The 513,515-nt window shown below is 37.1% G+C and overlaps 30 protein-coding genes, 12 long non-coding RNA genes and 1 other non-coding gene across 62 annotated transcripts in view; 21 read left to right on the forward strand and 22 right to left on the reverse strand.

Annotated features, from left to right (window-relative positions):
• Positions 1 to 69,183, reverse strand: part of Con (Connectin) — a 258,429-nt gene extending 189,246 nt beyond the window's left edge. Inside the window, exons 1-2 of the mRNA XM_069052089.1 lie at positions 68,847 to 69,183; positions 4,725 to 4,774 (exon numbers count right to left, since the gene is read on the reverse strand). The gene's annotated coding sequence lies outside the window, so the exon portion shown is untranslated. The remainder of the gene's footprint in view (positions 1 to 4,724; positions 4,775 to 68,846) is intronic.
• Positions 14,763 to 19,021, forward strand: LOC138133446 (uncharacterized). The gene is made up of 2 exons (XR_011160372.1): positions 14,763 to 16,824; positions 16,939 to 19,021. It is a non-coding gene; the product is annotated as an uncharacterized lncRNA (long non-coding RNA).
• Positions 69,184 to 76,400: 7,217 nt separating the features above from the next.
• LOC138134043 (nuclear RNA export factor 1-like) lies at positions 76,401 to 78,675 on the reverse strand. The gene is made up of 9 exons (XM_069052102.1): positions 78,585 to 78,675; positions 78,279 to 78,467; positions 78,027 to 78,227; positions 77,657 to 77,974; positions 77,462 to 77,605; positions 77,197 to 77,414; positions 76,976 to 77,144; positions 76,623 to 76,927; positions 76,401 to 76,575 (listed from the first exon to the last, which is right to left on the reverse strand). The coding sequence occupies exons 2-9, from the start codon at positions 78,444 to 78,446 to the stop codon at positions 76,476 to 76,478; spliced, it is 1,623 nt and encodes a 540-aa protein (XP_068908203.1). The 5' UTR covers positions 78,447 to 78,467; positions 78,585 to 78,675; the 3' UTR covers positions 76,401 to 76,475.
• A 141-nt stretch (positions 78,676 to 78,816) lies between these two features.
• On the forward strand, positions 78,817 to 81,418 carry LOC138134044 (nuclear RNA export factor 2-like). The gene is made up of 9 exons (XM_069052103.1): positions 78,817 to 79,080; positions 79,189 to 79,382; positions 79,431 to 79,631; positions 79,683 to 79,994; positions 80,052 to 80,195; positions 80,248 to 80,465; positions 80,520 to 80,682; positions 80,733 to 81,010; positions 81,059 to 81,418. Exons 2-9 carry the CDS (start codon positions 79,263 to 79,265, stop codon positions 81,162 to 81,164), a joined length of 1,542 nt encoding a protein of 513 aa, XP_068908204.1. The 5' UTR covers positions 78,817 to 79,080; positions 79,189 to 79,262; the 3' UTR covers positions 81,165 to 81,418.
• A 222-nt stretch (positions 81,419 to 81,640) lies between these two features.
• Positions 81,641 to 84,148, forward strand: LOC138134039 (succinate dehydrogenase [ubiquinone] flavoprotein subunit, mitochondrial-like). The gene is made up of 7 exons (XM_069052099.1): positions 81,641 to 81,861; positions 81,914 to 82,094; positions 82,143 to 83,083; positions 83,131 to 83,316; positions 83,366 to 83,701; positions 83,746 to 83,859; positions 83,906 to 84,148. Exons 1-7 carry the CDS (start codon positions 81,781 to 81,783, stop codon positions 83,990 to 83,992), a joined length of 1,926 nt encoding a protein of 641 aa, XP_068908200.1. The 5' UTR covers positions 81,641 to 81,780; the 3' UTR covers positions 83,993 to 84,148.
• Positions 84,018 to 85,944, reverse strand: LOC138134045 (mitochondrial import inner membrane translocase subunit TIM44). Its single transcript, XM_069052104.1, has 5 exons — positions 85,738 to 85,944; positions 85,555 to 85,638; positions 85,297 to 85,498; positions 85,012 to 85,248; positions 84,018 to 84,960 (listed from the first exon to the last, which is right to left on the reverse strand). Exons 2-5 carry the CDS (start codon positions 85,606 to 85,608, stop codon positions 84,200 to 84,202), a joined length of 1,254 nt encoding a protein of 417 aa, XP_068908205.1. The 5' UTR covers positions 85,609 to 85,638; positions 85,738 to 85,944; the 3' UTR covers positions 84,018 to 84,199.
• Positions 85,945 to 86,099: 155 nt separating this feature from the next.
• Positions 86,100 to 88,273, forward strand: LOC138134040 (ESF1 homolog). The gene has a single exon (XM_069052100.1). It carries the CDS (start codon positions 86,201 to 86,203, stop codon positions 88,112 to 88,114), a length of 1,914 nt encoding a protein of 637 aa, XP_068908201.1. The 5' UTR covers positions 86,100 to 86,200; the 3' UTR covers positions 88,115 to 88,273.
• A 295-nt stretch (positions 88,274 to 88,568) lies between these two features.
• On the reverse strand, positions 88,569 to 89,875 carry LOC138134046 (N-alpha-acetyltransferase 30-like). Its single transcript, XM_069052106.1, has 2 exons — positions 89,171 to 89,875; positions 88,569 to 89,117 (listed from the first exon to the last, which is right to left on the reverse strand). The coding sequence occupies exons 1-2, from the start codon at positions 89,873 to 89,875 to the stop codon at positions 88,800 to 88,802; spliced, it is 1,023 nt and encodes a 340-aa protein (XP_068908207.1). The 3' UTR covers positions 88,569 to 88,799.
• Positions 89,876 to 89,964: 89 nt separating this feature from the next.
• LOC138134049 (cytochrome c oxidase assembly factor 6 homolog) lies at positions 89,965 to 90,904 on the forward strand. The gene is made up of 2 exons (XM_069052109.1): positions 89,965 to 90,099; positions 90,578 to 90,904. The coding sequence occupies exon 2, from the start codon at positions 90,580 to 90,582 to the stop codon at positions 90,832 to 90,834; it is 255 nt and encodes an 84-aa protein (XP_068908210.1). The 5' UTR covers positions 89,965 to 90,099; positions 90,578 to 90,579; the 3' UTR covers positions 90,835 to 90,904.
• Positions 90,905 to 91,019: 115 nt separating this feature from the next.
• On the reverse strand, positions 91,020 to 91,611 carry Sbat (LSMD1 domain-containing protein Sbat). The gene is made up of 2 exons (XM_069052108.1): positions 91,475 to 91,611; positions 91,020 to 91,425 (listed from the first exon to the last, which is right to left on the reverse strand). The coding sequence occupies exons 1-2, from the start codon at positions 91,565 to 91,567 to the stop codon at positions 91,114 to 91,116; spliced, it is 405 nt and encodes a 134-aa protein (XP_068908209.1). The 5' UTR covers positions 91,568 to 91,611; the 3' UTR covers positions 91,020 to 91,113.
• A 193-nt stretch (positions 91,612 to 91,804) lies between these two features.
• On the forward strand, positions 91,805 to 94,417 carry Coq8 (ubiquinone biosynthesis protein COQ8, mitochondrial). The gene is made up of 6 exons (XM_069052101.1): positions 91,805 to 92,157; positions 92,255 to 92,556; positions 92,865 to 93,075; positions 93,126 to 93,617; positions 93,668 to 94,023; positions 94,076 to 94,417. The coding sequence occupies exons 1-6, from the start codon at positions 91,902 to 91,904 to the stop codon at positions 94,349 to 94,351; spliced, it is 1,893 nt and encodes a 630-aa protein (XP_068908202.1). The 5' UTR covers positions 91,805 to 91,901; the 3' UTR covers positions 94,352 to 94,417.
• A 74-nt stretch (positions 94,418 to 94,491) lies between these two features.
• LOC138134047 (uncharacterized) lies at positions 94,492 to 96,207 on the forward strand. The gene is made up of 2 exons (XM_069052107.1): positions 94,492 to 94,594; positions 95,515 to 96,207. The coding sequence occupies exons 1-2, from the start codon at positions 94,556 to 94,558 to the stop codon at positions 96,163 to 96,165; spliced, it is 690 nt and encodes a 229-aa protein (XP_068908208.1). The 5' UTR covers positions 94,492 to 94,555; the 3' UTR covers positions 96,166 to 96,207.
• A 9,237-nt stretch (positions 96,208 to 105,444) lies between these two features.
• LOC138133011 (kielin/chordin-like protein) lies at positions 105,445 to 116,145 on the forward strand. The gene is made up of 5 exons (XM_069050787.1): positions 105,445 to 105,605; positions 112,140 to 112,293; positions 112,472 to 112,852; positions 115,629 to 115,807; positions 115,867 to 116,145. Exons 2-5 carry the CDS (start codon positions 112,146 to 112,148, stop codon positions 115,975 to 115,977), a joined length of 819 nt encoding a protein of 272 aa, XP_068906888.1. The 5' UTR covers positions 105,445 to 105,605; positions 112,140 to 112,145; the 3' UTR covers positions 115,978 to 116,145.
• Positions 112,847 to 113,914, reverse strand: LOC138133012 (uncharacterized). Of its 3 annotated transcripts, none has more exons than XR_011160238.1 (3): positions 113,797 to 113,914; positions 113,476 to 113,706; positions 112,847 to 113,296 (listed from the first exon to the last, which is right to left on the reverse strand). It is a non-coding gene; the product is annotated as an uncharacterized lncRNA (long non-coding RNA). The 3 variants fall into 3 exon arrangements; XR_011160239.1 differs by lacking the exon at positions 112,847 to 113,296 and adding an exon at positions 113,315 to 113,432; XR_011160237.1 differs by lacking the exon at positions 112,847 to 113,296 and having other exon boundaries at positions 113,315 to 113,706.
• Positions 116,146 to 117,944: 1,799 nt separating the features above from the next.
• On the reverse strand, positions 117,945 to 136,189 carry LOC138132442 (YLP motif-containing protein 1-like). Its single transcript, XM_069049921.1, has 5 exons — positions 135,939 to 136,189; positions 135,771 to 135,851; positions 118,639 to 121,216; positions 118,391 to 118,521; positions 117,945 to 118,240 (listed from the first exon to the last, which is right to left on the reverse strand). Exons 2-5 carry the CDS (start codon positions 135,783 to 135,785, stop codon positions 118,169 to 118,171), a joined length of 2,796 nt encoding a protein of 931 aa, XP_068906022.1. The 5' UTR covers positions 135,786 to 135,851; positions 135,939 to 136,189; the 3' UTR covers positions 117,945 to 118,168.
• A 3,535-nt stretch (positions 136,190 to 139,724) lies between these two features.
• Positions 139,725 to 144,234, forward strand: LOC138132444 (uncharacterized). The gene is made up of 2 exons (XR_011160087.1): positions 139,725 to 143,854; positions 143,906 to 144,234. It is a non-coding gene; the product is annotated as an uncharacterized lncRNA (long non-coding RNA).
• On the reverse strand, positions 144,040 to 153,146 carry LOC138132440 (mucin-22-like). The gene is made up of 3 exons (XM_069049919.1): positions 153,004 to 153,146; positions 144,823 to 152,952; positions 144,040 to 144,765 (listed from the first exon to the last, which is right to left on the reverse strand). Exons 1-2 carry the CDS (start codon positions 153,037 to 153,039, stop codon positions 144,925 to 144,927), a joined length of 8,064 nt encoding a protein of 2,687 aa, XP_068906020.1. The 5' UTR covers positions 153,040 to 153,146; the 3' UTR covers positions 144,040 to 144,765; positions 144,823 to 144,924.
• On the forward strand, positions 153,133 to 160,516 carry LOC138132447 (uncharacterized). Its single transcript, XR_011160089.1, has 2 exons — positions 153,133 to 153,371; positions 157,014 to 160,516. It is a non-coding gene; the product is annotated as an uncharacterized lncRNA (long non-coding RNA).
• LOC138132445 (uncharacterized) lies at positions 158,928 to 159,755 on the reverse strand. Its single transcript, XR_011160088.1, has 2 exons — positions 159,604 to 159,755; positions 158,928 to 159,548 (listed from the first exon to the last, which is right to left on the reverse strand). It is a non-coding gene; the product is annotated as an uncharacterized lncRNA (long non-coding RNA).
• A 148-nt stretch (positions 160,517 to 160,664) lies between the features above and the next one.
• LOC138132443 (protein PIF-like) lies at positions 160,665 to 161,309 on the reverse strand. The gene is made up of 2 exons (XM_069049922.1): positions 161,170 to 161,309; positions 160,665 to 161,122 (listed from the first exon to the last, which is right to left on the reverse strand). The coding sequence occupies exons 1-2, from the start codon at positions 161,191 to 161,193 to the stop codon at positions 160,721 to 160,723; spliced, it is 426 nt and encodes a 141-aa protein (XP_068906023.1). The 5' UTR covers positions 161,194 to 161,309; the 3' UTR covers positions 160,665 to 160,720.
• LOC138132441 (serine-rich adhesin for platelets-like) lies at positions 161,309 to 167,873 on the reverse strand. The gene is made up of 3 exons (XM_069049920.1): positions 167,327 to 167,873; positions 164,005 to 164,560; positions 161,309 to 163,950 (listed from the first exon to the last, which is right to left on the reverse strand). Exons 1-3 carry the CDS (start codon positions 167,357 to 167,359, stop codon positions 161,309 to 161,311), a joined length of 3,231 nt encoding a protein of 1,076 aa, XP_068906021.1. The 5' UTR covers positions 167,360 to 167,873.
• A 6,570-nt stretch (positions 167,874 to 174,443) lies between these two features.
• On the reverse strand, positions 174,444 to 174,515 carry TRNAC-GCA (transfer RNA cysteine (anticodon GCA)). Its single transcript has one exon. It is a non-coding gene; the product is annotated as a tRNA-Cys (tRNA).
• Positions 174,516 to 176,958: 2,443 nt separating this feature from the next.
• LOC138132827 (uncharacterized) lies at positions 176,959 to 179,350 on the forward strand. Its single transcript, XM_069050487.1, has 6 exons — positions 176,959 to 177,259; positions 177,393 to 177,519; positions 177,572 to 177,733; positions 177,783 to 178,059; positions 178,113 to 178,900; positions 178,951 to 179,350. Exons 1-6 carry the CDS (start codon positions 177,167 to 177,169, stop codon positions 179,307 to 179,309), a joined length of 1,806 nt encoding a protein of 601 aa, XP_068906588.1. The 5' UTR covers positions 176,959 to 177,166; the 3' UTR covers positions 179,310 to 179,350.
• Positions 179,351 to 179,487: 137 nt separating this feature from the next.
• LOC138132828 (uncharacterized) lies at positions 179,488 to 180,862 on the forward strand. The gene is made up of 4 exons (XM_069050488.1): positions 179,488 to 179,995; positions 180,044 to 180,195; positions 180,244 to 180,673; positions 180,731 to 180,862. The coding sequence occupies exons 1-4, from the start codon at positions 179,632 to 179,634 to the stop codon at positions 180,820 to 180,822; spliced, it is 1,038 nt and encodes a 345-aa protein (XP_068906589.1). The 5' UTR covers positions 179,488 to 179,631; the 3' UTR covers positions 180,823 to 180,862.
• A 2,412-nt stretch (positions 180,863 to 183,274) lies between these two features.
• On the reverse strand, positions 183,275 to 184,242 carry LOC138133071 (uncharacterized). Its single transcript, XR_011160242.1, has 2 exons — positions 184,024 to 184,242; positions 183,275 to 183,974 (listed from the first exon to the last, which is right to left on the reverse strand). It is a non-coding gene; the product is annotated as an uncharacterized lncRNA (long non-coding RNA).
• A 10,679-nt stretch (positions 184,243 to 194,921) lies between these two features.
• Positions 194,922 to 196,427, reverse strand: stas (Transmembrane protein stas). 2 transcript variants are annotated; one of them, XM_069050863.1, is made up of 4 exons: positions 196,076 to 196,427; positions 195,905 to 196,010; positions 195,728 to 195,856; positions 194,922 to 195,661 (listed from the first exon to the last, which is right to left on the reverse strand). In XM_069050863.1, exons 1-4 carry the CDS (start codon positions 196,272 to 196,274, stop codon positions 195,154 to 195,156), a joined length of 942 nt encoding a protein of 313 aa, XP_068906964.1. In that variant the 5' UTR covers positions 196,275 to 196,427; the 3' UTR covers positions 194,922 to 195,153. The 2 variants fall into 2 exon arrangements, with proteins under 2 accessions (XP_068906964.1, XP_068906966.1); XM_069050865.1 differs by having other exon boundaries at positions 196,247 to 196,424.
• Positions 196,428 to 208,068: 11,641 nt separating this feature from the next.
• wgn (wengen) lies at positions 208,069 to 235,723 on the forward strand. Of its 2 annotated transcripts, none has more exons than XM_069050609.1 (4): positions 208,069 to 208,467; positions 218,479 to 218,974; positions 234,323 to 234,466; positions 234,758 to 235,723. In XM_069050609.1, the coding sequence occupies exons 1-4, from the start codon at positions 208,444 to 208,446 to the stop codon at positions 234,847 to 234,849; spliced, it is 756 nt and encodes a 251-aa protein (XP_068906710.1). In that variant the 5' UTR covers positions 208,069 to 208,443; the 3' UTR covers positions 234,850 to 235,723. The 2 variants fall into 2 exon arrangements, with proteins under 2 accessions (XP_068906710.1, XP_068906711.1); XM_069050610.1 differs by lacking the exon at positions 208,069 to 208,467 and adding an exon at positions 218,304 to 218,361.
• Positions 235,724 to 238,137: 2,414 nt separating this feature from the next.
• On the forward strand, positions 238,138 to 247,105 carry LOC138132874 (zinc finger protein ztf-16). Of its 5 annotated transcripts, none has more exons than XM_069050563.1 (4): positions 238,138 to 238,434; positions 244,547 to 245,225; positions 245,275 to 245,554; positions 245,607 to 247,105. In XM_069050563.1, the coding sequence occupies exons 2-4, from the start codon at positions 244,603 to 244,605 to the stop codon at positions 246,309 to 246,311; spliced, it is 1,608 nt and encodes a 535-aa protein (XP_068906664.1). In that variant the 5' UTR covers positions 238,138 to 238,434; positions 244,547 to 244,602; the 3' UTR covers positions 246,312 to 247,105. The 5 variants fall into 5 exon arrangements, with proteins under 5 accessions (XP_068906664.1, XP_068906665.1, XP_068906662.1 ...); XM_069050564.1 differs by having other exon boundaries at positions 238,138 to 238,393; XM_069050561.1 differs by having other exon boundaries at positions 238,140 to 238,486.
• A 7,278-nt stretch (positions 247,106 to 254,383) lies between these two features.
• On the forward strand, positions 254,384 to 256,292 carry Nup50 (nuclear pore complex protein Nup50). Its single transcript, XM_069051088.1, has 3 exons — positions 254,384 to 254,538; positions 254,597 to 255,157; positions 255,212 to 256,292. Exons 2-3 carry the CDS (start codon positions 254,999 to 255,001, stop codon positions 256,244 to 256,246), a joined length of 1,194 nt encoding a protein of 397 aa, XP_068907189.1. The 5' UTR covers positions 254,384 to 254,538; positions 254,597 to 254,998; the 3' UTR covers positions 256,247 to 256,292.
• A 60-nt stretch (positions 256,293 to 256,352) lies between these two features.
• On the reverse strand, positions 256,353 to 260,023 carry mip130 (Myb-interacting protein 130). Of its 3 annotated transcripts, none has more exons than XM_069051083.1 (2): positions 259,890 to 260,023; positions 256,353 to 258,404 (listed from the first exon to the last, which is right to left on the reverse strand). In XM_069051083.1, exon 2 carries the CDS (start codon positions 258,367 to 258,369, stop codon positions 256,630 to 256,632), a length of 1,740 nt encoding a protein of 579 aa, XP_068907184.1. In that variant the 5' UTR covers positions 258,370 to 258,404; positions 259,890 to 260,023; the 3' UTR covers positions 256,353 to 256,629. The 3 variants fall into 3 exon arrangements, with proteins under 3 accessions (XP_068907184.1, XP_068907182.1, XP_068907183.1); XM_069051081.1 differs by lacking the exon at positions 259,890 to 260,023 and adding an exon at positions 258,731 to 258,906; XM_069051082.1 differs by lacking the exon at positions 259,890 to 260,023 and adding an exon at positions 258,636 to 258,792.
• Positions 259,014 to 261,410, forward strand: LOC138133242 (uncharacterized). 2 transcript variants are annotated; one of them, XM_069051084.1, is made up of 8 exons: positions 259,014 to 259,424; positions 259,548 to 259,780; positions 260,069 to 260,334; positions 260,382 to 260,553; positions 260,607 to 260,715; positions 260,777 to 261,015; positions 261,062 to 261,238; positions 261,289 to 261,410. In XM_069051084.1, the coding sequence occupies exons 1-7, from the start codon at positions 259,255 to 259,257 to the stop codon at positions 261,232 to 261,234; spliced, it is 1,362 nt and encodes a 453-aa protein (XP_068907185.1). In that variant the 5' UTR covers positions 259,014 to 259,254; the 3' UTR covers positions 261,235 to 261,238; positions 261,289 to 261,410. The 2 variants fall into 2 exon arrangements, with proteins under 2 accessions (XP_068907185.1, XP_068907187.1); XM_069051086.1 differs by lacking the exon at positions 261,289 to 261,410 and having other exon boundaries at positions 259,014 to 259,780; positions 261,062 to 261,234.
• On the forward strand, positions 261,270 to 261,937 carry rtv (QVR superfamily protein rtv). The gene is made up of 3 exons (XM_069051090.1): positions 261,270 to 261,421; positions 261,481 to 261,651; positions 261,704 to 261,937. The coding sequence occupies exons 1-3, from the start codon at positions 261,349 to 261,351 to the stop codon at positions 261,916 to 261,918; spliced, it is 459 nt and encodes a 152-aa protein (XP_068907191.1). The 5' UTR covers positions 261,270 to 261,348; the 3' UTR covers positions 261,919 to 261,937.
• Positions 261,938 to 272,941: 11,004 nt separating this feature from the next.
• LOC138133243 (facilitated trehalose transporter Tret1-like) lies at positions 272,942 to 280,562 on the reverse strand. Its single transcript, XM_069051087.1, has 2 exons — positions 274,484 to 280,562; positions 272,942 to 274,433 (listed from the first exon to the last, which is right to left on the reverse strand). The coding sequence occupies exons 1-2, from the start codon at positions 274,527 to 274,529 to the stop codon at positions 273,136 to 273,138; spliced, it is 1,344 nt and encodes a 447-aa protein (XP_068907188.1). The 5' UTR covers positions 274,530 to 280,562; the 3' UTR covers positions 272,942 to 273,135.
• Positions 280,563 to 281,141: 579 nt separating this feature from the next.
• On the forward strand, positions 281,142 to 282,244 carry FucTB (alpha-(1,3)-fucosyltransferase 10; the record flags this gene model as incomplete). Its single annotated transcript, XM_069051091.1, has 3 exons — positions 281,142 to 281,563; positions 281,609 to 281,786; positions 281,840 to 282,244. Coding segments are annotated over 3 exons (1,005 nt in total), but the record flags the coding sequence as incomplete, so codon positions are not given.
• Positions 282,245 to 282,259: 15 nt separating this feature from the next.
• Stim (stromal interaction molecule) lies at positions 282,260 to 288,526 on the reverse strand. 6 transcript variants are annotated; one of them, XM_069051075.1, is made up of 10 exons: positions 288,005 to 288,525; positions 287,810 to 287,955; positions 287,528 to 287,760; positions 287,368 to 287,480; positions 285,359 to 285,684; positions 285,138 to 285,305; positions 284,824 to 285,085; positions 284,484 to 284,597; positions 283,344 to 283,503; positions 282,260 to 283,285 (listed from the first exon to the last, which is right to left on the reverse strand). In XM_069051075.1, exons 1-10 carry the CDS (start codon positions 288,153 to 288,155, stop codon positions 282,916 to 282,918), a joined length of 2,043 nt encoding a protein of 680 aa, XP_068907176.1. In that variant the 5' UTR covers positions 288,156 to 288,525; the 3' UTR covers positions 282,260 to 282,915. The 6 variants fall into 6 exon arrangements, with proteins under 6 accessions (XP_068907176.1, XP_068907177.1, XP_068907178.1 ...); XM_069051076.1 differs by having other exon boundaries at positions 283,344 to 283,485; positions 288,005 to 288,517; XM_069051077.1 differs by having other exon boundaries at positions 284,484 to 284,546; positions 288,005 to 288,441.
• Positions 288,527 to 290,487: 1,961 nt separating this feature from the next.
• hmw (hemingway) lies at positions 290,488 to 291,211 on the reverse strand. The gene is made up of 2 exons (XM_069051089.1): positions 290,652 to 291,211; positions 290,488 to 290,603 (listed from the first exon to the last, which is right to left on the reverse strand). The coding sequence occupies exons 1-2, from the start codon at positions 291,066 to 291,068 to the stop codon at positions 290,556 to 290,558; spliced, it is 465 nt and encodes a 154-aa protein (XP_068907190.1). The 5' UTR covers positions 291,069 to 291,211; the 3' UTR covers positions 290,488 to 290,555.
• A 107-nt stretch (positions 291,212 to 291,318) lies between these two features.
• Positions 291,319 to 479,797, reverse strand: Ten-m (teneurin transmembrane protein Ten-m). Of its 4 annotated transcripts, none has more exons than XM_069051074.1 (16): positions 479,659 to 479,797; positions 344,826 to 345,038; positions 303,265 to 303,441; positions 302,518 to 302,799; positions 302,312 to 302,461; positions 300,450 to 300,727; positions 300,182 to 300,398; positions 299,896 to 300,090; positions 299,622 to 299,831; positions 299,237 to 299,572; positions 298,973 to 299,180; positions 297,570 to 298,372; positions 297,269 to 297,518; positions 295,189 to 297,214; positions 293,371 to 295,131; positions 291,319 to 293,313 (listed from the first exon to the last, which is right to left on the reverse strand). In XM_069051074.1, exons 1-16 carry the CDS (start codon positions 479,780 to 479,782, stop codon positions 292,573 to 292,575), a joined length of 7,971 nt encoding a protein of 2,656 aa, XP_068907175.1. In that variant the 5' UTR covers positions 479,783 to 479,797; the 3' UTR covers positions 291,319 to 292,572. The 4 variants fall into 4 exon arrangements, with proteins under 4 accessions (XP_068907175.1, XP_068907172.1, XP_068907174.1 ...); XM_069051071.1 differs by having other exon boundaries at positions 300,956 to 302,461; XM_069051073.1 differs by lacking the exon at positions 299,896 to 300,090 and having other exon boundaries at positions 300,956 to 302,461.
• On the forward strand, positions 349,315 to 355,013 carry LOC138133250 (uncharacterized). The gene is made up of 2 exons (XR_011160291.1): positions 349,315 to 349,472; positions 354,637 to 355,013. It is a non-coding gene; the product is annotated as an uncharacterized lncRNA (long non-coding RNA).
• Positions 420,697 to 422,092, forward strand: LOC138134129 (uncharacterized). The gene is made up of 2 exons (XR_011160647.1): positions 420,697 to 421,469; positions 421,525 to 422,092. It is a non-coding gene; the product is annotated as an uncharacterized lncRNA (long non-coding RNA).
• On the forward strand, positions 462,747 to 465,739 carry LOC138133620 (uncharacterized). The gene is made up of 2 exons (XR_011160443.1): positions 462,747 to 465,075; positions 465,133 to 465,739. It is a non-coding gene; the product is annotated as an uncharacterized lncRNA (long non-coding RNA).
• On the reverse strand, positions 464,855 to 467,069 carry LOC138133618 (uncharacterized). Its single transcript, XR_011160442.1, has 2 exons — positions 465,773 to 467,069; positions 464,855 to 465,707 (listed from the first exon to the last, which is right to left on the reverse strand). It is a non-coding gene; the product is annotated as an uncharacterized lncRNA (long non-coding RNA).
• Positions 478,032 to 479,610, reverse strand: LOC138133248 (uncharacterized). The gene is made up of 4 exons (XR_011160290.1): positions 479,138 to 479,610; positions 478,967 to 479,080; positions 478,670 to 478,909; positions 478,032 to 478,606 (listed from the first exon to the last, which is right to left on the reverse strand). It is a non-coding gene; the product is annotated as an uncharacterized lncRNA (long non-coding RNA).
• An 8,704-nt stretch (positions 479,798 to 488,501) lies between the features above and the next one.
• Positions 488,502 to 492,431, reverse strand: LOC138133714 (uncharacterized). Its single transcript, XR_011160499.1, has 2 exons — positions 489,613 to 492,431; positions 488,502 to 489,559 (listed from the first exon to the last, which is right to left on the reverse strand). It is a non-coding gene; the product is annotated as an uncharacterized lncRNA (long non-coding RNA).
• Between the last annotated feature and the right edge of the window lie 21,084 nt (positions 492,432 to 513,515).

Below are 513,515 nucleotides of genomic sequence, written 5' to 3' on the forward strand. Positions count from 1 at the left end.
TTTACTCATCAGTTTTATTCTTTGCTCTCTAATCTTGTATCTTCCACCTTCCAGGATTATTCCTGACGGCCGTGTTACTCCACCAGAGATAACAAACCGTAATATCATCGGATTACAAACGTCTGTCTCCGGTTTTTTTTACAAAATGGCTTTAAAGTCACAAACAAAAAATCCCCAACTCTCAATCGTCTGCGAAATAATTCATAAACTTGGAGAACTGAAGCCGCGAGTTATGGCAAAACTTCGCTATTCTTTCGAGTTAAAGCGCATAACACCGATATATGCAAATAGTGCTAACGGTAAATTTCAAACATAAATATGAAGAAGGATTTAGCCCGAAATGGGAATGAGACGTCATCTCTCCGTTTCAGCTCAGAACTTTGCGTGCACAAGTTACGCGAATTACATGAACATAAACACATTATTTTAATTAAAATGACAACTTTTATCGCCACATCGGGAGGTTAAAGCTCTGGTCATTACCCACACCACGAACAGATATCAACGGCGTAATAGATTTATATCGCTAGTGTCGTTATCGTGTTAGGGATAAATGTATTATGCATTTATGACCACATCCATATCGATCCCGGAAAAAAAAATTACCCATGGGTGTCACCCCGATACAGGTCGGTCGGCTGATATTATGTGAAAAATGTATTACAAAAACGAAATCGATGGCGGTGCAGATTACCGCACCCATGCCCGCCTTCATCCTGTATCCTTTAATAGCACTTTATCTCCAATTCTTGCTTTTACCTAAATTTTTACGGCTTTTACACATGTGTCCAATAATCCCTTCCTTTTACTGTATTTGCACGGCGCTTCGGCTTATATTCACTTATCCCCCTACCCCTCCCGCACCCCTCAGATTTTCACCTCATCCATACCTTCCATTAAAATATATAAAGGAAACCAGTGCCTCACTTATTCATTTCCAAAGAGTGCTTCCAACAAAAAGAAAACACACTTTGCAAGTGGGATAAGAGCGTTATTAACAAACACGTGCGAAATTTGCACAACGAGGCGAAGCCGAGTTGTGTAATGGCACAAATTTGTTAATCACACGTGCATTGTACAATATTTTATCTACGACCGCCCAGAACATTTTTTTTTACAAAAATTCTTTTTTTATCGAAGTGAGAATCGACCACTGTATAAAAACAACTGTCTTCATCGGGAGTATATATACATATAGTAATTAATATTTATAAAAAATGCATAGTTATATCAATTGTTCTTGTAGTTAAATGTTTACTAAATGTAAATTTTGATTAACTAGTTGTTATTGTAAAAAAGCGTGCGGTAATGAAAATGCGTGTGGTAACGTAAATGCGTGCGGTAACGAAGTTCTTATCTCACGCAAAATGGATGGGATAAGTGTCATTTATCCCACGGGCCTAGATAAAATTTTATAAAATACTCGCGATAAATTGAAAAAAAAAAAACAAAAAAAAGATGAAACACCACTCGTGCTTTTCAAATCACAGAAATGGGACTTTTTTACAGCTGTTGCATTTTTAATGCCTCGAGCTGATGCTATCGCAATCAATAAATTTTAAATTTATAATGAGCAAAACTGTTTCCCTGTTCAAATTTTGTTATAAATACTTTTAAACTAAATTTACAAGGAGTCCTTTTAAGTCCGATTTATCTGATAAATTTCACACGATAAAGAGTGTCAAAAAGAAATATAAATACATATAAATCTGGTCCGGTTCTTCGTAGCGGAATTAATGTGTTACCAATTTGCTTGATTAATCGTTTAGAACATTCAAGCTTGAACTATTTGGCAAAACACTTGGACGTTTTAATTTATGCAAATTGCGCATGAATTTTTCAAATTCTACAATTAATTTTTTCCTTTAAGGTCTGCAAAAACACTTTTCCGGTGCGTGCATAAAATTAATTAAAAAAACGTTTTCGCGGAAATTTGTGGTGAAATTTAACGATTCAAAAATTTACATGAGCGCATAAAAAGCAAAGCTTCACCTATCCGGGTCATAAAGTGAAACAAAATAAGACCAGATAAGTGTCTTACGGTTCCACAAATAACATCGTTAGATCATTTCGTTTAATCCCCTTCGGAAATAACAGCTTAACCTAAGTTTAAATTACGATTTTTTTAAATCCCTTTTATGAGCCGAGATATTTATTTCCGGCAATTTCGACGAATTATATTATCGCAGGAATGAAAAAAGTTCAATTACAGTGATGGTGCCGGTCGTCGTTTTGCAAGAGTCGTACAATTCCGTCATAAACATTAGACGTGAAATGAATTACCTCCACCTAAATGAATCATTATATAAATCTGATTAGTTCGGATCCAATTACGGACAATATTTATCCTAAAATTGAGTTAGCTAAGTGTGTGCTTTAGATAAGGTGATCCTTCTCGCAGTTTTCCTTTATGGGAACCGTTAGAAATTCGCCAGTTCATTCGACGGATCGCCCCGATTTAATTTGGCGACTCTAAGGAAAAGAACATTAATATAACGTCTCATCCACACCTGTACGGGGACACGTGGCACCACCACCTGCTATTAGTCGATTCCCCTTGCTCGTAAGTCGCTCCTCTGCATGTATCGATAGTCAATATAAAATTTGTTGTGTGCAAATTGATTTCATAACCTTCAATGCGAAAATAAAATATCGAGAAAAATATTATTCTCATGTGGCAGGCTTTCCACTCGCTTGGAAATATATTACGAAGTGCGCCTGGTGGTTATTTGAAGAAAATATCGATTACGCCGCATGTTTAGGATAAATTTCGGTGTGTTTCCCCGCGATTAATTCGCCCCCAATAAAAAAAACAACAACAGAGAAACAAAAACAAAATTGCTGGTTTAATGCATCGTAACCCGGCGCATCCACCATATTTGCGTTTTAATATTAATGCGTTCTTACAAACCGCATAACAAGCAGCTAAATGTTTATTTTTCAGTTGTTGTGCAACAAAAGGAACAAGATTATTTCATTTTCAAATCTGTATGATACAAAAAAGCAAACAAAGTATGCGCACAGGTGGCTTCGTTGCGGGAATTAGTCCCCTAACCGAATTGCACGGGGGATGTAAATCCATAAAAGCACTAATGTAATTGTTGACTTCCAAAAACGCGCCTTTGACCTACTAAGCGTGAAAAAATTCGACTTGCCGAATTTGCTAAAACGGTGACTGAAATGCAACACAGACTGTTTTGTTCAAATCGTTTTACTGCTAAGTAAAATATTGTGTTGTGTCACACACTATTTAATAATATATTTATTACATGTACAAAACATTTTTACAATTGAGGGGTTAAGTGATTGCACTTGAAAAACAAAAACAAAACGATAAAGTAATGAAAATACAATTTAGGAAGTGACCGAATTCGAGTAACAAAAGCGGCGGGATTAGCCGATACGCTATTGATTTTAAATTTAGATCAGCCAACAGTGACGAACTATTGCAAACATAATTATTTATGCAAATCGGTCGACATGTTATGAGGAACACTTTTCAAATGACGAAAGACAACGCGTCAGTAAAAAATTCATGTGAGATATCGAGACCAAAGTATGACGGCTTTCCGCAGAGAGGCACGACAGAAAGGTGCCTCCAGCGAGAGATCTCAAGAGGACCGGAGTCCTCTGTTTCAAACCCTAACAGGTTTAACTTGTGATTTCCAGGGAATCAATCAAACTAAACGAATTAAAACTAAATTGGTGTTTTAAATATCCATTATCTCTCAGGTCGCAGCTGGTCTCGAAAAGAGACACAACATCGAGGAATTACTCTCAAGAGATATCTCGGTCCCGTGGTTTATTAAAGTTTCGAACTAAAACAATTTATATCTCGGCACACGAGACGCACCCGCATTTTAACAAATTGGACCGATTTTCAATCGTCATATTTGCAACAGCATCTTCGCCATCAATAATAATTCACCGACGATTTACCAATTTGTTGTCGAAGAACAAACAATCCATTTATAACATTTACCATTCTTCATGCTGTTATCGTAGATTTCTGTGAAGCTATCGCCTTATACCCTTGCATGACTCGCACCAATAAACTCTTCTATTACAGTTTTTACTGTAATTTCACTTTTACGGACAAACTCTATCAATAATTAAGGACAACAGTTATATTCGTTATTGCTTTTATTGATTATTAATGGAGGGGTCTCGAGAAGTAAGTTTAATCGGTGGCTGGAATCATCGGAGTGATAAATTATCAACGATTCAAGCTAGAAAATTGCGTTAATTTTGCGTAATCACGGGTGCGAAAACTGAGAAATTTACAATTTATCGCAAAATAAACGGAACCGAAAATGTAGGCGAACGGTGAGCGAAGATGACCCAATTGTGCAGTTAGATTTCGATTAAACGTAATTTCTGCATGGTAAAGTTGCTTCCGGCTTCCGGTTCGGATGATACACAATGGAGAAATCGTAATTGCTGGTGAACATAAATCAATCAAACCTACCAGAGCTGATAAAATATAAATAAAAATGAAAACACAACCGGTCGAATTTTACTCATTAATATTCCATCCCCTGGTGGATAATTATTACCTATCATGTGGGGAAACATTTTATGAAAAATTTATTTCAATGGAATTTTAATTACTGTTGTGGTCTTGTACCAAAATAGAAATCATCGCATATTATGCCAATAAATTCCGCTAATTAGCCGAACGTTGCAACAAGCATTTACGTATTTAATAAAATAAAATAACTCACCGTTTTCAATATGGAGTAGCGATCTGCACTTGGAAACCACCAGAATAAATCTGCAAAAAATATTTTAGTAAGTGAGGAAAAAAATCTTAATTAACGCACCAATCGGTTTAATAATGAATATCTAAATTTTCAGCTTCGTCGAGCGCTTCAGAAGGTGAAGATGAGTAAAAAATTAAATAAAAAGTTTTCTTTGGCACCCCTTAATGAACACGGTAATTTTACGTAGTCACAAGCGGACGAAAAGTAAGTGTTTTTCGGACGCTGACCGTGGCGCCATCTGTTGGTCTGTTTAGTAAGTTAGCAACGAAAATGACAAAACTGATTATTGTCCTGTCACAATAAATTATCTAAATAAGAAATTGTATTGTAAATAGTAAATTTCTAGTTTTGTTGGCAAGCTGATAATAAATATCTACTAAGTATAAAAAAACAAAATAAATTTGTATTTTTTTCCAATGTTTTTTGCTTTGTAGTTCCTGCGGTCGCCTAAAAAATTTAATGTGCCCTCTGCCAAAAAGTGCCTTTTGTTCTCGCCTGTTAGCCTCGGCTGCGCCTCGGCCAGAAAAAAATGCACTTTTTGTCCTTGACACACAAATAACTACTGTTACTCGTGTTTCGAAACGCTTTCAGTTACTTTTTAACAGTTTGTGTTTAATTTAACAACTTTAATCAAATAATTGCTCTTAATGAAAGCTGAAATACCTGAACAACATGTAGATAATATCTATATGCACTGCTCGGAATAATAAAACAGGTGCATGACAATTGTACAAACATGAATACATTTATACAAAGAGGAAGTCGTGTATATTAAACGGACAATACTCAACGATAAGCTAATAAATGGACGACAAAGACAAAAATTAAATTTCAGGTAATGCAGTTCAAATGTCCTGGAATATAGCGCACCATTAGGTATTTGATTAAAATGAAAATCTTTGAAGCTGTAAAAATTATTACCTATAACCAAAAAAATGCGATTTCTGCAAAAAAACTGTTTTTTGTTGCTTTAAATATGGTTTAATACAATAATTAATTAATTTTCAATACAATCACAGAGATCTGAATCATTTCGTTTTATAAAAAATAAAACAAACAACTTTATTACATACGTATTTGTTTTTGCTCTGCAGATAAAAACAGACTTTGAACCCGTTGTTCTCAACGGAAATTAATTAATTAATTATCGGATCGTCAATATAAAACACGTTAATTATTTTTCGACGAAACAAAAATTAATTAATAAAATTTAAAATCTCCGCTCGTCTAGATGTTTTCTTGTTATGGAACATTTTTCGTAAACTCGTATCGAGACCGAATTGAATATTTGATGAAAATTAGAACTTCCAGAGCAAGGGTCTCAAATTATGAACCTACTGTTGCCGTGATCATTACAAATTTATTTTTGCTTTTCTTCCCCCAGCATGGTAAACTTTGCATTATTATTAGGATTTATTTTTACCCGCCGTAAATCAGCTTATTTAATGTGATTTATAATTAACGGCTCATGAATTATTACAAAATAAACGGATGACGATCCGGTGATAACGGCGAACGCAAACAGTAGTTATTTTCCTAGTTCGGGGATTATTTATGGGTACGATCTCACCACCAGCGAGTTGAAGAAGTCAAAAACGAGATCGATAAGTGTCTATTTTATCGCAGTTGCTAATAACGTAGAATCATCGTTAAGTGGTGACCTATTAACGTTTTATAAGCCGACAAAAGGTTCAACAAGTTCAGAAAGTTGCTTTTCACATAATCGGCCCGGAGAGTGGATGACATTCAACCAACAGGAGATGTTTACGGAACATCTGTTCAACGGTTGGGCCCGTTATGATCGATTGATTTGCTCATTTCAATAGAAATGCGGCCTGAATAATGGCAGGGGGAACTGTCGCACATATTTATCATCTAATGTAATTCCCTCTACACTGTGTTAATGGCGTTCAAAATTCGATGCAGTGCACGAGCATTGATTATGGACTCGGAGGTATCTATGGACACGGCGCAATTTGCGTCTCGTTATCGGGACTCCTTAGCAAACTCCACCAATTAACCGTTTGTGTGTCTGGAAGGGCGCATGTGGTCCCGGAAAACCAATAGCGATATTTCATTTTCTATAGCCGGGCTCGTCTGAATGCGGAGACGCATCCTCGACATAAAAAATAAACTTGCCTGCAATCTGCAGCACAACCACTTCACCTCGAGATCGCTTCCTCCAGAATCCCATGTTTCGGAGTAACGAGACTAACGAAGTAGGAAGTTTAGGACTAAAAACTACAAATTTGATTGGTAGGGAGCTACTTCCTGTCTCTTGTCCTGGACGCGTTAGGGTCGGATTTCATCTACGAGCAGCTCGCCTGACCGTCACCGTCTCAGGACGTGGACAGAGGATTGACGCCTCCACAGAGGCGGTGATGGTCAGTCGGGGTGCTTATGGATGAAGTCCGATCCTTATCGGAAAGGAGACCGGTTCCGGTCGCGAGGATAACGAGTTCGCGAACACGACCTTGTAATGTTTTGCATGTGCAGCGACGTAGCCAATGTTTATTTGAAGGGCGTTGTTCGGTCACTTAGGGTAATATGTACATACCGGGACATTTTTTTAACTCTGAACATAGTCCATACTTATTCCCTATGTTCAATTTTAAGAAACACAGATCAATGCATTGTGAGTTGCTAAGCAACCAACTATACCGAACACCAGAGATTTTGAAATAATGTTAAAAATTGTACCGATTGATGGAATTGGTCTATCATGTGTTGCATTGGAAATGCCACGCACATTTCTAATGCTCTGATTGGTATATAATAACTGCATTATGTGTATTTCTTCTTCAAACAACTTGACCATTTTGTTAAACTGTCAAGTACTTATTTTCGTTACCTTGGTTACGTGATTACATACATGCATTGACCTGTGTTTTTTAAAACTGAACATAGGGAATAAGTATGGGCTATGTTCAATGTTAAAAAAATGTCCCGGTAGTCGTTATAATGCAACAGAGCGTGAACATTTCCCAAGTTAATCCGAGTCAGATTTAAATATTATTTATCGCATCATTAACGATTATGATCACTTTATGTTACACATTTATTGGTAATTATGAAGTCCATAATATTCGAATAACTCAGTTTTCTTAGTTACTTATAATACGTTAGTTACTCATAATAATACATTAGTTACGCGCTCATAATACGTTAGATACAATGATACGATAAAGCTTGAAATATAACGAGAATATTATGGGATTTAAACAACGCTCGGACGTTGTGCAGGTGACTCGGCTAATCGCCTCGTCACCTGGCAACGTCCTCGCATATTATAAATCCCATAATATTCTCGTTATATTAATAGCTATTATCCACAACCGATACATTATGAGGTCATAATTCTACTATTTTGAGACGTCTTATGGGATTAATAAAACACTAATGTCTTATATTATAAAAAACTAGTGTCTTATAAGATAAGTAATAAGATACTATAGCGCTAAAGTCAGAATAAATTTATTTAGATCTACTTAAGATTTACATTAATATTCACATTAACAGACAAAACATTGGTGTTGTTTCCTTCTAAAAAAGAAAATATTATCGGTCTTTTTTTTGTTTCATTTCATTCCAATTAATAAAGTCTGCAAATTTCGTAGGCTTTCTTCGATTTTCTCGGTAATGACTCTGAAGTCGCTTTTTCAGTTTCTTCAAGTATTTCCGCTGAAATATTCTGATTCTTGCCAATACTTTCTATTTTTCAAAAATGAATGATTGCAAATTGCAAATGGGGTCCACAAAACAATCGGAAATAAATAGCAACTGTTCCATGACTTCCCGGTATAAATTAATTCATCGTAAAATGACAAACGTCATTTGAAAATGTCAAATAAAAATTTTCCAAAAAATAAAGGAAAAACGTGATTCTTTGTGTGTACGGTCGGTGAACAAATAAAACTGGGACACTTAAAATGTAATCTATGTAAATCAGACCATTGAATTGTCAATATATTTGTCAGTGTCTATATAATATGTCATACCAAAGTTAACCTATTTGCGATAAAGCCGTAATTAAACGATGCAAATTTGTAAATTTTAACTTATGTGATTGTCATTTTTGTCCCAGTTTTATTAGCTTAAAACATTCAAGAAAAGCGTAAATAGCTCGAGCTACCGCTCTCGTGTTTACCTTTTTCTTTCGTGTTTTATATGCTTGATAAGACACTTATACAATAAATAACTATTTAAGTTTGTAACGAATTCGCTAAGAAGACAACCGATCCGTGAGTGATGCTAAAATTTAAAACAAATTCCGGCCCCGAGAGACGATAAATTTCGTTCTGTTTGTGTTTATCTTAAAACTTTAGACGATGTTATTTTACATTTTAGGTGAAAATGAGGCTTCATAGTGTGGGCACGCTTGTATTTGTTCTTCTTGTTAATCTTGCGGTACACAATTATTATTTACCTAGCGAATATATTTTAAAAGGAAAATGCAAAAGCAATATCTTAAAAATGTTACGCAAAGGCTGACTTATATGGGGTGTTCATTTAAATTTATCCTGAAAGTTGGCATTGTCGATTGTGAACGCACCACTCGTCCGTCAGCAGAGTAAAAACCATATATGTATTTAATACTAGTATTGAATATATGGTAAAAACACAAACGAGGAAAAAAGTGAGGTTAGATTTAATTAAGCAGCTGGTCCATGACCTCTAATCCGTGGTACGTTCACAATCGACTCTTCAACGCCGGAAAAATTTAAATGAAAACCCGATTCAAAGTGTATAAAAGAACGTATATCAAGAGTCCCGTGGAATTTTGAAGCTCTATAATTTTATCGTGTCGAACTATGTTGAGCCGTTAAAGCCGTCAAATCAGATGTCAACAGTCAAAGTCAAATTATTATTACATTTTAGCGTTAGTGGTGAGTTCGACATCTTACCATTAGTTGCTTTGCTGGTGATTTTTTTAAGTTTTTCTATATTCTAGTTATTTTTCATCTTAAAACAGTCTTTATTAAAAACCTGTCGTTAATGGACTTACATAACCTCTGTTTTTCTATATGGTACCACAACATGCTATAGAGCTGCAAAAATCAAATATATTCGAGTTCCACAAGACTCTTGATAATACCTACCTACGTTCTTTTATAGACACTTTGGATTATTTACACAGAATTTTGTTTTTGTGTTATAAAATAGGTATACAAAAAACATGACAGTAACAACTCTTGTAGATTCAGAAAAAGTATTTCTTTTCCTCGTCTTCTTCGATAACAATTATGTATTGACATTTTCGTTTTTGATTTTTTTTGGTTTAGTTTGTTAGAGTAAAATTCAGTATGTTGGCGAAAACGAAAAATATTTAGCGTCATAAAAATAAGTTGTCAGTGTCGGTTAAAACAGGCGCGTCGGAATACTTAGGAAAAGGTCACAACAAAAAATCATAACCAAATTTACAATTTCATATGTGATTCTAATTAAAATCAGAATCACTTTAATTGTCTTCATCACTAACGCTTATAATCACTTCGAGTATCCTAACTCTCACCCAACTAGGATTCATTCCTTAAATAGTTATCTTCAGAACGAAATATCTTTCATTTGTAAATTCTGTTTCTGTTGAAGTTTTGGCCATAACTAGTTTAAAGCTGACGTTATATTTAGTCACATGTCCTTTAACGTTTGATCAAACCTTCTCAAGAGGGTTAAAATCGGAGTGACATGGTGGTAATCTCAACACTACGTTGCCATGTTTTTCAATAAAGCATCAAATTCGTATTTAACATTGTTTTTTATCATTTCTGAATATATTGTAAAGTCAACTTTTTGCTGCGTATCTGGTATGAGAACTACGAGTAAGTATATTGTTTTAGTTATCAGTAACAAAAACACTGCTTGAGGGTAAATTGGAAAATATTTTTTAACATCTTGGATAGTTAGCTTTCAGTGTTCATGTCGTCATGGTAATTACCGAATCTACCAGACTTGAAAATTAATTTGGCAAAAAACTGACATCATCCTGTATGGATATTGATTTAAAATGTATTTGTTTTAGCATAATGGGAGGCCATGGAAATTTTGCATTTAATTTGGTAGTAAAGCTGTCTATTGAATTAGGTTATGTTTTTTTGAGTTTGAGGTTATAAATAGCGTCAATGTCTAGTGCATCGTTGTCAGTTTTACTAGTTTGTAATAGATGAATACTCAGAGATCGCGGGAAATTCAGCAACATGTTATGTTCGTTTTGACAGGTTGGCATGTCAAGCACTTAGTGACGGAAATCAAACAGTATGTCCAACGTTAGAAAAATAAATCATGGCCTCCCATTATGCCAAAACAACGTCAACGGTGTTTAAACATTAGTAAAAAAGGTTTTTTAAAAAATTGTCAGTCCAACACCTCAATGTTGTGTGCTAAGGGTGAAGATCTATGTTTCGTCCAAAAATGTCATCTGTCTTCCTTCGTTTCTATACGAGTTAATTTCTTTTAAATATATAATTTTATCTTAGAAATCGCATTTGTCGCAATTCCATTAGAATATTTCTTAAGATCCTAATTTCTTTTTTAAGATTCTATTTTTTCATTTAATTGTGCCGTCGTTACTCGACATCCTTCAATAAGATGAAAATTATTTACCAGTATCGCATTTCTGAAGTCATTCAATGCACACTTCTCCAAATTAGTGCAATGCTTTTTCTACATTTTTCAAGCGATTTTAGAAGAGAAATTCCAGTGTTGGCTAACGATGAATCTTTTCATTTTTTCAATATTTGTCCAACGCTCCTCGTTGATACTTTAATGCAATCCTTTATTTTAGTTAAACTTTCATTAGAAAATCGCCCATAAACTTTACATGTCTGAACGTGTAAAACTACTCTATTCCCAATACGAGACATTCTCGAACTTCTGTAACACATACCACATAATATACACATTAAATAAGTTTTGTTCTCGTCAACAAATATGAATTTTACTCTAGTCGGTCACATCGAGATTGTTTTATTGTTGGAGTTTTGATTTGAACGGTGCACTTGTAAAAATCGCACTCCAGAAAAGTTTTAGAATGATTTCGGCGTTTTTACAACCTCCGATAAAAACAACCATTGAAGTAATAGAAAACTTTTCCGAGCATGAATCTCTTTTGTAGTGAAACAAGAGGTGAAAGTCAACTTTACCGAGCAATAACTTTAACAACATATTTTACTCCGCTTTCAATAACGCCATGAGATATAAATAAAGTACGTACGGTGTACTGTACCTATAATAGGGTACGGTGTTGACAGAAGAGATTAAACAAACAATTTATGGATAAACTTTGCTAATAACACCATCGAACTGACTGAAATTCAATATAAACGCGAGATTAAATAAACTGCCAATTAACCAGCACCTAATGGATACCGAAACTTTTCTATTTAGATCTGCATGTTATTGCACAAAATGAATTTCATTTCAGGTCACATTTTTTAGTTAGTTTACCAAAGTGTCAGTGGCCATATTTATTTAAAAAGAAAACTCACACATGCCATAAACTTCCCGACGTATATAAAATGCACTTTAAAATTTTATTTCTACCATTGCCTCCGGTTTATGAATATTTAAGGTATCGTCGTTCGAACTCATGCATAGTTTTATCGTCCTATTTCGCTCTATTAAAAATGCAACCGTGTTAAAAGGATTTAGGCGTGCTAATGGTCTTCTAATGATCCGCCAAACAATGAAAACATGTCGCCATTCTCACCATGTTAAATACCTACATCCTTAATTTCGGAATATAGAGGCAATATAAATAAGTAATTACCACAAACCGTGAACATTTCTATTCCCGGTAATTTATACGCGACGATTAACTCCGGCGTCGGCGTCGACAGACAATTCCTTGTAAAATATGCATGCGAGTAACTCGATGGTAATAATCGGTGGTAAAAGTTTTTATTTCAGGAGGCCTCCTTGTTTATGATGAAAGCTGCGCTTTGACTAATTCATAAAGTTCACTTTCTCATAGCGATTATCGATAAAGTGGAATCGGAGAGGCTCAACCCTAATAAGGTTAGCGTGAATAATTCGACCATTGTGATTAAAATAATAATTGTGACGTCCGTGCTTAATGGCGACGTCACGTACAATGGCCACCTGAAAAAATTTGACATAAGTTCGGTCACATGAACGTTATGTTTCGAATCGCATTGTGTTTGTTCGGGAGCAACACTGCGTAAAAACTATTTAAGCGCGCTTAGTTGGTAGCGTTAGTGCCATCCTCGATTACGTTAGTTCAAAGAGTGCAGTGATGCGAGAACGAGGGGTCGCATTATCGGTGGAAAAGGACCCCAATATTTGTTGTTTATTGTTTGCTACTTATTTCTCATTTCGGGTCAGATTTAACATGCGGGGATTTATATCAAAGGGGATGACGCAACGTCAGACGTAGGTACCTGTATTAGGGATGTTTATTCTTACATTTTGTTTATCTTTGGGAAAATTGGCGCTCAGCTCAAAGTGTGTGGGGAGAACGCAGGATTTAACATATCGCATCGAATAATGAAAAACATTTTCAACGAAAATAAAACAAACCCGCTGTTGTCTCAGGTGCCCTCCTTCAAATACACAAGAACAGACGCGAAATCCTACAGCCATTGTGTTTGAATTATACTGTGGTCACATTATACTGGGCTCGAGGACTTGTTCTACTTTTATTGTTCCTTTGGTCGGCGCGCTCCTAACTTTCCTTCAGACGAAACAGTTTTTATAACATCCTACATGAAAAATGCATCTCAATGTTTTATGACGACTGCACATTTCCCTCAACGGCCGGACTGAACTCTTGCGATGATTTCGATGCGCTCCCGAGAATTTTATATACACATTGTTGAAAGTAAACCTTCGATAACTTCAGCTACTTAACTTCGTTTATTTTGGCCACTGCATCGAGAAACTTCAAGACACACTCCTACCGTAATCGAGTTTAGACATGGAAAGTTCGCTGGAGAACTTGGAACATCATTTCTTCGTTAGCGACCGAGAGCTTAAATAGAGAACGGTTTAAATAGCGAGGACGTCGAAAGATCACCTGTTAATGATAAATCGATGGCTATAATGATCTCTCTTAATTATCTAACTTGCACCAAATACGAGTATATTTAGAACCAGACGGATTTTCGATTTTTGTAAGCTGTGCTGTTTGGAAGGCAGGACTTAACGTCGCTGTAAATACTAATAAGAAATAACAGAATCAGCGACAGGGATTCGGCCTGTTGGGATCACACATTTTTCCGTTATTGTATCGGAAAGACATTAAAGGAAAAATTGAACCGTAGCCACAATAATAACTTTTCTGTGAAAATTTCAGATTTATTCTAAGACAAAATATTTTCATCAAAATGTGAAAAAATATCAAAACTAGTTACTTAACGTTGATTCTTTCTCTCCGAAGATATAGACCAACGTCGGAGCTTAAAATCTTTAGCAGACTGAAAATGTTTTAACAGATGTTTCAAAATCAATCAAACTTTTGTAAAATATACAAACACAGGAAAAGTTTACCCTCAAGACTTTCAATGCGTCATCACAGGTGTCCTTCGAATGTAAATAAACAAATACAATCATTATCACACTTTCACTAATTTTGCAACTGTACAATTTCAAATTTATTTGTTTTCGGTAGTTTTGACAAGTTGATGTCAAACAGCTTGATCACAGCGCAATTGTCACCAACTTAACTCGTAAAAAACCCTAACTCTCATTCTTTATAGACCTGAATTGTCAAAGTGTCAGGTTGGCGCTAGTGAGAGAGTTACAAGTTCCACCAGTCGGTATTTAAGTACCTTTACCATTTTTGAGACGGATGATCTGATTTTGAAGATTTCATTTTTGGAATAATTGTAAAAAAAAATTGCACACAATCCTGTTCTACAGGGTGATAAAGAAAGACTCTTTGAGTTGGCAATATGGCAATTATGAACATTTTTTATTCGGCTATTTGCAACCGGATATCTTTTGTTGGTTTATTTGACAAATATCTGACGTAACATTTGTTAAAATTAGTTTATAATTGGTATCAAAATACTCTGTTTGCGATTTGCTGGCGCTATCTAGCGCACTTGTGTGGACATTGTAGTTGGTACTTGTACCACAGAATAACAGAAAATAAAGTAGTTGAGAAACGTCCGTTGCACGTATTTTATTAGGTTATGGGCCCAGACCAGCCCAGACCCGCAAATCTAATAATTTCTCAAGTAATTTCTAGAAATCAATTTTCGTGTTGTGTGAAAAATGTCGTCATCAAGCTACCTGGTCAACGTTCCGAAGTTAAAAGGACGTGAAAATTACGACGATTGGGCGTTCGCAGCAAGAAATTTTTTGGTGTTGGAAGGTATCGACATTGATGCGTTACCAGCCGATTTGAGTGAAGCTGATCAAAGAAAAGCGAAAGCGAAGCTCGTGATGACAATTGACCCTACGTTATATGTGCACATCAAGAATGAGAACACGGTAAGTGCCTTATGGAACAAGCTAAAACAGTTATTCGATGACTCAGGATACACAAGAAAAATCAGTTTACTTCGAACATTGATATCCATTCGACTCGACAACTGTGACTCCATGACAAGTTATGTGTCTCAAATGGTGGAAACAGCGCAAAGATTAAAAGGAACGGGTTTCGAAATCAACGAGCAGTGGATTGGTTCATTGCTATTGGCTGGACTTCCTGAAAAATTCGCACCAATGATAATGGCCATCGAACATTCGGGAATAGAAATCAGTGCTGACGTCATAAAAACAAAGTTGCTTGACATGAGTTCTGAGGTCGGAAGTACTGAAACAGAATCTGCGTTTTGGTCGAAACAGCGAACAAAAAACACCGACCGTGGCGGAAAACAAAAACAAACGCCAGATAAAACGGGTAAGCAGATAAAATGCTATAACTGTAAGAAAATTGGCCACTACAAAAACCAGTGTCCTGAATTGAAAGAGAGGCAAGCTAATGCTTTTAGTGCGGCTTTTCTAAACGGCAAATTCAGTACAGAAGATTGGTATGTAGACTCGGGAGCAAGTGCTCATATGACGCCAAATCCAGAAAAGTTACAGCGAGTTCGACAAGTGCACGAAATGAAAGAAATTATTATTGCAAATCAGATGTCTATGCCAGTCAAATGTGCCGGGGATACACAAATCACTACAAGAGTGAAGAATTCTCAGTTTGACATCACAGTGAGAAACATTTTATGCATTCCTAACCTCACAACAAATCTGTTATCAGTTAGCCAGTTGGTGGCGAATGGAAATACAGTATCGTTCAAGAAGAATATCTGTCACATCCATAATCAACAGAAAGTGCTAATAGGAGTAGCAGAATTGGAAAATGGGGTGTACAAATTGAACACAGTGAAGTCCGAGAAGGTGTTGGCAGCGACGGTGGTTCAGGCTACAGATGCAAAGACGTGGCATAGAAGACTAGGACACATCAACAGCAATGACCTTGAAAGAATGAAAGAAGGCGCTGTAGAGGGAGTATTCTACAACGAGAAAGCTGACATTCAGAAATCGAATTGTCAAGTGTGCTGTGAAGGAAAACAGACCCGTTTACCTTTTCCGTCGGCAAACCATAGAAGCAAGAAACTACTAGAAGTGGTACACTCAGATTTATGCGGACCGATGGAAACCAAGTCAATTGGTCAAGCTAAATATTTTCTCCTGTTTGTAGATGATGCCAGTCGAATGTCATTTGTGTACTTCTTGAAGGAGAAGAACCAGGCATTACAACGTTTCAAGGAATTTCGAGGTATGGTTGAGCACCAAACTGAATCAAAAATCAAAACATTGAGAACCGACAATGGAGGGGAGTTTTGTTCACAACAGATGGAAAGCTACTTGAAAGCAGCAGGAATTACCCATCAGAAGACCAACCCATATACTCCGGAGCAGAACGGTCTCTGTGAGCGTTTCAACAGGACAATAGTTGAACGTGCAAAATGTCTACTCTTTGAAGCTGAACTAGACAAGAGTTTTTGGGCCGAGGCAGTCAATACGGCAGTATACCTCAAGAATAGGTCGCCGGCTTCAGGTCTAGGACAGATGACACCATTTGAAAGGTGGACAGGTAGGAAACCTGATGTCAGTCATGTTAGAGTATTTGGAAGCCCTGCAATGGTGCATATACCCAAGAACAAAAGACAAAAGTGGGATAAGAAAGCGACCAAATACATTTTTGTAGGTTATCCAGAGAATGTGAAAGGATACAGACTCTACAACCCAAAGACGAGGCAAGTCACTACGAGCAGAGATGTGATAATCATGGAAAAGAATGAAATCAACTCGGACAAGTCTCAGATAGAAGTGAAGGAAAACGACAAAGTACCCGAGGTACAACAAGTGGAGGATGAAGACTCGACAGAAGAAGACAACACTGTTTCAGATCCGGATGATCCTACGTATGTCTGTGACACATCGAGCTCATATTCAACGAAAGATGATGCAAACCATACACTTTCTGAAGAAGAAATCCCTGCACGATCCAGCAAGCGTGAAAGACGACCGGTCAACAGGTACGGTTTGACAAACCTATGTGTGTTGGACGAATCGGAATCGTGTGGTGAAGAAATCACTTATGAAGAAGCGATGAACGGGCCAGAAAAGGAGATGTGGAGACAAGCGATGAAGGAAGAGCTGAAGGCTTTCGAAGACAACCAAGCATGGGAATTGGTAGATGTGAAGAAGGCAGACAGAGTGGTACAGTGTAAGTGGGTTTTTAAGAAGAAATTTGAAAGTGACAACAAAGTGAGATTTAGAGCGAGACTAGTAGCCAAGGGGTTCACCCAAAAAGAAGGTGTGGACTACAAAGAAACCTATTCACCTGTTCTTAGATATTCAACTTTAAGATTGTTATTTGCTTTAAGTGTAAAACTCAAATTTACAATTACTCATTTAGATGTAACAACAGCATTCTTGAATGGTTACCTTGATGAAAATGTTTACATGCAAGTTCCACCAAATTTAGAATGTAAAAGTAATTGTGTACTAAAACTAAAACGTGCAATCTATGGTCTAAAACAATCTGCTAGAGCTTGGAACAAAAGAGTCGACGATTGTTTGTTAGAGTTAGGCTATGTGAAGTCAAAATTGGAACCTTGTTTGTATAGTAAAAAATTTAGGAAGGAGCGGATAATAATAGCAGGTTTCGTAGATGATTTTTTCATTTTTTCTAATAGTGAAACTATGACAGATGAGTTGAAAAAGAGTTTAATGTCAAAATTTAAAATTAAAGATTTAGGGCAACTGAAACAATGTTTAGGTATAAGGGTAAAAATGTATGAAAATGGCAGTATCTCCTTAGATCAAAAGCAATTTGTAGAATATATTTTGAAGAAATTTAACATGTCAGATTGTAAAGGTGCTGATACTCCCATAGATACAAATTTAAGATTAGAAAAGTCAGAAGATGTTTGTAAACAGTATCCTTACCAACAACTTATAGGAAGCCTTATGTACTTATCAGCGTTAACGCGCCCTGATATCTCATACAGTGTTAGTTATTTAAGTCAGTTCAATAATTGCTTTACGTCAGTCCATTGGAAACAAGCAAAAAGAATACTGAAATATTTGCAAAAAACTAAATCATATGGATTGATGTTTACTAATGATAATTGTAACTTGGAAGGTTTTGTCGATGCAGACTGGGCATCAAATGCAATAGATAGGAAATCCTACACCGGGTTTTGCTTCAAATTTTCAGGTGCTGTAATATCCTATGAATGTAAAAAACAGCAGACAGTAGCTTTATCGAGCACTGAAGCAGAATACATGGCGATTGCTGAAGCCTGTAAAGAGGCTATATATCTGAAAAATTTATTGTCAGAAATTGCAAGCTGTGACTATTCAATTGTTCTGTTTAACGATAACCAAGGTGCTCAGAGGTTGACAGAAAATCCTTTGTTCCATAAACGAACTAAGCACATTGATGTGCGACATCATTTTGTTAGAGAATCTGTTGCTAACAACCTAGTAAAGATAGTTTATCTGCCAACTTCTGAAATGCCTGCAGACCTGTTAACCAAAGGTTTACCTAGCGTAAGGCATAATTATTTTTTGAGTAAATTAGGGATTCAGAATATTGTTTAATGGTTGAAGTTCTTTTAGGTTCAGATTATTTTGATAAGTGGAGGTGTTAAAATTAGTTTATAATTGGTATCAAAATACTCTGTTTGCGATTTGCTGGCGCTATCTAGCGCACTTGTGTGGACATTGTAGTTGGTACTTGTACCACAGAATAACAGAAAATAAAGTAGTTGAGAAACGTCCGTTGCACGTATTTTATTAACATTAACAACGACAAAATGGTAGGTTATGAGAGTAAAAATTAACAGTAAAAAGAAATTAAACTTCAAATGTGCATGAAGTGAAGAAATTCGGACCATTTGTGAAAATCTGACATTTGAGTTGGCAGTATTGTGATTTGTCATAATAAATCTATTTCAGGTTATGACTGAACCAAACACTGCTGCCCGTTTGCTAAATTTTTTAAATAACTGGACGCATTAGGAACAATAATAATCTAAAACTTTAATTGAAATGAAACATAGCTATTTGTAGCGCAGTTCTCGTTTAAGAAAATTCCTAATATATTAAAATGGGCAAATTATTATTAACTAAATTAATGACGCAATTGACAACAAGGCGAATATTTAAAACGTAACGTCATATGACAGGACCTGACGCCAATTTAATAAAAAAATATCTTGGCCTGCTGCGTGTTTAAAACAATCGTGAACGGCTAATACAGGGTGATTTTGCGGTTTCCTTGTTTTAAAACATATTTCCTATAGGTTACTTCGCATTGGCGTACATTTCATAAAACATGATATACAAGGGTGTATTTTTAAAATGTGCCGAAATTTTACCTACGAGGTTGTAGGACAACGTAGAAAACTAAAAGCAGTAAAAAAAAATTGTAGGTCAAAAAACAAATGTCATTTTATTTTTTGACATAGAATTTTTTAAATGTTTTTTCCGAGTTCTACATGAAGCCAGTAGCTCGTGATTAAAATATCTGCACAACTTTCAAAATCACCCTGTATACTCACCGTTCACGTTGGATTGCTAAATTCTCATTATGTTGTATGTCACTATTTACAAGACATAATCTAGAAATAAATGTAGAAGAAACGAACTATGAAGAAAGGGGAAAAGCAAGACAATTAAAGGAGGAGCAGAAGAAGGTGACAATAAAAATATGGGATTAACAAGGAGTAGAAGAGTATTGGAGGAGACTAAAAAAGTCAGATTTGAAGAGCAGGATGTAGAGAAGATGGTGGTAGAACTGAAAGAAGTAATTGAAAAAGCAACGACAAAAAAAAGATACTAGTCAAGGGAGCAAAAGGGACAAGAAGGAAAAATGAGTGGTGTAATAAAGAATGTGAACAAATGAAGAAGAAAGCAGTAAAGTCGTTAAGAAAATAGAAGAGGACCAAAATCGACAGAAATAGATTCCTAGAAGCGCAAAGAAGAACAGAAATCACAGTAGAATAGGTAGAGAGAAAAACACCGGGGAGAGACGGAGTGCAGAATGAAGCATGGATGTGTTGGACCGAAGGAATAGTAGAGAGAATGGTTGAACTACTGAATGACGTATGGAGAGGAGAGGGATTCCCGGTAGACTGGAGAGAAAGTGTAAACTGCCCTATTTATAAAAAGGGAGAGAAACATAGAGCAGAAACTACCGTGGAATAACTCTTCTAAACACAGAATATAAGTTGTGTGCGTCAGTCTTAAGCGAAAGGATGAAGAGAGAGATCGAGGAAAAGAGAGTGGTGCCGGACAACTAGACAGAATTCAGAAAGAGAAGGGGTACTATGAACAATGTGTACATCCTGGACCATTTAAGAAGGAACGAATTAAAGAATAAAAGGACGAGGATGTATGCACTGTTCGTAGACTTCAGGGCGGCGTTTGACAAGCTGGACACAGAAAAAATGTTTGAGTATATGAGAGAGAGAGAGGAGAGAGAAGAGTAAGGGAATGGCTGCTACAGAAGATTGAGTTGATATACGCGAGAACAAAAAACAAAGTGAAGATGGAAGAGAAAGTAGGTGAATGGTTTGAGACGACAAAGGGCGTGAGACAGCTGCCTGCTTAGCGCTCCCTGTTATTTACGATATATATGGCAGATATGGATGAAATGTTAAAGAAAGCACAAGCGAGAGGAGTGTGATAGATAGAGAGTTAGAGAGAAAGTTTGGAGACTGGCGGTTGCGAACGACTTGGTAATTGTGGCAAAGAGTGAAAGAAAAATGAAAAAAATGATAAAAAACCTGGGAAAGTATGTAAGGAAGAAAAAGCTGGAAGTGATTGTTGAGAAGACGAAAATGACGAGAAAGAAGACGAGAGTGAAGAGAATGAGTGGAACCGGGAAGGAAGGAAAATAGAACATGTAAACAAGTTCAAATGGTTGGGTCACACGTTCAGTGTGATAAAGCACATATCAGAAAGATAGTGAGGAAAGCAAATAAGGTAGTGGGGTGTGTTTGGCGAATAGGAGAGAGAACGTGACGAGGTTATTGCAGGAGGAGATTGATGATATTTGGGAGCATGACGGAGAGTATATTGATGTACGGGGCAGAGATCTGAGATGGAAGGAACAAAAGGAGGTAGAGAGAGTGCAAGAAAAATATTTGAGAGGGGTGCTAGGAATGGACAGAGAAATGCCAGATTACATGGTGAGGGATGAGTGTAAGAGGAATAGGCTGACAGTGAAAGCAGGAAAGTGGGCGGTAGAGAAACGGGTATATCAGTGAAGAAGTGGAAAAATTAAGACCAAAAGAAAGATGGATGAATGTAGAGCCGAGTGAAAGGGACAAAGACACAGACAAGCAAGAAAGAAGGGAGAGAATCAAAGAATCCAGATACAACAAGGAGTATGAGAGGTGTATGACAGAAGAAGTTCCCGAGGAGCTGGAGAGAGAGAGTGCAAAAGAAAGAAAAATGATGGCGAGATTTAGATGTGGGGACGAGGAGAGAGAAAACAGGTATCGAACGGAAGGAGAAGAAGGTGCAGAATGTGCTACGAGAAGAGAGAGACAATTGAGCACCTGCGGAATGGATGTAGGGAGAAAATACTGAATGAAGACGGAAGGGAGATAAGATGGATGAAAGAGATATGGAAAAGGAGGGAAGGGTAGAAAAAAAAAGGGGTGGGGGATAGGAAAAAAATGCATTTTGGAACTGTATTTTTATATTTGTAATCAGGAATCCAAAAACCCGAAGGGCTAATAAAGCATTATTTTTTATAAATGATTTTCTCTTGACTAGCTGTATTTTCATTTTTTTTTATTTTGTAGTTATCAAGAATCCGTTGTATGGAAGAAAAATACAGCACCTGAGAAGTTTCAAAATTGAATGAATTTTTGCTAAATACCTCCATATCTGTTGGTTGTTTTAAGACTTAACTTAATTCATTTATCTGTGCTTTTTTTGTGCAAACAACCGTTTTTACCCATTACGGTTTAAACCTAGATAACCAAATAAAAAGAGACAACCTAATTCAACAAGTGTTGGTTTCTTATTTTACTTATTTATAAAAAGATTTAAAAAATAAATATTACAAAACATGTTTAAGATGTAGCAGTTGATGATCTAACTGGTACGTTAAATTTGCCTGTTTTTTTTTTTTAATTTTGACTTGAGGATTTTTGATACTACAAACGAAATAGAATTTTGGACCATCTTCCTCTGGAAGTTTAATTTCCCGTAATGCATAGTTGCGAAGTCGTTACTTTGTGGTAGAGGAGCGTGGAGAACAATGGAGCAATTACTTTATCCAATGTCTCGGTATAAAAAGTGATAATCGCAAGAGACCGTCAGGAATATGAATATGAATGAGCACGAAGTGGAAATGTATAAATTCGGAGTCGAAAATTCAGGTCTGGAAATTAAAAAAATAAATCAAACAGGAGCTATATCCCAGAAACAAAAGCAGAGAGGGTTTTATCCGAAATGAAATAAATGTAATGACAATAACAGGTCGGTTTCTTTGAATTTATCGCTTCGGAATGTTCTCCTTTGAAGAGATCAAAGCAACACTTGCCAAAGAACATCTCTGGGTTATTCAATTATGAAAAAATTGCCATCAGAAAAGACGCATCCTGCGAGATAGCGTCGATAATCCATAAGGAGAATAAAGCAATCCCGTTTCCAGACTTAGGTTTACAATTAACGCGTCACTGCCAGATTCTTCCATTAATTACGCAAAATTGCGGCGGGTTATCCTGGAATATTCGTGCGCGTGTGTCAGTCAGGATGTGTGACCCTTCGGCTTATCCTTTAACTTTTGAATGCTTCATCATCTCCTGACGCTGCCTTCCGTCCACTCCATTTAACAAACCCCGAAAATAATCAACTGATTAATGATATAATTCGGTTTTGTGAAAATTTACTAATTTTCAACGGCCGAAACGTTCTATTGTTGGAGGTTTTGTAACCGGATCGGGTGAAATTTCGTTGAAAACGTTTTAATCCGCAGGATCAAGTCCAGTTTTTATCGTGCGCCGTTGTGATTAAACGCGATATCGATGTTTTTCGTTAAGCGAGCGGCGGAAAAGCAAATTTCCGAGGATAATGTCACCGATAAAGTTTGACGTTGGCAGGACTATCAAAGCTTTACACTCATAAAAGTCATAAAACAAATAAGGTTTTCAAACGGCGCAGGATATGAGGTGATTATTTATTCGGAGAGTTGAACGTCGCTGTAAAGTATCCTTTTAATTAGCCGTTAACGAAGACTAGGATGACGCCGACAAAAAATACAAAGACCGTATCGGCCCTCGATTTAATATTAACGCGACGGATAGTTTTGTGTTAGCTGAGTTGATTGCATTGTCTTTTATAATCAATTTCTTGCAACAAAGTCTTTTGTGTAGTTTTACACAATGGAAAGCCAACAAAAGGCTTCAAATTGTAACGGCCAGGATGAACACGTAAAATGTTTTTAAAGACTATTTCTAAACTGGCAAAAAGAAAACACGACCCCCCGCCCTCTATTTGCAACATATTTCTAATTTATTACACACAATGAAACATATAAATCTAATTAATTTCCTCCTACAAAATGCTTTGATAGCGTGACTGAAAAATTAGCCGCATACTCCAGCGCAGTACTGCGCCATATCCCTGAAAAAATTTAAATTTCACTAAAACCCACCGGTAGTCCGTCATCCTTTCCTCGAATGCCTCGAGCTTGTTGTCACAAAAACCGTATTTCTTTGAAGGTTTTATCTGTATGTTTTATTAAATTTCGAGTCCGAAAATGTCAACAATATCAAGATAACATGCATCGTCGCAGAACACATACCTACGTCTTTTATCGTGCCCTTAGGACGACATAAAATTATTATTCAAAAAATACGAATAAAAAATGTAATAAACCATGAGATGTTTGTTTTACCGTTTTCGTATCAAATTAAAAAAATAAAAACAAAACAACGAACCAATCAGATTTGTGAAGGATTATTCCGGTCCGGAATATACGAGTACACTAGTCTCAAAAACCAATCATTCCGTGCCCACCCCAGTCAGATTAAAAATGAAAATGTGAACAGAAAGCGGAATCGGCCGGTGATAAAAACCCTCATCAATTATACCGGACTATCTGCTTGCTCGGTTTAGTTCCGGGGTCGTCTTTAAGATTTCCACTATTCTTCGCCAACTATATTTGAACTTTACGATTGGAACTAGCGTCATAAAACGTTATAAAACCGACCTGCCATCGTTACGTCGTATTTAAAAATACGATGACGGACAGACTTACCGGAAACTGGATCAGGAATGGACGTAAAAATGCCAAGTACGGCAGCAGTATTGCTTCGTGGGTTATTGTCGCTGGCAGATACTTTTATGACGTTTACACGAGATGTTAAAACGCCAAATTACGACCTACCCGAAGAAAATCAAAAATTAAATTCTTCATTTTGTTTCATTAAAAGTGTAGAAGGACAAATTTTTTGATAAACTAAAATCTAAATTCCACTGGAAAATTATAATTATGGAACATGTCTGGAAGCTGTTGGATCACTTAAGAATTTGGTATCGATCAGATAAAAAAAACAACCTTGACCTGGAGTTTTGAAGGAATTTAATTAATAATTACTTGTTTCACGCTAATGTGTAAACTTTTAAACTAGTTAAATTATAAAATATCGGGTGTTCATTTAAATTTATCCTCGAAGTAGGACTTGAAGAATCAATTGTAAACCCACCACGGATTACAAATCACGGATCAGCTGTTTAAATCTAACCTCACTTTTTGCGTTGTTTGTGTTTTTACTCTGCAGACTGACGAGTGGTGCGTTCACAATCGACTCTTCAACGCCAACTTTGAGGATACATTTAAATGAACACCCGATATTAGGTTTGATTAAGTTTTGTTAATCATAAATTAATTTTAAAAAATCACGGTTGTGTAAAATCGTGGAGGTCTGGTCTGGAGCTTTTGACATAGTTGACTGTCATTTTCTTGAAACTTTTTGATAATTTTTCTCTGTTTTTTTATCGACAAAATTTTCAATAATATGGTTGTACCTACATCCCATTGAATCTGCTTGTTTTATAATCTTCCAGGCGTTAAGGTTTTCTTTTACGAAGGTTGTTACACTTTTTGATTTATTTTTCTTTTGTGGTAGTTGCAGAACAGCATAGGTAAACAAAAATAGTTTGTACCATTTACATCATTAATAACATTTGTCAATTCATTGCAAACTAAAGAACGAGCTGCTTTTGGAACTCTTTTTAGTAGAGTAGAGGAATATTAGATTTTATATTGGATACATAATTTTCTTGAAAGACAATGTATACAGGGTGTTTGAAAATTGCTAGTACAAAAAAAAAAAACTGTGGCATCTAGAAGCTCTAAAAATCCAAAAAACCAATTTTTAATTTTTTTAAACAAAAGGGATAAAGTAACCCTATCCCAGCATATTTTACGCCTCAGGCGGGGCAGTATTTTTTAAACCTTGGTAACCAAGCGTGATAATGAAGGACTATACAACAATATGGAAAATAAATATTTTTTTGCAAGATTTTGGCAACTAACAATGGTATGTACTAACAATTTTAACCCAATTTTTAGTAATTTTTATCTCGAAAACTAGAGGCCTTTTATTAAAAAAATGTTTTGCCGATGACTTTAACTCACCATCACCAATTACCAGTATTTTTTTGTACTAGCAATTTTCAAACGTCCTGTATATTTTTTCTTCGGAATTCTGTGAATATTTCTTGAAACCCAACGTTTCATAAAGTAGATGAATTTTCGAACAATGAATCTTCAAACTTTGACAAGTCTTGAAAGATTTGCAACAAAATTCACATTGATATTTTAAAATGTCAACATTTCCGGAAAAAATTTGTTGATTCTTTCACGAAGGACCTGCTTCATCATCTTTCTTGCTAATATGAAAGCAATTTATTTTTTTGCGAGATTTTCCACTGTTTGGATATTTTGGGTTTAAATTGGTCTTCGGAAGATACTTCAGAAAGATTTATTACTGACGTATTTTTTTTGTAAATTGTAAATTGGTTTGAGCTGTGTAATGATTTAGTTCTAATTTAAGAATTAATTAATATGTAGTTATTTACGATATAAGTGGGATGTAGATATTATGAACGCATGTACGAGTATTGTGGAGAATTGCCCCACGAGGCCGTAGGCTAAGTTGGGGTAATGACATAGTGCGTTAATAATGTAATATCCCACGAATAACGTACAAAGTTTTATCTATTACTATCAATCGTATATTATTATCCTCACTTTCATAGAATAATAAATTAATGAAGGTGACGATAGGACCTAACTTTTTCAAGATGACATCAACTTGTCTTACTTACCGAATAACAACAACTAGAATTTTAAATTTTTCAGAAATGAAACTATTGTTTTGTAGGTAATTTGTTCGTTGATACACTAGTGCAATAATAATTTCATTACCGCACTCGTTGGGAAAGGAGACTATTACACTTCTAAAATGAGTACAATATGACATACCTAACTTAACCCACGGTGATAGATCAAATATCTACTGCTTTGAAACTAAATCAGTTACCTATTTTATTTTGCTTTAATTTTGACATAAAGCATAACAAGAGTCATTCATTGTTATAGCGGAAATTACATATTAATCAGTACACGAAAACAAACTGAACCTCCAAGAGAAAGGGAAGTGAAAAGTCCTGTTCATGATTGATAGTAAAACCTGCCACAACAAGAATCAAATCTCTCTTGCATTATTTAAGGACCTGACCTTGATTGGATAGGACAACGTCGATTTGAGATTTGGGATGGAATTAATTAATAAAGAGACTTCACCAAGATGTCTCTTGCATAAATGAAAATACTAGAGACACTGTTAATTTATAAACACTTACTAAAGTAGAGACGATGCTCAAGACTAGATTCGTAAACTCTTGAAGAAAATATGATTTAAGAGGTTTAGTTCATCATAATTTAAAAAAAAATAAGGTATTGTACCTAATTGTGTAAAATCCACGGGGAAATGATAAACTATTCTGGAGGAAACTCTATGCATTGTATCGGGTGTTCATTTAAATTTCTCCTCAAAGTTGGCGTTGACGAGTCGATTGTGAACGCACCAGCTGTTTAAATCTAACCTCATATTTTGCGTTGTTTGCAGATTGAGGAGTGGTGCGTTCACAATCGACTCTTTGACGCCAACTTTGAGGAGAAATTTAAATGAACACCCGATTTAAATTTAATATCAGTCAGACTAGTTAACTGGGATTAAAGTTTTAATCAAAAACTGAAACTTTCAGGACTTCCTATTTTTCATTTCCTGCAACTTAGTGTAGTAACTGAATCTTGTTGTCTTTCAATCTTTTAAAGATGGCAGTTTAATTTTTTAAGTAAATTTCTATGAATTTTTCAAACTATCTAAACTGTTTCCGCTTTCTCAATAATTCCATTTTTGTTAGCGCAAACCGCGATGACTTAAGACGGTAATTTCAAAAATTAACTAGGTCATGTATTTTTCCTTGAAACTAAATTAATTTATTTTCTTGCTTTAATTCTAAGATACCTGCCCCTAGAGTAAAAACAAAGCAGGACTCATTGATTATTATGTTCCTGCAAGTAAATTGAACATTACTCGGTAAATGGAAACAAACTGGACCTGCAAGAGAAAAAAAGAATTGAAAAGAAAACAATGGCGTGGAAGTTGGTTGTTAATGAAAGGTCCGAAAAAAGTTGTTTAGAACAATATAAACACCTGAAGAATTTTTTCATTAAAAAATAATCCCTTCTGTGTGACGACCCTGACGATTCATATCTTTTTAATATTAATTTTTGAAGTGAAAACTTCTTTAAGCCGGCGACATTATTCTCGGGCAGTGAATTAGGTTCACCGACACACCGTCACGCATCACGTCACACGCTCCCAGGTGAAAGGCTTATGTCACTAAGTTTCGTGGAACCGAGTTTAGCGGAGCAAGCGAGAATCAGTCAGCTTTGCGTTATTTCCAAATTTTCATTGTGGAATAAATTCAGTAATTTCAAAACGAATGGTATTTGTGTAAAACGCTAAAACAGGTCAACTTTTATTTTAAAGTGCGCCGGTTTTAAATTACTGCACCTATTTGTGACGTCATCCCCTTCAGAGCTGTGCCATCATACGCCATCATACTGACCTGACCTGACCTATTTTAGCGTTTTCGATTAATGTCATTGGTTTTGAAATTACTGAATTTATTCCATAAGGAGTTCCAGAGAGTATATTACTTCTGTCGTGTGATACCCTTTTTTTTAGATTTTGTAATCGTGCTTTGATTCTCTTTAATTTTGTGCATCTTATACGATTAGGAAAATTTATAATCCTGGAAGTTCGCCTTTGTGCACGTTGTCACAACGAAATTTGTTATTGCAATATGTTCGTGTATCCACATGTGGTAACGCTGCATAAAGCTCACAAGACTGGTATGTGGTGTTTTCACAGTCTCCGGTTCATGTTTACACAGACAACAAAAAAAAAGCTATTGACGACGCCTTACTCCTAGTCACCTACTAAAACAACGTTAAAAAAATTCTCTTCGTTTCAGATATTTTCCGCGACTACCTGCTCGCAAAATGATTCAACTTTAACTACGGTTAAAGTTTAATTAGCACACAGCGTGCAGTTGATTATAGCGTTAAGGCACTCACTTATGTGAGGAAATTGGCCTTTGTTGTAGGTAGAAATAGAAGACTAATTGACGACGTAAATAAATCTCATAGTAACAGATCAAACGAAAAAATGGAAACTTCGAAGCTGAGGTTTGTAGATTGGTTTTTGTATTTCTGCAAGGCACGGAAAATTGTTTTCCCCCAGTCGAACGTGTTTACATACTTAAAGAAAACACTGCACGGCGGAGCAGTCGAAATTATTATGCAAGTTTATAGGAAACCGTAAATTTTGCATTAGTTTACATTAAATTGTGACTAGTGTAGCGCACATTTAGATAAGGTGAGAACGCGTTGGGCTCAGTTTACAGGAGGCGAGCTTTTACCGAATTAAAAATAAAGGAAATGTCACGAGCGTAAATGTCAGTGGAACTGGTCCAGTAATGGGGTCTTTACGCAATCTTTACCAGTAATTACGATAAAAACCTCACCGTTGCGTAAAGAGTACTGGGAAATTAGCTCGGCTAATATTTGGGCAGGCAATGAGTGAACATTGCGGAAAATAGGGATTATTTGGTGAAATAGCGTGTGTGTTTTGGGAAAAATGCCCCATCAGCATTCATCAGCGCTATAATAACTGTGAACGACGTAAAACTGTTCGGTGTCGTAAATGGATTTCCGGGTTGTTCCGGATCTCCAGATCTGACACTGATACAGAATCTTCCGAGACTAATTTAATTTTCCATAGAACTGGGAGCAAGGAGCAATTAAATTCAAAGATTTATACGAAATAAGTACCTAATATATGCAATATATCCTCGGTAAACCTTCTTTGGAGTGTTTACACAAATTATGCGAAGCAGAATTTATGTATAAAGTCAATTATGAATATGCAGCATTCTCTAAATTATTCGTGTTTACCTTAAGCTGAACATATTTTACAGTAAGTTAATTATGAAAGAACTGAACTTTGCGTATCGCTTTCACGAAAACAGTTTATGGTAAAGAAGCATTTATCTTCTTTATTAATTTCGAGCAGCTCCAACTATATAAAGACACGAGTAACCGCGGATGGATTCGGATGGCGCCCTCGGCGGTCGGATGAATTACAGGGCGTCAAAAAAACCACCCGACCCGCTGAAGGGCGCGTGTTAATTCGGCAAATTGGTAAAGTTGGGGGTTAATGCATCCGAGCCGTGATTTACGGTTTAATATCATCCGTCCAACTACAAACCCAATATTAGAAAAATCGGAAACGGGGCTAAATCATGCGTCAGAATATTAATACTAATATTATGAACTGGGGGGTTCCCACCATAAATATCCCCGAGAGGGTGAGGATCTCCCATATGAGATCGTGACAGCATCGAGTTTTCCGGTTAGCCGGAGACCCTTTGCTACAAATTTCCTTTTTCCGCCGCAAGTGATATAAAAAGGACAAAAGGAGACCTTTGATTTCCAAGCTAACGGAAAAATAATGGTCCGTTGATCGTAACTTTATCTGATTTTGTTTGTTTGAAGGGTTTCCTCGCTTGCGAATTTTTTGCAAGCGCAAATTTTTAAATATTTATCAAAGCACACAGTTTGAAAGGAAACTCCCGCGCACGCACCCTCTGACACATAATCGCTCTCGATTCGCTCCGAAAAAAATTAGAGGGTTGATTCGATATCGCAGATACCGGAGATGCGTCAGGAATCGGATTATAATTCGAGAACGGCCAACAAGACCCTTTTCTCCAGTGCTGCAGCTCTTCGGGAACCGGTGTATCTGACGGAATAAAATAAAACTTACCGATCTAATGGGTTTGGCTGGCCTCCCACCGAGAAATTGACATTTTTCAGCCAGTTTATTCACAGCGGGACAAATGAAAAAAGAAAACCGCATTCGCGCTTCGGATAGCATTATCAGTCCTGAAAGAGCACCCCGACAAAAACATCCCTCTTTCAAATTGCTAAATTAAAAAGAATTTGCCCACAATCAATGACGATACTCCCACAGCTCCTCATTTTCCCCACATAGGTGCACATTTACTTCGCGATCCGTCTGTGGTTATTTTAAAAGCAAACTTATTTGAGCAAAGTTCAAGGCAAAACGCGGCACAAATTAATATCTTTTTATTCCGAAAACTTGGCTGTTCTTAATTACTTCAAAAGCACTTTTCCAATTCTAAAACGAAACAATTTTAAATTGAAATTAAAAAGAAGGACTTCCGATAGAGGCAAGAGTCGGATGTTGGCGCAACCTTTGGCCCCGCAATTAACTCCACGTTGTACACGAAAGTCCTGTTTCCGCAGTAATAATAATAAAAATGTAACATAATCGAATAAACTACGGTTATGATCGAGTCGTAATAAATTATTCACCGATCTTATCGGTGTTTGCATTAGCCCAGCCAAGCGGGGGAAGTTGTCCGTTCTAAATAGTTAATCATCATTATGAACAAATAATTATTAGCAACCACTAAGTATAATTATATGTGGCCGGCTCAACGCACGCACCCTCAGGGAACCAACTTTCACATTAAACTTTTCACCACTGGAAAATTTTAGTTTCTCGCTTTTTGTCAAAGCAGAAGCTGAACTCCAAATCGTATTTCACTCAGAAACTGTTCAGTATTGATTAAACTAAACACATACAATAAACATTAAAGAAAAAGTCCTTCACAATCCTTGGCCTCGTCGGTCTTTATGCATCTACTTGTCGAGGCATGCTTTCAATTAAATGATTAATTACGCTTTGCGGTATCCATCCCGGACTTATTGAATCGAAGGTCGTTATGTGATCCGAGGATGGGGCAAATTACCCGATCACGTGTTAGATATGTTCAATTACACTCAAATCAGGTGAGCAAACAGGCGATCAAGGATTTGACCGTTGCTCCGTGAGAGCACGCATCATCTTGTTAAGATAAACGAGAAAGGTAATCAGGTTGTTGGTGGTGGAGCGAGGTGAAACGGACGGCGTGAAAGCAACCCTCTCAAAATTTCAATTTGTTTTTTTTTAAAGCACCACGTTTGTCAGAGAATTTTTTTGTGGAAATCAATTTGTCGCGATAATAAGAACAGAATTTAAAAAAATGCAAATTGGAATATCAGGCTTTCAGAATAGTGTGATCCACTGAACCGAATTCAATTTAAATTACAATCGGAGATTTGGTTCTAGTTGGTTTTGTTTTACAATTTATCAATCAGCGATTAGCTTGCGGTGCGGATTTGTGGCTTTCGCAGAAACAGGAAGAAACCTATTTTGTCTGTTTTTTAAGAGTTCACACGCACAACACTGACAATTTTAAAATTAAGTAATTGCCGGAGGAAAAATTGTCAGTAAGAAGAGCCAAGAAGTTGATAAAGCACTGTTAGAAAACATTTCAAGTTATTCATTCATTTCAATGGCACTCAAAACTTTCAGATGTTAACAAAGCTGTCGCCTCTCAGATCTGAAATACAAAGGGAGGGAAGATCGAGTCTTGTACAGGTGCATTTTTCATGGCCTATCATTAAAATCTCGCAAACCATTGGAGCTGCAAAAACAGTTAAGTTTTGTAGAAAGTCACGGTGTTTCTTGGGGATCGTAAAAACTACTCGCAAACGTCAGAATAAAATTCTGTTCGGGATAAGAAGAATAAAGGATTTTCTACAAAACTATTCGCTGTCACAGCTTTTTACATTTTTCAGCGAGGACTGTAAGAAACATTAAATTTTAGTCACGAGGTGAAGTTAGCAACGGGCTTTTTAGTCAGGGGCTAAAGTTAGCTCTAGCTTTTTTAATCGCAAACATCATGTGACACCCAAAATCAAGTTAGTTGGTTGTCACTTGTCAATTGACGTTTATCAGTTTCGAATTTTATGTTTAAATTAACGTTTAAACACTCGCTACGCTCGTGTCTAATAAAATTCGTGACTAAAATGGCGTTTATAAACCTTGATACATAATATACTACAACAAGAAAAATTGACATTTTTGTTTTTTAAAAAATGTTGCCCAACAAAAAATCATTTCTATGAGATTTCTGTATTGCAATCACACTTATTAACATTCCCTGTTAGTGCGTTATATTTCTGTCAAATGGACTATAGTAACGTGTGTTCACAAAATGTGTAATCAAAGTAACCAGTTAAGTTTCCGTTAACATTTAGCCTAGATTCATCAGCTGTCAAACTATATACATATGTCAAATATCATTTGTTCAGCGAAGAATAAGAGAAAGAGGAGCAAGAAATTGCGAATAGGAGAGGAGGGATGGGGAAAGAATATCCAAAGACAAGGTGGAAAATGCAGAGCGGAAGAGACTGATGGAATGGACTGAAAACACAGGATGCGTCAATTTTGAGCGAAAGGATGAGGAAAGGAATTGAAAAAAAGGTGATACCGGACAGGATTCAGAAAGGGATAATATGCGTACTTTAACATCCTGGATCATTTCACAAAGAATGAATTAAAGAAGTTTGTAGACTGCAGGGCAGCGTTTGACAAGGCAGACAGAGAGAAAATGAGTGTATGAGAGAGAGGGGAATAAGCGGATGGCTGGTACGGAAGAGTGAAAGAGAAATGAAAGAAATGATGAAGGACCTGGAAAAGTATGTGAGGAAGAAAAAGCTGGAAGTGAATGTTGAGAAAACGAAAATGATGAGAAAGAGGAGTGCAGAGAAGGAGTGGAACTGGGAAGGAAGAAAAATAGAACGAGTAAACGAGTTCAAATACTTGGGTTACACATTCAATGAAAGAGCACATATCACAGAGATTATAAGGAAAGCAAATAAGGTGGTGGGATGTGTTTGGGAAATAAGAGAGAGAAAGAAGGGGGGGGGCGGATTTCAGGAGGAGAATGATGATGTTTGAAACCATGATAGAGAGTATTATATTGATGTACGGGGCAAAGATCCGGAAATGGAAGGAACAAGAAGAGGTAGAGAAAGTGCAAGAAAAAGATTTGAGAGGGATGCTAGGAGTGGACAGAGAAACGGCAGGTTACACAGTGAAGGAAAAGTGTAAGAGGAATAGGCTGAGAGTGAAAGCGGGAAAGAGAGCTGCAAAGTTTGAAGACAAAATGGATGAAAGGAAAAGAAAAAAACGGGTATGCCAGTAAAAAAGTGGAAAGATTAAGAGCAAAGGAAGATGGATGAACGTAGAGCTGAGTGAAAGCAACAAAGACACCGACAAGCTAGAAAGAAGGGAAAGAAAGAATCAAAGAATTGAAATACAACAGGAAGTATGAGAGGCGTATGAGTATGACAGAGGAAATTGAGCACATGTGGAATGGATGTAGCGAAATGAGAGAGAGAAAGGAACGAGGAGAAATACTGAATCAAAACGGAAGGGAGATAAGATGGATGAAAAAGAGATATGGAAGAGGAGGGAAAGGGTAAAAAAAAGAAAGGGGTGGAGGATAGGAAAAAAATATTAATTTTTGGAATTGTATTTTTATGTTTGTAATCAGGAAGCCGAAAGCCCGGAGGGCAAATAAAGCATTTATACAATATGGTATAAACTGCATCAAAGGTATAATCACCAAGACCTTATGATCTCTGTTATTTAACAACCGCAGGAAATTTTACGTAATGTCAGTTACTTCGAGTGTTCTTACTTAAAGTAACAAAGCTTTCGTGTGTTAAAATAAAATTGTATTTAGAGAAAATTAGAAGGTCGCGCGATATTTCAGTAGACTATTCCTTGAACCAAAATCAAACTTTTGAAATCAATTAATGCAATTAGTATTCGTATTGTTGATAAGTAAGAAACAGAAGGACATTTATCGAAGGTAAAATAACAAGACATAATTTTTTATCGGATACATTTTTCAATTTTACGAAAACTTTTTGCTTTGACAATTTTCCGAGTTGAATTTGGGCATTTTTATTCTGATAAAGCTCGAGGCTTTAACCTTTGAATAAAAATGCCCAAATATCAACGAGTAAAATTGTCTAAGGCAAAAATGTTTAAGTGAAAATTGGGAAATTTATCAGATATTAAAAATTAGGTCGTGTTATTTTTGGCAAGATTAATTCCAGAATACAAACTTTAACATTAGGTAATTATTTATTTATAATACAGTTATTAAAAACACAATTATTAAAAATAATTTGGGAATCTGACTGGAGTAACATGCAATTTTAATCACTTTTGACAGATAACAGAGTAGTAGGGCGTTTTTATCGGGATAAACATTTTTGATTGGATGAAAGCAAGTGCTCTGATTGACTGAACGCGCAGGGTTGATGTACGTGGGAATTAATCATAGTCCTGATGGTATTGAAGCACCGTTGCAAGAACTGCTCCTCACTTGTTGCAGCGTAAAACTGGTCAAAACATCTCTGAATTTAAAAAACATTATAAATCAAGAAAAGCAATGCAGTGGACCGTTAAAGATTTTCGTTCATACAAAATGTGGATTTAGTACAGGTCTGAACCTTTTTGAAATAAAGATTCCCAAATTCCTACATGCTCATGCCGCAAACATTATGTTCACTTTCCTCACCGCCAGTGCACCCCAGCGATTAGACGATAACGTCTTCAGCAGCACCATAAAGTTTTATGGTTCCAAGAAAACTTGCTTTAAGCCCAACTAAGCCCATCCATGAAGCAGCGGTTCTCGAATTGCGATACACTTTTTAATCGTCGCCGAAAATATTGGTCGGAGAGGGCGTGATATTAAACGAAGGGGTTGTGTTGACGTGTCGAATGTCGGAGCGACTTCGGGTGCGCTTGAATTTTTAATAAATCAGCCGGTGAAGATGCCGGCAAATAATAAATCGCAGGGGGGTCTTTGCTGCGTCATCTGAACCATTTCGCATGCCGAGGAGGGTGTCCCATATATGTACACATACATGCGATATCAATCGAATTGTGTAGACGACGTCGGCTGCATAGATGCATGCATTTGTAATGCAGCAAATTGTGTTTGGGTTCCTCTCGCCGGTTAAATATATTGATGGAATCGGGAATACACAGGAAAACGTAAGAGCCCTGCTCACAAACGTATCTCCGCAGGGTCCCCGTGGAGACTAATGTAAATTAACCCCTCTCAGACCACTCGGAGCGTACTTGGGCCTTTTTAAGTACCAGCGAGCCACTGACGTTAACGAAGTACATTAGAGCAGACGCTTAACGTTACCGAGAGGATCAACTAACAGGACAACGCTAGTTGGCTCCGTTTCTTTGCTCCTTTTTTATCCGGGCTCGGCTATTTTAACAGTCCCCGAGATTGGATTTTTGAATACATGTTTATTTTTATTAAACATTACAGAAATTCTGGCGCGATACACGCCGGAATTAAAATAATTTTTCAAGTCGCACTCTTGTCTTTTGTGTGGATACAATAAAAAAACGAAAACGCCCCCGAGGAGAACTTCTCTCCTAATTTATTCGTTTGCCCTGCAGCGTTTCAGCGTTTTCGCATTTTTTCGCCGAATTACTTATTAACTTATGAAGAAATTAATTGGCCGGGCCCTATTTATTAACGCGCATTTTCCTACACCTAATTAAATTTATATCCAGACGGGAATGTTATAGGAATTAATTAACTTCACGTACAATTAAATATTTAACATCATAATAATTATTAATTGAAGAACACCAGGGAACGCGCCCGAAAAAACACGCCTGATGCTACAATACACCGAACTCGCCATCTAAAACAAGAACCCCAAGAAACTCATTAGGAAACCGTCACTTTAAACCTTTTCAATCTACCGCCGACAACACCACCACGTTAATAAAATTCTCAGTTGGTAACAGCACCTATAAATATGGTAATGTCACGTAAGCTCCAATCTGGACGGGGACAGGAAGAGAGGTCTGTCAAATTCAATTAACACAAGCACGGAATTAAACGGACAAACAACATGACGTATGGACTTTTTTTATTTGCAAAGCTCAGCGAAATATATTATTCAATGTGTTGTTTTTCAGATTGACCTCGTCTCTTTATGGCCACGTTCGCGCGATGGACCCAACGCTTATTCTCCCACTTTCAAGCCTATTTATCGTCGACGAACGGCCGACAATTTTCAAATTGTCTTGGAATCAAACTTTCTGTAAAATATTCCGCTAACATTTTATTGTTTGGTTACACTGCGTAGAAAAATGGCTGAAATACCGACAAAATCCACAATATTGTTTGCAAAAAAAAAATTACAAAATATTAATTTCAGTAAAAGTTCTAATAGAATTAGTTCAAATGATTTTGTGTCATACAATTTAAGTTAATGTAAATATACCCTTATGAATCATCCTCCCACAAAGCGAAACAGAAGGAACTTAATTGAAATGGAAAAAGAAGGAATAAGATTTTATTGGGGTTGTGGGGACCAGAATCAGGAAGGAAAAATTTTACTGGCGTAAAATCAAATACGTAATCTTTAAATTCTTCATAACTCACAGTGTGAAAGTGTTCTCAAAGTACCTGTGGATCTGTTTGGCTTCTTGTGGAACTCAACAGAGACAACGCATTGAATATTGAATGAATAAAGTTTAAATATCTAAAAACACCATGACCATTAAGTGGTAACGAAGCATGAAGGTAGCACATACATAATATGTTAAGCCCCCTATACATGCTTTGTTAATTCTCAGAGGAAAAACTGCGCAGTCCTGGCCTTCCGTATTGTCGGATTCGGCCTGAATACACGCTTCGTAAATTCTCTGAGGAAAAACTATGCAGTCCTGGACTTCGGGAATACCTGAACTCTCTGACCCAAACTTTTCTAACTACAACTGCAATTTTTAGTCATTTTCTACGATGAAGCACTTAGTTTCTAATTTGAAATTTTCGCCCCTTGATTACTCCTTTGAGAATAATAAAAAAAAGTCCATTAACCTAGTGAACATTAATTTGGTGTTTCTCTGAGATTGAAATTTGGTAACGTCAAATTCATTAATTCAATTATTCCCTGATTTTAATTGAAATTCCCAAAAATGTAAAGCGAATGTTTTATTGCAACGTTTTTCCCCATGAATATTCACCTACCCTTGTACCTGTGTTTATCCCAGGGACCCGTACAATTTCAAACAAGGTCGGCAAATTTCATTTGAATACTACATTACACTTTTAAGAATTATTGTGCCCACAAACACATTGAAAAACATAAAATTTACAACTAGCAAGAATTCCGCCCCCAATGAATGTTAAGAATGTTTTATTAAAATTATTTAAAATTACAATTCTTAATGTAGCGAACCTATTCGGACTATTATACTCGTAGTACTGCCAAGGAACATGTCAACTGAGAAACACTTGATATAGTTTTATTGCAGTTACCACAAAAAACGCTTGCGCATAGAAATCTTCCTTTTTCACATAATGAGTTTACTTTTAACCTGGCAAAAGTATGACTCCGACTAGTAAATCTTGATAAACTCTTCCAGATATTCCCGGTGCATATTGTTTGAAAGGCGGCCTCAACCAAACTGAACTGACGCAACGCCACACACACTCCGGTCAGCCTGGAGTTACAGGCTGCACATTATTTTCAGAATCGTTTTTTCATTTTTATCCAGCCGCCTGAACAGTCCGCTAAATCCGTGCAGTTTTCTACCACAGTCGTTCCGGAAATACGGAAGGCCTGTACTGCGCAGTTTTTCCTCTGAGGATTTCCGGTGCGTACATGGGGCGCTTTAGGCGCAAGATTGGACAACGACCAATGAGTATTCAAACTCCGAAACTAATTTGTCTTCGCGGTTTAGAATTGTGCAAATGCGAAATGTCCAAAGTTAAACACACTGGTTATTTAATCCTTAGGCTACGAATTAATGCAAAATTTTTAAAAAACCTTTATCATTATTACAGATTTACTCATTTCGAAAATACTAACTTCTGAGGAAATTCAAATTACGTTGTTAATGGATAAAAACGTAAAAAATATACAGTCGCGCTTAAGATGAAGACAGCCTGCAATTTAAAATCTCCCAATCTCTTGCTGGACGGAGTATACTTTCGTTATCCGTAGGAGTAGAGATTTGCACACTCGTCGAACTTCATGAGATACACCTTTCAAGTACCTAACTTAACTGTAAGTTGTAAACTCAGCCAATTGCGATTTTGCAAATGGAATAAATTCTCGATGTTTTGCTTCGCATTGGAGATATCGAATGAAGTTGTCAGAAAAAGTTGTTCAGAATCCAATTTTAACCCCCTGTGCCTACTGAATTTTGACGCAAAATTCCGACTTTGACTTTTTAGTAATTTTCAGTAAATCATAATTTCAAAATTATTCTATGTTCCAATATCTGTTTCAGTTTTTGTCGAGTAACGAATAAATAACATTTTTATGGCACTTTATTCAACATTGAAAGTCAAAAACACAACTTATTTTAAAAAATCAAAATGTGAATTTTGCATATAGGCTATAGGGTCAATATTATATTAGATTATGAACAACTTTTTCCGATAACTTCTTTCGACATCTCCAGCGCGAAGCAAAATATGGAGAATTGGTCCCATCACAGTTGACTGGGCTTGACAACTTGCAGCTGAGTTGAGTATTCTAAAAGTTGTATTTCAGAAAGCTGCATGACACTGCAAAATTTTAAATCTCTATTCCTACAGATAATAAAAAAAAATGAGGCTGTCATCATCTTAAGTGCGATATACTGTATCGTTACATACATTTATTAGGACATTATTTGTCCCCGCACCTTGACGGTAGATGGCATTTGAAGTCGGACTTTATCTCTTTTTCAACACAACTGCATTTCTTGTTTGAGCTTTTACATCCACATCTGACGAAACCTTGTTTGATAGAGAATCTAATGCTGCAACTATTTGCACAATGAAGATTACCACGGAACTTTTTCGTCGATTTTTATATATTTTTTTGGCCTCCGTCTAGAAAAACTGATTTTTCATTTGTCTAAATACTCTAAATAGTCTGGAAAATAGCATTTTCATGCCGCCGGCCGTTATTGACGATTTTGCATCATTCAAAATCCGCCGGGAACGTTAAATTCCCGGCCTAGTACTTACAAAAGTGACCTTGACTAAAAATTCGCTAGAGAATTGACAGGCAGCATTGAATATAGCCAACGGACTACGTTTCGGCTCAGGGACGCGAGGGTCGCGGGTTCGATTCCGCTTGTGAAACAAATTTTTTACTTTTTAAAAATGATTTAAATTTGTCGGCATGAAAAATTTTGTGGATTACACGTCCAGAAAATGTGTTGCGAGTGCTCGTGTTGCTTCGCCTCGGCTAAACCGCCTCGGCTACGCAATATCACTCACACTCGCAAAATATCATTTTCTGGACAGGAATTTTTAGTGAAAGATTTTAGGTTGGCAGCACAAAATGTCAATGTGATGTGGCATTTTTGTACAATTTTTTAAATGTGAAATATTGGTTGTCGGACAAATTTGTATCCTTTATCGCAAGCTGTACATTGTGTATAGCAGTAGAGACTGAGGAGGTTATCAAGCGACGGCTTAGGAATAACTGAGAGGACGACGACTGTTTTGAATATTTGAGGAATTGGTTGATTTTTGTCGTGACAGTCGCTTCTTGAATCCTTTATGTTGCCAATGGAAGAAAAATAAATTCCCTATCCGGTAATTTTTTAACAAAAATTATTATATTTTGCTTTAAATAAATTGTCGGCCGAAAAAATTGTGTGTATTACACTGCTAGAAAATGTTTTGCAAGTGCCCGCACTTGTGGCGCCTCGGCTGACGCCTCTGCTCCACAAACCGTGCTTGCACTTGCAAAATGGCATTTTCTAGCGTTATGATACAAATAACTATTGTACAAACATTTAGAAAAAAAAATTGGTGCTAAGTTGCATATTTAAAGAGCGAAATCGGCCCCTAAAAATATCCTTCTTAGCCATCGTTCCTTATTCATTCGTCTTTCGTGTCCATACCAGATCAATTGTCGATGTTTTATTTGTGATGTTATTTTTACTCTTTGCTCGTTCTCTTATTGTTTCGTTCCTTATGTGATCTAATCAGAAGATTCCGCAAGCTCGATGTAAAAAGTCCATGTCTCCTGCTTTTAACTTTTTTTGTTTCGTTTTGTGAGTTTCCAGCATTCTGCCCCATTTTCAAGTTGTACCTATATTTTCAAATTTTCTTCTCACACTAAATATTCCGTTTTAATTGTAATAATCTTTAAACCCAATTTTGAGTATTCTTCAATTAAATCATCTTCTTCGTCATTTGCCATTAGTACCTGATGATCTATGAATACAGGCAGTTCTCCCTAAATCATGAAAGCAGAGAGTTGAGGTGGCCATGAGGCTCCGGAAAATAAAAAAAAAGCAATGGCAAGATAGATGGCAATTCATGGCAATAAAAGATATTGCCCACAAAGAACTTACACTCAGAACAGCTGAACAGCTGGAATGATAGATTCTCAATCAAAACGAGATTTCGTCAGATGTGCATAGGAATAACTGAACTGTTCAAACCAGAAATGTAATTCTATTGAAAAAGAGGTAAAATGCAATTCACTGTCAAGGTGCAGGAATAAATAATGTTGTAACAAATTTTGAATATTTTTACCAGCAGATTGTTTTGTTTTACTAGGCTATATTGTTTATGTGCTTGCCCATTTCAATTTATCAATGTGTAACATTTTTCGTGCCTCCGACCGGAATTTAGTAGTTTGTAGATCTCGAAATCGTCCAGAAACACATGTCAACCGGCCTAGACCGACAAAAAATAGCGATTTTGAGTTGTCATCGGTTTCCGTTGGTATGATTATGTTATTAGGATTCTGTCAAGTATCAATGTCAATTCTGTGCATGGCTCTTTATAAAAAAAATCACTTTATGAAAAGCTCGTATTCCTTCCAATATCGATTTGACGATTTTTTAGGCAATATGTTGTTGATTACGTTTTGAGCGACTTCTTGAATATGGGCTGGTGGTCATTATATTAAATGTTTTAGGAAAATGTCAGAACAAATAAATGAATTAAATTTAATAAATGTTAGGAAACAAGAGCGATGTTGATTTTAGAATTTAAATGTTTACGTATTACCAACACCAAAAATGTCTCTAATACCAATTTTTAAAACAAATGTTTTAACTTTTATTTAACAAATATTCGCAGAAGTTGGCACAAAAAATGTTAGGTATCCCACGTCCAGAAACGGTTTTGCGAGTACCTACATAATCTTATTTACAAGCCTCGGTTATCGGCTCGGCCCGCAAACCTTACTCGCACTCGCAAAAGTTCCGTTTTCGGTCTAGTGGTTTCAAAAAAATCGGAAAATGAAAATTTTCCAAATGTAAATTTGGTTCAACTTGACAATTAATTGAGTTGACAACACCTATCAAAAATGTCATAATGGTAGTTTATTTAACGAGTTCGTGTGTAATTTGGGCTTTTTTTGGCATGAGTGGGCCAGTTTAAAACTCGAGTAAAACGAGAGTTTTAAAGGTCCACGAGTGCCAAAAAAGCCCAAATTACACAACAATGAGTTGAATACAACGTTTTTTTGTTCGACGAGCCCCCAAAGGCTCCAAATCGCTGAAAATCTTTAAAATTAGCTTGACGTTTCGTTTTGACAAGTTGTCAAATTTATCAAAATCCGTTCACACAGGAGAAAACTCTCAAATTCTGACAGCGTCGAACAAAAAAATTATTTTTACATCATTGTCATGAAATTCAGATTGACTTTTGAAATGCCTCACTTAAGCGACATAGATAAAGCTAGGGTAGTTTCTTACCTAGAAAACGGTAGACCAATTACCAATTACCAGCGGCAGAATTTGGTGTGGGAAAAAGCAGTATTTATAGAATTAAAAATAAATGGGAAATTGAGAGAAGTGTAAGACGAAAAGCAGGTTCAGGTCGCCCTAAAGCCTCAAATGAACAGCAAGATGAGGAATTATTAAGCTTTTTAAGAGAAAGGCCTATGTCAAATGCTGTAGAAGCAATCCATCAAACTAATTTTCCAGCTTCTCGAAGCACTGCATGTCGTCGAATTCGTTCATCTGAATTGGGCAACTATTGGGCAGTTAAGAAGCCATTTCTGACGAATCTTCATAAAGAGCAAAGAGTAGGATTTGCTCTTGAGTTCCTACAAGAAGAAAATTTCTGGAATGCAATAGTATTCTCTGATGAAAAAACGTTTAAATCACATAAGTCGGCAGAGTACAAGTATATAGACCAAGAAATACACGTTTCTGTTTCTGTTAATGTTTGGGGTTGTATCAGTGTCCGAGGTCCAGGAGTGTTGTGTATTGTGGAGCAAAGACTGAATGCAAACGTTTATGTCAACATTCTTGAACAAGTTATGCTACCATTTGTTGCCCAAGCCTTTCCGGACAATTTTACATTTCAACAGGACAATTGTCCAATACATACGTCAGCAATAGCACAAAACTGGTTCAGAGATAACAATATTAATGTCTTGCCGTGGCCTTCTAGAAGCCCAGATATCAACCCAATAGAAAATATATGGGGCATAATGATGAATAGTATGCGGCGAAGAAATATTCGTCCCCAAAACAGGCAGGACCTTATAAATGGCATAAATGTAGAATGGCACAATTTGACGCCAGAATTTTGTCAGCACTTAATTTCGTCCATGCCTAGACGATTAAATTTCGTGATAGAGAAGAACGGGGCTGCAATTAAGTATTAAGTTGTTGTGTTCTTTAAATGAATAAAAATAATTGTATTTATAGTACCTTCGTTGGTACTAGGTACTGTTCTTCGTTATTTCTATTGTTGTTATTCTGCTTTTATTCCTACAAGGTCTGCTTGGTGAATTTAAGTTCTTTAAAGTTTTCTTCTAAATCTGTTACCAAAATGAAATCTAACCTATTTATTTATAAACTGACGTAACTTCAAATGATCCTAACCTATTTTTAAGAAACCATTTTCACACTATCAAAAAAATGGAAAAAACGTTGTCATTTTGATTTGACATTTCCCGATTTTTTTGCAACCAGCTGTACAAATAACTATTGTGTTTTGTCAGATTTCAGTGTTTTCGCAGTAATTAAAAATTAATTAGTTATAATCGCAGTGTTTTTTTAATTTTAGGTTAATTTATGACCGACGAATGAAACACCCAGCATGTTCATCTCTGAATATTTCGCATTTGCCTAATCCTAGAATTAGAAACCAGAAGAGGACGAAACCTGCTATAAGTATGTAAATGCAAGTAGGAATTTTTCGTACGTAAATCTTCTCGTCTCTTTCTTTTGAACATCTAAGTACAATATTTTTTTCTTTCTCTTTTTCGTAACTTTTTTAAAATCATCTTTATTTGTTGTTAATTCTTGTTATTACCGGTTAGCGATCGATTCTCCACTTTTCTTCAATTTCTTAAACACTTAACGGAAAAATATCACCAAAATAGTTAGTAGGTGATATCTTGGTGAAAAATCGTATCTCTTACTCGTAGGAAAATCCGATAAAATGCGGTGAGAGAAAACATTTCATAGACTGCTGTGAACGAAAAAGCAACAAAATTAAGTGTAAGAAGATAAACGGAGAACATGAAACGGACACGCACGAGAAGAAGAATAAAAGAGAAGAAATGGACGAAGTTGCTGCAGGAATTAATAATACGGATTTTGCTTGATCCACATTGACTCTTTCTATTTATCTTCTGTAATATTCTTTTTCTAGTCTTATTTCCTCAGCTTGCTCGTAAATTATCCTTCCTTCACTCAGTTTCTCTCATTCTTTTTAGGGATGAGGTTCTACGAAGTTTTATGGCACTTTGTATTTTTTGATGTCCTTTCATGTTTTATCTTATTTTAAATCTTTACTAGTACTTGTAAATACTTACGCGTACATTTCACTTTTTATCTAACAACTAATTTCAATGTTTCACCAATTAGCTTAGATTATCTTCTATAATCAGCATTTAGTTTCTCGTTTTCTCACTCGCAGATTTTCCACTTTTATAATTATGCAATCCCCACGCGAAAACTCTACATTCAGCAAATATTATTTCCCTGACTGTGTTGAGAAAACTTCAGTTTTATATTTTCCTGTATAGCCAAATAACGATGTGGATAATTCTGATTTTCACATCCTGTTCGTACATTTTGACAGGATGCGCCAGCGATTCAACCCCAGATTTCATTGCGTAGCTTGAAATAAAAAATGTATAAGGAAAAATGGTTTAATTGCTCTGTAAATATAATTTTGACTATATTCGTGTACCACGTCGAGAATTAATTTTGAAATCCTTGTAAACAATCACAAAATAAATTATTCAGCAGTGCAGAGTTGAAACCACTTTCGTGGAAGTGGTAGAATGAAGAGGCTTCCGTACTGCTAAAATTAGACTAGGTATATCCAATTAAAAGTCCCACATAATTTAAACTTTGATTCGGAACAACTTTTTCATCATTATATATCTTACAAATTTAAAAAGTACAAACTTGGAACGGAAGAAAACCACTCCGAGTCAAAGCATTATGTCGCAACGTACTTCGCAGCATCTGTTCATTGATCCCGTCGTAAACTAGATCATAATAAAAGTCGCTAATTCGTCTTCACTTTAAAGAAACTCTACAAACACGACAAACCGAGAATGTTCCAGCTTTGATTATTAATTTCAACATCAGTGTCGAACAGTGTGCAGTTCCTTTGCAGTAATAAAACCCATTTAAACCAGTCTGCAGAAATGTTGCTCCACATTCCGACTGACAAGACACAAGCTTCATAATTAATAACTCCATAAAACCTCATTGAATCTGATCAAATAAACTTTGGTTAACCTCATTTTCCGTCTCTTTTTTATCAGACCGCTCACGCTATTGCAAAATGTAACGTTATGAAAATTATCTGCTGTTTCCCTGCGAAATTATTTTGTTTTCTTGGCCGCCTCCAGAAAGTGGTGGGCAAACAAAGCGTAATTATGTAACCTTGATCTCCCCGGAGGAGGTTACAATGCGTCCTTTTTAGTTCGTCCAACAGTTCCCAAGTTACTTTGCCTCTGGTGGTGGCAATTACGTATTACAAAAAATTAAATTGTGAAAAGAAAAAAGTTAGAAACAATTACGGGTTCGGTATCGTTTTTTGCACCAGAGGATTCAACTTGTGAAAAATATTGCCAAGTTGCTTTTCACTTCATTGGATCACTTCAAAGAGATAATTAGCAGCACGAAGACCAGGTGTGTGTGGGTGAGAATTTCGAGTGTGACTGGTTCAGACCTCTCCGCGATTTAATTGAAACATGTAGTTAATGGTCGAAATTTATATTCCGGACAAGCCCGTAATTTGTAATGTCATTTACTTTTCGTAAATATTTATCGTGCGCCTTTTTTTCAGGATGACTGTCAGGATCGTGGACAAAATCCCGGAATATTAATGGAGCCACCGACAAACTCTATCCTGAATTAAATTTATTTTCAAAGGTGGACTTGTTCATTTTATGAATCACAAGTCGCCATTTCCATTTTTGTCTGCAATTGCATTACCCCGAGTTCATTTTGTAAAGCGTACGGTTATAATTAAGAGAGCAAATCACATTTGATCAAATCCGTCGAAAAACTGGAGCACAACGTGAGACAGAATTTAAAATAATCGCCGCCGCCGCCGCCGACGTATTAATATCGGATCGTGATTTGTATGACAGGAAGGAAAAAAATCGCCGTCGATTTGCCATGAAGCATTAAATTCGAAGCCCCAGTAATAAATTGACACATTTTCGAGCTGAAGAAAGTTTTAAATCAATGCCGGCTCCAATAACGCACAAATTATTCTATAAATTCAATTCGCTTCTTTCTTATCAATTGATATATTGGTGGGGAAATTCTCGTTTCGCTAATCACGAGTCGCGGCCCCCGTTTGAAAAAGTTCAGGGCCCCACAATTCTTGACTTGTGGTGAAAAGTTTCCCGGTAAGTTATGAAATTGATTCCAATTTTCATTAGGGAACTTTTCAAATTACCACGCTATTTGCATATTTATAGAATAAGCTCGTGTAATTAGCTTCATTCCGGAATGATTGCCGCGGATAGGTAACAGAAATTGCTTCGGTTGTCAGCTCTTAGGACCATTCAAGCCTCCGCCGCCCACAGGTGCCTGTTCAAAAGGACCACCGCATTCAGGACTACATATTCGGTACCGTACTCGCACGAATTCAATACCGTGCCGTGTATTAAATTATTCAGATGAACACATCTCGAATGTGGCGCTTCGCACTTTCCTCCAAGTGACATGCAGAAAGAATATAAAAGCACGTATATGAGGAGCGTCATATCATCCAAAGGAGACATCGCTTGCATCAACTATGCTCTGTTTACGGCTCCGATGTACTAAACGCATGCCTTGCATATTTCATCCGGTGTCATCCGTCAATTGAATCTAAAACGCCTTTATGGACTTCGATGGCACCGCACCGAGAAACAATTAAGCGGCTGCAGAGCGCACTCTTCGCCAATCCGAGAGAAATTTCACTGCCGATTTAAGATTCTAAACAGATGCCCGACGCGGGGAACGACGAACTTCTTTCTTTATTGCCAATGAGAGTTTAAAGTTTTAACATGTGATGCAACTGCTTTATTTTTAGCACGACCAGTTAACTCGAGCATTATAGATATTTATCTTCCTCCGAGGAAATAAGGGGGAGCGCGGAATTAAAATAGTTAGACCATAACGTCAGGTTTTACAAATCTAAAATTATGGGTGGAGGACTCGAAGACGTGGCAAAAGTTAGAAATATTGTGAAAAAAAATTGTATAACATTGAAATATGTATTCACAAAAAATTAAAATTGAACTGAAGGCCTTGATGAGCGAAAATGCAGACTCAAAAAATGTCAATGATGAAAAACATAGCGAAGAAATTTTGGATGAAAGCATAACGAAATCATTATGTACCAGTCTATTGCAAACATTTTCTGACGGAGTTTACAATTACAATAAGAGTAATAAATGAAGAACGAAATTTTGAGAAAAGAAGTAGAATGTCAGAATTCTTTCTCCCATAGCCCTGTTCTAACGCCAGATGACCTTTACTTGAGCTGTTGAAACAGAAAGAAGTGTAAATCACATTTTTGAAATTTTGTTACCACCACTTTTGAATTTCTTTTGGAATTGTGATTTTGGTGCGATCTGTTGCAACAAGACGACGCTACTGATAAATTGGTTTAAAAAAACCGCAAGGTTGCCATAAGAGGAGAAGAAATCAGGCAGGGAAATGGAAAGGAAAATTAATCAAGAGAGAAATAGAACGACTGAGGAAAGATTTTAAGAATAAAGAAAAGAAATGGGAGGAAGAGAAAAACAGCATGTCTAAGAGAGTAGCACGGCTGGAAATGAAAAAATGGAAGAAAGAAGAAAAAATAACATAGTGATAACTGGATGAAGAAGTGAAGGAAAGAGCAAGCAGCAGAGCAGAGAGGACGTAGAAAAGTTTATAAAAGAAAACATAGAGGAAGCTAAAGTCAAAGATTGCTACAACATAAACAAGGACCAAATACTAATGCAAATGGAAGAGTGGAGTGGGAAAGAAAAGGTAATGAAACAGAAAGGAAAACTGACAGGAAATAGGGCAACAGAGAAAATATTTATTGACAACGATCTCACAAAGCAAGAAAGAGAAATTCAGAAAAAAATACGGGCCGGTGTAGCTGAGGAAAGAGAGCGTGAAAAAATGAAAAATGATGGCGAGATGGTATTGGATGGAAGAAGAAGAAAGAATGTGCAGGATGTGCCATGGAGAGAGAGAGGCGATCGAGCACATGTAGAGCGGATGCGGTGAAATGAGAGAGAGTGAGGGAAAGGAACGGGGACAAATACTGAGCGAAGATGGAAGAAAGAGGTATGGAAGAGGAGGGAAAGGATAGAGAAGGAGAGGGGTGGGGAATAGTAAGAAAAAATATTAGTTTTTTGGAATTGTTATTTTTATGTTTATATTGTAATCAGGAATTCTAAAGCCCATAGGGCAAATAAAGCATATATCGCGTGTTCAAATGAAATCCTGGGCTGAGTAGGCATTGGAAAAATTAAACCGTTTAGAACAGTGTAAAGTTTGAATTTCCCGCCGTTTGACACGAATGATATTTGTTTATGTTTAATCGAGACATAATTGAACATGTTTGTTTTCAGCAAAGGGTGTCCTTAGATATTTTCTTCGAGGATAGGAATCGTTACGTTATTCTATTTTTGATGTAAAACATTTCAAAGAAAGAAAAAAAAGAAAAATTTTTTGGCTCTAAATTTTAGGTTAGCTGTCAACATGCTCCAATTAATCTACGCTTTAAAACGCCTTCCCAGCCCAGGATTTCATTTGAACGCGCGATAGTAGTAATATTAATTATTGAAAAAAAAACGAAAAATAAAATGGGTTCTTAATATTTTTTCCATTAAATATAATAGAAGGAAATGAAATAACGAAGAAATTTAGAAAGAGAAGGCAAATTTGAGAACAGTCAAAGATAAAGATAAAATTGATCATTCATGTTTAGAATTAATCAAAAAACGAAAAAAAAAATAGAATTCAAATTAAAAATGTAGTTATGAATGCTGACAAAAACCCAATCTCTTCTTCGACCTTCCTTAATTTACTAATTACCGACAAAGCGAAGATGACGAGCAATAATAGGAATTCAAATACATATGTATTATTTATGTGGTATGGCGTCAGTCTTGAGCGAAAGGATGAAGAGAGAAATCGAGGAAAAGGTGCCGGACAGTCAGGCAGGATTCAGAAAGGGAAGGGGTACTATGGACACTGTGTACATCCTGGACCATTTAGCAAAGAGCGAACTGAAGAAGAAGACGAAAATGATGGTGTTCAACAAGAGAAAGAGGAAACGTGAAGAGAATGACTGGAAGTGGGAAGAAAGCAAAATAGAACGAGTGAACAAGTTCAAGTATTTGGGCTACATCTTCAACGAGAGAACCACGGACAAGGCACACATGAGAGAGATAGCAAGGAAAGAGAACAAGGTAGTGGGATATGTGTGGGGAATAGGAGAAAGAATAGTGGGGAGGAGAATGATGATGTGTGAGAGCATGATAGAGAGTGTTTCGATGTACGGGGCAGAGATCTGGGATGGAAGGACCAAGAGGAGGTAGAGAGAGTGCAAGGAAAATATTTGAGAGGGATGCTAGGAGTGGACAGAGTAATGCCAGGTTACACAGTGAGGGAAGAGTGCAAGAAGAATAGGCTGAAAGTGAAAGCAGGAAAGACAGCGGCAAACTTTGAACAAAATGGAGGGAAGGGAAGAGTGCAGGTTATTGGAGAAAGAGAGAGAGAGAGAAGTACTACCAGAGGAACGGGTATGTCAGTGAAGAAGTGGAAAGATTAAGAGCAACAGGAAGATTAATAAATGTAGAGCTGAGTGAAAGGGACAAAGATACAGACAAGCAAGAGAGAAGGGAGAAAACCAAAGAATCAAGGTATAACAAGGAGCATGGGAGGTGTATGACAGAGGAAATTCTGGAGTACCTGAAGGGAGAGACAGAAATATGATGGCGAAATTCAGATGTGGGAACGAGGAGAGAGAAAACAGGAATTGAGCCGAAGGAGAGGAAAGAAGGTGCAGGATGTGCTACGAGGAGAGAGAAACGATCGAGTACCATGTGGAATGGATGCGGCAAAATGAGACAACAGAGGGAGGGAACGGAACGGGGAGAAATACAGAATGAAGAGGGAAGGGAGATAGGATGGATGAAAGAGATATGGAAAAGGAGGGACAGAATGGAAAAAGAAAGGGGTGGTGTATAGAAAGAAAAATGTTACATTTTTATTGGAATTAAAGAAATTTGCAGTGAACACAAATTTGATGACGAACCAAATAAAATTTTAAAAACTGCCAACTTTGAAAAATAACAAGAATGAAATTAGAAGGATTAGTATTTTGATATTTCAGATATTTGATATGAATGGATAATGAAAAAATCTTTCTTACAAACAATGGCGGTTCTAAACGCTCTGTCTGTATGTTGTAAAGTGCTAACTTATCAAAAACCTATCAACTGATAACATAAGAAAATAGAAAAAAGATTTTATCGATAGCTTTTCTCATTCGAAATTCCTTCGTGTTTTTGGTTGCCAAACAATGCAAACAATGCAAAATTAGTCAGCATTTATCTAAATGCGTATCGATACAAGATATATGTATTGTGTTGCAATTTCTCCAAATGTATCTCTCATCCCTCTGGAACTCTACTCCTAAAGTTTTCTCGGTTCTGACCCCCCCCTGCACCGATTCTTTTAGTGTGCTGCCTCTGTTCTTAGACACTTTGTACACTCCCCTTGTCAGACTTATTTTATGCAAGTCACAACTCACTACTCTACTAAATTTCTCTTTGGTGTATAGTCTTTACGTACACCGACATCGTAAAGGTACTCTACGGCCTCGGCGGAATTCCCCAATACATATAAAGTCGAGAAATAATTCCGAAAGGGTTCATTGTCAGAAAAAATAAACTCCACGTGTGTATTTTATGCCTCCAGTGCAGATAATTTGCTGTTAGGAAAATAAAGATTTGTCCCTGTGAGACTCCGGAGCGAGCAGCTGCAAAGTCGAGGCCTTCCCTTAAACCTATAACGTCTCTCGAATTGACGACTCGGTGTGGAGTCGGAGCGCGTCTGCAACGTGGCATAAACTTCCCTGAAGATTTCGTCCGGACGAAAGTAAAATCGTGAGGTGGTGTGCGTTGTAGTTTCACGTTCGATCGGATTTTTGGTTGGGTTTTTGTTGTGCGCGTATGCAGCCAATTCCGACAGAAATTTATGAAGGAAGTTATAAAACAAGTGTAAAAAGTTTAGAAAGAAGGTAATAACATTGCGCCTCTTAAACAGCCCCGCGGAAGACCCATGCGCGACTAATAAAAATGTGAATAAATAAAATGTAAGATGTGGAGGTGCCCCGGGCTACGTCGAATTTTATTTCGGGCTTATTGCGTACGGTCGAGTGTTCTTCTGGCGGAATCACTTGGTACTTCCCATTAAAAATCATCAATGTCCCGGGCAGAAGTCTCCTGCCCCGTCGTGCATTAGGCAGGAGTCGCCTCCGGCAATTTAACGAAATGGTAAATTGGGGTCGCTTATTTCGACAAGGTCAACTTTCAGTCTTCCACGTACTCGGAAGAAATTAATTATTTACTTTTAAACCTAACAACTGTTCCAGCCTCACTTGTACGAACACCGAAAGGAAGTTACTTAGAGGTGAAAATCAATAGGATCGTAAAACGCTGATTACTGCAGTATTTTCGTTTTCGTCGTATTTTCCGGGACCAATTTGGAACAGCTCAAGCGAGGTCTGATGTCGAAAGGCAAATTTTATGACGGGTAAATGCTTTTTTAACCCAATTAACTTTCCATATGTGCAAATTAAATCAAACAAATTTCCTTTATCTCTGGCCCAAAACCGACAAAGCCCTGAAAGATTTTTTCGCCGAATAAGAAAGGAGGACGGGGATGAACTGCGTCGTTTCTCCAGGTGTTAGATAGACGTTCAACTTTGCCTATCTAGTTTTATTACATGAGCGATTGTGAGATGAATTAAACTTGTCCCGGACTGTTTCATAACTTGACACGTAAAATTCGAGATGCTGAAAACATCACCTCTACACCAAAGATGCTCGACACTCTGCGCAAACATGCATTTTTTCGTTATTTTGCTTATCGATTTATACCACGAACTCTCGTATTTCGAAAAGCTGTTGTAATTTTGAAATTAATTTTTACGCAAGCATAACAAAAACGCGCCAATTAAATTCACGTTTTTTTCGGTTAATGTAGCTCCAATTTCGTTTATTCTTCATTTTGATAAATCAATGCTGGAATGATTGACCGAAATTGGAACACACAATTAGTCGGAGGTTTTATCCACATTTTTGCAAAATGTGGAAGTATGGAAAATAAAATGAAAAGTCGGCCGATCAATTGAGATTTGAGAGAGTTGGTATATTTATGAAAATTGTATATATGTATTTCTTTTTTTAATGTTTAATACCTTGGCTCTGTCGGATTTTCGTTAAAATGCGTTTCCAGTCCCGTTTCTCTCTTAGGAAAATATTTAAAAAAAAACTACTTTCATAAAACAGTTTTTTGACAATATACAGAAGTGCTGTTAAGGAAAATAAAAGATAGAGAAAGGTGCATAAAAGTGGAGTTGTATCCATTAGGAAAGAATTATTTATTTGAAAGCTAAATAGAATGCGCCCCAAAAGTTTGCAACAATGGAAATATTTTATTTCTCGTTGAGCTTGAAGAAAAGAACTCGGAAAGATCAGTTTTATTATTTTTTTTAAACATTTCCCGATAATCTCGATCCCGTTTCTGCGTAATGACGTCATCGCCATTTTTTAAATGGGAACCCCCAATTTTTTTACAGATTTGTATGGACCATTAAATTCTGATTTATGTCTACAAACCATAAAATTCCAATTTTATACCGATATTTCGACAAAAAATTAATTCTATTTGAGTAGCAGCAAAATAATTTTGTTATCAACAAACAAACGACAAATTAAGAGAACGTTCAAAACCAATATCTTTTAAAATAGTTATTTGCGTACCAAGGCCAAAAAGTGCATCTTTTTCGTTCCAGTCTGAGTTTTCTGGCCGAGGCGCAGCCGAGGCTAAACAGACGAGGACAAAAAGCACTTTTTCGCAGAGATGCACATTAAATTTTTTAGGCGACTGCACGAACTACAAAGCGAAAAACATAACTGGAAAAATTACAAATTTATTTTGTATCTACCTTTTTCAAAAGGATAAATTTATTAACACATATTAATTTTTTTTTATAGTATTTGTTATCAGCTTGCCAACAAAAAAATTGTAAGTTTACTGTAATTGCAGCAAAAGAAAATAAATGAGCTCATGTGTGATTTTTTTTGTGATTTGTTTGAAGATAAAATAGTAAATATCATTCAGAGTAGAAGGTCTCTTTGTGCTTTGCCTAGTTGCCGACTTCGACTTCGTCTTAGTCTTCAATCTCTGGGCTTAGCACAAAAAGACTTACTTCTACTCTTAATGATATAAATCTACTATTGTTGATCCTGAACAATTTTCCGTTGTCCTTTCTTTTAATAATAACTAAGAAAGTGCAAGAATTAAAGGAATGATCGAAAAAAAGCTTAGTCAAAAGAGAAAAAAGAAATAAAACGGCAAATGAAACGTGAAAATAATTATGGTTGGCACTAGAGACGAAAAGAAGAGAGCAATTTCGAGAATACCAAAGAAGATTAAAAGTACAGCAGGACTTTTTGTACAGAGATTGTGAAGAAATAGAATAAAGAGAGGAAAAAAAGTGCTGCGAAAGCTGCGATTACGAAAAAGGAATGCGCCTGCTGCTCGTAATAATTTTCACTTAAAAGTATGTTTCAGTTTTATTGTATAAACATGAAATTTTATAAGAGCTGCAGCAAAGTAAAGTTTGTTAGTTTAAAATGTTAATGGAGATTAAAAACGTGATACATAAAGTTCTCCATAAATAAGCGCTAGTGCTGCTCTAAACTGTGCTAAAAGTTGATCCCGTTTTGCGTTTTCCGTGTATTTCTTGCCTTCGGTGCCATCGGGAGCTTAAACAGTAATTTGATCCCTTTTCGCAGCAGCCGCAAAAAAGTCTTTGTTAACTAGTAACGTTATCCTCACTTTATTAATTGATAACTTGGCAACTTCACAATTATCTCGTGTCCTCGAGGGGTGGTGCATTTAAAGCGGCCACTAATTTCGCAATGAAATATTTAGGATTTGTCAAAAGTTTTCGGTTGGGAGACAGTGATTTACGATGGCCCGAACAAAACAACTTGGTAATTGAATTCAGACGGAGATTTTCTTAAAAAATTAATAGAGAAAAAACGTCAAGTTTTCAGTAACAGTTGCGAAACTTATCCACTCTTCGTACAACCAATTATCAGTCCAAAATTAGAACCGAGACTACGCAAAGACTCTGCAATTTAATTCATCGCCTCGAGTTAACTCTCGAGTCCACATGTTGGAAGCTTCTGATGAATAAACAGAGTAGTGGAAAGAAGTGACGTTTTTAATTTTCACCCCATTAACATATCCGCATGCGATTCGATTTATGACGTGGCTGCAAACCATCCGGGTCGGACCAGCTATTTAATAAAATTCGAACTCGATAGTGTTTTGACAAATTCTTTATTCCGCTCAAACCGATCGGGTTTAATCGGATTAATTTGTTATCCGAAAAAGCGTCGATACTCGGCGACTCGAACAACCCCACGATTCCAGGATAACGCCGCTGCACATATCAAACACGGACACAATTCAATAAATTCCGTTTATTAGTATTGCTTATAGGTTTTCTGAAAGTAATATCGTAACTTTGGCAATGCAGGTTCCGGATATTTACCGAGAATTCGCTACAGCGGCCATTTAAACAATAACTTCTGCTCGTTGCAATAAAAGTTTTAAACTTGTTTTCCAACTTTGTTTTTAATACGACATTATCTCTTTTGTATTATTTTCATAAGTCACCGCTTTATTATATCGTCCGCAGAAAAATGCCCCACGCACCAGACCAAAATCCACCTGCAGGCGAGTTTTGCAGTTTTTTTGTTGGAATTTGCACGTTTCCGAGCACAAAGAACTCGATAAAAAATGTACCGATAGATTGTTGGATCAAATAATCAAATCCATCAATACAAAAATACGTTGCCGTGTTAACAAGCACCCCCAGCTTTATCGACACTACCAACTCGCTGTTGTTTAGTTTTCGCGTGGCCACGGATTTTTCGCGTTGGACGATAACATTCTATGATTCGTCCATTATGTTGACAATAAAACCCTATCGGCAAGACTTTTTAAGAGCTCTTGCAATACCGTCCAATTTTTTTACTTTATATACAGGTAATTCACGAGTGAAAATGAGTCCGGCGGAATTGAAAATGCAACCCACAATACATTTACAAAGCAAAGCTGAACAATATCCAGGTTTACTTTGCAAATATATTGTGAGTTGCACTTTCAATTCTGTCGGGCTCATTAACACTCGTGAAATACCCTTGATTTCTTTTCTTCTTACTAACACATTTTTCCACCTTATGAAAACTTAGAACATCTAATACATGAAGTATGAATTACTCAATAATATAATTGTCAACAATTTCTGATACTTGAAGAATTGAATGTTAACTAGTTTACAAATTCGAAAATTAAAGAAATTGCCTAAGAATTTTGTGGTTCATATATGAAACTCCGGTTAACAAAAAGAAATCATCTTTCTGGTTTCTTGTTTCCACGTCACAATAAGAAATTAATTTCAGAATACTTACTTCAAGATGTAGCCATATTTATTGTGTTGACGTAAGGTTCAAATGAAATCCTTAGCTGGGCGTTGCGTTGGAAACCGTCAATTGTTTTGCTTTTTTAAAGTGTAGATTGACAATTGTAACTATACTTTATTTTTTCTTGTGCGCGCCATTTGGTTACTCTATTCCACTAACCAATAGGGAGGTTGCATTTCGTTGCAGGATTTTGTAAATGGCACGCGCAACCGCTCTACCAGGAAAAAATATACTATAGATATAGAACATGTTGACAGCTAACCTAAAATTTATTTTAAAAAATCTCCTTGTTTTTTTTTTGTTTGCAATATTTTATTTTAAAAATAGAATAACTAGCGATTGCTATTCTCGAGGCAAAGGTCACCCGTTGCTGAAAACAAACGTGCCGATTAAACATAAACAAATGTCATTCATGTCAAACGGCGGGAAATTCAAACTTTACAGTGTTCCAAATAGTTTACTTTTTTCAACGCCTACTCAGCCCAGGTTTTCATTTGAACGCATGATATTATTTGTTCGTGGTTTCCACCGAACAAGTTTTTGCTCCATGGTGGTGTAGTATGTTTCAGTAGCTTTTTGTCGTCGAAGACTTCATTTAGAAAACAAGTTCTCAAATTTAATTAATTTTTTGTTTTAGAGTCCCTTAAGACAAATTTGGAACAGTGAGTTCAGGGTAAAAGGCCGTATTCAACAGGGCTCTTTGGCCTCGTTATGCTGTATTCGTCCATTTTGTCGCAACATATGAGATGTATTTTTAAAACTAATTAACAGACCTACACTCTTTTAACACTGATAAAACAAAAATTACGCGAAACGTGTTTTATTTGCTTTCAAAACAACACGAAAAAATCAACGACCTCTTTTGCAACTCTAAAAATGTGCATACTTAAAACATGAGTACAACAAAAAGATACATACTGCAAATTTAATTGATTTTTTTATGTTTAACTTCTAAAAGAATGCATCTTTTTGACAATGAACCTTAAACAGTAAAACTTTACGAGCAAAAATTTGTTTTTCGAAAAAATACATGGTGATTCATATAGTTTCATAAATATTTTAACCAGTGGCAGATTCCGGTCTCAAAGGCTCTTGACAATTTTGAGTCATACATCAAAAATTGGCAAAAATTACCATATCCGTTTTTTCACTATTAGTAAATGCCATTACACGCTAATTTATTCCACTTTACGTCCAATATACGGGGTCATTATATATGATTGTAGTAGGCGTTGATGACGTACTTGAATGTGCCGCAAGCTTTATAACATGAGTGAGACTAGCATCGCCGATAGGTAGAGCTGCTGGCGGTAATGTAAATTTGTCTACTAGTTTTCAACGCCAATTGCGATGGGACAATCATTTATAATGACCCTGTATAACAAATGTCATAACAGAAGCAAACAATTATTATTATAGAGAAAATATTGGTGTTTTAAAGGTCGCTTTAGTTTCATTTTGACAACAATGCCCGACAGTTTGCTTCAACGTAAAATATTTTCATTTATCTGCAGTTCTTAAAAGGTGATAGTACACTCTTCAACAAATTTAACGTTAGAACCTAGACATTTTGTAAGAGTGTCTAGGGATTGGAATCTAGCACCGGTTAAAGTTTGTATGATACTATATGAATCACCCTGTATAATTCGACATCTCCCGCTTGTTTTGAACTAAAAAAAAATATATGTAAACAGTGTGAATGTAAAATCTTGAACGAATTCGAATAACTCGAAGTTGTTCGATTTTTTAAAACTCCTCAGACAGGTCAATATTATTTGTTAAAATATGTACTTATCTGAAATACGTGTCTTAATTTTAACACGTAGCAGAGCTTGTTAATCAGACATTTTTTCTATTTGAATTTTTTACAAAAAAATGTTATAAATCAATAATAACACAAATTTAAAAAACTATTAGGAACATGTATTGTTGGTTGCATCACAAATTTTGTTAGACTCATTCATTATTACTCGTGAATCACCTTGTATATTTTTTTCTCTTATAATCTCGAAATGTGTTGCTCTGTCAAAAACCATTCTGTTTTAACCAAAGCTTTTACTTAAACTTTGTTACTTCCAATTTAGAGAAAATAGACCAGATTTAAAAAGAGAAGATATAATTTATTGTTAATTATTATAGTTCAAACTGACAACAATGTGTGTGTTTCTTGAAAACCATAATTTTCGAAGCCCACATTTACACGAGCAAAACTGAGATGTACTCAGATGAAACTGTCAGATCGCCATCATCAACCCTTATCCAAAAAGATCGTGAATGGATTATATGATTTTGTTTAATTTTATTAAAAAGCGAATGTCGACGAAAAGATTCAAAACATATGAAAATTAATAGAACAATACACATAAATGTAAGTCATAATTTTATTATTTATTTACTGTGCGAGTGTCATTTTCTGAATGTGTTGTGCAATATTTATCTGTCATCATGGACCCGTAATTACTGTAAAAACAAATTGATCAAAAATTGTAATATATCCTACCCTAAAGAATTCATAAAGGAAATAGAGTAGGTCTAAAAACAATCGATTAAAAAAACACTGGAAAAAAAAGTTGAAAGCCAAAGCAGACAGCAAAACACGAGAACACCAAATGTGTAGCGTAATGAGAAAGAAACTCCGCAAATCGACCGGTATATTATGTGAGCTGCTAAATACCACCACCCCTAAAATTTAAAAATAGACCCTATCCGCTCAAATTTTGGTTTCTGGGTAGGGTTATCGGGGTGTCGGTCTCAAAGTAAAAGGGCTGCACTGCTTTATTCTAAAGGTGCATTTTAAAAGATACAACAATACATCACGCCAGTCCTCGTAGACGATAGTTCTAGTTAAAAAACAACCCTCTGCCAAAAGGAAAGAAGAAAAATGCTACGGCTACGCCCGTCAAAAATGGGATTTAAAGGGGAACCTAAAAAGATAACTAAAACCCCCACAGCGATGTTGTTTGTTTTCAGTTCGGTGTTACAGTCTAGTGCGCGGTGAGCCCTCAGAATAACAAACAATAATTAATAAATGTACCTACCTATACGGTTAAGAATGCATTAGATTTGTCGATAACCTTTTGCAAATTAGCCAATCTCATTGTTCCATTGAGAATGACTGAACCTGTACCACAATACTTATTGTCTACTCTGAGCCGTCAATTTAACTACCTATTAGTATTTTCCATTTAAACGTAATGTGAATGGTTGCAAAACTAATTAAATACGGTAACGTCAACAGTTAATTATTTATAGAATAACCTGTTTGTTTTCCAAACTGTATAAAATTTTCATTATAGAGTTCTATGCGATTCAAATAGGTGAATGATTGGATGAAACGATTTTCGTGTTGGAATATTTTTTACAAAAGTTCTTGTTTGTTGAAAATTTTGCACCACAGCGTTATTGTTAAACAGGAAATTTACTCACTCAGAAAACGGGTCGGGTTTGAAGCGGTAAAAAAATACCTGAGGCTCAAAGAGAACCAGTACATGAATTACATCTCAAAAAGTTTAAAACTCGCGGTAATTACCTTAGAATGCGAATTTCCAGCCTCTTAGCAATTAACGGCGCCAGTGTGTTCACCATGGCGAAAAAGACAACGATAACTTCGAGCAATACACCCAACATGTCCGCCTTTTTTATTCGGAATACTCTTCCTGACCCAATTACCACCGACCCAACAACAAAATTGTTGTGACCTGAAAAACGTTCGATCGTGCTATCTCAACTCAAAGCTAATTAATTGTTTAACCGGCAAATCCTCGCAAAAATGTAACAATCGCCTGGTATTATCCTGCAGGACAATCGGATTATGTCGTGGAAGACAGTAAAAACATCCCTTTCGCATTCGCGCCGTCTGTGGCCCTCCTATTTTACTGAAGTGCGAATGTTATTGCGACACATGCCAGGTGAAACGTAATTTAGCCGCAAGGATGTTGAGAGGTGAGATTACGACTTGTTCAATATAGGAAGATGTTCGAGCCAAGAAATCGAGTCTCTCCTAAGAGGAATTAAAATTCTCTCGTATTTCAAGAATGTTTGAGATGGGAAGGACCACACAGCTCAATACCGTCACTTTTGCATTATTAATGACAGTTCACTACACACAGACATGTTTATCCTGTTGATCGAGCGCGTCCCTCGAGGTGGTTGTAAACACACATAACGGTTTCCCTGTCATGTTATTGACGTATTAATTTAAAAACATCCAGACGGAAAGGTACCAAGAGATGGGTCTCTCGAACGGCTCCATCAGACAGAATGTCAAGAAATAAAATGCTGCCAAAATCCTTTGAATTTTTTACACACCCAAATTTTAACACAGTTGCTTGACACCCCCGGTTACAAATGTTACAGTATTTGTAGAACACTGTTAAGAAAGAAATAAAAATTACACTTCTAACATAAAATGATTGTCTAAATGGAATAAATGGATAGGTCAGTGCAATGCACCATGCAACATTAAACAGCTAACCCTGTTGGTACAGATCATTGGCGATGTCGGAGGCATTTCTTTAACATCCCCCACGGACTTGCAAGACAGATATTTCGAGAACATCGGTCGGCCAGTTCACTCCTTATATCACTAATAATTTATTGTCCACTCAAGATAGTACACGTCGCAAGAATGATGAGAAATGAGAACTCCGAAGTTTTAAGCTTTCCTGAAATTTCAATTGAAAAACAATCGTAACGTTTTCTAAGTTTTCGTTAATTACCAGCAAGATATAGATGCAGACTTAAGAAAAGCAAATCGGTTGTGACTTTACCACCTTAAATATTCCGGTTACGTTACGGACAAATAAAATTACGCCTCAAGAATTTTAATGTGTCTCGGATAAACCTCATTAAAACTCGGTGTTTTTCAAAATGAAGTTTTAGACGCTGCTGGTATCAAAAACAATCGCGGACTGATCCAGGTCGAGGACATCCTTCCTAAAAAATAAACCCCGACGAATATAATTTGCCTCTTACAATTATCAAGAAAAAACGACGAAAAAGGGAAGGTGGATAGAAATTCGTTTGATCGTAAATGCACCACTCAGAAGGGTTGTTAACAGATTGATATATATCTAAGATCTCGGGAAAATTTAATTTTGAGCTTTTCTTACAGACATGCAATACTCTGATCTTAGATGGATCGAATTCATGTTGCCACTCAGTAAGGCGATTAACCAAACAAATTGATCATTCTGTTTGAAGTTAAAATATTCCAACGTGACTCACTTATTGTTGCGCTCCTTCCACCCATTTAATATAAGTGACGTTGCACTTGCTGCAGTTACTTAAAACGGAAATGACGTCTTCTACGAAAGATTGCCAGATGTTCAGAACGTCACATTTACCGAACATATTATCGGAGCGACAGAGGGGTGCTCGAATTATGTAGTTCGAAAAATTTTCAAAATGGACGGACAGGGGAAGGGAATCGAAGATCTCGTTCCAGAAAGGGAACAAATCCATAAATCTCATTTCTGACCAAAAAAATTGAATGAAAATACATATTATAGAAAAATCATGAAAGAAATAAAAAATTATTATTAAATATACAGGTGTCCTCGAAATGCATAAATTTTGTATTCATCGTCACCAACTACCGATTTTTTTAACATGCATTTCCAGGATATCCTGTATAATTGAATTAATAAAAATATCTAGATTCTGGGAGTACAGTAAGGTAACCTTCCTTGTCAATGTATAATTTTCTGTCCTATGATCGGCATTTAATTTTGAAAATTGCATATTTTTTTGTATTAAGCGAAAATAGTGTGTGTCACACTAACCCAGCCCTGAATCACACCTAAAGAAAAATCATGCATTGCTCTGGCTAGATGTGTAAAGTCCAATTTGGTCTAAAAATAGAGTTATCCCTTTTTGCAGCAAGATTTTCAATTATCTGAAATAAAATCGAATTTTGGTATCGGAGCTGTACCATCTTGGATCGGTTCGGTTCGAAAATATTTATGAAAAACGTCTGATATCAGATGGGACGTTCCCCATAAAAGTGGCGTATCTCTGGTAAACATCTGGCTCAATCAACTGCAATAATTCAAACATTTCAATTATGGATGTCTCATAAAATATCACTCTCCAGTCGGGAATAAATTTCGTCGCTCATTTTCAGCGAACGCATCCCGCTTAGAAAGAATAGCAAATCACGGGAACTGCGAAACGAATTATGTCAAGACGGGACTCATCGATATTCACGGTGGGAGCCTTCTCTTATTGCATAGTGCGAAAAGCTGATTGTGTAAAAATCATGTGAGTACAGATGATTACATTTCCTTTTTCGGATCTCTTCCTATTACTCGCCTTGACGTTCGGAATGTCAAAATAAAAGGAAACAACCGACAGGAAGGGATCTAAAAAGCGTCCATATAAACTCAACTTAAGAAGAATCCAAATCGACCCCAAACTCAAGTTTTAGTGCATCTGAAATTCCGCACGGGAAACTATGCCAATTTAATTATAACGGGTCCTCGCTTTTTACACTGCACTTTTTCGACCCCGGTTTAATTGCACACATATAAATTTTACGTTTGAATACATCGAAATTACGCCGCAATTTAAATAACGACCGGACATGATAGTGTGCCGGGGAGGAGGCGAATTATCCGCCCAGAGCGTTATTTTCTCCCTGGACATAAAATTTTTAGGGTTTCGTGCGATTTTTTAATAATTTAATGTCTTGTGCGTGCGTGTGATGTAACAACGCAAGGTCGAAACTCTCCACTTTCCCCTGCACTTATGCAACCAACTCTGCGCGAGCAGACTCAATTTTTAACGGACAGGGACTGGTCTATTCATCTCTCGAGTAATGGTAAATATTTATGTATTGTCTTATTCATTTGAAAGTATCAAAGTTGCGCCTTTCGCCTTGTTTTAGTAAAACTTTTCATTTTACGTGCCTCCCCGCAGATGACGGCAAATCGATACGGCCCATTCCGTGTGGGCCACGGGATATAGTTTATACGAACCGGCGACTATTTTATTTTGCATACCTACATCAAAGACCGGAATTATAAAATAAATTGGCCTTGAGAAGACGTGACATATCGTGGTCCTCATGAAAGGAGACACTATCATATTTCGCCGGAAGGAAATTGCCGGTGACAAAAAAGTGCGAGGCACTTTCACAAATTGACTAGAACTAGTCGAGATGCGATTTTAATTTTACGCACAAATACGACAAAGTGTTGAATTGAAGACTCAATTTCGCGAAATATTGTTGGTGAGAAGAAAAACTCCTGCTTGTTTTCAGGTTGTACTCCCTCAACATTATCTAGAGGAAAACCCTTAAGAATGTAAAACCCGGTTTTATTTGTGGAACAGGATCATCAAGGGTTGGGATAGAATCCGCCAGTGCGTGACACAAAGACGATCTAAAATTCAATTGGAATACAAAATTGGCAAAAAGAAACAAAACCAAACAAATACAGTTTAAATTATGGTTATAATTTCGTTTCGATAAATGCTAATATTGGCAGAAAGAGGTCGAATTGCTGTCATTCCTGTCAGAAGTAAGATTTGCCTTTTCTCTTCGTGACTGATATAAACGCGATTACAAATAACAAAAAATTAATTCCGAGTATCTTCCTGTCGATATAAGACGTCAGTATGATAAGTCTAGTCTAGCATCCAAGTTCCAATCTTTATGAAAATTCACAAGAAGACGTTGCTTTGTGCGGTGAAGACGACTCTGTGGAAGACACTTGGAAAAGAATTCGTTTGATTTCAGAACAAACATTATTTACAACATAAACATAACCTCACAGCGTACTGCTCAGAGCACTGTCTTTTTGAATATTCCACTTATAAAATGAAAACTCGTTTTTAAATTGTCAATACTCGAAGAAAATTATGTTTCAGTTCCTTCTAAATAATTTTTAGTGTCAATTTAAATCACTAATACCAATTTAAAAAAATTTAAAAATGATTGATTGTTGGTTCCAAAAAATGGGAAATGATCATTTTCCTAATATACAGTCGCGAGCATTTTGTCGTCAATGGGCCGTATGATTTCCCTTTCATTAAAGTTGAAGAACGTCGTTAAATTGTTTTGTCTCTGTCTAACATAGTGCCTGGCATATACAGTTGGCTTCAAAAAAAAACGGGAAATGAAATTTGACCTAATATGAATTGAAAACTTAATTTGTCAATTTATGTCAATTTGTGTCTGTTTGACAGTAGTATTTCTGACACACAACTGCAGTTTTTTAACCTAAATTCTAAAAGGCCGTTTCAAACTATAAAAATTTAATAAAATCTGACAGAACTTTTTCTGACAGTTCCCGTTTTTTTTAAGCCAACCGTACTCTCACTTTGTCTAATCTATTATTTAGCTAATGAAAGGCTTAACGAATGGGAAATCATACGGCCCATTGTCATTTCAAAATTTGGTTAGTTTGTCACAAATAATAAAAATTTCCCTACCTGATTATGCCTATATGCCCATGTCAACAACGTGGCAAAAAAATGAAAAAAAAAAACGACAATTCAACATGATGATAGGTTAGGTATGATATTTACGAACGTTTTACAATGGAGCATTTTCCAATGCGCCAAAGAATGAAATTGACGACCAAACTTTATTGCTAGCGACTGTACAGTAATGTCAACAAGAAATTACTCCCTAGGATTCGAACTTTTAGGGAAATTACGTTTTTCATGTTGTATGCAACTAGAATTTTTAAAAGTAATTTTGAATGCCTAAGGTTGGTTACTATCAGTTGAGAGATTCTTTGCGCAAATGCAACTAAATATGCCGCTAGAAACCAAAACTGATTGCGAAAAGAAAAAAGATCTATCAGTTAACGAGAAATGAGCCATTGGCAACTGTTGCAAGGAATTCGTTGCCTTTCATTTTTGGCATGATTACGATATCATTTGTTTGTCACCAGAAACCACATAGCTTCCAACCTAACCAAATTTATGGCAACCTAGTAACGAATATCCCTAAGTCCTAGGAAGTAATTTATTGTTGACATTACTATATAATGAGTAATTCAAAATGGTTGTGGATAAGTATGGCAATTTTGCATGAAAATTATGTGGCAACTGTGTGAGTGGGGTAGTATGACATTTCATATGCGTGCATTTGTTTTTTTTTATACCATTCCAAATTGACTTGACAATTTTCAAAATTTAGTTTTGTCCATTTGTCAATTAATTGTCTACTTGACAATACTCAAATAATTTTTTAAAATTTCATTAAATGTTGACCATAATTCTAACTTATCTGTCGTAAAACGTTTTAACACTATGGAGACATTGTAAAAATATGTCAATTTTATTCTGACAGTCTCCAATTTTTTTTAATCAACTGTATTTTAGATTTCAAAATGGTTGTCGACGCAATTGTCAATGAGAATGCAAACCGGCCTTTAGATTTAGTTGCAAAAAAGGAACCAAATATCAATTTTAAGACTTTGAGGTTATGACCTAAAAGAAATGACAAGCAAAGTATAAAAGTATCAGTTCATTCCAAGAGAAAAACCTGAATATATTAATAAAAATCTAAATAAAATGGGGAGAAATAACAATTGTTTATAATAATCACAAATTCTCTAATGCGCCAGATGTTTTTTGGTCCGTTAAATGTTATTGACCTACAGGTTTTTTGACAATTGAAATGTAAACCAAAAACTCTAAAATTACCATAAATGGCCGCACTGCCAACTTAAATTTGAATTTTCAGGGTCAATGCGTCGACAACCATTTTGAAATGTAATATTATGTTAAAATAATTTCTTGGAGTCTTTATTTCACTAAGGCCCGGTTGTATAAAGCTTAGTTAACATCGTGTCAGCTAACAACGCGTCAAGTCGGAAATCCTCCCATTTGATTGGCTGATTCAAATAAAATGTTAAATATCCTTCAATTAGATCGCTTGACATTATGTTAACTTTAACAACGACTTGACATCGTTTTATGCAACCGGGCCTAAACGTAGTAAGAAAGCTGGAATCGGTTTTTGTACGGTTGGCAATAACTTACGACATTTTTCCGTGTCTGTCATTATTTCTAGTTTTGCTTGAAATTTATTTAAAAAGCAAGTTTTCTCTTTGCCATATCAATTGACATGTATCGGAAAAAATCCTTTGACTTTTCATAAACGAAACGTTAAAAACGTACTTATTTCAGTGCTACACAACCCCAAAGATAAAATTCTACTGGGGGAGGAAGGTCAGGTTTGTCTCGTATTTTTTGAATAAAATAAATTCTCCCAAGATTTTTTCTTACTAATGTAAATATAAAAGTACAAAGTGTCTATCAAAAGTCCTGCAGAATTCGAATATATTTGATTTTTGTCGCTCTAGCATATGGTGATACCAAATAGAAAAACAGAGGTTATGTGAGTCCACTAATGACAGGTTTTTAATAAAGCCTGCGGTAAAATGAAAAGTAATTACAATATAATGTAGAAAAACTGAAGAAAATCACAAGTAAAACAACTAAGATGTCGAATTCACAACTGACGCTAAGATTTAATAATTTGACATTTGACTATTGACATCTGATTTGACGGCTTCAACAGCTCGACATAGTTCGACACAATAAAATTATAGAACCGCACAATTCCACAGGACTCTTGATATGCGTTATTTTATAGACACTGTATAAAATCAAGTATTTTTTCTATTTTTCGTAAAAATTTCTTGTATTAAATACTTGAGTGTGTTGATAATAATCATTTTAAAGTTAAATCTTAACAAGAAACCTTATTTAATGACTGGTGAAATGTGAGTTTTCACATGGACGCTCGGTATATTACAATTTCATAGCCAACTAATGTAATATATCCACTTAGCGTGAAAGGAGGCTGTCAGTAACGTCAGTCTTCCATATAACATTTGGTTTCACATAGCAAGTCCTTACCTATTACATCATATCTAGTTCATACCAGATTCGCATTACATCAAGAGATAAATTACGATACTTGTCTCCCGACTTTATTAAAATCAGATCAAAATTAAGCGTATTTACAAAGAAAAAAAATGACCTGGCGCATCCACCAAAATGTAAAGACATTTTACGGTTTGTCCAAATTAAGAAAATTATTTCTAAGAGTTAAAAACAAGTAATTCTTAAATTTTGGAGCAGATTCGATTACGTTAAGTACACTCAAAAGCCCAGAAACTCAAGATAAACCCTGAAATTGAAAAGTATTTAATTTTTAATGTGCAAATTCCCAAAGACAAGAAAGGTGAAAGATAAAGGAGTTTGTTCAATTTCCTTCAAGTCGGTTTGGAGTCGGAATTATTTGTTGTACATATTTTAAATTTTCTGTGGCGTCTGAAGGAAATATGTGAAATTTTAACGGGATAAGAATTCGATGAGACTTGACGAAAAATGAATTAGTACTCTTTTCTGTCAAAAGTTTGAGGGTGTAAGGTAGAGGCACGATCAGTCTCGACCTTATATCTGATCCCGTGACATTTTCCAGCGATCTCGCCGTTGCGGAAGAGAATTCTGTCGGCGTTATCGTCTCCGGCCTTAAACACGTCCATCATTACCTGAGACTCGGCAACTGTATCTGCAGCAATCGAGTGAAATATTGAAGCTTCACTATACATGGAAATAATATTTTTAAACGCAGATACGGCGGTATCCTCCGTACTGCAATCTCGTTTATCTGAAATTTTATTCGACATTACGAAATCGTGATTCCGCGGAATAAATCCTGTTAGGATTGCTCCGGCAGCGGAGCGGTGGATCAGGACAGTACAGTGAATTTGCAACCTCTCCCAATGATTTGCTAACCCAATCTTAATCGCTCTCTCCACTTTTTCAAGACTGCTCCTGGCACAGATCCAGTTTCTGTCATTATTTCGGAGCGGCTCAAATTGCCATCTCTCGCGCAGAAATATGTCGGTGTGCACTCAATTCGCTAATCAATCGGTGTGGAAACGCACGTTTTCGACGACAAAACACAAAAGTGACTCGCGTTTTACAAACATTTCAAGCAGAAAAATTGATTGTGGCTAAACAGCGGTGGTATCAGAAGCGACACAGAGAACGTCAAAAGGAGCTCGAGGGGAGCTGGAAAATGTAAAAAATGAATTTCTCTGGAATTGTCAGATGACGACGTCGATTCTGTATCTTAAGAATTAGAAAGGACAAATCTGGGTTGTCTTTATTTATCGTAAATCTGAATCGGGGAATTTATTTTTTTCTTTTTGTAGGCTGGAACGGTGCCCCGTTCGATGTGTTTCAATATAATAGATCGAATGCTGGCGCAACTCTCGTAACAAAATAACGTAATAAAAGAGGCTATTGTAATGGGTCCCGTAGCGTCTTTCATAAACCGGCGCTGCAAATCCGCCCCAATTGATAAATTCCGGGCAAGTGAAATTTTTTTATTCATAAATTATGAGCCACCCAAAAGGAAGAATTAGAAATCGGCGTTTCGGTGCACCTGTGGCTTCTTCCGATTGACGGTAAAAAAGTCTAAGCCTCGCCCCCAATAAATTGTTTTTTATTAAAATGCGGACCATTCCGCATGCAAAGCGGACGTAATCGAAAGAGTTATACAAAATCGATGCCGCCACTCGCTCGGATATATTTTTTATTATTAAAAAAATCGCCGCCGATCTTATGTGACATCGTAAAATTGGATTGCGGTCAGCGCGCGATTTTTTCCCGGAGCCGATTTTGCGGACTCTAATTAAAACTGGTCCCTCGAACTAATGAAAAAAATGTAAATTGGTCGGAATCCGGGCCGCCAGCGTTCGGCCCACGTGATTCGACCGGCCCAAATCTGGCCCTATAAAAATGAGACGTGACCCTACCTTAACTGTGTCCCAGTACATCAACAAATTTATTCGGATAGTCCTGCACAATAAATAATTAATCACTGTAAAGGGCCGGCGAGGTCCGTGAACACGCGCGCGGCCACACCGAAAGCAGCAGTAACCCTGTCACGGCGACGCTTCCAACCAGACTGCGCGGAACTCGCACTTGGAATTCCGTTTGGGGCCCGAACTCAACCCTCCTGATTATGGACGAGGACCGCACGCGTCGAGGGCCCATCATCCTTAATACTCGACACATCTCGCACAATTTTTAACTTTATTTCCAATCGGGGAGGGCTTTGGGGCTAAGTGAGAGCTTCCCGGAGAGCTTAAGTCCGTGTTGTGTTGCCGGGTCCGAAACCGACATTAACACCGCCAAATTGCACCGACGCTCCGGTTCTGAATCACTGGAAGTGCAGAAATTTAGCTACAATGTGATAATTCGCATGCACAGACCGTGATAAATCCACTTCGCTTCGCCGAGAACGCCGTAATTATTTCACTCAAAACAGTTAAGATCCGCTGTTGTTGTGGCGATTATTTATTTAACACAGTCAAACAAAAATTACCGATCTTCGTTTTCCTCCTAACCCGCACTACTCGTTAACGACAGCCACTCCCGTACGACACCCTCCTTTGGAGCTCCGGCAACAAACTTAACTTTGAACAAATACACGAGATAACAGGAACATTAATTAATTTCGTTTAAATCTTCCCATTAAAGTCGTTAGTGCTGGTGTTCCTTCAATGGATTCGTGAAATGTCTTTATTTGGTTGACGCATTTCGAGTTCGAAGACGTTCAATTGAATGTCGTACACAAAGTTTTCAAAATGTTATCCGGTCTGTCCCAAGTAAAGCGGTAATTCCACTAACCGAAAAACCATTAATCCTTGGATAAATATTTGAATCCGAAGACGTGCCTCTTTCGCATATTCAAACAAAACCTCTTCCTCCCTATCAGTGAAAAACAAATTATTTAGATTTCAATATTAGTTTCATTAAACTCGTACATTTTTATTTAAATGAAGATTACATTAATGGAATTGCATACCCTGTTAAACTTACATTAAAACGGTTTAATAAAACAGCCTTGGTGGCTGCATGTGGCAACAATAACCAGGCAAGCGCTAATTTATCTAATGTATTATTCTTTAAAGAGTGTCTCAATTAAGTGATCAATAAACGCTTTACGATTCAAATGAAGAAAAATTTTGGTCGAACATTTCAAAACCTTTCAACTGTAATCTATCACTTTTTTTAGATAAACATAGAAAAAATGATGTCATCTTTCATAATCTGTCATTACAGTCCTTTAAAATTTTTAAGTGGGGATGACTGGATGCGGCTGGCGAGGGAACAATGACGTGATAACCATTCTATGCAACATCCCTTTATGTGCTGACTCATATCCCAAAATCAAAATTATCATTTTAAAGACACCTGAAATAGACTCGTTCTAACTTTTCGTGCGAACACTCGGTATATACAGGATATTTCACGAGTGATAATGACCCCGGCGGAATTGAAAATGCAACCCACAATACATTTCCAAAGTTAAAGTGGCTATTTTAAATATCGTATTTGTCACAACTGACATTTAGGAAAAAGTTAAAATACGACGATTAAAATGTATTCGAAATATGAGAAAACAGATATGATCCTGATTTATGGCGAGTATAATAAAAATGCTTCTGCCGTTGAGCGTTTATGCAGGCACTGAACATTTTCCCAAAAACTCTTCGTTTTTTCACAATTTCATTTAACCAAGCGGATGACGTTTATGTCAAAATTTACGAAACTGCACAGCTAACTATGTTTTATGTTTGAGAGCGTTTTTAAATTCATCGATGGATCAATCGATGGAATCAGTTTTCTACCAAAACGTTGTTATATTACTGTTAGATTTATGTTGAGCTTAAGAAAACACGTTTCTTTATTCACCAAAAACTTCATGTTGGGCTCAACCAAAATTCACCTTTCCCATCTACAATGGGAGTTGGTTGTTTGGTGGACGAATAGTGGGGGAAATGTCAAAATAGTTTGTCGAAGTCAAACTGTCAATGTCAAAGCAAAGCGAGAGAAAAACTGGAAAAGTGCAACATTATTCACGTATCCTCTAATTTTTTCATGAGTCTTTCTTCTGTGTAAAATAATTTCTTCATCAGAGGAAGTTAATAAATCATCATCTGATGAATCTTCCAAAGGCATTGTAATCCGTTTTACCAATATTATGGTCCCAAGAAGACTAATGTCGCACATATTTATTCATATAATAATAATAGTCGCCGAAAATGAAAAAATATTTAGGTTATGTTTACACTTCAGGTGTCATGACATCAGCACCAGTCAGCACAGTCATCAGTTTTCCACCAAATCCGTTTCCCTATTCATCACATTTTTGCACAACATAAATGTTCAACACAAAAAAAACTTATGATTGACAGTCCACCAATGTTGAAATTCACCGCAAAAAGTTGATGAATTTAAAAACGCTACCTTTTTTAAAATTAAAAAGTAAATATCCACGTTAATTTTGCAAATGTTTTATGGGTTGCATATTCAAAGCCTTCAGTCTTGTGAAATACCATGTATAGGAAGCCACTAATGAAAAAGGGACTAAAAACAAAGAATGATATTTAAAAGCAAGTATAAAAAGTTGATTCCTTTTATTGTTGGTCGTAGCTATATTATACCTTATCGTTATCGATGTTCTGATGTTCCAAAATAACGATTTTGTCAAGAAGAAGAACACAATGGGCCGTATGATTTCCCTTTCATTAAAGTTAAAGAACATCATTAAATTGTTTAGTCTCTGTCTAACATAGTGCTTGGCATATACTCTTTCTTTGTCTAATCAATTATTTAGCTAATGAAAGGCTTAACGAATGGGAAATCATACGGCCCAGTGTGTATTAGTAAAACTCGCTGAAAAAATTTAAACTCTATTCAGATTGCTATATTATAAACGAAAAACAAGATTCATTTTGCTGCTTTAGAAGCTATCTACAATAAAACTTTTATGACTAATTGCTTTTAGTATTAAAAACAATCTTGAGTTTTTATATGAACCTCTCAAAAGTTTTATAAATTATTGTCATTTGTTAATCATGTTTTGTTAAAATAATTTTATTTACATTTTTTCCTTATTCAAATTCGTTTCAATTCAGCACACTTCAGTTACGAATAATAATTGTTAGCTTCAGTTAAATTTTTTATTCATTAAAATGTCGTCTCAAATGGATGTTTTTATTGGCCAAAAGGGGAAAATTAATAATGAATTGATTCATTAACCCAAACCTTCTAACTTACAAAGCGTTTAGTATAGTTTTGTGACCGAAATAATGAACCAATCAAGGTAATTCAAAAGTTCACCTAAATTATCGACTGGAAAATTGACAAACGCAGTCTATCAAAATAGAAATTTGTTAATTAAATTTCTATTGGTAATTAAGTACTAAGAGAAAAATAGTAGTATACTAAACTTATACAAATTAAAATTTAAAAATTATCATCAGTTGCAATAACGTCAATAAGTATCAAGATGAAATTAGAAAGTTTCTGCCAAAGTTCGTGTAACTCTTCACGTGAGCTGTCCCTTATCAACTACTGAAGTGTTGTGAACGAAAAATAAGTATTCTCAGTCAATTTAAACAAATTTACACACCTATCGAACCCAGCGAATTAAGAAATGAAACTAATCAAGGATTAAGAAATTGCAAGAAATCAGGCTGCTGATAAAGAAATTAAAGTAAGAATTAAATTAAACATCAATTTCTGACTTTTAGGATTGCAAAGTAAAAAATCATAAAACGTGAAGTGTCACGACCACGCGCCCCTCAAATTAAAATCAACCAAAGAGCAATAAGCGAGGCGAGCTCACTTACTGTGCCGATTTCTGAGGTCATATCGTGAAAAAATTAAAAAAACAATCAGAAATATTCCTTTTCTAACAACTTCGTTTGAAAAAATCAGTCCATTATTATTTAAGTTAAGTCATCTGACGATCTAACCCAAAGTGGATTCAAACATTTCCCAGTATATTTTTCCAGTTACTTAATGTTTTCAAACGCAGTCATAGCTTTTGCTGGAACAAGATCTTCCTCAAACAATTCTCACTCTTTGGCAGATTTACTCATCACGACAAAGTACAGGGTGAACCAGAAAGAAGTACCCTATTTTCGAAGGACATTGCTCCAGGTAGCAACGTGGAAGAGAGAAGTAGGAGGGGTCTTTTGTTAGGTCCATAGCTACAGGTTTCAGTAGTAATACAATTAGGCATTGTGGGCCCTTCATTTTTTGAGGAAGGAGCAGTAACAGTCACAGTAACTTCACACCCAGATTTGACCTCGTGTGCTTTTTTTGGGGTTTCCTGAAATCAAAGGTCTACATTGGTTGTCCTCACAACCTAGACGCCCTCAAAAACGCGATGTAGCCATTCCCAGAGACATGATTGAGAAAGTGATGCAGGCCTTCAGAAACTGACTCCAGGACTGTATTGACACGATACAATATTGCAGATACAATTTTTAAAACTAACTAAAATAAACTATACTCAAAACCCTTCAATATGCAACTTTCATTTGTTTTTTTCAACTCTGCCAATGAACATTTAAAATCAGATACTCCTTTCTGACTCACCCTGTATTTACCACAGCCCTATCACTTGACATGATGGTAATTAATTAATGTTTACTCGGGAATTATGGAAGCAACTGAAATCAAATTTCATAGCAGCCTAGCAACCCTCTCGACATACGTAAGCGTATCGTAATATGAACGTTGCCTCTCAAGTGCCTCTTTATATGCAAGTCTCACTTTCCACTGGACACCTCTCCTAGTAGTAAAAAATAATAATTTCAATCAGTACTGCTGGGGCATCGTATAAAAGTCCATCGGATCAATATTCAAAGAGTAAATTAATCAACATTTTGTTGAGACTCTAAATGTGCTGGTTATATTTTATTATTAAATTTGATTTGTTATATCAAATCACAAGTATTTAAAAACGGGAAACTGTTTAACGCCACATTAATTAGGGCTTTATGTAAGATGAGATAATCCACGAAACAGGACAAAAACGCCGTTCGAACATCGTTTCTATAAGATACCACCACTTTGAGAGCGCCATTATGTTATTAGTTTCGTCGCAATTTTGTCCGATATAAAACGTTAGACGCGACACTTTCATTTAAAAGAAAATAAAATAAATTATCGTCTCCGTATCCTTTATCGGTACTTTGCCTGAGTTTAATGCAAATTAAATGAGAGTTTTTCAAGGGTCGTTTTATAGGAATTTGTTGCAATTACTGAGGATTATTATTATTCTCTCTTCGAAAACTCGTAGACGAAATATGTATATTTATTTGCATATTTAATATTTCTGCTCAATTGCAACAATTGCGTTCTTACAGTACATGCGGTCCTACGAATTGTTCCAATTACTAGACAAGAAATATTCCTCCCGCTTCGAACGTCATTTATTCTTTAATCGAACATTTCCTAGTAATTCTCGATATGAAACTGTTAGTTTAATTTCTCCCGTCGACCTTATAAATTTAAAATGTTGGGATTAAAATGAACAAATGCATCCCATCTACCGCTAGAGTCTAAATAAAACACGATTTCATTACTTTTAATTAAACAATAGACGTGAAAAAACACAATCGATGTTCAAACTACGCGCAAAACTTTTTTAATAATTCCAGCGTCAAACCATTTCGTTAATTATTAGACGAGCACCCGGGGACACCGCTATCGTTCGTCGATATCTCATTTAGTTAACAATTTGGAGTAGTTGATGACTATCAGTGGCTTTAGATTGATCGCAGGACCCTGAATTAATCAGCAAATGTTAACACGATTCTTTTTAATGGTCGCAGCCACAAGTAGCTGATAGATTTATGCCAGCGAGTTTCATATATTTAAAGTCCGCTTGCAGCGAATAAAAATATCTGTGAGTTATTCTCTCGGAGGAATTCCACAAGACATATTTTACTTAGAATATCCGACATATAATGCCATATCGCAATACCACACATAGCAGGTACAGTAATTTGCATATTGCACTATATTATTGCTCAGCGGGAAATTAACTTTCATTAGAATTAATTAAAGCGCCACCACAGTTTACGACCAACTTGGAAATAAAATCGTGCATTAAAATTTCACATTAATAACCGAATTTTACGATTTTATGTAAAGTTGGTAAAAAGCGATGCAACAAAAATAGTCGATGGACAAATTTCCCACATACGAGTAGGTATAACTGGTCTTTAAAAAGAACTACTGAAGAATTCATAACCAAGTTTACTCCACCGTGGTTTTCCAATACTTGAATAATTCAGCAAAATAAAGGCCATTATTAGAAAACTTGTGTAGGTAATGAATTCTTGATGGTTCGGTTTAACGGCTACCAATCATGAACTTGACGACCTATTAAAAATTATTTCACCTGAAAGCCGCTTGCTCGGCAAGACAAAAATTAAAAAATTAGTGGCTTATCAAAAATTACAAAAATTTGTTTGGAAACTCTGTTTCAAAACTTTGAGAAATTGCTTGCAACTTGGTTGAATTATTCCAATATTCCTTCCTGAGGGAGCTGAACTTTCTTATTAAACTCTTCCGACTAATAGTGGAAGATGAATTGTTTCATGCCATTTTGTGTTAATATTTCAGTATAGCGTAACACTACGCAAGAGATAAATCAACAAGACACAATTGGGTCTGGGTTTTTCGAATAATTTCCACACGAAAAATGAAGAGATTCGTTTGAGATTTTTTCGTTGGCCGAAGCAGCAACGCGCCATCTGATAAGATAACCTGTTCCAAAGACGTCTGCTAATTCTGGGGCCCACTCACGTCCGACCTCTTCCATCACAAAGTACCGATATAAGAGGAAGAAATCCGAGCTTATCTAACGCATGTATCATCTACCTAGAACAAGTGGGCTCTGAAGTTGAAGTTGGCAAATACTGCGCCACCCATCGGTCAGATCTAGAACTGCTCCTGACTCACCTTATTACAAGCACAGACCTGCACAGACCTATGTAGAATTAGTATTATTATTATTAATATTATTAATTATTATTGATAACTAGTACCTCCATGTTGACAAGGCAAAAGGGTACATCACGGCCTGCTGTATTATAACCGGCCTGTTCATTTTAAAAATGCATTATGAAAATGTTTCCGAGAAAAAGCCAATTACCGCCGATGAGGGCGGGACAAAACGGGCGCTTCACTGAAAATAATAATCAATACGCAAAATAACAAAGAACAATAACAACACTAAACACAAAAACAACGAACAATAAGGAAAAAATTCAGGAATTTAATTTCAAAGCAGTAAAAAACAAAGAGTTTTTTGACTTCAAATTCAAAATGTCATTTGAACAAGAAAAATGCTTGGTGACGAAAACTTAAGACGAAGAATATCCCCAAAAAGCGCCCGTACACTAGCGCTCTGCGGAGATCACTCAAACTACACTTTTGAACGGGCTGGTTATGATGCAGCAATTAGAGGGGTACATAATATTTCTAGCGCAACTGACGTTAAAACTATTTATTATCAATATATTAGAATAATTATACAACTTAATCAGAAAATAAAACATCTGTGTTTTTATTTAACTCTGGAATCCGTCAGCTGGGATCTTGTCGACTTTGTAAAGATCGACGAACAGAGCTATCGCGTTTTTCAGGTCGTAATGACATTCTTCTAAACATCTGTAAAAAATCGATCAGAAATCTAAAGCTCGAGTGTTGAAGCTTACTTTTTAGCCCATTCTGTCGTCAAATTCGTTATCAGCTTCATAGCTGTGATCATCTGAGCTTTCTGTTTAGTGGTCTGAGCTGGCGGCAGCATTTGAGGCCTTATAGGCCTGTCGTGTTTAAATGCCTTGACCTGCTGGGATGTTAGCGCATTAAAAACGTGTAACTGCTCGTTGATGATGCAATATTCTCCATTGATCGATTCAAGAACGAAACATCTGTTAAAACCCACCACTCTTTCCACATCCAAAATCGTCTCCGGTAGTTCTCTGAACACCCCAGTGACGACGATTATAGCGCAAATGTCCTAAACAACACAAAAAATAAAAGATAACATTCAGTTCAATTAAGTTACCGAATGGTGAATCAAATCCACTGTGAACGAATATGGATCGTGTTCTGTCGACGGTAATAAATTTAATAAATCTATTACCGCCTTGTGGCCTTGTTGTAAATTTAAATCGGTCCGAGAAAAGTCTGCTAAAGACAATAAATTCCTGGAATATGTCTTATAACGCTTCAACCTGAAACAGCAGGTACAGTAGTTTTATGTCTAGTTATGGTCAAGGAATTAACTGTGCATTGGGCGAAGATAATTGCATTGGCTGATACTCGGCGGTTACAGAAAACAGAGCGCTCTTATGGTATAACGATTTGAGCATAGCTCTGTTGTTTGAGTCGTAGGATGTAAAATAATATTCTAAGAATTGATCAACCAAATCGTGACCTGTACTGTTACATAAAAAGTTCCTCCTGAATGACGGAAAACCGTTCTGTTTTAATAAAATTCCATCCTTGAAAACGAGAATTAAAATTGAAAAACATTCAATCAGGAACTTACCAATTTTTCAATTTTTGGACAATACTCTTTAATCCTTTGAATGTAAGTGTGCTCATCATAATTATCACACAATGGATTACCTTCTAACCAAAGCTCAGTTATTTTTAACTGAGTCAAAGGCTCCAGCTCTGTCAAACTCATGATCTGAAATTACTCTCAATTACTAGATGCAATATTATGTAATAAGGAACTAACTAAATTATTTCTCAAGTCTAAACTTGTTATATTGACACCCCACAAAGCTTCAATAGGTACTAAACTCCTTATTTCATTATTACTCAATACTAGCGCCTTTGGCTTAGTTAACCGTGACAAGTGCAACACATAAGACATCAATTTTGGCTGAGACAAGACACAGAACTCTGTCAAGTCTGGATCTTGATAGAAATTCTCCAGATTTATGGTAGCAGTGGTGGTATTGGTTCTCTTCCTCAACACTTTAGAGATGTTTTTTGAAACATCAATTTTTACCTCATTTGTGGTAGCAAAGCGCAAAATGATATTAAGTTTGAACTGTAATCAACAGAAAATTATAATCAACCTATTTCAAATGCTACACACATACTGGTTGATTCTTTACATATGGATTATCGACAATTAAGTTATCGCGGCATAGTTTTTCAATTGCTGGCCCACAGTTCCTAGCTAAAAATGTAGCTATTGAAGCTTCCTTCACAAAATAAACAGGAATCAGATCCATAGGTTGGACATGATCCAAAATCGTTTTTAAAATCAAATCTCTGCTGAAATCTTCAGCATTGTTCACCTGGAAGTAGTAGTTTTATGTAACTTCATGAAACAGATCCAAACTGATTACAATAAATTTGTGCCAAAAGATTGGATTCTCGAGGATGTCCTTGTTCTTGTAAATGATGCCTGCTTGGAGCGAGTAATCGTTGACCACAACAGCGAGAGGGCTTTGACGAATTTTTTTTATATCCATGTTCGTTATGGATTGTGAATCTCCAAAAAACGCTGATGCCATTTTTAGGTTATGTTCAAAAATCTAAAAACTTTGAATATAAATACGAATGTGACACGTTTTCTATCCCAATGGATGTAATAATTTATTAGATTTCGTCTTGACAACGTTGTAAGTTTAAAAGTTGCGAAAGTAAATTACTTTTCAACAAATAAAAACAAACAATAGCACATGCGCCTTCTGTTCAACTATTTATCACCGAACACTATTTATCTTTCTAAAACGTTGCAAAAAAGTAAGCCGGCTGGTTGGTTGCATAATCTAGGGTTACATATTGTACTCTTTTAAATAAATTAAAAGAATATGTAGTTAATAAAATAGTTGTGTTTTGATCAAAAATAAATCTTTACGATCTAGAATTTTTATTTTCTTCGATTATTTATTTAAAGTTTTTTGCAAATGCATTTTTGTGTCAAGACTTTGGTAGTGGTGGAAACGTCAATTGGCACCCCTGGAAGCATTCAAATAATGAAAAATAACAGGTGGTCCGCATGAAGGCCATGTGTTTATGTTTATCAGTAAGTAATGCATCCTTATCAGTCAATGTAATGATATCGATAACATCATTTTCTTTGGTTATATTGAAATTATATCAAAAAATGTGTACACTGACAGTCCCCAAAGTTATAATATAAAGGTAAGAACGTTGTCAAGTCTTGCTTTTCAAAAATAGTTTTTAACATTTTTAATATAGATTTTAACAAGCTCCAACTTTATTCTTAAACTTAACAAACTTTTTCTTAAGATTGCAGATGTATATTTTTGATAGATTTAGAATGACAAGTGACCGATAGATTATAATATACAGTTTTGGAAAAAATGGATTTTGAAACAGTCACTAGATTCAAAGATGCTGTCAGCATCGACGACTCAAATTTATACCTACTCAGTAGCAATAAATCAATTTTAGGCAATCCAACATACTGGCATAAATTTATTGTAGGTAAGATTCTAGTCTGTCAACATTTGAACAATAAACATTTTTAGATTGAAAACGTCCACGATTTGCAACGCAATCAAATATTAAAAATCTTGTTTGAGCTAATCCAACCCTTCGACTTGATACCACTTTGTTATACTGAAAATAAGAAAGGCGCGTTTTTCTTTGCTCGAATCTGTAGACAAGCAATTGAAAAACTTTGCAGTGACAAGCTAACAGTTCACAACCCTTTTGATGAAAATAAACCTGTAAGAACAAAATTTATCAGAATTTAATCACCAATAAAACAAATTTCTTAGTTCAAGTTCAAAATAATCTTGAAATACACCAGCACCGACATAATTAAAGTGGATTTGTCAGAGAACGTAATGAAAGTGTTGCAAAACCGTTTCAAATCGCACATTTTGTGTTTAACTAATTTCTCTGAAGATCCTAACTTGATTGAGTTTGTTCACTTGTCGCAACCGCGTCTCTTGGCGTTTGTGTTAAACGTGGCCAAAAATTTGAAACCCAAATCCATCAAATTGTGCAACAACGACATAAAAACTTTAGATGCGCTTAAAATTTTACCCGCACACAGTATTGTCTCTTTGGATTTGCGCCACAATCTGGTAGGTCGTCTGTCTCGCTTGCTCCTCCAGAGACTATGATTTTTTCTCGTTTCACAGATCAGAGACCTCGCGGAATTGAAGTATTTGGATCACTTCAACATTACTGAGCTATGGTTGGAGGGTAATCCTTTGTGCGAACTATATGACGAATACAGTTACGTCCAGCAGGTGATCGAACATTGCCCAAAAATGGAAAAACTTGTAAAGTTGAAATCATTTTTGCTTTCGATTATGATCACGACTCCGTTTGTAGGACGGCTTTTTGTTGAGGCAAAATGGAGTTCCTTCGTTTAGGAGAAATTTTTTGTGCAATATTTCTGCCTACGGCGTCGTCGACGAGTTCCTGGAATGCTACTTCCCGACGTACGACTCTAAGAATCTGGGCAAACTTGAGCGATTTTACCATAAAAATGCCTTGTTCTCACTGACCTCCGAATTTTTTCAGAAGCAATTGTCCTCGGAGACATCTCAGTAATTGGAACTTGCACGTTCAAGCTTTCAAGTGTTTTAAACTATTTGTTGCAGCCTAAAGTCGTACCAGTTGTATTCGAGAAATTTGCTAAACATGTCGAATAGCAATTCAAGAAACTTGTTTGTGGGAAGTAGTGCAATAATGAAATTATTTAGTGATCTACCGCATTCAGAACACGACCCGTACTCGTTCACTGTAGACGTGCTATATTATTCGGTAAAATCTTATAAAACAGATTGTTACAACTGACTTATTAAAATTTTCAGACCACTTGTGCCATCGTAGTTGTAACGGGAGTCTTCAGAGAGGTTCCGCATGTAGAGCGAATTCTGGGATTTAACAGATACTTCGTTCTCGAACGTCGCGACGAGGCGTTTCTCGTTGCAAACGAACAATTGCACGTGTTCAATGCCCTCACGTCACAGCAAATGACAGCGTTTAAAAAGTGTAATTCTCTGCAAGAGGCGCGAAATCCAGTTCAGCAAAACCAGATGGTCAATACCTTCGCCATCATTACAAACCTTACCAAAGATTGTGCCAAAATGTAATTCACTTCGATTGTCAAGAACAGGACTTAATTTTGTTGTTGCAGGTTTCTAGAAGAGTGTCATTATAACTTGAAGCATGCAATGCTACTTTTCATAGATTTATACCAAAACGATAAAATTCCGTCGGAAGGATTCAAGAATGTTGTCTAGTTACCAAAGTATTATTAGTTGTTGAAAATGTGTACTTGTTTCACATTGAGGACTAAATTTGTCCTTTCTCTAGTTTATCATGGGGTTTTCCATTTATTATTTTGTTCCGTTGTTTTATTTTTGGTGTTGAAAGAATATTTAACGGCGGAGACAAAATTTTCTTCTCGATTGTTTTTTTTTTAATTGTTTTCATCATCTTAACAGCAATTATTTGTTAATTGTCAAAGAAATAAAAAAAATACATATTGCAACAATTTATTTTCATTTTTCGCAGCAGTCACAGAAAAGACTAAAAGGTAAATATCGGGTGTTCATTTAAATTTATCCTCAAAGTTGCCATTGAAGAGTCGATTGTGAACGCACCACTAGTCAGTCTGCAAGGTCTAAAAACAAAACTACAAACAACGCAAAAAGTGAGGTTAGATTTAAACAGCTGATCTGATCCGTGGTGCGTTCACAATCGACTCTTCAACGCCTACTTTGAGGATAAATTTAAATGAACACCCGATATTTACTTATTTCTAAGCGACCAATCCGTTGCTGTCTAGAATTATAACTCTAGTTACTTAAATAAAAAAAATATTTACACTTGACAGTTTAATATTTGCATATTGCAATGCTAAGACTTTCAAAACTCTTCTTTCCCGCACTTTCGAAATGTTTAAGAAAATTTGAACCTCGATTGAACTTTTGCTCGGTAAGAAATCCAAATACTGTGTAGAACGACCACGAAACGTTTTTTCCACCAGAAAAGTGAAATTCCAGTGATTGATCACTTCTATGACTGCCTTGTCGTAGGCGCCGGGGGCGCAGGCCTCCGCGCCGCCTACGGCCTCGTCTCCAAAGGCTTCAACACAGCTGTGGTGACAAAAATTTTCCCAACTAGATCCCACACGGTGTCAGCGCAAGGCGGCGTGAACGCAGCCCTAGGTTCACTCTTTAGATCCGATTGAACCAAAACTGAAGCCTAAATTCCAGGCAACTACGAAGCAGACAACTGGTACTGGCACTTCTTCGACACAGTCAAGGGCTCCGATTGGCTGGGCGACCAAGACGCGATACATTACATGACGAAAGAGGCTCCAGGGGCGATCTACGAGCTGGAAAACATCGGCATGCCATTTTCGCGTTTCAAAGATGGCAAAATATATCAGAGGGCTTTCGGGGGGCAATCTTTGCAGTGCGGCAAAGGGGGTCAAGCTCATCGCACCTGTGCCGCGGCTGACAGCACTGGTCATTTCATGCTCCACACTCTCTACGGCCAAGCTGTGAAGTACAATTGCAAATTTTTCGTCGAGTACTACGCCCTGGATCTTCTGATGGACGAAGACAAGTGTTGCGGGGCCATCGTCTGGAATCTGGAAGAAGGGACTTTTCACCGATTCTTCGCCCGGAATACTGTCATAGCGACGGGAGGCTTCGAACGAGCCTACTTTTCTTGTACTTCAGCCCACACTTCTACGGGTGACGGTACGGCGATGGTCTCACGCGCGGGACTTCCTCTGCAAGACATGGAGTTCGTGCAGTTCCACCCCACGGGCATATACGGAGTCGGGGTTCTCGTAACTGAGGGAGCTCGCGGTGAAGGAGGCTACATCACAAACAGCAAAGGGGAGAGGTTCATGCTTAAATATGCCCCAACTGCTAAAGATTTGGCCTCGAGAGATGTAGTCTCCAGGAGCTGCACAATGGAAATTCTCGAAGGACGAGGAGTGGGGCCGGACAAGGACCACGTTCATTTGGAATTGATGCATTTACCGAAGGAACTGATCAAAAAGCAGTTGCCTGGGATCACTAATCTAGTGGCCGGTTTCGTAGGTCGTGACGTCACCAAAGAACCCATCCCTATAATACCGACTGTGCACTACAACATGGGAGGTATTCCCACCAATTACAGGGGGCAAGTGGTCACACAGATGGTAGGTCCCACCGTGCCCATCTGGTGAGTGCACCTTTGGTTTTTCAGCCGAACAAAACCGACCAGTTCGTCACTGGATTGTACGCTTGTGGAGAATGTGCAAGCGTCTCCGTCCACGGAGCCAACAGACTCGGAGCAAACTCTTTGCTGGAGACTGTAGTTTTTGGCCGCGCCGTAGCCGACGCAATCGCCGAATGCAACAAACCCGGCGAGGACATTCCGAAAGCCGAAGATGTATCGATGACTTCGTTTGAGTCGCTTTTTCTCATTAAAAACTTTGCAGTGGATGGGAGTCGGTGCGATCGACAACTTTGAGAAGTTGAGACACCTCAACGGGAGTCGTACTGTCGGAGAAGTACGCTTGGACCTGCAGAGGACTATGCAGAGGTTCGCCGGAGTGTTCCGCAATCAACAGCTGCTGGAAGAAGGGTGCGTGAAAGTCACCGAATTGTACAAAGAACTGGACAACATTAAAATTTGCGACGATTCGCTCATTTGGAATTCTGACCTTCTCGAAGCGCTGGAGTTGCAGAATCTTTTCATCAATGCCATTCAGACGATCCGCGCGATGGAACACAGAAAGGAGTCGAGAGGCGCCCATGCCAGGGATGATTACAAGGTATGCAACCAACTATACGAGCATTTACTTCATAATTAACGCAGGTGCGTCTTGACGAATACGATTATGCAAAACCGATCAAAGGGCAAACGAAGAAGCCGATGGAACAACATTGGAGGAAACATACGCTGAGCTGGCTCGAAATCGAAACTGGGAAGGTAAAATTCCCGAAATGGTTAGATTTGTTCTCAAGACGTCTTTCAGGTTTGCTTCACTTTTCGCCCAGTTAACGACTTCACTTTGGACGAAGACGAATGTCCACCTGTCCCGCCGATAATAAGAGCTTACTGATTTAAGTATCAATAAATACATGTAATTATGAAAAAAATATTTATATAAATTATACAATTTTCCTGTACAACAGAAAAACAAATCTGTACAAGAACCATTTGAATCTTAAACAATTCAAATTTGTTGTTACTTGAATAAAGGAATTAGTAGTGAAAAGCACTCCTTCATTGAAGCAAGACCATAACAAATTGTCTACAATTATAAAGTCTATACCAATTGTTCATTACTGCTTGCTGAGAGATCAAGCAGTCTCCAAGCAGCTCTAGGATCAGGTTCTGTGGGATCTCTACATAAAACCCACACGTATGAAACGCGCATTACTTTGTCAGAGTCGCCTTCGACGATTTGCCCTTCAGCATTTTTAACACACATCATCTGTTGGGAAGTGAAAGATATGATCAACACAGGTCCCTGCTCCATCACTTTCCCCATGACTAAATCCACATTATCAACATCTAATATTTTTGATTCGATTCTGTAGCCCTTTTTGTACGCTTCTTTAATAGGTATTGCAAATAAATTGAAGGGACCTTCGTGACACCAGTCCTTTAAAATCTCTAAATCACCCTTAGTCATTGCTTCTAATATATTTGGAATAATGTCTGTTTCACATTGCTTTAAAAATCGTTTAGTATCAAAACTTGTATCTATTTTACAGATTTCCGTGAGAGTTTCTGACAATTCTGTTTTTTGAAACAAGCCACCCATTATATCCGAGACCTTATCAGTTAGAAGCCTGGATGCTCGAATTACTGGATTGTCACTCTCATCGTACTTCAACTTCCAGTCCATGACTTTGTGGACATATGGGTTATTGTCTTTGAAATTTTGCCATGACTGGTAGAACTTTGAATCCTTGTGGAGCTCCACGCCTGTTGCTTCCAGATTTGCTTCATAAAATTTCTGATTCTGTACTGCACTCGTTTCTGTTCTCTTTCTCAGTTTTGGTGGACTAACATACACTTGACCTGCAAAAGTTGCTCTCACCACTTTATACACTACCCAAAATTAATAAATACCTTGCATACTGGTGGTATCAATTTCCTGTTTCACTGCTCTAGTTGCCTCAGAAATGCTCTGAAAAGCCCCAGTTTTACTGATCTCTTGAGCTTTTTCACTGATTGTGTGTGTGGTTTTCCCAATTTCCTCTGAAATTTTTCCTGCTTTCTTCACAATTTCAGTCTTCCCTGCTTCATCTATCACCCCCTGAACTTTTTCTTTAATTGTACTAAATTTTTCTTTAAACACCTCACTCCCTAAAACATCACAATTACCCAAAATATTACACCAATGATCAGATTTACCTTTGCTTGCTTCTTTCTCTACTGTTTCAAATTTTTGGCGTGCTGCTTTCAATGCTTCACTCTGTTCTAATTTTTCAGCTTCTTCTCTAAATTTTTTTAAGGACTCTTTCATTTCTTTGTTTTTTGCCATTTCTTCCCGAAAATTTTCATACAGACGAGACAAAAACGTCTGTCTTTTGTGTTCCCTCGAATAGAACCGAACCTGGAAAAAACGATGGACGTCACACGTGTGTTAACAGTTGTGCAATTCTCACTTACCTCATGACGAGCATTTCGTAAAACATGTTGCATTAAATGGTTAAAACGGTACATTATTTTTGTATATTATGTGACAAAAAATATCTGAAAAGACGGGTCAGATGAAAGCTATGACATAACCAAACTTTCAGTAAATTTAAAGATGTGCGGTTGAAAAGGTACAAGTTTCTGGAATTTTCTTACCAGTAATTGAACCGGAAAAGACTATTTAAGTCACACGAGGAAACAATTTGACAAATTTCTTTAGTTAAGTTCGGAAATTAAAATATTTTAGTAAAGGGTTCATCGAAATGACATCACGAAAGAGATACAGTGGCATTTTAAATCTCTGTTGGCAGTCTTGATGTAAATTTAAATGGAATTGTAAAAAGATGTTTAATCATAAACGATGAAGCAAATTTTACGAATTAAATAAAACTCAATCATAAACTGTCTAACAGTCAAATCTTTTAAATAAAATTGATCAAGACCATTGAAAGCAATTCCAATTAGACTCACATGAGACTAGTCCGGTAATGGGGAATTTAGCGTTTATTTGTTTACAGTACTTATTACATCATATTCGTTCAGCTGTCAGAACCACGTGTTGTTATTTTTTGAGGTTATATCAAACGTATAACATAAGATTTATTTTCATTTCGTAAAAATGGAAGATAAACGTTTCACCCACATCGCGACCGATCCCAAATTTCGTCACATTCCCAAAGGTTCCCGGAAAGTGAAAATCGACAAACGTTTTCAGTCTATGTTCAAAGACAAAAAGTTTAAAGTGAAATACACCGTCGACAAAAGAGGAAGACCCGTAAATCACACTTCTACGGAAGACTTGAAGCGCTACTACGATCTGAGTTCTAGTGAAAGTTCCTCGGATGAAGAAACAAGCGAACCGAAAAAAATCGTTGAGCCCCCAGAAACCGACGAATTGGATGTCAAACATAAGAGCGACAAAGAGATACCAAAAGAAATCAAGAAAAAATTACGCAACTTGAACGTTGATTATGCCAGAGGTGAATCACAACTGTTATCTGAGAGTTCCTCTGATGACGAGAGCGAAGAAGAAGAAGAATCTGAAAGCGAAAACATTGAGCATAAATGGGGAGAACTCGATAATGATGCAGAGCGCACTGAAGAGATGACGTACAGATTAGCAGCTTGTAATATGGACTGGGACAGAATCAGAGCGTTAGATTTGATGGTGTTGTTCAATTCGTTTTTACCGCCAGGGGGCGCTGTAAAATCTGTGGTCATCTACCCATCAGAGTTTGGCAAAGCGCGAATGAAAGAAGAGGAAGTAAAAGGGCCGATTGAGCTTGTGGAGCGTAAGGAAACGGAAGAGGAAGAAACGGAGGAAGGTTCAAAGTACCACATGGAGAAGCTGAGGCAGTACCAACTGAACCGGTTAAAGTACTACTATGCCGTCATCACTTGTGACAGTCCAAACACCGCCAATAAAATTTATACAGAGTGTGACGGTATGGAGTACGAATCGAGCGCTACCAAAATCGATCTGCGATTTATACCAGACGATATGACTTTCGACGACGAACCAAAAGACACTTGTGATAAACTGCCCGAGCTGAACAAGTACCAACCGAGATTCTTCACTACAACAGCTTTGCAGCAAGCCAAAGTTGATTTGACTTGGGACGAGACTGATCCAGACAGAATTGAGATCACGCAAAAGCTCAGTACCGGAAAGATCGACGACATTTCAGAACATGATCTTCAGAATTACCTGGCAGTGAGCGACCACGAAGAGAGTGCCGAAGATGAGGAGGAAGATGAGGCGTCGGGAGATGAAGACAAATCAAATCCGATTGATAAATACAAAGAACTGTTGCAAGAAATCGAAGATAAGGAACAGGAAAAGAAGAACAGAGAAATCGAAATGGAAGTGAGTTGGGGAATCGATTTGAAAGACAAGACTGAGAAACTGGTGAAGAAAATCGAAGACGAAGGCAAGACTCCGTTCCAGAAATATCTCGATAAACGAAAAGAAAAGCGCAAAGAGAGACGTCAGAAGAAGAAAGTAGATGATGAAGAAGAGTCGGACGACATGCCGTCAGATATTGACATGAACGATCCTTATTTCGCTGAAGAATTTGACAATCCCGAGTTCAAAAAGAAGAAAGACAAGAAACAGAAGACACAACAACCTGAAGAGAACAATCCGGAATTGGAACTGTTGTTGCTGAACGAGGACGACGACAAGTCACACTTCAGTTTGAAGAAGATACAGAAACAGGAAGAGACAACGTCGAAGAAGAAGCGGAAGCGCAAACAAACGGAAGAAAACAAAACTGACGATTTTGAAATTAACGTCAACGACGAACGGTTTTCGGCTCTCTTTACTAGCCACTTGTACAACATCGATCCCACAGATCCGCACTACAAGAAAACGAAAGGAATGGAGACGCTGATAAGCGAGAAAATTAAGAGGAGGAAGGACGAAAGCGAACCCGAGGTGAAGACGTCCGGCAAGAAGGATGCAGAATTGAGCGTGTTGGTAAAATCTGTCAAGAGGAAGACGGAGGCGTTGAGTAATAAGAAGAAAAAGTGATGGTATAATACAGTCGCGGTCGGTAATGAGGTGTCCGTTTGTAACAACCGAACGTGACTCGGATGTAATAAAACGTTCTTTTATAAATTTTGGTATATTATTCAATCGTTACAACACATTTTAATGTATTATGATACAATAAAATAATATATACAGAAATTTATACAGTTACTGACAAATAATCGTCTATATATTAAAAAGAAACATTCATGTAAGCACACATCAGTAATTTATTCTAGTTTAAATATTCTTCAGCTTATGTCAGTATGAAATTGTTACAAAAGCTCGGATATTTTGTGACACCCTGATTAAATGAACATCCAAAGTTACACATCCACTGTATCTACACTTAATCATACAAAAATAATGTATAAAAACCTATGGAGGGGGTGGTGATGCATAAGAATTGTGATGGCCGTAACGTCTCCGCAGCGACAATAAAAAATGATGAAACTTGAACGAAAAAATGTTTATTTTTGGACTTTACATCTTTGGAAGACAGAAACAAACTCCAGTCCAGATGTCTGACTCGAACGAATTTGGCGTCGTAATATATGAGAGAAAAACTTACACAACAAACAAACAACAAGAATAAAATTCTGAATATTCAACTAATTTTAACAAATTCACACCATACCCTGAGCATATGGCAACAAATACAACCGTTTCGACCGAATTAAAATCCTCATCTTAGCCAGAGTTTCAATCTCAGAGCGTCTACGCCATTTAAATAATATCTAAACAAACGCTTATCCCGTACAAAACCCAAAGCTTCGTATAACTGTAAAGCCGGTTTATTGGTCACTTCAGTTTCGAGAACGACTTCGTCCGCGTCGCCGACGATCATCTCTTGGATGGCTCTACGAACCAGCGTCGATCCGATTCCTAGTTTTCGGTAGTTTTGGTCGACCGCCAGCATCGCTATGTAGCCTCGTTTTATCACTTTGCGGTGGATGTCGAGCTTACAGACGATGGCCCCGACACAATTGTCTTCGCTCATCGCCTGGAAATTATCGATCGATAGTGAAGCGTTAACGGAAATTGAAAACAACTCACCAAGAAACACAGTTTTGGCCAATTGTGAATAAAGTATCTGTAGGTGTAGATGGAATAGGGTTCGGACAGGTCTTTTTGTATAATTTTCATTATCATCGGCATTTGTAATTCCGACTCGTATTGAACATACTTGATTGGTGGTAGTTCTCTTTTGGGGGGTTGTTCTATTTCAACTTTTTCCAGATCTTCGACCAAGTCTGATATTTTTTCGTCGCTCGAACTAGTTATTTTGTTACTACAAGACGCCGTCGAGTCTTCCAATGTAATTGTACTATTATTGCTTAAATTAAATGATACGTCTGATTCTTGACTGTTTTCTAGCATTTTCTCTTGACTCGATATATTATCGTTCGAATCTAATTTGGTAAGTTTCGACTTCACGTCTTTGCTAATGCCCTCCTCTTCACTATTTTTGTCTCTCGAGATTTCTTTTTGTGATTTAGATTTCTTACTTTTATACGTATTTTCATTATTACTAGGTATTATGTGATCCTCGATCGAGTTCTTGTCGTTTTTCTCCTTACCTTTGGTTGAATCTTGTGCATTGTTCACTAAACCGTTAACTAGTCCGTTTAAGTTTCCTTTTTTCGGATGTTTCTTTTTCAAAATCGTATCTTTCGCCTTTTCATTTAGATCATTTTTTGGTTCACAATTCGTTGAAGTGCACTTTTTTGTTTTATTTATTTTACTAGTGTTCTTGTTCATTTTCCCATTTAATTTCTTTTATACAAATAAATAATCTAAATGATAGCATAATACAAATTATTTTTTATTTTCGCTTTAAAATAAACTTGCTAAAGCAGACATATTGACGGAAAATCAACAGGGACTTTTAGGTTATTTTCCGAGCTTGGTGCTGTCAGATTTTTTCATTCCTAAAAAAAGAACCCAAACGTCCATAAATTACCACTGGTTGACTGACAAAACAGGTAATAACTCCACTACAACAGGCACAAAAAGCCTCCTTACTCACCAACGTGAATTTTACTTAATTTAAATCAAACTTTGTCCAAACATAACCTAAGATTTGTCTCGACTCGAGCAAAATCCAGTTACCTGGTTCGCTTCATGTTGGTGCGCATGGGCGTAGCGCCAAATTCAAAAACCGACACGATCTAAATCGTTGTTATAGAGGACCCCCCAACCCCGAAACCGCCACCACAATTTATTACCTCATATTTCACCGGCATCACTGACGTGTATTTATAGCGGCCGTACGTGGGCCTTCGATATGCGTAAACTCCCAATTTATTATCACACTTCGCGAGCGACTGTCAACGATGTTTATTTTTAGAGAAGAAAATATAAAATATTTCTGCGTTATTTTTAAACAGGATGTATCTTGTTTGATTTGCTGATATTTTCAACATTTTGCCAAAATTCTAGATTAATTTATTTTATATTCAGTCATGTCTTTTCCGACGAAGGAAGAACGCAACCTGTGTTGGGGCGCGCGGGACAGGTACTGGGAATGTCTAAACAAGCACGGGATAAAAGAAAAGGACACCGAGGGACTGTGTGCCGACATCAGGAAGTTATACGAAAAATCGTGTTCCACCCAGTGGGTCAAACATTTCGACAGAAAGCGGTCATATTTGCAGTTCAAAGAGAAAATCGAAAAACACGGGTACGAACCGCTTGACGAAAGGAGCGCAGAACACTAATTACATTTCTAAATTTAATGCTTTGTACATAGTGTAGTTAAGAATAACAAATAAATCAATCGAACTGAAAGTATCTTTTAATTACAGAATCCCCACCAAAACAACAGATGGCGTCAAAATGTTTGAGAAAAGGAGGGTGTATCACGAAATTTCCTGCATATAATTATTATTCAGAAGAAGATATGACCTGTTAACATATTTATTTCTGCTACATTTTCCCAATTGCACAAGGCGCTGTTATCACATCACAAATAAAATTAATTCCCAAATTACGCAACTTCAAGTTACGTCCTCTGGACTCACGTCTTTAGCCAAAGGAGTGCTCAAATCTCCTGAACAGTATTGGCTCTGATCAATAGATACACTCTGTATATGTTTTCCTGGTACCATCACCAATCCCAACATCCTAGGTTCCTCAATGGTACCATCTCCATTGTTTTCAGCAGGCAAATATTCGGTGCACGATCCTAAAATGACATTGGCATCTCTGTCGGTACACAAGAAGACACCAACTAAAACGCGACCATCAAACATCTGGATCCGGAGAGATTTGTTGAGCCAACTACGCAATTTCACAGCCCCGGGAGACATCTAACAAAGAAACAAATTAATAAACAACGACGTCGCAGTGATTTATTACGTTTAAAGGTTTCTGGGGCTTGTCTTCTAGGGGCTCCTGTTCCGACGTTTCTTCCGATTCGGTCCCAGTTAACGCGCTTGCGGCCTCGCTCATTTCAGAATAAAATAAAATTGTCCGTTTAAGCAGATAAATCGATGCTTCTGGAGCTCATGAATAAATCTAAATTAGCATTTAAAAAAAAAATCGTTTATAACCTCCAAATGACACAGCTCCACAGCACAGCTGTCAACCTGTCAACTGCTTAACCTCACTTTTGCACGTAGTAGTGTGGGTGTTCCTCTTCATCGATTCATGTTAATTGTTCGGACTTGGTTATTTAAATAGGTACGTAAATAAATGTGATCAATTTAAGGCAATTAACGATATCGACTAACGGTTAAAAATGTTTAAATTATCAGCTTTTTGCATTTTTATTTCCTAGTATCTAATGTCTCGTTCAAGCGATTTTTTGGGAATAATTCGCGGTTTACAGCTGGTGGTCGAGGCGGCCGTAAAATTGCAAACCTCCGAATTGAAACACATTTGGGCGAATTCAAATTGTCGCGTCTTAATTCAAGATTGTTTGAATCAAGACCGCATTAACTCGAGCAATGTCACTAACGTCGTCTCTGACAGTGCAGACCGCATTGCTACAGTCTGCCATGGCATTAAAGTGTACGCCACACACGCATCTGTTGCTCCAGGTGAGTTCTAACAACCATGACTAATATTATTACACCAAGCCATATATGGTCACTGCAAGCATCTGGTTACACAAACAACATTTTGTTTGTTTCACAGACAGTCATAATCAAAATTTAAATGATGGCACCACAGCAGTGAAGGAAACACAAAAAACGGAACCTGTCAAGAGCCAATTTGAAATTAAGTTGACCAAGAGTGACCAGGAATTGCTGAAAAAGCTTGACATGGAGCATCAGGAGAAACTAAAGAAACAGGAAGCTGAAACAAGCAGGAAACAAGTAACAGAAAAATCACCACAAATGGCAGCAAGTAAACTGGTTGCAACAGCAACTTTGGGACAAGCAGCAGCAATTCCAAAACAAGTGTCAGCAAGTCCTAATCCGAAATCAAAACAAAAGGTACCAACATCACAAACTGAAAATCCCATCAATCCCATTTGCTTCATAACAAATAAACATATGGCAATAGCACTTTACCATGTTAAACTATTATTATTTCTTTTCCTAAACATTTTCCTTCTTGAAATTGGTCAGTTTTAACAGACCACATCTTTTGACACTTGTCGTTTAACACTTCTATCAACAGGAAACAAGCACAGACCTGACTTTAAGCATTTACTGCTGGCCAATTTTTTAACGTTTCGCTCTTGCAAACACGTCTTATGTCTTTCCGTCCTTAGTTTAGAAATGAATTTTTATGTTGACAGTTGAGCGAGAGTTCGAAACAGCGGAAAGTTCCTTCGTCTCGTATTGGACGAATGGTGTCTTTCGGGAGCCTAGCAGCCGGCCTAGGATTAGGAACAGCAACGGAATACGCGAAAAGGACTTTCGGTTTTGGCCAAACTTCAGATGCTTCCACCCTATTTCTAAATCAGAACAATCTGGACAGAATCGTAGATACGCTTTGCAAAGTTAGAGGTACTGAAAAATGAGTTTGCGAGGAATTTTTTTTAAAAGATTATTTGAAGGAGCCGCTTTGAAACTGGGTCAGCTGTTGAGCATCCAAGACGACTCCATTATCAATCCCCAACTGGCCAAAGCTCTGGAGCGCGTCCGTAAATCAGCCGATTTTATGCCCAACTGGCAAGTGGAACAAGTGATGAGCGGCGAATTGGGTCAGAACTGGCGCGACCACTTTATCGCTTTCGAGGAGAAACCGTTCGCCGCAGCTTCAATCGGACAGGTGCACTGGGGTAAAATCCTGGATGGGAGGGAGGTGGCCGTAAAAATCCAGTATCCAGGGGTGGCCAGAGGGATCGAGAGCGATATCGATAATCTAGGCGGGATTATGAAGTTGTGGAATGTTTTTCCACGAGGGATGTTCCTCGAGAATTTGATGCGAGTTGCGAAGCGAGAGTTGGCGTGGGAGGTGGACTACAAGCGTGAGGCGGACTGTACAAGAACCTTTCGTGCCCTATTAGCACCCTACAGTGATTATTATTACGTACCTGAAGTTATAGGTGAGCGTCTCTAATTGTCATGATCGTTGTAATTGAATTTTTTTCCGCAGATGAATTGTCCACAAATCAAGTATTTACAACCGAGTTGCTCGACGGGATCCCCGTCGACCAGTGCTTCGAGATGGAGCCGGAAGACCGTCGATTTATCGCCGAGAAGATTATAGAACTTTGCCTTTTAGAACTGTTGGAATTTAGATATATGCAAACTGATCCTAATTGGGCTAACTTCCTGTACAACCCCAAAAAGAAGCAAATCATGTTACTCGATTTTGGAGCGAGTCGTGAATATTCAAAACCCTTCATGGATCAATACGTGAGGATCCTTAAAGCCGCGTGCGACTCCGACAGAGAGACAGTTCTGGCGGTCTCCAAAGATTTGGGTTTTCTCACTGGTTACGAGAGCAGGGTACGTTCTACAAAATTTAATTTAAAAAATCGACTAGACGTTATTTTTGCAGCTCATGGAAGACGCCCACGTCGACGCCGTCATGATTCTAGGCGAAGTCTTCAGATGTCCCGAAGCTTACGATTTCGCGGGCCAAGACATGACAGCTAGAATACAAAATCTGGTCCCCACCATGGTCACCCACAGACTCTGTCCGCCCCCCGAAGAGGTCTACTCTTTGCACAGAAAACTGTCCGGGATTTTCCTCCTGTGTTCAAAACTGAGAGCCTCAGTTTCTTGTAGACAGAAATTCTTAAGTTTATATAGGAAATACACTAATTCAATGTAACTTTTATAACATCAATACAAGTCGTTTTTGTAATAAAATTCTAATAAATCATCAAATAAACGCCAATCATGTTCCTGCCTAAAAAATTATTGTGTTTTGTGATTGCTGATTAAGAACGTAAAGGTCAGCTTCGATTAATTGGATTTTATAATTTCACGAGTTTGAAATCGCGAGTTTGATTGGAATAATTGTTATTTTATCGCCATGTTGTTTTGTTTAGTTCTAGTCGTGTTCATGTGTGAGGTAAGCGAAGCCTGATGTTCACAAAAAGTCACCTCTTAGCTACAATTAATTGCGTCATTTTTTGTGCTACCAGATGACTGGGTTATTAACTTTTTATAATTTTATGGAAGACACAATACACTCAATTTGATATTTTTCTAGTAAATATTAATAAAATCCGAACCAGTTTTCTACTTGCGAACTCAAATACATATTTTGTTTTAATGAATATCGAGTAACGAGTTATAAAAGCAAAACCCCCGAAGGAAGAATCAAACCGACATTTTATTTATATTTGCGGAAACCGGATAAAATCAATTAGTGTTGAATAGATGTACCCCTTTGTCAGAGCCCGAGAAGGTAGATATTGGAATTCGGAATAAATATTTGACGATCAAAGACCGTGAAGAGAACAACCATTGCCGAGCGTTGAAAAGAAATTGATTCTCTCGAGGGAGGAGCACTTTTTGCGTCGCATAAAAACGACGTGTCTGATTTGCATGATACTTGGAAATTGTTAAGCAAAAATGCGATTGAAACATAATGAAATATTTGCAGAGCGACGTCGGAATTAAACCAGGCCCGTACGGGATTTTTCCTGCGCAACGACCGACGATGCGAAACACGCACAAAACGCGGAATCCGCCCCTCGGCGTCCTGTTTTTCGGCGTGAATCTAATGAAAGCACCACTGAAAGCAATTTTTTATTGAAACGCTCAAACGCCAACGTTTCATTTTATTTGTTTTCTTATTTATTCGTCGCGGAACGAGGCAAATTCGTTCAGAAATAACACGGCCGTGCGTAATTTCGTTACCTGTCTTTTGTAAACACGTAATTTGCGAATAAATTGATTAGACCGAGTGGAAAACGGAGTGGGTAAATAAGACTCGAGTGAAATAATTTCATGTATCCGCCGCCGATGCGAGAATGATTGTTTCAGATTCCGTCGCTCGAGTCCAAACTGATGTTGACGTTCAAGAACGAATTAGAACTTCTGAAAGACTCGATCCGGCTCCCTCTCAATTCCGCAATGAATCTGGTGGAGAAAGATCTGGGAGAACTGGAACAGAAGTCGTACATTGTACAGGAAGATGCAGTTAATTTGATAGAGCAGCACACCCTCAACGTTGTTGAAAACTTTCAGCTCTTTTCGAAAGCGTTTTCGCTCACTGGGAAGAACATCAGTCGGTGCCATGCAGGAGTGAATGATGCAGTAGAAACGGCAAAAGACAAAGGACTCAGCAGAATTAGGAAAGCTGCAAGCACTATTATTGTGAGGAGTGGCGGCGTGGTCCTCGTAGGAAAGCCACTTCTGAATAAAATACAAAACAAGACGTTTGAAGTGCAGAAGACGATTCAAGACTGTCTGCTGCGTATCGAGGATCGCGAAAAATGTCTGCATTCGGTGTTGGAAGACATAGAGATTTCGAAGGGGATCATGCCTTCGCTAATCGTGACGATCATCGATCGGGTGAAGATGGAAATAAATGTTTTAGAGTCGGAATTGGTTGCTCAGGTGCAGAACAGTGTGAACGGTGTGGTCCAGGCTTACACTGACATTCTGTTCGCTTTTATCGAGTGTATAATGTGACGTTTTTATATCGCTAACTGAAAGAATAAAACTTTGCAAAGTTTTGTGTGTTTCTTGAGAGTCTCACGGACTTCCCGTCGGATTAATAAAGCTCCGAAAAATAATAAACATAATGAAAGCACGAAGAAATGAAAAGGGTTTAAGCCGCAAAGAAACATTAAAACCTCCGCTCTTGCAGCTTAACGTCCGATGTAGAGCTTTAAATCCTAATTAAGCATTAAAAGTCAGACACTTTGTTTTTGCGCCACTTGCCTAGGGAGTTGACAAAAGCATTTCGGTTATAAAACGTAGCAGTTGGGCCTCTTGTGTATTGTCGGCCGTCTTTCACGGTTTCCATCAGTATAATGTCACGGAACTTTATTACCGACCCTTCTCGGCCCGGCCATTAAGCCATGACATAGATACCCTTAAAATCTGCCAGCTTCACAAGTTTTTTTTTCTTTTCTCAGGCCGAACCAGAACCGTACTAGAAATTTTATTGGTGATTATTGGGACCGTGTTGACCCCTGGCCGATAAAAACTGTTAATAAAGTCGAGGTGCATTTCAGATTTTTGCTTTATTTATGCGCACAATCATCCCAAACGTGGAATATAAAAGTGTCGCTTTATGGCCAAGTTTTATTCAACTCTCGGCGTGAATCAGCGGAATTTTTTGTTTGCACTTTTCACACCGACTGATGAAGAATAATAAGGTTCACGGTTTCGCAATTATTTTACGAAATTGTGTTTGTGCAGCCAGACGCTGCAACTGAAGAAATTGCACCGTTAAAATTATTTCAAATTGATGAGGATAATACCGGGACTGCCGGGACGAAAGATAATAAAGTGAGACCGGGACAGGTCGTTAATTTTGTTAATTCTTTTACTGTTTCTGACCCAAGTTGTACGGATTACGACGTGTGCGGCCACTTTTAGGCCAATAAAAATGGCACAAAAACAAATAAATGTGGACAATTTATCAAAACGGTTCAAGTCTGTTGAAAGGTACCTATACGAAATGTCTTTCGCTTAAGACCATTCTAGAGTACATAAAGCGTTTGTTTTATAAAGAATTGTGAAATTATTAGAAAGTTGGAGGCGCCTTCTACTACACTCACCGGCAGAAAAAGCGGAATACCATTATTATTTAAAAATCTATCGTCGCGGTATGTGGTTGCTCTTTTTCAATCAGTCTCTTGAAACCTTTTAACAGCTCTGTGACGACTAGCAAGAGGAGCCTCAATAGCATTAGCTGCACAACGGAAACAACAACAGTCTTCAACCAAAGCTACTGCTCTGGCAATATTTACACCAGCTAGAGGCATTTTTTTACGTTCTGCACTTAAATTCGAAGTTAACGACAATAAAAAATTACAAAAGTTATAAAAATCTAACCAGGTTGCTTGGTTATTATAAAAATGGTAAATTTAAGAAATGAAGCAAAAAATTTGTTTTTATGCGAAATTGCTAATAAAATAGCCTATGCTAATGCTCAAGGTTATGTTTGCTATCATTGCCTCCTGGTCAAAATAAACTAGGCAAAAATGAATAGGGAATTTTTCCTTTTTTGAATTTTTTATAAATACCGTTTAAAATTTGTAATGAAATGTGTTACAAATATATTAATATACATTTTAGATTAACGATTTTATTTCAAATAAAACAAAACTTTACACTTCAAAACCAGCTCTTTATTCTTCGGCTGCGTGTTACAGAATGTATCAAAAAGTCTAAAACTATAACATTTTATGCAAGAGCTCGATAATTAGATATGACATTTACGACCCAGCTGGGGCTCGATGCTTAATCCCCCAGCTGCTTGCTCTTGACCCTATCGGGGTTAAAACAAAAATCCCACGCCTTAACTTAAGTCCATAAAATGTTCGACAATAAATTATATAAAAACTAATAATTAACCACAGTAAATAAATTCCAAACATTAACAAAAAGGGTCCTTTTGGCTCGGCTGATGCCGCCATCCGACGATATTGGTGGAAATGCTCACATACACATTAAATGTAATGTTTCAAGTACTTGTAACATTTTAAATTTATCTTGTGTTTAAGAATACGTGGGAGGATTGGAGCAATTATTTTGCTTTCCAAGAAAAATTGTGGAATTCCCTATTCATTTTTGCCTAGTTTACATCAAAATAGGTATTATGGGAATAATTTGTTGTTGACTAATTAGTGTTCCGTTTTTTTTGCCGGTGAGTGTATTTCTAAGCTGGTTCTTTCCAAGTGCTTTAACATAAATGCAGCAGAAAACTTCTGGGGAAAGCTGAAAGATTGAGAGACGAATGGCAAGCAACACATTTATACACTTTGATCTGAAAACATATTGACGAGTGGAGGCGGGTGGAGGCACTGAGGCAGTGGAGGAACTTATCAGGAACTTTGTTTGAAGGATGTAGATAGGTGATATAGAAGCTTGATGGATTCTATTTCGAGTTTCTTTTGTCTGTTTTTCTTAAAATACTGAAAACATCTTTTCGGAAAATCTTAGTACCTAATACCTTGCAAGTTGCGTTTATTTCTGGATATCGAATGTACATCGTTACAAGTTTATTTTATGGATAACTAAATAACTAAAAATGTGTTCATCCTATCACAAAATAATTTTAGTTACAAGAGATTTGCAAAGACTACTTCTAAGTGTCAAGCAAAAAAAAATGTTAAAAAACTTTTTACTATACTTTTCGAGACAGTGTTTGTCAATTGCTCCTCCCTCACTAACATTTTTTATAAATTCCTAGTGTTCTGTGTTATGCAAACTTTATTCTTAAATGACTCCAAAAAAAAAAGTAAATGGGTGTTAAATTAGTAGATAAACCTTTGCGACCACTGGATCTGCTACTGTTTACAACATGTTCTTTTTAGATTTATTATTCTTCACTGTTCTAGCAAATAGTATAAACTTCAGCAATATATTTATACTAACTGTTTGCTTGTGACTTCGTTCGCGGAATTCGAGACAATATATTAAACTTTTTTTTTCAGTAAGTCCTCCCTGCTTTTGGTCTTTGGTCTTTTCTTAGGTGCTAGAATCACCAGAGTTCTGAGTGACCTTCAAAACTATCTCTGCCAGCTTCAGTGACTGTCTTTGCGACTTGTTAATAGTCATAGTACAGCAAAGCACACCTCGAGGGGGAACTACAACCTTTTGAACTCTAAGAAGTACTCCAATGGTATTAGTGGTTTAAATGCTATAAACACCGATTCATCTGTATATGATAATATTCCTGCGGAGGGTTTTCGCTTGGAGCTGAGTGCCATTGGTAAATTTGGGGGGTTGAGGTTCCCTAGCAACATCATTTGAATACCTATTTTGGGGAAAAGTTTGTGGACTGGGAGGTTTGCAGGAATTAGGGTATTCAAAAATTTCCCTGAGTCCCTAAACTTGTAGTCCATTTCTGTCCATTCAAAACCACTTAGGTACCTACGTATAGTTCATTAATGACAGAAGCCTGATCGTTCTTAGGGATTAGAATCTCACGCTCGCGCAGCCACTCCATGGACTTCAATTAAATGTCGACAATATCGGAGTAGGTACTTCTCGCCTGGTCAATTTTACCTAGCCTGCTCCAGAGTGAGCTCACCCAACAGTCTGGTGATCCTAGCACCCGAGAAAAGAATGACCAATCTGGCCTACTGAGAGGTTCTGTTGGGTAAAGAAAGAGGGTTGGGCAGTGGAGTAAGTATTTGCTGACAAACCTTTTGAAGTACGAGTAGGTACTGTTGCGAATTCCACGCGAACAACGTCGCCGGCAAACAGCTCGTTATGTTATAGAGAAATAAGCAATGACCTGATCTGACCTGACCTCACCTGACCTCACCTGACTCCTTACCCCTATTTAGTTTACCTCTTGTTTTTCCCTTTTAGAAATTTTAAAAAACTGAAAACACTTTCAAGACGTTTTAAAAAATTGGGATGGAGCCGAGTCGAAGACCCGGCCTAGTAACTTACCCGACATCAATTTAAACCAATCTGAATTGACCCGAGATACCTACCTTGTCCGTGTTAACCCACATAAGTCGTCTTCTAATTCTCGCAAATAGTAAATATCATTTTCAACATAAAAACGCATGCCCTTTCAACTGGTAATGTCAAATTTCCATGTCACCTCAGTATTTTTTTTGAGCAACCCCCACCCTCTTCCACCCCTCGTAGTCGGATTGACACCAAACTCTATTCGGTGGTCACTATTACAGAGTTATTACCAATGGCAAGATCCGAGGTTATTTTGTTATAAGTTTCAACAGTTATCGCCGTCGATCTATGAAGACGTAAATAACTTTATAAGTCCGCCATACCTATTGGAAAAATCCGCAAATGGTAAACATCGTTTCCGACATAAAAACACATGCCCTTTCAAACGGTAAAGTCAAATTTCCATGTTCCCTTATTATTTTTTCGACCTACCCCATCCTCTTCCACCCCCCGTGGTCCGATTGACACCAAAAGACCATGGGTAAGTTTGTGTTGGTCAAATTTGAAAGCAATCGGTCAAAGCGTTTTTGAGTAATCGTGGGAGAACGACAAGTGGGACAGACAGACAGACGCACAGACAGACATCATTCTAAAAACTTCATAAACGTATTCAGGGGACCTCAAAACGTAACGATCTGATGAAATTAGCAATTCGAAATTTTGGACCGATCACAATAACTTACCCACCTTCGGTCGGTAAGTTAAAAAATTGTTTTTCTACGAGGATTACTTATACGTAGTTCTCGGCGTACAGGTAAGTTTAAAAAAATAAACAAAGAGAAAAAATGTATGTAGTTGTTGTGAGCCAAAGGATACCATCTTCGCTTTTTTCCTTAGCAGCAATACATCTGGGACAACTGTTGTAACGTAACTCTCAATTTCACTTGTTCGTATAAATCTGGGACAATTTCTTTTTTGGGTTTTAAATGTGACTTCAAGCAGTTAATTAATTAACATTTTATTTAAAAAAATATTTTGGCTAAAATTAACAATTCAGTGGTTGTTATTTTATCATTAGGCATTTTGCGGTAAAATTGCTTTGAAAAGTATAATCACATGTTAACTTTGACAAATAAATGAAATCTCCTATTTTTTTGTGTCACCAAGAAATTCATGGAAATATTACCCTCGAAAAATAAAATTGTTCCAGATTTATCTGAACATGACTGTACCGACATTCTGTATGCACGAAACTTTCAAGATTGCATCGTTATAATTTTAGTTATTTTGTATCATGCGTTCATTTAAAATCCTCAAAGTTGGCGTTGAAGAGTCGATTGTGGACGCACTACGCATTACGGATCAGCTGTTTAAATTTTACGATTTTACAGGAGTGGTACGATCACAATCGAATCTTCAACGCCAACTTTGAGGATAAATTTAAATGAACGCACGATATATAGCTACTTTCGGTAGTCATCTGCCATTCCATTTTATTTTTGAAGGTTTTTGGTCAGCTTTTCTATTTAGGTGAATAAACTCCGTTTCAATGAAACTGGCATAAGGGATTAAAATTACCGAATAACATTAACGGTAATTTTCCCAGAAATATCTACAGATCAAACTACGAATCGTTGATCAAATTTTAATAAAATTTAGATTATAGCACTAAATAATCCGTAATGTTTTTGTCTCTCCGATAAAGTTAGATCAGTGTGATGTAGGCGGTATTGCCATTACCTATTGCACCTTTATCGACGAAATGATATTTACCTATACATACTTACAATGACCAAGACTAAATTTTATTACGGTAAACGCACGTGTTAATCTGAAGCATTTTACAATTTACAGTGAGAATATGTTTTAAATTTTGAAAGTTTATCATATAGGTACGTGATATATAACGTATCATTATTAAATATCAAGAAAAAACTAAAAAAGAGGAAAATTTAACTTTAAAAAAATTGAAATTAAAGACATTTATGTTTCACTGAATCATTATTTGTTTTTTATACCTTGACAACTAGATATATTAAGTAGGCTATAATGCCCTAGGGCGTATAAATCATAATGCCCGCTTATTACTCCCGCTCAAACAAGTCGTCATAGATACGAGCCACCGCAAACTAGGAAATTTAACAAAATCAAGTTCACAATTTATACATTTTTTAAATGTTCACAAATTCAAATGCAGTGAAACATAAAACGTTGTATGCACCACGGGCATTACTCCATGTTTATGCTCTCGGGCAACTTAAAAACTCTCGGGCCTGGGGGCCCTCGACCTTTTAAACTGGTTGCCCTCGAACATAAACATCTTCATAATGCCCTTGATACATAAATAACTATTACGTTCAGTGAATGATTAGAGTCAACAAATTAACTACGTTAGAGTTTGAAAATTAAAACTTAAATCTTTTCTACTAATAATACCCTAACTCTAAGTGTTGGAAAATATAAGAAAAAATAAACTAACCATTCATAAAAAAATATATATTAAAAGAAAGTTAAAATACAGAATTTTTACAAGATTTTAAAAGAATCTTTTTTTGGCCTTCACTAATTTTCCTTGGTATGATGTAGTAATCACTGAGTAATCTCTAGATCTGACTAGTTTTGAATAGCAGCAAAGAAAATGTGGTTTTTGTAAATCGGAGCATTGTCCTAATGTAATAGCCTTCCTTTGAGGGCATCACAAATTTTGGAAATTATTATAATTTGACATAATACTCCCCTGTTTTACTCTATCATCACAAATTTTGGAAATTATTATAATTTGACATAATATAGTCCATGTAATACCCCAAGTCAGTAAAATGAAAGCTTATATTTTTAATTATAAGATTCATGGGCATGAAATTATGTTATGCATGATATTCTATAAAACAACAAGATTCAATTAATCAACAGAGATACGTTTTTTTGCTGTAGTTGTCCGTTTTATCCAAAATTTTTATGTTAGAAGAGGATATTTTACTGGCTTGGGGTATTACATGGACTATACTCCCCTGTTTTACTCTATTTACTTACACTGCAAATAAACAATTTAAGTAAACCATCAAGATCTCAAAAACCTGCACTCATAAGTTTTTTAAGTGCCTCATTTCTTTGTTTTCTTGAGCTTATTTACGAGCAGGAAAATTGAATTTTCTGGACTAGTACTGAAAGACTTTACAAAACGCAAAATTACTTTGTAACTATAGTTGCCAACAAAATTGACAAACTTGATTTTTGTGGAATTTGTACAAAAATTTTCTAAAATTTGTAAATTTGCTTTTTTATGATTTCCGGAAAAATTTAATACAAAACACGTCATTAAAATCTCTTGCTTGACTAGGAGCTTTAAAATACTCGGCACAAAGTGCCTCGAATTTCAATTTAGCTCCTCTTCAGTAATGTGAGATTTTCCTGACTTTTATGTAAATAAGTATTACAGATTCATTTTATGACAGCTGTCAAATTTAGTCACTTATGAGTAATTTATGTCAAGTTAAATGGCAGCTGTCAAATTTACTCACTAGTGAGTACTTTATCTCACTTGTGATTAAAATTTGACTTCTGTCACCGAAAACAATGGTCTAAGGTAGAGCTCGTGCCAACTCTCATGATCGATGACGCAGAAACCAAAATCCTACCAAAATGCGTACCGAAGCGTCTGTACTATTCGAACTAAAAACATCGGTACCATTTTGTCACGCTTTACATATTTGTGAGCTAATTTATGTTGATATTTATTTGGCGAGAAGCCGACAAGTCCTTAGATAATGTCGGACATTCTAATCCAAATCCTTGAACAGTGTAAAATGCAAATTTGCCGCCACCCTGAAAATTTGAACTAAACGACCGACGTTTTTACGTTTCACTTATCAAAATTGGGCTCCGCCTTCGCGCAGCTTTTGTCAAGGTCATCGATCATGACAGTTGGCACAAGCTCTAGCTCAAAAACTCCACCTGTAAGATAAAATATTTTTATTAATAATACAGTGATATTTTATAGCGAAATACGTTAAAAGTTTTTTTTCAATAAACAACGAAAATGTACGACTTTCTTTCTCATAGCAGTAGCAGTTCACCAAATGTGTCCTCAAATAAACAAGAAAGTCTTCATTCTTAACTGAAAGGGTGAACGTTGCGCAAATTAATCTTGAAAGTCGTGATATTTTAAAACAGAACCATTAAGCTTGTCCTCAGTTAATTAAATGTTCTGCAATCTAGACTGACAACGATAATGTTGACATTTTAATTTTAATAATTTAAAAATATTCCAAGTACCTGTTTTTTGTTCTTTGAAAAACATAAATTATGAAGAATAAACTTTCGTCCAGTTTATCTTTGTAGCAAGAATTGTGGAAATCACAACGAACGTATTTCGCCCGTTCGGACATTATGTTGGTGAGGAACTATTCTGCACGTCCTTCGCTTAATTTCTTGGTCCATAAACATTCCACAAACCCATTGTGGAAACAAAAGTTCCTTAAGCATATTGGGCCGGGCTCTCTGCAGTAAATTCCCACCGAAAGTTGGACCACAGGGCTGCAGAAGCACTTAAGCCTGGTCCCCATCGATTAAGACGGGAAGTGACCGCATTCAGAAAAAGATCCTCTAATGTTGGCCCTAATAGAAACGTCCCATTATTATTTCTTTCTTTCGTCGTTCTGACAGGCTTGATTTATGATGACCTCTGTCGTCAAAAGCACAACTTCCTCATCCAGCCCAGATACAATTTCTTATCGGACCGAACAAAAGCCGTTGTGTATTTTTGTGAAGAGTAATCTCAGACAAACAGTGTAATCGAGTCTTCGACTGATAACCCAATTCTCTTCGATAAAAATCGAAAGATCACTTGCCGGTGATGAAAATAGACAGCGGCAGCGGAACCGAAGCGCATTAATGTCACGAAATATATTAGAGGCAAGAATCACAATGGACGGTTATATTATAGGCTGACTTATATAAATTGACATTTGTCGGTGCGAACGTGAGGAAATCTTCAAACAAAGTTGGGACGTCGCAGGAGGCTCAGAACTACAATTTCCGACGGGAGGAACCGGGCACTGTTACCACTTCGGCCTCCGAGTGCCACTTGGGGAACTTCATTCAACTCATGACAGCCACTTGTCGACACTCCAGAGCCCATTTTTTCCACCTACAAGTTTTAATCAAGGTCCTGGACAAGACTTATCCGAAATCAATTTTTGCCTCTCTAAAAAATTAACTTTTTGTTTAAAAACAAGAGGTTGCGACCCACGGCCCCCGAGTTTTGATGCTTTTTCCAGAGCCGTCGGCGAAGTCTTCGGGCCGAGCTTTATCAGAAGTTATTTCTCCTTGTTTGAAGCGTTAGGTCGATATGTGAATATAGAGACTGCGCGGCTGCCAGTTTCGCGTGCTATTGGCCAAGTTAACATTCACACAGAGACCATCTGGTAGTTGGGGCTTCATCTACCAGCGACCAGTTGTTTTGAGAATTTTGTGACGTCGTCATGCACACTTGCTGCACAACCCTCTACTAACAACATCCAAACATTCATGTGAGTACCGACACTAGCAATTTCTTTTATCGAGACGGCAATGCTCCATTTTTATTCGGGCTGTGTTTACGTTTTCGTCCGTTGTAAATAACTTTGGAAAAATATTTGCGATGCGACGGATTGTAAAGAAAAGTTGAAACGGGGTGGAAACTGGCTTTTTCGCCGCACAGGTTGTGTTCCGGTGGAAGGCACCCTCTGGAACGACTTTTAAATATTTCAAAGCGGAATCACGTACGGTGTCGCCTTTTCATATATTTATAAATGACGTTGCTAATCCCGCAACTGGATTTTCACCCCCGATTAAATAAAAAATAGATGAAATTTGCCGCCACTTGAATTAATAATAAATGTTGCGTTTCGCCGGAAATGACTTACCTTTCCCACGTTATTTTTTACAACAAAAGACTTAAATTGTATTCTGCGGCACAAATAAAAAAATCTATTATTACCTTTTATTACGACGATCCCTATAAACACGAACCATAATAAAACGTTATTACCCAACTTTAATTGCTGTTTTGTCAAATTGTATTTAAAACCTGTTGGCTTTTCGCAAACAGTTCTGCGGTTCGAGTTTCTGCTTGTTTTGTCTGAAGAGCATTTTATTCTTGCCGTGTCGGATTAAATTATGCGTTTATTAACACAACTAGGATTAGAATAGTTTGTGGCTTCCAATTGGATTTATCATTCGGGACTGTTGCCTTATACATACATCATTTTCTGGATAAATTAAGAACGAAGCTAATTTCTTATGGAAATTCGGGGTTGAATTAGGCGAAGTCAGCATTTCCATGAATTTTATTCTCGCTTGGAAATTGTATTTAATCTTTCCCATCGACCAGGAAGTTATTTACATTGCGGTGCTTTGGCGGCTTTCATGGAAGGTGGAAATTTGTGAAATTTTCTCGCGTTATGACCGCATTTATTGTGAAAACAGTTTTTGCATCATAGGATTTTTTAACGATTTTTTTTTATTGTCAAAGCGTAAAACGAAAGCGTTAAAAATTTTGCTGTTGTTGGCGTTACACATTTTTATTTAACCTTATACATTTTGATGGAAGGCTCATTGCCGAAGAGCAACAGCGAAACTGCTAGGAACTACTCACCTAAGTAAATTCCCAATCCCATAGTGGGGGCTGCAGCATCAAAAGGTTTACATTGCCTGGAGAAAAAAACACATCAATTTTTGGTTACGTTTTATTATCTGCTAGTTAATTTTTTGATAAAAGCTATGTACCGGGTGAGTCAAGTGTTACCGTTATCGCCAGAGCGAAAACACCCACTTCTAATCAATTTAAAATTCTCAAAAAATTCATTAATGACTGTGTATTACTGCAGAACAATCTGTAAAATATTCAAAATTTGTAATGAAAAATGATTTCGTTTTAATTCAATAACCGCTACATTAATATACCTACATAATTTTTCACTGAGAGTCCTTTCAAACATTTAGGAAAAATTTGGTGTCATTAAAATCATGAAAACATCACAGGTTTTTGAAATAAATGGAATTTGACATTAATGTACAAAATTTAGCTATGATTTATTATTAAATTGGGCGGTCAGTTCCACAAAAGAAGTTGACCTAGGTTGTTTATGATACCGTTTAGGGGCTTAAGAATTACTAGAAAAGTTGTCAACAGATGTTTCCCAACAATGAGATATTTATTTATGACACTGTATCTTGGTCATTTTTCGCTCTTAATGTTAAAATTGGAATAATTCAAAAACGAATAATTTTCTTTTGATGCGAATTTCATAAATGTGTTCTTTGAATTAATTGTGAATTATGAGCGTGTATGGAAAAAAAATGTTTTTATTATACCTGAATCATAATCTCTGTTTTTGACACTAAAATGCGTGCAAAATTGGCCCCTTAAAACACTAAAGCTTTAAAGTCGCTTAGGTAACAACAAATTCACCTATATTTTGAACAATAGTAAATAGACATTTATACACAATTTATAATAGCTACGAAACAACAACAATTGAGCATTTCTATATCAACGAGTAATGACACAGTTTAGTTCGGAAAAGGTATTTTTATTTACTTTTTTTGTTATAATTTTCAGATTGTAGTGCAGGTATGTATAATAAAAAATAGCGTATGATACACGTTTATAAGGGCCTATAAAGCACTTGCGACGTCGAAAGCACTCCGCTACTCATAATATGTACCTACATACATATACTATTTTTGCTCAAAATCGATTTTTTAAATTTTATGGCTCTGAATGAAGTGGTAACGGAAAATTGATTGCACACATTTGAAGTCTTATATCAAAGGAATGTAACCCTAAAGTTTCGTAATTTTTACTAATTTTTTAATAAGTTTAATCGTGCGGGCGGTAAAACTTGACTCACCCGGTATAGATAAATAAATAGAATAATAAGTATAGTACTTTTTTTGACGCCAGTAACTAAATCTGGTAATTTTTTATTGTGATTTAAGATTTCATTATTAGATAAAGATGTCATTTCCCCCTGTTCCCAGGTTTAAATGAGGTTTGCTCAAAATTTGTGTTCTATGGACAAAACCTGCCCATTTTTCTCACTGAATTTATGAAAATATTTTAAAATGCATGTTTTTATTTCTTTTGCATTTTTTTTTTTGGCATTTTCAAAATTTAAATTTTGTCACCAATATGAGAAAAGGTATACTAAAACAGAAGAATTTGAATTTTGCAGTAATTCAATACATACAACAAAAATAAAAGCCCTTTCAGTTACTCGATATAGACAAAGCGTAATTAAAAATATATACAGAGTCATTATAAATTATTGGAGTCGGAACAAGCCCTGTCCATGTTATGAAATTTTTGCCGCTTCACAAATACGTAAGTACATTCACAAAACATCTGGACTGTCAAAATCAAAATTGCAGTTATAAGCCATTCAACAAACTCCAAATATTTTTGACATTTCGAGTTTCTCAAAATGATATAATTCAAATTCAAAGTGAGGTTAGGACCATGTATTGGTTAGTTCACGCCAAACGTCATGATAATGACTTTGATGTTTCCCTTTTTTTGCTCGCAATAGTACCTACTTATGAAACTAAAAAATTTATGCATACATTGTATGCATACATTTTTTAGTATGACAGCAAATGTCACGGGAGTTTTCTGAATAAGTTATATGGTGTGATCAAGAATGACTGCGTCCGTCGGTAACAATGAAATTTGTCAAACTTGAAATTTACCATCATGGGTTCATTTTGGGTTCATTTTTGTAACAACATAAACATAACCGGCATAACCAAAAATGTTTTTAATGTCGTTTCAAGTTAAAAATTCAGGTCAGTGCCAATTACGAGACAAAAAACACCAGTACTTTTCAATTGTTTCATTGCTAACAGATTCAATCATTGTTGATCACGCTGTAGGTTGATCAAACTATTTATTTGTTTAAATTGACATTGTCAAATAAATTGCCAAATTATTTAAATATATTTTGTAAAAAGGTATAAATGGAAAGTTCAAAATGAACTAGGGTGGTTCTATGGGCGCGAGAGAAGAGGGCCATAACAAATTATTTATTATAAAGCCATGCTTTCAACAAAAAATATATCTGATTTGTGGCGAGAGACCATTTTAATCCAACTAAGTATGTGGAGAAACAGTATCTTGCATTGTGAAAACCTAATGAAAGCTGATTGGTTAACTATGATGGGTAACTCTGATGACTGAGGAGAGATGTTCAACCCATACCTTTAGCGGAATCTGACCTGAGTCAGATATATCTGAATATAGAAAGCGATTTTCAATTTTCTTCTGATTCTGAATATGAAACAGATTAATTTATTTATGATTTTGGTTGTTGTTTAGTTTGTTAGGTACCTGTTTTCAGTTTGTCGTGTGTCAGCTGTTTTTCTTTGTATTTTTTATAAACTTTATTAAATTGCTCCAGTTCTTTTAGCTGCTGCATTTCGCTTCAAGTGTTCAAAACATTTTTAGTTCAATGATTAAAAATGAAAACATAACCTACTTAAATATATTTTGTACCTAGATTTTGACGTGAGTACACTCTAGCGAAAAATTTTTATACAGTCAAAAGAAACATTCTATTTAAAATTTAATTTTGATAGGAGTCTTTTTGAATTTACTTTAATTGTAGTGTGGCGACATTTTTCATGTGAACTGTCAATGGTGTCAATTAATTGTGTGTATTCATATTCACATAATTTTGATCATAACCATAAATTTTGCATTCAGTTTTTACGCCAACTTGACATTTAATTGACAAATATGTGTGAACTGGCCTTTATTGAATATAACCGAACTTTTGACTCGATAATGCCATTTCCCTACTTTTTTGATGTCATAAGAAAAACTTCAAAGTGATTTTTAATAACTGTCATTTATTAATGACACTAAAGATTGGTTTACATATTTTTTTTTGGAAATGTCTAAAAAATGTTGGCCAAGATTCCGTGTCCGGAATAGTAATAGTACGGGGTCATTTTAAATGATTGGGTCATTATCGCAGTAGGCGTTGGTGACGTAGTTGAATGTGCCGCAAGCTTTATAACATGAGTGAGACTAGCATCACCGATAGGTAGCGCTGCTGGCGGTAGTGTAAATTTGTCTACTAGTTTGTCTAACGTTGCGAAGCTAGCGGCACATCCCAAATTTGTGTGGGTTTTCAACGCCAACTGCGACGGGACAATCATTTATAATGACCCTGTATAACTAAGTAAAACAGAATATGTATTAGGAAATGTGGTTGAAATACTGAGGTATTGTTTAGATCTTTTTTGTTGAGCTCTTGGCTACACAACAGCCACTAAAAACTGACTTATATTTAACAAAATGGTCTACAAGTAATAAAATTCGAGGATGAGACGTTCAGATTTCTAAATTGCAAATTTTGAAGTGTTGCTGTCATTTTGTCCTTTATGTCTTCCAAAAGTAGCTTATATAAGTAAATTTGATGGACCAGTTGGTGTTCACTAACACTTTATCGTTTCCCCGACAGTAAACACTTTTTCCTAAAGCTGACGCGCGTTTCAACAGCAAAGCTGTCATCAGGACGACAATAAAAATTATGACAACTTTACGTCGAAACGCTAAACGCGCGTCAGTTAAAAAAAAGTGTGTTTGATGTTGGGGAAACAGTCGAATGTTATTCTTAGAGTAAGTTACTCTAAGTGTATCAGTAGGGAATATATTAGGGGGAACGCAGGCATTGAAGTAGTGCCATTATCTCAAATTAATTCTAAACTTCAAACATGTCGTAACTTGGATTTCTAGAGTATTGTGAAGCAAATTACAAATTCTACTGAATCTCCCAACTTTTTGAGCCAACAATTCCACAATTTTATTTATTCTGAGCTGAAGACATCACCCAATTTGTATCCCTTCACGTGTTCTTAAATAAACAAATAAATGGTGTTGCACTTTTTCTTAACAATATTGGATTCCCCAATTTTATTTTATAAAGCACAATTACATTTGAGATTTATAGCAAAGGACTAGTACGTATTTATTGTTCTCTCTCACGCTCACGCAACCCAGCCCAAGAACCTCTCATACACACCCGCTCCCAGCAGGACCGTTTTTCAAGATTTTAATTTAAAAGAACTAATGCCTAGCCCTTGTCCGATGTGACCACACCGTTTTATGCACCCCGAGGCGCAATTCCGTACATTTGTTTACCGTTTAATTTTAATCCCGATCTGTACAAATTAATTGATGCAATAACTATTTTTGCGCAACGGTTAAAATTAAACCGCATTCAGGTCACTGATTATGGCGGAACTTACGTAACGGTCTCAGGAAAAAAATTAACGAATTCTAATTTAATTCGATTAGATTTTTTATCTTAACTCTCATTTTTTGCCAGCTCGAATGACGGTAAATTGCACTTTGAGCGCAGAACCTTTTAGCGTTTCCCTTTCCTGCTAATTTTACCAAATAATCGTAATTTTTTCACGTCCGCTTCGGAATTAATGAGATCACGTTTCGAGTTTCTGATAATGTAAGTCGAGCTTCATTTTGTTGCTTAATATGCGAAAATAGTAAAACAACAAACGGGAGGAACGCGGGACCACCATCCTCGAAAATTTCCTATTAATATCTCACTCCTTCCTCGCATCAAACTGATGAAACTTCCCGAACTAATTTTCTAAGAATTAGGTTCCGTAATGAGTATATTAAATTTAATTTTCTTATTTGATGGATCCTGCAGTAGTAATTTGGTGCGGCTCGAATAATTGAAATATTAGATCCAGAGTCCTGAAAAATCGGGAGTGTTTTATGGAAGGCGTAAAAGCAGTCAAAATGTGCTAAAGAATGGTCGCTGTTGTGCCAGTCATTCTTTATTGTTGCATTAATTCAGCTTTAATGACCGATTCAATGTAGATAACTTCCTTTCGAATTCTGGGAATGGCGGTGATGAAATAATATTGGAATGACTTCATCACGCGGCTTTCATTGCCACCAAGCGATTATTATTGATTGTAAAGCAATGGAATAAAATTGATGGATGCGCTTAGATATTGTAATACTTTCCACTGACAATATTTAATTCTAGTGAAATATGGGGAGGATTTTATTGACAGCTTGGTTGGTTGCTGTAAGCTATTGTCTCCCGGGATTAACCGCTGCATCGCATCCTCGGGAAAATGAATTGGACAGTCACGAGACCCATCCCATCAACCCAAAATCACCGGCCAGCATTCTACACGGTACGAACAACAGAATTTGCGTTCGAAGGCGACCTCCACCACCGATCGCGTTGCCGCAAGTGTCTTTCTGAGCGAAATATCCTTGCAGCAAGCGTGAAAAATCCGGAGGTCGCCGTTCCGGGCGCAGATCCTGCACGATCCCTCGACCAAATCCATCTGCATAATCGAAAATTTCCAGATGAAGTGGATATCCTTAAGCTGATGAATGTATCGGCTAAAGATCAGGGTGTGTCTCTAGTCGAGGGCCCGATAACCAATTTCCCCGCTTACAAATTCCGCCTCCCTTACGGAAACGTACCCTTACCGAACTCAACAGTTGTTACAACGGCCATGAATAGTCCCGAAGGATTCACCGTCGTATTCCTCTACCGCCAACAGAAAAACAACTTGGGTACGCTCATTTCGGTTAACTCGCCGGGAAGACTCACGCCTTGGTTTCAGTTAAATTCCAATTCGAAAATGGGTGTACTCATGCTTAAATACAGGATGGAAACATCGGCGAAACTGAGACAAATGGATTGGGAATTGCCGAAACACCATCGCAAATCACCTCTAGCCGGTAAGTCTTTTGTTAATGCAGTAGCTGTGCGGGTCGGAGGTCGAGGACGGCCCTATAAATCTCTTCTCCGACACTCGGGTTGCAGGGAAGGAATTTAATGTAGTGTGGTTTAGTGTTTGGATAGGGACGCTATTAGCGTAAAAGCATCTTAAAAGCCGACCGTATTTATGCAAATATGGACAACCGATGAAAAGATCGGGGCCGTCTCTTTGATAGAAAAATCTGAATATTTTCGCAATTTGTTGCGTGCTGATCCGTCTGTACTCATTCTGTTAGGCCCGGTTAAATCGAAGGGATGAATATGGAAGCCTTCATTAACAGCCGAGAATATCCTAAGCGGCTTAATAGATAATGCTCCGACGGTCAATAAACCACGTTGCTTTCAGTTTCCGATTCCCTGATTCGCTCCTAATCCAAGGACAAATGTTTGACGGATTTGGACATCTAAAAATACAAAAAAACGACAATACTCAATACGCTTCATTTGATTCGATCGCTATCAAGTTCTTTGACATTGATTTACAGTAACAGTATGACAAAGATTCCGCAATTAAAAAAATCAACACTGAAAAGCGTTCCCCTTTGGTTCAAAAAAATGTAATACTGTAATATACTGGATATACCTCGTCCGGTCCGTTGACATCATGCTTAAGAACCATGTAAAACGCTAAACCCACTGCAATAAGACTATGATGGCCTCAATAACCATCGCTATATTCGTTTGGGGGTTTCTTCAAGGATCATAATTAATTTAAAATGGCTGTCGACGCAGCAGACCATGAGCTTGCACACCGGCCTTTAGATTTAGTTACAAAAAAGTAACCAAATAAAATTTCACAGTTTAAGGTTTTGATCTAAAAGAAATGACAAAGTATAAAAGTAAATACATTTTACTTCATTTGAATCTTTTAGAAGTTTGTGATAACAACGATAAACTGCCTCACCTTCTCTAACACTTAAAACCGACATTGTTCTTATTCTAAAACTTGACAAATTTGAGAAAAAACTGAAAATAGTAAACGATGTTGATCACACTTGACCTTGACGTTTTTTTGACAGTTTAAATATAATAAAACAAGGAACTCTAAAATTACTATAAATGTCCGTACTGCCAACTTAAATTTGAATTTTCAAGACCAACTGCGTGGACAACCATTTTGAAATCTAAAATATTTAGCCAATTTAGCTTCTAAATCAGTTGAAGTTTCTTTCTAAATGTGATACAGTAGTTTACATTTTGTATAATAAGAGTATATAATTTTAACCTATTGGGAAAGCATAAAAGATCTAAGTCTAGCCTGTTTAACGAGACAACTGAAAAGCAATCCCAAGAACGTATTTAATACATCAGAGTTTGTTAACCTGAACTTTGCATAGAACTCCACAGTTTAACTTGTCAGTCTCTGAAACAAAAAGAGTTAGTTTGCCAAGCCGGACTAATAAGTTTGAATTTTAAGTATGAAAGGTGCATTTTGTCCATTAGCGAATGAAAAAAAGTGTTAGAACAACACCTGGGCCAAAATCTCCCTTAAAACTTTCCGATCCCACACCCGCCCGGAGCAATTCCGGGATCACACTGTCGGAAACACGAGAATTTGCATTTTCAATTCGTCGGTATCGAATTGAATTTTTAAAAGTGAAGCTGGATGAACTTTACGGGCGTCGGAACAGATTGTTATGTGCCCGTCGTGGAGCAGAATTAACGCGATCATGACGACTAATCGAATTTCCGAAGAGCCAAGAAAATTATGAGGGCGCAAAGTTTCATGTAATTGGCGCAGCGTCGCGTCCTTTTTTTTTGTTAATTCGATTTTTGTAGCGGCCCTGAATACAGATGAAGGCAATATTCGATGGCCGAGGAATGCTTATTAGATTTCGCGTTTGCGGCATGATTGAACCAAATTGGCATTTAGACTACCCACTCATAATCGTTCAGGATCCTGGCACGGTCCGCATTGGCCCGCCGAGACAAAATATCGAGGGTGGATGAAGAGGGTGTATTTGCATTTATATTGTTATATTGCCGGTTCGGTCACCGTTAAATGAGTTTGCGGTTTACAAGATTTCGCTTCGATTAGCGAGCACGGCACGGGGAAAAACTCGTCGGTTCTGATTTTATTTTCATTCGTTGTTGTTTTGGCTTTCTACGTTTTCATGCGACTCCGGATTTTAAATGGTTTAATGCAAATACGAGCGGCCTGCATAATTCATATAAAAGACCATGGATCCGTGTAAAATCGAAACGGATACACAAGACGGGAAATCGAATACTCGCTTCTTACAAAATTCAGGAAATTGCGAATATAAAATATAGATACGCTTCCTCTCCGGCTCGCTTTATTTTTCAGTCTTATTCACTGGTGACAGACGTCGCAGATTAAAAGCAAATAAACACACAAATGGCAAGTTTCGATGGAGCTTTGTAAAAAGCTCCCAGATAGCAGAGTTAATTAAATGCTGAATCATACAAATTGTCACTAATGATCCAGATTGCGAGGCTTTAACTCGAATTTATTCCAATACAATTAAAAGTTTAATTGTTGGACGCTGCGAGGCGCGATTTCAGCACACCGAGCTCTCTTTTGCCACAAATTAACTGAAAATAATTTCACTAATAATTCCCCTGAACCGCCAGGTGAACCTCGCTCGAATCATCTCAAGTTTCCCGAGTCCGGTCCGGTGTTTATTTTTCTTGTTTGATCAAAGTTAGTTGGTTAACTAGGATACGTGCCTAGGCTCGTGTTGATTTTTTCCTGATTATCCTTATCGATTCCAGCATGGACGTGGCTCTCGGTGAGCGTGGATTTCACCACCGGTATCGTCCGCCTCGATCTTGATTGTCAGCCCAGCCGATTCGAATCTCTCACTCCAGGAAATGACCAGAGCCATATCAGGATCCCGCAGGACTCTCTTGTTTATTTTAGACAAGAGCCGGGCAGGAAGAAAAAGTTTCTGGTGGGTTTATCGATAATTTGCCGGGTCGGTGGATGCTCATTGTGAACTTGTCGTTGCAGGGATCGATGCAAGTCGCCAAAGTTCTTCCCTACGTTCAGCAGGAGCGGCTCTGGACCTGTGTGGAAATCTCCTCGAATCTTGCTCCGCAATTCCGTAAACCACTTTTGTAAATTCGAGACTATTGTTGCACAAAAATTGTGATATTAGGATTTCAACGCCAACGAAACTGGCAAATTATTTTGAGGAAGAGGAATAGTATTACTGTTTATTTATTATGACTTTATGACATGGACATTATTATTATTGAGAGGAAATTAATAAAACTCACTCAAAACGTTTGTAATCTTAATTACCCACGTTCCTCACCGATCCCAGTACAATGTATTGTTGGTTGCATAAACTAGTTTAATTTAGTTGGGCCGATCCATCACGTCAAAAATACTCGTTTACTTGAATAAAGTAATCAGGGAAATGAAAAAAAGTAGAACAATCCATCATGTGATAAAAAATAAACATTACGTCGTCGCCTTAAATTAGATTATGTGGCCCGTTATGTTACGACCGTTTTTTCAGAACTGGCTGAAAATGTGTTGCAAACTTGGAATTTTCCCAACGAAAAAATTTAATTAAGGACTTAAACAAGTTTCTTTTCGCTGACTCGGAAAATGCTCCTAATTGGAACCCTGAATCAAATTATTATAAATTTTTATAAAATTGAAAATAGTTTATTGTTACATTTACGAGTTGCACAAAACACAAGACAAGAAGTCGCACGGTGAGCGTAGCGAGAAGTGCTCTAAAGAGTCTAAAGGAAGGAGTTCGACAAACTGTCTTGTGTGTAACATGCTATTTTTTCTATTTCGGCTTCATTAATTTGATTTTTTTTAATATAAAATACCTAATTATTTGGTGACTTTTATTTTAATGACATTGTGTTGGTATTGATGAAGCAATGTAATTTCATTGAAAATTAAATTTCAAATTGTTTCCCAAATTTTGTTACAATAATAATATAGCCCCTTAATAGTTTATTTTGATCCTTCAACATGGATTCAAATTCAGATGACATATTAAATGGCATTTACTATCAATACCAACCCCATTTTCAATAATCACTAGAAACGATGCAGAAAATTGAAAAACAGTGGCATAAAATACTCGACACTGAAAGAGAAAAAATATGTTTTTTGTTCGACACTGTCAGAATTTTAGAATTTTCTCCTATGTGAACGGATTTTGATAAATGTCACAACTTGTCAAAACAAAACGTCAAGCTAATTTTAAAGGTTTTAAGCGATTTGGAGCCTTTAAGGGGCTCGTCGAACAAAAAAACGTTGTATTCAACTCGTTCGTGTGTAAATTGGCCCCACGCTTGCCAAAAAAGGCCCAATTTACACACAAACTCGTCAAATAAACTACTATTATTTGATTTAGTAAATTTTATAAAGAAGATCCTGTGAAGTAGATATTTTATTCGACTGACTGTGGTCTCTTAACCGTATTTAATTTTCCGTACAGTACGAATTTAATAAATGATAAAAGAATATGAACTTGGAGAGTTAACCTTGCTTTTCACCCACCTCTGATAAATTCTTCTGTGACCATTTTGTTTGTCCAGTACGCCTCCAGAATAGCTTCCGGTTATCGAATTAACGCAAGATGATTATTAGTTGATTAAATTAGATTTTATGAATAAATTGGGTTCCATGACCTTATCCACTAAAGTATGTTTAAAAGTGAATTAAAATACAATCAACTGACCACATATGCTTTTCTAAGTTAGGCTCAATTGGCATAATAATATATTGTCGGTTCATCTCTTCCAGTTAAATATGTAGAAAGTTTTAGATGTTCATCTGTACAATTTTTTCCCAATGTCCCAACTAACGCATTAAAAAATGAACACAAAACCATGAGAAAATGCTAATTTGTTATAAAACAAAAAGTGGTCTTGATCCTGAGTTATGTTCGTGCAAAAATATAGTCTCGAAAATAAATTAATTAAAAACTGGAACAGCCCTCACGTCGTTTGGGTTGATTAATGGTTTTGAGTCTGACAAGTTGTTTTGGCTAATACTGGCAGGAACTCGGAGAACTCGCATGATATTTGAAAATATTTTCAAGTGAGAAAACTGTGTACAGCATATTTCGTTTATTTAATAATATAAATAAAAAAATATAATACATAGGTAGGTATAAATTATTATTATTAGTTACATCGTTAGAAAAATGTAAATACACACGGAAGAGTTACTGTTGTACTTATATAAACGTCCTCAAGTTGTCCATTCTTACTTACGATTAACTTGCACTTAAAAGACGATCTATTGCACTTTTTATGGTAGTTTTATTCGTCGACTTTCACGCCAGTTTCTTCAGTTCCACATTTCTGTGCTTCTCTGTCACCGTCGACGGTGTCACAACAGTTACCACCTAAAAAACACAATACCAGCCGCAATAAATCATGATAATTACAAACGAAAATATGGGTCGCGTGGTATCTTAATTACTGCATTACAACACCTCATGGGAACTAGTTTTTAACGTGTCTAATCTATGCAAAATCGAATCTACTCGGCCTACCCTCGAGTGTCCAGAGATGGTTTCCACCGTGGAGTTAGGGGGCGGCGTGTACGCCGACAGATCCATCAAACCGAAGAGCGGATGTTTAGAAGTTGACGGCCTGAGCGTCGTTGTCGTCTGTAAATTATTAACTGCAAACCAAGATGAGCGGTAGTTAAATTCGAATTAGAAACTTGCGAGGAAAGTTTAGCTAATTATGATGTTAAAAGTGAAATTTTGGGAAAAATTACGTAATGACGGGTACTCACTTAAGTGGGGCCATTCGCTGAAGACCACAGTTAAAGGACCAGCGTTTTGTTTCAGTCTTTCTCTGCTACTTTCGTTTTCGGGGTCAACGCGAATTAAAAATTTCGCGGTGCTCGTCAGGTTGTGGGTTTGGATTTGGGGTGGGTGGCTCCAGGCGGTGAGAGGAGTGGTGGCTCGAAAGTCGTGGGGTTGAGGGGTGACTATGTACACTTTCTCTTTTGTGACTGGAGACACCGTCACGCTAGCCGTGTCCCACGAAGATTTTTGAGTAGTGGTCGGGCTGTCGGTGGTCGTTTCTTTGAAAATCAAATTCGTCTCGATGTCGTCCTCGAGTTTGGTTTCTTTCTTGTTGGAACCCGCTTGTTCGTGGTCGAAAGTTGCAATGGTGGTTTCGCTGTAGGGTTGAGTGGTGAAATACTCGTCTGGGATTTTCTTAGAGGGTACAAATTTGGCACTGGTACTGCTTTTCTGGTCGCGTCGCATCGATTTCGAATACTCCTGTTGAGTCCAATCGTCGATATTATTTTGCAACGAAATTACATCAAAGGGGAGGTTCTCCGAAGGATATGATTCTTTCGTGTCCTTTAGTAGATCTCTGATGTTGTAAACTTGCGTCGTTGGAGGAGTGAAAGCTGTCGCTGTTACTTTTTTCGACTCGGCCAAATTAAAATCATCAAGAAACTTCGACCAGACTTCTTCGGTCGACGACGGTGGCGAATAAACTGGAAGAAGAGTGGTGTAGGGTTTGCTCGGTACCATTCTCCCAACATTCTTGTCAAATGGCAGTGGTTTCTTATTGTTAATATAAGGAATTATGATTTGAATTTGTTTGGGTTTCTTGGTTGTTGAGGGAACGGGTTGGAGCCAAGTCGAGGGTCCCAGAGAAGGTGGTACTATTTTATCTGGCATCGAAGTACCCCAAGTAGGTTCCCACTTGCTGTAATCCAACGGCGGTGGCGTGAAAGTCTTGTTCTGACGACTCACGACCTCTTGTTGCAACAACAATTGTTTTATGAAATTTGAATTCAGTTCTTCATGGTTTTCAGATCTGAAAGATGCTGGGGTACTTGCTTGTACCTGAATATTGTTGACGTTAGAGTCTTGAAAGGTCACATTGACAGCACTCGCTGCCGTGTGAGTGTCTTCCACTACGATTGGATTTTCGCTTAATCTACTCGACTTTTCGTTGTAAAATCCTTCAGATTTAACATCACTAATTTCTTCGACAACACCTTCGGGACTTTTCACCGACACTTCTACTAAAGGTGACTGGATTACATTAATCGGGTGTTCGACGGAAGCCAAGAAGTCAGCAACTTTAACACTGGGGATCACTTGAACATTTTGACTTGCTGTCACTTCGTAATTTGCCCCCTGTTGAGGGACATTGTCGTGGAAATTCTGTGGGTTGTGAATTGGCAAAACTGGACCAGAACTCAAATTGGGCAAAGGAATGGGGTGATTCGATGCTAGTGGTAATTGTTCGACTGGGGGTAAGTATTCAGGCCTCACGTGATAATCGACGTTGGGACCTGATACTGGAGCTCCGTAACTGTCAGAAGGTGGTGGAGGCCGCGGTGGCAAATAATAATTGGTGCTCGGAGATGTTGGTGGCAAGGAATGATAACTTCCTGTCAGCGGGGGTGGTCTCATACCAATCGGAACGTTATAGTTCAGCGAAATCGGTTTCAAATGTGTGATTGTACGAGGCGGTTTGAGGTTTTCGATAGGAAGACCATAGTTGAGTTTTTCTGGTCTGGGTTTAAAGACTGGAGGGGCTCCGTACTGAGGACCCGGTGGAGGCTTGAAGTGTGAGGATGAAGGTGCTCCATACTGTGGCGATGGTGGAGGCTTGAAGTGCGAGGACGAAGGAGCTCCATACTGTGGTTGTGGAGGTTTGAAGTGTGACGGAGGAGGTCCATACTGAGCAGATGGAGGGGGTCTGTACTGGGAAGAGGGTGGAGGTCCATACTCCGGAGATGGGGGCGGTCCATACTGGGAGGATGGAGGAGGTCCGTACTCGGGAGATGGAGGGGGCCCATGCTGAGAAGATGGAGGAGGTCCGTACTCGGGAGATGGAGGGGGTCCATGCTGAGAAGATGAAGGAGGTCCATACTGAGAAGACGGAGGGGGTCCGTACTGAGGAGATGGAGGAGGTCCGTACTGAGAAGACGGAGGGGGTCCATACTGGGAAGATGGAGGTCCGTACTGATTCGAAGGTGGCGGTCTTAAATCTTCCAGATGACTAGATGGTGGTACAAAATTGATTAGTGTGTTGTGGCCTATGTTGGTCGCTACAGGAATCCAGGGTGCTTTGTTACAAGGGTTGCATGCGATCTGACTTTGGTATGGCTGTGGAGGTAAATATTGAGGGCCACCGTGATGACCTTCTGCAGGTACTGTGTCTGGCGAAGGGAAGAACCAGTTTTTTATTTTGGACAAAAAAGTTGGCTCTTCTTTTTTGTAAGGGATTGACTTCTGCAGGTGTAGCTTGTCGGGTGGTTTCAACGAGATTAATCGATCCTCAGCCTCTTCTCCTGACACATAGACGTAGTACGTGAGAAGTAGCAAGTAGATTATCTGCAAAAAATCACAATAAAATTACTGAGGTATTTTTGAGAGATTAACTTTTAATTGGCTGAAGAACTATCAAATGCAATTAATAAATCGCTGCGTGTAGCCTGCGCGGAGAAAGCCCAACTGGTGAATCGAGGTTGACAGTGATTTTTGTTTTTATTAAGAACACCTATACTATACAGGTTTTAACGAAAAAACAACATTTTCGTCATTTGGGTCACGATAAAATTTTAACAACCAATCGAACAGAACTTTTTAACAAATTCAATCACAACAAATGAAATCCAAGCAACTGCATTGTAAATTTAAATGGACTGAAAAGTGAGTGCTATTAAAAAAACATGAACCACAAAAATACAAACATTATGTTAGTTACAAAATTATTTATCCTTATTAAAAATTTCCTAATAAAAATGTGTTAAAGTTAGGAACTAACTGCAATTACATTTTTTATTCCCCTAAAATTTTTAATTGTACGTTAATTGTAATAAATATTAAATTTAGGAGAACACATTTCATGTTATTCAATAAAAAAATTATAAAAGAACGGCCAAGAATGCAAAGGAGTTGAATAAGTGTATAGCCGTTATTTATTCAAATCAGTATACCATTGATATTCGCATAAAATGGCCTTTTTTGCTACTTTGGTGTTGCAGTATAGTGGGTGGTATTTATAATCAAATTCAACAGCCAACAACAGGAAAATACATTCAAGAATAGACATACAAAACAAGTTAGGGTGGTATTTTATGTGACTGATGATTAATAGACTGCCAAAAGTGCTGTAACTAATTTTTTGCTGTCAGAATTACAATAAAAATAGAAACCGTTAAAAGAATGCGAAAATGTTTCTATTTCTAGGTCTATTAATAATATTGTTGATAACAGTTTTCCACTAAATTATTACTCAAGCAAACCACATTCTCGTATCTTGTAGCTCATCTAAAACTTGTAATAAATGAAACACTATGTAAAATACAAATCTGTACCTATAAAATGTCATTATCAAATTAAAATTTAGTAATTAATTTACTTGTTTAGAAACGATTTTAAGCTAAAGATGGAGAAGATGAAAGCCGAGAGTTTAAACATTGCCAAAATTTGCTCTGATTGAAAATACCGAGCGATCATTTAAAAAATAAATCGAGTTTGCTTTGGAGCCTATGCTATAGCATGGGTTGCAATAGGTAACACGCCGACTCGATTTATTTTTTAATTGATCGCACCGTATTTATTCGATAAGATCTTGGTTATAATTGAATGTATTTCAATTAAAATTTTATCAAAACGAATGAATTATTAATAAATAGGAGAATCAGAAAATATAGAGAAATTGGGAAAGGAATAGTATGCTCTCGTATTTTTAATGATAATAGTGAGAGACTATTTCCAAGAAAAGTGATTATTTGATGAAAAAAGCAAAAATTACCTTTAATTACCTTACTGTTCATCACGAGTGCATTGTTTGTAGAGATGTTAATAGGAAAAAAAGCAATTTTACTGTAAATGAATACAATTTTAATTTAAAAAATTTAGGCATTAATATCAGTTATTGCTATTATACCGGGTGTTCGCTAGAGAAGTTCGGACGGCTACATCTCTGGTGTCTGGTTACAAACTTGAAATTTAAATTGTGAGACCGCTCACAGAGGGACGTAATTTAGTATAGCTGTCATGGTAATACTCTGCCTTCAACCGTCTCCAGCCACCCCCAATTTGAAATTTTAAATGATACCCTAAGTTTCTGACGAATTTCCAAAGTGATAAATCACAGAGAAAAGTTTTTGAAATACATATTTAACTTTGAAGTTTAAAAAAATCAAGTTGGCCTGGTTAGACCAATGAAAACAAATAAATCAAGTACACAAAGCATAAAACAGAAAATTGTTTAATTGTGCTATTGACAATATCGAATTAAAAAAAAATTACAAGATTTTTATTTCCATATCAAAACCATACGATAATAAATGTTTAATTTTATTAAACTAAATGATCAAAACGGTTAGTGTTTCTTATTAAAACAATAGTACAGCCGATTCTCTAACTCATTTTGAACATTTAAAAAAAATCTGATGTTAAATTGAATCAATTTAATTTTTCTAATCGATACTGATATGTAATTATTAACTGACATTCATATTAAGCATAACAGACCAGACATTATTATTTTGAATACTTAAACAACAAAAGCAAGCATATCTTTTAGATATAGCTGTTCCAAATTCACATAATATAACACAAAAATTAATAAATATTTAGAGCTCTCCGTTGCTATGAGAAATCTTTAGTGTTTAGAAAAAAATTCGATTTTACCACTTATAATTTCAGCAACGGGAATAGTACCCCAATTTCGGTAATTGTTCACTTTAACTACTTCTGGAATTTTCGCGTTTTTTCTGGCTAGACAGCCTCAGGACGTCCTCCTACATCGTTTCCCACCAGTCAAACCTTGTGCAAATGAAAATTTTCCTTACCCTTTAGTTATACGAAGACTTGGCGCGACCTTGACGCGACCTTGAAACACAACAAGAGAGAAAAAAAGGCATTTGCACAAGGTTTGAATGGTGGGACACGATCTAGGAGGACGCCCTGAGGCTGTCTAGCCAGAAAAAACGCGAAAATTCCAGAAGTAGTTAAAGTGAACAATTACCCCAATTTCTTTTTAAAAATTTAAAAATTTTGGATTTAGGTAACACATTGGTAGTTGAAATTCAAAAAGGTATATTATTATACTCATATCGTGAGGAAGTTCCTTAACATTGACACAGAACATAATAAAACACAACAAAGTCAAAATGTGGAGGCGAGACGCCGGTAATTATGTTGATAAGCACTGCACTATTACTTGATAGTAATATCCGTAATAGTGTATGTACTCCGGCAAAATTGCCGTGCCGCCGGGTGGTGGAGGGTTGGGAAATAACTAAAAAAAATCCTGTGTATCCAATCTCTTTCCATAATTTGCCATTAAAAATTTAGACGTGGAGGTAACTGGGGACGGCTGGGGCAGAGAAGTGACGTGAAAACCACTCCAAATGTCGTCCTTCTATGCGCTGCCTGACATCCTAAAGCAAAGGACACCAGAAGCAAACGCATTGGAACATTTTATCCGGACGACCGGCGTAATTTGATAACGCTCTACACTACAATATTTTAAAGTCTTCTGGAAAAAGTTATTTCTTGACTCTGACATTAAGAAAAGTTGACAAGTCATGGCCCATTAGCTACTCGTTTTGAACATCGAATGTTTCCTCTATTATCTTAAGTGTGAGATTTATCATGAAACTACTACTGTAAGTATGTTAGCATTAACAACTACAACAGTGAAGTGGTGTTTACTAGGTGGAAAGAATTCTTACACAAAACTACAGTTCTAAGTGGATGAGAAAATTATCGAAGTGCCATAACAACGACATGATGCACTAAAAGAAAAGAAACATGAATTATTCCGGCAAATTTTCTAAATAAAATTTACAGCTTGTGTATTTTAGTAAAAATATTTTTATTGTCAACATACAAAGGGTTCGAGCAAAATAGAATTCATAAACTCTACACACAAAAAAAAAACAAAATTCAGTTAAAAAATTAGTGCACCCACGCCTGATCTAATTCTTAATAATTTTAACATCGTACAAGTAGATTGTTCGTTCGCCATAATCAATTCTTTAGGGAATATCAGTTTCATTAAAACGTATTACCTAGTTAATTTTTCTTTATTTACAGGGGGAGAGCTTAGACAGAAAATTTTGAAAATATTGTTTTTTCACTACTAGTCTCAGAAGGCGTCATTATTGACTCTCGAACCGACCCCAGAAGTAGAATTTCTCTCCCAAGGTTAATAATAATTTTCATTATTAACCAAGGTCAATAATGAACAGCCGTCACCTAGCAACGAAAGATTTTCTTTGATTTTATTGGTTAACGTAGACAAACGATTTTCAGTTTTCATAGCAACCGTTGAAAAATGAGAATTCGGATCGTCGCATCGGACAAACAAATTTAATTAATAATTATTATTAGAAAGGGTTTTAACGGATCTAGTTGTGAAAAAAATAATATATACACCACGCTAGAGAAGACAATTTTAAGCCTCGCTTCTTTATTCCCTAAACTATATTATAAACTACCTCGGCTTAAAAAAATGTCTTCTCTACCTTGGCGTATAACATACTATTTTTGTAAGATACAAAAAATTAAGTCCTTAAGGCTCGCGTTTACCTGAAAGAAATTTCGAACTTGATGTACAGTGGGTCCTCTATTTACAAATTTATATTTTGGTCAAACCTCCTTGGGTCAAACAAACCGAGGACGCAGGTACCTTGAATTGGTCACAGACGCTCAGTAGGGGGTAGAGGATTACGATTACGATCCTGTCCTGTTCCGTACCTAAATACGGAGATAAAATAAAATTTTGTGTTGGAACGACAAGTCCTACAATGCCAAATCTGAATTGGCTTTGGCTGCACTGCAAACTGTTGTTTCATTCCATTTTATTATTAGCTGGACAGACGTTGTCTTGTCCAATCCAAATTTCAGCAAATTAGTTTGTGATGATGATTTATTTTCTTCCATTACAATGAATCTCAAGGTGTTTTATTTACATTTCGATTGCAAGATCGATGTTCAAGTGAACAATCCGACAGTGAAATAAATTGGTATAGAAATAAAACAACTACATTTGTTGGACAGATCGCGAAACAACACAAAAGTAAAAACGGATGTAATTTTAATTTAGGGTGGAATGCGTTTTTCCAGATTTTTCTCCAAATTTTCCAAAAACATTTTTTAAATTGATTTCTATCCCGGGAACAAACCGAACAAAAAAAAAGAGAATCAATTACAAATGTCGTCAGTAATGATCGAGAGTGCATACAAAAATTAAAATTTTTGAAGTTTGTCCGAATTTTCCGACTTTCCTTTGTATTTCTCCCATTTTTTTTTTAACAAAAAGAGAATTAAATTTTAAAAAATTAAAAATATTGAGCTAAGAATTAATTTTATTATTTTTTGTAGGTACATAATATACCTACAATTTGATCGTATAGGACATTTTCTGACTTTGAAGGCCCGACTAATAAAACTACAGTGAGCGGCAAAAGTATGGAATAAATTCCTTAAAAATTAAACAAATTTTTTTTCAAAAAGATCTTTGGACAGGTCAATTTTAGTTTATAAAAATACATATTTTAGTACCAAAGAAAATTCCAAGCAGTCATTTGTTTTCGAGTTATGACGTCATCGATGGTTTTTTTAAATGGAAACGCCCTATTTTTTTTTCTTGATTCTGATATCCCTTTTAATTGTCTAAATGACAGTATAAAAATTTTGTTATCTTACATAAGGAAATTTTTAAGAAAAAAAATAATAAAGTTGGAAAAATTAAATTTTATAAAGAAGAAAAACAAGTCAAAAAATCAAGTAGGTAAATCAAACAGTCAAATGTTACTGTCAATTTCATTCGTATGTGTTATTTGTTTTACAAAACGTTTTCGAAAATGACTCATTTATCAGAAACACAACGTATAGAAATTTCAATTTTGATTGGGTGTGTGGATAAAACTAGAGAAAATTAAACAGGGGGAATTTCTTCATAAACTTGCTTATTGTCAACAAGCTGGAGGATGGCAATTCGAACATTGAATTCCATAATTTTAAGTACTTACTAACACAGTTTTTGACTCGTTTTTGTTTGTTATAAAATTTATTTTTTCAACTTTATTTTTTTTTCTCAAAAATTTCCTTATGTAAGATAACAAAATTTTTATACTGGCGTTTAGACAATTAAAAGGCCTATCAGAATCAAGAACAAAAATAGGGGGTTTCTATTTAAAAAAAACTATCGATGACGTCATAACTCGAAAACAAATGACTGCTTGGAATTTTATTTTGTATTAAAATATGTATTTTTATAAACTAAAATTGACCTGTCCAAAGATTTTTTTGAAAAAAAATTTGTTTAATTTCTGTATAATATTCACCAAATACAGGGAGCAGCATTGTGTAGTTCTGTAATTGTATTTTCCCAAAGTATTACGATTACATCTGCATTTACCCCCTGCAGATGAGGGAATGAATATTAGTTCGGAGTTGCTACCTGATTTGTCAAGAATTATGAATGAGACAAAAATGACCCTTATGGCAAAATATTTTTAAGGTAAAAATACAATGAAATGGTTGGTTTCATCTTGTGTCCCTTCGGTGAATAATTGAACATTATGGGTTTATTAGTCGGGCTTTTAGAGTCAGATAAATTTGCTATAGACAAAGTGGGCGCACTCGAATTCCCGTCTGACTTATTTCTTGTCATAAAGTAATGCAAGAATTCCCGTCAGGTGATTATCAACTGATATAATCCAACACTCGAGTTCCCGTCAAGGGTAAAAGAGCGCTTCAATCCCTTACTTACCTACCCCTCTAGCCGTTGCCAGGTACCATTATTGTTTACCATTACGTGGACCAAAAAAAAATGTTTAAAATTTTAAAAAGTTACAAATACCATGTGATCAACATTTATATACTTAGATAAGGGGCGGCTGTGACTTTGACAGTGTCAGATTTTTCGTATTTTTGCTAAGTCAGCTAATAAACGTCAAACAACTGTCACTATTAACCGAATTTTAACGCAAAAATGGTTTTTATTTCAGAACATAGAAGATTCATCATTGATACTTACTTTCGTAACAGTGCTTTCAATAACCAAGGTTTTTTTCTGACGGGAATTCGAGTCTAGAATTTCGGGTGCATTTTTACCTTGACGGGAATTCGTGTGCAGGATTAAATGGCCTATGTCGAAGCCCAGGTATAAAATATTATGCTGACGGGAACTCGTGTGCACCGGACAAAGTATAGGATTATAGGATTTATAGGTACTGGCAAGTAACGATTTTTATTCTTTACTTATTCTGTACTTGCTCATGTAATAATATATGTACTATTATTTCATACTGGAAGTCTGTTCTGTATCATAATTTTATTTCAAAAATCACATTATTTTGTGAAAATTGCATCATCTTTTTTCCTGGGACAACGGCCGTTACTACTGATTTTACAATGACAATTCCACTCAGAAAATTTCAACCAATCAGCTTCTAGTATTTTGAATCATTGGACCAATTAGGAACGAATTACACCGATAATTTAGCATGGTCCTAAAATTATCGAAAAATTATCGCTGTAATCATCTCCACCTTCCTAAAATTATCGCTGTAATTTTCTCCTCCTTCCTCGAATTTTGATAAACTCATTTTTGATCCACAGTAAAATTTTTGTTGTTTTCAACTACGTTAACTAACGCTTAGAATACGTATAAATTAAAAAAATTGTGTAAAATTTGAAAATGAAATTTTCCTTCGTGGAATTGTCATGCCGAATACAACTCGATGGTACGAAATTGCGGGAAATTTTTCTCCTCATTTTACTCGTATTTGTTTCTTAGACAATTTCCACTTGTTCGCTACGCTCACTCGTGGAAATTGTCGTCGAAACAAATACTCGTATAATGAGATCGAAAATTTCCGGCAATTTCGTACCCTCTCGTTGTATTACTAATGATTATTTCATTCATCATCGTTTTCGACCAATCGTAAGGCTTTATTTTTTGGATTACAGCGATAATTTTACGATAATTTTTTATTGTCCTTTTTCAAATGTTTTATTTTTTTATTTTTAAGACAACGGTGAATACTAGTGTCACATTTTTTATTTTTATATCAAATGTCAACATGAATCGTCAACTTCTGACGAGCAACTTGCAAACATTTTAAAGGACTTTAATTAAACAACTTTATTCCTGAAATAATCTTACCGAATTACATACATTCGTCCTTCTGAAATAATCTGTTGTAATACTCAAGTTGATTAAAACGCAACACTCGTATCGTTTTTTCACAAATTTCTCGAGAAATTAAAACGTCAAAAAATGACACTTGTGGTTGCTAATCAACTTTCGTATTACAAATCGATCATTTCGAAGCACTCAAGTGGATATTTTTCGACTTTTGCAATTTTCAATGTCAGAAAAATAAAACAGTCCGGTAAGTGATGCTTAGCGACACTTTCCGGCTCTGATACTGTTATAACTTATAACTCACCTACCGGACTCAAATTGATAATGTAATCGAACATCTACCGGACAGTATAAAATAAAATATTTAGAGATCGTGAATTTTGACATGAAATAAAGGAAAAAATTGTGCTTATTTTTATAGTGCATTATTACTGGAAATTATTATTCCACTTAAAAAAAAAAGGACAGAGATTTGCGTATCTAATATTAAAATGGGTGATATAATAATCTGATGAAGCTTTTCCTGATGGAGCAGCAGTATTATTGACTGTTGTTAATAAAGCTCAAATCGTTTGTTACAAATTTGGAATAAAAATGCAAATACCTATTATAAGTATTTCCTAATTTCTTAGGAGGAGGCCGATGTAATTTGTACCCTTGTATAGTCCCCTTTCCGTAAGCTGTTAGCTCAGGTAGCATGTAGGGTTGGTTGTCTACAACGTAAAATTTTAACGTTGAAAAATGACTTCATTTTTTTCGTTTTTTTCAACTAGTATTCAAGTAGGAAACACCACTTTTCGTCTGCGTCACATTCACAACAATATCTAGTGAATGACGTGAGATATTTTCGATATCTCTTTTCGTTTTGCCTACACAGCTTCTAAGCAGAGCATTTTATTTGTGGTTTTTTAACAAATTCGTCAAAACAAAATTATATTTTTCTCTTCATAGTTCACTAATAGAAATGTTCATAATTTATGTAGTAAAGAGAGAAATCGTTCATCTCGTATTGTTTTCTCAAAAAACGTGATCGAAAATCCACTTTTTCGACCGTTTCAAACTCAGGTAAACGCGAGCCTTAAGCTCAGTTTCTAAATTAAATGAGGCTGTTAGCTTACATTAAATATTCGTCCTTCAAAAAAAAATGCTTGGCATAATGTACATAAATATAATAGGTATAAAGCTTCGTGAATCCTTCAAAGTAATTTTATAAACGAACAACTTACATTTATCAGTTAATAAGAACTTATAAAGGCAGTTTTTTTAAATTTGTCGTCGAAATTGAATGAACCACTTGTCTTAAAAATACTGATTTTTCAAACTGCAGGTTAAAAACACAAACAATGCAAAAAGTGAGGTTAAATTTAAACAGATGTTTAACTACGTACTCGTCTTCAAAAAGACTGATTTTTCAAACTGCATATTAAAAACACGCAAAAAGTAAAGTTACATTTAAATAGCTAATCAGCATTGGAATCCGGTGGTGCGTTCACAATCGACTCTTCAGCGCCAGCTTCGACGTCAAACTTAAAAAAACATCCGTTACATTCTTCCACCATTGCAGGATTCGATATAACAATAACTTTAGTGTAATTTTGTATGTTTAATGTATTGATTTGTGTTGTATTTTATGTGACTTGTACTATATGGTGTTTACGATCTATTTGAACGAATCAAGATTTGCTATTATCATTATAAGCGAGTAAGTGAGTCAAATGCTTCTCGCCTCTTTGTAGTCCTGATGATAAAAATTAATACGAACGTTCTTTCAAATAATAATTTTGAAACATCCTGTGATACGTGAGTCACTATCTATAAAATTTTAGCTGGGTAGATATTGTTGTTCAAAAGTTAAACTACACAACGAAACTTTTATCTGAAATAATTTCCATTAGACGACGCCTCCAATCTTTAATATAATCTTATTCCATCGGGAACCGTGTACAAAAAGAGTTTTTGCAACTCAGCATAACAGATCTTATCATTTCTACCCAACTACAATTATTTCCAACCTCGAGGATTGCGTTTACTCATTTAAAATTTATAAAAGAGCTTTCAATAGCTTTCTTAACCTTTTTGTCCTCAATCTATTGTAATCTCATTTCTTGTTAGAACTGACGAAGACAGATAAACAAAGTATCAAATAATACCATTGTTCAAATTTTTCATTGTTTTCAAATTATCATTTATAAAACTACAATTATGACTTTATTTAAAAATCACTTAATTTGTATCAAAAACGCAATCCCAAAAACTCGTGTATTTACTTGGGTTTCTTATAGATAAGTGCAAACTGCGTGCACACGGATAAACTCTGAAGACCTTTGCACCTTTGTTGTTTACATTTATATTGTGCAAATATTGCAACCTCTCACCTTATCAAGTGTATTAATTCGCTTATCACATCGTACGACTCTGGTGTTAATTAGACGTAAATTTCTCGTGATCTTGTAAGTCAATCGTTATCTGGCCGTCTAATTGGCGGAGTTCCACACCGATCGCTATTTCTCTCGCAAATCTATCGTCCCTAATTGGCATCCTTCCCGAAATCAGGAGTTCTCGTTAAAAGCATTTAATAGTTTCACTTTCAAGAGCACAACAACAATTTGCGTGACTCCGTTCGACCAGTCGAAGAATTCCCACGTCGACTTTCTGTGCAGATGAACCAAAAAACGACCGACACACGATGGGACACGTATTTTACCATACACATAACACAGTTATACGCGATTTCCTTTCCCATTCAAGTACTTCACGTTTATCTTCAGAACTTTCTTCGCCGTGTAGATAACCCTGAACCACACAATGAAGAACTACTTCGCACGTGTAAGTGGGTCGCTTATTAACGCCGACATCTGTTATGCGGTAATTTATTATGTTCGGGTGTAATATTTAAAAGTACAAGAGGAAGGATCGATTGGCGGGACCGGTGACAACTAATGAGCAATTTGCTTGAGAAGAATTTTTACGTCCAAAATCGGTAATTAATATCGGCAATTAGTCGAAAAAGGGAAAATGGTTCCCACAAGCGCAAAAACTACAAAGTGTGGCTCGCTACCTTATGGCTCATAAGTCACAGTCGTTCCATTAACGACCACCTTTTACTTCCTAAATGCAAATTAACTACATATATTCGGATGCGTTCGTCGGTACCGCATCGTTTTCCCGATAGCGCGTTTGCGAAGAAGTCAATTTGGAGATAATGCGTTTTATGAAAAAAACGTGACTTTCACTTTATGTAATTCACCAGAATCCGCACCGACATCCAATAAAGATCGCCGATTTTCCATTAGAATTTCCCGACTATCAGGAATTTTTTTGGCGTCACGGTCCGCCACTTCGACCACCAATTACCGCGATCATTCTCTCGAAAATTGGCGCGACCAACCGGCACGCTTCGTGAAAATCCGCAAGACCACGTGGAATGCGGAAAATCCATAAAAACACGTTTTCACTCTTAACCGAACAGGTTGGTCGAATCAGGACAAATTTTCTTTCCGCGACAATTACGGTGAAAAGGCAAACGATTTCCTGCGATTTTCGGCGATTGTCGTCAAATGTGGAGTGAACCGCAATTTTTTATTTACTAGCAGGCCATATACAGATTTCTCTTGACCTTATTCGATAAAATTGTTATCGACGTGCGACTGACGACGGATAATTGACCACAGTGCGGATTCTTCGACGGAAACTCATCGACTGGGACCCATTTTCCTAAACCGTAAATGGAAATCACCACTTAATGAACACCCGAGACTGAAAATTCGCGCTTCCTTGTCAATCGCACAGGTCACACAAGCCAAAGAAATAGAAAGTCGGTTAAGAAGTGAGAATTTTCGTGCCTCTTGGTACTTGCGCTTCTTCAAGTCAACTTCCAGAAACTGTGCCGGCCTCAACGAGACCATTATTCACTGCTAGTTTCAATTTCCATGTAAATGTTTATGCTGGACGTGTTTACTGAATGATGCATGGACGTTCATTGTCGAGGTATATGTAAAAATTTGAATTGCTAATGGCCACGAGGTTGGATGTTGCTGACCTATCAGAGCTAGTGCAAACATAATATCTGGGAACAATGTTGTGTTATTATTCTTCATAGATTGGTATCGCGATCAAAGAATTCCACTCTATTGTCTTCGCCACTATCTCCAATTTTTATGTTAAGGTTTAACACTAAACTAAGCGTACGTTCAATTAGCTTTAATTAGAGTTGGTGTAACTGATGGCTAAGCGACAATTTATTTGTTAGTTAAATTTAACATTTAGGAAAGTATTGATTTAAGTGGGTAAGTGACGTAAATTAACAAAAAATTAAAATATTATGTTGGAAGGAACGCCCACTGATCCGACGAAAATTAAGGCAAACTTGTTAGGATTCACTAACTAGAACATTCTAAATTTTATGACATGATTAATATCAAAACGAAGAGTTCCAAAATTCCGCTGACATTTTTCTCCGATGTAAACATAAATTTCTTTCTAAACGATTATTATTAAAGAAAAATTAGCCAGATTTATATAAACATGTCTGCGTAATTTCTTATTAATTTTATTACAACATTACCAGTTGTAGGTATTAATTTGTAACAAACTAAATATAATCATTAAATCATTTAGTTAGTACCTTCTTTCTTAACCGAAATTTGGAAACTAACTGGTTCTTATTCTGACTGATTATTTTTTATGAAACTACAGGTTTATTATACCTAAGTGTTTCCAACATCGTAGTTGGCTGGGCAATTAATTTCAGGTGTGCCGCTTTATATACATACGTTCCTATATGACAGTCGACACATTTCCGGCGGTAAAAACTACCACCAGTTACGAGGCTAGCGGCACATCCAAAATTTGTCTGGTTTTGTACGATGTTAGAGATGTTGGATTTTCTCATGGGCTATGAGGCGCTACCAACCGACCGGAAAACATCATCATTACATTAGTTTCGTCTCTCTCTCATATATTTGTATCTATTTCAGTTTTCATTTACTGATTTTTCACTGGTTTATCTGCCTTCGCGCAGATATTTCCAAGGTCACAGCCCATGAGAGAATCCAACACCTCTAGAAACATTTATAATAACCCTGTATAGTGAATTAAGGTGTGTAACCGTTTAAGTAGAACATGAAACAATTCTCTATTATTTTACTTTAATAATAGAAAGTTTTCAAATAATAATAATTAATATTTTTATTAAGAATCGAAAATGTTTAAACTCTACATTATCTCCAAACAGTTTGTCTTATTTTAAAACATCTCTTGAAAGGTCTAACACAATCAAAATCGTATTTGAATCCTTAATATACTTGATAATTTAAAACAAATTTCTTAGAACAGAAACGGCTAAAAATTATGCTACTGATACAATTTCTTATAAAAAAATACTGCAAAAATAATATTTTGAGTTATTTACCTCTGATTGATAGTTGATTTGGAAAATTACTCCGTTTTATATTTTTTGGTAAAATAAGAGCAATTAGTTTAGCATTTGTGGTCGAATAAAAATTAAACAAATACAGTGGTACTACTTTTAGTAAGTTATATTTGTTTAAATTTATTAGAAGAATAACAGAGAAAAGAAAATGAAATTGTTGGAGAAAGTACAGAAAAACGGGACACCGCAAACGCGGGAAAAACAACAAATTTTAAAGAGAGTGAAACAAAAAGTAATTAATTTAATACAATAAACTAGAATGGTAACATTGAAGTGAAAACCCTTTAATTAAGAGACCTATTTACTGTAATTCATTCAATTAACTGAGAGTCTTATCAAAATAAAGCAAGTCTCAAGTAGGACGACGGTTCTAGTTTTCCCGATACATTTTTGAAAAAATCTTTCACGGTTTGATTGATTCACATTTATTCATGTTGACAATTCTTTGTCTAGAGAGGTAATAAAAAATTATCGTTTCACCCTTCAGGACAATCTGTAGTGACAACGTTTGGGTCGAAGTAATCAAAGCTCCATTAGCTGCATTCTTTTAAAATCACCGGGTTAAGTAAAGGGACGACTTATTTATGGTACTGGTGTTCATAAAAAGCTGATAATTAGGTTTCTGTAGTTTTTTTCACCAAAGATCGAAGTTCAAGAAACCAGTGCAATTGCCGAGAGAATTTTTAAGAGTGTACAGTATTCTCAATTTTCTTGTAGGTCGTAAAATTTTATGGTACTTCAAGTTAAAGATTTTGCGGGGCTTATCAATCCTAGTTTACCACTAGCAGATAATATTCTGCAGGGTTGTATTGAACGTTTAGTATATTTGCATTGCACGCGTCGCTTCCCGACCTTTTCAAACCCAGTTGTGCCCGTTGATCGCTGATAATATGCAATAAAATTTTACGACCTACAACCAAATTGAGAAAACACTACAGATTGGTTAAAATCGAAGCAGTGGCATTGGCAGTGACCCGACCCGAGCGTCTGCAGCCGACCCCGGACTACCGTATTCGAATTGTCATCAATCTTGTGTTCACTTCCGCCATAAATCAAGCGACAAATTGAATTATGAAAACACGACTGAACGTTTTTGCATCGATGTCGACAAACCGGCATAATTGGTGGCCTGGTGTCAATAACAAAATGCACATAACTGGTGGGTGTGAACCCTGTATCACAGTTCCAGTGAAACGTGCCAGAAAAAGTGGATCATCCATTGTTTCAAAATTTACTCAAACAAACAATACAAAATAAAATATTATTCTCGTGCAGCGCATACGAGGACGATAACCACAAGCTGACACACAATTTCAATAATTCGAACCAATTAAACTCACCTTGTATCTGGCCATATTCTAGTCGATCAGATGACACATGGCACGCGACAGTCGAGGGTTAGTCAAGATGATGGGCCAGGTCTGAAAAATCGAAGGATAACCAACCGAACGCACTGATTAAGGGCCCGAACCAATTTTGGGGTGTAAAAATGGGGTGTTAATACTGACCGCAGCCGGAGCGATAATCCGTTGGAAACATTGAACACTGATCTGCGATCGCACAAAGACACTAATTGCACCGAGTCGGCTTCCGGAGGCATCCAACGCCGACGATGGGAGAAAGCACGCGGATGATCGCCGGAAGAATAAATGAAATGGGAGTTTGGGTGACCGTGTTATACCGGCTCTCTCGACGGTCAAATAACCATGATGAAGATGGTCTCGGATGTTATATACCGGTGACCCATATCGAAGCCCACTCTTACCTGGCGGTGGTGCGTGCTAGGGGGATGACCAAATTCACTCTCGACGGATATTTAACCATTCCGAAAACAGACCATCGACGGTGGAATGCGTGGAAAAGTGTTTTATTGCGTGTCTGGTATGTCGAGATTGTTTCGAACATTTATCTTCTGGGGACGACAGCTTCGATTGGGACGTTACGCATTGTTCTGGCATGTTCAATTTACTGAATGTTTACCAGAGGATAGGGCACGGGATTTATTTTGTTAATCTAATTTTACAGTCCACGACTCCCAAATTTAGACAGACAGTCAACATCGGTCCCGTCAAACTTCACCCGATTAGACGAACCTCCGCTTTCGAGGTGTTTTCACAAATTTCATACTTTTACGATGTTAGTCCGAATTAATTGTTTTTATTTTCATAAATCTTCCTCTCAAAGGGCCAAAATAATTATGCAACGCCAGAAAGAGAAGTAAATTCTCTTCAGTAATATAAATTGCTTGGAATAATTTCCATATGGAATTTGAAGAACACAAATATAATTTGAAAATACAATTATAAATATATGGAATAATTCTCGGGCTGCAGTAATAAATTTAAAAAAGAGTAAACAACTTTTATTAAACTGGGTTGATAAAAAACAGAATAAATTATTATTAAACACTGCTGTAAATTTTTAATTGTTTGCAATTTATTAATGCGACAATTTTTCGTAATGGTCGTTGAAATGTTCATAAAGCCTAGGTCGAATTTTTTCGCTTGTGATTCTTTTTCGGATCGTAACATTTTTTTAGGAAACTGAAACATATCTATTGTGTCTAATAATAAGCCATTCTTTTCGTGGATTGAAAAAGAAATGTTTGCACAAAATTGTCTACCCTTCCTATCAATATTTTACGAGTAAGACTAGAGTTCAATTTATATCAAAATCTACATATTACTACAACTATTTACATACAGCGGCAAACAATGCCTTGTACTCCATTAAATTAAAATGAGCATTTAAATGTAAATAACATGCATTCACGTTGTTTTGGCATAATGAGAAGCCATGGAAATTTTGCATTAAATTTGGTAGTAAAGCTGTCTGTTGAATCAGGTTATGTTTTTCTATGTTTGAGGTTTTAAATAGCGTCAATGTCTAGTGCATTGTTGTCAGATTTACTAGTTTGCAATAAAAGAATACATCGTGGGAAATTCAGCAACATGTTATGTTCATTTTGGTAGGTCCGCATGTCAGGCACTTTAATGACCGAAATCAAACAGTGTTTCCAACGTTAAAAAAATTAATCATGGCCTACCATGCCAAAATAACGTGAACGGTGTTTAGTGAAGCTGCAAATTTATCATTTCGATAAATCAATTTGAAGTAAAAGAAAAACTACTTATAAGTTAGGGTGTGGGGGTGTGAATTTTTACAAATTATCTTTAAAAAAATTACTTACTCTTTACTAACATTTACAGAAATACCTACAATACAAGTAGGTATAGGTAGTCAGTTTTAGATGATACACCTAGAAACTTTGGCTTCATAATTAAATACGAAGAAATCTATCTTTGAAATAAAAGAATTAAAATTACAGGTGAAATATTTAAGTTATTTTTCAAACCAATTGCCTTAAAATTCTGTCTCTAAATAATTACTATCAATCATCTAACTGCATATAAATATTATTTCAAAAAATATCTTTTCTATTGTGCATCAAGTTTCTTTTTCAGAAGCTTCACTACGTAGCCTAATATAGTTCGACACCCAGGTAAATAAAAGATTTACTTTTTATACTATTTGACTACTACTGCTACTACTACTATTGCCTATTCTGGTTTGAAAAAATTACCAACAGAAATCTAGCTGCAAAGAAATGTATTATTGTAAAATGTTTTAAATCTGTTTTTGATGCAATCATAAATTGCTTTCTCGTCACTCCTTGAAGAAATTTCTAAAATTTTTCTCATTGCAGTTATTGACATTCTATCACTTGTAGATGCCTGAATCTTGAGTTGATTTAAAATTTGGAATAAATTAACCATCAAAGTTTATACCCGCCTATGGGTAAGGGCGAAAATTTTCTGTTGTGATAGAAACAGAGCTTTGTTAAAAACTTCCATTGTTATAGAAAAAAATAAATAATCAAAATTTAGATTCTCATGGTTACAAAAAATTGAAACTAGTTAATCACACAAAACGAATCTTTTGGTAAAAATTGTGGGACAAAAAGTCTTGGAATACTTTTACGAATTTTACAAAATGTTATAGAGAAAAGTTTCATAAATTGGCGAGTTCTTTCACACACACGTATTTCAGAAACACCCTGTAGACATCAGAATTAACGAAACCAAACATATATGACAAACTTACATTATTTAAATGAAACATTGACAGTGTAATACAGAAGAAGCTTACAAGAACATGCACAATTAATGTTATAAATATTAACAGGTATTTGCGTGAAAATAGCACCCATTTTGACAAAGGTATTAGGTTTATAGCACCTGTTTCTAAACAATTTTATAGATAGTATTTATAGTAGATAGTGTAGCTTGTATATGAATAATCATCCATTGGGAAGTCATCCTTTTTCACTACAAGAGAAATCGTTACCTCCTGGAGGAACATACAGATAACGTAGTGGTTTTCACGTTGTTGTAATCTCTGTTGTGGCAGTTAAACAAAATCTTTGGTAAAAACGCTGAAAAGATATAATTACAAATCAAAAAGAATCCTTTGATAAATGTAGGTATTTCACGAATGATAATCAGACCAGCGGAATTGAAAATGCAACCCACAATACATTTCCAAAGTTAAGGTGGATATTTTAAATATCGTATTGTTTTAAAATAAAATTAAGAATCCATAATGGCTTTGCTTCCAATAATTTTATTTGTCACAACTGACATTTACGAAAAAGTTAAAATACGACGATTAAAATGTATTCCAACAATGAGAAAACAAACATGATCCTGATTTATGGCGAATGTAATAAAAATGCAGACAATAAAAATTTTTCCAAAAACTTTTCGTTTTTTCACAATTTCATTTAACCAAGCGAATGACGTTTATTTCAAAATTTATGAAACTGCCCAGTTAACCACGTTTTATGTTTTTTTAAATCAAAAGATAAATATCCACGTTAACTTTGTAAGTGTATTGTGGGTTGCATTTTCAATTGCGTCGAGCTCATCATCACTCGTAAAATACCCTTTATGTCAAGATTACGAAAAAACCCATTATCTAAAACTGAAGAAACGATTTTTTTTTGCCAAAATAAAATGTCTGGGAAATAGTAGAATAGTAGTTCCTTGGAGCTGAATGATGCAAAGTTTGGACTTCTGCTTTGGAAAAACCAATTCGGATGAAAGGTAGCTTCTGCAAACTTGGGGAAATGTTTGATTAAAAAAGCGTGTTTTTCAACATAAAGCCCTGGTTGATAAATGTTAAATGTCCCTTTTCCGAAATATTTTTAATATTTTTTTACCTTTCATTAATGAAATTTACATGTTTAATACTGATTTCTCATTATTTTATAAATATACAGGGTGTCCCAAAAATTGCGAACAAACTACTTGCTACCTTATCGAGGATGTTTAAATGTACATGAAAAAAATATGGAAAAAATGTTTCCGACAAAAAAATCAATTATTTTTATTATTATTATTAACGGTAATACAATGTAAAGAAAGATAGGTATATTCGTACATCATTACCTTGAAATGTTACCGTAGTGGATTTAAAATAATTTTTTCGATTTCCAAAGCTTCTAAATTCTCTATTATGCAAGATTAGATATTTGGTAGTGAGTAATCTTGTACTTTGTGATAATATGTACGATGAAAGGTAGCTGCCATGACAATTTCATACATATATTTCAAAATAATTGACCTGTTAAGTGCCACTTTCAAAGACCGCCAAATCAGCAAATAAGTCCAATAGAATTTTTTTAACATTTTTCTGACGTTTACGGTAATCTCTTCTACACCGTAGTGCACCGTTAGTACGCCATTTTTGGGACACCCTGTATAATGTGGTGATAAAGTAAGGAACAAAATTTATAATTGCGTTATTTATCTTTTCAAGCAAAATGCTCGGACAGGTCAATTTTATTTTTTAATTAGCCATCTTATGACAAAAATTTTACTTATGACGTCATGTATTTTTGCACTTCAAGGAGCTAACTGCAAAGAATATTATGAATTTTTTTAGAAGAATGGGACAAAGAAAAGTGAAAATCAAACAAACTATAATTGATAATTCTTTTATGTATTAACTTTTTGATACAAGACGCCGTACAGCACCTTCAGTGACGTTACACTTTATCTTGTCATATAAATATGTTATTATTATTTGCCTTACTTATTATATTTATTTACCATGTAAATGAATAGCTCTGTGGAGTAATACTACATATGTATTATGAGTACATCTACTATTACAACAACAATAACAAGTTCACGTTGAGCTTTGTGAATGATTTTACTTGGAAAAAAAAACTTTGGGGCAACTTGTTTTGGTTGGGACGCAAGTATTTAAACAGCTGTAAATAAAATTAACGTAAAGTAAATACCGACCAATGAAAACAATGTTGTCGACTATTTGTTCATGCAAATGACGCGTACCAAACTCGAAGGAACATTTTAACAAGAGAAATTTTCTTTTCGACTTAATTTCATTCATGTTAACTTTCTACCCCCAAGTTTGTTGACTCTCGCGAATTTTTACCATTTTTTTCAGCTCCTTTAAAATGCAGCAGCGCTGTTTTTACGTAATTGCACTTAAAACACTTGCGCCAAATATCAGACGTCGTAAATAATGGATCAGTTATTTAACATCTGTTTCATAAGATGTTTCGTGTCGTTATAGCATGTTAAATTGGGTTTCGCCGTTAATTCCACGGAAATAATAGATGCATTAAAATACGCGATCAAGCTTCCTAAACCTCGATTAATTAATTTAAGTAGATGTAACATTCGCAGCTGACATCAAAGATTGTAAATCTAATCGTCGCAGCATTTGATACATCAGATCGCAGTTTACTCATCCCAAATGTGTGCTTTCTAAATTCTAAACCTGCTTACCCCATTCGAGTTTTCTCTATACCCTTCTGTCACAAATGACGGAGCGATGCGACGTGACATCATCAATTATTACTTATCTCCAGAGGGGTGCATATGAGAAAGATGTAAACTGTCTCTAAATTATTCATTGTTGTAGGCGTACAGTCTTATGTTTTTATTGGCGAGGATTATATCGAAATCGGCGAACTCAGAAACACTTGCACAACGCAAGAACTCTTACGATAGTCCAGATTTTGGGGAATTTTGTCACAACCTTTGCGAAATTTGAATAATTCTTCGTGCCAGTGAAATCGAAAATTGTTGTGCATTGTTGTCGGGAGTAAATCGACATTAATAAAAAATTATTCCAGTCGTTGACTTCAATCGACTGATGCAACACTGTAATGCTGTTCTAATAACAACAATTTTCAACCGTTCTGAAGATTACTTCATAAACGAAGCACAACCTTATTAAGAGCCGATTGTACGAACAATGAGACGTCGTAGGTGTCCGACTAGGCCGGTGAGATCAAGGTTACAGTGCTACTAAGCCATAATTTATGGCTTATGGATCTGATTCACACCTGCTGCCGTCCATTGACTCTCGAGTACCAAACAAGCACCTCTTCCTTACCTCATCTCGTTTCGCCAAAACAATTGGAAAGTGGTGTACAACTGGAGAAATATGCGAAGCGACCGCACCACCACTGTTCAATACAAATTAGCATCGGTGTCCAAACATCCAAACAATTCCTCCGGTTCGACTGACGATTTCCCAATAATACCGCAACTTGGTCGGATGGCGACGAGCTTTGAATACAGATGCGGACAATTAAAAAGTGGGCGAAGTAGTGAAAATGCGAATAGGGTGTGTTACGCTGGGTCGAATTGTTATGCAGACGGTTGTGGAGGCACACGGATTGCATTAAGGCTAGCGTTTAGACAATTTCTTGAACGTGCAATTTAGCTAAAGTCGTAGATATTTTTCAATAAAAAACGCACCTGGAAATTAAAATCATTTTGACTGCACCAAAAAATAATTCGAGTTTTCTTTAGTCGAACAAATGAACTGGGGAAACTGAAAATAAATAAATTTTAAATATTGGAACCAAGACGACAGCACCGTAAAAAAGAAACGACATCGATGATGACTTGTCGTCGTTAGTGTAGCAAAGATATTTTAACTACTATCTACTCGTATTTAACTTCACTTTTAACAGTGTGATTATTACTAATTATTAACTATCGGGCGTTCAAATGAAATCCTGGACTGAGTAGGCGTTGGAAAAATTAAACCGTTTAGAACACTGTAAAGTTTGAATTTCCCGCCGTTTGACACGAATGACATTTGTTTATGTTTAATCGGGACATCATTGAAGATGTTTGTTTTCAGCAAAGGGTGCCCTTAGATATTTGCTTCAAGAATAGGAATCGTTACGTTATTCTATTTTTGATGTAAAACATTGCAAAGAAAGAAAAAAAGAAAAAAATTTTTGGCTCCTAATTTTAGGTTAGCTGTCAACATGCTCCAATTAATCTACGCTTTACCTATTGTGGAGTTCTACCACTTGTTATTGTTAAAATATCTACACAACTTCACAAAGTCACCCTGTATAATGAAAAATATAAGAATCTTTTTTGTTCGACATTGTCAGAATTTGAGAATTTTCTCCTATGTGAACGGATTTTGATAAATGTCACAACTTGTCAAAACGAAACGTCAAGCTAATTTTAAAGGTTTTAAGCGATTTGGAGCTTTTAAGGGACTCGTCGAACAAAAAAACGTTGTATTCAACTCGTTCGTGTGTAAATTGGACCTTTTTTGGCACTCATGGGCCTTTAAAACGCCCAATTTACACACAAACTCGTCAAATAAACTACTATTATGTGTGTTGCAATAAATGTTGTATAAATATTATTATAAGATAAAACAGAACAAATTAAAAATCGTCAAACTGTTCTATCGTTTCTTTACTAAGATTACTTTTGACGATGAATGATTTTTTCCTTTATTAAAAAATTTATTTTTTCTTGCGGATGTAAATCTTAAAATTTGACGTTGAGGGTAAATAAAATGCTCGTGATTTATTTATTTATGACCGTCTTAAAAGCATGAACTCTCTGAAGGGATTTCCCTAGGTAAACAGTAACAGCAGTAACGTTAATTTTAAGTTATTGTGGTTTGTACCCCACATTTCTTACAATTTTGCATTTATTATTAATAAATAATCTTTGAACAACTTCAGGTCTGATATAAAAAGAAAACACACTGAGACGGCAGCTTTAAATTTAGCAGGAAACGAAGTTTTCAGGTGTAACGTGAAAAGATGAAACTCTACTCGTAAAATAAAGTATCAAAAGTTTTCGTTATTGTCATTCCGCCAAACAAACTTCAAAATTGATAATTTTTGGACATTTTTGATGAGTTAATTAATGAGTCAGGGGTGTAGTGGATCACATCTAAAAATAAGAATTGTTGCGGGACATTGAATCACTTAGGCAATAACCGCTTATCTAAATTACTGGATAAATATGAGTTGCACAAACGCACAACAGTATCATTGTTCATCCGGAATGTGTAAGTGGTTGTGGGGTTTCGGCGGCTCCGCTGCTAAATCTTCGTACGGGTGAGTCCCGACTTAATCTCGTCGATTCGTCTATCGAATTTGAAGTTTCAGGATGAACCCGAACGGATCGCGCAAATCCAGCGTGGCCGACATCCCCGGATCAGAGCAGGAAGCGAAAGTGGAGTCCCCGGCGGAGTCTTACAGAGTGACGCAGGACAGCTAGCTCGAAATAATGAGTGCTACAATAAAAGTCTCGTCATTTATTGATGGCGAAATGTAATCACGCATCACGTTATTTGCTTTACATAAAAGAGAAACTGCAGTTCCCGATTTCCATCGCACGAAATTGTGGTCACATATTCGTAGTTTGTACAAAATAAATATGTAAAAGCGTCGTTTTCTAAACTAATAAATCTGTACGTTTACTTTTTATAAATCGACATCTGTTTTTTGATACATTCGCGAGCCGCTTTTCTCGAACATTTTCCTTCGTCCGAATCGAAAGCGAATCCCTTCGGACAGGTCACTTCTATCGGGTCCATCTCGTTGTGGAAGCAAATGTAAAATTGGCGACAACTGTTGGGATTTGCAAAACTGCCCTCGCGCTCGCAAACAAAATTTTTGAAGTGGTTGCTTTCTGCGTCTCCCGAATGGCAATGCTCGCAGTGCTCGCAGCGCTTCTTGAAATTTCTGTTGTTGCACTTACAGTTGCAGTTGCACTTGCTCTTCTCCAGTTTTTCGTCGGTTCGGTCCTGAGTTTCTAATTTGTCGTCGGAGAGTTTACGATTTTTTCGGAGTTTCTGTTCCAAGTTCCTTTTCAGAAGCTTAATCAGATAATCTTTGCTCCTGTAATTTCTGATTTTCTGGACGAATGGGTGGAATAAAGGATTGTCTGAGTTAAAATCCATAATTTTGTTCTGGGACATTTCAAGTGATAAGATTAGGAAGACAAAACTGCCGATCAGAATTGTCTGAAATCATTACAAATATGTACTAATCAAGAAAAATTACATCAGAGATCTCTTTACCTGAAATATAGACATACAAATTAATAAAACCCATCAAATATGACAAACTTATATTATTTAAAAATGACACATTGACAGCATGAAACAAAACATTATCATACCTTATTTTAACAAACTACAAGGACATTCATAATTAATGTTACAAATTTGAATACTTGGGTCAAAATAAGACCCACTCGGACAAACGTACTTAGTTTGTACAAACGAACCGTTTCTTAACAAATTACATAGGTAGTAGCTGCTACATGATACATCCAATTGATTCAGAAATCTTCCTTTCTCGCTACAAGTGAAACCATTAATTTTTGGAGGGACACAGGGATCAAGTGTTGTGCTTCTTGTCGCTGTAATGTCTGTTGTTGTTCTTAAACAAGGACATTGGTAAAGAATGCTGCAAAGCTGTAAGTCCGGATCGAAGAATGAACCTTCTGGACAAGAGTATTCCGTTTGAATAAAAGATCCATTCCGTAACAGTGAACACAGAAAATACGTCATGCAGGTTGGATCCTTCGGATTGAAGAAACGACCTTTCTCTGAGCAAAGGAATTCTTCAGTAGAGTTATTAGTAGCGAGACAATCTGATGTTGTGGTAGAAGTGGGAATGGTTGTTGACGAAGAAATATCAGTGATTTCAGACGATGTTGTTGTAGTTGATAATGTTGTTGATTGATTAGTAGTACAAGGGCACTGATATAAAATACTGCAAAGTTGAAGTTCTGGATCGAAGAAAGATCCCACGGGACACGAATATTCGGTTTGAATAAAAGACCCATTTCTTAGTAACGAACACAAGAAATATGTTGCACAAGTTACATCTCTCGGATTAACAAAGCGACCCTTTTCAGAACAAGCAAAGTCTTCAAGGTTGTCTTGAGTGGCGAGACAAATCGATGTTGTCGTTGTAGAAGAACTAGTTGTTGATAAAGGCATTTGACTAGTTGACGTTTTCGTAGTTTTAGTCAAAGATGTTGTTAACGAAGTACTTTCTGTTGACTGAGTACTTTGACAAGGACACTTGTAGAGAATATTGCAAAGATGAAGTTCTGGATCAAAAAAAGACCCTGCAGGACAGGAATATTCGGTTTGAATAAATGATCCATTCCGTAACAAAGAACACAGAAAATACGTCGTACAGGTTTCATCCCTCGGATTGAAGAAACGACCTTTTTCTGAGCAAATGAACTTCTCTGTATAGTTTTGTGTAGCAAGACAATCTGATGTGGTAGAAGTGAGAATGGTTGTTGATAAATAAACGTCAGTGGTTGATCCTTTTGTTGTAGTTGACAATGATGTTGTTGACTGATTAGTAGTACAAGGGCACTGATATAAAATACTGCAAAGTTGAAGTTCCGGATCGAAGAAAGATCCCAAAGGACATGGATATTCGGTTTGAATAAAAGAGCCATTTCGTAGTAACGAACATAAAAAATATGTCGTACAAGTTGCATCTTGCGAATTAACGAAACGACCCTTTTCAGAACAAGCAAAGTCTTCAAGGTTCTCTTGAGTAGCGAGACAAATTGATATCGTAGTTGTGGAAGAAATTGTTGTTGTTGATGAAGGCATTTGAGTAGTTGATGTTTCCGTAGTTTTAGTCAAAAATGTTGTTGAACTAGAAGGTTCGACAGTTGTCTCTGTTGATAATAAAGTACTTTCTGTTGATTGAGTACTTTGACAAGGGCACTGGTAGAGAATATTACAAAGATGCAGTTCTGGATCGAAAAAGGATCCTGCAGGACAGGGATATTCAGTTTGAATAAACGATCCATTCCGTAACAGGGAACATAGAAAATAAGTCGTACAAGTTGGATCTCTCGGATTGAAAAAGCGACCTTTCTCTGAGCAAATGAACTCTGCTGTGTAGTTTTGACTAGCAAGACAATCTGATGTTGTGGTTGAAGTGAGAATGGTTGTTGATGAAGAAATTTCAGCGGTAGACGATTTTGTTGTAGAAGATAATGGTGTTGTTGACTGATTACCAGTACAAGGGCACTGATATAAAATACTGCAAAGTTGAAGTTCCGCATCGAAGAAAGATCCCAAAGGACATGGATATTCGGTTTGAATAAAAGAGCCATTTCGTAGTAACGAACATAAAAAATATGTCTTACAAGTTGCATCTTTCGGATTAACGAAACGACCCTTTTCAGAACAAGCAAAGTCTTCAAGGTTCTCTTGAGTAGCGTGACAAATTGATGACGTAGTTGTGGAAGAAATTGTTGTTGATGAAGGCATTTCAGTAGTTGATGTTTCCGTAGTTTTAGTCAAAGATGTTGTTGAACTAGAAGGTTCGACAGTTGTCTCTGTTGGTAATAAAGTACTTTCTGTTGATTGACTACTTTGACAAGGGCACTGATAGAAAATATTGCAAAGATGGAGTTCTGGATCGAAAAAAGACCCTGCAGGACAGGGATATTCGGTTTTAATAAACGATCCATTCCATAACAAGGAACATAGAAAATAAGTCGTACAAGTTGGATCTCTCGGATTGAAGAAGCGACCTTTTTCTGAACAAATGAACTCTTCTGTATAGTTTTGACTAGCAAGACAATCTGATGTTGTGGTAGAAGTGAGAATTGTTGTTGATGAAGACATTTTAGTGCTAGATGATTTTGTTGTAGAAGACAATGGTGTTGTTGACTGATTACTAGTACAAGGGCACTGATATAAAATATTGCAAAGTTGAAGTTCTGGATCGAAGGAAGATCCCACAGGACACGGATATTCGGTTTGTATAAAAGATCCATTTCGTAGTAAAGAGCACAAAAAATATGTTGTACAAGTTACATCTCTCGGATTAACGAAGCGACCCTTTTCAGAACAAACAAAGTCTTCAACATTGTCTTGAATAGCGAGACAAACTGATGTCGTAGTCGTAGAAGAAATTGTTGTTGATGATGACGGAATTTGGCTAGTTGTTGTTTCCGTAGTTTTAGTCAAAGATGTTGTTGAACTAGAAGGTCCGACAGTTGTTTCGGGTGTTAATAAAGTACTTTCTGTTGATTGAATACTTTGACAAGGACACTGGTAGAGAATATTGCAAAGATGGAGTTCTGGATCGAAAAAGGATCCTGCAGGACAGGGATATTCAGTTTGAATAAACGATCCATTCCATAACAGGGAACATAGAAAATAAGTCGTACAAGTTGGATCTCTCGGATTGAAAAAGCGACCTTTCTCTGAGCAAATGAACTCTACTGTATAGTTTTGACTAGCAAGACAATCTGATGTTGTGGTAGAAGTGAGAATGGTTGTTGACGAAGAAATATCAGTGGTTTTAGAGGATTTTGTTGTAGTAGACAGTGTTGTTGATTGATTAGTAGTACAAGGACACTGATATAAAATACTGCAAAGTTGAAGTTCTGGATCGAAGAAAGATCCCACAGGACACGAATATTCGGTTTGAATAAAAGACCCATTTCGTAGTAACGAGCACAAAAAATATGTTGTACAAGTTACATCTCTCGGATTAACAAAGCGACCCTTTTCAGAACAAGCAAAGTCTTCAAGGTTGTCTTGAGTGGCGAGACAAATCGATGTTGTCGTTGTAGAACGACTAGTTGTTGATAAAGGCATTTGACTGGTCGACGTTTTTGTAGTTTTAGTCAAAGATGTTGAAATAGAAGATCTCACACTTGAATCTGGTGTTAACGAAGTACTTTCTGTTGACTGAGTACTTTGACAAGGACACTGGTAGAAAATATTGCAAAGGTGCAGTTCCGGATCGAAAAAAGACCCTGCAGGACAAGGATATTCTGTATGAATAAACGATCCATTCCGTAACAAAGAACACAGAAAGTACGTCGTACATGTTACATCCCTCGGATTGAAGAAACGACCTTTTTCTGAGCAAATGAACTCCTCTGTATAGTTTTGAGTAGCAAGACAATCTGATGTTGTTGTAGAAGTGAGAATGGTTGTTGATAAAGAAACGTCAGTGGTTGATCCTTTTGTTGTAGTTGACAATGATGTTGTTGACTGATTAGTAGTACAAGGGCACTGATATAAAATACTGCAAAGTTGAAGTTCTGGATCGAAGAAAGACCGTGCAGGACAAGGATATTCTGTTTGAATAAACGATCCATTCCGTAACAAAGAACACAGAAAGTACGACGTACATGTTACATCCCTCGGATTGAAGAAACGACCTTTTTCTGAACAAATGAACTCTTCTTTATAGTTTTGATTAGCAAAACAATCTGATGTTGTGGTAGAAGTGAGAATTGTTGTTGATGAAGAAATTTTAGTGCTAGATGATTTTGTTGTAGAAGACAATGGTGTTGTTTGATTAATAGTACAAGGGCACTGATATAAAATATTGCAAAGTTGAAGTTTTGGATCGAAGAAAGATCCCAGAGGACACGGATATTCGGTTTGTATAAAAGATCCATTTCGTAGTAACGAGCACAAAAAATATGTTGTACAAGTTACATCTCTCGGATTAACGAAGCGACCTTTTTCAGAACAAACAAAGTCTTCAACATTGTCTTGAGTAGCGAGACAAACTGATGTCGTAGTCGTAGAAGAAATGGTTGATGATGACGGAATTTGGCTAGTTGTTGTTTCCGTAGTTTTAGTCAAAGATGTTGTTGAACTAGAAGGTCCGACTGTTGTTTCGGGTGTTAATGAAGTACTTTGTGTTGATTGAGTACTTTGACAAGGACACTGGTAGAGAATATTGCAAAGATGGAGTTCTGGATCGAAAAAAGACCCTGCAGGACAAGGATATTCTGTTTGAATAAACGATCCGTTCCGTAACAGAGAACATAGAAAATAAGTTGTACACGTTGCATCTCTCGGATTAACAAAACGACCCTTTTCAGAACAAGCAAAGTCTTCAATGTTGTCTTGAGTAGCAAAACAAATTGATGTCGTAGTCGTAGATGAAGGCATTTGAGTAGTTGATGTTTCCGTAGTTTCAGTCAAGGATGTTGTTGAACCAGAAGGTTCAACAGTTGTCTTTGTTGTTAATAAAGTACTTTCTGTTGATTGAACACAAGGGCACTGGTAGAGAATATTGCAAAGATGGAGTTCTGGATCGAAAAAAGACCCTGTAGGACAGGGATATTCGGTCTGAATAAACGATCCATTCCGTAACAGTGAACACAGAAAGTACGTTGTACAGGTTGGATCTCTCGGATTGAAGAAGCGACCTTTCTCTGAGCAAATGAACTCTTCTGTATAGTTTTGAATAGCAAGACAATCTGATGTTGTAGTCGTAGAGTAAATAGTTGATAAAGAAGACTTACTAGTTGATGATCCAGTCAACGATGTCGTTGAATGAGAAGGTTCAGCAGTTAAAGTGCTCTCTGTTGTTTGACTACTAATGCAAGGACAATTATATAAAATACTGCAAAGTTGAAGTTCTGGATCGAAGAAAGATCCTGCAGGACACGAGTAAGCTGTCTGAATAAAAGATCCATTCCGTAGTAACGAGCACAAAAAATATGTTGTACAAGTTACATCCTTTGGATTGACGAAGCGTCCCTTTTCAGAACAAATGAAGATTTCTGTGTTATTTTGCGTCGCAATACAAATTGATGTTGTAGTCTTGGTAGAAGTTGCTGTTGGTGTTGATAACGAAGTCTCGGTAGTCTCTGTTCGTGAAGTTGTTGAGATGGATGAATCCGGAGTTGTCAAGGATGTACTTGTTGAGTTAGTCGTAGGACAAGGGCACTGATACAAAATACTGCAAAGCTGTAATTCTGGGTCGAAGTAAGATCCTGCAGGACATGGATATTCAGTTTGAATAAAAGTTCCGTTTCGTAGTAATGAACAAAGAAAATATGTTGTACATGTTATGTCCTTTGGATTAAAAAATCTTCCCTTTTCCGAACAAATAAAATTTTCTGTGTGGTTTTGATTTGCAAAACAAATCGTAGAAGTGGATGTAGTTAGAGAAGTAGTTGTTATCCTTTCTGTTGAAGAATGTGAAGATATTGTTGACTGCCAGTCAGTTGTGGTAGTACCAGAGCAAGGACACTCATACAGTACACTACACAGGTGTAACTCTGGGTCAAATCGAGACCCTAAAGGACAAGAATATTCAGTTCGTATAAAAGATCCATTACGTAAAAGAGAACACAAAAAATATGTAGTGCAAGTAAGATCTCTGAGATTGAAGAATCGACCTTTTTGAGAACAAACAAACTCTTCCGTTCCGTTTTGTGCAGCGAAACAATTTGAAGTGGTTGATGTGATAGAAGTAATTGCAGTCGTTGAGTTATTTTTGTTTGAAGATTGTGTTGTGGAAAATTGAGCGGTCGAAGAGTAAGTTGTTGTGGTAAGACTACAAGGACAGCGGTACGAGACACTGCAAAGGTGAAGATCTGGATCAAAAAATGAACCCAAGGGACAGGAGTACTCTGTCTGAATGAAAGAACCATTTCGAAGAAGTGAACATAGGAGGTATGTGTAGCATGTTGCATCTTTGGGATTGAAAAATCTTCCCTTTTCAGTACATATAAACTCCCTACTAGTATTCCAAAAGGCATAACAGAGTGAGGTGGTTGTTGAAAGAGATAGTGTTGATGAGGCAGTTGACGTTGTTAGTGCTTTAGTGGTAGTCTCAACTGTTGAAGACAAGGACGTACAAGGACAATTGTAGAGTACACTGCAGATGTGAAGTTTTGGATCGAAGAATGACCCCAAAGGACAAGAATACCCGGTTTGAATAAAAGAGTTATTGTGCAGAAGCGAGCATAAAAAATATGTGGTGCAAGTTTTATCTTTAAGATTAACAAACCGGCCTTTTTCAGAACACACAAATTCTGGTATATTTTCTTGTGTTGTGTTGCAGTTAATAGTTGTTGTAGTTGGTGCAGTTGATGAAGATCTGGTAGTCGTAACTCTGGTTGTTGTTGAACATGGACACTGGTACAAAGTGCTGCAGAGATGTAGTTCTGGATCAAAGAGTGATCCCAAAGGACAGGAGTATTCAGTTTGGACATAAGAACCCTTTGTCAAAAGAGAACACAAAAAATATCTTGCGCATGTTACATCCTTGTTATTAACAAAACGACCTTCTTTAAAACATTTAAACTTGTCTTCTGCGACGGTACACGTTGGGTATTTAGTAGTAGTTGTTACAGGAGAGTGAGTCACTTCATTGGTACAAGAACACTGATAATTACTACTACAAATGCGATTTGCGTGATCAAAATGGGTTCCATTTGGACAAACATATTCAGTTTTTAGGAAACTTCCACTTGGAGTTACAGAGCAAAGATAATATTTAGTACAAGTCGCATCATCTGGTTTTTTAAATCTTCCAATGTCTGTGCATTCAAAATTATCTTTTTGAGTAATGCAATCAGCAGACAAAGTTGTGGCGGAGTTTTTATCTGTGGGGCATTTGTAGAGTGAAGAACATTCTTCAAGTTTTGGATCAAACGTTCTTCCATCGCTACAAGAATATTCAGTTTTGATGAAACGACCATCAGGTAGTGCAGTACATAGATAATAACGCAAACATGTCGAATCTTGAGGGTCAGAGTATCTTCCAACATCAGTGCATTCGAATGTTGAACATGTGTAATCTTCTCTGCACGTTCCCAACGAAGGATCGAAGTAACTATTCTCGCAAGAATAAATTGTCTGAATGTAAGAGCCATTAGGCATTTGCGTACACAAAAAATAATTGGTGCAGAGAGGATCGTTAAGATCATTAAATCGTCCAACATCCGAACATTCAAAATCGTCAAGTGATGAGTTGCAAAAACATGAAGAGTCTTCTTTGCAGTCACCTTCCGCAGGATCGAATTTTTGCCCATCTGGGCAAGAATACGGAGTCTGGATAAACGTTCCATCAGGCATCAAAGTGCAAAGAAAGTAGCTTTTACAACAAGGATCATTGGGATCATCGTATTTTCCAATATCGTTGCAAATAAATGTAGATTTTTTTGTAAAAGAGTTTACGGTACTAGAACATACATAACTACTGGTACACGTACCATCTCCTGGACTATAGAATGAACCGTTGAGGCATTGATGGTACAGTTGTGACAAGCTGCCGTTCGAATTTTTTGAGCAGGTGTAGTATTTTGTACAAGTTGGGTCAAGTGCGTCTTGAAATTTGCCCTCGAGTTGACAAATTTGGGCAGATGCCGATTGGTTTGTTTGTTGCAAAAGCTACAAATAAGGCAACTAAGTTTAAATAGTATTTTCAAAAATTAGACTTACGATAAGAAACCAAATGAAAAAAATCGAAATGAACATTATGTCACTTTAAATGACGGCACTAATAAATTAGCAGAACGAAAAAACTTGCAAAATGTATTTCTTATTTGCATAATGATATAAATTGTTATTGTACGATCATGGATATAAAAGGATTATCAAGTTATTGCCCAAAGTGCTATAATTTTATTTTCGACAGATTATAAGAAGAACAAATCCTTTAGACAACAATTAAGCTTAATTGTACAATTGTCGGCGAACAATTTCAATTTCAAAAAATACCTTTACTACTTAGGAGAACTTTGGAGGTGTATTCGCAGTTGCCCGAAAACGATTTTTTTAAAGTGGTATCTACAACAATTTACATGCAGGTCAGTAGTGTACGACTTTCTTTTAATTATTCGTAGTTAATTGTTTGAAAACTCAATTATCTACAATTATGGTGTCCGTAAATAAAATTTACAATTAGAGAGGAAAACTCATTGCGCAAATTAAACTTTATCTAAATATTTAAGTGGAATTCCGGCTCGTTAAATTTGATTAAAAGCAGGTTATACGAAGGCACCGTAAAAATAAAATTAATCGAAAACATGAAACGCCACCATCAAAAATAATATCTGAAACGAGGAAATCAACAACGAACTCTTTACGACTCGCCGATAACTTCTTTATTGGAAAAAGGGCAATTATTGACACCATAAAATGTGAGATTATGTCCAGGAAGACTAATTCTGAATGAGTTTTGTCGGGGGTTTTCATTTTTTCCAGGATGTTCCAATGCTATTTGCTTTAGTATTTAATTGTGGGTAAGTTATACTGAGTGCTCCAAAATTCGCGGAACAACTCAGTAGGGGTAACGTCAATTTATATTAGAAAATGATGAGAAAAATAATAAATAAATTCTATTATCTTTTCTATTTTTCTATTATCTTTTAGATTTGAAAATATGGGGACTCAAAAGGTGCAGCTTTGATCTCGTTTATTTAAATATGAAAAATGACTATGACTATTTGTTTTTCACTAGCCAATGCTATAACAATACTGAAGGATTGTGATCAGATTTGCAATTATTTGCTTCATTATTTCCAGCATCTTATGTCGGTTTTACCTCAAATAACGTATGGCAACATGGCTTTGATTTTTCTTTCTTATCTCCATGGATACAACAAAAAAAAAATATTTGCAGACTATTGGAATACATAGAGGCCCGGTTGCATAAAGCTTAGTTAACATCGTGTTAGCTAACAACGCGTCAAGTCGTAAATCCGCCCATTTGATTGGCTGATTCAAATCCAATGTTAAATATCCCCCAATCAGATCGCTTGACAGCATGTTAACTTTAACAACGAATTGACATCGCTTTATACAACAGAGCCAGAATGTTTTTAAATGTTGTCACATTTAGTGTAGCAAGAATTTTGGGACACCCCTGATAGGTCAGTTGAGGTCTAATTGTCTAACATTTTTTAATAGCATAAATTTATAGTTTTTGACCAAAACCAATTGCTGTTCTCTTTGTACAAATTTCATTAAAATCTCATCTCTTTTTTACTTATACATGCGATTTCACGAGTGATAATGAGCCTGATGGAATTGAAAATGCAACCCATAATGCATTTGCAAAGTTAAGATGGATATTTGTTTTTTGATTTAAAAAACATAAAACATAGTTAGCTGTGCAGTTTCGTAAATTTGGACATAAACGTCATTCACTTCGTTAAATGAAATTATGAAAAAACAAAGATTTTTTGGGAAATTGTCTATTATCTGTATAAACGCGCAAGGGCAGAAGCATTTTATTATATCCGCCATAAATCGGGATCATGTCTGTTTTCTCATCGTTCGAATACATTTTAATCGTCCTATTTTAACTTTTTCGTAAATGTCAGTTTTGACAAATAAAATTATTGGAAGCAAAGCTGTCATAGCTTCATAATTTTATTTTAAAACAATACGATATTTAAAATAGCCACGTTCGCTTTATAAATGTGTTGTGGATTGCATTTTAAATTCCGCCGGGGTCATTAGGATCACTCGTGAAATACCCTGTTATATACAGGGGTATTCACGAGGGTACTTCTGAATTTTTTGCCGCAAGCCATTGTACACGTTGCAACAATCTCTTGATTTCAAATTTTGAAAATAATTGTTGTAACTGAATCCACGATGGCTCTTAGTCTTGTATCTTGACATTAAAGCAAAAAATCTGAAAAAAGACGGGCATGATCCCCATTTGAGAGTGTGGAAAGAATGCCGTCGCCGCTGCGGATCTTTACAAACGGATGGTAGACACTTCAAACACCTTTTACATTCACTTAATTTGTTCATATATTTGTTGAATTTAGTTTAATACAAGTTACCTGTCAATCTGACATTTCTGACAAATGTATCCAACTTACTTTGATTTCTAATTTAAAAGAAAACACATTTGATTTACATATCGTGCGTTCATTTAAATTTATCCTCAAAGTTGGAGAGTCGATTGAGAACGCACCACTCGTGTAAAAGCGTAGATTTAATCAGCTGATCTGTGATCCTTTATACTTATAGTGCGTTCACAATCGAGTCTTCAACGCCTACTTTGAGGATAAATTTAAATGAACGCACGATAGTATGTATGTAGTAGTGCACCGGTATTATTGGTTGCAGTAAAAAAAAAATCAGAAGTATATTTCTCCCAGAGCTGCAGCGGTTTTATGGCAGGGTACCATTGTATGTATAAACGTTAACAACAATAGGTTTAAACCGTAAGTACAACCCCTAATCGTAAATTCGTCCAAGTACTACCCTGTAAACTGACAGGTATAGAACGAAAATGATGATTGACAGGGGTCTGTTTATGTCGCGTATCGGCCTCTCAACAGGCGTAATAATTACTATTGCCCTGCCATAAAACCGCTGCAGCTCTAGGAGAACTATACTCCTCTCATGAATAACCTATATGTTGTATCATTGTCTACTTAGACAATGGTTGTATGAAATATATGTGAGTTATGCAACCAGATATACATTAAGGAATGAAGACCTTAACATAATACATTACATAAGATATCAAAACAATAACACTTATACCTACCTATTAATGCGAGTAGTAAAATTTATCATTTTCATAATTTTATTTAAAACCATAATAACCTATATGCCGTTCACGATTATTTTAAATACGCAAGAGGCCGCTGTATTTTTTTGTTAGATTGGCGTCAGGTCCTGTCATATGACGTTTCGATTTTAAATATTCGCATTGTTGTCAATTCCGTCATTAATTTAGTTAATAAGAATTTACCCAGAACTGCCCTACAAATATGTATGTTTCATTTCAATTACAATTTTACGATTATTGTTCCTAATGCGTTCAATTATTTAAAAAATGTAACAACTTGGGAGCAGTGTTCGGTTGAATTATAACCTAAAATAGATTTATTAAGACAAATCACAATACTGCCAACTAAAATGTCAGATTTTCATAGATAGTCCGAATTTGAAATAATCGTGAATGGTTTATAAATCACTAGTCTTTCGCGCAAATTAAAATATTTGGAAAATCGAACAAAACCCGCGAAATTGAACAAATGGGCCAAGTCGTGATCGTCATTGAATTGGTAAAAACCCCACGGTGTGTGTTTTTATACTAAATGACTAAAGATGTACATGGTGGACCTATGGGGTGAAATAAAAATACATAAGTCGGTGCGGGATGCATATATTTAATTTGTATAATGGCAGGCAATAAAAACTAGCCATCACCTTTCTGTCACAAATGTGTAATTATTAATGCTTTAATGACACTGACATTTAAATGATTACTAACTTTTTTTCCTGACCACTGTACATAACATGTGTTCAATTGAAAAGTTCATCAAATTGGCTTTGATTTTTATCGCTATTTTTGTCTAACCAACTTAATTTACGATGTTGTTGTCTCTTAAAAAATACAGTCATAGCCAACTTGATGAACAATTCAATTGAACACTTGTTACATACACGAATAAATGCATTCTCGTTTTCATTTACAGTATCGATCGGTTTGGAACTAGAACATAATAAATTTAACAATTCAGCCCAGAGACTTTGCATACACAAAAATTAACAACAGAATTGGTGAACCCTCGCTGTAAGAGGCTCGTTTAAAGAAATTTTCCTTAGTTGAGGTGGAACAAAGCTGAAGTAAAAGAACAAAGCGGCACCGCGAAACTAATGACATGATAATAATAACAGACACTGTAAATGGGATGAGTAAAAACCCCAAAAAATCATCCACAAATGATGGCGCACCATAATCTTTTATAATCGTTAAATTTATACAACATGGGACAAAAGAGTGAAAAAAAAAGACTTTAAAATTACAAAAACTAACGCCCTAATTGAATACTACGCTCTCTCTAACTCTCAGCTCTTCCGGATAACACGTGGTCCCCGATCGCAACGTTATTCTAGCTTTCGCCCCCCTATCTATTAATCTCTACATTACGGCGCGCTCGTCCCTATATAGTTCCTTCTAGTTTATTTCGGCAGCGGCAATTTGACAAACATATCAAAAGCATGTCCTTCAAAAACCAAAATTAAAGAGAATCATTATTTCATTTTCCGTACGGAATTAGAAGTTTGGTAATACATATGGTCGAAAAATCGTATCTAAATTAAGATCAAATTCTAATTTTCCTATGCTCAAAACGTAAAGAAAATTGATTTTCGGCATGGCAGGTGGTCTCTCTGTTTGTTTCTCTGTCTGTGGATTTCTCTTTTGCTCTCGTTATCTTCCGCCAAAATACATCGTCTTGATTTTTTTAATACAAAATGTTTGCTTCAGTAGGAGCTTTATGAGCGAGAGAGAGAGGAATAAGCGAATGGCACGGAAGGTTAAGGAGATATACACAAGAACAAGAAACAAAGTGAAAGTGGGAGAGAAACAAGCCCAATGGTTTGAGATGACCAAGGGAGTGAGACAGGGCTGCCCGCTCAGCCTCCTGCTATTTACGATATATGTAGCAGATATGACGAAATGTTAAAGAAAGCACAAGCGGGGAAGAGTGTGGTGGGTAGAGAGAAAGCTTGGAGCCTGGTGTTTGCGGATAACTTGGTAATTGTGGCAAAGAGTGAGAGAGAGATGAAGGAAATGATGAGCAGCTTGGGAAAGTATCGGAGGAAGAAAAAGCTAGAAGTGAATGTTAAGAAGACGAAGATGATGGTGTTCAATAAGAGAAAGAGGAAGGGCGAAGGGAATGAGTGGAAATGGGAAGGAAGTAAAATAGAACGATTAAACGGGTTCAAATACTTGGTGTATTATTATTCAAAGAAAAAGTCACGGATAAGGCACACATCAGAGAGATCGTAAGGAAAGCAAACAAGTGTGAGGAACAGGAGAGAGAAAGTTGGGAGGTGAGTTGAGCAGGAGAATGATGATGTTCTAGAGCATGATAGAGAGTATACTGATGTACGAGGCAGAGATCTGGCGATGGGAGGAACGTGAGGGGTAGAGAAAGTGCCAGAAAAATATTTGAGATGGGTGCTAGGAATGGAGAGAGAAACGCCAGGTTACATAGTAAAGGAAGAGTGCAAGAGAAATAGGCTGAGAGTGAAAGTGGGAAAGAGAGCGGCAAAGTTTGAGGACAAAATGAAAGAAACGAAAAAGAACAAGGAGGAGAAGGAGAGAGAGAAATACTACCAGAGGAACTGATATCCCAGTAAAGAGTGGAAAGATTGAGAACAAAAGGAAGATGGATGAATGTAGAGCTGAGTGAAGTGGAGGTAGCGAAATGATAGAGAGGGAGGGAACGGAACGAGGAGAAATACTGAATCAAGACGGAAGGGAGATAAGATGGATGACAGAGATTTGGAAGGTGAGGGAAAGGATAGAGAAGGAGAGGGGTGGGGGATAATTTAGTTATGTTTATCCTGTAAATAAGAATCCGAAAGCCCGTAGGGCAAAATAAAGTCTACAAACAGTAGACACTTCAGGCTTATCGATTTTGGTACTAGTTGAACCAGTGGTTTTCGAAATATTCCTAATATTCCTTTGCGGAAAATATTTGTTTTGGTAAGAATTTAATATCTATTATTTTTTGGATTAGCATTAGCCATTTTAAAAGTGTCAACTGTTATAAATTTATTTAAAGAAACCAAATTGTCTTAATTATTTTACAGTAATTTAAGGTTTTCATCTTGATATGGATAAAAATTTCTAATTCCTCTTATTTATTGATATCTACTTTCGTATCTATAAACTTTAATCATTTTGAAATCCCGCTAACAGCATCCACTCTGACACTGTTCTATAATTGGATACTGGTTGAGGATGCCCACGCACTGGATATATGTTTGTCTGCATGATTATCGCAGAAGCTATCGATGCAAACCGAAGTGTAATCGCATTGTTGAGTCGTAGGATTAAATCTCTGCAGAGTTCCACAAGTATAATCGTCTTTGATGTAGTACGTCCCCAAGATCAGACTGCAAGTGTAGTACTTCTTACAAGTTGGATCTCGCTGTTCTTTAAAGCTTCCAGGAGCCACGCAGTTGGTACCCCAAACTTGACACAGCCATGCCACCAGCTGAAATGTTAAACGAGTCTCATCCAGTGATAATTGAATTTGTAATTGCACTTACCACCACAGAGCACAATAAAATTTTCATTGTTAATTGCATTTGCTGCAGATTACAGAATGCACTCGATTAAATGTAGCAGTAAATGATATGGAGTCCCAAATATTTAATTTTGTTTAATAACTGCATCGCGAATTATAAGGATTAGAAAATGTAATTTACGTCAAAAGGGATTTATGATTAGAAAGTTTTAAAAATTGTGGTAAGTCAATTGTTAAATCAGGTATTAAAAGAGTTTGCATTTCCACGAAATTTTAATTTAGGAATACGAAAAATAAATCATGATAGGTGTTTTCAGAACGAGGTGTTGTCAGATATTTTATCGTTTTTATTTTTAAGCGGAAAATTTTTTGCTTGTGTCAATATTTACTCATCTGGATTGACATTCTCGTTTGTTGTGATAACGCTTAAATTGCTTATTTTTATGAAAGGTGCAACAATAATAAACAGCATTCCTAAAGAAGGTCTTTATTTTTGACAGCTTGGCAGTAACCAGCACCCTGGTTCAGGTAAATCTTGATTAAAATAACCCAGGGCACAGGTTCTAATCACCGGATAACGATTGTCAGTGGGCCCAACACATTCAATGAACGATTTACCGTCGATACTGTTGGGGTCAGCAATTTTTGTTACGGTGGAGGGCAAGTTATTGCAGACATCATCGATACAATGGGCTTGGACTGAACAGCGGTTAGTAGAAGGGTTGAAAATCGTAGTTTCTGGACAGATGTAATTCCTCACAATTAACGACCCACGGGAGTTAATACAAAGGTAATAACTTCTGCAAGTGGGATCTCTGTTTCTGTACCGCCCAGAGGATACGCAGGTCGTACTCTGCAAGAGATCTCCACCGACGATCGTCAAAATCTGAAACATCGCTTGACGAAAAGTACTCACAATTGTTGCAACTCACCGTCGTTGTATACAGCACGAACAAAATCATCGTCTCAATTGTCCTTACGCTTCAAAACTAATTAATATATACATTTGTGTATAAAAAATTCCGAAAATTGTATTGTTTCGTTTATTTACATGACATTGAAAACGGTTAAATAAATAAATGATAAGGTAGTGGCACGGCTTTATTGGCATAAAGAAGCATGCAAGGTTATACAGGTAATTATGAGCAGTTTCCCTGCAACCAGCAGTCAGGTTCAGGGTTAAGGTTCTGGTCGAAGAGGAGACCGCTGGGGCATGTACCTATCACAGGATAGCGGTTGAGAACTCCCATGCACTGGATGTACGTGCGACAGTCGGGTCCGTTGGGGTCCGGTATTTTGGGAAAAAGAGGCACCAGAGGGAGGTTGTCGCAAATGTCGTCGATACAGACGGCGTCCGCAGTACTGGAACATGTTTGAGTAGTGGGGTTGAAGATCATGGTGCTAGGACAAGAGTAGTTGCTCTTCACGAAGGCGCCGTTGTATGGCATGCATAAGTAGTAGTTGCGGCAAGTCGGGTCCTGGTAGCGGAATCTTCCTGTGGTCGTGCAATTGTAGTCTTGTGCCCTCACGCACAAAACGCACTTGAAAAAAGAATCAATTGTGGTACTACTCTAATGTACTAACTTACCAGTAAGATCATTAAAATCTTCATGTTGCTTTATTAAGCGAGTTCGCTTGTGGAAGTGCATTTGAATAAAGTGCATATTTATAGGTGCATTTTTTATTAAGATAAGATAAATGATACAAAGATTAAAAAACAAGTTCAGCTAGTTGTTTGTTAAGAAACGAAAAGCATTTTGTATTCCTGAGGAAATTTTTCGAAACAAAGATGCTTTTTCAAATGCAGGAATATTTGAATTATGTTGTGCTATGTAATATCTGTTGTCTGGACCTAAGTAGAATTTACCCAGTTCTTCTGATGGTGGGTAAAAGAACTGCTTCTTTGGATAAAACGCTTCATCTTCGTTTTGAAGGACATCTTGATATGACCGCAAATACGGATTCATTAATTTTCTAGATGAGACTTGCTTTGTGATTTTCTTGCATTGTCTTATTAAACGGTCACCATAATAATCGCGAATCAGTAATGCCAGGTGTTTATCGAAACCTGCAACGTTTGACTCAGTGTCGTAAGAACTTAGATCGACTTCGATGTTCTTTTCCATATTCGCAATCTCTCCGTCTTTGTCCATGATGTCCATTTTCATCTTCACCAGCACTTTTCCATCGTTGCCACATTCCGAAACCTTGGGCTGAAACTGGTACTGCTGCTCTTGATCTTGAATTTGCAGCTGATTTATCGAACCTAGTGAGGCATCTGTTAGTACTCGGAAAGGTACATTTGGCTCTTCGATTTTCACGGGGTAAAAGCGCTCAGCGTTTAAGTCGGCTCCAACAGGCGCTGGAGTTCGAGTTGCTGCTAAACCTAGTAAATTTGCAGATGCTGGAGTTCGAGTAGCTGCTAAACCGAGTAAATTTGAATCAGAAGTTAAATCCATGTTTTCAAAATTATACGGGTAAGACCTCGAAAAGCTCAATGGTCCGTCATATCTACCATCCGAACTTTTTCCTATGTATTTTTGTGGTGTCAACACTTTTAGCAATTGGCTATCTGATCCGTCACTTTGGGAATCTGCAATAACTTCTCCTGATGCTACAATTTCTGGTACATATTGTGGATAACCTGCTTCCTCATTCTCGAGTGACTCCATTTTCATTTCTCCTGATCCGAAATCCATAGGTATTGAATCTTCACTGTTTAGAATTTCGTCTTCCAATGTAGTCGAAAAGGAATTATCCGTTGCTAAAGTTTTTTCAGCATCTCCAATTTTTAAGTCTCCACTCTGTTGAATATCTGCAGTTCGAGACTCGTCTGAACCCATTAGAATTTGTTGAAGATTTTCATTTTGAAATTCTACTGATCCCATTTCGATTGGTTCAGAATATTGTGTGAAATCTTCCCTTATTGCGCTATTTGATTGAGCACTTTGTGGTTGCAATTCCCTCCATTCCGTTCTAGTTGAATGAACCCTTTCTGTCTGCGATTCGCTCTGTGGTCTAGTTCCAATTTGCTGAGCACCTCCACTTTGCAATTCTCCCCCTATTACACTACTTGGTCGAGTACTTTGTGGCTGTAATTCCCTCCATTCCGTTCTAGTTGAATGAACCCTTTCTGTCTGCGATTCGCTCTGTGGTCTAGTTACAATTTGCTGAGCACCTCCACTTTGCAATTCTCCCCCTATTACACTATTTGGTCGAGTACTTTGTTGTTGTAATTCCCTCCATTCCGTTCTAGTTGAATGAACCCTTTCTGTCTGCGATTCGCCTGAGCCTATTTCACTCTGTGGTCCAGTTCCAATTTGCTGAGCACCTCCACTTTGCAATTCTCCCGCTATCACACTATTTGGTTGGGCATTTTGATACTGTAATTCTCCCCACTCCTTTCTAGTTGGATGAACACTTTCCGTCTGCGATTCGTCTGAATCTACTTTACTTTGTAATTCCCCCAATCTCATGTTAACTGACTGAGAACTTTCACTTTGTGACTCTTCTGGTCTTATTTCAGCTTGTCGAACACTATCAATTTGTGATGTTTCTGATTTCGCAAAAACGGGTTGAGTACTTGCAGTTAGCGCTTCTCCTGAGTTCACTTCAGCTTGTTGAGATTCTTCACTTTGTGATTTATGTAATCCCGCTTCGATTAGTTGTTCTCTTGATTTTATTTCACTTCCAGTTTGAAATTCACCGGATTCCTTTTTACTTTCTTGGACAATTTCAGTCTGAGATTCTTCAGATTCACCCTCACCTTCTTGAGAACTGTCTATTTTTAACCCACCTCTAGTTTGTGATTGCTCCGTAGTGATTGACTGGGAAATTTCACTTTTCACAACTCCTTCCCCTGATTCAGATGATGATGCAAAATCTAAAATTCTAGATGATCCATTTCCTACCGAAAACTCTGAACTATGTAATTCATCAGATCCCATTTTCATTTCTTCAGAATATTCAGACTTCGAAGTGTCAGATCTTAACTCAGTTTCTTGAGGCTCCCCAGTTCTAAATTCTTTATTCCCCGATGTGATTTGTTGGGAATATTCACTTTCTGCTGAGGTCTTTCCTAATTCACCTTGGTGAGCATGTCCATTTGTAGCTTCTGCGCTTGCTAATTCAGTTTCTTGAAATGTTCCCGTATTTGAACCTAATGTTGTATGACCAGTTTCAGTTTTTACATTTTGCAAATTTGCGGTTGCTGGTTTTCCCAATTGTAAACTAGATGTGTGAGAATCTCCTGTTGCCCAAGTTAAGCTAGTTTGCTGTGGAGTTAAGGGTACTTTGCTGTTGATGTTGATCTGTGAAAACGTCCCATGAGATTCGCTTGGTTCCTTAGTACGAGTATATTTGAACGTATCTAGAAAATTGTAATTTTTAATTTTCAAAATTTAAGTAGTTGAGCTGATATTACCTTCTTTTTGAAAACGCGTTGACCCAGTATACAATGGAGAAACACTGAGACTACTCAATTCTAGATTTTCAGGTTTCAACTTAACCACAACTTTATCGCTTTGAGGAAGTTTAATTACAGTTTTGGTGTAGTGTTGATCTGATCTACAAATGTAAGTCCGATTCACTTTAATCTCTTGTTCATCAGTTTCTTTCACTGTTTTAAAATTGAGCACTCGATCTTGTTTAGTGTATTTATCGTACAATGTATAAGGTTCTACAGAAGCATTTTCGGCACTGTCTATAACAGTAAACGGACTTGGAGTTAACTCCAAACTAATCGCAAACTGTACATAACCATAATTTTGACCACCAGTCTTAGACAGATGTAGAGTTGTTGTTTCAATCCAGCAGATGGTTACAAATTTCTTTGTGTTGTAAGAATCGTAAGCAGCTTTAACCAGATTCTTGTCAGGAGCTATGTTTGAGAAAACTTTTTCTATTTCTTCAGGATTTGTGGTGGCCGGATAGTTCAAAAATTCGTCTTGAGCGTAGCATACTGCAATGACTAGAAATATCTAAAAACAAAAAATAAATCATCGCTAATTTGAATCAAAAATTGTATACCTTGTGATCACGTTAGTAACAATGCTACAGCTGAATCAATAATTATGTTCCAAATTAGATTTTACGTCAGTAAACAACGATTGTTCTGAAGAGAAATCAAAAACAAAGAAAAACAATGGCGTTGCTAATTTTAGCTTATCTGAAATTACTATGAAAATTGATAATTCAATTTAGCAACGAAGAAGAATACTAAATTTTAAATAAATTTTAAAATACTACATTTTAAAATGTCTAAATTCTTAATGTATAGGTGTTCAAAAACAGCCACCAAGCAATCCTGGGCTCAAACTGAGGTGGTACAGTTGAGAAACTTTGAAGCTAATTTGACCATCAGAAATATTTTAAAATTCGGTAAAAATTATTTCATTTTAAAAGGCATTTAAAAATAATAAGATCTGGGTATAACAGGATGATTCTGAAATAAGTTTGGAAAAAAATGTGGAGTATCGTTGACACAAAATAATTCTGCGTAAATGGCTTTTAGAGGTGAAATCAAAAGGATGGAAATTACCCTATATCCTTGTAATTTCGGCGCCTATGAATAGGGAAAATTTGCCCGAATTTGTTCACTTCATTAGCAACCATCCATCAACTCCACAATGAAGTCCTAGGTGCAAACACACTGCTTTGTAAATGTTTCTATGAAAATAATCGAGAGGAGTAATGTCGTAGGTAAATATTAAAGTTTGTGACTGACGGGCACCTTTTACCTTTGATTATTATTGTTGCTAAATTTTCAATCATTTGTATCTCGAAAACGAAAAACTTTTATAAGAGAAATTTTTTGTTTATGATTTCTTCTCATCATCACCAATTACTGTTTTTTTTCCAAACTTATTTCAGAATCACCCTGTATAGAATATATATACAGGGTGTATTTAAAATGCGTGTTTTAATTTTAACACGTAGGAGAGGTGATTAAATGAAACGTCTTTTCTATTTGAATTTTTTACGAAAAAGCATTACAAATTGATTTAAAATTTGAAATAAATTAGCCATCAAAATGTATATCCGTCTATGGGTAAACGCGATAATTTTCTGTTGTTGTAGAACCTGAGCTTTGTCACAAAAGTTACGTTATAGAAAAAAATAAATAATTAAAATTTTCATGGTTACAAAAAAAAAATAGACTAAAAATTGAAGGGCAAAAAATCTTGGAAAACTTTTGGGAATTTTGCAAAATGTTAATAAATTGGCGAGTTCTTTCACTGGTTAAAATTAACATATGTATTTCAGATACACCCTGTATATAGATGAGACGGCAAATATCATCATTTTTAGGACTTCAACGTCCTAAATAAAATAAAACTTCAATACTATGAAGCGTTTGTTAATTTTGTTGTGAAAATATGACAAGGCGTAGGCTGCAACACGAGAGCGACTGATTCATCTTCCGGAAAATTAACAGATTTATTAACTCAACCGTGTTAATTATCGACCGTAGACTCATATGTCGTTTTTAGCACACATCAGAGCATGTTTTCGTTTTACATGAACTTCTACCGTGCTTAATAAATCTAATTAATCTATTCGACATCCCAACATCTCTCTCAGAAATCTCAGAGCTCTTCGTCCCATATCAAATTAAAGCTGTTCGACAGGGGAATCGCTGTGAAAATTCTCCCTTCTTTGTTCTGGTTATAATCATTTGATTGTGTTCAGATCAAAACAGCCAATAAATTAGTGTTTGTGTTTCAGTTATATTACCTCGGGGAGCAATTATTTTTTATTCCGTTATTTTTCGACTATCCGCACTCGTTCCCCTTAAAATACACCCTCAGGGTTTCAACTTTGAAAACGAAACGTGCCACACTATTCCGCAATTTTTGCAAACTGCAAATGGACGAAATATTAATTGGGGGCGTGAATAACTGGATTCTTCCGTCAAAACCTACCTAATGAATTGCAACAAATGGTCAACATGGATTTTTTGCTGTGATGGTGTCTCAGTCAGCAGACCATTTTATCATCGTTCGCCCAATAGAAATAACGTACATTGAATTTGATCACATTAATTTCGGACAATGAGTATAATTTGATGCAAATCAGTCAAGCAGATAATACTGCCCAAGTGTGGGTTTTAACAAGTGTGTGGGGTTGTAATTAAGCAAGTTAATTTTTGTTCTCGCTTTTAAAATAATCTGCGCGTACATGGCATACCGCAATAAAATTATCTTCGCTTTTGAAAATGAACAACAAATGCGGAAGTAAATTAATTAAAAAGTTTTAAGAGTCGTTTATATTTAGATGACTTAAGGGGGCCTGAATCTGAGCTTTGCGCTCGTCGACGTCAATAAACGCTTAATTATTCTATTCGTTATAATAAAAAATGCCCACATTTTTCACTTTTGCATATCTACAGTTCTTAGTTTTCTATTGTTTAACGTTTATCGTCTGTGCGAAATATTTTTCTTAACAATGTCAACTACTATTATTAATGCAATAAATAATAAAATGCTAAACAATAATTTTTGCAGCGAGGACTCTTCCAATAAACAACATAAATAATTTATGTATAGTAAAACTATTTGTACATTTATGTGTGTTTTAAATGATTTATGCCATCATTTAAGTATTTAGTAATAATGGTGGTAAAAATTGACTACACTGAATGTTATGTTATTAAAAATAAAAATTGTGTGGAATTTTGTTTACATTTTGATGTGACATGTTATGAAAACAATAATAAAGGCAGCAGAATAGTGCTAGTAACTTACCAAATTTTTCTTCAAAATGAAGGAATGTCTCATTTTTGCGAAACTTTACCCGAACCAACTGCAACTACGGTTCGATGTCTCTCCGCGAACTAGTGGATGTCAAAACAATAGCGTTTAGAATGCACCAATTTATACATGCCTCAAATAACGATAGAAAGACCATAAAATCGTCCCTCACCATTGTATAATTCAATTCGTTTAGTGTGCAAAGTAGTAACAATAACTTGCTAATTAAATTCATCTAGTTTTCCAAGAGAAGCAACTAAATGACATTTATAATTTTTTATGATAACTCAAAAACCGTAAAACTACATTTCATATATTCATTACCAAGTTATAACTGTAACGAATTTTAGTTATTGCTATCGATTGTAAGAAATTAAATTCAGAAAGGGCATCGGACTGGTACTAAACGGTCATAAACAGGAGCGTGGTCTTTGTTGAAAATGGAAGAAGCTAATAATGAGCTGAAAGCAACTGTTGAAATTAAAAAAATATTACGATTTGTTGATGGTATAATGACTGCAAATGAGAAAATGGACAAATAAAATTAAGTCAGCATTTTGAATACCGGTATATTGATGTCAGTAGTAGTGTTACTTCTGAAATAGAGGAAATTGGGCACTTCAAATTCGTTAAAACATCGCTAATAGCTATTTGTGCAATAAGTTAGGAAATGTTTTTTTCCGTATTAGACGTGGGCTTTTTTATCGAGGCGATAGCCGAGATCAAACATGCCGTGTACGGAAAAAAATGTATTGCACACATGATTTTTTCTACTGGAGTTTGGAAAAATTAATTAAATTTGGATATTTTCAATTTTCTATAATGATTTATAAATTAAAAAGTGGAATCAAAATTGTTTTGTTTTCATTGCTAGAGAAACAATTTTGTTCATAAAAAAACAAAGTTTGTGAAGGCGTTTAAGGTGTTCGCTCGAGTAAATTTACTGAAATTCTATTAAAATGTCTGCTAATCTGCTATAGTGAATCCTGTGATACTGAAGAATATGCAAGACAGGCCGAATACCTGAAAAGTAACAGCGCACGAATATTGAACAACGTTTTTCGTGTTAGTTTAAGGAAAGTCTTAAAAGAACATCAATTAATTGTAAATTTTGAGGTTATCTTTGACAGATTTCAAGTTACTGTCGCGAGCAAAAAAAACTGGTCGTCAAAATCATGTTTTGACGCAATGGAAAATGCTCCATTGTAAAACGATCGTAAAATCATAACCTATCATCATGTTGTATGACATTAATTGACATTTATTATTTAATTTTTTGACACTTTGTTGACGTGGGCATAATCAGGCAGGGAAAAAAAATTAATTTGTGACAAACTAACCAAATTTTGAAATGACATTGACGACCAGAATTTTTTGCTCGCGACAGTACGTATCTCAGGAAACGATCAAAATTGAACTTTTAGTGTTAAAATATTATTTCCGCACTTGTTAGGAAATATTTCATTTTTCCTAACTCAAATTAGTATTCAAATATGTATGATAGTTTTCCAAACTCTATTAGAAAAATATCGTTTAAAATGTCCAAAATTCTACAAGAATTACGATTACGAAATCGATAAATTGGTTTGAACAATGCTTAAAATAATTCCGTCCGATCAACAATTATTTAGATCAAAAGAGCCTTTGAGATTTTGGACATATTTCCAAATCTAGACTTTCAGATGCTCTGATGCATGGAAGTATTGCTGGTTGCATATACCTCTTTCAATTTAAATTTGGAAAATTTTGCCGAAACTCGATCAAACAGGCAACAGCGCTGTATTTCCATTCTCCGTTATTGAAAACACAATTACGAACGTTTTAAGATTCAATAATGAATCTTTTATATTCTGAAGTAAAAACCACTTTTGCGTTAAAATTTGATTAATAGTGACAGTTGTTTAACGTTTCTTACCTGAATTAGCATAGATACAAAAATCTGACAAAAATCTAAGTAACTGTTGATCGCACGGTAGAATTGATCATTGGATTAATTCATTAAAAACATAATTAGTTCTCAAGTGGTGCTTGCTGTTTATAAACCGATTGGTATTGTCAAACATTTCTACAATTAAAGGAAAATTGTTAATTACGTTTTTTTTACGCTGAAAGATGAGCGAAGGCGAAAGGAATTAAAAATTTGGAAAATAGCAATACATATACCGGGTGATTCAGATTGGTATTCGCGCCCCTATATCTTTTTTATTTTAAGAAAAAAGTATAGCAAACCATATATATTTGTAAATCGCTTATGAAACTACAATAGGTGACGTTGTCAAATCTTCTCTACGATGACATATGTCCAAGTTAAGACAGTCAACTTTTTTTTTTAAATAGTACATTATACATTTTTTAGTCTATTCTTGTAAAGCTTTTTTTTCTACAGTTGAATGTGTAAAAAAAGTTGACACTTGCAATAAGAAAAAATCGAGAAAAAAAAATATGATTTAATTTATTCGAAAGTGTTATTTTCTAAAAAGAGCTAGTTAGCCATGGAGACAATTGAATTTTGACATTAATAGCGTCAATTATTAACGTACTGTTACGATTTAAATCGCCACGCGATTGTAAATCTTCGCGATATTTCTAGAATGTTCTAGAATCCATCGCGACGGAAACGTACTCGGACTTCCGCCGAAAAATCTGCGCACAGAGGGGGTGGAAGCTATAAATCGGGGGAACCAGAGACGGAAGAGGGGTTTTTTCACGACCTTTTGCCGGTGGTGTTGTGAGTGCCTGGGGAGAGTCAAGGGGACAGTGATCGAGTGAATTTGCAGGGCCGACGAGACCACGTAGTGGAGTTCACGAGGGCCGTTGGAGACGATTCGTCTAAGTACCACCGCCCACATCGCCAAGCGGATCACGGACTTCACTACGGAAGGTTCCAGACCGAACGCTTTTGCGGATCAGGATCTCGTCGAGTCCTGACAGTCCAGGTCGTCCCCGGACTCACCGGAAGGTGCCGGATCTACCCTCCAGCAAGTGAGGAGCAGTGGTGACACCCCATTTTCCACAGGTCGTGGGTTCCCAAAGTTTTGGTTGTATAATTTGTCACTCCGTCGAACTAATTGAGCGTTTGTATTTAACTGTTGTCAAATTTCCATTGTCAACTCATTATTTCGACGGGTGAATAGTTTCCATCAGTTTCATTTAATTTGTATATCGCGTTTAGGATTTATAATATGTTTGACTGTTAAAGTTCCAGTTTTGTCATAAGGCGCGTGATTTCAATAATTGTACTAACTTAAGAAAAAATTTCCTTATCAAGTCCGTCGGGTTTTTATATTCACGAACGATTATCAATCCGTGAGTGACCTCGCCAGGAATTGTGTATCGCGCTCACCGAACATTTTTTTGCGCGTGGTTCTTCACCGGTCCGTACCGGAGAAAAACATCTTAACTTCAATTTTTTTTTTTGGAGCGAAGGAAGACTTGGAGGACCTCCCCGCTTATGCGGGCGGCGTAGCCGAATAGCGACGTTACGTAGGATCAGTCGGCCTTCCTCCTTCGCTAAAGAAGGAAATTTTTTTTACTGTTTCGCCGGTACTCGTTCGTTGAATATCTGGGACCCGGAGGACCCTCCGAGGAGTTAGGGTTATTCAATTTTGTACACGCCATTAGGCTAGTCAGGCTTCGTTGTTTTTCTTTTTCATTATATCATTATTTTCATTGTTTGACATCTGAACAAACGATTAGTTGGAAGATTGTGTATCATTTCCCGTACTCCGGGCTGTTCTCACCAATTTTTCAGCTTCAGTCGGCGTTTCTCGTGGTTCGTATTGTAAACCGAGTCGAAGCCACGACTTGTTCGTTATACCCCTGAACATTCCGGATTTGTAACCGGTAACAGGGTTGCCGCCCAGTTTCGGGAACGTAATTTATAACGTAACAGTACCTACATTTAAATAAATAGCTATGTTATAACCTACATTTAAATAAATAACTATGATATAACATCTGGCTTCGAAACCTAACTTCTTCCTGACTATACCGCTTTGAATGCATACACGATGAAAATATGTATGTAGCTGAATTTTGATAGTGCATGAACGACATGATGAGTCTTGGGAATCGTATTCGAATTATTCGAATATTTGAATAGGTGACTATGTAAAATTCGAATAAGTGTAAAGTGTATTCTAATATTCGAATAAAGTAAATTCAGGATGGATCGGGTATTTCACTGTCAAATAATTTTATTTTTTGGCTATGTAATTCTTAAAATAGTAAGATGCAGCGAACCAACATAACGCGAATTTAGCATAGTAAATTCAGTATGGATTTGGTATTTCGTCCGAGTCTCAGTTTTCTGCCCGAGGCGCACCCGAGGCGTGAAACAAACAAGCTCAAATCATTTTATTTTTTGGCTACGTGGTTGTCTTGTAAATAGTGACATGCAGGGAACCAACATAATGCGAATTTACAAATGTTTGGCTAGTAAGAGCTAATAAGCTCTTTTTAGAAAATAACGCTTTCGAATAAATTAAATCATATTTTATTATTTTTCTCGATTTTTTTCTGATGTAAGTGTCAACTTTTTTTACACATTCAAATGTAGAAAAAAAAGCTTTACAAGAATAGGCTAAGAAATGTATAGTGTACTATTTAAAAAAAAAGTTGACTGTCTTAACTTTGACATATGTCATCGTAGAGAAGATTTGACAACATCATCTATTGTAGTTTCACAAGCGATTTACAAATATATATGGTTTGCTATACTTTTTTCTTAAAACAAAAAAGATATAGGACCGCGAATACCAAACTGAATCACCCGGTATATTAATTAGTTAATAATAATAATTGATTAATTATTAACTATGTGACTCGTGATGGTTCCAAAATGACCGAATGGTCATTGAGAGTCTAAAATCAACAAAATAAGCCAAAACACTGCTTCAAATCCAAAGAGCGTAAACGTATTGATCTTTACTTTTCACTTTAGTATAATTGCATGATAACTCCTAGGATACGAAATACGTAACACGTCCATAACAACCGGGGAATAAAACAGGTCGTAATAAGAATAAGCGGGCGTAATGAATTCATAACGCCATCATCAATTCATAATTGCAAAGATGACAATTTTTTTTTTTTAAGAACACGTATAGTGAAAAATAAAATCTTGTATGCACCACGGCGTCACCGAATGATTACGCCCATCGAACGATATCCATCTCTCGGGCTAAAGCCCTCGAGCTGGATTCATCGTTCTCCGGGCGTAATCATCGTTGTAACGCCCTTCGTGCATAAATAGCTATAACGTCATCGATAAAATAAACTAAGGACCGATACGAAAACTCATTATAAACTGAATGTAAGATTAATATTATCGATGACCTACCAATGTTTGTGATAATCTATTGATGTTTCTTCATAGATTGTGGTCCAGAATTGAAGTACTGTTTTTAAAATGTTGTTTTGTTATTTAATCTCCCAATCGATGACGATTCCAGAGATTTGAAAGGTTTTTTTAGTTGATACCGAACATTTTTTAAGTATTTGTACGTATTTTTTGAATATCTCAATTTTCAGTAATAGTAATATTTATCATTTATTTTCAGTTTGCTTGTTGTTTACTTTGACAGGTATTTGATATACGAAGAACTTCATGGGGAACAGCTTGACAGCATAAAGAGAAGATTTACAAATAGATGTGTTCCACATAGAAGCGCTTTTGTCGTTGCTGATAGAAGATCTCGGGAAACTGGTCAAGTTGGGCTAAAAATAAATACAGCAAATACAAGACTGATTGATGATGATGCTGTCGACCGTGATGAAGCAATTTTAGATATTGCTAATGCCGACCCGACCCTCAGCAATCAGCATTCGACGAATTAGTTAACAGATCCAAATGTCAACGATCACAGTGTGAAGGGTGTTAAGAAAGGAAAATATGCATCCATTTCATTATACCCGAGTGGAAGCTTTGCTTCCCGAAGATTATCTGCGAAGAGTTAACTTTTGTGAGTGGATTTTACACATGAAGGCACAAGATCTGACTTTTATTGGAAATCGATGAAACGAATTTTTCTCGGCATGGTAGGTTAAATTTAAGAAATCTACATCGAAGATCCACATCTGCACAGATCAGTGCATTATCAGCATAGATTTTCCACTGCGTGGACTGGTATTTTTCGTCGTCGAGGTCGTTGGCGCATTTATACCTACTCCCAAATCGATTATGTAACTGGAAATAGCTATTTACGTTTTTGCATAATGACTTCGAAAATGATTTAAATGAAGTTCTTGCTTGCTTGATGGAGCTCCACCCCACATTCATCACGATGTTGTACATTTTTTTGAATACTGAGTTCGAACATCGTTCGATCGGCAAAAATAGACCAATTCGATGGCCTCCACGCTCTCCGGATCTTAATCCAATAGATTTTTATTTTGGGGCGAACATTCAATCGCTTGTTTACAACCGAGAATCTGCTAATGTAACGAATTGTGGAACAGAATTCAAATCACCACGGATACTATACCTACGAAATAATCCTGAAATTTTTCAGTCAGTAAGGAATTCCTTCATTAGACGTGTAAGAACTTGTTTATTACAAAATGGGAGGAATTTCGAACATCTTTTATAATTTTTTGTGTTTCTTTTTTTTAAGAATTATTAAGTTGTAACAAATAATAATAAAAAAATTTGTCACTTTTGTCCCGTCTTTCCTGCGCCATTGCCTTAAAACAACTAAATTGACGCATGTGTAAATTTAGCTGCACTACAACTTGATTTCTTATTTTGCTTCATATTTTTTTCAACCCTTATTGGTCCATTGTAGTCCCTTCATAGTTCCTTCTGGTCTACAACGAAGAACGAGGAGTAAAAAATAACAAAGTACGATTCACTTCGTCCTTCAGAATTGCCAATTACGTAATTACCATCGAATTACATAAGACTCTGTACTACTGATGTCTCTGATGCTAAAGAAATAAAAAAGTGCATGTTTTTTTCTTGAAAGTCATTTATTTCGTTTTTTTAAATATCAAACAGAAACAGACTATACCGTACTGAGATTTCATTGCTGAAAATGTTATCAAAATCCTAATATGAACAAAAATAAATTGCATTTTAAAAAAATGTATAAAAAAAAAATAAAAAGAGGAGAGGGGGCACCCGGGTTTGAACCGGGGACCTCTCGATCTGCAGTCGAATGCTCTACCACTGAGCTATACCCCCACTTACTTTTAATGCTTGAACATTCATAATTCAGCGCCACATACTCTACAAAGTTAATTTAAATTTTATCTTAATTAAAAAATTAATTTAGATTCCTACCAACCGTAAATGTATTAATATTAAAATTAATAACAAACAATTTCTCCAAGAGATTGTATTAATCAAGACTATTGTACTAAGGTATTTCTTATCAAGGTTTTTAATTTTGTAATTTGACTTTAGCTGTTAGATTTAACAAGATTTATTACGTACGTCTACAGACATCCTTTAGACTTTGTTGTATATTATGATAATTGATAAGGTTTCTAAATCTCCAGATACCGTTATTACCCCCAAATTAAACTGTAAAAAGTTTATTCGACTTAAATTATGATCCAAAGTTATGAAATCAAAGAAAAATGCAAAATGGGTGTCTTTACGAGATTTACAAATAAAAAACCTATTTATTTAATGATTACATAACATTTTTAATTTACAATGCGAAAATTTCCGATAATAATGCGTCATTTGGAAAAGTGCCCCGAATGCTTGCAGCGTTTCCACCGTACACGTTGGATGGCAAGGGAAATCCTCTCAAAAGGGAATTTCTTAGATTTTGAATCCCCTGATTCCACGATAAGTCGGTCTCCGATGACATTAATGAAATCTATTGTTTCTTTGCACCAAGGGCCTAAGGTTTCAAAGGCTAAACCTTTAAATATGCAGTTTGACGAAATAATTTAAATAATTTACAAATTCATAATTTCACAGTTAACAGAAAAAAAAAATGTTTTTAAACTATAGTGCGTTCATTTAAATTTATCCTAAAAGTGAGCGTTAAAGAGTCGATTGTGAACGTACCACTCGTGTAAAAACGTAAGTTTTAAACAGCTGATCCGTGATCCGTAATCCGTAGTGCGTTCACAATCAACTCTTCAACATTTCATTTTAGAATTTAGAGAATGCTGTGAGAGATAGGCCGGTGAGGAAACAACATTGGAGAATAACATAGTAATAACTAGGTATTAAGGCACAACTTCCCTTCTATTGGCTAAAACTTCTTTCGATTGTAACAAATTAGTCAACAATAATATCCCAAGTGCATGAAAATAACCGATTAAATTTTGACGTTTTGTCAAAATGTTTTGCTTAGAAATATGTCGAGTAACAAAATCCCACGTGCGTAGCACGAGGGATTTTTGGTGGAAAATTTTCGAGAAATATTTCTTTAAGCAAAACCTTGCGACAAAAAACGTCAACATTTAATCAGATTATTTTCATGCACGCAGGGTATTCGGAATGATTATTTCCTGAATTATTATGAACAAATAGATTTTATAAAGAAGCGATTAAATTTTGACACAGATATTTACCCCATTAAATTTTGACGTTTCAAATTTAACCGATATAAGTCAGATATGTACATTTCTGTGCAATAAAATTAAGCACAGCAAATATTTTATAGTTTAACCGGGACATAATGAAATTCCTAGCAACAAAAATATTTATCTTTTTTTTAGTAATGTCAAAATGGCGCGCCATTTAGACAAGAAATCAAAAATGTTTTCAAATATTTTATCAATTACCAGAGATCCGCATTATACAACCAAAATACTGTGAAAATTAGTCATAAGATTTGTGCTTAATTTTATTGCACAGAAGTGTACATACAAAAACATACCTAGGTACTTACTTACTCTTTTGAGGTTGTCAAAAATTTGCTAACTACATAAATATCTTCTACAACTAAAAAAATTTTTGTTTTTGTTGTTGTTTTGGCATAATGGGAGGCCATGGATGGAAATTTTACATTTATTTTGATAGTAAAGCTGTCTGTTGAATTAGGTTATGTTTTTCTCAGTTTGAGGTTATAAATAGCATCAATGTCTAGTGCATTGTTGTCAATTTTACTAGTTTGCAATAGAAGAATAGTCAGACATCGCGGGAAATTCAGCAACATGTTCAATATGTTACATGTTCATTGTAATAGGGACGCATGTTAGGCAATTTAGTGACGGAAATCAAACAGTGTGTCCAACGTTAAAAAATTAATCATCGCCCCCAAATCATGCCAAAACAACGTGGACGGTATAGATAGATACTAGATAGATAGATTTGATACCAATTTGTCGCTTAGATTTAGTAGCTCTCGGCTGCACACACTATAAATGATGTACCTACATTTCCATCGATAGTCAGTAACTTGAAATTCCTTATCAATATATGCTTTATTATCATGGCCCGTATCTAAGCTTGTAAGAGAGATGGTAAAACCCATAACTGTACAATTATTATTTTTCTGGTAATACCTACAAAAAGGCCAACCCCTTTTAACCGACATATCCTTCATAAATCGCTTAGATTAATGTGATCAAATTCATGTGATTGAAAACTGCAACGGTCTTACAATGCCCCAAAAATAATCTGATAAGTAATACGTATTGGACGATAGACCGATACCGTTTAATACAGAAAATAGAGACAATTCATACCGGCTGACTGTATTATTTAAGTTTATTTTTACGATAAGATAAGAACTGTGTGTAAATGTACATTTGAAATATTCATTCCTTTTGTAAAGTGACAAAATTACGTCTTCACTCAATCAACTCATGCAGGCCGGAACAACTTTTCACTGTTACAATGCATGAAAATCAGAAATTTAAATTGTGATGATGCGACGACTTAATTCCGAATCAAGTGACAAGTCGGAGGGAGACGAGAAAACTCCATATTTAGACATAATTGCGGTTGGGACAATACAGGTAAGTTCCTAACCAAATAATCCATTTGTAACCATGTGATAAGATAATCGTTTATTTGCCCTTGCTGTACTTACCAAAAAATTCCCATCACTTTTACCTTTACTATTTACATGTACCTACTTTTGTTTTTCAGTTCCTCTTATCTCTATTGATAGTTTGCTATGGGGTTTTTTTAATACAGTTCGTTTTAAAAGAGCACTATGATCCTAACACTGGATTATGGACAGCCATCCTCTTCGTAGCCGCCTCCAAAATCACAAGTCAGTTTAATCAATGCTTCAGCATCATTTTATCCGTTGTATATATTTCCAGGCCCATGGACAAAGTCTTACTGCAAACATTTAAACAACGTCCAACACAAAGTACACAAACGTAATATTATCATCACTGTTATTCTTCTATCAGCTGACCTTGTCACAGCGTCGTTAGTCAACACACCAGCAGTTCAAATCATCTTATATGGATTTCTTGGAGGTATAACATCACGTGCGACTTCTCATATCGTTCATTCTTCACATTTCAGGTGTACTATCAAGCATTATTTACGTTCACCTAAAATTTGCCACTGCTGAGGTGTTCAGCACCCGGCCACGACTCTTCACCCTCTTGGACCAAATAGGCAAACCTATTTGTTTAATTTTTATGTCTCATTTATTTTGGTTCTTAACGGAAATGTGCGGCACAGCACGATCACAGTTAGTGTTAGCTGGACTCGTCCTCATGATAATTCCGGTCGCTCTTCTGATCAGAACAACAAAATACCCCAAGATGCCTCTTAGCAAATTTCAAACAGTAGACAGGTCCGTTGGTGTGATTGTCGTTAAACAAAGTTAACGACAGGTTATTCTTTTAGATTGTCAGTTGAAATGGTAGACTTCAACACGAAACCACCCATCATCGTTGAACCTTCATCGTCGAGCGACGATGAAGACGAAGAAGAAGAGGAGGACGAAACGGAGAATAAACCTGAATCAGTCGGTTTTGAACCTTCCACCAATGTCCAAATATATTATCAAAACGTCGGGGTAAAGATCTTGCCTAATATACCTGAAGAGAACGAGATCGATGACGACGACATTAATGAAATCAACAGTAAAAGACTGAGCAGAATTAGTGCTATGTTGCAAGAACTGAACGAAAATTCTCCCAAAAATATCAATTTAAGTGTGAACAACTTGTATCAACCTGATGAAATCGCCGAGATTGTAGAACCAGAAGAGGATGTTTACGAGTTTGAAGAAGAGCCATGCCCGAAGAAGACGAGATGTTTCAGTATTAGTTCGAGTATCAAATTTGAACTAAACATGAAAAAAAGAAGATGCAAGACCTTTATGAAGGAACATTTTATCAGATCGCCTATCAGAGTTCTAAGTGAAATTCATTTTTTTTATCCTTCGATCATATCGAGCTGTATCACAACAATTCTCTCGACGACTATACTCGCAACGGTGCCGTATTTTCTGTACAAGAAAAGCAAAGAAAGTAATCCGATGACACCTAAAGAAGCCACGTTCATATTGACTACCATGGGCTTCACTTGGGTTTTTTTCGTAACTATTTATCCTCTTTACGCTAAGTGGTCAATACTTAAAATGAAAATTTTATTTCTCACAGGACTGTCTCTATCCGGTTTAAGCTTATGTAGGTTTATTATAACAGTGTAGGATTTGTTCTAACTGTTCTAATTCTAGATATTGCCCACAAATTTAGCTACGATAATTTCACATTATTCTCACTGACTTTCGGTTTTGGGCACGGAATTGTGAGTTACGCGGAAAACGTAGCCTATGAAGATTTTTTTGGAAAAACGAATTGGAAGAAATTAGAAGATGCACTCGAAATTACCACTGGATACGTTGTGATATTAGTTTATTTAGTTATTTATTTTTTAAATGTGGACGTTTATACTGTCTTACTGTCCTACGCTTATTGGGTGTACGTTTTTAATGTGTCCTTGTGGACATTTGCGTTTCTCTTAAAACGTATCATCACTCAAATCAAAAATGTAAGACGGAGCAATCGCCAAGGATTTCCAAATTTTAAATGTTAAGTCTTGTAAAACAGTTGATTAAAAAAAAATCTTATTATTTATATTCTTAATTCCAATTCACTTTTCTTGCACATTCCTTATTCTTGTTCGAATTTTTGATGAACAAAAAAAAAATGGAAGGTAAGTGGCAAAGTGGCACACTCTGTATATAAAGATAAAAAAAAAATATGGTACCGAAAGCACAAAAAATATAATCAAAACAATCGATTTTTTTTAGAAATATCAATTTAAGTGGTGTAGTTTCAACGAACCAAGTTTAAATATTTTTCATGGACGAAGACGACGAATGTAATGTCGTCAATATACTTTGAGGTTATGTAAAATGTCAAAACTTGAGCTTTTGCAACAGTACAAAAACGATGTGAACAATCTACGAAAATGTGCCAATCAGCTAGATTTTAGTGATAGAGAACTTACCAAAATATTTAAGGAATGTTTTAGAATACTCGACCAAGAAGACTCAACCTCAAAGCAAAATGCAACCAACGCTCAAAAGTATTTTTCTACAATAGTGAAGATATTTTTAATATTTACATTAGTGTCCGTTTGTATTTACATTTTATTAAATGTACATCAACCAACTTCCAGCTTAGTACTAAGAAATGTGCAAGGTCTGATTTATCCCGGATTAAAAGTGTTGCGGTTCTTGTCAGTCCCAATAATTAAACAATATCCATCATTAACAGGTAATAGCCTTTAGATCAAGAATTATTATATAAAGCGACAAATTTTAGGATTATATGATGAAAGCTGTTTGGTGGAAAATCCATTTTTTTATGTAGCCGATATGGAGTGCTGGCCCTGCGAAAACGTACACTCAGTCATGGACCTAACAGGATTTGATAATCATAGTTTATATCAAACAGGAGCGCCATACATAGTCAAAGTAATTCAGAAATCTAAAATAATCCACAGCTCATGCATACTTTTGTAGACAGTTCAAAAAGAGGTTTTATTGGAAACCTTGCAAAAATTGTACACAGAAAATAAACATACTTTTGATGCAGAGGCCAACAATATTAAATCTAATAATTCTTCAGTTAATAGCTTGGAAGAATTATTTGATAATGGGGTAAAGTCTTCCACACATGTTTCCTGGAGAATCAACAAAATGTCCCCTGGAAGACTCATTAGATCCTTATTTCCCAGACCTTACATAATATCAGAATGGTCAGGTCAGAGTATAGAACGTTATGTAATGATAGATGGACCAAAAGCTAGTCCATACACGTTACCCAATCCTGAATGCAGCTATGTGATTGTTATACAGGGTTCTGGTGAACGCACCATAATATTAAAACCTTCCAAAGAGTGTGGCAACATTTGTAGGACTGTATCTGTTATTCTAAAACCATCATATGTTTGTAAGAATCTTTGTGACTACTAACACCTAACAATTTTTGACGTTTCTTGTTTTATAGTGTGGTACAATTGGTGGTACTGGCGCCCAATCAGTCTTCCAACAGAGAATTCAACTGAAACTTCAGTGAGTTACGTAAGTTCTTACTGTTAAAAACCAGACTGAAGATGTGAATAAATTCTATTTTAACAAATTGAGATTTTATTTGTAAATTCAGGATATAACGTATGAGCAGTGAGGGTGGTGAACTATTGTGAAGTTTCATATTTTGAAGCATAAAAATGTAAACTATTGTTACATTTTAAAAAAATGCAAGGTTTGTCAATGATTCGATCATCGTGCGCACGACGTTTTCCGCCAAAAATAATAATAACCCGAATTGAGAGGGGCGAAACTATAAAAGACAGGAGCGAGTGCGAGGAGGGGCTTTTGGTCTTTGGTCAGTGACGTGAGATCGTGCGGGACTGTGAAAGGGGCTGAAACGGCGAGAAAAGGGTGTGGAGACGTCGAGGGTCCGAAGAGGGTGAGGCTGGAAGAAGAGTCCAGGAAGGCTAAACCCAGACGTCGAGGAGCGGATTTACGGATCCCCGACGGAAGGTTCGCGGAGAACCGAACGCCGGAGTGCGGAGTCAAATTCCACGCCTGGATTTCGTCGTCCACCGTGGGCCCGAGGAACGTCCAGGTCAGGTCTCCAGAGACGTCGACCGCCCCGTGACGATCAAGGCCAGGGTGATAGAAAAAATTTTTAGTTTTCGCGAAGCCAGTGCGTCGTTTCAGGCAGAACGTTTTTTTTTTGTTCGGATTCGAGTTATCGCCTGCAACCGGCCGGTCAGAGCGATAACAGTTTTTTCTTTTGTAAGAGCTCCTGTTTGTTTTATTTCTTTATTATATTTGTGTCGTCGTCCGCCGCGCGACTTCCTTTTCTATTTTGAATTTAGCTTTTTTTGGGAAACGAGGTGAGGTCCGAGGGAACGGTCCCGCCGATCGTGGGAGGCGTAGATGAATAGCGTCGAGAACGATATCGGGCTTCACTTTCGATTCTCCCCCTTTTTTTTTAAATTTAGTTTTTGAATACAATTTACCCTTCGAGTTTTCCTCTTTTTTTTCGTCGTGGCGAGGGCACTACCCTTCATTTTTGTACATAATTATTGAGTGTGAGAAACGTTTTTATTATCAAATGATCAGATTTGTACGTGTGCAGGACTGGGTGAAAATATATTCATTTCGTTTAAACCACTCGGAGTTTTCTTTCTTCCGGTTATCACCACCCACCCCCACATTTAGGTTGTACTCTCGAGCAGTCTCCAGTGCATCTTGATCCGAAGTCTGTTAAATCGTTATTTTGGGAAAATTTCACCATCAGGGAAAGTAAATAACATAACAGTACCTACTTATTGTAAATATCTATATACGAGTACATATACCGGGACATTTTTTTAACATTGAACATACTTATTCCCTATGTTCAGTTTTAAAAAACACAGGTCAATGCATGTATGTAATCGCGTAACCAAGGTAACGACAATAAGTACTTGACAGTTAACAAAATGGTCAAGTAGTTTGAAGAAGAAATACACATAATGCAGTTATTCTATGCCAATTAGAGCATTAGAAATGTGCGTGACATTTCCAATGCAACACATGTTAGACCAATTCCATCAATCGGAACTTCAAAATCTCTAGTGTTCGGTATAGTTGGTTGCATAGCAACTCACAATGCATTGACCTGTTTTTTAAAATTGAACATAGGGAATAAGTTATGTCCCGGTATAATTATGTAGTTAAAGAATAGACCAACTTTAATTGTCCTTTAAAAAAATTATGACTTTTCAGTACCTAATTTTCTGTAAGGAATAAATAACTACAAAAACTTTTTAGTTAAGTTTTTTATTAAAAAACTCAACAAAACAAAAAATATGCTATTGATTCCAAATGATTGAACATAAATCTAAATTTCCCATACTATAATTGATGTTGAAACCAAGACAGATTGCTCATTACTTTGGCTTAGGAACATTTAAATATATAAAGTTGACTCAAGTTGCAAAAAACCAATTTGGATTTGCAACAGCAATTTTATGGCATTAGTCGTTTGAAATTACTTTAAGACTGTACTTATATGGAAAATATTCAATCCAAACTATGATTTTCAGGTCTCTTTGTGCCTTTATTTGGTTCAAAAGTATTGAAAAAATGCTGTTGCAAATGACAAGTGGTTTTTTGCAACTTGAGTCAACTATACTTACGCAGATAAATCTGTGACCTCCTCTTTTATTTCCTGCTTTATTTGAGGTCGTAATAAAGCGGCATAATCAAAATCTACTGGCCTGTTGCACTCACATTGAACTGCATAAGTTATAAATGCGCCATCACTTCCTCCATATTGTTTTTCATGTAATTTTACATTTTTTGCAGGTATACAGGGTCTCCCAGAACTGGCGGACCAAAATAACACGGTGAAATCATTATTTTCTGGCAATAATAGGAAAAATATTTAAAAAAATCCATCCTCATTGGATTTTAAAATAAGAACGTTTTTAATTGACCAATCGCGTGTAGATATAAAATTACCTTAAAAAATTATATTGGTAACTATCGAAACAAATTTGATTGTTGCAGACATTATAATTGAATATTATGTTATAATAAATTATTTCTGACAAATCATTAAAAACGCGTAATGTTTATCGCTTCAGAATATTTTGATATGCTTGTCTTATATGGACAGTGTGATGAGAGTGCCACAGTTGCTCCTCAGGAGTACGCAGTTCGTTTTCCCAATAGGGAACATCCTAGCAGAAATACTATAGTCTGAAAAATACTATAACCTAAAAACGTCCGTCATTGCACAAACAATGCGGATACCCAACAATGCATATGCATCATTTGAAATGTATCCATAGTTACAAATAAAGCCGGAAAACTAATTAATAGGTAACTTAACATCAACAACAGCATTGGTCAGTTTAAATTGCTTCTTTCCTAATCACTATTTAAGATAGATTTTTTTGAACATTTTTCCTATTATTCCCAGAAGATGATGAATTCACCGTATTATTTTGGTTCGCCAGTTCTGGGAGACCCTGTATATCGTGTTAACATGTTAAAGATTTGTTTTAATTCTCTACCAGGCGGAGGCAATTCTTCTTCATTGTCCTTTATAAATTTAACTGACCACCGGCAATATGGCTTCTTTTTGCTTGACAAAGGATAGACCTCGTCTATGATATATCCAGAAGGACAAATATCTGTAAACAATCCAGTTGCCGTCATTTTGTTTTCTGCTTTTGCACATGGCATCCTACCTAAAATGTAAATAGCTAAAATATCATAATAACAGTGAATCACATTCACCAATCGGATGGTCATATAGATGAGGATAACCCTGTGCCATGATGTGAACTGCAAGATATTGTGCAACTGCTGAACACAACAGAACAGATTACAGAATAAGTAGGTATGCAGAAAGTTAAAAAATAACGATAACGCCAGGGGGGTGAATCAACATAACGGGTGACCATAGACAACACAGTAAACCTATAGAACGCAAACTCCCATAGTTTTTTGTGTCCCGACGCCATCTACTGGTTTGTGGTAGGTGCAAAATAAGACACAGCCAGCTGGATATTCTGGCTTTTTTATTTATTTTAATTTTCATATACAGAATGTCCCAGAACTCGCGCCCCAGAGAAAACAGACAAATGCCGACGACAATCTCGATTCTAAAAATGCAAACGAAGAACAATAAATGGTTTGCATAAGAGAGTTGTGAGACATCTAAGATCCACCAATTCCAGAAAGGGAACTCTGAGGTGTTAATGTGAATAAAATCGGTTGCTAAGTTTATAAATTGTCACAATTAAATAATGTCAGAATGACATGTCCGCTAAAGTGTCAACATCAACATGTCAGGTTAAGGCAGATGTCATTCAAGATGTCACATTCGCCATCGATCACATGAATCAATTTTTATCTTTTTAAATAAAACAACAAATTGCGGTTCTGAAAACAACCTTGTTTATTCTAATGCACGTGAGCTTATCGTACAAAACAGGAAGAAAAGGTATAACACAAGCCAAAAGGGATTATGAAACGAAAAATAAATACAATCAGAGGAAGTACTCAAAGTGGCCACCATTCATTTGCAAGCATAACCGTGCCAGTCGCAAAAGATTCAGTTTAGAATTCGTAACCATTTCAGGAGTAATTGTGGCAAAAGCTTCCTGAACGCAACTCCTGAATTGTTCTCCTGTAGCAATAAGGCAATAGGACCGCACAGGCCAGTGTCGTGGACCACCACAACTTATCAATGAATGAGGATACTCTTGATCCAAAATTTCTCGAACTTGTCGACTGAAGTGTGGTAGTGCGCCGTCGTGTTGAAACTAGCCGATAGCACAAAAAAGATGTGGAATGTCTTCAAGCAAATTGGAAAGTTCTGCATTCAAAAATTCTCCATTCAAAGTTCTGGGTGAATGTCTCGGGCTTACCGTGCAGGAAATTCAAAAGATCCTACCTAAAGAGGGAAGTTAGCTGACACGTAAACCAATTTCTATTGAAGACATACCACACGATTCCCTAATAGACCAACCCACAAATTTATATAAAATCGTTGCTGAAATGCTCTTGAAAATAGAGCATGTGGATTTACTTCATTTCCACATTCTCCGTAAATTATCAACATTTCCACATTCTCCCTAAATTATCAACATTTTCACATAATCCGCTGCAGAATACATGATGAAAGAGCACGGTTGACCACGACGGCGGTACTAAAGCGATTTGAAGTCATTTGAATTAAATTTTGACACTGACGTTTCTCAAAAGTTTCATAGTCAGTTTATTGAAAAACGTAATAAAATATGCAACCTAGCAACAATTACGGGAAATAGACCTGGATGACTTAAAATGCTTTGATTGGTCGAATTAAACTGTTCTTTTCTTGAATACCGTTCAACATAGAAAAATTTTTCATCGGGATTATTTATTTGTCCTTTTATGAAGATTTCTCCTTTTTTCTCTGGGGCGCGAGTTCTGGGACACCGTGTATAATATACCAAGGGACAGATATATTGCCGGAAATTTTTTCGACCAGCTCTCACACACGAGTGTTTGTAACAAGAAAATTACACGAGGGCGCCAGCCCTCGTGTAATTTTGAGCGACAAACACGACTGTTGGACTGCAAGAAAAAATTTCTGGCGATATACAGTGCCTTTTTTTTAACGCTGGCCATAGGGATTTACATGCTAAAAAGTTTAGGGTCTGTTAATGAGCTTTTTAGTAGGAATTTTTAAGTGAAATTTGGTAGGATATTAGATTAGTATTTTATAAATCAATTTCAGTTCGGTCCATCGTACAAAACAAAATAATCACGGAGTTAGAGCAAAAATAAGTTTATTAAATTTACTACGTGGCTTGCCAAGTAGGCTGACGTAATGTAAACTCAACAAGCGTCAAACAGTAATAACTTTCAATGGACATCTTTTCAAATAAAGAAATGATTGAATGGGAGAGATTTTGAAAAATGGGCAGTTTTATTTCATAAACATAAAACATAGGACATCATAATTACATCAAAATAAATAAAATTCTACTTCAACAATTTTAAACTATGTACTTTAATTATTTTTGAATTTTCATTACATAAATTGTTCAAACTGTCTTCCATAGACTGTAAGACACTAAACTAACCAAGACGATCATAAAAATTTTGTCTCGAACATTTTGTAACTGTCTAACGATTATAAAACCTTCTGGGCAAGAAATAATGTAATAAGTTAAAAGTAGTTTTTTTTTATTAATTCCGTAATTATTTTATTCTGAAGTATAAAATAAACTTAAATTGATTTATAAAATACTAATCTAATATTCTGCAAAATTTCACTTAAAAATTCCTGCTAAAAAGCTTATTAACATGATCCAAAGTTTTTGTCATGTAAATCCCTATGGCCAGCGTTAAAAAAAAGGCACTGTATATCTGTCCCGAGGTATATTCGGAAGAGAATCGCCCTCAAATGTCACATGATTTATATTGACAAATCACAACTCCGAATTGTTTGAATAGCAACCAATCACAATTTAATTAAGCGGAAATTTTCCCTAGGGAAAATTTCCGATATAATTGACCTAGGGAAAAAATTTTTCGGGCGATTCTCTTCCGAATATACCTCGGGACAGATATATATCGCCAGAAATTTTTTCTTGCAGTCCACACTCGTGTTTGTCGCTCAAAATTACCCTCGGGCTGGCGCCCTCGTGTAATTTTCTTGCTACAAACACTCGTGTGTGAGGACTGCTCGAAAAAATTTCCGGCAATATATCTGTCCCTTGGTATATTATATATGAGAATCGCCCGAAAATTATTTTCCCTAGGTCAATTATATCGGAAATTTTCCTTGGGGAAAATTTCCGCTTAATTAAATTGTGATTGGTTGCTATTCAAATAATTCGGAGTTGTGATTTGTCAATATAAATCATGTGACATTTGAGGGCGATTCTCAAAATAATTTATTTATGAAATTAAAAGACTACATTTATTTTGAAGTTTTTATTTTCAATTTTTTTCGATACATTTCCATTGCATTTTTATAAATTTTGATTTGGTGTTTCTTTTCCTCAATTGCGACAAACAGAGATTTATGGCTTCCTCACCTTCAAAATTTTGCTCTTTATTTTGACATCGAATTTTGCATGTAACGTTTTCGGTACATTGCAGCCCGTAGTTGCAGCCCGAATTTTGGATTAACATTCTGGCTTTTTATAATTTTGATTATACTCAGCTTTTCTCATTTTCTTTTTGAAACTTTCACAAGAATTTATATCTTCATTACTACATAAAACAGGATTTACACAATTTACTTCTAACGACTTCAGTAGAAATATCGTAGATCGGATGAAAATTCTATAAAAAATAGTTTTCAGTTAAAATATAATTATCAATATTTTTTTACTGTTACTGGAAGTAAGTCTGGACTGGAAAAGGAGGGAAGTTGTATCTGGTTGTATTGAGTCGACGGTACGGCTACATTCAGCAATCTACTGTTCGTGCCGAGGTATTTGCTGATAAAATGAAGTTCATACACAGTGTAGCTGTTATACCTACACTTTAATAGGCTACAAAGTTGATAACTGCTTGTTACCCGTGTTTTTAATACATTCCATAAAATGCCCAGGATATTTAATTGGATTTGAAAATCTATGGCGAGTTCTACATGGTTTAAATACCTTTGCACTCTGCAAATTCTCGTAACAGTAGATTTATTATTTATGACTTAATATGTCAAAATTAGTTATTTTTGTATTAAGTGCGCAAAATGAGTGTTTTTTTAATGGCGCTTGAGAATGTCAAATTTTTTGTCGAGACCGCAGGTCGAGACATAAAAGACATTGGAAAGCGCCATTAAAACACGAATTGCGCACGAAATACAAACAACATTTTTTCTACAGCAGTCAAAAAAAGAACTAGATTTATGAAAATAAAATTATTATAATTGAGAAATAACATCAAAATATAAAGTTATCATGAAAACATTTTGTAACATAGGGAACGCGCAACTGTTTTTTTGTTATTATGAAAAAATCTGACATTTGTTTCGGTAAGAATTACGAATTTACCTATAATTTCGTTATAATTACACGTATTTTATAATTTTTTAGAACGTAGTGTGACTATGACAGTGAAAGCGATACTCCGCCTGAAGTAACGGAGCGAGCAAATGCTGCAACCATAATACCTGGAAAATCGAAAATCCAAAATGAGAGAGCGTACATTCAATTTCGGGAATGGTGTACGACAAAAAATGTAGTAAGAATATCGGAGAAAGTGCTTTTGGCTTATTTGGATGAAAAGTCAGCAAAGCTAAAACCACCGACACTATGGTCTACCTTCTCCATGCTGAAAGCAATGTTAAATGTAAAGGAAAACATCGATGTCCGAAAAGTTCCCACCAATGTGCCCTATCTCAAAAACAAATCAGTTGGTTATCGAGGGAAAAAATCAAAAATTTTAACACAAGAAGATATTAGTAAATTTATAGAAGAAGCTGCCGATGAAAAAAATTTATTGAAGAAGGTAATGAATATGCACATCATATTATACATAAACAAAGTTAATAATAATGATTCGATACAGGTTGTGCTCATTTTGGGCATAAGTGGCGCTTGTCGTCGAGAAGAGTTAGTAAAATTGACAATCGACATAGAAGATAAAATTTCAAAATAAAATTTCAAACTGTCAACCCTCCACTTCCCATCAACAGAACATGGCTGTCGAAATTTCAGACAATCAGGTTTGCACTTCTGAGGAAGTGAAAAAGGAGTGCGAAGAAGTGTGCGAAAACATCTGTGAGAAGAACGAATCATTTGTAATGAAGTCCTCTGGAATTAATGAAGGAAATAGTGGCTCCAAATGCACAATTAATATTTATTTCAATAATAAGTGATGTTTGAGTGATTGTAACAATTTGTAGTTATACCCATAGTTCTCTTTGTTTTGTTCTATAGCCTGTAATTCTGTTTGAATAAAATTAATTGAAGAAAACATAAATTTTTTTTCACTGTTAAAAAAAATTTTTTTTCACTGTTAAAAAAAAAAAATTTTAATCATGTTAAAAAACAGTGTCCTTTGCAACTTGATAGCGATGAAAAAATGTCACGTTTTTTTGACGGCTGTAGAAATAGTATATTATATACCAAGGTGGAGAAGTTCATGATTATAGCCAGAGCGCCAAGATTAGAGCCCGAGGCGCGCCGAGGGTTGTAAGGCGCGAAGGCTATAAGGGACTTCTCCACCGTGGTTTATATACTATTTTTTTCACTACTAGATACGTTAAAACCCTTTCTGATAATAATTATTAATTAAATTATTTTGTCGGATACTACGGGTCCGAGTTGTCACTTCTTGACAGTTGGTATGAAAATCGTCTACGTTAACCAATGAAATAGACGACAATCTTTCGTTGCTAGGTGACGGTTGTTCCATTATTCACCACTGGTTAATAATGAAAAATTATTTACCTGTCACTGGGCCAACGTAGAAAAGCGAAACTTCTCAGTGTTCTATGACAACCGATAACGCTAGACTTTATTACTAGTAGTGAAAAAAATATATTTTTTCACGATCGGGAGTAGAAATCAACTTCTCGGATGTCAACGTCGTGACAGAAGTAGAGCATTTTCTCCCTAAGGAGCAAATATTTGCTCCCTTAGGACCTTTTTTTGACAGTTGTGACAAAAATCTAATGGGAGTTTTCATTTTTTTTGACAGTTGTGACAAAAATCTAATTGTGTTGTCAAGGCAACTACTAATTCCATTAAATTCATCGAAAGATGACAACTCATTTGTCATCATTTTTTTATTCTTAAAATTTGAGATTTTTGTGCTGTTTCTACTCCCTACCGTGAAAAAAATAGTACGGGGTGATGAAGAAGGACTGTTTAAGTTGGTAACACCGGATCGTATTTTAAATCGTATAACAGGAGTAACTTCCGGTTGTTGGTGGCTTGTCGTTGTTAATGCTATACCTATATCAGATATTTGTCAAATAAACCAACAAAACATATCCAGTTGCAGTGTTATAAATAACCGAATTAAAAAATTTTCTCAATTGTACTACCAACTTAAACAGTCCTTCTTGATCACCCGGTATATATACTTCTGGAGAGAATGCTCATTTTTCCCTCGGTGCTTTGTAGCCCTCGAGCTTCGCCCTCTGGCTACAAACTGCACCTTAGAAAAAATCATGCATTTATCTCCCTCAATATATAATATACTATTTTTTTAAATTTTGGCATAAGTTTCCGCGATTTTTATTTTTATAAAACGGCAGCTTCCCCTGACGGCTTGTGGTGGGTGCGTTTCCAAAAAAACCGATAAAATGCATAGGAGTTTGCGTTCTATAGGTTTACTGTGTTGTCTATGACTATTAAAATTTTCACTTAGGGTTGGCTATGGATCATTCTTTGTTTTCCGTTGCCCCCTTAGACTCTGACAAATTTGACACTTCAATAAATGTTTTTTCTCTTAATTTGGTTATGTTTCAATTCAATTGTACTGACTGACATTTGTCGTTCGTTATTGCGTGTGTCTAAAGTAACAGAAAAAATAAAAACTCGTTCAAAGCCAACTCAAAATGAAAATTTTAATAGTCACCCGTTATAATACCTAGGACGTATTGAACCTAGAGTATTGAAGCACGGGCACGGGTATTGAAGCGAGCATATATACAGGTCGATCAAAACAGCTTGGCCAGTGACGCAGTGGACTGAAATCCCTCCCACTAGCGGAGCGCACTTGTCTGTTGGGTCTGGAAGTGTTTAGATCGTGTACAAACGGGCGAAAATAAGCGCTTCAAGCTTCAAGTGAACAGCATGTCCGGGCTGTTTTGAGCAGATTTGCTTCATCGAGTGTACCGTACCTACCTACAACCATAGCCATATCCTTGTCTTACAGAGACTCGCTCGTTTCCTCTTGTGCGCATCTCAGACGCCAAGCTATTCTGGTCAAACTGTATATTACTACTATACTATATATATGGTCTGAGATGCGCCCTGTATTACTCTACTCAGAGCTTCTAGGTCCTCATCACTCTTTCCGGTCGTGACGAGAAGCTTTCCTCCTCGTGTATTCCTTACACTCCTTATGGCATCTCCAGCCGAGTCACTTCCGATCTTGGATTTCACACTATTGAGGATTTCCTTAAAGACTTTGCCCTCATCCTCGACCACCAGGGCATATGTCTTCCTCTCTCTCGTCTTCTCGTCCGCCGGAATCGATCTTGTTTTACTCGTCGTAAAAATTGTCACCTTCGTGTCTGTGCCTCGGAATATGCATTCGGTAATTTTCTGTAAACGTTTGGGACTCATACACTTGATGTGGTGCATTGCCACCGATTCGACTCCGGTCGTCTCGTCCCTCAGCCTTGTCCCAAAGGTCCTCATCACTCCCATCTTGTGTGATATTTATCACCGTTCTTTTCGCCAGCTCTCGGTCCCTTTTTGAGAGATTCCTAGAAATTTGTTCAAGGATCTCGAAGTCCTCGGTACCCTCCGTCAGTTCGGGGAATCTGTCTCTGTATATCCTCTGTATACTGTTTTCCATTTCCGGATCTCCTGGTTCCGTTAAAACCACCTTCACCGCCAAGTTACTCGCCGTCACCGGATTCCCAATGGTTATTTTAGTATTGGAGAAGACCTGTTCTTCCCAGGTCTTCCTCTCCACCTCTTTCCACGCCTGTAGGTTATCGATACCGTCTAGTGTCCTGAGCTTATCGCTGCCTCCCAACGGACCGGCCCATGCCCCCCGGTTCTTAAGTTGTTGGTTTTCGGCGGAAAGCTCAACGACTCTGTCTTCGGCTATTTTCAGCCTGCCCGTGACTAACGCCTCCATCTGCTCCTCGAGGGATTGTACCCTCTCGGCTAGCGTCTTGTTTTGTCTTTCACTCTCTCGCTAACTTCGCACTGTTACATACTTTCTTCGCCTTCTTGATAATTTCTTTTATAACCTTGTGCACGTTCCTGTTTTCAGCTATGAACTGACTCGCCTCATTTATCAACTGGCCCATCTTTCCGGAGATTCGTCTGCTCTTCTTTTCGAACCCCCATCCGACATGGTCCTAGTTCGGTGCATCTCCGCGTCCTCAGCCTCCACAATTCCAGGAACCGATGTCGTCCACATCGCTACCGACTTCTTTGCTGTTCCGTCTTGTGTTTCTTGTTTATCTGGTTTATGTTGTTTATCTTCATTCATTCTCATCCCACGAGTAGCTAGGAAACTACAGTCCGTCCGTCCAGAGCCCCGCATGGCCGGATAAGGCATTTATACTGCGAGGTGCGCTAAGTGCCTCGCAGGTTTTTTCGACTTCGCTGTCGGTTGTTTTATGGAGGTTGTCTCCTCGCGGGCCGGCCGGTTAAGGCAAGCCCCCCGGCCGCGAGTCCTCACACGACGTACCCCTGCCAAGCTAGCAAGGGTTGTTGAGGTGTGAGCCGCGGTTACGGTGTGTGACGGTTGGTCCGCGTTCGACCAAACCGTAGCTCGGATCTCCCCCGGGTTCGCCAGTTCCCGTGCCACGACTTTCGTGGTGGATCCTGACCTGAAAAATGATGTGACAGCGTCCTTATATCGAAAGGAACTGTTATTTTGCACGTTTGAACCTGATTCTGCGGCCGCCGCAAATTCTGATCACGCGCCGGCGCGCGCTGTGCCAGTGCTTTGGCTATGTGTTAAATGCATTCTCGCATCTCACGAAGAACAAAGCAAATTAATAAATAACAATGAACAAAACGTTTAATTTTCATTCTGGGATTTGGACTTCTCCGGAAGTAAATTTTCTAACGTCTTTTGTGCAATTTGCCTATTTTGCGGCGGCGTTAGTGATAAACTTTCTTCAGCATTCATTTTCAAACATCAAATACGAAAATAAAAAAAAATCTGACGTTTTACATTAATTTTTTTCACAGCCGGCTAAAATTATTATGCCACATAAAAAATGTCACCAACCACCGCAAAATTCCCTACATTTAAATTTTTTATTTATAAAATGGTAAACTCGGTACAGGTTGCAAAGACGCACTTGTCATTTGCAACAGCATTTTTTTCATATTTCTGAACCAAATAAAGGCACAAAGGGACCAGAAAATCATAGTTTGGGTTGAATATTTTCCATATAAGTACAGTTTTAAAGTAATTTCAAATGACAAATGCCATAAAAGCGCTGTTGCAAATGACAAGTGTGTCTTTGCAACCTGTACCGAGTTTATGTATAAAGCGGTAAAATAGAAAAAATAGTACTTATAAAAGATTCGTTGCAGAAAGTCCTTCAAGCACTTATTTGTTCCTCAACTCGCCGATACGCGGCTCGTTTCGGAATTTCGAATCGTGCTTGAATAGATACCTTCTGCAACTTACCGGGACATTTTTTTAACATTGAACATAGCCCATACTTATTCCCTATGTTCAGTTTTAAAAAACACAGGTCAATGCATGTATGTAATCACGTAACCAAGGTAACGAAAATAAGTACTTGACAGTTTAACAAAATGGTCAAGTTGTTTGAAGAAGAAATTCACATAATGCAGTTATTCTATGCCAATCAGAGCATTAGAAATGTGCGTGATATTTCCAATGCAACACATGATAGACCAATTGCATCAATCGGAACAATTTTTAACATTATTTCAAAATCTCTGGTGTTCGGTATAGTTGGTTGCATAGCAACTCACAATGCATTGATCTGTGTTTTTTAAAATTGAACATAGGGAATAAGTATGGACTATGTTCAGAGTTAAAAAAATGTCCCGGTATATTTTAATATACTATTTTGCGATAGTCTGTAACGCTAACTTAAAACACTAAACTGCATTTAATTGTATCAAATAATTATTGTTCACTGTAAAACCTTGCTAACACATCCAATCACCAAAAAAGGTAAAACTAAAATTAAAACCACAAAACATCCAAAAAATAAGGCAGACACCGACCAGCTCTCTAGTTTTTAACTGACGGTTCCCAATGTTTTGCCCGTACCCAGCTTTTTTAAGGGCTTATTTTGGACTTTTTTTATTCTTAAAAATCCGCGCTCTAAACATTAGAATTATGTAGACGCATTGTGAACACTTACATTGATTTCCATTTGTTCATCTTTATGAATTATTACGTATCTGTTATGTAGTTCTTAGGCTTATGTCCATTGTGAATAAGCACTTATTCAGAAATCTAAAATAATCCACGGTTCATGCATACTTTCACAGACACTTCAAAACAGAAACCTTGCAAAAATTGTAAGTATATCAAAAATACATATTTTTGACACAGATGCTAACAATACAAAATTTAGTAACTCTTCCGTCAATAGCTTAAAACTTAGAAGAACTATTTAACAAAGAGGTAAAGTCTTTCACACATTTCCTGAGAAATCAACAAAATGTGTCCTGGAAGTCTTATTAAATTAGATCCTTCTTACATCTGAATAGTCAGGTCAGAGTATAGAACGTTACATCTGAATAGTCAGGTCAGAGTATAGAACGTTATGTAATGATAGCTGGAACCAAAGGAAGTCCATACCTGTTACCCAATTCTAAATGCAGTTTGTAATTTTTGCAACTTGCCTACTAACAGTTGACAATTTTTGATGTTTCTTGGTTTTTAGTGTGGTACAATTGGTGACACTGGGGGCCCCTTCAATCTTCCAACAGAGAATTCAACTGAAACTTACTTCAGCGAGTTATGTAAGTTTTTACTGTTAAAAACCAGACTGAAGTTGTGAATAAATTTTATTTTAACAAACTGAGCTTTTATTTGTAAATTCAGTATATAACTTATGAGCAGTCTGAGTGGTGGACTACTGTGAAGTTTCATATTTCGAAGTACAAAAATTTAAACTACCTACAGTGCCTTCACAAATCATAGGAATGAATTGTTACATAACATAAAAATTAAGAATACTTTTTACAACCACAATTCAACTAAAAACATAACAAAAATTTATTATTCTATTTTTTGCTTCAACCATCCCTTAAACATTATCGGTAACAGCGGGACGATCCCGCATACCGCCAGCCAAGCTAGCGATCCAGCACTGATGGCAAAATCATCAGCAGTCAGATTCTGCAAGGTTTGACCTCCTTGGATAGCTATAAATGATGGAGGTGCCACTCCAAAAAACGTTCCCAAAGCGAAAGGCACCAATGGGACTCCTATCACAGGTGCAGTCAGATTGATAAACCAATTTGGCAGGAAAGGAGTTATCCTTAAGAATAATACGTAATTAAATAGATTATCACGGTGCTTGTTGACTTGATGGGCCCAAGCTTCTGCCTTTTCTGGGAAATATTTCAATACTAATTTTCTTCCCAATAGTTGAGACAACAGGAAACATAAGGATGCCCCTAATGCTGAACAGGTACACACAAGAGTTAATGCAATAGTGAAGGGAAACAGAAATCCAGATAAGATTGATAAAAATAGAGATCCTGGTATGGCAAATGTCTGTAAGCTGTTTGTGAATTAAAGAAATATGTTTGGTCATAATGACAACAAAAAAAATGTGTGAAAAGGATACAAAATATAAGTTATGAAAACTCCAACCATCACTTGAAAATAGTGATCTCCTTTATACCTATTGAGTACTATTCCTAAATGTTTAACATCTTCTATATTCCACGGTAATTTTATATACTGTCGTTCTTCTCTGTAATTGACTTTTTAGTTAAATTGTTACTCTACACTTTCAACTTACTCTGTAACTTTTGGGAATGTTTTATAAACTAAAAATAGGGCGGACAGCGAACTCAGAAAAATGATAAAGACTGATATCATCGCCACCTTCGTCGAGATGGAATCGTCTGCAAATGAAAATGAAATTTAAGTGCCACCTTACACACACAACTTTGAGGTTATGTCAACCTACTTGACTCGTTTAAGGATTTTTCGGGTGTCATGTTCACTACAGGGAAACTATTCGTTAATTTAATGGATTTACGGTATGTGGGTCTACCCTTAATTTGGTATTTGGAAAGGAACGGGCGATTGTAAATATCTGATGTGGATGATATTTGAAAACATTGAATTTGATCGTCACCTTGTGTTCTCTGTTGGGTCGTCATCATTTAGGTGGAACTTGTTACAATTATCAAAACTTGTGTTTTAATTGGTGTCTACTGCTTCATATTTACGGTATTTATTTTTTTATTTAAAAGAAATTTAAATGGATCTGACAGATGACAGAAAGAACTGATGACATGTGTGGCATGAGGTGATAGGCTCTCAACCTATGAGAGCGATAGCCACGGCACAGGGGCGGATTTAGCTATATTTTTGCCCACACAGGTAGTAAACCAGTAAATGGTCTCATATATACATATATACACCACCCCCATGTTAAATTTTATTTATCACCACAGCCGTAACTCATCTGGTACAAAAAAAATATATGTTAATGTCCAATTTCACGTCCTCTATACTAATTTATTCTATTTTTATTACGCAAATATAAATTACTTACCGATCAGCTCATTTAGTTTTTTCAAAATTACTTTTGCATTTGATTTCATTTTTATGACGTACATTTTAATAACAATTGCCTTGATTTTTCCTTGTACGGGTTTTGCATATGCAACCAGTTATACACACATTTCTTCAAACCACATTGCAAATCTGTAAAATACTTCGGTGACGCAGATACAATGTGTGCATGATTAATACTACATTTTTCGGGGTTTATTTTTTTTTTTAATAATTATGATATGTTTTCCTAGTATGTAAATCTAATTTTAAAACGTTAAATTTACGTTGCAATTAAATCTTTGTAGATAATTAGAAATGCAAATTGTATGTTGAAAATATTTTTAACTATGTAATACATAAGTGTTAATATAAGGGAACTCTTTAAGGAAAAAAGGTTTTTTATAATTTCCTTAATTTTTGAAGAATTCTGTTTCTATGAATGAGTTGGTTTAAAATATACCACTAGAACCGTAGTCGTAATTAAAAATAGTAATCAATTAAGCTAGCTAATTACAGAGCAAATTAAATACAAACATGTTTTTTATTTACGTACTTAAACAGGATATTTACAAAACTAGGTAAACAAATTTTTCTGTTCGTTCCTGATCAATTTTTGGCTTTATTGCTGTAATTTAAACCAGGAAGCTGTCAAAACATAAATGTTCGATTTTTTCCTGCTGATAAATCTTTGTAGAAAAAATTTTGTTGGTATGAAGTTGATGTTCCACACATGTATGTATGTTCACGGTTAGAAATTCGCTTAAATTAGTATCTCATGAATTTTCCTTTGATTTAAACCGCCTAAAGTATGAAATCACTTAATGAAATGCAACTCGCATGGAAACATAAACGGGATTATTAATTGTAACCAATTTTCAGCAATTATAGCAACATTGAACTCGTGCCAAGCAAAATCTGAAAATTCCGCGAAAACATTAAAACGATCCTTTCCCTGACGCAAATTTCTCTCGAAAATCCATCAAAAAAGCGCGTTCTGGGCTAATTCTGCTCAATTTTACAGTGCAAATGTGCGGTTTTGCCGCAGCTTGTGTGAACGCTTCGATTTCGTGGTCGTCGCGACGGGGCTATTCGGTTATTGCACCTTGGAGTTATCCGTTTAGATTCTAAGTTTAGTGGAAATATTTCTCGGTTAATAAAACCATAAAATAACCCCAACTAATTGGTCCGTTCCTCGCAATTAGCAAATCTAGCGTACTTCATGAATGGTTCTAGAATTAGTCTCATCCAGGAATAAATTCAATTTCACTGTCAGCGTTTTGAATTAAATTTTGTAAACACCTGTGTTGTGGTAAACCAGGTGTTTTTAACAGAGCGAGACGACGACATCCAATGGTCCTTTTGTAACAACAAATTAATTACGTACGCCACAACTATTTATATCGCCAGGCCATGTGCATGTAGCCAGTACTGGTGCCAATTTTAAACGTAAAAAGTAACATATCAGCAGCTCTAGCCGCAAGGCGCAATTTTAAAAATTACGCAACTGGCCATAAATAATTGCCACTAATCGACGTAATCATTCGTATGTACAATACATATTTATTCGTTAGTGCAAATTGCGGTTTGCGGTCGCCAATTGACATAACTGACCTGGTGTAAGACATTTTTCCGATCGAGTCTCGCCTATGACTAAGAAAAATTTTTTAACGGCGCCGTTGCACGCGGTCACATCAATCTTTTACCTTCGAAACTACTAATCAATACGCAGGTGGGCTCTTCCACGCGTAATTTAAACACGGAAACAAATTTATCGTACGTATTATCGACGTTTCCACGCACGTCCGTCACCAAAAAGAAGAAAAATGGACCCTTCAGGTTAACAGTTAACAGACGAGGAAGGAGGGATGAAACGTTCACGCAACATAGACACTGCTCGCGGGTAGGTTTGACTAAGGTCTCCTTTCGGAGGATCAGTTTCGCCTCGGGGCGTTATTTCCCGGTTATTGCTTTTGTTCACATTTAATTGTTTCATATTTCACGTCGCATTGTCAGCAGACTAAAGTTTCCCAATAGAAATACATATAAAGTTTCCTCTCGCTCTCTTTGGTTTATCAAAACCTTAAGAGAACTGCTCCTATTTATTTACAGCGTCTGTTGAGGATGAACGGTAAGAATTGTCTTTGGCAGTTCTGCGGTTGCATTGTGCAGCAAGCTATTGAATTTTTTTCTTCTATAACAGCTGCACATAACCGTGTGTATTGACATTTCTTCTTCTATTTATATGATGGCCGTCAGTTTTAGATTTCCAGTAAATGTCAGGAAATGCCAGGACCAGTTGAATAAGAGCTTCGGCTCGTTTCGATCCTGGAAAATATTATGTGACATAAAACGTGCCTCCTCTTAAAACACATAAGTAGCTGGGGCACGTCTAGTTAGAATGTGAACCCATTTGGTGAAAAGTGAGTCCAACTAACTAACAGCATTACGGGAATATTAAAATTTATAGTCTTGCAGAGTGAAACGGGTCGGGATGGCACCTGCACAGATCTGCATTAACAAACCGCCGTTGAAATGGAAATGTCTAAATTCCTGCAAACGCAGGAAACCCAAACGATTTGATTCCGCCCATCACCAATCGCTATATGATGTGCCGTTGCGTTCGAACGACCACACAATCGATCTCTTTTTTATGAGTCGTTTGTATAAAAAGCATAGTTTGGAGAGATTCTCCAAACCGATTCGAAGAGGTCTTGTAGCGGATATTAGTTCTAATAGGACGAGCCGACGCGCTCCTGGAAATGTGAGTTCTGACGTTTCAGGATCGACGATTAAATCAAGGAATAATCCCGAAAAAGTGAAAAACACCGACTTCATGCTCGGCTCATTAATTAAATGCTAGCCGGTTTGGCAAAAAATATTTACAAGTTTAAAGAGTTTAGCTGAAAAACGAGCGGAATGTTTTCGCTGGTGAAAAATTATTTTCACAGAAATTCGCTGTTGAACAGAATATCAAAAAATATTTTAGCAGAGAAGGAGAGTTGATTCGGCACTTCAGATGCATACTAATGGAAATGCAGCTGTTATCGAGCGGAAAATTGGAAATTTTATAATACATTTTCATGAAATGCATTTATTGGATGTACATTTCATTATGTAGAGTTAACTCGTTTGTATGAATTGAACAGTATTCGCGAAACTGCATATAATTAAATAACGAATTGTTATGTTTCGGATTTTAATTAAATGGTAGTTTGGTCGGATACTCATAAAAGAGTAATGATTAGTGGATATGAAAAATTAAAAAAAAAAATGGATGGAAAGGTAATTTTGAGTTGAGCTACAGTTTAGTAAAAAAAATTGATAAGCGAAAATTTAACTAGTACATACTAGTAAAAGTAGAATGAAAAAGATTTTTATAGAACAGAACAAAGTTACTTAAAAATAATCATAAAGAGCAATTAAGTTGAACCACAGAAAATAAGAAAGAGGCATAATACTTAGTTTAAGGAATAAGATAATGAGAAAATAAATGTCACCAGTTACGTATGTACTACATTTGTGTCGCATTTAAAATGAAGACAGCCTAATATTTTTGTTATTTTTATGAGAAGAAATTTGACTTTGTGCACAGTCGTAGAAGTTCATCAGGTGGATCTTTTATGGTACTCAACTCAACTGTAAGTTGTGAACCCAACCGTCTATGACCTCACAAATAGGGTCAATTCTCGATATGTATTTTGCTACGTATCGGAGACAACAAGCTATTAGGAACAATTGTTTAGAATCTAATTTTGTCCCTATGTACTAAATTTCGCCGCAAATTGTTTATTACTCGTATTAATTATTGTGCGAATGAAAATTGGAGCCTTCATCGTTAAGTACGTTTATTTTTAAAATGGTTCATTTTATCGACATCAAAAATGTTTGCCTTTTCTACCTAAAGAGACTAATTTTTTTTGAGGTTAGTAAACCTGGACCTGCTCTATCCTCAAACCTCCAGGAGCATTGCCCTTCATTCAGATACCGTATCGGAAATACGGCATTAGTTCAAAAACTATAGAAATGGATTGAACAATATAAACGTTATTGTGAACGGTTGATTTTTCATGATAATTTGAAAAGTAATAGTTATTTATGTATTAAGGGCATGATCAGGAGATTATGGGACGAGGGAATGTTTAAAGCCCGAGGAACGAGGGCTTTTAAATTCCCGAGGGCCATAATCGACAATTATGGCCGTGGTATACAGGCTGTTTGATAAAAAACGCCTCAACCCATAACTTTTTTATTTATTATCCAATTTCAATGAAATAAAAAACCAAAGATATGGTTTTTCATGCGCTACGAAGCAGCCATTAAAAAAAATTTTTTTTGGCGTTATTTTCAGTAGCTAACGATAGTCAACTTTTTTTTTTTTAATGGACACATGTAGTTTTTTAAGCTCAGTCTGGTAAAGTTTTTTTTTCTGAATCCAATGATGTATTAAAAGTTATCGTTTGGTCCATAAATGACTGAAAAAAAATAAAACAATTTTTAATTGTGGTTCAGCTTATTATGAAATTTTTAAGTGTGCCGTGAAAAACAATTGGAATACAAATAGCAACAAATGTCAAGTGTGAGTTTGAAAATTTTCAGGTGCAATCTTGAAGAGTTTTATTATTACTTTCTTAGAAAACATGAATAATAATATAAAAAAATAAAAATTTATTTTTTTATTATTATTCATGTTTTCTAAGAAAGTAATAATAAAACTCTTGAAGAGTTTATTATTATTATTTTTTCTATTAACTTTTTGTTTTTGACGAATTACGATTTTTATTACACTCGAACATAAAATAATAGTCAAATGACTGCTATCCTGCATGACTGACAATGTTATTTTATACTTAAATAAAAAAAGATCAAAAAAGCAGATGAAAATTTCTAAGCTGACGTTTAGATGACATTTATCGTACTTTGTATTCCGATTGTTTTCCACAGCACTCTTAAAAATTTTATAATAAACTAAACCAAAAAAAAAAGTTTTTTTTTTTTTCAGTTAGCTATGAACCAAATGATAACTTCCAATACATCATTAGGTTCAGAAAAAAAAACCTTACCAGACCAAGCCTAAAAAACTACATGTGTCCATTTAAAAAAAAAAGTTGACTATCGTTAGCTATTGAACATAACGCCAAAAAAATATATTTTATGGCTGTCTAGTAGTGCTTGAAAAACCATATCTTTGATTTTTTTGCTCATTGAAATCGGGTAATAAATAAAAAAGTTATGGGTTGAGGCGTTTTTCATCAAACAGCCTGTATAGGTACAACGTTTTATTCTATTTTATAATTTCTAAAAGATTCAAACAATATTTAGTATTCCTTAAAGAAAATCAACTAAAAGTTGTGTCCATGCAAATTTAGTTAAACTTCGTCCAACGAGAGATTGGGAGATTTTACATTTTATTAAATTAGCCCAACACTACAAAATGCACTAGAATACATTAATTATAGCATCATTTCAGGGCAAAAGTGTTACTGCTCGAAGGATATATTTCAAATTTTACGTGCGCTAGCTATTCCTTTCTCTACGTAGAATTTAGTGACTTTTATGTCAACCAATCTCTCGCTGGACAAACTATAGCTATTTTGATGTTGTTAGGGTTACTGTGTATATTATATAATGTATGATTTTCTTTAATAAAATAATGTTTGATATATACCATTGTTTGAATAATTAAACCAACCGTTGCTTAGCAGATTTTTGACAGATCTGTGCCATAAAGGCCAATTTATGCTCTCATTGGGGCGTATAAAGACGATTTTTGACTAAAATAGAATAAATATTTGTTAAATAATAAATAAAAATACATAGATCCAAATAAAGTTATAGGAACAGAATAGAAATGAATAATACAGGCTTATTCTCGTAAGATGGCGAACCTGACCAGGTAAAAATGCAACCCAAAATACATTTTACAAAGCATTCATTGTGTTTTGGTATTTAAAAATTAAATCAGAAATCCAAGTAGGTATTCTATTAGTTTGAAAGGTATATTTGTCATTGCATTTTTCGTTCATATTTAGTATTTGAAAATGTTTTCGAACGATGACAGAACCGACATGATTCTACTTACCCATTACTTGTGTGATTTTAATTGCTTATTATTGTTAATAAATTATACTTTGTTGAAAGAGGTATTTTTCTGTCAGAATTTGACATTCATTAGGCTGATGTCAAAAGTTATCTATGTTTTATGTGTATTATGATAATGTAATAGGGATCGAGATAGCTTTATAAATTGTGTTTTGGGTTGCATTTTTACCTGGTCAGACTCGTCATCTTACGTGAATAACTCTGTATAAGATATACGTAAGTACTTAGTTTAAAACATATTAAAAATTCAAAACAATAACCATAAACGGTAATTGGATTAGACCAGATTAGATTAGATTATAAAGATAAAATGTTGTGAGTGACGAAAGAGAGACTTGAAAATATGATTATGCAGCAACTGTTTAAATATAATATGTATTAAACTTGATTATTTTAAATTTTTTATCATACCAATATTATTTACGTCAGCAGTGATTAAAGAATTTTTACTAATTAGGACGGCTTTCAGGTCTCTATTATTTATGGATCGATTTTTCTGAAATTTGAAACATAATATAGGTATTCGATTAATTTAAATTTAGATTCGACAAACCATTACGTCCATTAATGTAAATACAACGTGTTTCACGTAAGAGTACGAGCCTGACCAAGTCTAAACGCAACACAAAATACATTTCACAATGGGAACTAGATTCAATGAAAATTATAAATTGTGGTTTTTCCACAAATCTGTGAAAAATGTCCAAACTACTTCATGATTTATTACACCTAGTTACTCATGGAAATCGAATATTGGGTTGCATTTTGAGATCGTCAGGCCCGTAATCTTACGTGAAACACGTTGTATGTTGCAAAACGTTAGCTATAATTTTAAGTTTCGTTTGTAAAAATGCATTGAGGCAAATGGTAATATATACATTTGAACAGGAATTGATGCTCATTTGTTTCATGGATATGCGCGTTTTAATACCTTTTGGGAAAGTAACACGGTTTTTTCCTCTTTTTCTTGTAGTACGACTACCTTTAGGAATTTTTGCGGAAGTCATTGTTTATTGTTGTTCTACAGTTTAGTATAAACCTTAAACGATTTAATTCCCAAATAAAGGAAGTTAAAATGGCGTTTTTAAGATTAGAGGTACTTGAGTCGCGAGATTAATCTCCCCCCTTTAAATTATCTATTTGTTAAATTTCACAAAAATCGTTTCATAAATAATTCTTAGGTGGGACACTCGTACAAAAAATAATGATGTATAAAAACTAATTAATACCTATCTGGTGGCAGTTGCTGTAAACATGTTTAATATACAAACGTTGATTAGTTGATTACGAAAATTTAGCTTTAATTGCTTGTAAAAAAAATAATTATTAATAAATTGTTTGGTTGATAATTGTAAAGGAAAAAAGGAAAAATTACAATAAATACATACAAGAAAATGAAAGAAAATGTTAAAAAAAATGAGAAACAAGAAAATAAGACGAAGGTGAAATGTATAAAAATAGTATAGGAATAGAATAGAATACAAGAGAAAACAAGCGCTTTGGATGGGTTTTTACCATGAAGATGTATTTAAACTTGATTCAAGTTGCAAAAAACCACTTGTCATTTGCAACAGCATTTTTTTCATATTTTTGAATCAAATAAAGGCACAAAGGGACCATAAAAGCATAGTTTGGATTGAATATTTTTCATATAAGTACAATTTTAAAGTAATTTCAAATGACGAATGCCATAAAAGTGCTGTTGCAAATGCAAAGTGGTTTTTTGCAACTTGAGTCAACTATAACTTTAATTGAAATAGTTAGGTTCACAAGTGCAAATAAAAAAAAATATATAAAGAACTTGAGGAACCAAAAAATAAACAATAAAATAACAAATATTGTTCTAATATATTAAATTGAAATGTTCTAGGGCCAGTTTAGAGAAGCGAAATTAAGTGAATCATAGTCAAATACCAGATTAACTGAACACCAATCAAAGTTTAGGATTCATGGGTTAATCGTTCATTAAAATTTAATTCGAATTAAATATTTAATTCTCTTTCTATAAACTGGTCCCTAATGTTAATTGTAATGTAATTAATTGATTTGGCAAACATTTTATTCGAAGGTAAAATAACAAGACCTAACTTTTTATCGGATAAATTTTTCAACTTTACAAAAACTTTTTGCTTTCACAATTTGTTGAATTAGGGAATTTTTATTCTGGTTAGGCCCGAGAGCTTTAGTTCGAGGGTTTAACCTCTGAATAAAAATGCCAAAATATCAACGAGTAAGTACGTTGTCTAAAGCAAAAATGTTAAGTGAAAATTGGGAAATTGATCAGATATAAAAAATAAAGTCGTGTTATTTTTGGCAAGATTAATTCCAAAATACAATCTTTAAGGTTAATTATTTATTTATAACACAGTTACTAAAAACACATATTATTAAAAACAATTTGAGAATCAGACAGGAATAACATGGTATTTTAATTACTTTTGACAGGTGACAGAGTAGTAGGACGTTTTTATCGAGATAAACATTTTTGATTGGATGAAAGCAAGTGCTATGATTGGCTGAACATGCACGTTTGTAAATGTAAAATATGGCTGAAAAAATCATCACGCTCAAATTTGACATTTTTCAAAATAAAATTCCGAAATCATGGTTTGTGTTAAATGTGTATGTATGTACATTGAAAATAGTTGTGCGAAATATTGGGTTATAATAAGATTTTATGTTCATATGCAAATTTTCGCAACAAAATTCGAAAACAAAATTGTACCAAGGTTGGTCACTTTACATATTTAGTACATTTTGAGAATTGGTAATTGATTGATTTTCTTGCAATTGGTAAATTATTTTTAGAATTTTGTTCTAAAAATTTACATTTAAAATTTCATTAAAATAAACCTGTTGAGATGTTTTTTTGCGATATACTCAACAGAAATCCTATTTTCCGAAAGTCACGTGATAACTTTTGTGAGTCATATTTTTAGTCTTTAGACAAGCAGCGATTAACGTAATCAAATATTTGTTATATTAATAAATAACAAAATTTCCCATATGACGCGAACTTCTTGGTAACCGCTGCATGTTAGGTATTTAGGTAGTTAGATATCAGAGGCGTGGAGGAGAAATTTTTAATGCCAAGAATTAATTGGTGATGTATGTATATACGAAAATAGAGGCAATATAATGTTGATTGTCGGTACTTTTAAAATGTTTAATGTTAAAAACTGGTGACTAAAAATTTAAATATAGTTATGGGAACTACGTAGAAGATAAGAAAAGAAGAACTTTAACAGGCCATAAAAGATTGAAATTAAGCTTATAACTGAAAACAAAAAATTAAAACAAACATGTACACAGAAAAAAAAAGATATATAATTGCTTAAATGTACAGTACAACTTCGATAATCCGGACAGATATAGTTTTGAGCCTCGCCGAATTAGAGAGTTTTCCGGATTAGCGAGGTGTATATATTTTTGATTACTTGGATTAAGAAAAAATCATGAATTTCATCAATGACAATCTACATATCTACATAATGTATTGAAGAATAAAAACGTACATTTAGAATGAAAAAAACTGTCATCAGAGGTTTTTTTAAATGGCAATGTCGCATTTTTACTACCGTTTTTAATAGATCTTTTAATTGTCTACCCGTCGGTCAAAAAAATTTTCCATTTACATAAGAAATTTTTTGAAAAAACCTAATTTTTTTTTAATAACATAACTTTTTCAAGGTTATCGAAAAGACCAAAAGGAAACATCAGCAGAAATCTTTTTTAAAACACTAATTGACCTGTCTTTAAATTTTTTCAAAAATTATACGTTACGTTTTCATTTGGGTGTTTGTTTGTTTTCGTCTAATTTGGATTATTCATATTCGTTTTCATCATCTTCATGATTACTGTTTAAAGTTTCTTGGACTATTTGTTCATCTGTTAAATCACAATCGACATTATCATTTTCACCGTGTGCCCATTCTTATTTTTTTTTTTTTTTAATTGAAACTTGTCAACAGTTGCACAATATTGTCATCTTCATCTGATATTATGTAGTTTAGCAAATCTTTTCGGTAAGAAACCGTAATATTTTGATTTGTCCGGATTATGGAGGTAAAAATTGCAAAATGCCCGAAATGTGGAAGGCGCCGAATTATTGGAGTGTCCGATGTAACGTGTGTCCGGATTATCGAAGTTGTACTGTATGTAGTTTTGTATTACATATTATACCAACCAATAAAAATCAAAGCCGACCCCGAGGAAGGAAACAAACAAATTGAAATTGACGTAGATAGAGTATGTTAATAATGAATTCAGAATAATGGAAGAAAAGAGCAGCGACAATTAATCCACCATCATGGCGACAATTACATATTAAAAAATAAAACAAGGAAAAAAAGTTGAAAAATAAAGAAAAAGTGATCGAGAAATTGTTTGCATATAATATGTATTGCTCTTACATTGTGAATGTCAATATTCTGAAATGTTTGTCATATTTTATTTGTATATCCAGTTACTCTAGAATTTATAACAGTCAGGGCCGGCTAAGGGAGGAATGCAACGGATGTAAGGCATCCGAAACACTGCATTTCAGAATTTCGAACGACCACAGTTTACGTAGTTTTGTATTTGCAAAAGTTCAAAAATTATCATCCTACTCGGGCCCCCTAGTTTGACAGAATTTCCGACTATGTTTTTAATTATGTAAATTCTTCGAATTCTAGTTTTCTTTAGAGCTCGATTAATTTCTAATTAATTCGCAAAACACATGTTCCCCTGCCTGACATTTCACGGAAAAAATCATAAATTTATAACCTCCACGAGGAAAAAAAAATGTGTGGTCTGACAAGCAACGATTCGAAGAACGAATAACAACTGGTACGTAATTTTTGTTATCACCTGTTGTACAGACACATTCTGAAAACAGAGCCTGCTAAATAACTTCATATCCTTGTAAGCAGCCAGTGTCCTGTCAGTCTTTATGATTTAATCCTTCTCGGTCCGAAACTTAACCCCGTACGAAACTGGCTTGCGACGAACTATTCCGTAATTAAATAGAAAATCCAAAAACTTGAGTGCTTAGTATTCAGCTCATCCTTGGCAGCTGTGAAAGTTGACAAAACTTCCAAATATGTTTCACTTATCGGTTTATAAGAGAGGAAGCCCCAATGTAAACATTTAATAAAGGACGGTCCGATAAATATTTAACAGCCATTGTCGCTAATACGTCGCTAATTATTCGTCCAAGTATTTGAGCGTCGGGGGCTCGCACCCCATTCCCCCACTCGAGGGTCGGCACGCACAGGACTTCTTCGGCGGTGCTGCAAGTGTGGTAGCTTTCTTCAGTAGTTGTACGTGCGTGCGACGGACGATACGCTCCCAAAATTGTGTGGCCGCCACGGAAAAGCCATGTCCGAAGAGTCGTATCCGTTGGCGTGTTCGAGTGCAGGATGCGGACAGTGCGTACAACATCGTCTTAAGTCAATTTTTGTGTAAACAACAAATAGATTTTCGCGTCGACTCGGCTACTGACGGACGAACTAAAAGCTAATTTTGAAATAAAGCCCGCTATACCGAAGTTGCGATTCACAGAAGTACGCACGACGTCAAGTTGGAAAGACGCGCGCTACACCTCCCGAGTAATATGTGGCGTATAAGTGTGCGGGTTTTTGTTAGTTTGTTAATCCACACGGTATAAATGATTTTGGATTGATCGCACGCATGGAGATTCATAAAAGTTTCAAGGTAAGATGGACAAAATTTCTAATGCTGATTGATGGAACGTGTTGTGGTGGCCGAGAGCGTAAAAGAGCGCCGGTCCTCTAATTCCCGATTCTATCCCCGCCGCATCGAATAAAAGAAACCCCACAAGTGAAAAATCTGAATACATAAAATTCCCATTGTTGGGTAATTTATTCGGACGTATTGTGTCCCGAGCACACGAGAACTCCGCTCCGAGGAAAGCGACTTCCCTCAATTAGTCCAGGTTTTTTTGTTTGTTTGCTCTGCACAAATAATATAAATTAGATAATGGCTCTTATTACTCGTTTAAATCTTGAGATTGTTAGAGCTACTACAATAAATTAAAGAAACAAGACCAGATGGCCTCCATTACCGACTTGCAGCAGGTCAAGTGCCTCGAACGACGTCCCCTATTTAGGGGAATTTTTCACGCAGCTACGCCAATCAACAAAATTCGAAACAACCTTAGACTAATTAAATTCGTAAGGACTTTATAAATAACCGCCCAAGGTTCCGCCAGACTGTTCCAAAGCTCGTCGGACATGTTTATCCTAGCGGAATACTCACATAGTGCCGCTTATCACGAAATTATTCTCCGAATTAATTAACATGTCTCCTGCGTGGCCCTTCCGATTTTATGTTTGGAATAATATCGACTCGAGTGCTTTCGGAAAGCACTTCATAAAAGCCAGTCAGCAAGAGCTCGTGGGGTTAGGTGGACACCCCGGAGTTTATTGCGACCAGCGGAGGTCACCGCCGAAGGGACACAACAAAAAAATTTAATTGGCCACGTGTTACGTGTTGCAGAGTGTCGAGATTTATGGAACCTGAAATCGGATCAATTTGAGTTGACCACGAACTCCGGAGCGAGTCCGGTTCTGCTTTGTACAAATCAATTTTCAGTCTAATCATCGAAGATTATTCAGTTATTATATAGTTAAAAATAGGCGGCCTTGTGGAAACAAGCGCCTAATATTTAAAAAAATAATGACAAAAACAGGTATTAGAAGGTCGGGACGTATTGGATAATCGAATACAGAGTGTTCACTAAAATTCTTCGTATTCGCACTTTTGCAAGCATCGCGTTGAGTACCGATCATGCCACTAAACACCCTGTACGAATTTTTTCTGGCGCCCCGTCGTCCATTCACTTCTTCACTTTCTAGCACAACTTGAACACAACTCAAGGATAGTTAATTTGTGATTTGATTGATTCTGACATTTATCTCGGAACAAAAAGTATAATGCATATTTAAAAATATGCAAATTACTTGTTGCAGAAATTTGAACAAGTTGGCATAAATAACGTTGAGTTGTCGTGATGCAACTTTCAAGATTTTGAACCAGAATTTACATTTTAAAGCGATTTTGATATTTTTAGAACTGTCTGACTAATCTAGCGTGGTTATTGCACCCTTTGGAAGAGAAAGTGGTTGTGATAAAAACAGAAAACGAAAATAACAAAAACACCGATTTCACAAAACCCATCGATTTCAGCACGTTTCGCTTTTACTTCAATTTACTTCTTTGTGATTACCTTGTGGTAATATTTTTGTGTGCCACATTACTCATACTTATAAATTATGTATGGCTTGCTCTAAATCTTGTGGCGACAACGCTGATATTTTAATTTTGATTAATTCTAACCTCTACCCCCACGATAATTATGTAGCTGAGGTGGACAGTTCTGTAAAAACAAAGAGAATTGTTTTTTTTTTTCGCAACGTGACATTTAACCCTGGACTGGCAAAGTTGCAGCAATGCACGCCCCGCCATTTTCAAGATTTTTATCAAAGTTGAACAACTCGAATATGGGTTGCATTTGCATATTTGAAATTTCATTTTTCAGCACGTTGTGATAAAAAAACGTTTGCAATTTTTATGGAAGCTTGACCGATCAAAACTGCCGACATCTTGATAAATCATCCTCCATCCTCTCGGATTAACATAGATTATCACGCTCTCTTAATATTCTAGTCGGGAGTGCGAAGCCAAACTGTCCTTCATCCCGATTTTTTTCAATAAAGCTTGCTGCTTTAGGTTTAATTGGCATTCATTATGCTCATTTCTGTAGACATTACGAACGTATTTCAATTCTCGCTCGACGACAACCTTCACAGTCACATATTGGTGGAAAATTGGCCAAATTTGTCTATATTAAAATTGATTTCCCACAGCGTGTGTGCAATAAGAGAGAAAACCCGGCAGCGACCGGCTTATTGAGTTACATCAGTATGCGAAGAAAAAATTCACAAAAGGAATAAATGTATTGAAATTGAAAATTTTGCCCGAGGTTAGAGGTTGCGAGCCCAATTAGCGGCGTAAAATAATCGCAATTAATCGGTGAAAAACGGCTTTTTTCCGGAGATTCCGGACACAAGGTGCAAGCTGTGGCGGAAAATTGTGTTATCCTGGAACATTTTGCGAGTGAACCGCAGAGCTTTAATTAAGCTTTATAATACCACTATGTCTTAGTAAAGCTTTGTTAGCACAGGGCCTACACTTTATGCTCCATTCGAAACTGGCTTGTTAGCGAACGGCGCCTGAAATTTATGTTATGGATATTGATTAAATGGATCTTTCAGTCGTAATCTGAAAATTTTTCAAGCCTCGGTCCCTGTAATATACGACGACCGTGGGAAATCACGAGGGTCGGATGTTGCCACTTGACTATTTCTATTTTTTGGGAGGGTGAGCGTCTATTTCCCAAACTTTGCGATTAATTGGTCTAATTATCGCGACTTTCATTAATTACCCAACTTCTATTGACTCCGAGGAGAACTTTTTCGTATAAAACGCCCTAAACGGCCGCCATTAATCATTGTGACATCATTGTTGATGATTTATCTTTATGGCTTCACGCGCACACTCATTAGATTATCGATGATTTTGAAATTTTTGTCCATGTGGGGTGAATCAACTCGGCCGATTACCGAACTAATTGCTACAATGTCTGGGCGCAAGGATGTTGTTAAGGTTTCCGGTGCGCATCTTTTCTTTAATTCAAAACACCGTGTAATTATGAACATTCCTGTCGCTGTCTTCTTTGAAGTCCGCATTTTTTACCTCGAAATCGACAAATCTCGCCGACATCTGCGCCGAAAATTTCGCTTTTTGATTGCGACGAAATTAGAGTCGATTCGTCGATTTGCGTTGGCACCAGTGCTCGATATCGGAGGCGGTGTGAACCCCCGGACACGTGTCCCGGGAATTTCGTCTATAAATCTGTTGTTCCCGTCAAACAAATCCGAGCAGCTTTCAATAAGAAAACAAGAAGGGGCAGCCGAGCTTAAAACATTCCAAACAAACAATTTCGTCGTCTGCCCTTGCTTGTCAGTTTATAGATGGCGAATCGCGATCCAGCCAACACGTGTTGAATAATAAACTCCTAAGAGCGAATCCGTGCGATGTTGCAAATTGGGCCAAGTGGATAATGGTGGACGGTGTCAAAAGACATTGTGGTTTGGTTTTAGCACTTGTTATTTTTTTCTTCACTCCTTATATTATGGTAGATGAAAGGCAGGCAGGAAAGGAAGGAGCGACCGTTGCCTGGTGACGGTATTATGGTAACCATATGTCAGAAGCACCACGGCCTACAACAACCTCAGCTAATGCAAACAGCATGACTTGACGCTTCAAAGAACACCACAGATTTTAAAGAACGATGCGTCGTCTGCCCTCTGTTTATTTTCGACATTTTACGCGACTATTACTGTTCTTTTATGCTATAGATAAACGCGAGGTGCTATTCGTGGACGTTTCGCGAGGTTTTAAGAGTTCGGCAGTGCACTGGGGGCACCCACGCACGCGAAACCGGGCCCAACCCTGCCTAGACACTCCCCCCATAAACAACGCTCGTTTACATTCAATAAAAAATCTTATAATATTCAGTACGTCTGAGTAGATGCGCCCTCGCAGTCTCTGACACTCCCCAATAACGATCGATTCATTTTTCAAAAAATCTAACCCTCACCTCAAGAAATGAATAATGTCATTTTTAAAATCCTCTTTTTCGTATTTTTAAACACATTTGTGACATGTATTTTAAAAATTTAAAAAGATTTTTTATATGTCGTAGTTAATATTCGCGAATCCATTTATCAGTGAGACATCTGGTGTGAATTGTATGAATTGAGCACAGTCATACTCCAGTCGGTGGCTATTTCAGTGGTTTGTGTTTTTAAAACAAAACGACGGTTTAAATTTATTATTTAAAAATGACTAAAAATAAGATCGACAAAACAAATTGTTGTGTTTTTGGCTGTAACACGTGCCGAAAAAACGAACCAGAAGCATGTTTCCATTTATTTCCACATTGTGGCGTAAAACCAAAATATTATGCTCATCGAAAATGTGGGGGGGCTAGAAAGAAGAAAAGCATGGGAAAGTGCTTTGTTAATGGGAAAACCTTCATCTAATCATATGAGGGTCGTGGAAAACACTTTAAAAATTATTTTATTATTATTGTTAAGTATTTTAAAGTTACTATCGGTAGATGATATTTTTTCTAAATCTACAATAGCACTCCTATAACAAAAAAAGAAACAGCTAAACAAAAGATCTAAAACATAAAACGTGTGAAATATCCCAATAAAATTAACAACTTCGCACACAACACTTCTTCGCTTTCCACAACACACCTGCTTTCTGGTGTTACCTCTAAATAAGTTAAAATGTTGTGTAACCTAGAAAAATCCATCACAAAAACCGTAAAACGACGTAAAACCAACAACAATTTTAAAAAACAATGTACAAACAAATGCCGGGTCGAGGGCGAATATGAGTTTCAATCAGCTGATTTCTGTCAACAATGGAGCCCCCAACGGTAGTCGAAATCGTCAATGGTCCAATTCAATTATAAATGGATTATTTTATCGATTTAAAAATATTAGACTTGTCGCTGCTAGATGTACTCCGGACACTGATAGATTGCACGTTTTTTGACAGACACAGAGACAAGTGTCTACGCGGGAAAAAGTAGAATAGCGCCCAAAATATTTGTTACTCAAAGAATCAATAATTTCAACAACAGTTTATAACAATTGAAAACACTTGTACTGAAACAGAAACTTCATTCGGTTTGACAGCTGTAATTATGTATTCAACATCATAGGCGTAGGATTACTACTGTACTACTGTCAATAAAGTTAAAATAATTAGGTACTGAAAGATAATAAAAATAGGTCGTTAATATAATAACACGTAGACGCTGTGAGAGAAAAAGAAAACCCATAAAGAAATGTACCTTTTCGTTTCGCTAAATAATAAATTGGAGTTGATGATTTGTTTGATTAAAAAATGTTGATTCCATTGGGGCACAAAAAGTTATTGTTTAAAAATTATGACAAACAGCTTTACGTAACGGTCAGTTTTATAACATTTACTTGTAGTCGTATCTACCATAAGAGGTTGAGAGGTAGTAAATAAAATTAATATGATCAAAATAATTTTAAAAATACCTAGTTTTTGTGTCTTCTTGAAACCTTGAGTTTTCGAAATGGAAAACACCCGGAAAGAAATTATCTGAATAACTTTACAACTTCACAAAGTCAGTTTGATCCTTCCTTAATTCCTTCGTCAACATCAATTGCGAACGGTATTTTTTCTCATATTTTATGAACTTTCAGGATGTCAGGTGTTGTGTTGAGACAGCATCAGAAAAATAGGAGTGAAACTAACCTAATCCTGTTACAAGGTTCAGACCTAGATTTGGCACAAATCTTTCTCATTTTTCTCATAAAGTGGACAGTTTTAGCATGACAGCTCATGAAATGAAACATATTTTTCTCTCGTGCTGTAAATGTCTACGTACAAATTATTTAAAACGGTAAAATATGAGTGTTTAGGGAACACTATTGAATCGGTACAAACTTCATTTTCCATTTATTCTTACAAGCAAACCAAATTTTGAATATACAGGGTATTTTCCGTGTGATAATGAGCCCGACGGAATTGAAAATGCAACCCACAATACAGTGAAAGTTAACGTGGATATTTGTTTTTTGATTTAAAAAACATAAAACATAGTTAGCTGTGCAGTTGCGTAAATTTTGACATAAACGTCATTCGCTTGGTTAAATCAAATTGTGAAAAAACAAAGAGTTTTTGGGAAAATGTTTATTGTCTGCATAAACGCGCAACGGTAGAAGCATTTTTATTACAATCGCCATAAACTAGGATCATGTCTGTTTTCTCATCGTGCGAATACATTTTCATCGTCGTATTTTAACTTTTTCGTAAATGTCAGTTGTGACAAATAAAATTATTGAAGCAAAGCCATCGTGGATTGATTTCATTTTAAAACAATACGATATTTAAAAAAGCCACGTTAACTTTGTAAATGTATTGTGGGTTGCATTTTCAATTTCGCTGGGCTCATTATCTTGGCATTATGGGCCGGTTGCACCAACGTGAGTTAAATTAAACTATAGATTAAAATATACGAAAATATTGTTGTAACAATAAGTAGCTAAAGTAACGAAGCATTTTAACCTACAGTTAACTTTAACTGGCGTTGGTGCAATCAGTCCCATGATGCATAAATGAAGGTTTTTTTTTTTTATTTGGCGTCGAACTTGGCGTTGAAGAGTCGATTGTGAATGAATCACTCATAGTAGAGACACTAATTTTTCAAATTGCAGATTAAAAACATAAACAACGCAAAAAGTGAGGTTAGATTTAAACAGCTGATCAACCACTTGTCTTAATTTCTACGAAACGTACCCTCCTGAAATATACGTTTATTGTTGATAAATTTGATTTACCGAAAGAACTCGATAATTCTATTTTAGAAGAAAATGGCGCACGATATTGAATTCCAAAAATTATTCTCCGTCAAAGGCACTTAATTTCCTAAAATCGGGCATAAATCAAAAAGATAATTTAGATTTATGAGGGGTCTAGAGAATACTCCAAATTTTATCTCGAGGCCTAATGAAGAATGACACATTTTAAAATGTTAATTAAAAGGCGGTCGGTTTTTGCGCGTCTGTAATCCGATTTTCCAAAGACAAAAACCCCGCGTTGTGGAGATTCGCACGTCTGAATTTTTTAGTGTCCGCTCCCAAAACGAGCCCTTCATATTTTGGGAGTCACCTTTTGAGTGTCGGTGATTGGTTTCCGCCTTGGCGCTGCCGCATTTCAGCCCGAAAATTATTAATAAATTGATATTTGTGACGTAACCGAGGCGGAGTCGTCGACCTCGCGTTTAAAAATTCTTGTGATTTACTTGTGGAAACGGTTTGCAAAATGCAAATCACAACTGGAATAGCGTAATCGGTTTGAGGCGTGTTTTTGTCCCGAAATAATTAATGTCTGCTTGTCATTCAGACGTCTGCTACTGCTGTGTATAAATTAGTGGATGTTTCTCTATTGTCATCCATTTAAACATCTGGGACTGTTGCCAGTCCTGAGTAAATGTGGCACTAATGATGATTTCCAGGAAAAATTTACTACGATTAATACTAGACAATTGGTTTCAAATTGTCCGTGTGTTGTGGCCTATTAATAAAATGCATCAAGTGGGTCAAATATTTAGGTGACCTTAATGTAAGCGGGCTGCCGCTTGCTGAAATCGGTGTTTCCGATTGATTCGGGCCGAATGTTCAGTTTTAATTCGAGGAAATGATTACTTAAGCCTTCCAATGTTATTAGATACAAATTTCCAGAGATTTATGTTAGCATAAATCGACTTGTAAACATAAAACATCCTCCGGCGAATTACAATAATAACTCAATTCGAGTTGTTCTCCTGCTAAATAATGGGAAGAAAAGCACCTGTCTCCGAAACAGACAACTGTGATTTTTCCACCCTTAAGGTCGCTCCTTCTGCAAGCTCAGGAAGTCATAAATAATAAAACCTAACTTTTTTATTATGGATGGTAATATGAAAATAATATCAGCTGTGCAATGAAAGTTATGCTTTCCTGGAATTTTACGACCCAGACAGAATTATGTTTATGATTAAAGCTATTTTTAAATTTTTTTATTACAAATCAAATACACTAGCCAACAAGATAATCCGCCCGATCTCGTAGGTGTCATTATTGCTCTCCGGAAGTCGCTCCTTCAACAAATTTAGATTGGGCTTAAAAAAATCGGCCTTGAGTCGTGATTTGTTGCCGGAATCTAATTTAGCGTCTCGGCATTTTTCAAATGTGTCTTTTGTGTTTGTTGCGCGCCGAGTTTTAACGAGAGTATTAAAAAACGGGAGTTTTCAGGTAGTTCTATCGGAGAAACTTCCGCAACACTCAATTGCCCCGAGATGGGGGCAGGTAGAACTTCGATTTGGTGTTACGGGGGGGATAGATGAACTTTAAATAAACAGACCCGACACTGAAAATTATTTTTATTCCGTACCTAATCCGCTCCAAATAGCTGTGTTATTTCGGTAATCACTAATTAATTTGGTAATTTACTACTAATAGAACACAAACTATCCGCCGATTGCGGGAATACCTATCTAAAATCGATTATCTCCACTGGTACTAACAATTCTATAATTAGATGGTGCCAATTTAATTTTGCTCTTTTCCGTGTATCTAAGCAATTGCGGTATTTCTGCTATTCTTACAAGCTGCGTTTCCAAGAATAAATTTGAATCATTTTTAAACAAAGAATTCTGAAATTAGATCCTGTTTTTTTCTTGTCTGAGTCGATGTCTCGACGAGATATTCTTTTCCACACATCAAAATACCCCACCTGTTAATTTCCAGAAATTAATCGTATTCATAGCTGGATTCTGAAAATTATGATTCTCTAAGTACCCTTTTTTATATTCTTTTGAACGAGAATTCCTCGGTCTCTTGGGTAATGTAGCGCAGTCCTCGCATTTCATTATTACCAAATTAAAAAATGCGGAAAGCATCGTCGCTTTATCCTGTTATTTTTTAAATAAGCCAGCGCTTTTCTGCATTTATCCCTCGTCTGCGGTTCCCATTCTTTTGAAGAGCTTTCCAGTAGGTAAATCGTCAATCTGATTAATACCGACTCGAAGACAAAAAAGGATGAGATAAGAAGAGCGAAAGCTCGTCGGTTGCTTGTCCATTTTGATGTAAATTTATTATAAACAGTAATGAAATTTTCATTTCGCGGTTGTAATTTCCATAATAATGGCTTTCTGGTATCGTAACCTACTGTAAATATTATCCAGATTTAAAGTGACGTTAACTTGCAGTTGGTAAATGTAACGGAAAATGTAGATAAGCACTTTACTGTCCGAGGGAATTTTTAAAGCTTTTCCGCTACGTTAACGCCATTTCTAATGTATCCCCCAAGTCCAATCGGTCGGACTGATGAAACAAACTTTTTTCCAAGGAGAAAAAAAGCGTTGATATTATAGGAAATTCAGTATCCACTAAAGCATGATTTCGATTCACAGATCCTAACGACTAATACATCAAGTTTTTTTTTTTTGGTAACGAGGCACTAGCATGTTGACCCGACGGTAATTATTTGGTAGTTAGTAGTTATTGTTGACGCTTTTGCCCTCGGGAGCAAACACCCGTGATGATTTTAATGAAACTGTCCCAGCCTTAAAAATTTAATTGCTCAAAGAATCTCCCCAAAAATAATGATGCAAGTTGTAACCGCGCCAAGCTGGATGAATGAGGGAAGCTCGTTAACCCGCAAAAAGCTCAACTCTTTGTTTACATTGGACAATAGCTGAGCGACGTCATTTGATAAGTACAAATGGTAAAAACTCGTCGAGGGGTGTGTAAATATTCCATCAAGATGGGCCTAAGTTAAACCGTTGACAGCTGCAAGTGTCAGCGGTGACATTGACAGGCAGTGCCGGCAACCGCACTGTACCAACGTCACTGATCCGCTGAAACATTGCAATTTTAACTGTGACAGTTCTTGCCGCGGGCCAATTTCCTGCAATCCACCCTCTCGTCGGTGCGCACCCCGTTTTAGGATTTTCTTTAAAGCCCTTCACTCGCCGCATGTTTTGTCTGCAAATCCCCTCGCGACATGAAATAATGAGGCAATGTTTCTTCATCCGTTCTGTTGCAGGTGATGGTGTCAGGGTATGGTTCGCTGTTGGTGATCTCGAGCTTGGTGTGCATAAGTTCAGCATCGATCTGCATCCCCAAGATTCAGTACCTCAACACGAGCCTGCAGAAATGTGTGAACTGTACTCAGTGCCCGGAAGCTGTGTTGCGTCCGTGCGAGATCCACCGAGATTCCGTGTGCGGACCGGTCGCAGAGATCATCAACTTCCCCACCAACCATCATAGGCACAAGCACCTCCAGAGGCCGGAGCAGAGACACAGGAAGACGGCTCTGAAGCACACCGATGCGGGAGACAACCGCGTCGAGGACGCGGCAGACCTGGAAATAACCAGCACGGAAGCGCCGTTTTCCAGCGCCGAGACGCTCGTTTGGGACTGGCAAGCCATAGCTCTCAGTTCGGCGGTGTTCGCGTGCTTTCTGTTTTTTCTAGCCATCACTCTGTATTCGCTGCACCAAGCCAAGCAGTGGAGGCGGCTCAAGGACAACTTTGACGCCGGTAAGGCAATTTTTAGACCTCCCGACTGTATACACTTACACTTAATTACCTGTTTTCCGAAATTAAGAACCATCAATATTTAGAACTCGAACAGCTTAATTACTTCTCAAGAACAAATCGTTCAATTTGGAATTTAAAACACACAAGAAATGTGGTTCGCGCTCTGTTTCAAGAATGTCAGACTTCACAGATTACCGTGAAATATAAATGTTGACAACATAGCTCAATGTCATTCATTAGTAGTATGCAAATACTGCTCCTTATTAAATTGTTGAATTATGACTTTTAAATTCGGTTGACGCCGTCATTATTTAATTTGTGGAATGAAGGCTTCGTTTCTTCCGCTTAAATTACTCGAGAATGTAGGTTATGCAGATGTTTATCTGCCGTGGTTTCTCTGTAACAGTATTTTAAGCAAAGTAATTTTTTGACAAATCTCGACAGTTCTTGTTTTGCGCGTTATGACTCGGAAGAATTTTGCAGACCAGTAATTTACAAGATGTAACGATGAAATAAGTAATCTAATCATGGTTTAGTCAATATCGGTTCACTTAAAAAGGAAAGTGCTAAGTGCTTGAGCACTTAGCGTTAGGTACGACAAGTCCAAATGCAGGTTTCTCACGAGAAAAATTAACTATGATTAGATTATGTGAAGAAGTGCAGACAGAAAAACTGACCATGCTAACTTTACTGACATTTTCTTGACATAACCTCAAACATGGTCGAGGGAGATTTTACGATGCAGGTGTTCCGAAACGAAAGGTTTTAGGGTGGTACAGTCTGGTCTTTGAGAGAATTTTGGCATTGGCAATAATTGTTTAAAAAAAAGGACTTTACATGAGGTTAACTTACTGGTATGACCCTAGCCGATAATGCCCACATCAGTAACATTAACGGTTCCAGGACTTTCACTGTAACTCACCGCAAACACAAAAGTAATTTTGATACAATAATAGATTTCACGCCTTTTTTAAATCGAGCAAAACTTGTTACGCTACTCGTTGAAGCAGATAACAATAAGAAAAATGTAAACCACAACGCTAATGGAATTTGTGACGCAAAGACATATGTAGAATTTTTGTTCTGTCATTGTTTCTTCGTTGAAATTGAATTAACTGCTACCTTTAAAGAACTTAATTACTTAAGTATTCTATGCAAATGACTCGGACAAATGCATACATGCTTTAACACTAAATTTTTTAATCGGTTTGTGCTGTAATTATTAAATTGGTTTGCCAAGTTTGCTCCATTTCTCGGTCGACTAAGCGTGCCAACTTCCCAATAAACGTATGTAGATTAGACCTGCACTGTACTCTAATGGAGTTGCTACTATACAGTGGGTTTAATTTGAGATTATTCGATGGCTGTATGTGCATGGTTAGTAATTTAGTTTCGTGGCCTGCGAAGTTTGCAAAGCTTGTAAGGAAAGAAGCAAGGAGATTTCCTGGAATACAGAAGTGATCCTTCAAATCAAAAGAAACAAAAAAAAGTCGATATCAATGTATGTAATTCGGAAATAGAATGGAATAGTTTAGTTTTGCATCGGGGAATTTTCAGCAACAATAATGTAACCAAATCGGGGCGAAGGATGTGTAAATGAATAAGTAACGGCAATTCGGGAAATGAAATGAAGTGTGAAAGTAAAGCAATTCAACCGGAGGGAAATAGATAGACATAATGCTAAAGGATGAAGGATAAAGTCGACGTGAGGAGGGCGGTGAGAAACACAGAATGCACATAAAAGTAAAGAAATGCTTATCGGACACATGTGAATAGGTACATAAAAAAATAAAAGATTCGTTGAGAAAAAATTGTCCTGGTACGTATCTACCAGTGGCGGCGTAAAGGGGGGCGGTGGAGGCAGTCCGCTCCCGGTGCCAAGCACCGAGAGGTGACAGTGTGGGTGGCACGCACTTCATCATCCACCCATCGATGGGAAATTCTAATGAAAAGTGTAGGCGTATCGGTCAAAAGACTAGTAGAGACAAGATGGAGTGCGAATCACGACGTTGTTAAACCAGTGAAGAATAATTTCGACCACACTCGAAGACATTTGTGATCCCAGCAGCAGGAGAGAAAACGTCTATACAAGACAAGCAGCATCCACATTCTTACCGGCTTTGTGTGATTTCGGTTTTTATGCTACTTTTCTTTTTGGTGTGGAGTCCTAGAAGAAGTGAACCAGACACAAAAGTATATACTCGTAGTGTGTGATAAAAATCAAAGCCCTCAAAATGTTTCTTCAAAGCCAACGTATCGTAATAGTTGAAAGAGCTATTTCCTTCGCAACTAAAAAATGTGAGGAGTTGGATATTTTAAGTGAAAGAAGAGGAAGGCGGAGGTTCCGAAAACATATGCCAGGAGAAAAGGGCAGAGACGCTAGACTAACATTGGCAGAAAAGCTGCTAAGAGCAATGTTAGAATGTCTTGATAGATTTTACGAAGAACTAGGCCATCGTTACAGAGCAATAGATGACATCCTCATAACATTTGGTGTTGTGCGTCCTAAAACTCTTATTTTGAATATTGTACGACTGCGGCGTCACTTGGAAGCCGCCAGCAGTTCTTCCCAAGACTAAAGATATATCTTAGTCCAGTGGACTACCTTCTGACCTTCTGAGATTCATTGTAAAATGGGACTATTCTGAGTCTGTTCCGAGCCTAGCGCTGTCTAAGATTTTTCTTAACTATTTGCGTTTCGGTGGCTTCATTTGAAAGAAGCCTTTCAAAATTAAAATTAATAAAATCGGCCTAAGATCCACAATGAGCCAAGCGCGACTAACCAATCTTTCCATTTTGTCCATTGAAAAGGAAAGGAAAGTAAACTTTGGTACCGTAAGTGAATATTTTAGGAAAATATAGTCGCGTAAGCACGTTTAGTATTTGTTGTTTTATTTTGGGGGGTGCTTAATAGAAAACCGCCCCGGGTGCTAGCCCATGCTACGCCGGCACTGGTATCTACATCGATTGTATTCCAAGATGTGCTGCTGTAGATTGATTGTCGTGTGAGGTGGTGCCCAGTCTGCTACGAGTAAGAATTGGAACCTACTTTTCGTTTCATTACTTGAGCAAATGTTGACTTTTCCTCCTAACTCTGACAGTGATATGTTTTATAAAATTTGATGGTCTTGTGGGAAGAAACGGAACAGTTGCACACTTGTAATAAAATGCAAGTCATTCCGTGTCTACTCAATTACGTTCTCTTGTTTCGCACAAATGGAGGATTAAATTATCGGTCGCTTCTTCGTCGCGGTTTTCTCTTGGCCGAATCCTCCCGTTAAACTTTCGGGATTTGTGGAATTTTTAGTCCGGCTATCTGTGAACCGGGTCCCGCAAGGACAGATACATCTCGTAATAAAGTACAAGGATGGAATTGCAGGACAGCGAGTAGGTACAATATCTGAGCAGAATCGCACCATCTGACGGAAACGACAAGAGGGTCCCGTATCGTCGGAGCGGTGCCCCGGGCTCCCGAGAGAAGCGATTCGCCACTGATTAAACCCCTCGTGGGGAGTACGGGGAGCAACAAATCGAGCACGGAGGCAAATAATTTTATCGTTTCAGTCGAATCGGTCTAAGCCATCCATTTCAAGATTACAAATTTAAAATTGCATGAAGGCTAAGGTGAATATTTACGTCCGCGTCGGATTTATTTAAAGAGTACTCGTGTATGTTTTTATTCGGGTAAAAGCAGCTAGCTTTTACCTCTTTGAAGTCATTTTCCGAACGTTATATACGAGGTGAAAGATTTACAGGGGATCGGTGAAATTAAAGACTAAAGTTAGCTCGTGTTTACACCCGTTGACTTAAGCATGTCGTGCGTCAGATTTCGGCGGGAGAATCGAATACGAATTAACCGGGAGAGGAACGGCGGGTGTGCGATCTATATTATTTCAGTCGACCCGCCATGCCCAACTGATTTACGACCCTAATACCGGGTGAAGATTTAATAATGAGTCGCGATAAATTACTTTAATATGATGAAGACGCCGGGCTCGAGTAGACTAACGTTTTCCAATTGTAACGGGCTTGATGGATGTCTCAGTTTCAGATTTACGACTGCTTGTTATTAAAAGTGGTGTACTGATGTCGATAAAATCGTTAGGAATGTTCAACAGACCAGACAGTTACACAAATAGTCTTCAGACTTCCTGCGAAAACGCTCCTTTGTTGGCATGTTGGAAATAGCGCGGCAGTGTCAAAAATCGCGAGGCTCATGACGAATGGCGATAGGGCCATAAACGCGATATGATAAATATACTGAAACACAATATTTCAGGACTGCACTTGTCACAGGTGCGCGGCGAAAATACGACTCGAACGCCGTTTTTGCCCATTTGTATAAATCTCGTTTGAGACCGTAAATTGTCGTTTTGTCGAGCTGGTTGCACTCCGGATTTAGAGATGCACCCGACCGGACTCGATGCGTAAGGCGTTGTTCGATGGAATGGCGAAATCGCGAACGTCTTGGACTATTTTTGGGGAAAACTCTTTCGAATTTGATGGCGCATCAACCGCAGAGACGTTGCCAACGGCAGACCGATCGACCATTGTGTAAACACTAGAGAAATCGTTTTAACCACTCATATCAATTACAGACATCTGTTTTACATTAAGTGCGATGACATAAGGTTAGCCATTATATTAATTGCCACTAATTACAGACTAGTCAACGAATGGGATTTCATTTACATTCTTCTGAAGTATGCAATTAATTCAAAACATTACCCAGATGTGGTTTGTTGTTGGTGTTTTTACATGTGATTTGATCAGGTGGCCGTCTGTAATAAAAATTGGGCTAGAACCGACCACAGAAGCCTCCTTTTGTTGCCTCGGAATGATAACACGGGCACGATTTACATTACAAATCCATTAAATGCCTTGCAACATCGTACTGTAATTTGTAAACAAGCCATGCATGAGCGTTCCTAACAATTATTACCAGAGGAACAAAAAGTTTATAGTCGAATTAGGTCTCGTTAAAAGGACCGTTGTTATTGAAATCGGGCGATAAGCCCGAAGGCTCGTTGTTTGCGGAAGACCCATAACGGCTGCGGCTTTGCTCCCCAGAAACTAAAGTAGTTACCCCGAAAATGTGTGATAAGACCCCGAGACGCAGAAGGCCACACTTTTGATAAGGTCATTAACCCTTTTATAATGTCTTCTAAGTGCATACCTAACGTTCCCCACCCCATAAAGGCAGCTTTGCAGACAATTCATTCTGATAACTTTGATAGGTATCTTGAATTTTGTTGTTATCCAAAAAAACTCTTGTATGCTTTAACAAGAGAATTATGAAGACAAATTCTTGTCTCCTTTATAAACAACACATGTCTCCATGTTTTAATAAATTGTTATTATTTACCATCATTCATCACTATGAGTGAAGGCATGTCTTCCTCCTGCTCAACTGTTTTTTTGCTACGTAGGTTTGACATCGGTGTTGGATCTTTCATCTGAAAATGGCGTGAGTCTTCGTCGAAACAAATATTTATTTTTGTAGATTTTGACTTGAAAAATTTCCCTAACGGTGTTTTTATACGTCAACATTATTTAACTTCAGGCTGCGACATAATATTTTTGTGGTCAAACTACTTCTTGTTCCTTGAGAGTGCAGTTAGTTATTTTACAATGATAATAGGATATTCAGAAATAATCATACAAACTAATCTTAATTTTATTACTACTGCTAAAAAATTTAAAACATCTGGAGCTGAACGCTGAATGCCTTCATTCTTCCAGACTGTCCACAATTCTCCGATTAAAAGATTAAACGAGTTCTGTTATTTATGGAAAAGAAATCATCCTAACTGCAACAGTACGAGTAGATTATAAATCATTAAGAGTAGAAGTGAGTCTTTTTGTGCTAAGCCCAGAGATTGAAGACCGAGACGAAGACGAAGTCGCAACTGGGCGAAGCGCAAAAAGACCTTCTATTCTGAATGATATACTATTTTATCTTCAAGCGCATCAAAAAAAAAATCGAACATGAACTCATTTATTTATTGATTTATTTTTTCCTGCAGTTACATTAAAATTACGATTTTCAAATTTGCAGTTTTCAAATTTTAAGGCACCAGTAATTACTTCCCCTGTTGCAATATTATTGGTAGGTACTTGAAGTTTCGATAATATTAGTAAAGTGTACAACGTTATCTAAATTATCCCATGTAGGTACTTTCTCCAAATTTCCAGGTAAAACTTTCCCCAAATTGTAAATGATCGCGATTTGTAATTTTTAGTATCCTGAACTTTAATTAAGATAACAGAGCCCAAATCTTCGATATCTCCCTTTGTCAAATTGACATCGACAAGCACCGGTCATACAAAATAACCTACAATAATAATTTATATAGGTACCGTAAGAGCAAATAAAAATGCCATCAAGGATAGCTATGAAAAAGAAAGTACCATATCTTTGATTAAGAAATTCGTCATGCATTTGTGGAATCCTGAAATCGTTTCTTTAAATAAACAATTATAGGTATTATTACATTTTTCCCTGCAACTTACAGTGTACAAGCGCATTATGGACTGTCCTTGGTGGCATTTTTTTTTGCTCTTACGGTACTTCTCCCTCTAGGCAGTTCAGAAATTTTTACCTTTGTAGCCAGATACTTTTCATCCGGAGCAATTATGTAGAATCATACAGTTTTCGCCCGGGACTGTGGTCGGATTAGATCTACATTGAGTTTGCCGCGATCTGCATCAATTCTGAAGGTGTGCAATGCATTTCGTTTTCAATGGCATGGGACATACTTCAGTTATTCGGTAAATATAACAGAAAATATCAAAACGTGAATAGCAAACGATTACAACCTACAACTGTTTACTTTTTAACACTGAACGGCCATCTTACTATTTTTGATTTTGACATCTGACATCCATGCACACGAACGACTCGTGCTACACCACAGTGGCACCGGTAAATATTGGGTAATATACATAATTTAGTAATTTTGCTTTTTTTAAGGTTTTTTTAAATAGCGATAATTTAATGATTAAATATTTCGTGTAATTGATAATTATTGTAATTGATAAATAAATCGTGACAAATGCTTTAAATGACCTTAGATTTGACTCGGTCGAGCCGCCTGTGGACACTTATACTTCTAGGACTTGAAGTATTTCTAATCCGCTTACAAAAATAAAGCCACTTCAACCGTTTCTATAAAGATACCCAAAGGCGCGATTTTCGACCACTTGAAGATAAAAGTTTTTTTTTTGTGCACTTTATCAGTCTGCACTGAACATCCTCTAGATCCTTGTACCGAATCGGAAACGGAAAAAGCAGTTTTTTGCTTGGCAAAGGAAATAAACGAGACAGGTGGAGAAAGGAATGACGGTAAGCCTGAAGATGCTAATGGATCTTTCATCGTTGACACTAGGAAATTTTGATTTACTGAGTACTACAGAATGAGTCATTTTGACCTCTCGTTCATTACATTTTGACTTTTCAGTACTTCGCATGTTTTTACTGCACTACATACAATTTTGACGTATATTTCAATTCAAAATGGCTGTCGACTCAGTTGACCATGAGAATGCACACCGGCCGAAATAAACTAACTTAATATCAATTTTTTAGAGTTTGAGGTTATGTTTTAAAATATCTAAAAGCGAGAAATCACAATTGTTTATAATAATCACCAAATTCTCTGATGTTGCCAGATATTTTTTGATTAGAAGCATTATTTATTAAGTTAACGAATGTCTCAAAACAGACATTCGTTGAAATGTTTTTGACTTTGACGTTTTTTTGACAAGTAAAATGTAAACCAAAGAACTCTAAAATTACTATAAATGGCCTTACTACCAACTTAAATTTGAATTTTCAGGGCTAACCCTGTCGACAACTATTTTGAAATCTATATTTTTTCCAGTTTTTTTTTACATGTTTACATATTTGCTCTGATAGCTTACACAGTAATTCTCCCGTAACTTACTCTTTTCCTTGACGTCCTTGTTCTTCTTTTTGTGCGTAAATTCTGAATTCTTCTAACAGCTGCGGAATGAATTTCTTCCGTTTGTAATTTTTATCGACCTTGTCGTAACTTGCTTGTATAATACGAGGAACTGGTGTTTGCGAAGACTAGAAGTTTAGAAAATACTGCTTTTGTAGTGATTTTTTTCTTACGACATGTTCAAGAATGCCAACACCATATTTTGTTCTTTGTTTCTGTTTTCTTTTTTAACTCTTTTATTAAATATTATTCGATGGTGGAATGTTGACCACTATGAATGACATTTTTGTCTTTCTTGCCTTGATAAATGATCAACGGTGCAATCAATCTTTTTTCCACAAAATGACAACTGAATGGAGTTCTGCACTAGATTTATTTACCTAGTACTCGATCTGAACCTTATTCGTTGTTTTTATCTAGAAATTTTATAACAAATTGAAGGAAACTGTTGTACATTTCTGTCCGAACTTTGAAATTCAGCGTATCCTCATTCATTGTTGTTTCAGGACCAAGTCCATGTTGCCTTCATCTTGTTAGTCAGTGACTTGTTTGTTGATCTTGTGTTCCTTATTTCATCTTTGGTACTGTTGTTAAAATAGACATTTGATTTTGTAATTTCTCTTTGCTGGTCTAGAAAAACGGTCAAGGTCAAGGATAATATGAATATAAACATACATCTTCCTTCATTCTAGAAAAAGAAAACTGTTGGTCTCGATTTATCTTTTGGATGCTGAGTTTCTTCTACTAAATATCAGATGACTATTCAGTGTTTCTGTTCAAGTTGCTGTTTGAGCGTCTGCTGTTTGTTTTGCTGTGACTTTTTCCTGTTGCTTTAACGCGATCGTCGCAACTATAATGAGAGTTGTTAGTATTACTTATCGTTCATTAGTTGATGTTTTTGAGAAAAAATAAAATATGACCGACTATCTTATTGCAAAACGACCGTGACGAATGACGACGGTAGGTAGGATAAAAGTTTTCCTTTTCCGACCTGCCAACAAAATCGACGGTTAACATAATTGCAAATTTACATTTGATAAAAGCACGACGACGCTGACTGGAATAAAAATCTGCCCAAGCTGTTTGCATCTTTCAGAATCGTTATGAATTTTATCGGCGTACGCGCCCATGAAAAACAATCAAATCTGCGTCGAAATCAAACAAACCGATCCGTTGAGTGACCAAGATAAAGTGTTTTGTTGAAAATTAGGATCACAACATGAGTCCGCCTCTGAATGATTCGATTACTCGGGGTAAATTCGGGGCCGGTGTTTAGCGGTCTCCGGTCGGCAAATCAGCAAAGTGAATTGAAGATGCGTACAGAACAGCACGACCACAAGAAGTGCTTCCGATTAGAACCATCGTGATTCCAAGCACGGATATCCATGGCCTCGCCGCTACGGAAGTGACGTACGCTCATCTCGAACACTATTGTTTTACCTGTGTCTTATACCCACCATGTGTTCGTCGTTCAATACTATCGCTCGTAAATTACCGACCATTGTAATAACTTGTCAAAAGTGCAGAAATCTGCAGTCGTGACAACCCATCTGATCGTGTTTTGTATGTCGATCATGCATATTCAAGTCTCTGGAATCAACATTCACTTCATCTTTTGTCGTGTTTTCTGCTTGCAAATGCGGACAGCTCGTTTATAAAATTGTAAATGAGGTGAGACGTCCTCGGCGAAAAAAGTCCAGAAGGACAACAAAATGCGGTTCTGCCAACAAACCAGAAGCGTACAATATTAATAAATCTGCACAGAAACCAACCTATTCTTGTTTTCTCTAGCTTTGTTTCCAGTTGCTAGTATTCAATCTTCACGACCATCCTCGCCTCGTTTCGCCCCTATGCAACGCCATCATCAGTACAGAGCGCCTCTCACTCGACTCCTCTAAATATAAACCATCCCAGAGTTTTTAACCGTTCCAGATTTTATAACACGCCCACGGTTATAATTACATATCGGTTCTGGGCAAGCTAAATTCGATATTGTGTAAATAGAAGAAGTCACTGACAAAAAATAAATAAGCCAGCTTCTGGAATTAAACGTTGTTCAAATAACGTGTCGGCAAAGAATGTTTGGGATAAATCATATTCACAATCTCGGAACGTCGTGGATCTGTTTCACTGTTTCAACAGCCATGTTGTCAACATCACAGAAGTGTCACAAGTTATCCGACTTTTACACTTCTTCTAATCTGTTTCGGACGATTTTAAAAATTGGTCCTCTTAACAGAATGTAATGTAATCGCTCTACGTTTTAGTTTGTTTGGGAGAGCCAAGCGTATAATCGAATTAACTGAAACAATATGAATTTGTCCGGTGCAGCCAGCTTAATAAAATTTAAATTCAAATTGCGCCCCACACATCCACCGTTCTGCACTCCTCAGAAATTAATAGTCCGCTCTATTGCTAAAATATTCATACGTTCCATTTTCTGCAGCTGTCTCTTTATTTTTCGTATTAGGTGTACAAGTTTTTAATGAACTCCAGTCTCCAGAGCTTCATCGCAAGCGTCCGGGATGGTCTTTATATTTTTCAAATTCTCATTCAGCATTTGACACTCACGAAAGTGGCGCCTTTTTAAATTTATTGACTATAAACGACTCGAATATCCTTCCGATTCGGTCACATATCGATGTATTTAAATTTTCGGAAGTCCAGGACATGGACACGTAGCTTGATTAGTTTTTGCATACCTGATGGCCGCTTACCACGAGGCCGACGCTATCCGGGAATCGATTATCCTTTGAATGACAATTAACATTTAAGAACCACGACAGATTTGTGGAGATGCATATGGTCAGCACTTTTACTCTTCAACAGATTATGGTAACTTGATCGAGAAACAAGAGTTGTCCAAATTTGGACATAACCAACATTGGCTTGCTGCTTGCTGTACTGTACTTATTTAGTGTTCTAGTAGGGGCTCAAGGAAGTTGGAAATGACGACTATTTTTGTCGGGATCCATTTTCGAGTTTTATTGTCAATTTTAATGCATAGTGCAGTTGTGTTCTGAGTATTTTCGAATGGTTTTTGTCCAAATTTAAGTCGGACGAATTGGTGGTGGCGGTAGTAAAAAATAGAGATGCTTTTTGAAAGGTACGAAGCGCATACTAATGTCGATTAAAGTATCTATTAGAGGCCATATATAACCCGTTAATAATAATTGATCAATAGACCAATGGAATATTCTACTCGACGGAGCTAATCGCGATGCAGTCCTCGTCGGTTGTGCAGCTCGCCTTCAGCCCATCGCAAGAAAGTATAAGAAAAATTTTAAGTTGATTATTGCGAATCTGGTTTTCTTAACGGAATAAAGGTTGCCGAGGAACAACAACTTACGACTCGGTCTAAATCGAGTTTTATTACAGAAAGCGAAATAAAAACTCCTTTCGACTCTATAAATCAAAAACTCCATTACGTTTCTCATAACCCACAAAGCATGACAGATCTGCACCTGTGGGGACAAATCAACGCAACGTAATGCACCATATTGGGCAAACTCGGCCATGGATTACCATCGAGATCGCGTTGCCATATATCGGCACGCATTAATAATTATTACTCTCGTAATGTGTGTCATTGATAACGACATTAAATGATGCCTCTGCGGCATAAAGCGGCCATTGAGGATATCTTCCTGTGTTTACGTAAAGTCCACGACTGACACCATGTGCATTACGCATGTTGATTCGGTAGCGCTTTCCTCGCTCGCGTGTTCTGCATCTTGTATACAAAAGAAATGGCATAAGAACAACCATTTCCGTTTTATGATTTTATTACACGTGCTGTGAAGTTCATGTAAACAATTAATCGTTTACAGCTGGCCCTTTAATCGGGAGGATAACGACCTATTATCGAAAGTGTCGACATCCGTCTACGCGACTTAATATTTCAATTCCACATTTTCACCCGACTTCTTCCATTCCACGAATAAAAATTAATGGCGCCCGAAATTGAGTCGCTTTCAACGAAACACTGCCGGTTTGTCCTTAATTTGATAGCCCCATAAATAAACCACCACATAAACCACCACCGAATTTACCCGACGTCTATTTACACGTGCCAATGTCACACTTGAGGCATCAATATTAATGGAATTTGTTAGCGAACAACCTGGGCCACAGGTGACACCTGCCAAAGCGCGAACTACCACGATAGCCACTCCATGGAAAAGTGATGGGCAAATTGTTTACAGTATCGGGCCAAATATCGCGCTAATTATAGTACAGGTATGCGGTAACCATAAGTGCCACTGTGCAAGAGCGCTTGAAAATGTTTGGACAGCCGATATTTAAATTCCAAACGAGTATGGCCACTGCATATTTCTACTTACTAACTTCTTTCTTCATTGAATACCTAACTGCATTATAATGGCGCTAGAATTTGCCACGTGATTCAGATTATACGCACCGAACGGTATTTTTTTTATCAGTGTGGGGACAAACGACGCGTTAGATTGGACGTCCGAAAGTGCCGAAATAAATTGTGTTTTTATTATCACGCTTCTAGAAAAATACCCACAATAAATTAACATTTTTCTTTCGCTCCGGCTGACAGCTGATATGCCGAATTTGTGAATTTGCCAATTACTCCACGTCGCATATCTCGAGAGTCCTCATCGCAAATGCAAATATGTACTGACATGGGACAAGACCACAAGAAGTAAACAGTTTTAATTGTTGAGGTCTTAATTAAAAATGTGCATATTTTAGACAATCATAATGATATCATTAGCGCATCAAAATTTAGAACCGTTAGATATAAAAAAAGAAAACGAGTTTTAACCACTTTTTTAAATGATATTCAGATATGTAATAAGTTTCCATCAAGCTGAAATTCTTCAGGCAAAAGAAAAATATTGCGTGGGTAGACAACACACAATACACGTAGGATTCAACCCTGTTCGGACATTCTTTTACGTAAACTAAAGTAAACGTGTTTTATATCAACTTTAGCGATATCATTGGAAAAAATCGACAAAGATTTTGGTCGTGGCTTGGATTGAAACATGAAACTTCGTCGTACTCATAATTTTATTTTGGCACAAGCCGGATTATCTTCCACTACTACCCCATAATTCAAGACAACGTGAATTATTAGCTAACGACAATTAAACGCTTTCTGCGGCTGCTAAAATATGATAATCCTCTCGACGCCAAAACTGGTTCTGACAGAGCTGCAATCGACACTTCTTCCGCTTGAATCTTTAATACGATTACTTCGGCGTCGTCCTTTTTCTCACGACTCCTCTGATGCATATTTGAAGCTCGAGGATCGAATTTAACTGGAAAATTCAGTTGTGTACGAAATAAATGTACAATGGGCAGGTCTTCCTCCGGTTTAGTTGTATTTTTATAGCCGGATCTTGGCCTGTCTTCTCACGGTCACGAAGTTACGATCTGATAACCTGGATGAGTGGCCGGAAGCGGAAGATTGCCGATTTCCTTGTATTGACAGACGGACGAAAAAATTGCATGAGATTGCCGCCACGATCAGCGGCGTCTCTGCCCTGACAAATATCGACGGTATCTGTTGCTACTGACCAGAAAAGAAGTCGATTCGTTTAGAATAATCAGATCGGATGTTGATGTAAATCAGCCGCTGTCTCGTAACTTATGAAGAAGTTTTTATCTCTTTTAACGTAATTACAGGTGAAGAAGATAAGGAAAAGTACGAAGCTAAAAGATTCTTGATGTAAAGTGCGATTTTACTTTTGTTGTAGTTTGGAACAATAGTTTCATTACTGTAAACCCTATTCGTCTCTATTAAACCAATTAACAATCGGTTTCTCGAGATGTCGGTTCGGTGCTGACAATTTTAAGGGAATTGGTGATGATGCTAACGGCTGTTGGTTCCAATTACGCCCGTTTTCAAAAATACAAACGTGGTTATCTAATCTTTTAGGTATTTAATTTCTTCAACGAAATGTTACATCACCGTTTAAGTGTTTCTGTTTTAACAAGCTTAAATTACCCTCCCAGAATACATTGATTTAAATAAGAAATTGGGTCTTGATTGTTGAGTTTCCAGTTAAGGTTTTATTTCTTTCCAAAGAAGTGAAATGAACATAGACTGGAAGGTTTTTCGGTTACATAACACATGTTAGGATTTAACAAGATTATGAAGGTAAGGTTTTACGTGAAAAAATGAGCAGACTCGAGAGAGAAAGGTCCTACTGTATTCTAATCTAAAAAATGACTCTCTGAGAGATTTACATAATTTTTAAGAATTTGTGTATTCGGCTTTATTTTTAGATCGATTTAAAATTTCAAAATAAGTCGGATTAGCTGTAAGCTCTGGAGCCAAAAATACAACCCACCGGTTTTCATTCAGAAAAACACTTTAATTTTGTTTTTTAATCGGGACTCCTTGCGCTGACACTGATGGATTACCGCATGTGTCAGGTGAACTTAATATATGCTTTTCTCCATCGTTTATACCGGAATTTTCAAAAATAGAGGTTCATACAGTCGATTGAGCCCGTGTTGAAAATGTAAAAACGTGGTGGTCTAACCGGAAATCGAAGACGATCAATGGAAGCGCACCTGGTTTCCGAAGAGGTAAAAAAGTGGTTTGGAACCAGCTCTACTAGCGTAGTAGTCGGTCGTCGGACTGTTGTCCCATTTACCCATTTTTGCTGAAAATGGGATTGGTCTCCCACACGTAACCTACATGGTTTACGGCGAAATCTTATCATTGGGCGAATAATAAATAATACAAGCCAGGTACAGCTCGCCTGAGCCATCTATCAAATAGTTTTATTTTTAGAGGAGTAAATATTTAAAGCGCTCTAGAATTTCAGGTTTTTTTTCGACACGTGTGTCAATAAGGTTGAAAAATTGTGTTTTTTGCACAGCGTAAGTTCCGCTGATTAATGATATGCACCGCACCCATCCCTCGACGAGCACAATTTTGTAATTACCGAAGTGTATTAATAGACGGAACGAGTGTTGAAAAGTGTTTTTCCACGGATTTCACCTTAGGTACAGTTGTGTATTTCTGCACACGTGTATATTTTCGTATCGGAATCGGTAAATGGAGTAACTCGCTTATTATTGTTTACAATTGGAAGCGGGCCAACCACAATATGCTAAATCGTTACAACCGATCGATTGCTCGTGGAAAATCGATCGAATTAAGAAAATTTCGAGAGAAGTTGTGCGCAATTTCTAAAATTACCGGAGCCATAAAGCCGTCTCGTTGTTGATAAAACAATTCTTCTCCGATAGATCGAAGCTTTCGTCGAGCTTCGTCGTGCTTATTGAACTACACATCTGAATAAACAATATCCCCGCATGAATAAGGCATGAGAGTGGAGCTTAAAAGATAGAAATGTGGGTCCGGGTATATAAATTCGCGTTTTGTTTTTTGCAGACGTGGAGGAGCTTTCGGCCAGGTTGAGTCTGATGGCGGCGTCGTCGAGTGAGAAGGGTGAAATTTTAGAACCTCGGATAGGCCCAATCAACGACGGAAACTACCTCAATAACAGATGTGTTTATTTAGAACAACTGCTCAACGGTAAGATTCCAGATAATGAACACATGTAGCCATTAAATGTAATCCGAGTAAGTCGGAGCACGCGACATACTCAGATTTTATTGGGCCATTTCACGTGGAGATTTTCTATCGGTCTGTTTAATTTATTAACGGACCAGTTTCCGACGTGTCAGTCGGATTAAATTGGGATTCCTGGATCTAATTGAGGCGAGCCCGAAACCTGACAGGAAGTCTGAATGTGTCGCATTACGCAAAGAGTGCCACTAGCCGAGTTATTTTGGAATGAGTGATGTGGAATATTTCCTGTTACAGTGCGGAAGGACACCAAGATCGGATCGGAGAACGGAGGCAACGTCTACATCGAAGAAACGAGCGCGTCTCCAGCTACCAGCGGAAAGACATAGTAAACAAGGGGGGCCTCAGCCGGATCCGTTGCACATGCCGGCCCGGGCGGGACCCGTCCCGGCCTTCTTACTTGCGGACCACTCGCAACAAAATAATCGGTGATCATTGTTTATTTCCACATAAATAGCCCCGCAGTTATTTGTTTTTGTAGATATCGAAACGCTATTTATTAAAATTAAATCTGTAAAATATTGCCAATAAATGCTATTTATTTTAATTAGATTAAGTTAAAATTAGAATTCTTGGCATCAGATGTAAATAAATCAAAGTAAAAAGTCTAGACCGAAGTATGAATGAACTCTCTGGCATATGAATATAAGTAAGTATTTAGATGTATCTACTACTTGTATCTAAAAATATGGACTCTGAACCGACATCTGGATATTTATATTTCGACATTTCCACGCACTATCACACCGAATTTCGGAAAATTCACATCGCATCCGCACGTGGAACGTTACACGTTAACGAACACGAGCAGGTGTGCCTTAGAACTGAATCCAATTTCCGGTCCTTGACAATTACTTCCTTCCTGTATCAAACTGTTGACGGAAAAATATTTTCTTTTAATTAGGAGTCACTTCCATTTTGTAAATTCTCCACTGTTAGTTTTAGTATTAGACATCAAATGTCTGGTTTTAGTATTACTAATTACGAAGTACCTTTGTTTATATTATAAATATTTAGAAGTGTAGGGACGGTAGTACAAAATATTTTATTTTGTCTCTTTATTGTAGATATTACTGTAGTTCTAGTGGTACAAATCCGTTTCCTTTATAAAGCTTTTGTATAGAATATTTATTGTAATCTTGACAATGTTAATTATCATCATCGTAAATGTAAAAGTGTAAGAAATAAAGTCACAAACATTCATTTCAACTCTTTTTATTCACCTCGAGTGACACAAGCGAAATACATACAATTTTTTAACATGATCAAGCTAGTTTAATTGTGAAATTTTTGAGTGTTTCCCCATACAAAATGTCTGGATTTTTTGTCCAGTAATAAAAGTCACATTTCTTCTCAACCAATTCTTATCATTATCGTATTCCAGCTTTAGAGCACAGCACCGAAGGGGTCCAAATTCGTCCTGACCTTTAAACACTTCAAGCAATAAAGTAACACAAAAATATTCAAGAAAAAAAACAAAATAATTAATACACAATCATGTTATCTTATTTTATTTTTACCAATTGTGCTAATGTTATTTAATTGAAATGGCAATGTAAGTCACAAATATAAACAACTGCAAATAATATCATTTATATTCAGTACGTTTTGTCATTTGTCAAAGGACAGACCAGAGGACAGACCACGGCCTGAAGTTGGTCCTGCTTTTTGTTTGGTTGTTTACAGTAAATTTCTATGTTTATGTTTGATAAGAGCTATTTCTAGTACAAGACTCGTAAAAAGCGAACATTTAAAAAAAAATGACGCCAATGTGACGTCTGCAGGCACGGTACTTATTAAATGACTTTTAACAAAGTTGAAATGTCAAAATACAAAATTGCGATTTACCAGATCGCCCATGTCTTCGGTTTCCCCGGTACAACTAATTTTTCGTATATTCCGCTAGCTGTACGTCTGAATTGTTAATCTTTTAAGCTAGAAATGCAGTTGGCCCACCACCAGTTTTCAAACTAAAAAAAGATCTTGAAAATTTTGGTTTAAATCACGTTATAAATGGGTTGTGTTTGTTTGCATTATGACCGGAACTGTCGGAAGTAACATCAACTTTTCTCATAATGTGTATTTTTCTACTTAATCAAGAGTAAACTAGATTAAAATAAATAATGAAAGTAAACAACTAAGTTTATGGTTATTATTAAATTTAATGTAACATTAAACAGACATCCCCGGCGGCGACGTTTCTGAATTCGTGCTTTACGAAGATTCACATTGCTCTGGGGGTTAACCCTAATACGGAACACAACTTGCATATTAGACGACACGAGCTCGAAATTGGAGATTGAATATTAAAATCAAGTAAAATTAATTTCAATTTATTATTCACGCGTTATTGTTACTCTACGGGTAACAAACTAGAATCAAAACTGTTAAACGATTTAGCAAAATTGTAGCTTTTCTGTTTGTGCCTTTGTTCATTTTAGTAGTATATTTGAGTTTCAACAAAAAAAAAGTTAAAATATTTATAATTGATTTCATATAAATGTCAATCAAGTGAGCTGTGCATTTGTAAAAGCACCTTTAATTTAGTTATATTACAAAAGTGACATTTATGAAGGTCATGTCCAATAAATCTTTACTTGGTAAAAATACAAAGACAAAAACAAATAAGAATTATTTTAATTTAATCAGTAAAAAGACGTAACATTGCTTTTGAAATCAGCAATGTTAAAATGGACAAAAACTGAAAAATTAGTCAAATCGGGTTCGCCCAGAGCAAGCAACTTTGAAAGTCAAAGTCACTAGCTTTAGCTTTAATACCAACAGAAAATCAGATTTTCATGGCTTGCTTAGATGCACATTTATATGAAAATGAGTATACACATTACTTGGGTACTTTTTGTTAAATATGCATCGATCAGTTGATAGCTGCTTTTGTCTTTTATGGTGCAAACTAGAGGAACAAATGTGTTTTTAGGTAATATCTAAATTACAAATGACGAAATTTCTGCAAAAATAAATAAACATTGAACATTTCAAGAGAAATAAATGGTTCAAACTTCGTCAAAGTGCTTGGACTAGGGCGCCATCTGTTTACGGTAGAGAGTGTTTGGCCAAACAGGTACCTGTCGAGAAATGTCAGGTAAAACAAGCGCACAATTTAAAATCTAGTTTCAAGGTTATTGTAATTGTTTGTTTCCATTTGCAGTCTCTTGGTCGCGCAAAAATCGAGACTTCGCTTTGTGGAATTACTTGGATATTTTCGGAGAAGAGCTTCTTCAGTTGTTACAAGTGATCGAAGAGAAAACAATGAAAAAGCTCAAGGAAGTGAGACCGCAAGGTGTACGCAAGGTGCTAGCAGTCGTTGGCAAGCTCAAGAGAAGAATAACACACCTGTTGTACGTTCCGAAGACCGCAATAACAGTGAACCACAAAAGTCCGCTACAAACCTATCCCAGTCCCCTTTAGAGATGCGCTTCGAAAAGTTTGGATCGCCCTCGGGCATCATCCACCGCTAGTCCCGCGCAATTACAAATCGAGTACCACCAAACCGTGTCGCATTAATCTCTCCACTTATGTCGCAATGCAATTATCGTGCGGCAGGTGGTCGGGAATGGTTGTAAAGTAGGAACAATGCAGCGCACATCTCTAATTCAGGGCCGCACTTTGCGGAAAGTCCGGCGATGTCGCCCGCGACGAAACCCGCCAGTTCCGTCCTCGAACGTTTTATTTGTGTAACGAATGCGAAACAGTTCGATTTCTCAGCGATAAGTGTTTCGTAACGTCGCCGATTTCGAGTGGATTTTCACGAATTGGCGATAAAGGCGGCCTCGCATCGTACAATTCCCGATGACAGCGTGGCTGCGCCGGGCCAATCCGGCCCTGGTCGGCTCACAATCCCACTTCCTCCGACAGGTCAGCCTGGAATGGCCGAAAAGCGGTCAAACGTTGTACAGGTGTTTTTTAAATGTAGTTTATAGTGTCCGACGTTTCGAGCTTCGCTTACACGTAAGTCGAATTCGTTCGTTTAGTTTGGTAGCACGACCTATGTTGGTTATGTACAGGTTATGTTAACGTAGTTTCAATTTGTTGTTATGTAGTGCATAAAGTTAAGTGCAGTGCACTCGATCGGGACGTCTGGTTGGGGTCCTCGTTTCCCAAATGTAACGTTACTCTGTGGTGTGTTGACGTTGCGAACTTTGTAGGCCACATTGCGTCGCCGTTTCTTCGCCTTTATTGATAATTATCGCATTTTGATCGGGTGCGTTACTTAGCTGTGATGTAACAGTGTTGGGGCCTCTCAAAAGTCTTAATTGGTGTTTGGAAAGTGACTCGGATATGGGTCGGAGTGTTGCGATCTCAAGAAACGAAACAATTCGCGCTCCTTCTCTTCCTCGCAAAACAATCGATTCTGTACTTTGCACTGGTTAGTAAATATTTGCCAATGCACTATTACAACAAATTATCAAAACAATTTCTTTACACTGAAAATTATGCAACTGCATTTGCTCGGTTTGTACATTACGAATACGTTGCCCAATCGACACGGTCGCGCCGTACGACGGAGAGGGAAGACCGCTCTCCACCAGGGTGCTTGCCCTTACGGCGCCACCGCTCGACCACGACAACGATTTCCAAATATTCGAGAAAGTCTAGCGCTCGATTGGCGCATCTTTTCACTTCGGTACCCTCAGGTAAAGACGCTTTCGGCGCCCTTTTGCCCGGTGTCCCACATCTGCGAGAGTAGGAGTCGCGGATCGTGCACGGAAATTCGCTTTTTCTATTCGAAAGTCGAAAATTCCACCGCGAATTGGTGACTCAGTTCTGTTTATAACTGGCGTTGTCGAATTATCACTTGTACCGACGATATCGTCGACTCGGATTTGCCCGTGTCTAGTAAACAATGACGCAATGTGATCCTAACGCAAGATCTAATACGTTATTGGTAAAGCACCGAAAGATTCGATTAATAGAGAAAACAAAACGGACATGCAACACTTGAAAAACACCGATTTCTTAAGAGTTTTGTCAGATTACGGTTTATGAGTTGAATAGTTCTTGCAAAAAGTATAACCGATCGTAAATGTTGCAAGCTAATTGTAAATAGTGGACAGAAGTTTGCACCTTTCTAGACTCAATTTTTGAAAAACGCTTCAATTGGTCTCATAACTTGAAATTGATTTCAATCCGTGTACGTAATGTTACTGTTATCGCTTCTTAAATCAATCTTGTGTTTGTCCCCAAACGATTTCCATAATTTAAAATGAATTAGGGTGGTTTGAAATTCTTATCGGTGATTCATAGAACTACCTACTCAACTACTGTAGTGTACCGCTTTTAGCCAGTTTGAACTTTCTTCTTCCAGTGTATCATTTTGAGAGTTGAGATTTATTTTGAAAAGGTTAGACCAGCTCACCCGTATTCATTTTTTAACTTTTATGTCCGCACAATTTTCTAAAAAGTAAAACTTCAAAACTTGTTTTCTAGTGGAATGTCTTGATCTTGTTAAAATAAGTTAATTTTTTTCTCAAAGTTCAATTACTGTTGATTTATAACGGGTTTTTTTAAATTTGGCGTCAAAGTTGGCGTTGAAAAGTCGATTGTAAACGCACCACCGGATTACAACTCTGATCAGCTGTTTAAATCTAACTTCACTAACTTTTGCGTGTTTTTAATATGCACTTGAAAAATTAGTCTTTTTTAAGACGAGTGGTTGATCAGCTGTTTGAGTCATACCTCACTTTTTGCGTTGTTTGTGTTTTTAATCTGCAATTTGAAAAATAAATGTTTTTAAGACGAATGGTTCATTCACAATCGACTCTTCAACGCCAACTTCGACACCAAAATTTAAAAAACACCTTCGATCACAGGCAAAAGTCTGTGGCAAGCAGCAAATTTAACTTTCAAAATTTTTTTCATAGATTGGTAATACTATTGTTTGTTATTCTGCTGTTCAATATGATAGTTGACATAAACATAGACGTACTCGCCTATTTGACACAATTTATTAATATGTACAGAGCGCCCAGAAATGTGGTAGCAACTTTTACACAAAATGTCACAAGATGGCACTTTCGAAAAGCCAAATTTGTTCAATCTTGCAACATTCAATTTTTGATTTATTTCAAAAGAATATGTAAAGGAGGTTTTCCGAACAATTTTTACCCCCGATTTGTGCGCTAAAATTTGTCGAGATGTTGCTCGAAGGGTTCAGTTATGCATTGAGAATAATGGTGGTCAATTTGAACATTTTCAATAAAATTTAAATTTGAATGTTTTACGTTTGACAATTCTTGACATTTATTTATCTCAATTTAGATAGCGGCGTTGCCATGCATAAAAAAGGTCTCTGTAAAAAAGTGTCATCTTGCGGGACCAATCGAAAAATTTGCTACCACATTTCTGGGCGCTCTGTACATAAAATGTCAAAATGACGTACGTACGCCAATGTGTTGATTAACATATCAGGTTTGCCAAAGTAATTGTTGAAAAATGTTCCCAACTTATGAAAAAAAGTCACATTCATTTATGGTCAATCGGTATAGAGGCTGATTCAAAACGAACGCACCAACTATAACTAGCAGTACAGAATACAGAGAAGAACATAAAAAAATTGAAACATTTTTTTCCCATCTTCAATTAAAAGTTACAGCGTGTTAAAGTTCGAAAATTTGAACTAAAAATGTTCTTGAAAAGAAAAAAAAAATGTGTACCAATTATACAGGTCATTATAAATGATTATCTCATCGCAGTAGGCGTTGGTGACGTAGTTGAATGTGCCGCAAGCCTCATAACACGAGTGAGACTAGTATCGCCGATAGGTGGCGCTACCGGCGGTAGTGGAAATTTGTCTACTATACTCGGGACAACCAACACACGCCACATCCCTTTTTTTATTACTATATCTGTTCGTTGTCCCGACTTTAATTTGTCTAACGTTGCGAGGCTGCCGGCACATCCAAAATTTGTGTGGGTTTTTCCACGCCAACTGCGATGGGACAATAATTTATAATGACCCTGTATTAGACAGGCTATTCGTTCAATTGCAATAACATTCACTAATTAAATTATTTTTCTTTTAGTTCATTTGCTCAGGAGAACATTTGTATTATTTTTTTCACGTTCCTCTCACTCTACGTTATAAGATTACAAGTACATAGTTGGGGCGATCGTTTTGATACACCTGTATGTATATGTATTTAATTAAATTTTTTCCATATTTGAACTTTATTCATCTGGATTTTATGTATGTACACTTAAAAAAATTTTTGTCACTTAACCACAATATTTTTTACATCCAATCTTTTTGAAACGTGAATTAGATATTCTCAACTTTAACTCCTCGGAAGTACCTATGTTTTTATCATTTTTATTGAGTTTGTATTGTAGAATTTTTTTTGTGGTATGTATACAGGCTGTTTGATAAAAAACGCCTCAACCCGTAACTTTTTTATTTATAATCCGATTTCAATGAACAAAAAACCAAGGATATGGTTTTTCATGCGCTACGAAGCAGCCATAAAATATATTTTTTTTGGCGTTATTTTCAGTAGCTAACGATAGTCAACTTTTTTTTTTTAATGGACACATGTAGTTTTTTAGGCATAGTTTGGTAAAGTATTTTTTTCTGAATCTAATGATGTATTAAAAGTTATCGTTTGGTCCATAGCTGACTGAAAAAAAAATTAAACAATTTTTAATTGTGGTTCAGCTTATTATGAAATTTTCGAGTGTGCTGTGAAAAACAATTGGAATACAAATAGCAACAAATGTCAAGTGTGAGTTTGAAAAATTTCAGGTGCAATCTTGAAAAGTTTTATTATTATTTTCTTGGAAAACATGAATAATAATAATAAATATTATTATTTTTTCTATTAAATTTTTGTTTTTGACTAATTACGATTTTTATTACACTCGAACATAAAATAATAGTCAAATGACTGCTATTCTGCATGACTGACAATGTTGTTGTTATACTTAAATAAAAAAAAAGTTTAAAAAAGCAGATGAAAAGTTCTAAGTTGACGTTTAGATGACATTTATCGTACTTTGTATTCCGATTGTTTTTCACGGCACTCTTAAAAATTTTATAATAAGCTGAACCACAGGATTTTTTTAATTTTTTTTTCAGTTAGCTATGAACCAAATGATAACTTTCAATACATCATTAGATTCAGAAAAAAATACCTTACGAGACCAAGCCTAAAAAACTACATGTGTCCATTAAAAAAAAAAGTTGACTATCGTTAGCTATTGAAGATAACGCCAAAAAAAATATATTTTGTGGCTGTTTTGTAGCGCTTGCAAAACCATATCTTTGATTTTTTCGTTCATTGAAATCGGGTAATAAATAAAAAAGTTATGGGTTGAGGCGTTTTTCATCAAACAGCCTGTACTCACTTCAATATGTACAGTCGCGAGCAATAAATTTTGATCGTCAAGGTCATTCTTTGACGCAATCGAAAATGTTCCAACAGTCGTAAATATCATAACCTATCATCATGTTGAATGACATTAATTGTCATTTTTTTCTCAATTTTTTGACACTTTGTTGACGTAGGCATAATCAAGCAGGGAAATTTTTTAAATTTGTGACAATCTAACCAAATTTTGAAATGACATTGACGACCAAAATTTATTGCTCGCGACAGTACATAATTTATTTTTTGTATTTTTTTCTTAAAACTGTTTTAGTAACAGATTTCTTGTAACTCTCAGTTAAACGTCAAGTTAAATTTAATTTCTTAATTTTTCTTCCACACTGAAGACAATTCCAATTCTTGACAGATCCTGTCTATCTCAAAATAATATCCCCGCTTTAACAACTATATTCTCCAAAATGGAGTTGTTTCGTTAAATAAATGTGTAAACAGTAACTAATCTTTCATTACAGAAAAAAATATCCACTTAGCTTAGAATTTATCGCTCACAATCTTGACTTTTTGTCTCAGAAAAATCATTGCTTCGAAGTATCTTATCTGCTTTGCTTTATTAAGTTTCTTAGTTAAATAAATTCTAGTTTTTGTCAAAGGTAGATAATATAGATAGATTATTTTTGCTTTTTTATATGATTCATTTAACTTGCGTTTATTATTTTTTCTTTTCACACAAAATAATTGTTTAAAAGATAACGCGTTTTCTGTCAACCTCGAGTTAGCCACAGCCTCCAGGTTATCTCGTCAAATGTTATGTAGCCTGCAACACCTGGCGTCAGGGAATCATTTCTGATAACACCGTGGCAGCGAACTTGCTCACTAATCTTATTATTTCTCACAAACTGTTCTAAATTTCGAAATCTTAGTTGTACAGTCGAAATTGATATTAGATTATTATTATTATTAGACAGAACTACTAAAAATTTTTTCGTATATTGTTTACTCCTGTATTGACCTGAAATGGATGTCCCTTCCAGTTGTCCTCACAACAAATTAATCCCTTGAGATGGTGCCACTACCCTGTCAGTCCTTTGCTAAAAGCTGGCGTCGCAGGTACATTTACCTTCACTCTAATCGAGTGACTTATGTCGTACTGTTAAGTTCTTGAAATTTTATGGCCACTTGAACTCGAATACGTCGGCAATTACCGAGGAGCCGTCAGGTAAATTTGCTTAAATATTTTGCCGCAGTAATAGAATTGACCCATAAAAGCAATAACATTATGAAAGGTAGAAAAGTTGAAGGAGTCACTTCCTCTACACGTGAGTGATTTATTTTCGTCGTGAAACGTGCGATTTGAAAATATTTTATTGGTAGCAATCAGGTAGTTAGTCCCTTTTGTTGAAAAATTGTTCTGAGAAGGTGTTACTTAGACTAATGCCTGCATTTATTGGTTAGTTTGCAATAAATGTGAGCGTGGAGAAGCTCGTAACGCAGTAGTTCTATTTTTTCGGAAACTTGTCTAATTTTCGTTGTTTTCTTTGAGTCTAATAATAGAAGGTCCAGACGAGTTCGTTAGTTTTTATCTTGTAATCAGCGATTTATATTTCCTTTCGATGTATCTTGTTCAGTCTAAAATTAGATTTGGTGAGTACCGTGTTGGTTTTTTGCTGAGAAATTTGTAATTTGTTAGGTGTTGATGGAATCGTCAAGCTCGTCCATTGAATTCTTCAAATATTTGCGGTGATCATGGCCGACACTGCAGCCGAGAATGAGGCAGATTCAGGCAGCGGTGGCCCTACCCAGGAGGCACCAGACGGCACTCAGGAGGACGACGGCGAACAGAACGAGGCCGAACGCGTGACAGGTTCGAATACGAATTACGACTCGAGCGAAGGTACCCACCGGTGCAACCGATGCGACTTTGAGGGCGTCAGTCAGGTGGCCCTTGCAGCTCACATCTCGCAGGCACACACCACGAACGAGGTCAAGATGGAATCGGAGAACAACAACTCACCACCGGACCGGATACACAGGAAGATGTTCGAGTGCGACGTCTGCAACATGAAGTTCTCGAACGGGGCCAACATGAGACGCCACAAGATGAGACACACCGGCGTCAAACCGTACGAGTGCCGGGTCTGCCAGAAGAGGTTCTTCAGGAAGGACCACCTGGCTGAGCACTTCACCACGCATACCAAGACGTTACCGTATCATTGTCCCATTTGTAACCGGGGGTTCCAACGGCAGATCGCGATGAGGGCCCACTTTCAGAACGAGCACGTGGGACAGCACGATCTGGTCAAGTCGTGTCCTCTGTGCAGCTACAGGGCCGGGTCCATGAAGAGCCTGAGGGTGCACTTTTTCAACAGGTCGGTTATTTTCAATTTGTGTCGTTGTTTCGTAACTGTCAATTTGCAGACACGGGATCGACTTGGACAATCCCGGTCCGGCGGGCTCTCAGGCCTCGCTCTTCGCCGCCGCCGCCCAGCAAGGTTTTTCCATGGACAGCGCTTTGACCTCTTTGGGAAACCTCGCCGGTAGCGTGTCCGTCAGCGTCACCGGAGCAAATTACAGCGACTCCGGTGACTCGACAGGTGCCCGCTCCACCGACAACGCAACCCCACCAATGCATTTTCTGACCCCGCACGTGGAAATCTCGATGGCCGACGCCCCGGCACCTGTATTTTCACCGACACTGGTAAGTCAGGTTTTGTTCTGTAAAGATGTACGCTGATGTGGAGTTTGTCTAGAACGATCAAAGGTCGAACCTGCCCGGCCAGAGCGGTGAAGTGTCCCAACGGATGAACGGCGAGTGTCCGGGGTCCCCCCAATCGGCCGATTCGAATTCGAACGCTCCGTCCAGCAGCCATATACAACCAAATTCGCTTAGAATAGACCAAGAAACAAACATAACACCATCGATTTCGCTGATACCGATCAAGCAGGAACCAGGTGACGAACTGTATGACGTGTCGAAACGGAACGGACCAAACCCAAGCACCTCTCCCTCGGGAAGCGTACAAATGCAAACTGCAACCTCAAGTAGCCTTAGCTCGTTAATCAAAGTGTCTCCGCTGAAAAGCCTGCTCAGAGACGACCTGAAGAGGAAGATCGTGTCGCGGATGAACTCCTCGCCGAGAGGGAGGTCGACGGCAAGTCCCAACACCAATCCGGAGACCTCGCCCAGCGACACCGCCACCACCACCAACGGAGCCATCACATCCACCGGCCCCGAACAGCCGTCGGACTCGTCGCTGTGGCGCGCCATGGGCAAGAGGTCTCTCTCGAGTCTTCAATGCATATTTTGCGGTATCGGATTTCCGGACCAGACTCTGTACTTCTTGCATAAAGGATGTCACTCGGACGCGAATCCTTGGAAATGTAACATCTGCGGGGAGCAGTGTTGCAACGTTTACGAGTTCAATTCGCACCTGTTGAGTAAAAGTCATCAGTAGGCTCGATTTACTTAAAACTATGACATATTTGTAAAGCTTAGGTTAGTTCAACTTTCATACAGTGCAAGTTTTACACGAAAATTTCAAGCAATGTGATAATTTGTTGTAAAAATTGTTGATAACCGTGTCGAAATGGTAGCATTTCTTGTTTGTTTGACAGATTCAGGGTTTTATGGGTACTGTTAATCACTATCATTCCTGTTAGTTTCAAACATTCCCTTTTGGAATCAAGTCGAAGTGCCTGTCGATTGCCTATTCGTAAAAGATTTACCTGAAGATTTGCTCTAAAGTCTTATCCGTCCATTAGTAAGAGGAAAAAGTGTTATATTTACTAGTATGATATTTCCAGATTATATAATGTAAAGCAAGAGCTTAGTCTGTAATAGTTGGAGCTTCGTTTAATACATTGTTACATGAATTAGAATTAAGTTTCCATTTTATATACATTCCATTATTAGTGTATTGTTGATTCCATGAGACAGAAACAAAATAGTTTGTACAGTATTTATTGTTATATTTTATGGTAATTTTATTTCGTGCAATATATTTTGCAGTGCCTTAAGAGAAATTTGCACTCCAGGTTTAGTTGCATCTAAATTAATTACTAAATCAAGATTTTATTTTCTTAGAGAACTATTATAGTGTAGATATTAGGAAAACAAAAATGTTACAACATTCCTTCAATTTTTTTTTTCAAAAATATAGATATATTTATTTTTTATTTATACACAAATTGTAAATTACAAATTCTTGTAATTCTGGTGAAAGGGTTAAATAAACTTTTATGGAACTTTTTCCTTGTTTTGTTTCTGCGGTAAGGAAGATAGAATCCTACGTGTATTACGAAATTGGGATATAAAAAGTGATGCAACTGTAGGGCTTTAATCTGACTCTGAAGGCCCGACTAATAAAACTATAATATTTACCAACTGTAGGGAGCGGCATTGTGTAGTTGTATTTCTCAAAGTCTTACCATTAAATCTGAATTTACAAGAACGCTCCCTGCAGTTGAGGGATTAATTATTCGTTCGGAGTTTCTACCTGATTTGACAAGAATGATCAATGAGAGAAAAATTATCCTTATGGTAAAATATTTTTAAGGTAAAATTACACAATGAGACGGTCGGTACCACCATTTTCATCTGTGTCCCTTCGGTAAAGAATTGAATATTATCGGTTTATTAGTCGGGGCTTTAGAGTCACTTTAAAGTCCTATACTATATTTCAACTACATATTTTTCTAAATTTTGCTATTGATAAAGTTGGTTGCCTACTCATTGTGTGGAATTATTTAAAAAAAATCCACTTAGTCTTACCCTGTTACTTAGTACTTATTCAGATCAGATTAGTACGTCTTGACCTACGTAAAATACATAAATAAACAAATAGAAACAATAACTTGAACAACCTTACCTTGCATAATAATTTAACAACCATATGTGTCACTCAAGACAAAGTTAAACCAAAATATGTATATACAGGTGTGTCAAAAGTCGCGGATACGCTCTTTGAACTTGGAAGTATTCACTTTCGAGTATCCACTACGGTTGTTAGTTTTATTTTATCTAAATTCGTTGAGACACAGTGAGCTTTCAAATGTTAGAATAAGAACCTATCATAACTGAAATTATCTGTGTTATAAACAAAATAGGTGTTCGAAACGAATCAAAAATAAGTTAAGAACAACTCCTAGTGGTTATAGCGATAAGTATGTTAAAATTAGTCTTCTTCTTTGATGTTAAAGTTTGAGGAAAAATGTCCGAAAACCATTTGGAAACATGCTTATATCACTTGGTAGGCATCACTGAACCCGTGTTTAAAAAGCTGTCCGCGACTTACGACACACCTGTATAAAACATATTTAAATATAATAATTTATTTTTATATTTTGTTCTAAAAAAATTGTCAAACACGAGGGTAAAATTTAAATTATTAATTCGACCGTTAAATTGCAATAAAAATAAATCATTTATTAAGACAAGACAAATATGTTATATCTGGCTTTAAGGTAAATAAACTTTCTGTGATCTAAAACAATATTAATCAAATAATCAAAAAGAAAAAATATAAATGAAGCAATAACCAATATACGGATATTTATTTATCTATCTATTAAAAATTCAACGAAATCAGGTTCTACAAAAAATAAAATTAAAAATTTTCTATTTTAATAATCAAGCCAGTCTTACAAATGAAGAGATAGATGAAAATAAGATAATAGCTTGCAAAAAATTGATAAATATTAAAATATATGACATGCATCATGTAAGGTGATTCACAATTTGTGATGCAACCAATAATACACGTCCCCAGCTGTGTCATTATTACTCGTGAATCACCCTGTAGACAATTTAAAATTATAATTTAAAGGATATATTCGTCAACCAGAAAAAAACAAAGATAAAGCACAGCAGATATATTAAAACAGAGCGGTATATTTGTGGCGGCTCGTGGGAAATTAAATCCCTCGCTAAAGGCGCACTGGGTCAGTTCGCAGTCAGTTCGTTGTTGTTATTATCGTCGGTACTGAGTAAATAAATCAGTTTGTTAAACCAACCACGTTCCTTCAACACTAGTGACCCATAATGACTCCATATGAATTAAATTTCATTGTTTCGCCCAGAGAAATAGAGCAAGAAGTTTAAATTACTCATGAATCCTGTTAAAAAATTCTTAGAAAGCACGAATTTAGTTCATTTAAATATCAATTCGTCCATATTTGTAAGATGATGCTGATCGAAAGGTGAATTACTGCGACTGGTTGCTTCACGATAATAATGAAGACCATAATTTGGTTTCATTCATCTTTCTTTACGATCCATCAATAATGGCATGTTCAATAGACAGAATACCCGATATTAGGATAAATAAAATCAACATCTCATGAAGTAGGGTCATTTTCAGGAAAGGTGCGGCGACATTGTGTGGACAGAAACAGTTGGGACTAGGATCATTTGACCAATTTCTGTCCAAGGGTTCTTAAATGGACAACGACATTTGGACTTTCCACTAAACGAAACAGAAGAATTTCTGAAACAATGAATTCTAGCAGTTTTGCGAAGACTATAGTTTCAACAAGATGAAACTCTCCATAATGCTCGACAAGTAGTAAACAAGTAAACTAAGTACCTACTTGGTAGGTTGGTTTTGGTGAACAGGTACCTAATTACAATAAATGGTCTATATTGGTCTCCAAGATCCCCGGGCGCTCTTAGATTCTTTCTTACATAAAAAATCGTGTGTACAACACAGCTCCAGCTACGCTTTAGATTTTAGAAAATAAAATACGCAAAGTTTTCTACTTTTGAAAGTATGTATCTGTTTTCACAGGAGGAAGATGTATTGAAGAAAAGGAATTGAAGGAATTGCACTTTGAACATTTACTACCTTGATGAGATCATCAAGTTAACAATGTAACAGACGTTAAATAGTCATTTTTGTTGTTGTATGTTTTTTACGTTGTTAACCCAGTAAAGTATAGTACTTAACTTTCGATTAACAGTTGAATAAATAATATTTTGATAGTGCAAGTTGAAAAAAAAATGTTTACATTGATTATGATGATTTCAAGTTATTCGCACTGCAGATTTAAAATAAAAATTAACTGGAAAAAAGTCAAGTAGCCCTAAACATTTACAAACATTGTGAGAGATTATTAAAGTGTATGAAATCTAGGTAAACTCTACTTTTTATTTAGTTTTTCAAATTTTGTACAAAATTTAATTACAAATTTTAACATACAACTGAATTGTTGTGACTCGTGAGTGTACAGTGGCGAGCACGGAATTTCGCACACATTGGACATTTCACTGACTTAATTTTATTAAAATGAGATACCTACTGGCGGCAGTTTCGTGACAGTTTAGGTGAAACATCAGTCATGATCACATATATCATGCGTATCCCACCTCATTATTGATTATAATGACAATAAAGCTTAGACTAGATAGTTTTTTTTTAATGACGTACAAATTGGCGTGCGAAATTCCGTGCTCCCCACTGTACGTTTAATTCGTTTTTGTAATATCTAGTTGTTAAAGGTGGATATCCGGATTGTTTGTCACTATGTAAACAACCTCATAACGGCCGGAGTCCGTTAAGGGTGTCCGTTATGAGCGGGAGCGGCCGTTATGAATGACCAAATAACTATAGCAACGTAGATCTAAACTTTATTTTTCAACTTTTTTACAATTGGTACAATAATTAATGTTTAATGTTATGGGACACACCTTGAATTAATCGAAATCCGTAAGTCACTAGCAGCTGTAGACGAGATCGAAGATGATGCTTCAGAATTTTAATACCGACACAAGCGCGACTTTGCAAGGAATAACGATGACCTCACTTGCTCTGCGGCCATCCGGACATCGGGAATATCTTGATCGCGATTTTTTATTGATTTCAGTCGTTTATTTTCAACGGAAAGTTAAGTGTTGAACAAATCTGAAAAACAGCAGCAAATGGAGACAAGATCGAAGATGATGCTTCACTAACACAAGCGCGATTTTGCAGGCAATAACGGTGACCTCACTTCAGGACATCGGGAATATCTTGATTATTTTCAACGGAAAGTTAAGCGTTGAACAAATCTGACAAACAACATTGAAACAATTTTTTTTCACAAACAACGGTCGACATGACGACGTCGTCCGCACACTTATTAATCATTCGGTTTTTTCGATGGCGTTGAAAAAATGTATTTCAAAAAGATAATTGTGAACGAATCGTAGAGATATTACAAAAACTATTGTACAATACACGTCCGTTAGGGCCTTTACAGCCTTGCCAGTATTATTCGACTCGCTCTGCGAGCTCGTCTCACAAAATTTCTGGCTCGGCAGTAAAGGCTATCCTAACGGACTTCTACTGTAAAATACTATTTAATACTATTAAACAGCAAATAACGGATATAATACATAATTTCTTCCAAAGAGTTCTTAATTGAAAGATATGTGACCAGTAATACCAAATGATGAATGATTCATTTCCACCCTTTATTCCCGCCAATCGGTCAAATGTACGTCAAATGTGACAATTATCACGTTTACCCCCACTTTTTGCAACAAAAAAGTAAAAAACCGCAATTAGACGTGAAGCTGTAACATCAGAGTAGGCGGGTGAGTGATGTGATGGCAAAATATGATTCGAATTCACGTGGTGCGCAAAAGTCGGAGTTACCAGCAGATTGATTTGGACACCGACTGTTCTTCAGTGTAATTTTAAATCGATCAGTAATCATTTTGGATATAAATTTATTATAACAGGTCGGAAGCAAATCCGGAATCTGTGTAGGTAAGTGTGCTGTGCTTTCATTGCATGATATTCGCGCGTCAAATGACGTCATGCTACAACTAGATTGGCAAGCTCGATCATTTCTCGGTTTCAAGAATTTGCAAAAAGTATCTCGTTTGTTCAAGAGGGACCTTAGATTAAGATGTTTTGTCACCTTCTCTTTGGTAAATATAATGAAATGGTAATATAACAGAATTTACGGTTCAAGAATAACTTTGGAGTTTGTCTGGGTGTAAATTTTGTAATGGACGCTCTTAACATTTGAAAAAAAAAAGTTTTAAATCTCAAACTTTGTGGCTCGTTTTGGGTATTTTACATTCAATAGTTATTTATTGGTGGAATTACAATTAAAATGAAATGTCTTCTCACATAACAAGCATAAGAAAATTCTAGAAAATCCATTTGTTGTTTTGTTCAATTGTTCGTTAACATGTGGGAAATAAGTAATAATAATAATAATAAATAATAATAATAATAATAAATAATAATAATAATAATAATAATAAATAAGTAATAAGTAATAATTATTTTGTCGTCCAATCTTTACTCAAAGATTGTTTATTCAGATTCATTTGAAAATAAGTTACCCTGTGAATCATCGCCATCTTAGTTTTTATTCTTGGACACAACACAAATACATATTCAAATTTTCTTTATACAATTAGTGAACATTTTCTTCTAGAGAAATAGTATACATACTTAGTAAAAAATTACCACCTTCAAAAGACTAGAATTTAATTTTCGTTTAAAATGTTTTTTTTTATTGGTAACCAATTTTGCTCATTTAAAACACGCCTGAGCGTGTTTAAATCGAACTTTAAAAAACGCTCTTTTCAATGGCAACATCGCGCGTTTTCCATGGAAACATCACCAAACCCGAGAGGACCGGAGAAACGTGAAGTCTAAATGTTAACTCATTTAACATTAAAAAAAATATATCGTAAAGTATTCGTAGATAACTGGTCTTTAAAACACTTGCTCTATTTCGGACACTCTGGCTGCGCCGTCGTGCTCGAAAAATCGCGATCAAAATCGAATTCATTATTCATTATTTACAGGTATACAATTTTCCCCAGTTTTACGTCTTTTTTTCTGAACGAATTCAAATCATGGCAATATGCCAAGAAAGAAAATTTTGGTGGATGGTACCAGAATTCAAGAGGACGGCAAGGAATTATGTCATACAGGGTAACTTCTCTGGAAATGTTCGTTTAATACTTACTTAATTTTTTATTATTTGTAGTAAGAGATTTTTAGAATTCTCTCATTGCGAATGAATTTTGTTGTTTCCTTTATTACAAAATTTTGCGCGTGTATGTGTGTATATGTGTGCCAAATTTTTTTTGTGTAATTTTAGTTGATTGCAACCAACCGGCTCTAAATCTGAAGTTTTAAATATGGCATTTGTCAAAAAATTTCTCAAAAAAGTCATAAAACTATCATGGTGCGTATTAGTGATGTAGTTAAAGCGGGGAATGCGGGGATGTCTGAAAAAAAATCAACATAAAGTTGCACTAAGTGAGGCCTAAGGGCCAACACTAGCCTAGAAAAAACTGAATTAATATGATAAAATTATGCAACACAAAATACATAATAAACTATAAATATTTTAATACTAACCATAGGAGTAAAATTTCACACAGATTTACATTAGCGAAAAAACATTGTCCCACTTTATTTTGTCCACAACTGTATGTATGACCAAATCTATATATACGTTCAGATGCTCTGGAATGCAATTAAATTTGGAAATTTTTGCCGACAGGCAACAGAGCTGTAAGCTGTATGTCCAGTCTCCGTTATTTGAAAATACCTATCATAACGAAAGTAAGATTTAATGATGAATCTTTTATGTTCTGAAGTAAAAACCAGTTAAAATTTGATTAATAGTGACAGTTGTTTGACGTTTATTAGCTGAGTTAGCAAATATACGAAAAATCTGTCACTTTCAAAGTCAAAGCCGCCCCTTATCTATTAGGCATTCACGATCTTTTTAGAACTGAGTTGGCTATGATTTTTTTCTTTTCATGTTGGATTAACTGACTCAGTGATGCAACGGATGCAATTTTTTTTTCTGTCTGTTCGACATTTTATTGTCAACGCATTGCCCGATTTATTATTTTAATATTCGTAAGAAACTAAATGATTTATTAAGTGTATAGAAAATAATTTAAATTTCCGTCACAGGAACAGTCAAAATTGCCAAAATAATTTTATTACGATAAAAAATTTCTATTAAACGATTTAAAAAGAACAGACCAGATTTAAGAGATCCGGCAACAATGTACCTATTCAGAAAATATAACCCTAAACTGAAAACAACCTAACCTAACCTAACACAAAAAGTGTCAATTTCCTTTAGGGAATTTAGTTATCACCGAGATACTGCCGACAAAATCACTAGATGGTCATAGCCAACTCGGTCCCAAAAAGATCGTGAATCGTGAACATATTATAATTGCTGATCGCACGGTATTATACAGGGTTATTGTAAATGATTGTAGTCCAAGTAGGCGTAAAAACTGAATGTAAAATTTATGGTTGCCGCTCCGTATAAAAAACATCAAAATGATATGAATAAGTGAGTACACACCGTTCACACACACAGGACTTAAATTGGTTGCAAAACAACGCAACATTTTTGGATTCAATCGTTAATAAAAAATAAAAATAAAATGAAACTCATCACCGCACTTTTCACCTAAAAAATGACAGTGACAGCGACAAAAAATGACAGTTCACATGAAAGCGGCAAAATTTTCATAACATGGGCATGGCCTGCTTCGACTACAATCATTTAGAATAACGCTGTAGAAAAAATACATCTGACAGAGTTTGTCTAAAGTGAAAGCATCATATTACACAGCATTGGGGAGCCATTCACACAACGACACAACGAGAAATATGTCATCCGCATGATTAACATTCTTATGATGTAATGAAAATTAATGATAACTTTGGATATGGAATACAGATATTTTTGAATATTTCAGAAACCATATAGGATGCACAGGTGGATTTGGTGTTCTTTAAATTTATCCATCCGTGACAATAAATATTAGAACTTTGCGAAAACTTTATTTAGAAGTGGAGATTAGTTAGAGCTAGCTGGGTTCTGATTGGACGAAGCGAAGCAATTTTTAAAATTCGGACACCACGTGAACGCTGACGTCATCCTTTAGCGTTGACGCAAACCGGCACGCGGCGTTATATCGAGTTTTGTAACAAATAAATTATTTATTTATAAATTATATCAAACAATAAATTAATTCTCGTTGAAATGTTTAGTACGAAACAAAATCAAGGCTGTGACAACTGAAAAAGTTGAAATTTAATTCTGAAATTAGTGCGAGTCCGCGTAATTTTATAACCTAAAAAACTACCCGTGTATATATATGGCTAAAAGAACTGCAAGCTCCGACTTAAATCACGACAATTGGGACAAACAAGAGGACCCCGAAGATGCAGGAACTTTCAAAAAAGCGTCCGACGAAGCTATCAAAAATAGAATAATAAAAGTTGCCAAACGAAGAAACCCAATATCATCTGTCCAAGTGAGTACAAGTGCAAAATTGTTATGAAAGAAAGTCACTTTATTTATGTTGTAGAGCGAAGAAGGGAAGAGCACTGCGTTCGGAAGTTTTACTGGATTTGGAAAAACAACACCAGCAACATCAACATCTAGCACATTCAGCTTCCTTTCGAATTTAACAAACAAGACTCAGTCACCAAAAACTAATGGAACTGCGGAAAAAGAATCTGAGACATCTGATAAGAAACTGGATGAGTACTACGCAAAATTGAAAGGATTAAATGAGAGCGTGACAGAATGGATTAAAAAACATGTCAGCTCGAATCCATTTATCAGTTTACAACCTGTGTTTAAAGATTATGATAAGTATATCAGTGAACTGGAAAAACTGAAAAGTGAAGCTGCATCAGAGAAGACTGACAAGAGTACCAGCCAACTTAATGATGTATCTACTAATACAACCATCCCACAATTTTCTTTTGGTCCAGCATCACAGCTTCATTTTGGGAGCACAAATGCGCCATCCAGTAGTGTTTTCTCATTCGGAACAAGCACATCTACAACTGTTTCATTCAGTTCAGGGAGTAGTACAGCCACATTGTCATTTAATGACAGTCCACTCGCTAACAAACCTTTTTCATTTGGAAATGCAACTACATCAGACAGTGGCAAGTTTTCATTTACAAGTACGGTGATTAAGCCGGCCGATCCTCCAACATCAGAAGAGCAAGATCAAGAAGACGAACCCCCCAAAGCTGAGTTTAAACCGGTTGTAGAAGAAGGTCACGTCTACTCAACTCGGTGCAAGGTATTTGTGAAGAAGGATGGAAACTACAAAGATCACGGCGTCGGAACTTTGTATCTTAAACCTGTCCCAGACAGTGAGAAAGTTCAACTGATCGTGCGCGCCGACACCAACTTGGGGAATTTGCTTTGCAACTTTATTTTATCAGAGGGAATCCCGATGCAAAGGATGGGAAAGAAGGACGTCATGATGGTGTGCGTCCCAAATCCTGACATGAAGCCGCCGCCAGTGCCGATGTTGATCAGAGTGAAGAGTGCCGAAGACGCTGACGAGTTGTTGCAGAGTTTGCAAAAACACAAGAAATAGGTTAATCTAGGGTGATTTAGCTCAATAAAATAATTTTTTTAAAGTACCTTCTTATTCTCTATGTTTTCCAAACTTTTATAGATAAAAACTTGAACAAATCGAAATATTCCTCGTTTAAAATTACATTTGATCGCCTAAGCAGGCATCAATATATACATTTTATTAATTATACAAGTAAAATATACAGATTTTTGCGAAATAATACACACAAAAGTTACAATAGTAATTATAAATAAAACCACACTGAAAATACAGCAATCAAATAAAAAAGAATTGTAGATTGAAGTGTCGCCAATCTAATAAAATCATATTGCACAGCATCATCATATGCGTTAAAAATCTGCGGTATATATAAATGAAAAGAAAACTAACTTAAAGAAGTATCATATTTTCGTAACACCATTTATAATTAGTTTTTTATCAAGATTTTGACCTAGTCCGACTTGTATGTGCTTCATATGAATTTCGACGGAATTCTGGAACACGAGCTGGTTGTTGGGATTCAGTTTTCTCTTTATCTGCTCCATAGTGCCTTGTAAGACCTGCAACTCGTAGGCGTTCTGGTCCGAATCCGCCAAACTCTTTACTTGCAACATGAGCGCTGTCAGATCTCTAATCAGGTCCAAGATCGACTGATTTCTCACCGGATCCTTGTCGGCGGCAATGATCGAATTCTGTCTTTGGACGATTTCCGTCGCCTCCTCTTTGCACTTCTCACGCAGGTGACTCGGAGCAAGCATTGCCGCCACACTGGGTTCTGGAGCGATTTCTTGGCAGTGCGACTGGATGTCTTCGAGATAGAGTTGCAGGTCATGATTCAACTTCTCGAGGTCGATCAAGATCGTCGCGTAATTTCTTTCGAATTCTTCCGGGATTTCTGTGTGAAACGAATTGTACTTCTCCGCTTTGGCGTTCATCGCTCTTAAGTCGTTGATTTTTGTTTTCTTCACATTAAGAATTTTCGTGATCAAGACCATTTTTTCCAGCAGTTTCGTAGGGTAACCTCCTATCCGGCCCTCCTCTTGAGGAAAAACTGGTTTATTTATCATGGATCCTGACAACAAAGGGTCTTTTTTGAATTTGAGATTGTTGTACGGGGACATCTTAGCGGGGTACGTCGAAAGACCGTTCCTGGGCCGGAATTTATTTTGGAAACTTGAAATCGAAATTGTTTCAGGCGGTTCGTTAGACAAAACCTCATAATCAGGTACTGAATGCGTGCCCAATCCTTGACGTTCAAACGTTATTCTGTATGTGTTGTTTGAAGTGTCCACAGCGTCGATGCTTCCGGTAAACAACCCGTCCTGAGGTTTTCTCAGACGAGCCGTCACTTTTGTACCAATAACTAACTGCATCGGTATTTCTGGTGGCAAATCTTTAAAACTAGACAACTCGGTGGCTTTTCTTTGCTGTAAGGCTCTGATTTTCTTCCTTTTTTTCTCCAACTCCAATCGTTCCTCATTGAAAAACGCTTGCGAACAACGTCTAGGCTTCCCCATCATTCTTCGAATTTTGGTCCACTGTACCCTTGTTAATTCCCTAGTTTTCAACTCCGGAAATGACTCTTTCAAACATATACTAAAATCATTTTCGCCCGAAAACAAACACCGGTCGATATCACTGTAAAACCATTCGTAACAAACCCATTTGTGTGCCTTGGGTAATTTGAGAACGTTTCTTAGCCGCAGTCCTATCTTCTGTCCAATTTTCCTATCTGGTGACTGTAAGGGTGGCGGTGATAAATTTCTAGGCGGTTTCACGTCTCTAGGCGTGTGTTTTTTCGGTGTTTCTTTGAAGGACTTGGTGGGTGTGCTCATTTTTGGTTTCTTGGTCGGTGTCTGTTTCAGCTTTTTTGCTGATGGTACTCTGTGGTGAGGAGTGTTCACGATATCGTCGTCGTAGAACAGTTTATTCTTTTTCCTGATCCTCGCAGGCATACCTCTGGCATTCAGCACTTGAGTTGGCTGTGTGGGTGGTGGTTTAGGAGCAACCGGAGCTCCAACTCGCTGTAGTCCGAGAGCAGCAGGTCCCAATGTGGGCACGTCGTCGTCGACTTCCATCTCGTTGTCCTCCTCATCATCCATCACTTCTTGCTTCACGGTGACTCCCTGTTCGTTCGTCATTTTATGCCAGTTTTTGTACCCAGAGTGTGATCTACCTGCACATAAATAAAAACAATGATGACATCGTCTTCTCTTAAACCATTTTATCACAACTATTCACTATTATCCGCTGATTCGCATTTCGATTTAGATATTATGGGGCGAAAATTCAAATTTTGAATTTGGTACAACAATATTTTCAAATTTAAAACATCGTTCCCACCAAAACATTTCGAGATTTTCGGTCTTGTACGCGTTAGGAGCGCACAATAAAGGGGCACACTTACTCGACTGATGTTCACAGTTTCATTTTCCACCAGTTTCAAAAAACAGAGCACCAGTATTTACTTCGAATTTACCAAACTAGACGCGTTTTACTTACTTTCAAGTTCGTCCGCCATATTGACGTCAAGTTTGGGGAATTCTGGGAGTTTTACGCGGCATTGACACATTTTAACTGCAGGACACGATCCGACAAAGAAAACAAACAAAATTTAAAAAATACTCATAAGAACAACTCAACATGGATCAAGAAAATTGTCAAATATCAGATATGGAAAAGTGTTACTCTTATTTATTCACCATAATGATGCTAAGAATAACAAAAGAAAATGTTTGAGTTCTTGCGTCATCAGATTGTTGATTTCGTCCTATGTTTAGCGGCATCCAAATTAAAAATAGCAACGCGTCGTTTTCGTTTATTTATCCGGGAAAAGTACACAGAAGTCTTCATCTTTCTTTGACGAAAACGTGGAATTTGTGGTTTTTGGTTTGACACCACGAAATGGATTAACGATTTTTTCAAATTTGTAAAAATGAGACATTGCGCAAGTCACATCATGGCCCGCCTTGGAAACAATTGAATACGAAATCGATGATAATTTATCAAACAAAGTGAAGATATCGATGATAAGCGTTTTTATGTTAATGTTCATTTTTAAAACCGTTTGTACGTTGGACGCAAACCATAAAAATTGTCGAGATAGGAACCGTTTGATCGAAAATGAAAAAGGTGACCTCTACACCTTAATTGATGCAACGCTTCAACAAAAGTTAACGTTGCAATGCCATTATTGGTATGCAAATACTTTAATGATCCTTAATGAAATTAAACATACTTTTGAGAGTATTTGTAACGTTTGGAGCTAATTCGGTATACCGGAAATTAGACAATTTTGACACATTTGATTTGAATTTAGCAACGAAAACGACGATGGAAGGCCAAAAATCTGGTACAAAATCCAAAATATCGGAGACCCTGCCCCTCATGAAGTTAATCTGGACATGAATAACAACTCCACCAAAAACAGAATTCATGTAAACAGTGAACACAGTTTGGTCATACATAATTTCACTGGAAACGACACAGGTCTGTATTACTGTCAAAGATTCGAGGGAGAGCAAGAAGAAAAGTATAACTACTTGGTCGACCGTAAGTTTATCGCGAAAATATAAACAAATCTTGTTTGTAAAGTTTATATTTAAAATTGGCGATTACGTTGACTTATGGCGGTAAATACTACAACTCGACAAGAACTTACCTTAGGGCTTTACGTTTACACCATTTATTCGATAAATTGGTTTAAAAAACGAAATTTAAACACTAAAAAAAATTCCGCCTTATAACCTCTACACAAGATTTCATATTTTTTTGAGCGTTACGTTGGCACCTATGACACAATCAGATTCAAGGCAAATGCGCGAAATTTGAATGTTGCAGTGATATACGATGATAATGTAACGTCCGTTGAGACAGGAAATTTCACGAGTTGGCGCAAATATTACGAAGAATACTTCGTACCCATCAATATTTTATTTGCTGAGTCTGAAGGTACCGAGTTTCGCCACATCCGTGAAGGATTGGAAATAGAAATGGAAATAACAACACAGTGGGGACCATGGGGTATATGCGAGATCTGTGGAAGACCCAAAAACGAAGGAATCAGACGAAAAACGGGATTTTGCAGAATCAAGTTGACGCAGAAGGTATTCATTTTAAGTTTTAAGTCAAAAACACTAAAAACTTGTGTCAGAGTTCAGCCAATTTCTCGAGTCCAGATACGGACAAAACATTTGTGAAGAACGCTAATGAAATTTCATGTCGGTCGAAAATTCTAGGCAGGCTATTGCCTGGTGTAAGCAATTTAACTCGAATTATTCCCAGTTTTGTACAAGTCCAGTCCTGCGAAGGCACATGCAATCCTGGTACCTACCTTTTTTTTGAAATACCGATGTGGAGATTTTAATGTCCTTATTAGATGCAGAGGGTTTTAATAAGGGATGGAAAACTGGAAAAACTGCAGCTTTTAAATATCGGAAACGGTTTGTTCTAGCGGAAAATTCACACTTGACGCTTATTTGTCCAGAGTAAGAAATTACAAACGTAGGTAGGTAATATGCACCAAAAAAAAAAAAATGGTATTCTTAGATCCACACTGGAGAATAAGGTGATTTGGAAGAAGAACGGAAAAGTTCTGGAAGCCGGTGAAAGTGTGGTACCTCCGGATCCCGAAGACGAACCCAGAATTATAGTTGACACATTCAACACTCTATATTTAGTTAATGTTAAAGAATCTGAAGAAGGGAATTATACTTGTCAAGTTGATGACATCAGAATGCAACAGATTATTATTTTCGTGATATCTAAATCAAGACTTTTGACCCAAGGTTGCAATTTTAAAATTTTATTCTCGCTAAACTACAAAATTTGTAGCGTTTGTTCGTCACATGATGTACTTGGGCCTAGTCCTATCACTTACTTTACCGTGTTATTGCGCCGGTATTATAATAGCATGCAGCAGGAAACGTACTTTTAAGAACTACCAAGAATTGAAAGAAGAGGAAATGGAGAAACGGCGCGACACTAGATACATAAAGTTACCATAAACCTGTAGGTTATGCAACCAATCAAACACCATAAGTTCTTGTATAATTCTCAAGGTATTAATCGCGAAGAGAAAGTTTAGAGTGGAATGTCTCCTTCATCGAGTTTGACGTAAAATGTATCTGTGCAGATCGGTTATATTTAGTGTATCGTTTATTTTATTAACTCACACCCCAAAATTTGCTAGTGGTGAGTACCAAATCTTTTGTTATTTTTGGATGCCATTGGATATCATTGAACTCTTGCAGGAATACTTAAACGATGTTTTGTATGCCGATCTCGCGGCGAATTAGGAAGTTGTAAAGATCCGTTCACTGTAAATGTCACACATATCGAACTAGAAAAAGGAGTTGAGGCGATCCCCTGTGCCTCAGGATGGTGCGGAAAAATGTTAGAAACTGAAAATCCTTTAAAAGAAGGTGAATCTCGTAAGTGTGTCAGTAGTGGCTAATTATGATTTAACATTCTTAGAGTATGGAGTGGCAACTGAACGAATGTGTCTCCAAAGGGGGCCGTCAGACAGTGAGGACAGGTGTGCGTACGTAAAGTGGAATTTTAGGAGGGTCCTTATGTGTTTCTGCAGGGGAGATTTGTGCAATGCCTCGACCACTTTAAAAGTCAACTTTCCTATCTTGATGGTTTCTAGCGTCCTGACTCTTTCTAGACTGATTTTTAGGTTTTTGTAAATAAACGATTTTATTTGTATTTTATTTTTTTATTAAACGTTTAATACACAATAATTTAATTAAAATATCTGAATTCGGGCTTCTTAAATCTATAGAAAGGCAAGTGGGGCCTCAAGGACCCCAGTTTGTTTCCGGCCAAGCCATTGCGTCTTCTCTGCTCTTGGTTGTCTATCAGGGCCTGGACGTGGGGAATGTCGCCGAAAAACAGCGGCTTCCTGTACAAGAGCGACGCTGCGCGCTTTGCTGCTGGACCAGTTAACAGAAACGGATCAGGATAATCTGTAACAAAATGAATAAACTATGTCCGAACCAAAAATCGTAACATACCTAGACCGTTGCTAAAATCCGGAGTGATGTGTCCGCGATGTTCTTCAAACGCAAATGAGTTGGGTTCGGAGTGGAAGCCGTTGCCGTCCCAAACATGTGTCTCTGAGACTATTTCCTTACTGGAAAAACCGAAACTTCTAGATCTTCTAGCCGGCGAGTCCGATTTTGTTCGTCCATTTCGTACAAACCTGACATATTGGTAACTCACTGGTGACGTGTTAACAATGCATAACAGTATCGAGAATACGATGAAGTGAAGCGGAATCTGAAAATTTGATTGCGGTTGTTGAATGTGAACGCGTGATCGAGTTTTGGCCTATTTAAGATTACAACAAATATTTGTCGCAATCGATGAGGAGATATGCATTTAGAGATGATAGTTTTTTGCAGTTATACAAAGGACTGTCCTTGTGCCTCGTGTTCACATCGATTTATTGCTTGGAAATGATAAAAAGACTCAAGTGAAGTCATACGTCCTAGTTCCCATTTGTGCGACGCCGTAAAATGTAAATAAATGATCAATATTACTTTCGCTCAGTACCGTTAAAACTTCTACCCAAATATTGGTAATCAAGTATTTTTTTTGCAGGAACTTGCAGGGGGCGTTACATGGCTGCAGGCGTAATTATTTTTTGTGTTTAGATGCCATACCGAAATAGTTACTATTGTAGGAATGTTATATCGAATCTATTTATAGATTTATACTTGATATAAAAGAATTCATTTTTAACAAAACTGCTCTTTCAAGGACATCAACATTTCAGATGTCATCCAGTAGTTTGCAACATTTTTATTATTTTCATTAGTCCCGTCATAAAATTTATGATGTGACCCACTCGCAGAAAGAGCTTTACGAAATCTGCTTTTTTCTTGGTTAATGGTAAAGAGCTCAGGTACGTTTTACAATATAGGTTCTCAGTTAATTTACTTGTGAAAAAAAGTACTTATCTGAAAATTATCTTTCAATTTATCTGTCGATGAGTCAATATAAATTACTTTTCTGTACAAAAAATGTGTTTGCTGCGGCAACATTTAACCAAAAATGGGTCATGGGGTACATTAAATCTTTCGGAATTTTTTATCTTCACAATTATTTGAGAGTGACACTGAACTTTTTTTAAACATTGTTTCCGAGGTTGAAGTTGGTTCAAAGAATTTTGGCGATCAATGCGTTTAATAAATTGACATTTTTCAGTAAAACATAAGTATCTACTAATTATCGTGAATTTTAATACCAATTAAAATTTACAATTTATGTTCTGTAGCATTATCTATAATTAAGAATCATTCTGGAACTTTCCATTGAGTAATGATTTAATGTTGCTATTTGAACAATGTCCTAACTTTGCAAAATATTCAAAAAAAAATCTACATTTTTTTTTTTACCAGAATATTTCCCTATTAAGTTAATTATTCTTTTCAACAATTAATTCCTCCACAGGAAAATTTCGTATTAATAACACTATCTAAATTTTTTTTAATGTTATTTACTAATTCCTTACGTACCTGGAAATTATAAAACGATGTCATTATTCCTCACAAACTTTGTTTTTGTGACCAGGACTTTAAAATTTGATATTTACAAATTTAACCGGAATTTCACTCCCGAAGACAAATTGACCAGAAATGAAATGACTTTTTTCACTAATGTGGACTATCTAAAAGCATTGTGTACTGTCATTATCGTTACAAATGTTTTTGCTTACTGTTTACAATGATGATAGAACAAATCCCACTTCTGTTGTGCGACGCATTATTATTAAAATTCTTTGCAATTTACAACGCCAATAGTTTACAGAAGAAACCCTGTTAAAGACGCAAGTGTTCCACTGGTATCAAAATTTTAAGGAAGGCCAAACACGTATCGAACATTTCTCGCACGCAAAACGAACTTTTTTTCTTTATTCTTGGATTATAAGTGTTACTTGTTAATTATTTATGTCTTAAAAGTATAAAAAATGCTATCCCCACAAACTTTGCTTTTGTAACCAGGACTTTAATGTACATTTTGGTATATTTACATATTTTTCACAACATACAGGAAACTTAGGTTTGCTAATTTAATAATTCACAATCGCAATTAATTTGTCAATTTTCTAATTAGACAATTAATTTAAAAATATCACTGTCGTGGTTGAAAAAGCAAATTTGTTAAGAATAATAGCCATTTTTACTTTTTAGGTACACACACTACATTTATAATCCAAGGACAAAAATTGTGTTATACGAGTATAGTGTAATAAACTAAATAAATAAAATAAGTAAGTATCTTAACGTGATTTGATATTTGAATATCTTAGGAATTACAGTTTTACAGTAATATTTACCATTTCAAACAGGTTTTGAGATGTTTACTGATAAGAACAAAGTAGTGGGGCAAATGGTAATGTATTTGTGCACATTAAATTATTTACCTAAGTAGTTTTTAAATTTCTATTAATGCAATCAACAGTTAATATGATTTAACTACCAATGTCGTATTTTTTACCACTCCGGGTCTATTGGTTTTGCAACATAAAGAACTCATCACTCCAGCAGTTCAGCTACAGCGCAATAGGAAGCTGCCCATATAATAATTTATTGCGCAATAGTAATTTGAAAGTGGCAATCCTCATTATAAACAATGCTAACAAGTTAAACCGCAATTTGTTAAAACACAGGGATCCTTAATCCACATTAAAAATTCATTTTTTGTGAGAATCAGAACCGACGGTGGCAGTTTCGCAAAACGCAAAGACCAGTTGACCTATTGTTGAGCAAACAACTTCGTAAACAATAAAAAAATTGTATAAATGCAACGGAATACGCAGAAGAAAGTAACGTAATCGCAATCTTATTCAAATGGTTTCCTTTTGGTCACATTTTATTGTGACCGCACTCGTACTTAAACTTTGACATCTAATAGGCAAATACTCGAAAGTTGGTTTCGTTATTCTACAAACGAGAAGAAAGTTAACCGAATGATGATTTTTATAATGTACAAAATAAATAAGACAGATATGTTATGTCCGATACATCTCAATTACATCACGTTTATGTAATGATGTGAAATGTAATTTATCGAATGAATCACGATCAAAACACACTTCTCGTTTACTGTTCATTGGAATATTAAATTGGACATTAATTCGTGATAATAAATTAAGAGTCAGATTTATTTCAGTCAGTCGTGCGAATAAAAAATAAAAGTAAACGGTTGGTGTAAGCGAAATGGGTCGAAAAGACCAAACCCTGACGAAATGTTTGCCACGAACAAAGCGTTTATTAATTATCCACGAATTCAGAAGAAAATATTTAACATTTGATGCAAACCTGATTGGGAAAATAAGTGGTGATCAATTGCTTAACCTCCAAACGACAACGTTATTATTAATCTCGAAGATATCTCCCTTCACTGAATTACTTTTTTGCTTCTGGTAGCAAATTACAAACAATATTACAATATTATGGCATAGGTGGGTCATTATTTCAACTATCTAGGGCATAACTGCACTCATGCAAGGTCACGTCTCGTACTGACTTAATTGGTGCCTAGGGTTGATGCATGATGTCAGAACCTCAACTGGATTTTTTCCTATGGAAATTTGAATGAGTAAAGTGATTACCTCATCATCTGTCTAATAATATTGTTGTACAAACTCGATCGGCCTGTCCCATTTAAGAAACTTTCTCAATTGTAAAGTATCTTCCTAGTATTTCCGTTTTAAGTGTTAAGTTAATAAAGCTATGTGACGACGTAAATGTAATATCGAAACCTTTCACACTACTCTTCAAAACCACATTACTTTCCACAATGCGAACTAACGAGCTGTTTACATAATGTACCTACAAACTACCATGAAGACGGCGATGTGCAGTCATAGAAAAAAGCAATGAACCGGATGTACAGTGACAACACTCTATGCCAATTATTGATCGGGTTTACGAAATTTTGGCTAGGCCTGACTGGAGCCGTGCTGTCACAAGAGGAAAACTTCATAATAGCACAGGAAATTCTAATTGAACCATTCGATTAATTAACAGTCAAGTGCTCCGTAACATGCAAGTATGTAGGAGTAGAATGCAACACCTTGCATTACTGGTGTTAATCAAAACAAAACTGTTACACAAGAATGGTGAAATCCGCCTCTTGTAATGAGACAGCTGAAGGTCAATGTTTTAGTTTAGATTTTAGGATGTACGATTTGAAAAGATTGTTGAAAGGACGTGGAATTTTAGTCGAATTAAAATAGGCAACATTTGACCTTTTGTGTAACATGCCATTTCATCTTGATTTTATAATTATGTATATTGTTTTTTCGCAGGCCGTGACTCCTTTTATATGCAGAGAGTTAAAGCAAAATACAATTATTTTTTGTTAAGTTGCATTTTATTAGTGTCACCGAATATATTTGAAGGGTGAAGGTTGATTCGTTAACCAATATTTATTAAAGACTCTGACAACATTCTTTCTTAATTAATTTAACAGTTTGTTGTAATTAAAATGGTAATTAGGTAAGGTCTTGATTTGAATTATTATGGTAATTAATTTTTCGGTAAAGTGTATTGTTTACTGTCATTCTAATTTTTTAGAAAGATGAAAAAATTTACAGAAGATCATACCCGGCACCTCCACCATTTATATTTCCGTCAAGAAAATCTTAATTTTCATTTAACCTTGTCTAAAGATGACTTGATTTTTAATTTTTTAAAATGGTAAATGGGGTTTTGATCAACGGGTGAGTTTAATGCAATGACAATTATTGGTGATACGACATTAAAATTGTAAAAACATATTGGTTTAATTTTACAAATTCTTCTCGATTATTTGTCACTGTTATTAATAAAACAAGCATGAAGTAAATACAATAAGAAAAATTATAATTGACAAAAACTGATGCAAGATTAGGATGTATCAAAAATAGGTTTTTGGTGTAATGTTGTAGAAGATTACAAATAAAAATTCAATATGTACAAGGGGTTCTAACATTTTACAGCAATATTAGTGCCAAAATGTTTAACTGAAGACAAATTGAAGAACTCAAGGCATGTCAGTTATTTATACTGAAAGCAAAATATTGAGGAAATTTGGAATAAGCGAGAGTTGACGCGAAATGAAAAAACTAGGAACCGATATTAACTGTATATTGTAGCGGGTCATATGAAATCTGAAAGGTCATAAATATGTAAGAGTAACTTATCTTGATAAATGAAGGTGAATTGTGAAAATTGTTCGGGAGTCATTTGAAAGCCTGCGGTTAATGTTAGTTTCGATGAAAAAGTCGAAGAAGCGAGATAATATTTAATTTATATTAGTAGCCATTGGGTCTAATAAAACATCTATGATTATGGTTGTTTATATGAAGAAAACAAATCAAGTAAAGGTTCGACAACAAAAAAATTATTTAAAGCAGTAACGGACAAAAAATGAGACGATGTATTTGAAGAATGAAAATGTCAGCTTATTCATATTAGTAAAAGGCTAAATAACAAGTTTGAAACTGGAAATAAATCTAACAAAAATGGCGTTCAAGATTCTTCTTCTTATTTGGACTTGCAGAGTTACAAAAATTACAGAATTGCAAATCACAAAAAGTAAAAAATGTGGAATGATTTATTTCGGTAAATCACCTCTATGACCCTAATTATTCACCTGAAATAGTCGGATTTCTTGTTTCGATTCGCTCCATTAAAACAGAGATATTTGTTGAAAACCCACTCTGATTAACCTTTTTCACTGATTACACCATCAAGTCAACCATCAGATTTTTTAGGCTTGTGAATTAATTAGTAAAAGACACAAAGAAAAAACATTGATGGTGGAAAGCGACAAATACAAATAAATTAACATAAACCCGGAAATTCCCAAATATCAAGAATGGAAACATCAAGATTTTCCAATTTATATTCACAATATTGACATTAATTGTTATTCTGATGATGTTTATTTTGGTATTCAAATTTCTTGTCGAAATCTAATGTTTGATCATAAGTTTTCTTTTACATTTTTAACAGACTTTTTTAATAGTTTGTTAGTCCAAGGTTACAAATTAGGTCACTTTTTGTTCATTCATGAGTTGACTTTCAATGAAATTGATTTGTCAAAAGATTGATATTTATGTACACCCAATTTGCTTCTGAATGCATGTGTAATAAATCTCATAAAATTTTTAATACTGTTATATCTTAAACCCTCCAAAAACCAGCTTAGAAGTTTTAAATTTGACATTTCAAACTCAGGTTGTATTATGTAATACGGTCTGATACGACTACAACAGAATCGCATATTAGCAATAATGTAGAAAGTTAATTCCTAATATGAGATTCAAAGTAAGGAATTCAAAACACTGCGAAGCCCGCAGGAGAAATGATAATAGAAGTGATTTTTTCCCGTCAGACGCGGGTGGAGTTTCATATCCTAAGATTAGAGCAGAACTATTTAATGCCGGTTAACACGCACCAACGAAAGTGAAATTTAATAAAAAAACAATGATCTCTTTTTGCGACTGCGTTGCTTCACCCACAACATTTCCATGTGATGTTTACGGTTAACTGCACAATGCTATGGCTAAATTGCAGCGTGTTGCAATTGCATCTCGGTTAAGTTGCGTTATGTGTACCGATTTGATCCCGTGTGATTAAGTTTTATGTTCTAAGTTTACGATGCGTCACTATGTCCGCGTTTGTTTCACGGATCAAAGCTATTGACCTAGATATAATTGCATTAATTCTGCGAAAAGAATCAAATGCAAGGCGACAAGGTCTACCTGTTTCGAGACGAAAGTAAAAGTGCGAGCTTATCTGAATGCTGTTGAACTACAGAACAACGAAACCTAACGGCAGTTCGGACTAAATCAATTAATCTAATCAAGCGATCATTCATCAATTCTTTGCGTAATGTTGATCAATTAAATTGTTATACAACATTAGCACCCTGTGTAATGATGTGACTTATTAAGAGGAGGAAATATCGCAACTATTGTGACAACCAGGGTTGCTCATACTAATTTACTAATATCTCTTGCAAATATAGAAACACTTTCACACGGCTGTTTCGTCTAATTGTGCAAATTGCTGGAAAAGTCGCTAATTAGCCGTTAAATGGGCCCCTGAGTGTAAGTGACAGTTTTTCCTTTCTTGGTAAATTTCGACAATGTCACGGCCTCCTGCGTTCAGAAAATTGGGAATTGGTGCAACCGCTGACATTGACTTTTTCTTTAATTAATAAAGATCGATGGTCGTCCAGAGAACCACCCACCAATCCCACCATATTTGTTTTACTTTCAATTTTGACATTGTACCATTTGATTATTAATTTTTCATTAGACGAAGAAATGGTGCAAGTGCGATCTTTCACTGCATTATTATAATTGCGCAGGTATTATTGAAGACGTGCACTTTCTATCTAGAGGCCCAGATTGCTTCTTGGGTCACAGAAAAATAGTTAGAGTTGATGAGTTTTCTTGGCGTTTGCGATTTCATTTCCGACAGTTATTATGTGGAAAACAAAGCGGAAGCGACAATATGATTGTCGATCTCTGTTTGAAGTGAGTACAGATTCAATAAAAAGTGCTGACTAATGTGTTTGAATGTCTTGAGGTAAATACTATTATACACTAACTGTTGAGCACATTTAAAAAGGAAGATTTCATTATCTACATTTGCATTTATGAATTAACTAAAACAAATACATCGTTATAAGCATTCTAATTTTTAAAAAGAAATAAATATGTTGTTACACAAGATAACGTAATTTTTTCATGGAAATAAATTTTCTACATTTGATTAATTTCGCCTATGTCTAACAGAAACGCTTAATTTTCTTAATCCTTGAATGAACTGCCAAGTTTAGATTTTTTATCTTTCATTGGATAAAGCCGATTAATACAGGTTATTATAAATTATTGTAGTCCTAGTTGGCGTGAAAACTGAATGTACAGTGGGGAGCACGGAATTTCGCACGCCAATTTGTACGTCATTAAAAAAAAACTATCTAGTCTAAGCTTTATTGTCATTATAATCAATAATGAGGTGGGATACGCATGATATATGTGATCATGACTGATGTTTCACCTAAACTGTCACGAAACTGCCGCCAGTAGGTATCTCATTTTAATAAAATTAAGTCAGTGAAATGTCCAATGTGTGCGAAATTCCGTGCTCGTCACTGTACCTAAAATATATGGTTGCCACTTCATATGAAAATGATCAAAACACAGTTGACACTACTGACAGTTCATGTTTGTATTGAGCGGCAAACATTTTATAACATGGGCATGGCTTGCTTCAACTACAATAATTTATAATGACCCTGTTGTTTCTTTTTTGACAGATGTCACATTGAAATTCTTATTTAATAAAATTAATCTGTATTTTCAATGAATTCTGCTTAAGTTATTTTGTTAAGTATTACACCAATTTCGTATATTATATTTTATGTCAAAAAATCAATGGTTTTTGGGCTTTCAACCAGTGTCTCTTATTGTCAGAAAATTAATATCTAAGTAGTTTTACGAAACAAATTTTTACTAGAGGTAATACATAAATGTGTCACAATTTAAAAACATAAAAAGTTTTCTCTTCCATGCCTCTTGTATCATTGTAGTAAAAATCTGTTGCATTCAACCCAGAAAAAAATTAAATAAGTGAGAGTAAATTGCTATTTATAAATAACATTTGCGTTAGTGACTCTAAGAAATGTAAGAACAAATTGCATCAGATCAACAACAATGAAGAATTTCCATTCAGGAATACTTGAATAATAATCCAGAATACCGGATCTTTGAGAATTCAAGTCTCTGGTGTACTTTTTTTATTTATGCTTCATTTTAGAGAAAATAAAGACGGAAATGGTAAAGTAGAAAGATATGTAGGTATTTGGGCAAAATACCCGGAAAAAGTTTCGCCTAACAGGTGTAGTTTTGTAACGTTAATTTTTCCCGACACCTACTATTCATGATTTATGATAAAAAAATGTTGCATTTCCGTTTGTACTTGTCGATAAACTGGTTGTGGCATTGCTGGACAACATAATTTACTAAAACCTTCACCCCAATTGTGTCTCATGACATTAATAACTTTTTCCCACAGAGACTTGTATGATTTATTGTCGCATGTCAAATGAAAATATTTAAATCTTTTTGAAGGTTCTCATTCAAAAGCTAAGCCTAAATGTTTAAATCTCAAAATATTGCGAGCTGGAAGTAGATCGATTAGATTTTTAACAAAGTTGAGGAAGAGGAGATTTTGTACCATGAGATCATTTAAATTTATAATTAAAGTGGGCTATGACTTTAAAATTAGATTGGCAACACCGTTGACATCTTGATTTGGTTTGTCAAAGTGACACTTCAAAATTCAATACAAAATATGAACTGCGAGTTAACAGTTGTATCGAACACCCGGCTTGGATACAACTGTTAACTCGCTGTTTCATATTTTTTGAATTTTGAAGCGTCACTTTGACAATTTAAATCAAGGTGTCAACGGTGTTGCCAATCTAATTTTAAAGTCATGTCATAGCCTGCTTTAATTATAAATTTAAATAATCTCACGGTATTTCTGTGTTGAGGTATCGTTAACCCAAATGCAAACCCTTCAATTATTGTAAATTTGTGAAATATAAACGGACATTTTACTATGTAGATTTTGTCAGTAATTTTTTTACTGTTTTACTGTTCAAGTCTCCAAGCCAAGTGTTGCCACAAAGTTAAAAAAATTGTTAGAAGAAAAAATGATAGTAGGTGCTTGTGTCATTGTCATTCCAGATGTTTTTTTTTTTTTTAAATTAGAATCACGATTAACAAATTTAATTTATTCAATATATTTTTTAAATAAGTCAGATATTTAAATTTAAGTCTTCACATTAATAGAGTACGTTTATTTAAGAATTTCCGTATTTAGAAAAAACGTATTAAGTCTCTTTATCACAGGAATTAAATATTTCTTTATTTTGTTTCAATTGGTAAAATACAAAAGAATTTAAGTAAAAATAACTTAATACGTTTATAGAAATGAAATGAGTGTTGAAGATCAATTACTCGTTTAATCAGTACCGTCTTGGCCACTTACCATCTTAAAAGCTTCCGTTTGAGTCTCACGGTTCACTCGCACTCATATCACCGAATACACAAGCAACGCATTTAAAACACTCCGATTAATCGGCAAAGCTCCAGCTGAACGCTGAATAGAGAATAGCGCGTACGTTACCGATTCTTTCACTTCGTTCAACCACCAGCCTCTTTTCTTGTACCAGTGATGGTAGATACTACACCGAGCGCTCACCTCTTACATCATTTTTTAACTAGGTACATCCTTGTGAAATTACATCTCCACAAACACAATTAATCCAAATCTGTATGTGCAGGTTCCTACAATGAAAAACAAGCAAATTTTCATCAATAACGAGCAGAATTATGTAAGATTAGCAATTGTGTCTTGCTGATACGATCGTCGCGTTCTTTTGCAATGGGCTCAGTTGTTGTGGGTTGTTATAGGAAAAGGGCTGGGTACGTCATTACAAACATGATCTATCTAATAAGAACACTTTCTCGTTTTCACAACCCAGATAGAAATGATTTCATTTTAAATGAGATGGGGTGTGAGTCGAAAATTAAAGATGTTATCGCTTTCGGCGGAGTTGGAAAGTATATAAAAGCAGATTTGATAACTTGGAAAATTATTTACTTATTGTTGCAAGGGAAAAACAAAAAAATAATGCTTTGTAAAAAATATATTACATGGAGCTTCTGAATTTTTTTTTAAAGTTTGTTTCAATTATCATTAGAACTACTTGTACATATTATGTGCACCAAGTTCTTGTACCTACAACTAGTTAATTAAAAACTTATTATAACCAATGTAACAAAACAGAAATAACTTAAATATTTTGTAGATTATTTCGATGCGTTTTCACAAGGTTGTTTGAATTTCTTCCAAGGTTTTTCCTTTAGTTTCAAGGACAAAAAAGTAGACTAGCACAAAATGGAAAAAACAGGAAAATGAGAATGTGAAGAATGAGACATCTGTGCCTAAATATCGATAAGTCATTTCGAAAAAGTAAATGACTATCATGGAAAGAATAGCAAAATAGATTTCACACAATAAGGAGGCGAACACTTTGACGTTCATTGGAAAAAGCTCGCCAACCATTATTGCCGGAACAGGTGCAATAAAACTGTAGAAAACAGCAAATAAAATCAGTAGGGAGATCGGAATATATTCTAGCGAGCTGACATGAACTGTTGTGTGTAATTTTAAATACAGATAAATTCCGAGAAGTAACAAAATGATTCCAGAAAATAAAAAAGAAAAGAAAAGCACGGGTCTGCGACCGACTGTATCAATTAACAATGAGCTAATTACAGTCATAATCAACTTGATTACATAATAAACGGCTACTATAAGCGTGGGTGAGACAGTTTGCAGAAACTGTGCGAAAATTAATTGTGCATAAACATCAAATAAATCGTCACCGGTTAACTGTTTACCATTGAGTAAGATAAACTCGATAAACAGTGCCTTCCTGTTGGACAATTTTGTAAAAATCTCACAGAATTTACCGCTATTTTCAGTCTCCGCTTTTACCACATCTCGCAGCCTCTCGAAGTCATTTTCGACGTTCATCTGCCTGTTGAATTTGACCAACGAGATCCTCGCTTCTATAAAATTTTGTTTCATCGCTAAAAAGTACGGACTCTCCGGCATCCAAATGAAGGTCAACGTGAGCGTCATTGGAATCGTTGAAAAAATTAACGAGCTTATCTTTATACTGACGTAGGAACCTAACACGTTCATGAATAAGAATCCCAGCAGGTTGAAAATGTAGATGAAGGTGCCTAACGCACCCCTGATTTGAGGGTCGGCAATTTCGCAGATGTATAAAGGCAATACTACTAGAGTCAAACCCGTGGCCACACCAGCAATGATGCGGATCATGTAGAAAACTATTATGGATTTGGCGTAAGCTAAGGTGATGAAAGATATGAAGAACGGAACAGCAGTCATTAAGATGGTGGGTTTTCGGCCGAATTTATCCGTCACAGCGAGGGAAATCGAACAGCCTATTAACGTCCCAAGAAAAAAAACTAAAGTTATCCACAGGGATTCGTCTCTTGTTATTTTTAATACGTTGTTGTCATGGGATAGCTGCGGGATGTAAACGGAGGTCCAAGCTTCGTGACAGCCAATACATATCACGTTCAAGAGTGCTACAAAGTGACCAGTTATGTGGATAACAAAAGGTACAAGATTTACCTACCCGAAAATGTTGCTAAATATTGGTGCAAGAATTTCACATGGAGCATTGTTTTAGTTGGAGGAAATTATTTGTGCACGTCGATTAAAAAAAATAGGTACCTAATTATAAGTAGGTATTTAAAAATGGAAATAAAATGGTTTCATGTCCTCATGCATTCTTAATGCAGCAATAAACACACAAATTTGACTTTATAATTTCTGACATATAGTGAAATTTTTTTAATAAACAATTGTCAGTGTCAAAATGAAGTAAAAAACCATACTGTACCACCCTAAAATTTGGACATATGGACCAGCTGTATAACAATTTGACACCAAATCATGGTTAAGGTTATGTTCACTTCACTTCCCGTACCTTTCTTCCGTGAATTCATTTTCAAAACAAATTTAATGAGAAATCAGGAGGAACCTTTTCGAATTTGAAATAAACTCTCGCTCGTTAGGGCGCAGGCTCAGTTACATAAAAAAATGTTAACACTCAATGTGACCAATCATATTATCATGAAAATCACAGTTTGGCTCATACCAACAAGACAACGTTTTGACAATTGTTTATTAAAAAAATTCAACTATAGAGATAAATCATTTGACATGTGATAGTGCTCATTCTGTAAGCAAATATTGGGTGATTTAAAACGATTGTGGATAAGTATGGCAACTACATGTACGAAAATGTATGTGGCAACTGCGTGGGTGAGGTAGAATTGACATTTGTATGACATTTCATATGCATGCATTTGATTTTTTTTTACTTCATTGCACTATATGCATATAGTCGCTATACTTATCCACAATCATTTTGAATCACCCAATACGTTAAATTTTAACATGCGCTACTTTTTGACTTTTTAACCTAAATCTCAATTCTAGGTATAGCAACGCTAAAATGAATAGTAAAGAGCGATCAAATTAATTTGTAATCGAGTTATCCATGAATCCGAAGTTGTATGTCGTTATTTGAACTCCACGCTTCAATAAATACAGCTTGAAACACAGGTTAGATCTCAATATATCATCGCAAAAGACATACGGATTCAAATCCATGGATGACTCGATTACAAATTAATTTGATCGCTCGATAGTATACGCTGTTCAAAAATCAAAAAACCGTTGTGGTGTAAATAACACATATTTTTCATGACGTTTCCTATTATTTATCACAGTGACAGATACCTAAGTCATTTGCACCGCAATGGTTTTTTGATTTTTGAACAGCGTATAACATTATTAGCAAGGTAAATCGTTATTTATCCTATAATTAACGATTATGATCACTTTATGTTACACATTTATTGATAATTATGAAATCCATAATATTCAAATAACTCAGCTTCCTTAATTACTTATAATACGTTAGTTACTCATAATAATACATTAGTTGCGCGCTCATAATATGTTAGATACAATGATACGATAAAGCTTTGAATATTACTCGAATATTAGCGATTTAAACCATCTCGGACGTTGCTATGATGCTATCGCAACGTCCTCGATATTATAAATCGCATAATATTCTCGTTATATTAATAGCTATAAAAAAAACACATATGCGGTTTACAATCGATCAATGATAAATGTAGGATTTGCGGAACTGAAGGGGAAACCATCATTTCTTCTTGCACCGTTTTGGCTCAAAGCGAATATAAAAAACGTCATGATATATTCGCAAAAATTATACACATGAATTTAGCAGTTAAATTCAATTTATTAAAGGATACACAACCACATTACATTTATAAACCAGAAAGTTGACATTCACATTCAGCATAACAGACCAGACATTATTATTTTAAATAAACAACAAAAGCAAGCATATCTTTTAGATATAGCTGTTCCAAATTCACACAATATAACACAGACATATAATACAAAAATTAATAAATATTTAGAACTCTCCGTTGCTATGAGAAATCTTTGGTGTTTAGAAAAAATTTCGATTTTACCATTTATAATTTCAGCAACAGGAATAGTACCGCAATCTCTTTTTAAAAATTTAAAAATTTTGGACTTAGAGAACACATTGGTGGTTGAAATTCAAAAAGGTATATTATTATACTCATGTCACATCGTGAGAAAATTCCTTAACATTGACACTGAACATAAAACACAAAAAAGTCAAAATGTGGAGGCGAGACGCCGGTAATTATGTTGATAAGCACTGCCATTGCCATCTAGAACACAAAGCCTTAAGGCAGCAATTGTTTTTGATCGTGACGTCACAGTAAAGGCTTCATCGAAAAACGCATTAAACCTCCAGAATTTAATAAACACAGTAAAATTTTTGGTTAGCACTCTTTTTTTTAGTAGAACGATATGTTTAGGCTTTACAATTACTGCGTCGTGGAGTAAAATGCCATTAATAACGTGAAAATTGTCATTTACAAGTGAGGTTAAGTTTGTGTATTTATTGTTTTTGCGTAATTTTTACTTTGTGAATGATTTAAATAACACCAAATCACAACAAATGCTTCTTACGTCTTAATTATATGTGTAGCAAATATAGTTTCAACTAAATTGCCCTTACAATGACTTGTAATCACGAAAATGTTGATAGGGTATCAAAATACTTCCCAGGTTTCAACGTCTCGTGCGACGTCCTACGAACAGTAAATACCCTGGTATCAACTGAAACTATTATATACACTTGCCACCAAGCTTTTGCGTATCTCACAATTTTCCATAAGAATGATTAAAACACCGTATTTGATACTTTCTGAAAATGTAAACAAATGTCAAATTTTGACGTTTGGCCTTCTTCGTGACGTCACACGCTGTCTGGCTTAAGGCCTGGAGTTCGAGATGGCAATGGCACTGCACTATTACTTGATAGTATTATCCGTAATAGTGTATGTACTCCGGCAAAATTGCCGTGCCGCCGGGTGGAGGTGGGATAGTGCTATTATCCAATATATCGTGTTTTACTAAACTCGGTACAGGTGCAAAGACACACTTGTCATTTGCAACAGCGCTTTTATGGCATTAGTCATTTGAAATTACTTTAAAACTGTACTTATATGGAAAATATTCAACCCAAATTATGATTTTCTGGTCCCTTTGTGCCTTTATTTGGTTCAGAAATATGAAAAAAATGCTGTTGCAAATGACAAGTGTGTCTTTGCAACCTGTACCGAGTTTAGTTAGTTTTAATTAAGTAAACTAGGCTATAACTAGTCTGTTGTTATAACTTATAAGCCACGGGAGCAGATTTTCATTGATAATGTTATTATCTAAAAATTTTGGAATATTGGATAAAACGTTGTGTGGCATACGTGGGTTATTAAGTACTAGCTACTCGAGGTAATAACTTACTCGGGCAAGCCCTCGTGCCATACAACGTTTTATCCAATATTCAAAAATTTTTAGACAATAACATTATTAATGAAAATCTGCTCCCGATGGGTTATGGATGTTAATAAATAACCCACGGTGCTAATGGCAACGTGGGTTCTTAATAACAGAATAGTTATAGCCTAGTTTGCTTAATTACTAACTAGTAAAACACGATATTACTACTGAATATTGGATAAAGGGTTTTTATTGGCGGACAGAAGGATATGACTGGCGAGCCGTAGACGAGCCTGTCACCTTCTGGAGCCAGTTTTTAACTAAAGAAAAGGTTGAATTGTTTCTGTTGCACGCTCCTGATTGTTGCACCATGATTTTTAAAATTCATGATATTCTACAAATAAAAGAGAATTGTCTAATGTAAATAATGCTACTAACTTGTAAAACTGACAGTTAACCTACATGTTAGTAATAACTTATAAAAATAAACATACGGTGTTTTGATAAAAGATGTTTACAAATGAGTAACAAATAAACATTTTTATTGTCCGACTGTATTGTTATCCCCTAGGGCATTATCTTCAAATAACAGGCTCTAGGGCGTTATAAGCTCTTTGTTGTTTAGTTACGACTAAATTTTGACTGATTGGTATAAATTAATTAAAACACTGTCAATCCAAAAACACACGAAACTAGCCAGACATTAAACGTTGAAGGCACCACGGGTGTTATAATGATACGCCCTCGGGTTTCACTCTGCCGACCTCGAGCGTTATCATTATCAACATATCAACCTTATAACACCCTTGATACGTTAATAACTATAACGCACCCGCTAAAATGATCGGATATCTTCGTAAAAGTAGTCAAAATGCGGACCACAGTAGGTTCAAAGTCACAAACATCTGTGATTTCGTCACTTTTTCGGGCTTACAGATAACCTCAACTCAAAAAACAAAACCAAAGTAAAATGTCTGGTTTGACTCGAATGAGTAAAACTCAAAAAACGTTTTTGGTGAGTCATTTGGAAAACAATAACTTTCTACTGCTACCGAATAAGCTGAAACCCTCGAAGTTGGAAAAATTTGCTAACGGGTGCAACATGAACAAAAATTGGAGCCAATTCATGAAACCTCTTTTAATTGTTTCTCTTTCTTCTTACAAACGAACTGTCATGAGATTTGTCACTTCTACTATGCATCTGCTTTTACGGCAGGTTGACTTTGGGCTATTAAATAACCATGATATGTACCTACTTGATAACCCCCTTGATGAAGAAAGTGCAGTGTAGCATGTGTTCAGTTGAAAAGTTCATCAAATTGGCTTTGCTTTTTGTCGCTATCTTTGTCTAACCAACTTAATTTACGATGTTGTTGTCTCTTAAAAAATAACGTCATAGCCAACTTGATGAACAATTCAATTGAACACTCGTTATTTAGGTGAACTGCCACTTTGGTTGTCCTACTAGGTCGTTGCATGTGAGGCCATAAACTATTAATTAGATTCTGTGCACAATTTTTATTTAAACGGAGCAATCTCAAAAACAGTCCATTTGCCAAATTAAAGGGGTTACTGGTATCTCTCAATTGCTTTTAAATAGGTAATCCTAACCTGTTGTCTCTAAAAATAATAATTAGGTACAATTTTATAATCATGTTGTCCTATGTGTTTAACGTTTTGTTGTTGTTTTCTTCGTTATGAACAATTACCAAATGTATTAAACCATCTAATGTCTTTTTTTTGTCAAAAAACACGTTTTACATATTTAACATGTACTGTAGAAGGACCCTTTAAAAATGAAAAATTAGCGCCTCGTTTTAGCGGGTATCAGTTAAAATGTAACATCCTCTGCTCTTACAAAATCACTTTTCAATTTTGGCGAATGTTAAAATTAAAACACCCGTTAAAATTTAACGTTTTGCTTACAGAATGACCACTGATGTTCGTTGAATGGTTAACTTTAAATTTAATTTTTACTCTTAATTTGCAATCATTAAGAGCAACAATACATGAGATTGAATACAATTATTAATTAGACATAAACCGAACACTAAAACATTAAGAATCACTTAAAAAGAATACATACAATATATGTAATACATAATTATAATTATTAGGTATATTCAAAATTCCATTTAGAATTATTTTAAATTTAAAAAATTGTATGCACTTATGCAGGTAGAGTAAGGCCGGTTTGAGATATGACATTTGGTCGGGAACTTCGCGCGGACAAAATGTTTCAGTGGCGTAGCAAAACCGGTCACAGCAGAGAATAGCGGTCACAGTAACAATCAGCTGATTGGGAATCTGTTGAACACCCCTATTTTACGAAAGATGGACTCGTCCGACTATTTTTCGTCTATGCACACCCCCACCAACTGTCATATCTCATCCCGGCCTTACTTTTAGGTATTTCACGAGTGGCAATGAGCCTGACGGATTGCCACTCACGCAAATGTATTGTGGGTTGCATTTCCAATTCCATCGGGCTCATTATCACTCGTGAATACTCCTCTGGAATAATTTAGATTTGAATACTTCAGAACAAGTTATGCAACCAACAATAATCATGTGTTTAATGTTAATTTTTAAGTGAAGTTGTAACAACTTTAAATAAAACCAACAACGACAAACGAGTAATTATGATATGTATGGAGATTATTTGGTGTCTAATGTTGACTCAAGTTGCAAAAAACCACTTGTCATTTGCAATAGCATTTTTTAAATATTTTTGAACCAAATAAAGGCACATATAAGTACAGTTTTAAAGTAATTTCAAAAGACTAATGCCATAAAAGTGCTGTTGCAAAGGCAAAGTGGTTTTTTGCAACTTGAGTCAACTATATTTTAAAAATTTTGCCTTGGACTAGGAGTCTACCTTGACAGTGTTGCCACATCATCCATTTGACAATGTGTCAAAGTGGCTGTTAGAAATGTCATTTTCAAAATGACTCAATTAGCAGAGTTGATAACAATTTCCTCTGGTATTGTCATATAATCTAAACGGAAATAAAGATGTTACATACTTCAGAATTACTTTTATTTTATGTTAAAAATGTTTGGTTATATTTTATACAAGTTGAAATTAAAAAGTATTTTCCTAGTAGTAGGCGCTTCATCACTATGTTTTTATCTCATTCAGGTGATTATTATTTTTCGTGCTGCATGATAAATTTTCATGAAAAATTTACAGATTATTTTGATTCCATATCTCAAAGGGCGTCAAAACGACTACCCCATCATGATTTGGTGGACTCCCTTGATGCCTGAAGAAGATAGAATTATAAACTGCCATCATCATAGTTGCCTATTAACTAAGAATAGACATTACATTAACAATACAAATTTGCAAGTATAATCACCTCAATTAAAATGCATGGATTTATTTCGTTTTTAAGGCTTTTTTGTTTTATGGGAGCCAATTTAACATCTGGGATTTACCTGTACCGAAAAAGAAAATTTGGGCAATTTTTCATGAAGAATCTCCAAGAAATGTTGCACTTTTCTTATACAACAGAACATATGACATTTTTGATCTCACAGCCACATTTAGTCGATACAGTGATTTCCCCTTGACATTACAGTATTTAGAAAATCTAAGTATTCTCACAAGTAATCAGTATTTGATGAAAGTGGAAGACAAAAATAAACTTTTAAGTGAGATCGCCCCAGTATTATATATACAATCAGACTGTGATACTCCTGTGGATAGAGATCCTTATGTGAGCGAAATAATGAAATATGTGCAAGTAGACTCATATGGAGCTTGTCTCAACAACAAGAAATTTCCTCCAGAGTGAGTTTTACACTTGCCAAAACATTCTTACATTGTTAGTTTTAGGATCGCCGAAATTTACTCTTTAGACCTTTACAACGATAAATTACTCCGTTTTATAGCTAAATATAAATTCGTAATAGCCTTTGAAAACGGTATCTGTGACGATTACATCACTGAAAAGTTGTGGCGCCCTCTGTTCACCGGTACCGTACCCATATATCTGGGATCCCCTAGTGTACAAGTAAGTTTCAATCTTTCACCGTATATTGAAAGTAAAAATAAAATAAAATTCAGGACTGGTTACCGAATAAGAATTCGGTAATTTTGGCCAAAAATTTTCAGAGTCCTGAACTGTTAGCCAAACGTATTAACGAAATTAATTTGGATGACAGTTTGTATGAGAAATTTCGCGAACACAAGAGAGGTAAAGTTGAAAATGTTCTGTTGGAACGGACGTTAGCGCAAGGTCCTTTTGGGTTGGTGACGGATCAAGAACACCCAATTTCAGCTTTCGAGTGTTTTGTTTGCGAGCAGATTCACAAAGGGGTTAAAAAGCGACGCACGCACTCCGTTTACGATTGCGTGCGACCGAGTAAAACTAGTAGTTGGCACTATTATTGGCAGTCGGGGGATTGCCAGTCCCGAGCTTTGGTAAATCACATTCGAAATAACCAAAAGTTGGATGTAGATTCTTGCTGAATAACTGAGAACAAATACAAATTGTAGATTTTTATTAAGTGACATAACTCTGCTATTAAAAAAACTATGTGAAAACAATTGTTACAAATACTCAATTATTGCAAATGAATATTATAAAATAAATCAAATATGAGTAAAACCCCTGTCTTTATTTTTAATGTAAATAAAATATGAAAAATCAAATCTCCTTTTACTAATTTATCACAATTTGACATTGTTGTAAAATCCAATGGTAGAGAACGAAAAGAGAAAATTACACAATTATCATCACAATAATTGAAGTACACTTAGGCGCTTTAGGACACAGTTCAGTCACGATATAAGTACAATGGAATAAATAAAATTGGAAATTAAGGAACAAAAACATTCCTAAGACTTGCCCAAAATATACAAAATAACGACGAACCAGGTTAATGGAAGACTAATATCTGTGTATTTTTAAGTCAACTTTCCTTGGGAAAAATCGAATTTTCAATACGTCACGACTGGCTAAAAAGCAATGAATAAAATACAACAAACTAATAACAACATGACATATTGAAAATTTCCTATTAGTATGCTACAAAATGAAAGAAAAGTTTAATAAACCAAATCGAGTGAGGTACATTATCCCTGTATTAACGGATTCATGGGATAACAGAAACAAGTCATCCTACTAACGCCGCTTTCAATCAGTCATTTTTACCCTTGTTCTTCTTTGAAAATACGAACAGTTTTTTCTTTTTCTTCTTGATATCTTCGTCCATCAGTGAAGAATCCGTCGAACAGATGTCGTCTTCTACAGAAGCGCATGGTTGCTCTTTTATTGTCGTTTGTCTCAAAGGCTTCGGCTTGGCGGGTGCGTCCAGCGATGTGTCCGAATGCGACGATTTCGGCCTGCTCGAGTCCACTGTCCCTACGTTTATGTCTTGCGATAGCGATCGCGTCATCGGCGAACTTTTTGTCGCCACAGAGATATTGTTGTTGCTAATACTTCGAGGATTGGAAGACAATTTGCCAATTTTATTATATCCGGATACCGAGTCCTCTGGCCAGGTAGAGCTGAGCATAAAAGAAAAATTGTTAATTACATGGTGCGGCTCGCATCGTCACAACTCACATTTCTCCTCCCACCATGAAATGAACTCCGGATTGCGGTAGAGGTCTGCTTTCAGAATGCGAGTCTTCCTCTTGTCTGCTAGTTTCGCTACCCGATGAATCCCCTTCTTTCCACGAGTGAAGCGCTGTCGACTCTGAGTATCCTGTACATAATGCGCCATCTTACACCGAAATTAGTTACCCAGCATGCATTTAATTATCTACTTGATATTTGGTTCGTCGAATCGAACAGTTGCGTTTTTGGATCTGGTTTTGGAACATTAGAAACAGTTAGAAATGAACTGGTTTGCGATTAGTCGTCGTTAAAATAGCACCACTAAGCCTATTCAAGCGATAAAAGACCCATTTCGCTTACCTTGTCGATTTCGTTTAAAATCCAAGCGTGTCAATCAAATAAATAAACTCGTTTTGAGGAGAAACGGAAAATAAAAAAACTAAATTTGAATAAATAATCAACAGGCCTTTATATTTTGATTGAAACCATCTACAAACTAAGTGGTAAATAATCAAAGAAAATACAAGCCCCCCTAGCATAAAATAAATTACAATAAAGCGAAATAGCTACAAAAATATATATAAAGTGGTTCAAAAATAAGTACAGACTTTAAGAAAAATCTTATCGAGGTCTACGATGTCAGGTTAGGTTAGCAAAAAGTGCTGAAATAGGCAATGCGAATATTAAAAATATGCAAGAGTGCCAGCACGATCGTCTTGAAAAGGAAATAGATTTCCCGCCCGCCGATGCTGAAAATCAAACACGTGTCACCCACTGAACACTCTCTAATTTATTCCTTCAACGAACCAAACATTAAGCACAGTCCGGGTACGTTTTGACTCATTTTTGTTAGAATTAACCACCTCATGACCGAAATAGTCTAGTAAATAGAGAGACGTTACAAGAGTATTAGAAGTTGGAGTAAGAGTTAAGTCGTAAAATAGACGACATTCAGAGTCGAAAAGGAGTCATGAGGTTGTTAACAGCAACTAACCTAAGCTAACACGTTTAAGAAAAGTATTTACATAAATTATAAACAATCCTACTGACAACTAATGGAGATAAATACAACTCGGGGTTTACTTTGTTAATTTTAACCTTAATCAGAATTATCGTGCGAATCATCGTCAAACGAGATACTCTTACCTTGATGACTTCCATAGAGCGAGCCGGTGTCGTCATCCAAATCATCTTGACTGCTGATTCGACCTGCATAATAACATCGAAAATTGTGAAGTGTGTTTCTACCGAAAGCACTATCTAACGAGTAAATGGAAAAATTAGAAATTGATTCGATTTCATTAATCTTACTTTACACAGAATTTCACTTGAGCATATAGTATTTTAAAAGAAATTTAAGAAACATTGACTATGATGGTTTTGATCAAATTTATTCCAAAGTAAAGTATTTAAATCTTTTCTAACTTCCAATATTTCTCAGGATTCAAAAAAACACTATATCCTTCACGTCACATCTGGAGTTTACCTCTAATTGGCGGCGCCCGTCCGTTGGCATTGCGATACAAACTATTCTCCAAGAACTGCAATCCGTTATTGTTGATGATGGTGAACCCGCACAACATCTCGATCTGCTTCCATCTGTAAACGCGCTCTTGCAATTCCTGAGTCACTTCGTTCAAGGCCGTCCTCGCTTCGACAATGCTCCTGTCGACCTCATCGATGGATTTCCCGTGAGTAGAAACGAACGCTCCCACAAGACTCGACCTCTTCTTTCTCAACTTCTCGCACTGCAACAACGAACGTCGACATTCCCCGATTTCCGCACCGCACACCACTTACAGCTTCTCTCGCTTGCTGCAGCTGTTTCTCGGCCGAGATCTTCTTCTTCATGTACGTCTTGTGTTCCATCTCGTGCGTCAACTGCAACCACGACTGGAGTCCCGGAGGAGGCGACCAGCACCTGTCCTTCAGTTCACCTTCGGCTAGTTGGAGCTCGGTTCGCAGCATCTACCACACAGTTTTTTTACAAACGACGGAATCGTCGTCTGCGACGCTCTCACCTCGATCTCGGCTTTGAGCTGGGACACTTCCAGGTCTGAGTACGACGAATTCGGCAACGAATCAAGATCGGTCTTGGAGTCTTGCAGCTTCTTCTCTAGGTTCTGTTTTTCGGTGATCACGTCTTCTTGAGCTTGTTTTGCCTCTTCCAGTTCCTTCTGTAGGTTCTCGAGTGCTTTTTCGGCGTTCTGCAAACTGTCCATGTCGCGGTTCATCCGATTCAGGTGGCTCTTGAATTTCTTGTTCTGGTGGAAGGCGTACCATACCCCGATGCCACCCCCGATTATCAGAATTATCAAGGTGAAGTCCTTCCAGTGCGGTTGGCCGTCTGACAACAAGAAAAAAATACTCATTTAACATTCGGGACATACTTTCTAGCGCACATATTCGAGTCTGAACGTGGAAAAAAGTGATCAGAAATTATGATCGACGCCGGTAATGATTATGTAATTAGTCTATTGTTGTCACGGTTTAGCGAGTCCGCTTATAAACATCCTGACAAACATGCAACAAAGATGTGATGATGATGAAGCACGTACAGGGTAAATAGTGAGTGTGGACAGGGCATGGACAAATTTCGTTAAAATCGAACGTCTCCTCGTCGCCCATCGTATGCACTCTGTTAATGTACAGTTGCGTAACTCGACAAGTGTACAATTATTCGAGTCATTATCGTACATTATAAAAATAATATTAAAAAAGTCCTATTTTGTACATTTTTACGTAACGCGACTTAATGCATTACTAGGAATTACAAAATAAGACTGCTTTGTTTGACGGATAAACCTATAACCAATCAGATTCCAGCAGACTGTTTCAATGTCGTTCCGCTAAGGGATAATTCGTTACAATTTTAAAAAATCCGCTATTCCCATGCCTGCCATGGTCAATGACAGCAACACTCAAGCGAAAAGATTATAGTTTAGAACTAAATACAACGCAGCTACTTTGTTATGATCGAACGGTCCAAACATACCAAGAGATGCTATTATAAGATTACGTAATCATTTTTGTAAAATTTTACAAACAAAACTGTTGCACAACTATTTTCCATCTTGGTCGAAAATTTAATTACTTTTTTTCACACTCATTGGTTCAATTATCACCTACAAAAATTACTCAAGTTCTTAGTCATACCAAGTTTTGGAAAAATTGAGAAGATACATTGTTTCAGTACTCGAAACAGTACAGAGTGTACAGTTCGTGGTAAATAATTTTATTTCTGTATTATGCGTTAAAAAACTGGGAGGATATTTCGGCATTAGTGTGAATCGTATTTTTTTTTTCGATCGACGTTTCAGGTAATTTTCTTTTTTTTTTGTTAAAAATACAGTCACAAATCGTCCTTATTGGCTCGCCTACACACTCGCATAAAATTTCTGGTTTGCGTATTTGCGTCATTCATTCAAATTGTGCATTATTTTTACGACAATTGCAAATTTCACGTCCGAGTATTTCGATTAAAATTCTAATTTTGGAGTAAGATTTTATTCAAGGTAAAAACCAAAAATGTTCTTTTTCTCTTTCACAAATTATGTAATCAGAATCGGTCATGTTCAAACAAGAATCTAATGTGGTGCCGACGAGAGGAAGTCGATTGTTATGCATGAACGAATGGATCTGGAAATATTTTGTTTATTGGAATAAGCGTGAAGACGTCTAAACTTTGTTACTTTAATAATAAACAATCCAAAAAATTTCTAACATGATAAATGAAATTTTTTAAACAATCCTGAAAGCCAAATATTTGAAAGAAAAAGAAGTGAGAACAGGGATATCGATAATGTCAACATATCAGAATGACAAATGGAGAAAAAATAATATTTTTGCAAATGCACTATACGTGCCGCTGTTTTGGAATTCAGGTAGTCATAAATTATAAAACGGCAATAAATAATCAAAAACTCGCGACAGATTTACAATACATTTTGTACATTAACAGTTTAACAACTTGATTATGGTCAATAAAAACAAGTTGGCAAGATTTCTGATGCTTGTGATGCTCTCTCACCTTTAGGGGGGCCGAACAGGACCACGTCCATGGCCTTCAGGACGATTTTTTGCTTATGAATAGGGTCCTTAATCCCGAGATGGTTTAGATAATTTACATTGTTAGCAGCCATTCTACAAACCATTCGTTAAACTCGACATTTTACAGTTCCGACTCTTACCTAGGCAAATTGGCTCCGGTCACTTTGTGCGTGATGAAACTAGGAACATATTGGGGTAAATCGACTGAGGAGATGAGCCAATCTGTCGTTTGCTCGACTGTCCAGTTGTGGACTTCAGATTTCAACCAGGCTTCCCACAGTTCTTTCACTGAAATGTGCATGTCGTCGTTACGATGGAAGGCCTTCTGACGCCTCTCATATCCGGAGTCGTATTGTAACTCTTCTCTTAAAAACTAGAAAACACGTGCGAGTGGCGAACTGGTGTATTCGAGAGGGACTTACGTCATCGGACTCCGTGAGGTCCACATTTCCGTTGGCATCGTCGTCGAGCTTCTGGTGGAGGGTCTTGATGGCGTCGAGGCCTAATTTGTCGTTGGCGGCCATGGCGAGACAGGCGAAATCGTCGATGCTGCAGGTGTTCATTGAGTCTGCAAATTGTTGGTTAAGGGTTCGGAGTGTGAGTTGAGATGTACTTACTGTCGCTGTAGAGTAAGTCGTTGGCCGAGTAAGTACTCTTGAGGTTGTCTCGGGATTTGTATCTGTCTCCGTTAGCTTCTTGTTCGGCAAATATACCATCACTTTGGTAAAAGCTGAGAATTAACCAAAGAATTAATCCCCGGGTATGCATCTTAATATAACCTTCAAATTGCACAATATTTTAGTTTCGAGTTAAGGCCGCAGTTATTACAGCGATTTTTTAACATAATAATTATTGTTTTGTGTGTTTTTCTTTAGTTTGACATTTCACAGCCGATTTTCGTGGTAGGTTTCAAGGTCGTGTCAGTTTTGTGGAAAAATCTGTCAAATTTTGTAGCGATTATGTGAGGTTTTCACGACTTTGCTGTCGTGTAATTGTGGGTTGCCATATGTTCGCTCGGGAAAGGTCGCTTCACATTGGACGAGCTTCGCCTTCACGCGATGACCAATGACCTTAGCACAATTAATAGCAATTTATTTTACTCTGGATTTTTAACGGATGATGCGAAACGTTTAAAAATTATTATGGTGATGATCTCTCACGTCCAGATTTTTAATTACTCGGACATTTGGCGCCGAAATCCTAGAACGTAGCAACAACACCGTGAAATTGCGTGTTACGGCAAGGCTTCGCTTCGCTTATCTGAAGTACTAAACATTTTGTATAGGTTCTTTTTTATAACAAGTAAATATTGTTTGTCGAATTTTATAAACAATAATTACGCGCAAATTAATTTTATGGTTTTGAAAAAGCTTTTTGATAGTTGCAAGCTAAAAATTATGCATCTTTACATTGTAGGTAACTCAAAAGTTTATAGAACATGTTTACAAGTATTTTTTATTTTTATCTGAAGATCTGGTCAATTTCATGTAATTTTTTTATTTTTAAATTGGGGCAAAAGTCTTGTGATAAGTGATTAACTGATTAGTAGATTACTCAAATTGAATCTTGGACGAATTAAAAATATACGTTATTAATCGTACTTTATTTTAAAAATAATGAACCAAGTAGATATAGTTTGTCCAGCGAGAGATTGGTTGACATAAACACCTGAAATTATGCTCGAATTAATGTATTCTAGTGCATTTTGTAGTGTTGGGTTAATTTAATAAAATTTAAAATCTCCCAATCTATCGCTGGACGAAGTTTACTTATAGTAATTTATTTGATTCAGAATATGTTGAAAAATGCTTTCAGGGGTCACAATTTTTATTTTTGAACGAGGATAGGGACCACCACATAAAAATCTTATTTGCTTTTTGTAATCTTTGTAATGTTTTTGCTGCTAACTTCTTCGTCTTTAGCGACCATCTTTCAGTACGTCTTGAAGTATAGGTGGAATTATTTAGCTCCAGTGGTCCTAGTATAAGCGGCCAGTGTTTAAAAAAGATCTGAGATAACAAAAATTAAGTTTTTTTACATTGTTGACCTTTGTAAAATGAATGCTTGACTTAGCAGTTTTATTATGTTCATTTTGTGACCCTTTACGGCATTGTATTCCTGTGTGAAAGTTGTTCTTTTTAAAACGGTTTTGATTTCCGCAAATATATTTTAATTTTATCCAAAAACTGCAGACTTTTACTAGTTCATCGATGAAGATGTGGTCTTCATTTTGTTCTGGAAAAAAACTTATGAACGCTGATTCAGATTTCTTTACTTTTTGTAGTTGGTGTAAAATTTTTGCAGCGGGAGGTCATAACCCAATTTTTGTGAAATATTTCATACCATGAGCCAGAAAAAGAGAACACGTCACAGCTGCGCTCATGAGTAATACAAAATGAACTCGCATTCCCTTTAACAGAGTGGTTGTCAAAAGTATCCCAAAAATAGAATGAAAAGGCGAATTCAAATTCTATACTAATGAATAGCACGGATAATCGTTGGCTGTAACACCAAATTTCACGCAGTGTCTGAGAATTTTTTTTGTGGATGCACTTTTTGATTAAAAACGCAAAACTGTTAATAGCAAATGCTATTGATTTCTTTTTGTGAATAGCCTCACGGATTTGCTTCCAGTAAAATCAGATTTCCATGGCAAAAACGTTAAATTTCAGAACTATGTAGAAGGTGAAAGTGATAAACTTTTGATAAACTGCCAATTTCCGGGATCCGGCGGAAATACACTTTTTGACTAAATGGAGTAGTGGGTTGTACGACTTCCGGATTATTAAATTTTATCACTTTTTCCGATATAAGCTAATTGCGACCAATTCAAATTTTACGACGGCCACATGGAACAAAATACCGTCGATTTTGTTATCTTTAATTTATTTTGGGCCCAATCTAATATTAGTAAATGGCGCAGTGGTAGTGCACTAAAACTGATAATTTACAATGATAATAATTTACTTTAGCACACTCTTTCGTGGCTATAAAATGAACAAATAGTATGCGGCTGTATTTGTGAACCATAAAAATGTAAACTCTTTCCAAATGTGATATCAACTCAGCCACTCGATAAAAAACACATGACCAACTGTAGCAAGAAAAACAATTGTCAGTTTTTTTTTTATATAAAATATATTTGGCATCAGCGATCTACAAGACTCTCTAGTATCTTATTGATGGCTTCACTGACTGAATTTTCCGCAGCAAAATCTGAAAAAACAATCATAACTAAACCACACGAGCAAACCTGTTCCTGACCTGATTCTCCCAGTCGATTTTCATTTGATTCTTCTTTCGATTGATAGCCGCACTGGTCATGTGATATTTATTTGGCAGAGAGGCAACCTTCGGCTTGGTAGGTTTGCGACTGTACGTCAAAATTTTGTTCATCAGAATCGCGTTTTCCCTCTCGATCTCCCTGATCTGAGTCGGTGTGAACGTCTTGTTGGGGACGCTCTTCGTCCTGCGCGGCTCCCTCAACCGTTCCAGACTGCTCAAACTCATCTCCTCTACCGACTCCTCCTCGAAAGTGTCATTCTCGTAATCTTCCTTGTTGGTCGAACCGTCCGAAACGTCGTCGTCGTCGTCGGAAATTCTCGAATTCGAGGCACTCCTCAGAGGCGTAGAGCTTTGGTCGGGTTTGTGCAGGTTGGTCGACATCTCGCTTGTGTTCATGAATTTTACACGGAATATTTATTTTTCAAGAGTTGTGTGGTCGATATTAGGAACAATAATGTATGACAGGACACAAAGTTTCTATAGCAACAGTTGATAAAGGCCGGCGACATCGCCTTCTTCCGTAATGGAGGTTGTGCGCGGGCGTTGGTCTTGTTGAATTTTTTATGTGCGGGGGCGGCGTCGGGCGAAAAATACGATGGAATTTTGATCCGAGCGGAATGTCGATGGAATGAAAGAAAGGCGAGCGTCATAAATAATTCTGCATTTAATAAATGATTATATTACTGAATAGAACAAAATATATTTACATATCAAAACAATATACACAATAATTTATATACACACATAAAATGTTAGTCAATAGTCACGATTATGGTCAATATCTTTAATGCATACTAGTGCTGGCTGCGATGCAGCCACACAACAATTGCACATAATGTAATTAATAGTAATTAAGACGTATATAAGATACAAAGTATTGCTTTCTTTGTTAGTCACATTAGAAAATATATCACTTATCCACTTTTGGCAGCGAAATGCCCCCTTACAAGATCACCTCTCGAAAGTCTATCGTTCCAAATAATCGGTGAACATGATGAAAGGAAAGAAACGTCGTACACCTAAACTAGACGATGTGGATACAATAATGGAAATGAAAATTTTATAGAGTTCATTTATCATTACAACAGCTGTACCTATTACAATGATTACAGTATAACTATGGCGACAATCAACAGAATAAGAACCAAATGGTGAACAGTAATATTGGCAGTAGTACAGATTCTATGATGCATATGTTATGGATACCGACAGTACGCTATTCTAATGATTAATGGACCTGATTTAATTGCGGCCCAGATCTAACTTTAGATATAGGTAGAGTGGAGACAAGCACCGAGGATAGAATTGTAAAACTTAATAAAACGATATAAATATGTACATCTATGGACTATGTCTGCTAGATTCATATTTAATGGGTCATTAAATACAGTTCAGTCAATTGCTACGATCGATGATGACCAAATAACGTAAAATCATCATAAGAAACTGCAGCACAAAAATGATCATTTCGTTACTCATGTCTTAGCGAGTCACTATAATTTTCCATATAAAAAGCTTCTGATATATGTACAGTCCTTAGTATTGCCTTAACTAGGTAGAACTATGTGCAAGAGTCTTTACAGAAATCCGCGAGAGTGGCGACTCGGCTACCCTGTAGGAAACGTGTCATTCGTTATCAAATAGGCCTTTTGATTGCTTGTACACAACACAGTTACATTTTTAACTTGGACAGTTCATGGCTTATTCACTTCTCTTTAACTTATGATTATCAAAATATTATCGCCACGAATTTATTAAAAATAGTAATTTGTTCCTATAAATTAGTTATGTACTTTCTTTTCATTATTTAAGAACGACTAGGATTTGATTTGATGTTGACTTATGGCACATAAAAATATTTCTGCTGTTGAATTAATTAATATCACCACGGTTTATTTAATCACGACTCGTGCCGGTGCAATCTTCCTCTCCGCGACCCGCTCTTTCGCCTCTTCCTCTTGGTATCCCTCTGGAACGCCACATTCCCGGGGTCGTCCGCCAACTGTGGATACTTATGTATGCTGTGTATGTCCACTCCCTCGTACCCGTCCACATCGCCGTGCGAGATCAATTCTTCCTTCTCCTCTTCGGTCCAGTCGCCGCGACCCTGGAACCCGGCCGCCACCAACTGCTTCTCCAGCTCCCAGGCTCTCTCCACTGCCCTCTTGTGAGCGTGTCTCAAGATCTTGTGGGTCTCCTGTTCGGGATCGGCGCCGTATTTGATGATGACGACGGCGTCGGGGTTGTGGAGGCGCAGCTCTTTCACCGTGGTCGAACCGTGGTCGGTGATCTCGTGGGTGGAGACGTTGAACATTCCTCCTAGACGGCGCAGCTCCTCCAGATCGTCGCGGATCTTAAGTACGTTGTCCTTGACGAAGTAGAACACATCTTGGTCGTGGATGCTGAATTGCAGATTGAGGAAGAAGGAGTTGTTGAAGACGGACGTGACGACGTCTTGAACGACTCCGTTCACGCCCTCGACGACGCTGACGAGGGCTCTGCTGCCGACGCGCGAGATCAAAACGCCCTCGCCGAACACGGATCGGCGGTAAGCCACCCGCGGGAGGAGGTTGCGGGTCTTGGGTTCCATCTTCAATAAGGGTTTAGGAACGAAGCCCAAATCGGTGAACTTCTCGTTGACCTAGAAATAACACGATAAACAACGTCGTCGAAATTTATTGTAATTACGAAGCTTTACCTTCTCGACTATACATTGCAAACCGGAGATCACCCCAAAATCGGGCGCAAGCTGAGGGGAAGTTATGGTCGCTTGTGGTCGATATATCATCTTACTTATGTACTCGGAGCCCAACATGTTTTTCATGTCGTAACCGTACAGCTTCAGCCAACTGTTCAAATTCGTCATGTAACCGATTGTCGACTTGGAATTGATCGGATCGTTGTTATTGAACCGGTAAATAAATACGTCGGTGGGGGTGGTGAGTTTGGTTGCCAGTCGCTCCCACGCAGGCGTCATCCATTGACCCACCACGGGGTCGTATAATCTCTTATTAATATAAACTAGTTTCGTGTTGGGATCTAGGATCCCGCCGTGAAAATCAACCGGAAGGTAGAAATCTGGATTCGTGTCCAGAATGACGCTACCGGAAGGAGTCCGTCTGATCTCTTTGATCAGATTAGCATTGATGTCGAAGAGCGCCAAAGGAGAGCCGTTTTGGTCAGCGGCTACGTAAAAACGCTGTTCCGAAGTCTCCACTGTTATGATAACGTTGCGAGAATCGTACAAGAAACGGAAAGTACGTCCGGTTTTAGGGAAATGTAAATGGGTAACTAAATCCGGCGTGCTCGGATTTGAATAGAGATACTGAGTGACGTTGCCTTTATCGTCGTTCCATGAAATCAAACGACCTCTGTCGTCATAATAATACCAAGTCTGGAATTTGTCGCGTTCGAAAGCGTGAATCAGGAGTCCTCTTGAATTGTATCTATATTTCTGCTCTCCTCTTCGTACCACAAAACCACGGTTATCGTAACTGTTGAACTCGACATCGCCGTATTGAACGACTCTGTCGCCGCTGTCGTATCCCAAAGAAATCTTTTCCTTTTCTTTGATCACACCGATGATATTGCCGTTCTCGTCGTAAACGTATTTCCAGTTGCTGGTACCGACCACTTCGAGAACGTGACCGTCAGAATTGTAAGATATACGGTCCATAAATTGGGTGCGTCCGACTAACAGCTTCTGAAGCTTGATCCTATTGCGGGCGTCGTACTCGACCTCCAATCTGAACACGTCGAACGATTTTATGTTGATGAGAATCGATTTAATCCGACCGTGGTCGTCGTAGTCCGTTATGGTGAAGAACTGTTTGCTGGTGTCTTGCATAACGGACCTGTTGAAAGTGTTCCTGTACACCCTCAAGTCACTTATTCCTTCGAGAATTCCGAGGTTCTGGTTGTATTTCAATCTCAGCTGAGGCAGTTCTTTGCCGTTGATGTCGACATCTATACCCGACAACCGCGCGTTGCCGTCGTACTGGAATTTGTAGTGAGCATTGTCGAGACCGCTCTTGCTGTTGAATTTGAGCTTCTCGTCTTTAAGGATGCCGGCGTGATATTTAAATTCTTGCTTCAGTTCGAAATTGGGTTCGACGATTTCTATGCTTTTCACCAAGCTCGAAGTCTCGTGGTAGACGTATTGCGTCGAGCTCATTCCAGCCAGGCTGGTTTCCAGTTTGCCTGCTGCGTCGTAAACGTAAGAAACTCGACCTGATTGGTGCGGATACACTTTCGCCAAGATCTGTCCGTCGTCGTTGTAGATAATTTCGTAAGGGTGGCGATTCATCGGTGAGAAGTATTGGTATTTGAAGAAGCCCAAAGAAGTTTGCAACGAGAACGTATGGATGTGGCCTCTGGGTGTGGTCAAGGATTGGAGAGCGCCCGCCTCGTCGTATTGTAAGAGATAATCTGAACCTCGAGGAGTGGTCACTTTCAGCGGCTGGAAAAGAGTTGGGGAGTTAGGATCGGGGTCGTGCGTGATTTGAGGTCGACTTACCAAACTGCTGAACATGTCTTTGAAAGCGTACACTAATGATGATCCATCACCGTATTTGATTTCGAAGAGCCTTCCGGCGCGGTCGAACCCGTAAGTTTCGCTCAAATCGCCCCACTTCCAGTTGCTCAGTCTACTGAATCTATCGTACTCCAGTTCGACTTCTGCAAAAATGCCGTTTCTGGGTCCCCATTTGACCGGTCGGGCTGATCGATCGTAAGTCACATTGAGAAGTTCGACTTTATCGTCCATGAAGACGGAAATCGAGGCCGTATCTCTGTCGTATTCTAATGTGAGCAAGTTTTCACCGTTAACGCGCAACTTGCGGCCCACTTTCGATATAGTCTTGGGAGCGGAACTCTTGCCTTTATTCTGGTTCGGTCTGACGAAATATCGCCATTCAAACCTATTGGCCAGATCGCCGCCTATTTCCGTGCGCTGTTTAGCCGGCACGGGATAGCTTTCCCCGAGCAGGGGTTCTTTGTCGGCGAGAATGTTGTAGGGCACGGTGTCGGTGGTGACGCTGTGCGACCAAGGAGAGTTGCTCGCCACGCTGCCGTCCGCCAACAAAATAATCTTGTTCTCGGCATCGCTGACTTTTGTGGAGACGCTAGAGCCTTTGATCAGCATCGAGATGGGTTTCTTATTATTTTGACCTACTTTGACGGTCGCCCCTTTCACGCTAAGATCGAACGACAAACTTATCACTTTTCCTGTAGGTGTCACGGCCGATGTCAGCCTTCCAAACTCGTCGTAATTGTAAACGTAGCTTCTTCCGCTGCTGTCCAGTTTCGTCTTGAGCAAACCAGTGGGACCGTGATAGTCGAAGGTGACATTGTAGTTATCGGGTGTGCTCAATTCGTGCAGCATCCTCATCCTGGACATCCTCAATCTGCATTTTTGACCTTTGGTGTTTTCAATTGAATTCACTTGACTCGAGTAGTCCCTCAACAAGAAAACTTTATTTCCAGCCGCGTCAGTCACCGTGCTCAACTTGCCGTTGCTCGTGTTCACGTTGTAAGTGAATAAATAACTAGTCTCGCCTGTCAAAATGTTTTTGGTGGCGATGTGCTGGCCGAAGCGGTTGAAAATGTAAATCTCTTGCGTTTCGGGAGAGTAGATTTCGTACTCTCGCGAGATGCTGGCGTCGGGAATGCTCGCCATCACCGACCTTATCCTGTAATTGGCTTGGTCGCCGATGTGGACGTGGCCGTCAGGACTAACGGTAACGGCCGAAATCGTGTTAAACTTGGAGTTTGACGCTAAGTAGTGTTCGGCTTCGAAACAATCGCATCCTCGTTCGAGACAATTACATTTAGATTCGGCTCCGGCATACGGACCGATCTTGCCGTCGGTACCGATAACTCGGATGCGATTGATTCTTTGCGAGTCGCTTTCGGCGATGTACAGATCTCCGGCCGAGCTGAAAGCCAGACTTTGAGGCATCACTAATGTGGCATGAGTGGCTAATTCGATGTCGTAACCGCTTGCAGGCGAGGCGCAATGCAGGGGTCTGCCGGCTACAACTTTGACACGACCGTCGAGAGTCAGCTGCAGGATCATGTGGTCATCGATGATGTGAAGCGTGTTATCGAGAGGATTTATTGCGAGCTCCGTGGGCCATCGTAAATGGACTTCCTCGATAGTTAAAGTACCTTCACAAGGCAGCGGCTTCCAATGGGATTTGTGCATGTGATTTCCGATTACTGTGGTGACGATTCCGTCACGATCCATCATCCGGATATTGGTGCCGTCGGCGAAGTACAAGACGTTGTCGTTCGAAACCGCCACTCCTTTAGGGTAGGCCAGTTTGGCGTCTCTTGCTAAAGCGCCGTCGCCGCAGTGGGCTTCGTCTCCTGGCAAACATCTCTCGCCAGAACCCACCACAGTTTCCCAATTGTGGTCGGGGTCGGTGTAGTCTTCGGTGTTGCCAACGCGAATTATCTGATGAGATTCGGGATCAGAAATATACAAAGTTCCGTCAAGAGGACTTAGCGCCATGTGATAACGATACGAGACTCTAGTTGCACTAGAAACAGAAAATTCCGATTAGATTCGAACCATGTACAACCAACTAACTTACTTTAACCTAACTACAGTGCGTACTCTACCGTCGGTTAAAATTTTTCTAACTAGATTAAAGTCGCCGACGAAAATAGAACCATCAGGTGCGGCCGTCAGAGCGACGGGGGCCAAAAGTCGTTGTTTAGAAGCTTGACCTTCGCAGTCGTTGCAATCGAGAGGTCTTTGGTGACCATCTCCCATCGTGGTCAAGATCACCCTCGGTTTATGTTTCAGATATATATTGGAACCGTCTCCCTTTTGCAGGATTCCTAAAAACGACAAACTCGTTCCATTGCGACCTCATTTTTGTGCGAAACTACCTTCGTGGAAGTTGTATCTGTGGTGTATGTCCAGATTCCATCCTCCTACTTCGGAGATGCTCATGTCGTGTCCGCTCAATTTGGTCGTTTGCACATCCCATATGACGGTCTTGCAGTCGCTGTACTCGTAGCCAACCTTCACGATGGCGGTGGTCACTCCGTAGACTCTTTGTCTGTACACGTTGAGCCTATTCCATGCATAAGTGAACTTGATGACGGGATCCGCTTCGAAAGTTTTCTCGAACAGAATTCCCTCGATCGTAATTCTGAGATGGATCAGATTCAGCGTTGGGGGAATCGTTTCTGGAGTCAGTTGTAGTTGAATTGTTGATAAGTATCCGGCGGCTCTAGAACTGTGATAGACCAAATTCAAACCGGTCCCGGGGATCTGGAGACTCTCCTGGACCACTTGAGATTCAGCTAGGATAGCGCTGCGATCGGGACACGCTCCCTGGAAGCCGTGTTTCCACGTGGCCAACACCACAGGCTTCATCGTGTCGAAATCGTGAGCCGCACACGGCTGCGGAAGAGCGGACACGGCTTTTTCTTCGCCGGTCGTCATGATTATGTTGTCGATGATGACGACTTCGTTCCACGGAACGAAGACTATGTGGGTTTGGGGGCGGAACGGGGCCCGTCCGAATTGTAGAGTGACGGCACCGCCTCCGTTAACCAGGAGGTCGAACCAACCGTCGTCTCTCGTCAGCGTAAACCCTTCGAGCGGGGTGCTGGTACTGACGCGGACACCCATCAGTCCGGTTCCCATCTGGGTGATAACGCGACCTCGAACAACGGCTGAACGGCTAAAGGGAAGATGAAGTGTTAAAGGCACATAAATGGATGCGCGTAAAAAAAACAAAATAGCAAACAACACAAAATTTAAGAAAGCTTAACCAAAGTTTCACGAACACAAGTGGATTTTTTTAATGAAAATCAACCAGGCACAAATTACTACACCTAAAAAAACCCTTAACTATGTTAACTAGAGTTGGTTATACGTATTACGGCTAGATTAGCCTTACCTTGTGTTGAAGTGATTCCAAAATATACTGAGCAGCAAGAATAAAACAAAGCCAAATCGTTAACAAATCAATTTAGACTTTTGTTTCTTTGATTGAGTTGATGTACCAAGAAGTTGTTAGCATGTTGCGTTTTGTTTATTGGTCGAGAGATTCATTCGTCTTTCAAACAGTAAGCACGTAAAAACAAAATAAGTGATTTTTAAATCAATTAAATCACACAAAAAGGAAGTGAATGTCACATGGGGCACAACAATGCGTCTAGAGAAAACTTCTTACATTTAACAAGGGCACATCAAACATGTTATCGAGAAAAACATTTAAGAAAACAATCCACACCAGAGGTGTAGTAAATCGAATGAAATCACAATGGATTCGACATACCTCTCGTTGAACGTTTCATGTCTGGCGTAGTTCTGCAAACTGCCTTCATCAATCAAAAATTTCATTCTCTCGAAGAAAGACGCGGTGATTGCCGGAGGTTGCTTTCGCAGTAATATGTCGATGGGTTTAGGTGAAGAGACGCACAGCTGACTGCTGCCGCACAGACGATTCGAGCAACACTCGGGATCTTCACAATCCACCAATCCATCTAAATCGGACAAAGTTGTTAAGATTAATCTGAAGAAGACAGACTCGGGACCGTACCTTTATCGTTATCGCGACCGTCGTTGCAGTTTTGTTCGAGCAAAATGCTGCAGTCCGGCCCGTCCCAACCGTTATCGCAGCGACATTCCCACATGGAATCAGTGTTAAATCTGCACTGACCGTGAGAAGAACAGCTGTTGGGACAGCCCTCCATGGTGCAGTGTTTCCCGTTCCATCCCGTGACGCAGAGGCAAGTACCGTTCTTGCACTGTCCGTGTTCGTTGCACCTGGGATCGCACTGTTTCAGATTGCAGAATTCCCCGGACCATCCCGGATCGCACTGGCAGGAATCGGAGACGCAGTGGCCGTGATTCCCGCAGTCCAGATCGCACAGTTCTGGAAAATAGGGTTTTTGGCAGTGTCGGTCGGATATGCGAGTTGCTACCTCTGGAACAGTCTTCGCCTGACCATCTGGGCTCGCAGGTGCAAGTCTGGGTGTCTAGATCGAACGTTCCGTGACCGGAACAGTCGGGAAGGCATTGTAGGGCGTCCTTGTCCATTTGGCTGCAGTCCGGTCCCTTCCAACCCTTCTTGCAGATGCACGAACCCTCGACGCAATAACCGTGAGCCGAACATGTAGGATGCGGACAGTCGACTAGAGAAAAATTGCGAAGGTAAAATCCTGCAATTCAAAACCGTTGCGATAAAATAGGCCTTACCCTCTTCGCAAAATTTGCCTTTATAACCCCTTATGCAATTGCATTTTCCGTTAGCACAGTGGCCGTGACCATTACAGTCAGGCACTTCGCATTCATCATGCCTTAGTTGACATTCCTTCCCTTTCCAGCCGGGGTTGCATTGACATTCGCCATTGATGTATTCACCCCGTTGGCTGCAGAGGACGGGGCAAACACCTGACAGAAACACATTCAATCATGCTTAAGCTCGAGCAGTTAGTGGCGTGAAAGTTTCCATTAGCTCAGACAAAGCGACGGATTAACTTACTCTCGCTGCAGTCGTCGCCGCCGAATCCAGGATTGCACTGGCAGTGCCCCATGAGGCACTCGCCTTTGCCGCTGCACCCGTTGGGGCAATTGTGGGTCATGTCGTCGGCGACGACGGCCACGAACGTGACCTCCTGCGGGTCGCCGTCGTCGTTGTACAGCGACAAGAACCAGTGGCCTTGTTCCATGTAATGAGTCACTTCTTTCTTCACCGTTGACTAAAAGACAACAATTACTTGTCGGAAATGTCGGGCGGAATTTCAGCTCACGTGTGACGCTCTCGTGGTTCGCGCTTTGAACCCGCTGAGGACCTCGAGGATGTGGTACTGGGTGTGGGTGGGTAGAGCATTCCGGCGGGCGTAGACCCCTATACTCGCCCCTCGTGGTATATTGTAATCGAACCTGACGTAAGCCGCCTCGGATTGATAGAACTGCATGTTCCAGTAACCGTAAGGCGGGATTTCCTTCGAAAGTCTTTGCCCTAACGATATTTGGGAAAACGTGGTCCCGTCCGGGGGGAATGATTGTGCGGGGAATGTACGAGCACCTATTAATAGTTAACATTTGAGTATATAGAAGACCCTCGGATCTACTGCATAAATTAGAGAAAGCGCCGAAGCAACAACACTACTGTGAGGAAAACTTTTCTAATTTTCTACTTGTACAACAATCAGGATGGGAAGATGTAAGAGACATGCAAAAATGTTAGGGTGTAGTCTCGTTTCGCTTAGCTTGTTAATTTGCTAAGCTTTTTGTCTACTCGACGCTGCCCTACCTTCGAGAATGAGTATCGTAGGTGGTGGAGGTAATTTGGTGGTAACTTCCGGACAGATTGTTGAAGGAGTCCATGTTTCGGAAGTTTCAGTCGTGTCTGTTGAATCAGACACCGAAGAAGCTTCGCTGGTTGGGAAATCCGGAGAGGGTGTAGTAGTAGTATTGGTCGTTAACACATCATCTCTGTAGTCGTAATCCGTGCTATTGTTAGTATCTGCAAATTCATTTGACGCATCCATACATGGACAAGAACACTCGCACGCCCCACCCCACAGCCCCCCGCCGTTCTCTGCAGTAGCGGGCGCTTGGGTGGCTCTTTTATCACCCTCTTCTTTTTGAAAGCTGTGCTTAATATCGCTGTTAGTGGCTTGGTTAACGCCATCGTCGGTTGGCACGGACACAGACAGCACGTAAACTGATTGAGTGCCGTACGGATCGTTAGAGTCGGGATCGGTGGCTATGGTCACGTTCACCAGGACTCTTTTCGACGAAGTCGCCCCGGAAGAAGCCACCGGAGGCACTTCGATCACCTTGATTTTCGGACTCGGAGGCACGTCGAACTGTTTAGTAACCGTTTGGCTGTTAGTGACGTTACGCAGGTCATGCAAGAGCAGAGGGTCGTTAAAATTGATCGACGGCTTCATAGGCAGATCTAGACCCGGGTTCGGCAGCGCGGACAAATTCGATTCGGTCAGTTCTTTCGAATCGCTGTTTTTATCCCGCGGGACCGAATAATTCGTTTTGGATTTCATTGTCGTCGAAAGAGGTTCCTGATTTAATTTTACTATCTCGACTTCGTCTTGGCCGTAGGAATAGACGGGCAAGTCGGGGGGAGATTTCACGGCATCTGTTGCGTCATCTTCGACTTCCAGTTTCATCTCTTCCTCTAAATCTATGCTGGAAAAGAACGAGTCGGGGTCGTCTTGGAGCTGTGACGTTTCCAAGAAACTGTGCGACTCGTCCGATCCCTCAAACTGATAGTTATCGTCGACTGTTTCGGTGGTGGTGGTGGTGGGCGTGTTGGTCGATTTGTTACTACTTTCCTTTGGTACTTCCAAAGGTGGAGGGGTTGTGGTGGTGACGTTCTGCACTTTCTGGATTTGTGTGGGGTTTATCTCGTCTGCCGGGCTATTAGTAACAGTTCTAAGCGGTGTTCCTGTGTCGGTGACGTTTGTAGTGTCATGCAAGGGTTCAGGGGTACTAGCATGCTCTCTATCTATATCATGCTCGGTGGTACTCAGACTGGGGGAATCGACAGTGGTCGAATCGGAGGTGGCATTTGACAACACATAAGCATGCGGTGTTGGGTTATGGACTTGTCTACGTTTTCGCGAATAGACAAGCGCAAGGAATTTACCTCCAGAAGAAGACGTTTTTGGCCGGCTCGACGTCGACAAGTTAGTCTCCGAAGTGGCAGTTTTGGACGCCGGCACGAACTGAGGGTTTTCGCCGACCAGCACCGAACACGGCTTTGTGCTTTGATATGACCAATTCATTACGCCGGAGGCTGTCGGATCACAAGTTCGGCTTAGATCTGTTTTTCTAATCTGAACCGGCTCTTACCTGAGATGTACGCGAAAGCAGCTGTCAAAACGATGAGTAATATAACGCACACAATGGCGGTGCATTTCCATGTGCATTTGGAGGCGATGCCCTTTCTGAAGTGGAATCGGCTCGCTTGAGGGAAGTGACTCGAATTGGGGCGGCGTAGATTATTTCGGACGGGCAGGACAGGTACCTGGGCACCATATGGGATGCCGCATCTGTCCGAGTTCTTCATGTCTTTTGATGGGCTACTACACGACGAGTTGGACTTGTAGTCGATCGTCGAGTTCTTCGGGTGATCTGCATACAAAAATAATTTCGTCGCTCGATTACTGTGATTGTGACTCGTCAGAAAAAGTGCAAAGTCCGTAATTACCCGTCGGCACGCTACAATTCCGAGGCGAATTCCCGCAAAGGCGGTTTCGACTCTTAACGGGCTCCGAGGTATTCCGTTTATGTATTCAAGAATGTTTACTTTTATACACAAGTGGAGTAGTAAGACACGAAATGTTTATTATTACCCAATAAGTTTATTTGCGCGGTAATGCGCCACAACAATATGTCGAAACACAAGACGTTCTTCGGTTTGTAATTGTGTAAACGGCCCCGAGCGACAAACAATTAAAACCAACTAATTAGGGATGATCCAGAGCGATAGCCGTATTTGCACTGATAAATTCCACAAAACAATACGGACGTCAAACCGACACCGCCGACTGAATCGTCGTTCATCGCCCCGATTTCGAATAAAATTGAAGAACTCACTCAGCGTTCCTGATGGTATGTACACATTTCCGGAAGGCGTCCGCACGAGACAAGAGGGTTCGAAATCTTGAGTGGGATCGGCCGGTGGAGCCGTGGCCAGGCGCCCATTTAACCGATTCATGGTGGGGTTCCGAGGTGGAACATCTGGTGGACGTGGAGCGCCGTCCAGCAGACAACCTGAAAGAAAATTGGCGGCCGTGATTACGTTTTGATCGTAACAGATGCCGGAGCGCTCGCGAGGACGGTCGCTGCAAGACTAGGTACCACCGCATGGGTCCAGGTCGAAACTGATCTTTTAAGGGGATTAAGATAACAATATATTGTGCTCGACTACAATATCGTACAAGGTGAAGGGGACCCATAGGGCCACTTTAAACATTTGAAACCATTAGTGACGGGCTGGCGTTATTGTCGAGTTCTTGAAATTTGACTCGCTTCGGTGGATCCCGACGAAGAGTGTGTGCGTGTTGTTTCTGTTTAGAATAAGGTGGGGACGATTTGAATTTAAGCAATGGAGACTCGATGTTTCCGTGTTTTAAAATTTATAGATAGACATCTGTATTATTGCAAGAGATAGTGTGGCTTCCCGTCCTGACAGCCTCATTACCATGTAAAAGAAAAACGTATTTTCTATGAAGAAACTTTTATAATGCTAACAGCGGGTATTTTGCATTTTTATCTACTTTATGTGAGTTCACGTTCAATAAATATTTCATCGTTTAAACATTCCCAATAAATATGAAATATGTTTTCGCCACATTTAGATTGCGATAAGAAAATTTATAAGGCGTGTATGACGCTCGGTATTGGAAAAGAACCAAAACAGCGATGGCATTGTTTCACCCGAACCATCGATTTTTCTCAAATCACTTTATGGACCGTAAAACATGTTTGCAATTTTAATCCGTCGTTGCCAGGCCGGAAGAAACCGGGAGGTCATTTCCAATTAAAGTTTCATATCTAAGTACGGAACTCTGTAAACTCGAAATGTGGAACAAACTTTTCAACAATTCTCTTTCTTTTTTTGCCACTCCAACTGGTCTCGCCAAGTTCCTGATTTGAGGAGCAATAATGAGAGACCGAATTTCAATTAAAATCCTTCCCATTCATCCCGGCAAACTTTCCAAAGGTACTCTATTAAAATATTCCTCGTCGTTTCTTCAAGACTTCTATTGTTGTTTTAATTAGAGACTTGCATAGGGGATGGAAATCCGTACTAATGAAATTACTATTTCAAACGGGTTGTTCGGTGGAGTTTTTAAAGTTTGTAGTGCGTTCGTCGCGAGCGAACACGCCCACCTCTCCCATTAGACCATTTTCAGCAAACTTCAGTTACACGGAGTACCAACTTTGCCGGCAAAAACGTAACCACTCCATTTTAATTAGCTGAAATCCTATCAACGACAGAAATGGAAAACGCGAATCGGAACAGACAAATTGTGTTAATGACGGTAGATTACAACAAATAATATTTTCATTTCATTTCGTCCGTCCGTGTTTACACGACGATTGCGTATTCAGCTTAAAACCTACGTCAATAGACAACTAATTATGATTGGACCTGCTCTAATTAATATCACGTTCTGTCACTCCTTCATCAATATTTAAGAGCGTCCTCGTGCATTATTCATCGCAGTTTCTTATTAATTCTTTCAGAAATAGACGACTTATTTTTAGACGAGGTTTAAGCTCACAAAAAGTGAGGTAAGAGTCGAGATCAATTTTATCTTCTGAAAAATCAGCGAAACAGATTCCCGACAAACAGTCGAGATATACCCTCTTGATTACGCGACAAAGAAAGAAGAGGAAACTAGGCGTAAGAAGATCCCCTGGCTTAGTTTACATCTTGAATTAAATCCAAAACTCGCTGCACACTGCATTGTAGTTACTCAACAAACGTCACCACCCATAAAGTACCAGGCAATGCAAAAGAAACATAATATCTTTTATTATCCAGATAACAGTTACTGCAGCTGAGAATATCGATCCTGTCGTGCGGACAGTTTGGTCCAAGTTTTGTGACTCCTTTGGGAAGCTGTTCACTATTCATATTTGTTCCGGATGTAGGAAATTGTTTTTGGAGGGTTTTTGTTTTTTTTTTTAATCGGAGATCCGACAGTAATGGGGGTTTTGATGTCGGCAAGTTGGTAATTATTCGAGCACAAGGCTGGTTGAGGTATGTGCATGCAAAAATACAAACGACAAAGCATTCCGACCCAGTGTTACAATTAACTAATCGTGTTGTTCCCGTGAAAAACCCCTAATAATTTAATTTCGCCTATCTGAACCCGACTGTCGAGTTGATAACGTTGGTCGTTGTTGAAAATAAAAAGTCTCGTCTCTGCGAGCAAGTAGGAAAGAAAATGTAGCCCGGCTTGCAGTGAAGGGTTTTATTGTTCGATGGCAACAAAAATGATAAAAATCCTCCAGGTATTTATGGAACAGAGGAACAAACAGTCCCGTTTATGGGTGGTGTATTGACGGCGTGTACCCTCTACTTAGCGTTGGCGAGACTTTTATTGGCACATGACGAAGTTGTAAGAAGGGCAATAAAATTCACCGCACAATGTAGATACCTGAAGTCGGTGTAATTTATAAAGGGCCTGGCTTTTGAAAAGTTGGACGGATGAACGTGTAGGGTGTAGGACGTCGCGTGAGGGGGTGATACGTCCAAGATGGCGTCTAGGGATGGCCGGAAAGCGGCAGATAGAGACGGCGGAGGTTCGATAAGAAAACTGATAAGACGGTGATCGGTTGAGAAATATTGCGGAAGCGCGGACGTCTGTGTGGGACACACGCAAACGGACGGGGTGTACGCAGTCGCAAGGGCTGAACATTACTATCACAAAGGGCAACTGGTCTGGGGCACGCGACACGATCTTTATTATGGAAATGCACGATGTCACATCGAATGCAGCGACCTGGATCTACGAAAGCCGATACGGTCGCCCGGAGTCCGTTTCTGCCGATACCGCCCCCGGAATTTTGAATGCGACCGTCTCAGGTAATCGCCGCTAGTCGCGGAATAAATAACGCCGGTCCCCGCCGGATTCTTCATGAATATTTGAAAAGTTTCTGTATTTTTGCCGGAGCACTTTAATTACACATCCTGGGGAGGCGGTGGTGACTTGTGGGGGCTTTTGTTGTGGCGAAACGCACTTCCTCCCTTCACACTTTGATTTCTCGAAGAATGTAAAACAGCGTTATTACTTATTCTCGACACGTCGTTTGTGTTATTTACCGATATAAATCTTTAACACGGCGACATAATGACTCATCAATCGACTTGTCAACGTTTCATGCCGTGAATGACGAAAAATGTTGCATTGTTCCTGCTGCGCCACCCGTATGTTCCGAGAACACCTGAAAATTCGACTCCGAAATTCGGCATAATTACGAGTCAGCTGGCATTGAAACAATCACACGATATTAATAAAGCAACAAACTGAAAATTCAAGCCGGGAGACACGCCAGAACACTCCTGAAAAATTAATGGCTCGATTCTCTGACAACGCCTTAATTCCGAGACGTACAAATTGTTAACTTGTACAGCTGTTCGAGTGATGTTGCACGCCAAGACGCGGACATCAAATATTTAACCACGTACAGACCTCAACAGATTTCCTGACGGCTGCTGGAAAATGCGCCGTCTCCCACCCGCCATAAGGACTCTTCTAACCCGACACTTATTTAAACGAACCGAGCTTTTCTTCATATAATTTATATAACCGCAATGTTCCGTACACAAAGAAATATTAACCTGCGAGGTACGTAACGGCGTGCTCCTTAATGTTATTTCCTTTGTCGTAAATTTCCGCCCCCCGACGGAAAAAAGAGAGATGACGTCCTTGGAAGCCGCTAAACTCCCACAAAAATGACATCCGCAACCAAGTAACTCAAGCATTCTTGTCCCAACTGAAGGACGCCTTCACGAGGGGAATGCAGAGTGCAGACATCAGCTCCTAATGCGATGTGGCTAGCGATGCTCGCTAAAAGCACACTAACTTCAAATTTTTTTGAAAGCAGATTGTCCCAGAATGCCTTCCGGAAGAAAACGAGATACCACGCGAAGAACTGCCACGCTGAGGGGATAAAGAAGCACAAAGGCACCCAATCGATACTTCCACCACGGCACCAAATCGCTGACACGTGTCCCAAAAGATTTTACATTTTTTTGAAAAGCTTTACAAGAATAACAAGAATAGTTAATATAACATTATGAGCTTAAGAAAACTGTTACACTGTTAAAACTGTTTTCGATTAGCTTGTACAGGATCGGCTCCAAACAGGAAGTACTGCTTCCGGGTCATTAAACGGACGAATAACTCAAGAAAATAGTAAAGCATCAAAATAAAAAAATGAATTGTACACTTTTGAAGCAGTTCAACAGTAGTAAAACTTGTTAACAATGGAACAAACAACTGTTACATACCTAGCATTTGATAATTTTGGATGGTTATGATTATTGAAATAGTCGGGATAACAAAAAGTTGCCCCCGGTCGCCTTGAAGGGTCCTATTTGGTGTAGCAGATGAAGACATCAGAATCCCACCAGAAGAATTCAGTATTTGCAATCCCTGATATTTTTTATCCGAGGAGCAAAAAATGGGGAAATTCATTTCTCGACGGGAGCCTTCAGCGACTTTTTTCAGCTGGCATTATCGGAAGTCTGACAAGGGACTGATTGCTCGTGCTGCGGAAAGGCCGCGATAACATCGTCGTGGGTGGCACATATTAATTTGTAATAACAGCCTGGGCCCCTCGCCGTATAAAATTACAAATACTAATTCAATTTTCTCTAATTGGATGTTATTACAATTTGTCCGCGACCGAGTCGATAGCGGTTATACTGAAAACAAACACGGAAACGGAAAAACGGCAAATGCGCCAAGCTTACACGGCCGTATTTCCATCGGGGCTGCGCCCCCCTGTTACAATAGAGTTCCGTGTTCGTGTTTTGACGGCGGCGTTTCATTATTCACGGCCCCAACTTGGACGCCGGCAACTGACTGGGTTGGAGCTCATTGTGAACTTCATTCATCTTGATCAGTTTCCAATCTCGCGTCATCGGCTACGCCCCCGTCGTTCCGATTTTATATATGGAGTTGGCCCTCATTTCGCCGCGACACATGCTCATCTGGCCCCGGCCCTGCGTTACGTCTACTCACACGTTTTCATTTAGCGACTCCATAAATTACGCGCTCCACTGTGGGATTTTAAGCCCCCGAAGAAGACACCAGCTGGTGTAATCATCGACCACGCGAGCTATTGTGCACGGCCATAATTGATATGATACGTGGTCCAGAGACCACCCGCGGGTCTTGATAAACAACTAACGGACAAAGAGAGAGGAAGCGAAAATCATAAAAGATATAAGTGAAGTATGGAAGGGATGGATTCATAGAAAAACTGGATGTTGTAAATGAGGTGTGGTAGGGAAAAGGGTTTTCGAGGGGATGCGCTCTGAACCAATTATACCGATCTTTCAAAAACACCGAATACAGAACTGAAACGGAAAAATACATTAACAAGAGGACAATTAGAATTTAGAAAAGGGAAAGCCATAATTGGCAGAATATGTGGACCTATCCTAGTTTAGGGTAAAAGAATTCAATAAAAAGAAAAACTGTAGACATCGTTCCCAGACCATGGAAAGAAGGAGTGGCAATGTTTACTTAAGTGGAAAGCGAATCTGATGGCAAGAATGGACGAAATTTATGAGGAAATGAAGATGAAAGTGCAGGTGAAAGGGAAACAATTTGTCTTTAGACATACAAAGGAGAGACAAGAAAGAAAAGAAAATCAAAGATGTGAAAAAACCTATTTTACCTATCCTAGTTTAGAGTAAAAGAATTCAATAAAAAGGAAAACTGTACACATCGTTCCTAGACCATGGAAAGAAGGAGTGGCAATGTTTACTTGAGTGGAAAGCGAATCTGATGGCAAGAATGGACGAGATTTATGAGGAAATAAAGATGAAAGTGCAGGTGAAAGAGAAACAATTTGTCTTTAGACATGCAAAGAAGAGACAAGAAAGAGAAGAAAATCAGAGATGTAAAAAACCTATTTAGTACTTTCTGGTAAGTAAAGAATGCATAACGTTGGTATATTTCAATGTCTGTTTTTTTTTTGAGGCAAAGCTTCCACCTGTCCTGATTTGACACCCCACGATTTGTTTGCTTTTGGATATCAAAGTATGTCCAGGAAAGATGATTAACTTGGAGGAAATGTCAAGAAGTTGTGGAAGAATATTATTGGGAGGTTGGTAAAAGATTTTTTTCTGAAGTAACGAGACAACTGATAAAAGAATAAATGAATAAGTGTGTAGATGTAGAGATGAGTTTATGATTACATAAAAATTTATCCTTTTGGAAAGAGTGAAAAGTGCTATATACAGGGTATTTTTGAAATGCGTGCAGAAATTTTAACCACGAGCTACTGGCTTCATGTAGAACTCGGAAAAAATATTTAAAAAATCCCATGTCAAAAAATAAAATGACATTTATTTTTTGAGCTACAATTTTTTTAAAATTGCTTTTAGTCTTCTACGTTGTCAAACAACCTCGCAGATAAAATTTCGGCACATTTTAAAAATACATCCTGTATGTATGTATATCATATTTTATAAAACGTACTATTGGGAGCACGGAATTTCGGGCAGATTGAAATTTGACTGATATAAAATGTGAAATAGGCTTTACGTGTTAGACGTATTAATAACCTCATTTTAATATCAACTATTGTCTCATATCATTTTGCAAATTGCATTCATCGATTCTGAAAAGCTGCAAGTGCTTAGATGTGATTTTCTGAGAACTAAACCGTCTTTTTTATTAAACTTTGGAAATCAATAACTAAAATGTAAAATAATTGTGCATAATTGTGACAGTTTATTTTGAAGTTCCGTCAAAATTAATTATTATGACGTTTATGACAATAAAGCTTAGACTACACTGGGTTTTTTTAAATGACATGTAAATTGCTGCCCGAAATTCCATGCTCGCCATAGTACACCAATGCGGTTTCCTTGTGTTAAAGCATACTTATTTCCTATAGGTTACTTCGCATTGGCGTACATTTTATAAAACATGATATACAAGGTGTATTTTTAAAATGTGGCGAAATTTTACCTACGAGATTGTAGGACAACGTAGAAAAATAAATGTCATTTTATTTTTTGACATAGAATTCTTAAATATTTTTTCCGAGTTCTACATGAAGCCAGTAGCTCGTGATTAAAATTTCTGCACGCATTTCAAAAACAGCCTGTAAAAGAAATAATGAATGGCGAATTGGTAAAAAGCTGCGAGAAGGAAATTTTGAAAGAGAACAGAGAAAAAAAGCAATGAGTGTAAATGGGATGATGTATGAATTGGAATGAGGAGAGACGGAATAGGAAACACCGGATACGGTGTAAATGAAGTAGCAGATGGGTGTTAAATGTCAACTGGGATATATTGCGGAAGAAGGATGTGAGAAAATAAAAAAGCTGTGAAATATGAGGACAAGCGATGGCTAAAGAAAAGTAAAAAAATATATCAAGACTACTTGGACGAATGAATAGGACGAAGGACGAAAGAAGAAGAATAATAAAATCAGGAAAAAGCGAAACTTGGACAGAACCTTTGCTAGAGGAGAAATAGAGCAAATTGATAGGGTTGCATAAATGGAATTAAGGATTGGTGTCGAAAGTGTCGAGAGCAAGTGGATAGTTAGTTAGTTAGTGAGTTTTTAGTGCGGTATAATTTTTATGATTTTGTACATACAAGAAGGATTCTCTTCTGGATGTTAATGGACTCACGGCACGAGCGCAGAACTTTTCAAGGTCCAGTAGGGCACGAGATAAATTTTTATCTATCAATAAAATTGCTTGTTCCCTGTGGGATTTTAAGGCCCCTAAGAAAAACACCAGCTGGTGTAATGATCGACCACGTGGGCCATTGTGCGCCTCCATAATTGATACGTGGACCAAAGACCACCCGCGGCTCTTGATAAAAGATGATAGAGTCGCGGACATAATGATTGCTTTACTTGTTTAATCGATTAGATACGTCCCGGTATATTAGAAGCAGCGGGTCTTCGACTGGTAGGGGGCGCAGCTGCGGCGCCGACACGATTATTAAAAACAGCCCCGAGGGCTTCCGCACATACACATTCTAGCTTTTACTTTTCTGTGGAAAACTCGGTTCGTGATGTCCTGCGATTTTAAAAAATTCAAATCGTAAACTACAATTTGAAAGAGGCAGCAGCGCTCTCCACAAGCGAATTTTGAAAGGAAAGGTCACCTTTCCTCGGGGCCATTCCCTTTTATTTATGACTTTCCCACCGAGCGTAGAACAGCGAGATTGGGTTTTTTCCTCCGTCATAATCCCCGCGACCCAATAAAATTTAAAAGAGATCCTTTTTTATCTAGTTCCATCGATATTCTATGAATATATTCATCTATTAGCTTAAGACCCCCGAAAATTGTCACGTCTGATCCGGGATGAAAGTGAAATAAAGCCGAGCGCCCCCAGTAAAAATTTTAAACAGTGCAAATCTTGAGTGCAAAGATACCATTAACTGTTATCTGACGGGATCCCTTGGGAATCGACCTGGTGCGTGGGGGAGTGTTTGTCGGCGCGTTCGGGGACGCGGGGGAGGGAGCCCTTTCGGGGTTGCGGTTACAGGAAGTCGCGTATATCGCGAACTCAGCCCCATCATTGCCCGCCGTCATCTTGCGTTGACGTAAATCGGGAAACCTATAAAGTGACACCCCAAGAACTATAATTTAGGGTCGCGGGACTTCCCCTTTTCCAATATGCTTTATCGCTCATATTATGCGTTTTTTGGTCCATGAAAAGAAAAGCGCGCAGCACATGTGATGCCACGACAATAAACGAATCGACTTCTGGAATTAAAAAAGCTCGCTTTTATTGGACGCGCTTCTTCCAATTTCCTCTTGAAAAAAAGTGGGAATTATGAACGGACAGTTTGCACGTCAGGAGCGGCGCGAGGGCGGGTAGCAAGGACGGCGGCGGCGGCGGCTTGCCGTGGGGACGGCGAAGATATCTGCGGGAATGGTTGATGAGATCAGCGAGCAGCGTTTGTGCATTAGCGTGTGGAGTTGCGGTGGCAAAAACCGAGGGCCGGACCGGGAGAATGTCTGGATAAAGCCGTCTACGAAATACCGAGAGCAATAAGCCCTTGTTTATGGCTCTACCTGTATTCAAATTAAATTTATAAGTGGGATAATTCCCATGCATGTTCGTTGTTTAAGCGGAATAATTGTCAACCGCCCAGCACACAACCACAATTACAAGGGGAATTGTTCAAGTTATTGCAATTTTACAGGAATAGTTCGGTTGCGGCACTGCGACATTATGCAAATACCGCACTTCGTAAAATTATCATTTTTATCCCGACAAACTACTACACCAACTACTACTGAATTGCCCCTTGTTTCGATCGGGACTAATGGAATTTGGCGCGCCCCATCACGCCGAATGATGGAAGTGACGGTCCGATGATTGGACCCAACAAATAATCGCGTCCGGTCCTCATTACCTCCAATTTCCATCAACCTCGCCGATCAATCAGGCAAAGTCAGAGGCACAAGTTGCGTGTGATGAGAAAGACAAACATTGCAGCCACGGTCTCGATACCAGATTGGATAACAATGTTGTGCATCCACTCGACGAGCGATTCGGCAAACAGTGCATTTGCCAGGCTGTTTGCAGAGAGCTCCATGTATCATGCAAGTCATTGTCATTTCGACATCATCCACCCGCCGGAATTTGCATCGGCTTCCAACAAATTACATCAAGCTCGCAAAATTCCATCTGTCTCGTCTCGCAACATCAAAATCAAGAAACTGTGACCGGGGATAATAAAAAAAAACTTCTCCTAAGCCCGCTACGGAGCACTCCCTGTAATGATGTCATGAAGAAGACAATGTCCCTGTTATGCTGAAATTGTTACGTGACGATGCCAATTTTGGTAGCAGGCTCGAGTTTCACGATTCCGTATATGGTGGTTAGGCAGGTTAGTGTTACTATCGTGATGCTGTACCACCTCTCGTAACGTGTCACCGTTTTCGATCCAATTTTCTGATTAAAAAGGGTGTACTTTATGGACCTGCCTCGTCTCTGCAGGTAGAATTTGAAATCACAGCACAAATTCCTGACAATTCAAAAAAAAAACACTCGAAAACAAACTTCCAGATAGTATCTGCTAAATTGTAGATAAAAACGAGATGTTATCTATCTAATGACCACGTCATGTCGAATAATTACGTTTGTACATGACTAGGCAAGACGAAAATATTGATTATTTCTCGTGGGGTCGAAGGAAAATCGAACAAAACAAGTGAAACGCTAGCTTGTGGAAAAAGAAGAGTTTTCCTTTCGAGAAATCATTTAACGTCAAGAAATCGTTAGGAATACAAGATTTAACAAAGGTGAATTATTTAGGGCCAGTAGAATTTTGTTAAAGTGGGAGTTGCAGCTTGCGGAGTGGCTTTCTTCACAAAGTGGTCTTAAAAATTACAGTTATTTATTTCCCATCAAGAAAATGGTCAACTTTTGAATGAAAGTGATCGGAATGAAAGTTCTTAAAATATCGTGAACTATCGACCGATGCATCAATAAATTAAAATGTTCACCGGAAATAGGGTTATTTCCGATGGAACTGGCAGCGCTACTGAATTAAAAATATTTCAGGAGGGAAGTACAGGTATAGTTAATCTTGATGTGTCGTTGGACCGTTCAAATATTAACATTTTGCAAATTGAATTCTACATTTGCCATTCGCATGAAAAATTCACCCGAATTTACTTGTCGGGGGTAGCTTGACGAACAAACGAGCGCCACGTGATTTCCTTAAAATTGGGGAAATAAATTCCGCGGAGCAAACAAAGAAATTAATTAATTAATTAAGAGACAAACGTGACTCCGTAAATAAGGACCGATCTCGCTTCCAGGACTCGATAAATAAATGTCATAACCAGGTGGAGGTTTTCAGCGTCCTTTAGAGAGCACGATTTAAATTTTAGCAGATTTTGAGCTGGGCGGGTCTCCAAGGCAAAAAAATACATTGAGATGCTGTCATTTAGGTCGGTGCGTGAGACACCTTAAAATTTAATTATGGACGGAGATTAAGGGGAAGGAAAAGCCAATTTAAGCTTCGCCTTTCACCTGAATGCATTTAGTTCACCTTCATTATGGCAAGGGTGTCGTGAATAATAAAGTATGCATCATATCGGTGACGTTAAAGCCTTCCAAGATACCTCCTATCTGTAGTCGTTATCTTTTTTGTTTAGGCTGAAGAGTTTGGAGGTGTAGATCTCCGGTGAAGATATTCCTTTCTTTGGTTTAACTTGTAATTGTTCGGTGGTGGCGAGGAGTTTTTCCGGCGAGTATTGATCTCGGGGGCGGTCTTTGATCTCTAATTAGAGCGATCTCCATGTAAAAAGTGCTCCTGGAGGTGGATTTTTATCGGATTGTCGAATGCACACGGAGGAAAGCAAAGACAATACAATTTGAATTATGTCGGTCGGTTGAGAGGAGCCGTCATGTATTTCGGTGGAATTCCTCCGGGCGACATTCCACATCTACATTAATGCTATTTGTTCGAGGAAACTTCTTTATCGGGACATGTAGATTCAAATATCGAACATGCCTCAAGAATTTATTTCGGAAGCCGCCGCCACATAAAAACCGCCCGGAAGAGCTCGTTATTAGTCCGGAACGAGCCCCGAGATTATCGGACCGGGTGGGGGGCGCTTATCCCGCCGATGCAAAATGCATGCAACTGCTCTTGAGGGATGCAGGTCGGGCAATCAGCACCGGAAGAGCCAATCTATATGCGAGGGCAAGTCTGCTAGCTCGTATAATAACTGCAGAGGATGGAAGGCGGCCGGCGTCGTGCTTCGCCTCTCAGGAGTGCAATCACGGTAGATTAGTTACCGGCACAGCAGAGGTGCCGGAAAGTGCGGGGTAATAAAGCGAAACAGATAATAATAGCGTCGAGATAATGGAAGAACCGGGCGATAATAAAACTCCTGCAGGCGACGGAGATCGCCGCTAGCTGGCGTTGTCGACCGTGGCAGGTCACGATACGTCAAAAGTCCACAGGTGCCCTGCAGCACGCCCGAATCCACCACCCCACAGGCAGTGAGAAATGCCCAACATAAATCCACACAGTCAATGATCTAATCAGAGATGGACGTCGCGACGCCATAAGCTCGCACAAGTCACTATATCTGTCACCCTCCGTATTTGTCGGAACGGGGGGAAATTTGCCGAAATTTTGACACACCAAACTTTCGTGTCGGGGACGAATTAAGATGCACTTTGATAAACTCCTGAAAAATGTCGGGAGGTGCTCGCTGAAGCTAAGGCAAACAGGAGTCGTGATTTATGACACTTCGTGCACTATTGTGCCAGTGGGCCGCTCCACTACTGGATTTGTTACAATATAAGGTTCACCCTCACCCTTCAAATGACCATTTCTAATAATGTCCTAATAAACCAAATTTGGTAAGAGTGGGCCGGTAAATATCCTTGGGTGGGGCCCAGAAAACAGTTATTTATAAGAGAGGCATTTCATAAATTAACCAAAAAAGTTTATTATTTTATTTAGTTGGTGCTGTAGGAAAAAACTAACTTTGCAGTCAGGATAGTGTTTGAAAAGCTAAAATATTTTCTCCATCATTTCCTGTATGAAGACAAAAGTGAAATACCAAAAATTCGCAATTTGCAAATTTGAAACAACTGCTCTGGTGTTGCCAACACAACTTATCGTCGGTGAAGCGGCAGTACCACCTGCCTCATATTGGCCAAACTTTACAGGAGAGACATAATGAATCAGCCGGTATTTCTAAGATGCGGTTCTGAAGACATGACGATTACTTTCGCCAACTGGTTTGTAGGGTGGTGGACATTATGTATTCCAAATGCTGGTGCTAAAATCTTAATGTTTGTAAAATTGTAACATTGAAATATGTATTGCCGCTTCAGATATATCAAATTTTTAGTTTTCTATTAATTTAATTAACAGCGTGTGCGTGGAATGTATATCTTTTTTCCTATGACCGCTAGTGTTAATGGCGAAAATCGCACCAACAACCTCTCTAGTAAATGCTTCCTTACGCACATGTGCTGTAAATTAACTCCGTCCACAAATACATTTATCGAAATTATGATGGCAGCACCTACGACGTTGCTAAGCAACCACCGTTCAGTGACAGTTTAAACTTCTTTCAATTGACTTTTTCATTTCGTAGCGTGACCGTTATTTAATAAAAAGTAACACTTATAACAATATTATTTTCTTTTTTACTAAGTGTATTCAATTTTAGCTATAAAATGTTCAGCGAAAGCGAGGATGAAATGTGTACGCCGCCTGAAATAATGGAAAAGGCCAAAATTGCAACCAACAATCTGCTGCCAAAGAAATTTCGCGACAGATACGAGTGTTTATCAAAAATTTATGAATTGGAAAGAAAAAAATAACATTACATCCTTTTCGGAGAACGTACTGTTGACATATTTTGAAGAATTTTCCAATACACTGAAACCATATTCTAAAATAATGTATTTCTGTTATATCTATCGCGCGATCAAATTAATTTGTAATCGAGCTATCCATGAATCCGAAATCGTATGTCGTTTCTTGAACAAAAAACACAGCTTAAAACATAGGTTAGATCTGGGCATATCAATCGAAAAGACATACGGATTCAAATCCATGGATGACTCGATTACAAATTAATTTGATCGCTCTTTATAATGATCGTAGAAAAACTATAGTACACAAGTCAAGTTGTAAAGCAATTACGCACGTAATATGCCACTTACAACTCTTGTTACGTAATATGCTATTTCAAGTCATTTTATTACTAGAGTTATCTTGATAAAAACTATTTGTCGTAACACGTTTTTCTCTACTTTTCCAAAATTAACGGATGATGGACATTTTCAGTGTTTTACAACTTGAAATGATAGAAATATGAAGAAACATGGCATCAAAAAATCTTGATTCTGTGTAAGAGTGAAACAAACCCCGAATACACTTGATTAACAACTTATACGCTTTCTTCTCTCTGCTTACTCTTTTATAACCGTTTTTTCTATCGTGTTATGTTGTATATATCATGGTCTTTATTATTTTCCTTTGACGTGTCTAGTATCGTGTAAGGTGATCTAGGGACGAATAAAGTTATTATTGTTACTAGCGTTTTTATACGGCAGTTTAGAGATTAACGCACTTACGTGAACCGTAACTCTGTACTATTTTTTCCGTCGAAGAATCTAATAATAACGTGGAGCCCAATTCGATAGATTGATAGATTCGACCTTCTTTGTTTCGCTTTTTTACGCTCTGTGTTATCGGTGGATCTCGACCAACTGCAGCGCCAAATTGGAAAAAGGGTGTTCCATTCAAAAACTGGCGCGCACCCTGCTTAAGCCGAAGAATAAAAATTAGTCGAGTTCCGTCGGGGGTGACTTCTAATTTAGTTGTGGGAAAATGCGGCTCGTCTGCAGTATTTTTTTGGGCGTGGGGTGCGTCTCCCTCCGTGCATTATATTTTTCGTATTTATCGAACAGTCGACTCCATATTATTAGATTATGAGCTTTAGAAAACACATCGGCTCGCCTGGCAGATATAACTACTCCGATAAGAATCGAATGAATAGCTTTGACGGGGCAGCTATCCGATTAAACTAAAAGGGAAGTGCAACTGACAAAGGCAGGCGGCTCACCCCATCTGCATTTGTAACTTTAACAAGGCTGATCCAAGCCTTATATAATCAGTTTTCGATTCCCTAATTACTGCGCGAGGGTCACGCAGTCAGACAGAGAGGGATGTTTCGTGTCGCGTCCACGTCTGATGGCCGATTTGCGAATTAAATTAATGGTGTGGTCGTATTTGGTGCGACTTTTTCGGCGAAAGGCAGCCGATTTAATTTATGCCGAAAACTTATAACAAATTTCCAAGTAGTAGCTACGCAAATTGCGGTTAAAACTTTCTCTTCGTGCTCCAGAGAATGGGGAATTTTATCGCTTACCCTCTCGCCGAGCATAGCAAATTATCAAATGTTCGAAGTTTTGCCTAATTAACTTCGAAATGAGTCGGAGATTCTTGGTCTTTGGTGTATATAGGCCTCATTGACAGGGCTCGTGGAAATTTTATGATAAATTACAGCTGAGCAAATAGCGCCGCTGCTATCTTTAATTGCTGAATAAATTGCACCGCCGATGGTCTCTTTTGCGATGAAATTAATAATGCGTGTCCGTGCTTGACATCCCGACTGCTGTTTATCTCTTGCCATCGGTCCCGGTTTTTGCGGCGTCTTAATTAAAACCGGGGTGGAATCGTGATTAAGGTGGGCGCGCTTTACAATTCGCGTCCGGAGGACACTTCCTGTTTTTGTTCTGATGGCCGCCATCAACAGAAGAATGCCATCTCGAGGGTTCATTACGGCGATGGCATCGGTTATCTGGCCGGTGCAGGCGCCCACCGTACAAAGACGCCGCTTCAAGAGGCCCATAAATAACCCGGACCCAGTGGCGCCGCCACCACAAACCAAAATCTACCTGGACAAAACGAACAAACCCGAAGCGACAGATTTTTCACAGCTCATATAATCTTTTATTTCAGGTTTAATTAAAGATTTTTTGCAAAATGGGAAACCCTCTAATTTTTTCCCCGGGCGGTTAATTCCCGGTTGCGCCGCTCGCGGAATTCCTGCGACGTTTTTGCATCGCCGCTGCCGCCGCCGCCGTCTTTCATGCCCGCTGCCCAGCTATTTGTAAAGTCAGGAATTAATGCGAGTTTATACGGAGATTTGCACGAGTTTATGCGTGTTGCATGCAAGGCATTAAGACTATATCAAGGGTGGAATTCTAAATAAAACTCGGAAAGGTTAAGTCGCTCGATCTGATTCCGGACCCTGGTAAATGGACGCGAGGCATGTTTCTACCACTCGTGACGTCATTCGCATGGAAATAGAGTTTTTGCATATCGGACAGGTAGTCGATAAAGCCGATGGGTGATTGTGGGTCGCGATGGTCCGACTTTGTGCCTTTATGGGATTATAATATTACGGTTTCCTTTTATGGTGAAACTGAAAGCCGTTTTCCATTCGGATTTAACCCCATTGTTATGCGATGAAAGAGTCGGAAAAATTCCGTGATCAGAACCGATGAATTTTTAACGAGGTTCGTCCATGAACGCCCCTTTCGCTAAAATCGCGAGGTTACCGCTTTTCGGTGGAGGTTTTTTGCGACGCAGCTCCGACAATATTTTATTCTGTAATAAACACTAAAATTTTCAGGAGGATTTTTCTTGCTCTTTCAATTTTTAATTGAGATTGCGTCACGAACGGACAAAACAAGGACGTCGGTTATTTTTAGCGGAGTATCGACCACACACGATTGAAAACATCAAAAATGCATAAGGCTGTGGTTCTTTTGCTTTTATTTCGGTCGACAATGGAAATGACAATCGGTCGGAGGAATAAGGGAAAACTGATAATTAGGATGGGTATAATGGGAGTCGGGGAGAAGGAGTCGTAAGACCTCCTGCAGTCGGTGCCAGTGCTTGGAGCTCGTTAAATTGAGACGGAATATCGCCAGTTTGGCATTAAGAGTAATTTGCGAGGAAAAGGATTATGAATTCCTTTGCCTCAAAGTAGAAAATAAATTTTCCGTTAGATAATGGGGATCATTTCGATTATAAAATCCTTTGATATTTCATACTTTCCATCGAGTGAATGTAACGAATTCTCCATAAACTCAGCTCGATAATTTTAAATAAAGAACTCTTTAAATCCCGTGGATTTGCGCAGAGCAATCAATATATACCGACGAATACGTGAGACAATATTTGAGTTTCCATTGGCGACGTTTCTCAAGGGCTTCAGCCCTACTTTTGCCAATTCCATTTTTGCTCTTGTTCACGCTCCTCTCTCATCATCGCTCTCCTCCACTCGGCGGCTCAAAACGAAAACATTTCTAGTTTAAAGCGAACGAAGCGTTCTGTTTTGGTCAAGTCGCACAATCGATCCTCTACGTAGACCAATATTTCACGGTGGCGGTGTTATCCGGGGGCAAATTCGGCTTCTGTGCTATTTCCACCGTGCGGATTTGATCTGCTCAAATATTTGCCCCGCGGCAAAAGGTATTACTCAAGTGGAACATAATATACGGCGGTGGAGGCGGCGGCGGCGGAGCCAACCTGCATACGCCGAACAGTGCAGTCTTCTCGCCGTTTCCCCTCTTATCAGGTGTACTTAATTCACCTTTCGAGATTTTTTTGTTTTCGGGTGTATTTATTGGGAATAGCGTCTCGAATCTGTGGGGTTTAGTGGAGGATTTGGAGCGACGCGACCCAGTAAAATGAGTTTTAATGACGTGTTTATTGTGCGGAATGGCGGAGGAAGAGAACGCGGATAGAATATCCACCACCGCGCCGAGTTTTAAGAGATTATAGCGCAAAGTGATAATTTGGATGAGGCTGGATGAAAAGGAACGCGAGATCGCAACGCCGTGAATAATTCATCTCGCCATAAAAGGCCGCTTTTGTTGGTAAATATGTCCCGGGCTCCCGGAAAACTCCACGCCTCGGTCATCTCCAAGTGATCGAGTCACATGTATAAGCGCGGATTAGCGATCCTCTTCTTAAAATGTAAATTTCTGGGTTGAGAGAGCGGCGAAAGATAATTATGCAGTCGGGCGGTGAGCGGCCTTTACACGGCTTCATGGTTTCAAATCCGATTAATCTGTCCTTTGCGCGACACCGGAGTCCGTCTGCAGATCGGGATGGGGCCGGAAGTGCGGCTCCCGCTGTTACGGAAGTGAGCTCAACTTCCAAATAATTCCGCCGCCAAGAGTGTTGGTGCATGTTAGTTTCAAAATTTAATAACAAACTTTACGCGGATTAACCCCCGGCGTTTTTCAACGACGACTCTTCGGTCCACCGTTCGCATTAACTCGGTCTAGACTTGATAAACTCGCACATAAACACAGATCATAATCGATACCGTCAGGAACTACCCTCGCATCCAACACGCACCACTCCAAGATGGTATATTTTATTGCTTTCCGATATTTACGGCAGGGATGGTGCCCCAAAAAATAAAACGTTTCTTCACCGACAGATTTTATTTACTCCGACGAGGTGTAAGGGACGAAGCACAATCAATATATAATCATTTATGTTTCTACGTCCAATACACTGCCCAATGATTTACACCCAAAGTGTTTTGACACATTTCAAGACTTTTATTCTTAGTAAAATTGTTCCAGTAAGTTTTCTGTTACTCATGATTTTAATGATGCAGGATTTCAAAAGTTAAAAATACCATTCAACACATTCTCATGCTCCTAATCAATAATATCCTTGACCAAATCCTTGCAATAAAACCCTTAGCTCACAGATTTAATTTTTTATCAGATCAATAATGACATCAGGTCTAAACGTATACGATAAGATCTTAATGTTATTTTCTCCAAATTTTGTTATAAAATAAACCAAATATATCAGGTTTTTGGTTTTTTCTATTAAAATACTAGTTTTATTTAAAAATACTTAGTGGACTGATCTTAAATAAGAATTGTAATTTTTGTCATTAGGTACCTAATTCTCCACTAAGCTCAGATATAAGTGTAATCCAAATTTTTTTATTTCTGAATTGTAAGACAAAGGATTTCAATAAAATTTTAAGATTCTTCTCTACTTTTTCCACGAAGCTAAACAATTCCTTTTGGGATTCGAAACAAATCAGTTGTTTCATAAACTGTAATAATTGAGATGAGAGAGAAGATGGGAACAATTTAAAGACCGATAAAGAATTGCAATCTCATGTTTTGATACATGTTAAGAGGAAGAGTAAAGAAATGGAGAAATAGGTACACAATTATTTTACATATTCTCTAAAAATCAAGATTAAGCAACAAATTATCATTATGAAATTTCTTCGCTCGATTTGTCTCAGCAGATTAAGAAACTGTATTAATAACATAATTAAATAACATTTTTAATTTACAATGCAAAAATTTCCGATAATAATGCGGAATCTGGAAAGGTGCCCCGAATGCTTGCATCGTTTCCACGTTGAATGGCAAGGGAAATCCTCTCAAAAAGGAATTTCTTTGATTTTGAATCCGCGATAAGTCGGTTTCCGATTAATAATATGTATAGTTATTTACAGTAAGAGTGAGGAAGGCAAAGCTTTCGTTCACGCGAATTGCGACGAAGCGACGATGACTTTGTATTCAAAATTTTAAATAAAAGTAAATCACATTTTTGAACGGATCTGTTGCTGGAAAAAAATAAAATACAAAATAAACAAAGTTCTGTAAAGTCAATAAAGTGGTTGTGTGCACGTTGTGGAAATTGTGAAAATGGATGATGAAGAGTTATGTGTTGACGTTATGTGTTGATGTTGACTAAAAAAAATCAAAAAATCGGAAAGAATTGGATAAATTACGGTGAGAGAAAGACTTACCAAATGTTGTTTAAAAAATCATAAATAAATAAATTGGAAAGAATTCGAAAAATTTACGAGGGAATGAAAACCAGTGAGTGAAAGACAGTGAGCGAAAGTGAAGTGAACGAAAGAGAAACCTTCACCCACTGGTCACTATGGATACAGACTCACTTTCTAGGGAGATATCGAACAAATATCTATTTCTCATTTATGAGATTTTGGTATAGCACAGAGTTTAATTTTTAGACAGCTTTTATTCAATATGTAGAGAGAATTAGAACAAAATAATGACCAAAAAAACGTGTTAAATTTAGACTAAAAGTTGTGTTTTTTGGTTCGCTGGTTATAACATGCATATGAGCGGAATTGAAATAGTTGAAAGACATTTCCTCGAATCTCTGGATGTCTCCAATGATACGCCCAGTCGGTGGTCTATGAATAGTCTTGACGATGGATGTATACATCATTTTATTAGATTTTTCCTTGACGTTATTAAGGATGGACTTTGTTAAATTTGTCGAAAGAAGCAGTATTTTGTACGTTTAAAAGAAAAAGAAGGTGTGTTGAATCGAAGGGTGTGTCTAAAATCCCAAATTTGAGTAATCACTTCCCGCCCAGTAGTTCGAGTGTGGTCTGTTGGGTGTAATAATAGTAACTTCCGCACACTTTTATCGGAATGTGGGACTGTTATTAGGGAGGACTGGAGCGGCCGCATTTCGAAAAGCGTCGAGCAAATGGGTGAATATTTAATATAAAGCAAACGCCGCCGTTTGCAGAGGGAAATGTGACCACATCCATATTAAGTTCGGGCCAGGGGAAGTGGAAATCGCGTTAGACCTAGGAGACACACACCCTCCCGAATCACCCTTTCCTCCTACTATTTAATGTACGCCGACGTCTGTTGCGATTTCAATTTCTTGCGAGTGTTGGAGCTGGAGTATCTCCGAAGCGCTCACTATGGAATTGTGCGAAGCGTAAAATTTTAACGGGCTTTCCTTGTTGGTTGCAATCACGGGAAACGGAAAGAAAGCGATTGTGGGTGGCAGGGGAGGCGCTCATTAAGATGCGAACGGAAATGAGAATGTGGATTATGTTCAGACTGGCAGATCTCCGTTAATGTTACGTTTCGACGAGTCAATTGCCTGGCCTGGGACCTGGGAGGCACTAATTGGACCCTCGACGTGTGCTACTTTTCGCCAATTATAATCTAGCGTCGGTAAAAATTAATTCTAGACGGCGTGTCCAATTAGTATTAAAATAATCAAAGACATGCGAGGGCTCAAATATTTGAGTAGAATTAGGGCGGAAGAAGGTTTGAAGACAAATAAACTGGCCGGCGAACATCAGACTTCGGAAATAAGGTAATTCCGCGAAATTAAATAGAAGAAACCGGCGGGCGGAGGGTGGAAAACGGCTGACTCAAACGCAATAATTCTCGGCAATATAAAATAATAATCCCGGATTGGAACGGTAGCAATAAAAATGCACAATTCGCGAGAATTCCTCCCCGAACATGATGCAGCAAATTTCAGCGTCTTAATTACCATTTTAAAATTGCCGCAATATTTCAGGAAGCGAGCAGGAACGGGGTGAGATTTATAACTGGGGAGTCTGTTGTGCATTTTTCAGTCTGAAAAGTTGGGAGCTTTCTGGATGCTTTTTTCATAAATAATAAATAATTAACCGGTCCCGTTAATAATTTGGCTCGGTGAGAATTTTGGGGGATTTTCGGTCGGCCGTAATTATTGGCAGGTGTTGCCTGGGGTCGAAAAATCGAAACAGGCTCGAGGATATCTGGGAAAGCCGAGGTTTTGTGGAGGTCGGTATGGATTTTCACTTAAACGGCGACAGAGACAGCTGGTAATTTTGCAAATTAGGAAATCTGCGGCATGTTTATTACTTGGTGGAGATACGAGTGAGGAAACCCATAATCCATCATGTGCCGTCTATTCCATATCCCCGGGTCGAGGTAATCCTCGGGTTCCATTCACACAGCTCCAAGGGTACATTTTTCACCGCGTCCACATCATTTTCTGATAAGGATTTTGCATACGGGGAGTTCCCAGGTCGTGATATTATTGGAGTTCTGACTGGATTTTAATCCCCAGCGACCGGAAAAGCCATAAATACATATAAATGGGGCATAAATTCCGTCTCCTGTAAAGTACACGTTGCCGCGACTCTAAATACGACAGCTTATGGATATGTCATGTTGGAAAAGACAAGACATGTGGATATAAAACGTGAGTTCTTGATAACACGCCCGCAAGCACTGCTCCTCCCTAACTGGGTCAATACGTAATGGAGATATCCTCATGCACTCTGTTATTTCCGCCTTTTATTTATTTTTACGAGACTTTCCCGTACAAATCGGCTCCTTTTTCTAATTTTTCGCCGTCCCGTGGCCCTCGCAGGCGCAGGATCAGCGCTCGCAGTCTCGCCTATTCAATTACGTCGCAGCAACGGTCTGATTCACAGAAGAAGGAGAAGAGCCGGATCGAAGCCGATCGATCCTGGCACGTGCAGACATCCGAATTTAATTTCGACGAATCGCACGAAAAATTCGACACAACCGCTCTCCTTCCTCCAATTTCCACCTTCATCAGCATGAGATGGAGCCGTTTTTACGTTATTAATCCATTTCGGAACTATAAACAGTTAGTCGAAAGTTTCAGTTTGTGCCTTAATGGAATCGTGTTTACTTTCATATCAAATGCTGATGTAGCGGTTCTCTCGACTCAAACGGTTCTGGGAAGGCATCTTACATGGGCAACCCTTTCCAACCGCAAACACATTTAATTTACCGAATAAACTTGCTCCGAAACTTGAGGCTGCCACTATTACTGCATTCCAAGTACTTTGCCAAAAAACAAAAAATTCCAAACGGGAAAAGTGTTGCAATTAATTCAGAACGCAAACTTCTGGACTGCCAGAAAAACATTAAGCACACGCTTCCAAATGCCAACAGATAAATAAAACTCTAAAACAGTTAAAGGGTCTACTGAAACCCACGGAGAACTCTTTCATTTTCCTTGCTTTCAAATGTTGTTCAATGACAATGGGCCGTATCACGATACCGTTATTAAAGTTGCCGATAACTAAAATCGTGATTAAAATAAACATAAAACGATATAGATTTATGCAATTATAACGTGCTAGAAAGAGATGAATGCGTCACCATCGTAATTAATTAGAGTCATGACTAAATTTAAGAAGGGTGTCGTGAAACGGCCTATTGTCTCTAAAGTCCTAGACAATTTCCAGCTACAAAAAAAAGATGGTACTGCGCACGGATCACGTTTAGGCTTTTAACTGTCATGAAAGCTCTAAAGCTTGGGCGGATTTTGTCATGCACCCTGTATACATAGGGTGAAAGAAATATGGCGTTTTACCTAGAAAGCGTGTCTGTAATACGATGAGGAATAAATAAACATTGAAAATAAAAAAGACATCGGCCTTGGCAGATAGCCGTGCCGGTGGATGGGGGCGGTATCTCCGTGCGGATTTGTTCTGTTGCGGATAAAAACTGGAAAAACTGTTAAATTTTATCGAATAGATGAGGCGAGGAAGAGCAATAAATCAGGCAGTCGAAAAAAAAAACAGGACAAAAAGATCGATCTCGCCGTTTGTAGTTCTTTTTTTCCTATTGTGTTTGGTTTAAGCCGGTGTATTTGCAATGATAAGGGCCGGAGCGTGTTCGCCGCGGGTGTCGATCTGCGACACATTGACGTGACAGATGGGTCACGTGTCACGCGCATTACGTTAACAGAATCAAGAGTTAACGGTCCACTAGCTTAATTTCATTAAAAGTTGCCCATAACTACATGACCCGAGCTAATTAAAAAATCTGTTTGTTAGCGAAGCCATCCCGGCTACAAATTAACGAAATGTAATTAAAAACTGGTGATGTGTGGAATTAAAACGCAGCCGGTAAAAGTATTGTGCAAAAACTCACCGACTAAGGTATTTGCAGATTGCTATATTGCCGCTGATGGATGGAGCGATAGATTTTTTATGCAAAGATGCAGAAGGGCTTGTTTCAATTATCGGAAATGCGCGTGGAAAATAGAAGAGGTAAATGTGAACGAAATGTGTCAATACTGTCAATAATAATACGGATAATGATGATGGTCACGATGGTGGCATTTATTTCCCGTTTATTGGACAAAAACTCTTATTCTTGGTGGCGTATATTAGCCTCATTTTTCACATAAAACCATATTTTCAAGTATTTATATTTTGAAATGATAAGAAAATTGTGAATTTAGCAAATATTTTAGAACATTTTTTTTTTCTTAATATGTAGGTAATATCCTAGGTGTGAACATTTTAATGTCATATTTAATGATACTAATTATGTACTAATTCTATCTATCTAATAATAGTAGAGAGAGTAAGAGTAAGAGTAGAAGTGAGTCTTTCCGACACTGCAGTAAAATAACAATCTTCAAACTTTAAGGCACTAGTAATTTCTAGTTCTTTTGTTGCAATATTATTAGGACTTGAAGGCCCATCCATGCGTGTTACTACACAGTGGCATCGGTTAAATATTGGTTAATCTTTTTTTAAGTAGGGATAATTTAATTATTAAATATTCCGTGTAAGTATTGATAAATAAATCGTGAGAAATGTTTCAAATGACCTTACATTTGACTCGATAGAGCCGCCTGTGCATATTTCAATTCCTAGGATTTGAATGTTTCAAGTCTGGTTACAAGAAAAAAGCCAGTTCAGCCGTTTCTATAGTGATATACAAAGATGCGATTTTCGACCGCTTGAAAATAAAAAAATATTGGCATGAAAATATTATTTTTATGTTGTTTTAAATGAGAAAAAATGAATCCGGTGAGAACGTCTTGGAGTCACTCTATGTACTGGGGTTTCCCGCAATGGTTCGTTTTACTGCTTTAACTCACTTTTCATAATTTTTTTAGATATGCATTTGTTTTTCGCTTTGGACAAATCTTTGTTCTATGTTTTCTTTATGGTTTTTTCTTTTTTATGATGCATTTCGATGTATTTGTTGCTTTCTCTTTTTCACTAAAATTATATATTTTTTTTGTTTGGGCTGGCCATTATTAGATAATTTCTCTATTTTTTGTTCTTTTTATTTCATATAATTTCTTTTTTGTGCTGCCGTAGTTGCAATTGGCATTTTCAGTGGACGATTAGCGTGCGGCAATGGAAATGAGAAAACTCTAGTGCTGCAATGGACAAACAAGAAATCTAAGGCAAGAAAAAATAAACTAATTGTGGCAAATCAAGTATTACTGAAAGACAATTATGTCTCTAATGTTATAAAACAAAAGGTGCTTCGTAAATATTTAAAAAATGCTAAAATGTGTTAATTTTAGGTTTGGGGGGTTTATTTATAAAAATTTCGGTTGGTGACCTTGCAAGCTATAAAGTTGCGTTTGAATTTGAAATTCGAGCACTGACAGATTGACATTTGACATATTTAGTGCTAAATTGATTACCAACATAATTTTGTTTAAGTAATATTTATTATGTTAATGATTCAAAAGTATGTTTTATTACAAAAAGCGGCACAAAAAATATTATATGGTACTCTTGTGAAAACTCCATTGCTTTACTCACTCACATACAGCGCTCGACTGCGTCTCGCGCCATATTACCGTTCGTAAAGCAATGGATCGTTTTCAACACTTGTAACATAAATAACTATTATCCTTCGATTTATTCTTTTACTTCATAAATTGCACTTCATTAAAAAAATGTTTATTAACGCTAAAAAGCTTTTCTATATTAATGCTATTTACAAGAATTGTTTTATGTACTTAATTACGAGTATATAACATTTATGTAACTTATATCCAATACATCCAATACATTTTTGACATCTGTTTTAGTGTTATCATTTTTTAGATATTATTTGAAACCTATTATTTGATTGTTTTAAAATACTTTTAGAATCTACTTCTGTTTACCTTTTCTTTAAGCTGATCTTTCTAAGTTTTCAATGTTTCTAATATTCATTTTTCCATATTTCCAAGTATAAATTCTTCCTTTAATAATGTTCTTGTTAGAGATTTTTCAGAACTGCTATATCACAGTTCTCAGTTTCTCTACTATCATACCAGAGTGATTTGATAGTTTCTTTCTTTTGGTTTATTATGATTTATTTCATTTTCTTATAAATTGTTATTAGATTTTTTTTTAAAACAGAATTTTTTATCTCTATTCCCTGTTAATAATTTAAATATTCAATCTTTCCTTTGAAACAAAACTCAGTTTATTTCTTTTTAGGATGGATTCTTCGCCTCTTTTCATTCACCCTTCCAATCCTTGTTCAAAATGTATGTCCTAGATTGATTTTTTTTCTATTACATATATTCGAATAATTTTTTATTTCCCTCTTCTTAAGCTTGTTTGACACGATGCTAAATTTTGTAGAAAATTTGTTAGAAAATGAGAGAGACCCTCGATCAGGACCAATGAACGATCAGGATCATAGTCTGTCTTTGTCAGATCCTGATTGTTCATTGGTCCTCTCTCATTTTCTAACAAATTTTCTACAAAATTTAGCATCGCGTCATACAGCCTTTAGATGTCTACTCCTTCACTATTTTTTAGCTTCTTAATCTCTATGCAGTCTTTATTATACAGCTTCCAAATTTTGCATTGTCGCCATTTTTTCCCCTCAATTTTCCATCAATGTAAACATACTTTCCACAGTTGCGCTATTTCTTTCTCTACTTTTGCTTATAGAGGTCTTGGATTTTCTCATGGGCAATGAGTCATATCCGCGCAAATGATAAATATCGGTTATATTGATGTTACCGAAACAAGCAAAATGTTAAAACTTTTCATTTCTTATGTCAGATAAAATGACATTTCTTGTGTCAGACATAACCTATTTGCTATTAAAAGTCAGAAAAGACTTATTTACATGTGTTAAAAATAGGAAAATTAAGTGCTCTCGATTTTTATGATGTTCCCGATTTTTTTGCAATCGACTGTATGTATTTCAATTTGAAAGTAGTCGATGTTTTCAGTTTTTCACTGGTTTATCGCTCCGCCTTCGCGCAGATATTTCCAAGGTCACAGCCCATGAGAGAATCCAACATCCATTTTTATATTCAAACAGAACTCAGTTTAACCACGTTGAATTTTTTTTTTTTTCTTTAAGAACCTTCTTTATTTCCTTTCGTCCACAAAATTTTTATTCCGCCTTTGTCTCTGTTGTGCTTCACTTCTAATTTACATATTCGCTTTGTGTTTATTTATTCTTCTTTATACGCTTTTCTTTTACGTCTTCATATTCTCTTCTGTTTTATTTTCCCTATATGTTTCGTACATCCGTATTTCTTTTAAAATTCTTCCAAGTTTCCAACATCTTAAACACTCTTTTTGTCCCCTCAATTTATAGTCATATTAATTTTTTTTTTAAATTCATGTTGGTATTATCTATTTCCTGTCTTTTACCTTTGCTTAATTTTGTTTTTTCTGTCTTCCTTCCAAGTGTTCCGACCACTTCCTGTTTTTTCTTTTAATCACAGCATTATTTGTTTCCTTCTCAGAACACATCTTCTTCTTCCCTTTCCTTAAATTTTCCCTTCCAGCAATTCCTCACAATTTCATCTACAATCGTATCTGTCGCCCTTCGTTCGCTTTCCTCACGTTCACCGTTCGTGTTCGAAACAATTTTTTGCCATCCACTTCGGATTTTTTCAGGTGTGCCGTTCGCCGAATCGTTTCGTATTTTTTTGCGAGCTCTGAAAAAGTGGCTTTGAGGTACATCTCTGCCCATTCCGCCCCCGCCCGTTATAACGAGGGCAGGTCTCCAGGCACGGGCGGTAGCACGCTCGGTTTATCAAAAGCTTCTTCTTTGATGACGTTAGGCGACGGAGACGTCTAAGCATGTGGAAATAACGCCGATATGGTGAAGTGAGCGCCGAACGAGCAGCTCTCGCGCAACTTGCCCGCCCGTTCCATATGAATTTAATCCGTTTATACGAGAATTTAATTGCGAGATTCACGGGGACGCAACAGCTGCGAGAAATATTATCATCAAAACGAAAACGGAAAGGTACAGAAAGATTTTCTACATAACAAAGGCGGGAATAATCGCGACAAATTTAATTAGAAAGGCGCACCGGCGTCGCTACAATAATTATTATTTCTGTTTAGTCGGTTCAATGAAATTACGGGGGCGGCGGGTGAGAGGGTCTTCTTATCGATCTTAGGAGGAAATGCTAAAATGCTAAAACGACTTTTTATAAATGTACGAATCGAACGCGGTGCAGGAATCGATAGGGTGGCAGGCGAGTCGCCTGCAGACACGACCCAAATGGAATACTGGACTTCGGAGTGGCTCGGACAGAAATATTAAAATGTGAAGAGTCCTACAAGAATGCCATTATGCACATCAAAAGATTCATAATACAGTTATCTGCATCATAATAATGTGGACCGTTATTTCCACAATAATAGCTTCCAAGGACTTGTATCGAAAAATGCAGTTCCTGCAACCCGTGCAGGACTGGAACTTTTTCCGGACATTTGAAAGGTGAACCAACGAATTCAAAAATTTCCTAAAATTTACCAAAAAACTTCCACAATATGTTATTTATTTACGTCCTTCACTACTGCTTCCTGCGGATCATCCGGACAATGATTTCCACAAAAGTGCTTTTTTAATTATAGAAGTAACGACTAATCACTGGAAGATAGATCTATCTAATTTCTATATTTTGAATGCCGCGTTACGAATAGCACGATTGAAATGGAGCTCTTGTAAATCAGAGTATTCTCCTGGATGGAACGCATTTAAATTTTTCCTTCTTTCCTTGCATCCCGAAGGTGCTTTGTGCATTAATCTAGAATAACACTCCCCTGTTACACTTTGTCCACTTAGCAACTAGACTAGATCCAACGTCCCAAAAGCACTTCCTGTTCCATCCACTTTTTGTAAATGTAACAAACAATTCACTGCGCTTTTTTTCTACGTTATCTACATAAAATCACATATGTGATTACTGTGGAGAACCACATCGTGGATTAAATTTATGTTTTCTTCTAACACGGCGAGTGCATGTTTCGAAGATTTTGTGCCAAGTTTGGGGTCTCTGAACCAGTTTTCAACCACTTGAAATGAAAGTGCTTCGCTTATATACTTATCGACTCCTTGTGGGGAAAAGCTCTCTCTGCACGGATATTGATTTTATCCATTAAAAACAAAACTGAACAATTAATTTATTCATTCTTAAATGCAAAAACAAGTATGGATCCAAATGCATACATAATATTGATTGATTGGTAACAATTTAGCATTTGACAGCCAAGGACTTCGACGTCGAGAGTAAATGATGAACCGTCCTTGTAATCGTTCCATGATTAGTTTTTCTAAAACCGGAGGAATAAAAAATACACCGGAACGGAGTTAACAATACTTTAATATCAATTATTAAAATTCTGAAATTCCAGCCGGAAACTACTTGTTGCTAATAAATTAAATCTTTTTTGACATTGCCGCTTTAAACTGTGAAACAACTGAACCCCGTTGTGATTAATTTTTAATGCAAACGAATCCCTTTGATAGATTTATATGATTAATTTTAAATTCCGATAGAAACTATGAACGGCAAACTAATTTAATAATGGAAACAAGCCGGAAATTACATATTTTTGATGAGATTTCGTGAAAACGCCATTTCATAACAAGAGAACGTTAATTTCGATAATGAGATCGTGACCGTTTGTTTTTGGAACGTATCAACATATTTCCATCATGCCCTACAGTCCTTCGATCTAGACCAAAAAAAAAATCTAATTTAATTTTTAATTTGTGTTTAAATTCACGGCAAACTGCGAAAATACCACTCGCCTGCCAGATCCCTGATACGAAGCAAAAAAACTCAAGTTTACGTGTGCTAATCAATATTTTCTGATTTTGTGTTCATAATCACTCGGCCTCGCAGCCTAGCTAGGTTTTTTTGTATCGCTCGGCCTCGCTTTCGTAATCAACTTTTTAGAAATGTTTATCAAAAATCGTGCCGAATGCGATATCGACGTCGTTGACGTGTCAGTTCTTAAAATCGTACTCTGAAAATGAATTAGTGCCGTGAATAAAAAATGAGCGGTGCGGTGTGCCTCGACTATCAGTGGGGTGGTTAGAGTGTACAAGCTTGGGGTGCAAATGAGATCGAGTTCAAACAGTTTCGCTGTAAGGTGAGTCAGTGATGGTGAAACAAACAGTGGTGGTGGAAGGAAATTATCCCGGCGGGGTGCAATAATGGGGATCAACACGAATTTATTTTTGCCAATTTTGATAAGTTGAAAAAAGGGAGAGCGTTCTACAAGTGTGAATTATTGTCTTGTGTGAATATGCGACTGCGGTAATTCCACCGGACTTGATATCTCCCTTCTTATAAATCATCGCATCTAACAAAAGCGCCAGGTTACGTTAATGGCAGAGTGGAGTTTCGGTAATTTATTATCAGTTAATTTAAGGAGTGTTCAATTTTACGAGCACAATTCTCGACGGCCATATTTACTGTGGGGCTTGGTGCCCAACTCCCACATCCATTACCCTTATTTGCCGTAATTAAACGTTTGAGCGGCATCTTGGCTCTCCTCACTTCGATAATAATAACACTAATTTGCTCCCCAACAATACATGATCAATTAACGGACAAATAAGACAAAGCTTGAAACAAACAACTCTAAGAAAAGAAGCAAATAATTCAATTTTTTTCTTGTCTTGATTGTGGATTTGTTGATAAAAGAATGAAAAAAAGTGGTCCGAAGTTTGACCCTTGGGGTATTCCAAATTTATCAATATTTCACTTTAAACTAAACCCATTGAAGACGAGATAAGAATTTTTGTTTATTATGACTCAAGAAATTTATGGGGGATTTGCCAAATCCGTATAATCCATGTTTTTGGGGAGATTTCGTGGTGAATATGGTGGAATGTCTCAGATAAATCCACATAGTTATATTGCATCGACTGCATTTCTATTATCCAGGGCGCTACATTCGTAAGAATGGGTAATTTACCAGCTTTATTGCCAATCGCAGATTTTTCGCGGAAATGTCAAAAATATGTCAACGATGTGCTCTTGTTAACCTAGAAAGCAACTTCGATTTCGGCAAAGTTACAGACGTTTAGTGTAATCCTAAGCAACAATTATCCCAGAATAAGTGGTAAAATGCGTTTTACCATTGAAGATAAAGCATTAATTATCAATAATTAATTAATTTTTAATAGATTTTTCGACAGATCAATCTAAGTCAAACTTTTCTTTTGTTTTCTTTTTAATCACACTGTATGTAATATGAATATGTATGTAGGTTTTTAGTTTTAGCTCTGACAGCTCGGACAGTGTTTTCTAAATGTTTAAACCTGGAGGAGCAAGGGGTGAGTTAAACCGCGTCATCATTCTCGTCAAATCCAAAAACCGCAATTAACATAAACAGGTCGATCGGGCGGCGCCGCCCCCCGGGGTCCGTCAATTAACGCGACGTGTGCGACGTTGCATGTTTGATTCGTGGCCTTCGACATGAAAACTAAAGGGGGCTTCTGGGGTGAACGGGAGCGGCATACGGAATCGCGGCAGTTAACAACCAACCAAAGGTAGCCCCATCAGCATTGGTCTCACGTCCTCCGGTCCGCGGGCTAACGGCGCGTGTAACTCTGCGGCATGACCGAAATCGGCCCTGGAACACCGGGGGCGAAGCCAAATATATGGGTTCGGAGTGAACGACGGAGATACGGGATGGGGGCACCGACACTTTAAATTACTTCGCCGGGAGTGCGTGGACTGTAAATTTGGCCGGATCAAATATTTAAACGCTGGTCAATTTTTAATTTAATCAGAATTACGATTTAACGTGCCGCCGCCAGGACTAGGTTTATTTTGCTCGCGATGCGGCCTGTATTTATTTTATAACAGCTGGTAATTCCCGATTAAAAAATTCACTTCCATTACAATGGTGAATTCCAATCGGGATCGCAATATAATGGGAGGTGTATCTATTATTCAGTAAACAACTAAAATATAAACAATAGTGTCCGCATAATGCTGCCGCTAATCTGATTCCAAAAACATATTTAGTTGAATTTATTGTATGAACACCACTGTTATGAGGTCGATTTTGTTTTCAACAGAGGAAATTCTTGTAATGACTAATGAGGTACATATTTAGGTTCCAATTTTAAAACACCAAACATGTTTATAAATGTATAAAAATGTTAATTATGTTCTTGTTTTTTATACATTGTTTAGGAATAAGTAATACGTTTCACGTTGGTTGTCTGGATTTAGTATATTTTCTAACCCTGTTGATTCTACTGTTTTTTAGTGGTTTACTTCTTTCTTGTTTTAAATTTTTTCCGATGCATTGTTACCAATTAGATTTATTTTTTCAGCATTCTTCTCCTTTCCTTTAGAGTTTACAAGAACATGTTTCTTTCTTTGTAAACTCTTACAACCTTATTTACTTCTTTTCAGAAAATGCTTCATCTTCTTTTCTTTATTTTTTTTTTCATTTTTATTACCTACCTTAAGAATTATAATTTTTTAATACAGGGTGTTTTCGAAGTTGAGGCGTGTGATAGTATGTGTAGTTAGTATGTTAATTTTTTTGAAATTTTTGAAACCAGCCCTGGTCATATTTGCGGTGATTTGTTAGAAATTAGAATTGACAAAAAAAATCAAATGAGCATGGACGCTAATCAAAAATACTGCCAGAGTTGTCATCTAATTAGTCAAAATGGCTTATCATTACGAAAATAATGAGCTCACAGATTTTTTTTTTATATACGGGTGTCCCAAAAATGGCGTACTAACGGTGCACTACGGTGTAGAAAAGATTACCGTAAACGTCAGAAAAATGTTAAAAAAATTCTATTGGACTTATTTGCTGATTTGGCGTTCTTTGAAAGTGGCAGTTAACAGGCAGACAGGACCGGACTCAAAATTTTAGAAAACAATAAAAATATATAATCAATCTCCGTTAATACAAACATTTTACTAAGAAGATTTAAGCTAAAATTCTTAAGAATAATGTATAGTACCTCCTGTTACAAGGAACGCTTCAACTCTGAAAACACCCTGTATACTATTTAATTTTATTTATGTTTTCTTTTTTTACTACATTCATTTATTGTCGGAACGTTATATGTAGATGTGGATTGAGGACTTGTCGTTGAGTTGGCACTACCAGAAAATGTAACTAGGGGCGCTTTTAAGGTACATATTTGGAATTTATGACAGATTTCTCACTAACGTACAGTTCAATCACAAGTTTTAAGCGACCTGGAGTCCACATCTAAAACGTTTTAACTATTGTTAATTTTTACAATTCTTTTTTTATTTTCATCACGTATTAGTCGTTTTCTTTTATAAATGTATCGCATTACGTTTTTTAACTGGCTATATTAAATTGGTTCTTCCATATAAATTTTTCATTTTTTCTTACAATGGTTTTTTCCTCATTTCTTATCGCTTTATTGTTCTTGTCGATGCATTCTTCATTTCCTGGTACCTTCACTATTTTTATCCTGACTTTACAAATTATAGTTGTTCATTTCACACTCCATCTTCTTTTTTCGCACGATCCATTGTCTGCAATTATTACTTAAATACTTGTAAACTCACTCTTCCGGTTTCCAGCACAACATACATATTTCTGCGTCTCTTATTAATATTTCAATTTATTCAGCTGTATAATTTTTCCGGGACTCCTTTTTTCCTCACAATGCATTATTCGTCCACTCAAATGTTCCTTCAGCAGTTTCTTCAAGGTTTATTTTTGCTACAAGTTCTGTAATTGGCATTTTCTGGAATAAAATGTCGTCACACAACTCCGTTAAGACAGAAATCCGCCATAAAAGATTGCGATTATTCTCAACTTAACAGCTCAGTGAAAAAACCATTTGGGGCGATATACCGAGCGATAAGATTGTGTACATTTTTTTAAGTTGCAATTTCTAGTTTACTGCTTTAATGTTGAACACAAAGAGAATAGAATTTCGTCGAGACAACGGCCGAAGACCAATGACAATTTCGATTGTGAATGGCACATTTATTCTAATGTTTCAGGCGATAACTGTTAAGGCACAGCTTCGGATTTCAGGCGATTTAGATGCTGCAGGGAGAGTCGTTTAGTTTTGAAGGAAAAACTGAGTTCTTTCAGGATGTGTTGTTAATTAGTGGGCGATTGTTGATAAGAAATCGTCGTCGATTTGGAGTTAGTTAGATCCGGCATTACGTTGATTGGGAGAGTTGGGGCAATTAGTCCGGGTCCCTGAAATTTTCCGATGCGGCTTGTGTTCCTGAAATTTCAGTCTGAAGTTGAAAAAGTTGCACGGTGACCGACGACAATCTGCCCGCATGGATTCCTCTTCGCTCGGAAACCCGCACGCCCCAGCGCGTTCCCAATTTCGACGCAAACTGAATTTAAGAACTAAGTTTCTTTCTTTCAGCCGTCCGACTGTGCAGATAAAAGATGAAAGTGAAGGAAGAAGGGGGAGGACTCGGGGGCGTCCGAAGGAGATTGAACCGGGACGGATCGACTTTGATTATGGAAGCCGTTCGAGGCGATTATCTCTTTCCGAAGCTGCATCATTATTCGTTAAGTTTCGTATACACAGGACGGCGGAGTTGATCGAATAAGACAAAAACCGGAAACGTATTCGATTGTGAAACTGGAAAAGGTGACTCCAAAGCAAATCTTAAATCGGGCGTGTTTTTCCCCGGAGATTCGTATGCTGACGAGGAACGCACCTCGACACACTCCACCGCACAAAGATCCAGATCCGGAACGATTGTACAAATCAACGGCAGCGCCCGGAAATGCCGAATACAGCAGGGCACAGCTCTGACAGATGTGACGGAATCGCGGTTCGATATTACCCCGGACTCGGATCACGGGGGTAATGGGATATTGGGCTGTCTGGCCTGGCGACCGGAGCTATGACTTATCCCAAACACTCCCCGGAGAATTCCGGATAACGATCACCGATAATGGCGCCGCGTGCAACCTGCAACACGATCCGATCCCGGAATTACCAGCCGGCCAGGAATTCCACCCTCAAATCTGCAATATTTACCGAAATCTGACCCGGCCCGCGTGAATAAAAGAAACCGACTTCTCAGAACTTTTCACCAATTCTTTGTGGGAACATTCTAAAATTGATTTTTTTTATTATCTGTCACGACAAAAAATAATTCTGCGTCTGTTTCCAAATAAATTGGTTTACAAAGTGCACACTGAAATGTTAAAGAGACAAAGACCGTGAACTACATCACTGGAATTCCTCATCTCATACATACATGGATATTCTCACTAGCTAGTGTAGAAGTGCAAGGGTTTACGGAACTGGCTAGAAGGATTTGATAGAGCATGGATCAAAATTTTAAATGCGGACCTCCATAAAAAAAGAAAAATGGAGAATCAAAGCTTGCGTTTAAAAGTTTTCTCGATTGCTACACGACTTCCGTGTAAATATTGTAAATAAATAAATTAGAAGAGGTTATTATGTAGAAATGTTAAATGTCTTCGTGGCATCATACTCTTGCAAGGAAAGTATTTTCTAAATTAATTTTAATATTGGGACTAGCATGAAGCATGTGGTAAAAATGACATTAATTTCCTGTAAAAAAAATGATGAGCTAGTCCAGAGTAGTAAAGGTGAAAAGGAATCAAGAAGTCCCTGGTACCTAAAAAGAATCCAACCAAGAGAATCTTTTTACACTTCAACAGAGATAATCACATAAGAAAGTAATAAGGGTTATATTTAGAAAATCGAATAAAGTTTAAGGCTTCACAATAGTTGCTCTAATGTACAGGGTGATTCAAGTTTTACCGCCCGCACGATTAACCCTATTAAAAAATTAGTAAAAATTACGAAACTTTAGGGTTACATTCCCTTCATATAAGGCTTCAAACGTGTACAAAAAATTTTCCCGTATTACTTCATTCAGAGCCATAAAATTTAAAAAATTGATTTTGACCAAAATAAAAAAAAATCCGTGCACGCTCATAATTCACAATTAATTCAAAGAACATATTTATGACATTCGCATCAAAAGAAAATGATTTGTTTTTGAATGATTCCAATTTTAATATTAACACCGAAAAATGATCAAGATTTACAACTGCAGTGTCATAAATAAATACTTCATTGTTGGGAAACATCTGTTGAGAACTTTTCCAGTAATTCTTTAGTCCTTTTAAGGTACCATAAATAACCCATGTCAACCTCTATTGTGGAAGTGACCGCCCAATTTAATAATAAATCGTAGCTAAATTTTGCACTTTAATATCAAATTCTATTTATTTTAAAAACCGGTGATCCTTTCATGATTTCAATGACATCAAATTTTTTTTTACTAAATGTTTGAAAGGACTCTCAGTGAAAAATTATGTAAATGAATCTAGCGGTTATTGAATTAAAACGAAATAAACTAGGCAAAAATGAATAGGGAATTTTTCCTTTTTTGAATTTTTTATAAATACCGTTTAAAATTTGTAATGAAATGTGTTAAAAATATATTAATCTACACATTAAATGTAATGTTTAAATTTATTTAAATTTATCTTGTTTTTAAGAATACATGGGAGGATTGGGGCAATTATTTTGCTTTCCAAGAAAAATTGTGGAATTCCCTATTCATTTTTGCCTAGTTTATTTACTCGTTTCATTAAAAAATTTGAAATTTTTACACAATGTTCAATGTTCTACAGCGTTACACAATCATTACTGAATTTTTTGAGAATTTTAAATCGATTAGAAGTGTGTGTTTTCGCTCAGGCGGTAAAACTTGAATCACCCTGTACAAATAAAATTAAAACATACTGCTAGTGTTATCAGGAACTACGAAATAACAATAATTACTTATTAAAGACAAAAAATTAAGTTTCAGAGGAGATTTAATAAAAGAATAAGAAAAAAACAACAAACAAGTCTTGATGCAGATTTTCGCTAAATTTTAGTTGATTGCAAGCGGGTCTAAATCTGAAGTTTTAAATGTGACACTTGTTAAAAAAATTGTCAAAAAAGTCATAAGACTATCATCGTAAATTTATTACGTATTAATGACGTAGTTAAAGCGGGGATGTCTGAAAAAAATCAACATAAAGTTGCACTAAGTGAGGACTAAGGGCCAACACTGGCAAGGAAAAACTGAATTAATATGATAAAATTATGCAACACAAAATACATAATAAACTATAAATATTTTAATAGTAACAATAGAAAGAGTAAAATTTCAGGCAGACTTACATTAGCGAAAAAACATTGTCCCACTTTATTTTGTCCACAACTGTACATTCTTAATAAATAAGACCAATGCCAAAAATTAAATTTTTGAAAAATGTTTTGATCCTTAAAGAATGATTTATCGAAATATTGTGGAGTAATTAACATAGTTGCGGAAAATTTTCAAAGTGTATACAGTTGAGAACAAACTGTTGTTAAAAAAAAAATGAAAAACATGATGTGGACTTTTGGGTTCTGCTTTGAAATAAAATAACGATGTCAATAGTTTCGTGTTTAGAAGTTAATTAAAACAGTTAGTTAAAAAAGGAAGTCCATGAAACATAAATCCCACTAAAAAAGTCTTACAATACAGCAAGATGGACTTTTTCATATCGGCTGTTCATTTAAATTTATCTTCAAAGTAGAAGTTGAAGAGTTGATTCTGAACACACCACGGATTCGCTGTTTAAATCTAACCTAATTTTTTGCGTTGTTTGTGTTTTTACTCTGACGAGTGGTGCGTTCACAATCGACTCTTCAACGCCAACTTTGAGGATAAATTTAAACAAACACCCGATGCAAACCTGGCTGCAGGCCATTATTCTCTGTAATCAAAAGTAGTGCAGTTTTCCTGAACGATCTTAATTAAACAAGCCCATAGAAACTTTTGAATCGTACTAAGTATGATTTCTGGTTTAAAGAAATAAACTTCTTTTGCCTCCACACATTATCATTTCATTAAATTTGGATGCACTTAGTGACGATAATATGAATATTTTTTTTTTCAATTTAGAAATGCACCGATAGTTTTAAAATCACCTGCGGCTACCTTGAGTTACTGCGGCATTTCAGACTATCAAAGAGATGGAAGATCAAAAGGCAAAACAAAAATCGCAAATAGCAAATTCAAAATAAAACTGGACTTATAACATTTTTCACATTCCGTATCTCATTCATGTTGTGCCGAATCCTTGTAGGATAGTTGGTAGCGCGCAATAGTTCCGATATATTCCTTCTTTTTGGTTATGAGATGGGTTGTCTATGCTGTGAGAAAAGAACTCGAGCTGTTGGCAGCAGTGCAGGGCAATCGCCGTAAGTAAACCTGGCTCGTAGCAGAATAAATTCGTTTAGCGAGTTGACGTGTACGCCTTTTATCGCTTTGCATAATGCCGGCAATGTAATTTGTTGTTATGTTTACGCAGCTTCAGAAAATCAGACGGCGGCGTCTGTTCAATGTCCCCCGCTAAAAAAAAGAAGAAGAAAACCCTAAATGCAAAGAGTGTGTTTACCCGTTACCGTAAAAAGTTACCACCTACGCAATTTTCCGGGCTGGCTCATAACGCTTTTTACGTGGCTGAAAGATGGAGGTTGATAACAGCCAGTAACCATTACCCGGAGGTCTGCTCATCACATCCAGTATACAGCATTACTCGTGAGTGCTCGGCTCGCACGAGCTACGACTTCATAATCTTCAAGAGAATCGCCCCCGAGATGGCGGCGACCCTTTTACGTCAAAAATGGCTAGTTCATGGATGCTGTACGCTTTTAATCTTGCCGGGGAGTCACTTAAACCGGCGCATAAACGAACCGAATTCCTTCTGAAACATTTATCAGGGAAAGGGGGCGGCGATGGATCGTAGGTTGTGTGAAGGAATCGGCCGACACCCTCTCCTGATAATTTTAATTATGCTTCTGCGTCCTTTTTTCATTTGCGCTGGGATTTCGTAATTTGCATATAAATGGGTGTATTACAAAAATTGCGTCAGTGCTGTTGTCAGGTTAGTTCCACGATGGGGAGCGGAGCAGACGGCATGGCCGTTTCGTTTTATTTTATTCGCGTGTGGGATAAATAACACATCTTTTCTGTTGCCGCAACATCTCGGCAAACAGACCGAGAAATGTAGCAATAAGAGGATTAGTTAGACTCGCGCTCACTTGAGCAGCTCCGGTCACATTTCCTAAAGCTTCAAAAATGGCTTTCAGTCGTTGATCTTTTCCCAAGATGATGACAAATTAACCTGGGACCCCCATCACGATAAAACACCAAAAATTTCACTTACCACGCAGTTTTAATAATTACAAGGGACCCGTATCTCCACTAATTCAAAACGACCGTTCCTGTGTGATTACAAGGGAGCCCTCCGACCCACCTATATCGGGGGTGGGCCATAATTTTTGCTCCATTGTACCCGCGCGGCGTACATATTTTACTGTATAAGCCGCGGTATTATCAGTGGACCCTCGTCGGTAGCTTACAACCCCTTTATTGGGGGTCATAAACACGGTCCTTCTGGGGTTGTATCAGGACCGGTGGTGGTATTGAGCGCTGCGGCGTCGAGCTCGCTTTGATTACTCCCTAATCCCCCCGAAAAAATGACGAATTTAATCAGTACTTTTCCGGTGAGTGAAAGGACTCCGGACTTATCTTTCGAAAATGTCGATTAATATCGGAGCGGAGCCGCCTGATTGAGCGAGGGGCTTTCTCTGAAGACTCACTAAACACCAATGGAACGAATTCGTTTGAACTCACAGAAAGCCGAATTCATCAACTTTCCCGAATTAAGGCGGTTGTGCACTTCTTTATATACCTGGCCCGGATTTCGTCCGGGCCCTGTCATAACTCCGGGACATTACCGCACTCGTAAATCACGCACCATATTGCGGACCGGAGCTGAAATTCGCGATTATTGCCGAACGTGCGACTCGAGCCGGCTTCGGACAAATAAAAGGCAAGAGTTGCGCAATTTAAAACCTGCAAGATAAAATCCCAGATAGGTTCGCTACTTCCGTACAATTCCCCGAATTAATCTAACATTCGAAACGGATTCAACCCATCATGAACCTAAATTGCACAGCCTTTGCAAAGTTGTCTAGTTGTCTTCCCGTACAGTCGTTAATAAATTTCCTTTTGCAGGCTGCAATTCGGAAGAAGGTGTTTTCTGTCAAGCAAACTCCAAAATTTTTGTGTCCGCTCGCTTTCAGAATCGACCTTTTTCTCAAATTCGATTACCACTTTTGTAATTTTACTCAAAGGTTAAGTATATAAAAGTATTCATTACATTTCAGTCAACCACACAAATATCAAATATCCTGGGAAAGTATCGGGCGTTCAAATGAAATCCTGGGCTGGGACGGCGTTAGAAACCATCAATTTTTTTGCTTTTTTAAAGTGTAAATTGACAGTTGTAATTAAAGCGTGTTCACAGCTAACCTAAAATTTATAAACAAAAAATCTTATGTTTTTAAAATAGCATAATCGACGATTCCTATTCTCGAAATAAATATCTAAGGGTACTCTTTGCTGAAAAAAACATGTTCCGATTAAACATAAACAGATGTCATTTGTGTCAAACGGCGGGAAATTCAAACTTTACACTGTTCCAAATGGTTTACTTTTTTCAACGCCTACTCAGCTCGTGTTTTCATCTGATCGCACGATACATTCATACATACATACATACAAACTACATGAGCAATTTTTAAAAATCTAATAAGCTAATAAGCCAAAAAGGAACTTGCAAACTGTTACCGTTTTAGATAAAATATCTCAAATTTTAGTGGTGATTCGGCTGAAACTATGTAAGGAATCTATTTCTGAAAATCTTAATCGTTATCGCTAGTTGTAATAAAGCAGTTATCTGCAAAATTTCCAATTTGAAGCTCGATAACTGCAATTATAATATTATTAGTACAAGATAATCTAGTTATGGTTTTATTACGTCTCATAGGAACAATTTTAAGCAATTTTAAGTTATCTATAATGATCCTTGATTGCTTTAAGGATCATTAAATTTCCTTGAAACAGTAGAAAATCATGTATTACTGAGAAGCTTGAGCTAAAAATTGACAATAAAATTAAGAAGTCATTACAAAACAGTTTCGGCGGTGATATGTGTTAGATTTTTGTCGCTTTTGTGCAGACAGGGATGAAAGAGGCGTTGCAGTGGCAAATAAATAATGTGTAGAACTTATGATAGCTTGAAAAATGAATAAGTGAAACTGCGAGAGCAATTACTGTAGTTTGGAGCCTCGCTCCTGTATCATTACTGGTCTAATAGGATTCTCGCTTTGAATCATCTGGGAGAGAATCGTTTCATTACTATAATGAGTTCTGCTCTCGCTTTCGCCATTGTGTTTACTCTATTCCATCGTTAATAAGATGGGGATCGAAATTACAAATAGATGACATATCATCTCTGGGTTGATTGTACAAATCTGACTCAACATTCGCCCACTCCACCCATCAATTCGCCGTAATGGCTTCGGCATGCGATTGATAATTTGGCCGCCGAAGTTTTTCCAGCGGTTAACGTGATTTTATTCGTCTCCGGTTATAAAAACTAAATGAAAATTTTATGAAGGAAAGTGCGGAGTGTATCTGATGCGGGTGTAAAAAAGAGTCGGATTTATCGTTTGGAGAAGTTTCAAAATTACACAAACTTTTCTATAACCCACTATCAATTTTATTAAGGTATTTAACTTTATATTTTTACGACGCCCTAGGTGGAGGAAAAAACAAGACATTAGCAGAGGAGGAAAATTAAAAGCTGTCAAGTGAAAGCTATCTGGTATGTTTAAATGAAAAAAGTTGCAAGAAGTGTAACGACAAAAATCTAATCATCCGAATAAAATGGGCCGTTTCCGGCGAAATAATTCGCGAAAATTGAGATAAACCGGCAGAGTTGTTTAATTTGTGAACGCACAAATGCGGAAATTACAACAAAAAAAAAAACCGGGGGTGAGTGGAACAAATCATACAATTTTTGACAATTTTAGGAAAATGCGGTACGTTGACGATCATTTCCCAGTCTTGCAGAGCGCTCTTTTGTAGTACAATGCGTTAAAATCTTCACTCACCGTTGTGAACGAGCAGTGTCGAGTCCCTGGCTAGAGCTAGTTCCGAGTCGGTGAGGGTGGCGTCCGAGGCGTTCTCAGATGTGGGGGTGTCGCTCAGACCCGCGGGTTGTTGGTACAATGGATGTTGATAGGTATGCTGTGAGCCGTATCTGCGGGGTGATTCCTCGCCCTCAGACCCGCTGAGGCTGTACGCGGGGTACAGTCGCCCCTTGCCTGGAAGAGAGAAAAAAATATGATTTCAAAACAATTCCGGAAAAAGTGCTCCTCCGAGACCGAACTCGAAACTTGACGAGGGGGTAATTAATTAGATATTCTGCATTTATCCTGGCGGAGGCGAGCAAACAGCGGTGTTGGTTCAAGGGGGGTGCGCCAGCCCCCCGAGCAAACAGATACACTTTAATTCGTTTACATACATTATGCGGGGGTGCTTATTAAAGTTTTAACACTGCTCTATCCGCTTGGTGTTTGGCGACGAGTGGAAGATGTAATGGAGCGACGGATGAAATTCAGATTCACTGCAGATAGTTTTTGAGAAAAATCGGGGCCGCTCCGTAGATGGGTGCGCATCGAACGGAAAAATCGGAGCAGTCGGTGGCGAACCCCCGTTTAATTGACGGGTGCGTCGGGGGCGGCGGGACCGCCGTCGATGAAGCGAGCGATGATTCAGTTGTCGTTGTCGGGCAATCAGCGGGTATTCCCCGGAGGCACATTACGTCTCGCACCTCAAGTCATCCTTCATCTCCGGCTGTGAGCTCGTCACATCTCTTCGACGCCTTATGGCACGCACGGGCCGTCCCCGGAGACGCACCACTGACGTAATTCGCACCGTTCCCGGCGGAGGCCGCATGATTGCCGGAAGATGCCGCATGAATACGACGCCAAGCACACTTATTCCCATTGTGATGGAAAAAAGTGGCGGAATCCGCACGCACTTTTCTACAAATATGTTTACAAAGTGACTGAATACTCGACGAACTTTACAAAGCTGCTTCCAGTGCTTGGTATTCCGGCCGTGTTTATTCTCTACCAGGCGAAAAAGAAACGACAAGAATGAGGTCGGAGAAGGTGGATTCGCCTAATCTCGCCGTAGACCAAACATGCAAAATTACAAAAACCTACCAGAACCAGACAAAGATTCACAATTTTTGATCAGTTCTTTTAAAGGAAAAGGCGTCCACACGAAATTCGTCTCACAATCAATATTACATGGATTAAGTGCCACAGAATTTCAACTGGACATAAATCCTGTAATCTAGCGGGCAACTGGTGATCAAACTTAAGTATTTAAGTCAAACGACAAGCTAAAAGTAAAAAATAATGAATACGATGAATATAAAAATGCGGCACTTTAGATTAAGAAGAGTCGACGTCGTTTCCGTAGAAACCAGAACTGGGGGCACTATTCTGAGAGGGTGAATACATTGATTTTCAGTGGTTTAATCTCCATCCCGTAAAATTTCATAATTTATCTCTTGCATTTCTGAAGATAAATAGTCGGGATACTCAGCCCTGGTGGTGGTGGTGGAACAAACCGATACAATTTATAAAGCGTGCAAAGTCCTTCCCCTTTAATAATAATGACCGGACTATTGGCTCCAATTTTTTGGGTCTTTTAGCGAACAATGAAAATTTCAACGCCGCAGCTTTTTAATATTTATGAGCAAATCATTTTGAGCCAAAACAAATATGATGAATGTGTTTTATGTTTTAATCAGCATTTTGACAAAATTTACATCGATCAATTCATGTCAGGTGTCCTTGATAATGTACTTTTCGCAACCAAGGTGTTAACCACCTGCTTTTCACTTTCACCTCAACTAACGCGACTTGGTGTGAAATCGAGGAAAATGCAATTGTAATTAACATTATCGCCGTCTTTATTTTTCGCTTGGCAATTAGTTTGTACAAAACGGAGGGTCGAAAGAGGGATCAGGAACGTCGGATTGATGGGAGACAGTTATGATCGGGATCGCTTTTTTATTGGGGGAAGTCCCGAATCGTTGTAGGAACTGGTCGGATGGAGTTCGCGGTTCGTTGGCTCGGCTTGTGCGGATTTATGCAATGACCTCAGCTCCGGACAGATTTATTACTTTTAATAACTAGCATATAAGAACTATCGAGTAAATCACAAACTTCCTAAACTGGTTAACATTAGGTTTTATTGTGTTTCTCTTTCTCCCTCGTAAAGCCTCCGCTCGCGTTAATTCAAACTTTCCCAGGACGGCTGGAAGGGAAAAAACACTAAATTTGCCCCGTTCGTCATTCCTCTCACGACAGAAAAACCTACGACATTGCGTTCGGTGTAGTTTTTTCAGGCCGCCGCCGAAATTCAAAGTTCACCGTACGCCGCCGCCACAGTCAATTTATTTTTAATCGTTTCTGTGCGCTTTTGTGCGAGACAATTTATTGCCACACCACAAACTAAATATATTCTGTTGAATTATATCAAATTTATACCAAACATTCACGGAAATATCCACGAGTTTAATAAAACCGTTGCTATTTTTTACAAATTGTTTTCGTTTATATTTTATTAATAGACAAAGTGGTTCGAAATTATCGAATACATTTTTATACCGGAAAAATGCGGAGGAAATTATTGCGGTAAATGGAATTATCGGTCGAAAGTTTTAAGAGCGATCGAGGCGATCAGGCGAGATTAGCAAATTATTAGTCACCAAATCTGTCAACTTTATAGAACAAAGTTAGTGGCGAATAACTTGGCGCAACAATGTTATTCCAAGACTCGAAGTTCAACAATGGGTCCTTTATTCAATGGTCTTGTCTGCGCCAATTAGAAATTTGAGGGAAAAGTGCGAAGGCTAAGGTCGTTGAATTTTTTTCAGTATGCAAAAAGACAAACGACAGACATTCTATAATTATTTTGTTCGATACCTCTCTAGAAAACGAGTTTGTATCCATAGTTACCAGTGGGTGAAGGTTCCTCTTTCGTTCACTTCATTTTCGCTCATCGTTTTTCGCTCACTGTCTTTCACTCACTGGTTTTCATTCACTCGTAAATTTTTCGAATTCTTTCCGATTTAATCGAATGCAGGTTTATTTACAAGCTCCGAAGAAGATAGCAGCATGGCTATTGAAACGTCAGCTACCCAGCAATCCAGACGACCGCGGCACAACCCGGAAAACAGTAACCCTCTTTCCGATTTACTTGTTTATGATTTTTTAGACAACATTTGGTAAGTCGCGGGTCTTCCAGGACATCATCATGATTTCCACAACGTGCACACAACCACTTTTGACGTTACAGAAGTTTGTTTATTTTGTTTTTTATTTTTTTCCATAGCAACAGATCCGCCCAAAAATGTGATTTATGTTTATTTAAAATTTTGAATGCATACAATGTTACGGACTCACTTTGTAAGCTCAGCTCGACTTCTTGACGAAACGCAATTCGCGTGAACGAAAGCTTTGCCTTCTTCACTCTTACTCTAAACAACTATTGTATTGTTGCATTTGATTTACTCACGAGAATAGTTTAAAAGAAGTTGTCGGGGGTGAGTTTTGAGCCTGGGCAATCGTGTATAGCGGGGTGCTGTTCGGCGGGCCGTAAATAATTCATTTGGTGAATGTGAGCCGTTATAAATACCGTCGCGACTCCTGCTCCAGGTATGAAATATGGTCGAAGTTGGTAGTAAGGGCGCACCTGTCTGCAGCCACGTCCCGACGCTCCGCCATGTTCGGGTACCATCCGCATTGCAAATTAGGAACGCATCTGGTATCGACGTCCTCTTCACGCTGCAATAGTCGGGCGCCGTCGACGACGATTAAATTAAAAATTACCCGAGATCGGTATCGCGGCCGATTAACGAGCGGCCTTTGTACCGCGAAATAGAGATTTAATCGGACCGTGTTTTATATGAATATTGAATTGATAGCGGGCCGTAAATATACAGGACTGGGGACCGATAAGATCCTAATCGTTTGATGACAGTCGATGTATTTGCGTCCTTAATGTTCCGTTAGTGTTTGCGAATACGGGCGAGGGTGAATTACATCAGCGCCACGTGCCCCTTTACCATATTTTCCTATTAATTTACTAATTCATCTTCGTCAGTGAGCTCGTGGGATTTTTTGCAGTCAACGAGCAGTATGTTCGGTTTCGCATATAATAGGGTCGATTCCTGGTGAATGTCAACCTAAGCACTGATTATGATAGATGACAAGTGCCAAGGGTGTCCTCCACGAAGAGGGTTCGCGTGCTGCTCGGCACACGTCTTGAGGAGCGGTTTTTGCGGACCTGTCATTTCGACCGCCGCTTGACCGCTACACAATACGCCCCTGCCACTAATTAAATTCACGTTGAAATCGTCACCGACAGAATATAAAAAGAATTCAAGAGCTACATTTGAAAAGCGCGCCAATAAAATGAGGTGGCAGCATTGGTCACCAAACAGAGGTAAGGGATAAATCCGACGTACGTCATTCAGTATTGTATATTATTAAAGAAGGATGGCAGCCTGGTCGCGAGTCCGATTCACCGACATATTCATTCTAATGTCAAGCGAAGCTGTAACAATACATAACCTAATCTTTATGTTATTTGTAAAAGTGTTTATTTGGGTTTGAACAGTGGCTAATATGTTGCGGTACATCAGTAGGTACCTAGATTTCAGTGCGACGTCTCTCGTAAGTATCTTGTTAAATCGGTGTGAAAAAAGTGAATATGTATCTAAAACTTTAAAACAGCTCTTCACATCACAATACTTCAGAGGTTCTGGCTGTAAATTGTGTGAAAAATTGTTGTAGACGAACATGATTTAATTTTAACCAACTTACAAGCAAATTATGATCCACATTTTAATAAGGTTTGAGATAATAATGTTGTAAGTTTATCCATCACTTTATGAAAGAAAATTAGGAAAAACATGCTCCACCCATACGAAAACAACTTTTGTGAAACTTTCAGGACTTGAAGACATCTTTGTTTGAATAATTATTCCAGAATTGGCAACTAACTAAATTAGCGAAACCCTTTTACATCAAATTTTACTTTCTGCTGAACTGACGCAACATTTCCCCAGGTGGCATCGTCAGGGCCGTAATACAACCAAATTTACCTTATTTGTTATTATTGAACCATCCCCATTACTAGTTTTCTCCATTACCAACGGTTTCAGACTTCGCACTAATAAATATAAACCAGAAGGGACGACCTTTAACATTATTAATCAAGTGAGCTTTTCAAAGCGATCACATATCAAATGGTCTAATTGTTTAAATTTTATTTCTTCAGGCACATATCCTTGTTTTCGTGTAAAAGTAATACTCGATTCTCTATATTACATTATAATGATGTGTGAAGGATCTTGTGCAATTAATTTCTTTAGGTAACGTTCGTATTTTATTATTTGTTAACAATGAAGATTAAAAGGCAGAAGCCTTTTGGCGTAACGAAACTCGAGCATTATCTGAAATCAGTAAAACTTTGCAAAACGCGAATCTCAACAATCACGCTGTGTTTAATTGTTTTAATTTGTTTTGAGCGGACTGGATGGTTCGTTACTGCAACTCGAACGCATAATAGTTTCAACAAATTAAAACAATGCGGCTCATTAGTCGTTTCTTTTGTAGCTATTTGTACGGGGAGCGTTTAATTCCGTAAGGAAACATAACAATTTCTTCACAGGAAGTTTGGTTCGGCATCTGTTCCGAATGATGACACATTGATGGTGGCCAACCATATAGCGACGGTTAAAAATAATAATTATTGTCATAGCTGGTTATGTCATCTAATTATATTTATTATTACATCATGCCGAACTCAATTAATTGGGTTAACTCAACCCACCGTTCCGTTTTGTAATTTTCTACCTACCATTTATGTACGGTGTGACAAATCGGATCGGAGGACCGTGTTAGGGTGCTGCTTAAAATTTTTAGTTTCAATTCGGAGTCGATCTAGAACCGCTCCTCGATAAATTAATCAAAGTCGAGCCAATAACGAGAGGAGACATCGAAAATTGCACAATTTGGGCGAACGCTTTGTTGTTTCTTTTATGTTCGTCGGCATAATTTTCTTAGAAATAAAATGTTATATTTATTGCGATGAAACAACATAAAATAAAAATTATTACGGCGCTTTTACATCATTTTTTTACTTTCGTCGTGTAAAAAATAATCATAAACGTAATGTATGTTGTGCAAACTTTTTTTATTCACTCTTTAATGTACCTGGGAATATACTTTATCCACATTTTTAACGTTAACGGTTAATTTTATAAAGGAGGCAATTAAGCCTACCGGTAGCGCTTTAGTTTGCACATTAAACCTACCGCGGACAATTTCTTTCGTCATAAAGTGTTGAAATTAATGTGTAGGAGGTGACACGGTCGGTACAACGGGCGCTGCTTGTTCTTCATTACGAAAAGTACAAGAAGTTGCAATCGATACTCCGAGCGGTACCCAATTACTGGTTTATTAAACCGCTGATTAAAGATTATCAGCTTTGCACAAAAGATTTCTCATTTTCTAATAAATTGGTTTAGGAAGAAAGTTTTCGCGGGCGGACCGTTAGTTTAACGAGTCAAAAATTCAGTTTGGCATCATCGTGATGCTAGACCTATCAATTGGTCAAAACAAATTTTTAGAATTTGACCGAATGCATTCGCATACCTACCCATATCAAGACTGACGGGCTGACTAATGTGTCTATTCCAGAAGTCTGTTTATGGCAGCGGTTGCGGTCCAGGTCAGAAGTCATCATCAGTAACGAGTATTTCTGGTGTTCATTTTCTTGTTATTTCGAAAAGTAAAAATCCAGCTTTGCGCACTTTCACTGAGAGCTGAGAGAACGTATGAAAATTTCAGAGAAATACTTTTTAAAATTGAATAACACTTCGCTTTGTTGAGTCAATACGAGGCACTATCACGTATCAGTCGATGAAACGAGTGTGGGAGCCCACCTTGACACAATTACGAGTACATTCGACCAGGTTCAAGCGAGTTTAAATCGGGTCGATCCGGGGTACGGCGAATAGACCACGATCGAACGAAGGAACGGTTGGTGTTGACCAATTACGCGCGACTGTTATGAGGTTCGAAGAAAAAATGACGACAACACCGGCGCCGCCGTAGTAAATCGCCTCCATTCATCAGAGGGCTTTTCCTGTCGCTCGGTGTCACTTCAGTGGGGCTCCGCGCCTCAGTGATTCCCAATAACCGCCAGCGACATCCCAAGAAATATGGCCAGCCATTAGTTACTGACCGTCTATTTAATTGCCGAATAAATAAATAATTCCCGGTCGTGAATGGACGTGGGTTTCCAATGGTACGTTTCACCCATTCGACCCACGTCCCAGCCGTATTCAAATTACGAGGTGAAGACACTGTCAAGAATTTGTTTGTCGCGTTGAAATTTCGGTAATTTCGGCTTTAGGGCGCTAATAAAGTCGTAAAAGCGACAATAAAGATTTATTCGGTGTAGCTTACGGGGTCGGTTTAGTGTCGGAGTTATGGGACATAAAATTGTGCAGAAATATAAAATTTCGCCGTGGACGGGGGCAACAAGAGCAATGGCGGTAATTGATTGGGGCGATTTTATTTGGGCCGGGCGGCGGCATTATTTATGAAGAGGCCATTTCCTAGATCACCGGCAAAACATGGGCCATTATGAGGACAGTTGTGGCCGGCCGTATCACTCAGCCAACTAAGTGCCCGAGGGAGAGTGATTTGCGGAGGTATCAAGGAGATTTACTCCAGTCAGTGGACGCGGATCGATACCCGCCGATGGTCCCCCCAGGTATGACTTACAAGCTAAGACTTACCGAAAGCGCCACCTCGACATGTCAACCGTTCGGAATTGCACGAGAAAGAGACCCAAGACGTGGCCGTCTACGCGGAAGCTTAAGGCGTTCACGCGAAGAAAAAGAAAAAAATAAATGATCGTTTCAACCTGTCCGAGGCTGTAAATCTAAAGAATGAAAGTGAAAATTTGGAAATTCTGTTGCTCCAGATAGGGACAGCAGGGTTTAAGTGAAGGGTCATATCCTGGAGGCGTTCCAAAATTTTTTGGTTACGAAAAAAAACTTTCGTCTTGTCCGTTGTCTAATGGATATTTTTTTATTTTTCGATTTTCGGATCCAGTGGTATTGGAATTTGTAAAAGATGAAGATAAAGGAGCTGTGACAGAGTGGATTGGTAGATTGAAGCGTCTTATTTCTGATTTTAGTTCCGTAATAGCGTTCCGATCCAGGCGAACAATTAACCGCTGATCGTTTACTTGTTTGGTTTGTTGCCGGAGGCGGTATTGTTAATGACTGTTTGTTGCAGGTAACTGTTATGGATACAGAACTGTAATTACATAATGACTATTGCAACTTGTTGGTTTGTGGGGGGTTCGTTGTGGATTTTTGTGTAAATCTGTAAGAATCTGGGCGAGTGCGTCGCCCCCGGTGCAAATGAAAAAGACAGGGCGAGATCCGACTTTGGATACGGAGCTAGTTGGTTAATCGGGAAGAGACGAATTTCTCCGAAGCGGGGCGAACCGGGGGTGACTCCCATTCTCGTGGTCTGCAGGATCAATACGCGGCTTCGGCGGCAGGGACCCATCGGGGGCGACCTGCAGAGGCGGCTGCAACGCGCGATTACTTGGACCACTCTGTGTAAACGAGTCAGTGCTCGAGACCGATTCAATCAGAAACCTCCACGTTATCAACACTCCACGGGCCGGATCATCGATCGCCGCCTCCCGGTTTTCGTTTTACATTTTAGGCTCGTTCGACGATGACGGAATTTCAAAAGCCGCCCCGATAATGCACGTCTCACAAGAATTATCCCATCGTTCGACGTTCGCCGGATCATGTAGTACCTACACTCCTACTCGAAGAGAATAACTTTTAGTGCAACGCGAGAAAATCAAAGGGAAAAGGAAAAACGGCGATGTGAAATGCGCTTAATTGGTAATCAGGCTTTGTTCTCGGAGCCGACGAGCACTATCTACGAGTATTTTCTTACAAAGTGCGCCGGGAAATCGTCTCGGTTTCTCATATTAGAGATTTTCCATGTTTTTAGCCGGGAAATGCATCGCGATCCGCTCAAGACGACACTTTTCCACTTGCGTTTTTCGGGCCAAGCTGAATTAAAAATGTTCTCCTGTTTTAGGCTTTATACGTTTACATACATCTGCATAAATGTAAATTCGCAAAGTCGTGAATTTAAAAAAAATGTTAATTACTTATCCTTCCAAATACGGAACTTTGAAATATGAGGTCAGAATTACATTTGTGTACGGTTACGGAGGCGTTAACACAAATTTTAAATCATTGTTCAGCTCTGAAATGTGAAGCTACGAATAACATCGGTTTAGTTTTGGGTCAAGAGGCCCCCTTCGAATTTCAAAGGGACATTTATTTAATTAGGGATTTCGCACTGATCCTTAAAAACTACCCCTCTCAATGGATCCGCTCTGCTGTGAAAAATTAATAAATCAAGTGGCTGCGGTAATAACAGATTACGTTACGAGTTCAGAAAAGTGGAAGTTTACTAGACGAGTATGGCAAGTTTAAGTACGAGTACAAGCGTCAGCGAGTACTTAATTGCCTACGAGTCCAGTAAAATCACTTTTCTGACGAGGAGCGTAAGAATATTAAAATTTGTTAGTAAAAAGTTTTTTTTTTTGGTTGCTATGCTGTAAAGTAACTTATTATTTTACGATTTTGCTATGCTGTAAAGTGACCTATTACTGTACTTTTGCGAGTTTGAGTTCATTACATTATAAAATGCGAAAAAATTCATTACGCTAAAATAATCATCCACAATAAAATAACGATTTTTTTTTTCTATAAATTTCCAGGGCAGGACTTTTCAATTGTTCAGTTGCACCGAGTTTCTTCAACACCAGATTTACGAGACACTGTGTAACACGGGAACTCCACTGGGTAACATACTGTTCAATAAAACAGAAACTTCTTGTTGTAACCTTTGCCGTCCCCATATCCTTTCATTATCGAAGTCCCTTCTCTTTTAATTAATTATTGCGAACAATCAAAAGGAAATAATTATCAACATCCGTTTTTCACAAAATGTACTAAAATAAATTAAACAATAATTCTAACGAGATTTTGACTGTGAAAATGATGATAGAAAAAGTATTTAGTACTTTTGGTGGAATTTAATACTTACTTTGAATCTTGTAAAGGATTTGCTTTGAATAAAATTTCGAAATTGTAAGACCGTTCATTTTCTTTTAATAATTTTGGAATGTCTCCATAAATTATGTCTACCCGGCTTCATTTCGTATCTGTCGCGTTCACGCTTCAATAATTTGCAGCTGCTTAAGACATTCGCTGAACGTGTGTACTGCAAGGGAAGAGGGTTGTTGAAAAACTGTGTTACATAATCGAGTTGCAATTTTAATAGTAAGTTTATTGAGTCGTAAAATTGTTCGTTTTCGCAACTCAGAACCTGAGAAAAGAAGTTGTAAAACACTCGTACTGCCGCTCATAAATTAAACACCGGCCTCCTATTTATACTTGAGTGTATATTTATGAGCAATAGGTAAATGGTTTACTGCCGCCTTTTCCTAAAAATTAACTAGGGCACCCCCATAATATTTTATGGGTCTTGTGATATTTTGTGTGTTATATAGCCCTTGTTATCCACCGCGAGCCATAATTACACTGCGTAAAAAAATGCTCTCCTCCAGAATCCCCTGGAATGGCGCCCCCTCCCCCAAAATCCGTGTTTATCGCTGGGGGGTGTGTATTTTTCGCGCGATTCGGTTAATTTCGCTTTGTTTGTGACCCAGTTCCGGAGCGAAATACGTGACCGGTCCGAATCCGTTCGCCAAATAGTGCAGTTTTCGATAAGGCCCCCAAGATGGGGTCATTGTGTCGGTGCGAACGCGCCGCCTCCACTCGTCGCACATCCGCCCCTCGGTGACGCCGACTGCGACATTCATGAGATCGAGATAAAAGACAAAATGTTATTAAGATGAGCGAATGTGGAAACGGATATCCACACGTAGAGACGTGTGCACACACCGCACCATTTAATGAATATTTCAGCGAGCACTTCTTATTTGCGGAATTCTTTCATGTCGCGATGTCGACTGGAAGAGGTCGGGGGCCGTTTGCATACACAACCGCCACAATTACCAGAAATGTTCGCGACGGCCCGGGATTTCAGCGAATGCATTGTAATTTCAGATGTGTTGTGTAAATGCGGGGGCGGCTGTCGATGCGGCTGCTCGTAATTTCCGCCCCCGGCGTACGCACTGTTTGTAATCGACTGAAGACGGAGCGTCGATAAATAATCGCGCGCCAGCGGCAATTTCCCGGACTAAATCATTACACTATTATAACACGATCACTCGTAGTAAATTTCAAGAGCGGAGGGACCGGAGCTTTTCCCGTGGCCGTTCTTCCTCCACCCCGAAAGAACTCTCTTCGACAATTTCGTTTGAGCTTTTCAGGGATATTCTTCCTTCCGGGGGCGTTTGTTTATTATTTATTAATTCCTCGCCTTCAAGTACTGAAAGACGGAATGGCTTCCGATCAAGATGTTTGAATATCCTAGCAACTATGACAGATCAATTAGACACCGACCTACGCATCGTTATAGCCACAACACGCAAATACCATTAACAGATAGAATGCGGTGGCGGATTAATACCAACTAAACTTACTTGAGATACCGTTTCGCTGGAGTTACGAGCTAAGAATTAAGTTTCCAATTTCAACCAACATTTTTTATGATGAAGAAGTGGTTACATAATCTTTTAAATTACAGTTAGATTAGTTAATTGGAACAACTTCATCCTAGGCAACTGATGATTAGGTATTTTTAAATTTTAAAAAATGTTAACAAACTAGTTATCAGATGCGTACATTACGGGTTAGGTCTACCTCAACAATCATCTCCATGTTTTCATGTTTCAGCAAAAATATCTTGAGGTAAACAAGAAATAAAAATACGAAAATTGTGGTTTCAATTGTTGTCCAATAATTGCTAATTGATTGCTCTCATATTTTGTTTTTATTTGAAATTGGAAAATAAATTTGTTTATATGGCAAAATTTGGCACAAATCGTCGATAAATCTTTTCATTTCGTAATAAAAGCTTTTTTTAACTGGGATGTAATGACATCAATTTATTGATACCGTACATTTTGTTTGTTGACACAAGCGGATCCGAAGCAACGCGGTATTCAGGCCGTTATTCAACGTTGATTTGTAATTTACAGTCGATCACATAAAGACAAAAGTTTAGTGGTAAATATTTTTAATAACAGAAAATAATGTTTAATGAAAATAAATTGCACAAACAAAAATAATATTTAATAATATTTCATTGGTTTAGTTTTATAAAATAAAAAATCTGTCGAAAAATGATTGTTTAAAAATAAAAGAAAATACCAAAGTTTGTCCAAAACTTTTTGAAAGATGACATTTATTCTAAATTCTGTTTTTAATAAATAAATAAATAAACATACGTATATAAATGAATAATTAATGATTATTTATTCATATTAACAAACATTAAATAGTTATTTACGAAGTGAGCGCGAGAAGACATTTTTCCCGCATGAGCGCATTATTTTAGGCACGAGCGACGAAGGAGCGAGTGCTTCATTTGCCGAATACGTCTTTTCGCATCGAAGTTCCTACAATATTTTTTTAAACGAACATTATGTCTTATATTGGAGAAATGGTGTTTTGTAAACTAGAGTATATTATCAAGTCAAATTATTTTCAGAATGTTCAAAAAGGCAAATGGTTTTTGGATGATTTTGAAGCTCTAGTGCGCGAACGTCGATTTCGCCCACTAGTGCGTCAAAATGGCCTGCGACCGCATAGTAGTAGTAGTCATTGTGAAAGTAGTGAGTTCAAAAACATAATTTTACACTCGCCAAGTAAATAATTAACATAGAAATGTATTTTTTTAAATATCCTTCCTGAAACTAGATCCTTTAAATAGTTTCAAAGAACATTGTCATATAATTTGCAATATGATTGTAATATCTTAATCCACCCCTAGTGCCAGATCATTTTCGAAATTCTGGATACTGTATTTTTTATACAGGTGTTTCAAAGCTGCCGCCAAAACTTTACAGAACATGATAAAATATGCTATACTGAATAATAACTGTTTTTCTTCTTTAACCAGGCTTTCTAGACGCTCATTTTATTTAATTTTTTTAAATTTACATTTGCCAACATCGATTTATCTTACAATTTGCAATGTATAGATCGTTACTATGACTGTAGACTATAATTAAATGGTTGCTGTGATTACTGCTGCTTATTATTATCATATTTAGAACATCTTCTGTACAATGTTGCCACTTTTATAGTAACTTAAACCTCTGTAAAACCATACAGACGCATAGGATAGAACGTTTCATTACGATTTCGAGTTAATATTGATATGGGAAATTGCTGTGTAACATTTTTTGACGATGGTTTGGGAACACGCTGTATAAATGAGGCGCTTAAAAATGTATATACAAGGTATAGTCATAATTCCGGGATATTTACAGCTTTCACGACAATTTCTTTGAACTGAAAATAACTTGGACACCTGACAAGTTTGAGCACAAGCAAGTATTGTATAAGAAATATGACTGCGAATTAATCCATAAGTAATTAAGAGGGTTTTTTTTCTTTGTTAAAAATACATAGCGTTTAAAAACAAAACAAAAACCCCCTGAAGGATCACATATTCTCTGTACATTATTATTCCAGTAAATAAAAAAAAAAGTACCGAGCATATGTAGATAAAATAATATTTTTTTTAATCTACATATGCTCGGTACTTTTTTTTATTAATAAGAAAATAAATGTATCGATATTAGTTATTTGGGAAAATAAATTAAAAAAAAAAAAAAACAAAATTAACCCTTCATCAGCTACTCATTTTTTTATTTTTTATGTTTATCATCCTAGTATGACCCTGGCGCCACCTTTGAAGTTATTTTTCACCATAGGCGTCCTTTCTCTATATCGATAAATTTTCCTTTGTGCCCCACTTTCTGATCGATTATGGCAAAGAAAACGGGCCGAAAAAATATGATGCACAATCAAGATGAGTGACAACTTGTCTTCTCCTGAGACAAGCCGACTTGAACCGATCTAAAATTGATAAAAATCGTCCTCAAGTGTGTTCGAAATTTTTTCACCGCCTCCAATAATTCCCTGTCAAAAAGTTGCTTCAAAGATTTGCCGATTTGCAAAGACATTTAAATAATTTGTGTTATTCCGGTTCTGGCGTCCAGTAAAAATAATACGAGGTCCTTAAATTGTGCAGGGGCTGTTCAGTCAGGTAGTTTATTCGGCATCGTCAAAGGTCGAGAAGCGTTCAAGGTCCCCGCATCTCCCGAGATCTGTATCGAAACAGGATTCTGTTCGTTTTGGTGGATGCGCCGGTCTCCCCCCTGTCTTTGACGAAGGTAATTTTATTTATTGGCTGCAGGATCTGCTCAAGCGTTCCTGATGAGGCTCCACCGGATGCAGCAAGATATATATTTACATAAACGAAGAATCGGTTCGTTTGCAAGGAAGTAAGGAAGCGCAACGAGGAAGCTCAGTAAATATATCTCGCCGAGCAGGGATCGGGTACTGCTGTTAATTACACGTCGACATGCATGCTCCGGGTGCCCGGAATTGTAGCCGTCAAACGCTGCGTCGAAAAAGCCGGGGAGCGACTTGTGTCGCCGGCGGCGTTTTTTAACACGAAACGTCACATAAAACAATTCTGGATTTGCTCGTAAAAACCAAATAACCCGCTTGATCGGATGTACAAACAGTGCAAGAATAAAAATTTATTTTCGGGCTGGCTTTATTACACCGAGTCGACGGTGTCCTTCGGCACATTAACGTCCCTGCAGGATTACAAAGATTCGCAACGCTACTTGCACCAACGGTACAAAAATCATCGGATTTAATTGATTTCGTTTCTGTAGGAAACCGGAGTAAATCTTGGACAAATTGGGCGATTTGTTTCCGGATTCACATACATTTCTGGACACTTAATAAACCCCCGGCAAATCGCTCGTCATAAAAGTAATGCGTCGCGAAAGAATTTCAATTTCCCGAGTCCGGGGAAGCGAGGACGTCGACGTCATTGTCTGGACCACCGGTAAACGTGACTTATAACACTGATAAATCATTTTGTTGAATATTACATGGCCGAGTCCGGACCCGTATCACGCAATGACAGTTGCAGAAATAGAGCCGTAGGGGACAGAAGCCTGGCCGGAACAATCGCGATAAAACCCGGAACTATGATTTTGACAATGATTACGGGACAGGTGAAAACGAAGGGGTCCCAATTATCCCGAGGGAACGCACACAAATGGAACCGGAAGCAGTTGTAAACAGAAGATCACTCCGGAAAGAAAACACGTCGGGTTATGGCGAAGGCGTTCGCATAATCCGGTTATAAGAATGGGGAATGGAGGCGGGAGGAGTGCGTTTTTTAAATGAAAAACGCACACATCGGTGTAACTTGTATTGAATTAGAGGAAAGGCGCGAGTTTACGGTTCACATTCTGATCGAATTTATACTGGAGAGTGTAGTAATATTAAAACAATAAAGTGGAGAAGTTTAGGGGAATGTGCTTCCAGAAGCAATATCCGAATATAATTTAGGCTCCTGGGAACGAAAGTAAATGATAAGTGCCTGTAATAACACCCCGTATGTTGTTTAACAAATAGAATTATGACCCAATCTTCAGAGCAAGTTAGCAGAACATTTATTATTAATGAATATCTTCTAAAATACGAGATGTCTGGTAAAATGGTGGAGTAGCGTTCGCGCCAACTTAATGGGGAACAACTCCCGAGACCAAATTAAAGCCAACTTCTTGCACTCATAATTTATGTCTCAGGTTCGATCCCTACGACACTATTAAAAATAGCAATCATTACCCCCCCAACCGTATTAAAAATGCGACAGCCCCTTTCGTCAAATACAAAAACACGGTAATACGATTTAAAGTTGTGATTTGTTTCGTAAATTTTTAATGGACTCTTAATGGCAACCTCAGCTGAGTTTTAATTCGATTTCGCAAACAGTGAGTGGTGAAAATTCGCATTTTTAAGTCGGTTTTCGGATTAAAAGCCCGAGCAATTAATCAAACATTAATCACGTGGAGTGAATTTGCACGCACGACTGCCGATTGCCGAGTGGATGACGTCACCGTGTGCCGGGGGTGGGACCGTCTAGTTAGTTTTAATTTATATAAACCGGGCACCTAGTCAGGGGACGGCGTGCTTGACTAAACAACCGAATTCGGGGTGAGCAAGCATAACAAGGGGGTTACATCCAATCTACCGTCCCAAAACGAACTACTTTGCATCCCGATCGTAAAACAAATGGATGCCAGATGGCCGTCAAACATCACAACTGAGACACTTCAAAGAAGGCATCGCTTTGAAAATCGGTTTAAGAGCGTTTTAACGATCCACCGCCGCTAAAAAACCGACCCGATGAAAAATTAACGACATTTCTCTCTCGTCTTAAAAACTGCTACGCCCGGTTACCTCAGATACTCGAACGGATTAAATATGCATCGGGAAATTGCTACTTCTACACCGAGGCTAGTGCTGTTAAAGTTTATAAATAAGTTATGCCGGCGCAACCTGCACTACGGTAATTATTAAGAAATTATTAGATAATATTTACGTGAACGGGGATCGATAGCACTTTATTGTGAGGGCCTCGAGCGAAAATGCAAACTAAAAAGCTTTCTGCTTACAGAACCGATTCTTTTTTTTTTCTACTTATTTCTTTCAGTGTTCGGTGTTTGTGTCGACGAACGAGAGATAAGATGCAACCTAGTTGCGCAATTTAAAAAACGCATTACTTTTAATTAAACTTAACGGAAACAGAATTTAAAAGCGAATCGGACATACAAGTACGAAACTGTATTTAAAAAAAAGAAGAAAAATAAGTTCCGGTAATCAGTAGTTGTAGAATCGTTTTGGAACTGGAAAAAGTATTAAGGGTTTCGTCGACAAGATGTCGACAATTTTTTGTTGTAGCTGAAGTGACTCGTGATCATTGAAATATTTATTCCCAGAGGAAATAAAGAGTCTGCAAGATTTTTCAATTATTTACATCAAGTTCAACAAAGAAATATATACAATTCGATAACAATTATCTGCAACAAGTTTATTAATTATGTATTATCGATTTGGAAATAGTACATTACGCTAGAAGGTCGGTAAGTGCAGAATCAAAGAAAGACAAAACAAGTCGGACTATCGAGTATCTCGCTACTGTTATAAGCAGTTAACAATCATATAGCGTCTACTTATGTACCAAAAAGCAAAAAATGTCTTATTTTGATACATGTCAAAAAAAACATGCGGTTCATTATGCAGGGTATTTCACAGTGCTAATGAGCCCGACGGAATTGAAAATGCAATCTACAATACATTTGCAAAGCTAACGTAGATATTTGTTTTTTGATTTAAAAAACGTAAAACATAGTTAACTGTGTAGTTTCGTAAATTTTGACATAAATGTCATATTCGCTTGGTTAAATGAAATTGTGAAAAAACAAGAAGTTTTTGGGAAAATGTTTATTGTCTGCATAAACCCGCAACGGCAGAGATATTTTTATTACATTCGTCTTAAATCAGGATCATGTCTCTTTTCTCATCGTTCGAGTACATTTTAATTGTCGTAAATGTCAGTTGTGACAAATAAAACTATTGGAAGCAAAGCCATCATGATTCACAATTTCATATTAAAACAATACGATGTTTAAAATAGTCATGTTAACTTTGGAAATGGATTGTGGGTTGCATTTTCGATTCCGCCGGGCTCATTATCACTCGTGAAATACCCAGTATAAATAAATTGTTGTTCTTTTGGTTATTTATTTATTAAATGCTTGTTTTCTGTTCTACACAACTGCATTAGTGCTATTATATTTCATAACCGCACTCATGATTATTTATTTTGTATGGAAATCAGTCAGAGTTTAGTAAATGCAACTTACACGATCTATCAACAATGCTGATAAGTACATTAAAAACACAATCATGCGAGAAAGTCAGTTTACCGAGGCAACACAAACATTACAAAAAACTTTAAAAAAGTTTTGTAGTGAAGGCTTACCTTAACAATTTCAGCTTGGTGATCGAAGATGAAGCAAAAAGGAATAATTATTGCAAATTGAATGCCTCATTTCTTAACCCAGTGATCACTTGATAACAATAAGAGGAATTAAAAATAGAAGAAACCACACCTGGGAAGCTGTGCAAGAGTATCTTATTGTTGAGGCCAGCTAAAACTACACCTTTGACTGTCAGAATTTTTAGAAAAATGAGACAAAAGGAGGCAAAATTATTTTCAAATAAAAATGAGATCCGTCAAGTTTTGTTGCGAGAAGCTAAAGCATTTTGAAAACATTTTTAGGAAAAAAAGTGGAGTTTAATCGAATTTTTACTCCAATAATAAGAAGATGTTTGAAGCATGCTGAAAATTTTATTTGGACATTTTCAAAAAATGGTTGCCGCTTTAAAAGTCCAATTTGATAAGAAAAAAACAATGCTGTAGTAGTGAAAAGACTATCTAGATGAATTTAGTTTTAAAGATTTGAATGCCCTGTTCTGAATTTGCCCAGCTCTTAGAAAATAAAGTTTTACAACCAAAAACATTGAATTCAGAGAAAGAAACATCAAATTTAATCTCTTTATGAAAATAGTATTTAAATCTTGTCGCTCCATGTGCATGTATCATTTTTCTAGGGGTAAATTCTGTGGTTCATTGGCAGAGCTGAGGTTGCACCCCTTCAAGCTCTCTATCTAAGCAGATAGAATTTCAGGGGGGGACAGATGATACACTTCCATCTTATCTACAGACACTATTGAGGACCTGTTTTTGATAAGCAATCTCAAATTCCTCTCTTTATCCATTTTCATAAACTCGATCCATTTACTGTTCTCCTCTGTACCGAGTCATCTCGAGAAACTAGCCTTAGCGTAATAACAGACTTTCGTTTCCTGCGTCTTACTTTTGATATTTTATTTATGTAATTTGGCTCGGTCGGGGGTGTAATGGGCGCGTTCATTAATTATTTATGAACGAGTCCGAAATTTTGATCGCTCGCTCGCATTCCGATTAAATTTTTATATACCCCTCTGGCATGTTTTTACGACAATTTGCAATTTATAAAATAGGCTAGACCTGGGGGGAAAAATTGGACGGACGATGGCGCCTGATATTTAATCCGGTGCCTTGCCATTTTACATGTGAATGCGTCCGCGTGTTCCCCCGGTAACCATAAAGTGAGCGTCTCGACGCCTCCGCCGGGGTGGCATGCAGATTTTTTAATCATCGTTAGCACGGCCCCGTTCTGGACCAAGGCGGCGGACCCCATCGCTGAACCCTCTCAAAGATTCATCAAGCTCGACGTTCGTGAGGGAATCGCGCTCTGATTACGCACACGTGTGTTACAAGATTGACGATGAATTTTGTAGTTTTTCCTTAATTATTCACGGGTGGGTGATCTTTTAATGGACGGTCGACGGAGATGGGCGTGCGGCGTCGCGACGCCTCTTAATCTATTTGCGGCATCCGATAAGTCTAAGGAGAGGGATAATAAATTTTAATCGCCGAGTATAAATTTCAACGCGCAGATCTCGGCCGGGTCTTAAAATATGAAGAAGAGGTTTTTCGTGTCGTGATTATAAGAGTGCTGTAAAATGTCTAATCCCCTATTCTTCGGAATTTATTGCCCGAATAGGGGGGAAATTAAAATGTCATGTTTTCTTATTACAAAAACTACACAGGATTTATGGTTTATTCCAGCTGTCTTGGCGGATAATTGGACATAACGACCAACACAAACAGGAGCAATGCGAGAGGATGTTATTGTTTGATGGGTGCACGCCAGGGCCGGCTCCGGAAGCGACGAAAATATTTAACTTTGTCGATATAGTGAATAAATAACAAATGACGTTATGTTGTCATAACAATTAACCATATTATAAAACAAGAATTGTTCCAGCATACTTAATATGTAAATTATGAATGAAAACATCTACGCCAAACAATAATATACCAGTGTATAACTACACCCCGAGGGGTAAGATTTAGCGGAAACAGGAAAATGTAAACTTTTCGTAAAAAAAGAATGTAGAAAATTTCGCTCTCGTTCGTTTTTACTCAATATTAATAGATTATGTCATTAAGAGTAGAAGTGAATCTTTTTGTGCTAAGCCCAGAGATTGAAGACCGAGACGAAGTCGAGATTTTAGTAAAAATAAAATAGTTCTGTAAAATGACAATTAAATAAAAATAAAAATTGTGGGTGGCACTTGGTTTTTTTCTACTATTTGGATCCGGTTCTGGCATCGCCCACGCGAAAAAGCCCAGTTTTCTGATTGTTACCGGCGGCAAATTAAGTAGTTTGCATACATTATAAAGCGATTTGATTAGTCGTTCCATTATGCAGCAAACTAAAATTGTACTTTATATACATAGATATGCAAATTTGTTGACACTCCGGGGTAGCGCGCGACGCGACATAAACTCCGCTTAAAATTAAAGTGGATTGTTACTCCTCCGAATGACTTATAAATGTAATACTGCATTCAATTTGTTATATGAATACGGGACGTGTGGAATTAAATTAAAGGCAAATATCGTTGCGAGGCGTCGGAATCGCGTTCGATAAGAGGCACGGCTACGATATGCGACCCTCCATTGTAATTCCGTTCATCCCTAGAGGTACATGGGCGGAAAATTAACCCATTTCCCTAACACAAAAGCACAGATTTAATCGGGTCCCGGCCTAGCCCGGTTTCTAATCTGCTAAGCCCTTGACAGGGTGGGGGCCATCTGCGCCCGTCGATGCCGGACACAACTCCGCACACACTTTTTGACTCGACACGATCGGGATCGAATCGTAACGGTTTCTGTTGTTTCCGAGGCATTACGGGTGATAAGAGAAAAACTCGGTTTTATGCTTTATCGACGGCGTTATGCCCGACGAAGGTCTGGCTTTGAGAGATTGAAATTTTATTTCTGTTTGTGCAATTCCAATCGGAATGCAATCTCAATTTAACTCCATTTTCCTCTCTGTCATTTAGCAGATGCTAGTTATTTAGACTTTTACTCTTTTCAAGACTTGGTCTGGCACAAACCATTACGAATCTGGAACAACTATAAATTGTGTTTCACGACAGACTGACGAGTACAAGACAGATCTGGATACGACTAGGAAACCACCCACGCTTTGACGTCCTTAATTTTCAGAAAGGGTCAGCGTATGCACAAGGTTGACATTTCAAAAAATAACACCAACATGTTCGCGGTTATCTAACCTCACAAATCACGAAAGCTTAACTCGGTCTCGTGCATGTCAAATCTAATTCTGCTTAAATTTTTCCTTCCTGTAAGCTTGAATTGTTGTTCAAAGCTAAGTGCATTTAACTCTTAAGTTAAATTATTTATTTTTGTAGGCTTGATCTAAATGCAAGCGGTACAAGTCCGATTTGTCCGATAATGTCGTGTACGTATATTTTTTATATGTGGCAGATCGCAAAGATCTCTGACATTATGCAAAAATGGTTGCTAAAAACTCGATTAAAATTTTTAATGTTGAGAGATTAAATAAAAAGATAAAAAAGGTTAAATAAAGCATGGCGTGCACGAGACTTGTTAAATGTAAATGCCATTACATAATCCATAAACTTGACTTTGAAAGGTTGTAAAAATAAAAGTGCTGTATTTCAACATGAAAAACCGCCACAGGAACTCATTCTTCACTAATTTAATTCGGTTTTCTGTACCACTAAATTGTAACGAGTTCATTGTGTCTGCTCGAAAATTATTTAATATTTTAATTTACAATTATGTCACTTCTGTAGTGAAAAGCCAGTTTCGTTGCTACTTAATGACGTGGTGAAAAAATCACGAGCATTTTGGAAAAGCTGAAAATGTACCTGAATGGTTTAGCACCAATAGAGTGGCTGAAATTGTGAGAGCATTTTATTTTCAGCCAATTTTACACTTTGCCTCGGTTTCGGGTGAGCTTTGTATGCGAATGTAATTCAGCAAAAAGACAAATACTTTTGCAGAATGATCTGATATGAGAATCTGCACTTGTATACGCCAACTACTTTTTCTGAAAGCACAACGTTCCGTATTATTATACTTTTTGCCTTCTTTGAAAATATCGTCGCAGCGTGCAATTCTGTTTTTGATAAACTACCGTCTTTACCTTTCTGACGTTATATGATATGATAAAAGCGGTCGTAAAAACGGCGAACTACAGCTCTAAACTAACCATCAAATAACTCATTATTCGTAAACCGCCGATTTGTTCGAAAATTATTTGTGATTCGAAGGCGACCAAATCGATTAATTAAAGTTATCCTTTTCAAAATATGTGGGGACCCAGCAAACAGATCCAGACAAGAGCAAACGTCCTTTTTATAATGGTGTCAACATACCTTTTTAGGGAAATGTAAAGAAGGTAATTGTGCTAAATAGATAATAAAATATTGAATGAAATATTACAGCAATCAATTTGTTTGCCATCCCCGAGCCCTTTCCAGGTAAGCCGTTCAAAGCTGGAGGTAAATATTTGTCCGTTGGAGTTCCTGAATTTCTGCTAGGACAAGAATACACGCAGCGAATTTAGTCAGACAATAACTCCCTGAAAATTGTATCCTGATTTTGTTGTTTTTTGTTGCAGGATGCACGCGACCAGATCTTTCAATAGGTGAGTTTTATTTATAAGTATTGTTAAATGGTGGTTTCTTGTAGCATTTGTGGTAGACGCTCGACAAATTATCAGTCCTGGAAATAGTTCTGGTTTCTTTTGGCGGTATGTTCGGTGTTTACGATTTAATGCCGTAGATAAATATTTCCTTTATCGATCTCCACTCCGGTTGAAAAATTCGATGTGGACAAAATGAAGCGCTTACACGCCTGATTATTAATTATAGTCTGCGGCTACAAAACAAATTCCTGCATTGTGCCACCGCCTCATGTGTTATATTGAAATTCGTCCAGAATTTCAATTAAACTCTAGAAACATAGTCGGCCAATATCCCATCGAAATTCTTGTGCTGCCCCATCCATCGATTCTTATTTTCTACAGAAATATCGCAAATCTTCGGATGCCTCTGTCGATCTTATGAAATATAAAAGGCAAAATGTAGCGTGTCGAGATGACAACGTGTGTACGTCAGATATCTAGACACGCAACTCCATCACACTCGGTTCAACCGCTTCTTCGGGAACCGGAAATTAACTTTTGCCCGCACCTTTACTTTACCATCAGTTTCCTCGCAGTCGCTTTAGACTTGGTTTCGCCGCAGAAATCAATCAAATTAGCCCCGATGGACCGCGCGTTATTAACATCCCATTATGGGCCTTTGTTCTGTTCGCAATTAATTCTAATTAATTTGTCGTTGTCGGAGAAAGGAGGGGGTGGGAATCGCAGCGGAGCCCGGAACATTACATTTCAGTGCGGTTAAAGCCTCGGGAAAATTTGTTCACGGCTTTAATATTTTTTTCTGAGATGAGGTGTTGCAACTGGTGATTACCTCGTCGTCAGGTGCTCCCGCAGTATCATATTGAGCAGTGCAAGGCGTGTTTGCTAATGCACTTTATTTGGTTTTTGCTCGGAAAAAGGGGCCATTTGGCGGCGGTCTAAACGAGCAAATGATATGGAAATGCGCATTTGACTCGACATTTCCATCGAGTGTATTGAACGCGCCAGATTTTATTATGGCCATTATTAACGTCGCGTTTGTATTGTTTTTATTTGCTCGAATGACATCTAGTGGCTTGCTCTGTTTTGTTGCAATTAAAGGGCATACTTCGGGCGGAAATATTTTATTCGACATGAGCCTCGTTAATTCCGGCATAATTGTTGTTTTTATGCTTTACGTTCAACATTTCATTGCCGACCACTACGGAATTTATTCACCTGAAATCGATCTGATATTTTACACGTGTTCCGGTTAAAAAACGGTAATAATAAAAATTACGCCGCGATCATAACGAGGGAGCGCACACGTGCACGGCTCGTCCTTGTTTGTTGTTTCTATTTTATGAAACTTGTTTCGGAAGCACCAATTTAATTCATTATGTACAAGATGAAAACAGTAACATTCAACAGCGCTGTATATTTTAAAACAACATCATCCAAGTTTACTCGGATTGCAGCTGGTGAGTTATTAGCCCTGCAATAAAGCCGTCATCATACACCTGTCGTAAAACACCACCAGGCATACTTACGGCAAACCGACAACCAAAAACATTCAAGGGGAGTTTATTACGAATTCTTACGGTAGCGAACAAATCTGGCGGATGCGCCGGGATAATCTACAACAATAATTATTCCCATCAAAGACTGAAACGGCTTTGCTACCCTTCACATTTTTTTACAGCACATCAAATATGGCACACATTGGTATTACATTAAAAAAAAAAATCTAATGTAAAGTATCGGGCGTTCAAATGAAATTCTGGGCAGGGAAGGCATTGGAAACCGTATATTGTTGTGCTTTTTTAGAGTGTAAATTGACACTTGTAATTAGAGCATATTGACAGCTAACCTAAAATTTATAAACAAAAAATCTTTCTGATTTTGTCTTTCGTTGCAATGTTTTACATTAAAAATAAAATAACTATTCTCGAAGCAAATATCTAAAGGCACCCTTTGCCGAAAACAAACATGTTTAATCATGTACCGATTAAACATAACCAAATGTCATTCGTATCAAACGGCGGGAAATTCAAACTTTACCCTGTTCCAAATCATTTCCAAATGGTTTACTTTTTTCACGTTTTTAATTACTTGCATCAGATTTTCGGTTAACTGATGTGCTGAACAAAACGCCTTTTCGTTCCATTGTTCCGGTTTTTTGCTATATTACAAAATGCCAAAAGCTTGGGCAGTATTTAAATATTTGATTTATGGACGTAAACTGGGCTATCTGGATGGGAAAAAAATATAAAAATAGTTAGGGCTATTTTTCTTTTAGCTCCGCTGTTATCTTTGCAGCGGCAATAACAATGAAATTGCAAAAAAATGTGAAATGCATTCTATAGGGTCCGATGTTTTCGTCTCGCTCCAACAGATTGATGGATAAATAAATAATTAGATGATGTTTAGGCGAATGCAGATGATAAATGGTCAGAAATCTTTTTTCCGGGAAATATATTACCCCACATGGCTGAAAGCTTTTGTGCTTATGTCTCGACTCCTGTGGGATCAATGAAACTTACAACATAATATGCGCTCCAGAAATGTGGAACCTGGAAAGCCAGTAATGTGTCTTAAAGCAAGAACAAATTAAACTTAAATTAACTGGATGCGAGGTGAGGCAAAATATTCTATTTTAGTTTTCGCAAGATGTCGTCGTTCTGGAGGAAAAATAAGTGTGGAGTCAGTGGCGGCACTCTTGACAGCCAGATGAGCTAATCCTGTGCCATTGTGAAGTTTAAGTCGATGAGCTGTTTACTCTCTTTCGTTTCACTGTTATTGTTACTATTATTATTCCGGAAACTTCTCCGAAAACAGCTCCGATAAAAAGTAATGTAATCTCCGAGTCCGTGGGCTTTGTAGCCGAATTAATAAGTTGTCTGATAAAAGTGCCGCAGAATTTTAAGTAAACTTTCGGTCGCGAAGTCGATTTTTCTGTGTTTGTTAAATCCACTTAAGATTCCATTCGGCGTCGAACGCAAGATGTTAAAACAACGTGCCGGTCGTTTATCAAGGAAAATCTATCGAGGGATCGGGTGACGAGCGAGCGGTTTCCCGGGGTTTTGATTACGGAAGAATCCGGCAACTTCTCCGCAGACAATCAGGTGCGAGGGGTGATGTCATCAACAATGTATAAAGAGAAGAAAAAAAGATAAGTATCTGGTATGAGAGCAAAACAAAGGCTCGAGGCGCAGCAGCGTCTGCGGCGCAAATGAAGAAATATGAAAGACATAAAGTTAGCGAAACGACTTCCTACATCCAGAGAAGAAAAGGACCTGAGTTATGAAGGCACGCAACGGTCTCGTATAATGGCGGTGCTCGTGCGGAATCCGGTCAGCGTCCGGAGGACAGGTGGCGAGGACTCCTCCTCAGGTTATTTACTTAATAACGCTGTCTTCGCTCGCGTCTTTCGGATAATAATAAGTCTAATCCACAGATCTAGGGCGGAACAGATTTACTGGAACGAAATCTGTTTGTTCGAGTTAAATAGGAAGGAATCTATTCTGTTGCAGGGATGAGCGCTGAAGCAACTTCCTAGTCTGGACGAATCCCCAAGGCGCGCCCTCGCCAAGGCCTATTATCCGTAATTCCCCGACTAACTCTGATTCACAATGCCTGTTGTCTGCTGGCTCGCACAGATGCAATTAAAGCCCATAATAATTTGTGTCAAAACTTTACGTCTCAAAACTACGGTTTTAGTTGGGAATTAGTCGGTAGGTGTTCGGATAGCTCGTGGGTATTGTGCTAGATGATAAAAACCTCGATAGTTTCTCGCGGAACTGATTTCAGACGAACGCTACCGGAGTCGGCGCCCGGAATTCAATTAATAAGTCGAAGCACAATAGCTCACACGGGGAAGCGACTTCTGATCAATAGTCCGGTGCATGCTGGACGAAACATACAAACCTTGCGAGTAGCTCATAGCGAAGCCTAGGCATGTGTGGGACACACACACTCACCTGGAACAAACGGAAAAATAAAAAAAAATTGAAACGAGTACAAAACAATAAAATCGGTCTTTGAAGGAAGCAGTTCAAAATAAGTAATAAGACGACAGAAAATTTATTTAATCTCCAGAAATAATAGAAACAAGGGCATTTCCCGGAAGAATACCTTCGCTTTTTCTAGGAAGAGGAACATGAAATTGACTGATCCCTAAAAACGGCGATTAAATTAAAGCGAGACTGAAAAAGAAAGCTGCAATTGATTTATGTGACACTCAGAGTTTCCAGTTTCGTCTAGTTCACTATTTTGCACTTGGTGTTCTTTGTTTTGAAGAGAAGCCGTGTGAATGTGTCGCTTTAAACGAACGCCCACTTTATTTTACAGCAAGTCAAAGACGCTGACTCTATCCTCTTGCAAAGATTAAAGACATCAAAATCCTCTCCTTAAGAATTAAGCCGCTAACGCCACTAAATAAGATATAAATTTAAATAACAATGTTCTCACATTCTGTACACAATGCGCCGTGTCCCACTTATTATGTAGAGCCTTGGCCGATGATCTCGTCAAATGACAATGCACGGGTCACATGGTTTATTTAAAGGACTTGCCGCGCCAGTGAATCCGGCAAGTCATTAAAATACCTCTAGCACTTTTATTATTTGTGTTGGTACCAGGGCCTGTTTCCTAGTTCTCACTGAAAAATGACTACTTCAACTGATTCATTTAAGCGCTGGTTAAATTAAAGTTGTGTAGATTAAATCGTTGGTAGTAGCCAGTGTAAATGGGCTTGAGACAGGCAAATGTCCCTTTAACCTTGTGCCAAATAGTAACTATTGTGTTCGAAGGGAGTGGAATTTTATCACATCACTAATCGGAGGTTTCTATATTCTACTAATATTAAATAAAACTTTGCAGGATTTGGGGCAAATGCCGGATTAAACTCGGAATTATTCAGGTACTTGTGTTATTTCATCCCGGATATTTTGGATAATGTAAATTTAATTTTACAATATTCGAATTAACCCCACGGTTGTGCGTTGTCCTAAGCCCTTTGTTAATTCTTTTAATAAAAAAATTTGGAATTATGTATTGCAAATTAAAAAATAAGAGATCAAAGCATAATTAATTAGGGTAAGTGGTAAAGCTTGACATGTGCAGATGTTTTTTTGACTACGTCAGTTACAGCAGCAGCTTTGGGAGGATAAAAGAAAAGCGAAAATGATCCGGATTTGTGACGAGAAGGAGCAAAATTAAAAAATGCGTTAAGCCTTGGTAGCACAGCGATGATTATCCGTTTACGTTTTCTTAATCTACATATTTATCTGTTTCACTTCTTTTATTGTGGTGAAACTGTTTTACGCTTTTTAAAACGTGACATTCAACAATCACACCAATCCCGCCGTCATTCTCGCCTTCAATTTGCCGAAAACCTGGAGCTTTGTAAAATTCGATCTTCGAGGTGAATTTTTAAACCCGACCCTATTCAACAAAACAAGTCAGTATATATACCTTAGTCTTTATGAGTAATTTAGTTCCTTAAGAAGGGCATAACCCGAAACTGTTCGACCCTTTTCTAATAAAGATTTTATCCACTATCAATGCAAAATTGATTTCGGTTCTCGATCCCGCGTTCTATTTTTAAATAAGTGGGACTTTTAGGTGACCCTACTCCTATTTCTGACATTTTATATGCAGCATTGCTAAATGTGAAAGCCTAGTTGAATGCAACAGCTTTTTCGACCAGACATTGTTTTCACATCTTGTAAATTTTATTCGAGAAACGCTCACTTTTAAGCGAAATAAAATACTCACGAACTTTTCCGGTTGTGAAGTAGCATTTTTTAATAATTAATACACACAATTACGCCGTCCATCAAGATACATTTTTAATAAATTCTCCGGCATACCTGGGTGATCGCATCGAAATACTTCTTGAATTCTTTCGAGTTGATATTTATCAAACTACTTTGACTTCACCGCTTTTTATTTTAACATTAATTCGAGTAATTTGTAGGAGAGTTGAATTGTTTGTTCTAGTCTAATAAAATATTTAGGAAACCGAAACGAAATAAATAGTTTAGAATGCCCGTCCGAGAGGTTTTCAAATACCACTGGAATACCTCCACTAAACTTATGATTTTAAGTGGTAGTTGTTTATCACGGTCCCTTAAAAAATTCAAAATTATCCCAGATTAAAAGCATTTAGATATTTTGATGTGATTCTTCTAAATAGTTTTTTCTACTCCTATTGGATAAAGTACGGATGAATTATGCCACTCGGCTGCGGCTCGTGACACAAAATCATTCTTACGAATAATAGCCATTGTCTGCTCATTGAATAATATATCGCGCGTTCAAATGAAATCCTGGGCTGAGTAGGCGTTGGAAAAAGTAAACCGTTTAGAACAGTGTAAAGTTTGAATTTCCCGCCGTTTGACACGACGACATTTGTTTATGTTAATCGGGACATAATTGAACATGTTTGTTTTCAGCAAAGGGTGCCCTTAGATATTTTCTTCTAGAATAGAAATCGTTAAGTTATTTTATTTTTAATGTAAAACATTGCAAAGAAAGAAAAAAAGAAATATATTTTTGGCTCTAAATTTTACGTTACCTGTCAACATGCTCCAATTAATCTACGCTTTAAAAAAGCACAACAATTGACGGTTTCCAACGCCTTCCCAGCCCAGGATTTCATTTGAACGCGCGATACTATTAATTTTTTTATCTATAGTGAAATTTTTTTAATAAACAATTGTCAGTGTCAAAATGAAGTAAAAAACCATACTGTACCACCCTAAAATTTGGACATATGGACCAGCTGTATAACAATTTGACACCAAATCATGGTTAAGGTTATGTTCACTTCACTTCCCGTACCTTTCTTCCGTGAATTCATTTTCAAAACAAATTTAATGAGAAATCAGGAGAAACCTTTTCGAATTCGAAATAAACTCTCGCTCGTTAGGGCGCAGGCTCAGTTACATAAAAAAATGTTGACACTCAATGTGACCAATCGTATTATCATGAAAATCACAGTTTGGCTCATACCAACAAGACAACGTTTTGACAATTGTTTATTAAAAAAATTCAACTATACATAGTATCATTTGAGCCTCAACATTATCATTCATTTTTACGTCTATCGCCATTGTTCTTTTTCTCCTTTAGGAAGTGTATTTCACTTCACAGTTCTTAAGTTAATCTTAATCTTCTTATTCATATCTCCTAGTTCATTCTATTTTCCATTTTATTTTGTTTTTTTATTTGTTGTAAAAATCATCAAATTCTTGTTTCTTTCGTAAATCAACTTTAACATTTTTATTTTGCAGAATCTCTTGTTTTCTTTCGTTTTTCTCTTTATTTGTTTGACTTTAATTTTAAACATCATCTATTTTTTGTTTTTGGTAAATTAACCTTCTTATTGTCAATGAATAGTCACCTTCATAAGATTTAGAATATTTGGTTGTAGTTATTTTTAATCCTTATTTACTGTCACACTTATTGTTTTGTTTTTCCCATTTTTATATGTATTTAAAAAATATTGATAATAATGAGCCTTCCATTAATTGTTGTTACATATTTTATTTGTTTACCGATTTTGATTTAAATTCTCATATGCCTGTAATAAAAGCAGTTATAGATGTTGGATTTTCTCATAGGCTATGAGTCATATCTGCGCAAACGACGAAGATCATTCTCAAGAAGGCGCTATAAACCGACCGGAAAACACCGTGATTCGTTACGTTAGTGTTGTCTCTCTCTGGTCTATTTGCATGGAAAGTAGTCAACATTTTCAGTTTTAATTTACAAATTTTTCACTGCAGATATTTCCAAGGTCACATACCATGAGAGAATCCAACACCTCGACAGATTTCTTTTACTCTGTTGAAATCAAACGTTACTTCAGATATTTGTTTTAATCAGTTTATTGTTGTACTTAATGAAGCGCAGAAAACCATATTTAATTTTGTCTTCAATTTTCAGCAACAATTATTTTTTGACTCTGTAGCAGTTTACCACAAACTTTTTCATTTAAAAAAATATTCTTTAGTTTATTTCCGTTTCTGTTTTTGTTCTCGACATCGCGTGTTACGATTTCTTTCGTCGACTGAAATTTTCATTTCGAAACCACGTTGTTTTACAGCAAGCTAAAAAAAAAAAAAATCAGCGTGAAACTTGTTTTATCGTAGGGCGTTTCAAGAGTCGTTCTGCTCTGTATTGCAGGATATTTTCTAGCGGTATGAAATCCAATTCGGAGGCAATACAGTAAGTAGCTGAAGACAAAATCAACAATGTGTATTTTTTGCTCTGTTTGATTCTTCCTTTTGGCTTTCAATCCTCGAGAGTACGAAACCGCGTCAGTTTCGTCGTGTAAATAGCTGACGGTGCATCACTTAGCGTTATTGAAATATCGCGGGCAGATTCCAGATCCGGCAGTAAAAATCCGGAAGTAGTCGAAGCGTTCCCTCACCGTCCGCCGTAATCCGGTGGCGGCTATGCAGATGCCTCGCACGTTACCGTTGAATGGTTTGACGCGACTTGGCGAGACAATCGCTTGGGAAATCTCAATTCTGTGTATTGTGTGTCTGATGTCTGATTTTCCGGCGGCATCCCGTACGCATTTATTATATACCGGAGCATACGCGAGCTTTGGCCGGGATTTACGGGCTTTATAACGAATTCCCGCCGGGTGCATTATTAATGTCCCGGTAGGATAAGTTGACGCGATTCCGTGCCAATCAATGGCAATGGTCGTGGTTGCGCCGGACTCCGGTCACCGCACAGGGCTTAACGGGGATGAATTACGACTCCCCGGGTGGACGGACCTCTACGTCGCCGCCGCCGCAACACAACCCACATCTCGCAAACTAACTAACTTACTAATAAAAGCACGGCCGCACATCTTTCACCCGACGAGGAGCTGAATATTTAACCGATTAAGAAAAGGGACGGTGGGCCATGTTGGCTCTGCAGATTCGACGATTTCCACAACTCGACCACTACAAACGGCGGCCCAGACCGTTTTTTATTGGTCCATCTGTTTTTGCCATCGGTGCTCCGGCTCAAACTCGAACCCCTTTACGAGGCCGGAGTTCCGGTTGAATTTTATAGTGACGCGGATATGGCCGTCTAAATTACGCTGTCCTGTTGGATTTTAATGGACTCGACTCAATACACATGGCATGATTGCACCGGGAAGAATTACTCCGGTTTATGCGCTTTTACACTACACTTGACGTTCCAAATCGAAAACAATCTTATTTATTGGAAAACTGTTCGGCAGTTTACTGCTTAAAAATACATCAAAGGCCAGTATCAATACGACAAAGGAAAGAAAATTTCTACAAAAATCTTGTTTATTCGGTACATTACCCCGAAACAAAATTCTCCTAGCTTGAGAATTTGATTCAATTTTCTGGATGTTACTCTAATTTCGAGAAATGGATTAGAACCGCTGTAATATATCATAATAAACATCTCAGGTGCAAGCTACGAATAGGGCGAAACCCAGCAATGGCCCTTCGGTGAGTAATAACTTCTCATTTTGGATGGGAAAATTAATTTAGAAACGCATTAGCGTATGTATCATATATGGGGTTAGAATTAAAATTAAATACCATTCTATTATAACTTCTTAAAGACACTATTTGTCAAAAAAGTTACATTGTTATAGAAAAAATAAATAATCAAAATTAAAATTCTTATGGTTACAAAAAATAGAGACTAGTTCGGTAAAAATTTAGAAGCAAAAATCTTGGAAAACTTTTGCGAAATGTTAGAGAAAAGGTTTATAAACTGGCGAGTTTTTTCACTGGTTATAATTAACACACGTATTTCAGGTACAGCCTGTATACACATTTTTCTCATTCTGTCGTGCATTAATAAAATTTTCTTTGGGTAAAGCGACATTACATCTATTTTCTAAATCACGACAGAGGAACTGGAAGGAAAAAAACGATTTCCATTTTCGTGAAATTGTAACAAAGGGAGGCGGAAAACAATTTATAGCCTCAGCCACAAGGGTCAACTTAGAAAGGTATATTTCTGATATAGCTTCTCACACTAACAAATTATTATAAATAGGATTACAGTTTCACATAAATCTGCAGTTTTCGTCTTTGACCTTTAAACTAGACGGCAATTTTGGAATTCGTTGTTTCATTTGCAGTTGATGAATAACCAGGTTATAAATATTCACAATTGTAATTCAAATTAATTCAACAATCCCAGCCATCCAATCACTTTATTTAAAATGTCAACTGTTTCCAATTAATAAAATTGGCAACTACTAGCCAAAAATATGTAAAAATAGACGGTCGCAAAAAGCGACAGTTTTAGGTTGCATTTCATTTTGTTGGATGTCGAAAATTTGACAGTTTTAATTTCAGACCAGAGCAAATAAATCGAACGATACCGACCGATACAAACAAACATGTCAAGAGTAAAATGAGTGTTTCTTTGGTAGATAATGCTTTCCGGGTAATGTGGCCGTCAACAAAGAGTACATGTTAGCCAAGACAGTGTACACTGGCCGTCCCCTTTGTGCGGCACCACAGTCTTCCTCCAAAGGGAGATATTGATTCGTTCGCCATTTCCGAACCCATCAGTCACGTGACCGAAAGCGACCAACACCATTGGAGAATCCGTGAAGAAGCGATTAATTAATTGTTCGAAACTTCGACCACATGACCGAAAAAACCAGGAAAGAGCGAATCAGGTCCGGACCACCATAAATAAGCTCGTAAAACTAGCCAAAGGTGGATATGGAAGCAAATTCTGCATCATCCAGTAACAAATAGGAATCGAGAGGATCCCCGGATTGAAAAATGAATCGATAGGGCTTTTGCTATGTCCCAAGTCGCGGCTTGTGTCCTGCCAGGACCGATGCGCTCGTAAATTGCAAATCGCTCCTCTCGGTCGGTGTAAATTAAACTCCGAATTAATGAACCTGTAACGTTTATATCACGGTGCAGTTTTCCATTCGGATTTGTTCCAATACCGAGCCGGATTAAAATTTTTGTTGGATGGATAGGGGACGGTGGGGCACGACGGTCCCGTGTTTGTCCGGTGGATGTTGCACGGTGAATTTATGTCCGCGGGAGGACCTAATCGCATTAGGGCCGATTAAAAATATATATATAATTGATACAAAACCCAATAATGCGATGCAAATTGCGTTTCCGTTATATTATAAAGCCTCGTTTGTAGATTTGAATAATAAATTAAAGGGTTAATTGGGGCGGCATGATACCAGCGAAACTGTATCTGGGATTAAATCACATGCGCGCCTATGGCATCCGCTGCTAGTTGGCCCCGTAACGAACTAGATTACTCCTGCCGCCTCCACCTAGCTTTTAAAAAATTATAACAAGTTATCTCGGGTAAAAAAATAGCGTTGGCAAAGACGAAGAGTGGATAAAAGCTTGTAAGTAAACTCTCGTGGAAATGTGTCAAAGCTGAGGTATTGTTCAGGGTTTGTGTTTATACAACAATCTTTCGATTGAGTTTATATAAACTCAACACAAACATTGTTGGTCTTTTGACGGACAAAAATATTTTCGATGCATTTTCTTCCATTATTATTCTACAAAATTTAATTGGGTTAATACACAACATATCGGAGTGATTGGTTCGTAATTAAGTATTATCTTTAGAAACGGCTCCGAAAAGAATCCTTTGTTGATAGATTTCTAAAGCTCATTGTGTTGGAATTATTCGTTCAACGTACTTTCCGCATTAATACATAAAAAAATTGTAAAGGGAATTTATGGAAAATCATATTATCGACAAAAGTAATAAAACACGCCTCGTTTTTTTAAGAGAACTCCAAGCTGAATGCATTCCTGTACTTTTTGGTTGTAAATGAAACTGCAAATTCTGCTCAGTTCTTCTTTTAATTGAATTATGAAGTAAATGCATTTTGGCACAGAATAATTGGACAAAATGGATATCAAAGTTTGAAAAAATTTATTGTGAAAGCTTTCCGTACTAATAAACAACATAAAAAAATCGAAAAATTAGTACAAATACAGTTTTTCTTTAAACGTTAGTAAAATATGACATTATACTGCTGGATTGATAATGCTAAAGTGTCAATTCACTGCCATGGTATCTGACGAGCGGCAGATAAAGTAAACTACCTAAATTATTTGAAATTCCTAACTCAAATTTTAACAAATTCGTTTATAAAGGAAAGCTGAAGTGAATAAATAAGATATAATCGAGACATATGTAGTAATGTTTTTCAAAACGAGCTACATACATTAATTTATCAGTCTACCCAATCTTTTACCTTAAAATAAATTCCTGGTTTGTTAACATTTCTTAAATAATTTGTTACGAACATTTGAAGAAAAATAGTAGGTATAATAAGTTATTCGGAGCAAAAATGGTTAACATAATATACTATTCATACAGGGTCTTATTGAAAGTTGTACAGATATTTTAACCATGAGCTACTGGCTTCATGTAGAACTCGGAAAAAATATCTAAAAAATTCTGTCAAAAAATAAAATGACATTTAGTTTAGTTTAGTCTTCTACGTTGTCAAACAACCTCGTAGATAAAATTTCGGCACATTTTAAAAATACACCCTGTATATCATGTTTTATAAAATGTATGCCAATGCGAAGTAACCTATAGGAAATATGCTTTAAAACAAGGAAACCGCAATGTTATTTTATTTTTTGACATAGAATTTTTTAGATATTTTTTCCGAGTTCTACATGAAGCCAATAGCTCGTGGTTAAAATATCTGTACAACTTTCAATAACACCCTGTATATAGTTCGTTCTAGAAAATTCTACATATTTCAATAGGGGTATAAGATTTTTAACCATTCAATATAATATATATATATAAAAACAACATTTAAACAACAATAAAATTTTTAATTTCTAAAAAATCGTTGATTACTTCAATTCTAAATGTTCCAATTTTTGTCCCGTTTTTATAAATACAATGGATTCCAGTAAATTGGGATATCAGATAATGCAAACATTTGTTTATTTCAACCAAACGCTGAAAGACGAATTTACAAAACATTAATAATGTATTTCCGTTTTAGTACAAAATGCCTCTTAATGGGACAATGCCTAATATGATGTCATTTTACTTTCCAATGAGGATCTGCTAATTTTTTATTAATTTTCTTTTTTCCTTTCAGAAATACTCAATACTTGACAAAATTTGTTTTGCATTAAAAAAAAAATGGGAAATCACTTTATCTATGAAATACAGTAGAGTCTCGATATAGTGAACTAATTAATGAACGGCTTTGTCACTTCATCGGGGTTGTTCACTATTCAGAGGTTAGGTAAAAATACTCAACATTGTGTTTATTACATTAAAACAATTTAATATTTCAAGCTATAAAGTATGTATAGTAATTATAGAATAAAAGGTTATTTTTAGTTTAGCAGAAAACCGTCACTTTTACGAAATTTATAACAAACACTCTTCAGAATCTTTGCTGAAGCTGAACTGTGGATACTGTGAAATTAACACTTAAGTACGCATGATGTCATTACGCAATGTGCGAGTCCCTTAGAATTTTTGCTCAATTCTGAATTGTGGATATTATGAAATAAACACTCAATGCAATAATGATGTCATTGCATTACGCATTGGGTGAAGTCCCTGTGTACGTTTTATGCAATTCACTCTAGCGAGGCACAATGTGTTCACTATTTAGAGGTTAATGTTAATATTTTTGTGTTCATTGCAGTGGCTAGTTCACTATATGGTATGTTCACTATATCGAGACTCTACTGTATGTATATATATGATATATGATTGTATCCGAAAGGAAAACACGATAATCTGTAGAAAGGCAAATTAAATGTAAATTAATTGCTTAACAAGGTTTAATTATGTATTTTACGCCTTAAGACCTGTAGAAAAACAAACTTGATTGATTGATTTACGAGCTAATGACTACTGGAAAAATTAATTGGAAATTTAAATTCAACCTCACAGTAATTTGATGTTATGTAGAATTATTTTCATCACATTTACATCGAATTGCAATAAATTTTACCTAGAAGAAGACATTTTCCATGTAGGATCCACTAAAGCCGGTTTTTGCTGTTTTGTAAGTTTAAGTGTTCTAGTTTTTAGCGCTTTCCTTTTCGTGCCTTACGTCTACATTCTCACACTGCTTTGTATTCTCCCTTTCCTAATTAGATACCTACTCTGAACTGATTAATTCTTAAACACATCAGAAAAACGTGGAACCTCTTTCAGATCGTGAAAATCAATCCGGTCAAAATTTTATTAAATCTTTTTCGATAAAAACAACTCGTTCCGGATCTCCTTCTGCGTCTTTTGCTTCGCTTGCATTCGGTGCAGAAATGAAGGATGGAAAGCCTCACCCGAAAAAAAATTATTTTCGTGAGGCGAAAGTGTCGTGAGGCAATTTTTCCGCTTGATTAATTCGGTCGTATTTAGCCAATCTTATTAAAAGCGAGTTTATAATTCGTAAAATGTTGTGACCCGGTATTCGGCGATCGATTCGCGTCCGGCCCCCGAATTAATTAATCCGGCAGTTTTGACAGAAAAATGTTGTTCTGATATTTGGAGAGCTGGCGTACGAAATTTTTGCACGGAACTTCGTGCGATTCTCCACCGGATGGAATACCGTCCGGAAAATCGGGACGACCATCTGTCCCGAAAGTTGCGCTGACCGTCGATATAATTAAACTCATTATTCCGGTTCGGCCGAGTTTACTCACAACAAAAATCCGGACGAAATCTGACTGGCGGGTGATTTCATTAAAATTGTAGCTGGACCCGCATTACCGGGTGTCCGTCCTGTCAGTATCAGAATGAATTATGCCTCAGATGTTATAATTCATTTACAAGTTAGTCCCTGTGGCGTTAGCGCCGGGAATTTATAACCTCTGCTAATGCCTTGCAACGCAACCGCCACACGACCATAACCAGATCTCGATCCCGAATTTACTCAACAAGTCCGACTGGACCGAAGCGCCCCCGAAAAAGCACCCAAAGTGGGGTCGACGATCCCGGGACTCCAAGAATTTATCTGATTTGGAGTGAAAATGCGTAGGACGAGAAGCAAATATTTGGAACTTGTGCACCAACTGAGGAAGCTTAAGTGCGTCGCAGTTTTTTATTTGAAAAAGGTCAATGGTATCTAATTAAAAAAAGGAAATTTTTGCAGTATCATTCAAAAAATTTTTTTCATTGTGTAATTGCTAAATTTTTTTTTGTACTAGGCATGGAATTTTTTTGAGGCGATAGCCGAGATCAACATGCCGTGTGGGTTTTCATATAGACGTAAAGTAGAAAAATATAATTACGGTATCAGTTCAGAAAATTTAAATGGAATAATATATAATAGGTATCCGAATAAAATAATAATTATAATATGTATCACTTTTAAACTGAAATTGAAAAACTAAATTTATGGCTTCTGTGAACTTTCTTGACGAAATAAACATCGCCGTAAATCGTAATTATCAATATTTTAATTACAAATTTTATGACAATATGCTCAGAGTCATTCGGTTTCAGTTTATTACTTACTTACATCAGGACTAAAGTTTATCAAGCTTAGATTAAAGTATCATCGATAAAAATAATGGAACTGGAAATTTTAAATCATCTGTATACAGTGCATTTTTTTTAACTGTTGCCATAGGGAATTGCATGGTAAAACTTATACCCCCTGTTAACTTTTGTTCTGATGAAAATATTCAAACCATTTTTGGAACAAAGTTTGAAGATTTTTTAAACTATCGGATAGATAACAATTCAATATCCTAAACTGTCGAGAAAGTTGTGAAAAAAATATTTTCTAGCGCGCCGGAATAATAGTACGTCGAGCGGCCGCCAGAATAGCGTCACTGTCGGCTCAACCAGCATCTGACCATCCCCACTTTTGACTTTTGTCACTTTCATTTAAAAAATAGCGAGATCTCCTCGAGGCTATGATTAAATTAGCTTTTGGATGGCAGATTATCTAAACATTTATTTGTTAAAAATAAAACAGAATGTAAAAACATTAACGCACAAGTAACTCAACAAATTAACAGAAATTGTCAAAGGAATTGTTCAGTGTTTTCCTTCGACTGCTGGACAATGTCCGAAGCGATCTTGAAAATTTCTTCGCGTGTTTTGTAAATGTCGCACTGTAATGGAATTCCAAGCTTCAGTTATTCTTGCCCTTAATTTCTCCACAGTTTCTGGTTGACCTCTTATGCGTTTTTTTACTGTTGCCATAGGTAATTACATAATTGCATGGTAAAAATAATATCCTCTGTTAACTTATTATCCACTGCAGATTTGGTGCTAATTTTTATTTTTGTAATAGATCATTAATAAGACTACGTAATGCATATTGTTTGAACAACGACAAGCAGTTTTATTTTACTAATTTTACTCTTCAAAATTGAAATTAATGAACGTAAATAATTTGACAAAAACGTAGTAGACGATATGGGAACAAAAATTAGATTTTATATTTTATTTTGTTATTTATTTTAATCATAGCCTCGAGATCTCGCTATTTATTTTTTAAATGAAAGTAACAAAAGTCAAAATGGGAGATGGTCAGCTGTTGGCTGGTTGAGCCGACAGGAACGCTATTCTGGCGGCCGCTCGACGTACTATCATTCCGGCGCGCTAGAAAATATTTTTTTCACAACTTTTTCGACAGTTTAGGATATTGAATTGTATTCTGTCCGATAGTTTAAAAAATCTTCAAACCTTGTTCCAAAATTGGTTTGAATATTTTCATCAGAACAAAAGTTAACAGGGGGTATAAGTTTTACCATGCAATTCCCTATGGCAACAGTTAAAAAAAATGCACTGTATGTTAAAATTCGACAATTAAAGTCTGATTAATGTAAATAAGAAAAAGTAAGGGCCCCAAGATAGAGCCTTGGGTGACTAGAGAGCTTGCAACATAAGAACAGATAAGAAATAAATTGTACTTTTTTAGAAGAAAATGATCGATAAAAGATAAGAGATAGTCTTAGACTGAAAAAACTTGGTTTACTATACCTGTCTGGAGTCATTTTCAAAGTTTTCCACAATACATTGTAAATTCGGAATCTAGTAAACTGCGTTATAAGGAAGAGATATAAGATGATGGACGAGTGTAACCATTTCAAAAACGATAAGAAACTGTTCTAATGGAGAAATTGCCCGTGGAATGTTGCAAGAACATCAGATATAAAAATCTAGCGGATTTTATAATAGTTATTTATGTAATAAGGCCAAAAGGTGCATCTCTTTCGTCCGAGTCTGTGTTTTCTGGCAGAGGCGCAGCCGAGGCTTGCAAACAGGCTAGGACAAAAGGCACGTTTTTTAATTAATATCTACATATTAACAATTTTTTTAATAGTATTTGTTATCAACTTGCCAACAACAATGATCGGTTTCGTTGCTAACTTATTAAACAGACCAACAGATGGCGCCACGGTCAGCGTCCGAAAAAGTGTTACTTTTCGTCCGCTTGTGAGTACGTAACATTGCCGTTTTCATTAAGGGTGCCTGAAAAAAGTTTTTATTTCATAATAATCTTGATTTTGAAATTTCTTGATTTTTTTTTTATCAATATTAAGTATCAGGCCAATTTACAGTAAGTAAATTCATAAATGTGTCCAAAGATTTTAAATGAAAAACTGGCAAATACGCAACGGCCAAAGCTATTTTATGTCACCTGTGTTTGAAGAACAAATGCAAATCGAACAAAATGTAGCTGTCATGAGTTTTTATTTATAAACCCGTGACGATTAACCTGTTTTTGTTTCCGGTGGGGTCGTAGGCGTTATTCAAATATTCCTTGTAAACAAAATAATTGTGTCACAAATAATTGTTCATAAAGTTCAAATATCGGTAATCTAGATTCAACCGATCGTCATTTTCGTTGCATAAAAGTTGACGTCGGTGATGTTGACAATTAAATCCCCAAAAATATCCCGCTCGCGCCCAGAGTAAAACACAAAGTCAAACGTGAAATATTGAAAATTAAATCCCCCCCAATCACCAACCCAAAACAACTAAAAACTACATAAATTTCCGTCGCTTTTGTCGTTCCTCCCAATTCCCGGAGTCGGTCGTGCCGCTCCCGACTAACCGTTCTCTAATAACAGACCCGGCGGTAAAAAGGCTCTTCTCTCGACCGTTCGAATTAATCTGAATGCGAAAGTTCCACCAGGTGGACGGAGCTGGCCCGGCTAAATTAACAATGTTGGTTTTGGATTAACTTCCTAATGGTACGTACTTATGGCGGAGTTCCGGGATATTGCAATAGTTTCCGGAGGCCGCAACTGTCCAGTTATTTACTAACAAAGTGCGCGACTCGATGTTGCGGTGACGTTCCCGTCCGCTGACCAGGCCTGGTATAATTCCAGCCAATTTGTCCTCCACCAGGACCCTGCTAATAGCGTCACAAAACTAATAACAGAACGCCCCGATCGCCCCGCCCCGCCCCTCACTAATATACATGTGTACGTTAATGAAATTCTCCGCACTTCGTAAACACAATTGTAACAGCCTGCCATAACAGCCTGTAATATTCTGTCTAAGAACCCCCTCCCCGCCGGATAACTTCGCAAAACGTCAGGTCCGATCGGGATCCGGACACCGGACCCAAGTCCGGGGATCTTATTAATTCTGACAGGCGTCACGCGAACCGTGCACGGCGGGCGATTTAAGTTGATGTCGATTATTGATCAACTTCGGTTCGAATTTAAATGGCTTTACTTGTTTAGGCTCCAATTGGCCGATGAAATAAGCCAAAGGCAACTCGCCCCACAAAATTACATTATGATTGATGGGCTTTCATGAATCAAACCGAAAACGAACAAATCTGAAAATACTAAAAGCCTGCAAATTGACGGTTTTCGTCAATAGCGAAACTCGCCGGAAGTGGGACGGTTTGTCAATATTTAAGGAATATGTTGCCCCGGAATAATCTACACGGACGGGCTTCGTGTCGGACTCCTCGGGGCGGCGCGACGGGGGCAATCGAGACGAAATAAATTAACTGTCTACATAATTACCAGGTTTCCTCGTTAACAACCGGGGTTCGATAAAAATTTATTACGCCGATGGTTCCGAGTGGTTCCACCGGCACCAATAAACACAACAATTTCCCTACCCACTGTTTTATTTTCCCGTCGGATTTATGTACATTCCCCACATAAAAAATTCTCTCGAGTAAGTTGTTCCACCTGAAAATAAACATTCCAAACATCTGGACAACAATTACAAGTTCATTAGACCGGATACCATTTCGACGTTCGATTGATGGGAAATTGATTCTAATAGAAAGTTTTTAGCTTCGTGTTTTCCACTAGCTGCAATCAATTTACACATTGTCTTGCCGTGTTCCATCACATATTGATCAAATCTTTCACGGAAATGGTAGTAGCTTCATGTTTCTCTCATATTGTAAGAAGCATTGACTTGATGAATCAAATTACTCTGCAAGCGTAATGTTAATAAAAATACGAACGTAATCCTCTTAGAGATTTATGAGACTTTCCAGGGTTAAAATATCGATATTTCTTATTGCTTTCAAGAAGTCGTACCTCGAAGATGAGTATTTGCTGATAATTTTACGACGGCAAACGTATAAAAGAATCACTAATTGAAATACATTAAAGACGCCAATTTCTTTATCCATTTTATGATTGGTAATTATAATAATTCTACTCGAAATACGAACACGGAAAGTTGGTTGAAAATAAGAGATTATGACGGAACTCCAGATCCTCAACAACAATATGAAAGAAGATAAAATCAACTTGATTTAAAATATTGTACCTGAGAGGTTTTAAAAGTATTGTATGTCTAAAGGGTATGCAAGTATACAAGCTTCTAGAGAAACTGGAGCTTTCTTTTAAGGAACTGGGAAGGAGGCAACACAGGATATTGGGAATAAATTACATTCTGATAGTTGGACGAAAGTTGTTAAATTAAGCCAATTGTGAATGTTTCTAAAGAATATGTCTAAACAGAAAATGGAAGGGGTTCTGCAACTACACAGGCAACAGGACTGGTGATAACTGAAATGATAGGGGAGCGTCTTGTGGGAAGTGTGACCGAAGGGAGGAAAACCCTCCTTAACATCTATTATGAGAGTGCGTTCGGACCGAGATATAATAAATGCGTCCTTCAGAGAACTTCTTTGTTTAGTTCTTTGATGGAGTATTTTGCACTTGGGAAATAATAAATTACGGTTTCAGTGCGATAAGTCTAGCACCGCAAGTCATCACAACAACGAGAATAATAGCAGATTTGTTGAATGAGTAGAGAAACCGGAAAATTAAAAAATATAATGCGTTACCTACATCGGGTTGATGATTATAAAAGTCCAAACGAAAAGGAGACCTTAACATAATGAAGTTTTTAGATTAGAGAGATTTATGACTAGTCTGGCTTCGTTCTTTTGATGTTTTTTTTTTTAAAGAATAGAGTTGCGAGTTGGTTTCTGGTAAGGCTAAACCAGCTCGTTGTCGGAAAAATCGAGCCCTTTTTATGTGAAATTGTTGTTACGTAACTCTGATTAATATGGTAATAAATAAATAAGTAAATAGATAAGCGAGTCGAGTTCCAGCAACTCATTAAAATCTCTAATTTTCGTTCGCGTTCTTTGAGGTTTGTATTATTGGTAAAGTTCGGAAGATTTTGTATTTTTTTGTCAGTTGTGGGTTGCTCGGTGAAGATTGCTTCGGCGGTGGATCGATGTTGTCCGTCCTGTCTGGAATCTAATTTTCCTTGTTCGAATCAGAAAAAATGAAAAATTGTGTAGCAAGCTCAAGATTTAATGCGCAAGTTGAGATAGTTCGTCGAGTCGCTGCATCATCCACGGGTCCCAGTAATAGATAGAAGCAATAAAACGTAAGTAATGGTTATTCAGCGGAAGCAGGAAAAAACCTGGCAGGATGTAAGAATATAAAGTCGAATATTCACGTCGCGACGCTTTAGGAAGCCAAAATCGATGCCGCCGGTAAAGACAAAGCTCGGCGAGGAAAGGTTGCCTCTGGTCTTATTCAAAAATATGCAGTAAAATGAGAATGGCAAAAAAGCGTGATATTTATGCAGATGACGGTGTGGTGGGAATCGCCGCCGCACATGTGCACGTCCCGGCTCCATCTATCATCGCTATCTCCTCCGGTGTTTTCCTTGTTGCTCCTTAGTTTCCTTTTAATTTTTTTCGGCCGAGCTTTTTGTACGTGTTTTCCGAAGACATAACAACCGTCAGCGGCAGATAATTCCTTAGGAAAAAACACACGATCCATCAAACAATTTATTTCGTCGTGCTTCCGATCGATCCCGGAAAGGTCTTCCGATTATTTCATAACATGTGCCAGATTTGTGACATTTGCATTTCAATGGCGACAGTCGAACTGTGTTTACATCGCCGCCAACACTCGTGCCTTTTTCTTTTTGTTTTTTGCCTCGGGGCGGTGTAATTTCGAAATTGCGCCGCCCACGGTTTTGACCGCACTTCTTCTAATGTCGCAACCTCTGCCCACACGTCCCTCGATACACTTTCGAATAATTTAGCGGCGCGATTTCTCGAACGCCCGGTATCGATACTCATGCTCGTGATAAATGCATCTATTACGGAAACTGTTGGACGGTGCGACGCCCACGACGTACAAAATACCTTTCACCAGGGATATCAATCAAGCCGGTTTTATTGTGGAGATGTTTACGGAAAGGTTTAAGAACAAGATGAATTCGCCGTCGGGACGCGTCCCCGACGGCCACGCCGATTCCCGCAGAGATGCTCGTGTGTTGCCGTCAAACGCAGCAACGAGCCCGTTGCCAACTTCAACTTCTTTGATTTGTTATCGATCTAGATGGACAGATTTTCTCAGAGGAACAGATAACAGCAGAATAGGAATTAATACGGCAGCAACGTCAGCTTCTGGAGTCTACTAAATTTGTACAAGCCCAGAGCCATCCGAGCTCTAGAGATATGCAAAAATGGACATTTAACAGCTAAATTAGCATCATCGTTGCAAAGATGAATATATTAAAACTAGTTGTGCAGCGCTGTGTTTGTCTATTTAGAGACTCCTCAGGCAGTGTAAACAAGACATTCTTACCAGTCATAAAAGTCGAGATCTTCGGCTGGATTATGTTTAGATTTTCAGTTGACATTTCAGTAGTACCATAAACCACTTTCTCGATAGTGGGTAGTACAGTTAATTGCGTCAGATTTCGAAAAGGCCAAAGACAATCGGACCATTTTCTTTCTCGAAGACATAATTAGCTCAATTAGGTAAGAATAAATCAGTCTCAGACAATAAAGCGTTCCAACCGGTTACAGAAGCTAACACGTTGATGCAGTACTACCAGTACCAGTACTAGAAGCCTCGCTAGTTGATTATTTTGTGGTTGACTTAATATCGGAGTATAGAGAGTAACCTAATTGACTTCAAAGACGGAGTTTGGACCAAGGTTAATTTTTACTGGCTGAGAAAACTATGTGGGAAACAATGAACAACCAAATTGGAGCCAAATTTTATTGTGGCAGCTGAGCAACTTGTACAGAAAAAAGGAAGACTGGAATTGTATCCAGATAGGTAATTCATGAATTGACAAATCTTCCACAAAAAATGAAAAGAAAAAAAGGAAAAAAACAGCGAAAAACAAAACAGGAAGACGAGAAGAGGAGGAAGAGGAGGTATTTGGATTAAGCAAGAAAACAGTAAGATTACCTTGAGTAGAAAAGAAACCAGGCAAAGAAATGAAAAAGATACTAGAAAAGCTGGAGGAAATAAAAGTGGAAATAAAAGAAGCCATAAAGGAGATGCGAGAAGCAAACCAAGTAGTCAAGAGAGAAATCGAACGATTAAGGGAAGAATTTAAGAATAAAGAAAAGAAATGGGACGAAGAGAAAAACAGCATGTCTGAAAGAATAGCACGCCTGGAAAGGAAAATGGAAAATGAAGAAAGGAGAAGAAGAAAAAATAACATACTGATAACAGGATGGAGAGCTGAAGGAAAGAGGACAATTTTATAAAAGAAAACATAGATGAAGCTAAAGTCAAAGATTGCTACAACATAAACAAGGATCAAGTACTAGTACTAAGTAAAGGAAACCTGAGAGAAAGAAGGAAACAAAAAGATATTCAAAGACAAGAACGAGAGATACAGAACAAACTAAGAACCATCGCGAAAGAAGAAAAAAGAGAAGGGAAAGAAGTAAAATAACAATAGAGAGGGTACAATGGAGATGAAATGAAGAAAGGGGGAGACTAGAGATTTTTCAGTAGGAAGAGGAATAGGTGTTGGAGAAAGGACAAAGAGAAAAGCAGATGGACAAAGGGGAACACAAGAGAGAAGATACGAGGGGGAGGGCACAAGCAAAAAAGATAACGAAAACTGAAAAAGTGAGGGTATTGTATTGGAACGTAGCAGGTTTAAGAACAAAAGAAGAATTTTGGGACTACGTGAGACAATTTGAGATAGTGGGTCTGGTAGAAACATGGGTAAAGGAATGGAGCTGGGGAAAAAATAGAAAAGTTGTTACCTAAAGAGTACAAATGGGAATGTCAATGGGCAAAACGAGGAAAGAAGAAAGAGCTGGTGGGGGAATAACAACAAGGGTAAAATTGGGGATTCAAGAAAAGGCAGAAGAATAAGGATGTATGGAAAGAAACGTACATATAGGTAATAAATGGTAGAAAATAATGACAATATGCAGTAAAAAGATGAAGACAATAAGAAGAGGTGTTGAAGATACGATAAAAGAAAACAGACGCTCAAAGGGAGAACGGGAGAAAGAGGAGCAAGAAATTGGGAAGAGGATAGGGAGGATGGGAATAGAAAATCCAAAGACAAGGTGGATAATGTAGAGGGGAAGAGACTGATGGAATTGATTGACGAAAATGGTTGAGAAGTATTAAATAGGAACAAACAAGGGTAGTAGAGAGGAAACAGTGATATATTACGGAATAGTAAACGAAGAAAGAGTAGAAGAATTCAGAACAGAAAAAATCAACCATCTTCCACTAGAAATAAGTATAGAAGAAACGAACAATGAAGAGAGGGGAAAAAGAAGAGCAAAGGAGGAGCAGAAGATGGTGACAATAAAAATATGGGATGAACAAGGAGTAGAAGAGTATAGGAGGAGACTAGAAAAAGTCAGATTTGAAGAGCAGGATGTAGAGAAGATGGCAGTAGAACTGGAAGAAGTAATTGAAAAAGCAACGACAAAAAAGGAGATACTAATCAGGGGAGGAAAAGGGACAGGAAAGAAAATGTATTTTTTAAATATTTTTTTGGAATTGCTATTTTATATTTAAAGAAAACTGTAATCGGAATGCGAAAGCTCGTAGGGATTTTAAGCCAAAGTCCAGATTTTATGAGCAGACATAGAGCCCAATTTTGTCAAGACAGTACCAATGCCAACGAAAAGACATTATAAACATTGTAGGAATTTGATCGGAAATAATTAATATCTATCTTATCTTCATATCATCCAGATTTGGCTTCATCAGATTGTCACGTATTTGGGAATTTACAACTTTATTTCAAACAAAAGTGGATAAAGAGACTTGATAATGCCCGACGTAATAGGAAATTTTATGACCCCAATCTTGAAAATTACAATGGAAACATGTTGTAGAAAAGGAAGGGAAAATACATAAATGCTCAAGAAATGATTATAATATTTCTAATTGATTTGTTCTTGAGAACCATCATTATTTATAGGATTAGCCGACAGGAAAACACTATTTTACTAAAAATAATGAAACGGTGTACGAGGTGCATTCTTCAGATGAGTGCCATGGTCATGAATATTTTAGTTGTAATTACGGAAATTACTCAAGCTCAATTTTTTATGAATAAAATGAATAAAATGTTTTTTATGCACCCTTAATGATAATGAAAACGGTAATTTTGCCTTTTGCCTTTTGACCTCGCCAGTTTTCAAGCCTCGGCTACGCCTCGGCCAGAAAACTCAGACTCGGACGAAAAAGATGCACTTTTTGTCCTTGATACACAAATAACTATTCTTCTAATTCAAATTTTGCAGTTCTTTATCCAGTTTTTAAATAAATTTTCGGTGAACAGGTACCCAAATGATTGTGACCGTACTCTAGACTTCATTAACATAGAAGCGACACATTAAATGTATTTAATGTGATTTGTGCTATCGATTTGTCGCTTTGTGCCAGACATTATCTATCTTCATTGCACACATGACATCATAACATGACATTTTCGATAATCTCGATATTGAATGCTTGTCGTTACCTAATTACTTAGTACTCCACTAATCTTGTATAGTAACTTATCGATTTCTACTTAACAAACGGTCGTCCACCGCCGAACACGAACAACACAACACACTCCGCCATGTTGCCGCAAACCAAACGTAAAATTCAATGAGTGCACTTGAAGCGTAAAAAAGTCTGAACTTTCTTCCGGAATCTCCATAAATTCGTGGGTTTAAAACGCGACACAAAATTTCCACATCAAATGAATATTTTATGAGGCTCCAATTAACTGTTTTGTAATAATTAAATTTTGATTAACAATCTCGTCGAGATTTTTTCCAAGGCTCCCGTTTTATCAATAATTGTTACTCGCGACTCGACCCAAAAACCCGGAAGTGTCATTTTCCGGAAGCGCGACGTGTTTGTCTATTATTTGTTGCATGATTGGATAACCATGTTAATTGCATCCGTAGCGATTACGACCGCCGATCTGGTAGTTATAACGTTGGGATTTTTTAGTACCCCGGCCATGTTCGGAGGGTGCAAATCTCGTTTCGCAGTCTAAGCGCGCCGGATAATAAACCAAAGCCGAATATCTGGGAAATTAATTTAATAATGCCCCGGCGGTTGCAAGCTTTTAGTTGTTGTCTGTTCATCAGTTGCCCTCATTATCGGTAAACTGACGTTAGTTTATCGTCGAATGCGGTGATCCATCTTTTGTCTGTCAAATACACGTTCCACTCGACATGAAATCACACTTGCCGGGAAATAATCATAAGGGAATAAAAGAGGAGGAACGTGACTCATGTGCGAATAAGAAAAATACGCGCTCCAAGAAAGGGAACAGTAATTAATGGGGGCGGAAAATTTTGGGCAAATGTAACACGAGTCCTGGAGTTGAGGTGAAAGCTGGAATCGCGTCTGGTGCGGATTTTGCAAGTTCGGGTGCTGATTAAAAGGCAAGGTGCAAAATCAGGAGGGAGTTGCGAGTTTTTGGTTTATAATCTCCGCCGTGATTCAACGAATAGATCGTGTCAACTTCCGATAATGCGATACTCTTCAAAGGAATCTCAACGGTTCGCCTCCCAGGTATTAGTTACAGGCCCATAACTTCATTGTTAACATATGTTTTCTACCTGGTAGACCTTTGATGGTTATTTTTTGCTCCCGATTCAAGGACCCTGATTGAATATCATTAGTCCCACGACATGTGTTATCCGCTACAACGGACCAAGATCACGATCTCCACACGTAATTAGCCGCACATGTGCCCCAGATGGAAAATTTCCCTAATTGGCAGTTTCGCTTATTTGGCGGCATTTCCTTATCCCCACTCTAATGCGATTTGTAGCATTTTAATGACGCAAAAATCCAACTTGCGGCAGGAATCTCGTCCTTTTTCGCCGTCCTGATCAAAGTTAAGGCTCGTTACGACGGTATACGTTTGTACAACAAACCGAGAAAAGTTGCTCTTCGAGTTTTCTTCTATCACCTTTCGCTTTGATTAAAGCCGAAGTTTCCAACTTTATTAATATACTTTATTTACTGCCCTAATTATTTAGAAGAAGTTGGACAACTTTAAAGCGCCGAATGATCGAAATGTATTGTTATTATACTAATACCCAGTTAATTAACGGTTTTACTTTACAAGCTGTAAATTCGGAGATGAGCCCACTTCACGATTGTGCTAAAACGGAAGATTGCCGATAAAATCGTCGCTTTTAACGGGGTTTAAGGTGCCGTTCTTTGACGTGTCTGATGGGAAGGGGACTGCCTGACACACAACTTTACCACTTGAAAGTATTGAAAGCGATTGGTGGCTATCTGGATTCGATTGGAGTTGTGTCGTTTATAGCAATAAAGTGAAGTTTGCTGCAAAATAGCGATTTCAAGTGATTCGGAAACGTGCAAAAATTCTTCAAAATACTTTCAATGGATGCCACTTCGCACAGTTATCGACGACCACACAGGAAAATAGACCAGGAACAGCCATTATTCCTTGATTAAACGCATCACTGGATTGCATTCTCGTAAAAGAGGATGCTCAGGTTTAACAATGCACTCTTCGGAATCGACAATTCTCAAGTTGAGCTGACCATAACTGGACACAAAGAAAATTCGTCATGAAAGGTGCCCGATGAATGTCAATGGTCACACTTGTTAAGTCGACTTTCAAGGTTACAACTGCTGGTCTTTGGTGACTTCGTCGCTGATGATTCAGTATTATCTAAATTTGGATCCAGTTGTGATTTTTTAGAGTTGTTGATTTCTTACGAATTTAATATGAAGTCTATTTTAAAACGTAGGTGACATAATTGTTAGCGTATTTCAATGGGTACTGACACAATTATTATTACAGTGTGCAAACTTGAGAATAAATATAGGTCAGTGAGACATCTTTTAAAACGTGAGTCAGTTTTAAATGCGGAAGAAGAGATTATTTCAGTAACCTCACCATTTTCAGAGGTGAATGTGTATCGTACACAGAAATGTATTTATCATAATAAACCAAAAAAATTAGATTGATGGGAAGTGGGGATTAGTCTGAAGATTGAAATCCTCCAGACGAGAGATTAATTGATTTAAATTTTTCTTTAATTTCAAACATGTGTTACATCGGATTTAATCTGGCTGCTATCTGGAACTACTTCTTTTGTGACAGCTACAAGTTCTGGACTTGAGTATGCTGACCATATTTCATATTCTGAATTCCTTTTCCGTTCTTTCAAAACAAGGATTTCAGATTATTTCGTCGTTAGCCATACCTGACTTTTTTGTAAAAAAATTGCATTTACAATTTTCAACGGAATTACTACGTACTACGCACCTACTACGAATATATCGGGTGTTCATTTAAATTTCTCCTGAAAGTTGGCGTTGAAGAACCGATTGTGAACGCACGTCAGTCTGCACGGTAAAAACTGGTAAAAACACAAGCAATGTAAAAAGTGAGGTTATATTTAAACACCTGATCCGTGATCCGCAATCCGTGATGCGTTCACAATCGCCTCTTCAACGCCTACTGTGAACATAATGAATACCGATATAATGTATCTATTAACATTTTGACTTAGGAAACTCTGGTTAACAATGTATTTTCTGTTATACAACCTGAGAAGCACAAAAACATTCTGTCGCGAGCAATAAATTTTGGTCGTCAATGTCATTTCAAAATTTGGTTAGATAGTCACAAATTTAAAAAATGTCCCTGCCTGATTATGCCCATGTGAACAAAATGTCAAAAAAATTAGAAAAAAATGACAATTAATGTAATACAACATGATGATAGGTTATGATATTTACGACTGTTTTACAATGGAGCATTTTCGATTGCGTCAAAGAATGACCGTATTGCCCGCGACTGTATTTTATATATTTACCAGAACACCATTTATACAGGATTTTCTTTCAATGAAAAATAATACGAATTTGTGTTATTAAATGGTAACTCTCCACTTGTGATATACCAAATTGTAATTTAGATTTACCAATTAATTTAATTAATGGTCTGGGTGATGAAAACATCAAAGAACTTGTTTCTCCAAGATCGGTCTTCTATCTAGATTTTCGAGATTGGAATAGCCCAGCTAGACTCGGCCTCAACAAAGCCGGTTATTATAGTTGTTATTTAGCCACAAATACACATTTTTTGTTGCTTTGATGTATTGTTGCATGATGAAAATGTGCAATATTTCAAGTGTGTGACTCAAAGGTTAATTGACTTTGAAATCGTGGTAGTTGGACCGAAGATGACTAATGCAAAGTGGAAAGTTAATGGAAAATAAATCGAATCGCGGCAAAAATTCCAATCGAGTTGTATTTGTGCTCGTGATTTGTATATTTATCAGCATTAATTTCGAAGTATTAATTTCTGATCGGTATGTCTGAATAAAAATAAACCGGCCGCCGATTAAAATGAGTTTTTCAACCTGTCCATTAGTAGTATATTGATATAGGGACAAATATGGCGTGTGGTAATTAAGTCTCGGATAGAATCGGTCGTTTGTAGCGAACACCTTTAAACTCCAACACGCATTTCTTTCGACAGAAGTTAATGCATATATGCGAAGCACGACTGTCGCTCCATAAAATACCACATTTATCTGCGTCTATTAAGTCTAATTCCTTATAAGTAAGATGAGTCCAGACAACCTTTTTATAGTCGTTCTTTAATCTTATGGGATCCACTAAGGCCACATTAAAAACTAGCATCGGCGGTATGGGCGTAGGCGTGGAACTTATTACGATGGGAACCACATGGTCTGCATCTGACAGATTTGTTTATCAGTTTTCGTCTTTTATGGTTTGATTAATCGGTTATCCTCTTTTGTTGCATTGTGTCTGCTGATCGGTGTTCGTTAATTAATCAAATATCCGCCGTGTTGACATCGGACACTCTTTCGGCCCGAAAGCTATTGAATTACGAAGCGACTCGGCATTTATTCCATTCCAACACCAAACAGTTTATGACAGAATATTTTATCACAGAAACCATACAACGTTATAGAACCATATTGCTTTCAGTTTCTTTGGTACAATAAAGGTTTCATAAATTGCTCTAAGCGGATCTAATGCCAATTTCCATTCTATTCTCTAGTATGTAATAATAAATCCCGAAGACTGATTCTTAAAAAAAAATACTACCTAGTACAGTCTCACCGAAAAAGGATAACTTAATGAAAAGACGCTATTGAAACAATGTATGTACATATTTTAGAAATTTTGGAAAATTTTAATTGTATGCATTACAAATCCAGTATCACCGTAAGAAGCTTCACAATTTTTGTTCCCGAAATGTATAGAAAGTGAGTCTGTATCCATAGTTACCAGTGAGTGAAGACTTCTCTTTCGTTCACTTCATTTTCGCTCACTGTCTTTCGCTCACTGATTTTCATTCGTCGTAAATTTTTACAAGGAGCATATAACTCTTCATCATCCATTTCCACAATTTCCACAACGTGCGCACAACCACTTTATTGACGTTACAGAATTTTGTTTATTTTATACATATGTATGTATTTTATTTTTTTCCGTAGCAACAGATCTGTCCAAAAATGTGGTTTACATATTTTTATTTAAAATTTTCAATACAAAGTTACAGACTCACATTCTAAGGAGGTATCGAAAAAAACCAAATAGTACAGCATGCGAGAGTAAGGCCGCTTTCGTTCACTTGAATTACATTGTCCAAGGACGCGAGTGAACAAAAGCTTTGCCTTCCTCACACTATTACTGTAAATAACTATATTTGAATAAATGAGAAACAATCTTATAATTTCAGTTAAAGAGAAAAAAGTCCTTCAATTTCCAGCTAAGCGTTTACTAGAAATATTTTTGACGGACCCTGTTCTGGACATGGAACATGGGGCTGGAAACGTTGGCAGTTCCGAAGAAAACTAAAAGTAACGCCGTTCAACAGACTAACTTGTTCAAAAATTTTGAGCAGTCATAATTTTCAGGTTCGAATAAGGCAGGAAGGAAGAGTTTTGGTCTGCGGTTCGGCTTGTCTCCTCAGGCAAGCACTATACGTTTAAATGTTGAAAGGTTTGAGTGATGCAGTCGCTTTGTCGGCTGAATTTAATAGTTATTACACGTTTCCCTTTTGAGAGTTGTTCATTTTAGTAGACAAATTGAAAAGAATCGAATCGAAGGTTGTTGATCCCACGGCAGCTCAATTGGACCCGAGTCGGTTTTCCCGGAGTCGAACTTCTTGGTGGTCGGTCGCTTTGTCTTTGTTGTAAGTCGATCGGTACGGTCCGTGCGTCGCCTTCGATCAGAGGTGTTAACGTGGGATTACTAATATGATTAGGCGTCTCCAGTGGGTGGAATATACTTTAAGGCAACCTTGGATAGCCTTCTCGGAGTACATGCCACGGCCGGCCTGGTAGTTAATGTGCGGCGTTGTATAAAAGATAAGGCGATCGGATCGCGTGGGCCCCTAACTAGAGCACATTTTTCCATAATCGATTTTCCCCGGCCACATATGTTACTATTTCATCTCGTCCAACCCTAATTTGCATAGCGTAAAGGTAAAACGTCAGCATTTTCCGGAATAAATGTTGGCACTTAACCCTGTGCGCGTTTTAAAAAAATTCGGTGATTACTTAAAAGGGGCTTCACAGGTGTTCCCGAACCATGAAGTCAATTATTTTACCCTTTTAACAGCTGCGGAGCGGCCCGGGGCGGTCCCCGTGGCCCTCCTCTTTTTTGTTGTTGTTGTTGTAATTTCCATCGTTATCGTGTTCATGGGGTTGCGCCTAGCCGTGGCTGGTGTGTTTTTTTCCGGCGGGATTATGGGCGGAAGGGTTCATTAAGGTGGCGTCGTGACGCTTTATTAAGCGCCGCCGGCTCTCGCCAATTAAGAATGGCAATATGTGACGTCATTAGGACGCCATTAATACGGCGAAGAAGGAATGATAACTGCGAGCGGCAGGGCCCGGAACGCTAATGTGTTCCAGGTTAATTGTTGCCGTCACTTTACGTCTGCTTTATGGGGGTTGCGCGCACTCCGGGGGCTGGAAACGGCCTCGAACACGTCGGCCGTTCCGAAGAAAATTAAAAGTAACGCCGCTCAACGGACTATCTGTAAGTTTTGCCATTCATAACGTATGATTAATGATAATTGCCGAGCGCTCTGCTATGAAGTTATAAATTACGCGAAAGGGGGAGTCTCGGGAATCTATAGATTTATAAGAGGGCCTGTTTTTGTTTACAACGGGGTGCGATTTCGGCAAGTCAGCCGAGTTTATGTAACCCGGCAATAAAACCCGGGGAGGAAATTCGCTTTAAATGACGAGGAAAACGTTGTTAGCGGGAGATGGGGTTCGTATAGATCATCTGGCGCGATGTGTGTGGCTTCGGATTCCTTCTGACGTCTGGATGTCGCACTAATTGCTCGCATTCCCCCGACACCATGACTTATCGCGCACGGCTTCACCACAAAGACCCATCCGCACAAAAATTACAACATCCAATTTTATTAAAATCCCCATTCGCTGACCCGCTCACGGTCAAGAGAAAATGTCAGACGGTCACCACTTGGAATTTGCAGATTATTGCGGGGTTTAATGACTTAACGCCTAAACAAACACGACGCCGGACTTTCCACTAGAAAATAGTTACAAAAACACCCCCGTCACTCTCGTCGCCCAAGGCAGAGACTTTACAATTGCATTCGTTACGCCATTAATTACACATTCTGCAATAGCTTCCGAAAACCTGCAAGGGTTTTCTTTTGCCAGACACCGGCTAATCAGGACTATTCGCTCCTGCGACTGCACAAGGCCACGCTTCATGAAAAGAATTTGAAAATTTACAAGTCACATTTTCAGTTCAAAGGATGTGCATCATTTCATCATTATAAATTATAATCAAATGGTGTATAATAATTTTCTAGATAATAACTGAAGCATCCTCGAGGAACTGCTGACAAAGGAGCAAACATCGACAAGTTTGTTATCTCGTTATGTTAATTACACGTTGAAATGTTGGCATAAATAATTCATTCAATAAATAAGAACAAACCAGGAAGTAAAATCAGAGTTTTAATTTTCTTCTTTGGAATTTTTTTGTATTTTTTTAAATTTGCCTTTTGCCAAATCCACGGAAAATTTGAAAATTTGTTTAAGGGGATGTTTTGCTCCGATACCTACTGACAAACTTTATTAATAGTTATTTACAGTGAGAGTAAGAGAAGCTTTCGTTCACGCGAATTGCAATTCAAGTGAACGAAAGCGCTGTATTTGGTTTTCTTCGATACTTTCTTAGAAAATGAGTCTGTAACTTTGTATTCAAAATTTAAAAAAAAATAAATCAAATCTTTGAACGGTCTGTTGCTATGGAAAAAAAAACAAAATAAACAAAGTTCTGTCAATAAAGTAGTTATATGTTCCTGATGATGTCCTGAAAGAAGCAAGTGCTGTGAGGTATCAAATGTTGCTTAAAAAATCAAAATTATCAGAGAAAATTATTGGAAAAATGTACACAATTACGCGTGAATGAAAACCAGTGAGTGAAAAACAGTGAGCGAAAAACGATGAAGTGAAGTGAACGAAAGAAAAACCTTCACCCACTGGTAGCTATGGATACAGACTCATTTTCTACGGAGGTATCGAACAAAGGTAACAATGTTCCTTCCTCTAAAAATTAGATAGTCTTTTCCTACTTTTTGCTTGCTTTTGAACCTTTAAAAATGATACCAAATGACTAGATCAACTAATCAAAGCATTTGTATCCATATGGTACATTTAAACTTTTTTTGTAATAATCTACTTTTTCAATTAGCAAAAAATTAGGTACAATTTTTAGATTAAACGTAGACAGGCCTTGTAGTAACGTGGAGGAGATTTTTTTAGGAAAGTCAATGTCTACTACACACTTGACCTTTTGGTCTAAAGGCTCACCTGGAAGGCAACTATCGTAAACAACTCATTTTGTACGATAATTGGCATCATTGACTACAAACACAATACACACTATGAAAACATGGAATGACTGAAAATGATAAAATTGGAGCTATGAAATATCACTACGTTTTATCGAGTCAATAAAATACGACATTTGTAGTATATCCAAGTTGCCCATCATTCTTCGTTTAGGATCAACATTCGCGACTAAAATTGGGCAATATGCATTCGAGTGAATCCCGATATGAATAAATGCCATTTTAGCATTGTGCATCGAATTTTAAACATGCAAAATATATTTTTATAGTAACGACTTCCTGCATTAAGATTCATGAGTGTGGTGAGGGTTGTTATTGGTACTCGTATAGACTTCTTCTTCTACGATATTCCGTGATGTGAATATATAATTATATTAGTCAAATTTATAGTTAGTTGATTTGAATGCATCGATAAGAAAATCAATAAAAAGATATTTTCTCGGCAGGAAATATGAAAAAACCGACGTAATATGATAGGTGAGTGAAACCATTTGTATGGCTTCTGAAAAAACTGACAAATGAAGAGGATCATGTCTAATATGGCGGCGCATCAGCTGTCATAATATCAGAGCTACTTATTCACTACTGGTGCAGTGTTGAGCTGCTCTGAAACCTATGATTGTTATTATAAGCTTAATTCTAAATTTTTTGCTCGACGTATTTCCTTTTGCAGGCAACATTAAATGCACCGTTATTAACTTTGAGAAGCTTACAAAACAAATATTGTTGCAGAGCTTGCGTGTATATCTTAGAACTAAATCTTCCATTAAAATTAAAACCAGAGTCAATAGAAAAATATTTAATTACAAAGCGGGGAGAATTGTTTATTTTTGGAATAGCTTTCCGTTTTTTAAACAATCTTTTATCCCGTTTATTTTTTTTACATTTATGTGTAAATTATACTTGTTTGTGGTGAAAAATAAATACCAATCTTGAACATAAATTTCCAACCAGAAGTAACATTAATGATAAAATAAAATTAATTTCCGGTCAAACTGGAGGAGGCAGGAAATGGCGTGCACTTAATATTAGATTTTCTCTTCACAAAGATACCCAAGTTATTTTAAATGACACTGAACAATGGCCTCGACTGAGCAAACAAATTCCTCGGATTGACTTTAAAACAAGCTGCAGTAATACAGTGCAACGGTTTTCTTGTTGAAATTGGGGGATACTGTCTATTATCGTGTTCGACGTGTCTTAAATCGAGGGTTAAATGGTGTCTCTTTATTATGATGACTTTTTCCTTGCGAGTAAGCACTTTCAATTCGAAACGCAAAAAGGGGGGAATATGACATCTTTAAGTGCATTAAATTCGATAATTCCGTTTATTTGTAGGGGATGCACACCCCATCAGGATTTCCAAGTGCAGTAAAAAACATACAATACAATAAAAAATGTCATTTCCTCGTCTACAATGTCTACAAAAGCTTTGAGGGTCGCGATAAGAAATGAAAATTTTACTTGGATCATCGTTTACTGTCACAAAAGTTTTGTTCATTAGGGTTCCTTACAGGGTGTAGGACATGGTGAAAGACCTTCAGTCGCATAAATCAATTTAGAAAAAAAAATTTAAGTTTTCAACAACTTCATTTTGATCTTTTATAACGGTCCAAGTCCATAAGAATTTCTTCATCTCTCTTGTTCCAACTCACAGAAAGAATATGGTTGGACGGAATGCAGGAAAAACTGCAGTATTGCAAAGATTCAAATTCGAAATTACTCTGTTTCGGAATTGCAGTAATTTAGAATTGCAGCGACTAACTATGATTGCAATTATTTACTGTTTTATGGTACGGTGTCCATAAAAGGGGAATTACAGTTGGCTTTTAAATTTATGGAAATATCCAAGATTATTTCATCTTATTTCTTTTTAATATTAAATAATTCAAAGTAATTAATTATTTAAGTAGAATTTAATGAGAAATTATAAACTACAAGGGAAAGTAATAAAATTTTAATCACCATCCAAAAAATCAGATACTTGATGACGTCTTCCAGTCTTCCACTACAGAAATGACGACATTGTCGTCTTGGAATTGCTTACACGAAGTGGCTCCTTTAAACGTAGAAAGAGGAGAAATGTCGCTCGGTACTACTAGCGCGGCGAACCCGTGGAGTAGTCACGAGGTGTTCACATGATAGTTCGTAGCGGCGTCATCAAAAGCCTGATTTACACTGCCTCGCCCAATTTGAGTTTTGTGCGGGAAATTTAAATCTTACTACTTCAAGAGTGGATGGAAATTTCGGCTGCGTGCATTGAGCTGCACCATACTTCTTAATACGCGCCCTTTAACCAATAGGAAACCATCCCCCGAAATCACGCCAGTTTATTCCTCCATTGAGTGGCCGCACCGACTATAGATCTGGTGAATATGGCGGATGAGGAAGAATTTCATATCTCAAACGAGCAGCAAATTATGGATAATATTGAAAACCGACCCATGGCTAATGCGGACCTCATGAACAATAGCTTCGATAGTTGATGCCCATCGGATAGAATAAAAGCTTCCACCTGTGCCACAATTCCCGGTTTCTCAGCGAGAGATGGTCTTCCACTACGAGGGTTGCTTGTCCATAATGAAAACGCATCTTCTATCTGACCACTGTGTCATATAATGGTACAACCAATGACCTTCTGGATACACAGCGGTCATCTGGTCGTGGATCTTTCTGACATATTCCCGTTGCAAATGCAAACTTTCTCAACCGATGTCGCCATTTTGCTTCTGTCCCTCCGGGACAATTGAACTGCTCAGCAAGCTCAGAGCTATCTCCTATGCAGAACGATATCTTGGTGTACTGATTTTGTCATGGTGACAATTAAAACATTATAACTTCCCCTCGTACATATTAATAATTACCTACTTGATGGTCCACGATTTTTACGATTAATAGTTATTTGTATATCAAGATTTTCGCGGCCTGTTTTAGGTACGCGAAATGCTGGTTTCGCGTACGGTTGCACAAAAAGTAAATTCAAAAATTTGTTTGAATTGTGATCGATTTCCCTGTCCGAATGGGGCGCTTTCCGGCGTCGTCCTTCAAATACATATTTTTATTCCACGTGACAAATTGCCCACCGAGGGTGAGCACAATTGGCGGAGCGTCGTGAGCGACCGCAATCCGGTTCTTGGCGCGTGTGTTGTTGCACCCGTGCTAAGAATGCAAATTTCCTCCAACTAAATTAATAATAATCGGCACGCAATTTATTAAGGCAAATTGCCAACTCCTAATTGGGAGTCGCACATCGCGCAATCTCGCGGTCGCCATTACTCATTCCGGTCCTGGATTCGCTTTCGCACGCACTCTGTCGAATCGCCATAATTCACAAGATACCGACAATCGACCGGCTGACAAGCCGAATGCAGAGCTCCTCTGCAAATTTACGACACCTCCGCCGTCCTTTATCTGCCGCCGTTCTCGTTAGCCGGTGCCGGGGACGGGGGCGTTCTTTCGGGAATTTTTATCGGGGGCGATTTTGATTGAAAACTGTAATTCGCCGCGACGGAAGCAATTACGCCGCATCTTTCCTCCATTAATGAAAGCTGCGAGCCGAAGACAAAGGACCCGGGGCCGTTAATGATCCGATCGGACTGCGCTTTATTAAATCCGCAACAATGTGTGATGGCGCAATTAGGGAATCGTTAGCGGAGACGCGCAAGATGCGCTAATTGCAGAACGATTCGGCCTCCTTCCGAACAGGATGCTCCTGAGGAGAGGCGAGAGCGGCGGCGACTCCTCCTCGACAAAATAATTAAATAAAAATTCCATATCCGTTTGGTGCGGCGCCTCTCCACCTATCGGGCGCCAAACATGACAACTACGTGGTCTTAAGGTAGGCGTTCACTAGTCGACCTCGCACGCATCGCACGGACGTACGCTTCCCATCGCCGCGACATATCACGTTTTGTGACGTGATTCATGTTCTTCAGCACACATCATACGAGTGTATCCGTCGTCGCCGCCGTCCTGCGGGATCGGTTGAGTGGCTTTTTCGCAGGCGGCGTGCGGAGCCTTCGGCGGAATAATCGCTCTCCGCGTTAAATTAACGCCAGAGTTACATCTCTATAATTTAATCATGTCTCACACGACACAACACAGAACCCTGCATGCCATTTGAACCCACTCCACAATACCCCGCTACATTATACACATCACTTACTGCAGAGCACTAATAGAGAGAAATTAGGCGACGAGCACGTCTTCAGCACAACACTCACCTGAAACAGAATAAACGGTATTAATTGGGGCGGGGGTTGCGAAATGCAATAAAGTAGAACGTTTGACTGACAAGTGACTTTGCATGCTCGACAGCTGATTACAAAGCTGAACACGGCCGTTGCGTGTCCCCTAATAACAAATCTGGCAGCAGCAATCATACTGTAACAGGGAGTTATTGTTTGGCCAGGTCAGGCGAACACGACACCGTATTAGCGCCTATCCGGGGGCAGAACCGTCGTTTCCTTACAGTTTTGATTAGAGATCGTGCCGATCCTTCATTAAAAGCCGAAAAATAAAGACCCGGAATTGCCAAGGGGAGACGGTCACTTCCTAATACGGTCGTGCACGCCTCACTAATGCCACGTTACGACGGGATGTGACACTGTCGACGGACACGTCGTACAACCGAAATACAAAACAGACCCAAATTGAATCGCCCGACGATTCACGTGGAACTGTTATTGTTGATTGTTTTATGTTGGCGAGCCTGATTGTTCCGCAACCGACACGAAGGGTCGGTGGTTCCCCCAACGTCAACGATCCCATTTTTTTCGTTGTCTTTTTCATAATTTAATAATGTGAAGAACGAAAGTTGAAATATGGGGGGTATAAGTAAAGTTATACTTGACACTTTAATCCGGGCTGAAATTGTACGAGAGTCTGGAATGTGACAGCTAGAACTGTAAGAGTTACCAAAGTTATGTCGATAATTTTACCAAAGCAGTGTAGCTACTTGATAAGTAACACGAGTGTGTGTAATGCACGAGAGCTATTTTCACGCAGGAGACACGACCGAGCTGCATTGGCAAAAGTGATTGACCAGAACTTTAAAAGCAACTGTTACAGACGCATTTAGAAATATTTTCCTTCTGAGAATATTCAACTTCAAAACTTTTGACATTTGACATTTATGACAATACTGATTGGTGCCACATATTTTTTATTATTTCGCAAAAATTGCAGAGGACAAGTAAAGTAAAAATTATACCGAACTTAAGATGTTCAAAGCTCAATTTTTTTTTCACTCATACATTTTCCGCTCAGTCAAATTGAAATTTCATAATTTTGATTTTTTTGTTAAAATAAGGGAATTATTTTTTTCGAATTTTGTTCTGGAATAGTTATTTGTGAAACTAAAAAAGTCATACTTTTTTCACGAATTTGCAGATTGATTAACGAAGGCGTTGCCCGAGTTAATCAAGCAAATGAGTGCAAAAAAGAGACTTTCATAACGTGTTGCACACACTACGAGTATTTTTATGCATATCGATGTAAGTTGAGAAATTTGGTCTAAAAGGATTTATGAAAAATTACAAAAAAAAAATAGGTATGCTTTGACAATCATCTCCAATGAGATGGAATAAAATGGTGCAAAAAAGTACTACTTTCACTACGATTTTGCGTGTAAAAAAGTGCTACTATCATTACGATATGCAAAAAATTTACATGTAGGCATAAAATATCATTAGAATAAACTTTTTCACATAAGTTACTTCAAATTATATAGAAGAATTTCTTCTTCCAGTTTCTCCACTGTGACACTTTTGCTACAATTTATATTTCGATTTACAATTTTTAGGTCAGCTTGAACATCCATTCTGCGTATGTCGTCGTCCTTGCTCACAGATGGAAGGTGTATTTCAGCCCCATCAACCAACTTTAGAGCAGATTTTATGACCTGATATTGGAAAAAAGTCTTAAACAAAGTTTTGTACAAGGATGTCGTATCTCTAGACGACAAAGTGGATAAAGTCGTTAAAACAAAGACATGTAGAGTATAACGGACAAGTTTTCAGCTACATTTTATGCGCTTCCGTTGTAATCGTTTTATGAATTCGCGATGCATGCAGTACGTGGGTGAAGATTTCATCCAAAATAAAATCATCGAAACAGGAATGTTTCGCGTAACTTACTGATTTGTGAAAAAAATCACATCGACAGGTTATGAGAAGATAAAATGTCGAGACAAGTGCACCAGAAGTGTAAACAGTATTTAGTACCGGAAGGAAATAAAGTTTGTCAAACGATCTCAAAGTAGTTTAAGCGTAACAACAACAAACAACTGTAATTACTACAATTTGCCGTATTTATTTATAATGTACTTTCGGTAATCGCCGAGCTGTTGCATGAAACATCTAAGAAAACATTATTTAGACTACTGAACTGCTTACAACTTGGTATAAACTAGTTTTTAATAGGCTCTACGAAGTTAATTCTCACTCGAGGAGAGTTGGCAAGTCACCACAGCTCATTCTGAATGTTTGAAATTGGATTAAAAGATTGACGACTTACAACTCTTACTCTGGTCTCTCTCTCTGAATTCAGTAACGGCAAATCTGACAACATCTGCAACTGTAAATGTTTTAATTGCAACAGCAATTTACGTCATTATTTCGAATGGTCGTCATAAATCAAAGACTATTGAGGAAAAATTACACGGAATTACGGCTGAAACGCTGTCCCATGAATGATAATTCATTTCCGCTTTAAGGATTATGCCGAAGAGGCAATAATCCTTGCCGTTACAATCTAAGTATCATTTAACTCTAACATAAAGGGTAAGCGCTGCGGCTATAGCGCTACATAATTTCTCCAGGATATTGTTTCACCCGATTACGATATTTACACGGTGTAATCTGCAAAATGCACAGCACGTCTTCAATTTGTCCCGAATAGCCTTCTTTTGCCATAAATTGTATCCAATTCGTAGCAATATCCAGCCATATTTGTCACTTGTGCCGACAGTACTAATAATACATCTCGTTGAGTTGACTCCTGGTGTTCGATCTATTGCTATAGCAAATCGGAGACTTTACAACAAAAACAATTGAGCGTAGGTGGCCGCGGTGGAAGCTCAGCTTGACATTATCTAGACTTATGGGGGGGGTGGTGGTGGTTTTTGGGGAGACTTGCCGATGGTAATGAACGAGCGCGTTTCGCTTTAAAGCCGGGCCCGGAGTCCGCCAGGGTCACGGCTCACAAAGAAGACAAGATGGATGGTGGTCGGGATGAGTGATGGGGGGCGCCACCTGCGGACGTCCTCCATCGGTCATCCATTCTCCCGGCGTCGATTACATTATGCCCGGGCAATTCTTCATTCCGATGCGGCGTCGCCGCTTTATGAATTGCCGGCGCGGATAAATTGTTCTTGGAATGGCCGTCGTCGGCGGCGGCGATAACGTCAGGTATTTGCGAGGGGCAGGTACTCGCTGACAACCGGACGTTCAAATCTCTGCCTCGTGACAATATCGCGTGACTATTAAAGCGGAGGCCGCGACCCTCAATATACGACTCTCATTATCAGCGGATCGTGTTAAATACACATAAACCTGCACCCCGAACGATGCTAACCGCTTGTTGTTAACGTAATGTACTTCATTGCGATTCGAGGCGCGATTACGCCGCCGGGAATAGGCCGCCGCTGCCCACCGACAACATCTAACGGCGGAATTGGCGTTAACACCGAATAACTTAACTTATTAGTTATTAAAGTGGTATTTCCGAACAGGCTACTATCGCGACTCGACGGGGCGCAAATCGGGCAGGGACGGTGGCCGCACGTTTGTTTCGTATCCTCTCCATTTGTGCGGGAAAACGCGGGTTGCATTGGTTTTTCGCGAAAGAAGCGTAACTCGGTTCAAACTCGTTAAGTGCCACCCCCGTGTTACTCAGCACTTTCTAGTTGAGAAGAATTAGAGACGATGACCACAATTCCTGACAGTCCTTTTATCTGTCGACAACTTTCCACTCTTAAGCGGCGACGGTGATGTCTCGCCTTATTCTTCTTTCGTGTCGGCGCAATCATTCAATTAACATCAATTAGGGCATCGGGTCCTGGTTTTAAAATTAAATTCCGAAGATAATATTCAAGGGCTTCGGTTAATGGCTTTTATGTGGGCATTCACGCCCACAATCGCCGTTCACCTCTTCGCACAGAACTCGTATAATACTTGGGTGCTTTGTAAATCTTATCGATCATAGTTTATTACAATGCTCTGCTATGACAACGTATCACTGATTAAAGGATGATAAGGTGTCTGGCACGCACACACAATCCCACGGACGGTTCCGTTCATAATTCTATTGACTTGGAACTAATTGGGCGTGAGTTTGATAATAATTAGTGGCGGAAAACAATCAGGTCGAAGAGTGGTTAATTATTCAACGGACGATTGAATATTTCATTGACACAAGCCGAAAGTAAAATTTCTCACAGAAATTCCTCGATGCATCTTTAATGTCCGCACCTACATATTTAACGAAGCATGGAATAACAGCGGTCGCATTACTAATTCCCCGACAATTCCAACGAAACTTGCCGGGTTCCGGGATTAATTTTACATTTCTCCTTAACCTCCCTTTTAAATTCAATAAAAGAAGCTTTTTGTGGCACCTTCTTGCCTTTCGGTTTTCATTCGCCTCCGACCGCTCAAATACCGATCCCTCGACATATTCGAACTGAAATTTTTTCAACATCTACCTCAGCAAGGGTTGCACACAGGAGGATAGTTAAGTGCAACAAAATACAACAATGATATTGATAGGCACCGTTAATGAAAACAGTAACAGTACTCACAAGCGGACGAAAAGTAACTCTTTTTCGGACGCTGACCGTGTCGCCATCTATTGGTCTGTTTAGTAAGTTAGCAACGAAATCGACAAAACTGATAATTGTCCTGTCACCATAAATTATGTAAATAAGTATGTATGTAATTGTATTGCAAATAGTAAATTTCTAGCTGATCACAAATACAATAAAAAAAATGTTAATATGTATGTATTAATAAATTTATTTATTTGAAAAGGTAGATACAAAATAGATTTGTAATTTTTCCAATGATGTGTTCCTCGCCTGTTTTCAAGCCTCGGCTGCGCCTCGGCCAGAAAACTCAGACTCGGACGAAAAAAATGCACTTTTTGGCCTTGATGCACAAATAACTATGATTGCTCATCTCTGGGACATTCGAGGATGACGGAAATTTTTCATTGAGTAAATTCTGTTACAGGTTTGGTTTATTGCGTCGGTATTTATGTAAAAAGTTTTGTTCAAGTTTAAAACGCTATTTGCAAGGTGTTCAACGTGGTTTCCTGTCACAAACAACAGTAAATTACATCGGTAAAGCTGTAGGTATCATGTCGAAAACAGGATTCCGTCACAAGAGTTTTTCATTCCAGGGTAATGGTTGATTTATACAATGGAGGCAAACAGTAAAAATCCACGGTATGTAATGCGGATATGGCTACAAGAAAAATAACACGAAAATAACAACACTGCGGTTATATCTTTTTTTTTCTACAACTAACGTTAGAAGTGCCATTTTAACAAACTAGAATTACCTACTGTTTATAGTTGCTATAGTAAAGGATGTGGGAATATTTTTCCGTCACGGTTTGTCATGGCAACCAGTGCGAAATGGAAAATAACATTGGAAATAACATCACGTTGCTACGATATAGCACAATATCAATCTGTCATAATTATTTTGAAATCATTCACGAGACCTCACTAAATATGTAAATTCAGGCAGTGGAAATTTCTATGTCGTAGAAAGGGTATAGAATTCTACTGGTGTGTAATGGCTATTACGCCCTCCTCGTGTTTAATAGGCATTATTACACACTCCTTGAAATAATATACAATTTTTTTTACAAATGTAAAGAAATACATACTCCTATGTGTTAAACATATTTGTTGCAAATATTATTAACAGCATTCCGTTGCAACTTCACTACTTCATAGCTTACTACAGTCGGCGCGGCAACTCAGTGGAGTAATAAACTGGAGTGATCTTCACGTGATTTTCGGGGGATGGTTTCCTATTGGTTAAAGGATGCACGTTATGATGTATGGTGCAGCCTAAATTTCTATCCATTCTTAAAGTAGTAAGATTTAAATTTCCCGCACAAAACTCAAGTTTGGCGAGGCAGTGTAAATCAGGTTTTTCATGACGTCGCTACGAACTATCGCATGAACACCTCGTGACTACTCCATTGGTTCGCCGCGCCAACTATAGATTCGGTATTGTCTGTAATCCGTAACCTCCTATGAATAAATTGCCATAAAGTGTAGGCGCATACAATATAAAAAAAAAGTGTCTTCAAAGAAGTTATTTTTACTGAAAGGAATACATGTACGTAATGATAAATATAAATCCGGCCGCGATGCTGGGGTTCTTTTTTTTTTGCTATTTAAAAAATACCTAACTTAAAAATTGAGAAAACGTGTTTTCAAGCTAAATACCAATATTTCGCTGTAGTTAGTTTGAAAGATGCTTTGAGAAGATTGATTTTGAAAGAAAATGGTATATTTTTTTGCTGTTCAGTATTTTTTTTGGATCGATTGAAAGTGTGATGTGTCTTTTGAAATGTATCTTTTGTTGGGTCGAGTTGGTTATTAGGGCGAGTCCTGGGGATGTTGAGTCGTTCGCTGTCGATTCCTCAATCTGTGTAATTGGTTTGGGCGGCTGAATCGGTGAAAAAATTGTGATGGCCGAGATGGATAAAGCGGCGGAGCGCCGTAGGACATTCGAGCAACTTTAATATCATCGAAGGGTGGAAATGTGGTAGTTTTAAAGATCCGCGGGGTAAGTAGTCGTAGCCGAGGTGTTCTGTGCCTCCGGCGTCCGACCGGCCTTTATTGATTCCCATCCTGATTGAAAACCGGATGGAGCGGAAGTAAGACGGTTTCATGTGAGCTGTCTCCAGCTCCCGGAGAAATGGGAATCCATTTCGATCTCTCGGGACGCTGCCGCTCGAAACCGCTATCGCAATCTATACTGGAGGCGACCTCCATTCCCTCATCGATATCTAATAAGAAAGCGTCCATTATTTATTAATGACCCGAGCGGACCCCCGTATGGATTTATTTATTATTTTTTTTGTGTGCGCCGAAAGAGGGTATTAACTCGATTCGGAAATCCGCGACCCTCCGCTGCATTCGTCTCAATTACCGGATTGTCGGTCCGCTGCCATTCCGACATATCTCAAAACAAACCACCTCCCGGAATTGTTTTTTCGAATCTGGAAATAAATCTCGTTCATTTGCAGCGCCCGGAACGGACTTTATGGGCAAAGCGCGCTAATATTTCTTCATCATTTCTTAATCTTATTCCGACGAGGTTTCGGCGCGCCCTCGCCCTTCACTCGGAAATTATCATAACCCATCCGGGCCCCTCCGATCACTCCGAACTTCGATTTAAAAACAAAGGGGTGGCCGCCGTTAAAAAATGCGGGAGAAGGTAATATTTCGTCGTGCCGGGCTCCCTGCTTTAACAATCGCCCCATATCTCCATCACCGGCAGACATTGAGTAATTGCCGACTCTCAACCCAAATCCCTCGGTACGTTTTCTCACTTTCCGAGGATTTTCAAAGAGTTAGATCACTGGGCTTCTGGGCCAGACTAATCTATTCAACAAAGAATAGACGGAGGTTGAATCTTGATAACGCTGAGACGCTACTGTTGTGGCGGGAGGCAACACTTCTCTTCCTCCTAATCACGGCTATCATTTTACAAAGTTGCGTCTTTGCACGGCTACATTATTACATGGTTATATGATCTTTCTAACGGCACACTCGGTTGCTTTTTACTGCGTCTAGGCGCCTCCCTGTGGACCTACTTCCTTGGATTTAAAGCGATCCCAGGACTCCCACCCAATTAGAGGCTCTTCACAGCAAGACGGACACCCCCTTACATGTACCCTCTCCTAATCTTACCGACGGGTGTACGATTTCAAAACGTCACCATTCTGACACTCTGACAGTCCCAAGCGACGGTGACAGCACCTAATTGCTCTCAATTTTTTTTCCAAAAAAAACAAATTGAGTCATCGACAACTTTGGGGTTGTACAAGGTGTAAATAATAAATTCCTGGAATTTTTCGAGAATCAAAATGTGCCTACAAAGTGGACATAAACAGGAATACCTACTAGCGGTTTTGTGTCTTTATCTTTGTGAGATGATGGGTAATTTAAGTGTAAAAAATTTAACAGCCCCTAAACTTCAGGGCTAAATATTTTCTCCGCCTACACCTTAAGTTTTTGTCGCTTTTGTTCGTAAATTTATTGGGCAAGTTAAGAAGTTTAAAAAATTAATTGAAAAATGCTTTTTAATGGTCAATTTTCTCAAAAATTATTTTTGGACCACCTGCGTGTTAGGCTAATTGAGCTTTCTTACGTTATGGTGCCGTAAAACACAGTTTTGTAGCTTAATATAATAGTCGGAATAGGGTTTATGTAGTGGGCTGGAGCTTCTACTGTGAAATAGAAACATTTTGAAAAAGAAGAACTAAAGAAAGTTCAGAGTTAAGTTTAAAAAAAAAGATATTTGAAGACTTCGGATGTATGAGCGGTGCAATGTTGGCGTCCTTCGCGGGCTAATGATTCCGCGGCGAGCGGGGGCGGCGCCTCGATCAAACTGCCAAAGTTGTCGGTAGAATCGTTCGGAACTTATGCCCAGGCGAAATTGTGGCGGTGGCGAGCTGCTGGTTAAAGTTATTCATGGATATCTTGTACGAGGAAAGTTGCGGCACTTTGCGAATTCAGCGGCATGTGAATAAGCCCCGATCCGGGAGATGAAACTGCCGGAGAGATCAGCCCGTCCTATCCACCTATAAAACTGCTAAACGCGAACGTTTCATTTTATTACACGGCCGGATGGAGGTGAGTTTTATACGGCTTATTCCGGCGAACTTTCCGAAAATCGTTAATGCAGCCCCAATCTAAAGTAACAAAACGCCACGTAAAACCCGACCGGGGGCCCTCTTCCGTCCGGACAGATGCACGAAACTTCCCGAATTTTTTTTCTTCGCCGTCGGAGAGATTAAAATCTCATACCGGAGCACACATGTTACGGATTTAGACCGGGAACGCTGTTTGTTTGTACTTTTTTTTAACAAGCCCATTAAAAATAACCGTAATGTGATAAGTTTACGATTAGATCTGACATGCCCGAGGGTTTACATTATATTCATTATTATTTAACCCGGCTCGAGTAATTATCTACGGACACGCAGAGTTTTAATTTAAATGCGATTTAGGCTCTCCACCCCCGAGATTTATTTCAACATAGGCAAAGCACTGTCGCCCTTATCTGCTTATCACGATTCGACTGAATGCTCCCCAGACGTATGCCCTACGAATTATTTCACGACGATCTGCCTGTTTCACTGCAACAACCCTTCAAGCAGTCGTCTAAATCAAAAGCCCAAAATATGCTCAACAAAAAACAAAGCAAGCAGTTAAAAGTAATCAAAAAGAAAACAAATCAGAGGAGGCGTTGCAAATTACACAAGCCTGCACTGATTTCGATGTTTGCATAAAATTGACAGTTTTTGAACAATTTCGACCCCCTGATTACGAAAATGATTTTGGTTTTGCGCTATCACGTCTAGTTTTTTCACAAATCGTTTTTTCTTAAAATTGAAATGTTCACCTAGAATGAATGAATTATTTCAAAATTTCGATATTGTAATATCGGACAACAATATGGATATTCGAAATTTCCTTGTTTTATTTGCGAGTGGGACTGCCGGGCACGAGACAAGCATTGGACTCAAAAGAAGTGGCCTTTAAGAACTAGACTTGTACCGGGAAGCAATAATAAAAAATAATTTAGCCGTATCCTAAAAAAGTAGTATTAGGTACCACCAATGCATACCAAACTTTGTTTGATGAAGCAATTTGTAAAGCCTCTTGATAAAAATGGACAATGTTTCAAGTATTAATGTACAAACTTACCAGATCTCTTCAATGCCAAATTAAAAGAGGTTAGGACCTCAAATAAGATCTTTGTACAAAGGTAATGATTTTCAAAATTCTATGAATGTTGTTGAAAGGAATGCCTGGACGGCATTTAAGAACGTCATAGAAAAATTGCTTGGAAATCACAAAGATGAAGACTACGAAAATATTTTAAGAATCATATTTAAAAATTTTCACATCTTGGGATGTAATATGAGTTTGAAAGTGAATTTCTTCTTTTCGCACTTAAATCTTTTTCCTAAAAATCTTGGTGCTGCCAGTGAGGAACAAGGGGAACGTCTTGACCAAGATATAAAACAAATGGAGAGGTGATATCAAGGAAGATGGAGCGTATCAATGATGGTAGACTTTTGCTGGATGTTACTGCGCGATGTACCCAAAAAAAATATACAGCAGGCAATCAATTAAAAGAAGTTTCCTCACAAAGCGTTAAAGATGCCATTCTCATAAGGAACAAAAAATTAGTTAGATTATTAACCAAGAATTATTATAAACATCTTATTTTCCTAAATAAATTGCTTAATTTTTTTTTGTTAATTGTGAAAAAACCTGACGTGATACAAAAAAATGAATTGTATTTTTGTAATCAGGGCTCCAATGTTATACAAAATCAGTTATCAAAATCAAAACATCGATTAAAAAGTTTTGTTTTGCAGGCCTGTGTTATTATCGGTCATGTCGTAGCGAAATCCTGTGCAAATAAGCGTTCAATGCATGGGCGTAGACAATTTGTGGTCTCAAATGCTACTTTATAATAAATAAGAGCAACATTTTATATTCGTAAGAATGGGTAATTTACCAGGTTTATTGCCAAACGCGACGCCACCGGTAAGCAGATTTTTCGGTGAAATGTCAAAGAAACGTCAACGATGCGCTATCGTTAACCTAGAAAACAACTTTTCGATTTCGTCAAAGTTTACAGACGTTCACTGTAATTGTAAGCAACAATTATCCTAGAATAAGTGGTAAAATGGGTTTTGCCATTGAAAATAAAGCATTAATAATCAATTAATTAATTGATTAATAATAGATTTTTCGAGAAGTAGGCAAGCAATAACAACTACATATCTAGTAAGTAAAATAATAAAATAATAATAACATAATCTACAAGTTTTTCTAAAATGCTGCTTTTAGAAAATTAACAGCTCCTTATTCTACCTTATTTGGTTAAGGATCACAGCTAAATTCAATTAAAATATTCAATTAGCAGATTTAGAAATATGAATCATTAGTTGTGGAACAGCTTGTACATTACAGTTTTACCCCATCGACCTTATTTGGGGAAATTAGAAAAACCTCTGCCCTAACAGTAAATATGGGGCAGCTGTCGAATTTGCTTGTACAAGAAAGGCACCAGATGGCGGATATACAATTGCGACCTTTAAGGGGTATGCTAAGAAGGATGGACGCATGCATAGCTTGGAGGGACAGAAGCACGCGATTTGATATTACAAAATTAAACCTCCCACCCAAGACAAAAACAAACACTTCTCTCGAATATTGTAAGGTTCTTGTTCGTTCGGAAATTTCAGTTTTTTTTAAAGAGATCAAATAAAATCTCGTCGTTAATAATAATCGTCTTTTTAATGTAAACTATTTATTATGAGCGTTTATTTTAAATCTCTTGACATTTGAATGAATGTACCAGAGAGTAAACAGTGTACCACATTTTGACTTTCTCCATTTACTAATGAAAATGCCGATGGCGGCGGCGGCTGGAGGCGCGAAAATGTTTACGGGATACAACAGTGTAATGGCTTTTCGGTAAACACCGATGTTTTTCCACAGTTTCGGTAATTATTTGCTTGATAATGTTCGCGCAACAATCCGGCGTCTCACTCGATGGGATTTCAATATTTCGATAAAGTAAACACCCTTTGGAGAATCGGATACGATGAGCTTTTGTAATTTAATCCGCTCCGTTTCCTCGTCTTTGTTGCATAATTGCGCCCATAAACAAAGTGGGAGAAACAAACAGTTTTATTTGGGTGAGGCATCGAAATCCGTACACGAAAATTACGTATGCGTGGGCATGGAAAAAAGTGTGCATTTGCCCCACGCGGTTATAATGCTCCGGATTCCATTACAAAGACCCCTCACAGCTGGATGCGGACTCCCTGCCCACGTTTCACTTGTAAGGCTTATTACCATCTCCAGAAATAAGTCCGGACGGGCCTTGTTGACGCAGTTGTACTCCGGCCAGGATTATATTTATCCATCTAAATTTACCACCCTTTTAGGCAAAGAAAGAGATGAAAAAAATAAATGGAATGTGAGGGATCGTGTCGGTGGTAGGGGCGGGGTTTGTTAAATTTGAAGGCAACGCATTTAATCCAATTCCGTTGTTAAAATATAAAGACACAATCTCTGTAATTAAGTTACTTTCCTCCGTATATATCAAATTTGCTCGAAATTAAGGGCTTGCGCGTATCAAGTAACCGAATTGTGTTTTTCTTGCGTATTATTCGAGGGGAGTTTAAGAGAGACGTATTTTTAATCCGGAAATAACCGAATTTCCGGTCATTGTTATCTTTTCGCCGCGTTATCCAGAGTCGGCTCTCCAACAACGACATATTCGCCGACATTAAAAGCACCCCGAACATCTTCATTCAACAACACATCTACATCACAGATTGCAATAATTACTTTAGAGATATTCCCCAAAGGATCGTAAATTCTTTACCGTCACCAATTCAAAGTAAAATCCTGTCGTTAAAAATGTATCACAGTATTTCTCTTCTGACACATTACGGTTGATGTTAAAACTGCAATTGAGGGTCAAAAAATATCGCAAAAAGCGATCTAATTCCGTCCATAACTGTTTAACAACTGTCTATTGATTGTTTAAAGGTGACGGGTCAAGATTTTTTTTGCTTTCGCAGTAAACAATGGAAATTATTTTTACTTTGAGCACTCGAAATCGTGTTGATCCTGTGTTTTAACAAATATTTGCTTGACAAGAGAAATAAGAAATAACAAAAATTACCGTTGCAATATAAAAAACATAATTTTTTGTTCGACACTCAGAATTTGAGAATTTTCTCCTGTGTGAACGGATTTTGATCAATGTCACAACTTGTCAAAACGAAACGTCAAGCTAATTTTAAAGATTTTAAGCGGTTTGAAGCCTTCAAGGGGATCGTCGAACAAAAAAATGTTGTATTCAACTCGCTCGTGTGTAAATTGGGCTTTTTTGGCACTCGTGGGCCTTTAAAACGCTCGTTTCACTCGGGTTTTAAACTGGCCCACTCGTGCCAAAAAACCCCAATTTACACAAGAACTCGTCAAATAAACTACTATTTTTGTTCAACACTGTCAGAATTTGAGAATTTTCTACTGTGTGAACGGATTTTGATAAATGTCACAACTTGTCAAAACGAAACGTTAAGCTAATTTTAAAGATTTTAAGCGATTTGAAGTCTTCAAGGGGTTCGTCGAACAAAAAAATGTTGTATTCAACTCGCTCGTGGGTAAATTGGGCTTTTTTGGCACTCGTGGGCCTTTAAAACGCTCGTTTCACTCGCGTGTTAAACTGGCCCACTCATGCCAAAAAAGGCCAATTTACACAGGAACTCGTTAAATAAACTACATACTATTAATGTGGGAAATGTCTTGAAGAAAATTTTAGGAATCAAATTAACCCAAGCATTTTAGACGAACTTTTTAAGAGAAGAAAAGAACATTGCGGGAAAAGTGTCTTGGAAAAGATTTTTTTCAAAATCGACGGTATTTTGTCCATTATTGAAATTTTTTGGATCAGGAAAGTTAACTTTACTTTTACAAAAATAGGATACATTGGAAATAGCAGAATTGTATGATAAAATCTGATTTGGTTTGGCCAACAATAAAGCTGTTAAGTAGGTATAGGTGTCCAAGAATTTTAACGTTATATGGCAGGACTTATCGTTAAAAGGTTAAATAGCTTAACAAAGCAGCCGCTAATGGATGCAAACGAAACAGTAGAGCAACTATTTTGAAACTATTTTCCTGTAATATACAGTATGTCCCCGGATTGAGTTTACAAGAGGAAAAAAAAATTGATTTTTGATTTTACGTAAAAACTTCAGAGGAATAACATTTTTTGCTTCATCTGAAACCCCCATTTCCGTTATTAAAATCTCAGTATTGATACACTGTATTCTTAAATTAACATTTTTTGTTCAAATTTGGACTTAATTTGGAATTAATTTTTATGTTATAAATTTTATTACAATTGGCCTGGTTTTTTGACAAACAACTTATTACTGTTGCAAAATGTTGTTTTTAGAACAAAGAATTTATTTAATGCAATGTTGGACCGGTTTTTGTCACATAATTACAAAATTTAATGAAAAATTTCCCAACAGTAATGTATCAGGCATGGGTGTTCAGAAGCTTAAACTTCGATACAGGGTTGAATGATGTACAGAAAACGGCGAATAGTTAATAGAATAGTTTTATATTCAATTATCATTTGATTTTTTCAAAAAAAAGGAAAATATTTTTTCTGCATTTTCTTTGATTTTAATGTTAAGTCTTCCTCTGTGTTGAAAAAGACTTTTTAATAACAGAAATGGGGGTTTCAGATGAAGCAAAAAATGTTATTCCTCTGAAGTTTTTGCGTAAAATCAAAAATAAAATTTTTTTCCCTCTTGTAAACTCAATCCGGGGACATACTGTATATTTAAAATTTACTAAACTGCAATTTTTATTGAAATTCAGATTGTTAGGTATACTTAACTAAAAAAAAAACCGTCATGTTAGCAACCACTCAGTTTTATCTCAAATTTGATAATTTCGGAAAAATATTTTTGAACTCACTACCTTCAAAATGACAATTCGCAAGCGCATAGTAGTGCGCGAATTCGATGTTCGCGCACTACTATGCGGTCGTAGGCCATTTCGAAGCACTAGTGCGTCAAAATCATCCAAAAAGCATTCGCCTTTTGAGCATTCTGAAAATAATTTGACTTGATAATAATAAACTGGTTTACAAAACGCCATTTCTCCTAACTGGATGATGAAAATTTCGAAAGAGTGAAAATAAATCGCTATTAATTCGATTGACACTTTAGCAATCGGATAGACAAGCGCCATCCTTTTCATAAAGGGTATATGTACGACAAATCAGATCTAATGTTCGTTTCAAAAAATATTGTACGAACTTCGATGCGACTGATGCGAGAAGACGTATTCAGCACACTCGCGCAAATGAAGCACTCGCTCCTTCGACGCTCGTGCCTCAAATAATGCACTCATACGCGAAAAATGTTTTCTTGCACTCATTTCGTAAATAACTACATATTTTAATACAATTTCATGTTACAATGTTTATTAAAAAAATAACGAATAAGAGAATAACGTTAAATCCCTCTATTTCCATATTATTGATTAAAAATTCAAAGGCAGTGTGGAAATCGTTCCAACATAATTTTAATTTTCCTAAAATGTCTAATTGTCTACTACGTATTTAAGATGAAATCAAAATTAATACCCATGGCAAGATTTTATTCTTTGTAGCTACATGTTTACATTCATTCCCTACAGTTTTGTATTGTGTAATCACTAATGTTGATAATTGATTACTAAGCGATAATAAAGGATACTTACTGTGGTAGTTTCAAGTGAGCTGTATGAGAAAACAATTTAAATGATTGTTGTATAAAGTTTTTTAATGAAGTGTGATGAACCACTTCATTCTTGTTATTCCTCGTAAATGTTTTTTGAGTTTATTTCAATTTCACTTTCTATTATCCATATTAAACTTGTCTGTATCTTTAATATGTACTACAGAGTGATCAACAAGAATCCAAATCAGAGCAAGCGTTGCAAATTATCGGTCACGTCGTAGCAAAATCATATGCACATAAGCGGTGAAAACATGGGCGTAGACAATTTATGGTTTCAAACGCTATTTAATAAAAAATGATACCTTATGAATTTTAGACGTTGGAATTATAATTGTGCATTTTATTATTATTATAAGATAAGGGAAACAATTTATAAGATTAACAAGAGCAACATTTTACATTTGTAAGAGTAAGTAAATTATCATTTTTATTGCCAAACGCGACGCCACTGGTACGGAGATGCTTCATTGAAATGTCACATTTCAAAATTCAAGGTTGTTGTTGTTGACAATTTAAGTGATTTAACCTAGAAAACAAATCTTCGATTTCGGCAACGTTTACAGACGTTTATCGAAGTTGTAAGCAATAATTATCCCAAAATAAGTTGTAAAATGGGTATTACCATTAAAGAGAAGGCATTTTTATTAGATTATTTTCGAAAGAGGGTGAAACAAGAAAATGAAGACTGGCCTTACTTTGTACCCCCTTACACCGAAGAATTTCAAGCCAGATGTCCGAACCTGATGGTATTGGTTATCAACAAGTTTATCAATGTCTTAAAATTATAGTGCCTAATTTTAGCACATCATAATCCATCATTAAGAAGAAGTCAGGTCAGTCCTTAGTTCAAATTTTAAAAATGGTGCAAAATGTTCAACAAATTATCAAGGAACATCCCTCAACTTTCATAAGGCGTTTAAGACAGCAAGTTAAATTGTGTTATGGCACTTATCAGGAAATTTTTAAGAAGAATATTAATTTGTTCCGCTTTGTGGGTTGCAAGAAATAAAACCCACACATTACCCTAAACAAATTGACAGCTTCCTAAGGGTTTTTGAAATTATGAGAGGCGAGTTTGATTCTGTATGGACCACAATGGAGAACATTTTGAGCAGTTTTTGTGAAAACTTATTTTTTGACCTTGGAGTAATTTAAATGTTTTCAACACTGCTAGAAAAATACGAGTATGTTCTCAATTACCCAAAAATTAGAAAATAATAACTTTTACACTTACAGAAAACAACAAAACAAAGAATTGTGAAAAATAATTATTTTTAAAATTTTGTAACTCAAGATTGTGCCTTATGAAGGAATTTTGTGTAACTGTGTGTTTTTTCCTTAATCAATAATAAATAATAATTAATTATAACTTGCTTTTAAATCTATTATTCATGAATTACAAAAAATTTATATTTATAAAGGCAATTAATGATAGATTTTTGAGAGGTAGGCAACCAACAAAACGAGTGCACAGCAAGTAATTAAAAGCGGCTGATCCATGATAGAAATACGTTTCGATAAAACAAAAGATGAGGTAGCACTCTTGATTTGGTTTCTTGTTGATCACTCTGTATAATGCAAATAAGTGTCCGTTTCGTGTCACAATATGGCGGTACCCACGAAACTGTGTTGCTATGACACGTCCCTTTTGACAGTAAAACCTGTCATTAATTTTATAAGAAAAATATTACAATAATGGATAATTTAGACGAACTTGAGCGACAAAGAGCAGAAAATAGAGAACGACAAAGACGTAGGCGGGAACACAGAAGTCAAGAAGAAACAGATATCGAAAATGAGCGTAAAATTTTAATATTTTATTGAGTTTAGTGCGTAAGCACGGGCCGTTTTTATTAAAGATAAAAATATAAATAAAACCCTGTTTTTTCGCATTTTTTGTCAGTCAGGGTGACGGGGTGCCGTTTTTTGGGCGAGCGTAAAGATCTCGTTCCTGATGAGCTGTGAACATCATCATCATTATTATTAATAGTGTGAGCTTTGCACAGGGCCCGACTACAATTGACTTGTCATGTTTGCGTTCGTAATGATAAGTTTATAGCAAATCAACTATCTGCCGGAATCGAATGCGGCATTGTGTTTGCTTTGTAGAGTACACAATCGATACTAATTCACTAATCCAGAGCGTTAGATGGGATGCTGGGCACATACTATTTACCGATAGCTCCGTTGTGTAAACTTGACTCGTCTACGCATGTACCCCTGTCTACCACCGTAATGTACATATGTGTGCGTATTCATAGGTGCACTTAGAGGGAATTGCCGCAGCACAAATTCCGCGGTTTCAACAGCATTCGCTCTTGTATTGTTAATACGGCACTCGGAGCGGGCCTAAATTATGCGAAATGAATGCAGTTTTGTTCGTCATGTAGTAATCGTGTTTGTGTGCCGCCACCACCTGTGAATATTTATAGCATTCGCGATAAGTAATTAAATTCGCTCGAATTTATTCGCACAAAGGACGTGACGGCGGGCTAAAAGCCAGGTATGGTGGAGGGTTTTTCACCGAAGTACTCCTAATTGAGCGGGATCGACGGGAGGCTTCCTAATGGTCGCTGAGAGGACGGAATCGATGTTGATCGCGTAACCTCCCCCGATGCGCTCACACATAAATTGATTTTAAATGGATGGTGTGGATTTTATTATCAAAAAACGGCGCACGACCCCGACCCTGCCGACCCCTCAGAGGCCCTGAATCGACAGGATTATCCATACAAATTTTTTTAAAGAGAACGCGATTCTTACGAAGCTCCTAGCAATAGCTACTATTTCTACAGATAACATAAACCAAAAACATGATTCTGAGTTTCTGACACCCTGTACCGTCCCTTTTCATCGCCTCATTATTTTGACAATACAAGTGCAGTCTGAAAGACGCCACTGGACCGTTGTTAATGCTTTTGACTCTTCACATCTATTGCCTAGTCAAAGAAACTGACCTTGAGGTCTGAAATCTACCCCACACATGGTCAAATATTGAGAAAAATCTATCGTTGCGTTTGTTTAGATCGACATTATCAGAGAGGCAAAAGAATTTCACCAGTAAAATCACTGAAAGGAAACGAGCAATTATTTTCACATGAATATGTGGATATTTATGATGAGGAAGTGAAGAAAAGTGCTCGCTCTGAAGAAGGAAGAACCAAGACGAATTTAATTTTTCATTTTCGATTATTTTGGGCGTCTATTTTGGACATGCCCTCTCCGGATTCTGTGAGCCCCCGGAGCCTACATTTTTTCAGGTGGCCAACCCGTTCGGTTCAGCTTTCGCCGCCCCTCACCCCCATCCTCGCTTCCCGTAATGAATCATTAGTTCCTGTACAAGTGCGTCGGCCATTGTTCGGAAGACACGATGATGTATGCATCATTTTGGTCTCTTTTGTTTTTGTTTAGACTGTGATGCGGGCCCTGCATCGACGTCACCTCGGGCATAATGTCCCGTTCACACTGGCAAAAATCACAAACATATGCGCAACATATTTACCCATGAACGTAATCCAAAGTGGCGGCGACAAAGACGACGACGAGTTGTTTGTCGAAGACACAGCCGAATTTAGTTATTCAATTCACAGCGTTAACGAGAGGAAGCCGCCAATAAAACACACGGCACCTTCCATTTTAAAACATTTAGTCACTTTGAGCCACCGAACTCCGGCACAGTCGAACCAGAACTGGAATTGTTCGGGGTTCGGCTCGCCGTTCCCACCCCGGCCCAAGAAGGGCACACGAGGGTGAGGGTACACAAAGCAGACGCCCTAATTTGACCAATTAATTCCGGTTTGCTTTTTTCGGCCAAGTTTCGATGCGTTTCAATTTAGTTATTTAACTAAACAAAACCGACCGAAGTGTTCGGGAATTAGAGGAGCGATGGCGGCGTTCGTACCCCGACAAAAGCACAAACGTGAAAGTAAAATTATTCAGGGGGAATTTTTGTACTACAAGTTGTAAAACTCCGGAGCTTTCGTATTTTAAATTGGTTAAAGTGCATTTGAGAATATATCAAGTTATGTTTATGAAATGGCATAAATGAAATGAAAACACAAAAGGAGAAATGGCAAGCACTTTGAAAGCTAATCTTGTAAGATGTTCCAAAAAAATCTGTAAACTTTCATAGAAATGAAAGAAAAGAACTAGAGTAGTAGAGGAAAACACAAACTTTACTTGAAAGAACTCCCAGATTCTCACACTGACAAAAGCAACTTAGAATAAATAAACGGTAGTGATCAATACGTACCTAATAACACAGCGATAGACCTTGTATGGAAAACAATTTCTGTACCCTCATTAACTAATCTAACAACTCCAGTGTAACCTCAATTTCGAGGGAGTGGTTCAGTTGATTATTAATTGTATTGCATTATAAGTTCCTGTATTGTCGATGAAAAAATAATATCACCGAGACATTTCCTGAGACATGCTCTTAATAATTATTTGCTTAATTTAACTCGCAACCCATAATTACATTGCAGCACAAAATGATAAGGACAACTAAAATTTTCCGAGATAGCTGAAACTGACTAAACTTTGATACAAAGTTTTTTTTGACAAATGAATTTGAAATATCGGATGATATTTGGTAAAACTAAAGTCTATAAGAAGAAGTTTTTGATGTATTGGAAACTAAAAATAATCTTATTTTGTTATTTGCAGGCAAACAAAAAAAAAAATTGACACGAAGTGATAAACATTGTGGAGACAAAGAGTAAAATGTTCTCTACCCTTTGAAGAATTCCAATTGAAATTTTGATAAAAAAGGTAACGATATACTCGTAAATATGTCAGTCAGCGATAAGATCGACTTTAACTCCTACTGAGTAAAAGCTCATAAATTTAGTATCTTGTTAAGGTGATAAAAAAAACTTTCAGTTTCAGAATTATAACCAGTTTGGTAAATAAATCGTTCTAGCGCTTAGATAGTTTTTTAAAAAAACGTTATAAATCTGAAACGCTCAATTTTCGCTTTTTCTCTTCGATCTTTAGGAAAGAATTTTGGTAATTATTCACTTTAACTACTCCTGGAATTTTCGCGTTTTTTCTGGCTAGATAGGCTCAGGGCGTCCTCCTAGATCGTTTCCCACCATTCAAACCTTGTGCAAATGCCTTTTTTCTCTCTTGTTGTGTTTCAAGGTCGCGTCAAGTTCGCGCCAATATCTTAGTACAACTAAAGGGCAAGGAAAATTCATTTGCACAAGGTTCGAATGGTGGGAAACGATCTAGGAGGACGCTCTGAGGCTGTCTAGCCAGAAAAAACGCGAAAATTCCAGAACTAGCTAAAGTGAACAATGACCAGAATTTTTCTAATAATTTTGCATTAAAAAAAATTCGCTATTTTTTTTGAACATTTTTTTTGGAAGCAACATTCGTGAGCAAAATAGCTTGGACAAAGTTTACAGAATGGGAATATAAAAGAGATATGTATTTAAAAAATATTGTAAAAACTGAAAACACTTTCCTTTGCTCTAATGTTAGATCAAGCTTGAAACAGTTATTTGTGTATCAAGGCCAAAAAAAAGTCCATCTTTTTCGTCCGAGTATGAGTTTTCTGGCCGAGGCGCAGCCGAGTGAATGAAAAATTGAACATACCTAATGATTAAAAATTATTTCATTTTGGTGTTGGGTAGAAAACAACATACTTCTCACCTGATGATGAAGTATTAATAAATACACATCCCGAATTCTAATCCGTTATAGTCAAACTACAAATTCGAATTTAACTCGCTCGTCTAGAGTCTAAACTCTAAAGCATGCTTAGAGTCGATAAGGTAAAAGCTCTTGTTCCATTAAGCAACTGTCGCTTTCGTGTAAAAGCAGAGCAAACACGCCGAAAATTTTTTGATGGAACTTTAATTTGTCATTTCGTTGTACTCTGAAAAAACAGTTTCGTTCAATTAAAATGGAAACACGATTCGGCCAAAAGTTGACGAATAAGAGTCCCAAAATAGCCTCCGGCACGAAAGTCTCCTTTAAATTACCAATTAAAAAGGAAGACATTGTTGTGCGACCTAACATGACTCGTGAGTAATTGAGTCGGAATGTTTTAGTGTATTTATATTCAAATGGGTGTAATCTATTTAAAGAACGCCGTGTCCGAAAATAAAGCCCGTCTTGTAATGTTATCGTGAATAATTCTGCGATATGGCAACGGATAAAGTCGTGCGTGTCGGCGGGTCGTCAAGAGCGGCGAGGAATATCGTCGAAGGACCATTATTAGAGGGTTGGAAACGAGGATTAAGCCCCAGTTGTAAGACATGATTTAGGAATGTAACTCGGGCAAGAAACCTCAAACGAGTATACACATACACATACACATTGTGGACTCGCATAATTCCAGAAGCTTAACGGGCGCCGCTCAATAAAACACCCCCCGGGCCTACCGACACCACCATAACAGACCCAAAACAAAGAGAATAATGCGATAGTCTCGTACAAATTATTGTTATTGTCAAACTTAACTGCTCTAGTAAAACTGTTACGTGGTTTCTACGACGAAGCACTGCGCTACATGCTTTTGAATAGGGAACGTTATCCATCCTAGCATAATTAGATCGTTAGCTTCTGTTTTTATATGCTCAAAACAAAGCAATTAAATCCGTGATGGAACAAGAACAACTTGAGCTGCATTGTTGAAAATCCCACAAGTTATTCGACGCTCAAGGCAAATATGCCACAGTTCTCTACTAATAACTGATCCACCAACAGATAGAGCTAGCCCCAAAGACTAGATAGACACTTGAAAACTACTACAATCTTTTTAAATTTTGATTCCGCTAAAGTTGCTCCGATGCCACTTGAGACAATAGCGAAAATTACACCCTCGTACCGCCACCCCTTTGAAATATTAAATAGCACCATCCCTTGCAACGGCAGCTCCTCGATACACTGACGGTAATGTAGCTCGTTTAAATATTCAACGACATATCGATTTCTTAATATTTAATCTGCATCAGTAATTTAACAAAACTAATATCGAACAACGCAAGGGAAATAGTAAATACATTCTTGTTTTACAACGACTTTTGAAAATAAATATCTGGCGTGCTTCTCCATATCGCACAGATAAACTGTCAAAAATGACGGTTTTCAGACGAGCACTCTTTATTAAAGGAGTTCTGAACATTTCGAGTGTAGTGATGACAAGCAGATGTCCTGCTCGAAAGGGGATATAAGCAACAAAATAAGCGAGTCTGGAGAGAGAGTCGCTTAAGTAACCGATAACGAAAGTACGAAAGTGTTGCTTAAGACGGATGAGATCGCATCGAACGAAACATCTCATTTCAATTGCAATGAGTGCATTTTAATGAGTCTAAAAATATGAATTAGTTGCGCGGAAATGATGTGTTTACGTTTCTAAAAAATAAAATTGTATTGTTGATTGGTTCAGTTCGTCGAAATTCAGAATTAACACCGAGCATCTGATATCTCTTTCAAACAAGTGTTTTATCTGACTTTGCCCTTGCGGCCATCTGGCCATTATCAGCGCCTTTCAGTAACACCAAATTGTGAAAGTTGTATCAAGAGACTATTGTAGCGTCGTAAATAAATGACAAACTTTCCAGAAGTTTTTGCTTTATGAGTTTTTAGATTGTCGGGCTTGCAATCGCCCTCTATAATAAAGTTTGTGGGAACAGTGAAAACTTCATTATTTCGGACGCTAAATACTAGGCTATCAACGGCAACAATTGTTGCAGACGAGCCCAAGTTTCGTTGTGTTGGGAAGCAGTAGTGATTTATCGATAATTATCGGTAAACAACGCAATTAAAATTAAATTGAAAATGATGAAAATATTAATAATAATAGCAAATAGTATTTGGTGGAGCAAATAATGTAACGGTGGAACTTCATCGAGAATGGCCTACACGAATCGTTGATTGCTGTAATGAATAATTAAAACCTTATTTAAATGCGGGCAGCGAAAATTCAAAATATAAATATGCTAATGCGCGTTCATTACAGCAATCAATTGTGTGCCAATAATGTCATCAGAATTAAACCTATTCATTTCCGAAAGTCCGAATTCCTAATTATTCGCGTCCATTTTCGCCTCTGTTTGTTCGAAATTCCGTCTCCCCACGTTAACCTAGAGATTACCACAATATTTCCTCCCCGATCAAATATCCAAAAGCGGCACGATGAATATTTTTATTGGTGCATATCGTGGCGCATTGTGTTCCACATAAAACATGACCATGCAGTTTTTTATCATTCCGGCATGTTGCCTTATTTGTATGTCCCCATGTATGGTAGGTAAACTAGCTCGTTTGGAGCAAATTTAAAAATTGTCGTTGTGAGAACACCGAATGCACAACAACACTGCACGTGTTCGGTTTTTCAAATGACTCTTTGTTTGCACATTACACATAGATGTGTTTATGCTACTGTTCAAAATGGCATGCACATGTTATTAATTGTCAATAATATGAAGAAGCGACAGTGAAATGATCGGATGGAATCTCATCTGAACGTCGCGATTGTGAGTCTCATTCGTGGAGGAGGATTTGGCGAGTGATGAATTGAACTGAAACATTCGTTGATTAATTCCGTACAAATTTACAAATAAACCGATATGATTGGCTCATTAGCGACGAGCCGAATTATCAGTGATCGAAAATGAATATTTTACTGAAACCTGATTGCCGAATAATTTACTGTCATTAACGGGCACGTGGTTCGTATTTCCCGTCTTGTATTTTCATTCTTTAGGCTACCACGAATAAATTTATTATTTGATTTCTACACAATCTCCATCGCATCATCTCGAATAAAATGAAGCGGCAATTACAAATTGTCCGTATTATTTCAATTTAATTTTAATTACACATTGGCCTTGCTTTGTTCATCACAATGTGAATACTCCGTGACAATTTTAATGTACGCCTGTCAGTTGAGCTGGAAATCAAGCAATAAATGACTCGTGCTTGAGTAAAAAGCGCTTTTATACGACCGGAGAAACTTAGGCTTTATTCTTCTTTGTGAGTATAGTCACGGTCAATTTTAGATGAACACTTTTTTCAGTACATTTAATGAAAACTGTCAGTTTAGGATAGGTATGTTAGGAAATTAAAAAGATAAAGTAAGAGTTAACCGACACTAATGCATTTAAAAAAAAAGACTGTTGATGTAATAGCACTGCAGATGAACGTGTCAACATCGAGGTTAATGGTGGTGTGAAGGCTTGGTCGGAAAAGACGTTAATGGGGATATATGTGACACACAAAAAAGTTTGACAACAGTGACATCGCTTGCAACCAAAACTGTACACACTGCACACTTATGCGGGGTGATTGGTGAAGTTTGGTCATGTTAAAAGCGGTACCAAATATCTAACGATAAGAAACCTAATATCAGGTTGGAGAAAATATCAGGTTCGCACCCTGAAAAGTTTGCGTGCTTTTTTTTCCAAAATCTTCAGCGATAAATTTCATATCAGTCAAAATTTTAAATGTGAATAAGATTCTCTATATCCTGTTCACTTGGACTGAACATCAGTGGTGCAAATCGCACGCATTTGGCATTAACTTTCATATGAGTTGTCATTGTAACAGGTCAGGTCATTTGCACCACAGCTGTTCTTCCCAACGTGAACAGGTATTACTTACAGTATTGGTTATTTTGACTTGTAAAAATCTTTTCAATTCTATTGTATTTTTCAATCAAATATCTCAAAAATGATAGAAGAGCCATTGTTTATTAAATTAGCAAATTTTAGCAAAATTTTATTTGACACTTTACAAATGAAATATTGTGTAAACGCCATACATGTTACGGACAAAGCACGAAACGCGTTTTACCTAAACAGATCTAGAAACGTCGAAAAGATTTGTAGACACAGTCAGAATTGTATCGCGCGTTCAAATGAAATCCTGGGCTGGGAAGGCGTTGGAAACCTTCAATTGTTGTGCGTTTTCAAAGCATAGATTAATTGGAGCATGTTCACAGCTTTCAAACGGCGGGAAATTCAAACTTTACACTGTTCAAAACGGTTTAATTTTTCCAAGGCCTAGTCAGTCCAGAATTTCATTTGAACGCGCGATACCAATATTTGTGTTGTTTCGAGATTTGTCCAGACCAGACGTATTTTGAATTTTATAAGAAAAATTGATAAAAAAAGTGATAGTAGACTTTTTTGTTGTTATTTAATTCAAAATTACGTTGACAAGAGAACCTCAATCTTAACCTCAATTTAAATCACAAAAACCTGAAGAAAACCGATATGGGGCGATCTAGGGCGAAGCCTGTGTACATTCAGAGCTAGGACGGAAATTCTGCTTACTTTGTAAACGTTGTGCAGCATCTTCGCGATTTCGGGCATTTCGAAATGAATAAGTACCGTTTCCGCCAACGAGAAGATCGCATTTTAGTTGCAAAAGAAGAAATTTTCCACGAAATTGAAAACCAGCCACGAACAAGTACTCGACGTGTTGCAAATCACCTGAGAGTTTTCAGTTTGTAGGAGTAGTTTGGCTGCGAGTTCAAAACGTCGCTCAGGAAATTCGTCAAAACAAAGGCATTCTGAATGGAGTCAGCCTTTTTGGGCATATCGTGCTGAAGCTTGCATTGCAAACGATGGCAGGCATTTTAAGCAACTTCTTTGATATTTCATTTTATACTATTACTCACAATTACAGATTTTTTACTATGTTGTTTAAGCCTTTGTTGTTTTCTGAATAAGTTGAAGGCACTATTTTATTACTATTTTACAAAGTTTATCAAAAATTCATGATGAAACTCAAAAAATTTTAACGATAAAAACCAAACATAACCTCGATGTATTGAAAGTATCTACTGTGAGATCGGAAAAAAATTGAGTTGGCTGTCACCAAAAATTTCAGTTGGCAATTAGTTAAGATTTTAATTATAAGATGTCAGTGTTAAAAGTTAGGTTAATGATTTTAAGAACGTTGAAATCTTAATTTTCATAAAGAAGTAAATTATGTGTGATCTGTCGGTTCTAAAAGAATTTCCTCACCTAGTGCAATGGAACAAAGAGATTTAACTCCCGCGTCTTTATTCAACGGTGAGCTCCATCCGCTTCATGTTTTCAAATGACCTTCACAAAGTCAGGACATCAATTAAATTGCAGTTATCAGTAATTACTAATTACTTGCATTAATTCGGGAATTGTGTCAGGCCTGTTTCTGAACACGTCGTTTTTCAGGTATGGAAAAACAAAATAATCAAGGCAAGTTATTGGTAAGTTCCTTGGAAGTCCGGAAACTTTTGTTGAAATTTCTCAAAAACTCGAGGTGTCGAATAGGACCTTTCGCCGTTCTCAAGTCTTTCTCCATTTCTGAAGTAACACTGCACAAACACACAAAATGTTTTGCTCTAAAGTGAACATATTGTAATACATAGCATATTTTAATAGTCAATAATTAATAATGACAGTTACTATTGTAATGACATTTGATGACATTTGAATTAAATTTTTACGTGTTGCAAACTAAAGCCTTCTCGATTTTTTTTATTTTCAATCGCACGGTACCACCTTCTTCATGAATCATGACATGACATAATATTCTGATTGTGTTTTTTTAGTCCATTCATTACATTTTGGAGTACATTCACAAAGCTGAAGCCTTTGTGACGGATTACTAGCCAGAACAGAAATCACTGCATAAATGTAAATCCTTGTTGAGATAAATAACGGCGAGAAGTTTTTGGTTCATTTTCCATATTTCCTCAACTGCATCAACAACTTCCGTACGTACGTTTTGTTGGCGTTCCGCTATCTTTTTTACTCGTTGCTTCCAGTTTACCGAAACAATTTCACTCTTGAAATAGTTTATAATCAACAACTGCGAAAACTGAAGCTGAAACTCTTGTAAACAAAGTTGCACTGAATAAGACCATTCATCATTGACCATAGGGTCGCTGAGAAAACAACTTTCTATCATAAACGCTTTTTGCTCAGTTGAATAATGATTTCAGTTTATTAAAAAAACTGTTTAAGAAAAATACGACGCTGACACAAACTAGGACAAAAGTAATATTTTTGTCAAAAATATTATTTTGACTAGAAATTTATTTAGACATGATTGGTATTAATACACGTACCAAAAATATAAAATAGTAATAAATGGGCATCACATGCATTGGGCGTGCAGAAACAAATATACAGTGTGAACATAAAGTTTGGAACAAAATTCATAGTAGCGTTATGTGACGTTTTGTGGAAAATCGCTCGGACCGGTCCATTTTATTTTGAAAAATGCCATCCTGTGACGTTTAAATAACGTCATTGGATGACGTCAATCACGTCATCACCAATTTTTTTAAATGGCAACCCCCACTTTTTTCATCTCTTTCTGATAGACCTTCCTACTACCTAAACGATGAATGAAAAAAATTGGTACCTTACATAACAATGTTTTTTTTTTGAGAAAATGGCAAACCATCTAAGGTTAACAATAAAGTTTAACGCAAATGTTGAAATTATTCCCTGCCAACCATTTGGCACTTATCGACACTTTGTACACTGCGCTCAATAATGTCAGGGCTTTTCGATTTTAGAGCGAATTCGCTGCAGTAAATTTGCTAAATTGTTTGGTCGATTAAAATAAACTTTCTGTTTTAAATAAACCCATACAAAAAAATACATTAAAAATTAGATTAAATTTTTCAAATAAAAATTGCCATTTTCTCAAAAAAAATGTTATGTAAGGTACCAATTTTTTTCATTCGTCGTTTAGGTAATAGAAGAGTCTATCAAAAAGAGAAGAAAAAAGTGGGGGTTGCCATTTAAAAAAAACTGATGACGTCGCTTAAACAAATTACATGTCACAGGATGGCATTTTTCGAAATAAAATCGACCTGTCCGAGCGATTCTCTTAAAAACATCGCATAACGTCATTATGAATTTTGTTCCAAACTTTATGTTCATTTATCGTTAAACGAAATAAACTTCCAACATAACTTTTGATCGAATTTTATAACACTTTTACTGCAACAGGAAAGGGCAGTACGACACTTCGAGTGTGAAAATAGCAATGTTGCTTTTGTATGTACATACATACATACCATGCAAGGTGATTCACAAAGTATATTTAAAATTATGACAGGTAGAAATAATAATAACAATCAGTTTTGGCTCACATTAACACTTTCAAAATACATACTTACAATCTGCTAAATAAACGTTTAAAAAATCCAAGAATAGAAAAGAAAAAAAGACATCAAAACCTCACTCACAATGTACCGATGTATTTTAACATTAAATATTAAATATTTTAATTGGCACTGTCAACTCTACTACACTGTTCATTATTTCCATCGCAGTAAATTACCTGGGGTATAGAACAAATCAGGTTAAGTCTGTTAATTTTTAAGAGAGCGATATTCGTCGTTTGTGCAGATGTCACTCAAAGCCCATGAGAAAATCCAAGACCTCTCTACAGGGCTTATGGAGTAAGTAACGTTTGGAGTGCACAATCAAGTTTCAGTGCGATCGGTTTCGAACCACAACCCATAACAATAATAATAATTAATTAATAATACATGCAATTTAAAAAATAAGAAAATACTTTACCACCGGACACCATATTATGTTGCGTAAGTAAGTTTCAGATAAATAATAATTATTCTCAGATTCTTGCTTCAATAAATTCGAGATCATTTAAAAGAAAATCGTTTGGTAAGTGAAGATTTGAACAATAAAATATATGTAGACTTCCCTTTCTGGAGTAGAACCTTCACTTGTTAGAAGCGTTGCTGGTGAGTGAAAATGACTACACAATTAATTTTCGTATCATCAATTTATACCTGTCTATTTTCCATTAGTTTCGTCTTCTTTGATCTACTTATTAACTCTTCAGAAAATACAAAATTTAGTAAACTCACCCCATGCGTCGTGGTCCAAATCGTTGTCCGAATATTTTTTTAAATAAAATAATCTTTCATTTGCATTTTCACCATGAGTTTTTCTTTTAATATGTAATAGGTATTTAAATGGACATGCATTTATTTTTTGTTTATGGTTTTAAAAAAGTTTGAAGTGTATTAAATAGGTACTTAAAAATACATTTGAACCCATCACGAATAAAATATTTCATCTATTGAAAATTGTCCTCATTATTTCAGTCAATTTTTAATTACGTATTAGCCTCGTTTTATTCATTAGGATGTGAATAGTCCGTGACAATTTTAACGTACGCCTGTCAGTTAAGCTCGAAATCAAGCAATAAATGACTCGCATTCGAGTAAAAAGCGCTTTTATACAGCCCGAGGAAATTCAGTTTTGACCGATTAGTTTTATTTATAGTGAAATTACACCAGATGTCTATTCTGTGAGGAGTCAATCATCGTCAATTATCACGTGAATTTTCCGCAACTTCATCATTTTTGTATTTGTAACGTTCACAGAGACTTGACACGACAAGCACATTCACCCACTTTTTACATTGCAAGCTGTCAGATGATTCTAGGACTAGCTTTAATCTGATAATATTCTAATTTGTGTTGATCCTTTTTCCAAAAATAATCAAACCGAACGGAAGTTAATTGAATAGTCCGCGAATTCATCGAATTATCTGCAGCGTCCACGCTTTTATTTCTTGTCGAAAGTGTGGTTACGAGGGAATATTGAATCGCTCATGCTTTGTGCCTCGAGAGGCAGATAATAAACTGTCAACCTTCGTCTAAGCAGATTATACATCGTACAAGGCCCAGACTAATTCAGCCATTGTGCAGTTGCCGCAAATATCGATCGGAATTTTTATGAAATTCCGTGATTGAATCAAAACCGACAATTCCCCAGTAATGCCGACGCAAATTCTTAAAGCGTACCGGAGAACCCACCGATCACACAATTCCGGAATTCCGAGCGTCGAAACTGGAAACTGGATGAGTTTTGTTGTGTCAAAGTTCGTCGGTTTGGCTCGTTTTTGTCTATTTGCGATGCTCATTGCAGCGTTTAAAATGGGAAAAGCTTCTGGGCAGTTAAAAGACCGCCGATACCCCTAATGCAGACAAGTCCCAGCGATGTTCAAGTTGTTAAACTGGCCCATTACCAAAGGCGGCAGCAACGCGCGCCGTGGAAATAAAACGCGTTCTTAACGTCAGAAAGAGCTTTAGTTTGCAGAAATACGAGCTGCATGTTCGGTCCATAATTCGCGTCGTCCGTCCGGCATATCTCACAGATTAACTTACATAAATTTCAGCGGGGCCTTGTGTAAAGATGGCAGAGACATAATTAATGAGAGTACGTGATTAAGATTATGTCAAGTGAGAAAAACACGGGGATTAGCGAGGATGGGAGCACGTGCATATGAACGGGGACCGAGCTTAATCGCGCCCTAAAAGTTAACGAGCTTAAATTAAAACAGAGACGGCGGCAGCTGCACCAAGACGTTCATATTGGCATAACGCCCGTCGTAATGAACCTCCTCGGGGACGGGGACAAGTCAAGTCGCCGGACCCGGAGCCCTCCACATGGAAATTTCCCACGAACCGGAACGTTAATCCGGGGACTAGGACTAATCGGACGAATTTGCCACAGAGTCGCGCTCCAATTTCGCAACTCATATTTTATGGGGGCGGGGTGGACCCGCACGCCGAAGGGTCAACAACAATCCCGAGCTTTTTAGTGTAAAATGTTCTTGACTTTACTTCCTACATAATTACTAGATATTTGTTTAAGCTCAAGTCGCTTCAGCATTTGACTAAGTTGGTGAGAAATTTTCAGCCAGTCTACCTGTCATCATTTCTTTACTGCGTATCTGAATATTCATAAACACTCCGCTTGAAACTGTCATTTTTCGTTTATCGCTACCCTCTGATGATGATCGAGGGTGGTCGACAATATTTTATCTCAGTGTTACTCTAGAAGGAGTTTAGGAATCTTTCAAAAAGTAACATTTTATACAAAGCACAATTCCGCAAATTTTTCAAATTTTTTTTTCAGAAGACAAGTAACTTTTTTATTATAGTATTTATATTTAAAAAATGCAGTGTCCAAGAATTTGATTTCCCAGAAAAAAAAGAAATTCTATACAAAAATCCAGTAGCGGATAGTAGAGTATTAAATTTGGGAAAATTCTGCTAAATTTGTATTTTTTTTTTTTTTTAATTTAATGAAAGAAAAACAAAAAACAGATTTTTGTCTCAGTGATAAAGGGAACCTTCCAATGGATTTTTTTTTAACGATATAAAACTAAATAATCTATAATTTGACCGGATGATTTGTTAAAATACGCACTTTGAGCAAAGATATGCCTGATTTTCAGATTCCTATAAACACTCATTTACGAATGTAAGGTTTTTGGTCCTTAAAATTGCAATTTTGAAAAACCATACGGTCAGTTTGTAGAAAAAAGTGCAAGGATTTCAAAAATATAAATTTGATTCGGAAAAATTGAAAAATAACGGAGATATGAACTATACATTGAAAACCCCATAAGAGCGGTAGGGTGAGGACTCCTCTTAAAAGAATCGATTATTTTACTAAACGCCAAAATTTTGCAAAAGTTTTAAAATCTTTTCACAAAAATCTTCCATAATAATTACAGAAAATGTAGTTGTCAAATGTTAATCGCCTTGGTGAATATTAATATGTACACCACTGCAATATTCGATAATTGCGCTAATGCATTAATTACCGCTGTCATTAGCTTGTCATTGGCTGAAATTCAGATGGTACAGCAATTTGATTAAATTTAGTATGCGTTTATATAATCTTTTTTTGAACTCACTACCTTCAAAATAACGTTTCGCGACCGCAACAGTTAACCGCGAACGTAGATTTCGCGCACTTATGCTTCAAAATCATCCAAAAAGAATATGCCTTGTTGAGCATTCTGAAAATAATTTGACTTGATAAAAATAAAATCTGGTTTGGAAAACGTCATTTCTCCAATTTGGAGAGTGCTTTTTGGATGATTTTGAAGCACTAGTGCGCGAAATCTACTTTCGCGGTTAACTGTCGCGGTCCTAAATGTCATTTTGAAGGCAGTGAGTTCAAAAAAACCTTTTGGTGATCTCCAGAAAAGATCTACAGATTGGAGAAGCAGAACCCGGTGAGAATTTTCATTTGACTACAGTCCAAAAAATCCAAAAAAAGATGACTTTTTTATGTTAACTAGCTAAACCACTGGAATTTTTCTTCAGTGTTTATCGCTGTAGACTCTAGATACTTCATTGTTGTTTGCAATTCACAATTTTTATTTAGGACATTCACGTCCACTTTTTAATGCCATTAAAGTGTAAAATTTTACGATGAAAATAACTTGATTTTCAGTCATGGCGCATAATGCATAGACGGATGCAATAAAAGTTGCATAAAGCGGCAAGTTTAATTCTCGTGGCCACAATCCACTCGACTTACAGTGTATTTTTTGATAAGCTGTCCCATGTTTTTTTTTTCTAGATTTTCGATAAGAATTCTGCGCCAAAATTCCAGCGAACACGTTTAATCCAAATTATGAAAGGGCCCTCGTGGGCTCCGCCGTCGTTCACCTCTGGCTCATCGCCAATCTGCAATTAGCCTTAGGGCGTCGTCCGTAATTATTAGCGTACGTCGGATGGTAACAATTTACGTTTTCAGTGTTCGAGGAGACAATGGCGTCGTTAATAATTTAGGGTGAAGCCGGTGTGACGTGTTCGATACAAACGCTGTTAAACGAGATTTAAAAATTCATCGAGCTTAAAGTTTCACGGGCCGTGTTAAATTATTTCCCAGAGGTGGGTAGAAAGAGAAGTATGTGACGCATCTTGGATAATTTAGGAAACAGTCAAAGAAAACGTGCATTCGCTAGTCCCCCGGCCGAGTCCTCTCGAACATCTGGAGCAGTCGGGAACGGAAGCTCCGGATTCGTCGTCTGGCGTTTTTGCAGGACGAATTTTACATATCGCGAGTCGTTTTGTTCTCATTTCGCCGGAGCGCGCGGCGTTTATAAATAAACACAGATTGAATAAAATCGACTGGTAAGGAGAAGAGGAACGTCAATATCGTAGTGTAATCAATAACAAACTCGCTTTGACTAATATTTGCTCGAAGAACTCTGCTTATATTTCGCTGCTGTTTATTTACGTCCAAAGAAACTGCCTGTAATATCGCTTTTAACTGCTTCTGGAAAGTATCTTCTTCTGCTCAGCATTCCGACGAATGCCGATGGCGAAACTACCCCGAGCGCGGGTGGTCCCCGACATGTGGCTTCTGTTCGGCAGAGGTCACGTTTCGGGGGATGTTCCGCAGTTAGATCAACCCCATCCAGAAAAAAAAAACACAGACACTTGTACAAACATCGCTCACCCTAATTACCACTTAAAAAATATAAATTGAAAACACGCCGAGCACGGTTGATCCACAACACATGTTTCCGTCTTGTTACGCCACCATTAAACCATAATTCGATTAAATAAAACTCCGAGTGGCAATAAATAGAATTTATAGGTTCATATTCGAATGGGGCAATTACCCGTTATATTGTATTTACATAAACAATGCCGCGACGGGATAAACAAGCTCGTTTCACTTTAAATAAATCGTGAAGGAATGGATTACCGAATTTGACAACCACAAGATTCTTCAAATTCCCACGGGTTTTAATACCGCATCGTTCTTTTATCCGGGTCGTAAACCATTTATGTCCGGTTATACGTTTTAAAATCGGTCTTACTGTCCAATGTTATAAATTAAACAATGTACAAACGGCTGCGCACTGGAAACTGACAGCGATTGAATTTTCTTTGTCCGCGGAGGGCACCGAGGCGATTTTTCTTCGCAATTACGGAACTAATAAATCTCGAATTTCATATATTTTATTTTTCCATTTCAAACGGAACAGCGAGAGATTTTCATTTTTTTATTGCTCCTTCCGGGACTAAAAGAATTTTCTTGTTATAATAAAAAAATAGATGTAGTGTGTGAGGGCTAGAAAGAACTTGAACCATGTTAAAAACAATCTACACGCTTTTACCATTTCACTACCAACAACTCATGCTTTAAAATTTTAAACGACAACATACCCTTTGTGATACATCAAAGCTAGTAAAAACTTAATGCAAGGGTGCCAGGAACAATGTGTATGAATATAAACTTTTGTTGATAGTAAAGCGAGGAAAAATTAAGCCTTTAAAAATTTCACAAAGAAAAACAGTTAGCTAAATCGTTTTTTTTTGTGAATAAACGAACGAAAAATAAAATCAACAAAATGCAGATTGAATAAAGTCATCTAAATTGTTGCTCTTCCGGCGGTAACCAATTTTTACCGATTATCAAATACAGACTACATATTTTAACTGTTCTTAACTTTTGCATTATTATTGTTTTCAAGTGTTAAATATTTTTTATCTTCACGCGGTCGAAAAAGAAATAACGAAATTATTACCCAATATTTACCCAGTTCCACTGCGGTGTAACACGAGTCGCCCCGTGTGGGCGTATCCATGGTGTCAGATGTCAAAATAAAAAATAGCGTAAGATGGCCGTTCAACGTTAAATAAAAAGTAAACTTTGGACTTTACTAATACATATTATGATCGAACCTTCAAGCAGTAATAATATTCCAACAAGAGAACTAGGAATTACTGCTGCCTTAAAGTTTGAAAATTGTAAGTTTGAAAATTGTCATTTTACTGTAACTGCAACAAAACAAAATAAATGATTTCATGTCCGATTTTTTTTTGGGATTATATCATTCAGAGTAGAAGGTCTTTTTGTGCTTCTCCCAGTTGCCGACCTCGACTTCATCTCCGTCTTCAATCTCTGGGCTTAGCACAAAAAGACTCACTTTTACTCTTAATGATATAATCTACTATTGTGGCACTTCAAACATTGCAACTTTAATTATTATTGAACGACTCTTACTAAAGTCATTATGAACATTTATGCGCTTTTAGAATTCAGAGAAACAGTCTTTTTCAATAATTTACCAACGAATTTTGTTTATTATTGTTGGCTGAAGTTTTCTTGTTTGGAGATTTTCAGTCCTTTGTCGTTCTTGATATGTATTTACAACGTTTAGTGATTTTTTTCCGTCAATAGCATTAGTTGTATCAGTATTTCCACAGAGAGAAAGACCAAAGAGAATTCTAACTCAAATAACGTTCGCTATCACCTCTTCCAGCAAGCTTAGACTGTTCAAAGTTTATCTTTGTACAGTTCCTCTTTTATTATCTAGCTGCAAACTAGGTTAAAAGTTTTCAAATATCGAGTGTGCGTCCAATCCGCGGAATAAATTCTCATGGTAAATGTTTTTTTTTTTTTTATAAAAGAAATCTTCAATAATTTTGGCCGGCATGGATTTTTTCGCAACAAATAGTCCAGATTTGTTTGGGTTTCAAACATTTATCAATCAAGAAGTTAATCAGAAAAATAAACACACATGAAAGTCGTCTACTTTGAAAGAAATATAGTATGTATTATAAAAATCGCGAAGAAAAACAAACGTCACGAAACAGTAGAGAACGATAACTCTGTGGTAATAATAATAATAATAAACTGTAACGGAATAATTAAATTTGATTTAGTGGAATTTTATGGCGTTTAAGGACGGCTGGTTTATTTCATGTCGTTTTTATAGGAACATGATCTATGATTTTTACGACTTTACGACAGAGCTTCGGTAAAGACTTGTCGATCTGCAAATTGGACATTTAATTTGGAAGAATCGCATGAGCACCACTCATTTATCAATCCGGCGATTGAGAAATTACAGGTTAACGAATCAATCGGGTGCAAAACACCGTGATATAGTCGGATCCGTCCCTGCGTTCGTAATTTCATTTGATCACCTTCGTATCGCTTAATTAAATTATGATTGGGGATCGATTCGGCCCGGAAACAATTAACGCTTCCACGTATAAATATAAAATTTGATATCGGCACGGCAGGGGGTGGGTGTTTGTTTTTGTATTGTTTAGTCCCAAAAGTGGGTGAAATGAAGGCGCCGGCGCCAATAACGTTGGCAGATGGGATTTGGTGCAAGTTTGAGTATAAACACGCCGTCGAAAGCCACTCCTTATTTGGATTGATCAATATCAGAGAATATTAACTGCCGTGAGTCATGTGTCCCTCAATAATAATGATCAGTCAGGTCGAACGTATTACGGTCGTGGTGATTAAACAAGCGATTAAGTAGCAATTATAGTTGGACGTGGACGACCCCTGGTAGGGTTGACATTTGGAAGAGATGAAAAATCTGTTTGGTCGGCCACGAAGTCGTCCAGACTCGGCACCGAGCGAATCGATATGGGGCAATCCGGCCGCCGTTCGCCGCTAATTGAACTAATTCGATGAAAGCTGTTATTAATAACCGAGTAATCAGCAATTGTATTGTTCTGAGAAACGAGATAATTGCCAATTGGAGTGAATTGGACCTTTAATCCAAGAGCCGACCTCTGACCTTGTTTCCGTTGCGATTCGAACTTTTGTTTGAATACAATTACACAAATTAAATTAGAGTGGAGAAACGTCCGGGTCAACGAATTCCGACGAAATTATTATAAAGTTGTGCAGTGTTAGTTTTGTTGAGCAACTAGAATAGCAACGAGCGCCTCTTTAATAAACATTCATTAAGTCCAATTACGCGAAAAAACTTCAAACAAAACCGGAGGTCTCAATCCGATGTTTTGTCGACGGAGGGTTAAAAAGGAGAAAAAATACCGACGCAGACGTTCAACATTTTTATTTACGTTAGGAATCCGGCGCAGCTCCCGAGATAATAAATGGGAGAGATAAAGGAAATAAGCAAAAGAAAAGTCGCCCCGAACTAATGAAACAGTGAGCGACAACTCGCCCCAGGACCGTACACTGTTCGTTCGGGGCCTCTCGTTTATTCTTGGGCCGGCACAATGGGCATTGTCCGAAAGGAGGGTTGCATAATTAATTCCGGACGTGCTTTAACCGGAACTCAAACTCCAACTTCGGTCGTCTCTCGTGTCAGGATCGATCGGGAAGCCGAAATAATTTCGCTGAATGCATAATTTCAAAACTCCCGGACCGAATAAGAAAAACGCGACCTCTCCACCGCTCGCAGACATGAGCTCGTATATAGTCTTTTATCTTTGATTAAATTGGGGATTTATGAAAAAAGTTCCAAGAAAAAAACAATAATTTTCGCATTGTCACGTACTGGGGCAACGAAGGAAAAAAGTAACCGTCCTCCGGGGCCACGACGAGCTACGCCCCGGACCCGTCTCTAGAATTTTTTATGCGCTTTTTTGTCGACGCGATTGTAAAGCTCAGATAAGAGATTTAAAAAAAAATTACTGCGGTATTTATAACCTGTGGCAACTTAAAAAAATAACAATCAAACTTTTAATTTTTTGATTTATGACGATACATTTTTAAAATAGTGTACATGAAAGAGAGATTTAAAAAAACTGTGAAAAACAAAAACACAAAATTTTATTTTGGTCGAAGTATGAAATAGAACCTGAAGTTTGTTCAATAAGATTTTTATTTTTAGTAAATTTTCGCCTTCGACGAAACCAGATAGGCTTTCAAGATTAGGCTGGTTTATGCAAAGTATAAATCAATCTTGAATAAATACAAAGTATTTATGGAAGCACACGCAACACAGTTTTAATATTTTGGTACCGCTCAACAATTGGGATATCAATGGAAATATGATTTTTTCAAAATATGTAAATATATTTTACACTAAAATTTACAACATTAAACATAAAAATATGCAAAAGTGCAAATAAAACATTTGGTCAGCCGAAAAGTCTAATACAGCGCTCCAACTAATCGGGTACTCGGCGTCGCCTCGTGCCTGAAACCTAGTTATCGTTACCGTACTCTAATGTAAATAACTACTGTAAAATCATATTCAGTAAGAATTCTAAAAACTGGGTAAATTTTAAATTTGTTAAATTGACAGTTTAATTTTTTCAATTACGATACATTCATTAACTTGTTCCATTATGGTGTTTCGTAAACATGTGCGATGCCAGAATTTTCTTTAAAGAAATCATGACTAAACACAACAGAGTAGCTCGGTTTAAATGTCAATTTTTTTTCTATTTACAGTTATTTTAAGATTTTATTTTTTTATTTTCTTTTTATAATAATAAATATCTGATAAATAAAAACAAAAATTAAATAAACAAAAAATGTTATTTTTATGCGCAAAAATAAAATTTCAGTATTTTTGATGGCACCCAATAAATCTCAAATGCCGGGGGCGTTTGCATCATTTTTGTGACCGCCAGGAGGGGATCGCGCACTGACGTTCTGTTTATCAACGTTTAGATTACCGAATCATGAGGTAATAATTGTCCGGTTATCGGCGACTCCGGCCGAAATAAATGCAACCCTCATTAAATATTTGTTGACAAAATGGCAAAAAAAAAAACGCAAACGCTTACGCTCGTGCAGAGCTGAAATAGCTGGAACAGGAAGTGTAGTCGTTCGAAATCGTCTTAATGGAGACGGTGGATTTCCTTTTATTGCACCTGGATGGAAGTTTTAATATTGGCGCTTTGAAAAAAGTGGTCTTTTGTTGGAAATCTTCGACGCGAGCATTGCAAGTGGCGAGCGGCGAGAGCATAAAACCGATCTTATTTTTCCTTCGGCTAGAAGGTCTATTATCCGTATAACGATATATTTTTCGAATGGCCGTGAAAACAAGTAAGTGATACGAAAGTGGGCCCTTGAGAACAATGCATCTACAGCCGAGGCGAAGAAGCGAATGTAAATAGGATTCCGCGCAGGACTCAGCCGAGAGAAGACACTTCTAGATACATTGCTGGCGGCTGAATTTGTTATGCGAATTTCAATTCTCATCGGAAAAACCTTTTTTTACGTTATTTTATATTCGAAAAATTCTATATGTGGACGACTGTATAAAAGCCGACGACTATATTCGATGCGAACATTACAGCGACATCACGTCTGCTAAATTTTATTACCCCGAATTTTCACGCCGAGAATAGGCCCAAAGCCATATCTGATTTTACCATCTCGGCGCTGTATTTCGCGAGGCGACGCAACGTCTCCAAGCTCATGTTCAAAAAAATAACCATTATCTAATCTAGCTAGCGTTCGCACCACCCCACACTCTGATTAGATCGGCCTAATTGGGGTGGATTTTTCGGGGTGCGAGCCGGACGGGACGCAGATTTTCGCGCTATCGAACCGCACACGCAAATGTCAAAAATCTGATTTAATTTTCAGACGAATTCGGATTTTACACTTATCACGGCGATTTTCGCGTGCACCTCCGCCATTAACGCTTCATAAAATCGCACGTGAAGTAATTAAGAAAACGTAAATTCGCTTATTTACGGCACAAATTTTAATAACTTCTTTAAGGCGATCGACAGGGGTGGCTCCGAGGATGACAGACTAAAAAAATATTTAGTTTCGAATTTCCGCAAAATAATACAGGGTGATGGGATGAAATAAAGATGTTTATCGTTGGAACGTACCTTAGACTGTGCTATAGTCGGTAGTGACTATTTCGTGGAAATGACTCACACAAAATAGTTATTTACATTAAAGTAGGTACGGTAGGTTTGTTTTTCAGCGTGACCACTAGGCTCGAGGCGAAGCCGAGTGCCTTATTAGTTGGATACTTGGAAAATAGTAGTTCTTGACCATCGAAGACCCGTTGCTACGACACCTTCGGAGCCGGATTGGTGTAATTTATGTCAATTCTAAAATTCTGGGATGGTGTTTGTTTATGGTGACACGCTCTAATTATATCAGAATGGGTTCCAGTTGTTCGGATTTTCATTTCTATCGCATCTGCGGCGACACAAATTCGTTCCAACGATAACAAACGCCCGTTTAAATTTAAACTAGCAATTAATCGGTTTCCCTGCGGTGTAAAAATGCCCCGCATAATGGATACCCGTCTGGGAAGCCGTCAATTAATGGACTTCCCGCTACAGAAGCCGTAGAAAAATCCTAAACAAGCCATCCATTGAAAATTTAAATTGATTACAATGGAAAATAATATCGGAAGATGAAAGCAGAGGCTAAGTCAATTGTTACGCATTGATGTTTAGTCGAGGCGGTCCAATCAGTGCTATGGGATGGAGTTTGTAATCAAAAACCCATTACCTATCCGGAGTCACGACCCCTCTTCTCTCCCGGAGCGGATCCTGAGACAATGTCGGCTGGAATTAATTCCGAACATCCAGGATAGCTTCCCGTTTAACCGGTTGTTTTCTTTTTGGTGGCTCCGGGTGGTGTTTTTTCACCTCGTCCGGATTTTTCTGCACTTCCCGAAGCTCGGGAGCATAATACGAAAATTAATAATTAATGCCAATTACCCGTCCAGATAAACAGGTGATTCGAGGACGCGTTATTCGCTCTGGAAACTTTCAAAGGCAAAACAAAGACGACGGGGTAAAAGCGTCGCCTAAAGTGGGCAGGCGAAGCAACCCAGCCGAGGAAAACTTGGAAAGGGTACAATAAAATATGCGGATGAGCTGCAAGTTGTAGTCGTCGGTTTTCTGGCCCACGAAATTCGAGATTTGCATATACAAAACGTCAGGTGTGTCTGCGACGACGGCTTTATCGTTCCGCTGTCATAACCCATTTCACTGGAACAGAAGGAAAGTTGCGAATTTACAAATACGGACCTGGGGCGCGCCAGGGGTCCAAATGTTTTGCCCGCTAAGTATCGTATCACGAAGCCCAAAACACATGCAAACGGGGTTGTTTGCGGTCAATGCCTACTACAAGGGGCGAGCATGTTTCCTTCGCCCCCGAAAACAACTTTTTTTCACTCGTTACGAAACAAGTTTTTTTCATCGCATTGTTACGAGGTTTCTGGTTAGCGTTTCCGTCGCTTTTCCGTAATTACCAACGTCATGTTGAATTCCGTGTTATTTGACACTCGACACGGTTTTTTTCTTCTATCACGTAACATCACCTTTTGGATCAAATGAAAAGATCGAATGTGAAGGACACGCTTGAAAAAATTGAAAAAGGAGAGCCTCATAAAAAGTTGGGTATTTTTCAGTTGATTTCTCTAAGCTCGCGTGTTTCGGGGATCGACATGATCCGGTAAGCAAGACTAAACTCTAATTTAAAACCTTCAAAGTGGAGTACATTTTCACGGTAATATAGCAATTGCTTATTCGATTGTGCGAATGGAGGACAATTTCAATATGGCGACCATAAAAACAAATCGACTATCCTAAATCAGAAAGTGGGATCTCTGCAGCCGCTTCAAAAACGGAACGGCATCCTGGCGCTGACTCGACGCAAAATTACAAAATTTCAGCTAAATATGTTCGGTAATAAAAATAAATGAAAAAAGTCACGATTTGGGGACTTTTTTTTGCTGAACGATTTGAAATAAACGAGGTCGTTTTATGGGAGGCACTTTGAATTTATAATTTTACTGCGTTTGTTCGATTCGGTAGAGGCTCCCGAGGAATTAAATATTCTTCGGCGAATCGACGGTGGCATTGCCACGTCCCTTCACGAAAACAAAAATTATTTAATTTCTTCATTTTGGCACAACATGAAGATAATTTACCCGATGAACTATTGATCTTTAATAGTTATGCGAAATGTACAAACACCACCACTTTGTTTTACAAGTGGGAATTTTATACACACGAGCGCAGCGTATAAAAAATGTACGCAAGTTGATTACGAAAAAAATAGTCAACAACAACAATCAGGTAATTTTCTCCTGGCATTGTGTAACTTATGTAACCAGCTCGGCAACTGGGCGAAGCACAAAAAGACCTTTTACATCCTGCGGTGAAGTTATGTGTAAATCTTGGCCATCCGTTTGCAGGAATGATCGGAGCATTATCAGGATCGGCATCCTTAAGCCCGAGTGACGGAGGCAATCCTGGCCAAAGCCAGTATGCACCTGAGCTTCAAAGTGCAGGTCGAGGACTACTCCCAGCTGCCGTCTCGCCTCCTAATGCTACAATACCCGCGTTACAGACGCTTTAAGGACCACGTCACTCTCACTTCAGACACAACTGAAGAGATTCGAGTGTCCTCAAAGTGTCGCGAGGACCTTAATGGACCGTTGGCGTTAATTCATGCGTAATCCTGGATTTATTCAGCAGACGTGCGAAGACGTGGCAGGTTTATAGATATCGACGATACAATGCGATAAGTAAAGAAACAGATACAGAAACATGCAGGCGACAGCACTGGAGACTGCACCCGACTGGCATCACAATTAGCGAGGTTTTTCCGTTCCCGAGGAGACAAACGGTGACCCCTCTCTTCTTATCTGGCGGAGAGCAGCGATTTATATAAAAACCGCTAATAGAATGTCTTTGTGTGTAAAGTCGGCTCTCACAGGGTCACTCAACTTGGCTAACAAGGGAAGTTGATGAACAGGAGAAACACCGGATGAGAATTCGATAGTGCGAAAAATGCTAAATTTTACAACAGGACAAGGAACAAGCTGAAATCACAAGTTAACAGTTCTTTATCATTGTTCGTGTTGTTTTCAGCAAAAGGAAGAAATTAAAAATTGCTTTTAATTGAGTAGTCGAACGAGAACAAAATGTAGTTTTGATTTTTTCTCAAAGCTCGTTTAAAATTCTTCATTTTTCAGTTGTGCAGTTGGATCGCTTTGCACACTTGCCTCGTAAGTGTATTCGTTGCAGTGGTAGCAACTTTTATTAATAACCGCCGCAGCGGCAACGCAATATGTGAAATGTGGAAAAGTTCTTCTCTTTTAATAACAGGAGTGTTTATGTTTTCCCACCAAAGCTCAAAGCTGCACAGGAAATTTCGCCACAATAAAAACAAGCGGGATTGGTTCGCGTTCCTTCAGTCGGGAGGCCGATGAATCATGTGGGACCTCCTTCGGAAGTCGTCACCGCTTTTGTTTTGGAAATTTCACGCTTTTGACGTTACAGTGAAAAGCTGCTGTTTGTTGGTTTTGAGATGATTGCTCTGTAATGTGCCAGTTATTATTTGGTAAATATCGGCGCTAATTCGGTGGAAAAAGGTTCAAGTCTGGTGATTGAATCGATGATTCGGTGAATAGCGAGAGGCTGTGTGCCTTTCCACCGGCTTATCAATGATGTTAATTAGCAGATGGATATGCAGCGGCGAAATTAATGTAATTATGATTAAAAGCTTTCCGGTTCGGCGGGGTTTTCACAAAAATTATGGCAAATAAATCAAATTGATTACGTTTATCCCTGCGGAGTTGGTGGTGGAACATGCTATGGCTGCCTTTCTTCCGGCCACCCACCACGCTCGATAATTCAGAGTGCATTCGACTCGAGTACCTCGACCGGAACTTGTATTTTTAGCCCTTGACGAGGACGCGGAATTAATTAAATCTCGAGGTGAAATATTGGGACAACACACACCCTTTTAATGTAATTACGTCGTCAAGTGCTTATTGAACAAACTTTTTATCGAGAGGGGACCTCGACTTTTCGATTCCTCTCCTCGCGACTCGACGAAGACGAGCCGCCACCACCACGTCATTTTTATTTACCCCAAAACGAGTGGGAGGGTCGGAGTGACCATCAATTGCCCACGACTGTATTGAATACAGTTGATTGATCGCTCTTTAACCCATCTGCATCACAAAGAAGCGGCGGCGGAGATGGGCGCGACCCATTTGTAAGGACGCTATCGTGGTTTTTCTGGGAGCAGTGTAGCGTGTCGGATGGATACATTTGGGTGACGGAGATGACAAGCACTCGGGCCCATGGTGTGGGTTTTAATGTAACATGTAGTAGAATTAATGCGACTCTGTGCCACTATTAATCAAACGCGCTTGTCTAACTCTCGATCAAAACTATGGAAGTTGTGTGCCGAAACCGATATCTGAAACAAATTGCCGACGCCGGGGGATTGTCTAGGCTTTTACATATCTTGCTTGATTTACGACCGTCCTGATACTTTCCTTCTAGTCACCAAATTATTCCTGCGGTGGCCGGCAGGACTGCCCGGCGGAAAGGCGCCGTACAAAGCTAAACGAGAGCTCATTCTACGCAATTACCGTAAATTATTTACTCTTTTGTAAAATCGACTGCTTTGAACCTCCTCCACCGTTCTAAACTCTTCAGATGAAAATCGTTACTTTGAGAATATCGAAACGCAAACTATTCTTGATTGCCTTCATTTTAATCCAATCAAATTGTCGACTCACGAACAAACAAAACCATAAGAAATGGAAAGGTTAATTCTTTTGACAATACAATTTTTCATTACGAATTGTTTCATTACTTTCGACGCTTCAACGTATGTATTCGGCTCTCTCTTTCTCGAGGTTTGTCTAAGTGTCTTGAACTTTATTGTCAACTAAAATTAGAATACATTATGTCCGCGTTACCACTAGAATTAGGCGTAACACAATCCTTAAGTTTTTCTCAACCGCGAAGTTTACTTGGCCGTTATAATATTACTCTGGTTACACATTTTACATCCGTTGAGTGCCCACTTGGAATCTAAGAATCTAGTTTGTATGAAATAAATGTGTGGAGAGATATTAAAAACTCTTTTTGTGCAACTGTACGCGAAACGAGGACTTCGCGTACCAAAAAACAGGCCGCGAAATCCAATTTCGCGGCCGTTGCTTTTAACGACGGCCGTTGAAGTAAACGTCATTTTAATATATTTTGCTTGTTTGTTTTATAACTACAAATTTTCGGTTGCACAAAAAATGACCGCGAAATCCTTTAACATCCCCGAAATTATCCTGGCTCGGCCGCAAGCGCCCTCGGCGACAATTTTTCTGTCGGTACGTTAAAGAATGATTTCGCGGCCTTGATATACAAATAACTATGTATTTTCAATTTTCGCCCACTGGTGCTTCAAAAACGATAAATCAATTTTCATAAAAATACTACTTGGAAATAAATATGGATAACTCGTCTTGAATTCGACCTCTCTTTATTTTTAACTTTACAACGTTTAAAATCTCATTTATAATTCATTTTGCATAGATATACAGCTTTCGATGACAACTTCCTGTTGAACTATTAGAAGTTTGCACATATGTTGCAAAGATGAACAGAATATTAATATGTACCCCACACAGAAACAAATTAATTTGTGGTACCTAAATGTTACCTGTGTAAGAGGTCATTTACTGATCTTCGATTAACTTAGAAGCAGTGTGCGAACTAGCTATATCTTGGTTCACCGCAATTTTTCGTATCTTGGTTGTCTCAAGTGAACGGATTTCCCCCAGTTGTCTAGTTTGACAGTTTCTAATTAGTAAAACTTATATCCTCATTAATCCCATTATGGTATCCAGTAAATTAGACTACAAGGTTTTTAATATCGGGTGTGGGTTGCTCGTTAAATGTATTGCTCGTTAAAATAATTTTAACTGTTTTTTTTTTAATCTCCAGATCGTTGTTTATCTCTTCACAATGAATAAAATTAACAAACACATCAATAATTGTAGCTTTGTCTATTTCTGACTGGATCAATTTGTCTCGACATAAATTTAATTGCAGGAAAATGATAAAAGAATGACATGACAGATAAGACGCAGAGAGAAACTGATAATAGGAGAGATGAGGAAATGGAAATGAACAAACTCGTATTAAGTTGAGAAACTTAATCTATTTCGGTGAGACAATATTATGTAAACACCTGAATTTCTTAATTGAAAAATAAAGGAGGTGAGATTGTGTTTTGGCTGGGGGTTTCACTCGAGATTTATGGGCTGCAGTAAAAAATATTTTTTTAGAGAAAAGAGCAGATTTAAATTAGAACGCGTGGGAATCGAATGTAGCAAATATTCTACAAATAATCTATCCCAAAAGGGATGATTTGTGGCGACAAATCAATGACAAAAATACATTGTCGGGGTTTAAAGCGTATTTGACACATTAATTGGTAATAGAATTTATTTATTGTCTCATTTACCGCGAAATGCAGGACAATGGAATTTAGACACAAATGATTGTGTAGATTTTGGCCGCGAAATCCTCGACATTGCTCTGACTCGGCCGCAAGCGACCTCGGCGACAATTTTTCTCTCGGTACGTTAAAGAATGATTTCGCGGCCTTGATATACAAATTTTATCATTGTATTTTCTAACTGTTGCAACAAAATACAACTTACTTTGGCAAAAAGTGATACAGTTCAAAATTACGAAATGTTTATTTTGTAAAAGTTAAAATAATAAAAATTTGATTTTGTGCTTTTGCAAGATTTCGTAAAGTTCGATAGAATAGCCGGCAAGATTGCCTGATCTAAGGATCGTGGAAATATTTGAGTGATGGATAAAGTGCAGAACTTTGTCTTTTGGAGGATTTATAAGTATTTAAAATTTCGGTGCGAAATAAATAACTCGTGTAAAATTGGTTAGACGTCATGTGGAGATTTCACTTTCGGCGTCTGAAACAGTGTTCGGTGTTTGTTTTTCTTTGGAGCAGGTGAAAGATGGGTGAATGTAAACAAGTGCTAAACCGCGGTGAAAAGCGGGCAAAGAGAACGAACGGGTTCGAAATTAATTACCGTTTTATGGCCTCATCACATTTCGTCTTGTTCCATTACCGGAATCTCTTCGACACTGGAAGTTTTCTTTCGGCGTAATGACAATTACAAGTGCACAATAGGCGTTAGTTGGGGGGAGTGGCAATAAAAGTGGGTACAGGGGCGGCCGATGGCGGCGGTTTCCGGGGACGGCAGTGGATGCCGGAGGAGCGTATAATACTGAGATAGATAGGCGGTTGATTCAGAACAAGTGCGGTGATAAACGTGGATGCTGAGACCGCAACGGCGGCTGAAGACTGATGTTTGTTGTTGGATCCGTGATTTATAACGACCACCGCCGCAAACAATGCCAGCTCAAGTGAACCCCGCAACCCTCCATCAGCATCAATATAAAGTACAAACCGCGGCGCCCCAACACGTAAATCACATGGAAAACTGCTACAAATATGTAAACGGTCTGGAGGCGCATCTCGAGCCGGCCTTAATGGCTCGTTTTCAGATAATATCACGTACGCCAGCTTAATACTAAAAGCTCCCCTAATTAACCGTTTTATTACCGGCGCATGGGCGCCCCGGGCCCCAGACCGCTGCCCAACAGGGTTGTCGCCGCCCAAGATCAAAAAAACACTACAGAAATTTACCATCTCCATCCGGGAGAAGTGCAGAAAAAAATAAAATCTACCACGTGGATTTTTCGTTTCAGATTTTGTCGTCTGTCAAGAGAAAATTGTTGGAACAGAGCAGAGCTAGACGTCTAGAAGGGTAAGTCGATGCATCATGATTACTACGTTATTATTTTTAAAATGATTTAGTAGAGGTCCTGGATTTTCTCATGGGCTATGAATATCTGCGCAAACGACGAATATCGGTCTCAAGTAAGCGCTACAAACCGACCGGAAAACGTTTTCAGTTTTCATTTATAGATTTTTCACTGGGTTATCGTTCCGCCTTCGCGTAAATATTTCCAAGGTCACAGTCCATGAGAGAATCCAACACCTCTACTTTAGAGTGTGTTAAATGATATTAGAATTTAAATAAGACTTAATAAATAATTCTTTAAATTTCTATTAAATTAGTAGATTTTATTTTGAGTTCTTGTTTAAAATGCTTGAGCTTATATTTTAAAAATTTATTGAAAATCTAAACGACATTTCAAGGTTCAAAGAAATAACTGAATAATGAAAAATATTTAATAAATTGATCTCTGCCACCCCTCACGCTGATGGGGCTTTGATTGCATATTAAGTGGCCTTAACGGCTGTTTTCAGATAATATCATGTGTGCCAGCTAATACGTAAATCCCTCCTAATTAACCATTTTATCGTCGACACATGGGCCGGCCTTAACCCCGACGAATTTGGCCCGCGGCCCGGTTAATCTCACACAATTACAATCGAAACAACACAGCCACTTCGTGAATATTTAAATCGAAACCGCCACCCACGCAAAGTCGGTGCGCGTAACGAACCAGACCTAAAATTAGACCGACTAAACAAAACACGAAAAACTAAACGCACCAGAGAATATAGATGGGCGCCCGCGATCCTAACGAGCCGCATTTTTATCGGAATAAACACACAATTAGTAGACAGTAAAGGGGACGGCCATTAATTCTTCCCAAATTCCGCAATTAAACTGCGAGAGGACCTCTTCACGCCCACCGAAGACGCGAGGGCGCTTTTTGTTAATCAAAACCGTAATGGAAAAGAGAGCGCTCGATTGCTCACCAACTCGCTCAGGTATTATTGATGAGAAGTGATGAAGGTATCTACTGTAAATAATTGATGTGTGTGTAGTCGATATGTACTGCGTGGAGCACAGTGATTGAAATCGCGATGGCAAACACGCCGCCGATCTATTGGGGATGATGCATTTTGCAACAGAAACCGACAAAACACAACACGTCGGTCGGGGCGAAAATCAAAAACAGCTTCGACCAACCCCCTACACGATAAATCGCTGATATTAACAGCCTGCGAGTCGGAGAAATCGTGTCTGAGCTTAATTCGACGTTACCCTGATTACAGTAATAACAAACATTGACAATAACAGTTATCATGCAACGCAAAGGAAGTAGAGCGCACTTTGAATAACAATGGTGATAAAACTGAGTTCTGTTTTTCTTTTCACCATGGGGGTTGGTTGCGTGGCGTGAACGGTGCAATTAATTTAACTTGTCGGAGAACATTTGTTTGCAACCGTCCATACATGTCTATTATCCTAAATTATACAACTTTTCTGGTTTCATTTCCGAACTTGCCAAATAAGACTGTGGGGTTTTAACAACACGGAACTCCTTCTCATTTGGCACCGCCTTCACAGGTTTGCACCAGAGGCGAGCATCATTACAGATTTATCAGATTGTCTGTATTTTTCAATAGAAACTGCAAATACGTCCGCTTTTAGAGGTAAACAGGCTGCCAAAATTTGTGAGGTTAGGTTTTGACGTTTAACTTTTATTTTAGCTCTATTTTCTTGACCAAGGTGTATTGTATTGAACAGAACACAAGTTTTCATAGCAAGCGGGACCAGACAATCATTTATAGATAGCCTGTGTTACGATAATTGAGTAATTGTTGAAGCCATATAATTGAGAATTACCTACAAAATCCTACATCCATCTGTGAACCTACAATATTTGTCGTGTCTTTATCGTATTTATAGGTTACTTAAATTTAACAACACAATGAACAATGAAAATTTGGAAGTGACAAGTGACGCACAGTTGACTGTTTCTCGCTCGCTCCACCAGACTCGACTCCCGAGATTTTAGCTTGCTGCGAATGATTCTAGCGTGATGCGAACGATTTTAGCGTGTTGCATGAAACTAATTCACTGCCCGGGAATAAAATGTATGTGATGCGCCTAAAGAAGTTTTCACTTGAAAAATGTCACTCAATTTTATGGTTTAATTTTTTAGTTTTTGTTATTATTTGAAAGAGTTTGTAACGCAATGAAGTCAGTTCCTCGTTGCAATTTTCTAAGAAAGACGAATTACAGGAATATTTGTGTCGCTATCTGTATATTCGGCATTGCATAAACACTCTCATTAGGATTATTTCACTTTTATCGTGAATTATCTCAGCTTTGTGGCTGTGTTTCCGGAGTCGTCGAATAAGACAGTCGGATTTTAACAGACGGAACTCATTCGCGTATCGAGCTAGTTTCGTAGTTTTTGCGAAATACGTATTCTTCTGCATAAAATGAATTTGAATAAAATTGTTGGTTGCCTAAATTAATGAATTTATTCCATATTGAAGAATATTGAATTTCCTCACTGACGCTGTAAACATCCGTGTTGATTTAAAACTCAGTCATCAAATATGAAATGAAAACAATAATAATTGCATAAGTTGTTTAATTTCATTATGTTTTATACACAGAGATTTTTGTGGTTGGTAGGATCGGTGTTATTTATCGTTACAGCCAAACACGGCCGACATCGATCCTCCTTTGCATTTCACCTGACATTTAAATTGAAAGAGAAATTAATATTTCAGTTTGAAAACTCTAGCCAGATACATTTTTTATCACTATTTACACTACATTATGTTTTGTTATTGTTAGCGGAACGCAAGTAATTTAATTTCATTTGTCTAGGCGCAACAGAGTTGAAAAGTTCTACGCGATTTTAATAGCGACAGACAACAAAGCGCTAGTTTCATAAATTGAATTTTTTCTCCTTTATGCTTTGTACATTTTCCCGAAACTTGATTATTTCCTTTGCTTTCCTTGTATTCTTTTAATTAGTGTCTGACCTAGTGAGCCAAGATTTCCTGTTTTTTCGTCGATTCTTTTTTAATAATTTGCTCCCCACCACGACGATCGATTGATGCGGAACTATCAAAAGCAAATTACTGACGCATCGCTTCAGATAAAGTAAGCCGACGGCAACAACGTATTTTTTAAGTGCTGCGAAATAATCGTTCCAACTTTCACACGAACTCGATCGAGTCATCTGGACAAGGACTTCGACTGACCATCTGGCAAGCATTGAGAAGCGCCGCTATCTTATCAGCGACACTTTTGATCCGACCTGACCCAATGAGAACAATTTTGTGAAAAAATTCGAATGGGTCAAGAGTCGGAAACAGAAAGCGGAGGAAAAAATGTGGAAGAATTAGGGCTCGTGTTCTTTTACTGCCGTTTTATGGTTGTATCAGTTCCAACAGTTTTTTCATCTTAATGTTAGGTGAACCGTATTAAACGTCTTTGGTTTAAGTATAGCCGGGCCATCCCTGAAAGGAGGAGACATAAATTATTGTTGTAATAGACCCAAATGGTGGGTCATTTTTGTGAAAAGTGTTCTCTCGTCTATCGAAACGGCCGGAAAGATCAGCTTTGGAGGAAAGCTCGCCGCCGTATTAACGCCAACAGTTAAACGCGAATTGCACTGGTGAAATAATGCAATTACAAATAGCATAATATGCCTCTTGCACATTACATTTAACCGCCATACTTTAAATTACAAAGTCGGCGTTCCGAACTACAATTCCAAATCACCCCCTGTGTAATAACGATTGTTGCCGGTCCAATTGTTTCATGGCAATGCAACACTCTTCCCAGTTCCATCTCCATGTTTTGCTCGAACAATTCTGGAACAGGAGCTTCGTCTCACTATTTTCCCGTTTCGTCACTCTTTATTTCCGTTCCTTTATGTTCCGGGGATTAAGCGCGGCCGCTCCGCTAAACCCTTCCATATCTGTCACATTACTAATTAGGGGGCGGCTTTTTCTGCATCCATTTCATAAGTAAAGACGAACCCAAATAGCCGCGAAAAATCTCTGGAGGTCGCGGCACCGACTTCCGCACGTTCATTTTTGAAAATTGTCGGTCGGGGGCCCCCACGTAATTGCGACAGAATCCCAACTATGCATTCTCTGCACTTCCAAATCATCACTTCTGGATTCGCCGAGCAACTTCGCACACTTCATCCTTTTGAAGTTTCCTCGAATGAAATAATTACGGGAGTTTATATTGTGTAATTGCTCGATTCTCTGAATTGTTTAGATTGTTGTAAAGTTGTTTCTTTTGGGCTGCGCGATTTAACCGAGCCGAGCTTTATCGCCCTCGACTGGAACATTTTTGTAATCGCAAATACGGATTTGTCCCTTAAACGGGGACCGGGCGAGATAAGGGAACCGACGGTCCTTCTAATTAAAAACGTTTTGTTGCCTGTTCCTGTTCCCGATAATATTTATTCTGGCGGTCCCCTTTCGACCCGGCGCTATTCATAATTGCGGCGTGAAAATAACCGTACAAGTTGTCATGTATTTTTTCGTAAGAACCGCAACTCCTGTGCAGTATAATAATTCCTTATCACAATAAATCCTTACGTGTGCGTGATTTCCGAGTTCGCATGTAAAGAAATGACCCGTTTCGTGTCCTTATTAGAGGTGGAAGGAAGGCGGCGAGGGAATTTTTGTTTTTTTGTTTTAATAGCCGACGAGTAAAAAATTCAGCAGGAGTCGCTCTGCAGGAATCTCACTTGATAGAATTTAGAGAAGAGTTCAAAGGGGATTTGTCCTCGCTCAACCCGTTTAAGATCCGAATGACTTTACAAATGGTCTCATTTATTTAGGACTCCGCCAAGGATCCCGTAATTGAATATATGTCACTAGTGCTCTCGTCCTGGCAAGGTTGGAGACAAGCCTAAGGGATCTAATGACTGGATCCTGCGCCAAACAGCCACTAAATTGAGATTCTATATCGGAAATTGGCGCATTGCAGCGGACATTAACCAGCATTTGTGCCGACTTCTCTATTTCTGGAGGAGGATATCGACGGCACTATTTTAATCGACGAGAAATCCACATTTGTATTCAGTTTCGAGCGGACGCGTGTTATTTATAATCGGTCAATCATCAAAAAATTAGTGAACGGTGGTGAGAACCGCGCAACTGCTCGTCAACTAAAATTGAAAATCTAATTTATTAATAGCGCGCTTTCCATCAGTTCACAACCAACAATCATCAATCAATTATCCGTACAAAGTACGCCGAGTAATTTCCAAAGCGCTAAATCTTTCATTGTCGATGATTGTCTCAGCTGGGCCGTTAAAATTCTAATGCGGCTTCACAGAAGCGATAAACCGGGATGACGAAAGAGTAATGAAAGACCTCCACGGAGGTGATTACGACATTTTACTCTTGTGATAATTTTGTGGGATACAAATTTTCGACTGTCGGGATACACAGAGCGCTTTGTGGCAGGTGCTTTGTCCCAATCCAGCTGGTAATTGCACAGACATGCAATTGCTTTCGTCGATAATTAATAGGCATTGTTTACTTCCGACCATTATTACAAGGAAGAGTCGATAAACAATTATTGCATCGAAGACGTGAATCGGAAAGCGAGCGTGCTCTATCGACGTTTCCGGTCCGGCAAAAAATTCTAAACAGACTTCCCATTCGTTTGCTGAACGGCTTAACTGGTTTTATCGAGTAATTAAGTCGCATCAGTTCGTTGTTTACCGGAGTAATTTTTATAATAACTCTAAGCCGGGATTAAGGACGAGATCTTGAGTAGTGCGCCGGAAGTTTAACTAGAAGAAAGCTCCGGATAATTACTCGGTGGTTAGAGATGCGGCGTAAAGAATTATTATCGAATGACAGGGAAAGTTCCGGGATGGGTGCAAGTGGGAGCTTTTAAGGAAGGCTTGACAAGTAATTTGTGCCTGTTATATCCAGAATCGATGGATTACAGGGCGAAGACAATTTGAAAAATTACCTTAATAAAGAAAAAAGATCGGTGATGGATGCGGAGGTGTCTTTATTGGTAATTAATTACGAGGCGGCGTTAATGAAATTTTTTCGTCCGGTGAAGGGTTGCGCGCCGGAAAAAACTCCTCGAGGACGGACGCCCGGAATCAATCTCAATTTAACAAGGGCGAAACAATAGCGGCCCAATTATTCACACAATCGAAATTAAATATGAAGCGGGCCAAATAAATTAAACGCACACACAGCCACGACCCTCATAATAGGAAAGGAGTAAATTTTGGCGTGCCGTCAGTGAGTTTTGGCACCAAGCCAATCGCTCCTCTCTGATATGAACTGGAAATCGATTTCGTCCAAAGCGAAGTAAAAGCCACCCCCGCGTCACACTTTAAAAGCCCGACCTGCAAAAATAGGATTATTGCCGAAAGTCGACTCCGGGCCGCGGCCGCGGGGCGGCGAGAGCGTTCGCAATTAAGCACGTGTTGGACTCACCAGCCACGGTGGTAAATTTTTTAGGCCTGCGGTCACGACACCTAGTGCCGGTCCCTCGCCGTGGGTCCCATGCCCGCGAAAATCACCAAACTGGAGAAGGGGAAGAGGACACAGTCACCAGGTCACAGTTTAACGGCGAAGGAAATGACCGAACCGATCACTCGTCGGGGTCCGCGGAGTCGTCGGTGAGGAGCGCGACGCTGCTTGTTTTGTTTATGTGGGAGTAGCTTATGGCGACGAAGCCGCTTCCGAAGACAGCTCGTAACGTACTGTCAAACGCTGAACGAGCGGATCGGAGCAGGCCCACCGGGTCGATGCGCGGTCTTCTAGTCCTGCGCCTGGAGCGTCGCCCCTGGCGGTGGACGCCGGCACTAGACGGGACAGCGTCGCCGAAAGTCGCGGGTCGGACGCGGAGCTCCGCGCGACATGTATAATGCAGAGGAATAAAACATTCATTTAAATAATTAAAAAGTACACAGCAGGTAAACGAACCGGGCTTGATTCGCAGATGTTGGGCCTCTCCCCGTGTTGAAAGATAACTTTAAACTTTTGGAGTTTGTATGCAAATTAAAACCTCATCCCTGGGAGAGCGCGCGGCGCTACATGCAAGTCGGCAGCCTGAAATATGAAATTATAGAAGCAAGTTAAATAAAAACAAGCCAACTTCGGAACAAGTCAGCGAATCCTTCCTTCCTCCACTCCGGATATATACGAATTAATTGGTCTGCGGAATGCGGACTCATATTTTCGAACTTCATTAATTACCGAGTTGAGAGGAGTTTCGACCCGAAAACAAGCGGTTCGCAGACACAAGCCAAGAATTGTTGAGGCTGCGGAACAAAAAGCACGCCAACATCTTCGACCGACATATTCGCGCTAATGAAATTTTACACTCACCGCTACATTTTTTAATTGTCCCGACATCCCGACGTCCTATTTTCTCTACGGAACATTTATTTCCTAAGACGTCTTGTCTACGAATTCAACTTTCTTCTTCCACTTCTAGAAACGAGATTCTTTTACGTAAAAATTCTAAATATTCAAGTACTTTAGTGGGTGTATAAAATTTTATTTGATCATAACCATAATGCACTTACGGCATATAGTTCTTCACTCGTATTCCTATCGCACAGTACTGACGTTGCATTTATGGATATTTTACCAACAATAATAAAAAATGCCGATCGAGAATAATTTAAATTTCACTACTCTTAAAACTTTAAATGTTATACATTGTTAACAATTGTAGCGCAAGTTGACTTTTCTCATTTGAAATAAATACTTAGGAACTTGGATAGAACCTTAGTTCCTGACAATGTTCAACGCAGAATTGTTCAAGTTGTTTTTAAGTTTTTGCATTTTGTCTTTTCCATAAGACAATATGTATTTCAATTACAAATTTGTACATAAAAATTCTATAACACGTCTAGTTTAACACTTTCTTGAAAAGGAAGTTTTAATAAATTGCAACTTTCGTTATCGATAAGTAAATATGTAAATCTAGAAACGTTTTTATCTTACGATTGTACGCTTCAAGTTTACAAAGAATACATATCAAACTGAAGATAATAATAAATACATCGATAATTTCCAGTAATCATTAATTACACAGTAATATTCCAGTAACACCAATTTTTTTTCCATTATTTCTTCATGTATGATTCAAACTTTTCTCATGATAAAAATGGAGATATATCATGGCATAGTTTGGCGTTGAAAACGTACACCCGCTTTGTGAATCACGCTGTGGGTGATACAATAATCCTTGAATGCAAATTGAAGATGCTACAATGAGATATCAAAAGGTGACGGTGGACACATAATTTGATCATGTGTCAACCATAAAAATCTGGGAAATGTTTAATTGATCCATTAGGCATAAGTACCTATACCATTGACACTCTGAGATTTTAATGACCATTATGATAAATGATCATTTAGGTAAATGGACATTACAATTTTTCAGTGACACACTCAAAGTAATATTTAAGAAATACGTTAAAGCGCAAATGAATTAACGATGTCGACTTGTTACTTTTTCATCTGGAAATTGTGCAAACGGGCATAGACATTTTGAAGAAAGCGCATGTTCATAATTCAAAAATAGTGGTGATATTTATCGAAACCTGAGTATGGTGTTTCTTTAAACGCCACATTAATTAACCATTTACTTTAAATGGTGTTTTAAATGATCACTCGCAATTTGTTACTAACGAGTATTAATGTGTCTTGTATGTTTTTTGTTTAACTATACACTTATTGCCCACTTTGTGTTTCATCATTTTTTAATAAGTGATTTGGATTTTTTCAAAATAAGTGTTTCTACGCTTCCATGTTTTAATATACATCATACTTTAATGAGCCATCTTGTAGATAATGTAATATCAACTCTTTATTGAGCAAATGAGAAATATCCAGGTTGCATATTTGGGTTACAACACGTACTGTGTCAACCTTATTAATGATATTAATCAATAATATGAATCATTAATTTTTCTTTAAATATCGCTACTCCAATTATAATAAATAACTTTTATCTAATCCCGTGGGATAAATGACACTTATCCCACTCATTTGAGTGGAATAAGGAACTTCATTACCGGACGCATTGCATTACTCCACTCAGTGGGATAAGTGAGGTTCATTACCCCAATCAGTGGGATAAGTAAGTCATTATTCCACTGAGTGGTGTAATGAAAGTGGCGGAAATAAATTAGATTTACCTTTTTTTTTTAATTCGGGGCGGTCTTAGATAAAATTTTGTACATAACACGTGGGCTAAAGCATATTACAGGAAACTCGTGTGATTACAGATGAACTCGGGCTAACGCCCTCGTCATCTGCAATCTTCACACTCGAATCCTGTAATATTGCTTTTATCCCACTAATTGTGTAAATAACTATTTTCCTTTCAGTAGATTTTTCATTCTGATGTCAAAATATCTTACGTATTTTATGGGCCACCAGTAGATAGATTAATAATCTACTAATAACCTTCTATTGCAATTAAAAATGATATATGTATGTACGGGGTGATCAAATAGGACTGTTTAAGTTGGTAACACTGAATTGTATTTTAAATCGTATAACAGGAGTAACTTTCGGTTGTTCATGGCTTGTCGTTGTTAATGCTATACCTACATCAGATATTTGTCAAATAAACCAACAAAACATATCCGGTTGCAGTGTTATAAATAACCGAATTAAAAAATTTTCTTAATTGTACTGCCAACTTAAACAGTCCTTCTTGATCACCCGGTATTATAAAATAACCAAGTATCAATTAATAGTAGTTAATTTAATGAGTTCGTGCGTAAATCGGGCCTTTTTTGGCACGAGTGGGCCATTTTAAAACGCGAGTGAAACGAGACGACTCCAAATCGCTTAAAATCTTTAAAATTAGCTTGACGTTTCGTTTTGATAAGTTGTGACATTTATCACAGGAGAAAATTGTCAAATTATGACAGTGTCGAACAAAAAAAAAGTTTAATAATTATTTAAGGTGAAAATACTGAGTTACAATAACAGGTTGAATATTTTTTTATGTTGCTAATGCAAGTGTTAACCATTTTGATGACAATTCTGTTATGACATAGGCGCATACGCTGGAGCTGCAAAACTTTAATTCATTGAATTAGCTGAAATAAGAAAAAATTGTATACCTATTTTAACATATGTACATGTAAAAATGTAAGTCATTAAAGAAAATGTTCGAAATGCTAAAATAGTATATTATTATACGAGTTTTATAAGACGCTCCAACAGAACGAGTGTCACAGTGCGTATTATAAAACGACTGCAATATACTATTTTTTCTACTTTGGTCGGAATAATTTAATAACAACTCAAAAATCTAATTATGAAATAATTTAGGTACTTTTGTGTGGCATCAGTTATAGTGGCATTTCTGTGAAATTTATGTCAAATTTCAAAGGTTTTAATTGTTAACAGGAGATGCCGGGCGCGTGCTATTACAGCAATACCAATGTAATAATATGGCGGACAAAAAATTTCGTCCACAACTGTCATTCCACTCACGTATGCTCTAAAGCAGCCTTTAGGAAGGAATAACCTCACCTCTAATGTTGACATATGGTGTCAATGTTCTTATGGATGACAGTAATAAATTTCAAACGTTAAACTACACCCAATTTTTGTGAAATGACAGGAAACGGGTGGACGACATTTTTTGGCCGCAATAGTATTTAAAAAAAAAACCCAAAAACAGTTTCACAAAAAGTTCCTTTGTGACACTCCTTTCAGTTTCACAAAGACTCATTTATGATAGCAAAGTAGAAAAACAACATTGTACTCTCCTGTTTATTAAAAACAATGATCAGCATTTCAGGTCCCACATTTGCTACGGCATCTTCAATTGCTTATTACAATTCTTGTACGAATTTTTAAAACTACGTTTTTAAATGGGGGAACAAAAAGAGATCAAGAGGAGTCAAGTCAGGTGATCGGCCTGGGAAGAACTGCTGTGAAGAATCAATTGTTGTTCGCGCCTTGTCAGCAGTGGCTGGATCTTGTTGGAAATAACCGTTTGTTAATTCCACATTATCCAATTAATTTATAAATGGATCAAGAAGGAGTTTTTGGTATCTTTGAACGTTAATATGTACTTTCCCTAATGAAGATTGGGCCAATAATATGCCTTCGGGATATTGCAACCTAAACACCAATTACTATTGGATGCAATGGAACGTCAATAATGTTATGGGGATTTAATGCTGATCAAGTTCTATAAATTTGAGAGTTAACAAAACCACAATGGTGAACCAAGTCTTATCTGAGAAAATGTAACGTCTTGGATGTCATTATTAAATACATTTTTGTTGTAGAGTGGCAACATTAGATTCGTGAACAAAAATTAAGACATAGGTATCGTTTAACCAAGGAATATTTGTACGGGTGTGGATTTTTCTTTAGATCATTCTTAGGAAGTCCTAAAGTGGAGGAAATTAATTTTGGAGAGAGAAGGAACAAGGTTAATTGTTAATTATGATCTGCCTATTTGTTAGGATAAACCACGCATGGGAATGTGTGGATTTCACTGAATAATTTGGTTAACATATTCCACTAGCTGTAGCTACTGCAGCAAGTCCAGTATACTTCTCTATAGCTACTCTGTCAGTATTTAGCGAACGTTCAACCACTCTTCCACAATGAAAAACACGATATTCCACTTCTTTTGGATATAAAACAAGAAATCGATGATATACCTACTGACTGTTCGTTAAGAAAACCGCTTCAAAAATAAAGTATTGTAATAAATATGTTGTCCTCAAGAGTGAAATAGTTATTTACATTAGAGTACGGGATGTGAATTTTTCGGCACGACAACTGGTTTCGGACACGATGGCGCAGCCGAGTGCCTGATTAGTTGGAGGGCCGGAAAATACGTCCCGTACGACATTTGTATTAGACTTTTTGGCTGACCAAAATATTAAATCTTTTAAAAATCAAGACTAATTTTATTGTAGAATTTGACATCGTCAATAAAGAATCGAATGCTGTGGAATCAATTCCTTGACGACCGTGACCGCTCATTTGTTTTTTTCCTAACAAATTATTTGCCGGCTAAATTTTCACGGTCGTGCTTCAAAATTTGATTTTGGTGTATTAATCGAGTGAAAAAAATGTCTAGTATATAATATAGAGTGAGTTAAATGTGACACCAGAGGCAGTACAACTAGTGGCAGGACTAAATTCTGAATTATTACCACAAAAATCGAAACAACGTTACATAGGACAATTTTTTTTCACGAAAGTATGTAATAACTATTCTTTAATTCACAAATTTTTAATAAACCATATTTTATTACAGGCAGTTTTATTAATAGGTGTTTGTGGTGCCTGTCCCCGAAAGGAGTTATATACTCTGAAAATGGAAAATGTCAAGACAAGATATTATATTGATAACTGACACAAAAACCAATATTTGTAGATCGTTTGCCATTACCAATCCAAACTGGGTTGAAACTGTGAAGAAATATATGGAATTCAGGTTAAATTGGTATTAATACAATTAAAACAATTTCAAATAAAATTGACAAATATTTGAACCTTGATTGCCCTATGGACACAAGATTAAAGTTCCTAAACTGATTCGTGATGACTGATGGCCTTCCTTCAACATCAAAAAGAAAATGTACTGTGTTGCAGCTACAGCTCAAACAATGGTGAGTTGTGTCACAAACTTCGATACAGTGCTTTAATCTACTTGAATTTTTAGCAGTTGCTTCCAATGTAACCATCCAACATTGAGAATTCCATCATCAGTACCGTAAGAGAAGCACCACAACATATTGACATTCAACCCAGAAGTAATAAAGCTGACAGTTACCAAATTGTTTCTGCATTGTTCTCTAAAGTGGAGAATTGTAACAATAATGTTTACAACTGTAATTTTACAAAATAAATTATGTTAATAATGTTGCAAAGTATTAAAATGTCTTGTACTTAACCACTACTTCCTGGTGAAAACGAATCATCTTTCTTCAGGTGAATACAAGATTTTGGGGTTAGAATGTTTTGTTTATTTTTATTTTCCAGTTGCACTTTAGCACTAACAGCTAGTACTGGATAAAGTAGGTACACAAAACCATATATCAACTTCTGTGGTTTAGTTTTATTGTGCAATTTTGCAGATATTTATGAAATACCTGACAATTGTCAAACTTTTTGACATATACAGCTGCCAACCCAATAGGTTGTATTTTTCCTGTTACGATTATGATTATTATTTATTGGTCGATATAAATTAAACAAACACATTTATCGGAAAAATTATACAGGGAAATGTGTTTTTTTACACCAAATTAAAGTAACGTATGGACACTTTAATTTTAAATTAACTGTGAAAAGAATAAATCAACGGTGTCCGCACATTTTTCCCGTACTCCACTAGATTTTTCCCACATTCCACTAGAAATTTTTGACATTGTACGGGAAATCGCACCTCCCTTGACCTAAAGTGTAAGGTAACGCTATATTTCCCAGATTGGGAGGCCGAAAACCATTTTAATCATAGCAGCTTTGGCAACGCAATATTTCAAAAGTACTACCTATCTAGGTACTGTTGGGGTCACGGAAAACTGGGCAGATGTGTCATTCAGTTGTCAAAATTTCTAAACTATACCTTACCTGCTCATAACCAAGTTTAAGTTAATTTGACAGTTTTTTTGAAAATATCAATCATAATGACGGTAAAGGTGCATTTACATTGACACTTTTTGAAATGACAATAACAGACTGCCCAGGATTCCATGTCCCTCATTGTACTTGGTTCATTAATTAAACTTTTGTACCTTTTCATCATCATTGATAAACCGATAATAAGGATTCGTTGTGCTATGTGAAATAGTTATTTATTTAACGAGTTCGTGTCTAAATTGGGCTTTTTTTGGGGAGTGAAACGAGCGTTTTAAAAGCCCACGAGTGCCAAAAAAAGTCATAGTGCTGGTTCTTTAAACAACGCTAAAGCCCTTCTCTTTTAGTAAGCAACTATTGATTTTTCAAAATTTATATTTCTTCAGTCACCCTGTACATCTAATTTTAGATTGTAAATCAGAATAGATAGGTTTGTTTGTTTTTCAAAAACATATTTCTTGGATTAATTGGGAAGCGCTGAAAGAGTCTACAATTTAGATACTTTCAAAAGTGCTCAAAGAGAATATGTAAATGCATGGTGGCATCGCTGACACTTCCTATTTTTACCTGAAATACAGTGCAAAAACATTTTGGTTGATACTTTTAACCCTTATTCGTTCCTAGTCAAAGCACTGGAAAGTATTTAACAAATGCCAGGAACTAAACAAAAAAAATCCTTTTCATTCAAAAACGTTGCATCAAATGAACCGTCTGCACAAAGAGACGGGCTAATCCGTCGTCATTCGATTTTTCCGTTGCGCATCCCCTGCACTCGACCATCGAGTGGTGGGAAATTAATTTGGCGATTCCAGGTAGAACCACCGTAATAAATAATCGCCGAGATCGTTCTCGGGGTGACGTTACGAATAATTCCGGAATTATTCATTGCGTTTTATTTGTAGAAAGAAAGAGGCCGATGTTTCGGTAATGAGGCCGGGAGAGCCGGGTTGTAGGCTATCAGAGAGAGACCCAGCCAAGGCTATACTGATTAATGTGCACCGTTTTGCGTCGCCTGCTAGATTTGAGCTCATCAGGCCGAGGCTATTCATTACTGTCTAACAGAATGTTAACCCCTGTTCGCCGACATGGGGGCGACTGGTGCCGCGCGCGCTACCCCCGACACACACACCCAACCAACAATCACGTAAGCCTGTTATAGGTTATACGTGCTAATCTACTATGTAATTAAATTCGATATCAAGTATCGCGCTGATAGAAAACAGATCCGGATCGTGGCAAACGATCGACCAAAAAAGAAATAGAAAAAGGGGCTTCGAGGACTAAGCGAAATAGTGAACTGAGTAAAATGCAAATGTCTGCACTTTTCTGATTGTAAAGACTTTTCATTTATTGTAAAATAAACTCATATAAGAAATGCTTTAAATGTGCATAATTCACATTGGCCGAAAGAAAAAAAAATTCAGATCCGCAGAGTCTGTTGAAGGAAGTTGAAGGAAGTAGAGGTGTTGGATTTTGTCATGAGCTATGAGTCATATCTGCGCAAAGGACGAATATCGGTCTCAAGTAGGCGCTACAAACCAACCGAAAAACATCGTCATTCATTACGTTAGTGTCGTCTCTCTCTCTCTCTCTCTCTCTCTCTCCCTACCTCCCTCTCTCTCTCTCTCTCTCTCTCTCTCTCTCTCTCCCTCCCTCTCTCTCTCTCTCTCTCTCTCTCTCTCTCTCCCCTCTCTCTCTCTCTCTCTCGTCTATTTTCATGTAAAGTCGTCGACGCTTTCAGTTTTCATTGATAGATTTTTCACGATATTTCCAAGGTCACAGCCTATGAGAGAATCCAACACCTCTACAACTACTATTATTAGCTACCCGAAATTTTGACTCAATAGCAATTATTTGATTTATGATTCCAGTACCAAGGACATAAACAGAACCGGGTTTATTCAGGATAAAGTATTTTCATTTCAGGTGTCTCCTTTTTTCCCGTGCCACCTGTACATATGTATGTATTTCTTTCCGAAAGTGCTTTGGTACCAAAAGCAAACTTGCGTTGTAATCTTTCTGCGTGAGAGCACTTAGTAACTCATAGGTTTAATTTTTTTTTCGTCGTACTCTACGTACGCAGGTCCAGCAGTCAAGTTCACATTTAGGAATGACATCGTTTTGACGTTTGACAGTTGTTAAGTCCAGTGACTTTGTATGTATGTGCGTAAAACAGCAGCGACAACGATTCCGGTGTTAGATTCAGTCGGCCTCCGGCCTAGTCCTGCATAATGAAGCGGTCCATTCCAGATTGTCGCCTGTCGACAGATCGTCGTCCGAAATTCCTGGCGATTTTTTCCGGTGTTTGAGAGCGTGACGCACAGCCGCGGCAAAATTCATTAACGCGACTATAAATTACGATCACAAGCACGGGTGGCATTTAAAGTCGACCCTTATTATGCAGAGAAGTCAGGTGTCGGGCGAGAAGAATGCGCGATCGTCCACACCTGCTGTAGCGATGTAGAATCACGCTGTAAAATTTTATTACGGTCATGCCGAATGAATAAGTCGAAGAAGGGCACGCAAATTATTACATTAGAGTCGGAACGAGGCGGATTCATCGCAAAAATTCCCTCATATAATACATCTCAATTAACGCCGAGGGAGAATATAATAAGAGCGTCTCGGCGCACTTATTCTGGTATTTATGTATATCGTTCCGGGACGAAATGGTGCGAATAGTAATCAGAGCACCGACCGGATCGACGATTCACATATGCGCTTGTTATACGGAATTCTGCATTGTCCTCTAATTTCGCCGCTAACAAGGCCGAAACACCTTCCGCGCACAGATGCGTGGGCAATTTTGACCCCGCAGTGTTGGTCGGATCAAAATTCAACAGACGAGAATCATTTTCCGGGAGTTTAGCCGACAGAAGCCACATTTATGTATACACAAAATAAACTACATCTACCACAGGAACTAAAGACTTCCTTTCATTTTTCGTGGTGTACGTTTTGGTTGACGAAGTTACCTAGGCACATGTCATTCATGTCAATTTCAACAAACCACATTCGCAGTGTCCCTGATATCTGTATTGTGAATAAACGAGACTAGAATGTGTCATTAGACTAATTTCATACAAAATATATAATTATATACCGGGTGTTAGCGCAAAAAGTTGACATCCCAAATTTTAAGTAGGATGATTTCAATTTAGAGTTCAATTTTTTTTTAAACAATTGTCAGTCTCAAAAGTCACTCAAAGGTCTCCCTAGATCAGGTTTGAGGTTATGTCAATAATTTTTGAAAGTCAGAAAAGTTTCAGATGTAAGCAAATTTTATACCAAAAGACAAGAAATAAAGACGATAATGACACTGAAAATTACAACTGAACATATTCAGTAGCGCAAGCGCCTTTACATCAAAATGGCTGACATAAAATTCACATTTTACGTTGCCAACCTAATAACCATCAAATAACTACTGGCACATACTAACATAACAACACTTTGACAATTGTTTTAAAAAAATTGAACTATTACATATAGATGTCACGTCATTACTCAGTCCCCAGCCTATCTAACCCACCCCACTTCAAAATTTTAAATGTCACCCTACAATTTTCCTGCCAAATTATGTAACAGGACATCTTTTTTGGTATGCCTTTTTATGCTTTTTCTATACAGGTGTTCCAAAACGAAAGGTTTTAGGGTGGTACAGTTTGGTCTTTGTCGGAATTTTGACATTGACAATTGTTTAAAAAAAAACTTTAACTTTATATAGTTGTGACGTCATTACTACGTCTCGATGACACTTTAAAAATTTAATTTCGTTATCGATTAGAAAAATCAATTTGATATAGTTTAACACCAGCATAATTTCAGATTTTCAAAATGAGTTTGATACCTGTACAAATTTTTTCATATCTTTCAAAATCAGTCGTTAAAAACATAGGGTAACGTTTACAATTTTGACGCAGGGATGGCTGGGGGCGGCTGGCGACGTAGTAATCACGTGATAACTATACTAGGTTACGTCCCCCTATGTGCTGACTCACATCCTAATCAAATCTGTAATTTTAAAGACACCAGAAATAAATCCATCCGAATTTTTCGATTGGATATCCAGTATAATCGAATTAAAGAAAATAATTTTCTCGTATGAAACACAGTATTCATCTTGAAAAGTTTAACTTCTTATCGACTTATGGTTACTCAACAAAGATACAAAACTCATTCATATATCCCTCACGGGCTGCAATAGTAGCACAACTCGAAAATTCACTTTTTGAGATAAATGCGTTTCAAGTTTCGGTTGCTATCGAAGCGTTGTAGGAAATATGTTATTTGAGGATCCAATATTACTGCTGGAAACAGACTAGTTACCCATGTTGGAAATTGTAGCAATTCCAAAATGACTTTTTTAAGTTGTGCCTCTATTGCAGCCGACGAGCGATATTATGAAGGTGAAATGTTAGAAAATATCTTACTTACCGTATTGTTAGAAACAGTTTATGGATCATGTTCAGCACAAAGATTTTTATTTTCAAGCGGTCGAAAATCGCACCTCTGTGTATCTCTGTAGAAACGGTTGAAGTGGCTTCTTTTTTTTGTAACCGGACTATAAATGTCCACAGGCTCCGCTGAGTTAAGTGTATGGTCATTTGAAGCATTTGTTACGATTTATTTATCAATTACACGAAATATTTAATAATTAAATTATTTAAAAAGGCATTAAAAAAGCACAATTATTACTCTATATTTACCTGGTTCCACTGTGGTGTAACACGAGTCGCCCGTTGCATGGATGTCAGATGTCAAAATTAAAAATAGCAAGATGGCCGTTCAGTGTTAAAAAGTAAACAGTTTTTTTGTAAGTTGTAATCGCTTGCTATTCACGTTTTGATAATGTTTGTTCTATTTAGCGATTACCTGAAGTTCTGTTTTTACAATTTGGATGTAGGTCGTAAAATTTTATGATATGTACTCTTAGTTAAAGATCTTGGGGGGCTTAGGGTCGATTGCACCAATGCCAGTTAAAGTTAACTGTAGGTTAAAATGCTTCGTTACTTTAGTTACCTATTGTTATATATAACAATGTTTTCGTATATTTTAATCTGTAGTTTTCACATTCTCTCCATATACATTTTCCCTTATTTTTCGTTTTTAAATTTAAATAAATAATTTGAAAGAAACATTTATTTCAAATTCAGATGCACGGTTTTTCTAATTTAATTCATCCGATTAATACAATTTTAATCATTTTTAGCTAAAGTCATTCTCATTTCTTTCTAACTGCATTTTCTGCCTAATTGCACTTTAATGTAATTATTTACTTATATTGAAATCAATCAATTGATCCACTCTGCATGTAATCCTCTTAATCGTATTTAATATCTGAATTATTATTATTATTATTATCATACATACATATACCTAGATAATACTTCCTCGTCCACTATTTACAGTGTCGAGCGCGTAGGTAGAAATTCCTCCACTCTTTTCTATCTTGTCCTAATTTTCCATTTCTCTCCAGTTCTTCACTCTTTCCAATAGTTCTAATAGTTTCTCAATTTCGGAATTCCATGTTCTTGTACGGTGCCCTCTTTTTCTTTTCTTGCCTTCCATATTGCTTTCATTTTTCTCTCCATTCTTGTTATATGACCTAGCCATGATAGTTGTCTTCTTTCATTTTTTTCTTGTACTGGAATCACATTTAATTGTTATCTGATGTCTGTGTTTCTAATATGGTCTCTTTTGGTAGTTATGTAGTGTGCGACTGCTCTTACATATTTCATTTCGCATGCTTGAATTTTGCTCTTTAGGGTGTTTATTCTACATTTTTCGCAAACATAGGTTAAAACCGGTACGTATACCCTGTTAAATATTTTCTGCTCCTTTCTTTTTATAAAAACTCTATTCCGGGCATAGTAGAGCTTGTTGACACTGTTTATTCTGTTGATTATTTCCACTTCCAAGTTATTTTGTGCGTTCAGTTTTGCTCCAAGGTACTTACAATTTTCTGATTGTTTGATTTTTTCAATTTATAGGTATATATTTTCTTGTTTTTTCTCTTTGAGTACTATAATAACTTCTGTTTTATCCATGTTGGTTTTCATTTTATGTTTCACCAATGCTTCCCTCCATGTGTTTAAGTTGTTTTGTAGAAGTTTCTCACTATTGGCAATTATTATTGGCATTATGGTCCCCATGAATTAATATTATCATTTAGCTAAAAAAACTTTCAATGAATATGCAAGAAAAAATCGCAACAAACTGAAAGCTCGATCATTTGCCTTGAAATGAAATTATAAGAGCTATTTTGTAAAGAGATAAACAATTTTGAAAACAATCCAATTGGTAGTATAATTATTACATAAGAACTTTATTTTTTGTCGTGTAAAACGCCAATATTTTAAAAGACTCTCTGTTATAAAATCACATCTGATATTTACTGAGACTCCGTCTTTAGTTTTATGTTCTTATCCTACAATAATTTTTATTTAATATATTACTTAATTGCTCCCTCTGGTAAGATAACACACGATCTCACACTGCACATAATACAATGTAAAATTTTTCATCAACAAAGCGTGTTTTGTTGTGTAGGAAAAATTGCTCAGTTAAAACCCTTGTTCCCTCAACAATGACCATTACTTTTACATATTTATATCGACCAACTAAAATATTTTTTTTTCACTTGAAACTTATAAATTACAGATCTATTAAACAGTTTTACAAAAATAAGATAGAGTCGTGGAAAAAGTATAGTCTTCAACTCGCGTATAATGGCTATTATTCACTCAGACGATTCTACCACTCGCCTACGGCTCGTGTTGGAATTTTCATCCTCTTAAATAATAGCCATCATTATACGCTCCTTGAAGAATGTACTATTTTAACCTTTATAACCCAGTTCTATTGATAGCGCTACTTTTTGAAATCGCGTTTCAATTCTTATTGAACATGCAAGCACGATTGAATATTGGAAGTAAATAGAAAAAATTCAAAATTCAAATTTAATATGTGATTCATTTTCCTATGATCTACACAGTGAAATAGAAACAGCTCCAAACCGAAGACATGCGACCGATAAATTTCAATAATAGTAGAACATTTTTGTGTTGATGCCGAACTAACAACGCCCTATATCACATTTATTAATGTCGTGTCATAATTTCATGACCCGGGCACGTTTAAAGCAGCATTCAGAAAATATTGACAGAAGCAGAAAAGCTGAGAATTGCGTTTTCTACCGTTGTCGCAGTTTGGAACCGGTCGTTATCATAATTTCGAGGTGCATCATTACTGATAGCGAGCTATTTTCACAAATTACGCATTTAAAACATCCCATTTTTTCGTACTGACGATTTGATGTTTCCTCCCCGTGACAATAACGCCACGATTTATTTCCTAATTAAGATCGTTATCTTTGATGAAAGAGGACAAATGAGTCCTGATCAGAAAATGGAAGAAAAAAATCGATGAGTGCTTTATTATAAATTTTCTAGGTGAAAAGCGTCACTCGCCCTGATGTAATTACCACCTCGCTTTAACATAAAAGCGACATTTACCACCTGCATAAAAATCAGAATCGATTTTCCGACGTGCAGTACATCTTCTTGCATATCAAAAATCTACCTTGGCGTTGTTGTAACTCATTGAACACGAAACACTTTGCAACACGAAAATGTCATTTGGGGAGTTTTTGCATACAACCCTCCGCTTGATATTTATCCGCTTGTAATTTTATCAACACTAATGGCTAACCATAAAATTTAACAGAATCAAGACGCAAAACCTTCCCCTTATCTGACATATCAAATTCAATTCGGTCAACTTCTATCTACCCTTTTAAATATTAACAAACCCAAGATAAGTGGATTACTCATACGTACGCGGATATAAACGCAATTTTGGAGTCTTCAAGAAAAGACAATTTAATTGTAGCGCATTTCCCTTATCCAAGTCTGTTTCATTTCCAACTTGTGACAATTGTTACTCACTCCCGTTACTAATAGTTCCGTGGTGCGGCTGCAACCCTTTTCACGAAGGGCATTTTGCCAAATGTATCAAATCACGACGACGCTTGATATCTATATGAGAGAGATGAAACCATTACACATCACATTTATGTCGCAAATAGACATGAAAGCTTTGCTAAAGTTGTCCGAGTCCAGCTGGTGTTAAAATTTAATTTGTTGAAATGTGCGGTAGCAACTTGTTCCTTTTGGACAATTTTAAATATTTAAAGGGATTCAGTAGCGCTGCGATATTACATTACGGAATATTTTTATTAAATCGGACACGACGGTTTTGTTGAGTTTTCAACGTTTCTTCTGCAGTCAAAAGTGTTTATGACAGCATGAAGCTCAAGTTAAAAATGGCTCTATCTGTGATAAGTGACCAAATACCAAGGGGAAACAATTTATATCTCGAGGAGAGAAACAAAATAAATTCCAGATGAAGGGTCATCTGAAGTTTCATCCTTTTACTTAGCCGGTATTTCCGTTTGGCACATTTATCATTATCTACGTTTGCAAATAAATCCCGAATGTTGCACAAAAACAATCTTAATTAAATTACTTCGCTTGCGCCTTTTGTAATTGACTGTTATCGATAAGAATTTAATTTACAAGGGCGGAAACGAAATGATGTGTCTGATTGGAGCAATATTTACAGCTCACTAGCAATCGTGTGATGTATTTGATCACCGATTAGTCATATTTGTCGCAACTAAAGACAAACAAGAAGACTTAAGTAATATTGATAATTAAATATTTTTTATTTTCTTTGACATTTTCCTCAGTTGGGAACAGTTGTGCAGAAAAAGTAATTAAACAATTACTTTTTTCTCTTGGTTACCATATCGAGGTTACATGTTATTTATCCACCCCTCGCACAAGGGGTGGAGCCCCCGGCTTCGAAAATGACCCGATTTGGGGTGGCCGCGGTCTTCATAGTTCATCGCTATTAATTTGGAGATCAGCGTAAACGAAAATGGTTCGTGGAATTAGATTTTTTCGTAGCGTCGCGATGATTTCATTACTTTTTATTATGTTGTACATTTGGGTGATTCCGTGTCCCTTAAGTCCACCATAAGCCGGTATTTATTTTTATACGGTGCTGTGCTGGCAGAATTGTACTTTATCCAATATAAAGAGAGAGACCCAGGACGGATATACTTTACTGCATTGTGCAGTTCCCCAATTTCACACCCTAGCGCGCTCGCCGACCGACCACGGTGCAGCTCATATATCGATGGTCTAAAATTCATTACTCCACGCCCTTTTGCCCAACCATCCGCGGCATTTCCGCCGTCTTCGCGCTACGTCATTTAAACGTACAGCTGGAAAAATCGATGGATTCCCGTCGAGCTCCCTCATTACACGTGTTTTGTACTTCGGTGATCAATTATTCAGGGAGGTGGCATGTTACCAAGTCAAAAGTGACTGCTAAAGGACAAATTACTTCACAAACAATGCAAAAAAACGCTTTTGTAACGATCATTACGCGAAACCAGATACATCGTGTTGCAAAAATTCTAGTTGGCCGTGGGAAGCGAAAGTAGAGTCGATGATTAGATCGCATTGTAATAATTGATGTCATTGGCTTATTGGACTTTCACTGATTTTCGGTAATTTTTTTTATGAAATCAGATATTTTCATTATTGCAAATATACAGGATGTTATGGAAGAAGACCAAGTAGAAAATTTAACTACGACATAATATAATAAATGTTCAAAATCTTTTCCCTCATTGTATGCAGGCTTGAACCCCTCGTGCTAAAGAATTGAAAATACATTTTTTAAATGTGACTCTTTTTCAATGACTCAAGATTTTAGGTTCAATTTTCAAAATGTAGTTATTTCTTGGACGTCACAAATTTCGAGTTGAAGACCTAAATTTCTCATGATCATACATGAAGAGTAAATGTATGCTAATCGGAATGTATGGGATGTGAAATTCGTTCCACGTACAAATGGCGGCCTTCAGCGCGTCTGCCAGTGCTTCCCCGCACAATAACACCAATCGGTAAACTCGGCATCAGTGAAGTTCACCACTTTTAACAAAAATCAAAATAAACAATTATTTTTACCCGCGCCCTGAATACAAAGACCTTTCCTCAACTCAATTATTTTAAGACTGCTGACATCGTAAACAACTATATTTGTTTATTTATTTCAGATTGTAAGTATTTTCACTAAATTGAATTTCCATCCAAGGAAGCAATTGTCTCCAATATTTAATTCTTTTTCAACAAAAGTTGTATTATTTTCACGAAACAAAATCATATCCTAAAAAATAATTGTACCGGGTGATCAAGAAGGACTGTTTAAGTTGGCAATACAATTAAGAAAATTTTTATTTATAACACTGTAACTGGATATGTTTTGTTGGTTTATTTGACAAATATCTGATATAGGTATAGCATTAACAACGACAAGGCACCAACAACCGGAAGTTACTTCTGTTATACGATTTAAAATACGATTCAGTGTTACCAACTTAAACAGTCCTTATTGATCACCCCGTAGATATGGAAAACGAAAAGTTGATTTAACTTAGGTATTCGGACATACAATGGTGCTCTTACAAGAAAATGAAAAAAAATGTGGGGCATTAATATGAATAACAGCAAAGAAGATGATTATTTGTAGAGAATACAAATACAAGGTACAAAGGAAATGTTACAGGTGTTATTAATTTTCTAGTAATTTCCTTTGTGCTTGTACAGGACAATTCTTTAATTGCAAAAAAATTGAAAAACCTTGGATATTTTTTTCTGCTACACTATAATGAAATGATTCAAAAAATTACTATTTTATAAGAAAATCATAAAGAAAAAAAAAAGAACAGTCCTTGCTGTGAAGAACCATTTCTTCTTTATCCTAGACATTAAAAAAAGAAATGAATTTAGACAGAACTTTTCTTTTTTAAGAAAACGAGCTTTCAGTATTTCTAATATCAGTTGTAACATTAAGTTTGATGAATTAATGTCAAGAAATACAGGGTCATTCGCGTAAGCCTATTTTGGGTTGTATTTTTACCTGGTCAGGCTTGTCATCTTACGTGAATAACCCTGTATATGATTCATTTTTAAGAATTTTGTCTTTAAATTAAGACGTCTGGTTAGAAAATTTTGTAGCAAAAACGTATTGCCCGAAACTCACTAATTAAAGCCTTTAGTTCTGGTAAATTAAAGCCTTTAATTCTGGTGGAATCTTAATTATAATAAACATTTTGAACTTAATATCTAAAAGCATTTGCAATAATAACTGAACTTGATGTTTCAAACTTGGATTTTGTAAAATGCTAACTGGATCAGGAGATTGTGACTATTGGTGAAAAGCAGAAAGTTCATGGATTTTCTTTCAAAAACATTAACATTAGCATTAACGTTAATTAAAATTTAGTAGAACATGAGGTTTTAATACTCTAATTTTTACAATATATTATGATGTTATTTCATTCGCTGTACCTCAAAAGTAGGTTTTAAAAAAATGTTATTATCCCCCACTAACTTTTCCGTCGTGACCAGGACTTTGATATTTGATATTTATGAGAAAAGTTCAAATTTAACTTGCAGCTTTGTTCCCGAAGGCAAGAAAATTAGCTAAAGTCTATTTTTTCCTGGTAGGCGCGTGCGTGCGCATCTCCGAAAGGTAGAATCACATAGCTAAGATTTTTAGCAGGATGCAGGAATTGTTAGTATTTTTGGTTGCATATTATTTAGGGGGATCAGTATTTGTGGTTGCAGATTAAAACTCATGTTTATGATTTAATTTTTGTATAATTTGTAAAATGTAAACAAAAAAGTTTATGAATCAACTCGTGGAAAAATTGATAACAAATATTATATGTACAACATTTTTTTATTTTATACACACAGGAGTTAAATTGGGTACGAAACAACTCGATACTTTTGGATTCAATCGTTAATTTAAAAAAAAAATAAAATAAATAAAATATCAACAATAATCACATAAAAAAAATTACAGTGACATCGACAATAATTGTCAGTTCACATGAAAGCGGCAAAAATTTCATAACATGGACAAGGCCTGCTTCGACTACAATCATTTCTAATAACCAGAAAAGGTCTCCCTTCTTGGCGTATTTTTTTTATTTCCCGTAAATATCTTCTTCGCCAAGATATGTCTTCTCTTTCTATTAACAGGCTTTTTCTGTTTCGTTATTTGTGCTATTTGAAATAAACATAGATTTCAATGTTTTATAGTTAACTGAAAACAATGTATGTACTTACTTGAATTTTAATTCGTGTAAAACATTATAAAGCTTAGAACGACTGATGTTTGGAATTTCTTCATTGTTTTGCACTTCCCTGTACACAGCATCAATTGTAGGAATTCTGTTTGCAGAGAAAAATGAGTGCACTGTTTTTCGAATGAGATATTTTTGATGTTCATCCATTTCCTATCAGGTTTCTTCAGTGCCTGTAATTGCCCACACTTCTTTTCTTCCGCCAAGTATCATTGTGTTGAACCTTCAACACAAAGTAATTAAGCTGTGATACAACAAAAAAAACCTCAGAAATCAATACCAGTATAATCTGCAGTTTTTTCCATTTGAGCCGTCTTGGTTAACTCGGCAAAATCCTTGGAGATCCCACGAAATACTTAAACGATCATTTCTTTCTCGGCTTGTGAGAAATTTGCTATAAATATGCATTAATAAAAAACTGTTACTTGATGTTAGCATAAATCCAACTTACGCCGTTTGGTGATCGAAATTAAGACATCTTGTTGACATATAAAAACTTCTTAACCTCTAAGAACTAAGAACTGTTTTTTTAATAAATAAACGGACACAACACAAAATACGCACAAAACACGAAAGGAAAACTAAGACACGAAAGGAAAACTAAGACACGATGAAACAAAAATGGCAGCTTGGACCTGATTGACAGTACAGAACACTGTAATATTGCACATTTCTCTAGTGTAAGTAGAAAAATAAAGTAACCAATAGGAAAGTCGCATTTCGTTGCAGGATTTTGTAAATGCGCACGCACGCGCCTACCAGGAAAAAATAGACTATAGTAACGGACACTGTAGAAGCGCTATGTGCTGTCGTTATTGTTGAAATTTGAAATATTAAAACAACCTGTTTAGAATTCTGTTAATATTAGTAGATTTTCTTGTAGGACCCGCAGAAATGATAAGACCAACAGTTTTGGAAGAATCAAGAACGCAAGTGTTTCATTGCTGTCAAAGTATTATGCCGGCTACTCACCACATGATATTCGGGAAGTACTGAACAGTGTGTACTGAATACACGTACGACTTGGCACGGTACTTCTATTTCCCGTTTGTTGTCGTAAGGCAAAGAGAACGAGTATCTGATGACGAGTCTTCATGTCACGACACTGCTCGGGACTCCACAAGTAACCGTCATGGTCAACATTTCTGTATCTTTTATGAAATATTTATCAAAGAAAACCCGTTATCGGGGATCTTTCATATAAATCCTACAAAAATCGCAATAGCGTGTACGATATTTCGAAACGAATCCATAAAAAAATTGTCAATATGTCAATATGAGGTAAAAAAAGAAAGATTCCTCGATGCCCACATTCAGAAGTTGCCACCAAAATGTAAAGCTAAGTAAATAAAATGGCGCCGTCACTGTGACGTAAATATGCCCAATTGGTTTGCATATTCAAAAATGACTGAATTTTTAATTCATTATGAAGGACTAAGGTTAACTACTATTAATTCCGATGTACTTTGACCATTATTTTCAAAAACATTTATTTATTTTACATGATTTAAATCAACAGGTAACCAATTTTATGATTTTTTAAGAATAGGATTACCAAAAAAATCTCTAATTTTTAAATGGTACAAAAATATATATACGAAACTATTTCTTGGGGGTGGTGCAGTTGTATTAATAAAAGAGGGTTGTTCTAACTCTTGTATGGTGTAATCAAGAAAATTTGTCAACCACTATGATCAAACTAACACGTTTTGCAAGTGCAAACTTGCAAAACAAGTACAAGACTTATCGCACGCGAGACTCCCATGAACTGTAATTATTACATAGTAATATTACACTATGTAACAAATTTTTATTTTTATTCTCTGTTCCTAGTTCATAGATGTTATTACCTAATTGTTGATGCCTCGAAGGTATAAAAAATGTTATCATTTCTCAAAACTTTGGCTTTGTAACCAGGACTTTAATGCATATTTTAATATTTACATATTTTATATAAGTATCATACGAGTACCTACAATATAATAAATATGTAATATTAATAAATATCAATTTAAACAACTCTGCGATTGCTTTCTGACAATGGGAAACAAAATACGAAAATATGTTCGTTTCCTCATTGTCATTAGATAACAGTACTCGTACATTTCAAAATATCACTGTCATAGTCACAAAGGCAAATGCAAAAAATTGTGTTACATCATGTTAATAAAAATGCATCGGGGCCGAGGCCGGATTATATTTATTATCATTACGGATATTTCTATCAAGTAATGATAATTTCTTTGAAAACAGTTTATTTATTTCATGTTCAAATGACAGACAATACTGAAATCAAGTAATGAAGTTACAATTGAATGCGGTTTTTCCCGGCAAAATATTTATTATTATCGAAGTGAAAATTTCTTTTTTTGTTCGACACTGTCAGAATTTGAGAAATTTCTCCTGTGTGAGCGGATTTTGATAAATGTCACAACTTGTCAAAACGAAACGTCAAGCTAATTTTAAAGATTTTAAGCGATTTGGAGTCTTTAAGGGGCTCGTCGAACAAAAAAACGTTGTATTCAACAAAAAAACGTTGTATTCAACTCGTTAAATAAACTACTATAGGCGCACCGCCATTATTCCCTGGCAGTGAATTATTTTCACCGTCACGCGTCACATCACATGCTCCGAGGTGAAAGGCTCACAATAATAAACAGGTGTCCCCAAAAAAGAAGATGAGTCCATAACTCCCTTATTTATCGGAGGATTTTAATTATTTATACACCAAATTAAATGGTTCTGAATAACTACAAAAGGGCCTAATAAACTCATGTATAGCCCCAAGGACTTAAAGGGTAAACAAAAAAAAAAGTAAAAAAAACGCTACTATCGTCTAAACTGTTTACTCTGCGCAATCCCATATTATCATTATTATTATTATTAGATTTCCATTCAACAGTCTAGCCAGTTACAGGATGGATTTAACAGGCAAAGATTACAACGAGACTACATCCTCAATCCAGGTCGAGTAAGTTACCATATGTTATTATTTGTCAGTTGTTTTTCCAGCTAACTTAATTTTCTTCTTATTTGCGGTTGTACAGGGTTATTATAAATGATTGTTCCATTGCAGTAGGCGTTGGTGTCGTAGCTGAATGTGCCGCAAGCCTCATAACATAAGTGAGACTAGTATTGCCCGATAGGTGGCGCTGCTGGCGGTAGTGGAAATCTGTCTACTAGTTTGTCTAACGTTGCGAGGCTGGCGGCACATCCAAAATTTGTGTGGGTTTTCAACGCCAACTGCGATGGGACAATCATTTATAATGACCCTATACTTGTGATACATTGTTGTTTTCAGAATAAAACTCTCTATCAGAATGACTAAAAAGAAGTATGCATTCGCATTTGAAAAAAAATATTTGACAGTGTAACCTTGAAGCCCTTGAGGCTTTACGCAAAGTTAGTAAGTCACTTTGTACCCTATTCACAACCATTTAAATTTGTGTATAGATAATTAAAATCCTGCGATAAATAAGGGAACTATAGACTCGTCTTTTTTTTTTTTGGAGACACCTGTATATACCTGTATATCAATTACGAACGTCATAGAAGTTTTCACTTGTAGTACGGTCTTAAGCACACACTCTTTTATTTAAACATTCTATGATGTTATAAAGTCAAGAGATTAAATGAAATTGGTTTTAGTTATTACATATTTAATGTCAAGATGTCTACGATCAAAAAGAAGATATAAAGAACCAACTAAAATTCCACATTTTGGACTTCACAGCACGATTGCTCATGTACATTCCTACACTTTGCTCGTTAACTATAAATATTGTAACAGTAAACTTGGATGTTATAAGGGGTGCGAATATCTATACTCTTTCAGAGAGGTAATAAAAACTTCGATACGGATTTCCGCAGTTGGGGTAAAACTTAGTTCACCCGGTAGATCTAATGTGATTAAGCCACGGAACCAGTTCTACTATTTATTTTAGGGTGGTAGAGTCAATACGCAAATAAAAATGAAATTTCTTGAAAAAAATCCAATTGTAGAACGTCCTGAGAGGGGTTGAACGCCCCAAAAAACAGATGGGAATTAGTTCGGTATGTTTCAGTTTGAAAGCTCAGTTTTGGCCCACACTGTATCTAATCCTTTTGATTTGTATCAAGATCGCCGAGCCACATTTGCCTCGTTAACTATAAATGGTGCGGTAGTAAAGTCGGCGGCTATGAGGGGTGCGAATTTTCGTAGGGTTGCAGCGACGCTCCCACCAGCCAGGTAATAAAAGCTTCGAGAGCTCGCGAGTTGAGAGGTGGTAAAGCTCGGTCCACCCGGTAGATGTAATGTGATTGAGTCGCGTCCGCCGCTGATATTTCAAGATGTTTGTACGAATTGTGGAATAAAAACAAAACTTTCGGAAAAAGGGGAGCGATTTAATTTATTAACGTTGGTAAGTCTGCAAAAATGATGCATCGGCGTTGAGCCGGCGTCGTTTTATTGCGGCAATCTTTCGTCGGTCGGGATTAATGGGCGGCATCGATCCCTGACGGCGGCCAAGATTTTCGTAGGTAGTTAAAGAATTATCCCCGGTCCGTAATGGTTTTTGTATTTCGAGAGCGAACGCGACGGCTCAGCAGGGGTTGATTGTGGCAGCTACACGTCCGGTCGTGTTTACACACCCCTGATGAGCCCGCCGGAGTTGACTCAGTCGATGAGTCGAGTGCGTGCCCGGACAAAAGGCAACATCCACGCATCATCCCATCCACTACGTTTGTGCAACGCATCTGCCCCACGGATGGGGTCGGCGGCGTACGTGCCGCCGGCCCTCGACCGCCCCGCATCAATTCTTGCCGCTCATTTGCTCGAATAATTATGACATTCTGGACGACGTGTCCGGTTGAAATTTTACTGCACACTTTACACGAATCGTAAATCAGGGAGTCGTTCGTTACGAACGGGTTTCGGGTCACTTCAGACTCAAATACTAATGAGGATTAATTTGTTACGGCCCTCTTAGAACATCTTCGCAAATTGGCCTCATAATGCGCAACTCATCTACATGGGAAATTCGAATCTGCTTTTTAACAAGTACAAGGATGCGAAAGAAATTCGCCAAGATAAAGCGATCTTTCTCGCTAAAGGTTCATTATGTCGCTTTGATGCCCCAATCTCGATCAATTGTTGTACAAATTAGTCAAAGAGCCACCCACTATTGTTAAAGAAATTTCGACTGTCGACTCTTCTGATATGGAAATTTCTACTCGCAAATGTTTTTCTACTTTTTCCAAAGTTTTACAACGACTTTTTTCCAGCTCCATTTATAAATACATAAATAATAATCGAACTTCTCTCTCAATTATTTTTTCGCACTGACGATTTCACCTCTTCAAATAACTTTGCACAAGAGGCAAATAGATTTAAGTTCACGATTAAGTCATTAAGTTTTCACGCGTTTTTCAGGTTCACTGGACTGGGTCGCTTTAAAACGTAATCATTGCTAGTCTCTGGGAATGTCTCTGAAATGACCAAAATGTTGTTGCGTTTACTCGACTAAATACAACACTCTGCTCCGGCTACAATTGCTGGAACAAATTAAAGTTGGACTGACTCATTCTTTATTTAGTGTTCAGTTAGATAAGTACAGAGTTTTTTTCGGCGCGGAAGAGTAGTGTATTAAATCGTAAAAAACAAGACTAGTTCCAAAGTGCTGGAAAATTAAGCTTGTTTTGTTGCTCTCTGTTTCTTACGAAAATAATTATAGCTACCAGTCGTTAGGTATTTATCAACAATAAATATAAATTTAGTCGTATACAAGTGTTTGATTCTCGTTAGATCCGAAGTAATTGAGGAATAATGTTATTGTACGAAATTTGAGGCGTTCTGTACAAACTCTTCTTGACTACGAGAAACGAAAGTAAAGTTTTTGATTAAATCAACCAATCGATGTCACTTGGATGTCTGTCATCAGAGATTTCTTTCTTCTACTGAGAGTGGAGTTAGGGCACCAACAAATCCATTGTTACGAGTCTGTAAAATGTTTGTCAACTCTCAAATAATTCCGTAACGACTTTTGAGAGTGACTTTCTTTCCTATTCAAAATGGAATTTTCCAGTATGTTGTTATTGGCCAAAGGAAACTTGAACGTTTTTGCAAGTAATTTAAAAAATTCTTAAAATATAAAATAATTATTTTCCAGTAGTAAAACAAATAGAGAATTTTTATCAGTAGCCAAAAATCCAATCCAGGAATTTTTTTTTAATATTTTGGAATACATCGAAATATTGAATATGTATAGTGTGTTTTAGGATTCTTTTAAAAGTGTTTGAGTCTCTAAAAGTCTGCAACTGCATTGTTGCCACAAATGTTCATTTTTTTCTTAACAGCTTCTTTAAACATGATAACACTCGTTGTACACAAATTGCTAATCGTTGCGCTTAGAATAGCACGAATTTTGACATGAATATACATAAATTACGTCGAGAAGGAGAGACAATTTCTATTGGTTCAGATTCGCTGATTAAAAAAAAAGAGTATGCCTTAGAGTTTCGCTTTCGTTGTTCTCCGGGCTGACTCTGACGATCCGAGCCTGACGACGATTTCAGCGTGACGATTTTAGCGTGTCGCGTGACGATTTAGCGTGTCACATGAGACTAATTCATGCCAGTGTGGTGCACCTAAAGAAGTTTTCACTTCAAAATGTTTCAGTTGAATTTATTGTGTTAGAACTTTAAAAAGTCTTCCTTCGGAACATTTGCCAAATTTAATTCTCTTAAAATGTCAGTTATATTTTTTATTAATCCGAAACAACTAGCTAGGTAAGACTATTATCAAAATGATGTACACCTATCCTATTTAACATTAACTCTTTCATTACGCAGGCTGTTATCTATCAATGCAACAGCGATGCAAAGGTGTGGTATATGTACTACAGGAGCCTGGCGTGGTTAAGTATAATATATTTTTCTATATCTGTTAAATAATACATTAATTATACATGCTCTTACTGGCATTCATTACCCACAGTCGTAAGTAATTACTCATTACTCTAGGTGCAAAATTAAATTTCCAAAATAATAAAATTGTTGCGCGCAATATTCATATGCCTTAATATTTTGAGTTGTCACAACTTCCCGAGTCTGTGTAATTTTTTTATTAGAAATAATTAAATTAAAAATAATACGAAGTAATAAAGAGATTCCACTGGTAAAAATGATATCGTAGAAAAAGTATCGTAATCTACTCGCGTGTAGTGGCTATTACTCACTTGATGATTACAAAACTAGCCTGCAGCTCATGAACAAACTTCATCCCCGTGAAATGTAGACATCGTTACAATTTTTCTAATAAACTAGTGTCTTGGCAATTTTCTATGTTTTAATATATTTCAAATAAAGTCTGTAGAAACACTATACCTAATTTGTGGCGTTTATTAGTTCTTGAAATTTTTTATCAACAAGACCTCTCAGTTATTTTATTATTAAAAATTAATTCTCTATTTGGGTACATCTTCGCTTTAAAACTTACTAAGAATTTCTGGTTTTATCTCGTTAAACGTATAAATAAGTTTTTCTTTCCAGAACACAGAGAAAATAATATAAATGTCATTTTTTTCTTAACAACTCCTACTTGCTCTTTATCAACAAAATATTTTTTTTCTATAATAGTAGTGTATTTAACGAGTTCCTGTGTAAATTTGGCTTTTTTGGCATGAGTGGGCCAGTTTAAAACGCGAGTGAAACGAGTGTTTTAAAGGCCCACGAGTGCCAAAAAAGCCCAATTTACCCACAAACGAGTTGAATACCACATTTTTTTGTTCGACGAGCCCCTTGAAGACTTCAAATCGCTTAAAATCTTTAAAATTAGCTTGACGTTTCGTTTTGACAAGTCGTGACATTTATCAAAATCCGTTCACATAGGAGAAAATTCTCAAATTCATACAGTGTCGAACAAAAAAATTGTTATTATGGGCGTGGGCGTTTTTTGTTGTTCTAGAAAAAAACTGGTAATTTCAGAAAATTTACAAATGCATTGAAACATTCTCTACAAAGACGCGACTGCAATAATTCAACTGTAAATAACAACCAATGCTTCAATGAGAAGATTAAGTCAGTAAGATTATGCCCGGAGTTATTGTGTGGTTAATGTTCGCTTGAAGAAGTTTCAAGTTTTTTAAGAGGAATACTAATTAACTGCATAGAATCATAACAGCTGGACTAGTTCCAAAATGCAGCTATACTATGCTTCCTTTCTTTTTCTTACTCCTAGAATAATTATGTTTACGAATCTTGTTAAGCCAAAGAGTCTTCATTACATATTTATCAAAAACGGATCTTAACGAGCGATGCAATTAATTCCTTTCGCATCAATTTAACTTCCTGCAGACACATTTAAAGCGCTTCATTCTTTATTCTTGGGCAATGATTTTTACCAGTCGAGAAACGGTGGCTTTCGAGAGCCTCCACGTTCCACACAAACTCTGTTACATCGCGCACATATTGCCTGCAACAAGGGATGTATTGTAAAAGTGCACACATCTGGAACGGAATGCATAATAAAATTTTTACGCTCACTTGTAGCAATCGGAAGAGTTTCCTTGACGTGTAAATAATCTGTGCAGTTGACGGTGAGCTGTCATAACGACGATGAGGTGCGATACGGGAAAATTTATAGCGCAAGTTGAGGAACGTACGCTTGTTGGGACATGTCGCTTTAAAACTATCGTCGAGGGTATCTCCATCGTGTCCGGGACTAACCTTCGGCCCGGAGTCGAGTGGAGGCCGGAGTCACGCGCTTGCCTAAACCTCTGGGGTAAGACCCTGCCAATGGACAACCTGTTCGATGCGACAGCGCTTTACTCTCATCCCTGTACTGGATTTTATGTACGCGTTCTCGACGAATACGGACAATCTGATTTCCTACGGAATTCGTCGTCGCCAAATCAACTTTAATTCTACTGATTGCTGCATGCGGGATGCCAACTCGCGGAATACGCAAACGGGGACGATTTCTTCCGGTCTATCTGACTGCGCGACGGTTATTATTTTTATTTAGTTACGGCGAGCGATTAAGATATAACACTAACGATTAAGGAAACAGGGTGGACAGAAAATAAAAATTACAAAAATTAAAAAATTTTTTTCGCTCTATAAAAAGTTTTTGATGTTATTGAAAGATTTTTATAAACTTGAAAAAAGTGATAAATTATTGCAGGATCAGCGTAGGTTAATTAATACACGTTTACAAAAATCTTAATTTACGTATGTATATAACTTTGTCAACAAAGTTAGCACAGTAGACTTCATGACTAGGTACTAACTGAACTTTCATCAATTAGTAAAAAGAGCAAATTATGTACAAGGTATTTTGTTGAACATTTCAGACGGAAATTACCCTGAAATCCCTCATATGATTGGTCATTGGCAACAAATCTGAATCCTGGTCCTGGGGAGTGATGACCACTGAACGTGTGGCCAAATCACATCCTAATTGTACAGGACTACGGCAACAGTAACCCTAACCTTCCTTTACACAGCTATTCTTTTCCCAGATCATTTCCTTCGTTCAATTAATTTAGCTCATTTTTCTTTATTCACTAATTAGATAATATCTTACAACACGATTTATAAAGATTTTCGGGTGATAGTAAATAATTGATAATAAATTCATAAAAGCTGGATACGAGAAATGCATTTTGTTCGATACCTCCCTAGAAAGTGGGTCTGTATCCATGGTTACCAGTGGGTGAAGGTTCCACTTTCGCTCATTCTCTTTTGCTCACGCACTTTCGCTCACATACTTTCGCTCACGCACTTTCGCTCACGCACTTTCGCTCACGCACTTTCGCTCACGCATAATTGAAATTCGATTTTATGAAAAAGAATTTGTATATTGAAAATAATTACATACCAATAATAACTAAACGTTATTCACGTGGAGTTGAACATTTCAAGGTCAAATAATTTTATTTTTTGGCTCTGTAATTATGTTTTGTAAATAGTGACATGCAGCTAACCAACATAATGCGAATTTAGCAATGCTCAATCCAACGTGAACGGTATTTACCTGCATGACATTATTTGCAAAATTATTTAACCTTGAAATGTTCAATTCAACGTGAATAACGTATACAGTGCGTTTTTTTAAGACTGGCCAGAGGGTTTTACGTGTTAATTTTTCAACCCCCTGTTAACTTTTATTTTTGTGAAAATTACAAAACCTAGCGCTGTCTTTAGATTAAACAATAGTATTATCTAGTCATTTACTACATTTTGTAATACCTAAATGGTTGTAATAGACAATTTACAAATAAAATGTTATTTGCAAAAGATAGTGTGAACATTAATATTTTACGTTTTATAACGATAGATTCATTATTTATGTTATAACAAGTTTCTTTACTTTAATAAAAATTAAATGAAATGTTCAAAATGGCCTCCAGAGGCAGTTAAGCATTCACACAATCAATTACATATCAAAATTACAAATGTCAGGTGAAATTTTAGCTTACTGAAAATTTAAAATTGGAGCAAACGGAATTCAAAAAATGTCTTTTTGCTAACTTATTCCTTGATTCTGGTTATTAAATTGAAATTGTTTCAATACATTATCATATCCCACAACTTTACTACAAAACTGGGTTGAATATTTTCATGAGGACAAAAGTTAACAGGGGGTTGAAAAATGTAGCTTGTAAAACCCTATGGCCAGTCTTAAAAAAAACTCACTGTATAACAATTCATCACTTTACATAATTCATCACGACGGCCACCGAATATGCCCATCATCAGTACAACTTTCTGAACGATCCACTCTTGGTCCGCCGCTTCCAGTAAAAACTTGCAAACATCGTTTCTTGAAAAAGTAGCTTTTTTCGGCTGATAGTTTCTACATTTTGTTTTCAAAAAGGAGGTGAGACTGTTGAACCTGTACAATTTATTATATTAAAACAACTAATAGCTTATTAAAAAACCTCTTACCTGGATACCTGGAGATATCAACGTTTTGAAATACAAACAGTGTACTCTTCAACATTGAATATCACAACCGCGCTGATGCTGCTTTCGTCTTTTCCCTTGATCTCGGTCTGCCATTGTGTAAATATTTCCAATTCTTTCTGGTATCGTAATTTTGATTTCGTAGGCACCATTTGGTACTTCGCGGCACTTGCCTCTTCCAGGACGTCATCAGGAACACAGAATTCTTCGTCATCCATTTCCACAACGTGGTGTGCACAATCACTTTATTGACTTTGCAAAACTTTGTTTATTTTGTATTTTATTTTTTTCCATAGCAACAGATCTCTCCGAAAATGTGATTTATTTATTTTATTTTAATTTTATTTAAAATTTTGAATATAAAGTTACAGACTCATTTTCTAAGGAGTTATGTCAGGTATCGAACAAAATCAAATACAGCACTCGAGAGTAAAGCCGCTTTTGTTCACTTGAATTGCATCGTCCACTCCGCTGCGCGTCGTGGCCGAACATGCAATTCACGTGAACAAAAGCTTTACCTTCCTCTCTCGTAGTGTAAATAACTATTAAATTAAATTTGTCCGAAACCTCCCTAGAAAGTGAGTCTATATCCATAGTTACCAATGGGTGAAGGTTTCTCTTTCGTCCACTTCACTTTTGCTCATCGTTTTTCGCTCACTGGTTTTCATTCACTCGTAAATTTTTTCAATTCTTTCTGATGACATAGTTTTGATTTTTTAGGCAACATTTGGTAATTCGCGGCACTTGCCAATTTTCACAATTTCCACAACGTGCACACAACTACTTTATTGACGTTAATGAACTTTGTTTATTTTGTATTTTGTTTTTTCCATAGCAACAGATCCATCCAAAAATGTGATTTATTTTTCTTTAAAATTTTGAATAAAAAGTTACAGACTCAATTTCTAAGGAAGTATCGAATAAAATCAAATAATGCACTCGAGAGTAAGGCCGCTTTCGTTCACTTGAATTGAACACGCAATTCACGTGAACGAAAGCTTTGCCTTCCTCACTCTTACTGTAAATAACTATTTCATGTTCACAATAGGCCGCTAGGATCGTACGTCTCTTTCAGATGCAAAATTGCGGTAATTTATGGTATTCCCCTGAGTTCTTCAAGATCTATGATATGGTATTGTTAAATCTTCGTTTTTTTTTGCTTCCATAATCGTGATATTAATTGTGTGAATAAAAAGTGTCAGAATGTTAATTATTTTAACGTGTTGAAAATAAGATTTGCAATTTTTCAGAGCTCACAAGACACACAGCTCTTTTCTGTAGGAGAAATATTTGTTGACTTTCAGTGATGCCCTATAGGTATAGTAAAATTTCATGTCCAGCAGCATCATGAAACCTGGAAAAGTATGCCTGTTTTCTACAGTGTTTGGTACCCACTTTTTTAAAAACCAATGCATGAAATACTTAAAGCCTAAATAGAATAGAAAAATGTTCAATTATATGATTAACAATAACAAACAACAACACGTGATTCCTTTGTGTAATATCACTTTTTACACAGAGGTATTAAAAAAATGTTCTCTTCCATAATCCGTTATTAAAAATGTAGGATGTCATTTAAAATTTAGAAGAGGAGGTGGCTGGGGGCGGCTGGCAGTGGAGTTGTGACGTGACACACTAAATTACGTCCTCCTACGTGCTGACTCGGCCTAAAATTTAAAATTTTTAGTTTTTTAACGCCAAAAATATGTTTTTTGTTCGACACTGTCAGAATTTGAGAATTTTCTCCTGTGTGAACGGAATTTGATAAATATCACAACTTATCAAAACCAAACGTCAAGCTAATTTTGAAGATTATAAGCGATTTAGAGCCTTTAAGGGACTCGTGGAACAAAAAAACGTTGTATTCAACTCGTTCGTGTGTAAATTGGACCTTTTGGGGCCTTTAAAACGGTAGTTTCACTCGCGTTTAAAACTGTCCCACTCATGCCAAAAAAAGGCCAATTTACACACGAACTCGTTAAATAAAGTACTATTATATTTTTGTTTTGGAAATAAAATGAAAGGTTTCTTTATTATTTGGTGTCTAATCGCCGTGATCACTTGAGTTTGAAAGTGAAATTTTTAGTCTAAAATCAAAAATGTATTTTACATCTTGCTCAATGTACAGGGTGACTTTGAAAGTTGTGCAGTTATTTTAACCAGCGGTATAACTCCACAATAGGTAACGATTGAGCTAATACTGCCGCATACAAATGTTGATATTTTTCGAGAAAAAGGGGGTAAAAGTTTTTCAAAAAAAGTTTGGGAAAAAATGGGTAAAAAAATCATACTAGACTTTTTTGTTGTGATTTAATTCAAAATTAAGTTTGTTTTGATCTATGGGGAAGCTCGTGTACATTCAGACTGGCTAGCACGGCAAATCTACGGTGAAAGGTTTCCTCGAAGGAAGCCTCCAAATTCATGAACCTTTGTAAACGTTGTACAGCATATTCGCGATTTCGGGTGTTTCGAAATGCATTAGTGCAACGCCAACGAGTAGATCGCATTTTAGTTGCAGAAGAAGAAATTCTTCGCGAAATTGAAAACCAGCCACGAACAAGTACTCGACGTCTTGCAAATCACCTGGATATTTCTCAGTTTGCGAGTTCAAAACGCCGCTTAGGAAATTCGTCAAAACAGAGGTATTCTAAATCGAGTTCGGCTTTCTTAGGCACGTCGTGCAAGCATTTTTAGCTATAAATTTGTCAACAAGAAATTACTCCCTAGAATTTAGGGATATTCGTTACTACGAGGGTCATCCAGAATGTATGGTTACAACATTTATGTAGGATCGAGAAATGCTTGTATTCAATTGAAATTCTCAGGATACTTCACAAATATATTAAACTTTTTTTCAACGTAATCGTCGTCCAGATCGAGACATTTCTGCAGTCGGGGCACCAGCTTTTGTATGCCAGTGTCATATACCTCCACCGCCAGCTCTTTCAGCCACTTTTTCACAGCTTTCTCGACCTCCTGATCGTTGGAAAAACGTTTCCCACCCAAAAACTCCTTTAGTTTAGTGAAAAAGTGATAGTCCGAAGGCGCCAAGTCGGGTGAATAGGGGGAGTGGGTGACAATATCCCATACAAACGATGTCAGCAGCTCCTGTGAAACTGGCGCGGTGTGGGGCCTGGCGTTGTCATGCAGGAGGCTGACTCCCCGGGTCAGCATTCCCCTTCTGCGGTTCTGAATGGCTCTTTTTTTTTAAGTTTTTTTTAAGGGTATTGCAGTAAGCCTCTGCATTAGTGGTAGTCCCTTTAGGCATAAAATCCACCAAAAGGAATCCCATACGGTCCCAAAAACAGATGCCATGACTTTTCCGGCTGAATGGGTCGTCTTGAACATTTTGGTGGCTGGGGAAAATGAATGACGCCACTAAAGTGATTGTCTTTTGGATTCTGGGGTATAGTGACACACCGACGTCTCGATAGAATCCAGAAAAGCTTCTCCCTCCTGTACTCAACGGAGGTGACGGGAGCGCGCGACGACCTCTCCATCGGAAAAATGTATTGTGACTGAACAAAATGGCCGACAAACACGCGGGACCAAACAAACATTTTTTACCTTACTTTCTGGATGACCCTCGTAGGTTGCCATAAAATTTGGTTAAGTTGGAGGCTATGTGGTTTCGTAACCATGTCAAAAATGTAAGGCAGCGAATCCCTTGTAACAGTTGCAAATGGTTAATTTCTCGCTAAACAGAGATGTTTTTTCGTTTCACAATCAGTTTTGGTTTTTGGCGGCATATTTAGTTGGATTTGCGCAAAGAATCTCTCAATTTATAGTAACCAACCTTAGGCATTTAAAATTACTTTTAAAAATTCTAGTTACTTACAACATGAAAAACGTAATTTCCCTAAAAGTTTGATCCTAGGGAGTATTAAAAGTTTGAATCCTAGGGAGTAATTTATTGTTGATATTACTTTACTTCTTTGATGTTTCGTTTTATATTTTTAGGTTGGTCGCGTGGTATAAATAACTATGGTATGATTATGCGCATATCTGTGACGTCAGCTCATATAGGCGCCACATTTAAATGTTCGTTCAAAGAAATGTTGGAGGTAGCGATGTTGTTCAAAAATATCCTAATGTCTTTTAAAAAATATATTTTAATAGTCATATACATAATACTGGGTGCCCCAAAATTCGCGGAACAATTTAATGAGGCAATGTCAACTCATGTTAGAAAATGAGATTTTTTTTTTATAAATCTACTGATCTTCAACAGTATGGAAGGTTACTATTTAATATGTAAAAATTAAATACGAGTATAACACTGCAATACCTAAATTGCAGCAGTAAGTCTTGTCACACACAAATAAGACTGTAACACATTAGTGTACAAAATCTTTGGTCGATTGTTTAAAGAAAGCCGTGAACAAGTTAAAAAAACAATAATGAAACATTGAAACCATTCTTTTGAAGAGTAATTGAAATTAAACGAATTAGGGTTAGGACATTGACATCGTTGAAATATAAACAGACAGGGACGTTTGACGCCTATTTGACAGTTTTCAGGTTTCAGCCAATAGCACGCGTGCAGCCACCTCACGTCATTTTATTGTGCGCACAACGAAATTTTTAGGTCTGTCTTTCGATCATACCATGTTTATTTGTACAATGTTTGTACCATGGGTTGGTCGTACGTTAAAACTGCCCGCCAAATTTGAAAATTTTCCACAGTTTCCAAACAAACTGACTCCTTTGATTCTCTTGTAAACTATTAACATCTTTATAAGGCAAATTGGGTTATTTTGCCTTCTTTTAACACGTAGGTACTACCTCAGGTTAAAATTTCTGCACAACTTTCAAAATCAGACTGTATGTATTTTATTGTCTTGCATTAGGCCAATGAAGCTCCTAATCTGTACGATACAAAAGGTATTGTTTTTGAAGGATTTCTCTAAGACAATGTTAATGAGATAGTAATAGATGTCAGATTCTACCATTGCGTCAGGTGGACGATATAAGAAACAAAAAAAAACTTAGTTAGACATTGTATAAATGTTGTTAAACTCATTAAACTGTTGAGTTTTGAAAAAAGATCAAAAACAGGTCGATTTTAAATTTCAATTTCACGTTTTATGACGTAAAATGTTTTTGTACAGAGTGTTCCTTGTTAAAGCAATGACGTCATCATCTATTTTTTTAAATAGCAACCCATATTTATTCGTCATTATATTGATAGCTCTTTTAACTGTCAACGTGACAGTGTAAAAATTTTAACCCCTTACATTTAAAAACTTGAGAAAAAAATTGTTGAAAATTTAAAAAATATTTTTATAATTTTCTTTATTAATGATTAATTTATAAACTAGTTAGTACCCAAAGGCATTGCTATTGCGTCAGTATCATTTGGAGGTTTTCAACAATAATCAAACACGAACAAAAAATTACTTGAGAAAAATCCTTTGTCTTATTTCATTTCCTGTTAATTAATAATTTCTTCAAGTCCAAATGATACTGACCTAATATCAATTTTTGTCTCAATTTTTTTTTAAATGGAAGGGGTTAAAATTTGTATACTGTCGTGTTGACAGTTAAAAGACCTATCAAAGCGATTACAAATAAATATAGGTTGCTATTTAAAAAAATAGATTACTTTGACAAGGAACACTTTGTATAAAAAATGTTACGTCAATAAACGTGAAATTGAAATTAAAAATCGACCTGTTTTTGTTCTTTTTTCAAAACTCAACAGTTCATGATTTATCGAATTGTTGCGTTACTTTTACTCCTCCTGTATAAGTGATACATCAGTCTTTGTGCTGTATATTTTGTATTTGCTTCATGATGTCATCTTGCTATCAAAATTGGATTATTTTTTTTGCTTTTTGATTTCAAGAAATTTCGAACATGTTTTCTTTTTGTTAAGCCAATACTCTGGTGTTCATGCAATTTTAGTCGTTCTTGTGCCAATATCCAAGAAGTAGGTTTATTTGTTTGTTTCTTGGCGGGTGTGTTGCATGGATGCAAGATGCAAGTTGGTTGCTGATTGCTAATTATGCGTCGTAAAATTTATCGTAGGTAAATATATCGGAAGTCGATCGAACTGCAGGTGACAAGCACCTGATTGAGATTCGGCGGCGACATATCGCGACAATCTCATAACCTGTCATGCGACAACATGTATTAACGGAGCAACTCTCGTTACCCGAACGGAATGGCAAAGCGTGCAAATCAGCCTGTGCTTGACTTCAAATCCGATACACATACTGTAATATTGTAATCATGCAAAGCAACCTTTAATGTGGCGCGACTACGGTTTGATTGAAGCTTCGAAATTTAATGTTTGGATATAGGAGAAGCCACCGTTTACTTACTCCAGACGGGGTTTCTTTCGCTTCCGTTATTCCTCAGCGAGACTTTGTGCCGTCGCGTTAGCTGATATTGAAGCCGATCCTCTCCGACTAGGCAACTTTTAAACACAAAATGTAAACGTCTACGTTATTAATGCGTTTCCAGACAGGAAACATCAAACGTGACCATCTCATGCGGAACGACACAAATCCGCGGTTTTATCACTCGCGGAAAATTAAAAACGGAACGGAGGGACGGGGATTACCACCCTCGCCGACTCGGGGGCGCCATTAATTGGATTACCATCAAACTGAGCCGCATTCAAAAATTAACCCGAGGCGGTGGATTTTTCAAATTAGCAGCCCCTGCACATCTTCTCCGGCGCATTTACTGCACTTTTACGCAAAGTAATTTGTTTTCGAAGTGGATCGCACTTAACGCACTGCTCCGAGACATTAACGCCGGTAATGGTTTTCTGGAAAGTTTGCATTTTATGGATTAAGTGTCGACAAATTCACAGTCAAACTTTTTCCTACCACTACAAATCACACTCATCCTTATCACAAATAATCACAAATAGGTTTGTTTGTCTTGGAGATCGCACCTCATTAAAAAACAAGTAGCAACGCACACATACTTAAGTACTCAGCAAAGATGTACTTGCTTAACAGGAAGAAGATTTAACCTGAGGGCTGTCTCCTGAAAATGTTTCCTGTAGCCAATAAGCTAATTATGTGCCTACTAATTACTAACATAAAAGTAGAAAATATGTATTATCTCTAGATCTGCTTCTTGTATTAAGTGTAGATATGGCCAAAATAAACCTTTAATTGAACCTAGAAAATTTGTTACATACTCAACATATAGCAGAAAATTGGAACTTTCAAAAAATTATCAAGGGTATGAAGAAGACATAAACATAACTAATTTTGCAAAATTCCGCTCCGCTGCTTTTCCTTTCTTCTTTCCCCGTTTTTCCCAACTTTTCTATTTTTTCCAACTCCGTTCTTCTACCCATGTTTTTATCAGACTATCTCAAATTGTCTCACGTAGTCCCAAAAATATTCTTCTTTTTCTTTCTTAAACCCGCTATTACGTTCCAATATAACACCTTCACTTTTGTCGTCTTCGTTATCTCTGTTACTTGTGCCTTCCCCATCGTATCTTCTCTCTTGTGTTCCCCTTTGCCCTTCTTTCCGGATCCCACTTTCTTTGTCCATTTCCGTTGTCTCCGTTTTCTCCATCCGACATTTCTCCCTCTACTGAAAAACCTATAGTCTCCCTTTTTTTCATTCCATCTCCACTCTATACCCTCTATTGTCATTTTCCTATGTCCTTCTTTCCCTTTCCTTTTTTCTTCTTGGTGGCGCAATGCTTCTTAGTTTCTTCTGTATCTCTCATTCTTATTTTGCAAGGTCATTGTCTGCGACTATCTTTTCTGTTTCCTTCTTTTCTCTCAGTTTTCCCTTTTGTTTCATCATTTTTTCTTTCCCACTATACTTTTCCATTTCCACTCGTACTTCTTGATCCTTGTTTCTGTTGTAGCAGACTTTAACTTTAGCTTCCTCTATGTTTTATTTTATAACATTTTCTACGCCCTCCTGATCTGCTGTTTACTTTTTCCTTCAACTCCCTATCCTGTTATCACTATGTTATTTTTCTTCTTCTCCTTTCTTCATTTTCCATTTTCCTTTCCAGCCGTGCTACTCTCTCAGACATGTTTTTCTCTTTCTCCTATTTGTTATCTCTATTCTTAAATTCTTCCGTTAGTCGTTCGATTTCTCTCTCGACTTCTTGGTTCTCTCGTCGCATCTCCTTTATTTCCTTTTTTTTCCACTTTCATTTCCTCCAGCTTTTCTAGTATCTGTTCCATTTTCCTACATATTTTCTTCTCTACTTCAGGTGATCTTGCTGTTTTCTTGCTTGCCCCAAATACCTCCTCTTCCTCCACTTCTTGTCTTCCTATTCCCTGTCCTGTCAAGACCATGAATGGAGGTCAGGCTTTCAAATTACTTATAAATAGATCAAATTAAATTTCCACGAGTTAGTGATGCCATAATAAATGAAAGTTTATTTTTATTCATACAATTTTGAATGTCGATATTACGAGAAGAAAAAAATGTAATACCACGTATATCCTAAATTAGAGCTGCGAGTTAGTTTCCTGTTCTAGGTTTCTTGTTTCTTCTTCACCTTCCTATCTTCATTTATTCTTTTTCTCTTTGTTTATTACTTTATTGCGTTTCCATCTATTCGTCCTCAATCTTGGAAGCAACCTCCTTTCCTCCTCTTTTTTACTTATCAATTCTCATCAAGTGAACAACCGTGTTTAGTCTTTATTTTGGTAAACCAATTATGTATAGTTTTAATATTTTTGTTACTTAAATTAGCTTTATAAAAATATAGTTAAGAACGTAGAAATCATCCACCTTCAGAGCTTATCTCATTCAGATCTTGGCTCGGATAGACAGAGGTCTTGGATTTTCTCGTGGGCTATGAGAAAACGAGAGTATCGGTCTCAAGTAGGCATTACAAACTACCGTCTATTTGCATGTAAAGTAGTCTACGTTTTCAGTTTTCATATACAGATTTTTCACTGGCTTATCGCTCTGCCTTCGCGCAGATATTTCCAAGGTCACACTCCATAAGAGAATCCAACACATCTATCTCATTTGATTCGGTACTTACAATTATTCTCAACGGAGCGAAATTTGAAATATACCACTCTACAATTAGAAATTACCTATTTCTGTGCCTTCTCAGCGCAATTTTTACCATTTGCCATGAGATTTGAATTAGTAACGGTAAGACCAGGTTATCAATTTGGTGGAATATCTTTTTTCTTTGTCTTTAAATTGTTTCGTTAGCATTGACACAAACCTGTTTTTGGCGAATATTTTAGCATAAAATGTGACGCGAGATGTTTGATTCTGAAAAATTAGATGAACGCTGACCGTAGTTTGTTCGTTGGCTGTAAAATTCAGTTATTTATCATCAGCATCCGTACTACAGGAGTCGAACGTCGTGTATAAATCGCGATATCCTGTTTTGGTTTGTAATGAATACGTCGGAAATAGGATATAGTGTCTTTATGAGGACGTAAACATGTCGTGTTTGTTTTTATTGGTGCAGGTTATGAAGTTTTAGCATGTATCCGAAGAAATCGCCTCGTCTCTAGACACAAGTCATCTGTTTAATGGAAAAACTTGGACGTTATTAAAAGTTGCCTACTACATATTACCTATCGGTCGCTACTCCATAAAGCAGATAACGTATTGCCGCAAGTTGCAGTAATATGGCCTGCAGGAGAATCTCGCCTCAAACTTTTACAGTAATCTAATCTGCGTTCACTTTTAGCATTTCAACTTTATCCACTATCTTGATTACATTAAAATACGGAACTTTTCCGAAATTGTCGGATGCGTATCTTTTATATATCATCCCGTTCTGATGGGTAGTCGTCGAGGAATCCCAGGAAATGGAGTGACCATTGTTGCCTTCCAGCCAGTGAACATTGGACACCCTATTTTAAATTCAGCTCGTCGGAAATTACCCTCCGGAGCACGTGGAATCGATACAATTTTCTTAGCAAATGTGCTATAAAAATTTATGCCTTTCCGATTTTAACGGCCCTTAAGATTGGAGTGGAAATAAAGAAGACTCCGGGACGTGCCGATATTTTTTTCCGGATAGCCCCTTGAGCCGATGTCTCTCCTACCGACCCGGAATCTCACGTCGAATTAAAAATCGCCCGCTTTTCATTTATTTTTTTTTTTTTTTACTCTTCGCCTCCAATCAGCGGCCGACCAATTTGCAATCTTCCGCCCCCTTAAATCACGACCGGCTTGTTTTCGTGGGATAGGTCACGCGTTTGCTTTTTGTTTACGTAAATTTTCGCCATTTAGTCCGACCCATGTTTTATCCCCGGGCAAGTGCCCACGACCCTTATTATGCAAAACAACTCGGCCGCTTCCGGTCGAAAGCAGAAAAATAAGTTTTTCGAAATAATGGAAATCCAGACGTGGGCGCAAATTCCTCGAGTCCGGCACTAAGGCAGTACCGAGAATATAAAATTTATCCAAGACGCTTTCAAGAAAGGGACATAATTTGATAAATTTACATCGAGATTACATCCAAGGAGTTCCATGATCGTTGTTGTAGATACTTTGTTTTTTTAAAAGAAAAAAATAAAAAACCCAAATAAGATAACGACTAACAAGAGAACGTTTTACAAAATTCAAGTTAATTGAGGTAATGGTGTATTGGCGATCCGGTTGGGTCGAAGAATATGACATTTTAACAGAATCTTTCGCACAACAAATTTTATCGTCAGGCACAATGTAACGAGCTGCGATGAACAGACCTCACTGTGAATTATAATAATTGCATAAACCGAATGTTCATGAGAATAATAATTTTCAAAAAATGCCATAAATTGTTAACTTCAAAGAAAAAAAATCTTTTGATTTTTATCTGATAATTGTCTTAAAAATCGTTTATCTCTTATGCATAATATAGCAAAGTTTAAAGTGAATATATCGAGTATTCACTTAAATTTATCCTCAAAGTTGGCGTTGAAGAGTCGATTGTGAACGCACCACGGATTACAGATCACGGATCAGCTGTTTATAAATAGTGTATTATGTTATAAGGAGCAAAAATGAAGTTTTATGCGCTGAGGCTGCCGAACGAAGTGAGTCACGCGTCACGCTCCGAGGAGAATGGCTCATAGAATTTACGTAGTATTACATTTTTTATGAATTCTCTTAATATAGGACATTCAAGATATGGATAAAAATAAACTTTCCTTTGTTATGGTTCCTGGAAATTTGATCTGTGGGTAATTTGAAAACTGCCCTCGATTCATGGCCTTGACAGGACAGGAACAGGAAGACAAGAAGAGTAGGAAGAGGAGGTATTTGGGGCAAGCAAGAAAACAGTAAGATCACCTAAAATAGAGAAGAAAATAAGCAGGGAAATGGAAAAGATACTAAAAAAGCTGGAGGAAATGAAAGTGGAAATAAAATAGAAAATAAAGGAGATGGGAAAAGAGAACGAAGAAGTAAAGAGAGAAATCGAACGACTAAGGGAAGAATTTAAGAATAAAGAATAGAAATAGGAGAAAGAGAAAAACAACATGTCTGAGAGAGTATCACGGCTTGAAATTAAAATGGAAAATGAAGAAAGGAAAAACAGAAAAAATAACATAGTGATAACAGGATGGAGAGGTGATAAAATAAATCATAGAGGAAGCTACAGTTAAAGTCTGCAACATAAACAAGGATCAAGTACTAGTGGAAATGGAAGAGTGTAGTGGGAAAGAAAAAGTGATGAAACAAAGGGAAAACTGAGAGAAAAGAAGGAAACAGAAAAATTATTCGCAGGCAATAATCTTACAAAATAAGAACGAGAGATACAGAAGAAACTAAGAACCATTGCGAAAGAAGAAAAAAGGGAAGGGAAATAAGTAAAAATAGGATATAGGAAAATAACAATAAAGGGGATACAGTGGAGATGGAATGAAGAAATGGGAAGAGTAGAGGTTTTTCAGTAGAGGGAGGAATATGGGAAGGAGAAAAAGGAGACGATGGAAATGGAAAAAGGACAAAGAAAAAGGTGGATGGACAAAGAAAGTGGGATACGGAAAAGAAGCATTAAGGGGAACACTCTCTAGAAAAGATACGAATGAGAGGGCACAAGCAAAAAAGGATAACGAAGATGGAAAAAATGGGGGTATTATATTGAAACATAGCGGGTTTGAAAAACAAAAAGAAAAAGAATGAGACAATTTGAGATGCTTAGTGTGGTAAAAACATGGGTAGAGGAACGAAGCTGGGAAAAAATTGTTAGCTATAGAATACAAATGGGAATGTCAAGGGGCAAAACGAGGAAAGAAGAAAGGAAGTGCGGCGGAGCGGAATTTTGGAACAACTTGCATAAAATTGTTAATATATGTTTCCAAAACTACTGGTCTAATTAACACCAAGATAGGCCTAACGAAACAAATATTTTCTACAAAAAAAAAAATTCAATAGACGCGCAGCCGCCATGCGGAAAACCACTTTTTTCACATTTTGAGCATAGGACAATCTGAATTTGATCTTATTTCTGGCACAATTTTTCGACCCTGCCATCATATTTCCATTTCCTTGTGGAACATGGAGGTAAAAACGAAAATTTTTATTATACAAGCATAAAGTGCGCAGGCCGACGATTTTTTCAAAACAGTCACATATCATCTTCATTATCTTCCTCTGGTGCCGTGATTGGAGATAACACGTAACGTAAAATTGCAGGTTTTCAAGTTTCCCAATCGTCACCAGACTGTTTTTTCAATAAATTATGGATGTCTGCCTTTGTTCTGTCTTGAAACCACGACGAACAAGAGCAACCGTTTTCAATTCAAGGGTTTTGTTACTCTTGCTACATTTAACTATTTTATTAATGTCTGCTTCGTACTCAAACTGCTGATTTAATTATGTCTTACTAGATCAGTATTGTTTATTAATAACTAGAATACAAAGTACGTTATGTACGGGGTGATCAAGAAGGACTGTTTAAGTTGGTAACACTGGATCGTATTTTAAATCGTATAGCAGGAGTAACTTCCGGTTGTTGGTGGCTTGTCGTTGTTAATGCTATACCTATATCAGATATTTGTAAAATAAACCAACAAAACATATCCAGTTGCAGTGTTATAAATAACCGAATGAAAAAATTTTCTTAATTGTACTGCCAACTTAAACAGTCCTTCTTGATCACCCGGTAGTACACTTGCTTTCAAAACATTCGCGTACACCTATTTTTTGCTGTATTAAATCAGGGTTGTAATTAATCAACGCAGACATTTAAACTTTTGAAAATTCAAAATGCCTCGACTGACAGAGCAAGACGAGGTTTTGATGCTTTCCAAATTAGAACAGGGATTGCTACTCATTATGGGTCTAAATAAAAGCACTGTTGTACAAGTAAAGAAGAGGTGGGGACAAGAAAGGACCGTGACTAGATGACCGATCATAATTTTTGTAATTGCTGTCAATGTCATATTTAACCTAATCTCAAAATTACCCGTTCACACTGCTAAAATTTTGTAAAATCGTTGTATACGCGAAAGTTTTGAAAGCAAGTGTACATAATACCCTAGGGTGTGATTATTTTTTCTCATTTTTTCAATGCTATATAGTTGTGAAACGATCTCGTGAAAATTACATTATCTCAAGTAAAACTTGATAATCTGTTCGTTCTTCAGATCTGTTAGGCAATAGCTTTCTCAGTTATTTTGTTAGAAAAAAAATTGTCAACAAAAAAGATGTATCTCCTAGTAAATAATAAAAATAAATAATATGTAAATATCGGGTATTCATTTAAATTCCCGTCAAAGTTGGCGTTGAAGAGTCTGTTGTGAACGCACCACGGATTACGGATCACGGATCAGCTGTCTAAATCTAACCTTACTTTTTGCGTTGTTTGTGTTTTTAATCTGCAGAACGACGAGTGGTTTTATTAAAACTTTTTGTTCCATTACTTAGGTTATTAAGAAACACTAGTAAGAGATAAAATTATGTATGCACCAAGGACATTACTTGATGTTTATAACCCTCGGGCGGCTTTAACCAAAGGCCCTCGGGCTTTTAAGCTTGTCGCCTTCGGACGGGCATAAACATCTTCATAATGCCCTTGGTACATAATAGCTATTTATGCACCAAGGGCGTTACAACGATGATTACGCCCGGAAAACGATGAATCCAGCTCCAGGGCTTTAGCCCGAGAGATGGATACCGTTCGATGGGCGTAATCATTCGGTGACGCCGTGGTGCATACAAGATTTTATTTTTCACTATACCTGTTCTTAAAAAAAAAAAACAAATTGGCATCTTTGCAATTTTGAATTGATGAGGGCGTTATGAATTCATTACGCCCGCTTTATTCTTATTACGCCCGCTTATTCTTATTACGCCCTGTATTATTCCCCGGTTGTTATGAACATGCAATTATACTAAAGTGAAAAATAAATAAGTTTTCGATTTGCTATCTTCAGCATTACTTTTGTTTTTGAATTTCTTTATTATAATTTATTTTATTTCTCTTACATCTTCTGAGTAAAGTCTGAAGCGCATTAATATTAAAAGTTTTCCCATTTACAATCAGACTTTCACACAACCTACTCCAAATTATATACAGTGAGCGGCAAAAGTATCGAATAAATTCCTTAAAAATTAAACAAAATTTTTTTCAAAAAAATCTTTGGACAGGTCAATTTTAGTTTATAAAAATACATATTTTAGTACCAAAGAAAATTCCAAGCAGTCATTTGTTTTCGAGTTATGACGTCATCGATAGTTTTTTTAAATGGAAACCCCCTATTTTTTTTCTTGATTCTGATATCCCTACAAATTGTCTAAATGACAGTATAAAAATTTTGTTATCTTACATAAGGAAATTTTTGAGAAAAAAAAATAAAGTTGGAAAAATGAAATTTTATAAAGAACAAAAACAAGTCAAAAAATTAAGTAGGTAAATCAAACAGTCAAATGTTACTGTCAATTTCATTCGTATGTGTTATTTGTTTTACAAAACGTTTTCGAAAATGACTCATTTATCAGAAACACAACGTATAGAAATTTTAATTTTGATTGGGTGCGTGGATAAAACTAGATAAAACTAAAACAGGGGGAATTTCTTCATAAACTTGCTTAATGTCAACAAGCTGGAGGATGGCAATTCGAACATTGAATTCCATAATTTTAAGTACTTACTAACACAGTTTTTGACTCGTTTTTGTTTGTTACAAAATTTATTTTTTCCAACTTTATTTTTTTTTTCTCAAAAATTTCCTTATGTAAGATAACAAAATTTTTATACTGGCGTTTAGACAATTAAAAGGCCTATCAGAATCAAGAACAAAAATAGGGGGTTTCTATTTAAAAAAACTATCGATGACGTCATAACTCGAAAACAAATGACTGTTTGGAATTTTATTTTGTATTAAAATATGTATTTTTATAAACTAAAATTGACCTGTCTAAAGATTTTTTTGTAAAAAATTTTGTTTAATTTTTAATGAATTTATTCCATACTTTAGCCGCTCACTGTATAACTAAAAGAACTCATCTTTAAGGGTAATCAGATAATGCTTTCTTAAAAAAAAATTCAACGTTCCAAAGATGCGGGTTGCAGATAAGAAACATGTCTTTTGACGGGGTATAAAATTGTAATATCTTCTTCTTTTTTCGACTTTTTCTCCTTAACCAAAATGTGAGGGTGTTGATGAAATGAGGTTCCGATTTTGCGCCCCCACAACCATCACAGAGCAGCCATATGTGTGAGATATATTCTAGATTTATGCTGGCCAGATGGACTAATGAAGTAGAAGGATTTTGAAGCTAAGCTTGTATGATTAGGAAGGTTCCTCTTTCTGTTAACTCATCAGTGTATATCCATAAGTTAGGGTATTTTCTCTCCTACAATGTAGAATGCGTAGAAATTCAGCTTCCGTGCATCGAATGCGTCTTGAAGAGGCATTTTCTATAAAAAAAACGGAGATATTGTATTTTCTGCCTTTCTTTAGCCAACATGTAAAACGCATGTGTTTGTATATTTTGAGGTACTCTGATTTCGCTCAAAATTACGATGTATGTATTAATCCACTGAGATACTGGTTGCTTTATTTTAGTAAGTATCTATTTTGCATTTTCGTTTCAGTTTTGCTACGGTAAGAAACCAGCAAAAAAAACATATTTTGATTTATTTCGGAAACAAAATCGTTACGCCGAAACCAAAATATCTGATTTGGTTGGAGCCAAAGACCTAGAATTCTGTCTCTAATCCAGTATAAATTCAGACATTGTTGAATCTTTCTTTCCATTAATATTGTAGTAAAACACTAGTGACTGACAATAATAGTTATTTACATTACCAGATGCGTAAGTGAACTTTTTTTGCCAAGGAGGTAGTTCAAGACCCGAGGCGACAGCCGAGGGCCGTGAAACCTCCGCGGTTAAAGAAGAAACTTACGCATCGTGTATTGTATTAAATTTTTCCTACTACGAAGCACCAACATTTTATAATGTTAAAAAAATTGCAAAAATCGTGCCGTATCGCGACCGTCCTTGGATCTTGGAAGCAAAAACCATAGCAACAGCTTTTACAAACATTTTATTTTTCGTCTTCAAACGGCGTGAATTGTGTAAGTGCGTGTAATCCGTAATAATGCTAGTTTGTTAGTTTGTGGTTATTGGTATTTATGCAACAAGCCTTCCCGCAAATTATGGAATGTGACGGAATTGAAAGAGCTGCTGGAATTACGTTAGTCTCATTGTCGCCTGTCAAGTCGGGTGAGCGATATAACCTAACTTTCCAACAATTCATAAATCACAATAAATGTGAATAAGTAGATTAATTTTCCTTTGTTGTATTCCATTGGACTAATTAAACTACATATTATTATAAAATGTGTTGCTGTTTTCCATTTGATGATTTAGGTACCTCAATCGAAATAGTCACAAAATAAAATAAACCCTCCTCGTCCCGTAAGGAATCTCCTAGTCGCGTAAGTATTTTACTTTCGTAGCTAGCAACCACACGCAAGATACGATTCACTTTCGATTACAAGTGTGTTGCTAGGGCAGTAGATGAAACTTTCTAGATACGTAGTAGGAAAAGTAAATTTACTTCATTGCATTTTCTGAACCTCTCTCTGTCTGTCGATTTGACGATTGACTTTTTCCTGCTGCCTGCCTTTAAATTATTATAATTACGCTCCTCATAACACGCGCCTTCTTTCCTCTCCTTCCATCCAATATCTGTTTTCTCTCTCCTCGTTCCCACATCTGAATTTCGCCATCAATTTTCTTTCTTTTGCACTCTCTCTCCTCAGGTACTCTGGAATTTCCTCTATCATATACCTCTCATACTTCCTGTTGTATCTGGATTCTTTCCCTTCTTTTTTGCTTGTCTGTGTCTTTGTCCCTTTCACTCAACTCTGCATTTATCCATCTTCCTTTTGCTTTTATTCTTGCTATTTCTTCATTGGCATACCCGTTTCTGATAGTATTTCTCTCTCTCTCTCCTTCTCCGTGTGTTTTTTTCTTTTCTCTGCAGCATTCCGTTAGTATCCTGAACTCTTCCCTTCCATCCATTTTGTCTTCAAACTTTGCCGCTTTCTTTCCCGCTTTCACTCTCAGCCTATTCCTCTTACACTCTTCCCTCACTATGTAACCTGGCGTCTCTCTGTCCATTTCTAGCACTCCTCTCATATATTTTTCTACCTCTTCTTGGTCCTTCCATCCCCAGATTTAGGCCCCGTACATCAATGTACTCTCCATCATACTCTCAAACATCATAATTCTTCTCCTGAACTCACCTCTCCAGTTTCTCTCTCCTCTTCCCCAAACATATCGCACTACCTCATTTGCTTTCCTCATTATCTCTCTGATATGTGCCTTATCCGTGCCTCTTTCATTAAATGTGTAACCCAAGTATTTGAACTTGTTTCCTTGTTCTATTTTCCTTCCTTCCTAGTTCCACTCATCCTCTTCACTCTTCCTTTTTCTCTTATCGAATACCATCATTTTTGTCTTCTCAACATTCCCTTCCAACTTTTTCTTTCTCACATACTTTCTTTCATTTCTCTTACTCTTTGCCACAATTACTAAGAAAGATATATCTGTGGGATTTTGCTTCACATGTTCGGATTTAAAAAATATGCATTTTGATACAATTTCCAATGATTAATACTACCAATCCGAGAACTTCAACACATTTTTCGACATATTTTAATTATTAAAATTTAGACTGTACCGTTTATTTAATGCATCAATTATTATTAATTAGTTATGTGCCAGGTGAGTTTTAAAATTTTAGTGACAGACATCTAGGATGGATTTCACGTGGTTAATTTTTCATTTTAACGAGGAGTCTCTATCAGACATAAGTTGCAGCAGCTCGCTCTTCATAAATTTATCGGTCGAAGTGCCTTGTTAACGTGAAGCAGAAGTTATATATCTTGAGATAGACACTTTGGAAATATGTATTCGGTTCATGGATCCGGTAAGCTGAAAAGGGATTAAACTATGAATTTATGTAGCCGCAAGTCCGAGTTCCCTTGTCCTGCAGATTCCAAGACAACCAAATCAGACATGCAACTCTGGCTAAGACTGATCGACAGGGCGTAAATTATGCACCATCACGGCGGTGTCTCGGACGATCGACTCGTCACCCTCGGTCCGTATAACGGGGGTAAAAATGAGAATAATTAAAAGAAGAGGAAGAGTCGCCCAAGTAGCGTCAAGTTACGACTCTTGGTGCGCCGTAAAGGCGAATTCATAATATTTTATCTGTTATAATTTTATGCCAGCCGAGGTATCTCGTTACTTGATACCGTGAATAATAAGGAAGATCTGGGAATTTATGGTGGGAGCAGCCACCCTCACCCCTGACCACACACATTCGAAACAACGTGAGGCGTCTCCATGAATAAATCCGCGGCGAGACCGGCCATTATCTTGTTTATTTGAATTTTATTGTCCACCTATAAAGATTTAACGTCCGTTAAATCATTACATGCAGACACTAACGCAATATTAATAGAAATTTGATGGGTTATTTAGACCGTTATTCTCACGCCCCCCTAGAATAAAGGAGCTTATAATGGTTTAGTGGCCGACGCGTTTTTATCGCGTTTAAAGTAGTGGCGGAGTCACGGAAATCTGATTAACTGTTATAAAACCGACGTAAATAAATTCCGATACTTGTGCGGATTTGTAGAGGTGTTTACTCGTGAAACTCCTCGAGTGTATTTACCAGACACTGAACAAACACGTCTGGCTGAAAGGGTTGTCGGACCTAACAATACTCACACGAAATTAATTTCTCCTTCGTCAGGAACGATCTCTTATTGTGACATAAACACCGTTTTTAACAAGGGAACACCTACGGAGAAGACGCATAAAAAGCGACTGAAATATATATACCCGACACCATCTCCAAGTAGCCCCTCGTTAAGCTTCTTTGTTGAACTGCTGGTTCTTTTGTTCAAAACTTACGTTTCCTTGACTTCATAAATATTTAATCACTAGCCGGTGTTAAACACCTGAGTCTTGCTGTTTGACTCTCTGTTTAAATTATTTTAAAGGACGTAACCGAGCGTCGTCGACTCCGACCTCCGCTTTGTCCTCGCTCCTAAATACTCGTATAATAAATGAAAATACAGAGAGATCCGATAATCGGGGGTTCGCCATCGGAAATAATCAAATGTGCGAATGTCAGTGGGGTACAGTTTGTGTCGAAATAAATAACACCAAATATTAAGTTAATAGTAGTACACAGAGAGTCATAAATTAAAACTCCCCAGGTTCACATATAAAATCCGACTGTTACACATTTTATGCTCGTGTCGTTTTTGAAAGCGCGCCGGGTATAAATATGTATTTATTACCATTTTTCTTTTAATTTCAAGAATAAATGAGGGTCTCTTGGGCTGATCTTGAAGGGTGCAGTTATGAAATGGGGAGTCATAAGTGGTTGTACACGGACGGGGAGAAAACAGCGGAAATATATTTACGGAAAATCTCAGAACGAAACCAATTATCCAGACATTAAAAATGAAATAATCGTTCGGTATAAATCTCAAGAAGTTTTGAATTTTTAAAACGGAAAAAATGTTGCGATGATTCAATCAAGCTTTGTTGAAATTAAAATTAAAAAAAAAAGGAATTTGCACGTCAAATAACCACGTCTAAATGGACAAAATCATGATATTTGTCCATAAAGAAGAGTACTCGTAGCAGATTTTACAAAAAAGAGTTATCTTCCCCCAAGAAAGATAATTTATAAAAGAGTAGTAGCTTTTAAGAAAAATATCTAGGTAGTAAAAAATTGTTGTAAGAAGACTAAAGTTAGGATTAAAAAAACATTGAAGAAACGATCGTCTATGTGCACCACCAAGTTTGAAAAATGCAGAATAAAGGAGTAAAAAGACATACAAGTTTAAGTGATTAGAGGTATTGGATTGTCTCATGGGCTGTGACCTTGGAAATATCTGCGCGAAGGCGGAGCGATAAACCAGTAAAAAATCTGTACCTAAATGAAAACTGAAAACCTCGTTACTTTCCTGGCAAATAGACAACACGAACGTAACGAATTACGATGTTTTCCGGTCAGTTAGTAGCGCCTACTTGAGACCGATATTCGTCGTTTGCGCAGATATGACTCATAGCCCATGAGAAAATCCAACACCTATACCGTTGTTAAAAAAAAGAAATAGAAAAGAAGGAGTTTTGTGAAATATTATTGTCGAATCGAAAATTTAGAATTTAAAATATCGAAGTTGTAAGACAGACAAATTGGAAAAAATAATTGTTCTTTTAAGAGGTAGGATTTGTGAATAAACTGCATATTATGAAAAAGAAAATCTGGCATATATTCTGTCTATTGGAAAGTAAAGAACAATGGTATGGGATTAAAAAATTTGAAATCGTAAGCTACTGTATTTTTGCAAGAAATGAGATTTTACAGAGAAATTGTGGATTACATATTAAAAGAACATTTTGAGCGCTTACAATTGAACAATTACAAATAGAACGAAACTGTAATTTATTATCTTTGTAAGAAACAAACTATGTTCATATACCTATATTTCCTAAAAAAGATTATTTGCAAAAAAATCAAAAAATATAGTTGGCAATTGTAGAATGACTCCATCAGACTAGAGAGATTTGAACGCTTTATCATTATTATTGCCAATTAGAGGGATTATATCTGGAATTCTTAATATTAATCCTGTTGTTTTGAAATCGGAAGTAGATATTTTTATCAAAATGCAAGAATACAATGCTTGTAAATGAAATTGCAGTAACTCTCAAAAATACAAAAATTGGTTGAATATCTGTGCGGCTAAAGATCAAAGCTGCCAATCATATAAAGTAGAAAGTATTAGCAGGAAGCTCTGCCAATCTAACTTTTATTAATTTAATGGATGGATAGTAATGCACTCTCCATTAAAGTAACTGTAGATTCTAGAAAGCTTTTAAGTAAACATTTCCAAGTTATCGAAATACAAAATATATTTATAAATATCAGAAGCGCTCACAGATTCCAGTGCGTCCAAAACATTTCATGAATAATAATTAATTAAGCAGCCTAGGCCATTCTACTGGTACTAAAATGTTACAATTCAACTTTTTGGATTTCCTGCTCTAAAGTACTATCCCTTAGCAGCCATCTTCGAAACATCATGTTTTCTCACTCTTACGCCCGCACACAGCTTTCAAAACAAGGATGGCCAATTTGTTAACGTGAACCGAGGGCAAGTATCTTCCCGACAAAAGAAATTTGCATGTGCGTGTGTTAAGCGGTGATTATTATTATTGATTTACGACAACTCCGTTTTACGACTTACCGGCATCGAATTCAGAAACGGAGCATATTTGAAGTAAAGATGTTTTGCAATTCAGCAGAGCATAAACAGTTTTCGAGAAAGAATAAGGAAAACTTCTTTAGGTGCACCACGACATTATTCCTGAGCAGTAAATTAATTTCCCCGTCACGCATCACGCGGCACAATACACGCTCCGAGGTGAAAGGCTCATTCGAGTGAGTTCGGGGGAGCCGAGCGAGTGAAAAACAGTCCGATTTTGAGTGGAAATTTTAATATCGATAAAAACAGCATTGCATTTATATATATATTTATAATTTATTTTATAATATTTAAATATGTCAAATAACCCAAAAGAGAGCACAACAAAATATGGAATTACAATAGACGAAGTTTTTTAAAAATAAACTAGGCAAAAATGATAAGGGAATTTTTCCATTTTTGAATTTTTTATAAATACAGTTTAAAGTTTATAATGAAATGAGTTATAAATTTACACATTAAATGTAATGTTTCAAGTACCTGTAACATTTTAAATTTATCTAGTGTTTAAGAATACGTGGAAGGATTGGGGCAATTATTTTGCTTTCTAAGAAAAATTGTGGAATTCCCTATTCATTTTTGCCTAGTTTATTTAAATAGATTTGAATCCAAAGTATCTATTTCGTCACAAGCCCGTTGTTCCTGATGCCTCCAATATAATTTACATAATATATATTATTTAAAAACAATTAGGAATGTCATAGAAGTTTTCACTTCTGTAGTGCGGTCTTAAGCACACACTATTTTTTTTAACAAAGTGACTTTTCTTTTAAGGACTCTTCCCACAAAAATCTTTTTCTTTACAAATAAATTTTTCTTCTACTAGAGCCCTCGAAAGCCTTTTGAATAACGTTTGGAATGAAACAGCTTACCGGAAATGTTCAAACTTGTTGTGAATTTGAATATATACCACACATAATGAGTCATCCAATTATTATCCAATGGTGTTTAAGCTCGTCCAATAGTAGATACGAGTATGTAAATACCAGTTCTGCTCATATTATGCAGAATTTTTTCTTAAACCCCAAAAAATTTAACATTTGTTCTGATCATTGAAAGTAAAAATTTCAGAGGTTTTCGACCTGTTTTGAAGGTAAGAGGTTTTTGCCCCATTTTTATGACATATCTTGAAAAGTTGAAATTTTAAGGATTTCTATCCGTTTTTAAAATATATTTTAAAAATTAAAATTTCAAGGCAGTTTGACCTGTTTTTGAGGTAATAAGAAAAGTTATCATTCGAAAATCCTTTAAACGAAATAAGGTTATGATCAATGCCTTTTGAATATCAAGATTAATTACTATCAATGAAGACAGAAATTAATAAAACAAGAAGGAAAACTGAAGAAATTAATAACACTCCAGAATCAGGCGATTCAAAATCAAAGAAATTCCTTTTTGAGAGGATTTCCCTTACCATTCAACGTGCAAACGCTGCACACATTCGGGGCACTTTTCCAGATTCCGCATTATTATCGGAAATTTTTGCATTGTAAATTAAAAATATTATGTAATTATGTTATCAATAATACCAAAAAAATCTCCCTATAAAAAAAATTAGAAACAAATAATGTCGATGGAGATTGAAAATATTTCATACAAACAAAAATTATCTCAGAGAGTTTCAGCATAAAGTTAAAATTTCAGAGGTTTTTGGTGTTTTAAAATATATTTTGAAAACTTAAAATTTTAAGTGTTTTGGCCCCTTTTTACGGTAATAAGAAAAGCTATTGAAATTGGGGAAAATATCAATTAAAATTTCACCCGACCGCACACCTTTCAGTGTTAATAGCCGAATTGAATTTAACGTTTTTCTTAAATAAAAAATACAAACATTTTGGCTATTTGTGTTTTACTCGATTTTCAACCTTTTTAAAAATACAACTACATTTCCTGTTCCGAAGATAATGCACAGGGAGTGTAAACAAAAAATACATAAAATATAGTTTTTACTTGGGGATCATCTTGGCGTGCGTGTCTTGGGTCCTTCTATTTGTAAAAAGGTCCCCAATTCGGCGATCTGTCAGCGATCTGTGTCACATGACGCGCGACCCCTAGAACAAATATGCACAGACGGCCTATTAGTCGAAAGTGAACACCCTAATTTATTTGTAGATCGGCTAATGTGAAACGCAGTTGCAACGAATGCGGTCGCAGACAAAAAACTCAC

The sequence above is a fragment of the Tenebrio molitor genome, chromosome 6 (genome assembly GCF_963966145.1).
Source record: "Tenebrio molitor chromosome 6, icTenMoli1.1, whole genome shotgun sequence".
NCBI lineage: Eukaryota > Metazoa > Arthropoda > Insecta > Coleoptera > Tenebrionidae > Tenebrio > Tenebrio molitor.

What these genes read in the sequence shown, in the direction of transcription:
- hmw (XM_069051089.1), bottom strand. Translation starts at nt 291,068, where the DNA reads ATGAACACAAGCGAGATGTCGACCAACCTGCACAAACCCGACCAAAGC. An exon ending in AAATCGACTGGGAGAATCAG is followed by an intron (nt 290,604 to 290,651) that starts GTCAGGAACAGG and finishes TTGTTTTTTCAG; the next exon opens with ATTTTGCTGCGGAAAATTCA.
- LOC138134045 (XM_069052104.1), bottom strand. Translation starts at nt 85,608, where the DNA reads ATGTACCGTTTTAACCATTTAATGCAACATGTTTTACGAAATGCTCGT. An exon ending in TACGAAATGCTCGTCATGAG is followed by an intron (nt 85,499 to 85,554) that starts GTAAGTGAGAAT and finishes CGTTTTTTCCAG; the next exon opens with GTTCGGTTCTATTCGAGGGA. An exon ending in AGAGAAAGAAGCAAGCAAAG is followed by an intron (nt 85,249 to 85,296) that starts GTAAATCTGATC and finishes GTGATGTTTTAG; the next exon opens with GGAGTGAGGTGTTTAAAGAA.
- Ten-m (XM_069051071.1), bottom strand. Translation starts at nt 479,782, where the DNA reads ATGAAGACTCGTCATCAGATACTCGTTCTCTTTGCCTTACGACAACAA. An exon ending in TGCTTTCGCGTACATCTCAG is followed by an intron (nt 302,462 to 302,517) that starts GTAAGAGCCGGT and finishes GTGATCCGACAG; the next exon opens with CCTCCGGCGTAATGAATTGG. An exon ending in CGGCGACGACTGCAGCGAGA is followed by an intron (nt 300,091 to 300,181) that starts GTAAGTTAATCC and finishes TGTTTCTGTCAG; the next exon opens with GTGTTTGCCCCGTCCTCTGC.
- LOC138134049 (XM_069052109.1), top strand. Translation starts at nt 90,580, where the DNA reads ATGTCTTTTCCGACGAAGGAAGAACGCAACCTGTGTTGGGGCGCGCGG.
- LOC138132441 (XM_069049920.1), bottom strand. Translation starts at nt 167,359, where the DNA reads ATGAGACATTCCTTCATTTTGAAGAAAAATTTG. An exon ending in TCATTTTGAAGAAAAATTTG is followed by an intron (nt 164,561 to 167,326) that starts GTAAGTTACTAG and finishes TTTTGTTTTTAG; the next exon opens with ATATTTCTAGTCATTGCAGT. An exon ending in AACGCGTTTTCAAAAAGAAG is followed by an intron (nt 163,951 to 164,004) that starts GTAATATCAGCT and finishes ACAATTTTCTAG; the next exon opens with ATACGTTCAAATATACTCGT.
- LOC138132442 (XM_069049921.1), bottom strand. An exon ending in CAGCGAATGGCCCCACTTAA is followed by an intron (nt 118,522 to 118,638) that starts GTGAGTACCCGT and finishes CTTGGTTTGCAG; the next exon opens with TTAATAATTTACAGACGACA. An exon ending in CCATCTCTGGACACTCGAGG is followed by an intron (nt 118,241 to 118,390) that starts GTAGGCCGAGTA and finishes TGTGTTTTTTAG; the next exon opens with GTGGTAACTGTTGTGACACC.
- LOC138132874 (XM_069050563.1), top strand. Translation starts at nt 244,603, where the DNA reads ATGGCCGACACTGCAGCCGAGAATGAGGCAGATTCAGGCAGCGGTGGC. An exon ending in AGGGTGCACTTTTTCAACAG is followed by an intron (nt 245,226 to 245,274) that starts GTCGGTTATTTT and finishes GTCAATTTGCAG; the next exon opens with ACACGGGATCGACTTGGACA. An exon ending in CTGTATTTTCACCGACACTG is followed by an intron (nt 245,555 to 245,606) that starts GTAAGTCAGGTT and finishes GAGTTTGTCTAG; the next exon opens with AACGATCAAAGGTCGAACCT.
- LOC138132443 (XM_069049922.1), bottom strand. Translation starts at nt 161,193, where the DNA reads ATGAAGATTTTAATGATCTTACTG. An exon ending in AGATTTTAATGATCTTACTG is followed by an intron (nt 161,123 to 161,169) that starts GTAAGTTAGTAC and finishes TCTTTTTTCAAG; the next exon opens with TGCGTTTTGTGCGTGAGGGC.
- LOC138134044 (XM_069052103.1), top strand. Translation starts at nt 79,263, where the DNA reads ATGGATTTTGAAACAGTCACTAGATTCAAAGATGCTGTCAGCATCGAC. An exon ending in CATACTGGCATAAATTTATT is followed by an intron (nt 79,383 to 79,430) that starts GTAGGTAAGATT and finishes AAACATTTTTAG; the next exon opens with ATTGAAAACGTCCACGATTT. An exon ending in GCCCAAAAATGGAAAAACTT is followed by an intron (nt 80,196 to 80,247) that starts GTAAAGTTGAAA and finishes CTCCGTTTGTAG; the next exon opens with GACGGCTTTTTGTTGAGGCA.
- LOC138134039 (XM_069052099.1), top strand. Translation starts at nt 81,781, where the DNA reads ATGCTAAGACTTTCAAAACTCTTCTTTCCCGCACTTTCGAAATGTTTA. An exon ending in GGCAAGTGGTCACACAGATG is followed by an intron (nt 83,084 to 83,130) that starts GTAGGTCCCACC and finishes TTGGTTTTTCAG; the next exon opens with CCGAACAAAACCGACCAGTT. An exon ending in ACATTCCGAAAGCCGAAGAT is followed by an intron (nt 83,317 to 83,365) that starts GTATCGATGACT and finishes AAAACTTTGCAG; the next exon opens with TGGATGGGAGTCGGTGCGAT.
- LOC138132827 (XM_069050487.1), top strand. Translation starts at nt 177,167, where the DNA reads ATGATGCGACGACTTAATTCCGAATCAAGTGACAAGTCGGAGGGAGAC. An exon ending in TTGCGGTTGGGACAATACAG is followed by an intron (nt 177,260 to 177,392) that starts GTAAGTTCCTAA and finishes TTTGTTTTTCAG; the next exon opens with TTCCTCTTATCTCTATTGAT. An exon ending in AGCCGCCTCCAAAATCACAA is followed by an intron (nt 177,520 to 177,571) that starts GTCAGTTTAATC and finishes ATATATTTCCAG; the next exon opens with GCCCATGGACAAAGTCTTAC.
- LOC138132828 (XM_069050488.1), top strand. Translation starts at nt 179,632, where the DNA reads ATGTCAAAACTTGAGCTTTTGCAACAGTACAAAAACGATGTGAACAAT. An exon ending in ACAATATCCATCATTAACAG is followed by an intron (nt 179,996 to 180,043) that starts GTAATAGCCTTT and finishes GACAAATTTTAG; the next exon opens with GATTATATGATGAAAGCTGT. An exon ending in GAGCGCCATACATAGTCAAA is followed by an intron (nt 180,196 to 180,243) that starts GTAATTCAGAAA and finishes ATACTTTTGTAG; the next exon opens with ACAGTTCAAAAAGAGGTTTT.
- Coq8 (XM_069052101.1), top strand. Translation starts at nt 91,902, where the DNA reads ATGTCTCGTTCAAGCGATTTTTTGGGAATAATTCGCGGTTTACAGCTG. An exon ending in ACACGCATCTGTTGCTCCAG is followed by an intron (nt 92,158 to 92,254) that starts GTGAGTTCTAAC and finishes TTTGTTTCACAG; the next exon opens with ACAGTCATAATCAAAATTTA. An exon ending in ATCCGAAATCAAAACAAAAG is followed by an intron (nt 92,557 to 92,864) that starts GTACCAACATCA and finishes TTATGTTGACAG; the next exon opens with TTGAGCGAGAGTTCGAAACA.
- Sbat (XM_069052108.1), bottom strand. Translation starts at nt 91,567, where the DNA reads ATGAGCGAGGCCGCAAGCGCGTTAACTGGGACCGAATCGGAAGAAACG. An exon ending in AGCCCCAGAAACCTTTAAAC is followed by an intron (nt 91,426 to 91,474) that starts GTAATAAATCAC and finishes TTTCTTTGTTAG; the next exon opens with ATGTCTCCCGGGGCTGTGAA.
- LOC138133242 (XM_069051084.1), top strand. Translation starts at nt 259,255, where the DNA reads ATGATAAGCGTTTTTATGTTAATGTTCATTTTTAAAACCGTTTGTACG. An exon ending in ACGTTGCAATGCCATTATTG is followed by an intron (nt 259,425 to 259,547) that starts GTATGCAAATAC and finishes ATTTGAATTTAG; the next exon opens with CAACGAAAACGACGATGGAA. An exon ending in GTATAACTACTTGGTCGACC is followed by an intron (nt 259,781 to 260,068) that starts GTAAGTTTATCG and finishes TGAATGTTGCAG; the next exon opens with TGATATACGATGATAATGTA.
- wgn (XM_069050609.1), top strand. Translation starts at nt 208,444, where the DNA reads ATGGAGATTCATAAAAGTTTCAAG. An exon ending in CAAGGACAACTTTGACGCCG is followed by an intron (nt 218,975 to 234,322) that starts GTAAGGCAATTT and finishes TGTTTTTTGCAG; the next exon opens with ACGTGGAGGAGCTTTCGGCC. An exon ending in TTTAGAACAACTGCTCAACG is followed by an intron (nt 234,467 to 234,757) that starts GTAAGATTCCAG and finishes TTCCTGTTACAG; the next exon opens with TGCGGAAGGACACCAAGATC.
- LOC138134047 (XM_069052107.1), top strand. Translation starts at nt 94,556, where the DNA reads ATGTTGTTTTGTTTAGTTCTAGTCGTGTTCATGTGTGAG. An exon ending in TAGTCGTGTTCATGTGTGAG is followed by an intron (nt 94,595 to 95,514) that starts GTAAGCGAAGCC and finishes TGATTGTTTCAG; the next exon opens with ATTCCGTCGCTCGAGTCCAA.
- LOC138134046 (XM_069052106.1), bottom strand. Translation starts at nt 89,875, where the DNA reads ATGAACAAGAACACTAGTAAAATAAATAAAACAAAAAAGTGCACTTCA. An exon ending in GGCCAAAACTGTGTTTCTTG is followed by an intron (nt 89,118 to 89,170) that starts GTGAGTTGTTTT and finishes GATAATTTCCAG; the next exon opens with GCGATGAGCGAAGACAATTG.
- LOC138132440 (XM_069049919.1), bottom strand. Translation starts at nt 153,039, where the DNA reads ATGTTCATTTCGATTTTTTTCATTTGGTTTCTTATC. An exon ending in TTTTCATTTGGTTTCTTATC is followed by an intron (nt 152,953 to 153,003) that starts GTAAGTCTAATT and finishes CCTTATTTGTAG; the next exon opens with CTTTTGCAACAAACAAACCA.
- LOC138134043 (XM_069052102.1), bottom strand. Translation starts at nt 78,446, where the DNA reads ATGGCATCAGCGTTTTTTGGAGATTCACAATCCATAACGAACATGGAT. An exon ending in TCTTTTGGCACAAATTTATT is followed by an intron (nt 78,228 to 78,278) that starts GTAATCAGTTTG and finishes TACTACTTCCAG; the next exon opens with GTGAACAATGCTGAAGATTT. An exon ending in TTATCTTCGCCCAATGCACA is followed by an intron (nt 77,145 to 77,196) that starts GTTAATTCCTTG and finishes CTGCTGTTTCAG; the next exon opens with GTTGAAGCGTTATAAGACAT.
- LOC138134040 (XM_069052100.1), top strand. Translation starts at nt 86,201, where the DNA reads ATGGAAGATAAACGTTTCACCCACATCGCGACCGATCCCAAATTTCGT.
- stas (XM_069050863.1), bottom strand. Translation starts at nt 196,274, where the DNA reads ATGATGACGACCCAACAGAGAACACAAGGTGACGATCAAATTCAATGT. An exon ending in ACATTCCCAAAAGTTACAGA is followed by an intron (nt 195,857 to 195,904) that starts GTAAGTTGAAAG and finishes AGTCAATTACAG; the next exon opens with AGAAGAACGACAGTATATAA. An exon ending in GTTTTCATAACTTATATTTT is followed by an intron (nt 195,662 to 195,727) that starts GTATCCTTTTCA and finishes ATTCACAAACAG; the next exon opens with CTTACAGACATTTGCCATAC.
- LOC138133011 (XM_069050787.1), top strand. Translation starts at nt 112,146, where the DNA reads ATGGGGAGGATTTTATTGACAGCTTGGTTGGTTGCTGTAAGCTATTGT. An exon ending in TCGCAAATCACCTCTAGCCG is followed by an intron (nt 112,853 to 115,628) that starts GTAAGTCTTTTG and finishes TATCGATTCCAG; the next exon opens with CATGGACGTGGCTCTCGGTG. An exon ending in GCAGGAAGAAAAAGTTTCTG is followed by an intron (nt 115,808 to 115,866) that starts GTGGGTTTATCG and finishes TTGTCGTTGCAG; the next exon opens with GGATCGATGCAAGTCGCCAA.
- Nup50 (XM_069051088.1), top strand. Translation starts at nt 254,999, where the DNA reads ATGGCTAAAAGAACTGCAAGCTCCGACTTAAATCACGACAATTGGGAC. An exon ending in ACCCAATATCATCTGTCCAA is followed by an intron (nt 255,158 to 255,211) that starts GTGAGTACAAGT and finishes TTTATGTTGTAG; the next exon opens with AGCGAAGAAGGGAAGAGCAC.
- mip130 (XM_069051081.1), bottom strand. Translation starts at nt 258,800, where the DNA reads ATGTGTCAATGCCGCGTAAAACTCCCAGAATTCCCCAAACTTGACGTC. An exon ending in TATGGCGGACGAACTTGAAA is followed by an intron (nt 258,405 to 258,730) that starts GTAAGTAAAACG and finishes ATTTATGTGCAG; the next exon opens with GTAGATCACACTCTGGGTAC.
- LOC138133243 (XM_069051087.1), bottom strand. Translation starts at nt 274,529, where the DNA reads ATGCTCCATGTGAAATTCTTGCACCAATATTTAGCAACATTTTCGG. An exon ending in ATATTTAGCAACATTTTCGG is followed by an intron (nt 274,434 to 274,483) that starts GTAGGTAAATCT and finishes GTCACTTTGTAG; the next exon opens with CACTCTTGAACGTGATATGT.
- rtv (XM_069051090.1), top strand. Translation starts at nt 261,349, where the DNA reads ATGTATCTGTGCAGATCGGTTATATTTAGTGTATCGTTTATTTTATTA. An exon ending in CACCCCAAAATTTGCTAGTG is followed by an intron (nt 261,422 to 261,480) that starts GTGAGTACCAAA and finishes GAACTCTTGCAG; the next exon opens with GAATACTTAAACGATGTTTT. An exon ending in TGAAAATCCTTTAAAAGAAG is followed by an intron (nt 261,652 to 261,703) that starts GTGAATCTCGTA and finishes TAACATTCTTAG; the next exon opens with AGTATGGAGTGGCAACTGAA.
- Stim (XM_069051075.1), bottom strand. Translation starts at nt 288,155, where the DNA reads ATGCATACCCGGGGATTAATTCTTTGGTTAATTCTCAGCTTTTACCAA. An exon ending in ACCTCACGGAGTCCGATGAC is followed by an intron (nt 287,761 to 287,809) that starts GTAAGTCCCTCT and finishes CGTGTTTTCTAG; the next exon opens with TTTTTAAGAGAAGAGTTACA. An exon ending in TGCAGCAAGCGAGAGAAGCT is followed by an intron (nt 285,086 to 285,137) that starts GTAAGTGGTGTG and finishes TCGTTGTTGCAG; the next exon opens with TGCGAGAAGTTGAGAAAGAA.